Below are 576,716 nucleotides of genomic sequence, written 5' to 3'. Positions count from 1 at the left end.
AATAAATTCCTCAACGCAACCGGAATCCTGTTTGGGGATACTTCATTTATCACAGTAGTAAGTAGGTCCCCATGTAGTGTATCAGCCAGCACTGTGTCACATTTGTACCTACTTTCTTTTGGGAGTTATCTCCAATCCCACTCACTTGGACTGCTCAGCTCCCATTGAAAAAATACTTTCTTTCCGTTAAGTTATACCACTGCATATGGGAGCTACAAGAAAGCAGGAAGGCAGACCAAACCTACAGTAGCAAGTAGGTCCACATGTAATCTATCAGCCAGCACTGTGTCACATTTGCAGCTGCTTTCCTGTGGGAGCTATCTCCAATCACTCACTTTGACTACTAAGCTCCCATTGAAAAAATATATGCTGTAGGTTAAGTTATACCACTGTGTATGGGAGCTCCAAGAAAGTAGGAAGGCAGACCCCATCCACAGTATATACCAGTACAGAAGTTATACCACTGCCTATGTGCTGAAGACGACAGGAAACAAGCTCACCCTGTAGAGCAACATGTCTCAACTTTATTGGCAAAGATACAGGTCTTTTATAGATACAATAATCAGGCTCATACATTTTGCAAAACTTAAGCTCATAATTGATTCCCAGTTAGATGCAAACCTCGCCCTTGTTTCAACATACTCTAGATACTTGTGGCTGCTTAACCCAAACTAAGCTCCTGCTTTCTCATCCAGTTATCATACAACTCTCCTGCTCTCACGTCCTTGAGCAAGGGTCCAATATCTTATCACCTAATGCTTACTGCCTAACCAGCTGTATTCTATCATGTCCTCTTTCCTCTAGCCAAGTCTCCACAAAACTCCCCACATTTCCCCCGTTTTCTTTTTGGACAATGATATTAGCCTGCCACATCCTCTCAAATGTTCTTTCTATTGGCCGTTGAATACAATTTATAAAACAGGGAAACACTAACAATACAAATAAAAAAATACCCATAAAGCCCATTCCATACATTATAACATTTCACAACCAAGGGCTTATTCCCCATCCCTTAAGCCATCCTTCAAGTCCTAATCCCTCTTCTTGTTTCAGTTGATGTAATCCCTGTTGAAGTTCTTTCAGTTTGGCATGTATCGAGGTGGAATGGTCCGACAGCTTCATACAACACGTGCCCTCAAATTCTTCACATCCATGTCCGTGGCCTAATGATAAAAAGCCTATGGCAGCTCTATTTTGTAACACCGCATGATTTACACTTTGAACATCAGTTGTTAACATATCAGTAATTTCTGAAGTTTTATTTAACTCATCTTTAGTCCGACATCGTAAATGTTTAGCCACGTTCATGGCCTTATTAGCTGTTCCTCCTGGCAAAAGGGGGCAACTATGACTTGCTTCAGTTCACTCCAAAATCGTGGGGGACCAATATCAGTACAATCAAACTCATAATAACTACGTTTTTTGCGGGAGCTATTATTATGGTCAGCAAGCTGCATTAGAGTGGTTAAGTTAGGGTGGAATAAAGAGAGTTTCCCCAAATAACAGGGTCCACCCGGGGGATTTACTGGTATTCCGTTCCAGGCCCTTTCTCCACAGATTAAAAATATACCCGTGGGCAATTTCTTCGGTGATGTAATACTAGAGACATTACAGCTGGAATACAATTGCTTAAATACCGTTTCTGACTTCAAAGAAGAGTCTAAGGTGGCCCAATATTTTCGATTTCTATTAAAGTCATGGATATCCTGTGACATAAAACTTATCCATTTTCCCCTATTTCCATTAGTATCAAAGCTTGCATTGGCACTTCCAAACATGTCTGTTTCCTCAGGGGGTGAGGCTAATGTGGTATTAAGGGACTTAATTATCTGACATTGACGTTTTCCGTTCAAATGATCGTGATCATCGCTAACTGTGTTCAGACCCGTCCTATTACACAAGGTGTTATTGTCTACTAGTCCACAAAATTCCTCCAGATTCCACATGGGCAATCCTATCAAACACATTTTAAAAGGATTAGTAACCCCTCCCAAACTAAGGCAAAGGATCATTGACCAGTTTGATTAGCAAAGGTTATCCAAATATTATCTCTAGGCTGATTGAAATGCGTCAAGCTGTTAGCAATTATAGTTACACTAAAAGCTATGGTTATAACAAAACACCTCATTATTATTCATTAAATTCACTGTCTTTTTGTTATATAACCGTCAGTCTTTTGATTGTTAGCTAGTCCTCCAATGACCGCAAGACGAGGGTGTATTTATTCTTCAATCTCTTCCTGTCCTTTTTCGTCAGATGATTTGATCTCCACAGCTTCAAGGACAGCTCTTGTCCACCTGGCTGTGTTCTGGTTTAGCAAGGAGCAGCTTTTGGCTTAGTAACAGGGGGAGCGGGTTCTAGTGAAGACCCGGTAAAGAGTTTGCAGACTCTCCCCCGGCTCCTGGGTTCAGACCCACCTCCGGCCCGACTGGGCCAATCTGACGCCTCTGCGATCACTATTTAGGGGACGGGAATTCGGAATGCAAGTCGGGAGGTGTAAGAGTGATACAAGATGGAGGCGACCATGCGGACCCTTCAGCCAGAGAAGGAGGAAGGAAGGAGAAGCAATAGACCAGAGACTCCTCTGCAAGACATGGCGAGAATGCAAGCTGTGCCTCTGCAACCTATGGAGATCCATGGCAGGACCGAGAGTTACCAGCAGCTCCATGTGAGTGAGCCCGGACGGGCAAGGGACTGTGTGGGGAGACGGCCATGGCCCAGGCCGTGTTGGAGAGCCTACACGTCGCAGAGCAGCCCCACACGAGAGGAAAAGAGGAGCTGCAGTCTTTGGAATAAGTGCGCGTCGGAGCAGCCCGTGCACGTCTGCCGTGTGTGTGAGTTACCCCACGGACTTGCAGGGAGGACTGGTGTGGAGTTCACCCGTACTGAGGAGGGACAAACGGCAGAAACTATCGGGAACAGACTAACTGAAACCCCCACTGCCTGTCCCCCCGAATTGTTCAGGGGGGGACAGGGTAAAAACACTGGGATCAGGGCTCTGAGCCCGGGAAGAGGGGAGGTGTGGCAAGAAGGTGTTCTTAAAAAGACTGGTTGGACTCTTCATTGATGTATTACTCTGTGTTGTTTAATTTTGGTTATGTTTTGGGTTTTTGGAGGTATGTTTTAGTTGATGTTGCATTAAATTATTTTTCTGTTTTCTTCCCCAAACCCAGTAGCCTGGTCTGTTTTATCCTGAAACTTAAGCGGCAATTAAGCTCTCCCTGCCCTTGAGTAATTCTCAGTCTCTTCTGTACTTGAGGCTAATCCTGGTCTTTGTTCCCTGATGGGTCTAAACCAGGACAGGTTGGCACCCAAATGGATCCTGTGGGAGAATCAACACACAAACACCCACGTCCCCAGTATAATACTTTGGCCGGAGGCTGCCATATCCCTGTTTTAGGGTCACGATATTTAACGCATATGTCTTTCTTTCTCTCCTTTTGTGCCTTTGGATTATGATGTATTATTACAGGTGGTAGCTTCTGTTCCCCAAACACACACAGGTGGTTCATAACAAATAAGGCCTTTAACAATTTCATATGTGGGTCTTTCCCATCCCCATATTTACCAAGATATCTTTTTAGAGTCCCATTAGCTCTTTCTATTATGGCCTGTCCTGTGGGGGAATGAGGAATCCCTGCTATATGTTTAACTCCCCATTGCCTCATAAACTTTTCTATGCTTCTACTTATATAGGCCGGCCCTTTGTTTACACCATGTGCTTATATCTGCTACCACCAGCACCTCCTCTCACTCCACCCCGTGCCCCCCTCTTCTGTACCTTCCACCTCTCACATTACAACCTGAGATCTTCCAAACGCCTACCACATCTCCCCCTCCCTATGCTCGATGACTCCAGTGTCCTGTGGCACGAGAATATGATCAGGTGCTGGTCGGGTTCCACTTCACTATTCAATCCTGCCAATAGTTGAGTGACTCCATCTTGATCTGCATGACAGGGAGCACTCCGAGAAACACGTCAATCTGTAAGAGAGACTCAGTAGACCTTTATATCTTCTACTCCCCATGCTCTCCCCCTCCCTAAGACGGTTGAGCTGTACTTTTAAAGTATTGTGAGCGCATTTAAAGACCGCCTGTCCCTGGCTAGTGTGAGGGATACCGTGGCTCAATGCATGGGGATAGCTGGTATGTCCATGACCCCTCCGGGAAGCCTGCTCCACTGTTTTTAATAACTCAAATTTTACTAACAAGCATCAGACCTCCATAATCTGCACATGCGCAGAGTACACCAGGGAGCGATGCACTCGACCGATAAGGACTGTATAAAAGGACTCTGATGAGGGGAGGGCAGGGTAGCACGCCGCTGGTGAAGCAGGGTCTCCCAGCCACCCAGTGCTGTTTTGCTTATTTGCTGCTTGCTTCATAAATTTGATCTGTGAGTCATTTAAATTGGGTAGTTAACTTTATCACAGCAACTTATAACAATTTGGTGCCGTGACTCGGATACAGGTAAATTTGGTATTGGATTCCCAGACTAGGGGGGCGTCCCATCTGCAGATGGCCCTGGTGTGGGAAATTCCCTTGCCAAGCTCTCTATTCCGAACCCCTTCTAAATTTGGCAAATAAGCAAATAAACCTGCAGTACCCCATAATTTTTGTCCACGAAGAATCGAACGAAGACTCTGGATTGAGTAAGTATTTGCGTGTTTCCATTCGGTCAGGGTGGTTATCCTAGAGTGTGAGTGACTGAGAGGTCTCAAGGAGACCAAGTGAGTGCGGACCCTCCAGTAGTGCAGTTCCCATTGCCCGCGAGGGCGTGGGTCACGACCGAGGGGAACGATTGTGAGAACGAGTCAAGGGCACTCTAGAAGTTGGGACAGAGGAAGAGCAAGCCCTCTGATCCCATGGGTGGCATAAGGATAGGCTGCCAGATATTCCCCCAGAAAGTCCTCTGGGGATGATGATTAAATTTTGGAATGATTCCCCCTGTAGAAGACAAAAGAGTAAGGAAAAGATGGTACATTACTGTATGGAAGATTGGGGGGGGGAAAGAGTCATTAAGAAATCCCCATATTATTTGACCCATATTTGGGTCTTTTGAGGACTGGTTATGAGCAGATCTCAATTTGTGGGTAAATGATAAGAAGACCGTTACCCAAGAGGAAATTGAATATGTGAGTCTCTGGATACCCCAACTTTCTGATAAGGTATCCATGTTTGCTCTTAAGGAAAAGAAAGCTAAGAGCCCACCCGAAGAGGAGATTTGGTAGAGGATCCTCTGGGTGTGTCTGAGAGATTAGATCAGTTCTTAGGGCTGAATCTGTATACCTGGGATGAACTATATTATTCACAAAGGAGGAAAGGGAAATGATTCGAAGAGCAGGAATGAGAATCTGGGATCAACAGCACCAGGCAGGACCAGACGCACATGTGAAATGGCCCTTGCAAAGGCCCAATTGGAATAATCAGATGGCAGAGCACAGAGCCCATATGGTAGACCTCCAAGCCATCATTGTCCAGGGAATCAGAGAGTCCGTTCCCCGAGGACAGAATATTAACAAAGCATTCAATGAGAGACAGAGAAAAGACAAAACCTCGACTGATTGGCTTGAGAGATTATGTAAAAGCCTTCAACTGTACTCTGGAGTAGATCCAGCAGCTCCAGCGGGACAGGCATTATTAAAGACCCAGTTTGTGGCAAAATCATGGGTAGATATCTGAAAGAAACTAGAAAAATTAGAAGACTGGCAAGAAAAAGTGCTAGAAGGGGAAACAAAAGCCTGGGAGACAGGTGCATTCAACAGGGGAAAAAAAAAAAAAGGAATCAAAGGACGATGGAATGTTTTTAAGGAAGAATAGGGGGAGTCAGGGGCTCTATTTGCTGAGGACCACAAGAGTAATCGAGCCCTTGATAAAACTGAAGTTAGGTCCTCAGCGTCAGGAAGTAGAATTTTTAGTGGACTCGGGCTGAGAGATCTACGATCCAGTGATTGCCCCAGGGATGTAAGACAAGTAGTAGGGGCAAAAGGGGAAACATTTAAAGTACCTCTTGTGAAGGAGGTACTGATAGAATCTGAAGCAGCAAAATATGCTGTAGGATCGTTTTTGTTAGTTCCGGAGGCTGATCATAATTTATTAGGGAGAGATGTAATTATAGACTTAGGTAAAACCCTGGGCTGCCGGTAAGGGTAAAGCAGTGCCCCTTGTCACGAGAAGGTAGACGAGGATTAACCAGAAATAGAAAGACTAATATCTAAGGGACTACTTGAGCACTGTATGTCCCCTTACAATACTCCCATATTGCCAGTTAAAGAAATCTGATGGGACTTATAGATTAGTACATAACCTCCGGGAGATAAACAAGAGAACTATTACTAGGTTCCCTGTGGTAGCTAACCCGCACACCTTATTGAGTCAGTTGAGTCCAGAGTACCAGTGGTATAGTGTGATAGACCTTAAGGATGCCTTTTGTGCATGTTCCCTGAAAGAGGAGTGCAGGGATTATTCTGCTTTTGAATGTGAAGATCCTGACACCCATAAAAAGTATTAAATTGCTTAATTTCCTGAGTTTACAAGGGTTGAAAGTGTCTAAATCTAAATTACTGTTTCCTGAAGAAAAGGTAAAATATTTGGGACACTGGTTTATAAAGGGAAGTAAGAAACTTGATCCAGATCGAGTAAATGGAATACTGGCCCTACAAGCTCCAAAGAGTAAGAGACAAGTTAGACAGCTTTTAGATCTGTTGGATATTGCAGACAATGGATTGAAAATTTTATTAAGAAGGTAAATTTTTGTCCCAGAAATTAGCTCGAGATGGATTAGTTAAATGGCCCAAAGAAGATGAAAGAGACTTTGAGAATTTAAAAGTGGATTTGATTAATGCTCCTCTGCCTAGCCTGCCTGATGTTAGAAAATCTTTTATTTGTTACCTTTGGAGGGGAGTTAAAGGTGTTTTCTCCCTACAACATTCGGGGGAGGTATTACAACAAAAGGCAGAAAAACGGATAACTGATGCTAGGCTCTTAAAATATGAAGGTATATTAATCCACTCTCCGAAATTAGAAATAGAAACCACTAGTATTAGGAGCCAATACCCCATGGTATCCCCAAAGTTCCGGAAGAGTGGACAGAATGAATGGAGAAATTAAGAAACGGCTAATGAAATTAATGTTAGAAACAGAAATGTCCTGGATTAAATGTTGACCCTTAGCTTTGTTACAGACACGGGGACTTCTCTTTTTGAAATGTTGTAAAAAGGGAATGGTGGTACAGAGACCACCCTTAGATATTGCTATCCACACGGTTAATCCTGGGGACAAAGTCTTGATAAAAACCTGGAAAGAATCATCTTTAAACTCCCCGATGGGAGGTTCCTTTCCTTGTCTTATTTAAGGACCAATTTTGCAGGATCAGTGGGAAGCTGCAGAGGTCCCAGGAGAAATGAAACTTCAGCTGCATAAAAAGTGACATGTTAACTGAGGAGTGGAGTGTAGGGATTTCCTTTTTGTAAAATATTAGAGTTTAATGTTTACATTGTGATCGTCAGAAAGGTGTGAGATAATCAGTAGGACTGTAATACCTATTTTAAAGTAACAGATTGTGGAATAGGAATAGCTTAGAAGTATAGAACAATCTGAGTCCAGTGGGGACTGTAATTTAAGTTTATAAAAGGGTGCTTTATACGTAGAAGGCCCGGAGAACCGAGAACTGGATGTGAAAGCCAGTGTTTCAGGCACCCCGTGGGTGCTGGAGGAAAAGGCAAGAGGAAAGAGGCCTAAAAAGAGACAGAGAATACCCCTGAAGATTACGACTACTGCCGAGAAGATCATAAACCTCACTGCTCTAAGCAACAAAGTAGGTGAAGGAGGCAGAGGCGTACTGGGAGTGGGGTACAGAGTCTCTCAAAGCCTCAAACTGGGAATCCTAAGATCCCAAGCCTACCTCTAAGAAGGGCAAAAGCGTTGCACCTAAAAGAATGTGGGGTGAAAAACTAAAAAGGAAAGTACCATTTTATTTGATAAAGGCCCCACCCATTATCCGGGGATGGTATGTTGTTATCTGGCTGATAGAGTGGTTTACTCTCCTGCTGCTGGCTAAGTTATAGCAAGAACCCCCCATTTTATGAGGCAATCGGACTGAACCAATCAGACCTGTGAATAGCTCAAAGTGGGTTTGTGTGAAAACCAGTGAAACCCCATGCCTCTTTAAAGGTATTTAATGTCAGCAGTGAATATTGTACTCAGGTAACCGTTGTTCCATGCATTTTATAATCACCCTGAGGAGTTTGTCTATAATCATTGGAATACCAGCACTGTGTCACATTTGCAGCTGCTTTCCTGTGAAAACTATCTCCAATCCCGGTCACTTGGACTGCTCAACGCTCATTGAAAAAATACACACTGTCCGTTAGTTTATACCACTGCGTATGAGAGCTACAAGAAAGTAGGAAGGCAGACCCAACCTATAGTAGTAACTGCGTCACCATGTAGTCTATAGCCAGCACTGTGTCACATTTGAAGCTGCTTTCCTGTGGGAGTTATCTCCAATCCCATGCTCTTGGCCTCATCACCTCCCTTTAAAAATACATTCTGTCGGTAGAAGCTATACCACTGCGTATGGGAGCTACAAAAAAGCAGGAAAAAAGACCCAACTTACAGTAGTAAGTGGGTCCCAATGTAGTCTATAAGTCAGCACTATGTCACCTTTGAAGCTGCTTTCTTTTGGGAGCTATCTCCAATCCCACGCTCTTGGCCTTATCAGCTCCCTTTAAAAATACATTCTGTCGATAGAAGTTACAACACTTCGTACGGGAGCTACAACAAAGCAGGAAGGCAGACCCCATCTACAGTAGTAAGTAGGTCCCCATGTATTCTATCAGCCAGAACTGTGTCACATCTGCGAGTGCTTTCCTGTGGGAGCTATCTTCAATCCCACTCACTTGGACTGCTCAGCTCCCATTAAAAAAATACATGTTGACAGTAGAAGTTATATCATTTTGTATGGGAACTACAAGAAAGGATGAAGGCAGACCTCACCCACAGTAGTAAGTAGGTCGCCATGTATTCTATCAGCCAACACTGTATGACCTTTGAAGCTGCTTTCCTGTGGGAGCTATCTCCAATCCCAGTCACATGGACTGCTCAACTCCCATTGAAAAAATAAATGCTGTCGCTTAAGTTATATCACTTCGTATGTGAGCTCCAAGAAAGCAGGAAGGCAGACCCCAACTACAGTAGTAAATAGGTCCCTATATAGTGTATCAGCCAGCACTGTGTCACATTTGCAGTTGTTTTCCTGTGAAAGCTATCTCCAATCCCACTCACTTGGACCGCTCAACTCTCATTGAAATTATACAAACTGTTGGTAGAAGTTACACCACTGCGTATGAAAGCTACAAGAAAGCAGGAATACAGATCCCACCTACAGTAGTAAGTAGGTCCCCATGTAGTCTATCAGCCAGCACTGTGTCACATTTGCACCTGCTTTCCTGTGGGAGTAATCTCCAAAAACACCCACTTGTACTGCTCAGGTCCCATTGAAAAAATATATGCTGTCTCTTAAGTTATACCACTGGTTATGGGAGCTTCAAAAAAGCAGGAAGACAGACCCCACCTACAGTAGTAAGTAAGGCCCATGTAGTCTATCAGCCAGCACTGTGTCACATTTGCATCTGGTTTCCTGTGGAAGCTTTCTCCAATCCCAGTCACTTCGACTGCTCATCTCCCATTGAAAAAATATATGCTGTCAGTTAAGTTCTTCCATTGTTTATGGGAGCTACAAGAACGCAGGAAGGCAATCCCCACCTAGCGAAGTTTTCGTCTCTTGGCCTAAAAACCAGACTCGAAGTGTGAAAACCAGGCTCAAAGCCTGAAACCAGGCGCAAAGCCTGAAAAATGAACCAGACTCGAAGCCTGAAAAACCCAGGCTTGATGCCTGAAAAACCAGCTCTAAGCCTGCTTCATGCGGCGATCAACCTACGGTCCGATTCTCAGCTGGGTGGGAAGAAAGCAGTCTGTACTCAGTGTGAATGATAGCAGAAATCTTCTTTATTGAGAGCATGCTCTAACATATACACAGCAGCTTCAAAGCTAGCTCAGCAACAGCAGCTAATAGATTTCATTTTCTTGTTCATCCTACTTGCGGTTTCTGCAATAAGCAAGCTCCCTCACATTTTCCCATCATGTTTTTCCCCAAAGTTGTTTACCACTTTTAGCCGAAAACTGTCTGACCTTGAGGGAACAGAAAGTGGCCTGCTGTCTGCGTGACAGCAACTGCTTTAACCATGGCTCTGACTCTGGTGTTGATTGTGCATTAAATTCATATACCTAGAGCTCAGGCTGCCTTGCCCCAACAGGCCTAACATTATATCCCGGGATCCATGTCCATGCTCCCTCATTTTTTCTCCACAATTTCCCCTGTTTTGTTTTTGCACAATCAAGACTGAGTCAGTCAGTTTATGCACTGCCTTCATAATACAACTATATATGATTCTAAACATTACAAGCAAAAGCAAAATAACCAATATACATCTTAACTCTTCTTTGATTAATATAGTCAACCCAGGTGACAACCCCCCAAAAGCTGATTGAAGCCAATTATCAAAAGGCTGATAACCCATCGTAATATTGTTAGCGTGAGCCTTTAAACATGCCAAAGCATTGTGAATAGATTCACTATGATCAGAAAGATGAAAACAACACGTCTTCAAAGTCTTGGCATCCGTGCCCTTCCGCCAATAGCAAAAAATCAATAGCTGCACGATCTTGCAATAAGGCATGTCTAAGGCTTTTCTGGTCTGCCAACAATTTTTCAATAACATCAGTAGTAACATTAGCTTGCTGCTCCGACCAACACACTAATCTTTCTAACTGCCGTAAGGCCTGGGCTGCAGCCAATCCAGGTTCAAATGCTGATGCAAATACATTCGCCGTAATGGACCACAATTGTACTTTACCATCACAATCTCCTTTTAAGTTGTGGGTATCTCTTGTTTTCTGTAACTTGGTAATTTTTTAACCAGTCCTGCTGTCGAGGAGCAAACAAAGTTAGTTTCCCTAAATAACATGGCCCCCCATTTGCGTTAGCTGGGATTCCCTGTCACACTCGATCCCCACATATTAAGAAGATGTTATTGGGTAGAGCTTTAGCAGACCCATTGCTCCACAGAGTAGGCCCCTGAGGGGTCCCGCGTTCCCAACCAGCGTTTCTTCCCCCATATATCAACCCAGATAAGTTGGCCATCCATGTCCCACCAAATTGTCCTATGGCCAATCCACAATATCCTCCTTTTGGATCTACAAATCGACTATATGCACCTTCGGGGGAAACATCAGTCCACTGCTTAACCATATTTTTATATTGTTCCATTCCTCTTAGTCCTTGATATTTAGTCCCAAAGCTAAAACAAGTACGAGTCCAACTCCCATTCGTTATGTTTCCGATTGCTTGACTTCCCAGCAACTCCAACTCTTGTGGGTCCCAGGGAAGAGGGACTTCGAGCCGACTTAACGAGTCCACGGCACAGTCTGATGTCACTTTGCTGGAACAGGAGGCGCTCCCGCTGACATATTTCTGGAAATCACTAGGATCAAAATCTGGTATCCCAACCAGGCAGGTGCGGAATGTATCACTCACCGATTGAAGACTCAGACAAAAGTCAACTTGGCCTATCTGATTCGCCCAGGTGACCCACATGTTCTGACGTGGATTCACTTGATTCAATGGCGATGTGTGAACTGTCACCATCAGGATTATTAGGAGTAACAGCCACTCTAGTCCATTTCGCAGGAACCCATATTGGACCTGTAGATGTAAGCACAGACATGTAACCCCTGCCTAAATACTGCACTTTAGCTGGGCCCTGCCATATACCTGTTTGTGGATCTCTGTAAGTTACCCACATTGCCGGCGGTCTTTTGGATGTTTCCACCATTCCTTGATGTAGTCGAGCTGGAGGTTCTTTCTCCTCCCCAAAGATACATAAATGATTTATAGTAAACAATACCTTAGACAACCGTTCCTGAGGGTCCTGTATGTCAGACATCTTACTTAAATATGATTTTAACACTTGATGAGCTCGTTCCACTGTAGCCTGTCCTGTTGGTGAATATGGTAGCCCTGTAATGTGTTTCACTCCCAAGGTTTGGAAAAACTGTCCCACCTGTTGACTAACATATTCAGGGCCGTTATCAGTCTTAATGGTGCCTGGCACTCCCATAACAGCAAAACATGCAGTGGCATGTCGAATTACATGCATTACCCTTTCTCATGCTTGAGCCGTTGCCCATATATACTTACTGAATGTATCCACAGTTACGTGAACATATTTAAGCCTTCCAAATTAAAAAATGTGAGTGACTTCCATCTGCCACAATTCTAATGGTCCCAGACCCCTGGGGTTGACTCCCAGACCTAACCCTGGGCCGTAGTGGCTACACTGCGGGCAAGCCCTCACTATCGCTCAAGCATCATCTATTGAGAGGTCAAAACTTCTCTTTAAGCCTCTGGCATTTTGATGAAAGGTGGCATGGGCCTCTCTTGCCTGATTGCATTTATTTACAGGCACTCCCAAAGCTACCAGCTTGTCCGCTCTAGCATTTCCTGCTCCTAAACCAATGTCATACTTATGACTTCTGATGTGTATTACACAATATGGAGATGTGCGCTGCCGGATAGCGGCCTGCATGGCTCTAAGTAGGTCAAAAAGGTGTCGATTGCGCACATCTTTAATGTGAGCATCTTCTATTCGCTGAGCAATTCCTGCAACTTAAAAAGAGTCAGTTACAATATTCAACGGTTTACACTACCACATTTCAAGGGCTCGAACAACCGCACAAAGTTCTAAAGTCTGTAAAGAGTCCATTTCCGTGGCATGTAATAGCTGGTGTTTCCATTGTCCTGCCTCTTCCCAGACTATTACAGCCCGTTGAGATTTCTTTCCTGCGTCTGTATATGCTGTAATGACATTTGACAAAGGTTGCTCACTTAGCTTAGGACGAATAATCCACTGTTGTTGTGTCGTCCACGCCAACACCTTAGATTTTAGGGACTGTATGTTTATTTTTTGGGCAGATGACAATAAACTAAGCTGTAGAGGCTCCGATGTTGCTATGATCCATTCCAGATCTCTTTTCGCTATAGGCACATATATCATTCCTGGCTCTTGGCCGCTCACCTGTAAAATTCGAGTGCGTCCCTTTCTAATAAGCATTGCTAAGCCCACAGTTTTTTGCTCAATTGTCCATTTAGGCTGTAACGTGGTGAATAGCCATTCCAGGACGATTAGCCTCTCTTTTTGTTTTTTACACTGTGTTAATGCACCAAGAAACTGTTCTTTGCCCTGCAAAATGGTCAAATCAATGGGGCAATCTGGATCACGACGATCGACTTGCTGAGTGGTAATGAAGTCAGAAATTTCAGGAAAAGTTTGCAGTTGTTCTGCTGTTGGCTGTACTTTTGCCGATGGATCTGTTCCCTTCAATAAGGGGCGTAGCGGTTCTAGCATGTCATTAGTGATTCCAACAATAGGGCGCAACCATTGCAAATCCCCCATTAATTTTTGTGCATCATTTACAGTTTTTATCTTGGTATGAATATGGAGCTTTTGCGGCCTAATATGAGCCTCCGTAATACTCCAGCCCAAATACTGCCATGCTGGACGTCTTTGTACCTTTTTGAGGAGCAAGAGTCAGTCCCTGTGCTTGTAATATGGTTTCTAGATCTCTCTCTTAATCTACAGTAAATGCCTCCTCCTGAGCAATGAGGATATCATGCATACAATGATACACAAGTGCATGTCTAATACTACTTACATCACTAATCAAGCCTTCTAATGTCATTGAGGTTTGGTTACTTTGTTTGCTAAGCCAGCATCCTAATTTGCATAGCTGAGTTAATAAAGCAGATACTCTTACACCTGGAGCAAATATACTAGTTGCTATTATTGCTGAGGGAGACCAAAGGTAACATGGTCACCACATTCACCAGTAAATGCATGCACAAATTGTTTTGGACAATGATGTTTCTAAATCATTGTGTGATTAGACATCAAGATCGTCAGTTGTCCCAACTGTGTGGTCCCCTTTGTAATCTCGAGGGTATTCCAGACCATGCCTGGTCCCCACAGATCAGAAAAATTCCCTTTGGTAACTGTACAGGCACAAGACTAGGCCTGGATCTTTTTGGTGAAGTGTAATTGCACCAAGATGTTGTGTTCTTATACATGCCCAGGATGGGATTCACATTCTGTCCCAAATGTTTTGGTATTGCTGGTAAAATTAAACATAACACAAAAATCCATCTTTATAGATCCCAATAATTCTAACTCCTGTGACTCTGTTGTCATTATTGGCAACCATGAAATGATCAAATCCATACAAAATCCATCCATGACAAAATCCATTTTTTTACTCCTAATTAAAAAAAAATCCTTCACCAATGAGTCTAAAACACAAACCACCTTTTAGCTTCTCAATGTCAAAATGTTCCTGACACCTAAAACACCTTAGAAAGTTTCCACTGTAAGAAAACCACTGTTTATCATCACATTTACAGCAAAGTGCATAACATCACGACCAACAGTTTTTACACTCTTTGAGGCAAGGGATTGAGGATGTAAAGGACGAGCCCTCCAGTCCGTGAGGGCTGGGGCCGGCCGTGTCGGCGCGCGGTGTGTGTGTGGGGGACTCCGGAGACACTGACCGGGCGCAGGAAGCGGCTGCACGGCAGAGGCTGCAGATGGAAGGGGCAGGGGTGATCTGGCTCACTCCGTGTCGTCCCCGGCGCCGGCGGCGCAGTCGGTATTAGTCTCTCCTGTGTTTTCTTTTTCTTCCCTATCATGCTCGATGGTGTCCAGTCTAACATGGGGTCGCGCTCACCCACTCGTCCTGCACTGCACCCCTGTCCGACTCTGCCCACTTGACATTCCCCTGCAAGTCGTCCCAGGAGTAATTCGGCGGGCTGGGCTTGAATGGGAAGCAGCTCTCCCGTGGGGGCTCTGCTCCGAAGCCCCTTCGCCTCTCTGACTTTGTAAAAACTCTTGTTTAGAGAAGAAATCTTTTTTTTTTTTTTTTTCCTCGCAACATGCCCGGCTCAGCGACGGGCCGCGCGCCGGGATGGCTTTCAGTGGCGACAAGCTGTGTTTTGATGGTCTCTTGTCGCTCCAGTTTCTTTAATACTTCCTACAGGAACCTGTCCGTTCCCTTGTCTGTCTCCTCAGCCTCGGCGCAACGGTCAACGCCTGGGCTGCAGGCATTTCTTTTAAAGTATTTATCATGTCTCTCCAAACGTGACCTAGATCTTTACTGATCTTACTATTGTCCTTATCATCACTTATATTTGCTTCCCAGAGAAGGTTTCCAATTTCTCGCCACTCACCAGAAAAGGGAGGTGAGGCATAATTAGTCCCGATACCAAACAGTCCAGCTGTTGGCTTGACTACAGTCTCAGGCATATCAAGCCGCTGAGTTACAGCAGCGGCCAAATCCTTTTCCAACTCATACTTTTTCAAACAGTTAATTACTTCTCTCCACTGTTTCATCAGTTTCCATGCAGTCTTATCTTCGTCTATAGACGAAGCCCCATATGCTCTCCACTCCTCCTCATCAAAATATTTCTCAAAGTCCTTAAAAAAGCCTTTAGAATTACCTTATACAAGTAGACCAGATAAAATCGGTCAATTTAAAGTCCACCTCCCGCTTTTCTAAAAAGCGATGTAAAAGTGAGAGTGCTACCTCGTTATCCATGTTGCCGGCCCCTCATATCATCGCAAACTGTAGTCACTCCCCTGGGTACAGCAACCTCTGCTTGGGATCCGGCAGGCTTCCACCTCCGACGACTGCCTCTGCCTCCGGATTTTCAAGTCTCAGCTCCCCGCAGGCAGGCTGTTTACCCGGTAACACACAGTGAGGGTTCCTGTTCGGGTGTCGTTTGGGGCGAAGTTTTCTGCTCTTGGCCTAAAAACCAGACTCGAAGTCTGCAAAAGAGGCTCAAAGCGTGAAACCGGGCTTGAAGCCTGAAAAATGAACCATACTCGAAGTCTGAAAAACCCAGGCTCGAAGCCTGAAAAACCAGCTCTAAGCCTACTTTATGCGGCGATCAACCCTGGGTCTGATTCTCAGCTGGGTGGGAAGAAATCAGTCCTACTCAGTGTGAGTGATAGCAGAAATCTTCTGCTTTCTTGAGAGCAAGCTCTAACTTATATACACAGCAGCTTCAAAGCTAGCTCAGCAACAGCAGCTAATAGATTTCATTTTCTTGTTCATCCTACTTGCGGTTTCTGCAATAAGCAAGCTCCCTCACATTTTCCCATCTTGTTTTTCCCCAAAGTTGTTTACCACTTTTAGCTGAAAACTGTCTGACCTTGAGGGAACAGAAAGCGGCCTGCTGTCTGCGTGACAGCAACTGCTTTAACCATGGCTCTGACTCTGGTCTTGATTGTGCATTAAATTCATATACCTAGAGCTCAGGCTGCCTTGCCCCAACAGGTCGAACATTATATCTTGGAATCCATGTCCATGCTCCCTCATTTTTTCTCCACACACCTACAGTAGTAAGTAGATCTCCATGTAGTCAATCAGACAGCACTGTGTCACATTTGCAGCTGTTTTCCTTTGGGAGCTATACCCAATGCCACTCACTTGGACTGCACAGCTCCCATTCAAAAAATATATGCTGTCGGTAGAAGTTATACCACTGCCTATAGGAGCTACAAGAAAGCACGAAGGCAGACCCCACCTACAGTAGTAAGTACGTCGCCATGTATTCTCTGACAGCCAGCACTGTGTCACATTTGCAGCTGTTTTCCTTTGGGAGCTATCTCCAGACCCACTCACTTGGACTGCACAGCTCTCATTAAAAAAATACATTCTTTCGGTAGAAGTTATACCACTGCGTATGGGAGCTACAAGAAAGCAGGAAGGCAGACCCCACCTACAGTAGTAAGTAGATCCCAATGTAGTCTCTAAGCCAGAATTCTGCCACCTTTTAAGCTGCTTTCCTGTGGGAGCTATCTCCAATCCCATGCTCTTGGTTCGTCAGTTCCCTTTAAAAATACATTCTGTCGGTAGAAGTTATACCACTGCATATTGGAGCTACAAGAAAGCAGGAAGGTAGACCCAATCTACAGTAGTAAGTAGGTCCTCACGTAGTCTATCAGCCAGCAATATGTCACATTTGCAGCTGCTTTCCAGTGGGAGCTATCTCCAATCCCACTCACTTGGAATGCTCAGCTGCCATTGAAAAATACATGCTGTTGGTGGAAGATATACCACTGCATATGGGAGCTGCAAGAACGCAGGAAGGCAGATCCCATCTATTGTAGTAAGTAGGTCCCCATGTAGTCTCTTAGCCAGCACTATGTCACATTTGCGGCTGCTTTCCTGTAGACGCTATCTCCAATCCCACGGTCTTGTCCTCGTCAGCTCCCTTTAAAAATACATTCTATCGGTAGAAGTTATTCCAGTGCGTATGGACGGTAGAAGAAAGCAGGAAGGCAGACCCAAACTACAGTGATAAGTAGGTCCCAATGTAGTCTATCAGCCAGCACTGTGTCACATTTTCAGTCACTTTCCTGTGGGAGTTATCTCCAATAACACTCACTTGTACTGCTCAGGTCCCATTGAAAAAATATATGCTGTCGCTTAAGTGATACCACTGCATATGGGAGGTACAAGAAAGCAGGAAGGCAGACCCTATCTAACGTAGTAAGTAGGCCCCCGTGCAGTCTATCAGCCAGCACTGTGTCACATTTGCAGCAGCTTTCCTCTGGGAGTTATCTCCAATCCCACGCTCAGAAGTAAGAAGGTCCACATGTAGTCTATCAGCTACATGGATGATATCCTCTTTTCTCAGCCTGCACCATTTACGGAACAACAGGTGGAGGAGATTCGACAGGCACTGGCTCAATGCCACCTTGTGATAGCTCCAGAAAAGGTTCAGCGTATAGCTCCATGGAAATATCTCGGATGGTCTTTATCAGAACAGCTCGTAGTACCACAGAAGCTACAGCTCCAACTACAAATAAAGACCCCGAATGATGCTCAGAAGCTTTAAGGGGATCTGCAGTGACTAAAATCAATAGTGGGAATACCCAACGAGTTGTTAGAAAAACTACGACCCCTTTTGAAAGGAACCAACCCCATGCGTCAAATACAGGTAACACCAGAGCTTCAGGATGCACTTCAACAAATTATGGACTGTGTCATACAAGGGCAGGTTCGACGTCACAGTGTTGACTTACCTATTGACTTAACCATCTGGTATAGCACAAAGTATTTGCTTGGGGCCTTGACACAATCTCAAAAGAAAATGGGGGAGGTATGGGTTCTAGAATGGATTTCCCAACCTTAACACAAAGAAAAACCCTTTTTCAAAAAATTGAGATGTTGGCGGGACTAATAAAAAAGGGTCATGAAAGAGCATTACAAGTAACTGGTGCTGAGTCGCATACGATAAGGATACCAATGAAAAAGGACTCTTTAACATGGTATGTAGACAATACAGAAGATCTTCAGGAGGCGCTCTTAGGTGGCAGCAGTATAGTAGCAACAGACAAAATAATAAAAGCACCATTACAAGGGCTAGGAAAATGAAATTGGATAGTACGACCCAAACGAGAGCTGGCCCCCATCGCGGATGCGTTCACAGCATACACGGATGCAGGAAGAAAGTCTAGAACTACGGCAATAACCTGGCAAGAGGAAGGGGAGTGGAAGCACCAACTAATAAAAGCAGAAGAGAAAGACACATTACAAACCTTGGAACTGTTGGCAGTAGTATGGGCCATGATGAACCTGAAAGGGCCCCTGAATGTGGTTACAGACTCGTTCTATGTCACGGGTATAGTAGAGAGAATTGAGGACGCCTCCATTAAGGAAGTGCAGAATCCCAGACTATTTGAATTATTAAAACAGCTGCAGAAGGCAATAAAGTTTAGGGAGCATGTTTACGCCATTATACATATCAGGAGCCATAAATGGGACATTGGGCTGGGAGAAGGTAATGCTAGGGCAGATGAGCTGGTCACAGTGCCACATAACACGTCTCTGTCCAAAAAGATACTAGCCAGAGAAGCGCACTCCCTGTTTCATCAGAATGCACAGGGCTTACACCGAGAGTTTCAACTATCGCTAAAGGATGCAAAGGCTATTGTTAGAGCTTGTCCCATTTGTAGTCATCACAATGGAGGTGTTGGCTTAGGCTTGGCGGTGAACCCTAGAAGATTATCTGCAAATGAAGTTTGGCAGATGGATGTCACTCGTGGCAGAGTTTGGAAGACTAAAATATGTGCATGTAACCATAGACAGATGGAGCAAATTCGTTTGGGCAACAGCACAGACAGGGGAGAGGGCCATACATGTGGAGCGTCATTTATATAGTAGTTTTGCGGTAATGGGAATTCCTCAACTGGTCAAACTGGTCAATCATCTCTTTGTCTTAGCTTGGGAGGGGTTACTAATCCTTTTAAAACGTGTTTGATAGGATTGCCCGTGTGGAATCCGGAGGAATTTTTTGGACTAGTAGACAATAACACCTTGTGTAATAGGACGGGGCTGAACACAGTTAGCGATGATCACGATCATTTGGACGGGAAACGACAATGTGAGATAATTAAGTCCCTTAATGCCACATTAGCCTCACCCCCTGAGGAAACAGACTTGTTTGGAAGTGCCAGTGCAAGCTTCGGTACTAATGGAACTGGGGGAAATAGGATAAGTTTTATGTCACGGGATATCCATGACTTTAATAGAAATCGAAAGTATTGGGCCACCTTAGACTCTTCTTTGAAGTCAGAAACGGTATTTAAGCAATTGTATTCCAGCTGTAATGTCTCTAGTATTACATCACCCAGGAAACTGCCCACGGGTATATTTTTTATCTGTGGAGAAAGGGCCTGGAACGGAATACCAGTAAATCCCCCGGGTGGACCCTGTTATTTGGGGAAACTCTCTTTATTCCACCCTAACTTAACCACGCTAATGTAGCTTGCTGACCATCATAATAGCTCCCGCAAAAAACGTAGATCTTATGAGTTTGATTGTACTGATCTTGGTCCCCCATGATTTTGGAGTGAACTGAAGCAAGTCATAGTTGCCACCCTTTCGCAATAGGCCCTTGATTGCGAAATGCTATAATGTATGTAATTGGCTTTATGGGTATTGTTTTATTTGTAAGTGTTTCACTGTTTTATATATTATATTCAACGGACAATAGAAAGAACACTTGAGAGGATGTGGCAGGCTAATATCATTTTCCAAAAAGAAAACGGGGGAAATGCGGGGAGTTTTGTGGAGACTCGGCTAGAGGAAAGAGGACATGATAGAATCCAGCTGGTTAGTTAGTAAGCATTAAGCGATAAGATATTGGACTCCTGCTCAGGGACGTGAGAGCAAGAGACTAGTATGATAACAGGATGAGAAAACAGGAACTTAGTTTGGGTTGAGCAGCCACAAGCATCCAAAGTATGTTGAAACAGGGGAAGGACTGACATTTAACTGGGAACCAATGATGAGCTTAGCTTTTGCAATATGTGTGAGCCTGATTATTTTATCTATAAAAGAGTTAGAAGTTTGCAGTTGAGACTTGCTCAGCACTACAGGGTGTGACTGTCTCCCGTCGTCTTCAGCAAGTATAAGGGACTTAAAAGAAAGCAGAAAGGGAGACCCCACCTACAGTAGTAAGTAGGTCCCCATGTAGTCTGTCAGCCAGCACGGTGTCACATTTGCAGCTGCTTTCCTGTTGGCGCTATCTCAAATCCCACTCACTTGGACTGCTCTACTCCAATTGAAAAAATATATGCTGTCGGAAGAAGTTATAACACTGCGTATGGGAGGTACAAGAAAAAAGAAAGACAGACCAAACCTACAGTAGTAAGTAGGTTCCCATGTAGTCTATCAGCCAGCACTGTATCACATTTTCAGCTGCTTTCCTGTGAAAGGTATCTCCAGTCCCACTCACTTGGACTGCTCAGCTCCCATTGAAAAAATAAATGCTTTCCGTTAAGTTATAGTACTGCGTATGGGATCAACAAAAAAGAAGAAAGGCAGACCCCACGTACAGTAGTAATTAGGCCCCCATGTACTCTATCAGTCAGCACTGTGTCACAGTTGCAGCTGCATTCCTGTGGGAGCTATCTCCAATCCCAGTCACTTGGACTGCTCAGCTCCCATCTAAAAACTACATGCTGTCCGTAAAGTTATACCACTGTGTATGAGATCTACAAGAGAGCAGGAAGGCAGACCCCACCTACAGTACTAAGTAGGCCCCCATATAGTCTATCAGCCAGCACTGTGTCACAGTTGCAGCTTATTTTCTGTGGGAGCTATCTCCAATCCCACTCATTTGGACTGCACAACTCCTATTGAAAAAATACATTATGTTGGTACAAGTTATACTATCTGCTTATGGGAGCTACAAAAAAGACAGAAGGAAGAGCACACCGACAGTAGTAAGTAGGCCCCCATGTAGTCTGTCAGTCAGCCCCGTGTCACATTTGCAGCTGCTTTCCTGTGGGAGCTATCTCCAATCCCACTCACTTGGACTGCTCAACTCCCATTGAAAAAATACATTCTGACTTTAGAAGTTATACCACTGTGTATGGGAGCTACAGGTAAGCAAAAAGTTAGACCCCACCTACAGTAATAAGTAGGCCCCCACATAGTCTATCAGCCAGCACTGTGTCACATTTGCAGCTGTTTTCCTGTGGGAGCTATCTCCAATCCCACTCATTTGGACTGCTCAGCTATCATTGAAAAAATATATGCTGACGGTAGAAGTTATAGCACTGCGTATGGGAGATACAAGAAAGAAATAAGGGAGACCCCACCTAGAGTAGTAAGTAGGCCTACAAGAAGTCTATCAGCCATCACTGTGTCACATTTGCACCTGCTTTCCTGTGGGAGCTATCTCCAATCCCACTCACATGGACTGCTCAACTCCCATTGAAAAAATACAGACTGTCGCTAAAAGTTATACCACTGCGAATGGGAGTTAAAAGAAAGCAGGAAGGCAGACCGCACCTACAGTACTAAGTAGGCCCCCATGTAGTCTATCAGCCAGCACTGTGTCACATTTGAAGCTGCTTTCATGTGGGAGCTATCTCCAATAACACTCACGTGTCCCACTCAACTAGCAATGAAAAAATAAAAACTGTCGTTTAAGTTATAGTACTGCGTATGGGAGCTACAAGAGAGCAGGAAGGGAGATCCCAACTACACTAGTAAGTAGGTCCCCATGTAGTCTATCAATCAGCAGTTTGTCACATTTTCACCTGCTTTCCTGTGGGAACTATTTCCAATCCTGCTCACTTGGACTGCTCAACTCCCATTGAAAATTAAAGACTATCGGTAGAAGTTATACCACTGGGTATGGGAGCTACAAGAAAGCAGGAAGACAGACCGCAACTACAGTGTTAAGTAGATCCCCATGTAGTCTATTAGTAAGCACTGTGTAACATTTTCAGCTGCTTTCCTGTAGGAGTTATCTCCATTAACACTCACTTGGACTGCTCAGCCCCCATTGAAAAAATATATGCTGTCGATTAAATTATACCACTGAGTATGGGAGCTACAAGTAAGCAGGAAGGCAGACCCCACCTACAGTAGTAAGTAGGTCCCAAGGTAGTCTATCATCCAGCACTGTGTTACATTTGCACCTGCTTTTCTGTGGGAGCTATCTCCAATAAGACTCACTTGTACTGCTCAGGTCCGATAGAAAAAATACAGACTATCAGTAGAAGTTATAGCACTGCGTATGGGAGCTACAAGAAAGCAGGTAGGCAACCCCAATTAATGTGTTAAGAAAATCTCCATGTAGTCTATCAGCCAGCACTGTGTCACATTTGCAGCTGCTTTCCTGTGAGAGCTATCTCCAATAACACTCATTTGGACTCTCTGTTCCCATTGAAAAAATACATGCTTTCATTTAAGTTATACCACTGTGTATGGGAGCTAGAAGAAAGCAGGAAGGCAGACCCCAACTACAGTAGTAACTATGTCCCCATGTAATCTCTCAGTCAACACTGTGCCACCTTTTAAGCTGTTTTCATGTGGGATCTCTAATCCCAAGCTCTTGGCCTCTTAAGCTCCCATTGAAAAAATACAGACAGTTGGTAGAAGTTATACCACTGCGTATGGGAGCTACAAGAAGGCAGGAAGGTAGATCGCACCTACAGTAGTAATCAGGTCCCCATGTAGTCTATCAGCCAGCACTGTGTCACATTTGCAGCTACTTTCCTGTGGGTGCTATCTCCAATCCCAGTCACTAGGACTGCTCAACTCCCATTGAAAGAATACAGACTGTCGGTAGAAGTTATAACACTGTGTATGGGAGCTAAAAAAAAAGCTGGAAGGCAGATCCCACCTACAGTAGTAAGTAGGTCCCCATGTAGTCTATCAGCCAGCACTGTGTCTCATTTGCAGTTGCTTTCCTGTGGGAGCTATATCCAATCCCACTCACTAGGACTGCTCAACTCCCATTGAAAGTATACAGACTGTCGCTAGAAGTTATAACACTGCATATGGGAGCTACAAGAAAGCAGGAAGGCAGACCTTAATTACAGTGTTAAGTAGATCCCCATGTAGTCTATCAGCCAGCGCTGTGTCACATTTTCAGCTGCTTTCCTGTGGCAGCTATCTCCAATAACACTCACTTGTACTGCTCATCCCCCATTGAAAAAATATATGCTGTTTTTTAAATTATACCACTGCGTATGAGAGCTACAAAAAAAACAGTTACCCAGATCCCATCTACAGTAGTAAGTAGGACCCCATGAAGTCTCTCAGCCAGCACTGTGTCACATTTGAAGCTACTTTCCTGTGGGAGCTATCTCCAATCCCACTCACATGGACTGCTCAACTCCCATTGAAAAAATACATGCTTTCCATTAAGTTATAGCACTGCATATGGGAGCTACAAGAAAGCAGGAAGTCAGACCCTATCTTCAGTACTAAGTTGGTCCTCATGTAGTCTATCAGCCAGCACTCTGTCATATTTGCACCTGCTTTCCTATGAGTGTGGAGAAAAAATGAGGGAGCATGGACATGGTTCCCGGGGTATAATGTTAGGCCTATTGGGGCAAGGCAGCCTGAGCTCCAGTTATATGAATTTAATGCACAATCAAAACGAGAGTCAGAGCCATGGTTAAAGCAGTTGCTGTCATGTAGACAGCAGGCCGCTTTCTGTTCCCTCAAGGTCGGACTGTTTTCGGCTAAAAGTGGTAAACAACTTTGGGGAAAAACAAGATGGGAAAATGTGAGGGAGCTTGCTTATTGCAGAAACCGCAAGTAGGATGAACAAGAAAATGAAATCTATTAGCTGCTGTTGCTGAGCTAGCTTTGAAGCTGCTGTGTATATAAGTTAGAGCTTGCTCTCAAGAAAGCAGAAGATTTCTGCTATCACTCACATTGAGTAGGACTGATTTCTTCCCAGCCAGCTGAGAATCGGACCCTGGGTTAATCGCCGCATGAAGTAGGCTTAGAGCTGGTTTTTCAGGCTTCGAGCCTGGGTTTTTCAGACTTCGAGTCTGGTTCATATTTCAGGCTTCAAGCCTGGTTCATATTTCAGGCTTCAAGCCTGGTTTCAGGCCTCAAGCCTGGTTTTCAGACTTCGAGTCTGGTTCATTTTTCAAGCTTCGAGCCCGGTTTCAGACTTCGAGCCTGGTTTGCAGACTTCGAGCCTCGTTTGCAGACTTCTAGTCTGGTTTTTAGGCCAAGAGCAGAAAACTTCGCGGCATATGGCGCCCGAACAGGAACCCTCACTGTGTGTTACCGGGTAAACAGCCTGCCTGCGGGGAGCTGAGACTTGAAAATCCGGAGGCAGAGGCAGTCGTTGGAGGAGGAAGCCTGTCGGATACCAAGCAGAGGTTGCTGTACCCGGGGGAGTGACTACAGGTTGCGGTGAGACGAGGAGTCGGCAACATAGATAAGGAGGTAGCACTCTCACTTTTACATCGCTTTTTAGAAAAGCGGGAGGTGGACTTTAAATTGACCGATTTGTCTAGTCTACTTGTATATGGTAATTCTAAAGGCTTTTTTAAGGACTTTGAGAAATATTTTGATGAGGAGGAGTGGAGAGTATATGGGACTTGGTTATAGACGAATATAAGACTGCTTGGAAACTGATGAAACAGTGGAGAGAGGAAAAGGATTTGGCCGCTGCTGTGACTCAGCGGCTTGGTATGCAGCCGAGCCAACAGCTGGACTGTTTGGTATGGGGACTAATTATGTCTCACCTCCCTTTTCTAGCGAGTGGCGAGAAATTGGAAACCTTCTCTGGGAAGCAACTATTAGTGGTGATAAGGACAATAGTAAAATCAGTAAAGATCTAGGTCTCCTTTGGAGAGACCTGATAAATGGAGGCAGGACAAAAGGGAAAAGTCAGCCGCCTCGTTGGCCACTGAAGATGAGTGATCTACATGGAGGAGTGGCAGAAGTGAGAGCTAGAAGACGGAGTCTGGTGAGGAGACGGGGGGTGGTGCGCCTACGCATAGTAAAGAAAAAAGTTCTTCTTTACACAAGAGTTTTTACAAAGTCAGAGAGGCGAAGGGGCTTCGGAGCAGAGCCCCCGCGGGAGAGCTGCTTCCCATTCCGCCCAGCCCGCCGAGTTACCCCTGGGACGACTTGCAGGGGAATGCCAAGTGGACAGAGTCGGGCGGGGATGCAGCGCAGGACGATCAGAGGAGTGGGGGAGCGCGACCCCGTGTTAGACTGGGCACCATCGGGCACGCGAGGGGAGACAAAGAAAACACAGGAGAGACTAATACCGACTGCGCCGCCGGCGCCGGGGACGGCACGGAGTGAGTCAGACCCCCCCTGCCACTTCCATCCGCAGCCGCCGCCGCCGCCGTGCAGCCGCTTCCCGCGCCCGGTCAGTGTCTCCGGATGTAGTGGGTCTGGGACGGTAGTGATTTTCCACAGCAGCTCCTGCAGTGCTGTGCTTACTGTTGATATCAATATTATGACTACCGCTTGCACAACATCGGGGCTGTCCCTCCAGCATTCCTTCCCCCACCTTCACCAATAGCTGTGAGTGGGCATGATCTTGGGAGGGACTATGGCCAGGACAGCTGACCCAGGCTGACCAAGGAGATATTCCATACCATATGACGTCAGCTCAGTAATATAAACTGGGGGAAAGGAGCAGGAAGGGGAGGCGAGATTCATTTCTGGCCTTCCCAAAGCAACCGCTACGCGTACTGAAGCCCTGCTTCTCGGGAGGTGGCCGGACATCGCTGCTGATGGGAAGTAGAGAGTAACAGCTTTATCTGCTTCTGCTTTGCTTCCCGCGCGAGCGGCTTTGCTGCTTATTTATTAAACTGCTTTTATCTCAACCCACGAGATTCCCATTTTATTTTCTCCCCTTCCCTGGCTTGCTGAGGAGGTAGGGGGTAAAGCGGTGTGGTGGGCACCTGGCATCCAGCCAGGCTCAAACTACCACACCGGAGTGCCCCCACACACACATACCGCGCGCCGACACGGCCGGCCCCAGCCCTCACGGACCGCTGGGCTCATCCTTTCCATCCTCAATCCCTTGCCTCAACGACTGTAAAAACGGTTGGTCGTGATGTTATGCATTTTGCTGTAAAGGTGATGATGAATAGTGGTTTTCTTACAGTGGAAACTTCCTAAGTTGTTTTAGGTGTCAGGAACGGAACTTGGACGAACAAAACATTTTGACATTGAGAAGTTAAAAGGTGGTTTGTATTTTAGACTCATTTGTGAAGGATTCTTTTTTTAAACAGGAGTGAAAAAATGGATTTTGTCATACTGTTGATGCTTCAAATGATTGTGGTAAATGGTTTTAGGCAATTCCAACAAACTAAGCAAAACATGTGGGTTACACTGGCCAAAGCAATCAGTCAGTCTACAATATGTTTTTCAATGCCCACTCCAGATAATTCTTTTTCTACCTGTTTGGTGGGAGTTCCATCAGATGTGGCACAATGGCCTGTACCAAATGCATTAAAACCAAATCCCTTAGTTCAGGGTAATGGCAAAGTTGACAGCTGGGATTTGATCATTTCATGGTTGCCAATAATGACAACAGAGCCACAGGATCCTGGCCTAGCAAACAAAGTAACCAAACCTCAATGACATTAGAAGACTTGATTAGTAATGTAAGTAGTATTAGCTATACAAGTTTGCAACATAGACCTGCTAGGGATTTTACCTTTAGCACGAGTATAATAACTTTGTTTGTCAGCTGTGCTTTTTTTTTTTTCAGTGGATAAGAAGAAATTTACCAGGCATGAGTTGCTAAACTAATGTGCAGATTATCCTTCAGCTGCTCTCGACTGTGAGAAACGAAGAAGCAAAAATGCATACGAGATAGCAGCTTCGGGCAGGGAGGAGGCTGGGGCAGCGTCTGAAACTGCAAAGCTTATCACAGAAAACTACAGCTGGCTTTTTGAGAAAGGAACAATTAGAAGTACTATAAACACGCTAGCTTTGCTGCTGATTATGGAGGTCTGATGCTTGTTAGTAAAATTTGAGTTATTTAAAACAGTGGAGCAGGCTGCCTGGGGGGGTCATGGACATACCAGCTATCTCCATGCAATGAGCCACGGTATCCCTCACACTAGCCAGGGACAGGCGGTCGTTAAATGCGCTCACAGCTCAGCCGTCTAAGGGAGGGGGAGAGCATGGGACATAGAATATATGATGGTCTACTGAGTCTCTCTTGCAGATTGACGTGTTTCTCGGAGTGCTCGCCGTGATGCAGATCAAGATGGAGTCACTCAACTATTGGCAGGATTGAACAGTGAAGTGGAACACGACCAGCACCTGATCATATCTTCCTGCAATTCGCTCAGCTAGCATATGTGCTGGGCAGACACATTATGTATCAGCCCGTGCCACAGGACACTGTAGGCATCGAGCATAGGGAGCGGGAGATGTGGTAGGCGTCTGGAAGATCTCGGGTTGTAACATGAGCAGTGGAAGGTACAGAAGAGGGGGGCACGGGGTGGAGTGAGAGGAGGTGCTGGTGGTGGAAGATTTGAGCACATGGTGTAAACAAGGGGTTGAAGTTTGGCAGATGGATGTCACTCGTGTGGCAGAGTTTGGAAGACTAAAATATGTGCATGTAACCATAGACACATGGAGCAAATTTGTTTGGGCAACAGCACAGACAGGGGAGAGGGCCATACATGTGGAGCGTCATTTATATAGTTGTTTTGCAACAATGGGAATTCCTCAGAAAATAAAGACAGACAATGGGCCGGCCTATATAAGTAGAAGCATAGAACAGTTTATGAGGCAATGGGGAGTTAAACATGTAGCAGGGATTCCCCATTCCCCCACAGGACAGGCCATAATAGAAAGAGCTAATGGGACTCTAAAAAGATACCTTGGTAAATATGGGGATGTTAGACCCACATATGAAACTGCTAAAGGCCTTATTTGTTATGAATAACCTGTGTGTGTTTGGGGAACAGAAGCTACCACCTGTAATAATGCATCATAATCCAAAGGCACAAAAGGAGGGGAAGAAAGAAATATGGGTTAAATATCGTGACCCTAAAACAGGGATATGGCAGCCTCCGGGCAAAGTATTCTACTTGGATATTTTTGTGTTGATTCTCCCACAGGATCCATTTGGGTGCCAGCCAGGTGGACAAGAGCTGTCCTTGAAGCTGCGGAGATCAAATCATCTGACGAAAAAGGACAGGAAGAGATTGAAGAATAAAATCCCTCGTCTTGCGGTCATTGGAGGACTGGCTAACAATCAAAAGACTGAAGGTTATATAACAAAAAGACTGTTTAATGAATAATAATGAGGTATTTTGTTATAACCATAGCTTTTAATGTAACTATAAAAGTTAACAGCTTGACGCATTTTAATCAGCCTAGATATAATATTTGGATAACCTTTGCTAATCAAACTGGTCAATCATCTCTTTGTCTTAGTTTGGGAGGGGTTACTAATCCTTTTAAAACGTGTTTGATAGGATTGCCCGTGTGGAATCCGGAGGAATTTTGTGGACTAGTCGACAATAACACCTTGTGTAATAGGACCGAGCTGAACACAGTTAGCGATTACCACGATCGTTTGGACGGGAAACGTCAATGTGAGATAATTAAGTCCCTTAATACCACATTAGCCTCACTCCCTGAGGAAATAGACTTCTTTGAAGTCAGAAACGGTATTTAAGCAATTGTATTCCAGTTGTAATGTCTCTAGTATTACATCACCCAAGAAACTGTCCACGGGTATATTTTTAATCTGTGGAGAAAGGGCCTGGAACGGAATACCAGTAAATCCCCCGGGTGGATCCTGTTGTTTAGGGAAACCCTCTTTATTCCACACTAACTTAACCACACTAATGCAGCTTGCTGACCATAATAATAGCTCCCGCAAAAAACGTAGTTATTATCAGTTTGATTGTACTGATATTGGTCCCCCACGATTTTGGACTGGACTGAAGCAAGTCATAGTTGCCACCCTTTTGCCAGGAGGAGCAGCCAATAAGGCCATGAACTTGGCTAAACAGTTAGGATGTTGGACTAAAGACGAGTTTAATAAAACTTCAGAAATGATTGATATGTTAACAGCTGACGTTCAAAGTGTAAATTATTTGGTGTTACAAAAAAGAGCTGCTATAGACTTTTTATTATTAGCCCACGGACATGGATGTGAAGAATTTGAGGGCATGTGTTGTATGAACCTGTCGGATCATTCCACCTCGATACATGCCAAACTGAAAGAACTTCAACAGGGATTCCATCATTTGAAACAAGAAGAGGGATTAGGACTTAAAGGTTAGCTTAAAAAATGGGGAATAGGCTCTTGGTTGCAAAATGTTATAATGTATGGAATATGCTTTATGGGTATTGTTTCATCTGTATTGTTAGTGTTTTCCTGTTTTATAAATTGTATTCAACGGACAATAGAAAGAACACTTGAGAGGATATGGCAGGCTAGTATTATTATCCAAAAAGAAAACGAGGGAAATGTGAGGAGTTCTGTGGAGACTTGGCTAGAGGAAAGAGGACATGATAGAATCCACCTCGTTAGGCAGTGAGCATTAAGCGGTAAGATATTGGACTCCTGCTCAAGGACATGAGAGAAAGAGAGTTGTATGATAACAGCATGAGAAAACAAGAGCTTAGTTTGGGTTAAGCAGTCACAAGTATCTAGAGTATGTTGAAACAACGGCGAGGTTTGCATTTAACTGGGAACCAATGATGAGCTTAGCTTTTGCAATATGTATGAGCCTGATTATTGTATCTATAAAAGAGTTGTATCTTTGCAAATAAAGTTCAGACTCGTTGCACTAAAGGGTGGGCTTGTCTCCCATCGTCTTGAGCATTATACCACTGCGCAGGGGAGCTACAAGAAAGCAGGAAGGGAGACCCCACCACAGTAGTAAGTAGACCCCCATGTAGTCTATCAGCCAGCACTGTGTCACATTTGCAGCTGCTTTCCTGTGAAAGCTATCTCCAATCCCACTCACTTGGACTGCTCAACTCCCATTGAAAAAATACAGAATGTCGGTTAAGTTATACCACTGCGTATGGGAGCTACAAGAAAGTAGGAAGGAAGAGCCCACCTACAGTATTAAGTAGGTCTTAATGTGGTCTGTCAGCCAGCACTGTGTCACATTTGCACCTGCCTTCCTGTGGGAGCTATCTCCAATAACACTCACTAGGACTGCTCAGGTCCCATGGAAAAAATACATGCTGTCGGTAGAAGTTATACCACTGCCTATGGGAGGTACAATAAAGCAGGAAGGGAGACCCCACCTACAGTAGTAAGTAGGTCCCCATGTAGTCTATCAACCAGCACTGTGTCACCTTTGAAACTGCTTTCCTATGGGAGCTATCTCCAATCCCACGCTCTTGGCCTCATCAGCTCTCTTTAAAAATAGATTCTGTCAGTAGAAGTTATATGACTACTGACTTCATCCCAGTCTCCACCGTACGACCACTAGGAGGCAGAGGAAGACCCCCTAGTAACAAGACGGGCACATGCCCAGAGTACACCAGAGAGCGATGCACTCGACCGATAAGGACTGTACAAAAGGACTCTGATGGGGGGGGGGGGGCAGGGTCGCACGCCGCTGGTGAAGCAGGGTCTCCCGGCCGCCCAGTGCTGTTTTGCTTATTTTCTGCTGGCGTAATAAATTTGATCTGTGAGTCATTTAAACTGGCCTGTGAACTTTTTCACAGCAACTTATAACAATTTGGTGCCGTGACTCAGATACAGGTAAATTTGGTATTGGATTCCCAGACTAGGGGGGCGTCCCATCTGCAGACGACCCTGGTGTGGGATATTCCTTTGCAAAACTCTGTATTCCGAATTTCTTCTAAATTTGGTAAATAAGCAAATAAACCTGCAGTACCCCATAATTTTTGTGCATGAAGATCCGAACGAAGACTCTGGATTGAGTAAGTATTTGCGTGGTTCCGTTCGGTCGGGGTGGTTATCCGAGAGTGAGAGTGAGTGCGTACCCTCCAATATTGCAGTTCCCATTGCCCGCGAGGGCGTGGGTCACGACCGAGGGGAACGATTGTGAAAACGAGTCAAGGGCACTCTAGAAGTTGGGACAGAGGAAGAGCAAGCCCTCTGATCCCATGGGTGGCATAAGGATAGGCTGCCAGATATTCCCCCAGAAAGTCCTCTGGGGATGATGATTAAATTTTGGAATGATTCCCCCTGTAGAAGACAAAAGAGTAAGGAAAAGATGGTACATTACTGTATGGAAGTTTAGGGGGGAAGAGTCATTAAGAAATCCCCATATTATTTGACCCATATTTGCGTCTTTTGAGGACTGGTTATGAGCAGATCTCAATTTGTGGGTAAATGATAAGAAGACCGTTACCCAAGAGGAAATTGAATATGTGAGTCTCTGGATACCCCAACTTTCTGATAAGGTATCCATGTTCGCTCTTAAGGAAAAGAAAGCTAAGAGCCCACCCGAAGAGGAGATTTGGTAGAGGATCCTCTGGGTGTGTCTGAGAGATTAGATCAGTTCTTAGGGCTGAATCTGTATACCTGGGATGAACTATATTATTCACAAAGGAGGAAAGGGAAATGATTCGAAGAGCAGGAATGAGAATCTGGGATCAACAGCACCAGGCAGGACCAGACGCACATGTGAAATGGCCCTTGCAAAGGCCCAATTGGAATAATCAGATGGCAGAGCACAGAGCCCATATGGTAGACCTCCAAGCCATCATTGTCCAGGGAATCAGAGAGTCCGTTCCCCGAGGACAGAATATTAACAAAGCATTCAATGAGAGACAGAGAAAAGACAAAACCTCGACTGATTGGCTTGAGAGATTATGTAAAAGCCTTCAACTGTACTCTGGAATAGATCCAGTAGCTCCAGTGGGACAGGCATTATTAAAGACCCAGTTTGTGGCAAAATCATGGGTAGATATCTGAAAGAAACTAGAAAAATTAGAAGACTGGCAAGAAAAAGGGCTAGAAAGGGAAACAAAAGCCTGGGAGACAGGTGCATTCAACAGGGGAAAAAAAAAAAAGGAATCAAAGGACGTTGGAATGTTTTTAAGGAAGAATAGGGGGAGTCAGGGGCTCTATTTGCTGAGGACCACAAGAGTAATCGAGCCCTTGATAAAACTGAAGTTAGGTCCTCAGCATCAGGAAGCAGAATTTTTAGTGGACTCGGGCTGAGAGATCTACGATCCAGTGATTGCCCCACGGGTGTAAGACAAGTAGTAGGGGCAAAAGGGGAAACATTTAAAGTACCTCTTGTGAAGGAGGTACTGATAGAATCTGAAGCAGCAAAAATATGCTGTAGGATCGTTTTTGTTAGTTCCAGAGGCTGATCATAATTTATTAGGGAGAGACGTAATTATAGACTTAGGAAAAACCCTGGGCTGCCGGTAAGGGTAAAGCAGGGCCCCTTGTCACAAGAAGGTAGACGAGGATTAACCAGAAATAGAAAGACTAATATCTAAGGGACTACTTGAGCCCTATATGTCCCCTTACAATACTCCCATATTGCCAGTAAAGAAATCTGATGGGACTTATAGATTAGTACATAACCTCCGGGAGATAAACAAGAGAACTATTACTAGGTTCCCTGTGGTAGCTAACCCGCACACCTTATTGAGTCAGTTGAGTCCAGAGTATCAGTGGTATAGTGTGCTAGACCTTAAGGATGCCCTTTTGGGCATGTTCCCTGAAAGAGGAGTGCAGGGATTATTCTGCTTTTGAATGTGAAGATCCTGACACCCGTAAAAAACAACAGTTTAGATGGACTGTATTACCACAGGGATTTACAGAGTCCCCCAATCTTTTTGGACAAGCACTAGAACAGATCTTGAGAAATTATGAGTTAGGCAATGAAGCTATTTTAGTTTTTTTAGAAAGAATCATCTTTAAACTCCCCGATGGGAGGTTCCTTTTCTTGTCTTATTTAAGGACCAATTTTGCAGGATCAGTGGGACGCTGCAGAGGTCCCAGGAGAACTGAAACTTCAGCTGCATAAAAAGTGACATGTCAACTGAGGTGTGGAGTGTAGTGATTTCCTTTTTGTAAAATATTAGAGTTTAATGTTTACATTGTGATCGTCAGAAAGGCGTAAGATAATCGGTGGGGCTGTAATATCTATTTTAAAGTAACAGAATGTGAAATAGAAATACCTTAGAAGTATAGAACAATCTGAGTCCAGTGGGGACTGTAATTTAAGTTTATAAAAGGGTGCTTTATACGTAGAAGGCCCGGAGAACTGAGACCTGGATGTGAAAGCCAGTGTTTCAGGCACCCCGTGAGGGCTGGAGGAAAAGAGAAGAGGAAAGAGGCCTAAAAGGAGACAGAGAATAGCCCTGAAGATTACGACTGCTGTCGAGAAGATCATAAACCTCACTGCTCTAAGCAATAGAGTAGGTGAAGGAGGCAGAGGCGTACTGGGAGTAGGGTACAGAGTCTCTCAAAGCCTCAAACTGGGAATCCTAAGATCCAAGCCTACCTCTAAGAAGGGCAAAAGCGTTGCACCTAAAAGAATGTGGGGTGAAAAACTAAAAAGGAAAGTACCATTTTATTTGATAAAGGCCCCACCCATTATCTGGGGATGGTATGTTGTTATCTGGCAGATGGAGTGGTTAACTCTCCTGCTGCTGGCTATGTTATAGCATGAACTCCCCATTTAATGAGGCAATCGGACTGAACCAATCAGACCTGTGAACAGCTCAAAGTGGGTTTGTTCGAAAACCAGTGTAACCCCATGCCTCTTTAAAGGTATTTAATGCCAGCAGTGAATATTGTATTCAGATAACCGTTGTTCCATGCATTTTATAATCACCCTGAAGATTTTGTCTATAATCATTAGAATACTAGCACTGTGTCACATGTGCAGTTGCTTTCCTGTGGGAGTTATCTCCAATACCATGCTCTTGGCCTCGTCACCTCCCTTTAAAAACACATTCTGTCGGTCTAAGTTATACCACTACGTATGGGAGCTACAAAAACGCTGGAAGGCACACCTAACCTACAGTATTAAGTAGGTCCCCATGTAGTCTATCAGCCAGCACTGTGTCCCATTTTCAGCTGCTTCCCTGTGGTAGCTATCTCCAATCCCAGTCTCTTGGATTGCTCAGCACCCATTGAAAAAATACATGCTTTCTGTTAAGTTAAACCACTACTTATGGTATCTGCAAGAAAGCAGGAAGGCAGAACCCACCTATAGTACTACGTAGGTCCCCATGTAGTCTACAAGACAGCACTGTGTCACTTTTAAAGATGCTTTCCTGGGGGAGCTATCTCCAATTCCACGCTCTTGGCCTCGTCAACTCTCTTTAAAAATGCAGACTGTCGGTATTAGTTATACCGCTGTGTATGGGAGGTACAAGAAAGCAGGAAGGCAGACCCCACCTACAGTATTAAGTAGGTCCCCATGTAGTCTATCAGCCAGCACTGTATCACATTTGCAGCTGCTTTCCTGTGGGAGCTATCTCCAATAACACTCACTAAAACTGCTCAGGTCCCATTGAAAACATATATGCTGTCGGTTAAGTTACACCACTGCTTATGGCAGCTACAAGAAAGCAGGAAGGAAGACCGCATCTACAGTATCAAGTAGGTTTACATGTAGTCTATCAGCCAGCACTGTCACATTTGCAGATGCTTTACTTTGGGAGCTATCTCATAACCCACTCACTTGGACTGCTCAAAGTCCATTGAAAAAATACACTCTTTCGGTAGAAGTTATACCACTGGGTATGGGAGCTACAAGAAAGCAGGAAGGAAGACACCCACCTACAGTAGTAAGTAGGTCCCGATGTAGTGTATCAGCAAGCACTGTGTCACATTTTCAGCTGCTTTCCTGTGGGACCTATAGCCAATACCACGTGGATCGCTCAAATCCCGTTGAAAAAATACAGACTGCAGGTAGAAGTTATACCACTGCGTATGGGAGCTATAAGAAAGCAGGAAGGCAGACCTCATCTACAGTAGTAAGTAGGTCCCCATTTTGTCTATCAGCCACCACTGTTATATTTGCAGCTTCTTTCCTGTGGGAGCTATCTCCAATCCCTCTCAATTGGACTGCAAATCTCCCATTGAAAAAATACATTCTGTCGGTTAAGTTATACCACTGCGTATGGGAGCTACACTAAAGCAGGAAGGCAGACCTAACCTACCGTAATAAATAGGTCCTCATGTAGTCTATCAGCCAGCACTGTGTCACATTTGCCCTTTCTTTCCTGTGGGAGCTATCTCCAGTCCCACTCACTTGGACTGCTCAGTGTCCAATGAAAAAATACCTGGTTTCTGTTAAGTTATAGCACTGCGTATGGGAGCTATATGAAAGCAGAAAGGCAGACCACATTTACAGTGCTACGTAGATCCCATTGTAGTCTATCAGCCAGCACTGTGTCACATTTGCAACTGCTTTCCTGTGGGAGCTATCTTTAATAACACTCACTTGTACTGCTCAGGTCCTATTGAAAAAGTATATGCTGTCGGTTAAGTTATACCACTGCGTATTGGAGCTACAAAAAAGCAGATACGCAGATTGACCTACAGTAGTAAGTAGGTCCCAATGTAGTCTATGAGCCAGAACTGTTTCACATGTGCACCCGCTTTCCTGTGGGACCTATCTCCATTCCCACTCACTTCAACTGCTCAGCTCTCATTGAAAAAAATACATGCTTTCCGTTATGTTATACCACTGAGTATGGGAGCTACAAGAAAGCAGGAGGCAGACCCCATCTACAGTAGTTAGTAGTTCCCCATGTAGTCTCTCAGTTAGCAACATGTCACATTTGGAGCTGCTTTACTGTGGGAGTTATCTACAATCCCACGCTCTTTGCCTCGTCACCTTCCTTCAAAAATACATTCTGTCGGTCTAAGTTATACCACTGCCTATGGCCACTACAAGAAAGCATGAAGGCACACCCCAACTACAGTGGTACGTAGATCCCCATGAAACCTATCAGCTAACACTGTGTAACCTTTACAGCTGCTCTCCCGTTACACCTACCTCCAATCCGGGGAGCTTGATTTGCTCTGCTCCTATTGAAAATACATTGAAAATTGGTGTTTAAAGTTATGCCTCTGCCTCTGGGACCTTTAATAAAGGAGGTACGCAGACCCCATCTACAGGGATACGTAGATCCCCGTGTAGTCTATCAGCCAGCACTGTGTCATATTTGTAGCTACTTTTCTGTGGGAGCTATCTCCAATCCCAAGCACTTGGCCTGCTCAGCTCGCTTTTAAAAAATGAATGCTGCTGTTAGAACTTACGCCATTGCATCTGGGCAGTACAATAAAACAGGTACGCAGATCCCACCTACAGTGGTACGTAGGTCACGTGTGAGTCTACTAACTTGCACTGTGTCACATTTGCAGCTGGTTTCCTGTGGGAGATATCTCCAATCCCACGCACTTGGCCTGCTCAGTTGCCTTTGAAAAAATACAGGCTGTCAGTAGAAGTTATACCACTGAGTATGTGCAGAGAGTTTTTTGGAGACTTGGCTAGAGGAAAGAGGACATGATAGAATAAAGCTGGTTAGGCAGTAAGCATTAAGCGATAAGATATTGGACGTGGTGTCCTTGAGCAAGCGAGTTGTATGATAACAGGATGAGAAAACAGGAACTTAGTTTTGGTTGAGTAGCCACAAGCATCCGAAGTATGTTGAAACAGAGGCAGGATTGACATTTAACTGGGAACCAATGATGAGTTTAGCTTTTGCAATATGTGTGAGCCTGATTCTTGTAAAGTTGAGACTTGCTCAGCACTACAGGGTGTGACTGTCTCCCGTCGTCTTCAGCAAATGGTGATCCCGATGTGATAGAGACTTGGCGTCACGGCAGAGCGACGAAGGGGTTCGGGTCCTATGCAACAAGGATGGCAATAAGCGTGAACATAAGGAACACGCCGTGCCCTGGGTGACCGTATAGACGAGCCCGGCCGATACGTGCCGCCGGACCTTGAAGGACTGCAACAGCGCGCTGACGATAATAGATATGGAAAGGCAAGCGGCATATGCTTTATTTACTGCATTCTTGCAGAAGCGACAGATAAAGGGTATAGATCTGCAAAAGGACCTACCAGGGTTGTTAGCTTATGGGTATGCTAAGGGAGTGTTTCACAATCCACATACAGTGCATGAATTGAGCGAATGGCGTAAATTTGGGGATTTGCTGTGGGAAGCTACCCTGGAGGACGATAAGACAGCTAAAAAGTTAGGGAAGCTTTGGAGGATAGTGTACAATGAGTTGCTGCAACATTAGGCAGAAAAGAAGGCTGCTGAGCACGCATCAGCAGCATAGAGTAAGAATAAAAACGATGAGCGTGACTGGTTCCAATCCACCCCGCTGGCTCCTACCGTCTCAAAAGTAATGTTCCCCCCCCAGCATGTAGAAAATGACCGTGGAGGCACAGACAGAGAACGGGAACCATATGAGTCATCAGCCCCTCCTGGGGAACGAGAGTGCCAGCCTAAAGAGCCCCTGCCTCCGCCCTCCCCCACTTAGTCAGCCTGTCCCTGGGGCAGAGAGAGAACTGGCAGAGGCCATCGCAAGGGAGCAGAGGGAGACTTGGGCTGCACTCGCAAAGGATTGTGTGGGAAAAGGGGATGGCGATTCACTGGAAGCAGCCAGAACTTTGGCGTTGCCACTGGTATTCCAACCCATTGCAGGGGGAGGTATGCAAGCAACAATTTCTGCTCTGGATTGGAAGTTGTTATCCCAGTTGCGGTCCACGGTCAACCAGTTCGGGATAAATAGTGAACCAGTGAAACAAATGATTGACTATGTATGGGGAACCCAGTTGCTACTGCCCGCTGACTGTCGAGGCATAGTAAAACTTATTTATACACAACATCAGCAGCTGTTATTTAATGCACATTGGCAGGCATTAGTGAATGAAAGTGTAGCAGCTCAGCGTCAGCAAGGCGACCCTCTCTATGGTGTGACGGTGGAAGAGCTGATGGGTTTGGGACCCTTCCTCCGTACGGAGGCTCAGGCTTTGATAGGGCCTGATAAGTGTAGAGAGGCAATGCGATTAGTAAGGGAGGCTATGGAAAAGGTAAAGGATCCAGGTGGAGTGCCAATACATATGGGCAAGGTCGGGATGAAATGTTCGGGACCTTTATTGATAAAGTTGCCTCCGCCATAGAGAGGACTGGAGTTCCGGAATATATGCGTGGCGCATTGCTAAAACAATGCGCCCTACAGAATTGTAAACCAACTACCAGGACAGTATTGAGTACATTAGGAGCCAATTGGTAGCGTATGGCCCAGGTCCCGACTGGTCAACAAGCTTTTCTCGTGGAAGCTATTAAGGAATTGGGATTAGGATTAAAGGAACAGGCGAAAGTAACTCAAAATCAGGTGTTAGCCGCCCTTGCACCCCTTCAAGAATCCGCTGTGACCACTCAAATGGGATCTTCAAGTGGACGAATAAAGTGTTACTGGTGTGGCGGAATGGGACATTTCCGTCGTGAATGCAATGCTACAGGAATGTGGTGTCAAAAATGCCAAACAGACAATCACGACACCGGGGCGTGTCGTCGCATGTCGGGAAACTCCAATTCAAGTGCGTCGAACCGCAGTGGCCGCACTCAGACACAAGTCGCCGCTGCAGCTCAACAGATGTCAGCAGCTGCCTCCAGCCAACTACAAGTGGGAGCCTCGGAATGGACCTGGCAGCAGCAGTAGATGTTACCATTATGACAACAAGTCCACAGAATATACCCACCAGAGTGAAAGGTCCAATCACTGTAGGGGGACGAACTGTGGGCGCATTGTTGTTAGGACGCTCGTCAACTACCATGCTTGGACTCTTTGTTCTCCCCGGAGTTATTAATGCAGATTATTTCGGAGAAATTATGATCATGGCCCACACCCCCTTTCCACCAATACAAATTATGAAAAATCAGAGAACTGCACAATTAATACCATTGGAACAAATGTCGAAAGGAATAAGACCAATAAAAGAGGACTTAAGAGGAGAAGGGGGATTTGGCTCCAAGGGAGTACTTACACTGTTGACTATGAATCTCAGTGAAAGGCCTAGACGCAAAATAGACCTTGAATTTCAAGGACAAAAAAGGTCCTTGATGGGATTATTGGACACAGGGGCAGATTCCAGCATTATCAGCCCAAGATGTTGGCCACAACACTGGCCCCAGCAACCAGCAGCAACTACTGTGACTGGGGTAGGAGGACTTACTCTGGCTAGTCACTCTCCACCCATCTTGGTTCATGTGGATGAGAAACCCATAACTGCTAGTTTTTCTGTTGTGCAGCTGCCTCCAACCATGCAATGTCTTATTGGTTGAGACATACTAGCCCAGATAGGAATGGTCCTAACAAATGAGCACCCTTTGGCATAATGGCCGTTGCATGGACTTTCCCACTTCCTATTACCTGGAAAACAGCCTAGCCAGTATGGGTTAGGCAATGGCCTTTAAAAAGGGAAAGTCTTGAGCATGCTCATGAGTTAGTGCAAGAGCAACTTGTCCAAGGACATTTAAAGTTATCTACAAGCCCATGGAACACTCCTATATTTGTTATTAAAAAGAGATCTGGCAAGTATCGTTTGTTACATGACCTACGTGCAGTAAATGAACAAATGGAACCTATGGGAGCATTGCAGCCAGGACTACACAGTCCGGCTATGATTCCGCAGGGTTGCCCACTGTTAATCGTAGATCTAAAGGACTGCTTTTTTACATTGCCTTACAACAGCGGGATACACAACAGTAAAGACCCCGAATGATGCTCAGAAACTTTTAGGGGATCTGCAATGACTAAAACCAATAGTGGGAATACCCAACGAGTTGTTAGAAAAACTATGACCACTTTTGAAAGGAACCAACCCCACGCGTCAAATACAGGTAACACCAGAGCTTCAGGATGCGCTTCAACAAATTATGGATCGTGTCATACAAGGGCAGGTCCGACGTCACGATGTTGACTTACCTATTGACTTAACCATCTGGTATAGCACAAAGTATTTGCTTGGGGCCTTGACACAATCTCAAAAGAAAATGGGGGAGGTATGGGTTCTAGAATGGATTTCCCCAGCCTTACAACAAACAAAAACCCTTTTTCAAAAAATTGAGATGTTGGCGGGACTAATAAAAAAGGGTCATGAAAGAGCATTACAAGTAACTGGTGCTGAGCCGCATACGATAAGGATACCAATGAAAAAGCACTCTTTACAATGGTATTTAGACAATACAGAAGATCTTCAGGAGGCGCTCTTAGGTGGCGGCAGTATAGTAGCAACAGACAAAATAATAAAAGCACCATTACAATGGCTAGGAAAATGGAATTGGCTAGTACGTCCCAAACGAGAGCCGGCCCCCATCGCGGATGCGTTGACAGCATACACGGATGCAGGAAGAAAGTCTAGAACGGCGGCAATAACCTGGCAAGAGGAAGAGCAGTGGAAGCGCCAACTAATAAAAGCAGAAGAGAAAGACACATTACAAACCTTGGAAAAGTTGGCAGTAGTATGGGCCATGATGAACCTGAAAGGGCCCCTGAATGTGGTTACAGACTCGTTCTATGTCGCGGGTATAGTAGAGAGAATCGAGGACGCCTCCATTAAGGAAGTGCAGAATCCCAGAGTATTTGAATTATTAATACAGCTGCAGAAGGCAATAAAGCTTAGGGAGGATGTTTATGCCATTATACATATCAGGAGCCATAAATGGGACATTGGGCTGGGAGAAGGTAATGCTAGGGCAGATAAGCTGGTCACAGTGACACATAACACGCCTCTGTCCAAACAGATACTAGCCAGAGAAGCACACTCCCTGTTTCATCAGAATGCACGGGGCTTACACCGAGAGTTTCAATTATCGCTAAAGGATGCAAAGGCTATTGTTAGAGCTTGTCCCATTTGTAGCCATCAAAATGGAGGTGTTGGCTTAGGCTTGGGGGTGAACCCTAGAGGATTATCTGCAAATGAAGTTTGGCAGATGGATGTCACTCATGTGGCAGAGTTTGGAAGACTAAAATATGTGCATGTAAACATAGACACATGGAGCAAATTCGCTTGGGCAACAGCACAGACAGGGGAGAGGGCCATACATGTGGAGCGTCATTTACATAGTAGTTTTGCGGTAATGGGAATTCCTCAGAAAATAAAGACAGACAATGGGCCGGCCTATATAAGTAGAAGCATAGAACAGTTTATGAGGCAATGGAAAGTTCAATATGAAGCAGGGATTCCCCATTCCCCCACAGGACAGGCCATAATAGAAAGAGCTAATGGGACTCTAAAAAGATATCTTGGTAAATATGGGGATGTTAAAGACCCACATATGAAATTGTTAAAGGCTTTATTTTTTATGAACCACCTCTGTGTGTTTAGGGAAAAGGAGCTACCACCTGCAATAATGCATCATAATCCAAAGGCACAAAAGGAGGGGAAGAAAGAAATATGGGTTAAATATCGTGACCCTAAAACAGGGATATGGCAGCCTCCGGACAAAGTATTATACTGGGGACGTGGGTATTTGTATGTTGATTCTCCCACAGGATCCATTTGGGTGCCAGCCAGGTGGACAAGAGCTGTCCTTTAAGCTGCGGAGATCAAATCATCTGATGAAAAAGGACAGGAAGAGATTGGAGAATAAATACATCCTCGTCTTGCGGTCATTGGAGGACGGGCTAACAATCAAGACAGTGAATTTAATGAATAATAATGAGGTGTTTTGTTATAACCATAACTTTTAATGTAACTATAAAAGCTAACAACTTGACGCATTTCAATCAGCCTAGAGATAATTTTTGGATAACCTTTGCTAATCAAACTGGTCAATCATCTCTTTGTCTTAGTTTGGGAGGGGTTACTAATCCTTTTAAAACATGTTTCATAGGATTGCCAGTATGGAATCCGGAGGAATTTTGTGGACTAGTACACAATAACACCTTGTGTAACAGGACGGGGCTGAACACAATTAGCGGTGATCATGATCATTCAAATGGGTAACGTCAATGTAAGATAATCAAGTCTATTAGCCAGCACTGTGTCACATTTGTACCTGCTTTCCTGTGGCAGCTATCTCCAATCCCACTCACTTGCACTGCTCAACTCCCAGTGAAAAAGTACAGATTGTCGGTAGAAGTAATACCACTGTGTAGGGGAGCTACAAGAAAGCAGGAAGGCTGACCCAATTTACAGTAGTAAGTACATCCTCATGTAGTCTATCAGCCAGCACTGTGCTATATTTGCACCTACTTTCCTGTGGGAGCAATCTCCAATCCCACACACATGGACTGCTCAACTCCCATTGAAAAAATACAGGCTGTCGGTAGAAGTTATATCCCTGCGTATGGGAGATACAAGAAAGCAGGAACGCAGACTCACCCTGCAGTAGTAAGTAGGTCCCCATGTAGTCTATCAGTCAGCACTGTGTCACATTTGTACCTTCTTTCCTCTCGGAGCAATCTCCAATCCTACTCATTTGGACTGCTCAACTACCCTTGAAAAAATACAGGCTGTAGGTAGAAGTTATAACACTGCGTATGGGAGCTACAAGAAGGAAAGAAAGCAGATCCCACCTACAGTAGTAAGTAGGTCCCCATGTAGTCTATCAGCCAGAACTTTGTCACATTTGCACCTGCTTTGGGACCTGTCTCCAATCCCACTCACTTGGACTGCTCAGCTCCCATTGAAAAAATACATGCTAGCAGTAAAAGTTATACCACTGCCTATGGGAGCTATAAAAAAGCAGAAATAGAGACCCCACCTAAAAAAGTAGAGTAGATCCCCATGTAGTCTCTCAGCAAGCACTGTGTCAGCTTTGCAAGTGCTTTTTTGGGGGAGTTATCTCCAATAACTCTATCTTGTTCTGCTCAGGTCCCATTGAAACAATATATCCCGTCGCTTAAATTATACCACTGCGTATAGGAGCTACAAAAAGCTGGAAGGCAGACCCCTCCTACAGTGTTAAGTAGGTCCCCACGTAATCTATCAGCCAGCACTGTGTCAAGATTACAGCTGCTTTCCTGTGGGACCTATCTCCAATAACATTCACTTGTACTGTTCAGGTCCCATTTAAAAAATATATGCTGTAGGTTAAGTTATACCACTGCGTATGGGAGCTACAAGAAAGCAGGAAGGCAGATCCCACCTACGGTACAAAGTAGGTCCTCATGGAGTCTATCAGCCAGCACTGTCTCACCTTTGCAGCTGCTTTCCTGTTTGAGTTATTTCCAATAAGACTCACTTGGACTGCTCAACTCCCATTGAAAAAATACAGACTGTCATTAGAAGTTATACCACTGCATATGGGAGCTACAAGAAAACAGGAAGACCGAAACCACATACAGTAGAAAGTAGGTCCCCATGTAGTCTATCAGCCAGCACTCTCACCTTTGCACCTGCTTTCTTGTGGGAGCTATCTCCAATCACCGTCACTTGGACTGCTCAGGTCCCATTCAATAAAATACATACTTTCCGTTTAATTATAGTACTGCGTATGGGATCTACAAGAAAGCTGGAAGGCAGACCCCACCTACAGTAGTAAGTAGGCCCCCATTTAGTCTATCAGCCAGCACTTTGTCAAGATTACAGCTTCTTTCCTGTGGGAGCTATCTCCAATCCTACTCACTTGGACTGCTCATCTCACAATGAAAATATATAGAGTGCAGGTAGAAGTAATACCACTTTCTATGGGATGTACAAGAAAACAGAAAGGCAGACACAACCTAGAGTAGTAAGTAGGCTTCCATGTAGTCTATCAGCCAGCACTGTTTCACCTTTGCAGCTGCTTTCCTGTGGGCACTATCTGCAATCCTACTCACTTGGATTGCTCAAATCCCATTAAAAAAAACCAGACTGTCGGTTAATTTATACCACTTCGTATGGGAGCTACAAGAAAACATGAAGGCAGACCCCACCTACAGTAGTAAGTAGGTGCCCATGTAGTCTGACAGCCAGCACTGTTTCACATTTTCAGCTGCTTTCCTGTGGGAGCTATCTGCAATAACACTCACGTGTACTACTCAAGTGCCATTGAAAAAATATATGCTGTCTGTTAAGTTATAACACTGAGTATGGGAGCTACAAGAAAGCAGGAAGGCAGACCCCATCTACAGAACTAAGTCGGTCCCCATGTAGTCAATGAGCCAGCACTGTGTGACATTTGCAGCTGCTTTCCTGTGGGCGCTACCTCCAATTCTATTCACTTGGACTGCTCAACTCCAATTGAAAAAATATATGCTGTCAGTTACGTTATACCACTGCGTATGGGAGCTACATGAAACCAGGAAGGAAGACCCGACCTACAGTAGTAAGGAGGTCTCCGTGTAGTCTCTCACCCCCAGCTGTTTCACATTTGCAGCTGGTTTCCTGTGGGAGCTGTGTGCAATCCCACTCACCTGGACTGCTCAGCTCCCATTGAAAAAATAAACGCTGTCAGTAGAAGTTACTCTGCCACGAAGTTTTCGGCTCTTGGCCTGAAAAACCCAGACTTGAAGTCTGAAAACCAGGCTCAAAGCCTGAAACCAGGCTTGAAGCTTGAAAAATGAACCAGACTCGAAGTCTGAAAAACCCAGGCTCGAAGCCTGAAACCAGACTCAAAGCCTGAAAAACCCAGGCTCGAAGCCCGAAAAACCAGCTCCAACCCTACTTCATGCGGCGATCAACCCAGGGTCCGATTCTCAGCTGGGTGGGAAGAAATCAGTCTTACTCAATGTGAGTGATAGCAGAAATCTTCTCCTTTATTGAGAGCAGGCTCTAACTTATATACACAGCAGCTTCAAAGCTAGCTCAGCAACAGCAGCTAATAGATTACATTCTTTTGTAAATCCTATTTGCAGTTTGTGCGATAAGCAAGCTCCCTCACATTTTCCCATCTTGTTTTTCTCCGAAGTTGTTTTCCACCTTGAGCTGTTAGCTCGTTAGCTGAAAACAGCCCGACCCTGAGGGAACAGAAAGCGGCCTGCTGTCAACATGACTACGTGACAGCAACTACTTTAACCACGGCTCTGACTTTGACAGGAAAGCAGCTGCAAATGTGACACAGTGCTGGCTGATAGACTATATGGGGACCTACTTACTACTGTAGGTGGGGTCTGCCTTCCAGCTTTTTTGTACCTCTCGTACAACTTAACTGACAGTCTGTATTTTTTCAATGGTAACCTAGCAGTCCAAGGATTGGAGATAGCTCTTATATGACGCAAAGTTTTTGGCTCTTGGCGTAAAAACCAATCTCGAATCCTGAAACCAGGCTCGAAGCCTGAAAAATGAACCAGACTCGAAGTCTGAAAACCAGGCTCGAAGCCTGAAACCAGGCTCGAAGCCTGAAAAATTAACCAGACTTGAGGTCTGAAAACCAGGCTCAAAGCCTGAAAGCAGGCTTGAAGCCTGAAAAATGAATCAGACGCAGTGGTATAACGTAACTGACAGCATATATTTTTTCAATTGGAGTTGAGCAGTCCAAGTGAATAGAATTGGAGGTAGCGCCCACAGGAAAGCAGCTGCAAATGTGACACAGTGCTGGCTGATTGACTACATGGGGACCGACTTAGTACTGTAGTTCGGGTCTGCCTTCCTGCTTTCTTGTATCTCCCATACTCAGTGTTATAACTTAACAGACAGCATATATTTTTTCAATGGCACTTGAGTAGTACACGTGAGTGTTATTGGAGGTAACTCCCACAGGAAAGCAGCTGAAAATGTGACACAGTGCTGGCTGTCAGACTACATGGGGACCTGCTTACTACTGTAGGTGGGATCTGCCTTCATGTTTTCCTGTAGCTCCCATACGAAGTGGTATAACTTAACCGACAGTCTGTTTTTTGTTAATGGGATCTGAGCAATCCAAGTGAGTGAGATTGCAGATAGCGCCCACAGGAAAGCAGCTGCAAGTGTTAAACACTTATGGCTGATAGACTACGTGGGGACCTACTTAGTACTGTAGGTTAGGTCTGCAGTTCTGTTTTCTTGTACATCCCATAGAAAGTGGTATTACTTCTACCTGCAGTCTATATATTTTCATTGTGAGATGAGCAGTCCAAGTGAGTAGGATTGGAGATAGCTCCCACAGGAAAGAAGCTGTAATCTTGACAAAGTGCTGGCTGATAGACTAAATGGGGGCCTACTTACTACTGTAGGTGAGGTCTGCCTTCCAGCTTTCTTGTAGATCCCATACGCAGTACTATAATTAAACGGAAAGCATGTATTTTATTGAATGGGACCTGAGCAGTCCAAGTGACTGGGATTGGAGATAGCTCCCACAAGAAAGCAGGTGCAAATGTGACACAGTGCTGGCTGATAGAGTACATGGGGACCTACTTACTACTGTATGTGGTTTCTGTATTCCTGCTTTCTTGTAGCTCCCATATGCAGTGGTATAACTTCTAATGACAGTCTGTATTTTTTCAATGGGAGTTGAGCAGTCCAAGTGAGTCTTATTGGAAATAGCTCCCACAGGAAAGCAGCTGAAAATGTGACACAGTGCTGGCTGATAGACTACGTGGGGACCTACTTAACACTATAGGAGGGGTCTGCCTTCCAGCTTTTTGTAGCTCCTATACGCAGTGGTATAATTTAAGCGACGGGATATATTGTTTCAATGGGACCTGAGCAGAACAAGATAGTGTTATTGGAGATAACTTTCCCAAAAAAGCACTTGCAAAGTTGACACAGTGCTTGCTGAGAGACTACATGGGGATCTACTCTACTATTGTAGGTGGGGTCTCTATTTCTGCTTTCTTATAGCTCCCATAGGCAGTGTTATAACTTTTACTGCTAGCATGTATTTTTTCAATGGGAGCTGAGCAGTCCAAGTGAGTGGGATTGGAAACAGGTCCCAAAGCAGGTGCAAATGTGACAAAGTTCTGGCTGATAGACTACATGGGGACCTACATACTACTGTAGGTGGGATCTGCTTTCTCAGAAAATATTCCTCAGAAAATAAAGACAGACAATGGGCCGGCCTATATAAGTAGAAGCATAGAACAGTTCACGAGTCAATGAGGAGGTGAATATGTAACAGGGATTCCCCATTCTCCCACAGGACAAGCCATAATAAAAAGAGTTAATGGGACTCTAAAAAGATATCTTGGTAAATAAGGGGATGTTAAAGACCCACATATGAAATTGTTGAAGGCTTTATTTGTTATGAATCACCTGTGTGTGTTTGGGGAACAGGAGCTACCACCTGTAATAATGCATCATAATCCAAAGGCACAAAAGGAGGGGAAGAAAGAAATATGGGTTAAATATCGTGACCCTAAAACAGGGATATGGCAGCCTCCGGGCAAAGTATTATACTGGGGACGTGGGTATTTGTGTGTTGATTCTCCCACAGGATCCATTTGGGTGCCAGCCAGGTGGACAAGAGCTGTCCTTGAAGCTGCGGAGATCAAACCATCTGACGAAAAAGGACAGAAAGAGATTGCAGAATAAATACACCCTCGTCTTGCGGTCATTGGAGGACTGGCTAACAATCAAAAGACTGAAGGTTATATAACAAAAAGACAGTGAATTTTATGAATAATAATGAGGTGTTTTGTTATAACCATAGCTTTTAATGTAACTATAAAAGTTAACAGCTTGACGCATTTTAATCAGCCTAGATATAATATTTGGATAACCTTTGCTAGTCAAACTGGTCAATCATCTCTTTGTCTTAGTTTGGGAGGGGTTACTAATCCTTTTAAAAGGTGTTTGATAGGATTGCCCGTGTGGAATCCGGAGGAATTTTGTGGACTAGTAGAGAATAACACCTTGTGTAATAAGACGGGTCTGAACATAGTTAGCGATGATCACGATCATTCGGACGGGAAACATCAATGTGAGATAATTAAGTCCCTTAATACCACCTTAGCCTCACCCCCTGAGGAAATAGACTTGTTTGGAAGTGCCAATGCAAGCTTTGGTACTAATGGAACTGGGGGAAGTAGGATAAGTTTTATGTCACGGGATATCCATAACTTTAATAGAAATCGAAAATTTTGGGCCACCTTAGACTCTTCTTTGAAGTCAGAAACGGTATTTAAGCAATTGTATTCCAGCTGTAATGTCTCTAGTATTACATCACCGAAGAAATTGCCCATGGGTATATTTTTAATCTATGGAGAAAGGGCCTGGAACGGAATACCAGTAAATCCCCCGGGTGGACACTGTTATTTGGGGAAACTCTCTTTATTCCACCCTAACTTAACCATGCTAATGCAGCTTGCTGACCATAATAATAGCTCCCGCAAAAAATATAGTTATTATGAGTTTGATTGTACTGATAATGGTCCCCCACGATTTTGGAGTGAACTGAAGCAAGTCGTAGTTGCCACCCTTTTGCCAGGAGGAGCAGCCAATAAGGCCATGAACTTGGCTAAAAAGTTAGGATGTTGGACTAAAGATGAGTCAAATAAAAACTCAGAAATGATTGATATGTTAACAGCTGACGTTCAAAGTGTAAATCATGCGGTGTTGCAAAATAGAGTTGCCATAGACTTTTTATTATTAGCCCACAGACATGGATGTGAAGAATTTGAGGGCATGTGTTTTACGAACCTGTTGGACCATTCCACCTCGATACATGCCAAACTGAAAGAACTTCAACAGGGATTACATCAGTTGAAACAAGAAGGGGGATTAGGACTTGAAGGATGGCTTAAGGGATGGGGAATAGGCCCTTGGTTGCAAAATGTTATAATGTATGGAATTGACTTTATGGGTATTGTTTTATTTGTATTGTTAGTATTTCACTGTTTTAGAAATTGTATTCAACGGAGAATAGAAAGAACACTTGAGAGGATGTGGCAGGCTAATATCATCGTCCAAAAAGAAAACGGGGGAAGTGTAGTGAGCTTTGTGGAGACTTGGCTAGAGGAAAGAGGACATGATAGAATCCACCTCGTTAGGCAGTAAGCATTAAGCGATAAGATATTGGACCCTTGCTCAAGGACGTGGTGTCCTTCAGCAAGGGAGTTGTATGATAACAGGATGAGAAAACAGGAACTTAGTTTGGGATGAGCAGCCACAAGCATCCGAAGTATGTTGAAACAGAGGCAGGATTGACATTAAACTGGGAACCAATGATGAGCTTAGCTTTTGCAATATGTATGAGCCTGATTATTGTATCTATAAAAGAGTTGTATCTTTGGAAATAAAGTTGAGACTTGCTCAGCACTATAGGATGTGACTGTTTCCCGTCGTCTTCAGCAAGTATGGGAGCTACAAGAAAGCAGGAAGGGAGACCCCACCTACAGTAGTAAGTAGGTCCCCATGTAGTCTATCAGCCAGCACTGTGTTATATTTGCAGCTATTTTCCTTTGGGAGTTAGCTACAATCCCATGCACTTGGCCTTCCCAGCTCACTTTGAAAAAATACATGCTGCCGGTAAAACTTACGCCACTGCATCTGGGCACTACAAGAAAGCAGGTACGCAGACCCCACCTAAAGCGATATGTAGGTCACATTGTAATCTATCAGCTTGCACTGTGCAACCTTTGCAGCTATTTTCCTGTTGGAGCAATGTCCAATCCCACCCTCTTGTCCTGCTCACCGCCCATTGAAAATACAGACTGTCCGTAGAAGTTATACCACTACGTATGAGAGCTACAAGAAAGCAGGAACGAAGACCCCACCTATAGTAGTAAGTAGATCCCCATGTAGTCTATCAGCCAGCATTGTGTCACATATGCAGCTGCTTTCCTGTGGGCGCTATCTCCAATCCCAGTCACTTGGACTGCTCAATGCCAATTGAAAAACTGTATGCTGTCGGTTAAGTTATACCACTGCGTATGGGAACTACAAGAAAGCAGGAAGGTAGACGCCACCTAGTGTAGTAAGTAGGTCCCCATGTAGTCTATCAGCCAGCACTGTTTCACATTTGCAGTTCTTTTCTTGTGGGCGCTATGTCCAATCCCTGTCATTTGGACTGCTCAGGTCTCATTGAAAAAATATATGCTGTCGGTTAAGTTTTACCACTGCGTATGGGAGCTACAAAAAGGCTGGAAGACAGACCCCACCTACAGTAGTAAGTAGGCCCCAATGTATTCTATCAGCCAGCACTGTGTTACATTGGCAGCTTCTTACCTGTGGGAGCGATCTCCAATCCCACTCACTTGGACTGCTCAGCTCCCATTAAAGAAATACATGCTGGCGGTAGAATTTATACCACTGCGTATGTGAGCTACAAGCAAGCACGAAGGGAGACCCCACCTACAGTAGTAAGTATATCCCCATGTAGTCTCTATGCCAGCACTGTGTCACCTTTGCACATGCTGTGCTTTGTGAGCTATCTCCAATCCCACGCTCGTAACCTCGTCAACTCCCTTTAAAAACACATTCTGTCGGCAGAAGTTATACCACTGCGTATGGGAGCTACAAGAAAGCAGGAAGGCAGACCCCACCTAAAGTGGTATGTAGGTCACATTGTAGTCTATCAGATTGTACTGTGTCACATTTTCAGCTGCTTTTCCTGTGGATGCTATCTCCATTCCCAGTCACTTGTACTGCTCAGGTCCCTTTGAAAAAATATATCCTGTCGCTTCAGTTATACCACTGCGTATGGGAGCTACAAGAAACCAGGAACGCAGACCCAATCTGCAGTACTGAGTAGGTCTCCATGTAGTCTATCAGCAAGCACTGTGTCATATTTGCACCTACTTTGCTGTGGACGCTATCTCCAATCCCAGTCACTTGGACTGTTCAACTCCCATTGAGGAAATATATGCTGTCGATTAAGTTATATCACTGCGTATGGGAGTGTAGTGGGTCTGGGATGGTAGTGATTTTCCACAGCAGCTCCTGCAGTGCTATGCTTACTGTTGATATCAATATTATGACTACCGCTCGCATAGCATCAGGGCTGTCCCTCCAGCATTCCTTCCCCCACCTTCACCAATAGCTGTGGGTGGGCATGATCTTGAGAGGGACCACGGCCAGGACAGCTGACCCAGGCTGACCAAGGAGATACTCCATACTATATGACGTCAGCTCAGTGATATAAACTGGGGGAAAGGAGCAGGAAGGGGAGGCGAGATGCATTTCTGGCCTTCCCAAAGCAACCGCTACGCGTACTGAAGCCCTGCTTCTCGGGAGGTGGCCGGACATCGCTGCTGATGGGAAGTAGAGAGTAACAGCTTATCTGCTTCTGCTTTGCTTCCCGCGCGCGCGGCTTTGCTGCTTATTTATTAAACTGCTTTTATCTCAATCCACGAGATTCCCATCTTTTTTTTCTCCCCTTCCCTGGCTTGCTTCTCGGGAGGTGGGGGGTAAAGCGGTGTGGTGGGCACCTGGCATCCAGCCAGGCTCAAACTACCACAGCCCTTTTGGCGCCCAACGTGGGGCGAGATAATAGCAGTTTTACATTAACTGCATTGCAATTACAGTAAGCCAATGAGTGCAATGTTCCTGTGCTGGCCATGGAGCCTTTCTGTTATGCAGCTTATCTTACACTTTCTAATGTTTGGGAACACGATGCTACTAACATTGACTCTGTGCTGTGCTTTAACCTTAATAGCTTTGCTAAGCTGGCTATATGATTTTATTTAAAAGGATGAAAGGGCCTGGGAACATGATGGCCCAAATAATAATAGCAAGTCTCATTCTGTTACTGATGGATTTACTGTGCTGTGGGAGCTATCTTGTGGAGGCCATGGGGCAAAGCATCTCTTTCCCCTCAGCTCGGACTGATCTAGACGATTTTGTTATACAGACTTCCCAGGTCCTTAGTCACCCTTATATGAGAGTTTTAATATTACTAATTAACATGGTTGGTATATGACATATTTTGTGGAATCTGGACTCATCTGGGTATCAGAGAGGACAAATTTGCGATGGAAACATGTTAAAATGCCCCCTGAAGCGACCAGTCCCTGGGTGGCAGGGTGTGTGGATGAATTTGGGCAAATTCCTAGGACGGTTATCACCTCCTGTAACCTGGGATTTTACATCTGAACAGATAAAAACCCCTGCTTTACTGGCACCCTACCTGATAGAAGGGTGTCTTACCTACCCTAATGAGGCCCATCAGGTTCAGGCACTATACTGGGGCCTAGCCTCTGCCTACCGAGCTGCATTCCAGTCCTCTCAGAGAACTATGGCCGAGGTGGAAATTCAAACTATACCTGAGACTACCATGGTTGAGTCAGGGAATCAAACAACAACCACAGTGGTTGCCCCAGTAGTGAAAAAGAAGCAGTGGATAAGGAGGTCAAGTCCATATCATGGATTAGTAAGGGCAGAAGAGGAGGAAGAGGAAAGGCTAGAAGAAGAAACTGGTCCTTCAGTAAGGAGATCAGGAGAAGGAGTGAAAGAAATCGAAAAGGAAATGGAAACTACTCGGTCCCTCACCTCAACAGAACTTAGAGATATGCGAAAAGATTACAGTCGCCAGTCAGGTGAGCGGATTGGTGCCTGGCTGCTCCGATGTTGGGATAACGGGGCTGACAGTCAGCAATTGGAAGGCAGAGAAGCCCAACAGCTAGGATCTCTTGCTAGGGACCGGGGAATTGATAGAGGCATTGGAAAGAAGACCTCAATTTGTACTCTCTGGAAACGGCTCCTCTCAAGTGTACGGGCAAGATACCCATTCAAGGAAGACCTTGTAAATGCCCGAGGAAAGTGGGCTAGAGCTGATGAAGGCATCCAATATCTAAGGGAATTAGCTGTGTTGGACGTCATCTATGGTGATCTAGATAATGCCGAGGCCTCCACAGATCCAGACGATGTCCAGTGTACACGGGCCATGTTGAGAAAAGTGATTCAGAGTGCCCCAGCTACATATTCGAATATCTTGGCAATGGTATATCACCCAGACATGGATATACCAACAGTGGAGAGGGTATCTTCTTGGTTACAGAACTATGAAGAGAGTCTCTGCACCTCCTCATCAGTGTGGGATGATGGCCTGACTGTCAGAACTGCCTCAAGAATTAGGTCATCCACTGTCCCGACCACGGGAAAAGAAAGTCCCAGACGCAGGAGTACACCGCAAAATGAACTCTGGCTCTTTTTGCGTGGCCAAGGAGAGGATATGAGGAAATGGGATGGTGAACCCACTTTTAAGCTGGAAGCGCGAGTACGTGAACTAAGGGGGAAGACAGCTGTTAGAAAAGGACCACCCAAGAGGGCTGTCAGTATAGTAGCTGCCAGAACAAAAGAGGACAATCAACAATCTCCAAGACATAGAAGAACTGCAACTACTTCCTTCGAAGCCAATGAGGAGACTTCAGGTCTAAAATTGCAAGGATCAGATAGCGAATATTCTGATGAAGAACAGAAATAGAGGGTCCCTGCCTCCAGCCAGGAGGAGGAAAGGGATGACCGAATCTACTGGACTGTGTGGGTTCGATGGCCTGGCACATCAAACCCACAAAGGTATAAAGCCTTAGTAGACACAGGGGCACAGTGTACATTGATGCCATCAAGGTATAGAGGCACAGATTCTGTCTGGATCTCTGGAGTGACAGGGGGATGTGAAGAATTATCTGTATTAGAGGCTGAAGTGAGCTTAACAGGGGACAAATGGGAAAAAACACCCCATTGTGACTGGTCCAGAGGCCCCTTGTATTCTTGGCATAGATTACCTCAGGAGAGGGTACTTCAAAGACCTCAAGGGGTATCGATGGGCTTTTGGTATAGCCACTGTAGATACAGAGAAAATCAAACAACTCCCTAATTTACCTGGCCTCTCAGAAGACCCTTTTGTTGTGGGATTGCTGCAAGTTCAAGAGCAACAGGTACCAGTTGCTACCAAGACGGTGCACTGGAGGCAATATCGCACAAATCGAGATTCTCTGACTCCCATCCGTGAGTTGATTCATCAACTGGAGGCTCAAGGAGTAATTAGCAAAACTCATTCCCCATTTAATAGTCCCATATGGCCTGTGAAAAAATCTGATGGAGGGTGGAGGTTAACAGTAGACTATCGTGGCCTGAACGAAGTGACACCACCACTGAGTGCTGCTGTACCAGACATGTTAGAGCTCCAGTATGAACTGGAGTCAAAAGCAGCCAAGTGGTATGCTACGATTGACATCGCTAATGCATTTTTCTCAATTCCATTGGCAGCAGACTGCAGGCCACAATTTGCCTTCACATGGAGAGGTGTCCAATATACCTGGAATCGATTGCCCCAGGGGTGGAAACATAGTCCTACTATTTGCCATGGTCTAATCCAAACTGTGCTGGAAACGGGTGATGCCCCTGAACATTTACAGTACATTGATGACATAATTGTATGGGGCAACAAGGCAGAAGAAGTGTTTGAGAAAGGGAAAAGAATAATACAGATTCTCCTAAAAGCTGGTTTTGCTGTAAAAAGAAACAAAGTAAAGGGACCTGCACAAGAGATACAGTTTTTGGGCATAAAATGGCAAGATGGGCGTCGGCATGTGCCTATGGATGTTGTGAACAAAATAGCGACTATGTCTCAACCAACTAATAAGAAAGGAACACAAGCTTTCCTGGGCCTTGTGGGATTCTGGAGGATGCATATCCCAGGTTATAGCCAGCTTGTGAGCCCTCTCTTTAGAGTAACCAGAAAGAAGAACTGTTTTGAGTGGGGCTTTGAGCAACAACAAGCTTTTCAACAAATTAAACAGGAAACAGCTCGTGCAGTCGCCCTTGGGCCCATCCGTACAGGATCAGATGTGCAGAATATCCTCTACACTGCTGCTGGAGAGCATGGTCTCACCTGGAGCCTCCGGCAAAAAACATCTGGAGAAACCCGAGGTCGACCATTAGGGTTTTGGAGCCGAGGATATCGAGGATCGGAAGCCCACTACACCCCAACTGAAAAAGAAATACTAGCAGCATATGAGGGACTTCGAGCTGCTTCAGGAGTCATTGGCACAGAAGCTCATCTCCTCTTGGCACCACGTCTGCCTGTGTTACACTGGATGTTCAAAGGGAAAACCCCTTCTATACATCATGCAACCAGCGTACATGGAGTAAGTGGATGGCGTTGATTACACAACGATCTCGGCTGGGGAAATCTAATAGCCCAGGAATCCTGGAAGAAATCATGAACTGGCCAGAAGGCAGAGATTTTGGAGCATTGCCTGAGGAAGTAGCTCGTGCCCAAGAGGCACCACCATATAAGGAACTATCAGAAAATGAGAGGCATTATGCTTTGTTTACTGATGGATCCTGCCACGTGGTAGGAAATCATCGTAAGTGGAAAGCTGCTGTGTGGACTCCCACACGACGAGTTGTTGAGGCCACTGAAGGAGAAGGTGAGTCGAGTCAGTTTGCTGAAGTGAAAGCCATCCAACTAGCTCTAAAGATTGCAGAACGAGAGAAGTGGCCAGTACTCTATCTTTATACTGACTCCTGGATGGTGGCTAATGCTCTATGGGGATGGCTACAGCAATGCAAGAAGACCAACTGGCAGCGCAAGAATAAACCCATCTGGACTGCTGCATTATGGCAAGACATTGCTGCTCGGGTTAAAAATATGACTCTGAAAGTACGTCATGTAGATGCTCATGTGCCAAAAAGCCGTGCCAGTGAAGAACAATGGAACAACCAACAGGTAGATAAAGCTGCCAAAATTGAAGTACCTCAGGTAGACTTAGACTGGGAGCGTAAAGGTGAGCTATTTATAGCTCGATGGGCCCATGAAACATCAGGACATCTGGTAAGAGATGCAATATATAGATGGGCTCGTGATCGAGGGGTGGACTTGACCATGGAAGCCATTACACAGGTCACCCACGAATGTGAAACGTGTGCCGCAATCAAGCGAGCCACACGAATCAAGTCTCCCTAGAACAGAGGCCGATGGCTGGATTTTCAATATGGTGAGGCCTGGCCAATGGACTATGTTGGACTGCTACCACGAACATATCAAGGCAAGCGTTCTATACTCACCATGGTGGAAGCAACTACCGGTTGGTTGGAAACATACCCTGTAAACCATGCCACTGTCCAAAATACTGTCTTGGGTCTTGAAAGGCAAGAAAGAATTGAGTCAAATAATGGAACTCATTTTTGAAATAATCTCATAAACTCCTGGGCAAAGAAACATGGCACTGAGTGGATATACCACATCCCCTATCACCCACAAGTCTCTGGAAAGATTGAGAGATATAACGAATTAGTTAAGACCACATTGAGAGCACTGGGCAGTGGGGCATGGAAGCAGTGGGATAAAAATTTAGCAGAAGCCACTTGACTCGTTAACAGCAGAGGTTCAACTAACCGTCCTGGTCCTGCCCAAACAAAACCACTACATACTGTGGGATGAGATAAGGTCCCTGTAGTGCACCCAGGGAAATGGCTGGGGAAGGCAGTATAGGTTGCACCTCCCATGGGAAAGGGCAAACCCATTCATGGGATGGTCTTTGCTCAAGGGCCTGGGTGTACTTGGTGGGTGATGAGAAAGGATGGGGAAACTCGATGTGTACCTCAAGGAGACTTAACCTTGGGGGAAAAATAACCTGTTATGTGAGTTATCTGTTGTAGATGAACTTTGCAAGAAAAACCGGACAAGTGGACAAACCAAGCAAGATCTGGTGCCCAAAACTGAACACACTGTATCCCCTGGCCTGGATATCCATCTTGATGGATGAGACAGAAGTTATGGCCTGCTCCAGTGAACATCTACAGAGGATGAAAGATATAAGAATGTTGTTTGTTTGTGTGATGCAAGATTCAAGAGGGAATACAAGAACGATGTTTGTCTGTTGAAGAGTGGGGGTACTGGTTAATGAGAGTATATAAGAATGTATATGGGTTGTTAAGATGGTTTGTCTGAGCATGACATAAATGGTATGGAATAAGGGGTGGAGACTGTAGTGGGTCTGGGATGGTAGTGATTTTCCACAGCAGCTCCTGCAGTGCTGTGCTTACTGTTGATATCAATATTATGACTACCGCTCGCACAGCATCAGGGCTGTCCCTCCAGCATTCCTTCCCCCACCTTCACCAATAGCTGTGGGTGGGCATGATCTTGAGAGGGACCACGGCCAGGACAGCTGACCCAGGCTGACCAAGGAGATACTCCATACTATATGACGTCAGCTCAGTGATATAAACTGGGGGAGAGGAGCAGGAAGGGAAAGCGAGATTCATTTCTGGCCTTCCAAAAGCAACTGCTGCCCGTACTAAAGCCCTGCTTCTCGGGAGGTGACCGGACATCGCTGCTGATGGGAAGTAGAGAGTAACAGCTTTATCTGCTTTTGCTTTGCTTCCAGAGCGCGGCTTTGCTGCTTCTTTATTAAACTGCTTTTATCTCAATCCACAAGACTCCCATCTTATTTTCTCTCCTTCCCTGGCTTCCTGAGGAGGTGGAACATAGTGCGGACTGGTGGGCACATGGAATCCAGCCAGGGTCAAGCTACCAAAAGTAGTAAGTAGGCCCGCATATAGTCGATCAGCAAGCACGGTGTCACATTTGCAGCTGCTTTCCTGTGGGAGCTATCTTAAAGAACACTCACTTGTACTGCTCAGATCCCATTGAAAAAATACATGCTGGCGGTAGAAGTTATACCACTGCGTAAGGGAGCTACAAGAAAGCAGGAAGGCAGACCCCACCTAGAGTAGTAAGTAGATCCCCATGTAGTCTATCAGCCATCACTGTGTCACATTTGCAGCTGCTTTCCTGTGGGAGCTATCTCCAATCCCACTCACTTGGACTACTCAAATCCCATTGAAAAAATACAGACTATTGGTAAAGTTATAGCACTGCGTATGGGAGCTACAAGAATGCAGGAAGTCAGACCTCACCTACAGTAGTAAGTAGGTCCCCATGTAGTCTATCTGCCAGCATTGTGTCACATTTGCAGCTGCTGTTCTGTGGGAGTTATCTCCAATACCAACCTCTTGGCCTCGTCAACACTTTCTAAAAATATATGCTGTCGCTTAAGTTATACCACTGCTTATGGGAGCAACAAGAAAGCAGGAAGGGAGACCGCACCTACAGTAGTAAGTACGTCCTCAGGTAGTCTCTCAGTCAGCACTGTGTCAAATTTGCAGCTTCTTTCCTGTGGGAGCTATCTCCATTCCCACTCACTTGGACTGCTCAAGTCCCATTGAAAAAATACATGCTGGCAGTAGAAATTATACCACGACATATGGGAGCTACAAGAAAGCAGGAAGGCAGACCAAACCTACAGTAGTACGTAGGTCCCCATTTAGTTTCTCAGGTAGCACTGTGCCACCTCTTAAGCTGCTTTCCTGTGGGAGCTTTCTCCAATCCCACTCTCTTCGCCTCGTCAGATCCCTTTAAAAATACATTCTGTCGGTATAAGTTATACCACTCCGTATGGGAGCTTCAAGAAAACAGGAAGGCAGACCCAACCTAAAGCAGTAAGTAGGTCCCCATGTAGTCTATCAGCCAGCACTGTGTCACATTTGCAGCTGCTTTCCTGTGGGAGTTATCTCCAATCCCACTCACTTGGACTGCTCAGATCCCATTGAAAAAATACAGGCTGCCGGTAGAACTTACGCCACTGCATCTGGGCAGTAGAAGAAAGCAGGTACGCAGACCATGCCTACAGTGGTACGTAGGTCACGTTGTAGTCCATCAACTTGCACTGTGCAGCCTTTGAAGCTGTTTTCCTGTCAGAGCTATGTCTAATCCCTCGCTCTTTTCCTGCTAACCTCTGATTGAATATGCAGACTGTTGGTAGAAGTCATACCACTGTGTAAGGGAGCAACAAGAAAGCAGGAAGGCAGACCCTAACCTGAGTACAAAGTTGGTCCCCATGTAGTCTATCAGTCAACACTGTGTCACATTTGCAGCTGCTTTCCTGTGGGCACTATCTCCAATCCTACTAACTTGGTCTGTTCAACTCCCATTTAAAAAATACAGAATGACGGTTAAGTTTTTCCACTGTGTATGGGAGGTACAGCAAAGCAGGAAGGCAGACCCCACCTACAGTAGTAAGTAGGTCCCCATGTAATCTATCAGCCAGCACTGTGTCACATTTGCAGCTGCTTTCCTGTGGGAGCTATCTCCAATCCCACTCGCTTCGACTGCTCAACTCTCATTGACAAATTATATGGTATCGGTTAAGTTTTACCAGTGCCTATGGGAGCTACAAGAAAGCAGGAAGTCAGACCCCATCTAGAGCAGTAAGTAGGTCCCCATGTAGTCTATCAGCCAGCACCGTGTCACATTTGCAGCTGATTTCCTATGGGAGCTATCTCAAATACCACTCATTTGGACTGCTCAGCTCTCTTTGAAAAAATACAGACTGTCGGTAGAAGTTATACCACTGTGTATGGGAGATACATAAAAGCTGGAAAGCAGACCCCAACTAATGTATTAAGTAGGACCCCATGTAGTTTATCAGGCAGCACTGTTTCACATTTGCACCTGCTTTCTTGTTTTACATATCTCCAAGAACACTCACTTGTACTGTTCAGGTCCCATTGAAAAAATACATGCTTTTCGTTAAGTTATTTTACTGTGTGTGGGATCTACAAGAAAGCAGGAAGGCAGACCCCACCTACAGTATTAAGTAGGTCCCCATGTAGTCTATCATCCAGCACTGTTTCACATTTGCAGCTGCTTTCCTGTGGGAGCTATGTCCAATCCCACTCACTTGGACTGCTCAGCTGCATTTAATAATACATGCTTTCCATTAAGTTATAGCAGTGCGCATGGCATCTACAAGAAAGCAGGAAGGAAGTCCCCACCTACAGTAATAAGTAGGTTCCCATGTAGTCTGTCAGTCAGCACTTTGTCACATTGGCAGCTGCTTTCCTGTGGGAGCTATCTCCAATCCCACTCACTTGGACTGCTTAGCTCCCATTGATAAAATACATGCTGACGGTAGAAGTTATAGCACTGCGTATGGGTAATACAAGAAGGCAGGAAGGAAGACTCCCACCTACAGTAGTAAGTAGGTCTCCATGTAGTCTCTCAGTCAGCACTGTGTCACATTTGCAGCTGCTTTCCTGTGTGAGTTATCTCCAATCCCACACTCTTGGCTTTGTCAGGTCCCCCTAAAAATACATTTTGTCGGTAGAAGTTATACGTATTAGAGCTACAGAAAAGCAGGTACGCAGACCCCACCTATAGTAGTAAGTAGGCCAACATATAGTCTATCAGCCAGCACTATGTCACATTTGCACCTGCTTTCCTGTGGCAGCTATATCCAATAACACTCACTTGTACTGCTCAGGTCCTATTGAATAAATATATGTTGTCGGTTAACTTATATCATAGCGTACAGGAGCTACAAGAAAGCAGTAAGGCACATCCCTCTTACAGTAGGAAGTAGGCCCTCATGTAGTCTATCAGCCACCACTGTTGCACATTTGCAGTTGCTTTCTTGTGAAAGCTGTCTCAAATAACAATGACGTGGACTGCTCAACCCCCATTGAAAAAATACATGCTGTTGGTTAAGTTATACCACTGTGTATGGGAGCTACAAAAGAGGAGGAAGGCAGACCCCACCTACAGTAGTAAGTAGGTCCCCATGTAGTCTATCAGCCAGCACTGTGTCACATTTGCACCTGCTTTCTTTTGGGAGCTATCTCCAATCCCACTCACTTGGACTGCTCAGCTCCCATTGAAAAAATACATGCTTTCCGTTAAGTTATTGCACTGCGTATGGGAGCTACAAGAACGTAGGAAGGCAGACCGCACCTATGCCGCGACGTTTTCGGCTCTTGGCCTAAAAACCAGACTCGAAGCCTGAAAAACCCAGGCTCGATGCCTGAAAAACCAGCTCTAAACCTGCTTCATGCGGCGATCAACCCACGGTCCCATTCTCAGCTGGGTGGGAAGAAAGCAGTCCTAATCAGTGTGAATGATAGCAGAAATCTTCTTTATTGAGAGCAGGCTCTAACTTATATACACAGGAGCTTCAAAGCTAGCTCAGCAACAGCAGCTAATAGATTACATTCTTATGTTCATCCTACTTGCGGTTTCTGCGATAAGCAAGCTCCCTCACATTTTCCCATCTTGTTTTTCCCCAAAGTTGTTTACCACTTTTAGCCAAAATCAGTCTGACCTTGAGGGAACAGAAAGCGGCCTGCTGTCTACATGACAGTAACTGCTTTAACCATGGCTCTGACTCTGGTCTTGATTGTGCATTAAATTCATATAACTAGAGCTCAGGCTGCCTTGCCCTAATAAGTCTAACATTAAATCCCGGGATTCATGTCCATGCTCCCTCATTTTTTCTCCACAATTCCCCCATTTTGTTTTTGCACAATCAAGACTGAGTCAGTCAATTTATGCACTGCCTTCATAATACAACTATATATTATTCTTAACAGTACAAGCAAAAGCAAAATAACCAATATCCATCTTAACCCTTCTTTGATTAATATAGTCAACCAAGGTGACAACCCCCTAAAAGTTGATTGAAGCCAATTATCAAAAGGGTTATAACCCACCGTAATATTCTTAGCGTGAGCCTTTAAATATTCCAAAGCTTTGTGAATAGATTCGCTATGATCAGAAAGATTAAAACAACACATGTCTTCAAAGTCTTGGCATGCGTGCCCTTGTGCAATAGAAAAGATCAATAGCTGCACGATCTTGCAATAAGGCATGTCTAAGGCTTTTCTGGTCTTCCAACAATTTTTTCAATAACATCAGTAGTAACATTAGCTTGCTGCTCCGACCAACACACTAATTTTTCTTACTGCCGTAAGGCCTGGGCTGCAGCCGACCCAGGTACGAATGCTGAAGCAAATACATTCGCCGTAATGGACCACAATTGTACTTTACCATCACAATCTCCTTTTAAGTTGTGGGTATCTCTTGTTTTCTGTAACTTGGTAATTTTTAACCAGTCCTGCTGTCGAGGAGCAAACAAAGTTAGTTTCCCTAAATAATATGGCCCCCCATTTGGGTTAGCTGGGATTCCCTGCCACACTCGATCCCCACATATTAAGAAGATGTTATTGGGTAGAGCTTTAGCAGACCCATTGCTCCACAGAGTAGGCGCATGAGGGTTTCCGCGTTCCCAACCAGCGTTACTTCCCCCATATATCAACCCAGATAAGTTGGCCATCCATGTCCCACCAAATTGTCCTATGGTCAGTCCACAATATCTTCCTTTTGGATCTACAATTCGACTATATGCACCTTCGGGGGAAACATCAGTCCACTGCTTAACCATATTTTTATATTGTTCCATTCCTCTTAGTCCTTGATATTTAGTCCCAAAGCTAAAACAAGTACGAGTCCAACTCCCATTCGTTACGTTTCCGATTGCTTGACTTCCCAGCAACTCCAACTCTTGTGGGTCCCAGGGAAGAGGGATTTGAGCCGACTTAACGAGTCCACGGCACAGTCTGATGTCACTTTGCTGGAACAGGAGGCGCTCCCGCCTCCTGTTTATCACTTTTAGCCGAAAACAGTCTGACCTTGAGGGAACAGAAAGCGGCCTGCTGTCTACATGACAGTAACTGCTTTAACCATGGCTCTGACTCTGGTCTTGATTGTGCATTAAACTCATATAACTAGAGTTCAGGCTGCTTTACCCCAACAGGTCTAACATTATATCCCGGGATCCATGTCCACGCTCCCTCATTTTTTCTCCACACACCTACCTGTAAGTAGGTCCCCATGTAGTCTCTCAGCCAGCACTGTGTCACATTTGCAGCTGCTTTCTTTTGGGAGCTATCTCCAATCCCACTCACTTGGACTGCTCAACTCCCATTCTCTGTCTCCTTTTAGGCCACTTTCCTCTTGTCTTTTCCTCCAACACCCACGGCGTACCTGAAACAGTGGCTTTCACATCTAGGTCTCGGTTCTTCGGGCCTTCTACGTATAAAGCACCCTTTTATAAACTTAAATTACAGTCCCCACTGGACTCAGATTGTTCTATACTTCTAAGGTATTTCTATTCCACAATCTGTTACTTTAAAACAGGTATTACAGCCCCATCGATTACCTCACACCTTTCTGACGATCACAATGTAAACATTAAACTCTAATATTTTACAAAAAGGAAATCACTACACTCTACTTCTCAGTTAACATGTCACTTTTTATGCAGCTGAAGTTTCAGTTCTCCTGGGACCTCTGCAGCTTCCTACTGATCCTGGGAAATCGGTCCTTAAATAAGAGAAGAAAAGGAACCTCCCATCGGGGAGTTTAAAGATGATTCTTTCCAGGTTTTTATCAAGACTTTGTCCCCAGGATTAACCGTGTGGATAGCAATATCTAAGGGTGGTCTCTGTACCACCATTCCCTTTTTACAACATTTCAAACAGAGAAGTCCCCGTGTCTGTAGCAAAGCTAAGGGTAAACATTTAATCCAGGACATTTCTGTTTCTAACATTAATTTCATTATCTGTTTCTTAATTTCTCCATTCATTCTGTCCACTCTTCCGGAACTTTGGGGATACCATGGGGTATTGGCTCCTAATACTGGTGGTTTCTATTTCTAATTTCGGAGAGTGGATTAATATACCTTCATATTTTAAGAGCCTAGCATCAGTTATCCATTTTTCTGCCTTTTGTTGTAATACCTCCCCCGAATGTTGTGGGGAGAAAACACCTTTAACTGCCCTCCAAAGGTAACAAATAAAAGGTTTTCTAACATCAGGCAGGCTAGGCAGAGGAGAATTAATCAAATCTACTTTTAAATTCTCAAAGTCTCTTTCATCTTCTTTGGGCCATTTAACTAATCCATCTCGAGCTAATTTCTGGGACAAAAATTTTACCTTCTTAATAAAATTTTCAATCCATTGTCTGCAATATCCAACAGACCTAAAAGCTGTCTAACTTGTCTCTTACTCTTTGGAGCTTGTAGGGACAGTATCCCATTTACTCGATCTGGATCAAGTTTCTTACTTCCCTTTATAAACCAGTGTCCCAAATATTTTACCTTTTCTTCAGGAAACAGTAATTTAGATTTAGACACTTTCGACCCTTGTAAACTCAGGAAATTAAGTAATTTAATACTTTCCTGTCTAACAGCTTCTTCATCTCTCCCTGCTAATAATAAATCATCCCCATATTGAACTAAAATAGCTTCTTTGCCTAACTCATAATTTCTCAAGATCTGTACTAGTGCTTGTCCAAAAAGATTGGGGGACTCTGTAAATCCCTGTGGTAATACAGTCCATCTAAACTCTTGTTTTTTATGGGTGTCAGGATCTTCACATTCAAAAGCAGAATAATCCCTGCACTCCTCTTTCAGGGAACATGCCCAAAAAGGATCCTTAAAGTCTAGCACACTATAACACTGGTACTCTGGACTCAACTGACTCAATAAGGTGTGCGGGTTAGCTACCATAGGGAACCTAGTAATAGTTCTCTTGTTTATCTCCCGGAGGTTATGTACTAATCTATAAGTCCCATCAGATTTCTTTACTGGCAATATGGGAGTATTGTAAGGGGACATACAGGGCTCAAATAATCCCTTAGATATTAGTATTTCTATTTCTGGTTAATCCTCGTCTACCTTCTTGTGACAAGGGGCACTGCTTTACCCTTACCGGCAGCCCAGGGTTTTTCCTAAGTCTATAATTACGTCTCCCCCTAATAAATTATGATCAGCCTCCGGAACTAACAAAAACGATCCTACAGCATATTTTGCTGCTTCAGATTTTATCAGTACCTCCTTCACAAGAGATACTTTAAATGTTTCCCCTTTTGCCCCTACTATTTTTCTTACACCCCTGGGGCAATCACTGGATTGTAGATCTCTCAGCCCAAGTCCACTAAAAATTCTGCTTCCTGACACTGAGGACCTAACTTCAGTTTTATCAAGGGCTCGATTACTCTTGTGGTCCTCAGCAAATAGAGCCCCTGACTCCCCCTATTCTTCCTTAAAAACATTCCATCGTCCTTTGATTCCTTCTTTTTTTTTTTTCACCTGTCTCCCAGGCTTTTGTTTCCCTTTCTAGCCCTTTTTCTTGCCAGTCTTCTAATTTTTCTAGTTTCTTTCAGATATCCACCCATGATTTTGCCACAAATTGGGTCTTTAACAATGCCTGTCCCACTGGAGCTACTGGATCTATTCCAGAGTACAGTTGAAGGCTTTTACATAATCTCTCAAGCCAATCAGTCGGGGTTTTGTCTTTTCTCTGTCTCTCATTGAATGCTTTGTTAATATTCTGTCCTCGGGGAACAGACTCTCTGATTCCCTGCACAATGATGGCTCGGAGGTCTGCCGTATGGGCTCTGTTGTCCGCCATCTGATTATTCCAATTGGGCCTTTGCAAGGGCCATTTCACATCTGCGTCTGGTCCTGCCTGGTGCTGTTGATCCCAGATTCTCATTCCTGCTCTTCGAATCATTTCCCTTTCCTCCTTTGTGAATAATATAGTTCAATCCAGGTATAGATATTCAGCCCTAAGAACTGATCTAATCTCTCAGACACACCCAGAGGATCCTCTACCAAATCTCCTCTTCGGGTGGGCTCTTAGCTTTCTTTTCCTTAAGAGCGTATAAGGATACCTTATCAGAAGGTTGGGGTATCCAGAGACTCGCATATTCAATTTCCTCTTGGGTAACGGTCTCCTTATCATTTATCCACAAATTGAGGTCTGCTCATAACCAGTCCTCAAAAGTCGCAAATATGGGCCAAATAAAATGGGGATTTCCTAATGACTCTTCCCCCCCAAACTTCCATACAGTAATGTACCATCTTTTCCTTACTCTTTTGTCTTCTACAGGGGGGGATCATTCCAAAATTTAATCATCATCCCCAGAGGACTTTCTGGGGAAATATCTGGCAGCCTATCCTTATGCCACCCATGGGATCAGAGGGCTTGCTCTTCCTCTGTCAAAACTTCTAGAGTGCCCTTGACTCGTTCTCACAACCGTTCCCCTCAGTCGTGACCCATGCCCTCGCGGGCAATGAGAACTGCACTACTGGAGGATCCGCACTCACTTGGTCTCCTTGAGACCTCTCAGTCACTCGCACTCTAGGATAACCACCCCGACCGAACGGAACCACGCAAATACTTACTCAATCCAGAGTCTTCGTTCGGATCTTCGTGCACAAAAATTATGGGGTATTGCAGGTTATTTGCTTATTTGCCAAATTTAGAAGGGGTTCGGAATACAGAGTTTGGCAAGGGAATTTCCCACACTAGGGCCATGCGCAGATGAGGCACCTCCTAGTCTGGGAATCCAATAGCAAATTTACCTGTATCCGAGTCACGGCACCAAATTGTTATAAGTTGCTGTGAAAAAGCCCCCCCCCCCCCCCCCCCCCCGTATCAGAGTCCTTTTGTACAGTCCTTATAGGTCGAGTGCATCGCTCCCTGGTGTACTGTGCGCATGTGCCGGTCTTGTTACTAGGGGTTCTTCTGCCTCCTGGTGCTCGTAGGGTCGTGACTGGGATGAAGTCAGTAGTCTTCCCCTAGTGGCCCGCTCATGAACTCATCTCTTGGCTCTTATCAGCTCATGCGCAACCTATTGTACCTGCTATAAGCATCTTAGCAAACTGCACCTGTGCACATTGTAGAGACTTTACGGTTAAAGTTTTACAAGACTTTTAAAATGACTTTAAATGGTTCCTTGCACAACTATACTTTCATGATTTGATTAACGAACATGACCTATTCCATTACAGACTGGAGATAGCGCTCACAGGAAAGCAGCTGCAAATTTGACACAGTACTGGCTGATAGACTACATTGGGACCTACTTACTACTGTAGGTGGGGTCTGCCTTCCTGCTTTCTTGTAGCTGCCATACGCAGTACTATAACTTAAGTTAAAGCATGTATTTTTCCAATGGGAGCAGAGAATCCACGTGAGTGTTATGCGAGATAGCTCCTACAGGAAAGCAGCTGCAAATTTTACACAGTGCTATCTGATAGACTACATGAGGACATACTTACTACTGTACGTGGGGTCTGCCTTCCTGCTTTCTTTTTGCTCCCACAGGCAGTGGTATAACTTCTACCACCAGCATGTATTTTTTCAATGGGAGCAGAGCAATCCAAGTGAGTGGGATTGGAGATAGTGCCCAAAGGAAAGCAGCTGCCGATGTGACATAGTGCTGGCTGATAGACTACGTGGGAACCGACTTACTACTGTAGGTCGGGTCTACCTTCCTGCTTTCTTGTAGCTCCCCTGCGCAGTGGTATAATGCTGAAGATGACGGGAGACAAGCCCACCTTCTAGTGCAACAAGTCTCAACTTTATTGGCAAAGATATAACTCTTTTATAGATACAATAATCAGGCTCATACATATTGCAAAAGCTAAGCTCATCATTGGTTCCCAGTTAGATGCAAACTCGCCCTTGTTTCAACATACTCCAGATACTTGTGGCTGCTTAATCCAAACTAAGCTCCTGTTTTCTAATCCTGTTATCAGAAAACTCTCTTGTCTCACGTCCTTGAGCAGGAGTCCAATATCTTACCGCTTAATGCTCACTGCCTAACGAGTTGTATTCAATCATGTCCTCTTTCCTCTAGTCAAGTCTCCACAAAACTCCACACAGTATAACTTAAATGACAGCGTATATTTTTTCAATGAGAGCTGAGCAGTCCAAGAGAGTGGGATTGTAGATACCTCCCACAGGAAAGCAGCTGCAAATGTGACACAGTGTTGGCTTATAGACTACAGGGGACCTACTTACTACTGTAGGTGGGGTCTGTCTTCCTGCATTCTTGTAGCTCCAATACGCAGTGGTATAACTTATACCAACAGAATGTATTTTTTCAATGGGAGTTGAGCAGTCTAAGTGAGTGGGATTGGAGATAGCTCTAGTGGGAAAGCAGCTGCAAATGTGACACAGTGCTGACTGGTAGAATACATGTGGGCCTACTTACTACTGTAGCTGGGGTCTTCCTGCCTGCTTTTTTTATAGCTCTCATACGCAGTGGTATAACTTAACCGACAGCATATATTTATTCAATGGGCGCTGAGCAGTCCAAGTGAGTGGGATTGGAGATAGCTCCCACAGGAAATTAGGTGCAAATGTGACACAGTGCTTGCTGATAGACTACATGTGGACCTACATACTAATGTAGGTGGGGTCTGCCTTCCTGCTTTCTTGTACCTCCCATATGCAGTGGTATAACTTCTCCCGACAGTCTGTATTTTTAAAGTGACCTGACAAGTCCAAAATCACAAAAAAGCAGGAAAATCAGCTGCCACATGAAAACCACAGGAAAGCAGTTGCCAATGTGACACAGTTTTGACTTAATGAGTACATGGTGACCTACTAAACAACTGTAGGGTGGATCTGCATTCCTGCTTTGTATTAGAAAATATGACAGAGTGCTGGCTGATAGACTACTTTGGGACCTCCTTACTACTGCAGGTGGGGTCTGCCTTCCTGCTTTCTTGTAGCTCCCATAAGCAGTGGTATAACTTGACGGAAAGCATGTATTTTTTTCAAAGGTAGCTGAGCAGTCCATTTGAGTGGGATTGGATAGAGCTCCCACAGGAAAGCAGGTGCAAATGTGACACAGTGCTGGCTGATAGAGTACATGGGGGCCAACTTACCGCTGTAGGTGGGGCCTGCCTTCCTGCTTTCCTGTAGCTCCAATAAGCAGTGGTATTACTTCTACCGACACTCTATATTTTTTCAATGGGAGTGGAGAAGTCCAAGCAAGTGGGATTGGAGACAGCGTCCACAGGAAAGCAGCTGCCAATGTGACGCAGTGCTGGCTGATAGACTACATGGGGATCTACATACTACTGCAGTTGGGGTCTGCTTTCCTGCTTTCTTGTACTTTCTATACACAGTGGTATAACTTAACCTACACCAAATATTTTCTCAATGGGCGCTGAACAGTCCAAGTGAGAGGGATTGAAGATAGCTTTCACAAGAAAGCAGTTGCAAATGTGACACAGTGCTGACTGATAGACTACATGGGGGCCTACTTACTACTGTAGGTGGGGTCTGCGTTTCAGCTTTTTTCTAGCTCCTATAGGCATTTCTATAACTTAAGTGACAGCTTATATTTTTTGAATGGGACCTGAGCAGTACAAGTGAGTGTTATTGGAGATAGCTCCCACAGGAAAGCAGCTGAGAATGTGACACAGTGCTGTCTGATAGACTACATTGGGACCTATTTGCTACACTAGGTGGGGTCTGCGTACCTGCTTTTTTGTAGCTCTCATACACAGTGGTATAACTTAAGTGACAGCATATATTTTTTCAATGGGACCTGAGCAGTACAAGTGAGTGTTATTAGAGATAGCTCCCACGAGAAAGCATCTAAAACTGTGACACAGTGCTGGCTGACAGACTACATGGGGATATACTTACTACTGTAGGTGGGGTCTGCCTTTCTACTTTCTTGTAGGTCCCATACGCAGTAGTATAACTTACCCGACAGCATATATTTTTTCAACGGGAGTTGAGCAGTCCAAGTGACTGGCATTGGAGACTGCTTTCACAGGAAAGCAGCTGCAAATGTGACACTGTGCTAGCTGATAGATTACATGGGGGCCTACTTTACACTGCAGTTCCGGTCTTCCTTCCTGCTTTCTTGTACCTCCCATACACAGTGGTATAACTTCGACCGACAGAATGTATTTTTAAAGGAAGTTGATGAGGCCAAGAGCATGGTATTGGAAATAGCTCCCTCAGGAAAGAAGCTGCAAATGTGACACAGTGCTGGCTGATAGACTACATGGGGTCCTACTTACTACTGTAGGTGGAATCTCCCTTCCTGCTTTCTTGTAGCTCCCATAGGCAGTAGTATGACTTCTACAGCCAGCTTGTATTTTTTCAATGAGAGATGAGCAGTCCAAGTGCGTGGGATTGGAGATAGCGTCCACGGGAGAGCAGCTGCAAATGTGACACAGTGCTTATTGATAGACTACATGAGGACCTACTTATTACTGTTCGTGGGGTCTTTCTTTCTGCGTTCTTGTAGATCCCATACACAGTGGTATAACTTAAACGACAGCATATATTTTTTCAATGGGACCTGAGCAGTACAAGTCAGTGTTATTGGAGAAAGCTCCAACAGGAAAGCAGGTTCAAATGTGACACAGTGTTGACTGATAGACTTAATTATCTCACATTGACGTTTCCCATCCGAATGATCGTGAGCACCGCTAATTGTGTTCAGCCCAGTCCTGTTACACAAGGTGTTATTGTCTACTAGTCCACAAAATTCCTCCGGATTCCATACGGGCAATCCTATCAAACACGTTTTAAAACGATTAGTAACCCCTCCCAAACTAAGACAAAGAGATGATTGACCAGTTTGATTAGAAAAGGTTATCCAAATATTATCTCTAGGCAGATTAAAATGCGTCAAAATGTTAACTTTTATAGTTACATTAAAAGCTATGGTTATAACAAAACACCTCATTATTATTCATTAAATTCACTGTCTTTTTGTTATATAACCTTCAGTCTTTTGATTGTTTGCCAGTCCTCCAATGACCGCAAGACGAGGGTGTATTTATTCTTCAATCTCTTCCTATCCATTTTCGTCAGATGGTTTGATCTCCGCAGCTTCAAGGACAGCTCTTGTCCACCTGGCTGGCACCCAAATGGATCCTGTGGGAGAATCAACACACAAATACCCATGTCCCCAGTATAATACTTTGCCCGGAGGCTGCCATATCCCTGTTTTAGGGTCACAATATTTAACCCATATTTCTTTCTTCCCCTCCTTTTGTGCCTTTGTATTATGATGTATTATTACAGGTGGTAGCTCCTGTTCCCCAAACACACACAGGTGGTTCATAACAAATAAAGCCTTTAACAATTTCATATGTGGGTCTTTAACATCCCCATATTTACCAAGATATCCTTTTAGAGTCCCATTAACTCTTTTTATTATGGCTTGTCCTTTGGGGGAATGGGGAATCCCTGTTACATATTAAACTCCTCATTGACTCGTGAACTGTTCTATGCTTCTACTTATATAGGCCGGCCCATTGTCTGTCTTTATTTTCTGAGGAATTCCCATTACCGTATAAATTACCATATAAATGACGCTCCACATGTATGGTCCTCTCCCCTGTCTGTGCTGTTGCCCAAATGAATTTGCTCCATGTGTCTATGGTTACATGCACATATTTTAGTCTTCCAAACTCTGCCACACGAGTGACATCCATCTGCCAAATTTCATTTGCAGATAATCCTCTAGGGTTCACCCCCAAGCCTAAGCCAACACCTCCATTTTAATGGCTACAAATGGGACAAGCTCTAACAATTGCCTTTGCATCCTTTAGCGATAATTGAAACTCTCGGTGTAAGCCCCGTGCATTCTGATGAAACAGGGAGTGCGCTTCTCTGGCTAGTATCTGTTTGGACAGAGGCCTGTTATGCGTCACTGTGACCTGCTTATCTGCCCTAGCATTGCCTTCTCCTAGCCCAATGTCCCATTTATGGCTCCTGATATGTATAATGGCATAAACATCCTCCCTAAGCTTTATTGACTTCTGCAGCTGTATTACTAATTCAAATAGTCTGGGATTCTGCACTTCCTTAATGGAGGCGTCCTCGATTCTCTCCGCGATACCTGCGACATAGAACGAGTCTGTAACCACATTCAGGGGCCCTTTCAGGTTCATCATGGCCCATACTACTGTCAACAGTTCCAAGGTTTGTAATGTGTCTTTCTCTTCTGCTTTTATTAGTTGGTGCTTCCACTCCCCTTCTTCTTGCCAGGTTATTGCCGCCGTTCTAGACTTTCTTCCTGCATCCGTGTATGCTGTCAACGCATCCGCGATGGGGGCCGGTTCTCGTTTGGGTCGTACTAGCCAATTCCATTTTCCTAGCCATTGTAATGGTGCTTTTATTATTTTGTCTGTTGCTACTATACTGCCGCCACCTAAGAGCGCCTCCTGAAGATCTTCTGTATTGTCTAAATACCATGGTAAAGAGTCCTTTTTCATTAGTATACTTATCTTATGCGGCTCAGCACCAGTTACTTGTAATGCTCTTTCACGACCCTTTTTTATTAGTCCCGCCAACATCTCAATTTTTTAAAAAAGAGTTTTTCTTTGTTGTAAGGCTGGGGAAATCCATTCTAGAACCCATATCTCCCCCATTTTCTTTTGAGATTGTGTCAAGGTCCCAAGCAAATACTTTGTGCTATACCAGATGGTTAAGTCAATAGGTAAGTCAACATCGTGACGTCGGACATGGCCTTGTATGACACGATCCATAATTTGTTGAAGTGCATCCTGAAGCTCTGGTGTTACCTGTATTTGACGCGTGGGGTTGGTTCCTTTCAAAAGTGGTCATAGTTTTTCTAACAACTCGTTGGGTATTCCCACTATTGGTTTTAGCCATTGCAGATCCCCTAAAAGCTTCTGAGCATCATTCGGGGTCTTTATTTGTAGTTGGAGCTGTAGCTTCTGTGGTACTACGAGCTGTTCTGATAAAGACCATCCAAGATATTTCCATGGAGCTGTACAATGAACCTTTTCTGGAGCTATCACAAGGTGGCATTGAGCCAGTGCCTGTCGAATCTCCTCCACCTGTTGTTCCGTAAATGGTGCAGGCTGAGAAAAGAGGATATCATCCATGTAATGGTAGATGATAACGTTAGGCCATGGTCTTCGAAAGGGTTGTCAAGCTGCGTCAACATACAACTGACAGATAGTTGGGCTGTTATGCATGCCTTGCGGCAAAACTGTCCATTCAAAACGATGGTCGGGACCTTCTCTATTTATTGCAGGCAAGGTAAAAGCAAACCGTTGTGTATCCCGCTGATGTAAGGCAATGGTAAAAAAGTAGTCCTTTAGATCTACGATTAACAGTGGCCAACCCTGTGGAATCATAGCCGGACTGGGTAGTCCTGGCTGCAATGCTCCCATAGGTTCCATTTGTTCATTTACTGCACGTAGGTCATGTAACAAACAATACTTGTCAGATCTCTTTTTAATAACAAATATAGGAGTGTTCCACAGGCTTGTAGATAACTTTAAATGTCCTTGGACAAGTTGCTCTTGCACTAACTCATGAGCATGCTCAAGACTTTCCCTTTTTAAAGGCCATTGCTTAACCCATACTGACTCGACTGTATTCCAGGTAATAGGAAGTGAGATAGTCCATGCAACGGCCATTATGCCAAAGGGTGCTCATTTGTTAGGACCATTCCTATCTGGGCTAGTATGTCTCGACCAATAAGACATTGCACGGTTGGAAGCAGCTGCACAATAGAAAAACTAGCAGTTATGTGTTTCTCATCCACATGAATCAAGATGGGTGGAGAGCAACTAAGCAGAATAAGTCCTCCTACCCCAGTCACAGTAGTTGCTGACGGTTGCAGGTTCCGGTGTTGTGGCCAACATCTTGGGCTGATAATGCTGGAATCTACCCCCTGTGTCCAATAATCCCATCAAGGACCTTTTTTGTCCTTGAAATTCAAGGTCTATTTTGCGTCTAGGCCTTTCACTGAGATCCATAGTCAACAGTGTAAGTCCTCCCGTGGAGCCAAATCCCCCTTCTCCTCTTAAGTCCTCTTTTATTGGTCTTATTCCTTTTGACATTTGTTCCAATGGTATTAATTGCGCAGTTCTCTGATTTTTCATAATTTTTATGGGTGGAAAGGGGCTGTGGGCCATGATCATAATTTCTCCCAAATAATCTGCATCAATAACTCCGGGGAGAACAAAGAGTCCAAGCATGGTAGTTGACGAGCGTCCTAACAACAATGCGCCCACTGTTTGTCCCCCTATAGTGATTGGACCTTTCACTCCGGTGGGTATCTTCTGTGGGCTTGTTGTCATAATGGTAACATCTACTGCTGCTGTCAGGTCCATTCCGAGGCTCCCACTTGTGGCTGGCTGGAGGCAGCTGCTGACATCTGTTGAGCTGCAGCGGCGACTTGTGTCTGAGCGCGGCCAATGCGGTGCGAATTGGAGTTCCCCGATCTGCGACGACATGCCCCGGTGTTGTGATTGTCCGTTTGGCATTTTTGACACCACATTCCTGTAGCATTGCATTCACGACGGAAATGTCCCTTTCCGCCACACTGGTAACACTTTATTTGTCCACTTGAAGAGTCCCTTTGACTGGTCACAGCGGATGCTCGAAGGGGTGCAAGGACGGCTAACACCTGATTCTGAGTTGCTTTCGCCTGTTGCTTTAATCCCAATCCCAATTCCTTAATAGCTTCCACGAGAAAAGCTTGTTGACCAGTCGGGACCTGGGCCATACACTCTAAAGCGTCTTCAATTGACCAATTGGCTCCTAACGTACTCAATACTGTCCTGGTAGCTGGATTACAATTCTGTAGGGTGCACTGTTTTAGCAAGGCGCCACGCATATATTCCGGAACTCCAGCCCTCTCTATGGCGGAGGCAACTTTATCAATAAAGGTCCCGAACGTTTCATCCCGACCTTGTTTGATTCCCATATATACTGGCACTCCACCTGGGTCCTTTACCTTTTCCATAGCTTTCCTTTCTAATTGCATTGCCTCTCTACACTTATCAGGCCCTATCAAAGCCTGAGTCTCCGTACGGAGGAAGGGTCCCAAACCCATCAGCTCTTCCACCGTCACACCATAGAGAGGGTCGCCTTACTGACGCTGAGCTGCGACACTTTCATTCACTAATGCCTGCCAATGTGCATTAAATAACAGCTGCTGATGTTGTGTATAAATAAGTTTTACTATGCCTCGACAGTCAGCGGGCAGTAGCAACTGGGTTCCCCATACATAGTCAATCATTTGTTTCACTGGTTCACTATTTACCCCGAACTGGTTGACCGTGGACCGCAACTGGGATAACAACTTCCAATCCAGAGCAGAAATTGTTGCTTGCATACCTCCCCCTGCAATGGATTGGAATACCAGTGCCAACGCCAAAGTTCTGGCTGCTTCCAGTGCATTGTCATCCCCTTTTCCCAGACAATCCTTTGCAAGTGCAGCCCAAGCCTCCCTCCGCTCCTTTGCGATGGCCTCCACCAGTTCACTCTCTGCCCCAGGGACAGGCTCACCAAGTTGTGGGGGTTGAGGCAGGGGCTCTTTAGGCCAGCAGTCCTGTTCCTCAGGAGGGGCTGATGGCTCACATGGTTCTCGTATCCCGTCCGTGCCTCCAGGGCCATTTTCTACACGCGGGGGGGGAGCATTACTTTTGAGATGGTAGGAGCCAGCGGGGTGGATTGGAACCAGTCACGCTCATCGTTTTTATTCTTACTCTATGCTGTGGATGCGTGCTCAGCAGCCTTCTTTTCTGCCTAATGGTGCAGCAACACATTGTGCACTATCCTCCAAAGCTTCCCTAACTTTTTAGCTGTCTTATCGTCCTCCAGGGTAGCCTCCCACAGAAAATCCCCAAATTTACATCATTCGCTCAATTAATGCACTGTATGTGGATTCTGAAACACTCCCTTAGCATACCCATAAGGTAACAACCCTGGTAGGTCCTTTTGCAGATCTATACCCTTTATCTGCCGCTTCTGCAAGAATGCAGTAAATAAATCATATGCCGCTTGCCTTTCCATACCTATTATCGTCAGCGTGCTGTTGCAGTCCTTCAAGGTCTGTCTGCACATATCGGCCAGACTCATCTATACGGTAACCCAGGGCACGGCATGTTCCCAATTTTCACGCTTATTTCCGTCCTTGTTGCATAGGACCCGAACCCCTTCGTCGCTCCGCCATGGCGCCAAGCCTCTATCACGTCGGGGTCACCATTTACTGAAGACGACGGGAGACAGAAACACCCTGTAGTGCTGAGCAAGTCTCAATTTTATTTGCAAAGATGTAACTCTTTTATAGATAAAATAATCAGGCTCACACATATTGCAAAAGCTAAGCTCTTCATTGGTTCCCACTTAAATGTCAAACCTGCCCCCGTTTCAACATAATTCAGACACTTGTGGCTTCTCAACCCAAACAAAGTTCATGTTTTCTCATCCTCTTATCATACAACTCTCTTGCTGAAGGACACCACGTCCTTGAGCAAGGGTCCAATATCTTATCGCTTAATGCTTACTGCCTAACCAGCTGTATTCTATCATGTCCTCTTTCTAGCCAAGTCTCCAAAAAACTCTCCATACATACTCAGTGGTATAACTTCTACTGACAGCCTGTATTTTTTCATAGGCAACTGAGCAGGCCAAGTGCGTGGGATTGGAGATATCTCCCACAGGAAACCAGCTGCAAATGTGACACAGTGCAAGTTAATAGACTCACACGTGACCTACGTACCACTGTAGGTGGGATCTGCGTACCTGCTTTCTTGTACTGTCCAGATGCAGTGGCGTAAGTTCTAACGGAAGTATTCATTTTTTCAAAGGGAGCTGAGCAGGCCAAGTGCTTGGGATTGGAGATAACTCCCACAGAAAAGTAGCTGCAAATATGACACAGTGCTGGCTGATAGACTACAGGGGGATCTACGTATCCCTGTAGATGGGGTCTGCGTACCTCTTTTATTAAAGGTATCAGAGGCAGAGGTGTAAGTTTAAACACTAACCTGTATTTTCAATGGGAGCTGAGCAAGCCAAGCTCAAGGGATTGGAGGTAGGTGCCACGGGAAAGCAGCTGCAAAGGTGGCACAGTGCTGGCTGAGAGACTACATGGGGACCTAGGTACCACTGTAGTTGGGATCTGCCTTCATACTTTCTTGTAGTGCCCAGACGCAGTGGCATAAATTCTACCAACATTTTTTCAATGGGAGCTGAGCAGTCCAAGTGAGTGGGATAAGAGATAGCTCCCACAGGAAAGCAGTTGCAAATGTGACAGTGCTGGCTGATAGACTACATGAGGATCTCTTTACTACTGTAGTTGGGATCTGCCTTCCTGCTCTCTTGTAGCTCCCATACTCAGTGGTATAACTTAGACCAACAGAATGTATTTTTAAAGGCAAAGAGCGTGGGATTGGAGATAACTCCCACAGTAGAGCAGCTGCAAAGGTGAAATATTGCTGGCTGAGAGACTATATGGGGAAGTACTGTAGATGGGATCTGCCTCCTGCTTTCTTGTAGCTCCTATACTCAGTGGTATAACTTAACGGAAAGCATGTATTTTTTGCAATGGGAGCTGAGCAGTCGAAGTGAGTGAGATTGGAGATGGCTCCCACAGGAAAGCAGGTGCAAATGTGACACAGTGCTGTCTGAGAGACTCCGTGGGAACCTACTTACTACTGTAGATGGGGTCTTGTGGGGAGTTTTGTGGAGACTTGGTTAGAGGACAGAGGACATGATAGAATCCAGCTGGTTAGGCAGTGAGCAATAAGATAGTGGACTCCTGCTCAAGGACGTGAGAGCAAGAGAGTTTTATGATAACAGGATGAGAAAGCAGGAGCTTAGTTTTGGTTAAGCAACCACAAGTATCTGGAGTATGTTGAAACAAGTTCGAGGTTTGCATCTAACTGGGAACCAATGATGAGCTTAGCTTTTGCAATATGTATGAGCCTGATTATTGTATCTATAAAAGAGTTGTATCTTTGCAAATAAAGTTGAGACTTGTTGCACTTCAGGTGGGCTTGTCTCCCGTCGTCTTCAGCAAATGGTGACCCCGACGCGATACATGAAAGACGTGATATACCGGCTGGGTGCCACAGCCGAGCAACGAAGGACGGCAATAAGCGTGAAAATTGGAAACACGCCGTGCCCTGGGTGACCGTATAGACGAGCCCGGCTGATAGGTGTCGCCGGACCTCGAAGGGCTGCAACAGCGCGCTGACAATAATAGGTATGCTTTTAGGCAATTTCAACAACCCAAGCAAAATATGTGGCTTACACTGCCCAAAGCAATCAATCAGTCTACAATATGTTTATCAATGGCCACTCCAGATAATCCTTTTTCTACCTGTTTGGTGGGAGTTCCATTACATGTGACACAATGGCCTGTACCAAATGCATTAAAACCAAATCCCTTAGTTAAGGGCAGTGGCAAAGTTGACAGCTGGGATTTGATCTTTTCATGGTTGCCAATAATGACAACAGAGCCACAGGAGTTAGAATTATTGGGATCTATAAAGACGGATTTTTGTGTTATGTTTAATTTTACCAGCAATACCAAAACATTTGGGACAGAATGTGGATCCCATCCTAGGCGTGTATAAGAACACAACATGGTGCAATTACACTTCACCAAAAAGATCCAGATCTAGTCTTGTGCCTGTACAGTTACCAAAGGGAATTTTTCTGATCTGTGGGGACAAGGCATGGCCTGGAATATCCTCGAGATTACAAAGGGGACCATGCAGTTTGAGACAACAGACGATCTTGATGCCTAATCACACAATGATTTAAAACATCATTGTCCAAAACAATTTGTGCATGCATTTACTGGCGAATGTGATGACTATGTTACCTTTGGTCTCCCTCAGCAATAATAGCAACTAGTATATTTGCTCCAGGTGTAGGAGTCTCTGCTTTATTAACCGAGCTATGCAATTTAGGATACTGGCCTAACAAACAAAGTAACCAAATCTCAACGACATTAGAAGACTTGATTAGTAATGTAAGTAGTATTAGCCATACAATTTTGAAACATACCCCTGCTAGAGATTTTACTTTTAGCACAAGTATAATAACCTTGTTTGTCAGCTGTGCTTTTTTTTTTTTGCAGTGGATAAGAAGAAGCTTACCAGGCATGAGTTGCTAAACTAATGTGCAGATTGTCCTTGAGCTGCTCTCGACTGTGAGAAACGAAGAAGCAAAAATACCTACGAGATAACAACTTTGAGCAAGGAGGAGGCTGAGGCAGCGTGTGAAACTGCAAGACTTGTCACAGAAAACTGCAGCTGGCTTTTAGAAAAAGGACCAATTAGAAGTACTATAAACATGCTAGCTTTGCTGCTGAATATAAAAGACTGATGCTTGTTATTTGAGTTATAGGCTGCCCGGAGGGGTCATGGACATACCAGCTATCCCCATACACTGAGCCACGGTATCCCTCACACTAGCCAGAGACAGGCGACCGTTAAATGCGCTCGCAGCTCAACCGTCTTAGGGAGGGGCATAGCATGGGACATAGAAGATATGATGGTCTACTGAGTCTCTCTTGCAAATTGACGTGTTTCTCGGAGTGCTCGCCGTGATGCGGATCAAGATGGAGTCACTCAACTATTGGCAGGATTGAACAGTGAAGTGGAACACGACCAACACCTGATCATATCTTCCTGCAATTGGCTCAGCTAGCATATGTGCTGGGCAGACACGTAATGTATCAGCCCGTGCCACAGGACACTGGAGTCATCGAGCATAGAGAGGGGGAGATGTGGTAGGCGTCTGGAAGATCTCGGGTTGTAACGTGAGACGTGGAAGGTACAGAAGAGGTGGGCACGGGGTGGAGTGAGAGGACGTGCTTGTGGTAGCAGATATAAGCACATGGTATAGACAATGGGTCTATAAGTAGAAGTATAGAAAAGTTTACGAGGCAATGGGGAGTTAAACATGTGGCAGGGATTCCCCATTCCCCCACAGGACAGGCCATAATAGAAAGAGCTAATGGAACTCTAAAAAGATATCTTGGTAAATAGGGGATGAGAAAGACCCACATATGAAATTGTAAAAGGCCTTATTTGTTATGAATCACCTGTGTGTGTTTGGGGAACAGAAGCTACCACCTGTAATAATGCATCGTAATCCAAAGGCACAAAAGGAGAGAAAGAAAGAAATATGGGTTAAATATCGTGACCCTAAAACAGTGAAATCGCAGCCTCCGGCCAAAGTATTATACTTGGGTATTTCTGTGTTTATTCTCCCACAAGATCGATTTGGGTGCCAGCCAGGTTTGCTTAACAAGAGCTGTTAAGCAATTGTATTCCAGCTGTAATGTCTCTAGTATTACATCACCGAAGAAATTGCCCACGGGTATATTTTTAATCTGTGGAGAAAGGGCCTGGAACGGAATACCAGTAAATCCCCCAGGTGGACCCTGTTATTTGGGAAACTCTCTTTATTCTGCCCTAACTTTTACACGCTAATGCAGCTTGCTGACCATAATAATAGCATCCGCAAAAAACGTAGTTATTATGAGTTTGATTGTACTGATATTGGTCCCCCACGATTTTGGAGTGAACTGAAGCAAGTCATAGTTGCCGCCCTTTTGCCAGGAGGAGCAACCAATAAGGCCATGAACTTGGCTAAACAGTTAGGATGTTGGACTAAAGACGAGTTTAATAAAACTTCAGAAATGATTGATATGTTAAAAGCTGACGTTCAAAGTGTAAATCATGCGGTGTTACAAAATAGAGCTGTCATATACTTTTTATAATTAGCCCACGGACATGGATGTGATGAATTTGCGGGCATGTGTTGTATGAAGCTGTCGGACCATTCCACCTCGATACATGCCAAACTGAAAGAAATTCAACAGGGATTGCATAAGTTGAAACAAGAAGAGGGATTAGGACTTCAAGGACGGCTTAAGGGGTGGGGAATAGGCTCTTGGTTGCGAAATGTTAGAATGTATGGAATTGTCTTTATGGGTATTGTTTTATTTGTATCGTTAGTGTTACACTGTTTTATAAATTGCATTCAATGGACAATAGAAAGAACATTTGAGAGGATGTGGAGGGGAAATATCATTATCCAAAAAGAAAATGGAGGAAATGTGGGGAGTTTTGTGGAGACTTGGCTAGAGGAAAGAGGACATGATAGAATACAGCTGGTTAGGCAGTGAGCATTAAGCGATAATATATTGGACTCCTGCTCAAGGACGTGAGAGCAAGAGAGTGTTATGATAACAGGATGAGAAAGCAGGAGCTTAGTTTTGGTTAAGCAGCCACAAGTATCTGGAGTATGTTGAAACAAGGTCGAGGTTTGCATCTAACTGGGAACCAATGATGATCTTAGCTTTTGCAATATGTATGAGCCTGATTATTGTATCTATAAAAGAACTGTATCTTTGCAAATAAAGTTGAGACTTGTTGCACTACAGAGTGGGCTTGTCTCCCGTCGTCTTCAGCAGGGTCTCCCTTCCTTCTTTCTTGTAGCTCCCATACGCAGTGGTATAACTTCTACTGCCAGTATGTATTTTTTCAATGGCAGTTGAGCAGTCTGAATGTCTGGGATTGGAGATAGCTCCCACAGGAAAGCAGCTGAAAATGTGTCACAGTGCTGGCTGATAGACTACATGGGGACCTACTTAACACTGTAATTGGGGTCTGCCGTCCTGTTTTCTTGTACCTCCCATACGCGGTGGTATAACGTCTACCGACACTGTATTTTTTCAAAGGAAACTGAGCAGGCCAAGTGCGTGGGATTGGAGATAACTCCCACAGGAAAGCAGCTGCAAATATGACACAGTTCTGGCTGATAGACTAAGAAAGGAACTACGTATCCCTGTAGATGGTGTCTGCGTACCTGTTTTATTACAGGTCCCAGAGGCAGTGGTGTAATTTTAAACACGAATCTGTATATTCAATAGGAGTTGAGCAAGCCAAGTTCACGTGATTAGATAAAGGTGCCACAGGAAAGAAGCGGAAAAGGTTGCATAGTGCTGGCTGATAGGTTCCACGGGGACCTACGTACCACTGTAGTTCGGGTCTGCCTTCATGCTTTTGTGTAGTACCCAGAGGCAGTGGCGTAACTTCTACCGACACCGTTTATTTTTTCAATGAGAGCTGAGCAGTCCAAGTGAGTGGGATTAGAAAAAGCTCCCACAGGAAAGCAGCTGCAAATGTGACACATTGCTGGCTGATAGACTACATGGAGACTTACTCACTACTTTAGATGGAGTCTGCCTTCCTGCTTTCTTGTAGCTCCTATACGCAGTGCTATAAATTCTACCGCCAGCATGTACTTTTTCAACTGGACCTGAGCACTCCAAGTGAGTGTTATTGGAGATAGCTCCCACAGGAAAGCATCTTCAAAGATTACACAGTGCTAGCTGACTGAGTACATGGGGACCTACTTAGTACTGTTGGTGGGTTCTCCTTTCCTGCTTTCTTTTAGCTCCCATAGGCAGTGGTATAACTTCTACCTCCAGTATGTATTTTTTCAATGGACGCTGAGCAGTCCAAGTGAGTGGGATTGGAGAAAAGTCCCACAGGAAAGCAGCTGCAAATGTGGCACAGTACTGGCCGATAGACTACAAGTGGGTGTAATGGAAGAGGTCATGTTTGTTGATCAAATCATGAAAGAATAGTTGTGCACGGAACCATTTAAAGTTATAGTAAAAGTCTTGTAAAACTTTAACCGTAAAGTCTTTACAATGTGCACAGGTGCAGTTGGCTAAGGTGCTTATAGCAGGTACAATAGGTTGTGCATGAGCTGATAAGAGCCAAGAGAAGAGTTCATGAGCGGGCCACTAGAGGAAGAGTACTGACTTCATCCCAGTGACCACTCTACGACTACCAGAAGGGAGAGGAAGACCCCCTAGTAACAAGAGGGGCACATGCGCAGAGTACGCCAGGGAGCGATGCACCCGACCGATAAGGACTGTATGAAATGACTCCGATACGGGGTGGGGGGGGTTGTCGCGCGCCGTTGGTGGAGCAGAATCTCCCGACCGCCCAGCGCTGTTTTGCTTATTTCCCGCTTGCTTAATAAATTTGATCTGTGAATCATTTAAATTGGCCTGTGAACTTTATCACAGCAACTTATAACAATTAGATAAATTTGGTATTGGATTCCCGGACTAGGGGGGCGCCCCACCTGCGGATGGCCCTGGAGTGGGAAATTCCCTTGCCAAACTCTGTATTCCAAACCCCTTTTAAATTTTGAAAAATAAGCAAATAAACCTGCCATACCCCATAATTTCTGTGCATGAATATCCGAACAAAGTCCCTGGATTGGGTAAGTATTTGCGTAATTCCATTCAGTCGCGGTGGATATCCTAGAGAGTGAATGACTGAGAGGTCTCAAGGAGACCAAGTGAGTGTACACACTCCAGTAGTGCAGTTCCCATTGCCCGCGAGGGCGTGGGTCACAACCGAGGGGAACGAATGTGCGAACGAGTAAAGGGCACACTGGAAGATGGGACAGAGGAAGAGCAAGCCCTCTGATCCCATGCGTGGCCCTAAGGATAGGCTGCCAGATATTCCCCTAGAAAGTCCTCTACTGTAGGTGGGGTCTGCCTTCCTGCTTTCTTGTAGATCCCATACGCAGTGGTATAACTTAAGCGACAGCATATATTTTTTCAATGGGAGTTGAGCAGTCCAAGTGACTGGGATTGGAGATGGCTTTAACAGAAAAGCAGCTGAAAATGTGACACAGTGCTGGCTGATAGACTACATGGGGAACAACTTAACACTCTAGTTGTGATCTGCCTTCTTGCTTTCTTGTACCTCCCATACGCAGTGGTATAACTTAAGCGGCAGCATATATTTTTAAAGGGAGCTGTCGGGGTCAAGAGCGTGGGATCGGAAATACCTCCCAAAAGAAAGCAGCTGCAAATGCGACACAGTGCTGGCGGATAGACTACATGGTGGCCTACTTAACAGTGTAGTTGGGGTCTGCCTTCCTGCTTTCTTGTACCTCCCTTAAGCAGTGGTGTAACTTCTATCGACAGAATGTATTTTTAAAGGGAGCTAACGAGGCCCAGAGCGTGGGATTGGAGAGAGATCCCAAAGGACAGCAGCTGCAAATATGACACAGTGCTGGCTGATAGACTACATGGAGACCTACTTACTACTGTAGCTGGGGTCTCACTTCCTGCTTTCTTCTAGCTCCCATACGCAGTGGTATAACTTAAGTGACAGCAAATGTTTTTTCAATGGGAGTTGAGCAGTCCAAGTGACTGGGATTGGAGATAGTGCCCATAGGAAAGCAGCTGCCAATGTCACACAGAGCTGACTTGTAGACTACATGGGGACCTACTTACAACTGTTGGTGGGGTCTCCCTTCCTGCTTTCTTGTAGCTCCCATACTTTCTGAAGATGACAGGAGACAGTCACACCCTGTAGTACTTAGCAAGTCTCAAGTTTATTTGCAAAGATACAACTCTTTTAAAGATACAATAATCAGGCTCATATATATTGCAAAAGCTAAGCTCATCATTGGTTCTCAGTTAAATGTCAATCCTTCCCCTGTTTCAACATACTTCGGATGCTTGTGGCTGCTTAACCCAAACTAAGTTCCTGCTTTCTCATCCTGTTATCATACAACTCTCTTGCTCTCACGTCCTTGAGCAGAAGTCCAATATCTTATTGCTTAATGCTTACTGCCTAACCAGCTCTATTCTATCATGTCATCTTTCCTCTAGCCAAGTCTCCAAAAAACTCTCTACACTTCCCCCGTTTTCTTTTTTGACAATGATATTAGCCTGCCTTGTTCTCTCAAGTGTTCTTTCTATTGTCCGTTGAATACAATTTATAAAACAATGAAACACTTACAATACAAATAAAACAATCCCCATAAACCCAATTCCATACATTATAACATTTTGCAACCAAGGGCCTATTCTCCATTCCTTAAGCCATTCTTCAAGTCCTAATCCCCCTTCTTGTTTCAACTAATGTGATCCCTGTTGAAGTTCTTCCAGTTTGCCACGTATCGAGGTGGAATGGTCCGACAGGTTCATACAACACATGCCCTCAAATTCTTCACATTCATGTCCCTGGGCTGATAATAAAAAGTCTATGGCAGCTCTATTTCGTAACACCGCATGATTTACACTTTGAACATCAGCTGTTAACATATCAATCATTTCTGAAGTTTTATTTAACTCGTCTTTAGTCCAACATCCTAACTGTTTAGCCAAGTTCATGGCCTTATTAGCTCCTCCTCCTGACAAAAGTGGGCAACTACGACTTGCTTCAGTTCACTCCAAAATCGTGGGGGACCATTATCAGTACAATCAAACTCATAATAACTATATTTTTTGCGGGAGCTATTATTATGGTCAGCAAGCTGCATTACCGTAGTTAAGTTAGTGTGGAATTGTAGTGGGTCTGGGACGGTAGTGATTTTCCACAGCAGGTCCTGCAGTGCTGTGCTTACTGTTGATATCAATATTATGACTACCGCTTGCACAACATCGGGGCTGTCCCTCCAGCATTCCTTCCCCCACCTTCACCAATTGCTGTGAGTGGGCATGATCTTGGGAGGGACTATGGCCAGGACAGCTGACCCAGGCTGACCAAGGAGATATTCCATACCATATGACGTCAGCTCAGTAATATAAACTGGGGGAAAGGAGCAGGAAGGGGAGGCGAGATGCATTTCTGGCCTTCCCAAAGCAACCGCTACGCGTACTGAAGCCCTGCTTCTCGGGAGGTGGCCGGACATCGCTGCTGATGGGAAGTAGAGAGTAACAGCTTATCTGCTTCTGCTTTGCTTCCCGCGCGCGCGGCTTTGCTGCTTATTTATTAAACTGCTTTTATCTCAACCCACGAGATTCCCATCTTTTTTTTCTCCCCTTCCCTGGCTTGCTTCTCAGGAGGTGGGGGGTAAAGCGGTGTGGTGGGCACCTGGCATCCAGTCAGGCTCAAACTACCACAGCCCTTTTGGCGCCCAACGTGGGGCGAGATAATAGCAGATTTACATTAACTGCATTGCAATTACAGTAAACCAATGAGAGCAAAGTTCCTGTGCTGGTCACGGAGCCTTGCTGCTATGCAGCTTATCTTACACTTTCTAATGTTTGGGAACACGATGCTCCTAACATTGACTCTCGGCTGTGCTTTAACCTTAATAGCTTTGCTAAGCTGGCTATATAATTTTGTGAAGAGGATGAAAGGGCCTGGGAACATGATGGCCCAAATAATAATAGCAAGTCTCATTCTGTTACTGATGAATTTAGTGTGCTGTGGGAGCTATCTTGTGGAGGCCATGGGGCAAAGCACCTCTTTCTCCTCAGCTCGGACTGATCTAGACAATTCTGTTACACAGACTTCCCAGGTCCTTAGTCACCCTTATACGAGAGTTTTAATATTACTAATTAACATGCTTGGTATATTATATATCTTGTGGAATCTGGAGTCATCTGGGTATCAGAGAGTACAAATTTGTGATGGAAACATGTTAAAATGCCCCCTGAAGCGGCCAGTCCCTGGGTGGCAGGGTATGTGGATGAATTTAGGCAAATTCCTAGGACGGTTATCACCTCCTGTAATCTGGGATTTTACATCTGAACAGATAAAAAACCCTGCTTTACTGACACGCTACCTGATAGAAGGGTGTCTTACCTACCCTAATGAGGCCCATCAGGTTCAGGCACTATACTGGGGCCTAGCCTCTGCCTACCGAGCTGCATTCCAGTCCTCTCAGAGAACTGTGATTGAAATGGAAACACAAACGGTACCTGAGACCAACATAGTTGAGTCAGTCGCAGTCCAGCCCTCTCAGAGAACTGTGATTGAAATGGAAACTCAAACGGTACCTGAGACCAACATAGTTGAGTCAGTCGCAGTCCAGCCCTCTCAGAGAACTATGGCCGAGGTGGAAATTCAAACTATACCTGAGACTACCATGGTTGAGTCAGGGAACCAAACAACAACCACAGTGGTTGCCCCAGTAGTGAAAAAGAAGCAGTGGATAAGGAGGTCAAGTCCATATCATCGATTAGTAAGGGCAGACGAGGAGGAAGAGGAAAGGCTAGAAGAAGAAACTGGTCCTTCGGTAAGGAGATCAGGAGAAGTGAAAGAAATCGAAAAGGAAATGGAAACTACTCGGTCCCTCACCTCAACAGAACTTAGAGATATGCGAAAAGATTACAGTCGCCAGCCAGGTGAGCGGATTGGTGCCTGGCTGCTCCGATGCTGGGATAATGGGGCTGACAGTCAACAATTGGAAGGCAGAGAAGCCCAACAGCTAGGATCTCTTGCTAGGGACCGGGGAATTGATAAAGGCATTGGAAAGAAGACCTCAGTTTGTAGTCTCTGGAAACGACTCCTCTCAAGTGTACGGGCAAGATACCCATTCAAGGAAGACCTTGTAAATGCCCGAGGAAAGTGGACTAGAGCTGATGAAGGGATCCAATATCTAAGGGAATTAGCTGTGTTGGAAGTCATCTATGGTGATCTGGATAATGTCGAGGCCTCAACAGATCCAGACGATGTCCAGTGTACACGGGCCATGTTGAGAAAAGTGATCCAGAGTGCCCCAGCTACATATTCTAATATCCTGGCAATGGTGTATCATCCAGACATGGACATACCAACAGTGGAGAGGGTATCTTCTTGGTTACAGAACTATGAAGAGAGCCTCTGCACCTCCTCATCAGTGTGGGATGATGGCCTGATTGTTAGATCTGCCTCAAGAACTCAGTCATCCACTGTCCCGACCAGGGGAAAGGGAAGTCCCAGACGCAGGAGTACACCGCGAAATGAACTCTGGCTCTTTTTGCGTGGCCAAGGAGAGGATATGAGGAAGTGGGATGGTGAACCCACTTTTAAGCTAGAAGCGCGTGTACGTGAACTAAGGGGGAAGACAGCTGTTAGAAAAGGACCGCCCAGGAGAGCTGTCAGCAGAGTGGCTGCCAAACCAAAAGAGGACAATCAACAATCTCCAAGACATAGAAGAACTGCAACTACTTCCTTCGAAGCCAATGAGGAGACTTCAGGTCTGCAATTGCAAGGATCAGATAGCGAATACTCTGATGAAGAACAGAAATAGAGGGTCCCTGCCTCCAGCCAGGAGGAGGAAAGGGATGACCGAATCTACTGGACTGTGTGGGTTCGATGGCCTGGCACATCAAACCCACAAAGGTATAAAGCCTTAGTAGACACAGGGGCACAGTGTACATTGATGCCATCAAGGTATAGAGGCACAGATTCTGTCTGGATCTCTGGAGTGACAGGGGGATGTGAAGAATTATCTGTATTAGAGGCTGAAGTGAGCTTAACAGGGGACAAATGGAAAAAACACCCCATTGTGACTGGTCCAGAGGCCCCTTGTATTCTTGGCATAGACTACCTCAGGAGAGGGTACTTCAAAGACCCCAAGGGGTATCGATGGGCTTTTGGTATAGCCACTGTAGATGCAGAGAAAATCAAACAACTCTCTAATTTACCTGGCCTCTCAGAAGACCCTTTTGTTGTGGGATTGCTGCAAGTTCAAGAGCAACAGGTACCAATTGCTACCAGGACAGTGCACCGGAGGCAATATCGCACAAACCGAGATTCCCTGAATCCCATCCGTGAGTTGATTCATCAACTGGAGGCTCAAGGAGTAATTAGCAAAACTCATTCTCCATTTAATAGTCCCATATGGCCTGTGAAAAAATCTGATGGAGGGTGGAGGTTAACAGTAGACTATCGTGGCCTGAACGAAGTGACACCACCACTGAGTGCTGCTGTACCAGACATGTTAGAGCTCCAGTCAAAAGCAGCCAAGTGGTATGCTACGATTGACATCGCTAATGCATTCTTCTCAATTCCATTGGCAGCAGAGTGCAGGCCACAATTTGCCTTCACATGGAGAGGTGTCCAATATACCTGGAATCGATTGCCCCAGGGGTGGAAACATAGTCCTACTATTTGCCATGGTCTAATCCAAACTGTGCTGGAAACGGGTGATGCCCCTGAACATTTACAGTACATTGATGACATAATTGTATGGGGCAACAAGGCAGAAGAAGTGTTTGAGAAAGGGAAAAGAATAATACAGATTCTCCTGAAAGCTGGTTTTGCTATAAAAAGAAACAAAGTAAAGGGACCTGCACAAGAGATACAGTTTTTGGGCATAAAATGGCAAGATGGGCGTCGGCATGTGCCTATGGATGTTGTGAATAAAATAGCTACTATGTCTCAACCGACTAATAAGAAAGAAACACAAGCTTTCCTGGGCCTTGTGGGATTCTGGAGGATGCATATCCCAGGTTATAGTCAGCTTGTGAGCCCTCTCTTTAGAGTAACCAGAAAGAAGAACTGTTTTGAGTGGGGCCTTGAGCAACAACAAGCTTTTCAACAAATTAAACAGGAAATAGCTCGTGCAGTCGCCCTTGGGCCCATCCGTACAGGACCAGATGTGCAGAATATCCTCTACACTGCCGCTGGAGAGCATGGTCTCACCTGGAGCCTCTGGCAGAAAACATCTGGAGAAACCCGAGGTCGACCATTAGGGTTTTGGAGCCGAGGATATCGAGGATCGGAAGCCCACTGCACCCCAACTGAAAAAGAAATACTAGCAGCATATGAGGGACTTTGAGCTGCTTCAGAAGTCATTGGCACAGAAGCTCATCTCCTCTTGGCACCACGTCTGCCTGTGTTACACTGGATGTTCAAAGGGAAAACCCCTTCTATACATCATGCAACCAGCGCTACATGGAGTAAGTGGATGGCGTTGATTACACAACGATCTCGGCTGGGGAAATCTAATCGCCCATGAATCCTGGAAGAAATCATGGACTGGCCAGAAGGCAGAGATTTTGGAGCATTGCCTGAGGAAGTAGCTCGCGCCCAAGAGGCACCACCATATAATGAACTGTCAGAAGATGAGAGGCATTATGCTTTGTTTACTGATGGATCCTGCCGCGTGGTAGGAAATCATCGTAAGTGGAAAGCTGCTGTGTGGAGTCCCACACGACGAGTTGTTGAGGCCACTGAAGGAGAAGGTGAGTCAAGTCAGTTTGCTGAAGTGAAGGCTATCCAACTAGCTCTAAAGATTGCAGAACGAGAGAAGTGGCCAGTACTCTATCTTTACACTGACTCCTGGATGGTGGCTAATGCTCTATGGGGATGGCTACAGCAATGGAAGAAGACCAACTGGCAGCGCAAGGGTAAACCCATCTGGGCTGCTGCATTATGGCAAGACATTGCTGCTCGGGTGGAAAATATGACTCTGAAGGTACGTCATGTAGATGCTCATGTGCCAAAAAGCCGTGCCAATGAAGAACAATGGAATAACCAACAGGTAGATAAAGCTGCTAAAATTGAACTAGCTCAGGTAGATCTAGACTGGGAGCGTAAAGGTGAGCTATTTATAGCTCGATGGGCCCATGAAACATCAGGACATCTGGGAAGAGATGCAACATATAGATGGGCTCGTGATCGAGGGGTGGACTTGACCATGGAAGCCATCACACAGGTCACCCATGAATGTGAAACATGTGCCGCAATCAAGCGAGCCACACGAATCAAGTCTCCCTGGAACAGAGGCCGATGGCTGGGTTTTCAGTATGGTGAGGCCTGGCAAATTGACTATGTTGGACCACTACCACGAACACATCAAGGCAAGCGGTATATACTCCCCATGGTGGAAGCAACTACTGGTTGGTTGGAAACATACTCTGTAAACCACGCCACTGCCCGAAATACTGTCTTGGGTCTTGAAAGGCAAGTTTTGTGGCGACACGGCACTCCAGAAAGAATTGAATCAGATAATGGAACTCATTTTCGAAATAATCTCATAAACTCCTGGGCAAAGAAACATGGCATTGAGTGGATATACCACATCCCCTATCACCCTCAAGCCTCTGGAAAGATTGAGAGATATAATGGGTTACTAAAGACCATGTTGAGAGCACTGGGCAATGGGGCATGGAAGCAGTGGGATAAAAATTTAGCAGAAGCCACTTGACTGGTCAATAGCAGAGGTTCAACTAACCGTCCTGGTCCTGTCCAAACAAAACCACTACACACTGTGGGAGGAGATAAGGTCCCCGTAGTGCACCCAGGGAAATGGCTGGGGAAGGCAGTATGGGTTGCACCTCCCATGGGAAAAGGCAAGCCCATTCGTGGGATTGTCTTTGCTCAAGGGCCTGGCTGTACTTGGTGGGTGATGAGAAAGGATGGGGAAACTCGATGTGTACCTCAAGGAGACTTAACCTTGGGGGAAAAATAACCTGTTATGTGAGTTATCTGTTGTAGATGAACTTTGCAAGAAAAACCGGACAAGTGGACAAACCAAGCCGGTGCTGGTGCCCAACACTGAACATACTGTTTCCCCTGGCCTGGATATTCATCTTGATGGATGAGACAGAAGTTATGGCCTGCTCCAGTGAACATCTACAGAGGATGAAAGATATAAGAATGTTGTTTGTTTGTTTGATGCAAGATGCAAGAGGGAATACAAGAATGATGGTTGTCTGTTGAAGAGTGGGGGTACTGGTTAATGAGAGTATATAAGAATGTATATGGGTTGTTAAGATGGTTTGTCTGAGCATGACATAAATGGTATGGAATAAGGGGTGGAGACTGTAGTGGGTCTGGGACGGTAGTGATTTTCCACAGCAGGTCCTGCAGTGCTGTGCTTACTGTTGATATCAATATTATGACTACCGCTTGCACAACATCAGGGCTGTCCCTCCAGCATTCCTTCCCCCACCTTCACCAATAGCTGTGAGTGGGCATGATCTTGGGAGGGACTATGGCCAGGACAGCTGACCCAGGCTGACCAAGGAGATATTCCATACCATATGACGTCAGCTCAGTAATATAAACTGGGGGAAAGGAGCAGGAAGGGGAGGCGAGATGCATTTCTGGCCTTCCCAAAGCAACCGCTACGCGTACTGAAGCCCTGCTTCTCGGGAGGTGGCCGGACATCGCTGCTGATGGGAAGTAGAGAGTAACAGCTTATCTGCTTCTGCTTTTCTTCCCGCGCGCGGCTTTGCTGCTTATTTATTAAACTGTTTTTATCTCAACCCACGAGATTCCCATCTTTTTTTTCTCCCCTTCCCTGGCTTGCTTCTCGGGAGGTGGGGGGTAAAGCGGTGTGGTGGGCACCTGGCATCCAGCCAGGCTCAAACTACCACAGGAATAAAGAGAGTTTCCCCAAATAACAGGGTCCACCCGGGGGATTTACTGGTATTCCGTTCCAGGCCCTTTCTCCACAGATTAAAAATATACCAGTGGGCAATTTCTTCGGTGATGTAATACTAGAGACATTACAGCTGGAATACAATTGCATAAATACCGGTTCTGACTTCAAAGAAGAGTCTAAGGTGGCCCAATATTTTCGATTTCTATTAAAGTCATGAATATCCCGTGGCATAAAACTTATCCAATTTTCCCCCAGTTCCATTAGTGCCAAAGCTTGCATTGGCACTTCCAAACAAGTCTATTTCCTCAGGGGGTGAGGCTAATGTGGTATTAAGGGACTTCATTATCTCACATTGACGTTTCCCGTCCGAATGATCGTGATCATCGCTAATTGTGTTCAGCCCCGTCCTATTACACCAGGTGTTATTGTCGACTAGTCCACAAAATTCCTCCGGATTCTATACGGGCAATCCTATCAAACACGTTTTAAAAGGATTAGTAATCCCTCCCAAACTAAGACAAAGAGATGATTGACCAGTTTGATTAGCAAAGGTTATCCAAATATTATCTCTATGCTGATTAAAATGCGTCAAGCTGTTAGCAATTATAGTTACACTAAAAGCTATGCTTATAACAAAACACCTCATTATTAAATTCACTGTCTTTTTGTTATATAACTTTCAATCTTTTGATTGTTAGCCAATCCTCCAATGACCGCAAGACGAGGGTGTATTTATTCTCCAATCTCTTCCTGTCCTTTTTCGTCAGATGGTTTGATCTCCACAGCTTCAAGGACAGCTCTTGTCCACCTGGCTGGCAGCCAAATGGATCCTGTGGGAGAATCAACACACAAATACCCACGTCCCCAGTATTATACTTTGGCCAGAGGCTGCATATCGATGTTTTAGGGTCACGATATTTAACCCATATTTCTTTCTTCCCCTCCTTTTTTGCCTTTGGATTATGATGCATTATTACAGGTGGTAGCTTCTGTTCCCCAAACGCACACAGGCGGTTCATAACAAAGAATGCCGTTAACAATTTCATATGTGGGTCTTTAACATCCCCTTATTTACCAAGATATCTTTTTAGAGTTCCATTAGCTCTTTCTATTATGGCCTGTCCTGTGGGGGAATGGGGAATCCCTGCTACAATTTTAACTCCCCATTGCCTCATAAACTGTTCTATACTTCTACTTATATAGGCCTGCCCATTGTCTACACCATGTGCTTATATCTGCTACAACCAGCACGTCCTCTCACTCCACCCCGTGCCCACCTCTTCTGTACCTTCCACCTCTCACGTTACAACCCGAGATCTTCCGGACGCCTACCACATCTCCCCCTCCCTATGCTCGATGACTCCAGTGTCCTGTGGCACGGGCTGATACATATCGTGTCTGCCCAGCACGTATGCTAGCTGAGCCAATTGCAGGAAGATATGATCAGGTATGGTCGTGTTCCACTTCACTATTCAATCTTGCCAATAGTTGAGTGACTCCATCTTGATTCGCATCACGGCGAGCACTCCGAGAAAAACGTCAATCTGCAAGAGAGACTCAGTAGACCGTTATATCTTCTACGCCCCATGCTCTCCCCCTCTTTAAGACGGTTGAGCTGCGAGCGCATTTAACGATCGCCTGTCCCTGGCTAGTGTGAGGGATACCATGGCTCAGTGTATGGGGATAGCTGGTATGTCCATGACCCCTCCGGGCAGCCTATAACTCAAATAACAAGCATCAGTCTTTTATAATCAGCAGCAAAGCTAGCATGTTTATAGTACTTCTAATTGGTCCTTTTTCTAAAAGCCAGCTGCAGTTTTCTATGACAAGTCTTGCAGTTTCACACGCTGCCTCAGCCTCCTCCTTGCTCAAAGTTGTTATCTCGTAGGTATTTTTGCTTCTTCGTTTCTCACAGTCGAGAGCAGCTCAAGGACAATCTGCACATTAGTTTAGCAACTCATGCCTTGTAAGCGTCTTCTTAATCACTGAAAAAAAACCCCACAGTTGACAAACAAAGTTACTACTTACATTACTAATCAAGTCTTCTAATGTCATTGTGGTTTCGTTACTTTCTTTGTATCCTAATTTGCATAGTTGAGTTAATAAAGCAGATACTCCTACACCTGGAGCAAATATACTAGTTGCTATTATTGCTGAGGGAGACCAAAGGTAACATGGTCATCACATTCGCCAGTAAATGCATGCACAAATTGTTTTGGACAATGATGTTTCTAAATCATTGTGTGATTAGGCATCAAGATCGTCAGTTGTCTCAAACTGCGTGGTCCCCTGTGTAATCTCGAGGGTATTCCAGGCCATGCCTGGTCCCCACAGATCAGAAAAATTCCCTTTGGTAACTGTACAGGCACAAGACTAGACCTGGATCTTTTTGGTGAAGTGTAATTGCACCAAGATGTTGTGTTCTTATACACGCCCAGGATGGGATCCACATTCTGTCCCAAAAGTTTTGGTATTGCTGGTAAAATTAAACATAACACAAAAATCCATCTTTATAGATCCCAATAATTCTAACTCCTGTGGCTCTGTTGTCATTATTGGCAACCATGAAAAGATCAAATCCCAGCTGTCAACTTTGCCACTGCCCTTAACTAAGGGATTTGGTTTTAATGCATTTGGTACAGGTCATTTTGCCACATCTAATGGAACTCCCACCAAACAGGTAGAAAAAGGATTATCTGGAGTGGCCATTGAAAAACATATTGTACACTGATTGATTGCTTTGGGCAGTGTAAGCCACATGTTTTGCTTGGTTTGTTGAAATTGCCTAAAACCATTTACCACAATCATTTGAAGCATCAATAGTATGACAAAATCCATTTTTTTTTTTTTTACTCCTGATGAAAAAAAAAAAAGGGACTTCAGCAATGAGTCTAAAACAGAAACCACCTTTTAGCTTCTCAATGTCAAAATGTTCTGTTCTTCCAAGTTCCATTCCTGACACCTAAAACACCTTAGAAAGTTTCCACTGTAAGAAAACCAGTATTCATCATCACATTTACAGCAAAATGCATAACATCACGACCAACAGTTTTTACACTCGTTGAGGCAAGGGACTGAAGATGGAAAAGAATGAGCCTAGCGGTCCGTGAGGGTTGCGGCCGGCCGTGTCGGCACGAGGTGTGTGTGGGGAGGCACTCCGGAGACACTGACCGTGCGCGGGAAGCAGCTGCACGGCGGCGGCGGCTGCCGATGGAAGGGGTGGGGGGGAGTCTGGCTCACTCCGTGCTGTCCCCGGTGCCGGCGGCGCAGCCGATATTACTCTCTCCTGTGTTTTCTTTGTCTTCCCTCGCGTGCCCGATGGTGCCCAGTCTAACATGGGGTCACGCTCCGCCACTCTCCACTGATCATCCTGCGCTGCACCCCCGCCCGACTCCGCCCGCTCAGCATTCCCCTGCAAGTCGTCCCAGGGGTAACTCGGCGGGCTGGGCTCAAATGGGAAGCAGCTCTCCCGCGGGGGCTCTGCTCCGAAGCCCCTTCGCCTCTCTGACTTTGTAAAAACTCTCGTGTAGAGCAGAAGTTTTTTCTTTACTCCGCGTAGCCGCACCACCCCCCGTCTCCTCACCAGACTCCATCTTCTAGCTCTCATTTCTGCCACTCCTCCACGCAGATCACTCATCTTTGGTGGCCAACGAGGCAGCTGACTTTTCCCCTTTGTCCCGCCTCCATTTTCGTCAGGCGCCAACTTTGGCGGAACGTGGGCTGGTTGACTTTTCTCTTTTCTCGGTATCATTCGCCTCAGCGCCGCTCCCGGCACTACTCTCGGTGCTGCTCCTGGCACCGCTCCCGGCGCCTCTCCCGGCACTGTTCTCAGCCCCTCTCCCGGCGCTTCTCCAGGCGCTTCACCCGGGGGGGGAGCATTACATTTGAGATGGTAGGAGCCAGCGGGGTGGATTGGAACCAGTCATGCTCATCTTTTTATTCTTACTCTATGCTGCTGATGCGTGCTCAGCAGCCTTCTTTTCTGCCTGATGAACAACTCATTGTGCACTATCCTCCAAATCTTCCCTAACTTTTCAGCTATCTCATCGTCCTCCAGGGTAGCTTCCCACAGCAAATCCCCAAATTGACGCCATTCACTCAATTCATGCACTGTATGTGGATTCTGAAACACTCCCTTAGCATACCCATAAGCTAACAACCCTGTTAGGTCCTTTTGCAGATCTATACCCTTTATCTGCCGCTTCTGCAAGAATGCAGTAAATAAATCATATGCCACTTGCCTTTCCATACCTATTATCGTCAGCGCGCTGTTGCAGTCCTTCAAGGTCTGGCGACACGTATCGGCCGGGCTCGTCTATACGGTCACCCAGGGCACTGCGTGTTCCACATTTTCACGCTTATTTCCGTCCTTGTTGCGTAGGACCCGAACGCCTTTGTCGCTCCGTCATGGCGCCAAGCCGCTATCATGTCGGGGTCACCATTTGCTGAAGACAACGGGAGACAGTCACACCCTGTAGTGCTGAGCAAGTCTCAAATTTATTTGAAAAGATACAGCTCTTTTATAGATACAATAATCAGGCTCACACATATTGCAAAAGCTATGCTCATCATTGGTTCCCAGTTAAATGTCAATCCTGCCCCTGTTTCAACATAATTTGGATGCTTGGGGCTGCTCAACCCAAACTAAGTTCCTGTTTTCTCATCCTTTTATCATACAACTCTCTTGCTCAAAGACACCACGTCCTTGAGCAAGGTTCCAATATCTTACCGCTTAATTCTTACTGCCTAACCAGCTGTATTCTCTAGTCAAGTCTCCACAAAACTCCCCACAAAAGAGGACATGATAGAATACAGCTGGTTAGACAGTAAGCATTAAGCGATAAGATATTGGACTCCTGCTTAAGGCCATGAGAGCAAGAGAGCTCTATGATAACAGGATGAGAAAGCAGGAGCTTAGTTTGGGTTAAGCAGCCACAAGTATCTGGAGTATGTTGAAACAAGGGCGAGGTTTGCACCTAACTGGGAACCAACGATGATCTTAGCTTTTGCAATATGTATGAGCCTGATTATTGTATCTATAAAAGAGTTGTATCTTTGCAAATAAATTTGAGACTTGTTGCTCTACAGGGTGGGCTTGTCTCCCGTCATCTTCAGCAAATGGTGGCCCCGACGCGATACACGAAGGACATGATATACCGACTGGGCGCCACAGCGGAGTAAGAATAAAAACTATGAGCATGACTGGTTCCAATCCACCCCGCTGGCTCCTACCGTCTCAAAAGTAATGCTCCCCCCCGTGTGTAGAAAATGACCCTGGAGGCACGGACGGGGTACGAGAACTATGTGAGCCGTCAGTCCCTCCTGAGGAACAGGAGTATTGGCCAAAAGAGCCCCCGCCTCCGCCCTTCCCTCTTGGTGAGCCTGTCCCTGGGGCAGAGAGAGAACTGGCGGAGGCCATCGCAAGGGAGCAGAGGGAGACTTGGGCTGCACTTGCAAAGGATTGTCTGGGAAAAGGGGATGGCGATTCACTGGAAGCAGCCAGAACTTTGGCGTTGCCACTGGTATTCCAACCCATTGTGGGGGGAGTTATGCAAGCAACAATTTCTGCTCTGGATTGGAAGTTGTTATCCCAGTTTCGGTCCACGGTCAACCAGTTCGGGATAAATAGTGAACCAGTGAAACAAATGATTGACTATGTATGGGGAACCCAGTTGCTACTGCCCGCTGACTGTCGAGGCATAGTAAAACTTATTTATACACAACATCAGCAGCTGTTATTTAATGCACATTGGCAGGCATTAGTGAATGAAAGTGTCGCAGCTCAGCGTCAGCAAGGTGACCCTCTCTATGGTGTGACGGTGGAAGAGCTGATGGGTTTGGGACCCTTCCTCCGTACGGAGGCTCAGGCTTTGATAGGGCCTGATAAGTGTAGAGAGGCAATGCGATTAGTAAGGGAGGCTATGGAAAAGGTAAAGGACCCAGGTGGAGTGCCAATATATATGGGAATCAAACAAGGTCGGGATGAAACGTTCGGGACCTTTATTGATAAAGTTGCCTCCGCCATAGAGAGGGCTGGAGTTCCGGAATATATGCGTGGCGCCTTGCTAAAACAGTTCACCCTACAGAATTGTAATCCAGCTACCAGGACAGTATTGAGTACGTTAGGAGCTGATTGGTCAATTGAAGACGCTTTAGAGCGTATGGCCCAGGTCCCGACTGGTCAACAAGCTTTTCTCGTGGAAGCTATTAAGGAATTGGGATTAGAATTAAAGGAACAGGCGAAAGCAACTCAGAATCAGGTGTTAGCCGCCCTTGCAACCCTTCAAGCATCCGCTGTGACCACTCAAAGGGGCTCTTCAAGTGGACAAATAAAGTGTTACTGGTGTGGCGGAATGGGACATTTCCGTCGTGAATGCAATGCTACAGGAATGTGGTGTCAAAAATGCCAAACTGACAATCACAACACAAGGGCCTGTTGTCGCAGGTCGGGAAACTCCAATTCGAGCGCGTCGAACCGCAGTGGCAGCACTCAGACACAAGTCGCGGCTGCAGCTCAACAGATGTCAGCAGCTGCCTCCAGCCAGCCACAAGTGGGTGCCTCGGAGTGAAAGGTCCAATCACTATAGGGGGACAAACAGTGGGCGCATTGTTCTTAGGATGCTCGTCAACTACCATGCTTGGACTCTTTGTTCTCCCCGGAGTTATTGATGCAGATTATTTGGGAGAAATTATGATCATGGCCCACAGCCCCTTTCCACCCATACAAATTATGAAAAATCAGAGAACTGCGCAATTAATACCATTGGAACAAATGTCAAAAGGAATAAGACCAATAAAAGAGGACTTAAGAGGAGAAGGAGGATTTGGCTCCACGGGAGGACTTACACTGTTGACTATGGATCTCAGTGAAAGGCCTAGACGCAAAATAGACCTTGAATTTCAAGGACAAAAAAGGTCCTTGATGTGATTATTGGACACGGGGGCAGATTCCAGCATTATCAGCCCAAGATGTTGGTCACAACATTGGCCCCTGCAACCGGCAGCAACTACTGTGATTGGGTTAGGAGGACTTACTCTGGCTAGTCGCTCTCCACCCATCTTGGTTCATGTGGATGAGAAAATCATAACTGCTAGTTTTTCTGTTGTGCAGCTGCATCCAACTGTGCAATGTCTTATTGGTCTGGCAAGTATCGTTTGTTACATGACCTACGTGCAGTAAATGAACAAATGGAACCTATGGGAGCATTGCAGCCAGGACTACCCAGTCCGGCTATGATTCCACAGGGTTGGCCACTGTTAATCGTAGATCTAAAGAACTGCTTTTTTACCATTGCCTTACATCAGCGGGATACACAACGGTTTGCTTTTACCTTGCCTGCAATAAATAGAGAAGGTCCCGACCATCGTTTTGAATGGACAGTTTTGCCCCAAGGCATGCGTAACAGCCCAACTATCTGTCAGCTGTATGTTGACGCAGCTTGACAATCCCTTCCATGACGATAGCCTAACATTATCATCTACCATTACATGGATGATATCCTCTTTTCTCAGCCTGCACCATTTACGGAACAACAGGTGGAGGAGATTCGACAGGCACTGGCTCAATGCCACCTTGTGATAGCTCCTGAAAAGTTTCAGCGTACAGCTCCAGGGAAATATCTCCGATGGTCTTTATCAGAACAGCTTGTAGTACCACAGAAGCTACAGCTCGAACTACAAATAAAGACCCTGAATGATGCTCAGAAACTTTTAGGGCATCTGCAATGGTTAAAACCAATAGTGGGAATACCCAACGAGTTGTTAGAAAAACTACGACCACTTTTGAAAGTAACCAACCCCACGCGTCAAATACAGGTAACACCAGAGCTTCAGGATGTGCTTCAACTGTGGACTGTGTCATACAAGGGCAGGTCCGACGTCACGATGTTGACTTACCTATTGACTTAACCATCTATTATAGAACAAAGTATTTGCTTGGTGCCTTGACACAATCTCAAAAGAAAATAGGGGGGGTATGGGTTCTAGAATGGATTTCCCCAGCCTTACAACAAAGAAAAACCCTTTTTCAAAAAATTGAGATGTTGGCGGGACTAATAAAAAAGGGTCGTGAAAGAGCATTACAAGTAACTGGTGCTGAGCAGCATACGATAAGGATACCAATGAAAAAGGACTCTTTACAATGGTATTTAGACAATACAGAAGATCTTCAGGAGGCGCTCTTAGGTGGTGGCAGTATAGTAGCAACAGACAAAATAATAAAAGCACCATTACAATGGCTAGGAAAATGGAATTGGGTAGTATGACCCAAACGGGAGCCGGCCCCTATCACGGATGCGTTGACAGCATACACGGATGCAGGAAGAAAGTCTAGAACGGCGGCAATAACCTGGCAAGAGGAAGGGGAGTGGAAGCACCAACTAATAAAAGCAGAAGAGAATGACACATTACAAACCTTGGAATTGTTGGCAGTAGTATGGGCCATGATGAACCTGAAAGGGCCCCTGAATGTGGTTACTGACTCGTTCTATGTCGCGGGTATCGTTGTTGTAGTAGTGCAGGCAATATTCACTTGAAGACATAGAGAGTCTAAGTAATGCACGTGCAGAGACGTACAGGGACAACGTAGTACAACCACTAGAGTTGACTCGAAGCCACCCTTCCTTTGCTAGCTACCTCCTTATATGCTGCTTCTGCCCATGAGATCACACAGGGCCCAATTGATTAACTTGCAGCACCTGTTTCCGAAGTAGCATGTCAGCTGCATTAACTTATCCCTACCATCTTTATTCAAGCTGGCTGGTCCAAGCTACATCTGTGCCTACAATTCCCCCCTTTTTCTTTTTTGAACCAGCCAGCCTTTAGCAACACATTTCAAAATTAAAGGTACATGAAGAAAAGAAAATATTTTTACCCATGGCCATGAGTTTACAACCAAAGGTCAATAACAGCTACATCGCTGAACAATACAATACAGAAATTCATAAATTCAAAATAAACATAATCTGATATGTGTTGCTAGGAGAGATGCACACTGACAGGAAGGGATGAGTTCTTGGTAGCTCCACTCATATTTCTTTTTCCTTATGTACCTCTGGACTTCTCTTCAGATCCTTTAGCATGCTGATCTGTGAGCATTATCTGTAAGATGGAAGTATCTCTTCATCTGTAGAAAATAGACCATTTTTGTTTTCAAGCTCCCAGTGGTCATCTTAACTTCTTCAATTTTAATGCAATACAGATAGCTGGAGGAATTTATAGCAGCGTATGTAGTGCCACAGTTGCGAGGGTTTACATTTTAATAGAGTGATGGATTGAGGGTGGATCTCTTCGTTCTTTCCTCAAGATTGGTTTTTTTTTGTTTTTTTTTTTTTTCATTGAACTTACAGTTAAGTCATTTCTGTTGATGTGGCTTGATCCATTTTGCCGGAATCCATCGGGGACCTTGATCTGTAATGACACAAGCATAGCCGCTTCCCCACGTTAACAGATCTGCAGGTCCTTGCCACTCTCCAGTAGTGGGATTCTTATACCAAACTTTAGGTTTGTCAGTAAAATACAAATCCCGACTCATTTGGGCAAAGTGTGTTAATGCCGGTGGTTCATTTCGGTTTGCCACAATTCTGAGATGATTCAATTGTATAAAGAGCTTTCATTAGTCTATCTTGAGGGCTCACCCCCCCTTCCCCCATTTGTTGTTTTTCTAGCAGTCCTTTTAAGGTTTGATGTGTACGTTCGATAATGGCTTGACCGGTAGAATTTCCTGGGATTCCAGTAGTGTGTTTAACACCCCATAAGTTTAGAAACTTACGTGTTTTACTGGCTATGTATCCCAAGTCATTATCAGTTTTTAATCTCTCTTGGAACACCAAGGACTGCAAAGCAACTCCTCCAATGTCTTATGACATCTCGAGAACTGTCACTGGTTAAGGCTGTGGCCCAAATCATGGCTGAATAAGTATCAATAGTGACATGTATACATTTAAATCGCCCAAAAGGAGCATAGACAGTGATATCTGATTGCCATATACCTAATGGTGCCAGATCCCTGGGATTGACTCCTACTCCTAGGCCGATTTGATTCTGGCATGCAGGGCACGTGGAAACAATACCCTGAGAGTCTGATATGGTCAGGTCAAACTGCTTTGCCAGCATTTTCGCACTTTGATGAAAAAAATCGTGCGATCTTAGGGCTTGAGAAAATTTGTCAATTATTGGCCCCGTAAGTATCAATAAAAGGGCTGCCACTATCTTGTCAACAATTTCATTGCCAACTGATAGGCCATCTTTTAAGCCCAAATGGCTTCGAATATGTCCAATATAATAAGCAGTTTGACGTTCATTTATCTGATGCCAGAGCCACAGGAATAAGTTATACAAATTCTGATTAGAGATTTCTTTCAACAACGCTCTCTCTAATCGAGTGACGGCATCGACCACATAGAGGGAATCAGAGATGATGTTTAATGAGACGTCTGGCCATTTCTCCAAAGTTTTAACTACAGCCATCAGTTCCAGCAGTTGAACTGAACTGCCTGGGGAGTGAACAGTTAGATTTTGCTATTTTCCATTCTCCCACCAAACCACTCCTGCTTTAGCTTGGATCTTACTTGCATCGGTAAAAACAGTCAGGCCTTTAACGGGTACTGCTGATCTCAACGGCCGGTCTTCCATTTGAAATTTAACAGAAAACAATTTATGGGCCGGATAATGATTATTTATAGTTCCTGGATATGACAATAAGGCCCACTGTAATTCATCAGATTGTTGCAGTGCCCGATTCAAGAACTCATCTGTGAGAGGAACGAAAATGACGTCTGCCTCAATCCCTGCTATTTCCAGCAGACGTTTCCTGGCCTTAACTATTATTTTCGCAATTGCCTCTAGCCTCGTGGTAATTGTTTTTTGCAAATTATATGCCAAAATATCCACTCCAAGATCCTCAATGGGTCTTTCCCTACTGAATCCCATTGCATCAAGACTGCCATTACATGCTGGTTTTGACTTATCACAGCAATGTTAATTGACAGGTCAGGATCATATCGGTGACTGTAGTTATTGACTATCTTGTTTCCTATTTTTTCTATTGCTTGGATTTGCTGCCGAGACAGTTTTCGCGCACTATCAGCCTCTACTGAGCCCTTTAACAAAGGCATTAGTGGCGTAAGATCCTCATTCGTGATACCACATATGGTTCGTACTCATTGGATATCACCTATTAGCTTTTGAACATCTGTTAAGTTAGCAATATCTGTTTTAATTGCCACCTTCTGAGGATAAATGCGTGCATCGGTGATGATATTACCTAAATATTTCTAAGAGGCGTGCATTTGTACCTTCTCTGGCGCGATCACCAACCCGGAGATGCTTAAATGCCGGTTCACTTCTTGTAGAATGCGATGCTGGTCCAGCTCTTTTCCTGCAATCAAGATATCATCCATATAGTGGTAAAATAAGACACGAGGGTATTTTTTGCGCAGAGGTGCCAGCGCCCAGGCAACGTAAGTTTGACAAATAGTTGGCGAGTTCTTCATTCCCTGAGGTAAAACAGTCCATTGGTATCGTTTTGCTGGCTCTTGTTTGTTAATTGATGGTACTGTAAAAGCAAGCTTCTCACTGTCATCCTCATGTAGGGGAACTGTGAAAAAACAGTCCTTTAGGTCAATCACCAACAGGGATCACTCTTTTGGAAGCATTGCAGGAGAGGGTAATCCTGGCTGTAAAGCACCCATGTCCTGCATCACTGCATTAATAGCTCTTAAATCATGTAACAGCCTCCACTTCCCTGATTTTTTAGGGATAGTAAAAATTGGTGTATTCCATGGACTGGTGGATGGCTTAATATGACCTTTCTCTAATTGTTCATTTACTAATTCATGAATGTGGGCGAGCTTTTCTTTGCTTAGCGGCCATTGATCAATCCAAACTGGTTTATCTGTAAGCCAGGTTAACTTCAGTATTGGTCGCCCATCAATGGCTGCCATTAAAAATTTTCATTTGACAAACGAAAGCCCATTTGGCTTAAGGCGTCTCTACCTAAAAGCCAAACGGCAGTATTCATTACATAGGGCCTAATTTGCACACATCTATTGTCTTCGCCCTGTATGCATACCGAAATTAGATCTGTGCTAATTTTTGTCATCTGTATTCCTCCTACTCCAACAGCAGGGGTGTCTAAATTCTCTAAAGGCCAGCTTTTTGGTCAATAGGATAATGGAACAATAGTAACATCTGCTCCCGTATCCAGTAATGTGTTGTACCCAACCATGTGTTCACCATTTGGATGTTGGAATACAACCGTCTGAGTGGGCTTTCCCTGTGAAAGTGGCATTGCCAGTCTTACCTCAGGTACTCCAGTGGATCCAAAACCACCGTCTCGACGCTTACGACTTCCTGCGAAAGGAACTTCAGCTCTGAAAGGAACTAATTGAGCTATTTTAGTTCCTTTAGGTATATGAACTGGTGGCTGCCAAACTTTAACCATTATTCCAATGTTTCCTTCATAATCCGCATCAATTACACAAGGGATCACAAAAATACCCTGTCGAGAGGCCGATGACCGTCCTAAAAGTAAAGCACTTAAACCATAGCCAAGGGATCCGTTAGCGTTAGATGAGATAACTGTTACCTCCGTGTTGTGGATGGTTACATCTACTGCTGTTTCCACATCCACTCCTGCGCTTCCTGCAGTGGCTGATCTGAGGCCATCCAGGCAGCTGTTGGTGCTGAAGGGCGTTTTTGTGTCATCGCGCTCGCCCTTTTTGTGCTCGTTAACTCATTTCCCTTACACATTGTATGTCTGGCCACTCGAGAGTGGCACTCGGTGGCTCTATGGCCAAACTTGCCACATCTGTAACAACTGCCATGAAATCTGCCGTTGGACCCAGATGGTCTGGTGGAGCTGTTTGTCCATACCAATGGTCTGGACCGACATTGATTTTTCACGTGTCCTATTTTTCCACAGTTAAAGCATTTTGGACTCCGATTTCCTTTGTGAGGTTGAACTAAAGGTTTCAATGCTGTTGCCATAGCTTCAGCTAAATGTGCTGACGATCCTACCCTAGAGCAGGCTTCTATCATGTCGACCAAAGCTGCTGTCCGCGGGAGAGCCTCCAGGATCTTTTTGCAGTCAAGGTTAGCGTTAGCAACTGCTAAGTGTAACCCTATTTCTGCCTTTACTTCAGTTGACAGGTTTGGTATACGATCCAGAGCTGCTCTTAGACGGTCTAAAAAGGTCATGAAAGGCTCATTACGTTTCTGTATAATAGTTGTATATGAGGGAACTGGCATCCCCCATGTCAAGAACAATCTTAAATGCTTGACGAGTCAGTGTCTGTGTTTGCTGAAAAATAGCTTCATGCAGTCGGGCTTGTACCTGAGGATCAGCAAACGGTCCTTTACCCAACAACATATCTCCTGTGACGACTCGCCGCGGATCTCCCTGTTGTAAGTCCATATTTTCTACTACTGCCAGATCAACTCTTTTTTCCCATTCAGACTCCCATAGTAATACCTGAGTGGGCTTCAGGAAAGTTTCTGCTAGCTTCCGGCAGTCAAATGGAGTCATTAATCCACTGGCGAAAATATGATCCAATAACATTTGAACGTATGGGTTGGACAAGCCATATTGCATTACAGCTTTCTGGCCTTCCCTTACCAACTTCCAATCCAAAGGTGCCCATTGTCGTTTTCTTTGTGCTACTATTAATGGAAAGGCTTGTGGAATAAATTCTCCTTCGATTACCGCATCACGTATGAGGCCTCTCCATTTCTTAGTCGGATCATAGTATTCTGGCCGGGGGTCTCTGAGCACCTGTGGGGATGAAACTATAATCTCTGGGTTGGTTAATTCATTCATTCGTTCCAAAAGTTGATTAGCTGTTGCTTTTGGTTTTTCCATCAGTTCCTCCAAATGGGCCAAAGTGTGTTTACTATCTTCTTCATGTCATATTAATTCTTCCTTTAATAATTGTCTTTGTTGATCTTCAACTTCACTAGATGTTGGGGGTGATGATGGAAGAGGAATACACTCAGGGATTGATGAGCTCAGGGGCAATAGCATATCCACATTGGCATTTGTAAAACATACCTTTCGTTCTCTGCCAGGTACTCCTTCAGGCATAGCAGAAGGATGGGATGGGGCAGGATGGTGAAGTGTGGGTGGGAGGGGAGGAGAAGCAATGCACGTATTCGGCTCCTGGAACGGTGCTCTAGGGGGTTCTGGGGGAGGTGGGGGGTTCTGGGGGAGGTGGGCTCACATCCATGCTCTCCTCTTCTAGAGGTGGAGCCGAGGGTATTACGGCATTATCCCCTCCAAAGAGTCTTAGTATTTTCTTCTAGAGGTGGAGCTGACGGTACTATAAAGTCACCACCTCCAATGAACCTTTTAGCATCTAATGGGAAAGCAGATGGTACAGCAGCTTCTGCTTTCATGACAGTAGCTGCAGCACGCTCAGCTTCTAGCTGCTGTATAATGGATGATACCTATTTACACAAGCCCATAGCATTATTCAACATGTCTCCTAGGTTTTCCCAGTGTCCCTTTTCATATACTTCTTGGGGGAAAACAAAGAGACCTACTTCCTGTCCCCATCTTACAAGTCTTAGCAAATCCTCTTTCATAATTGAAACCTTTCTCAGCAAGGATATGCTGAAGGATGTCAATAGGATTTTCCTCTTTGCTTATCATTTTTCCCATTATATCACTTTACTCAGATCACTTGCCTTTTCAAGCAGGATACCAAGTGCTTTTCTGCCGAGGGTTCTTAATGCAACCAATTCGGCGAATCACGTCGGGGTCACCAAGTGTTGCAGTAGGGCAGGCAATATTCACTCAAAGACGTAGAGAGTCTAAGTAACGCACATGCAGAGACATACACAAGCAACATAGTACAACCACCACAGTTGACTCAAAGCCACCCCTCCGTTGCTGACTACCTCCTTATATGCTGCTCCTGCCCATGAGATCACGAAGGGCCCAATTGATTAACTTGCAGCACCTCTTTCCGAAGTGCCTTGCCAGCTGCATTAACTTATCCCTACCATCTTTATTCAAACTGGCTGGTCCAAGCTACGTCTGTGCCTACACCCGACAGCATATATATTTTTTCAATGGCAGTTTAGCAGTCCAAGTGACAACTTGGAGACTACTTTCACAGGAAAAAAGCTGCAAATGTGACACAGTGCTGGCTTATACACTACATGGGGACCTACTTACTACTGTAGTAGGGGTCTGCCTTCCTTTTTTCCTGTACCTCCCATACGCAGTGGTATAACTGAACTGGCAGCATATATTTTTTCAATGAGTGTTGAGCAGTCCAAGTGAGTGGGATTGGAGATAGCTCCCACAGGAAAGCAGGTGCAAATGTGAAACAGTGCTGACTAATAGACTACATGGGGACCTACTTACTACTGTAGTTGGGGTCTGCCTTCCTCCTTTCCTATATCTACCATACACAGTGTTATAACTTCTACACACAGTCTGTATATTTACAAAGGGATTAGAGCAGTCCAATCGAGTGGTATTGGAGATAGCTCCCACAGGAGAGCAGCTCCAAATGTGACACAGTGCTGGCTGATAGACTACATGGGGACCTACTTATTACTGTACGTTGCGTCTCCCTTCCTGCTTTCTTGTAGCTCCCATACTTGCTGAAGACGACGGGAGACAGTCACACCCTGTAGTGCTGAGCAAGTCTCAACTTTGTTTGCAAAGATACAACTCTTTTATAGATACAATAATCAGGCTCATACACATTGCAAAAGCTAAGCTCATCATTGGTTTCCACTTTAATGTCAATCCTGCCCTGTTTCAACATACTTCTGATGTTTGTGGCTGCTCATCCCAAACTAAGTTCCTGTTTTCTCATCCTGTTATCATACAACTCTCTTGCTCAAGGACACCACGTCCTTGAGCAAGGATCCAATATCTTATTGCTTAATGCTTACTTCCTAACCAGCTCTATTCTATCATGTCCTCTTTCCTCTAGCCAAGTCTCCAAAAAACTCTCTACACTTCCCCCGTTTTCTTTTTGGACAATGATATTAGCCTGCCACATCCTCTCAAAAGTTCTTTCTATTGTCCGTTGAATACAATTTATATAACAGGGAAACACTAACAATACAAATAAAGCAATACCCATAAAGCCAATTCCATACATTATAACATTTCGCAACCAAGGGCCTATTCCCCGTACCTTAAGTCATCCTTCAAGTCCTAATCCCTCTTCTTGTTTCAACCGATGTAATCCCTGTTGAAGTTCTTTCAGTTTGGCATGTATCGAGGTGGAATGGTCCGACAGGTTCATACAACACATGCCCTCAAATTCTTCACATCCATGACCGTGGGGTAATAATAAAAAGTCTATGGCAGCTCTATTTTGTAACACCGCATAATTTACACTTTGAAAGTCAGCTGTTTACATGTCAATCATTTCTGAAGTTTTATTTAACTCGTCTTTAGTCCAACATCCTAACTGTTTAGCCAGGTTCATAGCCTTATTGGCTGCTCCTCCTGGCAAAAGGATGGACTATGACTTGCTTCAGTTCACTCCAAAATCGTGGGGGACCAATATCAGTACAATCAAACTCATAAGAACTACGTTTTTTTGCGGGAGCTGTTATTATGGTCAGCAAGCTGCATTAGCGTGGTTAAGTTAGGGTGGAATAAAGAGAGTTTCCCCAAATAACAGGGTCCACCCGGGGGATTTACTGGTATTCCGTTCCAGGCCTTTCTCCACAGATTAAAAATATACCCGTGGGCAATTTCTTTGATGATGTAATACTAGAGACATTACAGCTGGAATACAATTGCTTAAATACCGTTTCTGACTTCAAAGAAGAGTCTAAGGTGGCCCAATATTTTCGATTTCTATTAAAGTCATGGATATCCCGTGACACAACACTTATCCATTTTCCCACAGTTCCATTAGTACCGAAGCTTGCATTGGCACTTCCAAACATGTCTATTTCCTCAGGGGGTGAGGCTAATGTGGTATTAAGGGACTTAATTATCTCACATTGACATTTCCAGTCCGAATGATCGTGATCATCGCTAACTATGTTCAGCCCCGTCCTATTACAGAAGGTGTTATTGTCTACTTGTCCACAAAATTCCTCCGGAATCTACATGGACAATCCTATCAAACACGTTTTAAAAGGATTAGTAACCCCTCCCAAACTAAGACAAAGAGATCATTGACCAGTTTGATTAGCAAAGGTTATCCAAATATTATCTCTAGGCTGATTAAAATGTGTCAAGCTATTAGTAATTATAGTTACACTAAAAGCTATGGTTATAACAAAACACCTCATGATTATTCATTAAATTCACTGTCTTTTTGTTATATAATCTTCAGTTTTTTGATTGTTAGCCAGTCCTACAATGACCGCAAGACGAGGGTGTATTTATTCTCCAATCTCTTCCTGTCCTTTTTTGTCAGATGATTTGATCTCCGCAGCTTCAAGGACAGCTCTTGTCCACCTGGCTGGCACCCAAATGGATCCTGTGAGAGAATCAAAACACAAATACCCACGTCCCCAGTATAATACTTTGGCCAGAGGCTACCATATCCCTTTTTTAGTGTCACGATATTTAACCCATATTTGTTTCTTCCCCTCCTTTTGTGCTTTTGGATTATGATGTATTATTACAGGTGGTAGGTTCTGTTCCCCAAACACACACAGGTTATTCATAACAAATAAGGTCTTTAACAATTTCATATGTGGGTCTTTAACATCCCCATATTTACCAAGACATCTTTTTAGAGTCCCATTAGCTCTTTCTATTATGACTTGTCCTTTGGGGGAATGGGGTATCCCTGCTACATGTTTAACTCCCCATTGCCTCATAAACTTTTCTATGCTTCTACTTATATAGGCCGGCCCATTGTCTGTCTTTATTTTCTGAGGAATTCCTATTGTTGCAAAACAACTATATAAATGACGCTCCACATGTATGGCCCTGTCCCCTGTCTGTGCTGTTGCACAAATGAATTTGCTCCATGTGTCTATGGTTACATGCACATATTTTAGTCTTCCAAACTCTGCCACATGAGTGACATCCATCTGCCAGACTTCAACCCCTTGTTTACACCGTGTGCTCACATCTGCCACCACCAGCACCTCCTCTCACTCCTCCCCGTGCCCCCCTCTTCTGTACCTTCCACCTCTCACGTTACAACCCGAGATCTTCCGGACGCCTACCACATCTCCCGCTCCCTATGCTTGATGATTCCAGTGTTCTGTGGCACGGGCTGATACATAACGTGTCTGCCTAGCACATATGCTAGCTGAGCGAATTGCAGGAAGATATGATCAGGTGCTGGTCGTGTTCCACTTCACTGTTCAATCCTGCCAATAGCTGAGTGACTCCATCTTGATCTGCATCACAGGGAGCACTCCGAGAAACACGTCAATCTGCAAGAGAGACTCAGTAGACCGTTATATCTTCTACACCCCATGCTCTCCCCTCCCTAAGACGGTTGAGCTGTGAGCGCATTTAATGACCGCCTGTCCCTCGCTAGTGCGAGGGATACCGTGACTCAATGCATCGAGATAGCTGGTATGTCCATGACCCCTCCGGGCAGCCTGCTCCACTGTTTTTAATAACTCAAATTTTACTAACAAGCATCAGATCCTTACAATCGGCAGCAAAACTAGCGTGTTTATAGCACTTCTAATTGGTCCTTTCTCTAAAAGCCAGCTGTAGTTTTCTGTGACAAGCCTTGCAGTTTCACACGCTGCCCCAGCCTCCTCCCTGCCCGAAGCTGCTATCTCGTATGCATTTTTGCTTCTTTGTTTCTCACAGTCGAGAGCAGCTCAAGGACAATCTGCACATTAGTTTAGCAACTCATGCCTGGTAAGCTTCTTCTTATCCACTGAAAAAAAAAAAGCACAGCTGACAAACAAAGTTATTATACTCGTGCTAAAGGTAAAATCCCTAGTAGGTCTATGTTGCAAAGTTCTATGGCTAATACTACTTACTTTACTAATCAAGGCTTCTAATGTCATTGAGGTTTGGTTACTTTGTTTGCTAGGCCAGTATCCTAATTTGTATAGCTGACTTAATAAAGCAGATACTCCTACACCTGGTGCAAATATACTAGTTGCTATTATTGCTGAGGGAGACCAAAGGTAACATAGTCATCACATTCGCCAGTAAATGCATGGTCAAATTGTTTCGGACAATGATGTTTCTAAATCATTGTGTCATTAGGCTTCAAGATCGTCAGTTGTCTCAAACTACATGGTCCCCTTTGTAATCTCGAGGGTATTCCTGGTCCCCACAGATCAGAAAAATTCCCTTTGGTAACTGTACAGGCACAAGAGTAGACCTAGATCTTTTTGGTGAAGTATAATTGCACCAAGATGTTGTATTCTTATACACGCCTAGGATGGGATCCACATTCTGTCCCAAATGTTTTGGTATTGCTGGTAAAATTAAACATAAAAATCCATCTTTATAGATCCCAATAATTCTAACTCCTGTGGCTCTGTTGTCATTATTGGCAACCATGAAATGATCAAATCCCAGCTGCCAACTTTGCCATTACCCTTAACTAAGGGATTTGGTTTTTAATGCATTTGGTACAGGTCATTGTGCCACATCTGATGGAAGTCCCACCAAACAGGTAGAAAAAGGATTATCTGGAGTGATCATTGATAAACATATTGTAGACTGATTGCTTTGGCCAGTGTAAGCCACATGTTTTGCTTGGGTTGTTTAAATTGCCAATCATTTGAAGCATCAATAGAATGACAAAATCCTTTCTTTTTTTTTTTTTTTTTCTCCTGATTTTTCACCAATGAGTCTAAAACATAAATCACTTTTTAAAAACCTTTTTAACCCTATTTTCTTTCTTTTTTAGTGTGTTACTGACTTTTCAATGCCAAAATGTTCTGTTCTTCCAAGTTCCATTCCTGACACCTAAACCACCTTAGAAAGTTTCCACTGTAAGAAAACCACTATTCATCATCACATTTACAGCAAACTGCATAACATCACGACCAACAGTTTTTACACTCTTTGAGGCAAGGGACTGAGGATGGAAAGGATGAGCCCAGCAGACCGTGAGGGCTGGGGCCGGCGGTGTCTGCACACGGTGTGTGTATGGGGGCACTCCGGAGACAGTGATCGGACGCGGGAAGCGGCTGCGCTGTTGTGGCGGCGACTGCGGATGGAAGGGACGGGGGGGGTCTGGCTCACTCCCTGCCGTCCCCGGCGCCGGCGGCGCAGTCGGTATTACTCTCTCCCGTGTTTTCTTTTTCTTCCCTCGCGTGCCCGATAGTGACCAGTCTAACATGGGGTCGCGCTCCCCCACTCTCCTCTGATCATCCTGCGCTGCACCCCCGGCCGACTCCGCCCGCTCGGCATTCCCCTGCAAGTCGTCCCAGGGGTATCTCAACGGGCTGGGCTCGAATGGGAAGCAACTCTCCCGCGGGGGCTCTGCTCCGAATTCCCTTCGCCTCTCTGACTTTGTAAAAACTCTTGTGTAGAGAAGAAGGGTTTTTTTACTCCACGTAGTCGCACCACCCCCCATTTCTTCACCAGACTCAGTCTTCTAGCTCTCCTTTCTGCCACTCCTCCACGTAGATCACTCATCTTCGGTGGCCAACGAGGCGGCTGACTTTTCCCCTTTGTCCCGCCTCCATTTCCGTCAGGCACCAACTTTGGCGGATCTTGGGGTGGCTGACTTCTCTCTTTTCTCGGTATCATCTGCCTCAGCGCCGCTCCCGGCACTACTCTCGGTGCTGCTCCTGGCGCTGCTCTCGGCGCCTCTCCCGGCACTACTCCCGGCGCTTCTCCCAGCGCTACTCTCGGTGCCTCTCTCGGCACTACTGTCGGTGCCTCTCCCGGCGCTTCTCCCGGCGCTGACTGCTGTACACAGGGGGGTGGAGCATTACTTTTCAGAAGGCAGGAGACAGCTGGGTGGATTGGAACCAGTCATGCTCATCGTTTTTATTCTTACTCTGTGCTGCTGATGCGTGCTCAGCAGCCTTTTTTTCTTCCTGATGTTGCAACAACTCATTGTGCACTATCCTCCAAAGCTTCCCTAACTTTTCAGCTATCTCATCATCCTCCGGGGTAGCTTCCCACAGCAAATCCCCAAATTTACACCATTGGCTCAATTGATGCACTCTATGTGGATTCTGAAACACTCCCTTAGCATACCCATAAGCTAACAACCCTGGTAGGTATTTTTGCAGATCTATACCCTTTATCTGCGGCTTATGCAAGAATGCAGTAAATAAATCATATGCTGCTTGCCTTTCCATACCTATTTGTCAGTGCACTGTTGCAGCCCTTCAAGGTCCGGCGGCACGTATCAGCCGGGCTCGTCTATACGGTCACCCAGGGCACGGCGTGTTCCCAATTTTCACGCTTATTGTCGTCCTTGCTGCATAGGTCCCGAACCCCTTCGTCGCTCCGCTGTGGCGCCCAGTAGGTATATCACGTCCTTCGTGTATCACGTCGGGGTCACCATTTGCTGAAGACGACGGGAGACAAGCCCACCCTGTAGTGCAACAAGTCTCAACTTTATTGGCAAAGATACAGCTCTTTTATAGATACAATTATCAAGCTCATACATATTGCAAAAGCTAAGCTCATCATTGGTTCCCAGTTAGATGCAAACCTCGCCCTTGTTTCAACATACTCCAGATACTTGTGGCTGCTTAACCCAAACTAAGCTCCTGCTTTCTCCTCCTGTTATCATACAACTCTCTTGCTCTCACGTCCTTGAGCAGGAGTCCAATATCTTATCGCATAATGCTCACTGCCTAACCAGCTGTATTCTATCATGTCCTCTTACCTCTAGCCAAGTCTCCACAAAACTCCCCACAGTATAACTTAAACGACAGCTTATATTTTTTCAATGGGAGCTGAGCAGTCCAAGAGAGTGGGATTGTAGATAGCTCCCACAGAAAAGCAGCTGCAAATGTGACACAATGTTGTCTGATAGACTCCATGGGGACCTACTTATTACTGTAGGTGGGGTCTGTCTTCCTGCTTTCTTGTAGCTCCCATTAGCAGTGGTATAACTTAACCGACAGAAAATATTTTTTCAATGGGCGTGAGCAGTCCAAGTGAGTTGGATTGTAGATAGCTCCCACAGGAAAGCAGCTGCAAATGTGACACAGTGCTGGCTGACAGTCTACATAGGGGCCTACTTACTACTGTAGGTCGGGTCTACCTTCCTGCTTTCTTGTAGCTCCCATACTCAGTGGTATAACTTCTACTGACAGTCTATATTTTTTCAATGGGAGTTGAGAAGTCGAAGTGAGTTGGATTGGAGATAGCTCCCACAGGAAAGCAGTTGCAATTGTGACACTTTACTGGCTGATAAACTACGTGGGGACCCACTTACTATGGAAGTTGTGTTCTGCCTCCTGCTTTCTTATAGCTCCCATACTCAGTGGTATAACTTAACGGAAAGCATGTATTTTTTCAATGGGGTGTTGAGCAGTCCAAATGAGTCAGTTTGGATATAGCTCCGACATGACAGAAGCGACAAATTTGACACAGTGGTGGCTGATAGACTACATGCGAACCTACTTGCTACTGTAGGTGGGGTCTGCCTTCCTGCTTTCTTGTAGCTCCCATAAGCAGTGTTATAACCTCTAGTGACATTCTGGATTTTTTGAATGGGAGTTGAGCAGTCCAAGTGACTGGGATTGGGGATAGCTTTCAGAGGAAAGAAGCTGCAAATGTGACACAGTGCTATCTGATTGACTACATTGGGACTACATAGTACTGTAGCTGGGGTCTGCCAGTCTGCTTTTTTTGTAGCTCCAATACGCAGTGGTATAACTTAACGGACAGCATATATTTTCTCAATGGGCGTTGTGAGTCACTTGTGTCTTGAGCAGTCCAAGTTACTGGGATTGGGGATACGCAGTGGTATAACTTAACGTAAAGGTGGTATTTCTTCAATGGGAGCAGAGAGTCCAAGTGAGTGGAATTGGAAATAACTTTCACAGGAAAGCAGGTGCAAATTTCACAAAGTGCTGGCTGTTAGACTCCATATGGGCCTACTTACTACTGTAGGTGGGGTCTGCCTTCCTGCTTTCTTGTAGCTCCCATCCGCAGTGGTATAACTTCTACCAACATTCTGTATTTTTTCAATGGGAGTTGAGCAGTCCATGTGAGTGGGATTGGAGATAGCTCCCACAGGAAAGCAGCTTCAAAGGTGACACAGTGCTGGCTGAGAGACTACATGGGGACCTACTTACTACTGTAGGTGGGGTCTCCCTTCCTGCTTTCTTGTAGCTCCCATAGGCAGTCGTATAACTTCTAACGCCAGCATGTACTTTTTCAATGAGAGCTGAGCAGTCCAAGTGAGTGGGATTAGAGATAGCTCCCACAGGAAAGCAGGTGCAAATGTGACACAGTGCTGACTGATAGACTACATGGGGACCAACTTAGTAATATAGGTGGGGTCTGTCTTCCTGCTTTCTTGTACCTCCCATGCGCAGTGGTATAATTTCTACCGACAGAATTTATTTATTAATGGGAGCTGACGGGGCCAAGACCGTGGGATTGGAGATAGCTCCCACAGGAAAGCAGCTTCAAAGGTGACACAATGTTTGCTGAGAGACTACATGGGGGCTTACTTACTACTGTATGTGTGATATTCCTTCCTGCTTTCTTTTAGCTCCCGTTGGTGTGGGGAATTTTGTGCAGACTTGGCTAGAGGAAAGAGGACATGATACAATACAGCTGGTTAGGCAGTAAACATTAAGCGATAAGATATTGGACTCTTGCTCAAGGACGTTAGAACAAGAGAGTTGTATGGTAACTGGATGAGAAAGCAGGAGCTTAGTTTGGGTATAAGCAACCACAAGTATCTGGAGTATGTTGAAACACGGGCGAGGTTTGCATCTAACTGGGAACCAATGATGAGCTTAGCTTTTGCAGTATGTATGAGCCTGATTATTGTATCTATAAAAGAAATGTATCTTTGTCAATAAAGTTGAGACTTGTTGCACTACAGGGTGGGCTTGTCTTCTGTCGTCTTCAGCAAATGGTGACCCCGACGTGATACACGACGGACGTGATATACCGACTGGGCGCCACGGCAGAGCGACGAAGTGGTTCGGGTCCTATGCAGCAAGGACGGCAATAAGCGTTAAAATTGGGAACACGCCATGCCCTGGGTGACCGTATAGACGAGCCCGGTCGATATGTGCCGTCTGACCTTGAAGGGTTGCAACAGTGCGCTGACGATAATAGGTATGAAAAGTCAAGCGGCATATGATTTATTTACTGCATTCTTGCAGAAGCGGAAGATAAAGGGTATAGATCTGGAAAAGGACCCACCAGGATTGTTAGCTTATGGGTATGCTAAGGGAGTGTTTCAGAATCCACATACAGTGCATGAATTGAGCGAAAGGCGTAAATTTGGGGATTTGCTGTGGGAAGCTACCCTGGAGGACGATGAGATAGCTGAAAAGTTAGGGAATCTTTGGAGGACAGTGCACAATGAGTTGTTGCAACATCAGTTAGAAAAGATGGCTGCTGAGCACGCATCAGCAGCACAGAGTAAGAATAAAAACGATGAGCATGACTGGTTCCAATCCACCCAGCTGGCTCCTACCATCTCAAAAGTAATGCACCCCCCCCCCCGCCTGTAGAGCGGTCAGCGCCGGTAGAAGTGTCGGGAGAGGCACAGACAGTAGTGCCGTGAGTAGCGCCGGGAGATGCGCGGGAGCAGTGCCGGGAGAGGCGCCAAGAGCAGCGCCAGGAGCAGCACCGATAGTAATGCCGGGAGCGGCGCTGAGGCGCCGAGAAAAAAGAAAAGTCAGACACCCCACGATCCGCCAAAGTTGGCGCCTGACGGAAATGGAGGCGGGACAAAGGGGAAAAGTCAGCCACCTCGTTGGCCACCGAAGATGAGCGATCTACGTGGAGGAGTGGCAGAAATGAGAGCTAGAAGATGGAGTCTGGTGAGGAGACGGGGGTGGTGCGGCTACGCGGAGTGAAGAAAAAAGTTCTCCTCTACACAAGAGTTTTTACAAAGTCAGAGAGGCGAAGGGGCTTCGGAGCAGAGCCCCCGCGGGAGAGCTGCTTCCCATTCGAGCCCAGCCCGCCAAGTTACCCCTGGGACGACTTGCAGGGGAATGCCAAGTGGGCGGAGTCGGGCGGGGATGCAGCGCAGGATGATCAGAGGAGAGTGGGGGAGATCGATCCCATGTTAGACTGGACACGATCGGGCACGAGAGGGAAGAAAAAGAAAACACGGGAGAGAGTAATACCGACTGCGCCCCCGGAGCCGGGGACGGCACAGAGTGAGCCAGACCCCCCTCCCCGTCCCTTTCATCCGCAGCCGCTTCCCGCGCCCGGTCAGTGTCTCCGGAGTGCCCCCCACACACACACCGCGCGCTGACACCGCCGGCCGCAGCCCTCAGGGACTGCTGGGCTCATCCTTTCCATCCTCAGTCCCTTGCCTCAAAGAGAGTAAAAGCTGTTGGTCGTGATGTTATGCATTTTGCTGTAAATGTGATGATGAATTGTGGTTTTCTTACAGTGGAAACTTTCTAAGGTGGTTTAGGTGTCAGGAATGGAACTTGGAAGAACAGAACATTTTGACATTGAGAAGCTAAAAGGTGGTTTCCCTTTTAGACTCATTGGTGAAAAATTTTTTTTTTGATCAGGAGTAAAAAAAAAAAAAGGATTTTGTCATACTGTTGATGCTTCAAATGATTGTGGTAAATGGTTTTAGGCAATTTCAATAACCCAAGCAAAACATGTGGCTTACACTGGCCAAAGCAATCAATCAGTCTACAATATGTTTATCAATGGTCACTCCAGATAATCTTTTTTCTACCTGTTTGGTGGGAGTTCCATCAGATGTGGCACAATGGCCTGTACCAAATGCATTAAAACCAAATCCCTTAGTTAAGGGTAATGGCAAAGTTGACAGCTGGGATTTGATCATTTCATGGTTGCCAATAATGACAACAGAGCCACAGGAGTTAGAATTATTGGGATCTATAAAGATGGATTTTTATGTTTCATTTTACCAGCAATACCAAAACATTTGGGACAGAATGTGGATCCCATCCTGGGCGTGTATAAGAACACAACATCTTGGTGCAATTATACTTCACCAAAAAGATCTAGGTCTAGTCTTGTGCATGTACAGTTACCAAAGGGAATTTTTCTGATCTGTGGGGACCAGGCATGGCCTGGAATACCCTCGAGATTACAAAGGGGACCATGCAGTTTGAGACAACTGACGATCTTGATGCCTAATCACACAATGATTTAGAAACATCATTGTCCAAAAGAATTTGACCATGCATTTACTGGCGAATGTGATGACTATGTTACCTTTGGTCTCCCTCAGCAATAATAGCAACTAGTATATTTGCACCAGGTGTAGGAGTATCTGCTTTATTAACTCAGCTATGCAAATTAGGATACTGGCCTAGCAAACAAAGTAACCAAACCTCAATGACATTAGAAGACTTGATTAGTAATGTAAGTAGTATTAGCCATACAACATTGCAACATAGACCTGCTAGAGATTTTACCTTTAGCACAAGTATAATAACTTTGTTTGTCAGCTGTGTTTTTTTTCAGTGGATGAGAAGAAGCTTACCAGGCATGAGTTGCTAAATTAATGTGCAGATTGTCCTTGAGCTGCTCTCGACTGTGAGAAACGAAGAAGCAAAAATACCTACGAGATAACAACTTGGAGCAAGGAGGAGGCTGGGGCAGCGTGTGAAACTGCAAGGCTTGTCATAGAAAACTAAAGCTGGCTTTTAGAGAAAGGACCAATTAGAAGTGCTATAAACACGCTAGCTTTGCTGCTGATTGTTAGGGTCTGATGCTTGTTAGTAAAATTTGAGTTATTAAAAACAGTGGAGCAGGCTGCCTGGAGGGGTCATGGACATACCAGCTATCCCCATGCATTGAGCCACGGTATCCCTCACACTAGCCAGTGACAGGCAGTCTTTAAATGCACTCACACTACTTTAAAAGTACAGCTCAACCGTCTTAGGGAGGGGGAGAGCATGGGACGTAGAAGATATAAAGGTCTACTGAGTCTCTCTTACAGATTGACGTGTTTCTCGGAGTGCTCCCTGTCATGCAGATCAAGATGGAGTCACTCAACTATTGGCAGGATTGAATAGTGAAGTGGAACACGACCAGCACCTGATCATATGCCCATGCCACAGGACACTGGAGTCATCGAGCATAGGGAGGGGGAAATGTGGTAGGCGTCCGGAAGATCTCAGGTTGTAATGTGAGAGGTGGAAAGTACAGAAGAGGTGGGCACGGGGTGGAAGTGAGAGGAGGTGCTGGTGGTAGCAGATATAAGCACATGGTGTAAACAAAGAGCCGGCCTATATAAGTAGAAGTATAGAAAAGTTCACGAGTCAATGGGGAGTTGAATATGTAGCAGGGATTCCCCATTCCCCCACAGGACAGGCCATAATAGAAAGAGCTAATGGGACTCTAAAAAGATATCTTGGTAAATATGGGGATGTTGAAGACCCACATATGAAATTGTTAAAGGCCTTATTTGATATGAACCACCTGTGTGTGTTTGGGGAACAGAAGCTACCACCTGTAATAATACATCATAATCCAAAGGCACAAAAGGAAAGAAAGAAAGACATATGTGTTAAATATCGTGACCCTAAAACAGGGATATGGCAGCCTCCGGCCAAAGTATTATACTGGGGACGTGGGTATTTGTGTATTGATTCTCCCACAGGATCCATTTGGGTGCCAGCCTGTCCTGGTTTAGGCCCATCAGGGAACAAAGACCAGGATCAGCCTCAAATACAGAAGAGGCTGAGAATTGCTCAAGGGAAGAGAGAGCTTAATTGCCCCTTAAGTTTCAGGACAAAACAGACCAGGCTACTGGGTTTGGGGAAGAAAACAGAAAAATAATTTAATGCAACATCAACTAAAACATACCCCCAAAAACCCAAAACATAACCAAAATGAAACAACACAGAGTAATACATCAATGAAGAGTCCAACCAGTCTTTTTAAGAACACCTTCTTGCCACACCTCCCCTCTTCCCGGGCTCAGAGCCCTGATCCCGGTGTTTTTACCCTGTCCCTCCCTGAACGATTCGGGGGGACAGGCAGTGGGGGTTTCAGTTAGTCTGTTCCCGATAGCTTCTGCCGTTTGTCCCTCCTCAGGACGGGTGAACTCCACACCAGTCCTCCCTGCAAGTCCGTGGGGTAACTCACACACACGGCAGACGTGCACGGGCTGCTCCGACGCGCACTTATTCCAAAGCCTGCAGCTCCTCTTTGTCTCTCGTGTGGGGCTGCTCTGCGACGTGCAGGCTCTCCAACACAGCCTGGGCCATGGCCGTCTCCCCACACAGTCCCTCGCCCGTCCGGACTCACTCAGATGGAGCTGCTGGTAACTCTTGGTCCTGCCATGGATCTCCATAGGTTGCAGGGGCACAGCTTGCATTCTCGCCACGGCTTGCAGAGGAGTCTCTGGTCTATTGCTTCTCCTTCCTTTCTCCTTCTCTGGCTGGAAGGGTCCGCGTGGTCGCCTCGATCTTGTACCACTCTTACACCTCCCGCCTCGCATTTCAAATTCCCGTCCCCTAAATAGTGATCGCAGAGACGCCAGATGGGCCCAGCTGGGCCGGAGGTGGGTGTGAACCCAAGAGCCGGGGGAGAGTCCGCAAACTCTTTACCGGGTCTTCACTGCAACCTGCTCTCCCTGTTACTAAGCCAAAAGCTGTGGAGGAATGGTTAAGGGAGAATGGACATGGATCCCAGGGTATAATGTTAGGCCTGATGGGGCAAGGCAATCTGAGTTCTAGTTATATGAATTTAATGCACAATCAAGACCAGAGTCAGAGCCATGGTTAAAGCAGTTGCTGTCACGTAGTCAACATAGACAGCAGGCCGCTTTCTGTTCCCTCAAGGTCGGACTGTTTTCAGCTAACGAGCTAACAGCTCAAGGTGGAAAACAACTTCAGAGAAAAACAAGATGGGAAAATGTGACGGAGCTTGCTTATCGCAGAAGCCGTAAGTAGGATGAACATAAGAATGTAATCTATTAGCTGCTGTTGCTGAGCTAGCTTTGAAGCTGCTGTGTATATAAGTTAGAGCCTGCTCTCAATAAAGAAGATTTCTGCTATCACTCACATTGAGTACGATTGATTTCTTCCCACCCAGCTGAGAATCGGACCCTGGGCTGATCTCCGCATGAAGTAGGCTTGGAGCTGGTTTTTCAGGATTCGAGCCTGGGTTTTTCAGGCTTCGAGCCTGGTTTCAGGCTTCGAGCCTGGGTTTTTCAGACTAAGAGTTTGGTTCATTTTTCAGACTTCGAGCCTGGTTTCAGGCTTCGAGCCTGGTTTTCAGACTTCGAGTCTGGGTTTTTCAGGCCAAGAGCTGAAAACTTCGTGGCAAAAAGCTGCTCCTTGCTAAACCAGGTGGACAAGAGCTATCCTTGAAGCTGCAGAGATCAAACCATCTGACGAAAAAGGACAAGAAGAGACTGAAGAATAAATACACCCTCGTCTTGCGGTCATTGGAGGACTGGCTAACAATCAAAAGACTGAAGGTTATATAACAAAAACACAGTGAATTTAATGAATAATAATGAGGTGTTTTGTTATAACCATAGCTTTTAGTGTAACTGTAATTGCTAACAGCTTAACGCATTTTAATCAGCCTAGAGATAATATTTGGATAACCTTTGCTAATCCAACTGGTCAATGATCTCTTTGTCTTAGTTTGGGAGGGGTTACTAATCGTTTTAAAATGTGTTTGATAGGATTGTCCATGTAGATTCTGGAGGAATTTTGTGGACTAGTCGACAATAACACCTTGTGTAATAGGACGGGGCTGAACACAGTTAGCGATGATCACGATCATTTGGACGGGAAACGTCAATTTGAGATAATTAAGTCCCTTAATACCACCTTAGCCTCACCCCCTGAGGAAATAGACATGTTTGGAAGTGTCAATGCAAGCTTCGGTACTAATGGAACTAGGGGAAAATGGATAAGTTTTATGTCACAGGATATCCATGACTTTAATAGAAATCGAAAATATTGGGCCACCTTAGACTCTTCTTTGAAGTCAGAAACAGTATTTTAGCAATTGTATTCCAGCTGTAATGTCTCTAGTATTACATCACCGAAGAAATTGCCCACGGGTATATTTTTAATCTGTAGAGAAAGGGCCTGGAACGGAATACACGTAAATCCCCCGGGTGGACCCTGCTATTTGGGGAAACTCTCTTTATTCCACCCTAAGTTAACCACGCTAATGCAGCTTGCTGACCATAATAATAGTTCCCGCAAAAAAACGTAGTTATTATGAGTTTGATTGTACTGATATTGGTCCCCCACGATTTTGGAGTGAACTGAAGCAAGTCATAGTTGCCCCCTTTTGCAAGGAGGAGCATCTAATAAGTCCATGAATGTGGCTAAACATTTACGATGTTCGACTAAAGATAAGTTAAATAAAACTTCAGAAATGATTAATATGTTTAAAAATGACGTTCAAAGTTTAAATCATGCGCTGTTACAAAAAATAGCTGGCATAGATTTTAACATTAGGCCACGGACATGGATGTGAAGAATTTGAGGGCACGTGTTGTATGAAGCTGTCGGACCATTCCACCTCGATACATGCCAAACTGAAAGAACTTCAACAGGGATTACATCAACTGAAACAAGAAGAGGGATTAGGACTTGAAGGATGACATAAGGGATGGGGAATAAGCCCTTGGTTGTGAAATGTTATAATGTGTGGAATTGGCTTTAAGGGTATTGTTTTATTTGTATTGTTAGTGTTTCCTTGTTTTATAAATCGTATTCAACGGACAATAGAAAGAACATTTGAGAGGATGTGGCAGGCTAATATCATTGTCCAAAAAGAAAACGGGGGAAATGTGGGGAGTTTTTTGGAGACTTGGCTAGACGAAAGAGGACATGATAGAATAGAGCTGGTTAGGCAGTAAGCATTAAGCAATAAGATATTGGACCCTTGCTCAAGGACGTGAGAGCAGGAGAGTTGTATGATAACTGGATGAGAAAGCAGGAGCTTAGTTTTGGTTAAGCAGCCACAAGTATCTAGAGTATGTTGAAACAAGGGCGATGTTTGCATCTAACTGAGAACCAATGATGAGCTTAGCTTTTGCAATATGTATGAGCCTGATTATTGTATCTATAAAAGAGCTGTATCTTTGTCAATAAAGTTGAGACATGTTGCACTACAGGGTGGGCTCGTCTCCTGTCGTCTTCAGCACATAGGCAGTGGTATAACTTCTATACTGGTATATACTGTAGGTGGGTCTGCCTTCCTGCTTTCTTGGAGCTCCCATACACAGTGGTATTACTTCTATCAACAGTCTGTATTTTTTCAATGGGACCTGAGCAGTCCAAATGAGTGTTATTGGACATAGTTTTCACAAGAAAGCAGTTGAAAATGTGACACAGATCTAACTGTTAGACTACATGGGGACCTACTTACTACTGTAGGTGGGATCTGCCTTCCTGCTTTCTTGTAGATGCCATACGCAGTGGTATAACTTAAACGTCAGTCTTTATTTTTTCAATGGGACCTGAGCAGTACAAGTGAGTGTTATTGGAGACAGCGCCCACAAAAAAGCAGCTGCAAATGTAACACAGTGGTGGTTGATAGACTACATGTAAATCTACTTACTACGGTAGGTGGGGTCTGCCTTCCTGCTTTCTTGTAGCTCCCATACGCCGTGGTATAACTTAAGCGAAGGCATATATTTTTTTAATGGGTGCTGAGCAGTACAAGCGAGTGGGATTGGAGATAGCGCCCACAGGAAAGCAGTTGCAAATGTGACACAGTGCTTGCTGATACACTACATGCGGACCTACTTAGTAATGAAGGTTGGATCTGCCTTCCTGCTTTCTTGTAATTACCATATGCATTGCTATAATTTGTACCGACAGTCTGCATTTTTTCAATGGGAGTTGAGCAGTCCAAGTTAGTAGGATTGGAGATAGCTCACACAGGAAATCAGGTGGAAATGTGACACAGTGCTGGTTGATAGACTACATGGGGACCTACTTACTACTGTGATAAATGAAGTATCCCCAAACAGGATTCCGGTTGCGTTGAGGAATTTATTGGATGAATAAGAGCAAGCAAACAGCGCTGGGTGCACTGAGAGCCTCTGCTCTATCAGGACGCACACCCGTCACATCCCGAGTTCGCATTAAGTAGGGTAGGCCTTATAAGTATTCATGACTTTTACTCGAAGGGGCTGAAAAATGTTAATCATTTCTGGGAAGGGGTCCTCTGCTTCTCACGCATGCTTTGTTCCATCTCGGGGGTCTTTTTCACCTTCTTTAGGTGGTCGTTGAAGGAAGTCAGTAGTCTTCCTCACAGTGTCCCCCAGGCGATCTCCGTGTGTATATCTCTGCAAAACTGGTTCAAGCTAATCTCCCCAAAACATCTGCCAAGCTGCTGTTACAAGAAGCAGAAACACCCTCCTTAGCAAAACCTGGTTCAAGCTACTCTTCCAAGACACCTGTCAAGCTGCCATTACGAAACGCAAGAACAAGTTACACAAGAACAAATAAAGCTACCAATAATTATCATCCATATTCGTTGATCCACATTGACACGAATCAACGGAACACATTTCACAATCCCCCATTTTCTTTTTGATACTATTGATTCATATTTTAGCTTCTAATGGACTTAATACTTGTTTGATTGATATCAATTTTGGATCTTCCTTCAATTTTAATATCATCAAAGGGTTGGTTTTACCGCTTGTTGCTTTTTCAGGATCTCTGGGCATAGAAGCAATTTGCATAGCTTGGATTATAGAGTGAATCAGTCTAATGAAACATGGGATCATACAAGGTAAAAACAATAAGCTTAATATTGAACACAATATCATAAATCCTAATTTTTCCACCAAACACCGCTAAATAAATTATCCCACCAGTCATTCTTCAAAATTGAGTCCCATCGTTGTACAGGTACATGTGCGACTCGTTTAATTTCATTTGCAATCTTTGTAATTGTATCCCCATGGTCATCAATTTCTATACAACATTCAGATGTATTAAATTTTCCACACACGCCTCCTTCTGCTGCCAGTAGATTATCCAAGGCTAGCCGATTCTGATACACGGCTGCTCGAGTTTGAGATAATTGTTTTGCTACTAATTCTAAAGCCCAAGCAGTTTGATTAGTAATTATTTCAACTACTGCTTGTAACTGAATTATACGATTTAGCATGTAGATCGGGGTTCTATAACCCCAACTTCCATCTTGTGCCCATGTAGCTGGGTCATAATAATTAATGATTCGTTCAGGGGGCCATTCATTATCTTTCCACTTTTGTGCTCCCCCTATTAATATACTTCTCTTTCTTCGGTTCAGGGTCTCATACAAGGGTATTCCCAAATGATTATTTTTCATTTTTGGCAGCAAAAAAAAGGCGGGTTGGATCATTCCAATGGTACAGCTACCTCTCCATCTCTTTGGTAATTCGTTATATGCTCTTTGCCCACATATCCAAAATAGCCCATCAGGAGACTTCCAATTGCTATTTGTTTTTCTGGGGTTTTCCCAAAAGGACTTCAAATCCCTAATTTCTTCAAATGGGTTTGCATTCATTTTGTTTTTCCAACATTGAATTTGATTGCCAGAGCAGTTGGTAGTCCAGTACCCATCGGGTGACTTTGGCCACCAGGCCACCACTTGTTGAGTTAGTGGTCAAGATCATTTTGCAAGTTGTATGTCCAACATATTGTGTAAAATCACTGCTATTTCTAGATATACAAAACTGGCCTATTACTTCATGACTTAGCACCCATCCTTCAGGTCTGTTTGTGCTGGATTTATGGGTGTTGTTCCATTCCAATAACTGTTGGGGTTCCACACTGTCTCCTCTCCATGGCCACTGCTCAGTCATCTGAGTCCCTCCACATATCCAACAAGAGGATACATTCAATTCTGTAGCTATTTTCTGCATCAAATCTACAAATAAATTCTGTCCTTTAGTTGGTAAATCCCATGTGCTCATCCTTTCTTTGAGTTTTTCATATAATGTTTTTGAAGTTGAAGGAGGTCATTTGCCATTTGTTTTTAATCTTCGTGTAACATTCTTTACTAATTCTTCTTTAAATCTATCTTGTTGTCCTCCTCCATCTGAATACCCCCACATTCCTCCTTGAGTGAAACATATATATTTCTCTCCCTTGGGACAAGTTCCATAGCCATGGACTACTCTTCCTGTCTTGTCTCCAAGATTCTCAGCTACCCAAAGAGTCAATACCGCTGTTTGGCATTTTTCCAATTGAGTTCTTTTATAACACCCAGCATTTATGTGGGTATGATAGGCCAGAGTTGACACCGTTTGTTTCCCATATGCCACTTGTTGGTAGCATTTGGAGCACGAATCGTCTGAAACTCCATGTAGGATTAGGTTGATCCATACAAACAAAATCAAACCCCACCTTTTTACTCCTCTGCCTCCACCGCCTACTGGGGTGCTTCCAACAGCGGGGTTATTCATCTTCACGGCAGCAGGGGTATTCTTCAGGGGTCTCATATGGATCATGCTAGATGAGACTCATATGGTTTTTGCCAAACTTCAGTATTAAAGGGATTTCCGGGTTTATTTAGTTCAGTTTCTAACACGTGGCCTTACAGTCCTTTAAACTTGTGTGGAGTTTCTCCCTACCTTATTGTAATAGCACTCTATCTTCAAAGCGTGCTTAGGTGTTGAGGGAGGGAATTTTTCCCAAAACGATCTTACCACCACTCTCAGTTACCGTCACAAAGTCTCCGTTGTTGCGTGCTCTTTCAAGATCGTCTGAAGGTCAATTTAGTCTCTCCAGGCTCAGATGCGACTTTCCATTCTTTCACTGGACCTTTTACTTGCGAAACGTGGGTCCATCCCTTTTCAGCACTTCTCACAGCCGTCTCTGTAGTTAATAAAACAAGAAAAGGTCCCTCCCAGAGAGGAGATAAGGTTTCTTCCTTCCATGCTTTTATTAGAACTTTATCTCCTGGTTCTAATTGGTGAATTGCAAATCCAAGCGGTGGAGTCTGGGCTAACATCCCAATTTCCCTTAATTCTTTTAATCTTTTTCAAATGGTTACCACATATTTCTGGATAGTTTGATCCTCAATTACATTGTTCTCTAGAGGCATCCCTTGGGAATAGGGCATGCCATATAACATTTCATATGGTGATAATCCAGTTTCACTGTGGGGTTTAGTTCTTATATTCAAAAGTGCCAATGGCAAGCACTTTGTCCAAGACATTTGGGTCTCAATCATCAATTTAGCTAGCTGTTGTTTTATTGTTTGATTCATCCTTTCTACTTTTCCCGAACTCTGTGGGTGCCAGGGAGTATGGTATTCCCACTGGATACCTAGTGATTGACATAATAATTTTATTACTTTAGAAGTAAAGTGCGTGCCTTGGTCTGAGTCTATGTACTGGATTATCCCATATCTAGGTACTAAGTGTTCTAATAAAATTTTTACTACCATCTGTGCCGTGGCTCGTGCCACAGGGTAAGCCTCTACCCATTGTGTTAAGTGATCCACGATTACTAGTAAGTATTTAACCCTTCCCACCTTGGGTAATTCTGTAAAATCAACGTGCACTCTTTCAAAAGGTCTGTAAGCTGTTTTTCTTCCTCCAGTTGCTACTTGTCAAAATATTTTCTTATTTATCTTTTGACACGTTAAGCAACACCGTGTAATTTGCTTTGTTATTTCAAAGATTCCAATACATCCAAATTGTTTAAGAAAATGATCACTTAATGCTTTGGTACCCCAATGCGTTTGTGCGTGTAAGCGTTCCATAACGTGTCTAGCTTTTGATAACATTTCCCGCCCATCAGGTAACATCCATTTCCCTTGTTCTAATTTGGCCCCTATTTTCTCCAACTTATTTAATTCCTCAGGGGTAAATTTCTTTTCTCTTTATTCTTGTTCCTTTTCATTGTTGCCCCTCTTAGTTTGTACTACACAGACTTTAATCGTCTGAGGCCTGAGAGCTGCTTCCTGAACTTCCTTATCTGCTAAGTTATTTCCTCTAGTTCGGTAATCTAATCCTTTTTGGTGTCCTCTTACATGTACTATGGCTATTTTCTTTGGTTCCCTTAGAGTTTTTAGGATTTTTATTATTAATTCTTGATGTATTAAATTCTTCCCTTGGGTATTAATTAAGCCTCTTTCTTCCCAAATTTTTCCAAAAGTGTGTACTATCCCATATGCATATTTAGAGTCTGTGAATATAGTCCCGCTCTTTCCTTTCAATAATTCTAAGACCCTATAAAGGGCATACAACTCACAAGCTTGAGCTGACCATGTTGGGCTCAAGGGTCCTGACTCTACTATGTCTAACCCTTTATTTATTATTGCATACCCCGATTTTCTCTTTCCCTCCACCATTTGAGAAGATCCATCGATGAACAGTATTTCCCCTTCTTTTAGTTCAGTATCTCTTAAGTCAGGTCTAACTTTTGTTTGGGTCTCGATTATTTCTAAACAATTGTGTTGTAGTACCTCTAATGGTTCTCCAAATAAAAATTGTGCTGGGCTCTGTGCAGATGTTACTTTTAATTCTAGGTCAGGGGAATCTATTAATATTGCTTCATATTTTAAAATCCGACTATCCGTTAACCATTTTTCTGCTTTTTGTTTTAAAACTGTCTTAACATTATGTGGGGTGTACACCTTTAAGGGTGCACTAAAGGTAATTTTCCCGGCTTCCTCTATTAATAAAGCCGTCGTGACTAGGGCTTGGAGACAAGCAGACCGTCCTCTGCTTACTGGGTCAAGTAGTTTAGAGCAATATCCCACGGGCTTTTTGGTTCCTGCCCAGTCCTGAGTGAGGACTCCATACGCTGTTTGATTTGAGGTATTTACAAAAAGATAAAAAGGTTTCTCTAAGTCTGGGAGACTCAGTACAGGTGCTTGTATTAATGCACTTTTTATTTCCTCAAATCTCTGGTCATCTTCTGCAAGCCACTTAAGCTGGTTGTTAGTTAATTTGTTATATAAAAAATTTTACTTTCTCACTATAATTTTCAAGCCATGGTCTGCAATATCCTAACAATCCTAATATCTGCCGAATTTCTTTTTTTGTTTTTGGTGGTCTTAAAGATAAAATCCCAGATACTCGTTCGGGGTCTAATTTTTTTCTTCCTCTATTTAGCCAATGTCCTCGGTATTTTACTTCTTGTTCTACAAATTGTAATTTTGACCGGGACACTTTCAATCCTCTCTTTCCCAAAAAGTTTAACAACTTTATGGTAGCCTTTCGAGTCTCTTCCTCAGTTTCCCCTGCCACTAATAGATCATCTACATACTGCAATAATTTAATTTCTTTGGGTATTATAAAATCCTGCAAAATTCTTTCGAAAGTTTGTCCAAATAAATTCGGTGATTCCGTAAACCCCTGTGGCAGCACGGTCCATCTTAGTTGTTGCTTTCGTCCTGTCTCAGGATCCTCCCATTCAAAAGCAAAATAATCTCTGGACCCCTCGTCCAAAGGACAAGCCCAAAATGCATCTTTTAAATCTATCACACTATACCAAGTATATTTTGGAGAAATATGACTCAATAGAGTATAAGGATTTGCCACCACAGGGAATTTAGTGATGGTTCGCTGATTTACAGCCCTTAGATCTTGTACCATTCTATATAATCCATCTGGTTTCTTTACAGGGAGGATAGATGTATTGTGGGGTGACATACAGGGTTCCAAAGTCCCCTGTTCTAAAAGTCTGTCAACCACCGTTTTTAACCCCTTCCAACCTTCCATGGATATGAGGTATTGTTTGATTCTTATTGGGCGATGTGGGTCTATTATTTGAACACTTATGGGATCCATTTGTATTTTTCCAGTTTCTCCCTCTTTATACCATACTAAGGGATTCATATTTTTCTCATCTTCTTGTGTTAGGGGATATAACTTAATCTGTAACTTGTCCCCTTGACTCTGGATGCTTAGATTTAATTTCAGGATCAGATCTCTCCCCAGTAAATTATATTCTGCTTCAGGGAGTAGCAACAAATCATTAAGGTAAATTTTCTTCTCTGACTCTATTTCTACATCTTTTAGAATGGGCACTTTAAAGGGTTCTCCTTTTGCCCCGATTACTGACATATAATTTTTCTCTTTTTCTATCCCTTTTGGGAGCTTTTGGATGGTTGACTTTTCAGCACCCGTATCGACTAAAAATAAAACTTCTTCCTTATGGGGACCTATTAGTAATTTTATCAAGGGCTCTGTTGATGTTGAAGTCCCCAACAAATATAGCCCCTGACTCCCCTATTCTTCTTTAAACATTTTTTCATCTTGTTCCCGTTTTCTACAGTTCTTCTGAATATGCCCCTTCTTGTTACAGTAGTAACAGACGGGAATACCAGACCTCTCTCTAGAAGGTGGTCCCTGGGGTGTCATCTCTATTTTCTTTTTCCCTTTCTCCCCAGATGAGATTTCAGCTTCCTTACTCTCTCTCATGGCTGCTACAAAGATTTTTGCTTTTGCTTTTTGCTTTTCTTCGTCCCTCCTTATGTAGACTTTTTGAGCTTCTCTAAGTAATTCCTCTAACCCTCTATTTTGCCAGTCTTCTAATTTTTCCAATTTTCTTCTTATATCCCCCCAAGATTTTACTACAAATTGTGTTCTAAGGAGTGCAGTCCTAGCCACTGTATTTGGATCTATTCCAGAATACATTTGTAAACTTTTTCTTAACCTTTCTAACCATTCCGTTGGTGATTCGTTTTTCCCTTGTTCCTCATTAAATGCTTTATTAATGTTTTGTCCTCGGGGGACCGCTTCTCTTATCCCTTGGATAATTCATGTTCTCAGGTCTCTCATGTTCTGCCTCCCTTGGGGTTGTTGATGATCCCAGTGAGGGTCCATATTTGGCCATTTATGATCCCCAGGAGGTCCAGTCTGATTTTGTCTTTCCCAAATTGTCATTCCAGCTTGTCTAATCATACTCCTTTCCTCAGCAGTAAATAAGATCCCTAAAATCGACTGTATTTCTTCCCAGGTATAAGTATTGGGGCCTAAGAATTGGCCTAATTTTTCAGCTACCCCAAGGGGATCATCTAATAGGGTCCCCATTTCTTTCTTAAAATTTCTTACATCTGTGGTATTTAAAGGGATTGCCACAAACCCAATGCCTCCCTGATTACCTCCGAGGGGTACCTCTCGTAAGGGATATAGAGAAGCTCCCTCAGATGTGGCAGTCCTACTTCGCGTACATGCAGCGGGAGGTAGATCTAATTCCGGTGCTGTTGGTGGTGGAGACAGAGGCAACGGTGGCACTGGTGGGGGTACTACGACCACCCGGGCGGGAGCCGCCACCGGAGGTGGATTGTTAGAATTATGGAGGCGGTAAGTTATCCAGTGGCTCCCATTTATCATCTTTTTCCTTTACTTTTCCATTTTTATTCCCTTCTTCTTCCTCAAACTTTTCATTTGCTTTCAATGTAAGTATTGAGGCCGGAAAAGGATGTGAAGTCCTAACCCATAATCCTGCATAATCACTTTCCTCCTGACAAAAAGGTTCCTTTGAATTAACATATATATTTAAGGCCTGGCAAATCCAGTCCTCAAAAGATCCAAAAACAGGCCAAAAGATATGTGGCTTTAAAGGTTTCTTTGGCCATTCAATCATACAATATTGGACTAATTTGAATTTACTTTTTCCTTTTCTGGGGCCCCTTTCATTCCAATCCCTAATCATTATTCCTAATGGACTTTCTGACGGTATGTCTGGTAATTTACTCCCTTTCTTTAGGTCCTGGGTCTTTGACTTTTTCTGACCCATCTAGGAATTTTACTGTGGCAATTCCTACAGCCCTTGGTTACCAGTAAGAGTGCCTTGCAGGGGATTTAGGACCTATCACCCACCCATGAATACTATAGGAATCGCTTTGGTCCTTCACCGGCCAAGTCCCTCGCGGGAGATTGGAACCGCGGTTAGAAGACCTCCACACTCGCTTTGGAACCAGGTTCCGTCTCAATCGCACTCTTACACACACAGGCAACCGAAACCCACCCAACCGAACGGGATACGCCTTAAATACTTACGACTCCGTCGTCTTCGTTCAGATCTTCACGCGCAGAATTATGGGCAAAATAAACTGCTGCAGCCGGAAAGGGAGCTTATAAAAATCAAATTCTTTGCTTGCCCCTATTCAGGTTCAGACTGGTGTTAGTCCTGACCCGACCTGATCAAGAGCAACCAAATGGTGGGGTGCCCCTCCTAAATCAAGTCAGAATTCAGGAACCAAGACCATCCTGGACGAGTCCCCAATTGTGATAAATAAAGTATCCCCGAACAGGATTTCGGTTGCGTTTAGGAATTTATTGGATGAATAAGAGCAAGCAAACAGCGCTGGGTGCACTGAGAGCCTCTGCTCTATCAGGAAGCACACCCGTCACATCCCGAGTTCGCATTAAGTAGGGTAGGCCTTATACGTATTCATGACTTTTCCTCGAAGGGCCTGAAAAATGTTAATCATTTCTGGGAAGGGGTCCTCTGCTTCTCGCGCATGCTTTGTTCCATCTCGAGAATCTTTTTCTCCCTCTTTAGGTGGTCGTTGGAGGAAGTCAGTAGTCTTCCTCACGGTGTCCCTCAGGCAATCTCCGTGTGTCTATCTCTGCAAAACTGGTTCAAGCTAATCTCCCCAAAACATCTGCCAAGCTGCTGTTACAAGAAGCAGAAACACCCTCCTTAGCAAAACTTGGTTCAAGCTAGTCTTCCAAGACACCTGTCAAGCTGCCATTACGAAAAGCAAGAACAAGTTACACAATAACAAATAAAGCTACCAAAAATTATCATCCATATTCGTTGATCCACATTGACACGAATCAAGGCAACATATTTCACACTACTGTAGGTGGGGTCTGCCTTCCAGCTTTTTTATAGCTCCCATACGCAGTGGTATAATTTAAGTGACAGCATATATTTTTTCAGAGTTGAGCAGTCAAACTGAGTGCGATTGGAGATAGCTCCCAAACGAAAGAAGCTGTAAATGTGACACAGTGCTGGCTGATCGACTACATGGGGATCTACTTACTACTGTAGGTGGGGTCTGCCCTCCTGCTTTCTTGTAGCTCCCATATGCATTGGTATTACTTAACCGACAGTCTGTATTTTTTCAATGGGAGTTGAGTAGTCCAAGTGAGTGGGATTGGAGATAGCTTTCATAGGAACGCAGCTGAAAAGGTGACACAGTGCTGGCTGAGAGACTACATGGGGACCTACTTAGTAACGTAGGAGATGTCTGCCTTCCTGTTTTCTTGTAGATCCCATACGCAGTGCTATAACTTTACGCAAAAAATATATTTTTTCAATGGGTGCTGAGCAGTCCAAGTGAGTGGGATTGGAGAGAGTTTTCACAGGAAAGCAGTTGCAAATGTGACACAGTGCTTTCGGATAGACTACATGGGGACCTACTTAGTACTGTAGGTTGGGTATTCCTTCCTGCTTTCTTTTAGCTCCCATAGGCAGTGGTATAACTTAACCGACAGCATACATTTTTTCAATGGGACATAAGCAGTACATGTGAATGTTATTGGAGATAGATCCCACAGGAAAGCAGCTGAAAATGTGACACAGTGCTGTCTGATAGACTACATGGGGACCTACTTACTACTGTAGGTGGCTTCTGCCTTCCTGCTTTCTTATAGCTCCCATACGCAGTGGTATAACTTAAGCAACAGCATATAGTTTTTAAATGGGAGTTGAGCACTCCAAGTGAGTGGGATTGGAGATAGCTCCCAATAGAAAACAGGTGTAAATGTGACACAGTGCTGGCTAATAGACTACATGGGGCCTTACTTACTACTGTTGGTGGGGTCTGCCTTCCTGCTTTGTTATAGCTCCCTTACGCAGTGGTATAACTTAACCGACTGAATATATTTTTTCAATGGGACCTGAGCAGTAAAAGTGAGTGGGATTGCATATAGCTCCCACAGGAAAGCAGCTGCAAACGTGACACAGTGCTGGTTGATAGTCTATATGGGAGCTTACTTACTACTGTAGGTGGTTTCTCCTTTCCTGGTTTCTTGTAGCTCCCATTTGCAGTGGTATAACTTCTAGCGACAGAATATATTTTCAAAGGGACCTGACGAAGCCAAGAGCGTGAAACAGTGCTGTCTGCGAGACTTACATAGGGAGCTACTTAAAACGGTAGGTGAGGGCTCCCTTCCTGCTTTCTTGTAGCTCCCATAGGCAGTGCTATAACTTCTACCGCCAGCATGTATTTTTTCAATCGGAGCTGGGCAGTCCAAGTGATTTGGATTGGAGATAGCTCCCACAGGAAAGCAGCTACAAATGTGGAACAATGCTGGCTGATAGACTACATGGGGATGTACTTACTACTTTAGTTTAGGTAAGCCTTCCAGCTTTTTTGTAGCTCCCATACGCAGTGCTATAACTCAACAGAAAGCATGTATTTTTTTCAATGGGAGCTGAGCAGTACAAGTAAGTGGGATTGGAGATAGCTCCCACAGAAAGCCGGTGCAAATGTGAAACAGTGCTGACTGATAGACTACATGGGGACCTACCTACTACTGTAGGTGGGGTCTGCCTTCCTGCTTTCTTGTAGCTCCCATACACGGTGGTATAACTTAATCTAGAGCATATATTTTTTCAATGGCAGTCGAGCAGCCCAAGTGATTGGGATTGGAGATAGTGCCCACAGGAAAGCAGCTGCAAATGTGAAACACAGTACTGGCTGATAGACTACATGGGGACCTACTTACTACTGTATTTGTGGTCTGCCTTCCATTTTTCTTGTACCTCCCATACGCAGTGGTATAACTTCTACCGACAGACTGTCTTTTTAAAGGGAGCAGACAAGGCCAAGAGTGAGGGATTGGAGATAGGTCCCAGAGGAAAGCAGCTTCAAAGATGACAGAGTGCTGGCTGATAGACTACATGGGGACCTACTTAGTATTGTATGTGGGGTCTCCCTTCCTGCTTTCTTTTAGCTCCCATCGGCAGTAGTATAACTTCTACCGCCAGCATGTATTTTTTCAATGGGCGGTCAACAGTCCAAGTGAGTGGGACTGGAGATAGCTCCCACAGGAAAGCAGCTGCAAATGTGACACAGTACTGGCTGATAGACTACATGGGGTTCTAATGGAAGAGGTTATGTTCGTTGATCAAATCATAAAAGAATAGTTGTGCAAGGAACCATTTAAAGTCATTGTAAAAGTCTTGTAAATCTTTAACTGTAAAGTCTCTACAATATGCACAGGTGCAGTTGGCTAAGGTGCTTATAGCAAGTACAGTAGGTTGTGCATGAGCTGATAAGAGCCAAGAGAAGAGTTCATGAGCGGGCCACTAGAGGAAGACTACCGACTTCACCCCAGCGACCACCTTACGACCACCAGGAGGCAGTGGAAGACCCCCTAGTAACAAGAAGGGCACATGGGCAGAGTACACCAGGGAGCAATGCACCCGACCGATAAGGACTGTATAAAAGGACTGTGATAAGGGGGGGGGGCCGCACGTCGTTGGTGGAGCAGAGTCTCCCGGCCGTCTAGCGCTGTTTTGCTTATTTGCTGCTTGCTTAATAAATTTGATCTGTGAGTCATTTAAATTGGGTAGTTAACTTTATCACAGCAACTTATAACAATTTGGTGCCGTGACTCGGATACAGGTAAATTTGGTATTGGATTCCCAGACTAGGGGGACACCCCATCTGCAGATGGCCCTGGTGTTGGAAATTCCCTTGCCAAACTCTGTATTCCGAACCCCTTCTAAATTTGGCAAATAAGCAAATAAACCTGCAATACTCCATAATTTTTGTCAACGAATATCCGAACGAAGACCCTGGTTTGGGTAAGTATTTGCGTGATTCCATTCGGTCGGGGTGGGTATCCTAGAGTGCGAGTGACTGAGAGGTCTCAAGGATTCCAAGTGAGTGCGGACCCTCCAGTAGTGCAGTTCCCATTGCCTGCGAGGGCGTGGGTCACAACCGAGGGGAACGATTGTGAGAACGAGTCAAGGGCACTCTGGAAGACTGGAAAAAGGAAGTGTAAGCCTTTTGATCCCATGGGTGGCCATAAGGATAGGCTGCCAGGTATTCCCCCAGAAAGTCCTCTGGGGATGATGATAAAATTTTGGAATGATTCCCCCTGTAGAAGACAAAAGAGTAAGCAAAAGATGGTACATTACTGTATGGAAGTTTGGGGGGGAAGAGTCATTAGGAAATCCCCATATTATTTGGCCCATATTTGGGTCTTTTGAGGACTGGTTATGGGCAGACCTCAATTTGTGGGTAAATGATAAGAAGACCGTTACCCAAGAGGAAAGTGATTATGCGAGTCTCTGGATACCCCAACCTTCTAAAAAGGTATACTTGTTTGCTCTTAAGGAAAAGAAAGCTAAGAGCCCACCCGAAGAGGTGGGCATGTTCCCTGAAAGAGGAGTGCAGGGATTATTCTGCTTTTGAATGTGAAGATCCTGACACCCATAAAAAATAACAGTTGAGATGGACTGTATTACCACAGGGATTTACAGAGTCTCCCAATCTTTTTGGACAAGCACTAGAACAGATCTTGAGAAATTATGAGTTAGGCAAAGAAACTATTTTAGTTCAATATGTGGACGATTTATTATTAGCAGGGAGAGATGAAGAAGTTGATAGACAGGAAAGTATAAAATTGCTTAATTTCCTGAGTTTAAAAGGGTTGAAATTGTCTAAATCTAAATTACTGTTTCCTGAAGAAAAGGAAAAATATTTGGGACACTGGTTTATAAAGGGAAGTAAGAAACTTGATCCAGATCGAGTAAATGGGATACTGTCCCTACAAGCTCCAAAGAGTAAGAGACAAGTTAGACAGCTTTTAGGTCTGTTGGATATTGCAGATAATGGATTGAAAATTTTATTAAGAAGGTAAAATTTTTGTACCAGAAATTATCTCGAGATGGATTAGTTAAATGGCCCAAAGGAGATGACAGAGACTTTGAGAATTTAAAAGTGGATTTGATTAATGCTCCTCTGCCTAGCCTGCCTGATGTTAGAAAACCTTTTATTTGTTACCTTTGGAGGGGAGTTAAAGGTGTTTTCTCCCCACAACATTCGGGGGATGTATTACAACAAAAGGCGGAAAAACGGATAACAGATGCTAGGCTCTTAAAATATGAAGGTATATTAATCCACTCTCCGAAATTAGAAATAGAAATCACCAGTATTAGGAGCCAATACCCCATGGTATCCCCAAAGTTCCGGAAGAGTGGACAGAATGAATGGAGAAATTAAGAAACAGCTAATGAAATTAATGTTGGAAACAGAAATGTCCTGGATTAAATGTTTACCCTTAGCTTTGTTACAGACACGGGGACTTCTCTGTTTGAAATGTTGTAGAAAGGGAATGGTGGTACAGAGACCACCCTTAGATATTGCTATCCACACGGTTAATCCTGGGGACAAAGTCTTGATAAAAACCTGGAAAGAATCATCTTTAACCCCCCCCGATGGGAGGTTCCTTTTCTTGTCTTATTTAAGGACCAATTTCCCAGGATCAGTGGGAAGCTGCAGAGGTCCCAGGAGAACTGAAACTTCAGCTGCATAAAAAGTGACATGTTAACTGAGGAGTGGAGTGTAGGGATTTCCTTTTTGTAAAATATTAGAGTTTAATGTTTACATTGTGATCGTCAGAAAGGTGTAAAATAATCAGTAGGGCTGTAATACCTATTTTAAAGTAACAGATTGTGGAATAGGAATAGCTTAGAAGTATAGAACAACTGAGTCCAGTGGGGACTGTAATTTAAGTTTATAAAAGGGTGCTTTATACTTAGAAGGCCCGGAGAACCGAGAACTGGATGTGAAAGCCAGTGTTTCAGGCAACCCGTGGGTGCTGGAGGAAAAGGCAAGAGGAAAGAGGCCTAAAAGGAGACAGAGAATAGCCCTGAAGATTACGACTGCTGCCGAGAAAATCATAACCCTCACTGCTCTAAGCAACAGAGTAGGTGAAAGAGGCAGAGGCGTACTGGGAGTGGGGTACAGAGTCTCTCAAAGCCTTAAACTGGGAATCCTAAGATCCCAAGCCTACCTCTAAAAAGGGCAAAAGCGTTGCACCTAAAAGAATGTGGGGTGAAAAACTAAAAAGGGAAGTACCATTTTATTTGATAAAGGCCCCACCCATTATCCGGGGATTTTATGTTGTTATCTGGCTGATGGAGTGGTTAACTCTCCTGCTGCTGGCTAAGTTATAGCATGAACCCCCATTTTATGAGGAAATCGGACTGAACCAATCAGACCTGTGAATAGCTCAAAGTGCGTTTGTTCGAAAACCAGTGCAACCCCATGCCTCTTTAAAGGTATTTAATGCCAGCAGTGAATATTGTATTCAGGCTACCGTTGTTCCATGCATTTTATAATCACCCTGAAGAGTCTGTTTGTAATCATTGGAATACCAGCACTGTGTCACATTTGCAGCTGCTTTCCTGTGGGAGCTATCTCCAATCCCACTCACTTGGACTGCTCAGCTCCTGTTGAAAAAATACCCGCTTTCCGTTAAGTTATTGCACTGCGTATGGGAGCTACAAGAACGCAGGAAGGCAATCCCCACCTATGCCGCGAAGTTTTCGTCTCTTGGCCTAAAAACCAAACTCGATGTCTGAAAACCAGACTTGAAGCCTGAAACCAGGCTCAAAGCCTGAAAAATGAACCAGACTCGAAGTCTGAAAAACCAGCTCTAAGCCTGCTTCATGCGGCGATCAACCCACGGTCCGATTCTCAGCTGGGAGGGAAGAAATCAGTCCTACTCAATGTGAGTGATAGCAGAAATCTTTTTCACTGAGAGCAGGCTCTAACTTATATACACAGGAGCTTCAAAGCTAGCTCAGCAACAGCAGCTAATAGATTACATTCTTATGTTCATCCTACTTACGGTTTCTGCGATAAGCAAGCTCCCTCACATTTTCCCATCTTGTTTTTCCCCAAAGTTGTTTACCACTTTTAGACGAAAACTTTTTGACCTTGAGGGAACAGAAAGCGGCCTGCTGTCTACATGACAGCAACTGCTTTAACCATGGCTCTGACTCTGGTCTTGATTGTGCATTAAATTCATATACCTAGAGCTCAGGCTGCCTTGCCCCAACAGGCCTAATATTATATCCCGGGATCCATGTCCATGCTCCCTCATTTTTTCTCCACAATTTCCCCTGTTTTGTTTTTGCACAATCAAGACTGAGTCAGTCAATTTATGCACTGCCTTCATAATAGAACTATATATGATTCTAAACATTACAAGCAAAAGCAAAATAACCAATATACATCTTAACTCTTCTTTGAATGATATAGTCAACCCAGGTGACAACCCCCCAAAAGTTGATTGAAGCCAATTATCAAAAGGCTGATAACCCATTGTAATATTGTTAGCGTGAGCCTTTAAACATGTTAAAGCGTTGTGAATAGATTCACTATGATCAGAAAGATGAAAACAACACATGTCTTCAAAGTCTCGGCATCCGTGCCCTTGTGCAATAGCAAAAGATCAATAGCTGCACGATCTTGCAATAAGGCATTTCTAAGGCTTTTCTGGTTTGTCAACAATTTTTCAATAACATCAGTAGTAACATTAGCTTGCTGCTCTGACCAACACACTAATCTTTCTAACTGCCGTAAGGCCTGGGCTGCAGCCAATCCAGGTTCAAATGCTGAAGCAAATACATTTGACGTAATGGACCACAATTGTACTTTACCATCACAATCTCCTTTTAAGTTGTGGGTATCTCTTGTTTTCTGTAACTTGGTAATTTTTAACCAGTCCTGCTGTCGAGGAGCAAACAAAGTTAGTTTCCCTAAATAACATGGCCCCCCATTTAGGTTAGCTGGGATTCCCTGCCTTGCTCGATCCCCACATATTAAGAAGATGTTATTGGGTAGAGCTTTAGCAGACCCATTGCTCCACAGAGTAGGCCCCTGAGGGGTCCCGCGTTCCCAACCAGCGTTACTTCCCCCATATATCAACCCAGATAAGTTGGCCATCATAGTCCCACCAAATTGTCCTATGACCAATCCACAATATCCTCCTTTTGGATCTACAAATTGACCATATGCACCTTCAGGGGAAACATCAGTCCACTGCTTAACCATATTTTTATATTGTTCCATTCCTCTTAGACCTTGATATTTAGTCCCAAAGCTAAAACAAGTACGAGTCCAACTCCCATTCGTTATGTTTCCGATTGCTTGACTTCCCAGCAACTCCAACTCTTGTGGGTCCCAGGGAAGAGGGACTTTGAGCCGACTTAACGAGTGCCACGGCACAGTCTGATGTCACTTTGCTGGAACAGGAGGTGCTCCTGCTGACATATTTCTGGAAATCACTAGGATCAAAATCTGGTATCCCAAGCAGGCAGGTGCGGAACGTATCACTCACCGACTGAAGACTCAGACAAAAGTCAACTTGGCCTGTCTGATTCGCCCAGGTGACCCACATGTTCTGACGTGGATTCACTTGATTCAATGGCGATGTGTGAACTGTCACCATCAGGATTATTAGGAGTACCAGCCACTCTAGTCCATTTTGCAGGAATCCATATTGGACCTGTAGATGTAAGCACAGACATATAACCCCTGCCTAAATAATGCACTTTAGCTGGGCCCTGCCATATACCTGTTCGTGGATCTCTGTAAGTTACCCACATTGCCGGCGGTCTTTTGGATGTTTCCACCATTCCTTGATGTAGTCGAGCTGGAGGTTCTTTCTCCTCCCCAAAGATACATAAATGATTTATAGTAAACAATACCTTAGACAACCGTTCCTGTGGGTCCTGTATGTCAGACATCTTACTTAAATATGATTTTAACACTTGATGAGCTCGTTCCACTATAGCCTGTCCTGTTGGTGAATGTGGTAGCCCTGTAATGTGTTTCACTCCCCAGGTTAGGAAAAACTGTCCCACCCGATGACTAACATATGCAGGGCCGTTATCAGTCTTAATGGTGCCTTGCACCCCCATAACAGCATAACATGCAGTGGCATGTCGGATTACATGCGTTACCCTTTTCTCCTGCTTGAGCCGTTGCCCATATATACTTACTGAATGTATCCACAGTTACATGAACATATTTAAGCCTTCCAAATTCAAAAATGTGAGTGACGTCCATCTGCCACAATTCTAATGGTCCCAGACCCCTGGGGTTGACTCCCAGACCTAACCCTGGGCCGTAGCGGCTACACTGCAGGCAAGTCCTCACTATCGCTCAAGCATCCTCTATTGAGAGGTTAAAACTTCTCTTTAAGCCTCTGGCATTTTGATGAAAGGTGGCATGGGCCTCTCTTCCCTGATTGAATTTATTTACAGGCACTCCCAAAGCTACCAGTTTGTCCACTCTAGCATTTCCTGCACCTAAACGAATGTCATACTTATGACTTCTGATGTGTATTACACAATATGGAGACGTGTGCTGCCGGAGAGCGGCCTGCATGGCTCTAAGTAGGTCAAAAAGGCGTCGATTGAGCACATCTTTAATGTGAGCATCTTCTATTCGCTGAGCAATTCCTGCAACATAAAAAGAGTCAGTTACAATATTCAACGGTTTACACCACCACATTTCAAGGGCCCGAACAACCGCAAAAAGTGCTAAAGTCTGTAAAGAGTCCATTTCCGTGGCATGTAATAGCTGGTGTTTCCATTGTCCTGCCTCTTCCCAGACTATTACAGCCCGCTGAGATTTCTTTCCTGCATCTGTATATGCTGTAACGGCATTTGACAAAGGTTGCTCACTTAGCTAAGGACGAATAATCCACTGTTGTTGTGTCATACACGCCAACACCTTAGATTTTAGGGACTGCATGTTTATTTTTTGGGCAGATGACAATAAACTAAGCTGTAGTGGCTCTGATGTTGCTATGATCCATTCCAGATCTCTTTTCGCTATAGGCACATATATTGTTCCTGGCTCTTGGCTGCTCACCTGTAAAATTCGAGTGCGTCCCTTTCTAATAAGCATTGCTAAGCCCACAGTTTTTTGTTCAATTGTCCATTTAGGCTGTAACGTGGTGAATAGCCATTCCAGGACGATTAGCCTCTTTTTGTTTTTTACACTGTGTTAATGCACCAAGAAACTGTTCTTTGCCCTGCAAAATGGTCAAATCAATGGGGCAATCTGGATCACGACGATCGACTTGCTCAGTGGTAATGAAGTCAGAAATTTCAGCGATGGTTTGCAGTTGTTCTGCTGTCGGCTGTACTTTTGCCGATGGGTCTGTTCCCTTCAATAAGGGACGCAGCGGTTCTAGCATGTCATTAGTGATTCCAACAATAGGGTGCAACCATTGCAAATCCCCCATTAATTTTTGTGCATCATTTACAGTTTTTATCTTGGTATGAATATGGAGCTTTTGCAGCCTAATATGAGCCTCCGTAATACTCCAGCCCAAATACTGCCATGCTGGACGTCTTTGTACCTTTTCAGGAGAAAGAGTCAGTCCCTGTGCTTGTAATATGGTTTCTAGATCTCTCTCTTGATCTACAGTAAATGCCTCCTCCTGAGCAATGAGGATATCATGCATACAATGATACACAAGTGCATGTCTAATACTACTTACATCACTAATCAAGCCTTCTAATGTCATTGTGGTTTGGTTACTTTGTTTGCTAAGCCAGCATCCCAATCTGCATAGCTGAGTTAATAAAGCAGATACTCTTACACCTGGAGCAAATATACTAGTTGCTATTATTGCTGAGGGAGACCAAAGGTAACATAGTCATCACATTCGCCAGTAAATGCAGGCACAAATTGTTTTGGACAATAATGTTTCTAAATCATTGTGTGATTAGGCATCAAGATCGTCAGTTGTCCCAAACTGCGTGGTCCCCTTTGTAATCTCGAGGGTATTCCAGGCCATGCCTGGTCCCCACAGATCAGAAAAATTCCCTTTGGTAACTGTACAGGCACAAGACTAGGCCTGGATCTTTTTGGTGAAGTATAATTGCACCAAGATGTTGTGTTCTTATACATGCCCAGGATGGGATTCACATACTGTCCCAAATGTTTTGGTATTGCTGGTAAAATTAAACATAACACAAAAATCCATCTTTATAGATCCCAATAATTCTAACTCCTGTGGCTCTGTTGTCATTTTTGGCAACCATGAAATGATCAAATCCATACAAAATCCATCCATGACAAAATCCATTTGTTTACTCCTAATTCACCAATGAGTCTAAAACACAAACCACCTTTTAGCTTCTCAATGTCAAAATGTTCTGTTCCTGACACCTAAAACACCTTAGAAAGTTTGCACTGTAAGAAAACCACTGTTCATCATCACATTTACAGCAAAGTGCATAACATCACGACCAATAGTTTTTACACTCTTTGAGGCAAGGGATTGAGGATGGAATGGACGAGCCCTGCAGTCCGTGAGGGCTGGGGCCGGCCGTGTCCACGCGCGGTGTGTGTGTGGGGGACTCCGGAGACACTGACCGGGCATGGTAAGCGGCTGCACGGCGGAGGCTGCAGATGGAAGGGGCAGGGAGGATCTGACTCACTCCATGCTAGCCCCAGCTGCGCATTCGGTATTTGTCTCTCCTATGTTTTCTTTTTCATCCCTCGCATGCCCGATGGTGTCCAGTCTAACACGGGGTCGCGCTCCCCCACTCCTCTGATCATCCTGCACTGCACCCCCGCCCGACTCCGCCCACTTGGCATTCCCCTGCAAGTCGTCCCAGGGGTAACTCGGCGGGCTGGGCTCTAATGGAAAGCAGCTCTCCTGCGGGGGCTCTGCTCCGAAGCCCCTTTGCCTCTCTGACTTTGTAAAAACTCTTGTTTAGAGAAGAACTCTTTTTTTTTTTTTTTTGTAACTCGCAACACGCCCCGCTCAGCGAATGGCCGCTTTCAGTGGCGACAGGATGTGTTTCGATGGTCTCTTGTCGCTCCAGTTTCTTTAATACTTCCTGCAGGAACCTGTCCATTCCCTTGTCTGTCTCCTTCGGCCTCGGTGCAAACGTCAACGCCTGGACTGCAGGAATTTTTTTTAAAGTATTTATCATGTCTCTCAAAACGAGATCTAGATCTTTACTGATCTTACTATTGTCCTTATCATCACTAATATTTGCTTCCCAGAGAAGGTTTCCAATTTCTCGCCACTCACCAGAAAAGGGAGGTGAGGCATAATTAGTCCCGATACCAAACAGTCCAGCTGTTGGCTTGACTACAGTCTCAGGCATATCAAGCCGCTGAGTTACAGCAGCGCCCAAATCCTTTTCCAACTTATACTTTTTCAAACAGTTAATTACTTCCCTCCACTGTTTCATCAGTTTCTGAGCGGTCTTATCTTCGTCTATAACCAAGTCCCAAAGACAAGCCCCATATGCTCTCCACTCCTCCTCATCAAAATATTTCTCAGAGTCCTTAAAAAAGCCTTTAGAATTACCATATACAAGTAGACCAGACAAATCGGTCAATTTAAAGTCCACCCCCCGCTTTTCTTAAAAGCGATGTAAAAGTGAGAGTGCTACCTCGTTATCCATGTTTCTGGCCCCTCATATCATCGCAAACTGTAGTCACTCCCCCGGGTACAGCAACCTCTGCTTGGGATCCGGCAGGCTTCCACCTCCGATGATTGCCTCTGCCTCTGGATTTTCAAGTCTCAGCTCCCCGCAGGCAGACTGTTTACCCGGTAACACACAATGAGGGTTCCTGTTCGGGCGCCATTTGGGGCGAAGTTTTCTGCTCTTGGCCTAAAAACCAGACTCGAAGTCTGCAAAGCAGGCTCGAAGCCTGAAACCAGGCTCGAAGCCTGAAAAATGAACCAGACTCGAAGTCTGAAAAACCCAGACTCGAAGCCTGAAAAACCAGCTCTAAGCCTACTTCATGCGGCGATCAATCCAGGGTCCGATTCTCAGCTGGGTGGGAAGAAATCAGTCCTACTCAATGTGAGTGATAGCAGAAATCTTTTTCTTTATTGAGAGCAGGCTCTAACTTATATACACAGCAGCTTCAAAGCTAGCTCTGCAATAGCAGCTAATAGATTACATGTTCTTGTTCATCCAACTTGCGGTTTCTGCCATAAGCAAGCTCCCTCACATTTTCCCATCTTGTTTTTCCCCAAAGTTATTTACCACTTTTAGCCGAAAACTGTCTGACCTTGAGGGAACAGAAAGCAGCCTGCTGTCTGCGTGACAGCAACTACTTTAACCATGGCTCTGACTCTGGTCTTGATTGTGCATTAAATTCATATAACTAGAGCTCAGACTACCTTGTCCCAAAAGATCTAACATTATATCTTGGGATCCATGTCCATGCTCCCTCATTTTTTCACACACCTACAGTAGTAAGTAGGTCCCCATGTAGTCTATCAGCCAGCACTGTGTCACATTTGCAGCTTCTTTCCTGTGGGAGCTATCCCCTATGCCACTCACTTGGACTGCACAGCTCACATTCAAAAAATACATGCAGTCGGTAGAAGTTATACCACTGCCTATAGGAGCTACAAGAAAGCACGAAGGCAGACCCCACCTACAGTAGTAAGTAGGTCCCCATGTATTCTCTGACAGCCAGCACTGTGTCACCTTTGAAGTTGTTTTCCTGTGGGATCTATCTCCAATCCCACGCTCTTCGTTTCATCATCTCCTTTTAAAAATACATTCTGTCGGTAGAAGATATACCACTGCGTATGGGAGCTACAAAAAAGCTGGAAGGAAGACCTGAACACAGTTAGCGATGATCACGATCATTCGGACGGGAAACGTCAATGTGAGATAATTAAGTCCCTTAATACCACATTAGCCTCACCCCCTGAGGAAATAGACATGTTTGGAAGTGCCAATGCAAGCTTTGGTACTAATGGAACTGGGGGAAAATGGATAAGTTTTATGTCACGGGATATCCATGACTTTAATAGAAATCGAAAATATTGGGCCACCTTAGACTCTTCTTTGAAGTCAGAACCGGTATTTAAGCAATTGTATTCCAGCTGTAATGTCTCTAGTATTACATCATCAAAGAAATTGCCCACGGTATATTTTTAATCTGTGGAGAAAGGGCCTGGAACGGAATACCAGTAAATCCCCCGGGTGGACCCTGTTATTTGGGGAACCTCTCTTTATTCCACCCTAACTTAACCACGCTAATGCAGCTTGCTGACCATAATAATAGCTCCCGCAAAAAACGTAGTTCTTATGAGTTTGATTGTACTGATATTGGTCCCCCACGATTTTGGAGTGAACTGAAGCAAGTCATAGTCCATCCTTTTGCCAGGAGGAGCAGCTAATAAGGCCATGAACTTGGCTAAACAGTTAGGATGTTGGACTATAGATGAGTCAAATAAAAACTCAGAAATGATTGATATGTTAACAGCTGACGTTCAAAGTGTAAATCATGCGGTGTTACAAAACAGAGCTGCCATAGACGTTTTTTATTAGCCCATGGACATGAATGTGAAGAATTTGAGGGCATGTGTTGTATGAACCTGTCAGACCATTCCACCTCGATACATGCCAAACTGAAAGAACTTCAACAGGGATTGCATCAGTTGAAACATGAAGGGGGATTAGGATGGCTTAAGGGGTGGGGAATAGGCCCTTGGTTGCGAAATGTTATAATGTATGGAATTGGCTTTATGGATATTGTTTTATTTATATTGTTAGTGTTTCGGTGTTTTATAAATTGTATTCAACGGAGAATAGAAAGAACACTTCAGAGGATGTGGCAGACTAATATCATTGTCCAAAAAGAAAACGGGGGAAGTGTAGAGAGTTTTTTGGAGACTTGGCTAGAGGAAAGAGGACATGATAGAATACACCTGGTTAGGAAGTAAGCATTAAGCGATAAGATATTGGATCCTTGCTCAAGGACGTGGTGTCCTTGAGCAAGAGAGTTGTATGATAACAGGATGAGAAAACAGGAACTTAGTTTGGGTTGAGTAGCCACAAGCATCCGAAGTATGTTGAAACAGGGGAAGGATTGACATTTAACTGGAAACCAATGATGAGTTTAGCTTTTGCGATGTGTATGAGCCTGATTATTGTATCTATAAAAGGGTTGTATCTTTGCAAACAAAGTTGAGACTTGCTCAGCACAATAGGGTGTGACTGTCTCCCGTCGTCTTCAGCAAGTATGGGAGCTACAAGAAAGCAGGAAGGGAGACCAAACGTACAGTAATAAGTAGGTCCCCATGTAGTCTATCAGCCAGCACTGTGTCACATTTGGAGCTGCTCTCCTGTGGGAGCTATCTCCAATAACACTCACTTGTACGGCTAAACTCCCATTGAAAAACTACAGACTGTCTGTAAGAGGTATACCACTGTGTACGGGAGCAACAAGAAAGCAGGAAGGCAGACACCACCTACAGTTGTAAGTAGGCCCCCATGTAGGCTATCAGCCAGCACTGTGTCACATTTGCAGCTTATTTCCAGTGGGAGCTATCTCCAATACCACCCACTTGGACTGCTCTAATCCCTTTGTAAAAATACAGACTGTGTGTAGAAGTTATAACACTCTGTATGGTAGATATAGGAAAGGAGGAAGGCAGACCCCATCTACAGTACTAAGTTGGTCCCCATGTAGTCTATCAGCCAGCAAAGTGTCACATTTGCATCTGCTTTCCTGTGGGAGCTATCTACAATCCCACTGACTTGGACTGCTCAACTCCCATTGAAAAAATACATACTGTCGGTAGAAGTTATTCCACTACGTATGGGAGTTACAGGAAATCAGGAAGGCAGACCCCATCTACAGTACTAAGTTTGTCCCTATGTAGTCTATCAGTCAGCACTGTGTCACATTTGCACCTACTTTCCTGTTGCAGGTATCTCCAATCCCACTCACTTGGACTGCTAAGCTCCCATTGAAAAAATACATGCTTTCCGTTAAGTTACAGCACTGCGTATGGGTGCTACAAGAAAGCAGGAAGGCAGACCCCACGTATGTCGAGGAATGGTTAAGGGAGAATGGACATGGACCCCAGGGTATAATGTTAGGCCCGACGGGGCAAGGCAATCTGAGTTCTAGTTATATGAATTTAATGCACAATCAAGACCAGAGTCAGAGCCATGGTTAAAGTAGTTGCTGTCACACAGACAGCAGGTCGCTTTCTGTTTCTTCAAGGTCAGACTGTTTTCAGCTAACGAGCTAACAGCTCAAGGTGGAAAACAACTTCGGAGAAAAACAAGATGGGAAAATTTGAGGGAGCTTGCTTATCGCAGAAACCGCAAGTAGGATGAACAAGAAAATGTAATCTATTAGCTGCTGTTGCTGAGCTAGCTTTGAAGCTGCTGTGTATATAAGTTAGAGCCTGCTCTCAATAAAAAGAAGATTTCTGCTATCACTCACATTGAGTAGGACTGATTTCTTCCCACCCAGCTGAGAATCGAACCCTGGGTTGATCGCCGCATGAAGTAGGCTTCGAGCCTGGGTTTCAGGCTTCGTGCCTGGGTTTCAGGCTTCGTGCCTGGGTTTCAGGCTTTGTGCCTGGGTTTTTCAGGCTTCGTGCCTGCGTTTCAGGCTTCGAGCCTGGGTTTTTCAGGCCAAGAGCCGAAAACTTCGCGGCACACGTACAGTAGTACGTAAGCCCCCATGTAGTCTATCAGCCAGCACTGTGTCACATTTGCACCTGCTTTCCTGTGGGAGCTATTTCCAATAACACTCACTTGTACTGCTCAACTCCCATTGAGAAAATATATGATGTCACTTAAGTTATGCCACTGCGTATGGGAGCTACAAAAAAGCTGGAAGGAAGACCCCACCTACAGTAGTAAGTAGGTCCCCATGTAGTCTATCAGCCAGCACTGTGTCACATTTGCAGTTGCTTTCCTGTGAAAGTTATCTCCAATCCCACTCCCTTGGACTGCTCAAATCCCATTGAAAAAATACAGACTGTCGGTAGAAGTTGTACTACTGCGTATGGGAGGTACAAGAAAACAGGAAGGCAGACCCCAACTACAGTAGTAAGTAGGTCCCCATGTAGTCTATCAGCCAGCACTGTGTCACATTTGCAGCTGTTTTCCTGTGAAAGCAGTCTCCAATCCCACTCACTTGGACTGCTAAACTGCCATTGAAAAAATATATATGCTGTCGGGTGTAGGCACAGATGTAGCTTGGACTAGCCAGCTTGAATAAAGATGGTAGGGATAAGTTAATGCAGCTGGCAAGCCACTTAGGAAACAGGTGCTGCAAGTTAATCAATTGGGCCCTGCGTGATCTCATGGGCAGAAGCAGCATATAAGGAGGTAGTCAGCAATGGAGGGGTGGCTTTGAGTCAACTGTGGTGGTTGTACTACGTTGCTTGTGTATGTCTCTGCATGTGCATTACTTAGTCTCTCTACGTCTTTGAGTGAATATTGCCTGCACTACTGCAACATTTGGTGACCCCGACGTGATTCGCCGAATTGGTTGCATTAAGAACCCTCGGCAGAAAAGCACTTGGTATCCTGCTTGAAAAGGCAAGTGATCTGAGTAAAGTGATATAATGGGAAAAATGATAAGCAAAGAGGAAAATCCTATTGACATCCTTCAGCATATCCTTGCTGAGAAAGGTTTCAATTATGAAAGAGGATTTGCTAAGACTTGTAAGATGGGGACAGGAAGTAGGTCTCTTTGTTTTCCCCCAAGAAGTATATGGAAAGGGACACTGGGAAAACCTAGGAGATGTTGAATAATGCTATGGGCTTGTGTAAATAGGTATCATCCATTATACAGCAGCTAGAAGCTGAGCGTGCTGCAGCTGCTGTCATGAAAGCAGAAACTGCTCTACCATCTGCTTTCCCAGTAGACGCTAAAAGGTTCTTTGGAGGTGGTGACTTTATAGTACCATCAGCTCCACCTCTAGAAGAAAATACTAAGACTCTTTGGAGGGGATAATGCCGTAATACCCTCGGCTCCACCTCTAGAAGAGGAGAGCATGGATGTGAGCCCACCTCCCCCAGAACCCCCTAGAGCACCATTCCAGGAGCCGAATACGTGCATTGCTTCTCCTCCCCTCCCACCCACACTTCACCATCCTGCCCCATCCCATCCTTCTGCTATGCCTGAAGGAGTACCTGGCAGAGAACGAAAGGTATGTTTTACAAATGCCAATGTGGATATGCTATTGCCCCTGAGCTCATCAATCCCTGAGTGTATTCCTCTTCCATCATCACCCCCAACATCTAGTGAAGTTGAAGATCAACAAAGACAATTATTAAAGGAAGAATTAATACGACATGGAGAAGATATTAAACACACTTTGGCCCATTTGGAGGAACTGATGGAAAAACCAAAAGCAACAGCTAATCAACTGTTGGAACGAATTAATGAATTAACCAACCCAGAGATTATAGTTTCATCCCCACAGGTGCTCAGAGACCCCCGGCCAGATGACTATGATCCGGCTAAGAAATGGAGAGGCCTCATACGTGATGCGTTAATCGAAGGAGAATTTATTCCACAAGCCTTTCCAGTAATAGTAGCACAAAGAAAACGACAATGGGCACCTTTGGATTGGAAGTTGGTAAGGGAAGGCCAGAAAGCTGTAATGCAATATGGCTTGTCCAACCCATACGTTCAAATGTTATTGGATCATATTTTCGCCAGTGGATTAATGACTCCATTTGACTGCCAAAAGCTAGCAGAAACTTTCCTGAAGCCCACTCAGGTATTACTATGGGAGTCTGAATGGGAAAAAAGAGTTGATCTGGCAGTAGTAGAAAATATGGACTTACAACAGGGAGATCCGCGGCGAGTCGTCACAGGAGATATGATGTTGGGTAAAGGACCGTTTGCTGATCCTCAGGTACAAGCCCGACTGCATGAAGCTATTTTTCAGCAAACACAGACACCGACTCGTCAAGCATTTAAGATTGTTTCTGACATGGGGATGCCAGTTCCCTCATATACAACTATTATACAGAAATGTAATGAGCTTTTCATGACCTTTTTAGACCGTCTAAGAGCAGCTCTGGATCGTATACCAAACCTGTCAACTGAAGTAAAGGCAGAAATAGGGTTACACTTAGCAGTTGCTAACGCTAACCATGACTGCAAAAAGATCCTGCAGGCTCTCCCGCGGACAGCAGCTTTGGTCGACATGATAGAAGCCTGCTCTAGGGTAGGATCGTCAGCACATTTAGCTGAAGCTATGGCAACAGCATTGAAACCTTTAGTTCAACCTCACAAAGGAAATCAGAGTCCAAAATGCTTTAACTGTGGAAAAATAGGACACGTGAAAAATCAATGTCGGTCCAGACCATTGGTATGGACAAACAGCTCCGCCAGACCATCTGGGTCCAACGGCAGATTTCATGGCAGTTGTTACAGATGTGGCAAGTTTGGCCATAGAGCCACTGAGTGCCGCTCTCGAGTGGCCAGACATACAATGTGTAAGGGAAATGAGTTAACGAGCACAAAAAGGGCGAGCGTGATGACACAAAAACGCCCTTCAGCACCAACAGCTGCCTGGATGGCCTCAGATCAGCCACTCCAGGAGGCGCAGGAGTGGATGTGGAAACAGCAGTAGATGTAACCATCCACAACACGGAGGTAACAGTTATCTCATCTAACGCTAACGGACCCCTTGGCTATGGTTTAAGTGCTTTGCTTTTAGGACGGTCATCGGCCTCTCGACAGGGTATTTTTGTGCTCCCCGGTGTAATTGATGCGGATTATGAAGGAAATATTGGAATAATGGTTAAAGTTTGGCAGCCACCAGTTCATATACCTAAAGGAACTAAAATAGCTCAATTAGTTCCTTTCAGAGCTAAAGTTCCTTTTGCAGGAAGTCGTAAGCGTCGAGACGGTGGTTTTGTATCCACTGGAGTACCTGAGGTAAGACTGGCAATGCCACTTTCACAGGGAAAGCCCACTCAGACGGTTGTATTCCAACATCCAAATGGTGAACACATGGTTGGGTACAACACATTAATGGATACGGGAGCAGATGTTACTATTGTTCCATTATCCTATTGGCCAAAAAGCTGGCCTTTAGAGAATTTAGACACCCCTGTTGTTGGACTAGGAGGAAAACAGATGACAAAAATTTGCACAGACCTGATTTCGGTATGCGTACAGGGTGAAGAGAATAGATGTGTGCAAATTAGACCCTATGTAATGAATACTTCAGTTTGGCTTTTAGGTAGAGATGCCTTAAGCCAAATGGGCTTTCGTTTGTCAAATGAAAATTTTTAATGCCGGCCATTGATGGGCGACCAGTCCTGAAGTTAACCTGGCTTACAGATAAACCAGTTTGGATTGATCAATGGCCGCTAAGCAAAGAAAAGCTCGCCCACATTCATGAATTAGTAAATGAACAATTAGAGAAAGGTCATATTAAGCCATCCACCAGTCCATGGAAAACACCAATTTTTACTATCCCTAAAAAAATCAGGGAAGTGGAGGCTGTTACATGATCTAAGAGCTGTTAATGCAGTGATGCAGGACATGGGTGCTTTACAGCCAGGATTACCCTCTCCTGCAATGCTTCCAAAAGAGTGGCCCCTGTTGGTGATTGACCTAAAGGACTGTTTTTTCACAATTCCCCTACATGAGGATGACAGTGAGAAGTTTGCTTTTATAGTACCATCGATTAACAAACAAGAGCCAGCAAAACGATACCAATGGACTGTTTTACCTCAGGGAATGAAGAACTCGCCAACTATTTGTCAAACTTACGTTGCCTGGGCGCTGGCACCTCTGCGCAAAAAATACCCTCGTGTCTTATTTTACCATTATATGGATGATATCTTGATTGCAGGAAAAGACCTGGACCAGCATCGCATTCTACAAGACGTGTACTGGCAGTTAAGCATCTCTGGGTTGGTAATCGCGCCAGAGAAGGTACAAATGCACGCCTCTTGGAAATATTTAGGTAATATTACCACTGATGCGTGCATTTATCCTCAGAAGGTGGCAATTAAAACAGATTTTGCTAACTTAACAGATGTTCAAAAGCTAATAGGTGATATCCAATGGGTACGAACCATATGTGGTATCAGGAATGAGGATCTTGCGCCACTAATGCCTTTGTTTAAGGGCTCAGTAGAGGCTGATAGTGCGTGAAAACTGTCTCGGCAGCAAATCCAAGCAATAGAAAAAATAGGAAATAAGATAGTCAATAACTACAGTCACCGATATGATCCTGACTTGTCAATTAACATTGCTGTGATAAGTCAAAACCAACATGTAATGGCAGTCTTGATGCAATGGGATTCAGTAACGAAAGACCCATTGAGGATCTTGGAGTGGATATTTTTGTCATATAATTTGCAAAAAACAATTACCACGAGGCTAGAGGCAATTGCGAAAATAATAGTTAAGGCCAGGAAACGTCTGCTGGAAATAGCAGGGATTGAGGCAGACGTCATTTTCGTTCCTCTCACAGATGAGTTCTTGAACCGGGCACTGCAACAATCTGATGAATTACAGTGGGCCTTATTGTCATATCCAGGAACTATAAATAATCATTATCCGGCCCATAAATTGTTTTCTGTTAAATTTCAAATGGAAGACCGGCCGTTGAGATCAGCAGTACCCATTAAAGGCCTGACTTTTTACCGATGCAAGTGAGATCCAAGCTAAAGCAGGAGTGGTTTGGTGGGAGAATGGAAAATAGCAAAATCTAACTGTTCACTCCCCAGGCAGTTCAGTTCAACTGCTGGACCTGATGGCTGTAGTTAAAACTTTGGAGAAATGGCCAGACGTCTCATTAAACATCATCTCTGATTCCCTCTATGTGGTCGATGCCGTCACTCGATTAGAGAGAGCATTGTTGAAAGAAATCTCTAATCAGAATTTGTATAACTTATTCCTGTGGCTCTGGCATCAGATAAATGAACGTCAAACTGCTTATTATATTGGACATATTCGAAGCCATTCGGGCTTAAAAGATGGTCTATCAGTTGGCAATGAAATTGTTGACAAGATAGTGGCAGCCCTTTTATTGATACCTACGGGGCCAATAATTGACAAATTTTCTCAAGCCCGAAGATCGCACGATTTTTTTCATCAAAGTGCGAAAATGCTGGCGAAGCAGTTTGACCTGACCATATCAGACTCTCAGGGTATTGTTTCCACGTGCCCTGCATGCCAGAATCAAATCGACCTAGGAGTAGGAGTCAATCCCAGGGGTCTGGCACCATTAGGTATATGGCAATCAGATATCACTGTCTATGCTCCTTTTGGGCAATTTAAATGTATACATGTCACTATTGATACTTATTCAGCCATGATTTGGGCCACAGCCTTAACCAGTGACAGTTCTCGAGATGTCATAAGACATTGGAGGAGTTGCTTTGCAGTCCTTGGTGTTCCAAGAGAGATTAAAAACTGATAATGGCTCGGGATACATAGCCAGTAAAACACGTAAGTTTCTAAACTTATGGGGTGTTAAACATACTACTGGAATCCCAGGAAATTCTACTGGTCAAGCCATTATCGAACGTACACATCAAACCTTAAAAGGACTGCTAGAAAAACAACAAATGGGGGAAGAGGGGGTGAGCCCTCAAGATAGACTAATGAAAGCTCTTTATACAATGAATCATCTCAGAATTGTGGCAAACCGAAATGAACCACCGGCATTAACACACTTTGCCGAAATGAGTCGGGATTTGTATTTTACTGACAAACCTAAAGTTTGGTATAAGAATCCCACTACTGGAGAGTGGCAAGGACCTGCAGATCTGTTAACGTGGGGAAGAGGCTATGCTTGTGTCATTACAGATCAAGGTCCCCGATGGATTCCGGCAAAATGGATCAAGCCACATCAACAGAAAGGACTTAACTGTAAGACCAATGGAAAACACAATCTTGAGGAAAGAACCAAGTGATCCACCCTCAATCCATCACTCTATTAAAATGTAAACCCTCGCCACTGTGGCACCATGTACGCTGCTATAAATTCCTCCGGCTATCTGTATTGCATTAAAAGAACTGAAGAGATACTTCCATCTTACAGATAATGCTCACAGATCAGCATGCTAAAGGATCTGAAGAAAAGTCCAGAACTACATCAGGAAAAAGAAATATGAGTGGAGCTACCAAGAACTCATCCCTTCCTGCTAGTGTGCGTCCCTCCTAGCAACACATATCAGATGATGTTTATTTTGAGTTTATGGATTTCTGTATTGTGTTGTTCAGCGATGTAGCTGTTATTGACCTTTTGTTGTAAACTCATGGCCATGGGTAAAAATATTTGTTTTCTTCATGTACCTTTAATTTTGAAATGTGTTGCTAAAGGCTGGCTGGTTCAAAAAAGAAAAAGGGGGGAATTGTAGGCACAGACGTTGCTTGGACCAGCCAGCTTGAATAAAGATGGTAGGGATAAGTTAATGCAGCTGGCACGCCACTTCAGAAACAGGTGCTGCAAGTTAATCAATTGGGCCCTGGGTGATCTCATGGGCAGGAGCAGCATATAAGGAGGTAGCTAGCAAAGGAAGGGTGACTTTGAGTCAACTCTGGTGGTTGTGCTACGTTGCTTATGTACGTCTCTACACGTGCATTACTTAGAATCTCTATGTCTTTGAGTGAATATTGCCTGCACTACTACAACACTTGGGTAAGTTATACCACTGCATATGGGAGCTACAAGAAAGCAGGAAGGCAGACCCCACCTACAGTAATAAGTAGGCCCCCATGTAGTCTATCAGCCAGCACTGTGTCACATTTGCAGCTGCTTTCCTGTGGGAGCTATCTTCAATCCCACTCATTTGGACTGCTCAGCTCCCATTGAAAAAATACATGCTGGCGGTAGAAGTTATACCACTGCCTATGTGAGCTACAAGAAAGCAGTAAGGGAGACCCCACATAAAGTAGTAAGTAGGTCCCCATGTAGTCTCTCAGCCAGCACTGTGTCACCTTTAAAGCTGCTTTCCTGTGGGATCTATCTCCAATCCCACTCACTTGGACTGCTCATCTCCCATTGAAAAAATACATGCTTTCAGTTAAGCTCTATCACTGAGTATTGGAGCTACAAGAAAGCAGGAGGCAGAACCCAATGTCCGTAGTAAGTAGGTCCCCAGGTAGTTTAACAGCCAGCACTGTGTCACATTTGCACCTGCTTTCCTGTGGGAGCTATCTCCAATAACACTCACTGTGGAGAAAAAATGAGGGAGCATGGACATAGATCCCGGGACATAATGTTAGGCCTGTTGGGGTAAGGCAGCCTGATCTCTAGTTATATGAATTTAATACACAATCAAGACCAGACTCAGAGCCATGATTAAAGCAGTTGCTGTCACGAAGACAGCAGGCTGCTTTCTGTTCCCTCAAGGTCGGACTGTTTTCAGCTAAAAGTGGTAAACAATTTTGGGGAAAAACAAGTTGGGAAAATGTGAGGGAGCTTGCTTATCGCAGAAACCGCAAGTAGGATGAACAAGAAAATGTAATCTATTAGCTGCTGTTGCTGAGCTAGCTTTCAAGCTGCTGTGTATATAACTTAGAGCCTGCTCTCAATAAAGGAGAAGATTTCTGCTATCACTCACATTGAGTAGGACTGATTTCTTCCCACCCAGCTGAGAATCGGACCGTGGGTTGATCGCCGCATGAAGTAGGCTTGGAGCTGGTTTTTCAGGCTTCGAGCCTGGTTTCAGGCTTTCAGCCTTGGTTTTTCAGACATCGAATCTGTTTTTTTCAGGCCAAGAGCCGAAAACTTCGTGGGAAATGGCGCCCGAACAGGGACCCTCACTGGGTGTTACCAGGTAAAGAGCCTGCCTGCGGGGAGCTGAGACTTGAAAATCCAGAGGCAGAGGCAGTCGGCGCAGGAGGAAGCCTGCCGGATCCCAAGCAGAGGTTGCTGTACCCGGGGGAGTGACTACAGGCTGCGGTGAGATGAGGATCCGACAACATGGAAAAGGAGGTAGCACTCTCACTTTTACATCGCTTTTTAGAAAAGCGGGGGATGGACTTTAAATTGACCGATTTGTCTGGTCTACTTGTATATGGTAATTGTAAAGGCTTTTTTAAGGACTCTGAGAAATATTTTGATGAGGGGGAGTGGAGAGCATATGGGGCTTGTCTTTGGGACTTGGTTATAGATGAAGACAAAACTGCTCAGAAACTGATAAAACCGTGGAGAGAGGTCATTAACTGTTTGAAAAAGTATAAGTTGGAAAAGGATTTGGCCGCTGCTGTGACTCAGCGGCTTGATATGCCTGAAACTGTAGCCGAGCCAACAGCTGGACTGTTTGGTATCAGGACTAATTATGTCTCACCTCCTTTTTTGGTGAGTGGCGAGAAATTGGAAACCTTCTCTGGGAAGCCACTATTAGTGGTGATAAGGACAACAGTAAGATCAGTAAAGATTTAGGTCTCGTTTGGAGAGACATGATAAATACTTTAAAAGAAATGCCTGCATCCCAGGCGTTGACGTTTGCACCGAGGCCGAAGGAGACAGACAAGGGAATGGACAGGTTCCTGCAGGAAGTATTAAAGAAAGTGGAGCGACAAGAGACCATCGAAACACATCCTGTCGCCACTGAAAGCCATCCCGGTGCGCGGCCCGTCGCTGAGCGGGGCATGCTGAGAAAAAAAAAAAAACAGTTATTTTATACACAAGAGTTTTTACAAAGTCAGAAAGACGAAGGGGCTTCGGAGCAGAGCCCCCGCGGGAGAGCTGCTTCCCATTCGAGCTCAGCCCGCCGAGTAACCCCTGGGATGACTTGCAGGGGAATGTCAAGTGGGCGGAGCCGGGCGGGGGTGCAGCGCAGGACGATTAGAGGAGAGTTGGGGAGCGCGACCCCTTGTAAGACTGGGCAGCATCGGGCACGCGAGGGGAGACAAAGAAAACACAGGAGAGACTAATACTGACTGCGCCGCCGGCGCCGGGGACGACACGGAGCGAGCCAGACCCCCCCCGCCCCTTCCATCCGCAGCCGCCGCAGCGCAGCCGCTTCCCGCGCCCGGTCAGTGTCTCCGGTGCCCCCCACACACACACCGCGCGCCGACACCAACGGCCCTAGCCCTCACGGACCACTGGGCTCGTCCTTTCCATCCTCAATCCGTTGCCTCAACGAGTGTAAAAATTGTTGGTCGTGATGTTATGCATTTTGCTGTAAATGTGATGATGAATACTGGTTTTCTTACAGTGGAAACTTTCTAAGGTGTTTTAGGTGTCAGGAACAGAACATTTTGACACTGAGAAGCTAAAAGGTGGTTTGTGTTTTAGACTCATTGGTGAAGGATTTTTTTTTTGGATCAGGAGTAAAAAAAAATGGATTTTGTCATACTGTTGATGCTTCAAATGATTGTGGTAAATGGTTTTAGGCAATTTCAACAAACCAAGCAAAACTTGAGGCCAAAGCACACTGGCCAAAGCAATCAGTCAGTCTACAATATGTTTATCAATGGCCACTCCAGATAATCCTTTTTCTACCTGTTTGGTGGGAGTTCCGTCAGATGTGGCACAATGGCCTGTACCAAATGCATTAAAACCAAATCCCTTAGTTAAGGGTAATGGCAAAGTTGACAGCTGGGATTTGATCATTTCATGGTTGCCAATAATGACAACAGAGCCACAGGAGTTAGAATTATTGGGATCTATAAAGATGGATTTTTGTGTTATGTTTAATTTTACCAGCAATACCAAAACATTTGGGACAAAATGTGGATCCCATCCTGGGCATGTATGAGAACACAACATCTTGGTATAATTATACTTCACCAAAAAGATTCAGGCCTAGTCTTGTGCCTATGCAGTTACCAAATAGAATTTTTCTGATCTGTGGGGACCAGGCATGGCCTGGAATACCCTCGAGATTACAAAGAGGACAACTGACGATCTTGATGCCTAATCACACAATGATTTAGAAACATCATTGTGATAACGAATTGTGCATGCATTTACTGAGGAATGTGATGACCATGTTACCTTTGGTCTCCCTTAGCAATAATAGCAGCTAGTATACTTGCTCCAGGTGTAGGAGTATCTGCTTTATTAACTCAGCTATGCAAATTAGGATGCTGGCTTAGCAAACAAAGTAACCAAACCACAATGACATTAGAAGGCTTGATTAGTTATGTAAATAGTATTAGACATGCACTTGTGTGTCATTGTATGCATGATATCCTCATTGCTCAGGAGGAGGCATTTACTGTAAATCAAGAGAGAGATCTAGAAACCATGTTATTTAGGGAAACTAACTTTGTTTGCTCCTCGACAGCAGGACTGGTTAAAAATTACCAAGTTACGGAAAACAAGAGATACCCACAACTTAAAAGGAGATTGTGATGGTAAAGTACAATTGTGGTCCATTACGGCGAATGTATTTGCTTCAGCATTTATACCTGGGTTGGCTGCAGCCCAGGCCTTACGGCAGTTAGAAAAATTAGTGTGTTGGTCGGAGCAGCAAGCTAATGTTACTACTGATGTTATTGAAAAATTGCTAGCAGACCAGAAAAGCCTTAGACATGCCTTATTGCAAGATCGTGCAGCTATTGATTTTTTGCTATTGGCACAAGGGCACGGATACCAAGACTTTGAAGGCATGTGTTGTTTTAATCTTTCTAATCATAGCGAATCTATTCACAAAGCTTTGGCATATTTAAAGGCTCACGCTAAGAATATTACGGTGGGTTATCAGTCTTTTGATAATTGGCTTCAATCAGCTTTTGGGGGGTTGTCACCTAATCAAAGAAGGGTTAAGATGGATATTGGTTATTTAGCTTTTGCTTATAATGTTTAAGATAGTATATAGTTGTATTATGAAGGCAGTGCTTAAATTGACTGACTCAGTCTTGATTGTGCAAAAACAAAACGGGGGAATTGTGTGGAGAAAAAATGAGGGAGCATGGACATAGATCCCGGGGCATAATGTTAGGTCTGTTGGGGTAAGGAAGCCTGAGCTCTAGTGATATGAATTTAATGCACAATCAAGACCAGACTCATAGCCATGATTAAAGCAGTTGCTGTCATGTAGACAGCAGGCCGCTTTCTGTTCCCTCAAGGTCGGACTGTTTTCGGCTAAAAGTGGTAAACAACCATGGGGAAAAACAAGATGGGAAAATGTGAGGGAGCTTACTTATCGCAGAAACCGCAAGTAGGATGAACAAGAAAATGAAATCTATTAGCTGCTGTTGCTGAGCTAACTTTGAAGCTGCTGTGTATATAAGTAAGAGCTTGCTCTCAATAAAGGAGGTGATTTCTGCTATCACTCACATTGAGTAGGACTGATTTCTTCCCACCCAGCTGAGAATCGGACCGTGGGTTGATCGCCGCATGAAGTAGGCTTGGAGCTGGTTTTTCTGGCTTTGAGCCTGGGTTTTAAAGGCTTCGAGCCTGGTTTCAGGCTTCGAGCCTAGGTTTTACAGACTTCGGGTCTGGTTCACTTTCAGGCTTTGAGCCTGGTTTCAGGCTTCGAGCCTGGTTTGCAGACTTCGAGTCTCGTTTTTTCAGGCCGAGAGCCGAAAACTTCGCGCAACTCACTTGTACTGCTCAGATCCCATTGAAAAAATATATGCTGTCGCTCAAGTTATAGCACTGTGTATGGGAGCTACAAGAAAGCACGTACGCAGACACCACCTACAGTAGTAAGTAGCCCCCCATGTAGTCTATCAGCCAGCACTGTGCCACATTTGCAGCTGCTTTCCTGTGGGCGCTATTTCCAATCCCACTCACTTGGACTGCTCAGCTCCCATTGAAAAAATAAACGGTGTCGGTAGAAATTACGACCCTGCATATGGGAGGTACAAGAAAGCAGGAAGGCAGACCCCACCTACAGTGGTGCGTGTTTCCCTGTGAAACCTATCAGCCAGCACTGTGAACCTTGGCAACTGTTTTCTTGTGGCACCTACTTCCAGTCCCGGGAGCTTTGCTTGCTCAGCTCCCATTGAAAATACAGGTTGGTGTTTAAAGATACGCCTCAGTTTTAATAAAACATGTACGCAGACCCCATTTACAGGGATACGTAGATCCAATCCCACTCACTTAGACTGCTCAAGAACCCTTGAAAACATATTTGTTGTCATTTAAGTTATACCATTGCGTATAGGAGCTACAACAAAGCAGGAAGGCAGACACAACCTACAGTAGTAAGTAGGTCCCCATGTAGTCTATCAGCCAGCACTGTGCAACATTTGCAGCTACTTTCCTGTGGACGCTATCTCCAATCCCAGTCACTTGGACTGCTCAAGTCACGCTGAAAAAATACAGACTGTCGGTAGAAGTTATACCACTGTATATGGAAGCTGCAAGGAAGTAGAAGGCAGACCCACCAACAGTGGTTAGTAGGTCCCCAAGTAGTGTATCAGCAAGCACTGTTTCAAATTTGCAGCTGCTTTCCTGTGGGAGTTCTCCCCAGTCTCACGCTCTTGGCCTCATCATCTCCCTTCAAAAACACATTCTATCAGTAGAAGTTATACGACTGTACGGGAGCTACAAGAAACCAGGAAGGGAGACCCCAACTACAGTAGTAAGTAGTTCCCCATGTAGTTTATCCGCCAGCACTGTGTCACATTTGCAGCTTCTTTCCTGTGGGAGCTATATCCAATCGCACTCACTTGGACTCCTCAACTCCCATTGAAAAAATACAGACTTTCGGTAGAAGTTATACCACTGCGTATGGGAGCTACAAGAAAGCGGGAAGGAAGACCGCAGTTACAGTGTTAAGTAGGTCCCCATGTAGTCTATCAGCCAGCACTGTGCCACATTTGCAGCTACTTTCCTGTGGGAGCTGTCTCCAATCGCAGTCACTTGGACTGCTCAACTTCCATTAAAAAAATAGACTGTAGGTATAAGTTATACCACTGCGTACGGGAGCTACAAGAAAGCAGGAAGGCAGACCACATCTACAGTGTTAAGTAAGTCCCCATGTAGTCTATCAGCCAGCACTGTGTCATATTTGCAGCTGCTGTCCTGTGAACAGCTCCAATCTCAGTCACTTTTACTACTCAACTCCCATTGAAAAAATAGACTGTTGGTAGAAGTTATACCACTGCGTATGGGACCAACAAGAAAGTAGCAAGGCAGACCAAACCTACAGTAGTAAGTAGATCCTCATGTAGTCTATCAGCCAGCACTGTGTCACATGTGCAGCTGCTTTCCTTTGAGAGCTATCTCCACTCCCACTCACTTGGACTGCTTACCTCCCATTGAAAAAATACAGACTGTCGGTAGAAGTTATACCATGCGGATGGGAGAAACAAGAAAACAGGAAGGCAGACATCATCTACAGTAATAAGTAGGTCTTCATGTAGTCTATCAGCCAACACTGTGTCACATTTGCAGTTGCTTTCCAGTGGGTACTATCTCCAATCCCAGTCAATTGGACTGCTCAACTCCCATTGAAAAGATATATGCTGTCGGTTAAGTTATAACACTGCGTATGGGAGAAACAAGAAAGCAGGAAGGCAGACCCCATCTACAGTAGTAAGTAGGTACCCATGTAGTCTATCAGCCAGCACTGTTTCACATTTTCAGCTGCTTTCCTTTGGGAGCTATCTCCAATCCCACTCACTTGGACTGCTCAACTCCCATTGAAAAAATATAGACTGTCGATAGAAGTTATACCAGTGCGTATGGGAGGTACAAGAAAGCAGGAAAGCAGACCCAACCTACAGTCGTAAGTAGGCTCCCACGTAATCTATCAGCCAGTATTGTGTCACACTTGCAACTGCTTTCCTGTGGGATCTTTCTACAATCCCACGCTCTCGGCCTCGTCAGCTCTCTTTAAAAATACATTCTGTCGGTAGAAGTTATACCACTGAGTATGGGAGATACAAGAAAGCTGGAAGGCAGACCCCATCTACAGTAGAATGTAGTCCCCTATGTAGTCTACCGGCCACCACTGTGTCACATTAGCAGCTGCTTTACTGTGGCAGCTATCTCCAATCCCACTTACTTGGACTGCTCAACTCCCATTGAAAAAATACATGCTGGCAGTAGAATACATACCACTGCCTATGGGCACTACAAGAAAGCACGAAGGGAAACCCCACGTACAGTAGTAAGTAGGTCGCCATGTAGTCTCCAGCCAGCACTGTGTCACCTTTGAAGCTGCTTTCCTGTGGGAGCTATCTCCAATCCCACTCACTTGGACTGCTCAACTCCCGTTGAAGAAATACAGACTGTTGGTAGAAGTTATTCCACTGCATATGGGAGGTAAAAGAAAGAAGGAAAACAGACCCCACATACAGTAGTAAGTAGGTCGCCATGTAGTCTATCAGGCAGAACTGTGTCACATTTTCAACTGCTTTCCTGTAAGCGTTATCTCCAATCCCACTGACTTCTCTGCGTACGGGAGCTACAAGAAAGCAGGAACGCAGACCCCACCTAAAGTAGTAAGTAGGTGTCCATATAGTCTATCAGTCAGCACTGTGTCACATTTGCACCTGCTTTCCTGTGGGAGCTATCTCCAATCCCACTAACTTGGTCTGTTTTGATCACAGTGAAAAAATATATGCTGGAGGTAGAAGTTATACCACTGCGTATGGGAGCTGTAAAAAAGCAGGAAGGCAGACCCGAACTACACTGTTAAGTAGATCCCCATGTAGTCTATCAGCCAGCAATGTGTCACATTTGCACCTGCTTTCCTGTGGTAGCTATCGCCAATCCCACTCACTTGGACTTCTCAACTCCCATTGAAAAAATACAGACTGTCGGTAGAATTTATACCACTGCGTATGTGAGCTGTAAGAAAGCAGGAAGGCAGACCCCACCTACAGTAGTAAGTAGGTCCCCATTTAGTCTCTCAGCCAGCACTGTGTCACCTTTGAAGCTGCTTTCCTGTGGGAGCTATAGCCAATCCCACTCCCTTGGACTGCTCTGCTCCCATTGAAAAAATATATGCTGGCGCTAGAATTTATACCACTGCGTATAGGAGCGAGAAGAAAGCAGGAAGGGAGACCCCACCTACAGTAGTAAGTAGGTCCCCATGTACTCTATCAGCCAGTACTGTGTCATATTTACAGCTACTTTCCTGTTGGCGCTATCTCCAATCCCAGTCACTTGTACTGCTCAACACCCATTGAAAAAATATTTGCTGTCGGTTAAGTTATACCACTGCATATGACTGCTAGAAAAACGCAGGAAGGTAGACCCTAGCTACAGTAGGCCCCCATGTAGACTATCAGCCAGCACTGTGTCACATTTACAGTTTCTTTCCTGTGGGAGCTATCTCCAATCCCACGCTCTTGACCTCGACAACTCCCTTGAAAAATACATTCTGTCGGTAGAAGTTATACCACTGCACATGGCAGTTACAAGAAATCATGAAGTCAGACCCCAACTACAGTGGTACGTAGGTCCCCGTGAAACGTATCAGCTAGCACTGTGCCACCTTTGCAGCTGCTTTCCCGTGGCACCTACCTCCAAACCCCGGGAGCCTGGCTTTCACAGCTCTCATTGAAAATACAGGTTGGTGTTTAAAGTTACACCTCTGCCTCTGGGACCTTTAATAAAAGAGGAACGCAGACCCCATCTACAGGGATACATAGATCCCCGTGTAGTCTATCAGACAGCACTGTGTCATATTTGCAGCTACTTTTCTGTGGGAGCTGTCTCCAATCCCAAGCACTTGGCATGCTCGACTCCTTTTAAAAAAATGAATACTTCTGTTAGAACTTACGCCACTGCATCTGAGCAGTACAAGAAAGCAGGTACGCAGACCCCACCTACAGTGGTACGTAGGTCACGTTGGAGTCTATCAGCTTGCACTTTGTCACATTTGCAGCTGCTTTCCTGTGAGAGTTATCTCCATTCTTACGCACTTGGCCTGCTCATTTGCCTTTGAAAAAATACAGGCTGTCAGTAGAAGTTATACCACTGAGTATGTGTGGAGAGTTTTGTGGAGACTTGACTAGAGGAAAGAGGGCATGATAGAATACAGCTGGTTAGGCAGTAAGCATTAAGCAATAAGATATTGGACCCTTGCTCAAGGACGTGGTGTCCTTGATCAAGAGAGTTGTATGATAAGAGGATGAGAAAACATGAACTTTGTTTGGGTTGAGAAGCCACAAGTGTCTGAATTATGTTGAAACGGGGGCAGGTTTGACATTTAAGTGGGAACCAATGAAGAGCTTAGCTTTTGCAATATGTGTGAGCCTGATTATTGTATCTATAAAAGAGTTTTATCTTTGCAAATAAAGTTGAGACTTACTCAGCACTACAGGGTGTGACTGTCTCCCATAGTCTTCAGCAAATGGTGACCTCGACGTGTTAGCGGCTTGGCGCCACGGCAGAGCAACGAAGGGGTTCGGGTCCTACGCAACAAGGACGGCAATAAGCGTGAAAATTGGGAACATGCCGTGCCCTGGGTGACGGTATAGACGAGCCCGGCCGATATGTGCCGCCAGACATTGAAGGGTTGCAACAGCGCGCTGACGATAATAGGTATGGAAAGGCAAGCGGCATATGATTTATTTACTGCATTCTTGCAGAAACGGCAGTAAAGGTTGTAAATCTGCAAAAGGATCTACCAGGGTTGTTAGCTTATGGGTATGTGTAGTGGGTCTGGGATGGTAGCGATTTTCCTTCCCCCAACTTCACCAATAGCTGTGGGTGGGCAGGATCTTGGAAGGGACTATGGCCAGGACAGCTGACCCAGGCTGACCAAGGAGATATTCCATACCATATGACGTCAGCTCGGTAATATAAACTGGGGGAGAGGAGCAGGAAGGGGAGGCGAGATTCATTCCTGGCCTTCCAAAAGCAACCGCTACGCGTACTGAAGCCCTACTTCTCGGGAGGTGGCCGGACATCGCTGCTGATGGGAAGTAGAGAGTAACAGTTTTCTCTGCTTTTGCTTTGCTTCCCGTGCGCGCGGCTTTGCTGCTTATTTATTAAACTGCTTTTATCTCAACCCACAAGACTCCCATCTTATTTTCTCCCCTTCCCTGGCTTGCTGAGGAGGTGGGGGATAAAGCGGTGTGGTGGGCACCTGGCATCCAGCCAGGCTCGAACTACCACAGCCCTTTTGGCGCCCAACGTGGGACGAGATAATAGCAATTTTACATTAACTGCATTGCAATTACAGTAAGTCAATGAGTGCAAAGTTCCTGTGCTGGTCACGGAGCCTTGCTGTTATGCAGCTTATCTTACACTTTCTAATGTTTGGGAACACGATGCTACTAACATTGACTCTATGCTGTGCTTTAACCTTAATAGCTTTGCTAAGCTGGCTATATTGTTTTGTGAAAAGGATGAAAGGGCCTGGGAACATGATGGCCCAAATAATAATAGCAAGTCTCATTCTGTTACTGATGGATTTACTGTGCTGTGGGAGCTATCTTGTGGAAGCCATGGGGCAAAGCACCTCTTTCCCCTCAGCTCGGACTGATCTAGACTGGCCCTGAAGCGGCCAGTCCCTGGGTGGCAGGGTGTGTGGATGAATTTGGGCAAATTCCTAGGACGGTTATCACCTCCTGTAACCTGGGATTTTACATCTGAACAGATAAAAAATCCTGCTTTACTGTCACACCACCTGATAGAAGGGTGTCTTACCTACCCTAATGAGGCCCATCAGGTTCAGGCACTATACTGGGGCCTAGCCTCTGCCTACCGAGCTGCATTCCAGTCCTCTCAGAGAACTATGATTGAAGTGGAAACTCAAACGGTACCTGAGACCAACATAGTTCAGTCAGTCGCAGTCCAGTCCTCTCAGAGAACTATGGTCGAGGTGGAAATTCAAACTATACCTGAGACTACCATGGTTGAGTCAGGGAATCAAACAACAACCACAGTGGTTGCCCCAGTAGTGAAAAAGAAGCAGTGGATAAGGAGGTCAAGTCCATATCATTGATTAGTAAGGGCAGAAGAGGAGGAAGAGGAAAGGCTAGAAGAAGAAATTGGTCCTTCGGTAAGGAGATCAGGAGAAGGAGTGAAAGAAATCAAAAAGGAAATGGAAACTACTCGGTACCTCACCTCAACAGAACTTGGAGATATGCGAAAAGATTACAGTCGCCAGCCAGGTGAGCGGATTGGTGCCTGGCTGCTCCGATGTTGCTGGGGGTGACAGTCAGCAATTGGAAGGCAGAGAAGCCCAACAGCTAGGATCTCTTTCTAGGGACCGGGGAATTGATAGAGGCATTGGAAAGAAGACCTCAATTTGTAGTCTCTGGAAACGGCTCCTCTCAAGTGTACGGGCAAGATACCCATTCAAGGAAGACCTTGTAAATGCCCAAGGAAAGTGGACTAGAGCTGATGAAGGCATCCAATATCTAAGGGAATTAGCTGTGTTGGAAGTCATCTATGGTGATCTAGATAATGCCGAGGCCTCCACAGATCCAGACGATGTCCAGTGTACACGGGCCATGTTGAGAAAAGTGATTCAGAGTGCCCCAGCTACATGTTCTAGTATCCTGGCAATGGTGTATCATCCAGACATGGATATACCAACAGTGGAGAGGGTATCTTCTTGGTTACAGAACTATGAAGAGAGCCTCTGCACCTCCTCATCAGTGTGGGATGACGGTCTGACTGTCAGAACTGCCTCAAGAATTCGGTCATCCACTGTCCCGACCAGGGGAAAAGGAAGTCCCAGACGCAGGAGTACACCTCAAAATGAACTCTGGCTCTTTTTGCGTGGCCAAGGAGAGGATATGAGGAAGTGGGATGGTGAACCCACTTTTAAGCTGGAAGCGCGTGTACGTGAACCAAGGGGGAAGACAACTGTTAGAAAAGGACCACCCAAGAGGGCTGTCAGCATAGTAACTGCCAAAACAAAAGAGGACAATCAACAATCTCCAAGACATAGAAGAACTGCAACTACTTCCTTCGATGCTAATGAGGAGACTTCAGGTCTAAAATTGCAAGGATCAGATAGCGAATACTCTGATGAAGAACAGAAATAGAGGGTCCCTGCCTCCAGCCAGGAGGAGGAAAGGGATGACCGAGTCTACTGGACTGTGTGGGTTCGATGGCCTGGCACATCAAACCCACAAAGGTATAAAGCCTTAGTAGACACAGGGGCACAGTGTACATTGATGCCATCAAGGTATGGAGGCACAGATTCTGTCTGGATCTCTGGAGTGACAGGGGGATGTGAAGAATTATCTGTATTAGAGGCTGAAGTGAGCTTAACAGGGGACAAATGGGAAAGACACCCCATTGTGTCTGGTCCAGAGGCCCCTTGTATTCTTGGCATAGATTACCTCAGGAGAGGGTACTTCAAAGACCCCAAGGGGTATCGATGGGCTTTTGGTATAGCCACTGTAGATACAGAGAAAATCAAACAACTCTCTAATTTACCTGGCCTCTCAGAAGACCCTTTTGTTGTGGGATTGCTGCAAGTTCAAGAGCAACAGGTACCAATTGCTACCAGGACGGTGCACCGGAGGCAATATCACACGAACCAAGATTCCCTGACTCCCATCCGTGAGTTGATTCATCAACTGGAGGCTCAAGGAGTAATTAGCAAAACTCATTCCCCATTTAATAGTCCCATATGGCCTGTGAAAAAATCTGATGGAGGGTGGAGGTTAACAGTAGACTATCGTGGCCTGAACGAAGTGACACCACCACTGAGTGCTGCTGTACCAGACATGTTAGAGCTCCAGTATGAATTGGAGTCAAAAGCAGCCAAGTGGTATGCGACGATTGACATCGCTAATGCATTTTTCTCAATTCCATTGGCAGCAGAGTGCAGGCCACAATTTGCCTTCACATGGAGAGGTGTCCAATATACCTGGAATCGATTGCCCCAGGGCTGGAAACATAGTCCTACTATTTGTCATGGTCTAATCCAAACTGTGCTGGAAATGGATGAAGCCCCTGAACATTTACAGTACATTGATGACATAATTGTATGGGGCAACAAGGCAGAAGAAGTGTTTGAGAAAGGGAAAAGAATAATACAGATTCTCCTAAAAGCTGGTTTTGCTGTAAAAAGAAACAAAGTAAAGGGACCTGCACAAGAGATAAAGTTTTTGGGCATAAAATGGCAAGATGGGCGTCGGCATGTGCCTGTGGATGTTGTGAACAAAATAGCGACTATGTCTCAACCAACTAATAAGAAAGAAACACAAGCTTTCCTGGGCCTTGTGGGATTCTGGAGGATGCATATCCCAGGTTATAGTCAGCTTGTGAGCCCTCTCTTTAGAGTAACCAGAAAGAAGATCTGTTTTGAGTGGGGCCTTGAGCAACAACAAGCTTTTCAACAAATTAAACAGGAAATAGCTCGTGCAGTCGCCCTTGGGCCCATCCGTACAGGATCAGATGTGCAGAATATCCTCTACACTGCTGCTCGAGAGCATGGTCTCACCTGGAGCCTCTGGCAGAAAACATCTGGAGAAACCCGAGGTCGACCATTAGGGTTTTGGAGCCGAGGATATCGAGGATCGGAAGCCCACTACACCCCAACTGAAAAAGAAATACTAGCAGCATATGAGGGACTTCGAGCTGCTTCAGAAGTCATTGGCACAGAAGCTCATCTCCTCTTGGCACCACGTCTGCCTGTGTTACACTGGATGTTCAAAGGGAAAACCCCTTCTATACATCATGCAATCAGCGCTACATGGAGTAAGTGGATGGCGTTGATTACACAACGATCTCGGCTAGGGAAATCTAATCGTCCAGGAATCCTGGAAGAAATCATGGACTGGCCAGAAGGCAGAGATTTTGGAGCATTGCCTGAGGAAGTAGCTGGTGCCCAAGAGGCACCACCATATAATGAACTATCAGAAGATGAGAGACATTATGCTTTGTTTACTGATGGATCCTGCCGTGTGGTAGGAAATCATCGTAAGTGGAAAGCTGCTGTGTGGAGTCGACACGACGAGTTGTTGAGGCCACTGAAGGAGAAGGTGAGTCGAGTCAGTTTGCTGAAGTGAAAGCCATCCAACTAGCTCTAAAGATTGCAGAATGAGAGAAGTGGCCAGTACTCTATCTTTATACTGACTCCTGGATGGTGGCTAATGCTCTATGGGGATGGCTACAGCAATGGAAGAAGACCAACTGGCAGCGCAAGGGTAAACCCATCTGGGCTGCTGCATTATGGCAAGACAATGCTGCTCGGGTGGAAAATATGACTCTGAAGGTACGTCATGTAGATGCTCACGTGCCAAAAAGCCGTGCCAATGAAGAACAGTGGAACAACCAACAGGTAGATAAAGCTGCCAAAATTGAAGTAGCTCAGGTAGACCTAGACTGGGAGCGTAAAGGTGAGCTATTTATAGCTCGATGGGCCCATGAAACATCAGGACATCTGGGAAGAGATGCAACATATAGACGGGCTCGTGATCGAGAGGTGGACTTGACCATGGAAGCCATTACACAGGTCACCCATGAATGTGAAATGTGTGCCGCAATCAAGCGAGCCACACGAATCAAGTCTCCCTGGAATGGAGGCCGATGGCTGGGTTTTCAATATGGTGAGGCCTGGCAAGTTGACTATGTTGGACCACTACCACGAACACATCAAGGCAAGCGTTCTATACTCACCATGGTGGAAGCAACTACCGGTTGGTTGGAAACATACCCTGTAAATCATGCCACGGCCCGAAATACTGTCTTGGGTCTTGAAAGGCAAGTTTGGTGGCGACATGGCACTCCAGAAAGAATTGAGTCAGATAATGGAACTCATTTTCAAAATAATCTTATAAACTCCTGGGCAAAGAAACATGGCATTGAGTGGATATACCACATCCCCTATCACCCTCAAGCCTCTGGAAAGATTGAGAGATATAACGGATTGCTAAAGACCATGTTGAGAGCACTGGGCAATGGGGCATGGAAGCAGTGGGATAAAAATTTAGCAGAAGCCACTTGGCTGGTTAACAGCAGAGGTTCAACTAATAGTCCTGGTCCTGCCCAAAGAAAACCACTATATACTGTGGGAGGAGATAAGGTCCCTGTAGTGCACCCAGGGAAATGGCTGGGGAAGGCAGTATGGGTTGCACCTCCCATGGGAAACGGCAAACCCATTTGTGGGATGGTCTTTGCTCAAGGGCCTGGGTGTACTTGGTGGGTGATGAGAAAGGATGGGGAAACTCGATGTGTACCTCAAGGAGACTTAACCTTGGGGGAAAAATAACCTGTTATGTGAGTTATCTGTTGTAGATGAACTTTGCAAAAAAAACCGAAAAAGTGGACAAACCAAGCCGGTGCTGATGCCCAACACTGAACATACTGTTTCCCCTGGCCTGGATATCCATCTTGATGGATGAGACAGAAGTTATGGCCTGCTCCAGTGAACATCTACAAAGAATGAAAGATATAAGAATGTTGTTTGTTTGTTTGATGCAAGATGCAAGAGAGAACACAAGAATGATGTATGTCTGTTGAAGAGTGGGGGTACTGGTTAATGAGAGTATATAAGAATGTATATGGATTGTTAAGATGGTTTGTCTGAGCATGACATAAATGGTATGGAATAAGGGGTGGAGACTGTAGTGGGTCTCGGATGGTAGTGATTTTCCACAGCAGCTCCTGCAGTGCTGTGCTTACTGTTGATATCAATATTCTGACTACCGCTTGCACAGCATCAGGGCTGTCCCTCCAGAATTCCTTCCCCCACCTTCACACAGAGCTGTGAGTGGGCATGATCTTGGGAGGGACTATGGCCAGGACAGATGACCCAGACTGACCAAGGAGATATTCCATACCATATGACGTCAGCTCAGTAATATAAACTGGGGGAGAGGAGCAGGAAGGGGAGGCGAGATTCATTTCTGGCCTTCCAAAAGCAACCGCTACGCGTCCTGAAGCCCTGCTTCTCAGAAGGTGGCCGGACATCACTGCTGATGGGAAGTAGAGAGTAACAGTTTTATCTGCTTTTGCTTTGCTTCCTGCACGCGCGGCTTTACTGCTTCTTTATTAAACTGCTTTTATCTCAACCCACAAGACTCCCATCTTATTTCCTCCCCTTCCGTGGCTTGCTGAGGAGGTGGGGGATAAAGCTGTGTGGTGGGTACCTGGCATCAAACCAGACTAAAACTACCACACTCCCAGAGGAAAGCGGCTGCAAATGTGACACAGTGCTGGCTGATAGAATACATGGGGGCCTACTTACTACTGCAGATGGGGTCTGCCTTCCAGCTTTTTTGTAGCTCCTATACGCAGTGGTATAACTTCTACCGACAGTCTGTATTTTTTCAATGGGAGTTGAGCAGTCCAAGTGAGTGGGATTTCAGACAGCTCCCAAAGGAAAGCAGCTGCAAATGTGACACAGTGCTGTCTGATAGACTACATGGGGACCTACTTACTACTGTAGGTGGGTCCTGTCTTCCAGCTTTTTTTTACCTCCCATTCAGTGTTATAAATTAAGCGACAGCATATATTTTTTGTCAATGGGAGTTGAACAGTCCAAGTGAGTGGGATTGGAGATAGCTCCCACAAAAAAAGCAGTTTCAAATGTGACACAGTGCTGCCTGAAAGACTAACGGGGAAGCCTACTTAACACTGTAGTTGGGGTCTGCCTTCCTGTTTTCTTGTACCTCCCATACACAGTGGTATAATTTCGACTGATAGAATGTATTTTTAAATGGAGCTGGTAAGGCCAAGAACGTGGGATTGGAGATAGCTCCCACAGGAAAGCAGCTACTAATGTGACACAGTGCTGACTGATAGACTAAATGGAGGTCTACTTACTACTGTAGGTGGGATCTTCCTTCCAGCTTTTTTGTCAGTCCCATACGCAGTGGTATAACTTAAGCGACAGCATATATTTTCTCAATGGGATCTGAGCAGTAAAAGTGAGTGTTATTGGAGATAGCTCTCACAGGAAAGCAGCTGCACATGTCACACAGTGCTGGCTGATAGATTACATGGGGATCTACTTGCTACTTTAGGTGCGATCTGCCTTCCTGCTTTCTTATAGTTCCCACACGCAGTGGTATAACTTCTACCGAGAGTCTATATTTTTTCAATGGGAGTTGAGTACTCCAGGTGAGTGGGATTGGACATAGCTCCCACAGGAAAGCAGGTTCAAATGTGATACAGTGCTGGCTGATAGACTACATGGGGACCTACTTACTACTGTATGTGGGGTCTGCCTTCATGCTTTCTTGTAGCTCCTATAGGCAGTTGTATAACTTCTACCTACAGCATGTATTTTTTGAATGGAAACTGTGCAGTCCAAGTGAGTGAGATTAGAGATAGCTCCCAAAGGAAAGCACGTGCAAATGTGACACAGTGCTGGATGATAGACTATGTGGGGATCTCCTTAACACTGTAGTTGAGGTCTGCCTTCTTGCTTTCTTGTAGCTCTCATACGCAGTGGTGTAACTTAACCGAGAGCATATATTTTTTCAATGGAACCTGAGCAGTACGAATGAGTGGGATTGGAGATACCTTTCACAGGAAAGCAGCTTCAAATTTTACACACTAGTGGCTGATAGACTACATGGGGACCTATTTACTACTGTAGGTGAGGTCTGCCTTCCTGCTTTCTTGTAGCTCATATATACAGTGGTATAACTTAACCGACAGCAAATATTTTTTCAATTGGAGTTGAGCAGTCCATGTGACTGGGATTGAAGATAACGTCCACATGAAAGCAGGTGCAAATGTGACACAGTGCTGGCTGATAGAGTACATGGGGACCTACTTACTACTGTAGGTTGGGTCTGCCTTCCTGCTTTCTTTTAGCTCCCATATGCAGTGGTATAACTTAATGGAAAGCATTTATTTTTTCAATGGGAGCTGAGCAGTTCAAGTGAATGGATTGGAGATAGCTCCCAAAAGAAAGCAGGTAGAAATGTGACACAGTGTTGGCTGAGGGAATACATGGGGGCTTACCTACTACTGTAGTTGCGGTCTGCTTTCCTGCTTTCTTGTAGCTCCCATACTCAGTGATATAACTTCTACCTACAGTCTATATTTTTTTAATGGGATTTTAGCAGTCCAAGTGAGTGGGATTGTAGATAACTCCCACAGGAAATCAACTGCAGATGTGACACAGTGCTGGCTGATAGACTACATTAGGACATACTTACTACTGTAGGTGGGGTCTGCCTTCCTGCTTTCTTGTAGCTGCCATATACAGTGGTATAACTTAACCGACAGCAAATATTTTTTCAATTGGAGTTGAGCAGTCCATGTGAGTGGGATTGGAGATAACGTCCACATGAAAGCAGGTGCAAATGTGACACAGTGCTTGCTGATAGACTACATGGGGACCTACTTACTACTGTAGGTTGGGTCTGCCTTCCTGCTTTCTTTTAGCTCCCATATGCAGTGGTATATCTTAACGGAAAGCATGTATTTTTTCAATGGGAGCTGAGCAGTCCAAGTGAGTGGGATTGGAGATAGCTCCCAAAAGAAAGCAGGTAGAAATGTGACACAGTGCTGGCTGATAGACTATATGGGGACCTCCTTACTACTGTACGTGTGTGGAGAAAAAAATGAGGGAGCATGGACATGGATCCCGGGATATAATGTTAGGCCTGTTGGGGCAAGGCAGCCTGAGCTCTAGTTATATGCGTTTAATGAACAATGAAGACCAGAGTTAGAGCCATGTTTAAAGCAGTTGCTGTCATGTAGACAGCAGGCCGCTTTCTGTTCCCTCAAGGTCAGACTGTTTTTGGCTAAAAGTGGTAAACAACTTTAGGGAAAAACAAGATTGGAAAATGTGAGGGAGCTTGCTTATGGCACAAATCGAAATAGGATGAACAAGAAAATGTAATCTATTAGCTGCTGTTGCTGAGCTAGCTTTGAAGCTGCTGTGTGTATAATTTAGAGCCTACTCTCAGTAAAGAATAAGATTTCTGCTATCACTGACATTGAGTAGGACAGATTTCTTCCCACCCAGCTTAGAAGTGGACCCTGGGTTGATCGCCGCATGAAATAGGCTTAGAGCTGGTTTTTCAGGCTTCGAACCTGGGTTTCAGACTTCGAGTCTGTTTTTTATGCCAAGAGCCGAAAACTTCGCGGCATAGGTGGGCTGCGCCTTCCTGCGTTATTGTAGCTCCCATACGCAGTGCAATAACTTAACGGAAAGCATGTATTTTTTCAAAGAGAATTGAACAGTCCAAGAGACTGGGATTGGAGATAGCTCCCAAAGGAAAGCACGTGCAAATGTGACACAGTGCTGGATGATCGACTGTATGGGGACCTCCTTAACACTGTAGTTGGGGTCTACCTTCTTGCTTTCTTGTAGCTCCCATATGCAGTACTATAACTTAACCAACAGTTTTTATTTTTTCATTGCTAGTTGAGTGGTACGAGTGTTATTGGAGATAGCTATCACAGGAAAGCAGGTGCAAATGTGAAAAAGTTCACAGGCCAATTTAAATGACTCACAGATCAAATTTATTACGCAAGCGGCAAATAAGCAAAGCAGCGCTGGGCGGCCGGGAGACCCTGCTCCACCAACGGCGCGCAATCCTGCCCCCATCCCGTGTCAGAATCCTTTTATATAGTCCTTATCGGTCAAGTGCATCGCTCCCTGGTGTACTCTGGGCATGTGCCCGTCTTGTTACCATGGGGTCTTCTTCTTCCTCCTGGTGGTCATAGGGTGGTGACTGGGATGAAGTCAGTAGTCTTCCTCTAGTGATCCGCTCATGAACTCATCCTTGGCTCTTATCAGCTCATGCGCAACCTATTGTATCTGCTATAAGCACCTTAGCCAACTGCACCTGTGCAAATTGTAGAGACGTTACGGTAAAAATTTTAAAAGACTTTTACAATGACTTTAAATGGTTAGTTGCACAACTATTCTTTCATGATTTGATTAACGAACATGACCTATTCCATTACAGACTTGACAAAGTGCTCACAGGAAAGCAGATGTGACACAGTGCTGGTTTATAGACTACATGGGGACCTACTTAACACTGTAGTTTGGGTCTGCCTTCCAGCTTTTTTGCAGCTCCCATACTCAGTGCTATAACTTCTACCGACAGCATATATTTTTTCAATGGGAACTGAGCAGTAAAAGTGAGTGTTATTGCAGATAGCTCCCACAGGAAAGCAGCTTCAAGAATGGCACAGTGCTGGCTGAGAGACTACATGGAGGCCTACTTCATACTGTAGTTGGGGTATGCCTTCCTGCTTTCTTGTACCTCCCATATGCAGTGGTATAACTTAACCGACAGCACATATTTTTCCAATGGCAGTTGGGCAGTCCAAGTGAGTTGGATTGGAGATACCGCCCACTAGAAAGCAACTGAAAATGTGACACAGTACTGGCTGATAGACTACATGAGGACCTACTTGGCACTGTACGTTGGGTCTGCCTTCCTGTTTTTTTGTAGGTCCCATACGAAGTGGTATTCCTAAAGCTACTGACAGTGTATTTTTTCAATGGGAGTTGAGCAGTCCAAGTAAATGGGAATAGAAATAGCTCACACAGGAAAAAAACTGCAAATGTGACACAGTGCTGACTGATAGGCTACATGGGGACCTACTTACTTCTGTAGGTAGGGTCTGCCTTCCAGCTTTTACGTAGCTCCCATACGCAGTGGTATAACTTAAGTGACAGCATATATTTTTTCAAAGGGAGTTGAGCAGTCCAAGTGATTGGGATTGGAGATAGCTCCCACAGGAAAGCACGTGAAAATGTGACACACTGCTGGCTGATAAACTACATGGGGACCTACTTCACACTGTAGTTGGGGTCTGCCTTCCAGTTTTTTTGTTACTCCCATAAACAGTGGTGTAAATTCTACCACCAGCATGTATTTTTCCAATTGGATCAAAGCAGTCCAAGTGAGTGGGATTGCAGATAGTTCCCACAAGAAAGAAGGTGCAAATGTGACACAGTGCTGGCTGACAGATTACATGGAGACCTACTTAGTACTGTTGATGGGGTCTTCCTTCCTTCTTTCTTATAGCTCATATACGCAGTGGTATAACATAACCGACAGAATGTATTTTTAAAGGCAGCTGACGAGGCCAAGAGCGTGAAAATGGAGATAGCTCCACCAGGAAAGCATCTGCAAATGTGACACAGTGCTGGCTGATTGATTACATGGGGACCTACTTACTACTGTAGATGGGGTCTGCATTCCTGCTTTCTTGTAGCTCCCATACGCAGTGGTATAACTTCTACAGACAGTCTGTATTTTTTCAATGGGTGTTGAGCAGTCAAAGTGACTGGGATTGAAGATAGCGCCCACAGGAAAAAAGCTGCAAATTTGACACAGTTCTGGTTAATAGACTACATGGAAACCTACTTAACACTGTAGTTTGGGTCTGCTTTCTTGTTTTCTTGAACTTCCCATACGCAGTGGTATTACTTAACCGGCAGCATGTATTTTTTCAATGTGATCACAGCAGTCCAAGTGAGTAGGATTGGAGATAGCTCACACAGGAAAGCTGCTTCAAATGTGAAACAGTTCTGGCTGATAGACTACATTGGGACCTACTGACTACTGCAGGTGGGATTTGCCTTCCTGCTTTCTTGTAGCTCTCATACGCAGTGGTATAACTTCTACTGACAGTCTGTATTTTTTCAATTGGAGCTGAGCAGTCCAAGTGAGTGGGATTGGAGATAGCTCCCACAGGAAAGCAGCTGCAAATGTGAAACAGTGCTGGATGATAGACTCCATGAGGACCTACTTTCTACTGTAGGTGGGGTCTGCCTTCCTGCTTTCTTGTATCTCCCATACGCAGTGCTATAACTGCGAGCATGTATTTTTGAAGGCAGCTGATGAGGCCAAGAGAGTGCTATGGAGATAATTCCCATAGGAAAGCAGCTGCAAATGTGAAATAGTGCTGGCTGATAGACTACATGGGGACCTACATAGTACTGTAGATGGGGTCTGCATTCCTACTTTCTTGTACATCCCATATGCAGTGTTATAACTTCTTCCAACAGTCTGTATTTTTTCAATGGGAGTTGAGCATTCCTATTGAGTGAGATTGGAGATAGCTGCCACAGGAAAGAAGCTGCAAATGTGACACAGTGCTGGCTGACAGACTACTTTGGCACCAACTTAACACTGTAATTGGTGTCTGCCTTCAGGCTTTCTTGTAGCTCCCATATGCAGTGGTATAACTTATACGGACAAAATGTATATTTAAAGGGAGCTGACGAAGCCAAGAGCGTAGGATTGGAGGTAACTCCCACAGGAAAGCAGCTGAAAATGTGACACAGTGCTGGCTGATAGACTACATGGGGACCTACTTAAAACTGTAGGTTAGATTTGCCTTCTTGCTTTCTTGTAGCTCCCATATGCAGTGGTATATATAACTTAACCGTTTGCAAATATTTTTTCAATGGGCGTTGAGCAGTCCAAGTGAGTGGGATTGGAGATAACTCCCACAAGAAAGCAGCTGCAAATGTGACACAGTGCTGACTGACAGACTACATGGGGACCTACTTACTACTGTAAGTGCGGTGTGCCTATCTTCTTTCTTGTACCTCCCATACGCAGTGATAGAACTTATACCGACAGAATGTATCTTTAAAGGGAGCTGACGAGTCCAAACGCTTGTTATTGGAGATAAGTCCCACAAGAAAGCAGCTGCAAATGTGACACAGTGCTGGCTGATAGACTACATGGGGAGCTACTTACTTCTTTAGGTGGGATCTGCCTTCCTGCTTTCTTGTAACTCTCATACGCAGTGATATAACTTAACCAACAGAATGTATTTTTAAAGAGAGTTGACGAGGCCAAGAGCGTGGGATTAACGATATGCCCCAAAGGAAAGCAGCTGGGAATGTGACATAGTGCTGGCTGATAGACTACATGGGGACCTACTTATTACTGTGGGTGGGGTCTTCCTTTCTGCTTTCTTGTAGCTCCCATACAGAGTGGTATAACTTCTACCAACAGTCTGTATTTTTAATGGGAGTTAAGCAGTCTAAGTGAGTGGGAGTGGAGTAGCTCCCACAGGAAGGCAGCTGCATATTTGACACAGTGCTGTCTGATAGACTACATCGAAACCTAATTAACACTGTATTTTGGGTCTGCTTTCCTGTTTTCTTGTACCTTTGTGGTAGTTTGAGCCTGGCTGGATGCCAGGTGCCCACCACACCGCTTTACCCCCCACCTCCCGAGAAGCAAGCCAGGGAAGGGGAGAAAATAAGATGGGAATCTCGTGGGTTGAGATAAAAGCAGTTTAATAAATAAGTAGCAAAGCCGCGCGCGCGGGAAGCAAAGCAGAAGCAGATAAGCTGTTACTCTCTACTTCCCATCAGCACCGATGTCCGGCCACCTCCCGAGAAGCAGGGCTTCAGTACGCGTAGCGGTTGCTTTGGGAAGGCCAGAAATGAATCTCGCCTCCCCTTCCTGCTCCTTTCCCCCAGTTTATATTACTGAGCTGACGTCATATGGTATGGAATATCTCCTTGGTCAGCCTGGGTCAGCTGTCCTGGCCATAGTCCCTCCCAAGATCATGCCCACTCACAGCTATTGGTGAAGGTGGGGGAAGGAATGCTGGAGGGACAGCCCCGATGTTGTGCAAGCGGTAGTCATAATATTGATATCAACAGTAAGCACAGCACTGCAGGAGCTGCTGTGGAAAATCACTACCGTCCCAGACCCACTACAGTCTCCACCCCTTATTCCATACCATTTATGTCATGCTCAGACAAACCATCTTAACAATCCATATACATTCTTATATACTCTCATTAACCAGTACCCCCACTCTTCAACAGACAAACATCATTCTTGTATTCCCTCTTGCATCTTGCATCAAACAAACAAACAACATTCTTATATCTTTCATCCTCTGTAGATGTTCACTGGAGCAGGTCATAACTTCTGTCTCATCCATCAAGATGAATATCCAGGCCAGGGGAAACAGTATGTTCAGTGTTGGGCACCAGCACCGGCTTGGTTTGTCCACTTGTCCGGTTTTTCTTGCAAAGTTCATCTAACACAGATAACTCACATAACAGGTTATTTTTCCCCCAAGGTTAAGTCTCCTTGAGGTACACATCGAGTTTCCCCATCCTTTCTCATCACCCACCAAGTACAGCCAGGCCCTTGAGCAAAGACAATCCCACGAATGGGTTTGCCTTTTCCCATGGGAGGTGCAACCCATACTGCCTTCCCCAGCCATTTCCCTGGGTGCACTACGGGGACCTTATCTCCTCCCACAGTATGTAGTGGTTTTGTTTGGGCAGGACCAGGACGGTTAGTTGAACCTCTGCTATTGACCAGCCAAGTGGCTTCTGCTAAATTTTTATCCCACTGCTTCCATGCCCCATTGCCCAGTGCTCTCAACATGGTCTTTAGTAACCCATTATATCTCTCAATCTTTCCAGAGGCTTGAGGGTGATAGGGGATGTGGTATATCCACTCAATGCCATGTTTCTTTGCCCAGGAGTTTATGAGATTATTTCGAAAATGAGTTCCATTATCTGATTCAATTCTTTCTGGAGTGCCGTGTCGCCACAAAACTTGCCTTTCAAGACCCAAGACAGTATTTCGGGCAGTGGCGTGGTTTACAGAGTATGTTTCCAACCAACCAGTAGTTGCTTCCACCATGGTGAGTATAGAACGCTTGCCTTGATGTGTTCGTGGTAGTGGTCCAACATAGTCAATTTGCCAGGCCTCACCATACTGAAAACCCAGCCATCGGCCTCTGTTCCAGGGAGACTTGATTCGTGTGGCTCGCTTGATTGCGGCACATGTTTCACATTCATGGGTGACCTGTGTGATGGCTTCCATGGTCAAGTCCACCCCTCGATCACGAGCCCATCTATATGTTGCATCTCCCCCAGTATAGTGCCTGAACCTGATGGGCCTCATTAGGGTAGGTAAGACACCCTTCTATCAGGTAGCGTGTCAGTAAAGCAGGGTTTTTTATCTGTTCAGATGTAAAATCCCAGATTACAGGAGGTGATAACCGTCCTAGGAATTTGCCTAAATTCATCCACATACCCTGCCACCCAGGGACTGGCCGCTTCAGGGGGCATTTTAACATGTTTCCATCACAAATTTGTACTCTCTGATACCCAGATGACCTCAGATTCCACAAGATATATAATATACCAAGCATGTTAATTAGTAATATTAAAACTCTCGTATAAGGGTGACTAAGGACCTGGGAAGTCTGTGTAACAGAATTGTCTAGATCAGTCCGAGCTGAGGAGAAAGAGGTGCTTTGCCCCATGGCCTCCACAAGATAGCTCCCACAGCACACTAAATTCATCAGTAACAGAATGAGACTTGCTATTATTATTTGAGCCATCATGTTCCCAGGCCCTTTCATCCTCTTCACAAAATTATATAGCCAGCTTAGCAAAGCTATTAAGGTTAAAGCACAGCCGAGAGTCAATGTTAGGAGCATCATGTTCCCAAACATTAGAAAGTGTAAGATAAGCTGCATAGCAGCAAGGCTCCGTGACCAGCACAGGAACTTTGCTCTCATTGGTTTACTGTAATTGCAATGCAGTTAATGTAAATCTGCTATTATCTCGCCCCACGTTGGGCACCAAAAGGGCTGTGGTAGTTTGAGCCTGGCTGGATGCCAGGTGCCCACCACACCGCTTTACCCCCCACCTCCCGAGAAGCAAGCCAGGGAAGGGGAGAAAATAAGATGGGAATCTCGTGGGTTGAGATAAAAGCAGTTTAATAAATAAGTAGCAAAGCCGCGCGCGCGGGAAGCAAAGCAGAAGCAGATAAGCTGTTACTCTCTACTTCCCATCAGCAGCGATGTCCGGCCACCTCCCGAGAAGCAGGGCTTCAGTACGCGTAGCGGTTGCTTTGGGAAGGCCAGAAATGAATCTCGCCTCCCCTTCCTGCTCCTTTCCCCCAGTTTATATTACTGAGCTGACGTCATATGGTATGGAATATCTCCTTGGTCAGCCTGGGTCAGCTGTCCTGGCCATAGTCCCTCCCAAGATCATGCCCACTCACAGCTATTGGTGAAGGTGGGGGAAGGAATGCTGGAGGGACAGTCCCGATGTTGTGCAAGCGGTAGTCATAATATTGATATCAACAGTAAGCACAGCACTGCAGGAGCTGCTGTGGAAAATCACTACCGTCCCAGACCCACTACAACCTTCCATACGCAGTGGTATAACTTATACCGACAGAATGTATTTTTAAAGGGAGCTGACGAGGTCGAGAGCGTAGGATTGGAGATAACTCCCACAGAAAAGCAGCTGGAAATGTGACACAGTGCTGGCTCATAGACTACATGGGAACCTACTTACTACTGTAGGTGTGGTCTGCCTTCCTGCTTTCTTGTAGCTCCCATACGCCGTGGTATAACTTCTACCGAATTGGGGAATTTTTTGGACAGTTGACTAGAGGAATGAGGACATGATAGAATAGAGGCAGTAAGCATTAACCGATAAGATATTGGACTCTTGCTCAAGAACGTGAGGGCAAGAGAGTTGTATGATAACTGGATGAGAAAGCAGAAGCTTAGTTTGGGTTAAGCAGCCACAAGTATATGGAGTATTTTGAAGCAAGGGTGAGGTTTGCACCTAACTGGGAACCAATGATGAACTTAGGTTTTGCAACATGTATGAACCTGATTATTGTATCTATAAAAGAGATGTATCTTTGCAAATAAAGTTGAGACTTTTTGCACTACAGAGTGGGCTTGTCTCCTGTCATCTTCAGGAAATGGTGACCCCGACGCGATACGCGAAGAATGTGATATACTGACTGGGCGCCACGGCGGAGCAACGAAGGGTCCTATGCAGCGAGGATGGCAATAAGCGTGAAAATTGGGAACACGCCGCGTCCTGGGTGACCGTATAGAGGAGCACAGCTGATACGTGCCACCGGACCTTTAACGGTTGCAACAGCACACTGACAAATAGGTATGGAAAGGCAAGCGGCATATAATTTATTTACTGCATTCTTGCAGAAGCGACAGATAAAGGGTCTAGATCTGCTAAAAGACCTACTAGGTTTGTTAGCTTATGGCTATGCTAAGGGAGTGTTCCAGAATCCACATACAGTGCATGAATGGAGCGAATGGAGTAAATTTGGGGATTTGCTGTGGGAGGCTACCCTGGAGGATGATAAGATAGCTAAAAAGTTAGGGAAGCTTTGGAGGATAGTGCATAATGAGTTGCTGCAACATTAGGTAGAAAAGAAGGCTGTTGAGCACGCATCAGCAGCACAGAATAAGAATAAAAACTATGAGCGTGACTGGTTCCAATCCACCCCGCTGGCTCCTACCGTCTCAAAAGTAATGCTCCCTCCGCCCGCGTGTAGAAGCGTCGGGAGAGGCACGGACAGTAGTGCTGAGAGAGGTGTCTAGAGAGGTGCCGGGAGCAGTGCCGGGAGACGCGCCGAGAGTAGCACCGGGAGCCGCACCGAGAGTAGTACCGGGAGCGGCGCTGAGGCGGATGATACTGAGTAAAGAGAAAAATCAGCCAGCCTACGTTCCGACAAAGTTGGCGCCTGACGGAAATGGAGGCGGGACAAAGGGGAAAAGTCAGCCGCCTCGTTGGCCACCGAAGATGAGCGATCTACGTGGAGGAGTGGCAGAAATGAGAGCTAGAAGACGGAGTCTGGTGAGGAGACGGGGGGTGGTGCGGCTACGCGGAGTGAAGAAAAAACTTCTTCTCTACACAAGAGTTTTTACAAAGTCAGAGAGGCGAAGGGGCTTCAGAGCAGAGCCCCCGCGGGAGATCTGCTTCCCATTCGAGCCCAGTCCTGGGACGACTTGCAGAGGAATGCGAAGTGGGCGGAGTCGGGCGGGGGTGCAGCATAGGATGATCAGAGGAGAGTGGGGGAGCGCGACCCCATGTTAGACTGGGCACCATCGGGCACGAGAGGGAAGAAAAAGAAAACACGGAAGAGAGTAATACCGACTGCTCCGCCGGCGCTGGGGACGACACGGAGTGAGACAGACCCCACCGGCCTTTCCATCCTCAGCCGCCGCCGCGCAGCCGCTTCCCGCGCCCGGTCAGTGTCTCCGGCGTGCCCTCCCACACACACCACCCGTTGACACCACCGGCCCCAGCCCTCGCGGACCGCTGCGCTCATCCTTTCCATCCTGAATCCATTGCCTCAAAGAGTGTAAAAACTGTTGGTCGTGATGTTATGCATTTTGCTGTAAATGTGATGATGAATAGTGGTTTTCTTACAGTGGAAACTTTCTAAGGTGATTTAGGTGTCAGGAATGGAACTTGGAAGAAGAGAACATTTTGACATTGAGAAGCTAAAAGGTGGTTTGTGTTTTAGACTCATTGGTGAAGGATTTTTTTTTGTTTTGATCAGGAGTGAAAACAAATGGATTTTGTCATACTATTGATGCTTCAAATGATTGTGGTAAATGGTTTTAGGCAATTTCAACAACCCAAGCAAAACATGTGGCTTACACTGGCCAAAGCAATCAATCAGTCTACAATATGTTTATCAATGGCCACTCCAGATAATCCTTTTTTTACCTGTTTGGTGGGAGTTCCATTAGATGTGGCACAATGGCCTGTACCAAATGCATTAAAACCAAATCCCTTAGTTAAGGGTAATGGCAAAGTTGACAGCTGGGATTTGATCATTTCATGGTTGCCAATAATGACAACAGAGCCACAGGAGTTAGAATTATTGGGATCTAGAAAGATGGATTTTTGTGTTATGTTTAATTTTACCAGCAATACCAAAACATTTGGGACAGAATGTGGATCCCATCCTGGGACCAGGCATGGCCTGGAATACCCTCGAGATTACAAAGGGGACCACGCAGTTTGGGACAACTGACCATCTTGATGCCTAATCACACAATGATTTAGAAACATCATTGTCCAAAACAATTTTTGCATGCTTTTACTGGCGAATATGATGACTATGTTACCTTTGCTCTCCCTAAGCAATAATAGAAACTAGTATATTTGCTCCAGGTGTAGGAGTATCTGCTTTATTAACTCAGCTATGCAAATGGATACTGGCCTAGCAAACAAAGTAACCAAACCTCAATGACATTAGAAGACTTGATTAGTAATGTAAGTAGTATTAGCCATACAACTTTGCAACATAGACCTGCTAGAGATTTTAACTTTAGCACGAGTATAATAACTTTGTTTGTCAGCTGTACTTTTTTTTTTTCAGTAGATAAGAAGAAGCTTACCAGGCATGAGTTGCTAAACTAATGTGCAGATTGTCTTTGAGCTGCTCTCGACTGTGAGAAACGAAGAAGCAAAAATACCTACGAGATAACAACTTCGAGCAAGGAGGAGGCTGAGGCAGCATGTGAAATCGCAAGGCTTATCACAGAAAACTACAGCTGGCTTTTAGAGAAAGGACCAATTAGAAGTACTATAAACACGCTAGCTTTGCTGCTGTTTATGGAGATCTGCTGCTTGTTAGTACAATTTGAGTTATTAAAAACAGTGGAGCAGGCTGCCAGGAGGGGTCATGGACATACCAGCTATCCCCATGCTTTCAGTCACCTTATCTCTCACACTAGCCAGGGACAGGCGGTCGTTAAATGCGCTCACAGCTCAACCGTCTTAGGGAGGGGGAGAGCATGGGGCGTAGAAGATATAACGGTGTACTGAGTCTCTCTTGCAGATTGACGTGTTTCTCGGAGTGCTCGTTGTGATGCATATCAAGATGGAGTCACTCAACTATTGGCAAGATTGAATAGTGAAGTGGAACACGACCAGCACCTGATCATATCTTCCTGCAATTGGCTCAGTTAGCATATGTGCTGGGCAGACACGGTATGTATCAACCAGTGCCACAGGACAATGGAGTCATCGAGCATAGGGAGGGGGAGATGTGGTAGGCGTCCAGAAGATCTCGGCTTGTAACGTGAGAGGTGGAAGGTACAGAAGAGGTGGGCATGGGGTGGAGTGAGAGGAGGTGCTGGTGGTGGCAGATATGGGCACATGGTGTAAACAAGGGGTTGAAGTTTGGCAGATGGATGTCACTCATGTGGCAGAGTTTGTCAGACTAAAATATGTGCATGTAACCATAGAAACACGGAGCAAATTCGTTTGGGAAACAGCACAGACAGGGGAGAGGGCCATATATGTGGAGCGTCATTTATATAGTTGTTTTGCAATTATGGGAATTCCTCAGAAAATAAAGACAGTCAATGGGCCGGTCTATATAAGTAGAAGCATAGAACAGTTTATGAGGCAATGGGGAGTTAAACATGTAGCAGGGATTCCCCATTCCCCCACAGGACAGGCCATAATAGAAAGAGCTAATGGGACTCTAAAAAGATATCTTGGTAAATATGGGGATGTTAAAGACCCACATATGAAATTGCTAAAGGCCTTATTTGTTATGAACCACCTGTGTGTGTTTGGGGAACAGAAGCTACCACCTGTAATAATACATCATAATCCAAAGGCAAAAAAAATAGAGAAAGAAAGAAATATGGGTTAAATATCGTGACACTAAAATAGGGATATGGCAGCCTCCGGCCAAAGTACTATACTGGGGACGTGGGTATTTGTGTGTTGATTCTCCCACAGGATCCTTTTGGGTGCCACTCAGGTGGACAAGAGCTGTCCTTGAAGCTGCGGAGATCAAACCATCTGACGAAAAAGGACAGGAAGAGATTGGAGAATAAATACACCCTCATCTTGCGGTCATTGGAGGACTGGCTAACAATCAAAAGACTGAAGGTTATATAACAAAAAGACAGTGAATTTAATGAAAATAATGAGGTGTTTTATTATAACCATAGCTTTTAGTGTAACTATAATTGCTAACAGCTTGATGCATTTTAATCAGCCTAGAGATAATATTTGGATAACCTTTGCTAATCAAACTGGTCAATCATCTCTTTGTCTTAGTTTGGGAGGGGTTACTAATCCTTCTAAAACGTGTTTGATAGAATTGTCCATGTGGATTCTGGAGGAATTTTGTGGACTAGTAGATAATAACACCTTGTGTAATAGGACGGGGCTGAACACAGTTAGCGATGATCACGATCATTCGGACGGGAAACGTCAATGTGAGATAATGAAGTCCCTTAATACCACATTAGCCTCACCCCCTGAGGAAATAGACTTGTTTGGAAGTGCCAATGCAAGCTTCGGTATTAATGGAACTGGGGGAAATTGGATAAGTTTTATGTCAGGGGATATCCATGACTTTAATAGAAATCCAAAATATTGGGCCACCTTAGACTCTTCTTTGAAGTCAGAAATGGTAGTTAAGTAATTTTATTTCAGCTGTAATGTCTCTGGTATTACATCACCAAGGAAATTGCCCACGGGTATATTTTTAATCTGTGGAGAAAGGGCCTGGAACGGAATACACGTTAATCCCCCGGGTGGACCCTGTTATTGGGGAAACTCTCTTTATTCCACCCCAGCTTAACCACGCTAATGCAGCTTGCTGACCATAATAAAAGCTCCCGCAAAAAACGTGGTTATTATGAGTTTGATTGTACTGATATTGGTCCCCCAATATCAGTAAAAGAATCAGAGTATCAGAGGAAAGAGGACAGCTTCAAAGGTGACATAGTGCTGACTGATAGACTACATGGGGACCTACTTACTACTGTAGGTGTGATCTGCTTTCCTGCTTTCTTGTTGCTCCCATACGCAGTGGTATAACTTCTACCGACAGTCTGTATTTTTTCAATGGGAGTTGAGCATTTGAAGAGAGTGGGATTGGAGATAGCTTTCGCAGGAAAGCAGCTGGAAATGTGACACAGTGCTGGCTAATAGAATACATGGGGACCTACTTAACACTGTAGTTGGGGTATGTCATGCTGTTTTCTTGTAGCTCCCATACACAGTGGTATAACTTCTACCGAAAGCATATATTTTTTCAATTGGGGTTGAGCAGACCAAGTGCCTGGGATTGGAGATAGCGCCCCCAGGAAAGCAGCTGCAATGGTGACACAGTGCTGGCTGATAGACTACATGGGAACCTACTTAATACTGTAGTTAGGTCTTCTTTCCTGCTTTCTTTTCCCTTCCATACGCGGTGGTATAACTGCTACCGACACAAGATATTTTTAAAAGGGAGCTGACAAGGCCAAGAGCATGGGATTGGAGATAGCTCCCACAGGAAAGCAGCTTCAAAGGTGAAACACTGTTGGCTGAGAGACTACATGGGGACCTACTTACTACTGTAGGAGGTGTCTGCCTTCCTGCTTTCTTGTAGATCCCATACGCAGTGGTATAACTTAACGGAAAGCATGTATTTTTTCAATGGGTGCTGAACAGTACAAGTGGGTGGGATTGGAGATAGCTCCCACAGGAAAGCAGGTACAAATGTGTCACAGTGCTAGCTGATAGACTACATGGTGTCCTAGTTACTACTGTAGGTGGGGTCTGCCTTCCTGCTTTCTTGTAGCTCCCATACCCAGTGGTATAATGTAACTGACTAAATAAATTTTTTCAATGGGCGCTGAGCAGTCCAAATGAGTGGGATTTGAGTTAGCTCCCACAGGAAAGCAGGTGCAAATGTTACACAGTGCTGACTGATAAACTACATGGGGACCTAGTTACTACAGAAGTTGGGTTCTGCCTCCTGCTTTCTTGTAGCTCCCATACGCAGTGGTATAACTTAACAGAGAGCATATATTTTTTCATGGGGACCTACCTACTACTGTAGGTTGTGTCTGCCTTCCTGTTTTCTTGTACCTCCCATACGCAGTGGTATAACTTCTACCGACAGACTGTCTTTTTAAAGGGACCAGACAAGGCCAAGAGTGTGGGATTGGAGTTACCTCCCAGATGAAAGCATTTTCAAAGATGACACAATGCTGGCTGATAGACTACTTGGGGACCTACTTAGTACTGTAGGTGGGATCTCCCTTCCTACTTTGTTTTAGCTCCCATAGGTAGTGGTATAACTTCTACCGCCTGCATGTATTTTTTCCCTGGGCGCTGGGGATGATGATAAAATTTTGGAATGATTCCCCCTGTAGAAGACAAAAGAGTAAGCAAAAGATGGTACATTACTGTATGGAAGTTTGGGGGGGAAGAGTCATTAGGAAATTCCCATATTATTTGGCCCATATTTGGGTCTTTTGAGGACTGGTTATGAGCGCACCTCAATTTGTGGGTAAATGATAAGACCGTTACCCAAGAGGAAATTGAATATGCAAGTCTTTGGATACCCCAACCTTCTGAGTGGTATCCTTGTTCGCTCTTAAGGAAAAGAAAGCTAAGAGCCCACCCGAAGAGGAGATTTGGTAGAGGATCCTCTGGGTGTGTCTGAGAGATTAGATCAGTTCTTAGGGCCGAATCTCTATACCTGGATTGAACTATATTATTCACAAAGGAGGAAAGGGAAATGATTCGAAGAGCAGGAATGAGAATCTGGGATCAACAGCACCAGGCAGGACCAGACGCAGATGTGAAATGGCCCTTGCAAAGGCCCAATTGGAATAATCACATGGCGGAGCACAGAGCCCATATGGCAGACCTCCGAGCCATCATTGTCCAGGGAATCAGAGAGTCTGTTCCCTGAGGACATAATATTAACAAAGCATTAAAAATTAGAAGATTAGCAAGAAAAAGGGCTTGAAAGGGAAACAAAAGTCTGGGAGACAGGTGCATTCATCAGGAAAAAAAAAAGGAATCAAAGGACAATGGAATGTTTTAAAGGAAGAATAGGGAGAGTCAGGGGCTCTATTTGCTGAGGACCACAAGAGTAACCGAGCCCTTGATAAAACTGAAGTTAGGTCCTCAGCGTCAGGAAGTAGAATTTTTAGTGGACTCTGGGACTGAGAGATCTACAGTCCAGTGATTGCCCCAGGGGTGTAAAATATCTTCAGAGAAGGCGCAAGTAGTAGGGGCAAAAGGGGAACCATTTAAAGTACCTCTTGTGAAGGAGGTACTGATAGAATCTGAAGCAGCAAAAATATGCTGTAGGATCGTTTTTGTTAGTTCCGGAGGCTGATCATAATTTATTAGGGAGAGACGTAATTATAGACTTAGGAAAAGCCCTGAGCTGCCGGTAAGGGTAAAGCAGTGCCCCTTGTCACAAGAAGGTAGACGAGGATTAATCAGAAATAGAAAGACTAATATCTAAGGGACTACTTGAGCCCTGTATGTCCCCTTACAATACTCCCATATTGCCAGTAAAGAAATCTGATGGGACTTATAGATTAGTACATGACCTCCGGGAGATAAACAAGAGAACTATTACTAGGTTCCCTGTGGTATCTAACCCGCACACCTTATTGAGTCAGTTGAGTCCAGAGTACCAGTGGTATAGTGTGATAGACCTTAAGGATGCCTTTTGGGCATGTTCCCTGAAAGGAGTGCAGGGATTATTCTGCTTTTGAATGTGAAGATCCTGACATCCATAAAAAACAACAGTTGAGATGGACTCTATTACCACAGGGATTTACAGAGTCTCCCAGTCTTTTTGGACAAGCACTAGAAGAGAGCTTGAGAAATTATGAGTTAGGCAAAGAAGCTATTTTAGTTCAATATGTGGACGATTTATTAGCAGGGAGAGATGAAGAAGCTGTTAGACAGGAAAGTATTAAATTGCTTAATTTCCTGAGTTTACAAGGGTTGAAAGTGTCTAAATCTAAATTACTGTTTCCTGAAGAAAAGGTAAAATATTTGGGACACTGGTCTATAAAGGGAAGTAAGAAACTTGATGCAGATCGAGTAAATGGGATACTGTCCCTACAAGCTCCAAAGAGTAAGAGACAAGTTAGACAGCTTTTAGGTCTGTTGGATATTGCAGACAATGGATTGAAAATTTTATTAAGAAGGTAAAATTTTTGTACCAGAAATTAACTCGAGATGGATTAGATAAATGGCCCAAAGAAGATGAAAGAGATTTTGAGAATTTAAAAGTAGATTTGATTAATGCTCATCTGCCTAGCCTGCCTGATGTTAGAAAACCTTTTATTTGTTACCTTTGGAGGGGAGTTAAATGTGTTTTCTCCCCACAACATTCGGGGGAGGTATTACAACAAAAGGCAGAAAAATGTATAACTGATGCTAGGCTCTTAAAATATGAAGGTATATTAATCCACTCTCCGAAATTAGAAATAGAAACCAGCAGTATTAGGAGCCAATACCCCATGGTATCCCCAAAGTTCCGGAAGAGTGGACAGAATGAATGGAGAAATTAAGAAACAGCTAATGAAATTAATGTTAGAAACAGAAATGTCCTGGATTACATGTTTCCCCTTAGCTTTGTTACAGACACGGAGACTTCTCTGTTTGAAATGTTGTAAAAATGGAATGGTGGTACAGAGACCACCCTTAGATATTGCTATCCACACGGTTAATCCTGGGGACAAAGTCTTGATAAAAACCTGGAAAGAATCATCTTTAACCCCCCCCGATGGGAGATTCCTTTCCTTGTCTTATTTAAGGACCAATTTCCCAGGATCAGTGGGAAGCTGCAGAGGTCCCAGGAGAACTGAAACTTCAGCTGCATAAAAAGTGACAGGTTAACTGTGGAGTGGAGTGTAGTGATTTCCTTTTTGTAAAATATTAGAGTTTAATGTTTAAATTGTGATCGTCAGAAAGGTGTGAGATAATCGGTGGGGCTGTAATACCTATTTTAAAGTAACAGATTGTGGAATAGAAATACCTTAGAAGTATAGAACAATCTGGGTCCAGTGGGGACTGTAATTTAAGTTCATAAAAGGGTGCTTTATACATAGAAGGCCCGGAGAATCGAGACCTGGATGTGAAAGCCAGTGTTTCAGGCACCCCGTGGGTGCTGGAGCAAAAGGCAAGAGGCCTATAAGGAGACAGAGAATACCCCTGAAGATTACGACTGCTGTCGAGAAGATCATAAACCTCACTGCTCTAAGCAACAGAGTAGGTGAAGGAGGCAGAGGCGTACTGGGAGTGGGATATAGAGTCTCTCAAAGCCTCAAACTGGGAATCCTAAGATCCCAAGCCTACCTCTAAGAAGGGCAAAAGCGTTGCACCTAAAAGAATGTGGGGTGAAAAACTAAAAAGGAAAGTACCATTTTATTTGATAAAGGCCCCACCCATTATCCAGGGATGGTATGTTGTTATCTGGCTGATGGAGTGGTTAACTATCCTGCTGCTGGCTATGTTATAGCATGAACCCCCCATTTTATGAGGCAATCGGACTGAACCAATCAGACCTGTGAGCAGCTCAAAGTGGGTTTGTTCGAAAACCAGTGTAACCCCATGCCTCTTTAAAGGTATTTAATGCCAGCAGTGAATATTGTATTCAGGTAACCGTTGTTTCATGCATTTTATAATCACCCTGAAAAGTTTGTCTATAATCATTGGAATATCAGGGTGCTCTGGCACAAGCCGGAGCCTTTCACAGCCGTAACTATAGCTACCTTGATGACAATTAGGGCAGCGGGAGCAGGGACAGGGATTACATCTCTAGTGCAGCAGAACCTGAAATTTCAAGCTTTCAGAAGTAACTTTACAAAATTGCGGGGAGTTGAATCTGCTGTTTTTACAACAAGGGGGACTGTGTGCAGCCCTAGGGGAAGAATGCTGTTTTTATGCAGATCATACCGGTATAGTGAAACACATGATGACATGTCGCGAAGTTTTCGGCTCTTGGCCTGAAAAAAACAGACTCGAAGTCTGCAAACCAGTCTCGAAGCCTGAAACCAGACTCTAAGTCTGAAAAACCCAGGCTCGAAGCCTGAAAAACCCAGGCTCGAAGCATGAAACCAGGCTCGAAGTCTGAAAAATGAACCAGACTCTAAGTCTGAAAAACCCAGGCTCGAAGCCTGAAACCAGGCTTGAAGCCTGAAAAAACCCAGGCTCGAAGCCTGAAAAAACCCAGGCTCGAAGCCTGAAAAACCAGCTCCAAGCCTACTTCATGCGGCAATCAACCCAGGGTCCGATTCTCAGCTGGGTGGGAAGAAATCAGTCCTACTCAATGTGAGTGATAGCAGAAATCTTCTTCTTTATTGAGAGCAGGCTCTAACTTATATACACAGCAGCTTCAAAGCTAGCTCAGCAACAGCAGCTAATAGATTACATTCTTATGTTCATCCTACTTGCGGTTTCTGCGATAAGCAAGCTCCCTCACATTTTCCAATCTTGTTTTTCTCTGAAGTTGTTTTCCACCCTGAGCTGTTAGCTCATTATCTGAGAACAGTCCGACCTTGAAGGAGCAGAAAGCGGCCTGCTGTCTATGTTGACTACGTGACAGCAACTGCTTTAACCATGTCTCTGACTCTGGTCTTGATTGTGCATTAAATTCATATAACTAGAACTCAGATTGCCTTGCCCCAACAGGCCTAACATTATACCCTGGGATCCATGTCCATTCTCCCTTAACCATTCCTCCACAATGACAAAATTACGAGAGGGCTTGGAGAAACGAAAACAAGAAAGGGAACAGCAATAAGTTTGGTATAAGTCATGGTTCAACTATTCCCCTTGGCTCACAATACGTTATTGTTCTTAGATTTGATGAACGACATGAGGAAAACAAAAGGGGGGATTGTAATGGAAGAGGACATGTTCGTTAATCAAATCATGAAAGAATAGTTGTGCAAGGAACCATTTAAAGTCATTGTAAAAGTCTTGTAAAACTTTAACCGTAAAGTCTTTAAAATGTGCACAGCTTCAGTTGGCTAAGGTGCTTATAGCAGGTACAATAGGTTGTTCATGAGCTGATAAGAGCCAAGAGAAGAGTTCATGAGCGGGTCTCTAGAAGAAGACTACTGACTTCATCCCAGCAACCACCCTACGACCACCAGGAGGAAGAAGACGACCCCCTAGTAACAAGACGGGCACATGCGCAGAGTACACCAGGGAGCGATGCACCCGACTGATAAGGACTGTATAAAAGGAATGTGTTAAGGAGGGGGGGAGGGTCGTGCGTCCTTGATGGAGCAGAGTCTCCCGGCCGCTCAGCGCCGTTTTGCTTATTTGCCGCTGGCTTAATAAATTTGAACTGTGAGTCATTTAACTTACCTGGTGGACTTTATCACAGCAACTTATAACAAGGGTCCACTTACTACTGTAGGTGGGATCTGCCTTCCTGCTTTTTTGTAGATCTCATACGCAGTGGTATAACTTAACCGACAGCATACATTTTTTCAATGGGAGCTGAGCAGTACAAGTGAGTGGGATTGGAGATAGCTCCCACAGGAAAGCAGCTGCAAATGTGACACAGTGCTGGCTGACAGACTATATGGGTGCCTACTTAATTCTGTAGGTGGGGTCTGCCATCCTGCTTTCTATTAGCTCCCATACGCAGTAGTATAACTTCTACCGAGAGTCTGTATTTTTTCAATGGGACCGGAGCAGTACAAGTGAGTGGGATTTGAAAAAGCTCCCACAGGAAAGCAGGTGCAAATGTGATACAGTGCTGGCTGATAGACTACATGGGAACCTACTTAAAACTGTAATTGGGGTCTGTCTTCCTGCTTTTTTTTTAGCTCCACTATGCAGCTAACCAGCTGGATTCTATCATGTCCTCTTTCCTCTAGCCGAGTCTCCACAAAACTTCCCGCATTTCCCCCGTTTTCTTTTTGGACAATCAAGGGCCTATTGTGAAAGGGTGGCAACTATGACTTGCTTCAGTTCACTCCAAAAACTTGGGGGACCAAGATCAGTACAATCAAACTCATAATAACTACATTTTTTGCGGGAGCTATTATTATGGTCAGCAAGCTGCATTAGCATGGTTAAGTTAGGGTGGAATAAAGAGCTTCCCCAAATAACAGGGTCCACCCGGGGGATTTACTGGTATTCCGTTCCAGGCCCTTTCTCCACAGATTAAAAATATACCCGTGGGCAGTTTCTTGGGTGATGTAATACTAGAGACATTACAGGTGGAATACAATTGCTTAAATATTGTTTCTGACTTCAAAGAAGAGTCTAAGGTGGCCCAATATTTTCGATTTCTATTAAAGTCATGGATATCCCGTGACATAAAACTTATCCAATTTCCCCCAGTTCCATTAGTACCGAAGCTTGCATTGGCACTTCCAAACATGTCTATTTCCTCAGGGGGTGAGGCAAATGTGGCATTAAGGGACTTAATTATCTCACATTGACGTTTCCCGTCCAAATGATCGTGATCATCGCTAACTGTGTTCAGCCCCGTCCTATTACACAAGGTGTTATTGTCTACTAGTCCACAAAATTCCTCCGGATTCCACACGGGCAATCCTATGAAACACGTTTTAAAAGGATTAGTAATCCCTCCCAAACTAAGACAAAGAGATGATTGACCAGTTTGATTAGCAAAGGTTATCCAAATATTATCTCTAGGCTGATTAAAATGCGTCAAGCTGTTAGCAATTATAGTTACACTAAAAGCTATGGTTATAACAAAATACCTCATTATTATTCATTAAACAATCTTTTTGTTATATAATCTTCAGTCTTTTGATTGTTAGCCAGTCCACTAATGACCGCAAGACGAGGGTGTATTTATTCTTTAATCTCCTCTTGTCCTTTTTTGTCAGATGGTTTGATCTCCGCAGCTTCAAGGACAGCTCTTGTCCACCTGGCTGGCACCCAAATGGATCCTGTGGGAGAATCAACACACAAATACCCACGTCCCCAGTATAATACTTTGGCCGGAGGCTGCCATATCCCTGTTTTAGGGTCACGATATTTAACCCATATTTCTTTCTTCCCCTCCTTTTGTCCCTTTGATGTATGATTATGATGTATTATTACAGGTGGTAGCTCCTGTTCCCCAAACACACACAGGTGGTTCATAACAAATAAGGCCTTTAGCAATTTCATATGTGGGTCTTTCACATCCCCATATTTACCAAGATATCTTTTTAGAGTCCCATTAGCTCTTTCTATTATGGCCTGTCCTGTGGGGGAATGGGGAATCCCTGCTACATATTCAACTCCCTATTGACTCGTGAACTGTTCTATGCTTCTACTTATATAGGTCAGCCCATTGTCTGTCTTTATTTTCTGAGGAATTCCCATTACCGCAAAACTACTCTATAAATGACGCTCCACGTGTATGGCCCTCTCCCCTCTCTGTGCTGTTGCCCAAACGAATTTGCTCCATGTGTCTATGGTTACATGCACATATTTTAGTCTTCCAAACTCTGCCACATGAGTGAAATCCATCTGCCAAATTTCATTTGCAGATAATCCTCTAGGGTTCACCACCAAGCCTAAGCCAACACCTCCACTGTGATGGCTACAAATGGGACAAGCTCTAACAATAGCCTTTGCATCCTTTAGCGATAATTGAAACTCTCGGTGTAAGCCCCGTGCATTCTGATGAAACAGGGAGTGCGCTTCTCTGGCTAGTATCTATTTGGACAGAGGCGTGTTATGTGTCACTGTGACCAGCTCATCTGCCCTAGCATTACCTTCTCCCAGCCCAATGTCCCATTTGTGGCTCCTGATATGTATAATGGCATAAACATGCTCCCTAAGCTTTATTGCCTTCTTCAGCTTTATTAATAATTCAAATAGTCTGGGATTCTGCACTTCCTTAATGGAGGCGTCCTCGATTCCCTCTACGATACCCGCGACATAGAACGAGTCTGTAACCACATTCAGGGGCACTTCCAGGTTCATCATGGCCCATACTACTGACAACAGTTCCAAGGTTTGTAATGTGTCTTTCTCTTCTGCTTTTATTAGTTGGTGCTTCCACTGCCCTTCCTCTTGCCATGTTATTGCCGCCGTTCTAGACTTTCTTCCTGCATCCGTGTATGCTGTCAACGCATCCGCGATGGGGGCCGGCTCTCGTTTGGGTCGTACTAGCCAATTCCATTTTCCTAGCCATTGTAATGGTGCTTTTATTATTTTGTCTGTTGCTACTATACTGCCGCCACCTAAGAGCGCCTCCTGAAGATCTTCTGTATTGTCTAAATACCATGGTAAAGAGTCCTTTTTCATTGGTATCCTTATCGTATGCGGCTCAGCACCAGTTACTTGTAATGCTCTTTCACGATTCTTTTTTATTAGTCCCGCCAACATCTCAATTTTTTTAATTCATTTCATTCATTCATATCTCCATGTAGCTGATAGACTACATGTGGACCTTCTTACTTCTGTAGATAGGGTCTACGTTCCTGCTTTCTTGTAGCTCCCATAAGCAGTGGTATAACTTCTACCGACAGTCTGTATTTTTCCAATGGGAGTTAAGCAGTCCAAGTGAGTGGGATTGGAGATAGCGCCCACAGGAAAGAAGCTTCAAAGGTGACACAGTGCTGGCTGATAGACTGCACGGGGGACCTGAGACTACATGGGGATCTACTTAGTACTGTAGGTGGGGTCTGCCTTCCTGCTTTTTTGTAGCTCTCATCTGCAGTAATATAACTTATACCGAAATAATGTTTTTTTAAACGGAGATGACAAACACAAGAGCGTGGGATTGGAGATAACTCCCAGAGGAAAGCTACTGCAAATGTGACACAGTGCTGGCTGATAGCCTGCACGGGGGCCTACTTACTACGTTAGGTAGGGTCTGCCTTCCTTCTTTCTTGTACCTCCCATATGCAGTGGTATCACTTAAGCGACAGCATATATTTTTTCAATGGGACATGAGCAGTACAAGTGAGTGTTATTGGAGATAGCTCCCACAGGAAAGTCGCTGAAAATGTGACACAGTGCTGGCTGATAGACTACATGGGGACCTTCTTACTACTGTAGATGGGGTCTGCCTTCCTGCTTTCTTGTAGCTCCCATACACAGTGCTATAACTTCTACCGAATGCATATATTTTTTCAATGGGAGTTGAGCAGTCCAAGTGACTGGAATTGGAGATAGTTCCCACAGTAAAGCAGCTGCAAATGTGAAACAGTTCTGGCTGATAGACTACATGGGGACCTACTTACTACTTTAGGTGGGGTATGCCTTCCTGATGTCTTGTAGCTCCCATATGCATTGGTATAACTTCTACGGACAGTCTGTATTTTTTCACTGGGAGTTGAGCAGTCCAAGTTAGTGGGATTGGAGATGGCTTTCACAGGAAAACAGCTGCACATGTGACACAGTGCTGGCTGACAGACTACATGTGGACCTACTTGATACTGTAGGTGAGGTCTTTGTTCCTGCTTTCTTGTAGCTCCCATACGCAGTGGTATAACTTAAGCGACAGTATATATTTTTTCGAAGTGATCTGGGTAGTACAAGTGAGTGTTATTGGAGATAGCTGCCACAGGAAAGCAGATGAAAATGTGACACAGCCCTGGCTGATAGACTACATGGCGACCTACTTACTGCTGTACGTGGGGTCTGCCTTCCTGCTTTCTTGTAGCTCCCATATGCAGTGGTATATCTTCTACCGACAGAATGTATTTTTAAAGGGAGATGATGAATTGAAGAGCGTGGGATGGGAGATAGCTCCCACAGGAAAACAGCTTCAAAGGTGACACAGTGCCGGCTGTCAGAGAATACATAGGGACCTACTTACTACTGTAGGTGGGGTCTGCCTTCATGCTTTCTTTTAGCTCCTATAGTCAGTGGTATAACTTCTACCGACAGCATATATTTTTTGAATGGGAGCTGTGCAGTCCAAGTGAGTGGGATTGGGTATAGCTCCCACAGGAAAGAAGCTGCAAATGTGACACAGTGCTGGCTGATAGACTACATGGGGACCTACTTACTACTGTAGATCTGTGGAGAAAAAATGCTGGAGCATGGACATGGATCCTAAGATATAATGTTCGACCTGTTGGGGCAAGGCAGCCTGAGCTCTAGTTATATGAATTTAATGCACAATCAAGACCAGAGTCAGAGCCATGGTTAAAGCAGTTGCTGTCACGCAGACAACTTTGGGGAAAAACAAGATGGGAATATGTGAGGGAGCTTGCTTATGGCAGAAACCGCAAGTAGGATGAACAAGAAAATGTAATCTATTCGCTGCTATTGCTGAGCTAGCTTTGAAGCTGCTGTGTATATAAGTTAGATCTTGCTCTCAATAAAGAAGAAGATTTCTTCTATCACTCACACTGAGTAGGACTGATTTCTTCCCACCCAGCTGAGAATCGGACCTTGGGTTGATCGCCACATGAAGTAGGCTTAGAGCTGGTTTTTCAGGCTTCGAGCCTGGTTTTTTCTAACTTCGAGTCTGGTTCATTTTTCAGGCTTTGAGCCTGGTTTCAGGCTTCAAGCCTGATTTGCAGACTTTGAGTCTGGTTTCTAGGCCAAGAGCAGAAAACTTCGCCTCAAATGGCGCCCGAACAGGAACCCTCACGGTGTGTTACCGGGTAAACAGCCTGCCTGCGCGGAGCTGAGACTTGAAAATCCAGAGGCAGAGGCAGTCGTCGGAGGTGGAAGCCTGCCGGATCCCAAGCAGAGGTTGCTGTACCCGGGGGAGTGACTACAGTTTGCGATGATATGAGGGTCCGGCAACATGGATAACAAGGTAGCACACTCACTTTTACATCGCTTTTAAGAAAAGCGGGGGGTGGACTTTAAATTGACCGATTTGTCTGGTCTACTTGTATATGGTAATTCTAAAGGCTTTTTTAAGGACTTTGAGAAATATTTTGATGAGGAGGAGTGGAGAGCATATGGGGCTTGTCTTTGGGACTTGGTTATAGACGAAGGTAAGACTGCTCGGAAACTGATGAAACAGTGGAGAGAAGTAATTAACTGTTTGAAAAAGTATGAGTTTGGAAAGGATTTGGCTGCTGCTGTAACTCAGTGGCTTGATATGCCTGAGACTGTAGTCGAGCAAACAGCTGGACTGTTTGGTATCGGGACTAATTATGCCTCACCTCCCTTTTCTGGTGAGTGGCGAGAAATTGGAAACCTTCTCTGGGAAGAAAATATTAGTGATGATAAGGACAATAGTAAGATCAGTAAAGATCTAGGTCTCGTTTGGAGAGACATGATAAATACTTTAAAAGAAATGCCTGCATCCCAGGCGTTGATGTTTGCACCGAGGCCGAAGGAGACAGACAAGGGAATGGACAGGTTCCTGCAGGAAGTATTAAAGAAAGTGGAGCGACAAGAGACCATCGAAACACAGCCTGTCGCCACTGAAAGCCATCCCGGTGTGTGGCCCGTCGCTGAGCACGGCATGTTGCTAGGAAAAAAAAAAAAAAAAAAAGAGGGGAGCAGAGCCCCCACGGGAGAGTTGCTTCCCATTCGAGCCCAGTCCGCCGAATTACTCCTGTGACGACTTGCAGGGGATTGCCAAGTGGGCAGAGTCGGACGCGGGTGCAGTGCAGGACGATCAGAGGAGTGGGGGAGCGCGACCCCTTGTTAGACTGGGCACCATCGAGCATGCGAGGGAAGAAAAAGAAAACACAGGAGAGACTAATACCGGCTGCGCCGCCGGTGCCGGGGACGGCACGGAGTGAGCCAGATCCCCCCTGCCCCTTCCATCTGCAACCTCCGCCGTGCAGCCGCTTCCCGCGCCCGGTCAGTGTCTCCGGAGTCCTCCACACACACACTGCGCGCCGACACGGCCGGCCGCAGCCCTCACGGACTGCTGGGCTCATCCTTTCCATCCTCAGTTCCTTGCCTCAAAGAGTGTAAAAACTGTTAGTCGTGATGTTACGCACTTTGATGTAAATGTGACGATGAACAGTGGTTTTCTTACAGTGGAAACTTTCTAAGGTGTTTTAGGTGTCAGGAACGGAACTTGGAAGAACAGAACATTTTGACATTGAGAAGCTAAAAGGTGGTTTGTGTTTTAGACTCATTGGTGAAGGATTTTTTTTTTAATTAGTAGTAAACAAATGGATTTTGTCATGGATGGATTTTGTATGGATTTGATCATTTCATGGCTTCCAATAATGACAACAGAGCCACAGGAGTTAGAATTATTGGGATCTATAAAGACGGATTTTTGTGTTATGTTTAATTTTACCAGCAATATCAAAACATTTGGGACAGAATGTGAATCCCATCCTGGGCATGTATAAGAACAAAAAATCTTGGTGCAATTATACTTCACCAAAAAGATCCAGGCCTAGTCTTGTGCCTGTACATTTACCAAAGGGAATTTTTCTGATCTGTGGGGACCAGGCATGGCCTGGAATACCCTCGAGATTACAAAGGGGACCACTCAGTTTGAGACAACTGACAATCTTGATGCCTAATCACACAATGATTTAGAAACATCATTGTCCAAAACAATTTGTGCATGCATTTACTGGTGAATGTGGTGACCATGTTACCTTTGGTCTCCCTCAGCAATAATAGCAACTAGTATATTTGCTCCAGGTGTAAGAGTATCTGCTTTATTAACTCAGCTATGCAAATTAGGATGCTGGCTTAGCAAAGAAAGTAACCAAACCTCAATGACATTAGAAGGCTTGATTAGTGATGTAAGTAGTATTAGACATGCACTTGTGTATCACTGTATGCATGATATCCTCATTGCTCAGGAGGAGGCATTTACTGCAGATCAAGAGAGAGATCTAGAAACCATATTACAAGCACAGGGACTGACTCTTTCTCCTGAAAAGGTACAAAGACGTCCAGCATGGCAGTATTTGGGCTGGAGTATTACGGAGGCTCATATTAGGCCGCAAAAGCTCCATATTCATACCAAGATAAAAACTGTAAATGATGCACAAAAATTAATGGGGGATTTGCAGTGGTTGCGTCCTATTGTTGGAATCACTAATGACATGCTAGAACCGCTGCGCCCCTTATTGAAGGGAACAGACCCATCGGCAAAAGTACAGCTGACAGCAGAACAACTGCAAACCATCGCTGAAATTTCTGACTTCATTACCACTCAGCAAGTCGACCGTCGTGATCCAGATTGCCCCATTGATTTGACCATTTTGCAGGGCAAAGAACAGTTTCTTGGTGCATTAACGCAGTGTAAAAAACAAAAAGAGGCTAATCGTCCTGGAATGGCTATTCACCACGTTACAGCCTAAATGGACAATTGAACAAAAAACTGTGGGCTTAGCAATGCTTATTAGAAAGGGACGCACTCGAATCTTACAGGTGAGCGGCCAAGAGCCAGGAACGATATATGTGCCTATAGCGAAAAGAGATCTGGAATGGATCATAGCAACATCGGAGCCTCTACAGCTTAGTTTATTGTCATCTGCCCAAAAAATAAACATACAGTCCCTAAAATCTAAGGTCTTGGCGTGTATGACACAACAACAGTGGATTATTCGTCCTAAGCTAAGTGAGCAACCTTTGTCAAATGCCGTTAGAGCATATACAGACACAGGAAAGAAATCTCAGCGGGCTGTAATAGTCTGGGAAGAGGCAGGACAATGGAAACACCAGCTATTACATTCCACGGAAATGGACTCTTTACAGACTTTAGAACTTTGTGCGGTTGTTCGGGCCCTTGAAATGTGGTGGTGTAAACCGTTGAATATTGTAACTGACTTTTTATTTTGCAGGAATTGCTCAGTGAATAGAAGATGCTCGCATTAAAGATGTACGCAATCAACGCCTTTTTGACCTACTTAGAGCCATGCAGGCCGCTATCCGGCAGCACACATCTCCATATTGTGTAATACACATCGCAAGTCATAAGTATGACATAGGTTTAAGAGCAGGAAATGCTAGAGTGGACAAGCTGGTAGCTTTGGGAGTGCCTGTAAATGCCTTATTGCAAGATCGTGCAGCTATTGATTATTTGCTATTGGCGGAAGGGCACGGATGCCGAGACTTTGAAGACATGTCTTGTTTTCATCTTTCTGATCATAGTGAATCTATTCACAACGCTTTGGCATGTTTAAAGGCTCACGTTAAAAATATTACGATGGGTTATCAGTCTTTTGATAATTGGCTTCAATCAGCTTTTGGAGGGTTGTCACCTGGGTTGACTATATTAATCAAAGAAGAGTTAAGATGTATATTGGTTATTTTGCTTTTGCTTGTAATGTTTAGAATCATATATAGTTGTATTATGAAGGCAGTGCATAAATTGACTGACTCAGTCTTGATTGTGCAAAAAAAAAACAGGGGAAATTGTGGAGAAAAAATGAGGGAGCATGGACATGGATTCCGGGATATAATGTTAGGCCTGTTGGGGCAAGGCAGCCTGAGCTCTAGTTATATGAATTTAATGCACAATCAAGACCAGAGTCAGAGCCATGGTTAAAGCAGTTGCTGTCACTCAGACAGCAGGCCGCTTTCTTTTCCCTCAAGGTCAGACTGTTTTCGGCTAAAAGTGGTAAACAACTTTGGGGAAAAACAATATGGGAAAATGTGAGGGAGCTCGCTTATTGCAGAAACCTCAAGTAGGATGAACAAGAAAATGTAATCTATTAGCTGCTATTACTGAGCTAGCTTTGAAGCTGCTGTGTATATAAGTTAGAGCATGCTCTCAATAAAGAAGATTTCTGCTATCACTCACACTGAGTAGGACTGCTTTCTTCCAACCCAGCTGAGAATCGGACCCTGGGTTGATCGCCGCATGAAGCAAGCTTAGAGCTGGTTTTTCAGGCATTGAGCCTGGTTTTTTCAGACTTCGAGTCTGGTTCATTTTTCAGGCTTTGAGCCTGGTTTCAGGCTTCATGCCTGGTTTTCACACTTCGAGTCTGGTTTTTAGGCCAAGAGCAGAAAACTTCGCTAGGTGGGGATTGCCTTCCTGCGTTCTTGTAGCTCCCATACGCAGTGCAATAACTTAATGGAAAGCAGGTATTTTTTCAATGGGAGTTGAGCAGTACAAGTGAGTGGGATTGGAGATAGCTCCCACAGGAAAGCAGCTGCAGATGTGACACAGTGCTGGCTGATAGACTACAAAGGGGCCTACTTACTACTGTAGTTAGGGTCTGCCTTCCTGCTTTCTTGTAGGTCCCATACGCAGTGCTATGACTTAACGGAAAGCATCTATTTTTTTCAAGGGGTGCTGAGCAGTCCAAGTGAGTGGAATTGGAGACAGCTCCCACAGGAAAGCAGCTGCAAATGTGACACGGTTCTGGCTGATAGACTACATGGGGACCTACTTACTACTGTAGATGGGGTTTGCCTTCCTGCTTTGTTGTAGCTCCCATAAACAATGGAAAAACTTAACCGACAGCATATATTTTTTCAATGGAAGATGAGCAGTCGAAGTGACTGGGATTGGAGAAAGCTCCCTCAGGAAACCAGATGCAAATGCGACAATGTGCTGGCTGATAGACTACCTGGGGACCTAGTTACTACTGTAGGTGAGATCTGCCTTCCTGCTTTCTTGGAGCTCCCATACGAAGTGGTATAACTTAAGTGACAGCATATATTTTTTCAATGGGAGTTGAGCAGTCCAAGTGACTGGGTTTGGAGATAGCTCCCACGGGAAAGCAGCTTCAAAGTTCACACAGTGTTGACGGATAGAGTACATGGCGACCTAATTACAAATGTGGGTGGATTCTCCCTTCGTCCTTTCTTGTAGGTCCCATACAAGGTGTTATAAGTTCTACTGCCAGCATGTATTTATTTAATGGGAGCTGAGCAGTCCAAGTGAGTGGGATTGGAGATAGCTCCCACAGGAAAGCAGCTGCAGATGTGATCCAGTGCTGGCTGATAGACTACAAAGGGGCCTACTTACTACTGTAGTTAGGGTCTGCCTTCCTGCTTTCTTGTAGGTCCCATACGCAGTGCTATGACTTAACGGAAAGCATGTATTTTTTTCAATGGGTCCTGAGCAGTCCAAGTGAGTGGGATTGGAGACAGCTCCCACAGGAAAGCAGCTGCAAATGTGACACAGTTCTGGCTGATAGACTACATGGGGACCTACTTACTACTGTAGATGGGGTTTGCCTTCCTGCTTTGTTGTAAATCCCATACGAAGTGGTATAACTTCTACCGACAGAATGTATTTTTAAAGGAAGGTGACAAGGCCAAGAGCATAGGATTGGAGATAACTCCCACAGGAAAGCAGCTGCAAATGTGACACAGTGCTGACTATAGACTACATGGTGACCCAGTTACTACTGTAGGTTGGATCTGCTTTCCTGCTTTCTTGTAGCTCTCATATGCAGTGGTATAAATTAACGGACAGTGTGTATTTTTTCAATGAGCGTTGAGCAGTCCAAAAGACTGGGATTGGAGATAGTGCCCACAGGAGAGCAGTTGCAAATGTGACACAGTGCTGGCTGATAGACTACATGGGGACCTACTTAACACTGTAGTTGGGGTCTGCCTTCCTGCTTTCTTTTAGATCCCATACACAGTACTATAACTTAATGGACAGGTTTTTTTTTTTTCATTGCTAATTGAGTGGTACAAGTTAGTGTTATTGGAGATAGCTCCCACAGTAAAGCAGCTGCAAATGTGATACAGTGGTAGCTGAAAAACTACATTGGGACCGACTTACTACTGTAGGTGGGATCTGCCTTCCTGCTTTCTTGTTGCTCCCATAGGAAGTGGTATAACTTCTACTGACAGTCTGTATTTTTAGAATTGGGAGTTGAGCAGTCCAAGTGAGTGGGATTAGAGATAGCTTTCACAGGATTGCCTCATAAAATGGGGGGTTCATGCTATAACATAGCCAGCAGCAGACGAGTTAAACACTCCATCAGCCAGATAACAACATACCATCCCTGGATAATGGGTGGGGCCTTTATCAAATAAAATGGTACTTTCCTTTTTAGTTTTTCACCCCACATTCTTTTAGGTGCAACGCTTTTGCCCTTCTTAGAGGTAGGCTTGGGATCTTAGGATTCCCAGTTTGAGGCTTTGAGAGACTCTGTACCCCACTCCCAGTATGCCTCTGCCTCCTTCACCTACTCTGTTGCTTAGAGCAGTGAGGTTTATGATCTTCTCGGCAGAAGCTGTAATCTTCAGGGGTATTCTCTGTCTCCTTATAGGCCTCTGTCCTCTTGCCTTTTCCTCCAGCACCCACGGGGTGCCTGAAACACTGACTTTCACATCCAGGTCTCGGTTCTCCGGGCCTTCTAAGTATAAAGTACCCTTTTATAAACTTAAATCACAGTCCCCACTGGAGTCAGTTGTTCTATACTTCTAAGCTATTCCTGTTCCACAATCTGTTACTTTAAAATAGGTATTACAGCCCTACTGATTATCTCACACCTTTCTGACGATCACAATGTAAACATTAAACTCTAATATTTTACAAAAAGGAAATCACTACACTCTACTCCTCAGTTAACATGTCACTTTTTATGCAGCTGAAGTTTCAATTCTCCTGGGACCTCTGCAGCTTCCCACTGATCCTGGGAAATTGGTCCTTAAATAAGACAAGAAAAGGAACCTCCCATCGGGGGGGTTAAAGATGATTCTTTCCAGGTTTTTATCAAGACTTTGTCCCCAGGATTAACCGTGTGGATAGCAATATCTAAGGGTGGTCTCTGTACCACCATTCCCTTTCTACAACATTTCAAACAGAGAAGTCTCCGTGTCTGTAGCAAAGCTAAGGGTAAACATGTAATCCAGGACATTTCTGTTTCTAACATTAACTTCATTAGCTGTTTCTTAATTTCTCCATTCATTCTGTCCACTCTTCCGGAACTTTGGGGATACCATGGGGTATTGGCTCCTAATACTGCTGGTTTCTATTTCTAATTTCGGAGAGTGGATTAATATACCTTCATATTTTAAGAGCCTAGCATCAGTTATCCGTTTTTCCGCCTTTTGTTGTAATACCTCCCCCGAATGTTGTGGGGAGAAAACACCTTTAACTCCCCTGCAAAGGTAACAAATAAAAGGTTTTCTAACATCAGGCAGGCTAGGCAGAGGAGCATTAATCAAATCCACTTTTAAATTCTCAAAGTATCTGTCATCGTCTTTGTGCCATTTATCTAATCCATCTCGAGCTAATTTCTGGTACAAAAATTTTACCTTCTTAATAAAATTTTCAATCCATTGTCTGCAATATCCAACAGATCTAAAAGCTGTCTAACTTGTCTCTTACTCTTTGGAGCTTATAGGGACAGTATCCCATTTACTCGATCTGGATCAAGTTTCTTACTTCCCTTTATAAACCAGTGTCCCAAATATTTTACCTTTTCTTCAGCAAACAGTAATTTAGATTTAAATACTTTCAACCCTTGTAAACTCAGGAAATTAAGCATTATAATACTTTCCTGTCTAACAGCTTCTTCATCTCTCCCTGCTAATAATAAATCGTCCACATATTGAACTAAAATAGCTTCTTTGCCTAACTCATAATTTCTCAAGATCTGTTCTAGTGCTTCTCCAAAAAGATTGGGGGACTCTGTAAATCCCTCTGTTAATAGAGTCCATCTCAACTGTTGTTTTTTATGGGTGTCAGGATCTTCACATTCAAAAGCAGAATAATCCCTGCACTCCTCTTTCAGGGAACATGCCTAAAAGGCATCCTTAAGGTCTACTCAACTGCCTCAATAAGGTGTGCGGGTTAGATACCACAGGGAACCTAGTAATAGTTCTCTTGTTTATCTCCCGGAGGTCATGTACTAATCTATAAGTCCCATCAGATTTCTTTACTGGCAATATGGGAGTATTGTAAGGGGACATACAGGGCTCAAGTAGTCCCTTAGATATTAGTCTTTCTATTTCTGGTTAATCCTTGTCTACCTTCTTGTGACAAGGGGTACTGCTTTACCTTTACCGGCAGCCCAAGGTTTTTCCTAAGTCTATAATTAAGTCTCTCCTTAATAAATTATGATCAGCCTCCGGAACTAACAAAAACGATCCTACAGCATATTTTTGCTGCTTCAGATTCTATCAGTACCTCCTTCAGAAGAGGTACTTTAAATGTTTCCCTTTTGCCCCTACTACTTGCACCTTCTCTGAAGATATCTTACATCCCTAGGGCAATCACTGGATTGTAGATCTCTCAGTCCCAGAGTCCACTAAAAATTCTACTTCCTGACGCTGAGGACCTAACTTCAGTTTTATCAAGGGCTCGATTACTCTTGTGGTCCTCAGCAAATAGAGCCCCTGACTCTCCCTATTCTTCCTTTAAAACATTCCATTTTCCTTTGATTCCTTTTTTTTTTTTTTTTTCCTGATGAATGCACCTGTCTCCCAGGCTTTTGTTTCCCTTTCTAGCCCCTTTTCTTGCCAATCTTCTAATTTTTAATGCTTTGTTAATATTCTGTTCTTGGAGAACAGACTCTCTGATTCCCTGGACAATGATGGCTCGGAGGTCTGCCCTATTGGCTCTGTGCTCTGCCATCTGATTATTTCAATTGGGCCTTTGCAAGGGCCATTTCACATCTGCGTCTGGTCCTGCCTGGTGCTGTTGATCCCAGATTCTCATTCCTGCTCTTTGAATCATTTCCCTTTCCTCCTTTGTGAATAATATAGTTCATCCGAGGTATACAGATTCAGCCCTAAGAACTGATCGAATCTCTCAGACACACCCAGAGGATCCTCTACCAAATCTCCTCTTCGGGTGGGCTCTTAGCTTTCTTTTCCTTAAGAGCGAACAAGGATACCTTATCAGAAAGTTGGGATATCCAGAGACTCGCATATTCAATTTCCTCTTGGGTAACGGTCTTATCATTTACCCACAAATTGAGGTCTGCTCATAACCAGTCCTCAAAAGACCCAAATATGCGCCAAATAATATGGGAATTTCCTAATGACTCTTCCCCCCAAACTTCCATACAGTAATGTACCATCTTTTGCTTACTCTTGTCTTCTACAGGGGGAATCATTCCAAAATTTTATCATCATCCCCAGAGGACTTTCTAGGGGAATACCTGGCAGCCTATCCTTATGGCTACCCATGGGATCAGAGGGCTTGATCTTCCTCTATCCCATCTTCTAGAGTGCCCTTGACTCGTTCTCACAATCGTTCCCCTCGGTCGTGACCCACGTCCTCGTGGGCAATGGGAACTGCACTACTGGAGGGTCCGCACTCACTTGGTCTCCTTGAGACCTCTCAGTCACTCGCACTCTAGGATAACCACCCCAACCGAACAGAATCACGCAAATACTTACCCAATCCAGGGTCTTCATTCGGATCTTCGTGGACAAAAATTATGGGGTACTGCAGGTTTATTTGCTTATTTGCCAAATTTAGAAGGGGTTCGGAATACAGAGTTTGGCAAGGGAATTTCCCACACCAGGGCCATCCGCAGATGGGACCCCCCCCTAGTCTGGGAATTGAATACCAAATTTACCTGTATCCGAGTTATGGCACCAAATTATTATAAGTTGCTGTGATAAAGTTAACTACCCAATTTAAATGACTCACAGATCAAATTTATTAAGCAAGCAGCAAATAAGCGAAACAGCACTGGGCGGTCGGGAGACTCTGCTCCACAAATGATGTGCGCCCCCCGCCCGTATCACAGTCCTTATCGGTCAGGTGCATTGCTCTCTGGTGTACTCTGCCCATGTGCCCGTCGCTGGGGTGAAGTCGGTAGTCTTCATCTAGTGGCCCGCTCATGAACTCTTCTCTTGGCTCTTATCAGCTCATGCACAACCTATTGTACTTGCTATAAGCACCTTAGCCAACTGCACCTGTGCACATTGTAGAGACTTTACAGTTAAGATTTTACGGTTAAAGTTTTACAAGACTTTTACAATGATTTTAAATGGTTCCTTGTACAACTATTCTTTCATGATTTGATCAACGAACATGACCTCTTCCATTGGAACCCCATGTAGTCTATCAGCCAGTACTGTGTCACATTTGCAGCTGCTTTCCTGTGGGAGCTATCTCCAATCCCACTCACTTGGACTGCTGACCGCCCATTGAAAAAATACATGCTGGCGGTAGAAGTTATACCACTGCCTATTGGAGCTACAAAAAAACAGGAAGGGAGACACCACTTAGAGTAGTAAGTAGTTCCCCATGTAGTCTCTCAGCCAGCACTGTACCACTTTCTAAGCTGCTTTCCTGTGGGAGCTATCTCCAATCCCACGCTATTGGCCTCATCAACTCCCTTTAAAAATACATTCTGTCCTTAGAAGTTATACCACTGTGTATGGTAGCTACAAGAAAACAGGAAGGCAGACCCCAAATACGGTAGTAAGTTGGTCCCCATGTAGTCTATCAGCCATCACTGTGTCACCTTTGCAGCTGCGTTCCTGTGAAAGCTATCTCCAATCCCACTCACTTGGACTACTAAACTCCCATTGAAAAAATACAGACTGTCGGTTAAGTAATACCAATGCATATGGCAGCTACAGAAAGCAGGAGGGCAGACCCCAGCTACAGTAGTAAGTAGGTTCGCATGTAGTCTATCCATCAGCACTGTGTCACATTTACAGCTTCTTTCGTGTAGGAGTTATCTCCAATCGCACTCAGTTTGACTGCTCAACTCTGAAAAAATATATGCTGTCACTTAAATTATACCACTGCGTATGGGAGCTATAAAAAAGCTGGAAGGTAGACCCCACCTACAGTAGTGTGAAATATGTTCCCTTGATTCGTGTCAATGTGGATCAACGAATATGGATGATAATTTTTGGTAACTTTATTTGTTCTTGTGTAACTTGTTCTTGCTTTTCATAACGACAGCTTGACAGGTGTCTTGGAAGACTAGCTTGAACCAAGTTTTGCTAAGGAGGGTGTTTCTGCTTCTTGTAACAGCAACTTGGCAGATGTTTTGGGGAGATTAGCTTGAACCAGTTTTGCAGAGATAGACACACGGAGGTCGCCTGGGGGGGCACCGTGAGGAAGACTACTGACTTCCTCCAACGACCACCTAAAGAGGGTGAAAAAGACCCCCGAGATGGAACAAAGCATGCGTGAGAAGCAGAGGACCCCTTCCCAGAAATGATTAACATTTTTCAGCCCCTTCGAGGAAAAGTCATGAATACGTATAAGGCCTACCCTACTTAATGCGAACTCGGGATGTGACGGGCGTGCTTCCTGATAGAGCAGAGGCTCTCAGTGCACCCAGCGCTGTTTGCTTGCTCTTATTCATCCAATAAATTCCTAAACGCAACCGGAATCCTGCTCGGGGATACTTTAATTATCACAATTGGGGACTCGTCCAGTATGGTCTTGGTTCCTGAATTCTGACTTGATTTAGGAGGGGCACCCCACCATTTGGTTGCTCTTGATCAGGTCGGGTCAGGACTAACACCAGCCTGAACCTGAATAGAGGCAAGTAAAGAATTTGATTTTTATAAGCTCCCTTGCCGGCTCCAGCAGTTTATTTTGCCCATAATTCTGCGCGTGAAGATCTGAACGAAGACGACGGAGTCGTAAGTATTTAAGGCGTATCCCGTTCGGTTGGATGGGTTTCGGTTGCCTATGTGTGTCAGAGTGTGATTGAGACGGAACCTGGTTCCGAAGCGAGTGTGGAGGTCTTCTAACCGCGGTTCCAATCTCCCGCGAGGGACTTGGCCGGTGAAGGACCAAAGCGATTCCTATAGTATTCATGGGTGGGTGATAGGTCCTAAACCCCCTGCAAGGCACTCTTACTGGTAACCAAGGGCTGTAGGAATTGCCACAGTAAAATTCCTAGATGGGTCAGAAAAAGTCAAAGACCCAGGACCTAAAGAAAGGGAGCAAATTACCAGACATACCATCAGAAAGTCCATTAGGAATAATGATTAGGGATTGGAATGAAAGGGGCCCCAGAAAAGGAAAAAGTAAATTCAAATTAGTCCAATATTGTATGATTGAATGGCCAAAGAAACCTTTAAAACCACATATCTTTTGGCCTGTTTTTGGATCTTTTGAGGACTGGATTTGCCAGGCCTTAAATATATACGTTAATTCAAAGGAACCTTTTTGTCAGGAGGAAAGTGATTATGCAGGATTATGGATTAGGACTTCACGTCCTTTTCCGGCCTCAATACTTACATTGAAAGCAAATGAAAAGTTTGAGGAAGAAGAAGGGAATAAAAATGGAAAAGTAAAGGAAAAAGATGATAAATGGGAGCCACTGGATAACTTACCGCCTCCATAATTCTAACAATCAAACCTCCGGTGGCGGCTCCCGCCCGGGTGGTCGTAGTACCCCCACCAGTGCCACCGTTGCCCCTGTCTCCACCACCAACAGCACCGGAATTAGATCTACCTCCCGCTGCATGTACGCGAAGTAGGACTGCCACATCTGAGGGAGCTTCTCTATATCCCTTACGAGAGGTACCCCTCGGAGGTAATCAGGGAGGCATTGGGTTTGTGGCAGTCCCTTTAAATACCACAGATGTAAGAAATTTTAAGAAAGAAATGGGGACCCTATTAGATGATCCCCTTGGGGTAGCTGAAAAATTAGGCCAATTCTTAGGCCCCAATACTTATACCTGGGAAGAAATACAGTCGATTTTAGGGATCTTATTTACTGCTGAGGAAAGGGGTATGATTAGACAAGCTGGAATGACAATTTGGGAAAGACAAAATTAGACTGGACCTCCTGGGGATCATAAATGGCCAAATATGGACCCTCACTGGGATCATCAACAACCCCAAGGGAGGCAGAACATGAGAGACCTGAGAACATGAATTATCCAAGGGATAAGAGAAGCGGTCCCCCGAGGACAAAACATTAATAAAGCATTTAATGAGGAACAAGGGAAAAACGAATCACCAACGGAATGGTTAGAAAGGTTAAGAAAAAGTTTACAAATGTATTCTGGAATAGATCCAAATACAGTGGCTGGGACTACACTCCTTAGAACACAATTTGTAGCAAAATCTTGGGGGGATATAAGAAGAAAATTGGAAAAATTAGAAGACTGGCAAAATAGAGGGTTAGAGGAATTACTTAGAGAAGCTCAAAAAGTCTACATAAGGAGGGACGAAGAAAAGCAAAAAGCAAAAGCAAAAATCTTTGTAGCAGCCATAAGAGAGAGTAAGGAAGCTGAAATCTCATCTGGGGAGAAAGGGAAAAAGAAAATAGAGATGACTCCCCAGGGACCACCTTCTAGAGAGAGGTCTGGTATTCCCGTCTGTTACTACTGTAACAAGAAGGGGCATATTCAGAAGAACTGTAGAAAACGGGAACAAGATGAAAAAATGTTTAAAGAAGAATAGGGGAGTCAGGGGCTATATTTGTTGGGGACTTCAACATCAACAGAGCCCTTGATAAAATTACTAATAGGTCCCCATAAGGAAGAAGTTTTATTTTTAGTCGATACGGGTGCTGAAAAGTCAACCATCCAAAAGCTCCCAAAAGGGATAGAAAAAGAGAAAAATTATATGTCAGTAATTGGGGCAAAAGGAGAACCCTTTAAAGTGCCCATTCTAAAAGATGTAGAAATAGAGTCAGAGAAGAAAATTTACCTTAATGATTTGTTGCTACTCCCTGAAGCAGAATATAATTTACTGGGGAGAGATCTGATCCTGAAATTAAATCTAAGCATCCAGAGTCAAGGGGACAAGTTACAGATTAAGTTATATCCCCTAACACAAGAAGATGAGAAAAATATGAATCCTTTAGTATGGTATAAAGAGGGAGAAACTGGAAAAATACAAATGGATCCCATAAGTGTTCAAATAATAGACCCACATCGCCCAATAAGAATCAAACAATACCCCATATCCATGGAAGGTTGGAAGGGGTTAAAACCGGTGGTTGACAGACTTTTAGAACAGGGGACTTTGGAACCCTGTATGTCACCCCACAATACACCTATCCTCCCTGTAAAGAAACCAGATGGATTATATAGAATGGTACAAGATCTAAGGGCTGTAAATCAGCGAACCATCACTAAATTCCCTGTGGTGGCAAATCCTTATACTCTATTGAGTCATATTTCTCCAAAATATACTTGGTATAGTGTGATAGATTTAAAAGATGCATTTCGGGCTTGTCCTTTGGACGAGGGGTCCAGAGATTATTTTGCTTTTGAATGGGAGGATCCTGAGACAGGACGAAAGCAACAACTAAGATGGACCGTGCTGCCACAGGGGTTTACGGAATCACCGAATTTATTTGGACAAACTTTCGAAAGAATTTTGCAGGATTTTATAATACCCAAAGAAATTAAATTATTGCAGTATGTAGATGATCTATTAGTGGCAGGGGAAACTGAGGAAGAGACTCGAAAGGCTACCATAAAGTTGTTAAACTTTTTGGGAAAGAGAGGATTGAAAGTGTCCCGGTCAAAATTACAATTTGTAGAACAAGAAGTAAAATACCGAGGACATTGGCTAAATAGAGGAAGAAAAAAATTAGACCCCGAACAAGTATCTGGGATTTTATCTTTAAGATCACCAAAAACAAAAAAAGAAATTCGGCAGATATTAGGATTGTTAGGATATTGCAGACCATGGCTTGAAAATTATAGTGAGAAAGTAAAATTTTTTATATAACAAATTAACTAACAACCAGCTTAAGTGGCTTGCAGAAGATGACCAGAGATTTGAGGAAATAAAAAGTGCATTAATACAAGCACCTGTACTGAGTCTCCCAGACTTAGAGAAACCTTTTTATCTTTTTGTAAATACCTCAAATCAAACAGCGTATGGAGTCCTCACTCAGGACTGGGCAGGAACCAAAAAGCCCGTGGGATATTGCTCTAAACTACTTGACCCAGTAAGCAGAGGACGGTCTGCTTGTCTCCAAGCCCTAGTCACGACGGCTTTATTAATAGAGGAAGCCGGGAAAATTACCTTTAGTGCACCCTTAAAGGTGTACACCCCACATAATGTTAAGACAGTTTTAAAACAAAAAGCAGAAAAATGGTTAACGGATAGTCGGATTTTAAAATATGAAGCAATATTAATAGATTCCCCTGACCTAGAATTAAAAGTAACATCTGCACAGAGCCCAGCACAATTTTTATTTGGAGAACCATTAGAGGTACTACAACACAATTGTTTAGAAATAATCGAGACCCAAACAAAAGTTAGACCTGACTTAAGAGATACTGAACTAAAAGAAGGGGAAATACTGTTCATCGATGGATCTTCTCAAATGGTGGAGGGAAAGAGAAAATCGGGGTATGCAATAATAAATAAAGGGTTAGACATAGTAGAGTCAGGACCCTTGAGCCCAACATGGTCAGCTCAAGCTTGTGAGTTGTATGCCCTTTATAGGGTCTTAGAATTATTGAAAGGAAAGAGCGGGACTATATTCACAGACTCTAAATATGCATATGGGATAGTACACACTTTTGGAAAAATTTGGGAAGAAAGAGGCTTAATTAATACCCAAGGGAAGAATTTAATACATCAAGAATTAATAATAAAAATCCTAAAAACTCTAAGGGAACCAAAGAAAATAGCCATAGTACATGTAAGAGGACACCAAAAAGGATTAGATTACCGAACTAGAGGAAATAACTTAGCAGATAAGGAAGTTCAGGAAGCAGCTCTCAGGCCTCAGACGATTAAAGTCTGTGTAGTACAAACTAAGAGGGGCAACAATGAAAAGGAACAAGAATAAAGAGAAAAGAAATTTACCCCTGAGGAATTAAATAAGTTGGAGAAAATAGGGGCCAAATTAGAACAAGGGAAATGGATGTTACCTGATGGGCGGGAAATGTTATCAAAAGCTAGACACGTTATGGAACGCTTACACGCACAAACGCATTGGGGTACCAAAGCATTAAGTGATCATTTTCTTAAACAATTTGGATGTATTGGAATCTTTGAAATAACAAAGCAAATTACACGGTGTTGCTTAACGTGTCAAAAGATAAATAAGAAAATATTTTGACAAGTAGCAACTGGAGGAAGAAAAACAGCTTACAGACCTTTTGAAAGAGTGCACGTTGATTTTACAGAATTACCCAAGGTGGGAAGGGTTAAATACTTACTAGTAATCGTGGATCACTTAACACAATGGGTAGAGGCTTACCCTGTGGCACGAGCCACGGCACAGATGGTAGTAAAAATTTTATTAGAACACTTAGTACCTAGATATGGGATAATCCAGTACATAGACTCAGACCAAGGCACGCACTTTACTTCTAAAGTAATAAAATTATTATGTCAATCACTAGGTATCCAGTGGGAATACCATACTCCCTGGCACCCACAGAGTTCGGGAAAAGTAGAAAGGATGAATCAAACAATAAAACAACAGCTAGCTAAATTGATGATTGAGACCCAAATGTCTTGGACAAAGTGCTTGCCATTGGCACTTTTGAATATAAGAACTAAACCCCACAGTGAAACTGGATTATCACCATATGAAATGTTATATGGCATGCCCTATTCCCAAGGGATGCCTCTAGAGAACAATGTAATTGAGGATCAAACTATCCAGAAATATGTGGTAACCATTGGAAAAAGATTAAAAGAATTAAGGGAAATTGGGATGTTAGCCCAGACGCCACCGCTTGGATTTGCAATTCACCAATTAGAACCAGGAGATAAAGTTCTAATAAAAGCATGGAAGGAAGAAACCTTATCTCCTCTCTGGGAGGGACCTTTTCTTGTTTTATTAACTACAGAGACGGCTGTGAGAACTGCTGAAAAGGGATGGACCCACGTTTCGCAAGTAAAAGGTCCAGTGAAAGAATGGAAAGTCACATCTGAGCCTGGAGAGACTAAATTGACCTTCAGATGATCTTGAAAGAGCACGCAACAAAGGAGACTTTGTGACGGTAACTGAGAGTGGTGGAAGATCATTTTGGGAAAAATTCCCTCCCTCAACACCTAAGCACGCTTTGAAGATAGAGTGCTATTACAATAAGGTAGGGAGAAACTCCACACAAGTTTAAAGGACTGTAAGGCCACGTGTTAGAAACTGAACTAAATAAACCCGGAAATCCCTTTAATACTGAAGTTTGGCAAAAACCATATGAGTCTCATCTAGCATGATCCATATGAGACCCCTGAAGAATACCCCTGCTGCCGTGAAGATGAATAATCCCGCTGCTGGAAGCACCCCAGTAGGCGGTGGAGGCAGAGGAGTAAAAAGATGGGGTTTGATTTTGTTTGTATGGATCAACCTAATCCTACATGGAGTTTCAGCCGATTCGTGCTCCAAATGCTGCCAACAAGTGGCATATGGGAAACAAACGGTGTCAACTCTGGCCTATCATACCCACATAAATTCTGGGTGTTCTAAAAGAACTCAATTGGAAAAATGCCAAACAGCGGGATTGACTCTTTGGGTAGCTGAGAATCTTGGAGACAAGACAGGAAGAGTAGTCCATGGCTATGGAACTTGTCCCAAGGGAGAGAAATATATATTTCACTCAAGGAGGAATGTGGGGGTATTCAGATGGAGGAGGACAACAAGATAGATTTAAAGAAGAATTAGTAAAGAATGCTACACGAAAATTAAAAACAAATCGCAACTGACCTCCTTCAACTTCAAAAACATTATATGAAAAACTCAAAGAAAGGATGAGCACATGGGGTTTACCAACTAAAGGACAGAATTTATTTGTAGATTTGATGCAGAAAATAGCTACAAAATTGAATATATCCTCTTGTTGGATATGTGGAGGGACTCAGATGACTGAGCAGTGGCCATTGAGAGGAGACAGTGTGGAACCCCAACAATTATTAGAATGGAACAACACCCATAAATCCAGCACAAACAGACCTGAGGGATGGGTGCTAAGTCATGAAGTAATAGGCCAGTTTTGTATATCTAGAAATAGCAGTGATTTTACACAATATGTTGGACATACAACTTGCAAAATGATCTTGACCACTAACTCAACAAGTAGTACCTGGTAGCCAAAGTCACCCGATGGGTACTGGACTACCAACTGCTCTGGCAATCAAATTCAATGTTGGAAAAACAAAATGAATGCAAACCCATTTGAAGAAATTAGGGATTTGAAGTCCTTTTGGGAAAACCCTAGAAAAACAAATAGCAATTGGAAGTCTCCTGATGGGCTATTTTGGATATGTGGGCAAAGAGCATATAACGAATTACCAAAGAGATGGAGAGGTAGCTGTACCATTGGAATGATCCAACCCGCCTTTTTTTTGCTGCCAAAAATGAAAAATAATCATTTGGGAATACTTTTGTATGAGACCCTGAACCGAAGAAAGAGAAGTATATTAATAGGGGGAGCACAAAAGTGGAAAGATAATGAATGGCCCCCTGAACGAATCATTAATTATTATGACCCAGCTACATGGACACAAGATGGAAGTTGGGGTTATAGAACTCCTATCTCCATGCTAAACCGTATCATTCGGTTACAAGCAGTAGTTGAAATAATTACTAATCAAACTGCTTGGGCTTTAGAATTAGTAGCAAAACAATTATCTCAAACTCGAGCAGCCGTGTATCAGAATCGGCTAGCCTTGGATAATCTACTGGCAGCAGAAGGAGGCGTGTGTGGAAAATTTAATACATCTGAATGTTGTATAGAAATTGATGACCATGGGGATACAATTACAAAGACTGCAAATGAAATTAAATGAGTCGCACATGTACCTGTACAACGATGGGACTCAATTTTGAAGAATGACTGGTGGGATAATTTATTTGGCGGTGTTTGGTGGAAGAAATTAGGATTTATGATATTGTGTTCAATATTAAGCTTATTGTTTTTACCTTATATGATCCCATGTTTCATTAGACTGATCCACTCTATAATCCAAGCTATGCAAATTACTGCTATGCCCATAGATCCTGAAAAAGCAACAAGCGGTAAAACCAACCCTTTGATGATATTAAAATTGAAGGAAGATCCAAAATTGATATCAATCAAACAAGTATTAAGTCCATTAGAAGCTAAAACATGAATCAAGAGTATCAAAAAGAAAATGGGGGATTGTGAAATATGTTGCCTTAATTCGTGTCAATGTGGATCAACGAATATGGATGATAATTTTTGGTAGCTTTATTTGTTCTTGTGTAACTTGTTCTTGCGTTTCGTAACGGCAGCTTGACAGGTGTCTTGGAAGACTAGCTTGAACCAGGTTTTGCTAAGGAGGGTGTTTCTGCTTCTTGTAACAGCAGCTTGGCAGATGTTTTGGGGAGATTAGCTTGAACCAGTTTTGCAGAGATATACACACAGAGATCGCTTGGGGGACACCGTGAGGAAGACTACTGACTTCCTCCAACGACCACCTAAAGAGGGTGAAAAAGACCCCCCCGAGATGGAACAAAGCATGCGCGAGAAGCAGAGGACCCCTTCCCAGAAATGATTAACATTTTTCAGCCCCTTCGAGGAAAAGTCATGAATACGTATAAGGCCTACCCTACTTAATGCGAACTCGGGATGTGACGGGTGTGCGACCTGATAGAGCAGAGACTCTCAGTGCACCCAGCGCTGTTTGCTTGCTCTTATTCATCCAATAAATTCCTCAACGCAACCGGAATCCTGTTTGGGGATACTTCATTTATCACAGTAGTAAGTAGGTCCCCATGTAGTGTATCAGCCAGCACTGTGTCATATTTGTACCTACTTTCTTTTGGGAGTTATCTCCAATCCCACTCACTTGGACTGCTCAGTTCCCATTGAAAAAATACTTTCTTTCCGTTAAGTTATACCACTGCATACGGGAGCTACAAGAAAGAAGGAAGGCAGACCCCACCTACAGTAGTAAGTAGATCCCCATGTAGTCTATTAGCCAGAACTGTGTCACATTTGCAGCTGCTTTCCTGTGGCAGCTATCTCCAATCCCACTCACTTGAACTACTAAGCTCCCATTGAAAAAATATATGATGTAGGTTAAGTTATACCACTGTGTATGGGAGCTCCAAGAAAGCAGGAAGGCAGACCCCACCTACAGTATATACCGGTATAGAAGTTATACCACTGCCTATGTGCTGAAGACGACAGGAGACAACCCCACCCTGTAGTGCAACATGTCTCAACTTTATTGGCAAAGATACAGCTCTTTTATAGATACGATAATCAGGCTCATACATATTGCAAAACTTAAGCTCATCATTGATTCCCAGTTAGATGCAAACCTCGACCTTGTTTCAACATACTCCAGATACTTGTGGCTGCTTAACCCAATCTAAGCTCCTGCTTTCTCATCCAGTTATCATACAACTCTCTTGCTCTAACGTCCTTGAGCAAGAATCCAATATCTTATCGCTTTATGCTTACTGCCTCACCAGCTGTATTCTATCATGTCCTCTTTCCTCTAGCCAAGTCTGCACAAAACTCCCCACACCTATGGGAGCTAAAAGAAAGCAGGAAGGAATACCACACCTACAGTAGTAAGTAGGCCCCCATGTAGTCTCTCAGCCAACACTGTGTCACATTTCAAGCTGCTTTCCTGTGGGAGCTATCTCCAATCCCACGCTCTTGGCCCCGTCAGCTCCCTTGAATAAATAAATTCTGTCGGTAGAAATTATACCAGAGCGCATGGGAGTTACAAGAAAGCAGGAAGACAGACCCCATCTATATTACTAAGTTGGTCCCCATGTAGTCTATCAGCCAGCACTGTGTCACATTTGCACCTGCTTTCCTGTGGGAGCTATCTCTAATCCCACTCACTTGGACTGCTCAGCTCTCATTGAAAAAATACACGTTGGCGTTAGAAGGTATACGACTGCCTATGGGAGCTACAAGAAAGCAGGAAGGGAGACCCCACCTACAGTAGTAAGTATGTCCCCATGTAGTCTCTCAGCCAGCACTGTGTCACCTTTGAAGCTGCTTTCCTTTGGGAGCTAACTCCAATCCCACTCACATGGACTGCTCAACTCCCATTGAAAAAATACAGACTGTCGGTAGAAGTTATACCACTGCGTATGGGAGCAACAAGAAAGCAGGAAGACAGACCCTACCTATATTACTAAGTTGGTCCCCATGTAGTCAATCAGCCAGCACTGTGTAACATTTGCAGCTGCTTTCCTTTGGGCGTTATCTCCAATCCCAGTCACTTGGACTGCTTAAAGCCCTTTCTAAAAATATATGCTGTAGGTTAAGTTATACCACTGCGTATGGGAGCTACAAGAAAGCAGGAAGGCAGACCTCATTTAAAGTAGTAAGTAGGTCCCCATGTAAGTAGCTCTCCATGTAGTCTCTCAGCTAGCACTGTGTCAGCTTTTCAGCTGCTTTCCTGTGGGAGTTATCTCCAATCCCACACTCTTGGTCTCGTCAGCTCCCTTTAAAAATACATTTTGTCAGTAGAAGTTATACCACTGCGTATGAGAGCTACAAAAAAACAGGTACGCAGACCCCACCTACAGTAGTAAATAGGCCACCATGTAGTCTCTCAGCCAACACTATGTCACATTTCAAGCTGCTTTCCTGTGGGCACTAGCTCCAATCCCACTCACTTGTACTTCTCAACTCCCAATGAAAAAATATATGCTGTCGCTTAGCTTATACCACTGTATATGGGAACTACAAGAAAGCAGGAAGGGAGACCCCACCTACAGTAGTAAGTAGGTCCACATGGAGTCTATCAGTCAGCACTGTGTCACCTTTGCAGGTGCTTTTTTGTCGGAGTTATCTTCAATAACACTCACTTGTTCAGCTCAGGTCCCATTTCAAAAATATATCCAGTCGCTTAAGTTATACCACTGCGAATGGGAGCTATAAGAAAGAAGGAAGGTAGACCCCAATTACAGTGTTACGTAGATCCCCAGGTATTAAGACCCCAAGTAGAGTATTAAGTATGTCTCCATGTAGTCTCTCAGCCAGCACTGTATCACCTTTTAAGCTGCTTTCCTTTGGGAACTATCTCCAATCCCACGCTCTTGGCCTCGTCAGCTCCCTTTAAAAATACATTCTGTCGGTAGAAGTTATACGACTGCGTATGGGAGCTACAATAAAGTAGGAAGGCACACCCCAACTACAGTGTTAAGTACGTCCGCATGTAGTCTATCAGCCAGCACTGTGTCACATTTGCAGCTGCTTTCCTGTGGGCGCTATCTCCAATCCCAGTTTCTTGGACTGCTCAACTCCCATTGAAAAATATATGCTGTTGATTAAGCTATACCACTGCGTATGGGAACTACAAGAAAGAAAAAATGCAGACCCCACGTACAGTAGTAACTAGGTCCCCATGTAGTCTATCAGCCAGCACTGTATCACAATTTTAGCTTTTTTCTCGTGGGAGCTATCTCCAATAACACTCACTCGTACTGCTCAGGTCCCATTGAAAAAATATATGCTGTTGATTAAGTTATACCACTGCGTATGGGAGCTACAAAAAAGTTGGAAGGCACACGTCAACTACAGTGTTAAGTAGGTCCCCATGTAGTCTATTAGCCAGCACTGTGTCACATCTGCAGCTTCTTTCCTATGAGCGCTATCTCCAGTCTGTAATGGAATAGGTCATGTTTTTTAATCAAATCATGAAAGAATAGTTGTGCAAGGAACCATTTAAAGTAATTGTAAAAGTCTTTTAAAACCTTAACTGTAAAGTCTCTACAGTGTGCACAGGTTCCAAGAGATGAGTTCATGAGCGGGTCACTAGAGGAAGACTTCATCCCACTCACCACTGTACGACCACCAGGAGGCAGAAGAAGATCCCCTAGTAACAAGACGGGCACATGCGCAGAGTACACCAGGGAGCGATGCATTCGACCGATAAGGACTGTATAAAATGACTCTGATGGGGAGGGGGCGGTGTCGCACGCCGTTGGTGGAGCAGGGTCTCCCGGCCGCCCAGTGCTGTTTTGCTTATTTGCTGCTTGCTTAATAAATTTGATCTGTGAGTCATTTAAATTGGGTAGTTAACTTTATCACAGCAACTTATAATAATTTGGTGCCATAACTCGGATACAGGTAAATTTGGTATTGGATTCCCAGACTAGGGGGGCGTCCCATGTGCGAACGGCCCTGGTGTGGGAAATTCCCTCGCCAAACTCTTAATTCCGAACCCCTTCTAAATTTGGCAAATAAGCAAATAAACCTGCAGTACCCCATAATTTTTGTGCACGAACATCCAAACGAAGATCCTTGATTGGGTAAGTATTTGCGTGATTACGTTCGGAGGAAGAGCAAGCCCTCTGATCCCATGGGTGGCATAAGGATAGGCTACCAGATATTCCCCCAGAAAGTCCTCTGAGGATGATGATTAAATTTTGGAATGATTCCCCCCTGTAGAAGACAAAAGAGTAAGGAAAAGATGGTACATTACTCTATGAATGTTTGGGGTATGGGGGAAGAGTCATTAGGAAATCCCCATATTATTTGGCCCATATTTGGGTCTTTTGAGGACTGGTTATGAGTAGACCTCAATTTGTGGGTAAATGATAAGAAGACCGTTACCCAAGAGGAAATTGAATATGCGAGTCTCTGGATACCCAACCCTTCTGATAAGATATCCTAGTTCGCTCTTAAGGAAAAGAAAGCTAAGAGCCCACCCGAAGAGGAGATTTGGTAGATGATCCTCTGGGTGTGTCTGAGAGATTCGATCAGTTCTTAGGGCCGAATCTCTATACCTGGGATGAACTATATTATTCACAATGGAGGAAAGAGAAATGATTCAAAGAGCAGGAATGAGAATCTGGGATCAACAGCACCAGGCAGGACCAGACGCACATGTGAAATGGCCCTTGCAAAGGCCCAATTGGAATAATCGGATGGTGGAGCACAGAGCCCATACGGCAGACCTCCGAGCCATCATTGTGCAGGGAATCAGAGAGTCTGTTCCCCGAGGACAGAATATTAACAAAGCATTCAATGAGAGACAGAGAAAAGACAAAACCCCAACTGATTGACTTGACAGATTATGTAAAAGCCTGCAACTGTACTCTGGAGTAGATCCAGCAGCTCCAGTGGGACAGACATTATTAAAGACCCAGTTCGTGGCAAAATCATGGGTAGATATCTGAAAGAAACTTGAAAAATTAGAAGACCGGCAAGAAAAAGGGCTAGAAAGGGAAACAAAAGCCTGGGAGACAGGTGCATTCAACAGGAAAAAAAAAAAAAGGAATCAAAGGACGATGGAATGTTTTTAAGGAAGAATAGGGGGAGCCAGGGGCTCTATTTGCTGAGGACCACAAGAGTAATCGAGCCCTTGATAAAACTGAAGTTAGGTCCTCAGCGTCAGGAAGTTGAATTTTTAGTGGACTCAGGCTGAGAGATCTACGATCCAGTGATTGCCCCAGGGGTGTAAGACAAGTAGTAGGGGCAAAAGGGGAAACATTTAAAGTACCTCTTGTGAAGGAGGTACTGATAGAATCTGAAGCAGCAAAATATGCTGTAGGGTCGTTTTTGTTAGTTCCGGAGGCTGATCATAATTTATTAAGGAGAGACGTAATTATAGACTTAGGAAAAACCCTGGGCTGCCGGTAAGGGTAAAGCAGTGCCCCTTGTCACAAGAAGGAAGACGAGGATTAACCAGAAATAGAAAGACTAATATCTAAGGGATTACTTGAGCCCTGTATGTCCCCTTACAATACTCCAATATTGCCAGTAAAGAAATCTGATGGGACTTATAGATTAGTACATAACCTCCGGGAGATAAACAAGAGAACTATTACTAGGTTCCCTGTGGTAGCTAACCCGCACACCTTATTGAGTCAGTTGAGTCCAGAGTACCAGTGGTATAGTGTTCTAGACCTTAAGAATGCTTTTTTGAACATGTTCCCTGAAAGAGGAGTGCAGGGATTATTCTGCTTTTGAATGTGAAGATCCTGACACCCATAAAAAACAACAGTTGAGATGGACTGTATTACCACAGGGATTTACAGAGTCCCCCAGTCTTTTTGGACAAGCACTAGAACAGATCTTGAGAAATTATGAGTTAGGCAAAGATGCTATTTTAGTTATTTTAGAAAGAATCATCTTTGAACTCTCCGATGGGAGGTTCCTTTTCTTGTCTTATTTAAGGACCAATTTCCCAGGATCAGTGGGAAGCTGCAGAGGTCCCAGGAGAACTGAAACTTCAGCTGCATAAAAAGTGACATGTTAACTGAGGAGTGGAGTGTAGGGATTTCCTTTTTGTAAAATATTAGAGTTTAATGTTTATATTGTGATCGTCAGAAAGGTGTAAGATAATCGGTGGGGCTATAATACCTATTTTACAGTAACAGAATGTGAAATAGAAATACCGTAGAAGTATAGAACAATCTGAGTCGAGTGGGGACTGTAATTTAAGTTTATAAAAGGGTGCTTTATACTTAGAAGGCCCGGAGAACCGAGACCTGGATGTGAAAGCCAGTGTTTCAGGCATCCCGTGGGTGCTGGAGGAAAATGCAAGAGGAAAGAGGCCTAAAAGGAGACAGAGAATACCCCTGAAGATTACGACTGCTGCCGAGAAGATCATAAACCTCACTGCTCTAAGCAACAGAGTAGGTGAAGGAGGCAGAGGCGTACTGGGAGTGGGGTACAGAGTCTCTCAAAGCCTCAAACTGGGAATCCTAAGATCCCAAGCCTACCTCTAAGAAGGGCAAAAGCGTTTCACCTAAAAGAATGTGGGGTGAAAAACTAGAAAGGAAAGTACCATTTTATTTGATAAAGGCCCCACCCATTATCCAGGGATGGTATGTTGTTATCTGGCTGATGGAGTGGTTAACTCTCCTGCTGCTGGCTATGTTATCGCATGAACTCCCCATTTTATGAGGCAATCGGACTGAACCAATCAGACCTGTGAATAGCTCAAAGTGGGTTTGTTCGAAAACCAGTGTAACCCCATGCCTCTTTAAAGCTATTTAATGCCAGCAGTGAATATTGTATTCAGGTAACCGTTGTTCCATGCATTGTATAATCACCCTGAAGATTTTGTCTATAATCATTGGAATACCAGCACTGTGTCACATGTGCAGTTGCTTTCCTGTGGGAGTTATCTCCAATACCATGCTCTTGGCCTCGTCACCTCCCTTTAAAAACACATTCTGTCGGTCTAAGTTATACCACTACGTATGGGAGCTACAAGAAAGCAGGAAAGCAGACTAAACCGACAGTAGTAAGTGGGTCCCAATGTAGTCTATCATCCAGCACTGTGTCACAATTGCAGCTGCTTTCATGTGGGAGCTATCTTCAATAACACTCACTTGTACCGCTCAACTAGCAATGAAAAAATAAAAACTGTGAGTTAAGTTTTAGTATTGGCTTGGGAGCTACAAGAAAGCAGGAAGGCAGACCTCAACTATAGTGTTCAGTAGATCCCCATGTAGTCTATCAGCCAGCATTGTGTCACATTTGCAGCTGCTTTCCTGTGGGAACTATATCCAATCCCAGTCACTTGGACTGCTCAACGCTCTCTGAAAAAATATTTGCTGCCTGTTAATTTATACCACTGAGTATGGGAGCTACAAGAAAGCAGAAAAGAAGACCCCATCTACAGTACTAATTTGGTAACCATGTAGTCTGTCAGCCAGCACTGTATCACATTTGCCACTGCTTTCCTTTGGGAGCTATCTCCAATCCCACTCACTTGTTCTGCTCAACTCCCATTGAAAAAATACATGGTTTCCGTGAAGTTATACCACTTTGTATGGGAGCTACAAGAAAGCAGGAAGGCAGACCACACCTACAGTATTAAGTAGGTCCCCGTTTAGTGTATAAGCCAGCACTGTGTGACATTTGCAGCTACTTTCCTGTGTGAGCTATCTCCAATCCCACTCAGTTGGACTGTTCAACTCCCTTTGACAGAATATATGCTGTCGTTTAAGTTATAGCACTGCGTATGGGAGCTACAAGAAAGCAGAAAGGCAGACCCCACCTACAGCTATCTTCAATCCCACTCTCTTTGACTGCTCAGCTCCCATTGAAAATATACATTTTGTCAGTAGAAGTTATACCACTGTGTCAGGGAGCTACAATAAAGCAGGAAGGCAGGCCTCTCCTACAGTAGTAACTAGGACCCCATGTAGTCTATTAGCCAGCACTGTGTCACATTTGCAGCTGCTTTCTTTTGAAAGCTGTCTCCAATAACACTCACTTGTACTACTCAGGTCCCAATGAAAAAATATGCTGTCAGTTAAGTTATACTACTGCGTATGGGAGCTACAAAAAAGGTGGAAGGCAGACCCAATCTACTTTAGTAAGTAGGCCCCCATGCAGTCTATCAGTCAGCACTGTGTCACATTTGCATCTGCTTTCCTGTTGGCGCTGTCTCGAATCCCACTCACCTGGACTGCTCATCTCCCATTGAAAAAATACATAATGTCGGTAGAAGTTATACCAATTCATATGGGATCTAAAAGAAAGCAGGAAGGCAGACTCCTCTTACAGTAGTAAGTAGGATCGCATGTAGTCTCTAAGCCAGCACTATGTTACATTTGCAGCTGCTTTCCTGTGGGCGCTATCTCCAATCCCACTCACTTGGACTGCTCAGCTCCCATTGAAAACATATATGCTGTAAGATAAGTTATACCACTGGGTATGGGAGCTAAAAAAACGCTGGAAAGCAGATACAATCTGCAGTAGTAAGTAGGTCCCCATGTAGTCTATCAGCTAGCACTGTGTCACATTTGCAGCTGCTTTCCTGTGGGCGCTATCTCCAATCCAACTCACTTGGATTGCTCAGCTCCCATTGAAAAAATAGACTGTCTGTTAACTTATATCATTGCGAATGGGAGCTACAAGAAAGCAGGAAGGCAGACCCCACCTACTGTATTACTACTGTATTAGTAGGACCCCAAGAAGTCTATCAGCCAGCACTGTGTCACATTTGCAGCTGCTTTCCAGAGGGCGCTATCTCCAATCCCACTCACTTGGACTGCTCAACTCCCATTGAAAAAATACCTGCTGCCGGTAGAAGTTATACCACTGCCTATGGGAGCTACTAGAAAGCAGGAAGGGAGGCCCTACCTATAGTAGTAAGTAGGTCCGCCTGTAGTCTCTGAGCCAGCGCTGTGTCACCTTTGAATCTGATTTCCTTTGGAAGCTATCTCTAATCTCACTCACTTGGACTGCTTTGATTTCTCTGAAAAAATAAATACTGGCAGTAGAAGTTATACCACTGCGTATTGGAGATCTAAGAAAGCAGGAAGGCAGACCACAGCTACAATAGTAAGTAGGTCCCGATGTAGTCTATCAGCCAGCACTGTGTGACATTTGCAACTGCTTTCCCGTGGGAGCTATCTCCAATCCCACGCTCTTGACCTCTTCAGCTCCCTTTAAAAATACATTCTGTTTGTAGAAGTTATACCATTGCGTATGGGAGCTACAAGAAAGCAGGAAGGCAGACCCCACCTACAGTATCAAGTAGGTTTACATGTAGTCTATCAGCCAGCACTGTCACATTTGCAGGTGCTTTCCTTTGGGAGCTATCTCATAATCCCCTCACTTGGACTGCTCAGCTCCAATTGAAAAAATACACTCTTTCGGTAGAAGTTATACCACTGCGTATGGGAGCTACAAGAAAGCAGGAAGGAAGATACTCACCTACAGTAGTAAGTAGGTCCCGATGTAGTGTATCAGCAAGCACTGTGTCACATTTTCAGCTGCTTTCCTGTGGGACCTATCTCCAATACCACTTGGACCGCTCAACTCCCGTTGAAAAAATACAGACTGCAGGTAGAAGTTATACCACTGCGTATGGGACCTATAAGAAAGCAGGAAGTCAGACCTCACCTACAGTAGTAAGTAGGTCCCCATTTTGTCTATCAGCCACCACTGTTATATTTGCAGCTTCTTTCCTGTGGGAGCTATCTCCAATTCAACGCACTTGGCCTCATCATCTCAATTAAAAATAAAGAATGTCGGTAGAAGTTATACCACTGCGTGTGGTAGCTACAAGAAAGCAGGAAAGCAGATCCCACCTATAGTAGTAAGTAGGTCCCCATGGAGTTTATCAGCAAGCACTGTGTCACGTTTGCAACTGCTTTCCTTTGGGAGCTATCTTTAATCCCACTCACTTGGACTGCTCAACTCCCATTGACAAAATACAAACTGTTGGTAGAAGTTATATCACTGCATATGGGAGATAGAAGAAAGAAGGAAGGCAGACCCCAACTACAGTGTTAAGTAGGTCCCCATGTAGTCTATCAGCCAGCACTGTGTCACATTTGCAGCTGCTTTCCTGTGGGAGCTATCGCCTATCCTACTCATTTGGACTGTTCAGTTCCCATTGAAAAAATACATGCTGGCGGTAGAAGTTTTAGCAGTGAGTAGGGGAGCTGCAAGAAAGCAGGAAGGGAGACCCCACCTACAGTAGTAAGTAGGTCTCCATGTAGTCTCTCAGCCAGCAATGTGTAACCTTTGAAATTGCTTTCCTGTTGGAGCTATCTCCAATCCCACATTCTTTGCTTCGTCAGCTCCCTTTAAAAATAAATTTTGTGTGTAGAAATTATACCACTGTGTATGAGAGCTACAAAAAAGCAGGTACGCAGACCCCACCTACAGTAGTGAGTAGACCTACATATAGTCTATGAGCCAGCACTGTGTCAAATTTGCACCTGCTTTACTTTGGGAGCTATCTCCAATCGAACTCACTTGGACTGCTCAACTCCCATTGAAAAATACAGACTGTCGGTAGAACGTATACCACTGCGTATGGAAGCTACAAGAAAGCAGCAAGGCAGACCTCACCTACAGTTGTAAGTAGGCCCCCATGTAGTCTATCAGCCAGGACTGTGCCACATTTGCAGCTGCTTTCCTGTGAAAGCTATCTCCTATCCCACTTACATGGACTGCTCAGCTCGCATTAAAACATACATGCTTTCTGTTAAGTTATACCACTGCATATGGGAGCTGCAAAAAAGCTAGAAGGCAGACCCCACCTACAGTAGTAAGTAGGTTCCCATGTAGTCTATCAGGCAACACTGTCTCTCCTTTGCAGCTGCTTTCCTTTGAAAGCTATCTCCTATCCCACTCACTTGGACTGCTCAGCTCTCATTGAGAAAATACAGGCTGTCGGTAGAAGTTAAGTCACTGTGTATGCGAGCTGCAAGAAAGCAGGAAGGCAGACTCCATCTACAGTAGTAAGTAGGTCTCCATGTAGTCTATCAGTGAGCACTGTGTCACATTTGCCGTTGCTTTCCTGTGGGAGCTATCTCCAATCCCACTCACTTGGACTGCTCAGTGTCCAATGAAAAAATACCTGGTTTCTGTTAAGTTATAGCACTGCAGACGGGAGCTACAAGAAAGCAGGAAGGCAGACTCCCACCTACAGTAGTAAGTAGCTGTCCATGTAGTCTATCAGCCAGCACTGTGTCACATTTGTACTTGCTTTCCTGTGGGATCTATCTCCAATCCCACTCACTTGGACTGATCAGCTCCCATTGAAAAAAATACATGCTTTCCGTTAAGATATAGCACTGCGTATGGGAGCTACAAGAAAGCAGGAAGGCAGACCCCACATACAGTAGTAAGTAGCTCTCCATGTAGTCTATCAGCCAGCACTGTGTCACATTTGCAGCTGCTTTCCTGTGGGAGCTATCTCCAATCCCACTCACTTGGACTGATCTGCTCCCATTGAAAGAATATATATGCTGTCGGTTAACTTATAGTACTGCGTATGGGAGCTACAAGAAAGCAGGAAGACAGACCGAAGCTACAGTAGTAAGTAGGTCCCCATGTAGTCTATCAGCCAGCACTGTATTACATTTGAACCTGCTTTCCTATGGAAGCTATCTCCAATAACACTCACTTGTACTGCTCAGGTCCCATTGAGAAAATATATGCTGTCACATATATTTTCTCCCCTTCCCTGGCTTCCTGAGGAGGTGGAAGATAGAGCAGTGTGGTGGGCACCTGGCATCCAACCAGGCTCATACTACCAAATGTAGTAAGTAGGTCCCATATAGTCTATCAGCAAGCACGGTGTCACATTTGCAGCTGCTTTCCTGTGGGAGTTATCTTACAAAACACTCACTTGTACTGCTCAGGTCCCATTGAAAAATATATGCTGTCGGTAGAAGTCATAACACTGCATATGGGAGCTATAAGAAAGCAGGAAGGCAGACCCCATCTACATTACTAAGTTAGTCCCCATGTAGTCTATTAGGCAGCACTGTGTCACATTTGCAGCTGCTTTCCTGTGGACACTATCTCCAATCCCAGTCACTTGGACTGCTCAACTCCCTTTGAAAAAATATATGCTGTCGGTTAAGTTATACCACTGCGTAAGGGACCGGCAAAAAAGCAGGAAGGCAGACCCAACCTACAGTAATAAGTAGGCCCCAATGTAGTCTATCAGTCAGCACTGTTTAAGATTTGCATCTGCTTTCCTATGGGAGCTATCTTCCATCCCACGCACTTGGAATGCTCAACTCCCATTGAAAAAATACATGCTGGCGATAGAAGTTATACAGCTGCTTTTGGGAGCTACAAGAAAACTGGAAGGCAGACCTCACCTACAGTGTTAAGTAGGTCCCCATGTAGTCTATCAGCCAGCACTGTGTCACATATGCAACTGCTTTCCTGTGGGAGCTATCTTTAATAAAACTTACTTGTACTGCTCAGGTCCCATTGAAAAAGTATATGCTGTCGTTTAAGTTATACCACTGCGTATTGGAGCTACAAAAAAGGAGATACACAGACTGATCTACAGTAGTAAGTAGTTCCCCATGTAGTCTATCAGCCAGAACTGTTTCACATGTGCATCCGCTTTCCTGTGGGAGCTATCTCCATTCCCACTCACTTCAACTGCTCAGCTCCCATTGAAAAAAATACATGCTTTCCGTTATGTTATACCACTGAGTATGGGAGCTACAAGAAAGCAGCAGGCAGACCCCATCTACAGTACTTAGTAGTTCCCCATGTAGTCTCTCAGTTAGCAATATGTCACATTTGGAGCTGCTTTACTGTGGGAGTTATCTACAATCCCACGCTCTTTGCCTCGTCACCTTCCTTCAAAAATACATTCTGTCGGTCTAAGTTATACCACTGCCTATGGCCACTACAAGAAAGCATGAAGGCAGAACCCAACTACAGTGGTACGTAGATCCCCATGAAATCTCTCAGCTAGCACTGTGTAACCTTTACAGTTACTCTCCCGTTACACCTACCTCCAAACCGTGGAGCTTGGCTTGCTCTGCTCCCATTGAAAGGCCTCTGGGACCTTTAATAAAGGAGGTGCGCAGACCCCATCTACAGGGATACGTAGATCCCCGTGTAGTCTATCAGCCAGCACTGTGTCATATTTGCAGCTATTTTTCTGTGGGAGCTATCTCCAATCCCAAGCACTTGGCCTGCTCAGCTCCTTTTAAAAAATGAATGCTGCCGTTAGAACTTACGCCACTGCATCTGGGCAGTACAAGAAAGCAAGTACGCAGACCCCACCTACAGTGGTATGTAGGTAACATTGGAGTCCATCAACTTGCACTGTGCAACCTTTGCAGTTGTTTTCCTGTGGGCGCTATCTCCAATCACATGCACTTGGCCTGCTCAGTTGCCTTTGAAAAAATACGGGCTGTCAGTAGAAGTTATACCACTGAGTATGTGTAGAGAGTTTTTTGGAGACTTGGCTAGAGGAAAGAGGAAATAAAGCTGGTTAGGCAGTAAGCATTAAGCGATAAGATATTGGACGTGATGTCCTTGAGTAAGCGAGTTGTATGATAACAGGATGAGAAAACAGGAACTTAGTTTTGATTGAGCAGCCACAAGCATCCGAAGTATGTTGAAACAGGGGCAGGATTGACATTTAACTGGGAACCAATGATGAGTTTAGCTTTTGCAATATGTGTGAGCCTGATTATTGTAAAGTTGAGACTTGCTCAGCACTACAGGGTGTGACTGTCTCCCGTCGTCTTCAGCAAATGGTGAATCCGATGTGATAGAGACTTGGCGTCACGGCAGAGCGACAAAGGGGTTCGGGTCCTATGCAGCAAGGATGGCAATAAGTGTGAAAATAAGGAACACGCCGTGTCCTGGGTGACCGTATAGACGAGCTTGGCCGATACGTGCCGCCGGACCTTGAAGGACTGCAACAGCGCGCTGACGATAATAGATATGGAAAGGCAAGCGGCATATGATTTATTTACTGCATTCTTGCAGAAGCCGCAGATAAAGGGTATAGATCTGCAAAAGGACCTACCAGGGTTGTTACCTTATGGGTATGCTAAGGGAGTGTTTCAGAATCCACATACAGTGCATGAATTGAGCGAATGGCGTAAATTTGGAGATTTGCTGTGGGAAGCTACCCTGGAGGACAATAAGACAGCTAAATGTTAGGGAAGCTTTGGAGGATAGTGCACAATGAGTTGCTGCAACATTAGACAGAAAAGAAGGCTTCTAAGCACGCATCAGCAGCACAGAGTAAGAATAAAAACGATGAGCGTGACTGGTTCCAATCCACCCCGCTGGCTCCTACCGACTCAAAAGTAATGCTCCCCCCCCCCCCCCCCCCGCATGTAGAAAATGACCGTGGCGGCACGGACGGAGTACGGGAACCATATGAGCCATCAGCCCCTCCTGGGGAACGAGAGTGCCAGCCTAAAGAGCCCCCGCCTCCGCCCCCCCCCACTTGGTGAGCCTGTCCCTAGGGCAGAGAGAGAACCATCGGAGGCCATCGCAAGGGAGCGGAGGGAGGCTTGGGCTGCACTCGCAAAGGATTGTCTGGGAAAAGGGGATGGCGATGCACTGGAAGCAGACAGAACTTTTGTGTTGCCACTGGTATTCCAACCCATTGCGGGGGGAGGTATGCAAGCAACAATTTCTGCTCTGGATTGGAAGTTGTTATCCCAGTTGCGGTCCACGGTCAGCCAGTTCGGGGTAAATAGTGAACCAGTGAAACAAATGATTGACTATGTATGGGGAACCCAGTTGCTACTGCCCGCTGACTGTCGAGGCATAGTAAAACTTATTTATACACAACATCAGCAGCTGTTATTTAATGCACATTGGCAGGCATTAGTGAATGAAAGTGTCGCAGCTCAGCGTCAGCAAGGCGACCCTCTCTATGGTGTGACGGTGGAAGAGCTGATGGGTTTGGGACCCTTCCTCTGTACGAGGCTCAGGCTTTGATAGGGCCTGATAAGTGTAGAGAGGCAATGCGATTAGTAAGGGAGGCTATGGAAAAGGTAAAGGATCCAGGTGGAGTGCCAATATATATGGGCAAGGTCGGTATGAAATGTTCGGGACCTTTGTTGATAAAGTTGCGTCCGCCATAGAGAGGGCTGGAGTTCCGGAATATATGCATGGCGCCTTGCTAAAACAATGCGCCCTACAGAATTGTAAACCAACTACCAGGACAGTATTGAGTACATTAGGAGCCAATTGGTAGCGTATGGCCCAGGTCTCGACAGGTCAACAAGCTTTTCTCGTGGAAGCTATTAAGGAATTGGGATTGGGATTAAAGGAACAGACGAAAGCAACTCAGAATCAGGTGTTAGCCGCCCTTGCACCCCTTCAAGCATCCGCTGTGACCACTTAAAGGGGCTCTTCCAGTGGACGAATAAAGTGTTACCGGTGTGGCGGAATGGGATATTTCCGTCGTGAATGCAATGCTACAGGAATCTGATGTCAAAAATGCCAAACGGACAATCATGACACCGGGGCGTGTCGTCGCAGGTCGGGAAACTCCAAATCAAGCGCGTCGGGCACAGACAGATGTCGCCGCTGCACCTCAACAGATGTCAGCAGCTGCCTCCAGCCAGCTACAAGTGGGAGCCTCGGAATGGACGTGGCAGCAGCAGTAGATGTTACCATTATGACAACAAGCCCACAGAAGATACCCACCAGAGTGAAAGGTCCAATCACTATAGGGGGATGAACAGTGGGCGCATTGTTGTTAGAACGCTCGTCAACTACCATGCTTGGACTCTTTGTTCTCCCCGGAGTTATTGATGCAGATTATTTGGGAGAAATTATGATCATGGCCCACACCCCCTTTCCACCAATAGAAATTATGAAAAATCAGAGAACTGCGCAATTAATACCATTGGAACAAATGTCAAAAGGAATAAGACCAATAAAAGAGGACTTAAGAGGAGAAGGGGGATTTGGCTCCACAGGAGGACTTACACTGTTGACTATGGATCTCAGTGAAAGGCCTAGACGCAAAATAGACCTTGAATTTCAAGGACAAAAAAGGTCCTTGATGGGATTATTGGACACGGGGGCAGATTCCAGCATTATCAGCCCAAGATGTTGGCCACAACACTGGCCCCTGCAACCGGCAGCAACTACTGTGATTGGGTTAGGAGGACTTACTCTGGCTAGTTGCTCTCCACCCATCTTGGTTCATGTGGATGGGAAAACCATAACTGCTAGTTTTTCTGTTGTGCAGCTGCCTCCAACCGTGCAATGTCTTATTGGTCAAGACATACTAGCCCAGATAGGAATGGTCCTAACAAATGAGCACCCTTTGGCATAATGGCCGTTGCATGGACTTTCCCACTTCCTATTACCTGGAAAACAGCCGAGCCAGTATGGGTTAAGCAATGGCCTTTAAAAAGGGAAAGTCTTGAGCATGCTCATGAGTTAGTGCAAGAGCAACTTGCCCAAGGACATTTAAAGTTACCTACAAGCCAATGGAACACTCCTATATTTGTTATTAAAAAGAGATCTGGCAAGTATCGTTTGTTACATGACCTACGTGCAGTAAATGAACAAATGGAACCTATGGGAGCATTGCAGCCAGGACTACCCAGTCCGGCTATGATTCCACATGGTTGGCCACTGTTAATCGTAGATCTAAAGGACTGCTTTTTTACCATTGCCTTACATCAGCGAGATACACAACGGTTTGCTTTTACCTTGCCTGCAATAAATAGAGAAGGTCCCGACCATCGTTTTGAATTGACAGTTTTGCCCCAAGGCATGTGTAACAGCCCAACTATCTGTCAGCTGTATGTTGTCGCAGCTTGACAACCCTTTCGATGACCATGGCATAACGTTATCATCTACCATTACATGGATGATATCCTCTTTTCTCAGCCTGCACCATTTACGGAACAACAGGTGAAGGAGATTCGACAGGCACTGGCTCAATGCCAGCTTGTGATAGCTCCAGAAAAGTTTCAGCGTACAGTTCCATGGAAATATCTCCGGTGGTCTTTATCAGAACAGCTCGTAGTACCACAGAAGCTACAGCTCCAAATACAAATAAAGACCCCGAATGATGCTCAGAAGATTTTAGGGGATCTGCAATGGCTAAAACCAATAGTGGGAATACCCAACGAGTTGTTAGAAAAACTATGACCACTTTTGAAAGGAAGCAACCCCACGTGTAAAATAGAGGTAACACCAGAGCTTCAGGATGCGCTTCAACAAATTATGGACTGTGTCATACAAGGGCAGGTCCTACGTCACGATGTTGACTTACATATTGACTTAACCATCTGGTATAGCACAAGGTATTTGCTTGGGGCCTTGACACAATCTCAAAAGAAAATGGGGGAGGTATGGGTTCTAGAATGGATTTCCCCAGCCTTACAACAAACAAAAACTCTTTTTTAAAAAATTGAGATGTTGGCGGGACTAATAAAAAAGGGTTGTGAAAGAGCATTACAAGTAACTGGTGCTGAGCCGCGTACAATAAGGATACCAATGAAAAAGGACTCTTTACCATGGTATTTAGACAATACAGAAGATCTTCAGGAGGCGCTCTTAGGTGGCAGTATAGTAGCAACAGACAAAATAATAAAAGCACCATTACAATGGCTAGGAAAATGGAATTGGCTAGTACGACCCAAACGAGAGCCGGCCCCCATCGCGGATGCGTTGACAGCATACATGAATGCAGGAAGAAAGTCTAGAACGGCGGCAATAACCTGGCAAGAGGAAGGGCAGTGGAAGCACCAATAAAAGCAGAAGAGAAAGACACATTACAAACCTTGGAACTGTTGACAGTAGTATGGGCCATGATGAACCTGAAAGGGCCCCTGAATGTGGTTACAGACTCGTTCTATGCCGCGGGTATCGTAGAGAGAATCGAGGACGCCTCCATTAAGGAAGTGCAGAATCCCAGACTATTTGAATTATTAATACAGCTGCAGAAGGCAATAAATCTTAGGGAGCATGTTTATGCCATTATACATATCAGGAGCCATAAATGGGACATTGGGCTGGGAGAAGGTAATGCTAGGGCAGGTAAGCTGGTCACAGTGACACATAACATGCCTCTGTCCAAACAGATGCTAGCCAGAGAAGCACACTCCCTGTTTCATCAGAATGCACAGGGCTTACACTGAGAGTTTCAATTACCGCTAAAGGATGAAAAGGCTATTGTTAGAGCTTGTCCCATTTGTAGCCATCAAAATGGAGGTGTTGGCTTAGGCTTGGGGGTGAACCCTACAGGATTATCTGCAAATGAAATTTGGCAGATGGATGTCACTCATGTGGCAGAGTTTGCAAGAATAAATATGTGCATGTAACCATAGACACATGGAGCAAATTCGTTTGGGCAACAGCACAGACAGGGGAGAGGACCATACATGTGGAGCGTCATTTATATAGTTGTTTTGCGGTAATGGGAATTCCTCAGAAAATAAAGACAGAGAATGGGCCGGCCTATATAAGTAGAAGCATAGAACAGTTCACGAGTCAATGAGGAGTTGAATATGTAACAGGGATTCCCCATTCCCCCACAGGACAAGCCATAATAAAAAGAGTTAATGGGACTCTAAAAAGATATCTTGATAAATATGGGGATGTTAAAGACCCATATATGAAATTGTTGAAGGCTTTATTTCTTATGAACCACCTGTGTGTGTTTGGGGAACAGAAGCAACCACCTGCAATAATGCATTATAATCCAAAGGCACAAAACAAGGGGAAGAAATAAATATGGGTTAAATATCGTGACCCTAAAACAGGGATATGGCAGCCTCCCGCCAAAGTACTATACTGGGGATGTGGGTATTTGTGTGTTGATTCTCCCATAGGATCCACTTTGGTGCCAGCCAGGTGGACAAGAGCTGTCCTTGAAGCTGCGGAGATCAAAACATCTGACGAAAAAGGACAGAAAGAGATTGCAGAATAAATACACCCTCTTCTTGTTGGCTAACAATCAAAAGACTGAAGATTATATAAAAAAAAGACAGTGAATTTAATGAATAATAATGAGGTGTTTTGTTATAACCATTGCTTTTAGTGTAACTATAATTGCTAACAGCTTGATGCATTTTAATCAGCCTACAGATAATATTTGGATAACCTTTGCTAATCAAACTGGTCAATCATCTCTTTGCCTTAGTTTGGGAGGGATTACTAATCGTTTTAAAACGTGTTTGATAGGATTGCCCGTGTGGAATCTGGAGGAGTTTTGTGGACTAGTAGACAATAACACCTTGTGTAATAGAACGGGGCTGAACACAGTTAGCAATGATCACGATCATTCGGACGGGAATCGTCAATGTGAGATAATTAAGTCCCTTAATACCACCTTAGCCTCACCCCCTGAGGAAATAGACTTGTTTGGAAGTGCCAATGCAAGCTTTGTTACTAATGGAACTGGGCGAAATTGGATAAGTTTTATGTCACAGGATATCCATGACTTTAATAGAAATCGAAAATATTGGGCCACCTTAGACTCTTCTTTGAAGTCTGAAATGGTATTTAAGCAATTGTATTCCAGCTGTAATGTCTCTAGTATTACATCACCGAAGAAATTGCCCACGGGTATATTTTTAATCTGTGGAGAAAGGGCCTGGAACGGAATACCAGTAAATCCCCCGGGTGGACCCTGTTATTTGGGGAAACTCTCTTTATTCCACCCTAACTTAACCACGCTAATGCAGCTTGCTGACCATAATAATAGCTCCCGCAAAAAATGTAGTTATTATGAGTTTCATTGCACTGATATTGGTCCCCCACGATTTTGGAGTGAACTGAAGCAAGTCATAGTTGTCACCCTTTTGCCAGGAGGAGCAGCCAATAAGGCCATGAACTTGGCTAAAAAGTTAGGATGTTGGACTAAAGATGAGTTAAATAAAACCTCAGAAATGATTGATATGTTAACAGCTGACGTTCAAAGTGTAAATCATGCGGTGTTACAAAATAGAGCTGCCATAGACTTTTTATTATTAGCCCACGGACATGGATGTGAAGAATTTGAGGGCATGTGTTGTACAAACCTGTCGGACCATTCCACCTCGATACATGCCAAACTGAAAGAACTTCAACAGGGATTCCATCAGTTGAAACAAGAAGAGGGATTAGGACTTGAAGGATGGCTTAAGAGATGGGGAATAGGCCCTTGGTTGCAAAATGTTATAATGTATGGAATTGACTTTATGGCTATTGTTTTATTTGTATTGTTAGTATTTCACTGTTTTATAAATTGTATTCAACGGACAATAGAAAGAACACTTGAGAGGATGTGGAAGGCTAATATCATTGTCCAAAAAGAAAACGGGGGAAGTGTAGTGAGCTTTGTGGAGACTTGGCTAGAGGAAAGAGGACATGATAGACTACTGCTGATTAGGCAGTAAGCATTAAGCGATAAGATATTGGACCCTTGCTCAAGGACGTGGTGTCCTTGAGCAAGAGAGTTGTATGATAACAGGATGAGAAAGCAGGAGCTTAGTTTGGGTTAAGCAGCCACAAGCATCCGAAGTATGTTGAAACAGAGGCAGGATTGACATTAAACTGGGAACCAATGATGAGCTTAGCTTTTGCAATATGTATGAGCCTGATTATTGTATCTATAAAAGAGTTGTATCTTTACAACTGGCTCAGCACTATAGGATGTGACTGTTTCCCGTCGTCTTCAGCAAGTATGGGAGCTACAAGAAAGCAGGAAGGGAGACCCCACCTACAATAGTAAGTAGGTCCCCATGTAGTCTATCAGCCAGCACTGTGTTATATTTGCAGCTATTTTCCTGTGGGAGTTATCTACAATCCCATGCACTTGGCCTGCCCAGCTCACTTTGAAAAAATACATGCTGCCGGTAAAACTTACGCCACTGCATCTGGACACTACAAGAAAGCAGGTACACAGACCCACCTAAAGTGATATGTAGGTCACATTGTAGTCTATCAGCTTGCACTGTGCAACCTTTGCAGCTATTTTCCTGTCGGAGCAATGTCCAATCCCATGCTCTTGTCCTGCTCACCGCCCATTGAAAATACATACTGTCCGTAGAAGTTATACCACTGCGTATGGGAGCTACAAGAAAGCAGGAACGAAGACCCCACCTACAGTAGTAAGTAGGTCCCCATGTAGTCTATCAGGCAGCATTGTGTCACATATGCAGCTGCTTTCCTGTGGGCGCTATCTCCAATCCCAGTCACTTAGACTGCTCAACACCAATTGAAAAACTGTATGCTGTCGGTTAAGTTATACCACTGTGTATGGGAACTACAAGAAAGCAGGAAGGTAGATGCCACGTACAGTAGTAAGTAGGTCCCTATGGAGTCTCTCAGCCAGCACTGTGTCACCTTTGAAGCTGCTTTCCTGTGAGAGCTATATCTAATTCCACGCTCTTGGCCTCGTCATCTCCCTTTAAAAATAGAGATTGTCAGTAGAAGTTATACCACTGCGTATGGGAGGTACAAGAAAACAGGTAGGGAGACCCTAACTACAGTGTTAAGTAGGTCCCCATGTAGTCTATCAGCCAGCACTGTTTCACATTTGCAGTTCTTTTCTTGTGGGCGCTATCTCCAATCCCTGTCGTTTGGACTGCTCAGGTCCCATTGAAAAAATATATGCTGTCGCTTGAGTTATACCACTGCGAATGGGAGCTAAAAAAAGGCTGGAAGGCAGACCCCACCTACAGTAGTAAGTAGGCCCCAATGTATTCTATCAGCCAGCACTGTGTTACATTGGCAGACTCTTTCCTGTGGGAGCGATCTCCAATCCCACTCACATGGACTGCTCAGCTCCCATTAAAAAAATACATGCTGGCGGTAGAAATTATACCACTGCCTATGGGAGCTACAAGCAAGCACGAAGGGAGACCCCATCTACAGTAGTAAGTATATCCCCATGTAGTCTCTCAGCCAGCAGTGCTGTGCTGTGGGAGCTATCTCCAATCCCACGCTCGTAACCTCGTCAGCTCCCTTTAAAAACATATTCTGTCGGCAGAAGTTATACCACTGCGTATGGGAGCTACAAGAAAGCAGGAAGGCAGACCCCACCTAAAGTGGTATGTAGGTCACATTGTAGTCTATCAGATTGTACTGTGCAACTTTTGCAGCTGTTTTCCTGTGGATGCTATCTTCAATCCCAGTCACTTGGACTGCTCAACGCCAATTGAAAAAATATATGCTGTCACTTAAGTTATACCACTGCGTATGGGAGCAACAAGAAAGCAGGAGTACAGACCCAATCTGCAGTACTAAGTAGGTCTCCATGTAGTCTATCAGCAAGCACTGTGTCATATTTGCACCTGCTTTGCTGTGGGCGCTATCTCCAATCCCAGTCACTTGGACTGTTCAACTCCCATTGAAGAAATGTATGCTGTCGGTTAAGTTATATCACTGCGTATGGGAGTGTAGTGGGTCTGGGATGGTAATGATTTTCCATAGCAGCTCCTGCCATGCTATGCTTACTGTTGATATCAATATTATGACTACCGCTCGCATAGCATCAGGGCTGTCCCTCCAGCATTCCTTCCCCCACCTTCACCAATAGCTGTGAGTGGGCATGATCTTGGGAGGGACTATGGCCAGGACAGCTGACCCAGGCTTACCAAGGAGATATTCCATACCATATGACGTCAGCTCAGTGATATAAACTGGGGGAGAGGAGCAGGAAGGGGAGGCGGGATTCATTTCTGGCCTTCCAAAAGCAACCGCTACGTGTACTGAAGCCCTGCTTCTCGGGAGGTGGCCGGACATCGCTGCTGATGGGAAGTAGAGAGTAACAGCTTTATCTGCTTTTGCTTTGCTTTCAGAGCGCGGCTTTGCTGCTTATTTATTAAACTGCTTTTATCTCAACCCACGAGACTCCCATCTTATTTCCTCTCCTTCCCTGGCTTGCTGAGGAGATGGGGGGTAAAGTGGTGTGGTGGGCAACTGGCATCCAGCCAGACTCAAACTACCACAGCCCTTTTGATGCCCAATGTGGGGCGAGATAATAGCAGTTTTACATTAACTGCATTGCAATTACAGTAAGCCAATGAGTGCAAAGTTCCTGTGCTGGCCACGGAGCCTTGCTGTTATGCAGCTTATCTTACACTTTCTAATGTTTGGGAACACGATGCTACTAACATTGGCTCTGTGCTGTGCTTTAACCTTAATAGCTTTGCTAAGCTGGCTATATGATTTTATTTAAAAGGATGAAAGGGCCTGGGAATATGATGGCCCAAATAATAATAGCAAGTCTCATTCTGTTACTGATGGATTTACTGTGCTATGGGAGCTATCTTGTTGAGACCATGGGGCAAAGCATCTCTTTCTCCTCAGCTCGGACTGATCTAGACAATTTTGTTATACAGACTTCCCAGGTCCTTAGTCACCCTTATATGAGAGTTTTAATATTACTAATTAACATGGTTGGTATATGACATATTTTGTGGAATCTGGACTCATCTGGGTATCAGAAAGGACAAATTTGCGATGGAAACATGTTAAAATGCCCCCTGAAGCGGCCAGTCCCTGGGTGGCAGGGTGTGTGGATGAATTCAGGCAAATTCCTAGGATGGTTATCACCTCCTGTAACCTGGGATTTTACACCTGAACAGGTAAAAAACCCTGCTTTACTGACACGCTACCTGATAGAAGGGTGTCTTACTTACCCTAATGAGGCCCATCAGGTTCAGGCACTATACTGGGGCCTAGCCTCTGCCTACCGAGCTGCATTCCAGTCCTCTCAGAGAACTATGATTGAAGTGGAAACTCAAACGGTACCTGAGACCACCATGGTTGAGTCAGTCGCAGTCCAGTCCTCTCAGAGAACTATGGCCGAGGTGGAAATTCAAACTATACCTGAGACTTCCACGGTTGAGTCAGGGAATCAAACAACAACCACAGTGGTTGCCCCAGTAGTGAAAAAGAAGCAGTGGATAAGGAGGTCAAGTCCATATCATCGATTAGTAAGGGCAGAAGAGGGGGAAGAGGAAAGGCTAGAAGAAGAAACTGGTCCTTCGGTAAGGAGATCAGGAGAAGGAGTGAAAGAAATCGAAAAGGAAATGGAAACTACTCGGTCCCTCACCTCAACAGAACTTAGAGATATGCGAAAAGATTACAGTCGCCAGCCAGGTGAGTGGATTGGTGCCTGGCTGCTCCGATGTTGCTGGGGGTGACAGTCAGCAATTGGAAGGCAGAGAAGCCCAACAGCTAGGATCTCTTGCTAGGGACCGGGGAATTGATAGAGGCATTGGAAAGAAGACCTCAATTTGTAGTCTCTGGAAACGGCTCCTCTCAAGTGTACGGGCAAGATACCCATTCAAGGAAGACCTTGTAAATGCCCGAGGAAAGTGGACTAGAGCTGATGAAGGGATCCAATATCTAAGGGAATTAGCTGTGTTGGAAGTCATCTATGGTGATCTAGATAATGTCAAGGCCTCCACAGATCCAGACGATGTCCAGTGTACACGGGCCATGTTGAGAAAAGTGATTCAGAGTGCCCCAGCTACATATTCAAATATCCTGGCAATGGTGTATCATCCAGACATGGATATACCAACAGTGGAGAGGGTATCTTCTTGGTTACAGAACTATAAAGAGAGCCTCTGCACCTCCTCATCAGTGTGGGATGATGGCCTGACTGTCAGATCTGCCTCAAGAATTCAGTCATCCACTGTCCCGACCAGAGGAAAAGGAAGTCCCAGACGCAGGAGTACACCTCGAAATGAACTCTGGCTCTTTTTGCGTGGCCAAGGAGAGGATATGTGGAAGTGGGATGGTGAACCCACTTTTAAGCTGGAAGCGCGTGTACGTGAACTAAGGGGGAAGACAGCTGTTAGAAAAGGACCACCCAAGAGGGCTGTCAGCATAGTAACTGCCAAAACAAAAGAGGACAATCAACAATCTCCAAGACATAGAAGAACTGCAACTACTTCCTTTGATGCCAATGAGGAGACTTCAGGTCTAAAATTGCAAGGATCAGATAGCGAATACTCTGATGGAGAACAGAAACAGAGGGTCCCTGCCTCCAGCCAGGAGGAGGAAAGGGATGACCGAATCTACTGGACTGTGTGGGTTCGATGGCCTGGCACATCAAACCCACAAAGGTATAAAGCCTTATTTGACACAGGGGCACAGTGTACATTGATGCCATCAAGGTATAGAGGCACAGATTCTGTCTGGATCTCTGGAGTGACAGGGGGATGTGAAGAATTATCTGTATTAGAGGCTGAAGTGAGCTTAACAGGGGACAAATGGGAAAGACACCCCATTGTGACTGGTCCAGAGGCCCCTTGTATTCTTGACATAGATTACCTCAGGAGAGGGTACTTCAAAGACCCCAAGGGGTATCGATGGGCTTTTGGTATAGCCACTGTAGATACAGAGAAAATCAAACAACTCTCTAATTTACCTGGCCTCTCAGAAGACCCTTTTGTTGTGGGATTGCTGCAAGTTCAAGAGCAACAGGTACCAATTGCTACCAGGACGGTGCACCGGAGGCAATATCGCACGAACCGAGATTCCCTGACTCCCATCCGTGAGTTGATTCATCAACTGGAGGCTCAAGGAGTAATTAGCAAAACTCATTCTCCATTTAATAGTCCCATATGGCCTGTGAAAAAATCTGATGGAGGGTGGAGGTTAACAGTAGACTATCGTGGCCTGAACGAAGTGACAGCACCACTGAGTGCTGCTGTACCAGACATGTTAGAGCTCCAGTATGAACTGGAGTCAAAAGCAGCCAAGTGGTATGCTACGATTGACATCGCTAATGCATTTTTCTCAATTCCATTGGCAGCAGAGTGCAGGCCACAATTTGCCTTCACATGGAGAGGTGTCCAATATACCTGGAATCGATTGTCCAGGGCTGGAAACATAGTCCTACTATTTGTCATGGTCTAATCCAAACTGTGCTGGAAATGGGTGATGCCCCTGAACATTTACAGTACATTGATGACATAATTGTATGGGACAACAAGGCAGAAGAAGTGTTTGAGAAAGGGAAAAGAATAATACAGATTCTCCTAAAAGCTGGTTTTGCTGTAAAAAGAAACAAAGTAAAGGGACCTGCACAAGAGATACAGTTTTTGGGCATAAAATGGCAAGATGGACGTCAGCATGTGCCTGTGGATGTTGTGAACAAAATAGCGACTATGTCTCAACCGACTAATAAGAAAGAAACACAAGCTTTCCTGGGCCTTGTGGGATTCTGGAGGATGCATATCCCAGGTTATAGTCAGCTTGTGAGCCCTCTCTTTAGTGTAACCAGAAAGAAGAACTGTTTTTAGTGGGACCTTGAGCAACAACAAGCTTTTCAACAAATTAAACAGGAAATAGCTCGTGCAGTCGCCCTTGGGCCCATCCGTACAGGATCAGATGTGCAGAATATCCTCTACACTGCCACTGGAGAGCATGGTCTCACCTGGAGCCTCTGGCAGAAAACATCTGGAGAAACCCGAGGTCGACCATTAGGGTTTTGGAGCCGAGGATATCGAGGATCGGAAGCCCACTACACCCCAACTGAAAAAGAAATACTAGCAGCATATGAGGGACTTCGAGCTGCTTCAGAAGTCATTGGCACAGAAGCTCATCTCCTCTTGGCACCACGTCTGCCTGTGTTACACTGGATGTTCAAAGGGAAAACCCCTTCTATACATCATGCAACCAGCGCTACATGGAGTAAGTGGATGCCGTTGATTACACAACGATCTCGGCTGGGGAAATCTAATCGCCCAGGAATCCTGGAAGAAATCATGGAGATTTTGGAGCATTGCCTGAGGAAGTAGCTCGTGCCCAAGAGGCACCACCATATAATGAACTATCAGAAAATGAGAGGCATTATGCTTTGTTTACTGATGGATCCTGCCACGTGGTTGGAAATCATCATAAGTGGAAAGCTGCTGTGTGGAGTCCCACATGACGAGTTGTTGAGGCCACTGAAGGAGAAGGTGAGTCAAGTCAGTTTGCTGAAGTGAAGGCTATCCAACTAGCTCTAAAGATTGCAGAACGAGAGAAGTGGCCAGTACTCTATCTTTACACTGACTCCTGGATGGTGGCTAATGCTCTATGGGGATGGCTACAGCAATGGAAGAAGACCAACTGGCAGCGCAAGGGTAAACCCATCTGGGCTGCTGCATTATGGCAAGACATTGCTGCTCGGGTGGAAAATATGACTCTGAAAGTACGTCATGTAGATGCTATTTATAGCTCGATGGGCCCATGAAACATCAGGACATCTGGGAAGAGATGCAACATATAGATGGGCTCATGATCGAGGGGTGGACTTGACCATGGAAACCATTACACAGGTCACCCATGAATGTGAAACATGTGCCGCAATCAATCGAGCCACACGAATCAAGTCTCCCTGGAACAGAGGCCGATGGCTGGGTTTTCAGTATGGTGAGGCCTGGCAAATTGACTATGTTGGACCACTACCACGAACACATCAAGGCAAGCGGTATATACTCACCATGGTGGAAGCAACTACCGGTTGGTTGGAAACATACTCTGTAAACCACGCCACTGCCCGAAATACTGTCTTGGGTCTTGAAAGGCAAGAAAGAATTGAGTCAAATAATGGAACTCATTTTCGAAATAATCTCATAAACTCCTGGGCAAAGAAACATGGCACTTAGTGGATATACCACATCCCCTATCACCCACAAATCTCTGGAAAGATTGAGAGATATAACGGAGTACTTAAGAGATCACTGGGCAGTGGGGCATGGAAGCAGTGGGATAAAAATTTAGCAGAAGCCACTTGACTGGTTAACAGCAGAGGTTCAACTAACCGTCCTGGTCCTGCCCAAACAAAACCACTACATACTGTGGGAGGAGATAAGGTCCCTGTAGTGCACCCAGGGAAATGGCTGGGGAAGGCAGTATGGGTTGTATGGGAAAGGGCAAACCCATTCATGGGATGGTCTTTGCTCAAGGGCCTGGGTGTACTTGGTGGGTGATGAGAAAGGATGGGGAAACTCATTGTGTACCTCAAGGAGACTTAACCTTGGGGGGAAAAATAACCTGTTATGTGAGTTATCTGTTGTAGATGAACTTTGCAAGAAAAACCGGACAAGTGGACAAACCAAGCCGGTGCTGGTGCCCAACACTGAACACACTGTTTCCTCTGGCCTGGATATCCATCTTGATGGATGAGACAGAAGTTATGGCCTGCTCCACTGAACATCTACAGAGGATGAAAGATATAAGAATGTTGTTTGTTTGTGTGATGCAAGATGCAAGAGGGAATACAAGAATGATGTTTGTCTGTTGAAGAGTGGGGGTACTGGTTAATGAGAGTGGGTACTGGTTAATGAGAGTGTATAAGAATGTATATGGGTTCTTAAGATGGTTTGTGTGAGCATGACAGTAATGATATGGAATAAGGGGTGGAGACTGTAGTGGGTCTGGGATGTTAGTGATTTTCCACAGCAGCTCCTGCAGTGCTGTGCTTACTGTTGATATCAATATTATGACTACCGCTCGCACAGCATCAGGGCTGTCCCTCCAGGTGACCGGACATCGCTGCTGATGGGAAGTAGAGAGTAACAGCTTTATCTACTTTTACTTTGCTTCCCGCGCATGCGGCTTTGCTGCTTCTTTATTAAACTGCTTTTATCTCAACCCACAAGACTCCCATCTTATTTTCTCCCCTTCCCTGGCTTCCTGAGGGGGTGGAAGATAGAACGGAATGGTGGGCACCTGACAACCAGCCAGGCTCAAACTACCAAAAGTAGTAAGTAGGCCCGCATATAGTCTATCAGCAAGTACGCTGTCACATTTGCAGCTGCTTTCCTGTGGGAGCTATCTCCAATCCCACTCACTTGGACTACTCTAATCCCATTGAAAAAATACAGACTGTCGGTAAAGTTATAGCACTGCGTATGGGAGCTACAAGAAAGCAGGAAGGCAGATCCCACCTACAGTACTAAGTAGGTCCCCATGTAGTCTATCTGCCAGCATTGTGTCACATTTGCAGCTGCTGTTCTGTGAGACTTATCTCCAATACCAACCTCTTGGTCTCGTCAACACTTTCAAAAAATATATTCTGTCGGTATAAGTTATAGCACTGCGTATGGGAGCTACAAGAAAGCCGGAAGGCACATTTTAGGGTGCTTTTCTGTGGGAGCTATCTCCAATAATACTCACTTGTACTGCTCAGGTCCCGCTGGAAAAAATATATGCTGTCGCTTAAGTTATACCACTGCTTATGGGAGCAACAAGAAAGCAGGAAGGGAGACCCCACCTACAGTAGTAAGTACGTCCTCAGGTAGTCTCTCAGCCAGCACTGTGTCAAATTTGTAGCTTCTTTCCTGTGGGAGCTATCTCCAATCCCACTCACTTGGACTGCTCAACTCCCATTGAATAAATACAGTCTCTCGGTAGAAGTTATACTACTGCGTATGGGAGCAACAAGAAAGCATGAAGGCAGATGTCAACTTGAGTACAAAGTTGATCCCCATGCAGTCTATCAGTCAACACTGTGTCACATTTGCAGCTGCTTTCCTGTGGGCGCTATATTCAATCCTACTAACTTGGACTGCTCAACTCCAATTTAAAAAATAAAGACTGACGGTTAAGTTTTACCACTGCCTATGGGAGCTACCAGAAAGCAGGAAGGCAGATCCCATCTAGAGCAGTAAGTAGGTCCCCATGTAGTCTCTCAGCCAGCACTGTGTCACATTTGCAGCTGATTTCCTGTGGGAGCTATCTCAAATACCACTCATTTGGACTGCTCAGCTTTCTTTAAAAAAATACAGAATGTCGGTAGAAGTTATACCACTACGTATGGGAGATACATAAAAGTTGGAAAGCAGACCCCACCTAATGTATTAAGTAGGACCCCATGTAGTTTATCAGGCAGCACTGTGTCACATTTGCACCTGCTTTCCTGTTTTATCTATCTCCAAGAACACCCACTTGTACTGTTCAGGTCCCATTGAAAAAATACATGCTTTTCGTTAAGTTATTGTACTGTGTATGGGATCTACAAGAGCGCAGGATGGCAAACCCCACCTACAGTACTAAGTAGGTCCCTATGTAGTCTATCACCCAGCACTGTTTCACATTTGCAGCTGCTTTCCTGTGGGAGCTATGTTCAATCCCACTCACTTGGACTGCTCAGCTCCATTTAATAATACATGCTTTCCATTAAGTTATAGCAGTGCGCATGGCATCTACAAGAAAGAAGGAAGGAAGTCCTCACCTACAGTAATAAGTATGTTCCCATGTATTCTATCAGCCAGCACTTTGTCACATTGGCAGCTGCTTTCCTGTGGGAGCTATCTCCAATCCCATTCACTTGGACTGCTTAGCTCCCATTGAAAAAATACATGCTGGCGGTAGAAGTCATAGCACTGCGTATGGGTAATACAAGAAAGCAGGAAGGGAGACTCCCACCTACAGTAGTAAGTAGGTCTCCATGTAGTCTCTCAGTCAGCACTATGTAAAATTTGCAGCTTCTTTCCTGTGGGAGCTATATGAAATCCCACTCACTTGGACTGCTCAAATCCCTTTGAAAATTCCAGACTGTGGGTAGAAGTTATACCACTGGGTATGGGAACTACGAAAAAGCTGGAAGGCAGACCCCACCTACAGAAGTAAGTAGGCCCCCATGTAGTCTATCAGGCAGCACTGTGTCACATTTGCAGCTGCATTTCTGTGAAATTATCTCCAATCCTACGCAAACTTATTCCTCATCTGCCATTGAAAAAATACAGACTATCGGTGAGTATCACTCACCGACTGAAGAGTCAGACAAAAGTCAACTTGGCCTGTCTGATTCGTCCAGGTGACCCACATGTTCTCACATGGATTCACTTGATTCAATGGCGATGTGTGAACTGTCACCATCAGGATTATTAGGAGTAACAGCCACTCTAGTCCATTTCGCAGGAACCCATATTGGACCTGTAGGTGTAAGCACAGACATATAACCCGTGCCTAAATACTGCACTTTAGCTGGGCCCTGCCGTATACCTGTTCGTGGATCTCTGTAAGTTACCTACATTGCTGGCGGTCTTTTGGATGTTTCCACCATTCCTTGATGTAGTCGAGCTGGAGGTTCTTTCTCCTCCCCAAAGATACATAAATGATTTATAGTAAACAATACCTTAGAAAACCGTTCCTGAGGGTCCTGTATGTCGGACATCTTACTTAAATATGATTTTAACACTTGATGAGCTCGTTCACTATAGCCTGTCCTGTCAGTGAATGTGGTACCCCTGTAATGTGTTTTACTCCCCAGGTTTGGAAAAACTGTTCCACCCGTTGACTAACATACGCAGGGCCGTTATCAGTCTTAATGGTGCCTTGCACCCCCATAACAGCAAAACATGCAGTGGCATGTCAGATTACATGTGTTACCCTTTCTCCTGCTTTAGCCGTTGCCCATATATACTTACTGAATGTATCCACAGTTACGTGAACATATTTAAGCCTTCCAAATTCAGAAATGTGAGTGACATCCATCTGCCACAATTCTAATGGTCCCAGACCCCTGGGGTTGACTCCCAGACCTAACCCTGGACCGTAGTGGCTACACTGCGGGCAAGCTCTCACTATCGCTCAAGCATCCTCTATTGAGAGGTCAAAACTTCTCTTTAAGCCTCTGGCATTTTGATGAAAGGTGGCATGGGCCTCTCTTGCCTGATTGAATTTATTTACAGGCACTCCCAAAGCTACCAGCTTGTCCACTCTAGCATTTCCTGCTCCTAAATCAATGTCATACTTATGATTTCTGATGTGTATTACACAATATGGAGATGTGCGCTGACGGATAGCGGCCTGCATGGCTCTAAGTAGGTCAAAAAGGCGTCGATTGTGCACATCTTTTTTAATGCGAGCATCTTCTATTTGCTGAGAAATTCCTGCAACATAAAAAGAGTCAGTTACAATATTCAACGGTTTACAGCATCACATTTCAACGGCCTGAAAAACCACAAAAAGTTCTAAAGTCTGTAAAGAGTCCATTTCCGTGGCATGTAATAGCTGATGTTTCCATTGTCCTGCCTCTTCCCAGACTATTACAGCCCGCTGAGATTTCTTTCCTGCGTCTGTATATGCTGTAACGGCATTTGACAAAGGTTGCTCACTTAGCTTAGGACGAATAATCCACTGTTGTTGTGTCATACACGCCAACACCTTAGATTTTAGGGACTGTATGTTTATTTTTTGGGCAGATAACAATAAACTAAGCTGTAGAGGCTCCGATGTTGCTATGATCCATTCCAGATCTCTTTTCGCTATAGACACATATATCGTTCCTGGCTCTTGGCCGTTCACCTGTAAAATTCGAGTGTGTCCCTTTCTAATAAGCATTGTTAAGCCCACAGTTTTTTGCCCTGCAAAATGATCAAATCAGTGGGGCAATCTGGATCACAACGATCGACTTGCCGAGTAGTAATAAGGTCAGAAATTTCAGCAATGGTTTGCAGTTGTTCTGCTGTCGGCTGTACTTTTGCCGATGGGTCTGTTCCCTTGAATAAGGGACGCAGCGGTTCTAGCATGTCATTAGTGATTCCAACAATAGGGTGCAACCATTGCAAATCCCCCATTAATTTTTGTGCATCATTTACAATTTTTATCTTGGTATGAATATGAAGCTTTTGCGGCCTAATATGAGCCTCTGTAATACTCCAGCCCAAATACTGCCATGCTGGACGTCTTTGTACCTTTTCAGGAGCAAGAGTCAGTCCCTGTGCTTGTAATATGGTTTCTAGATCTCTTGATCTACAATAAATGCCTCCTCCTGAGCAATGAGGATATCATGCATACAATGATACACAAGTGCATGTCTAATACTACTTACATCACTAATCAAGCCTTCTAATGTCATTGAGGTTTGGTTACTTTGTTTGCTAAGCCAGCATCCTAATTTGCATAGCTGAGTTAATAAAGCAGATACTCTTACACCTGGAGCAAATATACTAGTTGCTATTATTGCTGAGGGAGACCAAAGGAAACATGGTCACCACATTCACCAGTAAATGCATGCACAAATTGTTTTGGACAATGATGTTTCTAAATCATTGTGTCATTAGGCATCAAGATCGTCAGTTGTCCCAAACTGCGTGGTCCCCTTTGTAATCTCGAGGGTATTCCAGGCCATGCCTGGTCCCCACAGATCAGAATAATTCCCTTTGGTAACTGTGCAGGCACAAGATTAGACCTGGATCTTTTTGGTGAAGTATAATTGCACCAAGATGTTAGGTTCTTATACACGCCCAGGATGGGATACACATTCTGTCTCAAATGTTTTGGTATTGCTGGTAAAATTAAACATAACACAAAAATCCATCTTTATAGATCCCAATAATTCTAACTCCTGTGGCTCTGTTGTCATTATTGGCAACCATGAAATGATCAAATCGCAGCTGTCAACTTTGCCATTACCCTTAACTAAGGGATTTGTTTTTAATGCATTTGGTACAGGCCATTGTGCCACATCTGATGGAACTCCCACCAAACAGGTAGAAAAAGGATGATCTGGAATGGCCATTGATACACATATTGTAGACTGATTGATTGCTTTGGCCAGTGTAACTCACATGTTTTGCTTGGGTTGTTGAAATTGCCTAAAACCATTTACCACAATCATTTGAAGCATCATTAGTATGACAAAATCCATTTTTTCACTCCTGATTAAAAAAAAAATCCTTCACCAATGAGCCTAAAATACAAACCACCTTTTATCTTCTCAATGTCAAAATGTTCTGTTCTTCCAACTTCCATTCCTGACACCTAAACCAACTTAGGAAGTTTCCACTGTAAGAAAACCACTATTCATCATCACATTTACAGCAAAATGCATAACATCATGACCAACAGTTTTTACACTCGTTGATGCAACGGATTGAGGATGGAAAGGACGAGCCCAGCGGTCGATGCGCGGTGTGTGTGTGGGAGTGGCACTCCGGAGACACTGACCGGGTACGGGAAGCGGCTGCGCGGCCGCGGCGGCTGCGGATGGAAGTGGCGGGGGGGGTCTGGGTCACTCCGTGCCTTCCGCAGCCCCGGCATCACTCTCCCGTGTTTTCTTTGTCTCTTTTTTTTTTTTTTTTTTGGTTTGTTTTTTTTTTCCTCGCAGCACGCCGCGCTCAGCAACAGGCTGCGCACTGGGATGGCTTTCAGTGGCGACAGGGTGTGTTTGGATGGTCTCTTGTCGCTCCAGTTTCTTTAATACTTCCTGCAGGAACCTGTCCGTTCCCTTGTCTGTCTCCTTCAGCCTCGGCGCAATGGTCAACGCCTGGACTGCAGCCATGGACACAGGCTGTTCTGCTTGCATTTCTTTTAAAGTATTTATCAGGTCTCTTAAAAAGGAGACCTAGATCTTTACTGATCTTACTATTGTCCTTATCACCACTAATAGTGGCTTCCCAGAGAAGGTTTCCAATTTCTTGCCACTCACCAGAAAAGGGAGGTGAGACATAATTAGTCCCTATACCAAACAGTCCAGCTGTTGGCTAGGCTGCAGTCTCAGGCATATCAAGCCGCTGAGTCACAGCAGTGGCCAAATCCTTTTCCATCTTATATCTCTTCAGACAGTTAATGACCTCTCTCCACTGTTTCATCAGTTTCCGAGCAGTCTTATCTTCGTCTATAACCAAGTCCCAAAGACAAGTCCCATATATTCTCCACTCCTCCTCATCAAGATATTTCTCAGAGTCCTTAAAAAAGCCTTTGCAATTACCATGTACAAGTAGACCAGACAAAAAGTTCAATTTAAAGTCCACCCCCCGCTTTACTAAGAAGCGATGTAAAAGTGAGAGTGCTACCTCCTTATCCATGTTGTCGGCCCCTAGTCTCACCACAACCTGTAGTCACTCCCCCGGGTACAGCAACCTCTGCTTGGGATCCAGCAGGCTTCCTCCTCCGACGACTGCCTCTGCCTCCGGATTTTCAAGGCTCAGCTCCCAGCAGGCAGGCTCTTTACTCGGTAACGCACAGTGATGGTACTGTTCGGGCGCTATATGCCGCGAAGTTCTCGGCTCCTGGCCTAAAAACCAGACTCAAAGTCTGAAAACCAGGATCAAAGCCTGAAACCAGGACCTACTTACTACTGTAGGTGGGATCTGCCTTCCTACTTTCTTGTTGCTGCCATACGCAGTGGTATAACTTAACCGACAGTCTGTATTTTTTCAGTGGTAGCTGAGCAGTCCAAGTGAGTGGGATTGGAGATAGCTCCTACAGGAAAAAAGCTGCAAATGTGACACAGTGCTGGCTGGTAGATTACATGGGGATCTACTTAACACTGTAGTTGAGGTCTGCCTTCCTGCTCTCTTGTACCTCCCATATGCAGTGGTAAAACTTCAACCGCCAGCATGTATTTTTTCAATGGGAGTTGAGCAGTCCTAGTTAGTGGGATTGTAGATTGCTCCCACAGGAATGCAGCTGCAAATGTGACACAGTGCTGGCTGATAGACTACATGGGAGCCTACTTACTACTGTAGGTGGCGTCTTCCTTCCAGCTTTCTTGTAGCTCCCCTACGCATATGCTATAATCTTACCAACAGCATATATTTTTTAAATGGGAGTTGACCAGTCCAAGTGAGCGGGATTGGAAATAGCTCCTACAGGAAAGAAGCTGCAAACGTGACACAGTGCTGGCTGAGAGACTACATGGGGACCTACTTACGACTGTAGGTCTGGTCTGCCTTTCTGTTTTCTTGTACCTCCCATACGCAGTGGTATACCTTCTACCGACAGTCTGTATTTTTAAAGGTAGCTGACAGGCCAAGAGAGTGGAATTGGAGATAGCTCCCAGAGGAAAGCAACTTCAAAGGTGACACAGTGCTGGCTGAGAGACTCCATGGGAACCTACTTTCTACTGTAGGTGGGATCTGCCTTCCTGGTTTCTTGTAGCTCCCATATGCAGTGGTATAACTTAACCGACAGCATTTATTTTTTCAATGGGATTAGAGCAGTCCAAGTGAGTGGGATTGGAGATAGTGCCCACAGGAAAGCAGCTTGAAATGTGACACAGTGTTGGCTGAGAGACTACATGGGGACCTACTTACTACTGTTGGTGGAGTCTCCCTTCCTGCTTTCTTGTAGCTACCATACTTGCTGAAGACGATGGGAGACAGACACACCCTGTAGTGCTGAGCACGTCGCAACTTTATTTGCAAAGATACAACTTTTTTATAGATACAATAATCAGGCTCATACATATTGCAAAAGGTAAGCTCATCATTGGTTCCCGAACGTTTCATCCCGACCTTGTTTGATTCCCATAGATATTGGCACTCCACCTGGATCCTTTACCTTTTCCTTAGCCTCCCTATCATGGTTTGACATGACCACCTTTTCTGGTAAGGGGGAAGGGGCTGCAAAGATGGCTCCTGCAAGAAGTTGCTCACAACTCTCCCCAGCTCAGAGCCAGACTCACTTCTGGGGCTGAGTCAATTAGACTCCTCCACGATCACTTTTTAAGAAGAAGCCGGAAGGGGAGGTGTCTTCCTCCATCTTCTTTTCTTTCTTCTGCCCCTTTTTCTTTCTTCTGGCTGGTGGTGGTGCAAGGAGTAGGAACAATGAGAGAGACAACCATGCGGACTCCAAGGTCAGTGATGAAAGAGAGGAGGAGGTGTACTGTAGCAGAGACTCCCCTGCATTCTATGGAGAGAACTGGTGAAGCTGAGATTTATTTTCATTTCTTTAAAGACCCCGCATCAGCGGTACAGACTCATTTTGATAATGAGCCCGCATCAGGGGCAGAGACTCATTTTGCTAAAGCTGACCCCGGACCAGGGGCAGCGATTCACTTCATTAAAGGCCCCGAGCCAGGGACAGTGATTTTGGCCGGAGGAGGCCTTGTCCCGAAGGAGGGGCCCTTTATCACTATGGCCGGAGCAGGCCCTGTCCCGAGGAAGGGACCCAATATCCACAGCTGCAACTGTGGGGAGGAACCCACGACAAAGCAGCTCATTAAACTTATGCCCAGAAGAGGCCTTGTCCCGAGAGAGGGACCTTGCAACTGCAGAAACTGCAACCGCGGTGAAGAATCCACGTCAGAGATATTCACCAAGGACTGTGTCCCGTGTGAGGGAACCTGTATCGGCAGAAGCCGCAGCTGCTGGGAACAACCCACACCAGAGAAGTTTGTTAAGGACTGTGTTCCGGGGGAGGAACCCCGTGTTGGAGCAGGGGAAGAATGCCAGGAGTCATCCTCCTCTGAGAAGACAGAAGCGGCAGAGCCCATCTGTGAGAGACTGACCACATCCCCCACTCCCTGCCCCCCTGAGCCGTTGGGGGGGAGGAGGTAGAGATATCGGGAGCAGTGAGCTGGGCCCGGGAAGAAAGGAGGGATGGGGGAGGGAGATCTTAAAATGCTGGTTGTAATTATCTCATCATCCTACTCCCTTTTTTTGCTTTTATTCTGTTCTGTTTCTTGTAGAATAAACTTTCCTACTTTCCTCTCTAAGTCGAGTACTAGAGTCTGTTTTGCCCAGAACCATAATTGGCAGTGAGCCCTCCCTGCCCTTGTCTCAACCAACAACAATCTTGCTTATCTTTTTACTCCCATTTCGCTGGGTCCTCCGCCATCTTAACGAGGGTAGGGGTGAATGGGGGCATCGAGCGAGAGACTGTCATGGTGCTGTTGTGCTAGCTGGGCCAAACCACGACACTCCCTTACTAATCGCATTGCCTCTCTACACTTATCAGGCCCTATCAAAGCCTGAGCCTCCGTACGGAGGAAGGGTCCCAAACCCATCAGCTCTTCCACCGTCACACCATAGAGAGGGTCGCCTTGCTGACGCTGAGTTGCGACACTTTCATTCACTAATGCCTGCCAATGTGCATTAAATAACAGCTGCTGATGTTGTGTATAAATAAGTTTTACTATGACTCGACAGTCAGCGGGCAGTAGCAACTGGGTTCCCCATACATAGTCAATCATTTGTTTCACTGGTTCACTATTTACCCCGAACTGGCTGACCGTGGACGGCAACTGGGATAACAACTTCCAATCCAGAGCAGAAATTGTTGCTTGCATACCTCCCCCCGCAATGGGTTGGAATACCACTGGCAACGTCAAAGTTCTGGCTGCTTCCAGTGCATCGCCATCCCCTTTTCCCAGACAATCCTTTGCGAGTGCAGCCCAATCCTCCCTCCGCTCCCTTGCGATGGCCTCCATCAGTTCACTCTCTGCCCCAGGGACAGACTCACCAAGTGGGGGGGGGCGGAGGCGGGGACTCTTTAGGCTGGCACTCCTTTTCCTCAGGAAGGGCTGATGGCTCACATGCTTCTCGTACCCTGTCCGTGCCTCCAGGGTCATTTTCTACACGCGGGGGGGGAGCATTACTTTTGAGACGGTAGGAGCCAACGGGGTGGATTGGAACCAGTCACGCTCATCGTTTTTATTCTTACTCTATGCTGCTGATGCGTGCTCAGCAGCCTTCTTTTCTGTCTAATGGTGCAGCAACTCATTGTGCACTATCCTCCAAAGCTTCCCTAACTTTTTAGCTGTCTTATCGTCCTCCAGGGTAGCCTCCCACAGAAAATCCACAAATTTACATCATTCGCTCAATTCATGCACTGTATGTGGATTCTGAAACACTCCCTTAGCATACCCATAAGGTAACAACCCTGGTAGGTCCTTTTGCAGATCTATACCCTTTATCTGCTGCTTCTGCAAGTCTGCAGTAAATAAATCAAATGCCGTTTGTCTTTCCATATCTATTATCGTCAGCGTGCTGTTGCAGTCCTTCAAGGTCTGGCGGCACATATCGACCGGGCTCGTCTATACGGTCACCCAGGGCACGGCATGTTCCCAATTTTCACGCTTATTTCTGTCCTTGTTGCGTAGGACTCGAACCCCTTCGTCGCTCCGCCGTGGCGCCAAGCCACTATCATGTCGGGGTCACCATTTGCTGAAGACGACGGGAGACAGAAACACCCTGTAGTGCTGAGCAAGTCTAAACTTTATTTGCAAAGATGCAACTCTTTTATAGATACAATAATCAGGCTCACACATATTGTAAAAGCTACGTGGCACTGTTTCCACCGGTATCTGCCTCCGATGATGAGTGATCTACGTGGAGGAGTGGCAGAAATGAGAGCTAGAAGACAGAGTCTGGTGAGGAGACGGGGGGTGGTGCATCTACGTGGAGTAAAGAAAAAAGTTCTTCTCTACACAAGAGTTTTTACAAAGTCAGAGAGGCGAAAGGGCTTCAGAGCAGAGCCCCCGCGGGAGAACTGCTTCCCATTCGAGCCCAGCCCGTCGAGTTACGCCTGGGACGACTTGCAGGGGAATGCCAAGCGGGCGGAGTCGGGCGGAGGTGCAACGACCCCATGTTAGACAGGAGCGCGAGGGGAGCGCGACCCCATGTTAGACTGGACACCATCGGGCACGTGAGGGAAGACAAAGAAAACACAGGAGAGAGTAATACCGGCTGCGTCGCCGGTGCCGGGGACGGCACGGAGTGAGTCAGACCCCCCCGTCCCTTCCATCTGCAGCAGCCGCCACCACAGTGCAGCCGCTTCCCGCGCCCGGTCAGTGTCTCCGGAGTGCCTCCCCACACACACCTCGCGCCGACACGGCCGGCCGCAGCCCTCACGGACCGCTGGGCTCATTCTTTTCCATCCTCAGTCCCTTGCCTCAACGAGTGTAAAAACTGTTGGTCGTGATGTTATGCATTTTGCTGTAAATGTGATGATGAATAGTGGTTCTCGTACAGTGGAAACTTTCTAAGGTGGTTTAGGTGTCAGGAATGGAACTTGGAAGAACAGAACATTTTGACATGGAGAAGCTAAAAGGTGGTTTATGTTTTTGACTCATTGGTGAAGGATTTTTTTTGATCAGGAGTAAAAAAAAAAAAAAAGGATTTTGTCATAGTGTTGATGCTCCAAATGATTGTGGTAAATGGTTTTAGGCAATTTCAACAACCCAAGCAAAACATGTGGCTTACACTGGCCAAAGCAATCAATCAGTCTACAATATGTTTATCAATGGCCATTTCAGATCATCCTTTTTCTACCTGTTTGGTGGGAGTTCCATTAGATGTGGCACAATGGCCTGTACTAAATGCATTAAAACCAAATCCCTTAGTTAAGGGTAATGGCAAAGCTGACAGCTGGGATTTGATCATTTCATGGTTGCCAATAATGACAACAGAGCCACAGGAGTTAGAATTATTGTGATCTATAAAGATGGATTTTTGTGTTATGTTTAATTTTACCAGCAATACCAAAACATTTGGGACAGAATGTGTATCCCATCCTGGGCGTGTATAAGAACACAACATCTTGGTGCAATTACACTTCACCAAAAAGATCCAGGTCTAGTCTTGTACCTGTACAGTTACCAAAGGGAATTTTTCTGATCTGTGGGGACCAGGCATGGCCTGGAATACCCTCGAGATTACAAAGGGGACCATGCAGTTTGAGACAACTGACGATCTTGATGCCTAATGACACAATGATTTAGAAACATCATTGTCCAAAACAATTTGAGCATGCATTTACTGGCGAATGTGATGACTATGTTACCTTTGGTCTCCCTCAGCAATAATAGCAACTAGTATATTTGCTCCAGATGTAGGAGTATCTGCTTTATTAACTCAGCTATGCAAATTAGGATACTGGCCTAACAAACAAAGTAACCAAACCGCAATGACATTAGAAGACTTGATTAGCAATGTAAGTAGTATTAGCCATACAACTTTGCAACGTAGACCTGATAGAGATTTTACCTTTAGCATGAGTATAATAACTTTGTTTGTCAGCTGTGTTTTTTTTCAGTGGATGAGAAGAAGCTTACCAGGCATGAGTTGCTAAACTAATGTGCAGATTGTCCTTGAGCTGCTCTCGACTGTTAGAACGGAAGAAGCAAAAATACCTACGAGATAACAACTTTGAGCAAGGAGGAGGCTGAGGCAGTGTGTGAAACTGCAAGACTTGTCACAGAAAACTACAGCTGGCTTTTAGAGAAAGGACCAATTAGAAGTACTATAAACATGCTAGCTTTATATGCTGATTATAAAAGTCTGATGCTTGTTAGTAAAATTTGAGTTATAGGCTGCCCGGAGGGGTCATGGACATACCAGCTATCCCCATGCATTGAGCCACGGTATCCCTCACACTAGCCAGGGACAGACGATCGTTAAATACGCTCACAGCTCAATCGTCTTAGGGAGGGGGAGAGCATGGGGCGTAGAAGATATGACGATCTACTGAGTCTCTCTTGCAGATTGACTGGTTTCTCGGAGTGCTCACCGTGATGCGGATCAAGATGGAGTCACTCATCTATTGGCAGGATTGAATAGTGAAGTGGAACACGACCATACCTGATCATATGTTCCTGCAATTGGCTCAGCTAGTATATGTGCTGGGCAGACATGATACGTATCAGCCCGTGCCACAGGACACTGGAGTCATCGAGCATAGGGAGGGGGAGATGTGGTAGGCGTCTGGAAGATCTTGGGTTGTAACGTGAAAGGTGGAAAGTACATAAGAGGGGGGCACGGGGTGGAGTGAGAGGAGATGCTGGTGGTAGCAGATATAAGCACATGTTTTAGACAATGGGCAGGCATATATAAGTAGAAGTATAGAACAGTTTATGAGGCACTGGGGAGTTAAACATGCAGCAGGGATTCCCCATTCCCCCACAGGACAGGCCATAATAGAAAGGGCTAATGGGACTCTAAAAAGATATCTTGGTAAATATGGGGATGTGAAAGACTCACATATGAAATTGTTAAAGGCCTTATTTGTTATGAAGCATCTGTGAGTGTTTGGGGAACAGAAGCTACCACCTGTAATAATGCATCATAATCCAAAGGCACAAAAGGAGAGAAAGAAAGAAATATGGGTTAAATATCCTGACCCTAAAACAGGGATATGACAGCCTCCGGCCAAAGTATTATACTTAGGTATTTTTGTGATGATTCTCCCACAAGATCCATTTGGGTGCCAGCCAGGTTTGCTTAACAAGAGCTGTTAAACAATTGTATTCCAGCTGTAATGTCTCTAGTATTACATCACTGAAGAAATTGCCCACGGATATATTTTTAATCTGTGGAGAAAGGGCCTGGAATGGAATACCAGTAAATCCCCCAGGTGGAACCTGTTATTTAGGGAAACTCTCTTTATTCTACCCTAACTTTACCACGCTAATGCAGCTTGCTGACCATAATAATAGCTCCCGCAAAATAGTAGTTATTATGAGTTTGATTGTACTGATATTGGTCCCCCACGATTTTGGAGTGAACTGAAGCAAGTCATAGTTGCCACCCTTTTGCCAGGAGGAGCAGCCAATAAGGCCATGAACTTGGTTAAACAGTTAGGATGTTGGACTAAAGATGAGTTAAATAAAACTTCAGAAATGATTGATACGTTAACAGCTGATGTTCAAAGTGTAAATCATGCGGTGTTACAAAATAGAGTTGTCATATACTTTTTATTATTAGCCCACGGACATGGATGTGAAGAATTTGAGGGAACGTGTTGTATGAAGCTGTCGGACCATTCCACCTCGATACATGCCAAACTGAAAGAAATTCAACAGGGATTGCATAAATTGAAACAAGAAGAGGGATTAGGACTTGAAGGATGGCTTAAGAGATGGGGAATAGGCCCTTGGTTGTGAAATGTTATAATGTATGGAATTGGGCTTATGGGTATTGTTTTATTTGTATCGTTAGTGTTACATGTTTTATAAATTGCATTCAATGGACAATAGAAAGAACATTTGAGAGGATGTGGAGGGCAAATATTATTATCCAAAAAGAAAATGGAGGAAATGTGGGGAGTTTTGTGGAGACTTGGCTAGAGGAAAGAGGACATGATAGAATACAGCTGGTTAGGCAGTGAGCATTAAGCGATAATATATTGGACTCCTGCTCAAGGACGTGAGAGCAAGAGAGTGTTATGATAACAGGATGAGAAAGCAGGAGCTTATTTTTGGTTAAGCAGCCACAAGTATCTGGAGTAGGTTGAAACAAGGTCGAGGTTTGCATCTAACTGGGAACCAATGATGATCTTAGCTTTTGCAATATGTATGAGCCTGATTATTGTATCTCTAAAAGAATTGTATCTTTGCAAATAAAGTTGAGACTTCTGCACTACAGGGTGGGCTTGTCTCCCGTCGTCTTCAGCAGGGTCTCCCTTCCTGCTTTCTTGTAGCTCCCATACGCAGTGGTATAACTTCTACTGCCAGCATGTATTTTTTCAATGGCAGTTGAGCAGTCCGAATGTCTGGGTTTGGAGATAGCTCCCACAGGAAAGCAGCTGAAAATGTGACACAGTGCTGGCTGATAGACTACATGGGGACCTACTTAACACTGTAATTGAGGTCTGCCTTCCTGTTTTCTTGTACCTCCCATACACGGTGGTGTAACGTCTACCGACAGTCTGTATTTTTTCAAAGGAAACTGAGCAGGCCAAGTGCGTGGGAATGGAGATAACTGCCACAGGAAAGTAGCTGCAAGAGTGACACAGTGCAAGCTGATAGACTAGAATGACTAGACTACGTACCACTGTAGGTGGGGTCGTCCTTCCTGCTTCCTTGTAGTTCCCATACGGAGTGGTATAACTTCTATGGACAGTCTATATTTTCAATGGGAGGTGTGCAGGACAACAGAGTGGGATTGGAGATTGCTCAAACAGGAAAAAAGCTGCAAAGGTTCCACAGTGCAAGTTGCTAGATTACAATGTGACCTACGTACCACTTTAGGTTTGATCTGCATACCTGCTTTCTTGTAGTGCCCAGATGCAGTGGCGTAAGGTCTACCGGCAGCGTGTATTTTTTTAAAAGGGGGCTGAACAGTCCAAGTGAGTGGGATTGGAGAGAACTCCGACAGGAAAGTAGCTGCAAATATGACACAGTTCTGGCTGATAGACTAAGAAAGGAGCTACGTATCCCTGTAGATGGGGCCTGTGTACCTGTTTTATTACAGGTCCCAGAGGCAGTGGCGTAATTTTAAACACGAATCTGTATATTCAATAGGAGTTGAGCAAGCCAAGTTCACGTGATTAGATAAAGGCGCCACAGGAAAGAAGCGGCAAAGGTTGCATAGTGCTGGCTGATAGGTTCCACGGGGACCTACGTTCCACTGTAGTTGGGGTCTGCCTTCATGCTTTTGTGTAGTACCCAGAGGCAGTGGCGTAACTTCTACCGACACCGTTTATTTTTTCAATGAGAGCTGAGCAGTCCAAGTGAGTGGGATTAGAAAAAGCTCCCACAGGAAAGCAGCTGCAAATGTTGCACATTGCTGGCTGATAGACTACATGGAGACTTACTCACTACTTTTGATGGAGTCTGCCTTCCTGCTTTTTTTTAGCTCCTATACGCAGTGCTATAACTTCTACCGATAGTCTATATTTTTTCAATGGGACCTGAGCACTCCAAGTGAGTGAGATTGGAGATAGCTCCGACATGAAAGAAGGTGCAAATGTGACACAGTGCTGACTGACAGACTACATGGGGACCTACTTAGTACTGTTGGTGGATTCTCCCTTCCTGCTTTCTTTTAGCTCCCATAGGCAGTGGTATAACTTCTACCTCCAGTATGTATTTTTTCAACAGGACCTGAGCAGTCCAAGTGAGTGTGATTGGAGATAGCTCCGACATGAAAGCAGCTGCAAATGTGGCACAGTACTGGCTGATAAACTACATGGGGGTGTAATGGAAGAGGTCATGTTTGTTGATCAAATCATGAAAGAATAGTTGTGCACGGAACCATTTAAAGTCATTGTAAAAGTCTTGTAAGAGTTTAACCGTAAAGTCTTTACAATGTGCACAGGTGCTTATAGCAGGTACAATAGGTTGTGCATGAGCTGATAAGAGCCAAATGAAGAGTTCATGAGCGGACCACTAGAGGAAGACTACTGACTTCACCCCAGCGACCACTCTACAACCACCAGAAGACAGAGGAAGACCCCCTAGTAACAAGACGGGCACATGCGCAGAGTACACCAGGGAGCGATGCACCTGACTGATAAGGACTGTATGAAATGAATGTGACACGGGGTGGGGGGGGTTGTCGCGCGCCGTTGGTGGAGCAGAATCTCCTGACCGCCCAGCGCTGTTTTGGTTATTTCCCGCTTGATCTGTGAGTCGTTTAAATTGACTAGTGAACTTTATCACAGCAACTTATAACAATTTGGTGCCGTGACTCGGATGCAGGTAAATTTGGTATTGGATTCCCGGACTAGGGGGGCGCCCCATCTTCGGATGGCCCTGGAGTGGGAAATTCCCTTGCCAAACTCTCTATTTCGAACCCCTTCTAGATTTGGAAAATAAGCAAATAAACCTGCAGTACCCCATAATTTTTGTCCACGAAGATCCGAACAAAGTCCCTGGATTGGGTATTTGCGTGATTCCATTCCGTCGCGGTGGGTATCCTAGAGTGTGAGTGACTAAGAGGTCTCAAGTGAGTGTGCACCCTCCAGTAGTGCAGTTCCCATTGCCCGCGAAGGCGTGGGTAACGACCGAGGGGAACGATTGTGAGAACGAGTCAAGGGCACTCTGAAAGATTGGACAGAGGAAGAGCAAGCCCTCTGATCCCATGGGTGGCCCTAAGGATAGGCTGCCAGACATTCCCCTAGAAAGTCCTCTACTGTAGGTGGGGTCTGCCTTCCTGCTTTCTTGTAGATCCCATACGCAGTGGTATAACTAAAGCGACAGCATATATTTTTTCAATGGGAGCTGAGCAATCCAAGTGAGAGGGATTGCAGATACCTCCCACAGGAAAGCAGGCGCAAATGTGACACAGTGCTGGCTGATAGACTACATGTGGGCCTACTTACTACTCTAGGTTAGGTCTGCCTTCCAGCTTTTTTGTACCTCCCATACACAGTGGTATACCTTAACGGAAATCATGTATTTTTTCAATGGGAGCTGAGCAGTCCAAGTGAGTGTGATTGGAGATAGCTCCGACATGAAAGCAGGTGCAAATGTGACACAGTGCTGACTGACAGACTACATAGGGGCCTACTTACTAATGTAGGTGGAGTCTGCCTTCCTGCTTTCTAATAGCTCCCATACGCAGTGGTATAACTTCTACCAACAGTCTATATTTTTTCAATGGGAGTTGAGCAGTCCAAGTGAGTGGGATTGGAGATAGCTTTCACAGAAGAGCAACTGTAAATTTGACAAAGTTCTGGCTGATACACTACACTGGAGCCTACTTACTACTGTAGGTGGAGTCTGCCTTCTAGGTTTTTTGTAGCTCCTATACGCAGCAGTATAACTTAACCGACAGCATGTGACACAAGTAGCCGGGGTCTGACTTCCTGCTTTCTTGTAGCTCCCATACGCAGTGGAATAACTTAACCGAAAGCATATATTTTTCCAATGGGAGTTGAGCATTCCAGGTGTCTGGGATTGGAGATTTCGCCCATAGAAAAGCAGCTTCAAAGGTGACACCGTGCTGGCTGATAGACTGCATGGGGAAGTACTTACTACTGTAGGTGGGATCTGCCTTCCTGCTTTCTTGTAGCTCCTATACGCAGTGGTATAACTTCTACCGAGAGAATGTATTTTTTTAACGGGAGCTGAGCAGTCCATGTAAGTGGGATTGGAGATACCTCCCACAGTAAAAAAACAGCTGCAAATGCGACACAGTGCTGGCTGATACACTACATTGGGACCTACTTAACACTGTAATTGGGGTCTGCATTCCTGTTTTCTTGTAACTCCCATACGGAGTGGTGTAACTTCTACCGACAGTCTGTATTTTCAAAGGGGGCTGGCGCGGCAAAAGTGTGGGATTGGAGACAGGTCTAACAAGAAAGCAGCTTCAAAGATGACACAGTGCTGACTGAGAGACTACATGGGGACCTACTTAGTCCTGTAGGTGGGGTCTCCCTTCCTGTTTTCTTGTACCTCCCATACGCAGTCGTATAACTTAATCAACAGCATATTCAATGGCAGCTGAGCAGTCCAAGTGACTGGGATTGGAGATAGATCCCACAGGAAAGAAGCTGCAAATGTGACACAATGCTGGCTGATAGAGTACATGGGGACCAACTTAGTACTGTAGGTTGCGTCTGCCTTCCTACTTTCCTGTAGCTCCCACATGCAGTGGTATAACTTCTACCGACAGTCTGTATTTTTTTAATGGGAGTTTAGCAGTCCATCTGAGTGGGATTAGAGATCGCTCCTACCTGAAACCAGGTGCAAATGTGACACAGTGCTGGCTGATAGAGTATATGGGGGCCTACTTACTACTTAAAATGGCGTCTGCCTTCCTGCTTTCTTGTACCTCCCATACGCAGTTGTATAATTTCTACAGATAGTCTGTATGTTTTCAGTGGGAGTTGAGCAGTCCAAGTGAGTGGGAGTGGAGATGTCGCCCACAAGAAAGCAGTTGCAAATGTGACACAGTGCTGGCTGATAGACTACATGGGGACCTACTTACTACTGTAGGTGAGGTGTACCTAACTGCTTTCTTGTAGCTCCCATACGCAGTGGTATAACTTCTACCGACACCCTGTATTTCCTCAATGTGAGCTAAGGAAGCCACGACCGTGGGATTGAAAGTAACTCCCACAGGAAGCAGCTGCAAAAGTGGCACAGTGCTGGCTGATGAATTGCATGGGGATCTACTTACTACTGTAGGTGGGGTCTGCCTTCCTGCTTTCTGGTAGCTATCATACACAGAGGTATAACTTCTACCGACAGTCTATATTTTTTCAATGGGATTTGAGTAGACCGAGTGAGTGGGATTGGAGATAGTTCCTAAAGGAAAGCAGCTGAAAATGTGGCAAAGTGCTGGCTAATAGACTATACGGGGACCCACTTAGTGCTGTAGGTGGGGTCTGCCTTCCTGCTTTCTTGCAGCTCCCATACACAGTGGTATAAATTAAGCGAAAGCAAATATTTTTTCAATGGCAGTTGGGCAATTCAAGTGACTGGGATTGGCGATAGCTCCCACAGGAAAGTAGCAGCAAATGTGACACAGTGCTGGCTGATAGACTACATGAGGACCTTCTTACTACTGTAAGTTGGGTCTGCCTTCCCTCTTTCTTGTTGCTCCCATACCCAGTGGTATAACTTCTACGGACAGAATATTTTTTTCAATGGAGCTTAAGGGGCGAAGAGCATGGGATTGGAAATAGCTCCCACAGGAAAGAAGCTGCAAATGTGACACAGTGCTGGCTGACAGACTACATGGGGGTCTACTTACTACTCAAGGTGGGGTCTGCCTTCGTGGTTTCTTATAACTCCTGTAAGCAGTGGTATAACTTCTACCAACATTCTGGTTTTTTTCAATGGGAGTTTAGCAGACCAAGTCAGTGGAATTGGAGATAGCTCCTACATGAAAGTAGCTGCAAATGTGACACAGTGCTGGCTGATAGACTACATGGGGACCAACTTAGTACTGTAGATGGTTTCTTCCTTCCTGCTTTCTGGTAACTCCCACACGCAATGGTATAACTTCTACTGACAGAATGTATTTTTAAAGGGACCTGACAAGGCCAAGAGAGTGGGATTGGAGACAGTTCCCAAAGGAAAGCAGCTTCAAAGGTGACACAGTGCTGATGGAGAGACTACATGGGGGCCTACTTACTAATGTAGATAGAGTCTTGCTTCCTGCTTTCTTGTAGTGCCCAGGCGCAATGGCGTAATTTCTAACGACACCGTTTATTTTTTCAATGGGAGTTGAGCAGACCAAGTGAGTGTTATTGCAGATAGCTCCCACAGGAAAGCAGCTGGAAATGTGACAGAGTGCTGGCGGATAGACTACATGGGGACCTACTTACTACTTTAGGTGTGGCCTGCCTTCCAGCTTTTTTGTATCTCCCATACGCAGTGGTACACCTTAAGCGACAGCATATATTTTTTCAATGGCAGTTGAGCAGTCCAAGTGAATGGGATTGGAGGTAGCTCCCAAAGGAAGGCAGGTGCAAATGTGACACAGTGCTGACTGATAGAGTACACGTGGACCTACTTACTACTGTAGGTGGGGCTTGTCTTCCTGCTTTCTTGTAGCTCCCATATGCAGTGGTATAACTTCTACCGACAGAATGTATTTTTAAAGGGAGCTGACGAGTTTAAGAGCGTGGGATTGGAGATAGCGCCCACAGCAATGCTGCTTCAATAGTGACACAGTGCTGGCTGAGATAGCACATGGGGACCTACTAAAAAATGTAAGTTGGGGTCTCCCTTCCTCTTTTCTTGTACCTCCCATTTGAAATGGTATAACTTCTACCGACAGTCTGTATTTTTTCAATGGTAGATGAGGAGTCCAAGTGAGTGGGATTGGAGATAGCGCCCACAGGAAAGCAGATGCAAATGTGACACAGTGCTGGCTGATAGACTACATGGGGAAAAACTTAACACTGTAGTTGTGATCTTCCTTCCTGCTTTCTTGTACCTCACATACACAGTGGTATAACTTCTATCGAGAGAATGTATTTTTAAAGGGAGCTAACGAGGCCAGGAGTGTGGGATTGGAGAGAGATCCCAAAGGAAAGCAGCTGCAAATGTGACGCGGTGCTGGCTGATAGACAACATGGGGATCACCTTACTACTGTAGCTGAGGTCTGCCTTCCTGCTTTCTTCTAGCTCCCATACGCAGTGGTATAACTTAACTGAAAGCAAATATTTTTTCAATGGGAGTTGAGCAGTCCAAGTGAGTGGGATTGGAGATAGTGCCCATAGGAAAACAGCTGCAAATGTCACACAGTGCTGGCTGACAGACTACATGGGGAGCTACTTACAACTGTTGCTGGGGTCTCCCTTCCTGCTTTCTTGTAGCTCCCATACTTTCTGAAGATGACAGGAGACAGTCACAGCCTGTAGTGCATAGCAAGTCTCAAGTTTATTTGCAAAGATACAACTCTTTTAAAGATACAATAATCAGGCTCATACATATTGCAAAAGTTAAGCATTGGTTCTCATTTAAAGTTTTATTTCACTCGTCTTTAGTCCAACATCCTAACTGTTTAGCCAAGTTCATGGCCTTATTAGCTCCTCCTCCTGACAAAAGTGGGCAACTACGACTTGCTTCAGTTCACTCCAAAATCGTGGGGACCATTATCAGTACAATCAAACTCATAATAACTATATTTTTTGCGGTAGCTATTATTATGGTCAGCAAGCTGCATTAGCGTGGTTAAGTTAGTGTGGAATAAAGAGAGTTTCCCCAAATAACAGGGTCCACCCGGGGGATTTACTGGTATTCCGTTCCAGGCCCTTTCTCCACAGATTAAAAATATACCCGTAGGCAATTTCTTCGGTGATGTAATACTAGAGACATTACAGCTGGAATACAATTGCTTAAATACTGTTTCTGACTTCAAAGAAGAGTCTAAGGTGGCCCAATATTTTCAATTTCTATTAAAGTCATGGATATCCCGTGACATAAAACTTATCCATTTTCCCCCAGTTCCATTAGTACCAAAGCTTGCATTGGCACTTTCAAACAAGTCTGTTTCCTCAGGGGGTGAGGCTAATGTGGTATTAAGGGACTTAATTATCTCACATTGACATTTCCCGTCCGAATGATCGTGATCATCGCTAATTGTGTTCAGTCCCGTCCTATTACACCAGGTCTTATTGTCTACTAGTCAAAAAAATTCCTCCGGATTCCATACGGGCAATCCTATCAAACACGTTTTAAAAGGATTAGTAACCCCTCCCAAACTAAGACAAAGAGATGATTGACCAGTTTCATTAGCAAAGGTTATCCAAATATTATCTCTAGGCTAATTAAAATGCATCAAGCTGTTAGCAATTATAGTTACACTAAAAGCTATGGTTATAACAAAACACCTCATTACTTTCATTAAATTCACTGTCTTTTTGTTATATAACCTTCAGTCTTTTGATTGTTAGCCAATCCTCCAATGACCGCAAGACGAGGGTGTATTTATTCTCCAATCTCTTCCTGTCCTTTTTCGTGAGATGGTTTGATCTCCGCAGCTTCAAGGACAGCTCTTGTCCACCTGGCTGGCCCCCAAATGGATCACAAATACCCACGTCCCCAGTATTATACTTTCACCAGAGGCTGTCATATCCCTGTTTTAGGGTCACGTTATTTAACCCATATTTCTTTCTTCCCATCCTTTTTTGCCTTTGGATTATGATGCATTATTACAGGTGGTAGCTTCTGTTCCCCAAACACACACAGGTGGTTCATAACAAAGAATGCCTTTAACAATTTTATATGTGGGTCTTTAACATCCCCATATTTACCAAGATATCTTTTTACAGTTCCATTAGGTCTTTCTATTATGGCCTGTCCTGTGGGGGAATGGGTAATCCCTGCTATAATTTTGACTCCCCATTGCCTCATAAACTGTTCTATACTTCTACTTATATAGGCCTGCCCATTGTCTACACCATGTGCTTATATCTGCTACCACCAGCACCTCCTCTCACTCCACCCCGTGCCCACCTCTTCTGTACCTTCCACCTCTCACGTTACAACCCGAGATCTTCCGGACGCCTACCACATCTCCCGCTCCCTATACTCGATGACTCCAGTGTCCTGTGGCACTGGTTGATACATACCATGTCTGCCCAGCACATATGCTAACTGAGCCAATTGCAGGAACATATGATCAGGTATGGTCGTGTTCCACTTCACTATTCAATGTTGCCAATAGTTGAGTGACTCCATCTTGATTTGCATCACGGCGAGCACTCCGAGAAACACGTCAATCTGCAAGAGAGACTCAGTAGACTGTTATATCTTCTACGCCCCATGCTCTCCCCCTCCCTAAGACGGTTGAGCTGTGAGCGCACTTAACGATCGCCTGTCCCTGGCTAGTGTGAGCGATACCGTGGCTCAATGCATGGGGATAGCTGGTATGTCCATGACCCCTCCAGGCAGCCCATAACTCAAATTTTACTAACAAGCATCAGACTTTTATAATCAGCAGCAAAGCTAGCATGTTTATAGTACTTCTAATTGGTCCTTTCTCTAAAAGCCAGCTGTAGTTTTCTGTGACAAGCCTTGCAGTTTCACACGCTACCTCAGCGTCCTCCTTGCTCAAAGTTGTTATCTCGTAGGTATTTTTGCTTCTTCGTTTCTCACAGTTGATCCTGATCAAAAAAAAAAAGGATCCTTCAGCAATGAGTCTAAAACATAAACCACCTTTTAGCTTCTCAATGTCAAAATGTTCTTTTCTTCCAAGTTCCATTCCTGACACCTAAACCACCTTAGAAAGTTTCCACTGTAAGAAAACCACTATTCATCATCACATTTACAGCAAAATGCATAACATCACGACCAACAGTTTTTACACTCTTTGAGGCAAGGGATTGAGGATGGAAAGGAGGAGCCCAGCGGTCCGTGAGGACTGGGGTCGGCTGTGTTGGCGCGAGGTGTTTGTGGGGAGGCACTCCGGAGACACTGACCGGGCGCAGGAAGCGGCTGCGGATGGAAGGGGTGGGGGGGAGTCTGGCTCACTCTGTGCCGTCCCCGGTGCCGGCGGCACAGCCGGTATTACTCTCTCCCGTGTTTTCTTTTTCTTCTCTCGCGTGCCCGATGGTGCCCAGTATAACATGGGGTCGCGCTCAGCCACTCTCCACTGATCATCCTGCGTTGCACCCCCGCCCGACTCCGCCCGCTCGGCATTCCCCTGCAAGTCGTCCCAGGGGTAACTCGGCGGGCTGGGCTCGAATGGGAAGCAGCTCTCCCGCGGGGGCTCTGCTCCGAAGCCCCTTTGCCTCTCTGACTTTATAAAAACTCTTGTGTAGAGAAGAAGTTTTTTCTTCACTCCGCGTTGCCGCACCACCCCCCGTCTCCTCACCAGACTCCGTCTTCTAGCTCTCATTTCTGCCACTCCTCCACGCAGATCACTCATCTTCGGTGGCCAACGAGGCGGCTGACTTTTCCCCTTTGTCCCACCTCCATTTCCGTCAGGCGCCAACTTTGGCGGAACGTGGGCTGGCTGACTTTTCTCTTTTCTCAGTATCATCCGTCTCAGCGCTGCACCCAGTACTACTCTCGGTGCTGCTCCCGTCCCTGCTCTCGGCGCCTCTCCCGGCATTGTTCTCAGCCCCTCTCCCGGCGCTTCACCCGGGGGGGGAGCATTACATTTGAGACAGTAGGAGTCAGCGAGGTGGATTGGAACCAGTTACGCTCATAGTTTTTATTCTTACTCTATGCTGCTGATGCGTGCTCAGCAGCCTTCTTTTCTGCCTGATGTTGCAACAACTCATTGTGCACTATCCTCCAAATCTTCCCTAACTTTTCAGCTATCTCATCGTCCTCCAGGGTAGCTTCCCACAGCAAATTCCCAAATTGACGCCATTCACTCCATTCATGCACTGTATGTGGATTCTGAAACACTCCCTTAGTATACCCATAAGCTAACAACCCTGTTAGGTCCTTTTGCAGATCTATACCCTTTATCTGCCGCTTCTGCAAGAATGCAGTAAATAAATCATATGCCACTTGCTTTTCCATACCTATTATCATCAGCGTGCTGTTGCAGCCCTTCAAGGTCTGGCGGCACGTATCGACCGGGCTCGTCTATACGGTCACCCAGGGCACGGCATGTTCCACATTTTCATGCTTATTTCCGTCCTTGTTGGGTAGGACCCGAACCCCTTCGTCGCTCCGCCATGGCGTCAAGCCGATATCACGTCGGGGTCACCATTTGCTGAAGACGACGGGAGACAGTCACACCCTGTAGTGCTGAGCAAGTCTCAAATTTATTTGAAATAATACAGCTCTTTTATAGATACAATAATCAGGCTCACACATATTGCAAAAGCTAAGCTCATCATTGGTTCCCAGTTAAATGTCAATCCTGCCCCTGTTTCAACATAATTTGGATGCTTGTGGCTGCTCAACCCAAACTAAGTTCCTGTTTTCTCATCCTTTTATCATACAACTCTCTTGTTCAAGGACACCACGTCCTTGAGCAAGGGTCCAATATCTTACCGCTTAATGCTTACTGCCTAACCAGCTGTATTCTCTAGCGAAGTCTCCACAAAACTCCACACAAAAGAGGACATGATAGAATACAGCTGGTTAGACAGTAAGCATTAAGCGATAAGATATTGAACTCCTGCTCAAGGCCATGAGGGTTGGCCACTGTTAATCGTAGATCTAAAGGACTGTTTTTTTACCATTGCCTTACATCAGCAGGATACACAACGGTTTGCTTTTACCTTGCCTGCAATAAATAGAGAAGGTCCCGACCATCGTTTTGAATGGACAGTTTTGCCCCAAGGCATGCGTAACAGCCCAACTATCTGTCAGCTGTATGTTGACGCAGCTTGACAACCCCTTCGATGACGATGGCCTAACGTTATCATCTACCATTATATGGATGATATCCTCTTTTCTCAGCCTGCACCATTTACGGAACAACAGGTGAAGGAGATTCGACAGGCACTGGCTCAATGCCAGCTTGTGATAGCTCCAGAAAAGGTTCAGCGTACAGCTCCATGGAAATATCTCGGATGATCTTTATCAGAACAGCTCGTAGTACCACAGAAGCTACAGCTCCAACTACAAATAAAGACCCCAAATGATGCTCAGAAGCTTTTAGAGGATCTGCAATGGTTAAAACCAATAGTGGGAATACCCAATGAGTTGTTAGAAAAACTACGACCACTTTTGAAAGGAAGCAACCCCACGCGTCAAATACAGGTAACACCAGAGCTTCAGGATGCGCTTCAGCAAATTATGGACGGTGTCATACAAGGGCAGGTCTGACGTCACGGTGTTGACTTACCTATTGACTTAACCATCTGGTATAGCACAAAGTATTTGCTTGGGGCCTTGACACAATCTCAAAACAAAACGGGGGAGGTATGGGTTCTAGAATGGATTTCCCCAGCCTTACAACAAACAAAAACCCTTTTTCAAAAAATTGAGATGTTGGCGGGACTAATAAAAAAGGGTCGTGAAAGAGCATTACAAATAACTGGTGCTGAGCCGCATACGATAAGAATATCAGTGAAAAAGGACTCTTTACAATGGTATTTAGACAATACAGAAGATCTTCAGGAGGCGCTCTTAGGTGACGGCAGTATAGTAGCAACAGACAAAATAATAAAAGCACCATTACAATGGCTAGGAAAATGGAATTGGCTAGTACGACCCAAACGGGAGCCGGCCCCTGTCACGGATGCGTTGACAGCATACACAGATGCAGGAAGAAAGTCTAGAACGGCGGCAATAACCTGGCAAGAGGAAGGGCAGTGGAACCATCAACTAATAGAAGCAGAAGAGAAAGACACATTACAAACCTTGGAATTGTTGGCAGTAGTATGGGCCATGATGAACCTGAAAGGGCCCCTGAATGTGGTTACAGACTCGTTCTATGTCGCGGGTATCGTTGTTGTAGTAGTGCAGGCAATATTCATTTTAAGACGTAGAGAGTCTAAGTAATGCACGTGCAGAGATGTACAGGGACAACGTAGTACAACCACCAGAGTTGACTTGAAGCCACCCTTCCTTTGCTTGCTACCTCCTTATATGCTGCTTCTGCCCATGAGATCACCCAGGGCCCAATTGATTAACTTGCAGCACCTGTTTCTGAAGTAGCATGCCAGCTGCATTAACTTATCCCTACCATCTTTATTCAAGCTGGCTGCTCCAAGCTACATCTGTGCCTACAATTCCCCCTTTTTTCTTTTTTGAACCAGCCAGCCTTTAGCAACACACTTCAAAATTAAAGGTACATGAAGAAAAGAAAATATTTTTACCCATGGCCATGAGTTTACAACAAAAGGTCAATAACAGCTACATCGCTGAACAATACAATACAGAAATCCATAAAGTCAAAATAAACATAATCTGATATGTGTTGCTAGGAGGGACGCACACTGGCAGGAAGGGATGAGTTCTTGGTAGCTCCACTCATATTTCTTTTTCCTTATGTAGTTCTGGACTTCTCTTCAGATCCTTTAGCATGCTGATCTGTGAGCATTATCTGTAAGATGGAAGTATCTCTTCATCTGTAGAAAATACACCATTTTTGTTTTCAATCTCCCAGTGGTCATCTTAAGTTCTTCAATTTTAATGCAATACAGATAGCTGGAGGAATTTATAGCAGCGTATGTAGTGCCACAGTTGCGAGGGTTTACATTTTAATAGAGTGATGGATTGAGGGTGGATCACTTGGTTCTTTCCTCAAGATTGGGTTTTTTTTATTTTTTTTTTTTCATTGGACTTACAGTTAAGTCCTTTCTGTTGATGTGGCTTGATCCATTTTGCCGGAATCCATCGGGGACCTTGATCTGTAATGACACAAGCATAGCCTCTTCCCCACGTTAACAGATCTGCAGGTCCTTGCCACTCTCCAGTAGTGGGATTCTTATACCAAACTTTAGGTTTGTGAGTAAAATCCAAATCCCGACTCATTTGGGCAAAGTGTGTTAATGCCGGTGGTTCATTCCGGTTTGCCACAATTCTGAGATGATTCATTGTATAAAGGGCTTTCATTAGTCTGTCTTGAGGGCCCTCTTCCCCCGTTTTTTGTTTTTCTAGTAGGCCTTTTAAGGTTTGATGTGTACGTTCAATAATGGCTTGACCGGTGGAATTTCCTGGGATTCCAGTAGTATGTTTAACACCCCATAAGTTTAGAAACTTACGTGTTTTACTGGCTATGTATCCCGAGCCATTATCAGTTTTTATCTCTCTTGGAACACCAAGGACTGCAAAGCAACTCCTCCGATGTCTTATGACGTCTTGAGAACTGTCACTGGTTAAGGCTGTGGCCCAAACCATGGCTGAATAAGTATCAATAGTAACATGTATACGTTTAAATCGTCCAAAAGGAGCACAGACAGTGATATCTGATTGCCATATACCTAATGGTGCCAGATCCCTGGGATTGACTCCTACTCCTAGGCCGATTTGATTCTGGCATGCAGGGCACGTGGAAACAATACCCTGAGCGTCTGATATGCTCAGGTCAAACTGCTTCGCCAACATTTTCGCACTTTGATGAAAAAAATCGTGCGATCTTCGGGCTTGAGAAAGTTTGTCAATTATTGGCCCCGTAGGTATCAATAAAGGAGCTGCCACTATCTTGTCAACAATTTCATTGCCAACTGATAGGCCATCTTTTAAGCCCGAATGGCTTTGAATATGTCCAATATAATAAGCAGTTTGACGTTCATTTATCTGATGCCAGAGCCACAGGAATAATTTATACAAATTCTGATTAGAGATTTCTTTCAACAACGCTCTCTCTAATCGAGTGACCACATAGAGGGAATCAGAAATGATGTTTAATGGGACGTCTGGCCATTTCTCGAAAGTTTTAACTACAGCCATCAGGTCCAGCAGTTGAACCGAACTGCCTGGGGAGTGAACAGTTAGATTTTGTCATTTTCCATTCTCCCACCAAACCACTCCCGCTTTGGCTTGGATCTTACTTGCATCGGTAAAAACAGTCAGGCCTTTAACGGGTACTGCTGATCTCAACGGCCGGTCTTCCATTTGAAATTTAACAGAAAACAATTTATGGGCCGAATAATGATTATTTATAGCTCCTGGATATGACAATAAGGCCCACTGTAATTCATCAGATTGTTGCAGTGCCCAATTCAAGAACTCATCTGTGAGAGGAACGAAAATGATGTCTGCCTCAATCCCTGCTATTTCCAGCAGACGTTTCCTGGCCTTAACTATTATTTTTGCAATTGCCTCAAGCCTCGTGGTAATTGTTTTTTGCAAATTATATGCCAAAATATCCACTCCAAGATCCTCAATGGGTTTTTCGCTACTGAATCCCATTGCATCAAGACTGCCATTACATGCTGGTTTTGACTTATCACAGCAATGTTAATTGACAGGTCAGGATCATATCGGTGACTGTAGTTATTGACTATCTTGTTTCCTATTTTTTCTATTGCTTGGATTTGCTGCCGAGACAGTTTTCACGCACTATCAGCCTCTACTGAGCCCTTTAACAAAGGCATTAGTGGCGCAAGATCCTCATTCGTGATACCACATATGGTTCGTACCCATTGGATATCACCTATTAGCTTTTGAACATCTGTTAAGTTAGCAATATCTGTTTTAATTGCCACCTTCTGAGGATAAATGCACGCATCGGTGATGATATTACCTAAATATTTCCAAGAGGCATGCATTTGTACCTTCCCTGCACAATCACCAACCCGGAGATGCTTAACTGCCGGTTCACTTCTTGTAGAATGCGATGCTGGTCCAGCTCTTTTCCTGCAATCAAGATATCATCCATATAGTGGTAAAATAAGACACGAGGGTATTTTTTGCGCAGAGGTGCCAGCGCCCAGGCAACGTAAGTTTGACAAATAGTTGGCGAGTTCTTCATTCCCTGAGGTAAAACAGTCCATTGATATCGTTTTGCTGGCTCTTGTTTGTTAATTGATGGTACTGTAAAAGCAAACTTCTCACTGTCATCCTCATGTAGGGGAATTGTGAAAAAACAGTCCTTTAGGTCAATCACCAACAGGGGCCACTCTTTTGGAAGCATTGCAGGAGAGGGTAATCCTGGCTGTAAAGCACCCATGTCCTACATCACTGCATTAACAGCTCTTAGATCATGTAACAGCCTCCACTTCCCTGATTTTTTAGGGATAGTAAAAATTGGTGTATTCCATGGACTGGTGGATGGCTTAATATGACCTTTCTCTAATTGTTCATTTACTAATTCATGAATGTGGACGAGCTTTTCTTTGCTTAGCGGCCATTGATCAATCCAAACTGGTTTATCTGTGAGCCAGGTTAACTTCAGGATTGGTCGGTCATCAATGGCCACCATTAAAAATTTTCATTTGACAAACAAAAGCCCATTTGGCTTAAGGCGTCTCTACCTAAAAGCCAAACGGCAGTATTCATTACATAGGGCCTAATTTGCACACATCTATTCTCTTCGCCCTGTATGCATACCGAAATTAGATCTGTGCTAATTTTTTGTCATCTGTATTTCTCCTACTCCAACAGCAGTGGTGTCTAAATTCTCTAAAGGCCAGCTTTTTGGCCAATAGGATAATGGAACAATAGTAACATCTGCTCCCGTATCCAGTAATGTGTTGTACCCAACCATGTGTTCACCATTTGGATGTTGGAATACAACCGTCTGAGTGGGCTTTCCCTGTGAAAGTGGCATTGCCAGTCTTACCTCAGGCACTCCAGTGGATCCAAAACCACCGTCTCGACGCTTACGACTTCCTGCGAAAGGAACTTCAGCTCTGAAAGGAACTAATTGAACTATTTTAGTTCCTTTAGGTATATGAACTGGTGGCTGCCAAACTTTAACCATTATTCCAATGTTTCCTTCATAATCCGCATCAATTACACCAGGGATCACAAAAATACCCTGTCGAGAGGCCGATGACCGTCCTAAAAGCAAAGCACTTAATCCATAGCCAAGGGATCCGTTAGCGTTAGATGAGATAACAGTTACCTCCGTGTTGTGGATGGTTACATCTACTGCTGTTTCCACATCCACTCCTGCGCTTCCTGCAGTGGCCATCCAGGCAGCTCTTGGTGTTGAAGGGCGTTTCTGTGTCATCGTGCTCGCCCTTTTTGCGCTCGTTAACCCGTTTCCCTTAGGCATTGTATGTCTGGCCACTCGAGAGAGGCACTCAGTGGCTCTATGGCCAAACTTGCCACATCTGTAACAATTGCCATGAAATCTGCCATTGGACCCAGATGGCCTGGCAGAGCTGTTTGTCCATACCAATGGTCTGGACCGACATTGATTTTTCACGTGTCCTATTTTTCCACAATTAAAGCATTTTGGCCTCCGATTTCCTTTGTGAGGTTGAACTAAAGGTTTTAATGCTGTTGCCATAGCTTCAGCTAAATGGGCTGACGATCCTACCCTAGAGCAGGCTTCTATCATGTTGACCAAACTTGCTGTCTGCGGTAGAGCCTCCAGGATCTTTTTGCAGTCATGGTTAGCATTAGCAACTGCTAAGTGTAACCCTATTTCTGCCTTTACTTCAGTTGACATGTTTGGTATACGATCCAGAGCTGCTCTTAGACGGTCTAAGAAGGTCATGAAAGGCTCATTAGGTTTCTGTATAATAGTTGTATATGAGGGAACTGGCATCCCCATGTCAGGAACAATCTTAAATGCTTGACGAGCCAGTGTCTGCGTTTGCTGCAAAATAGCTTCATTCAGTCGGGCTTGTACCTGAGGGTCAGCAAACGGTCCTTTACCCAACATCATATCTGCTGTGACGACTCGCCTCGGATCTCCCTGTTGTAAGTCCATATTTTCTACTACTGCCAGATCAACTCTTTTTTCCCATTCAGACTCCCATAGTAATACCTGAGTGGGCTTCAGGAAAGGTTCTGCTAGCTTCCGTCAGTCAAATGGAGTCATTAATCCACTGATGAAAATATGATCCAATAACGTTTGAACGTATGGGTTGGACAAGCCATATTGCATTACAGCTTTCTGGCCTTCCCTTACCAACTTCCAATCCAAAGGTGCCCATTGTCGTTTTCTTTGTGCTACTATTACTGGAAAGGCTTGTGGAATAAATTCTCCTTCGATTACCACATCACGTATGAGGCCTCTCCATTTCTTAGCCGGATCATAGTCATCTGGCCGGGGGTCTCTGAGCACCTGTGGGGATGAAACTTTAATCTTTGGTTTGGTTAATTCTTTAATTCGTTCCAACAGTTGATTAGCTGTTGCTTTTGGTTTTTCCATCAGTTCCTCCAAGTGGGCCAAAGTGTGTTTCATATCTTCTCCGTGTCGTATTAATTCTTCCTTTAATAATTGTCTTTGTTGATCTTCAACTTCACTGGATGTTGGGGGTGATGATGGAAGAGGAATGCACTCAGGGACTGATGAGCTCAGGGGCAATGGCATATCCACATTGTCATTTGTAAAACGTACCTTTTGTTCTCTGCCCGGTACTCCTTCAGACATAGCAGAAGGATGGGATGGGGCAGGATGGGGCAGGATGGTGAAGGGTGGGTGGGAGGGGAGGAGAAGAAATGCGCGTATTCGGCTCCTGGAACGGTGCTCTAGGGGGTTCTGGGGGAGGTGGGCTCACATCCATGCTCTCTTCTTCTAGAGGTGGAGCCGAGGGTATTACGACATTATCCCCTCCGAAGAATCTCTTAGTATTTTCGTCTAGAGGTGGAGTCGATGGTACTATAAAGTCACCACCTCCAAAGAACCTTTTAGCATCTACCGGGAACGCAGATGGTACAGCAGCTTCTGCTTTCATGGCAGCAGCTGCAGCACGCTCAGCTTCTAGTTGCTGTATAATGGATGATACCGATTTACACAAGCCGATAGCATCATTCAACATGTCTCCTAGGTTTTCCCAGTGTCCCTTTTCATATACTTCTTGGGGGGAAACAAAGAGACCTATTTCCTGTCCCCATCTTACAAGTCTTAGCAAATCCTCTCTTTCCTTATGATTTTTCCCATTATATCACTTTACTCAGATCACTTGCCTTTTCAAGCAGAAATGCAAGTGCTTTTCTGCAGAGGGTTCTTAATCCAACCAATTTGGCGTACTACGTCGGGGTCACCAAATGTTGTAGTAGTGCAGGCAATATTCACTTGAAGACGTAGAGAGTCTAAGTAATGCACATGCAGAGACGTACAGAGGCAATGTAGTACAACCACCAGAGTTGACTCGAAGCCACCCTTCCTTTGCTAGCTACCTCCTTATATGCTGCTTCTGCCCATGAGATCACCTAGGGCCCAATTGATTGACTTGCAGCACCTGTTTCTGAAGTAGCATGCCAGCTGCATTAACTTATCCCTACCATCTTTATTCAAGCTGGCTGGTCCAAGCTACATTTGTGCCTACATATCGTAGAGAGAATCGAGGACGCCTCCATTAAGGAAGTGCAGAATCCCAGACTATTTGAATTATTAATACAGCTGCAGAAGGCAATAAAGCTTAAGGAGCATGTTTATGACATTATATATATCAGGAGCCATAAATGGGACATTGGGCTGGGAGAAGGCAATGCTAGGGCAGATAAGTTGGTCACAGTGACACATAACACGCCTCTGTCCAAACAGATACTAGCCAGAGAAGCGCACTCCCTGTTTCATCAGAATGCACGGGGCTTACACCGAGAGTTTCAATTATCGCTAAAGGATGAGAAGGCTATTGTTAGGGCTTGTCCCATTTGTAGCCATCACAATGGAGGTGCTGGCTTAGGCTTGGGGGTGAACCCTACAGGATTACCTGAAAATGGAATTTGGCAGATGGATGTCACTCGTGTGGCGGAGTTTAGAAGACTAAAATATGTGCATGTAACCATAGACACATGGAGCAAATTCGTTTGGGCAACAGCACAGACAGGTGAGAGGACCATACATGTAGAGCGTCATTTATATAGTTGTTTTGCCACAATGGGAATTCCTCAGAAAATAAAGACAGACAATGGGCCGGCCTATATAAGTAGAAGCATAGAAGAGTTCACGAGTCAATGGAAAGTTGAATATGTAGCAGGGATTCCCCATTCCCCCACAGGACAGGCCATAATAGAAAGAGCTAATGGGACTCTAAAAAGATATCTTGGTAAATATGGGGATGTTAAAGACCCACATATGAAATTGTTAAAGGCCTTATTTGTTATGAACCACCTGTGTGTGTTTGGGGGAACAGGAGCTACCACCTGTAATAATGCATCATAATCCAAAGGCACAAAACAAGGGGAAGAAAGAAATATGGGTTAAATATCGTGACCCTAAAACAGGGATATGGCAATCTCTGGCCAAAGTATTATACTGAGGACGTGGATATTTGTGTGTTGATTCTCCCACAGGATCCATTTCGGTGCCAGGCAGGTGGACAAGAGCTGTCTTTGAAGCTGCGGAGGTCAAATCATCTGACAAAAAAGGACAGGAAGAGATTGGAGAATAAATACACCCTCGTCTTGCGGTCATTGGAGGACTGGCTAACAATCAAAAGACTGAAGGTTATATAACAAAAAGACAGTGAATTTAATGAATAATAATGAGGTGTTTTGTTATAACCATAGCTTTTAGTGTAACTATAATTGCTAACAGCTTGATGCATTTTAATTAGCATAGAGATAATATTTGAATAACCTTTGCTAATCAAACTGGTCAATCATCTCTTTGTCTTAGTTTGGGAGGGGTTACTAATCCTTTTAAAACGTGTTTGATAGGATTGCCCGTGTGGAATCCGGAGGAATTTTGTGGACTAGTAGACAATAACACCTTGTGTAATAGGACGGGGCTGAACACAGTTAGCGATGATCACGATCATTCGGACGGGAAACGTCAATGTGAGATAATTAAGTCCCTTAATACCACATTAGCCTCACCCCCTGAGGAAATAGACATGTTTGGAAGTGCCAATGCAAGCTTCGGTACTAATGGAACTGGGCGAAACTGGATAAGTTTTATGTCACAGGATATCCATGACTTTAATAGAAATCGAAAATATTGGGCCACCTTAGACTCTTCTTTGAAGTCAGAAACGGTATTTAAGCAATTGTATTCCAGCTGTAATGTCTCTAGTATTACATCACCGAAGAAATTGCCCACGGGTATATTTTTAATCTGTGGAGAAAGGGCCTGGAACGGAATACCAGTAAATCCCCCGGGTGGACCCTGTTATTTGGGGAAACTTTATTCCACCCTAACTTAACCATGCTAATGCAGCTTGCTGACCATAATAACAGCTCCCGCAAAAAGACGTAGTTATTATGAGTTTGATTGTATTGATATTGGTCCCCCACGATTTTGGAGTGAACTGAAGCAAGTCATAGTTGCCACCCTTTTGCCAGGAGTAGCAGCCAATAAGGCCATGAACTTGGCTAAACAGTTAGGATGTTGGACTAAAGACGAGTTAAATAAAACTTCAGAAATGATTGATATGTTAACAGCTGACGTTCAAAGTGTAAATCATGCGGTGTTATAAAATAGAGCTGCCATAGACTTTTTATTATTAGCCCACGGACATGGATGTGAAGAATATGAGGGCATGTGTTGTATGAATCTGTCGGACCATTCCACCTCGATACATGCCAAACTGAAAGAACTTCAACAGGGATTACATCAGTTGAAACAAGAAGAGGGATTAGGACTTGAAGGATGGCTTAAGGAATGGGGAATAAATCCTTGGTTGCGAAATGTTATAATGTATGGAATCGGCTTTACGTGTATTGTGTTATTTGTATTGTTAGTGTTTCGCTGTTTTATAAATTGCATTCAACGGACAATAGAAAGAACATTTGAGAGGATGAAACGTGGGGAGTTTTGTGTAGACTTTGCTAGAGGAAAGAGGACATGATAGAATACAGCTGGTTAGGCAGTAAGCATTAAGCGATAAGATATTTGGGTTAAGCAGCCACAAGTATCTGGAGTATCTTGAAACAACGGCGAGGTTTGCATCAAACTGGGAACCAATGATGAACTTAGCTTTTGCAATATGTATGAGCCTGATTATTGTTTCTATAACAGAGTTGTATCTTTGCAAATAAATTTGAGAATTGTTGCAGTACAGGGTGGGCTTATCTCCCCACGACTTCAGGATAATACCACTGTGTAGGGAAACTACAAGAAAGCAGGAATTTAGACCGCACCTACAGTAGTAAGTAGGTCCCCATGTAGTCTATCAGCCAGCACTGTGTCACATTTGCAGCTTCTTTCCTGTGAAAGCTATCTCCAATCCCACTCACTTGGACTGCTCAACTCCCAGTGAAAAAAAACAGAATGTCGGTTAAGTTATACCACTGCATATGGGAGTCACAATAAAGCAGGAAGGAAGACTTCAATTACAGTGTTAAGTAGGTTCTATTACCTGTGTCAAATTTGCAGCTGCTCTCCTGACGGAGTTATCTCCAATCCCACACTCTTGGCCTGGACAGCTCCCTTTGAATAAATACATGCTGCTGGTAGGACTTACGCCATTGCATCTGGGCACTACAAGAAAGCAGGTACGCAGACCCCACCGACAGTGGTACGTAGGTCATGTTGAAGTCTATCAGCTTTCTCTGTGCAACTTTTGCAGCTGTTTTCTTGTGGGAGCAATAGCCAATCCCACGCTCTTGTCCTGCTCAACTTCCACTGCCTATAGGAGCTACAAGAAAGCAGGAAGGGAAAACCCACCTAGAGTACTAAGTACGTTCCCATGTACTCTCTTAACCAGCACAGTGTAACATTTGCAGCTGCTTTCCTGTGGCAGCTATCTCCAATCCCACTAACTTTGATTGCTCAACTCCCATTGAAAAAATATATTCTGTCTGTTAAGTTATACCACTGCATATGGGATCTACAAGAAAGAAGGAAGGCAGATATCACTTACAGTAGTAAGTAGGCCCCCGTGTAGTCTATCAGCCAGCACGGTGTCACATTTGCAGCTGCTTTCCTCTGAGTTCTATCTCCAATACCAGTCACTTGGACTGTTCAACTCCTTCTGAAAATATAAATGCTGTCGGTTAACTTATACCACCGTGTATGGGAGCTACAAGAAAGTAAGAAGGCAGATACCACCTAGAGTAGTAAGTAGGTCCCCATGTAGTCTATCAGTCAACAGTGTGTCACATTTGCAGCTGCTTTCCTGTGAAACCTATCTCCAGTCCCACTAACTTGGACTGCTCAAATTCCATTAAAAAAACCAGACTATCGGTAGAAGTTATAACACTGCGTATGGGAGCAACAAGAAAGCAAGAAGGAAAACCCAAACTACAGTAGTAAGTAGGTCCTCATGTAGTCTATCAGCCAGTTGTGTCACATTTTCAGATGCTTTCCTGTGGGAGCTATACCCAAGAACACTCACTTGTACTGTTCAGGTCCCATTGAAAAAATATATGCTGTAGGTTAAGTTATAAATCTGCGTATGGAAGCTACAAGAAAGCAGGAAGGCAGATCCCATCTACAGTACTAAGTTGGTCTCCATATAGTCTATCAGCCAGCATTTTGTCACATTTGCAGTTGGTTTCCTGTGGGAGCTCTCTCCAATCCCAATCACTTGGACTGCTCAACTCCCATTGAAAAAATACAGACTGTCTGCAGAAGTTATAACACTGCGTACTGGAATTACAAAAAGGCAGGAAGGCATACACCATCTACAGTACTAAGTTCGTCCCCATGTAGTCTATAGGGCAGCACTGTGTTACCTTTGAAGCTACTTTCCTGTGGGAGCTATCTTCAATCCCACTTACTTGGACTGCTCAGCTCCCATTGAAAAAATACATACTGGCAGTAGAAGATATACCACTGTATATGGGAGCTACAAGAAAGCAGGAAGGCAGACCCCACCTACAGTAGTAATTAGGTTCCCATGTAGTCTCTAATCCAGCACTTTGTCACATTTTCAGCTTCTTTCCTGTGGGAGCTATATCCAATCCCGTTCACTGGGATTGCTCAGCTACCATTGAAAAAATGCAGATTTTCGTTAGAAGTTATACCACTGTGTATGGGACCTAAAAGAAAGCAGGAAGGAAGACCCAACCTACAGTGTTAAGTTGGTCCCCATGTACTCTATTAGCCAACACTATGTCACATTTGCAGCTGCTTTCCTGTTGGAGCTATCTCCAATCCCAGTCACTTTGACTGCTCAACGCCCATTGAAAAAATATTTTCTGTCCCTTAAGTTATACTACTGCATATTGGAGCTATAAGAAAGCGGGAAGGCAGACCGCAACTACAGTGTTAAGTAGGTCCCCATGTAGTCAATCAGTAAGCACTGTGTCTCGTTTGCAGCAGCTTTCCTGTGGGCGCTGTCTCAAATCCCAGTCACGTCTACTGCTCAGGTCCCATTGAAAAAATATATGCTGTAGCTTAAGTTATACCACTGCGTATGGGAGCAATAAGAAAACTGGAAGGCAGACCCAACCTGCAGTAGTAAATAGGTCCCCATGTAGTCTATCAGCAAGCACTGTGTCACATTTGCAGCTCCTTTCCTGTTGGAGCTATCTCCAATCCCACGCTGTTTGCCTTGTCAGCTCCCTTTAAAAATATATGATGTCGGGAGAAGTTATACCACTGCGTATGGGAGCTTTAAGAAAGCAGGAAGGCAGAGCACACCTACAGTAGTAAGTAGGTTCTCATGTAGTCTATCAGCCAGCACTGTGTCACATTTTCAGCTGGTCTCCTGGGGGAGCTATCTCCAATAACACTCACTCGTACTGCTCAGGTCCCATTGAAAAAATATATGCTGTCACTTAAGTTATACCACTGGATATGGGAGCTACAAAAATGCTGGAAGGCAGAACCCACCTACAGTAGTAAGTAGCCCCCCCATGTAGTCTATCAGCCAGCACCATGTCACACTTGCGGCGGCTTTCTTATGAAAGCTATCTCCAATGCCACTCACTTAGACTGCTCAACTGCCTTTGAAAAAATACAGACTTTTGTAGAAGTTATACCACTGCGTATGGGAGCTACAAGAAAGCAGGAAGGCAGACGCCATCTACAGTAGTAAGTAGGCCCCCATGTAGGCTATCAGCCAGCACTGTGTCACATTTGCAACTGCTTTCCTGTGGGAGCTATCTCGAATCTCACTCACTTGGACTCCTGAGGTTCCATTGAAAAAATAAATGTTGTCGGTAGAAATTATACAACTGCGTATGGGAGGTAAAGAAAAAAGCTGGAAGGCACACCCCACATACAGTAGTAAGTAGGCTCTCATGTGGTCTATCAGCCAGCATTGTGTCACATTTGCATTTGCTTTCCTGTGGGAACTCCCTTTAAAAATATATAATGTCGGTAGAAGTAATACCACTGCATATGGGAGCTACAGGAAAGCAGGAAGGCAGACCCCAATTACAGTGTTAAGTAGGTCCCGATGTAGTCTATCAGCCAGCACTGTGTCACATTTGCAGCTGCTTTCCTGTGGGAGCTATCTCAATCGCACTCACTTGGACTGCTCAGCTCCCATTGAAAAAATACATGCTGGTGGTAGAAGTTATACCACTGCCTATGTGTTGAAGACGACGGGAGAAAAGCCCGCCCTGTAGTGCAACACGTGTCAACTTTATTTGCAAAGATACAGCTCTTTTATACAATGCAATAATCAGGCTCATACATATTGAAAAATCTAAGATCATCATTGGTTCCCAGTTAGATGCAAACCTCGACCTTGTTTCAACATACTCCAGATACTTGTGGCTGCATAACCCAAACTAAGCTCCTGCTTTCTCATCCTGTTATCGTACAGCTCTCTTTCTCTCATGTCCTTGAGCAGGAGTCCAATATCTTATCGCTTAATGCTCACTGCCTAACCAGCTGTATTCTATCATGTCCTCTTTCCTCTAGCCAAGTCTCCACAAAACTCACCACATTTCCCCCGTTTTCTTTTTGGAAAATGATATTAGCCTGCCACATCCTCTCAAATGTTCTTTGTATTGTCCGTTGAATACAATTTATAAAACAGGGAAACACTAACAATATAAATAAAACAATACCCATAAAGCCAATTCCATACATTATAACATTTTGCAACCAAGGGCCTATTCCCCACCCCTTAAGCCATCCTCCAAGTCCTAATCCCTCTTCTTGTTTCAACTGATGTAATCCCTGTTGAAGTTCTTTCAGTTTGGCATGTATCGAGGTGGAATGCTCTGACAGGTTCATACAACACATGCTCTCAAATTCTTCACATCCATGTCCGTGGGCTAATAATAAAAAGTCTATGGCAGCTGTATTTTGTAAGACCACATGATTTACACTTTGAACGTCAGCTGTTAACATATCAATTTTTTATTTAACTTATCTAACTGTTTAGCCAAGTTCATGGCCTTATTGGCTGCTCGTCCTGGCAAAAGGGTGGCAACTATGACTTGCTTCAGTTCACTCCAAAATCGTGGGGGACCAATATCAATACAATCAAACTCATAAGAACTACGTTTTTTGCGGGAGCTGTTATTATGGTCTGCAAGCTTCATTAGCTTGGTTAAGTTAGGGTGGAATAAAGAGAGTTTCCCCAAATAACAGGGTCCACCCGGGGGATTTACTGGTATTCCGTTCCAGGACCTTTCCCCACAGATTAAAAATATACCCGTGGGCAATTTCTTCAGTGATGTAATACTAGATACATTACAGCTTACAATTACTTAAATACCATTTCTGACTTCAAAGAAGAGTCTAAGGTGGCCCAATATTTTCGATTTCTATTAAAGTCATGGATATCCCATGACATAAAACTTATCCAATTTTCCCCTAATTCCATTAGTACCAAAGCTTGCATTGGCACTTCCAAACAAGTCTATTTTTTCACGGGGTGAGGCTAATGTGGTATTAAGGGACTTAATTATCTCACATTGACATTTCCCGTCCGAATGATCATGATCATCGCTAACTGTGTTCAGCCCCGTCCTATTACACAAGGTGTTATTATCTACTAGTCCACAATATTCCTCCAGAATCCACATGGGAAATCCTATCAAACACGTTTTAAAAGGATTAGTAACCCCTCCCAAACTAAGACAAAGAGATGATTGACCAGTTTGATTATAAAGTTTATCCAAATATTATCTCTAGGCTGATTAAAATGCGTCAAGCTGTTAGCAATTATAGTTACACTAAAAGCTATGGTTATAACAAAACATCTCATTATTATTCATTAAAAATCACTATATTTTTGTTATATTACCTTCGGGCTTTTGATTGTTAGCCAGTCCTCCAATGACCGCAAGACGAGGGTGTATTTATTCTTCAATCTCTTCCTGTCCTTTTTCGGCAGATGATTTGATCTCCGCAGCTTCAAGGACAGCTGTTTTCCACCTGGCTGGCACCCAAATGGATCCTGTGGGAGAATCAACACACAAATACCCACGTCCCCCGTATAATACTTTGGCCAGAGGCTGCCATATCCCTGTTTTAGGGTCACGATATTTAACCCATATTTCTTTCTCTTTCTTCTTTTGTGACTTTGGATTATGATGTATTCTTACAGGTGGTAGCTTCTGTTCCCCAAACACACACAGGTGGTTCATAACAAATAAGGCCTTTAACAATTTCATATGTGGGTCTTTCACATCCCCATATTTACCAAGATATCTTTTTAGAGTCCCATTAGCTCTTTCTATTATGGCTTGTCATATGGGGGAATGGGGAACCCCTGCTACATGTTTAACTCCCCATTGCCTCATAAACTGTTCTATGCTTCTACTTATATAGGCCGGCCCATTGTCTGTATTTTCTGAGGAATTCCCATAATTGCAAAACAACTATATAAATAACGCTCCACATGTATGGTCCTCTCCCCTGTCTGTGCTGTTGCCCGAACAAATTTGCTCCATGTGTCTATGGTTACATGCACATATTTTAGTCTTCCAAACTCTGCCACATGAGTGACATCCATCTGCCAAACTTCAACCCCTTGTTTACACCATGTGCTCACATCTGCCACCACCAGCACCTCCTCTCACTCCACCCCATGCCTACCTCTTTCGTACCTTCCACCTCTCACGTTACAACCTGAGATCTTCCGGACGCCTACCACATCTCCTGCTCCTTATGCTCGATGACTCCAGTGTCCTGTGGCACGGACTGATACATAACATGTCTGCCCAGCACATATGCTAGCTGAGCCAATTGCAGGAAGATATGATCAGGTGCTGGTCGTGTTCCACTTCACTATTCAATCTTGCCAGTAGTTGAGTGACTCCATCTTGATCTACATCACGGCGAGCACTCCGAGAAACACGTCAATCTGCAAGAGAGACTCAGCAGACCGTTATACTCATATTTTCTACGTGCCATGCTCTCCCCCTCCCTAAGACGGTTGAGCTGTGAGCGCATTTAACGATCGCCTGTCCTTGGCTAGTCCGACGGATACCGTGGCTCAATGCATGGGAATAGCTGGTATGTCCATGACCCCTCCAGGCAGCCTGCTCCACTGATTTTAATAACTCACATTTTACTAACAAGCATCAGACCTCCATAATCAGCAGCAAAGCTAGCGGGTTTATAGCACTTGTAATTGTTCCTTTCTTTAAAAGCTAGCTGTAGTTTTCTGTGACAAGTCTTGCAGTTTCACAGGCTACCCCAGCCTCCTCCCTGCCCGAAGCTGCTATCTCGTATGCATTTTTACTTCTTCGTTTCTCACAGTCAAGAGCAGCTCAAGGACAATTAGCACATTAGTTTAGCAACTCATGCCTGGTAAGTTTCTTCTTATCCACTGAAAAAAAAAAAGCACAGCTGACAAACAAAGTTATTATACTTGTGCTAAAGGTAAAATCCCTAGCAGGTCTATGTTGCAAAGTTGTATGGCTAATACTACTTACATTACTAATCAAGTCTTCTAATGTCATTGAGATTTGTTTACTTTGTTTGCTAGGCCAGTATCCTAATTTGCATAGCTCAGATAATAAAGCAGATATTCCTACACCTGGAGCAAATATACTAGTTTCTATTATTGCTGAGGGAGACCAAAGGTAACATAGTCATCACATTCGCCAGTAAATGCATGCACAAATTGTTCTGGACAGTGATGTTTCTAAATCATTGTGTGATTAGGCATCAAGATCGTCAGTTGTCTCAAACTGCATGGTCCCGTTTTGTAGTGGGTGTGGGATGTTAGTGATTTTCCACAGCAGCTCCTGCAGTGCTGTGCTTACTGTTGATATCAATATTATGACTACCGCTTGCACAGCATCAGGGCTGTCCCTCCAGCATTCCTTCCCCCACCTTCACAAAGAGCTGTGAGTGGGCATGATCTTGGGAGGGACTATGGCCAGGACAGCTGACCCAGGCTGACCAAGGAGATATTCCATACCATATGACGTCAGCTCAGTAATATAAACTGGGGGAGAGGAGCAGGAAGGGGAGGCGAGATTCATTTCTGGCCTTCCCAAAGCAACCGCTACGCGTACTGAAGCCCTGCTTCTCGGGAGGTGGCCGGACATCGCTGCTGATGGGAAGTAGAGAGTAACAGCTTATCTGCTTCTGCTTTGCTTCCCACGCGTGCGGCTTTGCTGCTTCTTTATTAAACTGCTTTTATCTCAACCCACGAGACTCCCATCTTATTTTCTCCCCTTCCCTGGCTTGCTGAGGAGGTGGGGGATAAAGCGGTGTGGTGGGCACCTGGCATCCAGCCAGGGTCAAACTACCACACCTTTGTAATCTCGAGGGTATTACAGGCCATGCCTGGTCCCCACAGATCAGAAAAATTCCCTTTGGTAACTGTACAGGCACAAGACTAGACCTGGATCTTTTTGGTGAAGTATAATTGCAAAAAAGATACTGTGTTCTTATACACGCCTAGGATGAGATGCACATTCTGTCCCAAATGTTTTGGTATTGCTGGTAAAATTAAACATAACACAAAAATCCATCTTTATAGATCCCAATAATTCTAAACTCCTGTGGCTCTGTTGTCATTATTGGCAACCATGAAATGATCAAATCCCAGATGTCATCTTTGCCATTACCCTTAACTTAGAGATTTGGTTTTAATGCATTTGGTACAGGCCATTGTGCCACATCTGATGGAACTCCCACCAAACAGGTAGAAAAAGGATTATCTGGAGTGACCATTGATAAACATATTGTAGACTGATTGATTGCTTTGGCCAGTGTAAGCCACATGTTTTGCTTGGGTTGTTGAAATTGCCTAAAACCATTTACCACAATCATTTGAAGCATCAATAGTATGACAAAATCCATTTTTTTTTACTCCTGATCAAAACAAAAAAAAATCCTTCACCAATGAGTCTAAAACACAAACCACCTTTTAGCTTCTCCATGTCAAAATGTTCTGTTCTTCCAAGTTCCATTCCTGACACCTAAACCAGCTTAGAAAGTTTCCACTGTAAGAAAACGACTATTCGTCATCACATTTACAGCAAAATGCATAATATCACGACCAACAGTTTTTACATGAAATGGATTCAGGATGGAAAGGATGAGCGCAGCGGTCCGCGAGGGCTGGGGCCTGCAGTGTCGGCGCGTGGTGTGTGTGGGGGGGCAATCCGGAGACACTGACCGGGCGCGGCGGTGGCTGCGGATGGAAAGGGCGGGAGGGGACTGGCTCACTCCGTGCCGTCCCCGGCGCCGGCGGCGCAGTCGGTATTACTCTCTCCCGTGTTTTCTTTTTCTTCCCTCGCGTGCCCGGTGGTGCCCAGTCTAATATGGGGTCATGCTCCCCCACTCTCCTCTGATCAAGCCCACTCTGTAGTGGAAAAAGTCTCAGCTTTATTTGCAAAGATACATTTCTTTTATAGATACAATAATCAGGCTCATACATGTTGCAAAAGCTAAGCTCATCATTGATTTCCAGTTAGGTGCAAACCTCGCCTTTGTTTCAACATACTCCAGATACTTGTGGCTGCTTAACCCAAACTAAGCTCCTGCTTTCTCATCCTGTTATCATACAACTCTCTTGTCCTCATGTCCTTGAGCAAGAGTCCAATATCTTATCGCTTAATGTTTACTGCCTGTATTCTATCATGTCCTCATTCCTCTAGTCAAGTCTCCATAAAACTCCCCACATCCATACCACTGCGTATGGGAACTACAAGAAAGCAGGAAGGCAGACCCCACGTACAGTAGTAAGTAGGTTCCCATGTAGTCTATGAGCCAGCACTCTGTCACATTTCCAGCTGTGGTAGTTTGAGCCTGGCTGGATGCCAGGTGCCCACCACACCGCTTTACCCCCCACCTCCTCAGCAAGCCAGGGAAGGGGAGAAAATAAGATGGGAATCTCGTGGGTTGAGATAAAAGCAGTTTAATAAATAAGCAGCAAAGCCGCGCGTGCGGGAAGCAAAGCAGAAGCAGATAAGCTGTTACTCTCTACTTCCCATCAGCAGCGATGTCCGGCCACCTCCCGAGAAGCAGGGCTTCAGTACGCGTAGCGGTTGCTTTGGGAAGGCCAGAAATGAATCTCGCCTCCCCTTCCTGCTCCTTTCCCCCAGTTTATATTACTGAGCTGACGTCATATGGTATGGAATATCTCCTTGGTCAGCCTGGGTCAGCTGTCCTGGCCATAGTCCCTCCCAAGATCATGCCCACTCACAGCTATTGGTGAAGGTGGGGGAAGGAATGCTGGAGGGACAGCCCCGATGTTGTGCAAGCGGTAGTCATAATATTGATATCAACAGTAAGCACAGCACTGCAGGAGCTGCTGTGGAAAATCACTACCGTCCCAGACCCACTACAGTCTCCACCCCTTATTCCATACCATTTATGTCATGCTCAGACAAACCATCTTAACAATCCATATACATTATTATATACTCTCATTAACCAGTACCCCCACTCTTCAACAGACAAACATCATTCTTGTATTCCCTCTTGTATCTTGCATCAAACAAACAAACAACATTCTTATATCTTTCATCCTCTGTAGATGTTCACTGGAGCAGGTCATAACTTCTGTCTCATCCATCAAGATGAATATCCAGGCCAGGGGAAACAGTATGTTCAGTGTTGGGCACCAGCACCGGCTTGGTTTGTCCACTTGTCCGGTTTTTCTTGCAAAGTTCATCTACAACAGATAACTCACATAACAGGTTATTTTTCCCCCAAGGTTAAGTCTCCTTGAGGTACACATCGAGTTTCCCCATCCTTTCTCATCACCCAGCAAGTACACCCAGGCCCCTGAGCAAAGACAATCCCACGAATGGGTTTGCCTTTTCCCATGGGAGGTGCAACCCATACTGCCTTCCCCAGCCATTTCCCTGGGTGCACTACGGGGACCTTATCTCCTCCCACAGTATGTAGTGGTTTTGTTTGGGCAGGACCAGGACGGTTAGTTGAACCTCTGCTATTGACCAGCCAAGTGGCTTCTGCTAAATTTTTATCCCACTGCTTCCATGCCCCATTGCCCAGTGCTCTCAACATGGTCTTTAGTAACCCATTATATCTCTCAGTCTTTCCAGAGGCTTGAGGGTGATAGGGGATGTGGTATATCCACTCAATGCCATGTTTCTTTGCCCAGGAGTTTATGAGATTATTTCGAAAATGAGTTCCATTATCTGATTCAATTCTTTCTGGAGTGCCGTGTCGCCACAAAACTTGCCTTTCAAGACCCAAGACAGTATTTCGGGCAGTGGCGTGGTTTACAGAGTATGTTTCCAACCAACCGGTAGTTGCTTCCACCATGGTGAGTATATACCGCTTGCCTTGATGTGTTCGTGGTAGTGGTCCAACATAGTCAATTTGCCAGGCCTCACCATACTGAAAACCCAGCCATCGGCCTCTGTTCCAGGGAGACTTGATTCGTGTGGCTCGATTGATTGCGGCACATGTTTCACATTCATGGGTGACCTGTGTGATGGCTTCCATGGTCAAGTCCACCCCTCGATCACGAGCCCATCTATACGTTGCATCTCTTCCCAGATGTCCTGATGTTTCATGGGCCCATCGAGCTATGAATAGCTCACCTTTACGCTCCCAGTCTAGATCTTCCTGAGCTAGTTCAATTTTAGCAGCTTTATCTACCTGTTGGTTATTCCATTGTTCTTCATTGGCACGGCTTTTTGGCACATGAGCATCTACATGACGTACCTTCAGAGTCATATTTTCCACCCGAGCAGCAATGTCTTGCCATAATGCAGCAGCCCAGATGGGTTTACCCTTGCGCTGCCAGTTGGTCTTCTTCCATTGCTGTAGCCATCCCCATAGAGCATTAGCCACCATCCAGGAGTCAGTGTAAAGATAGAGTACTGGCCACTTCTCTCGTTCTGCAATCTTTAGAGCTAGTTGGATAGCCTTCACTTCAGCAAACTGACTTGACTCACCTTCTCCTTCAGTGGCCTCAACAACTCGTCGTGTGGGACTCCACACAGCAGCTTTCCACTTACGATGATTTCCTACCACGCGGCAGGATCCATCAGTAAACAAAGCATAATGCCTCTCATCTTCTGACAGTTCATTATATGGTGGTGCCTCTTGGGCGCGAGCTACTTCCTCAGGCAATGCTCCAAAATCTCTGCCTTCTGGCCAGTCCATGATTTCTTCCAGGATTCCTGGGCGATTAGATTTCCCCAGCCGAGATCGTTGTGTATTCAACGGCATCCACTTACTCCATGTAGCGCTGGTTGCATGATGTATAGAAGGGGTTTTCCCTTTGAACATCCAGTGTAACACAGGCAGACGTGGTGCCAAGAGGAGATGAGCTTCTGTGCCAATGACTTCTGAAGCAGCTCGAAGTCCCTCATATGCTGCTAGTATTTCTTTTTCAGTTGGGGTGTAGTGGGCTTCCGATCCTCGATATCCTCGGCTCCAAAATCCTAATGGTCGACCTCGGGTTTCTCCAGATGTTTTCTGCCAGAGGCTCCAGGTGAGACCATGCTCTCCAGCGGCAGTGTAGAGGATATTCTGTACATCTGGTCCTGTACGGATGGGCCCAAGGGCGACTGCACGAGCTATTTCCTGTTTAATTTGTTGAAAAGCTTGTTGTTGCTCAAGGCCCCACTCAAAACAGTTCTTTTTTCTGGTTACTCTAAAGAGAGGGCTCACAAGCTGACTATAACCTGGGATATGCATCCTCCAGAATCCCGCAAGGCCCAGGAAAGCTTGTGTTTCTTTCTTATTAGTCGGTTGAGACATAGTCGCTATTTTATTCACAACATCCATAGGCACATGCCGACGCCCATCTTGCCATTTTATGCCCAAAAACTGTATCTCTTGTGCAGGTCCCTTTACTTTGTTTCTTTTTATAGCAAAACCAGCTTTCAGGAGAATCTGTATTATTCTTTTCCCTTTCTCAAACACTTCTTCTGCCTTGTTGCCCCATACAATTATGTCATCAATGTACTGTAAATGTTCAGGGGCATCACCCGTTTCCAGCACAGTTTGGATTAGACCATGGCAAATAGTAGGACTATGTTTCCACCCCTGGGGCAATCGATTCCAAGTATATTGGACACCTCTCCATGTGAAGGCAAATTGTGGCCTGCACTCTGCTGCCAATGGAATTGAGAAAAATGCATTAGCGATGTCAATCGTAGCATACCACTTGGCTGCTTTTGACTCCAGTTCATACTGGAGCTCTAACATGTCTGGTACAGCAGCACTCAGTGGTGCTGTCACTTCGTTCAGGCCACGATAGTCTACTGTTAACCTCCACCCTCCATCAGATTTTTTCACAGGCCATATGGGACTATTAAATGGAGAATGAGTTTTGCTAATTACTCCTTGAGCCTCCAGTTGATGAATCAACTCACGGATGGGAGCCAGGGAATCTCGGTTCGTGCGATATTGCCTCCGGTGCACTGTCCTGGTAGCAATTGGTACCTGTTGCTCTTGAACTTGCAGCAATCCCACAACAAAAGGGTCTTCTGAGAGGCCAGGTAAATTAGAGAGTTGTTTGATTTTCTCTGCATCTACAGTGGCTATACCAAAAGCCCATCGATACCCCTTGGGGTCTTTGAAGTACCCTCTCCTGAGGTAGTCTATGCCAAGAATACAAGGGGCCTCTGGACCAGTCACAATGGGGTGTTTTTTCCATTTGTCCCCTGTTAAGCTCACTTCAGCCTCTAATACAGATAATTCTTCACATCCCCCTGTCACTCCAGAGATCCAGACAGAATCTGTGCCTCTATACCTTGATGGCATCAATGTACACTGTGCCCCTGTGTCTACTAAGGCTTTATACCTTTGTGGGTTTGATGTGCCAGGCCATCGAACCCACACAGTCCAGTAGATTCGGTCATCCCTTTCCTCCTCCTGGCTGGAGGCAGGGACCCTCTATTTCTATTCTTCATCAGAGTATTCGCTATCTGATCCTTGCAATTGCAGACCTGAAGTCTCCTCATTGGCTTCGAAGGAAGTAGTTGCAGTTCTTCTATGTCTTGGAGATTGTTGATTGTCCTCTTTTGTTTTGGCAGCCACTCTGCTGACAGCTCTCCTGGGCGGTCCTTTTCTAACAGCTGTCTTCCCCCTTAGTTCACGTACACGCGCTTCTAGCTTAAAAGTGGGTTCACCATCCCACTTCCTCATATCCTCTCCTTGGCCAAGCAAAAAGAGCCAGAGTTCATTTCGCGGTGTACTCCTGCGTCTGGGACTTCCCTTTCCCCTGGTCGGGACAGTGGATGACTGAGTTCTTGAGGCAGATCTAACAATCAGGCCATCATCCCACACTGATGAGGAGGTGCAGAGGCTCTCTTCATAGTTCTGTAACCAAGAAGATACCCTCTCCACTGTTGGTATGTCCATGTCTGGATGATACACCATTGCCAGGATATTAGAATATGTAGCTGGGGCACTCTGGATCACTTTTCTCAACATGGCCCGTGTACACTGGACATCGTCTGGATCTGTGGAGGCCTCGACATTATCCAGATCACCATAGATGACTTCCAACACAGCTAATTCCCTTAGATATTGGATCCCTTCATCAGCTCTAGTCCATTTTCCTCGGGCATTTACAAGGTCTTCCTTGAATGGGTATCTTGCCCGTACACTTGAGAGGAGTCGTTTCCAGAGACTACAAATTGAGGTCTTCTTTCCAATGCCTGTATCAATTCCCCGGTCCCTAGCAAGAGATCCTAGCTGTTGGGCTTCTCTGCCTTCCAATTGTTTACTGTCAGCCCCGTTATCCCAGCATCGGAGCAGCCAGGCACCAATCCGCTCACCTGGCTGGCGACTGTAATCTTTTCGCATATCTCTAAGTTCTGTTGAGGTGAGGGACCGAGTAGTTTCCATTTCCTTTTCGATTTCTTTCACTTCTCCTGATCTCCTTACCGAAGGACCAGTTTCTTCTTCTAGCCTTTCCTCTTCCTCCTCGTCTGCCCTTACTAATCGATGATATGGACTTGACCTCCTTATCCACTGCTTCTTTTTCACTACTGGGGCAACCACTGTGGTTGTTGTTTGGTTCCCTGACTCAACCATGGTAGTCTCAGGTATAGTTTGAATTTCCACCTCGGCCACAGTTCTCTGAGAGGGCTGGACTGCGACTGACTCAACTATGTTGGTCTCAGGTACCGTTTGAGTTTCCATTTCAATCACAGTTCTCTGAGAGGACTGGAATGCAGCTCGGTAGGGAGAGGCTAGGCCCCAGTATAGTGCCTGAACCTGATGGGCCTCATTAGGGTAGGTAAGACACCCTTCTATCAGGTAGCGTGTCAGTAAAGCAGGGTTTTTTATCTGTTCAGATGTAAAATCCCAGGTTACAGGAGGTGATAACCGTCCTAGGAATTTGCCTAAATTCATCCACATACCCTGCCACCCAGGGACTGGCCGCTTCAGGGGGCATTTTAACATGTTTCCATCACAAATTTGTCCTCTCTGATACCCAGATGAGTACAGATTCCACAAGATATATAATATACCAACCATGTTAATTAGTAATATTAAAACTCTCGTATAAGGGTGACTAAGGACCTGGGAAGTCTGTGTAACAGAATTGTCTAGATCAGTCCGAGCTGAGGAGAAAGAGCTGCTTTGCCCCATGGCCTCCATAAGATAGCTCCCACAGCACACTAAATTCATCAGTAACAGAATGAGACTTGCTATTATTATTTGGGCCATCATGTTCCCAGGCCCTTTCATCCTCTTCACAAAATTATATAGCCAGCTTAGCAAAGCTATTAAGGTTAAAGCACAGCCGAGAGTCAATGTTAGGAGCATCGTGTTCCCAAACATTAGAAAGTGTAAGATAAGCTGCATAACAGCAAGGCTCCGTGACCAGCACAGGAATTTTGCTCTCATTGGTTTACTGTAATTGCAATGCAGTTAATGTAAAACTGCTATTATCTCGCCCCACGTTGGGCGCCAAAAGGGCTGTGGTAGTTTGAGCCTGGCTGGATGCCAGGTGCCCACCACACCGCTTTACCCCCCACCTCCTCAGCAAGCCAGGGAAGGGGAGAAAATAAGATGGGAATCTCGTGGGTTGAGATAAAAGCAGTTTAATAAATAAGCAGCAAAGTCGCGCGCGCGGGAAGCAAAGCAGAAGCAGATAAGCTGTTACTCTCTACTTCCCATCAGCAGCGATGTCCGGCCACCTCCCGAGAAGCAGGGCTTCAGTACGCGTAGTGGTTGCTTTGGGAAGGCCAGAAATGAATCTCGCCTCCCCTTCCTGCTCCTTTCCCCCAGTTTATATTACTGAGCTGACGTCATATGGTATGGAATATCTCCTTGGTCAGCCTGGGTCAGCTGTCCTGGCCATAGTCCCTCCCAAGATCATGCCCACTCACAGCTATTGGTGAAGGTGGGGGAAGGAATGCTGGAGGGACAGCCCTGATGTTGTGCAAGCGGTAGTCATAATATTGATATCAACAGTAAGCACAGCACTGCAGGAGCTGCTGTGGAAAATCACTACCGTCCCAGACCCACTACACTCAGCCTGCACCATTTACGGAACAACAGGTGGAGGAGATTCGACAGGCACTGGCTCAATGCCACCTTGTGATAGCTCCAGAAAAGGTTCAGCGTACAGCTCCATGGAAATATCTTGGATGGTCTTTATCAGAACAGCTCGTAGTACCAGAGAAGCTACAGCTCCAACTACAAATAAAGACCCCGAATGATGCTCAGAAGCTGTTAGGAGATCTGCAATGGCTAAAATCAATAGTGGGAATACCCAACGAGTTGTTAGAAAAACTATGACCACTTTTGAAAGGAAGCAACCCCATACGTCAAATACAGGTAAAACCAGAGCTTCAGGATGCTTCGGACCTTGACACAATCTCAAAAGAAAATGGGGGAGGTATGGGTTCTAGAATGGATTTCCCCAGCCTTACAACAAACAAAAACGCTTTTTCAAAAAATTGAGATGTTGGCGGGACTAATAAAAAAGGGTTGTGAAAGAGCATTACAAGTAACTGGTGCTGAGCCGCATACGATAAGGATAGCAATGAAAAAGGACTCTTTACCATGGTATTTAGACAATAAAGAAGATCTTCAGGAGGCGCTCTTAGGTGGCTGCAGTATAGTAGCAACAGACAAAATAATAAAAGCACCATTACAATGGCTAGGAAAATGCAATTGGCTAGTACTACCCAAACGAGAGCCGGTCCCCATCACGGATGTGTTGATAGCATACACGGATGCAGGAAGAAAGACTAGAACGGCGGCAATAACCTGGCAAGAGGAAGGGGAGTGGAAGCACCAACTAATAAAAGCAGAAGAGAAAGACTCATTACAAACCTTGGAACTGTTGGCAGTAGTATGGGCCATGATGAACCTGAAAGGGCCCCTGAATGTGGTTACAGACTCGTTCTATGTCGCGGGTATCGTAGAGAGAATCGAGGACGCCTCCATTAAGAAAGTTCAGAATCCCAGACTATTTGAATTATTAATACAGCTGGAGAAGGCAATAAAGCTTAGGGAGCATGTTTATGCCGTTATACATATCAGGAGCCATAAATGGGACATTGGGCTGGGAGAAGGTAATGCTAGGGCAGGTAAGCTGGTAACAATGACGCATAACACGCCTCTGTCCAAACAGATACTAGCCAGAGAAGCGCACTCCCTGTTTCATCAGAATGCACGGGGCTTAAACCGAGAGTTTCAATTATCGCTAAAGGATGCAAAGGCTATTGTTAGAGCTTGTCCCATTTGTAGCCATCAAAATGTAGGTGTTGGCTTAGGCTTGGGGGTGAACTCTAGAGGATTATCTGCAAATGAAGTTTGGCAGATGGATGTCACTCATGTGGCAGAGTTTGGAAGACTAAAATATGTGCATGTAACCATAGACACATGGAGCAAATTCGTTTGGGCAACAGCACAGACAGGGGAGAGGACCATACATGTGGAGCGTCATTTATATAGTTGTTTTGCGGTAATGGGAATTCCTCAGAAAATAAAGACAGACAATGGGCCGGCCTATATAAGTAGAAGCATAGAACAGTTCACGAGTCAATGAGGAGTTGAATATGTAACAGGGATTCCCCATTCCCCCACAGCACAAGCCATAATAAAAAGAGCTAATGGGACTCTCAAAAGATATCTTGGTAAATATGGGGATGTTAAAGACCCACATATGAAATTGTTGAAGACTTTATTTGTTATGAACCACCTGTGTGTGTTTGGGGAACAGGAGCTACCACCTGTAATAATGCATCATAATCCAAAGGCACAAAAGGAGGGGAAGAAAGAAATATGGGTTAAAAATCGTGAGCCTAAAACAGGGATATGGCAGCCTCCGGCCAAAGTATTATACTGAGGATGTGGGTATTTGTGTGTTGATTCTCCCACAGTATCCATTTGGGTGACAGCCAGGTGGACAACAGTTGTCCTTGAAGCTGCGGAGATCAAATCATCTGATGAAAAAGGACAGAAAGAGATGGCAGAATAAATATACCCTCATCTTGCGGTCATTGGAGGACTGGCTAACAATCAAAAGACTGAAGGTTATATAACAAAAAGACAGTGAATTTAATGAATAATAATGAGGTGTTTTGTTATAACCATAGCTTTTAATGTAACTACAAAAGTGAACAGCTTCACGCATTTTAATCAGCCTAGAGATAATATTTGGATAGCCTTTGCTAATGAAACTGGTCAATCATCTCTTTGTCTTAGTTTGGGAGGGGTTACTAATCCTTTTAAAACGTGTTTGATAGGATTGCCCGTGTGGAATCCAGAGGAATTTTGTGGACTAGTAGACAATAACACCTTGTGTAATAAGACGGGGCTGAACACAGTTAGCGATGATCACGATCATTCGGACGGGAAACGTCAATGTGAGATAATTAAGTCCCTTAATACCACATTAGCCTCACCCCCTGAAGAAATAGACTTGTTTGGAAGTGCCAATGCAAGCTTTGGTACTAATGGAACTGGGGAAGTAGGATAAGTTTTATGTCACGGGATATCCATGACTTTAATAGAAATCGAAAATATTGGGCCACCTTAGACTCTTCTTTGAAGTCAGAAACAGTATTTAAGCAATTGTATCCCAGCTGTAATGTCTCTAGTATTACATCACTGAAGAAATTGCCCACGGGTATATTTTTAATCTGTGGAGAAAGGGCCTGGAACGGAATACCAGTAAATCCCCTGGGTGGACCCTGTTATTTGGGGAAACTCTCTTTATTCCACACTAACTTAACAACGCTAAGTCATAGTTGCCACCCTTTTGCCAGGAGGAGCAGCCAATAAGGCCATGAACTTGGCTTAAAAGTTAGGATGTTGGACTAAAGATGAGTTAAATAAAACTTCATAAATGATTGATATGTTAACAGTTGACATTCAAAGTGTAAATCATGCGGTGTTACAAAATAGAGTTGCCATAGACTTTTTATTATCAACCCACGGACATGGACGAGAAGAATTTGAGGGCACGTGTTGTACGAACCTGTCGGACCATTCCACCTCGATACATGCCAAACTGAAAGAACTTCAACAGGGATTACATCAGTTGAAACAAAAAGGGGGATTAGGACTTGAAGGATGTCTTAAGGGATGGGAAATAGGCCCTTGGTTACAAAATGTTATAATGTATGGAATTGACTTTATGGCTATTGTTTTATTTGTATTGTTAGTATTTCACTGTTTTATAAATTGTATTCAACGGACAATAGAAAGAACACTTGAGAGGATGTGGCAGGCTAATATCATAGTCCAAAAAGAAAACGGGGGAAGTGTAGCGAGCTTTGTGGAGACTTGGCTAGAGGAAAGAGGACATGATAGACTACTGCTGGTTAGGCAGTATGCATTAAGCGATAAGATATTGGACCCTTGCTCAAGGACGTGATGTCCTTGAGCAAGAGAGTTGTATGATAATAGGATGAGAAAACAGGAACTTAGTTGTGGTTGAGCAGCAACAAGCATCCGAAGTATGTTGAAACAGAGGCAGGATTGATATTAAACTGGGAACCAATGATGAGCTTAGCTTTTGCAATATGTATGAGCCTGATTATTGTATCTATAAAATAGTTGTATCTTTGCAAATAAAGTTGAGACTTGCTCAGCACTATAGGATGTGACTGTTTCCCGTTGTCTTCAGCAAGTATGGTAGGTACAAGAAAGAAGGAAGGGAGACCCCATCTACAGTAGTAAGTAGGTCCCCATGTAGTCTATCAGCCAGCACTTTGTTATATTTGCAGCTGTTTTCCTGTGGGAGTTATCTACAATCCCATGCACTTGGCCTGTCCAGCTCACTTTGAACAAATACATGCTGCCGGTAAAACTTACGCCACTGCATCTTGGCACTACAAGAAAGCAGGTACGCAGACCCCACCTAAAGTGATATGTAGGTCACATTGTAGTCTATCAGCTTGCACTGTGCAACCTTTGCAGCTCTTTTCCTGTCGGAGCAATGTCCAATCCCACGCTCTTCTCCTGCTCACCGCCCATTGAAAATACATACTGTCCGTAGAAGTTATACCACTGCGTATGGGAGCTACAAGAAAGCAGGAACGAAGACCCCACCTTCAGTAGTAAGTAGGTCCCCATGTAGTCTATCAGCCAGCATTGTGTCACATATGCAGCTGCTTTCCTGTGGGCGATATCTCCAATCCCAGTCACTTGGACTGCTCAACGCCAATTGAAAAACTCTATGCTGTCGGTTAAGTTATACCACTGCATATGGGAACTACAAGAATGCAGGAAGGTAGACGCCACCTACAGTAGTAAGTAGGTCCCCATGGAGTCTCTCAGCCAGCACTGTGTCACCTTTGAAGCTGCTTTCCTGTGAGAGCTATCTTGAATTCCAGGCTCTTGGCCTCGTCAGCTCCCTTTAAAAATAAATATTGTCAGTAGAAGTTATACCACTGCGTATGGGAGGTAGAAGAAAAAAAAAAGGCAGACCCCATCTACAGTGTTAAGTAGGCCCCCATGTAGTCTATCAGCCAGCACTGTTTCACATTTGCAGTTCTTTTCTTGTGGGTGCTATCTCCAATCCCTGTCGTTTGGACTGCTCAGATCCCATTGAAAAAATATATGCTGTCGCTTGAGTTATACCACTGCGAATGGGAGCTACAAAAAGGCTGGAAGGCAGACCCTACCTACAGTAGTAAGTAGGCCCCAATGTATTCTATCAGCCAGCACTGTGTTACATTGGCAGCTTCTTTCCTGTGGGAGCGATCTCCAATCCCACTCACTTGGACTGCTCAACTCCCATTAAAAAAATACATGCTGGCGGTAGAAGTTATACCACTGCCTATGGGAGCTACAAGCAAGCACGAAGGGAGACCCCACCTACAGTAGTAAGTATATCCCCATGTAGTCTCTCAGCCAGCAGTGTGCCACCTTTGCACATGCTGTGCTGTGGGAGCTATCTCCAATCCCAAGCTCGTAACCTAGTCAGCTCTCTTTAAAAACACATTCTGTCAGCAGAAGTTATACCACTGCGTATGGGAGCTACAAGAAAGCAGGAAGGCAGACCCCACCTAAAGTGGTATGTAGGTCACATTGTAGTCTATCAGATTGTACTGTGCAACTTTTGCAGCTTTTTTCCTGTGGATGCTATCTCCAATCCCAGTCACTTGGACTGTTCAACTCCCATTGAAGAAATATATGCTGTCGGTTAAGTTATATCACTGCGTATGGGAGTGTAGTGGGTCTGGGATGGTAGTGATTTTCCATAGCAGCTCCTGCAGTGCTATGCTTACTGTTCATATCAATATTATGACTACCGCTCGCATAGCATCAGGGCTGTCCCTCCAGCATTCCTTCCTCCACCTTCACCAATAGCTGTGGGTGGGCATGGTCTTGGGAGGGACCACGGCCAGGACAGCTGACCCAGGCTGACCAAGGAGATACTCCATACCATATGACGTCAGCTCAGTGACATAAACTGGGGGAGAGGAGCAGGAAGGGGAGGCGAGATTCATTTCTGGCCTTCCAAAAGCAACCGCTATGCGTTCTGAAGCCCTACTTCTTGGGAGGTGGCCGGTCATCGCTGCTGATGGGAAGTAGAGAGTAACAGCTTTATCTGCTTTTGCTTTGCTTCCAGAGCTCGGCTTTGCTGCGTATTTATTAAACTGCTTTTATCTCAACCCACGAGACTCCCATCTTATTTCCTCTCCTTCCCTGACTTGCTGAGGAGGTGGGGGATAAAGCGGTGTGATGGGCACCTGGCATCCAGCCAGGCTCAAACTACCACAGCCCTTTTGACGCCCAATGTGGGGCAAGATAACAGCAGTTTTACATTAACAGCATTGCAATTACAGTAAGCCAATAAGTGCAAAGTTCCTCTGCTGGTCAGACAGCCTTGCTGTTATGCAGCTTATCTTACACTTTCTAATGTTTGGGAACACGATGCTACTAACATTGACTCTATGCTGTGCTTTAACCTTAATAGTTTTGCTAAGCTGGCTATATGATTTTATTTAAAAGGATGAAAGGGCCTAGGAACATGATGGCCCAAATAATAATAGCAAGTCTCATTCTATTACTGATGGATTTACTGTGCCATGGGAGCTATCTTGTGGAGGCCATGGGACAAAGCATCTCTTTCTCCTCAACTCGGACTGATCTAGACAATTTTGTTATACAGACTTCCCAGGTCCTTAGTCACCCTTATATGAGAGTTTTAATATTACTAATTAACATGGTTGGTATATTATATATTTGTGGAATCTGGACTCATCTGGGTATCAGAGAGGACAAATTTGCGATGGAAACATGTTAAAATGCCCCCTGAAGCGGCCAGTCCCTGGGTGGCAGGGTGTGTGGATGAATTTGGGCAAATTCCTAGGACGGTTATCACCTCCTGTAACCTGGGATTTTACACCTGAACAGATAAAAAACCCTGCTTTACTGACACGCTACCTGATAGAAGGGTGTCTTACCTACCCTAATGAGGCCCATCAGGTTCAGGCACTATACTGGGCCTAGCCTCTGCCTACCGAGCTGCATTCCAGTCCTCTCAGAGAACTATGATTGAAGTGGAAACTCAAACGGTACCTGAGACCAACATAGTTGAGTCAGTCGCAGTCCAGTCCTCTCAGAGAACTATGGTCGAGGTGGAAATTCAAACTATACCTGAGACTACCATGGTTGAGTCAGGGAATCAAACAACAACCACAGTGGTTGCCCCAGTAGTGAAAAAGAAGCAGTGGATAAGGAGGTCAAGTCCGTATCATCGATTAGTAAGGGCAGAAGAGGAGGAAGAGGAAAGGCTAGAAGAAGAAACTGGTCCTTCAGTAAGGAGATCAGGAGAAGGAGTGAAAGAAATCGAAAAGGAAATGGAAACTACTCGGTCCCTCACCTCAACAGAACTTAGAGATATGCGAAAAGATTACAGTCGCCAGCCAGGTGAGCGGATTGGTGCCTGGCTGCTCCGATGTTGGGATAACGGGGCTGACAGTCAGCAATTGGAAGGCAGAGAAGCCCAACAGCTAGGATCTCTTGCTAGGGACCGGGGAATTGATACAGGCATTGGAAAGAAGACCTCAATTTGTAGTCTCTGGAAACGGCTCCTCTCAAGTGTAAGGGCAAGATAGCCATTCAAGGAAGACCTTGTAAATGCCCGAGGAAAGTGGACTAGAGCTGATGAAGGCATCCAATATCTAAGGGAATTAGATGTGTTGGACGTCATCTATGGTGATCTAGATAATGCCGAGGCCTCCACAGATCCAGACGATGTCCAGTGTACACGGGCCATGTTGAGAAAAGTGATTCAGAGTGCCCCAGCTACATATTCTAATATCCTAGCAATGGTGTATCATCCAGACATGGATATAACAACAGTGGAGAGGGTATCTTCTTGATTACAGAACTATGAAGAGAGCCTCTGCACCTCCTCATCAGTGTGGGATGATGGCCTGACTGTTAGATCTGCCTCAAGAATTCAGTCATCCACTGTCCCGACCAGGGGAAAAGGAAGTCCCAGACGGAGGAGTACACCGCGAAATGAACTCTGGCTCTTTTTGCGTGGCCAAGGAGAGGATATGAGGAAGTGGGATGGTGAACCCACTTTTAAGCTGGAAGCGCGTGTACGTGAACTAAGGGGGAAGACAGCTGTTAGAAAAGGACCACCCAAGAGGGCTGTCAGCATAGTGGCTGCCAAAACAAAAGAGGACAATCAACAATCTCCAAGACATAGAAGAACTGCAACTACTTCCTTCGATACCAATGAGGAGACTTCAGGTCTAAAATTGCAAGGATCAGATAGCGAATACTCTGACGAAGAACAGAAATAGACGGTCCCTGCCTCCAGCCAGGAGGAGGAAAGGGATGACCGAATCTACTGGACTGTGTGGGTTCGATGGCCTGGCACATCAAACCCACAAAAGTATAAAGCCTTAGTAGACACAGGGGCACAGTGTACATTGATGGTATAGAGGCACAGATTCTGTCTGGATCTCTGGAGTGACAGGGGTGATGCCCCTGAACATTTACAGTACATTGATGACATAATTGTATGGGGCAACAAGGCAGAAGAAGTGTTTGAGAAAGGGAAAAGAATAATACAGATTCTCAGCTTGTCAGCTTATGAGTCCTGTCTTTAGAGTAACCAGAAAGAAGAACTGTTTTGAGCGGGGCCTTGAGCAACAACAAGCTTTTCAACAAATTAAACAGGAAATAGCTCGTGCAGTCGCCCTTGGGTCCATCCATACAAGATCAGATGTGCAGAATATCCTCTACACTGCCGCTGGAGAGCATGGTCTCACCTGGAGCCTCTGGCAGAAAACATCTGGAGAAACCCGAGGTCGACCATTAGGATTTTGGAGCCGAGGATATCGAGGATCGGAAGCCCACTACACCCCAACTGAAAAAGAAATACTAGAAGCATATGAGGGACTTCGAGCTGCTTCAGGAGTCATTGGCACAGAAGCTCATCTCCTCTTGGCACCACGTCTGCCTGTGTTACACTGGATGTTCAAAGGGAAAACCCCTTCTATACATCATGCAATCAGCGCTACATGGAGTAAGTGGATGGCGTTGATTACACAACGATCTCGGCTAGGGAAATCTAATCGTCCAGGAATCCTGGAAGAAATCATGGACTGGCCAGAAGGCAGAGATTTTGGAGCATTGCCTGAGGAAGTAGCTGGTGCCCAAGAGGCACCACCATATAATGAACTATCAGAAGATGAGTGGCATTATGCTTTGTTTACTGATGGATCCTGCCACGTGGTAGGAAATCATCGTAAGTGGAAAGCTGCTGTGTGGAGTCCCACACGACAAGTTGTTGAGGCCACTGAAGGAAAAGGTGAGTCGAGTCAGTTTGCTGAATTGAAAGCCATCCAACTAGCTCTAAAGATTGCAGAACGAGAGAAGTGGCCAGTACTCTATACTGACTCCCGGATGGTGGCTAATGCTCTATGGGGATGGCTACAGCAATGGAAGAAGACCAACTGGCAGCGCAAGGGTAAACCCATCTGGGCTGCTGCATTATGGCAAGACATTGCTGCTCGGGTGGAAAATATGACTCTGATCGTACGTCATGTAGATGCTCACGTGCCAAAAAGCCGTGCCAATGAAGAACAATGGAACAACCAACAGGTAGATAAAGCTGCCAAAATTGAAGTAGCTCAGGTAGACCTAGACTGGGAGCGTAAAGGTGAGCTATTCATAGCTCGATGGGCCCATGAAACATCAGGACATCTGGAAAGAGATGCAACATATAGATGGGCTCGTGATCGAGGGGTGCACTTGACCATGGAAGCCATTACACAGGTCGCCCACGAATGTGAAATGTGTGCCGCAATCAAGCGAGCCACACGAATCAAGTCTCCCTGGAACGGAGGCCGATGGTTGGGTTTTCAATATGGTGAGGCCTGGCAAATTGACTATGTTGGACCACTACCACAAACTCATCAAGGCAAGCGGTATATACTCACCATGGTGGAAGCAACTACCAGTTGGTTGGAAACATACCCTGTAAACCATGCCACTGCCTGAAATACTATCTTGGGTCTTGAAAGGCAAGAAAGAATTGAGTCAAATAATGGAATTCATTTTCAAAATAATCTCATAAACTCCTGGGCAGTGAGTGGATATACCACATACCCTATCACCCACAAATCTCTGGAAAGATTGAGAGATATAACGGATTACTTAAGACAATGTTGACATCACTGGGCAGTGGGGCATGGAAGCAGTGGGATAAAAATTTAGCAGAAGCCACTTGACTGGTTAACAGCAGAGGTTCAACTAACCGTCCTGGTCATGCCCAAACAAAACCACTACATACTGTGGGAGGAGAAAAGGTCCCTGTAGTGCACCCAGGGAAATGACTGGGGAAGGCAGTATGGGTTGCACCTCCCATGGGAAAGGGAAAACCCATTCATGGGATGGTCTTTGCTCAAGGGCATGGGTGTACTTGGTGGGTGATGAGAAAGGATGGGGAAACTCGATGTGTACCTCAAGGAGACTTAACCTTGGGGGAAAAATAACCTGTTATGTGAGTTATCTGTTTTAGATGAACTTTGCAATAAAAACCGGACAGGTGGACAAATCAAGCCGGTGCTGGTGCCCAACACTGAACACACTGTTTCCCCTGGCCTGGATATCCATCTTGATGGATGAGACAGAAGTTATGGCCTGCTCCACTGAACATCTACAGAGGATGAAAGATATAAGAATGTTGTTTATTTGTGTGATACAAGATGCAAGAGGGAATACAAGAATGATATATGTCTGTTGAAGAGTGGGGGTACTGGTTAATGAGAGTATATAAGAATGTATATGGGTTCTTAAGATGGTTTGTCTGAGCATGACAGAAATGGTATGGAATAAGCGGTGGAGACTGTAGTGGGTCTGGGATGGTAGTGATTTTCCACAGCAGCTCCTGCAGTGCTGTGCTTACTGTTGATATCAGTATTATGACTACCGCTCGCACAGCATCAGGGCTGTCCCTCCAGGTGACCGGACATCGCTGCTGATGGGAAGTAGAGAGTAACAGCTTTATCTACGTTTGCTTTGCTTCCCGCGCATGCAGCTTTGCTGCTTCTTTATTAAACTGCTTTTATCTCAACCCACGAGACTCCCATATTATTTTCTCTTCTTCCCTGGCTTCCTGAGGAGGTGGAAGATAGAGTGGAATGGTGGGCACCTGGCATCCAGCCAGGCTCAAACTACCAAAAGTAGTAAGTAGGCCTGCATATAGTCTATCAGCAAGCACGGTGTCACATTTGCAGCTGCTTTCCTGTGGGAGCTATCTTAAAAAACACTCACTTGTACTGCTCAGATCCCATTGAAAAAATACATGCTGGCGTTAGAAGTTATACCACTGCGTAAGGGAGCTACAAGAAAGCAGGAAAGCAGACCCCACCTACAGTAGTAAGTAGGTCCCCATGTAGTCTATCTGCCAGCATTGTGTCACATTTGCAGCTGCTGTTCTGTGGGAGTTATCTCCAATACCAACCTCTTGGCCTTGTCAACACTTTCAAAAAATATATTCTGTCGGTATAAGTTAAAGCACTGCGTCTGAAAGCTACAAGAAAGCCGGAAGGCCCATTTTAGGGTACCTCCAATCCTACTAACTTGGACTGTTCAACTCCCATTTAAAAAATACAGAATGACGGTTAAGTTTTACCACTGTGTATGGGAGGTACAGCAAAGCAGGAAGGCAGACCCCACCTACAGTAGTAAGTAGTTCCCCTGTAATCTATCAGCATGCACTGTGTCACATTTGCAGCTGCTTTCCTGTGGGAGCTATCTCCAATCCCACTCGCTTGGACTGCTTAACTCCCATTGACAAAATATATGCTGTCAGTTAAGTTATACCGCTGTGTATGGGAGCTAAGAGAAAGTAGGAAGGCAGACCCCAATTACAGTGTTAAGTAGACCCCCATGTAGTCTATCAGCCAGTACTGTGTCACATATGGAGCTGTATTCCTGTGGGAGCTATATCCAGTCCCGCTCACTTGGACTGCTAAACTCCCATTGAATAAATACAGTCTCTCGGTAGAAGTTATACTACTGCGTATGAAAGCAACAAGAAAACAGGAAGGCAGACGTCAACTTGAGTACAAAGTTGGTCCCCATACAGTCTATCAGTCAGCACTGTGTCACATTTGCACCTGCTTTCCTGTTTTACCTATCTCCAAGAACACCCACTTGTACTTTTCAGGTCCCATTGAAAAAATACATGCTTTTCGTTAAATTATTGTACTGTGTATGTGATCTACAAGAAAGCAGGAAGGCAGACCGCACCTACAGTAGTAAGTAGGTCCCCATGTAGTCTATCACCCAGCACTGTTTCACATTTGCAGCTGCTTTCCTGAGGGAGCTATGTCCAATCCCACTCACTTGGACTGCTCAGCTGCATTTAATAATACATGCTTCCATTAAGTTATAGCAGTGTGCATGGCATCTACAAGAAAGCAGGAAGGAAGTCCCCACCTACAGTAATAAATAGGTTCCCATGTAGTCTATCAGCCACCACTGTGTTACATTTGGAGCTGCTTTCTTGTGAAAGCTGTCTCATATAACACTGACGTGGACTGCTCAACCCCCATTGAAAAAATACAGGCTGTTGGTTAAGTTATACCACTGCGTATGGGAGCTATAAAAAAGCAGGAAGGCAGACCCAACCTATAGTAGTAAGTAGGCCCCCATGTAGTCTATTAGAAAGCACTGTGTTAAATTTACAGCTGCTTTCCTGTGAAAGCTATCTCCAATCCGACTCACTTTGACTGCTCATCTCCCATTGAAAAAATACAGGCTGTCCGTAGAAGTTATACCACTGCGTATGGGAGCTACAAGAAAGTAGGAAGAGAGACCCCACCTACAGTAGCAAGTAGGTCCCCATGTAGTCTGTCAGCCAGCATTGTGTCACATTGGCACCTGCTTTCCTGTGGGACCTACCTCCAAGAACACTCACTTGTACTTTTCAGGTCCCATTGAAGAAATATCTACTGTAAGTTTAGTTATAGCACTGCGTATGGTAGCTACAAGAATGCAGGAAGGCAGATCCCAGGTACAGTAGGAAGTAGGTCCCCATGTAGTCTATCAGGCAACACTGTGTCACATTTGCAGCTGCTTTCCTGTGGGAGCTATCTCCAATCCCAGTCACTTATACTGCTCTACTACCAGTGAAAAACATATGTTGTCGGTTACCTTATACCATAGCGTACAGGGGCCACAAGAAAGCAGGAAGGCAGATCCCTCTTACAGTAGGAAGGAGACCCTCATATAGTCTATCAGCCACCATTGTGTCACATTTGCAGTTTCTTTCTTGTGAAAGCTGTCTCAAATAACACTGACGTGGACTGCTCAACCCCCATTGAAAAAATATATGCTGTTGGTTAAGTTATACCACTGCGTATGGGACCTACAAGAAAGTAGGAAGAGAGACCCCACCTACAGGAGTAAGTAGGTCCCCATGTAGTCTATCAGCCAGCACTGTGTCACATTTGCACCTGCTTTCTTTTGGGAGCTATCTCCAGTCCCACTCACTTGGACTGCTCAGCTCCCCTTGAAAAAATACATGCTTTCCGTTAAGTTATTGCACTCCGTATGGGAGCTACAAGAACGCAGGAAGGCAGACCGCACCTATACCACGATGTTTTCGGCTCTTGGCCTAAAAACCAGACTCGAAGCCTGAAAAACCCAGGCTCGATGCCTGAAAAACCAGCTCTAAGCCTGCTTCATGCGGCGATCAATTCAGGGTCCGATTCTCAGCTGGGTGGGAAGAAATCCGTCGTACTCAATGTGAGCTATAGCAGAAATCTTTATTGAGAGCAGGCTCTAACTTATATACACAGCAGCTTCAAAGCTAGCTCAGCAACAGCAACTAATAGATTACATTTTCTTGTTCATCCTACTTGCGGTTTCTGCAATAAGCAAGCTCCCTCACATTTTCCCATCTTGTTTTTCCCCAAAGTTGTTTACCACTTTTAGCTGAAAACAGTCTGACCTTGAGGGAACAGAAAGCGGCCTGCTGTCTACATGACAGTAACTGCTTTAACCATTTCTCTGACTCTGGTTTTGATTGTGCATTAAACTCATATAACTAGAGTTCAGGCTGCTTTACCCCAACAGGCCTAACATTATATCCCGGGATCCATGTCCATACTCCCTCATTTTTTATCCACACATCTACCTGTAAGTAGGACCCCATGTAGTCTCTCAGCCAGCTCTGTGTCACATTTGCAGCTGCTTTCTTTTGGGAGCTATCTCCAATCCCACTCATTTGGACTGCTCAACTCCCATTCTCTGTCTCCTTTTAGGCCTTTTTCCTCTTGCCTTTTCCTCCAGCACCCACGGGGTGCCTGAAACACTGGCTTTCACATCCAGGTCTCGGTTCTCCGGGCCTTCTACGTATAAAGCACCCTTTTATAAACTTAAATTACAGTCCCCACTGGACTCAGATTGTTCTATACTTCTAAGGTATTTCTATTCCACAATCTGTTACTTTAAAATAGGTATTACAGCCCTACCGATTATCTCACGCCTTTCTGACGATCACAATGTAAACATTAAACTCTAATATTTTACAAAAAGGAAATCCCTACACTCCACTCCTCAGTTAACATGTCACTTTTTATGCAGCTGAAGTTTCAGTTCTCCTGGGACCTCTGCAGCTTCCCACTGATCCTGGGAAATTGGTCCTTAAATAAGACAAGAAAAGGAACCTCCCATCGGGGAGTTTAAAGATGATTCTTTCCAGGTTTTTATCAAGACTTTGTCCCTAGGATTAACCGTGTGGATAGCAATATCTAAGGGTGGTCTCTGTACCACCATTCCCTTTCTACAACATTTCAAACAGAGAAGTCCCCGTGTCTGTAACAAAGCTAAGGGTAAACATTTAATCCAGGACATTTCTGTTTCCAACATTAATTTCATTATCTGTTTCTTAATTTCTCCATTCATTCTGTCCACTCTTCCGGAACTTTGGGGATACCATGGGGTATTGGCTCTTAATACTGGTGGTTTCTATTTCTAATTTCGGAGAGTGGATTAATATACCTTCATATTTTAAGAGCCTAGCATCAGTTATCCATTTTTCCGCCTTTTGTTGTAATACCTCCCCCGAATGTTGTGGGGAGAAAACACCTTTAACTCCCCTCCAAAGGTAACAAATAAAAGGTTTTCTAACATCAGGCAGGCTAGGCAGAGGAGCATTAATCAAATCCACTTTTAAATTCTCAAAGTCTCTTTCATCTTCTTTGGGCCATTTAACTAATCCATCTCGAACTAATTTCTGGTACAAAAATTTTACCTTCTTAATAAAATTTTCAGTACATTGTCTGCAATATCCAACAGACCTAAAAGTTGTCTAACTTGTCTCTTACTCTTTGGAGCTTGTAGGGACAGTATCCTATTTACTCGATCTGGATCAAGTTTCTTACTTCCCTTTATAAACCAGTGTCCCAAATATTTTACCTTTTCTTCAGGAAACAGTAATTTAGATTTAGACACTTTCAACCCGTGTAAACTCAGGAAATTAAGCAATGTAATACTTTCCTGTCTAACAGCTTCTTCATCTCTCCCTGCTAATAATAAATCGTCCACATATTGAACTAAAGTAGCTTCTTTGCCTAACTCATAATTTCTCAAGATCTGTTCTAGTGCTTGTCCAAAAAGACTGGGGGACTCTAAATCCCTGTGGTAATACAGTCCATCTCAACTGTTGGTTTTTATGGGTGTCAGGATCTTCACATTCAAAAGCAGAATAATCCCTGCACTCCTTTCAGGGAACATGCCCAAAAGGCATCCTTAAGGTCTACTCAACTGACTCAATAAGGTGTGTGGGTAAGCTACCACAGGGAACCTAGTAATAGTTCTCTTGTTTATCTCCCGGAGGTTATGTACTAATCTATAAGTCCCATCAGATTTCTTTACTGGCAATATGGGAGTATTGTAAGGGGACATACAGGGCTCAAGTAATCCCTTAGATATTAGTCTTTCTATTTCTGGTTAATCCTCGTCTACCTTCTTGTGACAAGGGGCACTGCTTTACCCTTACTGGCAGCCCAAGGTTTTTCCTAAGTCTATAATTACGTCTCCCCCTAATAAATTATGATCAGTCTCCGGAACTAACAAAAACGATCCTACAGCATATTTTGCTGCTTCAGATTCTATCAGTACCTCCTTCACAAGAGATACTTTAAATGTTTCCCCTTTTGCCACTACTATTTGTCTTACATCCCTGGGGCAATCACTGGATCATAGATCTCTCAGCCTGAGTCCACTAAAAATTCTGCTTCCTGACGCTGAGGACCTAACTTCAGTTTTATCAAGGGCTCGATTACTCTTGTGGTCCTCAGCAAATAGAGCCCCTGACACCCCCTATTCTTCCTTAAAAACATTCCATCGTCCTTTGATTCTTTTTTTTTTTTTTCTTGTTGAATGCACCTGTTTCCCAGGCTTTTGTTTCCCTTTCTAGCCCTTTTTCTTGCCAGTCTTCTAATTTTTCTAGTTTCTTTCAGATATCTACCCATGATTTTGCCACAAACTGGGTCTTTAATAATGCCTGTCCCACTGGAGCTGCTGGATCTACTCCAGAGTACAGTTGAAGGCTTTTACATAATCTCTCAAGCCAATCAGTCGGGGTTTTGTCTTTTCTCTGTCTCTCATTGAATGCTTTGTTAATATTCTGTCCTCGGGGAACAGACTCTCTGATTCCCTGCACAATGATGGCTCGGAGGTCTGCCATATGGGCTCTGTGCTCCGCCATCTTATTATTCCAATTGGGCCTTTGCAAGGGCCATTTCACATGTGCGTCTGGTCCTGCCTGGTGCTGTTGATCCCAGATTCTCATTCCTGCTCTTCGAATCATTTCCCTTTCCTCCTTTATGAATAATATAGTACATCCCAGGTATAGAGATTCGGCCCTAAGAACTGATCTAATCTCTCAGACACACCCAGAGGATCCTCTACCAAATCTCCTCTTCGGGTGGGCTCTTAGCTTTCTTTTCCTTAAGAGCGAACTAGGATACCTTATCAGAAGGTTGGGGTATCCAGAGACTTGCATATTCAATTTCCTCTTGGGTAACGGTCTTCTTATCATTTACCCACAAATTGAGGTCTGCTCATAACCAGTCCTCAAAAGACCCAAATATGGGTCAAATAATATGGCGATTTCCTAATGACTCTCTCCCGCACCCCAAACTTCCATACAATAATGTACCATCTTTTGCTTACTCTTTTGTCTTCTACAGGAGGGAATCATTCTAAAATTTTATCATCATCCCCAGAGGACTTTCTGGGGGAATATCTGGCAGCCTATCCTTATGCCACCCATGGGATCAGAGGGCTTGCTCTTCCTCTGTCCCAACTTCTAGAGTGCCCTTGACTCGTTTTCACAATCGTTCCTCTCGGTCGTGACCCACGCCCTCGCGGGCAATGGGAACTGCACTACTGGAGGGTCCGCACTGACTTGGTGTCCTTGAGACCTCTCAGTCAGTCACACTCTAGGATAACCACCCTGACTGAACGGAACCACGCAAATACTTACAGAGTCTTCGTTCGGATCTTCGTACACAAAAATTTTGGGGTACTGCAGGATTATTTTCTTATTTGCCAAATTTAGAAGGGGTTCGGAATACAGAGTTTGGCAAGGGAATTTCCCACACTAGGGCCATGCGCAGATGAGGCACCCCCTAGTCTGGGAATCCAATACCAAATTTACCTGTATCCAAGTCACGGCACCAAGTTGCTGTGAAAAAGTTCACAGACCAATTTAAATGACTCAGAGATCAAATTTATTAAGCAAGCGGCAAATAAGCAAAGCAGCGCAGGGCGGCCGGGAGACCCTGTTCCACCCACCCCCGCGTATCAGAGTCCTTTTGTACAGTCCTTATAGGTCGAGTACTTCGCTCCCTGGTGTACTCTGTGCATGTGCAGGTCTTGTTACTACGGGGTCTTCTTCTGCCTCCTGGTGGTCGTAGGGTGGTGACTGGGATGAAGTCAGTAGTCTTCCTTTAGTGGCCCGCTCATGAACTAATCTCTTGGCTCTTATCAGCTCATGCGCAACCTATTGTACCTGCTATAAGCACCTTAGCCAACTGCACCTGTGAACATTGTAGAGTCTTTACGGTTAAAATTTTACAAGACTTTTAAAATGACTTTAAATGGTTCCTTGCAAAACTATACTTTCATGATTTGATTAACGAACATGACCTATTCCATTACAGACTGGAGATAGCGCTCACAGGAAAGCAGCTGCAAATATGACACAGTACTGGCTGATAGACTACATGGCGACCTACTTAACACTGCAGTTGGCATCTGCAATCCAGTTTTTTTGTAGCTCCCCTACGCAGTGGTTTAACTTCTACTGACAGTCTGTATTTTTTTAATAGGAGTTGAGCAGTCCAAGTGAGTGGGATTGGAGATAGCGCGCACAGGAAAGCAGGTGCAAATGTGACACAGTGCTGCCTGAGAGACTACATTGGGACCTACTTACTGCTGTAGGTTTGGTCTGCCTTCCTGCTTTCTTGTAGCTCCCATACGCAGTACTATAACTTAAGTTAAAGCATGTATTTTTCCAATGGGTGCAGAGAATCCACGTGAGTGTTATTAGAGATAGCTCCTACAGGAAAGCAGCTGCAAATGTGACACAGTGCTGGCTGATAGACTACATGAGGACATACTTACTACTGTACGTGGGGTCTGCCTTCCTGCTTTCTTTTTGCTCCCACAGGCAGTGGTATAACTTCTACCGCCAGCATGTATTTTTTCAATAGGAGTTGTGCATCAAAGTGAGTGGGATTGGAGATAGCGCCCACTGGAAAGTAGCTGCAAATGTGACACTGCTGACCGATAAACTACTTGGGGATCTACTTTCTACTGTAGCTGGGGTCTGCTTTCCTGCTTTCTTGTTGCTCCCATACTCAGTGCTATAACTTAAAGGAAAGCATGTATTTTTTCAATGGGAGATGAGCATTTCAAGTGAGTGGGATTGGAGATAGCTCCCAAAGGAAAGCAGCTGCCAATGTGACACGGTGCTGGCTGATAGACTACATGGGAACCGACTTACTACTGTAGGTCGGGTCTACCTTCCTGCTTTTTGTAGCTCCCCTGCGCAGTGGTATAATGCTGAAGATGACGGGAGACAAGCCCACCCTCTAGTGCGACAAGTCTCAACTTTATTTGCTAAGATACAACTCTTTTATAGATACAATAATCAGGCTCATACATATTGCAAAAGCTAAGATCATCATTGGTTCCCAGTTAGATGCAAACCTCGCCCTTGTTTCAACATACTCCAGATACTTGTGGCTGCTTAACCCAAACTAAGCTCCTGCTTTCTAATCCTGTTATCATAAAAGTCTCTTGCTCTCACGTTCTTGAGCAGGAGTCCAATATCTTACCGCTTAATGCTCACTGCCTAACCAGCTGTATTCTATCATGTCCTCTTTCCTCTTGCCAAGTCTCCACAAAACTCCCCACAGTATATCTTAAATGACAGCGTATATTTTTTCAATGGGAGATGAGCAGTCCAAGAGAGTGGGATTGGAGATAGCTTCCACAGGAAAGCAGCTGCAAATGTGACACAGTGTTGGCTTATAGACTACATGGGGACCTACTTACTACTTTAGGTGGGGTCTGTCTTCCTGCTTTCGTGTAGCTCCAATACTCAGTGGTATAACTTATACCGACAGAAAGTATTTTTTCAATGGGACTTGAGCAGTCTAAGTGAGTGGGATTGGAGATAGCGCTAGTGGGATAGCAGCTGCAAATGTGACACAGTGCTGACTGGTAGAATACATATGGGCCTACTTACTACTGTAGCTGGTGTCTTCTTGCCTGCTTTCTTTGTAGCTCTCATACGCAGTGGTATAACTTAACCGACAGCATATATTTTTTCAATGGGCGCTGAGCAGTCCAAGTGAGTGGGATTGGAGATAGCTCCCACAGGAAATTAGGTGCAAATGTGACACAGTGCTTGCTGATAGACTACATGGGGACCTACATACTAATGTAGGTGGGGTCTGCCTTCCTGCTTTCTTATACCTCCCATACGCAGTGATATAACTTCTCCCGACAGTCTGTATTTTTAAAGTGACCTGACAAGGCCAAAATCACAAAAAAGCAGGAAAATCAGCTGCCACATGAAAACCATAGGAAAGCAGCTGCCAATGTGACACAGTTTTGACTTACAGAGTACATGGGGACCAACTGTAGGGTGCGTCTGCATTCCTGCTTTGTTGTAGAAAATATGACACAGTGCTGGCTGATAGACTACTTGGGGACCTCCTTACTACTGGAGGTGGTGTCTGTCTTCCTGCTTTCTTGTAGCTCCCATAAGCAGTGGTGTAACTTTAAGGAAATCATGTATTTTTTTGAAAGGTAGCTGAGCAGTCCATGTGAGTGGGATTGGAGATAGCTTTCACAGGAAAGCAGTTGCAAATGTGACACAGTGCTGACTGATAGACTACATGGGGGCCTACTTACCACTGTAGGTGGGGTCTGCGTTCCAGCTTTTTTCTAGCTCCTATGCGCAGTGCTCTTACTTAAGTGACAGCATATATTTTTTCAGTGGGACCTGAGCAGTACAAGTGAGTGTTATTGGAGATAGCTCCCACGGGAAAGCACCTAAAACTGTGACACAGTGCTGGCTGATAGACTACATGGGGAACTACTTAGTACTGTAGGTGGGGTCTGCCTTTCTGCTTTCTTGTAGGTCCCATACGCAGTGGTATAACTTACCCAACAGCATATATTTTTTCAATGGGAGTTGAGCAGTCAAAGTGACTGGCATTGGAGACTGCTTTCACAGGAAAGCAGCTGCAAATGTGACACAGTGCTGGCTGATAAATTAGATGGGGGCCTACTTTACACTGCAGTTGCAGTATTCCTTCCTGCTTTCTTGTACCTCCCATACGCAGTGGTATAACTTCTACCGACAGAATGTATTTTTAAAGGAAGTTGATGAGGCCAAGAGCGTGGTATTGGAGATAGCTCCCTCAGGAAAGCAGCTGCAAATGTGACACAGTGCTGGCTGATAGACTACATGGGGTCCTACTTACTACTGTAGATGGGATCTCCCTTCCTGCTTTCTTGTAGCTCCTATAGGCAGTAGTATGACTTCTACAGCCAGCTTGTATTTTTTCAACGGGAGATGAGCAGTCCAAGTGCGTGGGATAGAGATAGCGCCCACAGGAAAGCAGCTGCAAATGTGACAAAGTGCTTATTGGTAGACGACATGGGGGCCTACTTATTACTGTTGGTGGAATCTTCCTTTCTGCGTTCTTGTAGATCCCATACGCAGTGGTATAACTGAAACGACAGCATATATTTTTTCAATGGGACCTGAACAGTAAAAGTCAGTGTTATTGGAGATAGCTCCAAAAGGAAAGCAGGTTCAAATGTGACACAGTGTTGACTGATAGACTGAATTATCTCACATTGACGTTTCCCATCTGAATAATCGTGAGCACCGCTAATTGTGTTCAGCCGCGTCCTCTTACACCAGGTGTTATTGTCTACTAGTCCACAAAATTCCTCCGCATTCCATACGGGCAATCCTATCAAACACGTTTTAAAACGATTAGTAACCCCTCCCAAACTAAGACAAAGAGATGATTGACCAGTTTGACTAGCAAAGGTTATCCAAATATTATCTCTAGGCTGATTAAAATGCGTCAAGCTGTTAGCTTTTATAGTTACATTAAAAGCTATGGTTATAACAAAAAACCTCATTATTATTCATTAAATTCACTGTCTTTTTGTTATATAACCTTCAGTCTTTCGATTATTAGCTAGTCCTCCAATGACCGCAAGACGAGGGTGTATTTATTCTTCAATCTCTTTCTGTCCTTTTTCGTCAGATGATTTGATCTCCACAGCTTCAAGGACAGCTCTTGTCCACCTGGCTGGCACCCAAATGGATCCTGTGGGAGAATCAACACACAAATACCCACGTCCCCAGTATAATACTTTGGCCGGAGGCTGCCATATCCCTGTTTTAGGCTCACGATTTTTAACCCATATTTCTTTCTTCCCCTCCTTTTGTGCTTTTGGATTATGATGCATTATTACAGGTGGTAGCTCCTGTTCCCCAAACACACACAGGTGGTTCATAACAAATAAGGCCTTTAAGAATTTCATATGTGGGTCTTTAACATCCCCATATTTACCAAGATATCTTTTTGGAGTCCCATCATCTCTTTTTATTATTTGCTCCATGTGTCTATGGTTACATGCACATATTTTAGTCTTCCAAACTCTGCCACATGAGTGACATCCATCTGCCAAACTTCATTTGTAGATAATCCTCTAGGGTTCACCCCCAAGCCTAAGCCAACACCTCCATTTTGATGACTACAAATGGGACAAGCTCTAACAATAGCCTTTGCATCCTTTAGCGATAATTGAAACTCTCGGTGTAAGCCCCGTGCATTCTGATGAAACAGGGAGTGCGCTTCTCTGGCTAGTATCTGTTTGGACAGATACGTGTTATGTGTCACTGTGACCAGCTTATCTGCCCTAGCATTACCTTCTCCCAGCCCCATGTCCCATTTATGGCTCCTGATATGTATAATGGCATAAACATGCTCCCTAAGCTTTATTGCCTTCTCCAGCTGTATTAATAATTCAAATAGTCTGGGATTCTGCACTTCCTTAATGGAGGCGCCCTCGATTCTCTCTACGATACCCACGGCATAGAACGAGTCTGTAACCACATTCAGGGGCCCTTTCAGGTTCATCATGGCCCATACTACTGCCAACAGTTCCAAGGTTTGTAATGAGTCTTTCTCTTCTGCTTTTATTAGTTGGTGCTTCCACTGCCCTTCCTCTTGCCATGTTATTGCCGCCGTTCTAGACTTTCTTCCTGCATCCGTGTATGCTATCAACGGATCTGCGATGGGGGCCGGCTCTCGTTTGGGTCGTACTAGCCAATTGCATTTTCCTAGCCATTGTAATGGTGCTTTTATTATTTTGTCTGTTGCTACTATACTGCTGCCACCTAAGAGCGCCTCCTGAAGATCTTCTGTATTGTCTAAATACCATGGTAAAGAGTCCTTTTTCATTGGTATCCTTATCCATTCAAAACGATGGTCGGGACCTTCTCTATTTATTGCAGGCAAGGTAAAATCAAACGGTTGTGTATCCCGCTGATGTAAGGTAATGGTAAAAAAGCAGTCCTTTAGATCTACGATTAACAGTGGCCAACCCTGCGGAACCATAGCCCAACTGGGTAGTCCTGGCTGCAATGCTCCCATAGGTTCCATTTGTTCATTTACTGCACGTAGGTCATGTAACAAACGATACTTGCCAGATCTCTTTTTAATAACAAATATAAGAGTGTTCCACGGACTTGTAGATAACTTTACATGTCCTTGGGCATGTTGCTCTTGCACTAACTCGTGAGCATGCTCAAGACTTTCCCTTTTTAAAGGCCATTGCTTAACCCATACTGGCTCGGTTGTTTTCCAGGTAATAGGAAGTGGGAAAGTCCATGCAACGGCCATTATGCCAAAGGGTGCTCATTTGTTAGGACCATTCCTATCTGGGCTAGTATGTCTTGACCAATAAGACATTGCACAGTTGGAGGCAGCTGCACATCAGAAAAACTAGCAGTTATGGGTTTCTCATCCACATGAACCAAGATGGGTGGAGAGCGACTAGCCAGAGTAAGTCCTCCTACCCCAGTCACAGTAGTTGGTGACGGTTGCAGGGGCCAGTGTTGTGGCCAACATCTTGGGGTGATAATGCTGGAATCTGCCCCCGTGTCCAATAATCCCATCAAGGACCTTTTTTGTCCTTGAAATTCAAGGTCTATTTTGCGTCTAGGCCTTTCACTGAGATCCATAGTCAACAGTGTAAGTCCTCCCGTGGAGCCAAATCCCCCTTCTCCTCTTAAGTTCTCTTTTATTGGTCTTATTCCTTTTGACATTTGTTCCAATGGTATTAATTGCGCAGTTCTCTGATTTTTCATAATTTGTATTGGTGGAAAGGGGGTGTGGGCCATGATCATAATTTCTCCCAAATAATCTGCATCAATAACTCCGGGGAGAACAAAGAGTCCAAGCATGGTAGTTGACGAGCGTTCTAACAACAATGCGCCCACTGTTCGTCCCCCTATAGTGATTGGACCTTTCACTCCGGTGGGTATCTTCTGTGGGCTTGTTGTCATAATGGTAACAGCTACTGCTGCTGCCAGGTCCATTCTGAGGCTCCCACTTGTGGCCGGCTGGAGGCAGCTGCTGACATCTGTTGAGCTGCAGCGGCGACATGTGTCTGTGCGCGGCCACTGCGGTTCGACTCGCTTTCCTGACCTGCGACGACAGGCACCGGTGTCGTGATTGTCTGTTTGGCATTTTTGACACCAGATTCCTGTAGCATTGCATTCACGACGGAAATGTCCCATTCCGCCACACCGGTAACACTTTATTCATCCACTTGAAGAGCCCCTTTAAGTGGTCACAGCGGATGCTTGAAGGGGTGCAAGGGCGGCTAACACCTGATTCTGAGTTGCTTTCGCCTGTTGCTTTAATCCTAATCCCAATTCCTTAATAGCTTCCACGAGAAAAGCTTGTTGACCTGTCGGGACCTGGGCCATACGGTCTAAAGCGTCTTCAATTGACCAATTGGCTCCTAACGTACTCAATACTGTCCTGGAAGCTGGATTACAATTCTGTAGGGCGCACTGTTTTAGCAAGGCGCCACACATATATTCTGGAACTCCAGCCCTCTCTATGGCGGAGGCAACTTTATCAATAAAAATCCTGAACGTTTCATCCCAACCTTGTTTGATTCCCATATATATTGGCACTCCACCTGGGTCCTTTACCTTTTCCATAGCCTCCCTTACTAATCGCATTGCCTCTCTACACTTATCAGGCCCTATCCGTACGGAGGAAGGGTCCCAAACCCATCAGCTCTTCCACCGTCACACCATAGAGAGGGTCGCCTTGCTGACGCTGAGTTGCGACACTTTCATTCACTAATGCCTGACAATGTGCATTAAATAACAGCTGCTGATGTTGTGTATAAATAAGTTTTACTATGCCTCGACAGTCAGCGGGCAGTAGCAGCTGGGTTCCCCATACATAGTCAATCATTTGTTTCAGTAGTTCACTATTTACCCCGAACTGGCTGACCGTGGACCGCAACTGGGATAACAACTTCCAATCCAGAGCAGAAATTGTTGCTTGCATACCTCCCCCCGCAATGGGTTGGAATACCAGTGGCAACGCCAAAGTTCTGGCTGCTTCCAGTGCATCGCCATCCCCTTTTCCCAGAGAATCCTATGCAAGTGCAGCCTAAGCCTCCCTCCGCTCCCTTGCGATGGCCTCAGCTAGTTCACTCTCTGCCCCAGAGACAGGCTCATCAAGTTGCGGGGGGAAGGAGGCGGGGCCAGCAGACGGTAGGAGCCAGCGGGGTGGTTTGGAACCAGTCACGCTTATCATTTTTATTCTTACTCTATGCCACTGATGCGTGCTCAGAAGCCTTCTTTTCTGCGTAATGTTGCAGCAACACATTGTGCACTATCCTCCAAAGCTTCCCTAACTTTTTAGCTGTCTTATCGTCCTCCAGGGTAGCCTCCCATAGAAAATCCCCAAATTTACACCATTCGCTCAACTCATGCACTGTATGTTGATTCTGAAACACTCCCTTAGCATATCCATAAGCTAACAACCCTGGTAGGTCCTTTTGCAGATCTATACCCTTTATCTTCTGCTTCTGCAAGAATGCAGTAAACAAATCATATGCTGCTTGCCTTTTCATACCTATTATCGTCAGCGCGCTGTTGCAGCCCTTCAAGGTCTGTCGGCACATATCGGCCAGGCTCGTCTATACGGTCACCCAGGGCATGGCATGTTCCCAATTTTCACGCTTATTTCCGTCCTTGTTGCATAGGACCGGAACCCCTTCATTGCTCCGCCATGGGGCTAAGCCTCTATCACGTCGAGGTCACCATTTGCTGAAGACGACGGGAGACAGAAACACCCTGTAGTGCTGAGCAAGTCTCAACTTTATTTGCAAAGATGTAACTCTTTGATAAAATAATCAGTCTCACACATATTGCAAAAACTAAGCTCATCATTGGTTCCCAGTTAAATGTCAAACCTGCCCCTGTTTCAACGTAATTCAGACTCTTGTGGCTTCCCAAACTAAGTTCCTGTTTTCTCATCCTGTTATCATTCAACTCTCTTGCTCAAGGACACCACGTCCTTGAGTAAGGGTCCAATATCTTATCGCTTAATGCTTACTTCCTAACCAGCTGTATTCTATCATGTCCTCTTTCTAGCCAAGTCTCCACAAAACTCTCCAAACATACTCAGTGGTATAACTTCTACCGACAGCCTGTATTTTTTCATAGGCAACTGAGCAGGCCAAGTGCGTGAGATTGAAGATATCTCCCACAGGAAACCAGCTGCAAATGTGACACAGTGCAAGTTGATAGACTCACACGTGACCTACGTACCACTGTAGGTGGGATCTGCGTACCTGCTTTCTTGTACTGTCCAGATGCAGTGGCGTAAGTTCTAACGGCAGTATTCATTTTTTCAAAGGGAGCTGAGCACGCCAAGTGAGTGTTATTAGAGATAACTCCCACAGAAAAGTAGCTGCAAATATTACACAGTGATGGCTGATAGACTACAGGGGGATCTACGTATCCCTGTAGATGGGGTCTGCGTACCTCTTTTATTAAAGGTGTCAGAGGTAGAGGCGTAAGTTTAAACACTAACCTGTATTTTCAATCGGAACTGAGCAAGCCAAGCTCAAGGGATTGGAGGTAGGTGCCACGGGAAAGCAGCTGCAAAGGTGGCACAGTGCTGGCTGAGAGACTACATGGGGACCTAGGTACCACTGTAGTTGGGATCTGCCTTCATGCTTTCTTGTAGTGCCCAGACGCAGTGGCATAAATTCTACCAACACCGTTTATTTTTTCAATGGCAGCTGAGCAGTCCAAGTGAGTGGGGTAAGAGATAGCTCCCACAGGAAAGCAATTGCAAATGTGACAGTGCTGGCTGATAGACTACACGAGGATCTCCTTACTACTGTAGTTGGGATCTGCCTTCCTGCTCTCTTGTAGCTCCCATACTCAGTGGTATAACTTAGACCAACAGAATGCATTTTTAAAGGCAGGTGACGAGGCAAAGAGCGTGGGATTGGAGATAACTCCCACAGTAGAGCATCTGCAAAGGTGAAATATTGCTGACTGAGAGACTATATGGGGAAGTACTGTAGATGGGGTCTGCCTCCTGCTTTCTTCTAGCTCCTATACTCAGTGGTATAACTTAACAAAAAGCATGTATTTTTTTCAATGGGAGCTGAGCAGTCGAAGTGAGTGGGATTGGAGATAGCTCCCACAGGAAAGCAGGTGCAAATGTGACACAGTGCTGTCTGATAGACTCCGTGAGAACCTACTTACTACTGTAGGTGGAGTCTTGTGGGGAGTTTTGTGGAGACTTGGCTAGAGGACAGAGGATATGATAGAATCCAGCTGGTTAGACAGTGAGCAATAAGATAGTGGACTCCTGCTCAAGGACGTGAGAGCAAGAGAGTTGTATGATAACAGGATTAGAAAGCAGGAGCTTAGTTTGGGTTAAGCAACCACAAGTATCTGGAGTATGTTGAAACAAGGTCGAGGTTTGCATCTAACTGGGAACCAATGATAAGCTTAGCTTTTGCAATATGTATGAGCCTGAATATTGTATCTATAAAAGAGTTGTATCTTTGCAAATAAAGTTGAGACTTGTTGCACTACAGGGTGGGCTTGTCTCCCGTAATCTTCAGCAGGGTCTCCCTTCCTGCTTTCTTGCAGCTCCCATACGCAGTGGTATAAACATCTACCCACAGCATGTATTTTTTCAATGGGAGTTGAGCAGTCCAAGTCAGTGGGATTGGAGATAGCTGGCACAGGAAAGCAGCTGCAAATGTGCCACAGTGCTGGCTGATAGACTACCTGAGGACCTACTTACTACTGTAGATGGGGTCTGCCTTCCTGCTTTCTTGTAGCTCCCATAAGCATGGGTATAACTTCTACTGACAGTCTGTATTTTTTCAATGGAAGTTGAGTAGTCCAAGTGAGTGGGATTGGAGATAGCTCCCACATGAAAGCAGCTGCAAATGTGCCACAGCGCTGGCTGATAGAATATATGGGGGCGTACTTACTACAGTAGGTTGTGTCTTCCTTACTGCTTTCTTGTTGCTCCCATACGTAGTGATATAACTTAATCGACAGCCTATATTTTTTCAATGGGACCTGAGCAGTACAAGTGAGTGTTATTGGAGATAGCTCCCACGGGAAAGCACCTAAAACTGTGACACAGTGCTGGCTGATCGATTATATGGGGACCTACTTACTAGTGTAGGTGGAGTCTGCGTTCCTGCTTTCTTGTAGCTCCCATAAGCAGTGGTATAACTTCTAAAGACAGTCTGTATTTTTTCAATGGGAGTTGAGCACTCCAAGTGAGTGGGATTGGAGATAGCTTTCACAGGAAAGCAACTGCAAATGTGACACAGTGCTGGCTGATAGAATATATGGGGACGTACTTACTACTGTAAATGGGGGCGTACTTACTACTGTAGGTGGGGTCTTCCTTCCAGCTTTTTTGCAGCTCCCATACGCAGTGGTATAACTTCTAAGGACACTCTGTATTTTTTCAAAGGGGATTGAGATGTCCAAGTGAGTGGGATTGAAAATAGCTTTCACAGGAAAGCAGCTTCAAAGGTAACAAAGTGCTGACTGAGAGACTTCATGGGGACCTACTTACTACTGTAGATGGGGTCTCCTTTCCATCTTTCTTGAAGACCCCATAGACAGTGGTATAACTTTTAAAGCCAGCATGTATTTTTTCAATGGGAGTTGAGCAGTCCAAGTGAGTGGGATTGGAGATAGCTGGCACAGGAAAGCAGCTGTAAATGTGACACAGTGCTGATTGATAAACTACATAGGGGCCCACTTACTATTGTAGGTGGGTAATCCCTTCCTGCTTTCTTTTAGCTCCCATACGCAGTGGTATAACTTTTACCGATAGTCTGTATTTTTTCAATGGGAGTTGAGCAGTCCAAGTGACTGGGATTGAAAATAGCTTTCACTGCAAAGCAGCTGCAAATGTGACACAGTGCTAGCTGATAGACTACATGAGGACCATCTTAGTACTGTAATTGGGATCTGACTTCCTGCTTTCTTGTAGCTCCCATACTCAGTGGTATAACTTCTACCGACAGAATGTATTTTTAAAGGGAGCTGACGAGGCCAAGAGCTTGGGATTCGAGATTGCTCCCACAGGAAAGCAGCTGAAAATGTGAGACAGTGCTGGCTGATAGACTACATGGGGATCTACTTACTACTGTAGGTGTGGTCTGCCTTCCAGCTTTTTTGTACCTCCCATATACAGTGGTATAAATTAACCGTCAGTCTGTATTTTTTCAATGGGAGTTGAGCAGTCCAAGTGAGTGGGATTGGAGATAACTCCCATATACCGCGAAGTTTTCGACTCTTCGCCTAAAAACCAAACTCGAAGTCTGAAAACCAGTCTCGAAGCCTGAAACCAGGCTCGAAGCCTCAAAACGGGCTCTAAGCCTGAAAATCTAGCTCTAAGCCTGCTTCATGTGGCGATCAATCCAGGGTCCGATTCTCAGCTGGGTGGGAAGAAATCCGTCCTACGCAATGTGAGTGATAGCAGAAATCTTCTTCTTTATTGAGAGCAAGCTCTAACTTATATACACAGCAGCTTCAAAGCTAGCTCAGCAACAGCACCTAATAGAGTTCATTTTCTTGTTCATCCTACTTGTGGTTTCTGCGATAAGCAAGCTCCCTCACATTTTCCCATCTTGTTTTTCCCCAAAGTTGTTTACCACTTTTAGCCGAAAACATTCCGACCTTGAGGGAACAGAAAGCGGCCTGCTGTCTACGTGACAGCAACTGGTTTAACCATGGCTCTGACTCTGGTCTTGATTGTGCATTAAATTCATATCACTAGAGCTCAGGCTGCCTTGCGCCAGCAGGCCTAATATTATACCCCGGGATCCATCTCCATGCTCCCTCATTTTTTCTCCACAATTCCCCCATTTTTTTTTTTGCACAATCAAGACTGAGTCAGTCAATTTATGCACTGCCTTCGTAATACAACTATATACTATCTTAAACATTATAAGAAAAAGCAAAATAATCAATATCCATCTTAACCCTTCTTTGATTAACATTGTCAACCAAGGTGAAAACCCCCTAAAAGCTGATTGAAGCCAATTATCAAAAGGGTTATAATCCACCGTAATATTCTTAGCGTGAGCCTTTAAATATGCCAAAGCTTTGTGAATAGATTCACTATGATCAGAAAGATTAAAACAACACATGCCTTCAAAGTCTTGGCATCCGTGCCCTTCTGCCAATAGCAAAAAATCAATAGCTGCACGATCTTGCAATAAGGCATGTCTAAGGCTTTTCTGGTCTGCCAACAATTTTTTCAATAACATCAGTAGTAACATTAGCTTGCTGCTCCGACCAACACACTAATTTTTCTAACTGCCGTAAGGCCTGGACTGCAGCCAATCCAGGTACGAATGCTGAAGCAAATACATTTGTCGTAATGGACCACAATTGTACTTTACCATCACAATCTCCTTTTAAGTTGTGGGTATCTCTTTTTTTCCGTAATTTGGTACTTTTTAACCAGTCCTGCTGTCGAGGAGCAAACAAAGTTAGTTTCCCTAAATAACATGGCCACCCAATTGGGTTAGCTGGGATTCCCTGCCACACTCGATCCCCACATATTAAGAAGATGTTATTGAGTAGAGCTTTAGCAGACCCATTGCTCCACAGAGTAGGCCCCTGAGGGTTTCCGCGTTCCCGAACCAGTGTTACTCCCCCCATATATCAACCCAGATAAATTGGCCATCCAAGTTCCACCAAATTGTCCTATGGCCAATCCACAATATCCTCCTTCTGGATCTAAAAATTGACTATATGCACCTTCGGGGGAAACATCAGTCCACTGCTTAACCATATTTTTATATTGTTCCATTCCTCTTAGTCCTTGATATTTAGTCCCAAAGCTAAAACAAGTACGAGTCCAACTCCCATTCGTTATGTTTCCGATTGCTTGACTTCCCAGCAACTCCAACTCTTGTGGGTCCCAGGGAAGAGGGACTTTGAGCCGACTTAACGAGTCCACGGCACAGTCTGATGTCACTTTGCTGGAACAGGAGGCGCTCCCGTTGACATATTTCTGGAAATCACTAGGATCAAAATCTGGTATCCCAACCAGGCAGGTGCGGAATGTATCACTCACCGATTGAAGACTCAGACAAAAGTCAACTTGGCCTATCTGATTCGCCCAGGTGACCCACATGTTCTGACATGGATTCACTTGATTCAATGGCGATGTGTGAACTGTCACCATCAGGATTATTAGGAGTAACAGCCACTCTAGTCCATTTCGCAGGAACCCATATTGGACCTGTAGATGTAAGGACAGACATATAACCCCTGCCTAAATACCGCACTTTAGCTGGGCCCTGCCATATACCTGTTCGTGGATCTCTGTAAGTTACCCACATTGCCGGCGGTCTTTTGGATGTTTCCACCATTCCTTGATGTAGTCGAGCTGGAGGTTCTTTCTCCTCCCCAAAGATACATAAATGATTTATAGTAAACAATACCTTAGACAACCGTTCCTGTGGGTCCTGTATGTCAGACATCTTACTTAAATATGATTTTAACACTTGATGAGCTCGTTCCACTATAGCCCATCCTGTCAGTGAGTGTGATACCCCTGTAATGTGTTTCACTCCCCAGGTTTGGAAAAACTGTCTCACCCGATGACTAACATACGCAGGGCCGTTATCAGTCTTAATGGTGCCTGGCACCCCCATAACAGCAAAATATGCAGTGACATGTCGGATTACATGCATTACCCTTTCTCCTGCTTGAGCCGTTGCTCATATATACTTACTGAATGTATCCACAGTTACGTGAACATATTTAAGCCTTCCAAATTCAAAAATGTGAGTGACGTTCATCTGACACAATTCTAATGGTCCCAGACCCCTGGGGTTGATTCCCAGACCTAACCCTGGGCCATAGTGGCTACACTGCGGGCAAGCCCTCACTATCGCTCAAGCATCCTCTATTGAGAGGTCAAAACTTCTCTTTAAGCCTCTGGCATTTTGATGAAAGGTGACATGGGCCTCTCTTGCCTGATTGAATTGATTTACAGGCACTCCCAAAGCTACCAGCTTGTCCACTCTAGCATTTCCTGCTCCTAAACCAATGTCATACTTACTTCTGATGTGTATTACACAATATGGAGATGTTGAGCAATTCCTGCAACATAAAAAGAGTCAGTTACAATATTCAACGGTTTACACCACCACATTTCAAAGGCCCGAACAACCGCACAAAGTTCTAAAGTCTGTAAAGAGTCCATTTCCGTGGAATGTAATAGCTAGTGTTTCCATTGTCCTGCCTCTTCCCAGACTATTACAGCCCGCTGATATTTCTTTCCTGTGTCTGTATATGCTCTAACGGCATTTGACAAAGGTTGCTCACTTAGCTTAGGACGAATAATCCACTGTTGTTGTGTCATACACCGCAATACCTTAGATTTTAGGGACTGTATGGTTTTTTTTTCGGCTGATGACAATAAACTAAGCTGTAGAGGCTCCGATGTTGCCATGATCCATTCCAGATCTCTTTTCGCTATAGGCACATATATTGTTCCTGGCTCTTGGCTGCTCACCTGTAAAATTCGAGTGCATCCCTTTCTAATAAGCATTGTTAAGCCCACAGTTTTTTGTTCAATTGTCCATTTAGGCTGTAACGTGGTGAATAGCCATTCCAGGATGATTAGCCTCTCTTTTTGTTTTTTACACTGTGTTAATGCACCAAGAAACTGTTCTTTGCCCTGCAAAATGGTCAAATCAATGGGGCAATCTGGATCACGACGATCGACTTGCCGAGTGGTAATGAAGTCAGAAATTTCAGCGATACTTTGCAGTTGTTCTGCTGTTGGCTGTACTTTTGCCGATGGGTCTATTCCCTTCAATAAGGGGCGCAGCGGTTCTGGCATGTCATTAGTGATTCCAACAATAGGGCACAACCATTGCAAATCCCCCATTAATTTTTGTGCATCATTTACAGTTTTTATCTTGGTATGAATATGGAGCTTTTGCGGCCTAATATGAGCCTCTGTAATTCTCCAGTCCAAATACTACCATGCTGGACGTCTTTGTACCTTTTCAGGAGCAAGAGTCAGTCCCTGTACTTGTAATATGGTTTCTAGATCTCTCTCTTGATCTACAGTAAATGCCTCCTCCTGAGCAATGAGGATATCATGCATACAATGATACACAAGTGCATGTCTAATACTACTTACATCACTAATCAAGCCTTCTAATGTCATTGAGGTTTGGTTACTTTGTTTGCTAAGCCAACATCATAATTTGCATAGCTGAGTTAAGAAAGCAGATACTCTTACACCTGGAGCAAATATACTAGTTGCTATTATTGCTGAGGGAGACCAAAGGTAACATGGTCACCACATTCGCCAGTAAATGCATGCACAAATTGTTTTGGACAATGATGTTTCTAAATCATTGTGTAATTAGGCATCAAGATCGTCAGTTGTCTCAAACTGCATGGTCCCCTTTGTAATCTCGAGGGTATTCCAGGCCATGCCTGGTCCCCACAGATCAGAAAAATTCCCTTTGGTAACTGTACAGGCACAAGACTAGACCTGGATCTTTTTGGTGAAGTGTAATTGCACCAAGATGTTATGTTCTTATACACGCCCAGGATGGGATCCACATTCTGTCTCAAATGTTTTGGTATTGCTGGTAAAATTAAACATAACACAAAAATCCATCTTTATAGATCCCAATAATTCTAACTCCTGTGGCTCTGTTGTCATTATTGGAAACCATGAAATGATCAAATCGCAGCTGTCAACTTTGCCATTACCCTTAACTAAGGGATTTGTTTTTAATGCATTTGGTACAGGCCATTGTGCCACATCTGATGGAACTCCCACCAAACAGGTAGAAAAAGGATGATCTGGAGTGGCCATTGATACACATATTGTAGACTGATTGATTGCTTTGGCCAGTGTAAGCCACATGTTTTGCTTGGTTTGTTGAAATTGCCTAAAACCATTTACCACAATCATTTGAATATCTTGGTAAATATGGGTATGTTAAAGACCCACATATGAAATTGTTAAAGGCCTTATTTGTTTTGAACCATCTGTGTGTGTTTGGGGAACACAAGCTACCACCTGTAATAATGCATCATAATCCAAAGGCACAAAAGGAGAGAAAGAAAGAAATATGGGTTAAATATCGTGACCCTAAAACAGGGATATGGCAGCCTCCGGCCAAAGTATTATACTTGGGTATTTTTGTGTTGATTCTCCCACAAGATCCATTTGGGTGCCAGCCAGGTTTCCTTAACAAGAGCTGTTAAGCAATTGTATTCCAGCTGTAATGTCTCTAGTATTACATCACCGAAGAAATTGCCCACGGGTATATTTTTAATCTGTAGAGAAAGGGCCTGGAACGGAATACCAGTAAATCCCCCGGGTGGACCCTGTTATTTGGGGATACTCTCTTTATTCTACCCTAACTTTACCACGCTAATGCAGCTTACTGACCATAATAATAGCTCCCGCAAAAAACGTAGTTATTATGAGTTTGATTGTACTGATATTGGTCCCCCACGATTTTGGAGTGAACTGAAGCAAGTCATAGTTGCCACCCTTTTGCCAGGAGGAGCAGCCAATAAGGCCATGAACTTGGCTAAATAGTTAGGATGTTGGACTAAAGACAGTTAAAAAAAACTTCAGAAATGATTGATATGTTAACAGCTGACGTTCAAAGTGTAAATCATGCGGTGTTACAAAATAGAGCTGCCATAGACTTTTTATTATTAGCCCACGGATATGGATGTGAAGAATTTGAGGGCATGTTTTGTATGAACCTGTCGGACCATTCCACCTCGAGACATGCCAAACTGAAAGAAATTCAACAGGGATTGCATAAATTGAAACAAGAAGAGGGATTAGGACTTCAAGGACGGCTTAAGGGGTGGGGAATAGGCCCTTGGTTGTGAAATGTTATAATGTATGGAATTGGCTTTGTGGGTATTGTTTTATTTGTATTGTTAGTGTTTCCCTGTTTTATAAATTGTATTCAACGGACAATAGAAAGAATATTTGAGAGGATGTGGCAGGCTAATATCATTTTCCAAAAAAAAAAACGGGGGAAATGTGGGGATTTTTGTGGAGACTTGGCTAGAGGAAAGAGGACATGATAGAATACAGCTGGTTAGGCAGTGAGCATTAAGCGATAATATATTGGACTCCTGCTCAAGGACGTGAGAGCAAGAGAGTGTTATGATAACAGGATGAGAAAGCAGGAGCTTATTTTTGGTTAAGCAGCCACAAGTATCTGGAGTATGTTGAAACAAGGGCGAGGTTTGCATCTAACTGGGAACCAATGATGATCTTATCTTTTGCAATAGGTATGAGCCTTGTATGTATGATTATTGTATCTATAAAAGAACTGTATCTTTGCAAATAAAGTTGAGACTTGTTGCACTACAGGGTGGGCTTGTCTCCCGTCGTCTTCAGCAGGGTCTCCCTTCCTGCTTTCTTGTAGCTCCCATACGAAGTGATATAACTTCAACTGCCAGCATGTATTTTTTCAATGGCAGTTGAGCAGTCCGAATGTCTGGGTTTGGAGATAGCTCCCACAGGAAAGCAGTTGAAAATGTGACACAGTGCTGGCTGATAGACTACATGGGGACCTACTTAACACTGTAATTGGGGTCTGCCTTCCTGTTTTCTTGTACCTCCCATACGCGGTGGTATAACGTCTACCGACAGTCTGTATTTTTTCAAAGGAAACTGAGCAGGCCAAGTGCGTGGGATTGGAGATAACTGCCACAGGAAAGCAGCTGCAAGAGTGGCACAGTGCAAGCTGATACACTAGAATGACTAGACTACGTACAACTGTAGGTGGGGTTGTCCTTCCTGCTTCCTTGTAGCTCCCATACAGAGTGGTATAACTTCTATGGACAGTCTATATTTTCAATGGGAGGTGTGCAGGACAAGAGAGTGGGATTGGAGATTGCTCCGACAGGAAAAAAGCTGCAAAGGTTCCACAGTGCAAGCTGCTAGATTACAATGTGACCTACGTACCACTTTAGGTTTGATCTGCATACCTGCTTTCTTGTAGTGCCCAGATGCAGTGGCGTAAGGTCTACCGGCAGCATGTATTTTTTCCAAGGGGGCTGAACAGTCTAAGTGAGTGGGATTGGAGAGAACCCCGACAGGAAAGTAGCTGCAAATATGACACAGTTCTGGCTGATAGACTAAGAAAGGAACTACGTATCCCTGCAGATGGGGCCTGCGTACCTGTTTTATTACAGGTCCCAGAGGCAGTGGTGTAATTTTAAACACGAATCTGTATATTCAATAGGAGTTGAGCAAGCCAAATTCACGTGATTAGATAAAGGTGCCACAGGAAAGAAGCGGCAAAGGTTGCATAGTGCTGGCTGATAGGTTCCACAGGGACCTACGTACCACTGTAGTTCGGGTCTGCCTTCATGCTTTTGTATAGTACCCAGAGGCAGTGGCGTAACTTCTACCGACACCGTTTATTTTTTCAATGAGAGCTGAGCAGTCCAAGTTAGTAAGATTAGAAAAAGCTCCCACAGGAAAGCAGTTGCAAATGTGACACATTGCTGGCTGATAGACTACGTGGAGACTTACTCACTACTTTAGATGGAGTCTGTCTTCCTGCTTTCTTGTAGCTCCTATACGCAGTGCTATAACTTCTTCCGCCAGCATGTATTTTTTCAACGGGACCTGAGCACTCCAAGTGAGTGAGATTGGAGATAGCTCCCACAGGAAAACAGCTTCAAAGATGACACAGTGCTAGCTGACTGACTACATGGGGACCTACTTAGTACTTTTGGTGGGTTCTCTCTTCCTGCTTTCTTTTAGCTCCCATAGGCAGTGGCATAACTTCTACCTCCAGTATGTATTTTTTCAATGGACGCTGAGCAGTCCAAGTGAGTGGGATTGGAGAAAGGTCCCACAGGTAAGCAGCTGCAAATGTGACACAGTACTGGCTGATAGACTACATGGGGGTGTAATGGAAGAGGTCATGTTCGTTGATCAAATCATGAAAGAATAGTTGTGCACGGAACCATTTAAAGTCATTGTAAAAGTCTTGTAAAACTTTAACCGTAAAGTCTTTACAATGTGCACAGGTGCAGTTGGCTAAGCTGCTTATAGGAGGTACAATAGGTTGTGCATGAGCTGATAAGAGCCAAGAGAAGAGTTCATGAGCGGACCACTAGAGGAAGACTACTGACTTCACCCCAGTTACCACTCTACGACCACCAGAAGGCAGAGGAAGACCCCCTAGTAACAAGATGGGCACATGCGCAGAGTACACCAGGGAGCGATGCACCCGACCAATAAGGACTGTATGAAATGACTGTGGGGGGGGTTGTCGCGCGCCGTTGGTGGAGCAGAATCTCCCGATCGCCCAGCACTGTTTTGCTTATTTCCCGCTTGCTTAATAAATTTGATCTGTGAGTCATTTAAATTGACTAGTGAACTTTATCACAGCAACTTATAACAATTTGGTGCCGTGACTTGGATGCAGGTAAATTTGGTATTGGATTCCCGGACTAAGGGGGCGCCCCATCTGCGGATGGCCCTGGAGTGGGAAATTCCCTTACCAAACTCTCTATTTCGAACCCCTTCTAGATTTGGAAAATAAGCAAATAAACCTGCAGTACCCCATAATTTTTGTCCACGAAGATCCGAACAAAGTCCCTGGATTGGGTAAGTATTTGCGTGATTCCATTCAGTCGCGGTGGATATCCTAGAGTGTGAGTGACTGAGAGGTCTCAAGGAGATCAAGTGAGTGTGCATCCTCCAGTAATGCAGTTCCCATTGCCCGCGAAGGCGTGGGTCACGACCGAGGGGAACGATTGTGAGAACGAGTCAAGGGCACTCTGGAAGATGGGACAGAGGAAGAGCAAGCCCTCTGATCCCATGGGTGGCCCTAAGAATAGGCTGCCAGACATTCCCCTAGAAAGTCCTCTACTGTAGGTGGGGTCTGCCTTCCTGCTTTCTTGTAGATCCCATACGCAGTGGTATAACTTAAGCGACAGCATATATTTTTTCAATGGGATTTGAGCAGTCCAAGTGACTGGGATTGGAGATGGTTTTAACAGAAAAGCAGCTGAAAATGTGACACAGTGCTGACTGATAGACTACATGTGGACCTACTTACTACTCTAGGTTAGGTCTGCCTTCCAGCTTTTTTGTACCTCCCATACACAGTGGTATACCTTAACGGAAAGCATGTATTTTTTCAATGGGAGCTGAGCAGGTCAAGTGAGTGTGATTGGAGATAGCTCCGACATGAAACCAGGTGCAAATGTGACACAGTGCTGACTGACAGACTACATAGGGGCCTACTTACTAATGTAGGTGGAGTCTGCCTTCCTGCTTTCTTATAGCTCCCATACGCAGTGGTATAACTTCTACAAACAGTCTATTTTTTTTCAATGGGAATTGAGCAGTCCAAGTGAGTGGGATTGGAGATAGCTTTCACAGAAAAGCAGCTGTAAAATTGACCAAGTTCTGGTTGATACACTACACTGGAGCCTACTTACTACTGTAGGTGGAGTCTGCCTTCCAGGTTTTTTATAGCTCCTATACGCAGCAGTATAACTTAACCGACAGCATATATTTTTTCGATGGGAGTTGAGCAGTCCAAGTGAGTGGGATTGGAGATATTTGCCCATAGGAAAGCAGCTTCAAAGGTGACACAGTGCTGGCTGATAGACTACATGGGGACCTACCTACTACTGTAGGTGGGATCTGCCTTCCTGCTTTCTTGTAGCTCCTATACGCAGTGGTATAACTTCTTCCGAGAGAATGTATTTTTTTAATGGGAGCTGAGCAGTCCAAGTAAGTGGGATTGGAGATAGCTCCCACAGTAAAAAAGCAGCTGCAAATGTGACACAGTGCTGGCTGATAGACTACATCGGGACCTACTTAACACCGTAACTGGGGTCTGCATTCCTGTTTTCTTGTACCTCCCATACGCAGTGGTGTAACTTCTACCGACAGTCTGTATTTTTAAAGGGGGCTGACGAGGCAAAAGTGTGGGATTGGAGATAGGTCTAACAAGAAAGCAGCTTCAAAGATGACACAGTGCTGGCTGAGAGACTACATGGGGACCTACTTAGTCCTGTAGGTGGAGTCTCCCTTCCTGTTTTCTTGTAGCTCTCATACGCAGTCGTATAACTTAATCAACAGCATATATTTATTCAATGGGAGCTGAGCAGTCCAAGTGACTGGGATTGGAGATAGATCCCACAGGAAAGAAGCTGCAAATGTGACACAATGTAGGCTGATAGAGTACATGGGGACCAACTTAGTACTGTAGGTTTGGTCTGCCTTCCTGTTTTCCTGTAGCTCCCACATGCAGTGGTATAACTTATACCGACAGTCTATATTTTTTTAATGGGAGTTTTGCAGTCCATGTGAGTGGGATTAGAGATCGCTCCTACCTGAAACCAGGTGCAAATGTGACACAGTGCTGGCTGATAGAGTATATGGGGGCCTACTTACTACTGAAAATGGCGTCTGCCTTCCTGCTTTCTTGTAGCTCCCATACGCAGTTGTATAATTTCTACGGATAGTCTGTATTTTTTCAGTGGGAGTTGAGCAGTCCAAGTGAGTGGGAGTGGAGATGTCGCCCACAGGAAAGCAGCTGCAAATGTGACACAGTGCTGACTGATAGACTACATGGGGACCTACTTACTACTGTAGGTGAGGTCTGCCTAACTGCTTTCTTGTAGCTCCCATACGCAGTGGTATAGCTTCTACTGGCACCCTGTATTTCCTCAATGTGAGCTAAGGAAGTCACAAGCGTGGGATTGGAGGTAACTCCCACAGGAAAGCAGCTGCAAAAATGGCACAGTGCTGGCTGATAAACTGCATGGGGATCTACTTACTACTGTAGGTGGGGTCTGCCTTCCTGCTTTCTTGTAGCTATCATACACAGAGGTATAACTTCTACCAACAATCTGTATTTTTTCAATGGGATTTGAGCAGACCGAGTGAGTTGGATTGGAGATAGTTCCTAAAGGAAAGCAGCTGAAAATGTGGCAAAGTGCTGGCTAATAGACTACATGGGGACCTACTTAGTGCTGTAGGTGGGGTCTGCCTTCTTGCTTTCTTGTAGCTCCCATACGCAGTGGTATAACTTCTGCCGAGAGTCTGTATTTTTTTAATGGGAGTTGAGCAGTCCAAGTAAGTGGGATTGGAGACAGCTCCCAAAGGAAAGAACCTGCAAATGTGACACAGTGCTGGCTGATAGACTACATGGGGACCTACTTACTACTGTAGGTGGGGTCTGTCTTCCTGCTTTCTTGTAGCTCCAATTCGCAGTGGTATAACATAACCGACAGCAAATATTTTTTTCAATGGACATTGAGCGGTCCAAGTGAGTGGGATTGCAGATAGCTTTCACAGTAAAATAGTTGCAAATGGGACACATTGCTAGCTGATAGACTACATGGGGGTTTACTAAGTACTATAGGTGGGGTCTACGTAATAGCTTTTTTTATAATCTCATACGCAGTGGTATAACTTAATCGACAGCATATATTTTTCAAATGGAAGTTGAGCAGTCCAAGTGACTGGGATTGGAGATAGCTCCCACAGGAAAGCAGCTGCAAATGTGACACAGTGCTGGATGATAGACTAGATGGGGATCATTTTAGTACTGTAATTGGGATCTGCCTTCCTGCTTTCTTGTACCTCCCATACGCAGTGGTAAAACTTAAGCGGCAGCATATATTTTTAAAGGGAGCGAACGGGGTCAAGAGCGTGGAATTGGAAATACCTCCCAAAGGAAAGCAGCTGCAAATGTGACACAGTGCTGGCTGATAGACTACATGGTGGCCTACTTAACAGTGTAGTTGGGGTCTGCCTTCCTGCTTTCTTGTACCTCCCTTAAGCAGTGGTATAACTTCTATCGACAGAATGTATTTTTAAAGGGAGCTAACGAGGTCAAGAGCGTTGGATTGGAGAGAGATCCCAAAGGAAAGCAGCTGCAAATGTGACGCGGTGCTGGCTGATAGACTACATGGGGACCTACTTACTACTGTAGCTGAGGTCTGCCTTCCTGCTTTCTTCTAGCTCCCATACGCAGTGGTATAACTTAACCGACAGCAAATATTTTTTCAATGGGAGTCGAGCAGTCCAAGTGAGTGGGATTGGAGATAGTGCCCATAGGAAAACAGCTGCAAATGTCACACACTGCTGGCTGATAGACTACATGGGGACCTACTTACAACTGTTGGTGGGGTCTCCCTTCCTGCTTTCTTGTAGCTCCCATACTTTCTGAAGATGACAGGAGACAGTCACACCCTGTAGTGCTTAGCAAGTCTCAAGTTTATTTGCAAAGATACAACTCTTTTAAAGATACAATAATCAGGCTCATACATATTGCAAATGCTAAGCTCATCATTGGTTCTCAGTTAAATGTCAATCCTTCCCCTGTTTCAACATACTTCAGATGCTTGTTCCTGCTTTCTCATCCTGTTATCATACAACTCTCTTGCTCTCACGTCCTTGAGCAGGAGTCCAATATCTTATTGCTTAATGCTTACTGCCTAACCAGCTGTATTCTATCATGTCCTCTTTCCTCTAGCCAAGTCTCCAAAAAACTCTCTACACTTCCCCCGTTTTCTTTTTTGACAATGATATTAGCCTGCCTCATCCTCTCAAGTGTTCTTTCTATTGTCCGTTGAATACAATTTATAAAACAATGAAACACTTACAATACAAATAAAACAATACCCATAAAGCCAATTCCATACATTATAACATTTCGCAAACAACGGCCTATTCTCCATTCCTTAAGCCATCCTTCAAGTCCTAATCCCCCTTCTTGTTTCAACTGATGAAATCCCTGTTGAAGTTCTTTCAGTTTGGCATGTATCGAGGTGGAATGGTCCGACAGGTTCATACAACATATGCCCTCAAATTCTTCACATTCATGTCCCTGGGCTGATAATAAAAAGTCTATGGCAGCTCTATTTCGTAACACCGCATTATTTACACATTGAACGTCAGCTGTTAACATATCAATCATTTCTAAAATTTTATTTAACTCGTCTTTAGTCCAACATCCTAACTGTTTAGCCAAGTTCATGGCCTTATTAGCTCCTCCTCCTGACAAAAGTGGGCAACTACGACTTGCTTCAGTTCACTCCAAAATCGTGGGGGACCAAGATCAGTACAATCAAACTCATAATAACTATATTTATTGCGGGAGCTGTTATTATGGTCAGCAAGCTTCATTAGCGTGGTTAAGTGTGGAATAAAGAGAGTTTCCCCAAATAACAGGGTCCACCCGGGGGATTTACTGGTATTCCGTTCCAGGCCCTTTCTCCACAGATTAAAAATATACCAGTGGGCAATTTCTTCGGTGATGTAATACTAGAGATATTACAGCTGGAATACAATTGCTTAAATACCGTTTCTGACTTCAAAGAAGAGTCTAAGGTGGCCCAATATTTTCGATTTCTATTAAAGTCATGAATATCCAGTGGCATAAAACTTATCCAAGTTCCCCCAGTTCCATTAGTACCGAAGCTTGCATTGGCACTTCCAAACATGTCTATTTCCTCAGGGGGTGAGGCTAATGTGGTATTAAGGGACTTAATTATCTCACATTGACGTTTTCCGTCTGAATGATCGTGATCATCGCTAATTGTGTTCAGCCGCGTCCTCTTACACCAGGTGTTATTGTCTACTAATCCACAAAATTCCTCCGGATTCCATACGGGCAATCCTATCAAACACGTTTTAAAAGGATTAGTAACCCCTCCCAAACTAAGACAAAGAGATGATTGACCAGTTTCATTAGCAAAGGCTATCCAAATATTATCTCTAGGCTGATTAAAATGCATCAAGTTGTTAGCAATTATAGTTACACTAAAAGCTATGGTTATAACAAAACACCTCATTATTATTCATTAAATTCACTGTCTTTTTGTTATATAACCTTCAGTCTTTTGATTGTTAGCCAATCCTCCAGTGACCAAAAGACGAGGGTGTATTTATTCTCCAATCTCTTCCTGTCCTTTTTTGTCAGATGATTTGATCTCCGCAGCTTCAAGGACAGCTCTTGTCCACCTGGCTGGCACCCAAATGGATCCTGTGGGAGAATCAACACACAAATACCCACGTCCCCAGTATAATACTTTGGCCAGAGGCTGCCATATCCCTGTTTTAGGGTCACGATATCTAACCCATATTTCTTTCTTCTCCTCCTTTTTTGCCTTTGGATTATGATGCATTATTACATGTGGTAGCTTCTGTTCCCCAAACACACACAGGTGGTTCATAACAAAGAATGCCTTTAACAATTTCATATGTGGGTCTTTAACATCCCCATATTTACCAAGATATCTTTTTAGAGTTCCATTAGGTCTTTCTATTATGGCCTGTCCTGTGGGGGAATGGGGAATCCCTGCTACAATTATAATACCCCATTGCCTCAGAAACTGTTCTATACTTCTACTTATATAGGCCTGCCCATTGTCTACACCATGTGCTTATATCTGCTACCACAAGCACCTCCTCTCACTCCACCCCGTGCCCACCTCTTCTGTACCTTTCGCCTCTCACGTTACAACCCGAGATCTTCCGGACGCCTACCACATCTCCCCCTCCCTATGCTCGATGACTCCATTGTCCTGTGGCACGGGCTGATACATATCGTGTCTGCCCAGCACATATGCTAACTGAGTCAATTGCAGGAAGATATGATCAGGTATGGTCGTGTTCCACTTCACTATTCAATGTTGCCAATAGTTGAGTGACTCCATCTTGATTCGCATCACGGCGAGCACTCCGAGAAACACGTCAATCTTCAAGAGAGACTCAGTAGACTGTTATATCTTCTACGCCCCATGCTCTCCCCCTCCCTAAGACGGTTGAGCTGTGAGTGCACTTAACGATCGCCTGTCCCTGGCTAGTGTGAGGGATACCGTGGCTCAATGCATGTGAATAGCTGGTATGTCCATGACCCCTCCAGGCAGCCCATAACTCAAATTTTACTAAAAAGCATCAGACTTTTATAATCAGCAGCAAAGCTAGAATGTTTATAGTACTTCTAATTGGTCCTTTCTCTAAAAGCCAGCTGTAGTTTTCTGTGACAAGCCTTGCAGTTTCACACGCTGCCTCAGTCTCCTCCTTGCTCAAAGTTGTTATCTCGTAGGTATTTTTGCTTCTTTGTTTCTCACAGACGAGAGCAGCTCAAGGACAATCTGCACATTAGTTGAGCAACTCATGCCTGGTAAGCTTCTTCTTAATCACTGAAAAAAAACCCCACAGCTGCCAAACAAAGTTATTATACTTGTGCTAAAAGTAAAATCTCTATCAGATATATGTTGCAAAGTTGTATGGCTAATACTACTTACATTACTAATCAAGTCTTCTAATGTCATTGAGGTTTGGTTACTTTGTTTGTTAAGCCAGTATCCTAATTTGCATAGCTGAGTTAATAAAGCAGATACTCCTACATCTGGAGCAAATATACTAGTTGCTATTATTGCTGAGGAAGACCAAAGGTAACATAGTCATCACATTCGCCAGTAAATGCATGCACAAATTGTTTTGGACAATGATGTTTCTAAATCATTGTGTCATTAGGCATCAAGATCGTCAGTTGTCTCAAACTTCATGGTCCCCTTTGTAATCTCGAGGGTATTCCAGGCCATGCCTGGTCCCCACAGATCAGAAAAATTCCCTTTGGTAACTGTACAGGCACAAGACTAGACCTGGATCTTTTTGGTGAAGTGTAATTGCACCAAGATTTTATGTTCTTATACACGCCCAGGATTGGACCGACATTCTGTCCCAAATGTTTTGGTATTGCTGGTAAAATTAAACATAACACAAAAATCCATCTTTATAGATCCCAATAATTCTAACTCCTGTGGCTCTGTTGTCATTATTGGCAACAATGAAAAGATCAAATCCCAGCTGTCAACTTTGCCATTAACCTTAACTGAGAGATTTGGTTTTAATGCATTTGGTACAGGTCATTGTGCCACATCTAATGGAACTCCAACCAAACAGGTAGAAAAAGGATTATCTGGAGTGGCCATTGATAAACATATTGTAGACTGATTGATTGCTTTGGCCAGTGTAAGCCACATGTTTTGCTTGGGTTTTTGAAATTGCCTAAAACCATTTACCACAATCATTTGAAGCATCAACAGTATGACAAAATCCATTTTTTTTTTTCTCCTGATCAAAAAAAAAAAAAGATCCTTCAGCAATGAGTCTAAAACATAAACCACCTTTTAGCTTCTCAATGTCAGAATGTTCTTTTCTTCCAAGTTCCATTCCTGACACCTAAACCACCTTAGAAAGTTTCCACTGTAAGAAAACCACAATTCATCATCACATTTACAGCAAAATGCATAACATCACGACCAACAGTTTTTACACTCTTTAAGGCAAGGGATTGAGGATGGAAAGGAGGAGCCCAGCGGTCCATGAGGGCTGTGGCCGGCCGTGTCGGCGCGAGGTGTGTGTGGGGAGGCACTCCGGAGACACTGATCGGGCGCGGGAAGCGGCTGCGCGGCGGTGACGACTGCGGATGGAAGGGGTGGGGGGGAGTCTGGCTCACTCCGTGCTGTCCCTGGCGCCGGCCGCGTAGCCGGTATTACTCTCTCCCGTGTTTTCTTTGTCTTCCCTCGCGTGCCCGATGGTGCCCAGTCTAATATGGGGTCACGCTCCGCCACTCTCCACTGATCATCCTGCGCTGCACCCCCGCCCGACTCCGCCCGCTCGGCATTCCCCTGCAAGTCGTCCCAAGGGTAACTCGGCGGGCTGGGCTCGAATGGGAAGCAGCTCTCCCGCGGGGGCTCTGCTCCGAAGCCCCTTTGCCTCTCTGACTTTGTAAAAACTCTTGTGTAGAGAAGAACATTTTTCTCTACTCCACGTAGCCGCACCACCCCCCGTCTCCTCACCAGACTCCGTCTTCTAGCTCTCATTTCTGCCACTCCTCCACGCAGATCACTCATCTTCGGTGGTCAACGAGGCGGCTGACTTTTCCCCTTTGTCCCACCTCCATTTCTGTCAGACGCCAACTTTGGCGGAACGTGGGCTGGCTGACTTTTCTATTTTCTCGGTATCATCCGTCTCAGCGCTGCACCCGGCACTACTTTCGGTGTTGCTAGCGGCGCTGCTCTCGGCGCCTCACCCGGCACTGTTCTCAGCCCCTCTCCCGGCGCTTCACCCGGGGGGGGAGCATTACATTTGAGACGGTAGGAGTTAGCGAGGTGGATTGGAACCAGTCACGCTCATAGTTTTTATTCTTACTCTATGCTGCTGATGCGTGCTCAGCAGCCTTCTTTTCTGCCTGATGTTGCAACAACTCATTGTGCACTATCCTCCAAATCTTCCCTAACTTTTCGGCTATCTCATTGTCCTCCAGGGTAGCTTCCCACAGCAAATCCCCAAATTTACGCCATTCGCTCAATTCATGCACTGTATGTGGATTCTGAAACACTCCCTTAGTATACCCATAAGCTAACAACCCTGTTAGGTCCTTTTGCAGATCTATACCCTTTATCTGCCGCTTCTGCAAGAATGCAGTAAATAAATCATATGCCACTTGCTTTTCCATACCTATTATCATCAGCGTGCTGTTGCAGCCCTTCAAGGTCTGGCGGCACGTATCGACCGGGCTCGTCTATACGGTCACCCAGGGCACGGCATGTTCCACATTTTCATGCTTATTTCCGTCCTTGTTGGGTAGGACCCGAACCCCTTCGTCGCTCCGCCATGGCGTCAAGCCGATATCACGTCGGGGTCACCATTTGCTGAAGACGACGGGAGACAGTCACACCCTGTAGTGCTGAGCAAGTCTCAAATTTATTTGAAAAGATACAGCTCTTTTATAGATACAATAATCAGGCTCACACATATTGCAAAAGCTAAGCTCATCATTGGTTCCCAGTTAAATGTCAATCCTGCCCCTGTTTCAACATAATTTGGATGCTTGTGGCTGCTCAACCCAAACTAAGTTCCTGTTTTCTCATACAACTCTCTTGCTCAAGGACACCACGTCCTTGAGCAAGGGTCCAATATCTTACCGCTTAATGCTTACTGCCTAATCAGCTGTATTCTCTAGCCAGGTCTCCACAAAACTCCCCACAAAAGAGAACATGATAGAATACAGCTGGTTAGGCAGTCAGCATTAAGCGATAAGATATTGGACTCCTGCTCAAGGCCATGAGAGAAAGAGAGCTGTATGATAACAGGATGAGAAAGCAGAAGCTTAGTTTGGGTTAAGCAGCCACAAGTATCTGGAGTATGTTGAAAAAAGGGCGAGGTTTGCACCTAACTAGGAACCAATGATGAGCTTTGCTTTTGCAGTATGTATGAGCCTGATTATTGTATCTATAAAAGAGTTGTATCTTAGCAAATAAATTTGAGACTTGATGCACTACAGGGTGGGCTTGTCTCCCATCGTCTTCAGCAAATGGTGACCCCGACGCGATACACAAAGGACATGATATACCGACTGGGCGCCACAGCGGAGTAAGAATAAAAACTATGAGCGTGACTGATTCCTATCCACCCCGCTGGCTCCTACCGTTTCAAAAGTAATGCTCCCCCCTCGCATGTAGAAAATGGCCCTGGAGGCACGGACGGGGTAAGAGAACCATGTAAGCCATCAGCCCCTCCTGAGGAACAGGAGTGCCGGCCTAAAGAGCCCCCGCCTCCACCCTCCCCACTTGGTGAGCCTGTCCCTGGGGCAGAGAGTGAACTGGCGGAGGCCATCGCAAGGGAGCGGAGGGAGACTTGGGCTGCACTCGCAAAGGATTGTCTGGGAAAAGGGGATGGCGATGCACTGGAAGATACCCACCGGAGTGAAAGGTCCAATCACTATAGGGGGACAAACAGTGGGCGCATTGTTCTTAGGATGCTCGTCAACTACCATGCTTGGACTCTTTGTTCTCCCCGGAGTTATTGATGCAGATTATTTGGGAGAAATTATGATCATGGCCCACACCCCCTTTCCACCCATACAAATGATGATAAAACAGAGAACTCCGCAATTAATACCATTGGAACAAATGTCAAAAGGAATAAGACCAATAAAAGAGGACTTAAGAGGAGAAGGGGGATTTGGCTCCATGGGAGGACTTACACTATTGACTATGGATCTCAGTGAAAGGCCTAGATGCAAAATAGACCTTGAATTTCAAGAACAAAAAAGGTCCTTGATGGGATTATTGGACACGGGGGCAGATTCCAGCATTATCAGCCCAAGATGTTGGCCACAACACCGGCCCCTGCAACCGGCAGCAACTACTGTGACTGGGGTAGGAGGACTTACTCTGGCTAGTCGCTCTCCACCCATCTTGGTTCATGTGGATGAGAAAACCATAACTGCTAGTTTTTCTGTTGTGCAGCTGCTTCCAACTGTGCAATGTCTTATTGGTCGAGACATACTAGCCCAGATATGAATGGTCCTAACAAATGAGCACCCTGAGGCATAATGGCCGTTGCATGGACTTTCCCACTTCCTATTACCTGGAAAACAGCCGAGCCATTATGGGTTAAGCAATGGCCTTCAAAAAGGGAAAATCTTGAGCATTCTCATGAGTTAGTGCAAGAGCAACATGCCCAAAAACATTTAAAGTTATCTACGAGCCCGTGGAACACTCCTATATTTGTTATTAAAAAGAGATCTGGCAAGTATAGTTTGTTACATGACCTACGTGCAGAAAATAAACAAATGGAACCTATGGGAGCGTTGCAGCCAGGACTACCCAGTTGGGCTATGATTCCGCAGGGTTGGCCACTGTTAATCGTAGATCTAAAGGACTGCTTTTTTACCATTGCCTTACATCAGCAGGATACACAACGGTTTGCTTTTACCTTGCCTGCAATAAATAGAGAAGGTCCCGACCATCGTTTTGAAAGGACAATTTTGCCCCAAGGCATGCGTAACAGCCCAACTATCTGTCAGCTGTATGTTGACGCAGCTTGACAACCCCTTCGATGACGATGGCCTAACGTTATCATCTACCATTATATGGATGATATCCTCTTTTCTCAGCCTGCACCATTTATGGAACAACAGGTGGAGGAGATTCGACAGGCACTGGCTCAATGCCACCTTGTGCTAGCTCCAGAAAAGCTTCAGCGTACAGCTCCATGGAAATATCTTGGATGGTCTTTATCAGAACAGCTCGTAGTACCACAGAAGCTACAGCTCCAACTACAAATAAAGACCCTGAATGATGCTCAGAAGTTTTTAGGGGATCTGCAATGGTTAAAACCAATAGTGGGAATATCCAACGAGTTGTTAGAAAAACTACGACCACTTTTGAAAGGAAGCAACCCCACGCGTCAAATACAGGTAACACCAGAGCTTCAGGATGCGCTTCAACAAATTATGGACTGTGTCATACAAGGGCAGGTCCGACGTCACGATGTTGACTTACCTATTGACTTAACCATCTATTATAGCACAAAGTATTTGCTTGGGGCCTTGACACAATCTCAAAACAAAACGGGGGAGGTATGGGTTCTAGAATGGATTTCCCCAGCCTTACAACAAACAAAAACCCTTTTTCAAAAAATTGAGATGTTGGCGGGACTAATAAAAAAGGGTCGTGAAAGAGCATTACAAGTAACTGGTGCTTAGCCGCATACGCTAAGGATACCAATGAAAAAGGACTCTTTACCATGGTATTTAGACAATACAGAAGATCTTCAGGAGGCGTTCTTAGGTGACGGCAGTATAGTAGCAACAGACAAAATAATAAAAGCACCATTGCAATGGCTAGGAAAATGGAATTGGCTAGTACGACCCAAACGGGAGCCGGCCCCTATCACGGACGCGTTGACAGCATACACGGATGCAGGAAGAAAGTCTAGAACGGCGGCAATAACCTGGCAAGAAGAAGGGGAGTGGAAGCACCAACTCGTTATATGTCGCGGATATCGTTGTTGTAGTAGTGCAGGCAATATTCATTTGAAGACCTAGAGAGTCTAAGTAATGCACGTGCAGAGACGTACAGGGACAACGTAGTACAACCACCAGAGTTGACTCAAAGCCACCCTTCCTTTGCTAGCTACCTCCTTATATGCTGCTTCTGCCCATGAGATCACCCAGGGCCCAATTGATTAACTTGCAGCACCTTTTACTGAAGTAGCATTGCAGCTGCATTAACTTATCCCTACAATCTTTATTCAAGCTGGCTGGTCCAAGCTACATCTGTGCCTACAATTCCCCCCTTTTTCTTTTTTGAACCAGCCAGCCTTTAGCAACACACTTCAAAATTAAAGGTACATGAAGAAAAGAAAATATTTTTACCCATGGCCATGAGTTTACAACAAAAGGTCAATAACAGCTACATCGCTGAACAATACAATACAGAAATCCATAAAGTCAAAATAAACATAATCTGATATGTGTTGCTAGGAGGGATGCACACTGGCAGGAAGGGATGAGTTCTTGGTAGCTCCACTCATATTTCTTTTTCCTTATGTAGTTCTGGACTTCTCTTCAGATCCTTTAGCATGCTGATCTGTGAGCATTATCTGTAAGATGGAAGTATCTCTTCATCTGTAGAAAATACACCATTTTTGTTTTCAAGCTCCCAGTGGTCATCTTAAGTTCTTCAATTTTAATGCAATACAGATAGCTGGAGGAATTTATAGCAGCGTATGTAGTGCCACAGTTGCGAGGGTTTACATTTTAATAGAGTGATGGATTGAGGGTGGATCACTTGGTTCTTTCCTCAGGATTGGTTTTTTTTTGGTTTTTTTTTTTTCATTGGACTTACAGTTAAGTCCTTTCTGTTGTTGTGGCTTGATCCATTTTGCCGGAATCCATCGGGGACCTTGATCTGTAATGACACAAGCATAGCCTCTCCCCCACGTTAACAGATCTGCAGGTCCTTGCCACTCTCCAGTAGTGGGATTCTTATACCAAACTTTAGGTTTGTCAGTAAAATCCAAATCCCGACTCATTTGGGCAAAGTGTGTTAATGCCGGCGGTTCATTCCGGTTTGCCACAATTCTGAGATGATTCATTGTATAAAGGGCTTTCATTAGTCTGTCTTGAGGGCTTACCCCCTCTTCTCCCGTTTTTGTTTTTCTAGCAGGCCTTTTAAGGTTTGATGTGTACGTTCAATAATGGCTTGACCGGTGGAATTTCCTGGGATTCCAGTAGTATGTTTAACACCCCATAAGTTTAGAAACTTACGTGTTTTACTGGCTATGTATCCCGAGCCATTATCAGTTTTTATCTCTCTTGGAACACCAAGGACTGCAAAGCAACTCCTCCAATGTCTTATGACGTCTCGAGAACTGTCACTGGTTAAGGCTGTGGCCCAAACCATGGCTGAATAAGTATCAATAGTAACATGTATCGTCCAAAAGGAGCATAGACAGCGATATCTGATTGCCATATACCTAATGGTGCCAGACCCCTGGGATTGACTCCTACTCCTAGGCCGATTTGATTCTGGCATGCAGGGCACGTGGAAACAATACCCTGAGCGTCTGATATGCTCAGGTCAAACTGCTTCGCCAACATTTTCGCACTTTGATGAAAAAAATCGTGCGATCTTCGGGCTTGAGAAAATTTGTCAATTATTGGCCCCGTAGGTATCAATAAAGGAGCTGCCACTATCTTGTCAACAATTTCATTGCCAACTGATAGGCCATCTTTTAAGCCCGAATGGCTTCGAATATGTCCAATATAATAAGCAGTTTGACGTTCATTTATCTGATGTCAGAGCCGCATAAATAAGTTATACAAATTCTGATCAGAGACTTCTTTCAACAACGCTCTCTCTAATCGAGTGACGGCATCGACCACATAGAGGGAATCAGAAATGATGTTTAATGGGACGTCTGGCCATTTCTCCAAAGTTTTAACTACAGCCATCAGGTCCAGCAGTTGAACTGAACTGCCTGGGGAGTGAACAGCTAGATTTTGCCATTTTACATTCTCCCACCAAACCACTCCCGCTTTGGCTTTGATCTTACTTGCATCGGTAAAAACAGTCAGGCCTTTAACGGGTACTGCTGATCTCAACGGCCGGTCTTCCATTTGAAATTTAACAGAAAACAATTTATGGGCCGGATAATGATTATTTATAGCTCCTGGATATGACAATAAGGCCCACTGTAATTCATCAGATTGTTACAGTGCCCAGTTCAAGAACTCATCTGTGAGAGGAACGAAAATGACGTCTGCCTCAATCCCTGCTATTTCCAGCAGACGTTTCCTGGCCTTAACTATTATTTTCGCAATTGCCTCTAGCCTCGTGGTAATTGTTTTTTGCAAATTATATGCCAAAATATCCACTCCAAGATCCTCAATGGGTCTTTCGCTACTGAATCCCATTGCATCAAGACTGCCATTACATGTTTGTTTTGACTTATCACAGCAATGTTAATTGACAGGTCAGGATCATATCGGTGACTGTAGTTATTGACTATCTTGTTTCCTATTTTTTCTATTGCTTGGATTTGCTGCCGAGACAGTTTTCACGCACTATCAGCCTCTACTGAGCCCTTTAACAAAGGCATTAGTGGCGCAAGATCCTCATTCGTGATACCACATATGGTTCGTACCCATTGGATATCACCTATTAGCTTTTGAACATCTGTTAAGTTAGCAAAATCTGTTTTAATTGCCACCTTCTGAGGATAAATGCGTGCATCGGTGATGATATTACCTAAATATTTCCAAGAGGTGTGCATTTGTACCTTCTCTGGCGCGATCACCAACCCGGAGATGCTTAACTGCCGGTTCACTTCTTGTAGAATGCGATGCTGGTCCAGGTCTTTTCCTGCAATCAAGATATCATCCATATAATGGTAAAATAAGACACGAGGGTATTTTTTGCGCAGAGGTGCCAGCGCCCAGGCAACGTAAGTTTGACAAATAGTTGGCGAGTTCTTCATTCCCTGAGGTAAAACAGTCCATTGGTATCGTTTTGCTGGCTCTTGTTTGTTAATTGATGGTACTGTAAAAGCAAACTTCTCACTGTCATCCTCATGTAGGGGAATTGTGAAAAAACAGTCCTTCAGGTCAATCACCAACAGGGGCCACTCTTTTGGAAGCATTGCAGGAGAGGGTAATCCTGGCTGTAAAGCACCCATGTCCTACATCACTGCATTAACAGCTCTTAAATCATGTAACAGCCTCCACTTCCCTGATTTTTTAGGGATAGTAAAAATTGGTGTATTCCATGGACTGGTGGATGGCTTAATATGACCTTTCTCTAATTGTTCATTTACTAATTCATGAATGTGGGCGAGCTTTTCTTTGCTTAGCGGCCATTGATCAATCCAAACTGGTTTATCTGTAAGCCAGGTTAACTTCAGGATTGGTCGCCCATCAATGGCCGCCATTAAAAATTTTCATTTGACAAACGAAAGCCCATTTGGCTTAAGTCGTCTCTACCTAAAAGCCAAACGTCAGTATTCATTACATAGGGCCTAATTTGCACACATCTATTCTCTTCGCCCTGTATGCATACCGAAATTAGATCTGTGCTAATTTTTGTCATCTGTATTCCTCCTACTCCAACAGCAGGGGTGTCTAAATTCTCTAAAGGCCAGCTTTTTGGCCAATAGGATAACGGAACAATAGTAACATCTGCTCCCGTATCCAGTAATGTGTTGTACCCAACCATGTGTTCACCATTTTGATGTTGGAATACAACCGTCTGAGTGGGCTTTCCCTGTGAAAGTGGCATTGTCAGTCTTACCTCAGGTACTCCAGTGGATCCAAAACCACCGTCTCGTTGCTTACGACTTCCTGCGAAAGGAACTTCAGCTCTGAAAGGAACTAATTGAGCTATTTTAGTTCCTTTAGGTATATGAACTGGTGGCTGCCAAACTTTAACCATTATTCCAATGTTTCCTTCATAATCCGCATCAATTACACCAGGGATCACAAAAATACCCTGTCGAGAGGCCGATGACCGTCCTAAAAGCAAAGCACTTAATCCATAGCCAAGGGATCCGTTAGCGTTAGATAACAGTTACCTCCGTGTTGTGGATGGTTACATCTACTGCTGTTTCCACATCCACTCCTGCGCTTCCTGCAGTGGCTGATCTGAGGCCATCCAGGCAGCTCTTGGTGTTGAAGGGCGTTTTTGTGTCATCGCGCTCGCCCTTTTTGCGCTCGTTAACCCGTTTCCCTTAGGCATTGTATGTCTGGCCACTCGAGAGAGGCACTCAGTGGCTCTATGGCCAAACTTGCCACATCTGTAACAATTGCCATGAAATCTGCCGTTGGACCCAGATGGCCTGGCGGAGCTGTTTGTCCACACCAATGGTCTGGACCGACATTGATTTTTCACGTGTCCTATTTTTCCACAATTAAAGCATTTTGGCCTCCGATTTCCTTTGTGAGGTTGAACTAAAGGTTTTAATGCTGTTGCCATAGCTTCAGCTAAATGGGCTGACGATCCTACCCTAGAGCAGGCTTCTATCATGTTGGCCAAAGTTGCTGTCCACGGGAGAGCCTCCAGGATCTTTTTGCAGTCATGGTTAGCATTAGCAACTGCTAAGTGTAACCCTATTTCCGCCTTTACTTCAGTTGACATGTTTGGTATACGATCCAGAGCTGCTCTTAGACGGTCTTTGAAGGTCATGAAAGGCTCATTAGGTTTCTGTATAATAGTTGTATATGAGGGAACTGGCATCCCCATGTCAGGAACAATCTTAAATGCTTGACGAGCCAGTGTCTGCGTTTGCTGAAAAATAGCTTCATGCAGTCGGGCTTGTACCTGAGGGTCAGCAAACGGTCCTTTACCCAACATCATATCTGCTGTGACGACTCGCCGCGGATCTCCCTGTTGTAAGTCCATATTTTCTACTACTGCCAGATCAACTCTTTTTTCCCATTCAGACTCCCATAGTAATACCTGAGTGGGCTTCAGGAAAGTTTCTGCTAGCTTCCGTCAGTCAAATGGAGTCATTAATCCACTGATGAAAATATGATCCAATAACGTTTGAACGTATGGGTTGGACAAGCCATATTGCATTACAGCTTTCTGGCCTTCCCTTACCAACTTCCAATCCAAAGGTGCCCATTGTCGTTTTCTTTGTGCTACTATTACTGGAAAGGCTTGTGGAATAAATTCTCCTTCGATTACCGCATCACGTATGAGGCCTCTCCATTTCTTAGCCGGATCATAGTCATCTGGCCGGGGGTCTCTGAGCACCTGTGGGGATGAAACTTTAATCTTTGGTTTGGTTAATTCATTAATTCGTTCCAACAGTTGATTAGCTGTTGCTTTTGGTTTTTCCATCAGTTCCTCCAAGTGGGCCAAAGTGTGTTTCATATCTTCTCCGTGTCGTATTAATTCTTCCTTTAATAATTGTCTTTGTTGATCTTCAACTTCACTATATGTTGGGGGTGATGATGGAAGAGGAATGCACTCAGGGATTGATGAGCTCAGGGGCAATGGCATATCCACATTGTCATTTGTAAAACATACCTTTCGTTCTCTGCCAGGTACTCCTTCAGACATAGCAGAAGGATGGGATGGGGCAGGATGATGAAGGGTGGGTGGGAGGGGAGGAGAAGAAATGCGCGTATTCGGCTCCTGGAACGGTGCTCTAGGGGGTTCTGGGGGAGGTGGGCTCACATCCATGCTCTCTTCTTCTAGAGGTGGAGCTGAGGGTATTACGACATTATCCCCTCCGAAGAGTCTCTTAGTATTTTCTTCTAGAGGTGGAGCCGATGGTACTATAAAGTCACCACCTCCAAAAAACCTTTTAGCATCTACTGGGAACGCAGATGGTACAGCAGCTTCTGCTTTCATGGCAGCAGCTGCAGCACGCTCAGCTTCTAGTTGCTGTATAATGGATGATACCGATTTACACAAGCCGATAGCATCATTCAACATGTCTCCTAGGTTTTCCCAGTGTCCCTTTTCATATACTTCTTGGGGGGAAACAAAGAGACCTATTTCCTGTCCCCATCTTACAAGTCTTAGCAAATCCTCTCTTTCATAACTGAATCCTTTCTCAGCAAGGCTATGTTGAAGGGTGTCAATAGGATTTTCCTCTTTGCTTATGATTTTTCCCATTAAATCACTTTACTCAGATCACTTGGCTTTTCAAGCAGGAATCCAAGTGCTTTTCTGCAGCGGGTTCTTAATCCAACCAATTCGGCGTATCACGTCGGGGTCACCAAATGCTGTAGTAATGCAGGCAATATTCACTTGAAGATGTAGAGAGTCTAAGTAATGCACGTGCAGAGACGTACAGGGGCAACGTAGTACAACCACCAGAGTTGACTCGAAGCCACCCTTCCTTTGCTAGCTACCTCCTTATATGCTGCTTCTGCCCATGAGATCACCCAGGGCCCAATTGATTAATTTTCAGCACCTGTTTCTGAAGTAGCATGCCAGCTGCATTAACTTATCCCTACCATCTTTATACAAGCTGGCTGGTCCAAGCTACATTTGTGCCTACATATCGTATAGAGAATCGAGGACGCCTCCATTAAGGAAGTGCAGAATCCCAGACTATTTGAATTATTAATACAGCTGCAGAAGGCAATAAAGCTTAAGGAGCATGTTTATGCCATTATACATATCAGGAGCCATAAATGGGACATTGGGCTGGGAGAAGGTAATGCTAGGGCAGATAAGTTGGTCACAGTGACACATAACACGCCTATGTCCAAACAGATACTAGCCAGAGAAGCGCACTCCCTGTTTCATCAGAATGCACGGGGCTTACACCAAGAGTTTCATTTATCTCTAAAGGATGCAAAGGCTATTGTTAGAGCTTGTCCCATATGTAGCCATCACAATGGAGGTGTTGGCTTAGGCTTGGGGGTGAACCCTAGAGGATTACCTGCAAATGGAATTTGGCAGATGGATGTCACTCGTGTGGCAGAGTTTAGAAGACTAAAATATGTGCATGTAACCATAGACACATGGAGCAAACTCAACTATTGGCAGGATTGAATAGTGAAGTGGAACACGACCAGCACCTGATCATATCTTCCTGCAATTGGCTCAGCTAGCATATGTGCTGGGCAGACATGTTATGTATCAGCCCGTGCCACAGGACACTGGAGTCATCGAGCAAAGGGAGCGGGAGATGTGGTAGGCGTCCGGAAGATCTCGGGTTGTAACGTGAGAGGTGGAAGGTACAGAAGAGGGGGGAACGAGATGGAGTGAGAGGAGGTGATGGTGGTGGCAGATGTGAGCATATGGTGTAAACAAGGGGTTGTAGTTTGGCAGATGGATGTCTCTCATGTGACAGAGTTTGGAAGACTAAAATATGTGCATGTAACCATAGACACATGGAGCAAATTTGTTTGGGCAACAGCACAGACAGGGGAGAGGGCCATACATGTGGAGCGTCATTTACATAGTAGTTTTGCAACAATGGGAATTCCTCAGAAAATAAAGACAGACAATGGGCCAGCCTATATAAGCAGAAGCATAGAACAGTTCACGAGTCAATGGGGAGTTGAATATGTAGCAGGGATTCCCCATTCCCCCACAGGACAGGCCATAATAGAAAGAGCTAATGGGACTCTAAAAAGATATCTTGGTAAATATGGGGATGTGAAAGACACACATATGAAATTGTTAAAGGCTTTATTTGTTATGAACCACCTGTGTGTATTTGTGGAACAGGAGCTAACACCTGTAATAATGCATCATAATCCAAAGGCACAAAAGGAGGGGAAGAAAGAAATATGGGTTAAATATCGTGACCCTAAAACAGGGATATGGCAGCCTCCAGCCAAAGTATTATACTGAGGACGTGGGTATTTGTGTGTTGATTCTCCCACAGGATCCATTTGGGTGCCAGCCAAGTGGACAAGAGCTGTCCTTGAAGCTGCGGAGATCCAACCATCTGACAAAAAAGGACAGGAAGAGATTGGAGAATAAATACACCCTCGTCTTGCAGTCATTGGAGGACTGGCTAACAATCAAAAGACTGGAGGTTATATAACAAAAAGACAGTGAATTTAATGAATAATAATGAGGTGTTTTGTTATAAGCATAGCTTTTAGTGTAACTATAATTGCTAACAGCTTGACGCATTTTAATCAGCATAGAGATAATATTTGGATAACCTTTGCTAATGAAACTGGTCAATCATTTCTTTGTCTTAGTTTGGGAGGGGTTACTAATCCTTTTAAAACATGTTTGATAGGATTGCCCGTGTGGAATCCGGAGGAATTTTGTGGACTAGTAGACAATAACACCTTGTGTAATAGGACGGGGCTGAACACAGTTAGCGATGATCACGATCATTCAGACGCAAAACGTCAATGTGAGATAATTAAGTCCCTTAATACCACATTAGCCTCACCCCCTGAGGAAATAGACATGTTTGGAAGTGCCAATGCAAGCTTCGGTACTAATGGAACTGGGAAAAATTGGATAAGGTTTATGTCATGGGATATCCATGACTTTAATAGAAATCGAAATTATTGGGCCACCTTAGACTCTTCTTTGAAGTCAGAAACGGTATTTAAGAAATTGTATTCCAGCTGTAATGTCTCTAGTATTACATCACCGAAGAAATTGCCCACGGGTGTATTTTTAATCTGTGGAGAAAGGGCCTGGAACGGAATACCAGTAAATCCCCTGAGTGGACCCTGTTATTTGGGGAAACTCTATTCCACAAAAAAGCAGGTACGCAGACTCGACCTACAGTACTAAGTAGGTCCCAATCTAGTCTATCAGCCAGAACTGTGTCACATGTGCACCTGCTTTCCTTTGGGACCTGTCTCCAATCCCACTGACTTGGACTGCTCAGCTCCCATTGAAAAAATACATGCTGTGGGTGTAAGTTATAACACTGCGTATGGGCGCAAAAAGAAAGCAGGAAGGAAGACAAAAACTACAGTGTTAAGTTGGTCCGAATGTACTCTATTAGCCAACACTGTGTCACATTTGCAGCTGCTTTCCTGTTGGAGCTATCTCCAATCCCAGTCACTGTGACTGCTCAACGCCCATTGAAAAAATATTTTCTGTCCCTTAAGTTATACCACTGCATATGGGAGCTATAAGAAAGCGGGAAGGCAGACCCCAACTACAGTGTTAAGTAGGTTCCCATGTAGTCTATCAGCCATCACTGTGTCAGATTTTCAGATGCTTTCCTGTGGGAGCTATCCCCAAGAGCACTCACTTGTACTGCTCAGGTCCCATTGAAAAAATATATGCTATAGGTTAAGTTATAAATCTGCATATGGAAGCTACAAGAAAGCAGGAAGGCAGACCCCATCTACAGTACTAAGTTGGTCTCCATGTAGTCTATTAGCCAGCACTGTGTCACATTGGCAACTGCTTTCCTGTGGACACTATCTCCAATCCCACTCACTTGGACTGCTCAACCCCCATTGAGAAAATACATGCTTTTCGTTAAGTTATAGCACTGCCTATGGGAGCTACGAAAAAGCAAGAAAGCAGACCCCACCTACAGTAGTAAGTATGTCCCCATGTAGTCTATCAGCCAGCACTGTGTCACATTTGCATCTGCTTTCCTGTGGGAGTTATCTCCAATCCCACGCTCTTGGCCTCTTCAGCTGCCTTTAAAAATACAGACTGTCGGCAGAAGTTATGCCACTGCGTATAGGAGCTATAAGAAAGAAGGTAAGCAGACCCCATCTACAGTAGTAAATGAGTCCCCACGTAGTCTATCAGCCAGCACTGTGTCACTTTTGCAGCTGTTTTCCTGTGAAAGCTATCTCTAATCGCTTGGACTGCTCAGGTCGCATTGAAAAAAATATATGCTGTCTGTTAAGTTATACTACTGCGTATGGGAGCTACAAAAAAGCTGTAAGGCAGACCCCACCTACAGTAGTAAGGAGTTCGCCATGTAGTCTATCAGCCAGAACTGTTTCACATTTGCAGCTGGTTGGTTTTGGCTGCTATCTCCAATCCCAGTCACTTGAACTGCTCATCTCCCATTTAAAAAATACAGACTATAGGTAGAAATTATACCACTGCGTATGGGAGCTAAAAAAAAGCTGGAAGGCAGACCCCACCTATAGTACTAAGAAGACCCCCATGTACTCTATCGACCAGCACTTTGTCACATTTGCACCTGCTTTCCTGTGAAAGCTATCTCCAATCCTACTCACTTGGACTGCTCATCTCCCATTGAAAAAATACAGACTATCGGTAGAAATTATACCACTGCATATGGGAGCTAAAAAAAAGCTGGAAGGCAGACCCCACTTACAGCAGTAAGAAGACCCCCATGTAGTCTATCGGCCAGCACTGTGTCACATTTGCAGCTGCTTTACTGTGGGAGCTTTTTCAAATTCCACTCATTTGGACTGCTCAGTTCCCGTTGAAAAAATAAACGGTGTCGGTAGAAGTTACGTCACTGCCTCTGGTTTTTTTTTCAGTGGATGAGAAGAATCTTACCAGGCATGAGTTGCTAAACTAATGTGCACATTGTCCTTGAGCTGCTCTCGACTGTGAGAAACGAAGAAGCAAAAATGCATAGGAGATAGCAGCTTCGGGCAGGGAGGAAGCTGGGGTAGCCTGTGAAACTGAAAGGCTTGTCACAGAAAACTACAGCTGGCTTATAAACAAAGGAACAATTAGAAGTACTATAAACCCACTAGCTTTGCTGCTGATTATGGGGGTCTGATGCTTGTTAGTAAAATTTGAGTTATTAAAATCAGTGGAGCAGGCTGCCTGGAGGGGTCATGGACATACCAGCTATCCCCATGCATTTAGCCACGGTATCCCTCACACTAGCCAGAGACAGGCGGTCGTTAAATGCGCTCACAGCTCAACCGTCTTAGGGAGGGGGAGAGCGTGGGACGTAGAAGATATAACGGTCTACTGAGTCTCTCTTGCAGATTGACGTGTTTCTCGGAGTGCTCGCCGTGATGTAGACCAAGATGGAGTCACTCAACTATTGGCAGGATTGAATAGTGAAGTGGAACACGACCAGCACCTGATCATATCTTCCTGCAATTGGCTCAGCTAGCATATGTGCTGGGCAGACATGTTATGTATCAGCCCGTGCCACAGGACACTGGAGTCATCGAGCAAAGGGAGCGGGAGATGTGGTAGGCGTCCGGAAGATCTCGGGTTGTAACGTGAGAGGTGGAAGGTACAGAAGAGGGGGGAACGAGATGGAGTGAGAGGAGGTGATGGTGGTGGCAGATGTGAGCATATGGTGTAAACAAGGGGTTGTAGTTTGGCAGATGGATGTCTCTCATGTGACAGAGTTTGGAAGACTAAAATATGTGCATGTAACCATAGACACATGGAGCAAATTTGTTTGGGCAACAGCACAGACAGGGGAGAGGGCCATACATGTGGAGCGTCATTTACATAGTAGTTTTGCAACAATGGGAATTCCTCAGAAAATAAACACAGACAATGGGCCAGCCTATATAAGCAGAAGCATAGAACAGTTCACGAGTCAATGGGGAGTTGAATATGTAGCAGGGATTCCCCATTCCCCCACAGGACAGGCCATAATAGAAAGAGCTAATGGGACTCTAAAAAGATATCTTGGTAAATATGGGGATGTGAAAGACACACATATGAAATTGTTAAAGGCCTTATTTGTTATGAACCACCTGTGTGTGTTTGGGGAACAGAAGCTACCACCTGTAATAATGCATCATAATCCAAAAGCACAAAAAGAGAGAGAGAAAGAAATATAGGTTAAATATCGTGACCCTAAAACAAGGATATGGCAGCCTCCGGCCAAAGTATTATACTTGGGACGTGGATATCTGTGTGTTGATTCCTTCACAGGATCCATTTGGGTGCCAGCCAGGTGGACAAGAGCTGTCCTTCAAGCTGTGGAGATCAAATCATCTGACAAAAAAGACAGGAAGAGATTGCAGAATAAATACACACTCGTCTTGCGGTCATTGGAGGACTGGCTAACAATCAAAAGACTGAAGGTTATATAACAAAAAGACAGTGAATTTAATGAATAATAATGAGGTGTTTTGTTATAACCATAGCTTTTAGTGTAACTATAATTGCTAACAGCTTGACGCATTTTAATCAGCCTAGAGATAATATTTGGATAACCTTTGCTAATGAAACTAGTCAATCATCTCTTTGTCTTAGTTTGGGAGGGGTTACTAATCCTTTGATAGGATTGCCCGTGTGGAATCCGGAGGAATTTTGTGGACTAGTAGACAATAACACCTTGTGTAATAGGACGGGGCTGAACACAGTTAGTGATGATCACGATCATTCAGACGGGAAAGGTCAATGTGAGATAATTAAGTCCCTTAATACCACATTAGCCTCACCCCCTGAGGAAATAGACCTGTTTGGAAGTGCCAATGCAAGCTTTGGTACTAATGGAACTGGGGGAAATTGGGTAAGTTTTATGCCACGGGATATCCATAACTTTAATATAAATCAAAAATATTGGGCCACCTTAGACTCTTCTTTGAAGTCAGAAACGGTATTTAAGCAATTTTATTCCAACTGTCTCTAGTATTACATCCCTGAAGAAATTGCCCACGGGTATATTTTTAATCTGTGGAGAAAGGGTCTGGAACGGAATACCAGTAAATCCCCCGGGTGGACACTGTTATTTGGGGAAACTCTCTTTATTCTACCCTAACTTAACCGCGCTAATGCAGCTTGCTGACCATAATAATAGCTCCCGCAAAAAACGTAGTTATTATGAGTTTGATTGTACTGATATTGGTCCCCCACGATTTTGGAGTGAACTGAAGCAAGTCATAGTTGCCACCCTTTTGCCAGGAGGAGCAGCCAATAAGGTCAGGAACTTGGCTAAATAATTAGGATGTTGGACTAAAGACGAGTTAAAAAAAACTTCAGAAATGATTGATATGTTAACAGCTGACGTTCAAAGTGTAAATCATGCGGTGTTACAAAATAGAGCTGCCATAGACTTTTTATTATTAGCCCACGGACATGGATGCGAAGAATTTGAGGGCATGTGTTGTATGAACCTTTCGGACCATTCCACCTCGATACATGCCAAACTGAAAGAACTTCAACAGGGATTACATCAGTTGAAACAAGAAGAGGGATTAGGACTTGAAGGATGGTTTAAGGAATAGGGAATAGGCTCTTGGTTGCGAAATGTTATAATGTATGGAATGGGCTTTATGGGTATTGTTTTATTTGTATTGTTAGTGTTTCGCTGTTTTATAAATTGCATTCAACAGACAATAGAAAGAACATTTGAGAGGATGAAATGTGGGGAGTTTTGTGGAGACTTGGCTAGAGGAAAGAGGACATGATAGAATACAGCTGGTTAGGCAGTAAGCATTAAGCGATAAGATATTTGGGTTAAGCAGCCACAAGTATCGGGGGTATCTTGAAACAACGGCGAAGTTTGCATCTAAATGGGAACCAAGGATGAGCTTAGCTTTTGCAATATGTATGAGCCTGATTATTGTTTCTATAAAAGAGTTGTATCTTTGCAAATAAATTTGAGACTTGTTACACTACAGGGTGGGCTTGTCTCCCGTCGACTTCAGGATAATACCACTGCGTAGGGAAACTACAAGAAAGCAGGAAGTTAGACCGCACCTACAGTCGTAAGTAGGTCCCCATGTAGTCTATCAGCCAGCACTGTGTCACATTTGCAGCTTCTTTCCTGTGAACGATATCTCCAATCCCACTCACTTGGACTGCTCGACACCCATTGAAAAAATACAGAATGTCGGTTAAGTTATACCACTGCGTATGGGAGCTACAAGAAAGCAGGAAGGAAGACCCACCCATATTACAGTGTTAAGTAGGTTCTATTACCCAGCACTGTGTCAAATTTGCAGCTTCTTTCCTGTGGGACCTATCTCCAATAACACTCACTTGTACTGCTCAACTCCCATTGAAAACATACAGTCGGTAGAAGTTATACCACTGCGTATGGGAGCAATAAGAAAACTGGAATCAAGACCCAACCTGCAGTAGTAAATAGGTCCCCATGTAGTCTATCAGCAAGCACTGTGTCACATTTGCAGCTGCTTTCCTGTAGGAGCTATCTCCAATCCCACGCTCTTGGTCTCGTCATCACCCTTTAAAAGTACATTTGGTCGATATAAGTTATACCACTGCGTATGAGAGCTACAAAAAAGCAGGTACGCAGACCTGACCTACAGTAGTAAGTATGTCCCAATCTAGTCTATCAGGAAGCACTGTGTCACATTTGCAGCTACTTTCCTGTGAGAGCTATCTCCAATCCCACTCACTTGGACTTCTCGTCTCCCATTGAAAAAATATATGCTGACGGTTAAGTTTTACATCTGCTTATAGGAGCTACAAAAAAGCTGGAAGGCAGAACCCACCTACAGCAGAATGTAGGCCGTCATGTAGTCTATCAGCCAGAACTGTTTAATATTTGCAGCTGCTTTCTTTTGGGAGCTTTCTCTATCCCACTCACTTGGATTGCTCAGCACCCATTGAAAAAAACACATGCTTTCCGTTAAGTTATAGCACTGTGTATGGGATCTCCAAGAAAACAGGAAGGCAGATCCCACCAACAGTAGTAAGTAAGTCCCTACATAGTGTATCAGCCAGCACTGTGTAACATTTCCACCTGTTTTCCTGTTGGAGCTATCTACAATCCCACTCATTTAGACTTCTCAGCTCCCATTGAAAAAATACATTCTGTCGGTAGAAGTTATACCAATGCGTATGGGAGCTACAAGAAAGCAGGAAGGCAGACCCCACGTACAGCAGTAAGAAGACCCCCATGTAGTCTATCGGCCAGCACTGTGTCACATTTGCAGCTGCTTTACTGTGGGAACTTTTTCAAATCCCACTCACTTGGACTGCTCAGTTCCCGTAGAAAAAATAAACGGTGTCGGTAGAAGTTACGTCACTGCCTCTGGGTACTACACAAAAGCATGAAGGCAGACTCCAACTACAGTGGTACGTAGGTCCCCCTAAAACCTATCAGCCAGCACTATGCAACCTTTGCCGCTTCTTTCCTGTGGCACCTTTATCCAATCCCTGGAGCTTGGCTTGTTCAACTCCCATTGAATATAGAGATTCGTGTTTAAAATTTCGCCACTGCCTCTGGGACCTTTAATGAAACAGGTACGCAGACCCCATCTACAGGGGTACGTAGTTCCTTTCTTAGTCTATCAGCCAGCACTGTGTCATATTTGCAGCTACTTTCCTGTCGGAGTTCTCTCCAATCCCACTCATTTGGACTGCTCAGCCCCCTTTTAAAAAAATACATGCTGCCAGTAAAACTTATGCCACTGCATTTGGGCACTAAAAGAAAGGAGGTATGCAGACTCCATCTAAAGTGGTACGTAGGTCACGTTGTAGTCTATCAGCTTGCACTGTTCCATCTTTGCAGCTGCTTTCCTGTGGGAGCTATCTCCAATCCCACGCTCTTGGCCTCCTCAGCTCCGTTTAAAAAAACGTTCTGTCTTTAGAAGTTATACCACTGCGTAGTGGAGCTAAAATAAAGCAGGAAGGCAGACCCAAATTACAGTTTTAAGTAGGCTCCATGTAGTCTATCAGTCAGCACTGTGTCACATTTTCACCTGCTTTCCTGTGGGAGCTATCTCCAATCCCACTCACTTGGACTGCTCAACTCCCATTGAATAACTATATGCTGTCGATATAAGTTATACCACTGTGTATTGGAGCTACAAGAAAACGGGAAGGCAGACCCCACCTACAGTAGTAAGTAGGTTCCCATGTAGTCTATCAGCCAACACTGTGTCACATTTGCACCTGTTTTCCTGTGGGAGTTTTTTCAAATCCCACTCACTTGTACTGCTCAGGTCCCATTGAAAAAATACAGACTGTCGGTAGAAGTTATACCACTGCGTATGAGATCTACAAAAAAGCAGGAAGGAAGACCCCACCTACAGTAGTAAGTGGACCCCTGTTATAAGTTGCTCTGATAAACTTCACCAGCCAAGTTAAATGACTCACAGTTCGAATTTATTAAGCCAGCGGCAAATAAGCAAAACGGCGCTGGGCGGCCGGGAGACTCTGCTCCACCAAGGACGTGCGACCCCCCCCCCCCCCCCATCACAGTCCTTTTATACAGTCCTTATCGGTCGGGTGCATCACTCCCTGGTGTACTCTGCGCATGTGCCCGTCTTGTTACTAGGGGGTCGTCTTCTTCCTCCTGGTGGTCGTAGGGTGGTCGCTGGGATGAAGTCAGTAGTCTTCTTCTAGTGACCCGCTCATGAACTCTTCTCTTGGCTCTTATCAGCTCATGCACAACCTATTGTACCTGCTATAAGCACCTTAGCCAATTGCACCTGTGCACATTTTAAAGACTTTACGGTTAAAGTTTTACAAGACTTTTACAATGACTTTAAATGGTTCCTTGCACAACTATTCTTTCATGATTTGATTAACGAACATGTCCTCTTCCATTACAATCCCCCCTTTTGTTTTCCTCATGTCGTTCATCAAATCTAAGAACATCTTTAGCCATTTCTAAAGTAGGTGTTTCACTTATTTCATCCTCTCCGTTGGCTGCTTGTATTGCTTCCTAACCAGCATTAAGTGGGCTGCTTCTAGCCTGCTTTTTACAATCTCCATTACCTTATTGAATACACAAGGCCCAGTCATCAGCACTAATACCAGTAGAATGACAGGCCGAGCTATAGCCGACAATAACGTCTTGTGAGCCAAGGGGAATAGTTGAACCATGACTTATACCAAACTTATTGCTGTTCCCTTTCTTGTTTTCGTTTCTCCAAGCCCTCTCGTAATTTTGTCATTGTGGAGGAATGGTTAAGGGAGAATGGACATGGATCCCAGGGTATAATGTTAGGCCTGTTGGGGCAAGGCAATCTGAGTTCTAGTTATATGAATTTAATGCACAGTCAAGACCAGAGTCAGAGCCATGGTTAAAGCAGTTGCTGTCACGTAGTCAACATAGACAGCAGGCCGCTTTCTGCTCCTTCAAGGTCGGACTGTTCTCAGATAATGAGCTAACAGCTCAAGGTGGAAAACAACTTCAGAGAAAAACAAGATGGGAAAATGTGAGGGAGCTTGCTTATCGCAGAAACCGCAAGTAGGATGAACATAAGAATGTAATCTATTAGTTGCTGTTGCTGAGCTAGCTTTGAAGCTGCTGTGTATATAAGTTAGAGCCTGCTCTCAATAAAGAAGAAGATTTCTGCTGTCACTCACATTGAGTAGGACTGATTTCTTCCCACACAGCTGAGAATCGGACCCTGGGTTGATTGCCGCATGAAGTAGGCTTGGAGCTGGTTTTTCAGGCTTCGAGCCTGGGTTTTTTCGGGCTTCGAGCCTGGTTTCAGGCTTCGAGCCTGGGTTTTTCAGGCTTCGAGCCTGGGTTTTTCAGACTTCGAGTCTGGTTTTTTCAGGCCAAGATCCGAAAACTTCGCAGCATGTCATCATGTGTTTCACTATACCGGTATGATCTGCATAAAAACAACATTCTTCCCCTAGGGCTGCACACAGTCCCCCTTGTTGTAAAAACAGCAGATTCAACTCCCGGCAATTTTGTAAAGCTACTTCTGAAGGCTTGGAATTTCTGATTCTGCTGCACTAGAGATGTAATCCCTGTCCCTGCTCCTGCTGCCCTAATTGTCATCAAGGTAGCTATAGTTACGGATGTGAAAGGCTCCGGCTTGTGCCAGAGCACCCTGATATTCCAATGATTATAGACAAACTCTTCAGGGTGATTATAAAATGCATGGAACAACGGTTACCTGAATACAATATTCACTGCTGGCATTAAATACCTGTAAAGAGGCATGGGGTTACACTGGTTTTCGAACAAACCCACTTTGAGCTGTTCACAGGTCTGATTGCTTCAGTCCGATTGCCTCATAAAATGGGGGGTTCATGCTGTAACATAGCCAGCAGCAGGATAGTTAACCACTCCATCAGAATGTATTTTTAAAGGGAACTGACGAGGACAAGAGCGTGGGATTGGAGATAGCTCCCACAGGAAAGCAGTTGCAAATGTGACACAGTGCTGGCTGATAGTCTACATGGGGACCTACTTACTACTGAAGGTGGGGTCTGCTTTCCTGCTTTCTTGTAGATCCCATAGGCAGTGTTATAAATTAACCGGCAGTTTTTGTTTTTTCATTGCTAGTTGAGCGGTACAAGTGAGTGTTTTTTGAGATTCCTCCCACAGGAAAGTAGGTGCAAATGTGACACAGTGCTGGCTGATAGACTACATAAGGACCTACTTACTACTGTAGGTGGGGTCTGCCTTCCAGGTTTTTTGTAGCTCCCATACCCAGTGGTATAACTCAACCGACAGAATATATTTTTTCAATTGGGACCTCAGCAGTAAAAGTGATTGTTATTGGAGAAAGCTCCCACAGGAAAGCAGCTGAAAATGTGACACAGTGCTGGCTGATAGACTACATGGGGACCTACTTAGTACTGTAGGTGAGGTCTGCTTTCCTGCTTTCTTGTAGATCCCATACGCAGTGTTATAAATTAACCGGCAGTTTTTGTTTTTTCATTGCTAGTTGAGCGGTACAAGTGAGTGTTTTTTGAGATTCCTCCCACAGGAAAGCAGGTGCAAATGTGACACAGTGCTGGCTGATAAACTCCATTGGGACCGACTTAAGTACTGCAGGTGGGGTCTGCCTTCCTGCTTTCTTGTTGCTCCCATAGGCAGTGTATAACTTCTACTGACAGTCTGTACTTTTTGAATTGTGAGTTGAGCAGTCGAAGTGAGTGAGATTAGAGATAGCTTTCACAGGAAAACAGCTGCAAATGTGACGCAGTGCTGGTGTTCCAATGATTATAGACAAACTCTTCAGGGTGATTATAAAATGCATGGAACAACGGTTACCTGAATACAATATTCACTGCTGGCATTAAATACCTGTAAAGAGGCATGGGGTTACACTGGTTTTCGAACAAACCCACTTTGAGCTTTTTCACAGGTCTTATTGGTTCAGTCCGATTGCCTCATAAAATGGGGGATTCATGCTATAACATAGCCAGCAGCAGAATAGTTAGCACTCCATCAGCCAGATAACAACATACCATCCCCGGATAATGGGTGGGGCCTTTATCAAATAAAATGGTACTTTCCTTTTTAGTTTTTCACCCCACATTCTTTTAGGTGCAACGCTTTTGACCTTCTTAGAGGTAGACTTGGGATCTTAGGATTCCCAGTTTGAGGCTTTGAGAGACTCTGTACCCCACTCCCAGTACGCCTCTGTCTCCTTCACCTACTCTGTTGCTTAGAGCAGTGAGGTTTATGATCTTCTCGGCAGCAGTCGTAATCTTCAGGGGTATTCTCTTTCTCCTTATAGGCCTCTTTCCTCTTGCCTTTTCCTCCAGCACCCACGGGGTGCCTGAAACACTGGCTTTCACATCCAGGTCTCGGTTCTCCAGGCCTTCTATGTATAAAGCACCCTTTTAAAAACTTAAATTACAGTCCCCACTCGACTCAGATTGTTCTATACTTCTAAGGTATTTCTATTCCACAATCTGTTACTTTAAAATAGGTATTACAGCCACACTGATTATCTTACGCCTTTCTGACGATCACAGTGTAAACATTAAACTCTAATATTTTACAAAAAGGAAATCACTACACTCCACTCCTCAGTTAACATGTCACTTTTTATGCAGCTGAAGTTTCAGTTCTCCTGGGACCTCTGCAGCTTCCCACTGATCCTGGGAAATTGGTCCTTAAATAAGACAAGAAAAGGAACCTCCCATCGGGGAGTTTAAAGATGATTCTTTCCAGGTTTTTATCAAGACTTTGTCCCTAGGATTTACCGTGTGGATAGCAATATCTAAGGGTGGTCTCTGTACCACCATTCCCTTTCTACAACATTTCAAACAGAGAAGTCCCCGTGTCTGTAGCAAAGCTAAGGGTAAACATTTAATCCAGGACATTTCTGTTTCCAACATTAATTTCATTAGCTGTTTCTTAATTTCTCCATTCATTCTGTCCACTCTTCCGGAACTTTGGGGATACCATAGGGTATTGGCTCTTAATACTGGTGGTTTCTATTTCTAATTTCGGAGAGTGGATTAATATACCTTCATATTTTAAGAGCATCAGTTATCCATTTTTCCGCCTTTTGTTGTAATACCTCCCCCGAATGTTCTGGGGAGAAACACCTTTAACTCCCCTCCAAAGGTAACAAATAAAAGGTTTTCTAACATCAGGCAGGCTAGGCAGAGGAGCATTAATCAAATCCACTTTTAAATTCTCAAAGTCTCTTTCATCTTCTTTGGGCCATTTAACTAATCCATCTCGAGCTAATTTCTGGTACAAAAATGTTACCTTCTTAATAAAATTTTCAGTACATTGTCTGCAATATCCAACAGACCTAAAAGCTGTCTAACTTGTCTCTTACTCTTTGGAGCTTGTAGGGACAGTATCCCATTTACTCAATCTGGATCAAGTTTCTTACTTCCCTTTATAAACCAGTGTCCCAAATATTTTACCTTTTCTTCAGGAAACACTAATTTAGATTTAGACACTTTCAGCCCTTGTAAACTCATGAAATTAAGCAATGTAATACTTTCCTGTCTAACAGCTTCTTCATCTCTCCCTGCTAATAAGAAATCGTCCCCATATTGAACTAAAATAGCTTCTTTGCCTAACTCATAATTTCTCAAGATCTCTTCTAGTGCTTGTCTGTGATAATTTGAGCCTGGCTGGATGCCAGGTACCCACCACACCACTTTATCCCCCACCTCCTCAGTAAGCCAGGGAAGGGGAGAAAATAAGATGAGAGTCTCGTGGGTTGAGATAAAAGCAGTTTAATAAATAAGCAGCAAAGCCACGCGCGCGGGAAGCAAAGCAAAAGCAGATAAGCTGTTACTCTCTACTTCCCATCAGCAGCGATGTCCGGCCACCTCCCGAGAAGCAGGGCTTCAGTACGCGTAGCGGTTGCTTTGGGAAGGCCAGAAATGAATCTCGCCTCTCCTTCCTGCTCCTCTCCCCTAGTTTATATTACTGAGCTGACGTCATATGGTATGGAATATCTCCTTGGTCAGCCTGGGTCAGCTGTGCTGGCCATAGTCCCTCCCAAGATCATGCCCACCCACAGCTATTGGTGAAGGTGGGGGAAGGAATGCTGGAGGGACAGCCCTGATGTTGTGCAAGCGGTAGTCATAATACTGATATCAACAGTAAGCACAGCACTGCAGGAGCTGCTGTGGAAAATCACTACCGTCCCAGACCCTCTACAGTCTCAACCCCTTATTCCATACCATTTTTGTCATGCTCAGACAAACTATCTTAACAATCCATATACATTCTTATATACTCTCATTAACCAGTACTCCCACTCTTCAACAGACAAACATCATTCTTGTATTCCCTCTTGCATCTTGCATCAAACAAACAAACAACATTCTTATATCTTTCATCCTCTGTAGATGTTCACTGGAGCAGGCCATAACTTCTGTCTTATCCATCAAGATGGATATCCAGGCCAGGGGAAACAGTGTGTTCAGTGTTGAGCACCAGCACTGGCTTGGTTTGTCCACTTGTCCGGTTTTTCTTGCAAAGTTCATGTACAACAGATAACTCACATAACAGGTTATTTTTCCCCCAAGGTTAAGTCTCCTTGAGGTACACATCGAGTTTCCCCATCCTTTCTCATCACCCACCAAGTACACCCAGGCCCTTGAGCAAAGACCATCCCACGAATGGGTTTGCCCTTTCCCATGGGAGGTGCAACCCATACAGCCTTCCCCAGCCATTTCCCTGGGTGCACTACGGGGACCTTATCTCCTCCCACAGTATGTAGTTGTTTTGTTTGGGCAGGACCAGGACGGTTAGTTGAACCTCTGCTATTGACCAGCCAAGTGGCTTCTTTTAAATTTTTATCCCACTGCTTCCATGCCCCATTGCCCAGTGCTCTCAACATGGTCTTTAGTAACCCATTATATCTCTCAATCTTTCCAGAGGCTTGTGGGTGATAGGGGATGTGGTATATCCACTCAATGCCATGTTTCTTTGCCCAGGAGTTTATGAGATTATTTCGAAAATGAGTTCCATTATCTGATTCAATTCTTTCTGGAGTGCCGTGTCGCCACAAAACTTGCCTTTCAAGACCCAAGACAGTATTTCGGGCAGTGGCGTGGTTTACAGAGTATGTTTCCAACCAACCGGTAGTTGCTTCCACCATGGTGAGTATATAACGCTTGCCTTGATGTGTTCGTGGTAGTGGTCCAACATAGTCAATTTGCCAGGCCTCACCATACTGAAAACCCAGCCATCGGCCTCTGTTCCAGGGAGACTTGATTCGTGTGGCTCGCTTGATTGCGGCACACGTTTCACATTCATGGGTGACCTGTGTGATGGCTTCCATGGTCAAGTCCACCCCTCGATCACGAGCCCATCTATATGTTGCATCTCTTCCCAGATGTCCTGATGTTTCATGGGCCCATCGAGCTATAAATAGCTCACCTTTACGCTCCCAGTCTAGATCTACCTGAGCTAGTTCAATTTTAGCAGCTTTATCTACCTGTTGGTTGTTCCATTGTTCTTCATTGGCACGGCTTTTTGGCACATGAGCATCTACATGACGTACTTTCAGAGTCATGTTTTCCACCCGAGCAGCAATGTCTTGCCATAATGCAGCAGTCCAGATGTGTTTACCCTTGCGCTGCCAGTTGATCTTCTTCCATTGCTGTAGCCATCTCCATAGAGCATTAGCCACCATCCAGGAGTCAGTGTAAAGATAGAGTACTGGCCACTTCTCTCGTTCTGCAATCTTTAGAGCTAGTTCGATAGCCTTCACTTCAGCAAACTGACTTGACTCACCTTCTCCTTCAGTGGCCTCAACAACTCGTCGTGTGGGACTCCACACAGCAGCTTTCCACTTACGATGATTTCCTACCATGCGGCAGGATCCATCAGTAAACAAAGCATAATGCCTCTCATCTTCTGCTAGTTCATTATATGGTGGTGCCTCTTGGGCGTGAGCTACTTCCTCAGGCAATGCTCCAAAATCTCTGCCTTCTGGCCAGTCCATGATTTCTTCCAGGATTCCTGGGCGATTAGATTTCCCCAGCCGAGATCGTTGTGTAATCAATGCCATCCACTTACTCCATGTAGCGCTGGTTGCATGATGTATAGAAGGGGTTTTCCCTTTGAACATCCAGTGTAACACAGGCAGACGTGGTGCCAAGAAGAGATGAGCTTCTGTGCCAATGACTTCTGAAGCAACTCGAAGTCCCTCATATGCTGCTAGTATTTCTTTTTCAGTTGGGGTGTAGTGGGCTTCCGATCCTCGATATCCTTGGCTCCAAAACCCTAATGGTCGACCTCGGGTTTCTCCAGATGTTTTCTGCCAGAGGCTCCAGGTGAGACCATGCTCTCCAGCAGCAATGTAGAGGATATTCTGCACATCTGGTCCTGTACAGATGGGCCCAAGGGCAACTGCACGAGCTATTTCCTGTTTAATTTGTTGAAAACCTTGTTGTTGCTCAAGGCCCCACTCAAAACAGTTCTTCTTTCTGGTTACTCTAAAGAGAGGGCTCACAAGCTGACTATAACCTGGGATATGCATCCTCCAGAATCCCACAAGGCCCAGGAAAGCTTGTGTTTCTTTCTTATTAGTCGGTTGAGACATAGTAGCTATTTTATTCACAACATCCATAGGCACATGCCGACGCCCATCTTGCCATTTTATTCCCAAAAACTGTATCTCTTGTGCAGGTCCCTTTACTTTGTTTCTTTTTACAGCAAAACCAGCTTTTAGGAGAATCTGTATTATTCTTTTCCCTTTCTCAAACACTTCTTCTGCCTTGTTGCCCCATACAATTATGTCATCAATGTACTGTAAATGTTCAGGGGCATCACGCGTTTCCAGCACAGTTTGGATTAGACCATGACAAATAGTAGGACTATGTTTCCACCCCTGGGGCAATCGATTCCAAGTATATTGGACACCTCTCCATGTGAAGGCAAATTGTGGCCTGCACTCTGCTGCCAATGGAATTGAGAAGAATGCATTAGCGATGTCAATCGTAGCATACCACTTGGCTGCTTTTGACTCCAGTTCATACTGGAGCTCTAACATGTCTGGTACAGCAGCACTCAGTGGTGGTGTCACTTCGTTCAGGCCACGATAGTCTACTGTTAACCTCCACCCTCCATCAGATTTTTTCACAGGCCATATGGGACTATTAAATGGGGAATGTGTTTTGCTAATTACTCCTTGAGCCTCCAGTTGATGAATCAACTCACGGATGGGAGTCAGGGCATCTCGGTTTATGCGATATTGCCTCCGGTGCACCGTCCTGGTAGCAATTGGTACCTGTTGCTCTTGAACTTGCAGCAATCCCACAACAAAAGGGTCTTCTGAGAGGCCAGGTAAATTAGAGAGTTGTTTGATTTTCTCTGTATCTACAGTGGCTATACCAAAAGCCCATCGATACCCCTTGGGGTCTTTGAAGTACCCTCTCCTGAGGTAATCTATGCCAAGAATACAAGGGGCCTCTGGACCAGTCACAATGGGGTGTCTTTCCCATTTGTCCCCTGTTAAGCTCACTTCAGCCTCTAATACAGATAATTCTTCACATCCCCCTGTCACTCCAGAGATCCAGACAGAATCTGTGCCTCTATACCTTGATGGCATCAATGTACACTGTGCCCCTGTGTCTCCTAAGGCTTTATACCTTTGTGGGTTTGATGTGCCAGGCCATCGAACCCACACAGTCCAGTAGATTCGGTCATCCCTTTCCTCCTCCTGGCTGGAGGCAGGGACCCTCTATTTCTGTTCTTCATCAGAGTATTCGCTATCTGATCCTTTCAATTTTAGGCATGAAGTCTCCTCATTGGCATCGAAGGAAGTAGTTGCAGTTCTTCTATGTCTTGGAGATTGTTGATTGTCCTCTTTTGTTTTGGCAGCCACTCTGCTGACAGCCCTCTTGGGTGGTCCTTTTCTAACAGCTGTCTTCCCCCTTAGTTCACGTACACGCGCTTCCAGCTTAAAAGTGGGTTCACCATCCCACTTCCTCATATCCTCTCCTTGGCCACGCAAAAAGAGCCAGAGTTCATTTCGAGGTGTACTCCTGCGTCTGGGACTTCCTTTTCCCCTGGTCGGGACAGTGGATGACTCAATTCTTGAGGCAGATCTGACAGTCAGACCATCATCCCACACTGATGAGGAGGTGCAGAGGCTCTCTTCATAGTTCTGTAACCAAGAAGATACCCTCTCCACTGTTGGTATATCCATGTCTGGATGATACACCATTGTCAGGATATTAGAATATGTAGCTGGGGCACTCTGAATCACTTTTCTCAACATGGCCCGTGTACACTGGACATCGTCTGGATCTGTGGAGGCCTCGACATTATCCAGATCACCATAGATGACTTCCAACACAGCTAATTCCCTTAGATATTGGATCCCTTCATCAGCTCTAGTCCACTTTCCTCGGGCATTTACAAGGTCTTCCTTGAATGGGTATCTTGCCCTTACACTTGAGAGAAGCCGTTTCCAGAGACTACAAATTGAGGTCTTCTTTCCAATGCCTCTATCAATTCCCCGGTCCCTAGCAAGAGATCCTAGCTGTTGGGCTTCTCTACCTTCCAATTGCTGACTGTCAGCCCCGTTATCCCAACATCGGAGCAGCCAGGCACCAATCCGCTCACCTGGCTGGCGACTGTAATCTTTTCGCATATCTCTAAGTTCTGTTGAGGTGAGGGACCGAGTAGTTTCCATTTCCTTTTCTGATTTCTTTCAAATCTTCTCCTGATCTCCTTACCGAAGGACCAGTTTCTTCTTCTAGCCTTTCCTCTTCCTCCTCTTCTGCCCTTACTAATCGATGATATGGACTTGACCTCCTTATCCACTGCTTCTTTTTCACTACTGGGGCAACCACAGTGGTTGTTGTTTGGTTCCCTGACTCAACCATGGTAGTCTCAGGTATAGTTTGAATTTCCACCTCGGCCATAGTTCTCTGAGAGGGCTGCACTGCAGCTCGGTAGGCAGAGGCTAGGTTCCAGTATAGTGCCTGAACCTGATGGGCCTCCTTAGGGTAGGTAAGACACCCTTCTATCAGGTAGCGTGTCAGTAAAGCAGGGTTTTTTATCTGTTCAGATGTAAAATCCCAGGTTACAGGAGGTGATAACCGTCCTAGGAATTTGCCTAAATTCATCCACATACCCTGCCACCCAGGGACTGGCCGCTTCAGGGGGCATTTTAACATGTTTCCATCGCAAATTTGTACTCTCTGATACCCAGATGACTCCAGATTCCACAAGATATATAATATACCAACCATGTTAATTAGTAATATTAAAACTCTCATATAAGGGTGACTAAGGACCTGGGAAGTCTGTGTAACAAAATTGTCTAAATCAGTCCGAGCTGAGGAGAAAGAGCTGCTTTGCCCCATGGCCTCCATAAGATAGCTCCCACAGCACACTAAATTCATCAGTAACAGAATGAGACTTGCTATTATTATTTGGGTCATCATGTTCCCAGGCCCTTTCATCCTTTTCACAAAATTATATAGCCAGCTTAGCAAAGCTATTAAGGTTAAAGCACAGCAGATAGTCAATGTTAGTAGCATCGTGTTCCCAAACATTAGAAAGTGTAAGATAAGCTGCATAACAGCAAGGCTCCGTGACCAGCACAGGAACTTTGCACTCATTGGCTTACTGTAATTGCAATGGAGTTAATGTAAAACTGCTATTATCTCGCCCCACGTTGGGCGCCAAAAGGGCTGTGGTAGTTTGAGCCTGGCTGGATGCCAGGTACCCACCACACCGCTTTATCCCCCACCACCTCAGCAAGCCAGGGAAGGGGAGAAAATGAGAGTCTCGTGGGTTGAGATAAAAGCAGTTTAATAAATGAGTAGCAAAGCCGCGCGTGCGGGAAGCAAAGCAAAAGCAGATAAGCTGTTACTCTCTACTTCCCATCAGCAGCGATGTCCGGCCACCTCCCGAGAAGCAGGACTTCAGTACGCGTAGCGGTTGCTTTGGGAAGGCCAGAAATGAATCTCGCCTCTCCTTCCTGCTCCTCTCCCCCAGTTTATATTACTGAGCTGACGTCACATGGTATGGAATATCTCCTTGATCAACCTGGGTCAGCTGTGCTGGCCATAGTCCCTCCCAAGATCATGCCCACCCACAGCTATTGGTGAAGGTGGGGGAAGGAATGCTGGAGGGACAGCCCTGATGTTGTGCAAGCGGTAGTCATAATATTGATATCAACAGTAAGCACAGCACTGCAGGAGCTGCTGTGGAAAATCACTACTGTCCCAGACCCACTACATTGTCCAAAAAGATTGGGGGACTCTGTAAATCCCTGTGGTAATACAGTCCATCTCAACTGTTGTTTTTTATGGGTGTCAGGATCTTCACATTCAAAAGCAGAATAATCCCTGCACTCCTCTTTCAGGGAACATGCCCAAAAGGCATCCTTAAGGTCTAGCACACTATACCACTGGTAGTCTGGACTCAACTGACTCAATAAGGTGTGCGGGTTAGCTACCACAGGGAACCTAGTAATAGTTCTCCTGTTTATCTCCCAAAGGTTATGTACTAATCTATAAGTCCCATCAGATTTCTTTACTGGCAATATGGGAGCATTGTAAGGGGACATACAGGGCTCAAGTAATCCCTTAGATATTAGTCTTTCTATTTCTGATTAATCCTCGTCTACCTTCTTGTTACAAGGGGCACTGCTTTACCCTTACCGGCAGCCCAGGGTTTTTCCTAAGTCTATAATTACGTCTCTCCCTAATAAATTATGATCAGCCTCCGGAACAAACAAAAACGATCCAACAGCATATTTTGCTGCTTCAGATTCTATCAGTACCTCCTTCACAAGAGATACTTTAAATGTTTCCCCTTTTGCCCCTACTACTTGTCTTACACCCCTGGGGCAATCACTGGATTGTAGATCTCTCAGCCCCAGAGTCCACTAAAAATTCTACTTCCTGACACTGAGGACCTAACTTCAGTTTTATCAATGGCTCGATTACTCTTGTGGTCCTCAGTAAACAGAGCCCCTGACTCCCCCTATTCTTCCTTAAAAACATTCCATCGTCCTTTGATTCCTTTTTTTTTTTTTTTCCTGTTGAATGCACCTGTCTCCCAGGCTTTTGTTTCCCTTTCTAGCCCTTTTTCTTGCCAGTCTTCTAATTTTTCTAGTTTCTTTCAGATATCTACCCATGATGTTACCACAAACTGGGTCTTTAATAATGCCTGTCCCACTGGAGCTGCTGGATCTACTCCAGAGTACAGTTGCAGGCTTTTACATAATCTCTCAAGCCAATCAGTCGGGGTTTTGTCTTTTCTCTGTCTCTCATTGAATGCTTTGTTAATATTCTTTCCTCGAGGAATAGACTCTCTGATTCCCTGGACAATGATGGCTCGGAGGTCTGCCATATGGGCTCTGTGCTCCGCCATCTGATTATTCCAATTGGGCCTTTGCAAGGGCCATTTCACATCTGCGTCTGGTCCTGCCTGGTGCTGTTGATCCCAGATTCTCATTCCTGCTCTTTGAATCATTTCCCTTTCCTCCATTGTGAATAATATAGTTCATCCCAGGTATAGAGATTCGGCCCTAAGAACTGATCTAATCTCTCAGACACACCCAGAGGATCCTCTACCAAATCTCCTCTTCGGGTGGGCTCTTAGCTTTCTTTTCCTTAAGAGCGAACAAGGATACCTTATCAGAAGGTTGGGGTATCCAGAGACTCGCATATTCAATTTCCTCTTGGGTAACGGTCTTCTTATCATTTACCCACAAAGTGAGGTCTGCTCATAACCAGTCCTCAAAAGACCCAAATATGGACAAATAATATGGGGATTTCCTAATGACTCTTTCCCCCCACCCCAAACTTCCATACAGTAATGTACCATCTTTTCCTTACTCTTTTGTTTTCTACAGGGGGGAAATCATTCCAAAATTTTATCATCACCCCCAGAGGGATCTGCGTACCTGCTTTCTTGTACTGCCCAGATGCAGTGGCGTAAGTTTTATCGGCAGCATGTATTTTTTCAATGGGAGCTGAGCGGTCCAAGTGATTGGGATTGGAGACAGTTCCCAAAGGAAAGCAGGTGCAAATGGTACACAGTTCTGGCTGATAGACTACATGGGGACCTACTTACTTTTGTAGGTGGAGTCTGCCTTCCTACTTTCTTGTAGATACCATAAGCAGTGGTATAACTTCTACCGACAGTCTGTGTTTTTTCAATGGGAGTTGAGCAGTCCAAGTTAGTGGAACTGGGGATAGCTTTTACAGGAAAGCAGCTGCAAATGTGACACAGTGCTGGTTGATAGACTACATGGGGAGCTACTTACTACTGTAGGTTGGGTCTGCCTTCCTGCTTTTTTTTAGCTCCACTACGCAGTGTTATAACTTCTAAAGACAGAATGTTTTTTTAAAGGGAGCTGAGGAGGCCAAGCGCGTGGGATTGGAGATAGCTCCCACAGGAAAGCAGCTGCAAAGGTGGAACAGTGCAAGCTGATAGACTACATGAAGACCTACTTACTACAGAAGTTGGGTTCTGCCTCCTGCTTTCTTGTAGCTCCCATACGCAGTTGTATAACTTAACAGAAACCGTGTTTTTTTTCAATGGGAACTGAGCAGTCGAAGTGAGTGGATTGGAGTTTACTCCCACAGGAAAGTAGCTGAAAATGTGACACAGTGCTTGCTGATAGACTACATGGGGACCTACCTACTACTGTCGGTTGTGTCTGCCTTCCTGTTTTCTTGTACCTCCCATACGCGGTGGTATAACTTCTACCGACAAAATGTATTTTTAAAGGGAGCAGACAAGGCCAAGAGTGTGGGATTGGAGATAGCTCCCAGAGGAAAGAATTTTCAAAGATGACACAATGCTGGCTGATAGACTACTTGGGGGCCTACTTAGTACTGTAGGTGGGATCACCCTTCCTGCTTTATTTTAGCTCCCATAGGCAGTGGTATAACTTGTACCGCCTGCATGTATTTTTTCACTGGGCGCTGAGCAGTTCAAGTGAGTGGGATTGGAGATAGCTCCCACAGGAAAGCAGCTGCAAATGTGACACAGTACTGGCTGATAGACTACATGGGGGTGTATTGGAAGAGGTCATGTTCGTTGATCACATCATGAAAGAATAGTTGTGCGAGGAACCATTTAAAGTCATTGTAAAAGTCTTGTGAAACTTTAACCGTAAAGCCTTTACAATGTGAACAGGTGTATTTGGCTAAGATGCTTATAGCAGGTACAGTAGGTTGTGCATGAGCTGATAAGAGCCAAGAGAAGAGTTCATGAGCGGGCCACTAGAGGAAGACTTCTGAGTTCATCCCAGCGACCACCCTACGAGCACCAGGAGGCAGAGGAAGATCCCCTAGTAACAAGATGGGCACATGCGCAGAGTACACCAGGGAGCGATGCACCCGACCGATAAGGACTGTATAAAATGACTGTGATACGGGGGGGGGGGAGCAGAATCTCACAGCCGCCCAGCGCTGTTTTGCTTATTTCCCGCTTGCTTAATAAATTTGATCTGTGAGTCATTTAAATTGACTAGTGAACTTTATCACAGCAACTTATAACAATTTGGTGCCGTGACTCGGATACAGGTAAATTTGGTATTTGATTCCCGGACTAGGGGGACACCCCATCTGCGGATGGCCCTGGTGTGGGAAATTCCCTTGCCAAGCTCTCTATTCCGAACCCCTTCTAAATTTGGCAAATAAGCAAATAAACCTGCAGTACCCCATAATTTTTGTCCACGAAGATCCGAACAAAGTCTTTGGATTGGGTAAGTATTTGCGTGATTCCATTCGGTCGGGGTGGGTATCCTAGAGTGTGAGTGACTGAGAGGTCTCAAGAAGACCAAGTGAGTGCGCACCCTCCAGTAGTGCAGTTCCCATTGCCCGCGAGGGCCTAGGTCACGACCGAGAGGAACGATTGTGAGAACGAGTCAAGGGCACTCTTTAAGATGGGATAGAGAAAGAGCAAGCCCTCTGATCTCATGGGTGGCCATAAGGATAGGCTGCCAGGTATTCCCCTAGAAAGTCCTCTGGGGATGATGATAAAATTTTGGAATGATTCCCCCTGTAGAAGACAAAAGAGTAAGCAAAAGATGGTACATTACTGTATGGAAGTTTGGGGGGGAAGAGTCATTAGGAAATTCCCATATTATTTGGCCTATATTTGGGTCTTTTGAGGACTGGTTATGAGCAGACCTCAATTTGTGGGTAAATGATAAGAAGACCGTTACCCAAGAGGAAATTGAATATGCAAGTCTCTGGATGCCCCAACCTTCTGAGTGGTATCTGGCCCAAAGAAGATGAAAGAGACTTTGAGAATTTAAAAGTGGATTTCATTAATGCTCCTCTGCCTAGCCTGCCTGATGTTAGAAAACCTTTTATTTGTTACCTTTGTAGGGGAGTTAAAGGTGTTTTCTCCCCAGAACATTCGGGGGAGGTATTACAACAAAAGGCGGAAAAATGGATAACTGATGCTAGGCTCTTAAAATATGAAGGTATATTAATCCACTCTCCGAAATTAGAAATAGAAACCACCAGTATTAAGAGCCAATACCCCATGGTATCCCCAAAGTTCCGGAAGAGTGGACAGAATGAATGGAGAAATTAAGAAACAGATAATGAAATTAATGTTGGAAACAGAAATGTCCTGGATTAAATGTTTACCCTTAGCTTTGCTACAGACACGGGGACTTCTCTCTTTGAAATGTTGTAAAAAGGGAATGGTGGTACAGAGACCACCCTTAGATATTGCTATCCACACGGTAAATCCTAGGGACAAAGTCTTGATAAAAACCTGGAAAGAATCATCTTTAAACTCCCCGATGGGAGGTTCCTTTTCTTGTCTTATTTAAGGACCAATTTCCCAGGATCAGTGGGAAGCTGCAGAGGTCCCAGGAGAACTGAAACTTCAGCTGCATAAAAAGTGACATGTTAACTGAGGAGTGGAGTGTAGGGATTTCCTTTTTGTAAAATATTAGAGTTTAATGTTTACACTGTGATCGTCAGAAAGGCGTAAGATAATCAGTGTGGCTGTAATACCTATTTTAAAGTAACAGATAGTGGAATAGAAATACCTTAGAAGTATAGAACAATCTGAGTCGAGTGGGGACTGTAATTTAAGTTTTTAAAAGGGTGCTTTATACATAGAAGGCCTGGAGAACCGAGACCTGGATGTGAAAGCCAGTGTTTCAGGCACCCCGTGGGTGCTGGAGGAAAAGGCAAGAGGAAAGAGGCCTATAAGGAGAAAGAGAATACCCCTGAAGATTACGACTGCTGCCGAGAAGATCATAAACCTCACTGCTCTAAGCAACAGAGTAGGTGAAGGAGACAGAGGCGTACTGGGAGTGGGGTACAGAGTCTCTCAAAGCCTCAAACTGGGAATCCTAAGATCCCAAGTCTACCTCTAAGAAGGTCAAAAGCGTTGCACCTAAAAGAATGTGGGGTGAAAAACTAAAAAGGAAAGTACCATTTTATTTGATAAAGGCCCCACCCATTATCCGGGGATGGTATGTTGTTATCTGGCTGATGGAGTGCTAACTATTCTGCTGCTGGCTATGTTATAGCATGAACCCCCCATTTTATGAGGCAATCGGACTGAACCAATAAGACCTGTGAAAAAGCTCAAAGTGGGTTTGTTCGAAAACCAGTGTAACCCCATGCCTCTTTACAGGTATTTAATGCCAGCAGTGAATATTGTATTCAGGTAACCGTTGTTCCATGCATATTATAATCACCCTGAAGAGTTTGTCTGTAATCATTGGAACACCAGCACTGCGTCACATTTGCAGCTGTTTTCCTGTGAAAGCTATCTCTAATCTCACTCACTTCGACTGCTCAACTCACAATTCAAAAAGTACAGACTGTCAGTAGAAGTTATACACTGCCTATGGAAGCAACAAGAAAGCAGGAAGGCAGACCCCACCTGCAGTACTTAAGTCGGTCCCAATGGAGTTTATCAGTCAGCACTGTGTCACATTTGCACCTACTTTCCTGTGGGAGGAATCTCAAAAAACACTCACTTGTACCGCTCAACTAGCAATGAAAAAACAAAAACTGCCGGTTAATTTATAACACTGCGTATGGGATCTACAAGAAAGCAGGAAAGCAGACCCCACCTTCAGTAGTAAGTAGGTCCCCATGTAGACTATCAGCCAGCACTGTGTCACATTTGCAACTGCTTTCCTGTGGGAGCTATCTCCAATCCCACGCTCTTGTCCTCGTCAGTTCCCTTTAAAAATACATTCTGATGGAGTGGTTAACTATCCTGCTGCTGGCTATGTTACAGCATGAACCCCCCATTTTATGAGGCAATCGGACTGAAGCAATCAGACCTGTGAACAGCTCAAAGTGGGTTTGTTCGAAAACCAGTGTAACCCCATGCCTCTTTACAGGTATTTAATGCCAGCAGTGAATATTTTATTCAGGTAACCGTTGTTCCATGCATTTTATAATCACCCTGAAGAGTTTGTCTATAATCATTGGAATATCAGGGTGCTCTGGCACAAGCCGGAGCCTTTCACATCCGTAACTATAGCTACCTTGATGACAATTAGGGCAGCAGGAGCAGGGACAGGGATTACATCTCTAGTGCAGCAGAATCAGAAATTCCAAGCCTTCAGAAGTAGCTTTACAAAATTGCCGGGAGTTGAATCTGCTGTTTTTACAACAAGGGGGACTGTGTGCAGCCCTAGGGGAAGAATGTTGTTTTTATGCAGATCATACCGGTATAGTGAAACACATGATGACATGCTGCGAAGTTTTCGGATCTTGGCCTGAAAAAACCAGACTCGAAGTCTGAAAAACCCAGGCTCGAAGCCTGAAAAACCCAGGCTCGAAGCCTGAAACCAGGCTCGAAGCCCGAAAAAACCCAGGCTCGAAGCCTGAAAAACCAGCTCCAAGCCTACTTCATGCGGCAATCAACCCAGGGTCCGATTCTCAGCTGTGTGGGAAGAAATCAGTCCTACTCAATGTGAGTGACAGCAGAAATCTTCTTCTTTATTGAGAGCAGGCTCTAACTTATATACACAGCAGCTTCAAAGCTAGCTCAGCAACAGCAACTAATAGATTACATTCTTATGTTCATCCTACTTGCGGTTTCTGCGATAAGCAAGCTCCCTCACATTTTCCCATCTTGTTTTTCTCTGAAGTTGTTTTCCACCTTGAGCTGTTAGCTCATTATCTGAGAACAGTCCGACCTTGAAGGAGCAGAAAGCGGCCTGCTGTCTATGTTGACTACGTGACAGCAACTGCTTTAACCATGGCTCTGACTCTGGTCTTGACTGTGCATTAAATTCATATAACTAGAACTCAGATTGCCTTGCCCCAACAGGCCTAACATTATACCCTGGGATCCATGTCCATTCTCCCTTAACCATTCCTCCACAATGACAAAATTACGAGAGGGCTTGGAGAAACGAAAACAAGAAAGGGAACAGCAATAAGTTTGGTATAAGTCATGGTTCAACTATTCCCCTTGGCTCACAAGACGTTATTGTCGGCTATAGCTCGGCCTGTCATTCTACTGGTATTAGTGCTGATGACTGGGCCTTGTGTATTCAATAAGGTAATGGAGATTGTAAAAAGCAGGCTAGAAGCAGCCCACTTAATGCTGGTTAGGAAGCAATACAAGCAGCCAACGGAGAGGATGAAATAAGTGAAACACCTACTTTAGAAATGGCTAAAGATGTTCTTAGATTTGATGAACGACATGAGGAAAACAAAAGGGGGGATTGTAATGGAAGAGGACATGTTCGTTAATCAAATCATGAAAGAATAGTTGTGCAAGGAACCATTTAAAGTCATTGTAAAAGTCTTGTAAAACTTTAACCGTAAAGTCTTTAAAATGTGCACAGGTGCAATTGGCTAAGGTGCTTATAGCAGGTACAATAGGTTGTGCATGAGCTGATAAGAGCCAAGAGAAGAGTTCATGAGCGGGTCACTAGAAGAAGACTACTGACTTCATCCCAGCGACCACCCTACGACCACCAGGAGGAAGAAGACGACCCCCTAGTAACAAGACGGGCACATGCGCAGAGTACACCAGGGAGTGATGCACCCGACCGATAAGGACTGTATAAAAGGACTGTGATGGGGGGGGGGGGGGGGTCGCACGTCCTTGGTGGAGCAGAGTCTCCCGACCGCCCAGCGCCGTTTTGCTTATTTGCCGCTGGCTTAATAAATTCGAACTGTGAGTCATTTAACTTGGCTGGTGAAGTTTATCAGAGCAACTTATAACAGGGGTCCACTTACTACTGTAGGTGGGGTCTTCCTTCCTGCTTTTTTGTAGATCTCATACGCAGTGGTATAACTTCTACCGACAGTCTGTATTTTTTCAATGGGACCTGAGCAGTACAAGTGAGTGGGATTTGAAAAAACTCCCACAGGAAAACAGGTGCAAATGTGACACAGTGTTGGCTGATAGACTACATGGGAACCTACTTACTACTGTAGGTGGGGTCTGCCTTCCCGTTTTCTTGTAGCTCCAATACACAGTGGTATAACTTATATCGACAGCATATAGTTATTCAATGGGAGTTGAGCAGTCCAAGTGAGTGGGATTGGAGATAGCTCCCACAGGAAAGCAGGTGAAAATGTGACACAGTGCTGACTGATAGACTACATGGAGCCTACTTAAAACTGTAATTTGGGTCTGCCTTCCTGCTTTATTTTAGCTCCACTACGCAGTGGTATAACTTCTAAAGACAGAACGTTTTTTTAAACGGAGCTGAGGAGGCCAAGAGCGTGGGATTGGAGATAGCTCCCACAGGAAAGCAGCTGCAAAGATGGAACAGTGCAAGCTGATAGACTACAACGTGACCTACGTACCACTTTAGATGGAGTCTGCATACCTCCTTTCTTTTAGTGCCCAAATGCAGTGGCATAAGTTTTACTGGCAGCATGTATTTTTTTAAAAGGGGGCTGAGCAGTCCAAATGAGTGGGATTGGAGAGAACTCCGACAGGAAAGTAGCTGCAAATATGACACAGTGCTGGCTGATAGACTAAGAAAGGAACTACGTACCCCTGTAGATGGGGTCTGCGTACCTGTTTCATTAAAGGTCCCAGAGGCAGTGGCGAAATTTTAAACACGAATCTCTATATTCAATGGGAGTTGAACAAGCCAAGCTCCAGGGATTGGATAAAGGTGCCACAGGAAAGAAGCGGCAAAGGTTGCATAGTGCTGGCTGATAGGTTTTAGGGGGACCTACGTACCACTGTAGTTGGAGTCTGCCTTCATGCTTTTGTGTAGTACCCAGAGGCAGTGACGTAACTTCTACCGACACCGTTTATTTTTTCTACGGGAACTGAGCAGTCCAAGTGAGTGGGATTTGAAAAAGTTCCCACAGTAAAGCAGCTGCAAATGTGACACAGTGCTGGCCGATAGACTACATGGGGGTCTTCTTACTGCTGTACGTGGGGTCTGCCTTCCTGCTTTCTTGTAGCTCCCATACGCATTGGTATAACTTCTACCGACAGAATGTATTTTTTCAATGGGAGCTGAGAAGTCTAAATGAGTGGGATTGTAGATAGCTCCAACAGGAAAACAGGTGGAAATGTTACACAGTGCTGGCTGATACACTATGTAGGGACTTACTTACTACTGTTGGTGGGATCTGCCTTCCTGTTTTCTTGGAGATCCCATACACAGTGCTATAACTTAACGGAAAGCATGTGTTTTTTTCAATGGGTGCTGAGCAATCCAAGTGAGTGGGATAGAGAAAGCTCCCAAAAGAAAGCAGCTGCAAATATTAAACAGTTCTGGCTGATAGACTACATGACGGCCTACATTCTGCTGTAGGTGGGTTCTGCCTTCCAGCTTTTTTGTAGCTCCTATAAGCAGATGTAAAACTTAACCGTCAGCATATATTTTTTCAATGGGAGACGAGAAGTCCAAGTGAGTGGGATTGGAGATAGCTCTCACAGGAAAGTAGCTGCAAATGTGACACAGTGCTTCCTGATAGACTAGATTGGGACATACTTACTACTGTAGGTCAGGTCTGCGTACCTGCTTTTTTGTAGCTCTCATACGCAGTGGTATAACTTATATCGACCAAATGTACTTTTAAAGGGTGATGACGAGACCAAGAGCGTGGGATTGGAGATAGCTCCTACAGGAAAGCAGCTGCAAATGTGACACAGTGCTTGCTGATAGACTACATGGGGACTTATTTACTACTGCAGGTTGGGTCTTGATTCCAGTTTTCTTATTGCTCCCATACGCAGTGGTATAACTTCTACCGACTGTATGTTTTCAATGGGAGTTGAGCAGTACAAGTGAGTGTTATTGGAGATAGGTCCCACAGGAAAGAAGCTGCAAATTTGACACAGTGCTGGGTAATAGAACCTACTTAACACTGTAATATGGGTGGGTCTTCCTTCCTGCTTTCTTGTAGCTCCCATACGCAGTGGTATAACTTAACCGACATTCTGTATTTTTTCAATGGGTGTCGAGCAGTCCAAGTGAGTGGGATTGGAGATATCGTTCACAGGAAAGAAGCTGCAAATGTGACACAGTGCTGGCTGATAGACTACATGGGGACCTACTTACGACTGTAGGTGCGGTCTAACTTCCTGCTTTCTTGTAGTTTCCCTACGCAGTGGTATTATCCTGAAGTCGACGGGAGACAAGCCCACCCTGTAGTGTAACAAGTCTCAAATTTATTTGCAAAGATACAACTCTTTTATAGAAACAATAATCAGGCTCATACATATTGCAAAAGCTAAGCTCATCCTTGGTTCCCATTTAGATGCAAACTTCGCCGTTGTTTCAAGATACCCCCGATACTTGTGGCTGCTTAACCCAAATATCTTATCGCTTAATGCTTACTGCCTAACCAGCTGTATTCTATCATGTCCTCTTTCCTCTAGCCAAGTCTCCACAAAACTCCCCACATTTCATCCTCTCAAATGTTCTTTCTATTGTCTGTTGAATGCAATTTATAAAACAGCGAAACACTAACAATACAAATAAAACAATACCCATAAAGCCCATTCCATACATTATAACATTTCGCAACCAAGAGCCTATTCCCTATTCCTTAAACCATCCTTCAAGTCCTAATCCCTCTTCTTGTTTCAACTGATGTAATCCCTGTTGAAGTTCTTTCAGTTTGGCATGTATCGAGGTGGAATGGTCCGAAAGGTTCATACAACACATGCCCTCAAATTCTTCGCATCCATGTCCGTGGGCTAATAATAAAAAGTCTATGGCAGCTCTATTTTGTAACACCGCATGATTTACACTTTGAACGTCAGCTGTTAACATATCAATCATTTCTGAAGTTTTTTTTAACTCGTCTTTAGTCCAACATCCTAATTATTTAGCCAAGTTCCTGACCTTATTGGCTGCTCCTCCTGGCAAAAGGGTGGCAACTATGACTTGCTTCAGTTCACTCCAAAATCGTGGGGGACCAATATCAGTACAATCAAACTCATAATAACTACGTTTTTTGCGGGAGCTATTATTATGGTCAGCAAGCTGCATTAGCGCGGTTAAGTTAGGGTAGAATAAAGAGAGTTTCCCCAAATAACAGTGTCCACCCGGGGGATTTACTGGTATTCCGTTCCAGACCCTTTCTCCACAGATTAAAAATATACCCGTGGGCAATTTCTTCAGGGATGTAATACTAGAGACAGTTGGAATAAAATTGCTTAAATACCGTTTCTGACTTCAAAGAAGAGTCTAAGGTGGCCCAATATTTTTGATTTATATTAAAGTTATGGATATCCCGTGGCATAAAACTTACCCAATTTCCCCCAGTTCCATTAGTACCAAAGCTTGCATTGGCACTTCCAAACAGGTCTATTTCCTCAGGGGGTGAGGCTAATGTGGTATTAAGGGACTTAATTATCTCACATTGACCTTTCCCGTCTGAATGATCGTGATCATCACTAACTGTGTTCAGCCCCGTCCTATTACACAAGGTGTTATTGTCTACTAGTCCACAAAATTCCTCCGGATTCCACACGGGCAATCCTATCAAAGGATTAGTAACCCCTCCCAAACTAAGACAAAGAGATGATTGACTAGTTTCATTAGCAAAGGTTATCCAAATATTATCTCTAGGCTGATTAAAATGCGTCAAGCTGTTAGCAATTATAGTTACACTAAAAGCTATGGTTATAACAAAACACCTCATTATTATTCATTAAATTCACTGTCTTTTTGTTATATAACCTTCAGTCTTTTGATTGTTAGCCAGTCCTCCAATGACCGCAAGACGAGTGTGTATTTATTCTGCAATCTCTTCCTGTCTTTTTTGTCAGATGATTTGATCTCCACAGCTTGAAGGACAGCTCTTGTCCACCTGGCTGGCACCCAAATGGATCCTGTGAAGGAATCAACACACAGATATCCACGTCCCAAGTATAATACTTTGGCCGGAGGCTGCCATATCCTTGTTTTAGGGTCACGATATTTAACCTATATTTCTTTCTCTCTCTCTTTTTGTGCTTTTGGATTATGATGCATTATTACAGGTGGTAGCTTCTGTTCCCCAAACACACACAGGTGGTTCATAACAAATAAGGCCTTTAACAATTTCATATGTGTGTCTTTCACATCCCCATATTTACCAAGATATCTTTTTAGAGTCCCATTAGCTCTTTCTATTATGGCCTGTCCTGTGGGGGAATGGGGAATCCCTGCTACATATTCAACTCCCCATTGACTCGTGAACTGTTCTATGCTTCTGCTTATATAGGCTGGCCCATTGTCTGTGTTTATTTTCTGAGGAATTCCCATTGTTGCAAAACTACTATGTAAATGACGCTCCACATGTATGGCCCTCTCCCCTGTCTGTGCTGTTGCCCAAACAAATTTGCTCCATGTGTCTATGGTTACATGCACATATTTTAGTCTTCCAAACTCTGTCACATGAGAGACATCCATCTGCCAAACTACAACCCCTTGTTTACACCATATGCTCACATCTGCCACCACCATCACCTCCTCTCACTCCATCTCGTTCCCCCCTCTTCTGTACCTTCCACCTCTCACGTTACAACCCGAGATCTTCCGGACGCCTACCACATCTCCCGCTCCCTTTGCTCGATGACTCCAGTGTCCTGTGGCACGGGCTGATACATAACATGTCTGCCCAGCACATATGCTAGCTGAGCCAATTGCAGGAAGATATGATCAGGTGCTGGTCGTGTTCCACTTCACTATTCAATCCTGCCAATAGTTGAGTGACTCCATCTTGGTCTACATCACGGCGAGCACTCCGAGAAACACGTCAATCTGCAAGAGAGACTCAGTAGACCGTTATATCTTCTACGTCCCACGCTCTCCCCCTCCCTAAGACGGTTGAGCTGTGAGCGCATTTAACGACCGCCTGTCTCTGGCTAGTGTGAGGGATACCGTGGCTAAATGCATGGGGATAGCTGGTATGTCCATGACCCCTCCAGGCAGCCTGCTCCACTGATTTTAATAACTCAAATTTTACTAACAAGCATCAGACCCCCATAATCAGCAGCAAAGCTAGTGGGTTTATAGTACTTCTAATTGTTCCTTTGTTTATAAGCCAGCTGTAGTTTTCTGTGACAAGCCTTTCAGTTTCACAGGCTACCCCAGCTTCCTCCCTGCCCGAAGCTGCTATCTCCTATGCATTTTTGCTTCTTCGTTTCTCACAGTCGAGAGCAGCTCAAGGACAATGTGCACATTAGTTTAGCAACTCATGCCTGGTAAGATTCTTCTCATCCACTGAAAAAAAAACCAGAGGCAGTGACGTAACTTCTACCGACACCGTTTATTTTTTCAACGGGAACTGAGCAGTCCAAATGAGTGGAATTTGAAAAAGCTCCCACAGTAAAGCAGCTGCAAATGTGACACAGTGCTGGCCGATAGACTACATGGGGGTCTACTTACTACTCTAGGTGGGGTCTGCCTTCCAGCTTTTTTGTACCTCCCATATACAGTGGTATAAATTAACCGTCAGTCTGTATTTTTTAAATGGGAGATGAGCAGTTCAAGTGACTGGGATTGGAGATAGCAGCCAAAACCAACCAGCTGCAAATGTGAAACAGTTCTGGCTGATAGACTACATGGCGAACTCCTTACTACTGTAGGTGGGGTCTGCCTTACAGCTTTTTTGTAGCTCCCATACGCAGTAGTATAACTTAACAGACAGCATATATTTTTTTCAATGCGACCTGAGCAGTCCAAGCGATTAGAGATAGCTTTCACAGGAAAACAGCTGCAAAAGTGACACAGTGCTGGCTGATAGACTACGTGGGGACTCATTTACTACTGTAGATGGGGTCTGCTTACCTTCTTTCTTATAGCTCCTATACGCAGTGGCATAACTTCTGCCGACAGTCTGTATTTTTAAAGGCAGCTGAAGAGGCCAAGAGCGTGGGATTGGAGATAACTCCCACAGGAAAGCAGATGCAAATGTGACACAGTGCTGGCTGATAGACTACATGGGGACATACTTACTACTGTAGGTGGGGTCTGCTTTCTTGCTTTTTCGTAGCTCCCATAGGCAGTGCTATAACTTAACGAAAAGCATGTATTTTCTCAATGGGGGTTGAGCAGTCCAAGTGAGTGGGATTGGAGATAGTGTCCACAGGAAAGCAGTTGCCAATGTGACACAGTGCTGGCTAATAGACTACATGGAGACCAACTTAGTACTGTAGATGGGGTCTGCCTTCCTGCTTTCTTGTAGCTTCCATATGCAGATTTATAACTTAACCTATAGCATATATTTTTTCAATGGGACCTGAGCAGTACAAGTGAGTGCTCTTGGGGATAGCTCCCACAGGAAAGCATCTGAAAATCTGACACAGTGATGGCTGATAGACTACATGGGAACCTACTTAACACTGTAGTTGGGGTCTGCCTTCCCGCTTTCTTATAGCTCCCATATGCAGTGGTATAACTTAAGGGACAGAAAATATTTTTTCAATGGGCGTTGAGCAGTCACAGTGACTGGGATTGGAGATAGCTCCAACAGGAAAGCAGCTGCAAATGTGACACAGTGTTGGCTAATAGAGTACATTCGGACCAACTTAACACTGTAGTTTTTGTCTTCCTTCCTGCTTTCTTTTTGCGCCCATACGCAGTGTTATAACTTACACCCACAGCATGTATTTTTTCAATGGGAGCTGAGCAGTCCAAGTCAGTGGGATTGGAGACAGGTCCCAAAGGAAAGCAGGTGCACATGTGACACAGTTCTGGCTGATAGACTAGATTGGGACCTACTTAGTACTGTAGGTCGAGTCTGCGTACCTGCTTTTTTGTGGAATAGAGTTTCCCCAAATAACAGGGTCCACTCAGGGGATTTACTGGTATTCCGTTCCAGGCCCTTTCTCCACAGATTAAAAATACACCCGTGGGCAATTTCTTCGGTGATGTAATACTAGAGACATTACAGCTGGAATACAATTTCTTAAATACCGTTTCTGACTTCAAAGAAGAGTCTAAGGTGGCCCAATAATTTCGATTTCTATTAAAGTCATGGATATCCCATGACATAAACCTTATCCAATTTTTCCCAGTTCCATTAGTACCGAAGCTTGCATTGGCACTTCCAAACATGTCTATTTCCTCAGGGGGTGAGGCTAATGTGGTATTAAGGGACTTAATTATCTCACATTGACGTTTTGCGTCTGAATGATCGTGATCATCGCTAACTGTGTTCAGCCCCGTCCTATTACACAAGGTGTTATTGTCTACTAGTCCACAAAATTCCTCCGGATTCCACACGGGCAATCCTATCAAACATGTTTTAAAAGGATTAGTAACCCCTCCCAAACTAAGACAAAGAAATGATTGACCAGTTTCATTAGCAAAGGTTATCCAAATATTATCTCTATGCTGATTAAAATGCGTCAAGCTGTTAGCAATTATAGTTACACTAAAAGCTATGCTTATAACAAAACACCTCATTATTATTCATTAAATTCACTGTCTTTTTGTTATATAACCTCCAGTCTTTTGATTGTTAGCCAGTCCTCCAATGACTGCAAGACGAGGGTGTATTTATTCTCCAATCTCTTCCTGTCCTTTTTTGTCAGATGGTTGGATCTCCGCAGCTTCAAGGACAGCTCTTGTCCACTTGGCTGGCACCCAAATGGATCCTGTGGGAGAATCAACACACAAATACCCACGTCCTCAGTATAATACTTTGGCTGGAGGCTGCCATATCCCTGTTTTAGGGTCACGATATTTAACCCATATTTCTTTCTTCCCCTCCTTTTGTGCCTTTGGATTATGATGCATTATTACAGGTGTTAGCTCCTGTTCCACAAATACACACAGGTGGTTCATAACAAATAAAGCCTTTAACAATTTCATATGTGTGTCTTTCACATCCCCATATTTACCAAGATATCTTTTTAGAGTCCCATTAGCTCTTTCTATTATGGCCTGTCCTGTGGGGGAATGGGGAATCCCTGCTACATATTCAACTCCCCATTGACTCGTGAACTGTTCTATGCTTCTGCTTATATAGGCTGGCCCATTGTCTGTCTTTATTTTCTGAGGAATTCCCATTGTTGCAAAACTACTATGTAAATGACGCTCCACATGTATGGCCCTCTCCCCTGTCTGTGCTGTTGCCCAAACAAATTTGCTCCATGTGTCTATGGTTACATGCACATATTTTAGTCTTCCAAACTCTGTCACATGAGAGACATCCATCTGCCAAACTACAACCCCTTGTTTACACCATATGCTCACATCTGCCACCACCATCACCTCCTCTCACTCCATCTCGTTCCCCCCTCTTCTGTACCTTCCACCTCTCACGTTACAACCCGAGATCTTCCGGACGCCTACCACATCTCCCGCTCCCTTTGCTCGATGACTCCAGTGTCCTGTGGCACGGGCTGATACATAACATGTCTGCCCAGCACATATGCTAGCTGAGCCAATTGCAGGAAGATATGATCAGGTGCTGGTCGTGTTCCACTTCACTATTCAATCCTGCCAATAGTTGAGTTTGCTCCATGTGTCTATGGTTACATGCACATATTTTAGTCTTCTAAACTCTGCCACACGAGTGACATCCATCTGCCAAATTCCATTTGCAGGTAATCCTCTAGGGTTCACCCCCAAGCCTAAGCCAACACCTCCATTGTGATGGCTACATATGGGACAAGCTCTAACAATAGCCTTTGCATCCTTTAGAGATAAATGAAACTCTTGGTGTAAGCCCCGTGCATTCTGATGAAACAGGGAGTGCGCTTCTCTGGCTAGTATCTGTTTGGACATAGGCGTGTTATGTGTCACTGTGACCAACTTATCTGCCCTAGCATTACCTTCTCCCAGCCCAATGTCCCATTTATGGCTCCTGATATGTATAATGGCATAAACATGCTCCTTAAGCTTTATTGCCTTCTGCAGCTGTATTAATAATTCAAATAGTCTGGGATTCTGCACTTCCTTAATGGAGGCGTCCTCGATTCTCTATACGATATGTAGGCACAAATGTAGCTTGGACCAGCCAGCTTGTATAAAGATGGTAGGGATAAGTTAATGCAGCTGGCATGCTACTTCAGAAACAGGTGCTGAAAATTAATCAATTGGGCCCTGGGTGATCTCATGGGCAGAAGCAGCATATAAGGAGGTAGCTAGCAAAGGAAGGGTGGCTTCGAGTCAACTCTGGTGGTTGTACTACGTTGCCCCTGTACGTCTCTGCACGTGCATTACTTAGACTCTCTACATCTTCAAGTGAATATTGCCTGCATTACTACAGCATTTGGTGACCCCGACGTGATACGCCGAATTGGTTGGATTAAGAACCCGCTGCAGAAAAGCACTTGGATTCCTGCTTGAAAAGCCAAGTGATCTGAGTAAAGTGATTTAATGGGAAAAATCATAAGCAAAGAGGAAAATCCTATTGACACCCTTCAACATAGCCTTGCTGAGAAAGGATTCAGTTATGAAAGAGAGGATTTGCTAAGACTTGTAAGATGGGGACAGGAAATAGGTCTCTTTGTTTCCCCCCAAGAAGTATATGAAAAGGGACACTGGGAAAACCTAGGAGACATGTTGAATGATGCTATCGGCTTGTGTAAATCGGTATCATCCATTATACAGCAACTAGAAGCTGAGCGTGCTGCAGCTGCTGCCATGAAAGCAGAAGCTGCTGTACCATCTGCGTTCCCAGTAGATGCTAAAAGGTTTTTTGGAGGTGGTGACTTTATAGTACCATCGGCTCCACCTCTAGAAGAAAATACTAAGAGACTCTTCGGAGGGGATAATGTCGTAATACCCTCAGCTCCACCTCTAGAAGAAGAGAGCATGGATGTGAGCCCACCTCCCCCAGAACCCCCTAGAGCACCGTTCCAGGAGCCGAATACGCGCATTTCTTCTCCTCCCCTCCCACCCACCCTTCATCATCCTGCCCCATCCCATCCTTCTGCTATGTCTGAAGGAGTACCTGGCAGAGAACGAAAGGTATGTTTTACAAATGACAATGTGGATATGCCATTGCCCCTGAGCTCATCAATCCCTGAGTGCATTCCTCTTCCATCATCACCCCCAACATATAGTGAAGTTGAAGATCAACAAAGACAATTATTAAAGGAAGAATTAATACGACACGGAGAAGATATGAAACACACTTTGGCCCACTTGGAGGAACTGATGGAAAAACCAAAAGCAACAGCTAATCAACTGTTGGAACGAATTAATGAATTAACCAAACCAAAGATTAAAGTTTCATCCCCACAGGTGCTCAGAGACCCCCGGCCAGATGACTATGATCCGGCTAAGAAATGGAGAGGCCTCATACGTGATGCGGTAATCGAAGGAGAATTTATTCCACAAGCCTTTCCAGTAATAGTAGCACAAAGAAAACGACAATGGGCACCTTTGGATTGGAAGTTGGTAAGGGAAGGCCAGAAAGCTGTAATGCAATATGGCTTGTCCAACCCATACGTTCAAACGTTATTGGATCATATTTTCATCAGTGGATTAATGACTCCATTTGACTGACGGAAGCTAGCAGAAACTTTCCTGAAGCCCACTCAGGTATTACTATGGGAGTCTGAATGGGAAAAAAGAGTTGATCTGGCAGTAGTAGAAAATATGGACTTACAACAGGGAGATCCGCGGCGAGTCGTCACAGCAGATATGATGTTGGGTAAAGGACCGTTTGCTGACCCTCAGGTACAAGCCCGACTGCATGAAGCTATTTTTCAGCAAACGCAGACACTGGCTCGTCAAGCATTTAAGATTGTTCCTGACATGGGGATGCCAGTTCCCTCATATACAACTATTATACAGAAACCTAATGAGCCTTTCATGACCTTCAAAGACCGTCTAAGAGCAGCTCTGGATCGTATACCAAACATGTCAACTGAAGTAAAGGCGGAAATAGGGTTACACTTAGCAGTTGCTAATGCTAACCATGACTGCAAAAAGATCCTGGAGGCTCTCCCGTGGACAGCAACTTTGGCCAACATGATAGAAGCCTGCTCTAGGGTAGGATCGTCAGCCCATTTAGCTGAAGCTATGGCAACAGCATTAAAACCTTTAGTTCAACCTCACAAAGGAAATCGGAGGCCAAAATGCTTTAATTGTGGAAAAATAGGACACGTGAAAAATCAATGTCGGTCCAGACCATTGGTGTGGACAAACAGCTCCGCCAGGCCATCTGGGTCCAACGGCAGATTTCATGGCAATTGTTACAGATGTGGCAAGTTTGGCCATAGAGCCACTGAGTGCCTCTCTCGAGTGGCCAGACATACAATGCCTAAGGGAAACGGGTTAACGAGCGCAAAAAGGGCGAGCGCGATGACACAAAAACGCCCTTCAACACCAAGAGCTGCCTGGATGGCCTCAGATCAGCCACTGCAGGAAGCGCAGGAGTGGATGTGGAAACAGCAGTAGATGTAACCATCCACAACACGGAGGTAACTGTTATCTAACGCTAACGGATCCCTTGGCTATGGATTAAGTGCTTTGCTTTTAGGACGGTCATCGGCCTCTCGACAGGGTATTTTTGTGATCCCTGGTGTAATTGATGCGGATTATGAAGGAAACATTGGAATAATGGTTAAAGTTTGGCAGCCACCAGTTCATATACCTAAAGGAACTAAAATAGCTCAATTAGTTCCTTTCAGAGCTGAAGTTCCTTTCGCAGGAAGTCGTAAGCAACGAGACGGTGGTTTTGGATCCACTGGAGTACCTGAGGTAAGACTGACAATGCCACTTTCACAGGGAAAGCCCACTCAGACGGTTGTATTCCAACATCAAAATGGTGAACACATGGTTGGGTACAACACATTACTGGATACGGGAGCAGATGTTACTATTGTTCCGTTATCCTATTGGCCAAAAAGCTGGCCTTTAGAGAATTTAGACACCCCTGCTGTTGGAGTAGGAGGAATACAGATGACAAAAATTAGCACAGATCTAATTTCGGTATGCATACAGGGCGAAGAGAATAGATGTGTGCAAATTAGGCCCTATGTAATGAATACTGACGTTTGGCTTTTAGGTAGAGACGACTTAAGCCAAATGGGCTTTCGTTTGTCAAATGAAAATTTTTAATGGCGGCCATTGATGGGCGACCAATCCTGAAGTTAACCTGGCTTACAGATAAACCAGTTTGGATTGATCAATGGCCGCTAAGCAAAGAAAAGCTCGCCCACATTCATGAATTAGTAAATGAACAATTAGAGAAAGGTCATATTAAGCCATCCACCAGTCCATGGAATACACCAATTTTTACTATCCCTAAAAAATCAGGGAAGTGGAGGCTGTTACATGATTTAAGAGCTGTTAATGCAGTGATGTAGGACATGGGTGCTTTACAGCCAGGATTACCCTCTCCTGCAATGCTTCCAAAAGAGTGGCCCCTGTTGGTGATTGACCTGAAGGACTGTTTTTTCACAATTCCCCTACATGAGGATGACAGTGAGAAGTTTGCTTTTACAGTACCATCAATTAACAAACAAGAGCCAGCAAAACGATACCAATGGACTGTTTTACCTCAGGGAATGAAGAACTCGCCAACTATTTGTCAAACTTACGTTGCCTGGGCGCTGGCACCTCTGCGCAAAAAATACCCTCGTGTCTTATTTTACCATTATATGGATGATATCTTGATTGCAGGAAAAGACCTGGACCAGCATCGCATTCTACAAGAAGTGAACCGGCAGTTAAGCATCTCCGGGTTGGTGATCGCGCCAGAGAAGGTACAAATGCACACCTCTTGGAAATATTTAGGTAATATCATCACCGATGCACGCATTTATCCTCAGAAGGTGGCAATTAAAACAGATTTTGCTAACTTAACAGATGTTCAAAAGCTAATAGGTGATATCCAATGGGTACGAACCATATGTGGTATCACGAATGAGGATCTTGCGCCACTAATGCCTTTGTTAAAGGGCTCAGTAGAGGCTGATAGTGCGTGAAAACTGTCTCGGCAGCAAATCCAAGCAATAGAAAAAATAGGAAACAAGATAGTCAATAACTACAGTCACCGATATGATCCTGACCTGTCAATTAACATTGCTGTGATAAGTCAAAACAAACATGTAATGGCAGTCTTGATGCAATGGGATTCAGTAGCGAAAGACCCATTGAGGATCTTGGAGTGGATATTTTGGCATATAATTTGCAAAAAACAATTACCACGAGGCTAGAGGCAATTGCGAAAATAATAGTTAAGGCCAGGAAACGTCTGCTGGAAATAGCAGGGATTGAGGCAGACGTCATTTTCGTTCCTCTCACAGATGAGTTCTTGAACTGGGCACTGTAACAATCTGATGAATTACAGTGGGCCTTATTGTCATATCCAGGAGCTATAAATAATCATTATCCGGCCCATAAATTGTTTTCTGTTAAATTTCAAATGGAAGACCGGCCGTTGAGATCAGCAGTACCCGTTAAAGGCCTGACTGTTTTTACCGATGCAAGTAAGATCAAAGCCAAAGCGGGAGTGGTTTGGTGGGAGAATGTAAAATGGCAAAATCTAGCTGTTCACTCCCCAGGCAGTTCAGTTCAACTGCTGGACCTGATGGCTGTAGTTAAAACTTTGGAGAAATGGCCAGACGTCCCATTAAACATCATTTCTGATTCCCTCTATGTGGTCGATGCCGTCACTCGATTAGAGAGAGCGTTGTTGAAAGAAGTCTCTGATCAGAATTTGTATAACTTATTTATGCGGCTCTGACATCAGATAAATGAACGTCAAACTGCTTATTATATTGGACATATTCGAAGCCATTCGGGCTTAAAAGATGGCCTATCAGTTGGCAATGAAATTGTTGACAAGATAGTGGCAGCTCCTTTATTGATACCTACGGGGCCAATAATTGACAAATTTTCTCAAGCCCGAAGATCGCACGATTTTTTTCATCAAAGTGCGAAAATGTTGGCGAAGCAGTTTGACCTGAGCATATCAGACGCTCAGGGTATTGTTTCCACGTGCCCTGCATGCCAGAATCAAATCGGCCTAGGAGTAGGAGTCAATCCCAGGGGTCTGGCACCATTAGGTATATGGCAATCAGATATCGCTGTCTATGCTCCTTTTGGACGATTTAAACATATACATGTCACTATTGATACTTATTCAGCCATGGTTTGGGCCACAGCCTTAACCAGTGACAGTTCTCGAGACGTCATAAGACATTGGAGGAGTTGCTTTGCAGTCCTTGGTGTTCCAAGAGAGATAAAAACTGATAATGGCTCGGGATACATAGCCAGTAAAACACGTAAGTTTCTAAACTTATGGGGTGTTAAACATACTACTGGAATCCCAGGAAATTCCACCGGTCAAGCCATTATTGAACGTACACATCAAACCTTAAAAGGCCTGCTAGAAAAACAAAAAACGGGGGAAGAGGGGATAAGCCCTCAAGACAGACTAATGAAAGCCCTTTATACAATGAATCATCTCAGAATTGTGGCAAACCGGAATGAACCACCGGCATTAACACACTTTGCCCAAATGAGTCGGGATTTGGATTTTACTGACAAACCTAAAGTTTGGTATAAGAATCCCACTACTGGAGAGTGGCAAGGACCTGCAGATCTGTTAACGTGGGGGAGAGGCTATGCTTGTGTCATTACAGATCAAGGTCCCCGATGGATTCCGGCAAAATGGATCAAGCCACATCAACAGAAAGGACTTAACTGTAAGTCCAATGAAAAAAAAAAACCAAAAAAAAACCAATCTTGAGGAAAGAACCAAGTGATCCACCCTCAATCCATCACTCTATTAAAATGTAAACCCTCGCAACTGTGGCACTACATACGCTGCTATAAATTCCTCCAGCTATCTGTATTGCATTAAAATTGAAGAACTTAAGATGACCACTGGGAGCTTGAAAACAAAAATGGTGTATTTTCTACAGATGAAGAGATACTTCCATTTTACAGATAATGCTCACAGATCAGCATGCTAAAGGATCTGAAGAGAAGTCCAGAACTACATAAGGAAAAAGAAATATGAGTGGAGCTACCAAGAACTCATCCCTTCCTGCCAGTGTGCGTCCCTCCTAGCAACACATATCAGATTATGTTTATTTTGACTTTATGGATTTCTGTATTGTATTGTTCAGCGATGTAGCTGTTATTGACCTTTTGTTGTAAACTCATGGCCATGGGTAAAAATATTTTCTTTTCTTCATGTACCTTTAATTTTGAAGTGTGTTGCTAAAGGCTGGCTGGTTCAAAAAAGAAAAAGGGGGGAATTGTAGGCACAGATGTAGCTTGGACCAGCCAGCTTGAATAAAGATTGTAGGGATAAGTTAATGCAGCTGCAATGCTACTTCAGTAAAAGGTGCTGCAAGTTAATCAATTGGGCCCTGGGTGATCTCATGGGCAGAAGCAGCATATAAGGAGGTAGCTAGCAAAGGAAGGGTGGCTTTGAGTCAACTCTGGTGGTTGTACTACGTTGTCCCTGTACGTCTCTGCACGTGCATTACTTAGACTCTCTACGTCTTCAAGTGAATATTGCCTGCACTACTACAACAACGACATCCGCGACATATAACGAGTCTGTAACCACATTCAGGGGCCCTTTCAGGTTCATCATGGCCCATACGACTGCCAACAATTCCAAGGTTTGTAATGTGTCTTTCTCTTCTGCTTTTATTAGTTGGTGCTTCCACTCCCCTTCCTCTTGCCAGGTTATTGCCGCCGTTCTAGACTTTCTTCCTGCATCCGTGTATGCTGTCAATGCATCCGCGATGGGGGCCGGCTCTCGTTTGGGTCGTACTAACCAATTCCATTTTCCTAGCCATTGTAATGGTGCTTTTATTATTTTGTCTGTTGCTACTATACTGCCGTCACCTAAGAGCGCCTCCTGAAGATCTTCTGTATTGTCTAAATACCATTGCAAAGAGTCCTTTTTCATTGGTATCCTTATCGTATGCGGCTCAGCACCAGTTACTTGTAATGCTCTTTCACGACCCTTTTTTATTAGTCCCGCCAACATCTCAATTTTTTGAAAAAGGGTTTTTGTTTGTTGTAAGGCTGGGGAAATCCATTCTAGAACCCATACCTCCCCCATTTTCTTTTGAGATTGTGTCAAGGCCCCAAGCAAATACTTTGTGCTATAATAGATGGTTAAGTCAATAGGTAAGTCAACATCGTGACGTCGGACCTGCCCTTGTATGACACAGTCCATAATTTGTTGAAGCGCATCCTGAAGTTCTGGTGTTACCTGTATTTAACGCGTGGGGTTGCTTCCTTTCAAAAGTGGTCGTAGTTTTTCTAACAACTCGTTGGGTATTCCCACTATTGGTTTTAACCATTGCAGATCCCCTAAAAACTTCTGAGCATCATTCAGGGTCTTTATTTGTAGTTGGAGCTGTAGCTTCTGTGGTACTACGAGCTGTTCTGATAAAGACCATCCAAGATATTTCCATGGAGCTGTACGCTGAACCTTTTCTGGAGCTAGCACAAGGTGGCATTGAGCCAGTGCCTGTCGAATCTCCTCCACCTGTTGTTCCATAAATGGTGCAGGCTGAGAAAAGAGGATATCATCCATGTAATGGTAGATGATAACGTTAGGCGATCGTCATCGAAGGGGTTGTCAAGCTGCGTCAACATACAGCTGACAGATAGTTGGGCTGTTACGCATGCCTTGGGGCAAAACTGTCCATTCAAAACGATGGTCGGGACCTTCTCTATTTATTGCAGGCAAGGTAAAAGCAAACCGTTGTGTATCCCGCTGATGTAAGGCAATGGTAAAAAAGCAGTCCTTTAGATCTACGATTAACAGTGGCCAACCCTGTGGAATCATAGCCGAACTGGGTAGTCCTGGCTGCAATGCTCCCATAGATTCCATTTGTTTATTTTCTGCACGTAGGTCATGTAACAAACGATACTTGCCAGATCTCTTTTTAATAACAAATATAAGAGTATTCCACGGGCTTGTAGATAACTTTAAATGTCCTTGGGCATGTTGCTCTTGCACTAACTCATGACAATGCTCAAGATTTTCCCTTTTTGAAGGCTATTGCTTAACCCATACTGGCTCGGCTGTTTTCCAGGTAATAGAAAGTGGGAAAGTCCATGCAACGGCCATTATGCCAAAGGGTGCTCATTTGTTAGGACCATTCCTATCTGGGCTAGTATGTCTCGACCAATAAGACATTGCACAGTTGGAGGCAGCTGCACAACAGAAAAAGTAGCAGTTATGGGTTTCTCATCCACATGAACCAAGATGGGTGCAGAGCGACTAGCCAGAGTAAGTCCTCCTACCCCAGTCACAGTAGTTGCTGCCGGTTGCAGGGGCCGGTGTTGTGGCCAACATCTTGGGCTGATAATGCTGGAATCTGCCCCCGTGTCCAATAATCCCATCAAGGACCTTTTTTGTCCTTGAAATTCAAGGTCTATTTTGCGTCTAGGCCTTTCACTGAGATCCATAGTCAACAGTGTAAGTCCTCCCGTGGAGCCAAATCCCTCTTCTCCTCTTAAGTCCTCTTTTATTGGTCTTATTCCTTTTGACATTTGTTCCAATGGTATTAATTGCGCAGTTCTCTGATTTTTCATCATTTGTATTGGTGGAAAGGGGGTGTGGGCCATGATCATAATTTCTCCCAAATAATCTGCATCAGTAACTCCGGGGAGAACAAAGAGTCCAAGCATGGTAGTTGACGAGCGTCCTAACAACAATGCGCCCACTGTTTGTCCCCCTATAGTGATTGGACCTTTCACTCCGGTGGGTATCTTCTGTGGGCTTGTTGTCTTAATGGTAACATCTACTGCTGCTGCCAGGTCCATTCTGAGGCTCCCACTTGTGGCTGGCTGGAGGCAGCTGCTGACATCTGTTGAGCTGCAGCGGCGACTTGTGTCTGAGCGCGGCCACTGCGGTTCGATGCGCTCGAATTGGAATTTCCCGACCTGCGATGACAGGCCCCGGTGTCGTGATTGTCCGTTTGGCATTTTTAACACCAGATTCCTGTAGCATTGTATTCACAACGGGAATGTCCCATTCCGCCACACCGGTAGCACTTTATTCGTGCACTGGAAGAGCCCCTTTGAGTGGTCACAGCGGATGCTTGAAGGGGTGCAAGGGCGGCCAACTCCTGATTCTGAGTTGCTTTCGCCTGTTCCTTTAATCCTAATCCCAATTCCTTAATAGCTTCCACGAGAAAAGCTTGTTGACCTGTCAGGACCTGGGCCATACGCTCTAAAGCATCTTCAATTGACCAATTGGCTCCTAACGTACTCAATACTGTCCTGGTAGCTGGATTACAATTCTGTAGGGCGCACTGTTTTAACAAGGCGCCACGCATATATTCCGGAACTCCAGCCCTCTCTATGGCGGAGGCAACTTTATCAATAAAGGTCCCGAACGTTTCATCCCGACCTTGTTTGATTCCCATATATATTGGCACTCCACCTGGGTCCTTTACCTTTTCCATAGCCTCCCTTACTAATCGCATTGCCTCTCTACACTTATCAGGCCCTATCAAAGCCTGAGCCTCCGTACAGAGGAAGGGTCCCAAACCCATCAGCTCTTCCACCGTCACACCATAGAGAGGGTCGCCTTGCTGACGCTGAGTTGCGACACTTTCATTCACTAATGCCTGCCATTGTGCATTAAATAACAGCTGCTGATGTTGTGTATAAATAAGTTTTACTATGCCTCGACAGTCAGCGGGCAGTAGCAACTGCGTTCCCCATACATAGTCAATAATTTGTTTCAGTGGTTCACTATTTAACCCGAACTGGCTGACCGTGGACCGCAACTGGGATAACAACTTCCAATCCAGAGCAGAAATTGTTGCTTGCAAACCTCCCCCCGCAATGGGTTGGAATACCAGTGGCAACGCCAAAGTTCTGGCTGCTTCCAGTGCATCGCCATCCCCTTTTCCCAGACAATCCTTTGCGAGTGCAGCCCAAGTCTCCCTCCGCTCCCTTGCGATGGCCTCCGCCAGTTCACTCTCTGCCCCAGGGACAGGCTCACCAAGTGGGGAGGGCGGAGGCGGGGGCTCTTTAGGCCAGCACTCCTGTTCCTCAGGAGGGACTGATGGCTTACATGGTTCTGGTACCCCGTCCGTGCCTCCAGGGTCATTTTCTACATGCGAGGGGGGAGCATTACTTTTGAGACGGTAGGAGCCAGCGGGGTGGATAGGAACCAGTCACGCTCATAGTTTTTATTCTTACTCCGCTGTGGCGCCCAGTCGGTATATCATGTCCTTCGTGTATCGCATCAGGGCCACCATTTGCTGAAGAAGACGGGAGACAAGCCCACCCTGTAGTGCAACAAGTCTCAAATTTATTTGCAAAGATACAACTCTTTTATAGATACAATAATCAGGCTCATACATATTGCAAAAGCTAAGCTCATCATTGGTTCCCAGTTAGGTGCAAACCTCACCCTTTTTTCAACATACTCCAGATACTTGTGGCTGCTTAACCCAAAGTAAGCTCCTGCTTTCTCATCCTGTTATCATACAGCTCTCTTTCTCTCATGGCCTTGAGCAGGAGTCCAATATCTTATCGCTTAATGCTGACTGCCTAACCAGCTGTATTCTATCATGTCCTCTTTTGTGGGGAGTTTTGTGGAGACTTGGCTCGAGAATACAGCTGATTAGGCAGTAAGCATTAAGCGGTAAGATATTGGACCCTTGCTCAAGGACGTGGTGTCCTTGAGCAAGAGAGTTGTATGATAAAAGGATGAGAAAACAGGAACTTAGTTTGGGTTGAGCAGCCACAAGCATCCAAATTATGTTGAAACAGGGGCAGGATTGACATTTAACTGGGAACCAATGATGAGCTTAGCTTTTGCAATATGTGTGAGCCTGATTATTGTATCTATAAAAGAGCTGTATCTTTTCAAATAAATTTTAGACTTGCTCAGCACTACATGGTGTGACTGTCTCCCGTCGTCTTCAGCAAATGGTGACCCCGACGTGATAGCGGCTTGACGCCATGGCGGAGCGACGAAGGGGTTCGGGTCCTACCCAACAAGGACGGCAATAAGCATGAAAATGTGGAACATGCCGTGCCCTGGGTGACCGTATAGACGAGCCCGGCCGATACGTGCCGCCAGACGTTGAAGGGCTGCAACAGCGCGCTGATGATAATAGGTATGGAAAGGCAAGTGGCATATGATTTATTTACTGCATTCTTGCAGAAGCGGCAGATAAAGGGTATAGATCTGCAAAAGGACCTAACAGGATTGTTAGCTTATGGGTATGCTAAGGGAGTGTTTCACATGCACATACAGTGCATGAATTGAGCGAATGGCATAAATTTGGGGATTTGCTGTGGGAAGCTACCCTGGAGGACAATGAGATAGCTGAAAAGTTAGGGAAGCTTTGTAGGATAGTGCACAATGAGTTGTTGCAACATCAGGCAGAAAAGAAGGCCGCTGAGCACGCATCAGCAGCATAGAGTAAGAATAAAAACTATGAGCGTGACTGGTTCCAATCCACCCCGCTGGCTCCTACCGTCTCAAATGTAATACTCCCCCCACGGGTGAAGCGCCGGGAGAAGCGCCGGGAGAGGGGCTGAGAACAGTGCCGGGAGAGGCGCCGAGAGCAGCGCCGGTAGCAGCACCGAGAGTAGTGCCAGGTGCAGCGCTGAGGCGGATGATACCGAGAAAACAGAAAAGTCAGCCTGCCCACGTTCCGCCAAAGTTGGCGCCTGACTAAAATGGAGGTGGGACAAAGGGGAAAAGTCAGTTGCCTCGTTGGCCACTGAAGATGAGTGATCTACGTGGAGGAGTGGCAGAAATGAGAGCTAGAAGACGGAGTCTGGTGAGGAGACGGGGGGTGGTGCGGCTACGCGGAGTAGAGAAAAATGTTCTTCTCTACACAAGAGTTTTTACAAAGTCAGAGAGGCAAAGGGGCTTCGGAGCAGAGCCCCCGCGGGAGAGCTGCTTCCCATTCGAGCCCAGCCCGCCGAGTTACCCTTGGGACGACTTGCAGGGGAATGCCGAGCGGGTGGAGTCGGGCGGGGGTGCAGCGCAGGATGATCAGTGGAGAGTGGCGGAGCGTGACCCCATATTAGACTGGGCACCATCGGGCACGCGAGGGAAGACAAAGAAAACACGGGAGAGAGTAATACCGGCTGCGCGGCCGGCACCGGGGACGGCACGGAGTGAGCTAGACTCCCCCCCCACCCCTTCCATCCGCACTCGCCGCCGTCGCGCAGCCGCTTCCCGCGCCCGGTCAGTGTCTCCGGAGTGCCTCCCCACACACACCTCGCGCCGACACGGCCGGCAACAGCCCTCACGGACTGCTGGGCTCCTCCTTTCCATCCTCAATCCCTTGCCTTAAAGAGTGTAAAAACTGTTGGTCGTGATGTTATGCATTTTGCTGTAAATGTGATGATGAATAGTGGTTTTCTTACAGTGGAAACTTTCTAAGGTGGTTTAGGTGTCAGGAATGGAACTTGGAAGAACAGAACATTTTGACATTGAGAAACTAAAAGGTGGTTTATGTTTTAGACTCATTGCTGAAGGATCTTTTTTTTTTTTTGATTAGGAGTAAAAAAAAAAAAAAATTTGATTTTGTCATACTGTTGATGCTTCAAATGATTGTGGTAAATGGTTTTAGGCAATTTCAACAACCCAAGCAAAACATGTGGCTTACACTGGCCAAAGCAATCAATCAGTCTACAATATGTTTATCAATGACCATTCCAGATAATCCTTTTTCTACCTGTTTGGTTGGAGTTCCATTAGATGTGGCACAATGACCTGTACCAAATGCATTAAAACCAAATCCCTTAGTTAAGGTTAATGGCAAAGTTGACAGCTGGGATTTGATCATTTCATGGTTGCCAAAAATGACAACAGAGCCACAGGAGTTAGAATTATTGGGATCTATAAAGATGGATTTTTGTGTTATGTTTAATTTTACCAGCAATACCAAAACATTTGGGACAGAATGTCGGTCCCATCCTGGGCGTGTATAAGAACACAACATCTTGGTGCAATTACACTTCACCAAAAAGATCCAGGTCTAGTCTTGTGCCTGTAGAGTTACCAAAGGGAATTTTTCTGATCTGTGGGGACCAGGCATGGCCTGGAATACCCTCGAGATTACAAAGGGGACCACGCAGTTTGAGACAACTGACGATCTTGATGCCTAATCACACAATGATTTAGAAACATCATTGTCCAAAACAATTTGTGCATGCATTTACTGGCGAATGTGATGACTATGTTACTTTTGGTCTCCCTCAGCAATAATAGCAACTAGTATATTTGCTCCAGTTGTAGGAGTATCTGCTTTATTAACTCAGCTATGCAAATTAGGATACTGGCCTAGCAAACAAAGTAACCAAACCTCAATGACATTAGAAGACTTGATTAGTAATGTAAGTAGTATTAGCCATACAACTTTGCAACATATACCTGCTAGAGATTTTACTTTTAGCACAAGTATAATAACTTTGTTTGGCAGCTGTGGGGTTTTTTTTCAGTGATTAAGAAGAAGCTTACCAGGCATGAGTTGCTAAACTAATGTGCAGATTGTCCTTGAGCTGCTCTCGTCTGTGACAAACAAAGAAGCAAAAATACCTACGAGATAACAACTTCGAGAAAGGAGGAGGTTGAGGCAGAGTGTGAAACTGCAAGGCTTGTCACAGAAAACTACAGCTGGCTTTTAGAGAAAGGACCAATTAGAAGTACTATAAACATGCTAGCTTTGCTGCTGATTATAAAAGTCTGATGCTTGTTAGTAAAATTTGAGTTATGGGCTGCCTGGAGGGGTCATGGACATACCAGCTATTCACATGCATTGAGCCATAGTATCCCTCACACTAGCCAGGGACAGACGATCGTTAAGTGCGCTCACAGCTCAGCCGTCTTAGGGAGGGGGAGAGCATGGGGCATAGAAGATATAACAGTCTACTGAGTCTCTCTTGCAGATTGACGTGTTTCTCGGAGTGCTCGCCGTGATGTGAATCAAGATGGAGTCACTCAACTATTGGTAACATTGAATATTGAAGTGGAACACGACCATACCTGATCATATCTTCCTGCAATTGACTCAGTTAGCATATGTGCTGGGCAGACACGATATGTATCAGCCCGTGCCACAGGACAATGGAGTCATCGAGCATAGGGAGGGGGAGATGTGGTAGGTGTCCGGAAGATCTCAGGTTGTAACGTGAGAGGTGGAAGGTACAGAAGAGGTGGGCACGGGGTGGAGTGAGAGGAGGTGCTGGTGGTAGCAGATATAAGCATATGGTGTAGACAATGGGCAGGCCTATATAAGTAGAAGTATAGAACAGTTTCTGAGGCAATGGGGAGTGAAACATGTAGCAGGGATTCCCCATTCCCCCACAGGACAGGCCATAATAGAAAGAGCTAATGGAACTCTAAAAAGATATCTTGGTAAATATGGGGATGTGAAAGACCCACATATGAAATTGTTAAAGGCCTTATTTGTTATGAACCACCTGTGTGTGTTTGGGGAACAGAAGCTACTACCTGTAATAATGCATCATAATCCAAAGGCAAAAAAGGAGGGGAAGAAAGAAATAAGGGTTAAATATCGTGACCCTAAAACAGGGATATGGCAGCCTCCGGCAAAAGTATAATACTGGGGACGTCATTGGAGGATTGGCTAACAATCAAAAGACTGAAGGTTATATAACAAAAAGACAGTGAATTTAATGAATAATAATGAGGTGTTTTGTTATAAACATAGCTTTTATTGTAACTATATTTGCTAACAGCTTGATGCATTTTAATCAGCCTAGAGATAATATTTGGATAACCTTTGCTAATCAAACTGGTCAATCATCTCTTTGTCTTAGTTTGGGAGGGGTTACTAATCCTTTTAAAACGTGTTTGATAGCATTGCCCGTGTGGAATCCGGAGGAATTTTGTGGACTAGTAGACAATAACACCTGGTGTAATAGGACGCGGCTGAACACAATTAGCGATGATCACGATCATTCAGAAGGGAAAACGTCAATGTGAGATAATGAAGTCTTTTAATACCACATTAGCCTCACTCCCTGAGGAAACAGACTTTTTTGGAAGTGCCAATGCAAGCTTCAGTACTAATGGAACTGGGGGAAATTGGATAAGTTTTATGCCAGGAGATATTCATGACTTTAATAGAAATCGAAAATATTGGGCCACCTTAGACTCTTCTTTGAAGTCAGAAACGGTATTTAAGCAATTGTATTCCAGCTGTAATGTCTCTAGTATTACATCACCGAAGAAATTGCCCACTGGTATATTTTTAATCTGTGGAGAAAGGGCCTGGAACGGAATACCAGTAAATCCCCCGGGTGGACCCTGTTATTTGGGGAAACTCTCTTTATTCCACCCTAACTTAACCGCGCTAATGCAGCTTGCTGACCATAATAATAGCTCCCGCAAAAAATATAGTTATTATGAGTTTGATTGTACTGATAATGGTCCCCACGATTTTGGAGTGAACTGAAGCAAGTCGTAGTTTCCCACTTTTGTCAGGAGGAGGAGCTAATAAGGCCATGAACTTGGCTAAACAGTTAGAATGTTGGACTAAAGACGAGTTAAATAAAACTTTAGAAATGATTGATATCTTAACAGCTGACGTTCAATGTGTAAATCATGCGGTGTTACAAAATAGAGCTGCCATAGACTTTTTATTATCAGCCCAGGGAGATGAATGTGAAGAATTTGAGGGCATGTGTTGTATGAACCTGTCGGACCATTCCACCTCGATACATGCCAAACTGAAAGAACTTCAACAGGGATTTCATCAGTTGAAACAAGATGGGGGATTAGGACTTGAAGGATGGCTTAAGGAATGGAGAATAGGCCCTTGGTTGTGAAATGTTATAATGTATGGAATTGGGTTTATGGGTATTGTTTTATTTGTTTTGTAAGTGTTTCATTGTTTTATAAATTGTATTCAACGGACAATAGAAAGAACACTTGAGAGGATGAGGCAGGCTAATATCATTGTCAAAAAAGAAAACCGGGGAAGTGTAGAGAGTTTTTTGGAGACTTGGCTAGAGGAAAGAGGACATGATAGAATACAGCTGGTTAGGCAGTAAGCATTAAGCAATAAGATATTGGACTCCTGCTCAAGGACGTGAGAGCAAGAGTTGTATGATAACAGGATGAGAAAGCAAGAACAAGCATCCGAAGTATGTTGAAACAGGGGAAGGATTGACATTTAACTGAGAACCAATGATGAGCTTAACTTTTGCAATATGTATGAGCCTGATTATTGTATCTTTAAAAGAGTTGTATCTTTGCAAATAAACTTGAGACTTGCTAAGCACTACAGGGTGTGACTGTCTCCTGTCATCTTCAGAAAGTATGGGAGCTACAAGAAAGCAGGAAGGCAGATCCCACCTACAGTAGTAGGTAGGTCCCCATGTAGTCTATCAGCCAGCACTGTGTCACCTTTGAAGCTGCTTTCCTATGGGCAGATATCTCCAATCCCACTCACTTGGACTGCTCAACTCCCATCGAAAAAATATATGCTGTCGATTAAGTTATACTGCTGCATATAGGAGCTACAAAAAACCTGGAAGGCAGACTGCACCTACAGTAGTAAGTAGGCTCCAGTGTAGTGTATCAGCCAGAACTTGGTCAATTTTACAGCTGCTTTTCTGTGAAAACTATCTCCAATCCCACTCACTTGGACTGCTCAATTCCCATTGAAAAAAAATAGACTGTTGGTAGAAGTTATACCACTGCGTATGGGAGCTATAAGAAAGCAGGAAGGCAGACTCCACCTACATTAGTAACTAGGCCCCTATGTAGTCTTTCAGTCAGCACTGTGTCACATTTGCATCTGGTTTCATGTCGGAGGTATCTCCAATCACATTCACTTTGACTGGTCAGCTCCCATTGAAAAAATACATGCTTTCCGTTAAGGTATACCACTGTGTATGGGAGGTACAAAAAAGCTGGAAGGCAGACCTAACCCAGAGTAGTAAGTACGCCCACATGTAGTCTATCAGTCAGCACTGTGTCACATTTTCAGCTGCTTTTCTGTTAAAGCCATCTCAAATCCCAGTCACTTGGACTGCTCAACTGGGATTTGAAAAAATATATGCTGTTGATTAAGTTATACCACTGCGTATGGGATCTACAACAAAGCAGGAAGGCAGACCCCACCTACAGTAGAGGACTTTCTAGGGGAATGTCTGGCAGCCTATTCTTAGGGCCACCCATGGGATCAGAGGGCTTGCTCTTCCTCTGTCCCATCTTCCAGAGTGCCCTTGACTCGTTCCCACAATTGTTCCCCTCGGTCGTGTCCCACGCCTTCGCGGGCAATGGGAACTGCACTACTGGAGGGTGCACACTCACTTGGTCTCCTTGAGACCTCTCAGTCACTCGCACTCTAGGATACCCACCGCGACTGAATGGAATCACGCAAATACTTACCCAATCCAGGGACTTTGTTCGGATCTTCGTGGACAAAAATTATGGAGTACTGCAGGTTTATTTGCTTATTTTCCAAATTTAGAAGGGGTTCGGAATAGAGAGTTTGGAAGAGAAATTTCCCACACCAGGGCCACCCGCAGATGGGGCGCCCCCCTAGTCCGGGAATCCAATACCAAATTTACCTGCATCCGAGTCACGGCACCAAATTGTTATAAGTTGCTGTGATAAAGTTCACTAGTCAATTTAAATGACTCACAGATCAAATTTATTAAGCAAGCGGGAAATAAGCAAAACAGCGCTGGGCGGTCGGGAGACTCTGCTCCACAAAGGACGTGCGACAAGACCCCCCCCCCCCCCCCCCCATCACAGTCCTTTTATACAGTCCTTATCGGTCGGGTGCATCACTCCCTGGTGTACTCTGCGCATGTGCCCGTCTTGTTACTAGGGGGTCTTCCTCTGCCTTCTGGTGGTCGTAGAGTGGTCACTGGGATGAAGTCAGTAGTCTTCCTCTAGTGGTCCGCTCATGAACTCTTCTCTTGGCTCTTATCAGCTCATGTACAACCTATTGTACCTGCTATAAGCACCTTAGCCAACTGCACCTGTGCACATTGTAAAGACTTTACGGTTAAAGTTTTACAAGACTTTTACAATGACTTTAAATGGTTCCGTGCACAACTATTCTTTCATGATTTGATCAACGAACATGACCATTACACCCCCATGTAGTCTATCAGCCAGTACTGTGTCACATTTGCAGCTGCTTTACTGTGGGAACTTTTTCTAATCCCACCCACTTGGACTGCTCAGCTCTCATTGAAAAAATAAACGGTGTCGGTAGAAGTTACGCCACTGCCTCTGGGTACTACACAAAAGCATGAAGGCAGACCCCAACTACAGTGGTACGTACGTCCCCATAGAACCTATCAGCCAGCACTATGCAACCTTTGCCGCTTCTTTCCTGTGGCACCTTTATCTAATCACATGAACTTGGCTTGCTCAACTCCTATTGAATATACAGATTCGTGTTTAAAATTACACCACTGCCTCTGGGACCTGTAATAAAACAGGTACCCAGGCCCCATCTGCAGGGATACGTAGTTCCTTTCTTAGTCTATCAGCCAGAACTGTGTCATATTTACAGCTACTTTCCTGTCGGGGTTCTCTCCAATTCCACTCACTTAGACTGTTCAGCCCCCTTGGAAAAAATACATGCTGCCGGTAGACCTTACGCCACTGCATCTGGGCACTACAAGAAAGCAGGTACGCAGATCAAACCTAAAGTGGTACGTAGGTCACATTGTAATCTAGCAGCTTGCACTGTGGAACCTTTGCAGCTTTTTTCCTGTAGGAGCAATCTCCAATCCCACTCTCTTGTCCTGCACACCTCCCATTGAAAATATAGATTGTCCATAGAAGTTATACCACTCTGTATGGGAGCTACAAGGAAGCAGGAAGGACGACCCCACCTACAGTGGTACGTAGTCTAGTCATTCTAGTCTATCAGCTTGCACTGTGCCACTCTTGCAGCTGCTTTCCTGTGGCAGTTATCTCCAATCCCACGCACTTGGCCTGCTCAGTTTCCTTTGAAAAAATACAGACTGTCGGTACACGTTATACCACCGCGTATGGGAGGTACAAGAAAACAGGAAGGCAGACCCCAATTACAGTGTTAAGTAGGTCCCCATGTAGTCTATCAGCCAGCACTGTGTCACATTTTCAGCTGCTTTCCTGTGGGAGCTATCTCCAAACCCAGACATTCGGACTGCTCAACTGCCATTGAAAAAATACATGCTGGCAGTAGAAGTTATACCACTGCGTATGGGAGCTACAAGAAAGCAGGAAGGGAGACCCTGCTGAAGACGACGGGAGACAAGCCCACCCTGTAGTGAAACAAGTCTCAACTTTATTTGCAAAGATACAGTTCTTTTATAGATACAATACTCAGGCTCATACATATTGCAAAAGCTAAGATCATCATTGGTTCCCAGTTAGATGCAAACCTCGACCTTGTTTCAACATACTCCAGATACTTGTGGCTGCTTAACCAAAAATAAGCTCCTGCTTTCTCATCCAGTTATCATACAACTCTCTTGCTCTCATATCCTTGAGCAGGAGTCCAATATCTTATCGCTTAATGCTCACTGCCTAACCAACTGTATTCTATCATGTCCTCTTTCCTCTAGCCAAGTCTCCACAAAACTCCCCACATTTCCTCCATTTTCTTTTTGGATAATAATATTTGTCCTCCACATCCTCTCAAATGTTCTTTCTATTGTCCGTTGAATGCAATTTATAAAACAGGGAAACACTAACGATACAAATAAAACAATACCCAGAAAGCCAATTCCATACATTATAACATTTCACAACCAAGGGCCTATTCCCCACCCCTTAAGCCGTCCTTGAAGTCCTAATCCCTCTTCTTGTTTCAATTTATGCAATCCCTGTTGAACTTCTTTCAGTTTGGCATGTATCGAGGTGGAATGGTCCGACAGGTTCATACAGCACATGTCCTCAAATTCTTCACATCCATGTCTGTGGGCTAATAATAAAAAGTCTATGACAGCTCTATTTTGTAACACCGCATGATTTACACTTTGAACGTCAGCTGTTAACATATCAATCATTTCTAAAGTTTTATTTAACTCGTCTTTAGTCCAACATCCTAACTGTTTAGCCAAGTTCATGGCCTTATTGGCTGCTCCTCCTGGCAAAAGGGTGGCAACTATGACTTGCTTCAGTTCACTCCAAAATCGTGGGGGACCAATATCAGTACAATCAAACTCATAATAACTACGTTTTTTGCGGGAGCTGTTATTATGGTCAGCAAGCTGCATTAGCGTGGTAAAGTTAGGGTAGAATAAAGAGAGTTTCCCCAAATAACAGGGTCCACCCGGGGGATTTACTGGTATTCCGTTCCAGGCCCTTTCTCTACAGATTAAAAATATACCCGTGGGCAATTTCTTCGGTGATGTAATACTAGAGACATTACAGCTGGAATACAATTGCTTAACAGCTCTTGTTAAGGAAACCTGACTGGCACCCAAATGGATCTTGTGGGAGAATCAACACAAAAATACCCAAGTATAATACTTTGGCCGGAGGCTGCCATATCCCTGTTTTAGGGTCACGATATTTAACCCATATTTCTTTCTTTCTCTCCTTTTGTGCCTTTGGATTATGATGCATTATTACAGGTGGTAGCTTCTGTTCCCCAAACACACACAGATGGTTCATAACAAATAAGGCCTTTAAAAATTTCATATGTGGGTCTTTAACATTCCCATATTTACCAAGATATTCAAATGATTGTGGTAAATGGTTTTAGGCAATTTCAACAAACCAAGCAAAACATGTGGCTTACACTGGCCAAAGCAATCAGTCTACAATATGTGTATCAATGGCCACTCCAGATCATCCTTTTTCTACCTGTTTGGTGGGAGTTCCATCAGATGTGGCACAATGACCTGTACCAAATGCATTAAAACCAAATCCCTTAGTTAAGGGTAATGGCAAAGCTGACAGCTGGGATTTGATCATTTCATGGTTGCCAATAATGACAACAGAGCCACAGGAGTTAGAATTATTGGGATCTATAAAGATGGATTTTTGTGTTATGTTTAATTTTACCAGCAATACCAAAACATTTGAGACAGAATGTGGATCCCATCCTGGGCGTGTATAAGAACATAACGTCTTGGTGCAATTACACTTCACCAAAAAGATCCAGGTCTAGTCTTGTGCCTATGCAGTTACCAAAGGGAATTATTCTGATCTGTGGGGACCAGGCATGGCCTGGAATACCCTCAAGATAACAAAGGGGACCATGCAGTTTGAGACAGCTGACGATCTTGATGCCTAATTACACAATGATTTAGAAACATCATTGTCCAAAACAATTTGTGCATGCATTTACTGGCGAATGTGATGACTATGTTACTTTTGGTCTCCCTCAGCAATAATAGCAAGTAGTATATTTGCTCCAGTTGTAGGAGTATCTGCTTTATTAACTCAGCTATGCGAATTGGGATGCTGGCTTAGCAAATAAAGAAACCAAACCTCAATGACATTAGAAGGCTTGATTAGTGATGTAAGTAGTATTAGACATGCACTTGTGTATCATTGTATGCATGATATCCTCATTGCTCAGGAGGAGGCATTTACTGTAGATCAAGAGATCTAGAAACGATATTACAAGCAGAGGGACTGACTCTTGCTCCTGAAAAGGTACAAAGACATCCAGCATGGAAGTATTTGTTGGCGTGTATGACACGACAACAGTGGATTATTCGTCCTAAGCTAAGTGAGCAACCTTTGTCAAATGCCGTTACAGCATATACAGATTCAGAAAAGAAATCTCAGTGGGCTGTAATAGTCTGGGAAGAGGCAGGGCAATGGAAACACTAGGTATTACATTCCACGGAAATGGACTCTTTACAGACTTTAGCACTTTTTGCGGTTGTTCGGGCCCTTGAAATGTGGTGGTGTAAACCGTTGAATATTGTAACTGACTCTTTATGTTGCAGGAATTGCTCAGTGAATAGAAGATGCTCGCATTAAAGATGTGCGCAATCAACGCCTTTTTGACCTACTTAGAGCCATGCAGGTCGCTATCCGGCAGCGCACATCTCCATATTGTGTAATACACATCGGAAGTCATAAGTATGACATTGGTTTAGGAGCAGGAAATGCTAGAGCGGACAAGCTGGTAGCTTTGGGAGTGCCTGTAAATAAATTCAATCAGGCAAGAGAGGCCCATGCCACCTTTCATCAAAATGCCAGAGGCTTAAAGAGAAGTTTTGACCTCTCAATAGAGGATGCTTGAGCGATAGTGAGGGCTTGCCCGCAGTGTAGCCACTACGGCCCAGGGTTAGGTCTGGGAGTCAACCCCAGGGGTCTGGGACCATTAGAATTGTGGCAGATGAACGTCACTCACATTTCTGAATTTGGAAGGCTTAAATATGTTCATGTAACTGTGGATACATTCAGTAAGTATATATGGGCAACAGCTCAAGCAGGAGAAAGGGTAATGCATGTAATCTGACATGCCACTGCATGTTTTGTTATTATGGGGGTGCCAGGCACCATTAAGACTGATAACGGCCCTGCATATGTAAGTCATCGGGTGAGACAGTTTTTCCAAACCTGGGGAGTGAAACACATTACAGGGGTATCACACTCACTGACAGGACAGGCTATAGTGGAACAAACTCATCAAGTGTTAAAATCATATTTAAGTAAGATGTCTGACATACAGGATCCACAGGAATGGTTGTCTAAGGTATTGTTTACTATAAATCATTTATGTATCTTTGGGGAGGAGAAAGAACCTCAAGCTTGACTACATCAAGTAATGGTGGAAACATCCAAAAGACCGCCGGCAATGTGGGTAACTTACAGAGATCCACGAACAGGTATATGGCAGGGCCCAGCTAAAGTGCGGTATTTAGGCAGGGGTTATATGTCTGTGCTTACATCTACAGGTCCAATATGGGTTCCTGCGAAATGGACTAGAGTGGCTGTTACTCCTAATAATCCTGATGGTGATAGTTCACACATCGCCATTGAATCAAGTGAATCCATGTCAGAACATGTGGGTCACCTGGGCGAATCAGACAGGCCAAGTTGACTTTTGTCTGAGTCTTCAGTCGGTGAGTGATACATTCCGCACCTGCCTGGTTGGGATACCAGATTTTGATCCTAGTGATTTCCAGAAATATATCAGCGGGAGCGCCTCCTGTTCCAGCAAACTGACATCAGACTGTGCCGCGGACTCGTTAAGTCGGCTCAAAGTCCCTCTTCCCTGGGACCCACAAGAGTTGGAGTTGCTGGGAAGTCAAGCAATCGGAAACATAACGAATGGGAGTTGGACTCGTACTTGTTTTAGCTTTGGGACTAAATATCAAGGACTAAGAGGAATGGAACAATATAAAAATATGGTTAAGCAGTGGACTGATGTTTCCCCCGAAGGTGCATATAGTCAATTTTTAGATCCAGAAGGAGGATATTGTGGATTGGCCATAGGACAATTTGGTGGAACTTGGATGGCCAATTTATCTGGGTTGATATATGGGGGGAGTAACACTGGTTGGGAACGCGGAAACCCTCAGGGGCCTACTCTGTGGAGCCATGGGTTTGCTAAAGCTCTACCCAATAACATCTTCTTAATATGTGGGGATCGAGCGTGGCAGGGAATCCCAGCTAACCCAATTGGGGGGCCATGTTATTTAGGGAAACTAACTTTGTTTGCTCCTCGACAGCAGGACTGGTTAAAAAGTACCAAATTACGGAAAAAAAGAGATACCCACAACTTAAAAGGAGATTGTGATGGTAAAGTACAATTGTGGTCCCTTACGACAAATGTATTTGCTTCACTATTCGTACCTGGATTGGCTGCAGCCCAGGCCTTACGGAAGTTAGAAAAATTAGTGTGTTGGTCGAAGCAGCAAGCTAATGTTACTACTGATGTTATTGAAAAAATTGTTGGCAGACCAGAAAAGCCTTAGACATGCCTTATTGCAAGATCGTGCTGCTATTGATTTTTTGCTATTGGCGGAAGGGCACGGATGCCAAGACTTTGAAGGCATGTTTTGTTTTAATCTTTCTGATCATAGTGAATCTATTCACAAAGCTTTGGCATATTTAAAGGCTCACGCTAAGAATATTACGGTGGGTTATAACCCTTTTGATAATTGGCTTCAATCAGCTTTTAGGGGGTTTTCACCTTGGTTGACAATGTTAATCAAAGAAGGGTTAAGATGGATATTGATTATTTTGCTTTTGCTTATAATGTTTAAGATAGTATATAGTTGTATTACGAAGGCAGTGCATAAACTGACTGACTCAGTCTTGATTGTCCAAACACAAAACAGGAGAATTGTGGAGAAAAAATGAGGGAGCATGGACATGGATCCCGGGGTATAATGTTAGGCCTGCTGGGGTAAGGCAACCTGAGCTCTAGTGATATGAATTTAATGCAAAAACAAGACCAGTCTCAGAGGCATGGTTAAACCAGTTGCTGTCATGTAGACAGCAGGCCGCTTTCTGTTCCCTCAAGGTTGGACTGTTTTCGGCTAAAAGTGGTAAACAACGTTGGGGAAAATTAAGATGCGAAAATGTGAGGGAGCTTGCTTATCGCAGAAACCAAAAGTAGGATGAACAAGAAAATGAAATCTATTAGCTGCTGTTGCTGAGCTACCTTTGAAGCTGCTGTGTATATAAGTTAGAGCTTGCTCTCAATAAAGAAGAAGATTTCTGCTATCACTTACATTGAGTAGGACGGATTTCTTCCCACCCAGCTGAGAATCGGACCCTGAATTGATCGCCGCATGAAGCAGGCTTAGAGCTAGATTTTCAGGCTTAGAGCCCGTTTTGAGGCTTCGAGCCTGGTTTCAGGCTTCGAGCCTGGTTTCAGGCTTCGAGACTGGTTTTCAGACTTCGAGTTTGGTTTTTAGGTGAAGAGTCGCGGTATATGGGAGTTATCTCCAATCCCACTCACTTGGACTGCTCAACTCCCATTGAAAAAATACAGACTGACGGTTAATTTATACCACTGTATATGGGAGGTACAAAAAAGCTGGAAGGCAGACCCCACCTAGAGTAGTAAGTAGACCCCCATGTAGTCTATCAGCCAGCACTGTCTCACATTTTCAGCTGCTTTCCTGTGGGAGCAATCTCGAATCCCAAGCTCTTGGCCTCGTCAGCTCCCTTTAAAAATACATTCTGTCGGTAGAAGTTATACCACTGAGTATGGGAGCTACAAGAAAGCAGGAAGTCAGATCCCAATTACAGTACTAAGATGGTCCTCATGTAGTCTATCAGCTAGCACTGTGTCACATTTGCAGCTGCTTTAGAGTGGAAGCTATTGCCAATCCCAGTCACTTGGACTGCTCAACTCCCATTGAAAAAATACAGACTGTCGGTAAAAGTTATACCACTGTGTATTGGAGCTACAAGTAAGCAGGAAGGCACACCCCATCTACAGTACTAAGTTGGTCCCCATGCAATCTATCAGCCAGCACGGTGGCACATTTGCAGTTGCTTTCCTGGTGGAGCTATCTACATTTTCACGCTCTTGGCCTCGTCAGCTGCCTTTAAAAATACATTCTGTTGGTTATGTTATACCACTAGTATATAAGCTATAAGAAAGAAGGAAGGAAGACCTCATCTACAGTACTAAGTAGGTCCCCATGTAATCTGTCAGCCAGCACTGTGTCACTTTTGCACCTTCTTTCTTGTGGGAACTATCTGCAATGCCACTCACTTGGACTGCTTTGATCCAACTGGAAAAATACATGCTGGCGGTAGAATTTACACCACTGCTTATGAGAGTAACAAAAAATCTGGAAGGCAAACCACAACTACAGTGTGCAGTAGGTCCCCATGTAGTTTATCAGCCAGCAGTGTGTCACATTTTCAGCTGCTTTCCTGTGGGAGCTATCTCCAATCCTACTCACTTGGACCGCTCAGCTCCCTTTGAAAAAATATAGACTGTTGGTAGAAGTTATACCACGGCGTATAGCAGCTACAATAAAGCAGGAAGGCAGACCCCACCTACAGTAGTAAGTAGGTCCCCATGTACTCTCTCATCCAGCACTGTGGCACTTTTGAAGCTGCTTTCCTTTACGAGCTATCTCCATTCCCACTCACTTGGACTGCTCAATGCCCAATGAAAAAATATTTACTGTCGGTAGAATTTATACACTGCATATGAGAGCAACAAGAAAGCAGGAAGGCAGACTCAACCTACAGTAGTAAGTAGGTCCCCATGTAGTCTATCAGACAGCACTGTGTCTCCTTTGATGCAGCTTTCATGTGGTAGCTATCTCCAATGCCAGTAAGGTGGAATGCTAAATGTCTTTTGAAAAAATACATACTTTCCTTTACATTATACCACTGGGTATGGGAGCTACAAGAAAGCAGGAAGGCAGACCCAACTTACAGTAGTAAGTAGGTCCTCATGTAGTCTATCAGCCAGCACTGAGTCACATTTGTACCTACTTTCCTGTGGGAGCTATCTCCAATCCCACTCAATCCCACTGTCAGTAGCTTTAGGTATACCACTTCGTATGGGAGCTACAAAAAAAAGGGAAGGCAGACCCAACGTACAGTGCCAAGTAGGTCCTCATGTAGTCTATCAGCCAGCACTGTGTAACGTTTTCAGCTGCTTTCCTGTGGGCGGTATCTCCAATCCCACTCATTTGGACTGCCCAACTCCCATTGGAAAATATGTGCTGTCGGTCAAGTTATACCACTGCATATGGGAGGTACAAGAAAGCAGGAAGGCATACCCCAACTACAGTATTAAGTAGGCCCCCATGTAGTCTATCAGCCAGCACTGTGCCATCCTTGAAGCTGCTTTCCTGTGGGAGCTATCTCCAAACCCAGTCACTGGGACTGCTCAACTTCCATTAAAAAAATATATACTGTCGTTTAAGTTATACCACTGCGTATGGGAGCTACAAGAAAGCAGGAAGGCAGACGCCACCTACAGTAGTAAGTAGGTACCCATGTGGTCTATCACCCAGCACTGTGTCACATCTGCAGTTTCTTTCCTTTGGGAGTTATCTCCATTATCACTCACTTGGACTGCTCAGGTCCCATTGAAAAAATACATGCTGGCGCTTAAGTTATAGCACTGCGTATGGGAGCTGCAAAAAAGCTGGAAGGCAGACCCCAACTACAGTGTTAAGTAGGTTTCCATGTAGTCTATCAGCCAGCACTGTGTCACATTTGCATCTGCTTTCCTGTGAGCACTTTGTCCAGTCTGTAATGGAATAGGTCATGTTCGTTAATCAAATCATGAAAGAATAGTTGTGCAACTAACCATTTAAAGTCATTGTAAAAGTCTTTTAAAACTTTTACCGTAAAGTCTCTACAATGTGCACAGGTCCAGTTGGCTAAGGTGCTTATAGCAGATACAATAGGTTGCGCATGAGCTGATAAGAGCCAAGAGATGAGTTCATGAGCGGGTCACTAGAGGAAGACTACTGACTTCATCCCAGTCACCACCCTATGACCACCAGAAGGAAGAAGAAGACCCCATGGTAACAAGACGGGCACATTCTCAGAGTACACCAGGGAGTGATGCACTCGACCAATAAGGACTGTATAAAAGGACTCTGATACGGGGAGGGGGGGGGGGGGTCGCGCGCCGTTGGTGGAGCAGGGTCTACCGGCCGCCCAGCGCTGCTTTGCTTATTTGCCGCTCACTTAATAAATTTGTTCTGTGAGTCATTTAAATTGGCCTGTGAACATTTTCACAGCAACTTATAACAATTTGGTGCCGTGACTTGGATACAGGTAAATTTGGTATTGGATTCCCAGACTAAGGGGGCGCCCCATCTGCGGATGGCCCTGGTGTGGGAAATTCCTTTGCCAAACTCTGTATTCCGAACCCCTTCTAAATTTGAAAAATAAGCAAATAAACCTGCAGTACCCCATAATTTTTGTGCACGAAGATCCAAATGAAGACTCTGGATTGAGTAAGTATTTGCATGGTTCCGTTCGGTCGGGGTGGTTATCCTAGAGTGCGAGTGACTGAGAGGTCTCAAGGAGACCAAGTGAGTGTGGACCCTCCAGTAGTGCAGTTCCCATTGCCCGCGAGAGCGTGGGTCACAACCGAGGGGAACGATTGTGAAAACGAGCCAAGGGCACTCTAGAAGTTGGGACAGAGGAAGAGCAAGCCCTCTGATCCCATGGGTGGCATAAGGATAGGCTGCCAGAAAGTCCTCTGGGGATGATGATTAAATTTTGGAATGATTCCCCCCTGTAGAAGATAAAAGAGTAAGGAAAAGATGGTACATTACTGTATGGAAGTTTGGGGTGGGGGGGAAGAGTCATAAGGAAATTCCCATATTATTTGGCCCATATTTGGGTCTTTTGACGACTGGTTATGAGCAGATCTCAATTTGTGGGTAAATGATAAAAAGACCGTTACCCAAGAGGAAATTGAATATGAGAGTCTCTTGATACCCCAACCTTCTGATAAGGTATCCTTGTTCGCTCTTAAGGAAAAGAAAGCTAAGAGCCCACCCGAAGAGGAGATTTGGTAGAGGATCCTCTGGGTGTGTCTGAGAGATTAGATCAGTTCTTAGGGCCGAATCTCTATACCTGGGATGAACTATATTATTCACAGTGGAGGAAAGGGAAATGATTCAAAGAGCAGGAATGAGAATCTGGGATCAACAGCACCAGGCAGGACCAGACGCAGATGTGAAATGGCCCTTGCAAAGGCCCAATTGGAATAATCAGATGGCGGAGCACAGAGCCCATATGGCAGACCTACGAGCCATCATTGTGCAGGGAATCAGAGAGTCTGTTCCCCGAGGACAGAATATTAACAAAGCATTCAATGAGAGACAGAGAAAAGACAAAACCCCGACTGACTGGCTTGAGAGATTATGTAAAAGCCTTCAACTGTACTCTGGAGTAGATCCAGCAGCTCCAGTGGGACAGGCATTATTAAAGACCCAGTTTGTGGCAAAATCATGGGTAGATATCTGAAAGAAACTAGAAAAATTAGAAGATTTGCAAGAAAAAGGGGTAGAAAGAGAAACAAAAGCTGGAAGACAGGTGCATTCAACAGGGAAAAAAAAAAAAGGAATCAAAGGACAATGGAATGTTTAAAAGAAAGAAGAGGGGGAGTCAGGGGCTCTATTTGCTGAAGACCACAAGAGTAACCGAGCCCTTGATAAAACTAAAGTTAGATCCTCAGTGTCAGGAAGTAGAATGTTTAGTGGACTCAGGCTGAGAGATCTACGATTCAGTGATTGCCCCAGGGGTGTAAGACAAGTAGTAGGGGCAAAAGGGGAAACATTTAAAGTACCTCTTGTGAAGGAGGTACTGATAGAATCTGAAGCAGCAAAATATGCTGTAGGATCTTTTTTGTTAGTTCCGGAGGCTGATCATAATTTATTAGGGAGAGACGTAATTATAGACTTAGGAAAAATCCTGGACTGACGGTAAGGGTAAAGCAGTGCCCCTTGTCACAAGAAGGTAGACGAGGATTAACCAGAAATAGAAAGACTAATATCTAAGGGATTACTTGAGCCCTGTATGTCCCCTTACAATGCTCCCATATTGTCAGTAAAGAAATCTGATGGGACTTATAGATTAGTACATAACCTCCGGGAGATAAACAAGAGAACTATTACTAGGTTCCCTGTGGTAGCTAACCCGCAGACCTTATTGAATCAGTTGAGTCCAGAGTACCAGTGGTATAGTGTGCTAGACCTTAAGGATGCCTTTTGGGCATGTTCCCTGAAAGAGGAGTGCAGGGATTATTCTGCTTTTAAATGTGAAGATCCTGATACCAATAAAAAACAACAGTGCGATGGACTGTATTACCACAGGGATTTACAGAGTCTCCCAATCTTTTTGGACAAGCACTAGAAGAGATCTTGAGAAATTATGAGTTAGGCAAAGAAGCTATTTTAGTTCAATATGGGGACGATTTATGATTAGCAGGGAGAGATGAAGAAGCTTTTAGACAGGAAAGTATTACATTGCTTAATTTCCTGAGTTTACAAGGGTTGAAAGTGTCTAAATCTAAATTACTGTTTCCTGTAGAAAAGGTAAAATATTTGGGACACTGGTTTATAAAGGGAAGTAAGCAACTTGATCCAGATCGAGTAAATGGGATACTGTCCCTACAAGCTCCAAAGAGTAAGAGACAAGTTAGACAGTTTTTAGGTCTGTTGGATATTGCAGACAATGGATTGAAAATTTTATTAAGAAGGTAAAATTTTTGTACCAGAAATTAACTCGAGATGGATTAGTTAGCCCAAAGAAGATGAAAGAGACTTTGAGAATTTAAAAGTGGATTTGATTAATGCTCCTCTGCCTAGCCTGCCTGATGTTAGAAAACCTTTTATTTGTTACCTTTGGAGGGGAGTTAAAGGTGTTTTCTCCCCAGAACATTCGGGGGAGGTATTACAACAAAAGGTGGAAAAATGGATAACTGATGCTAGGCTCTTAAAATATGAAGGTATATTAATCCACTCTCCGAAATTAGAAATAGAAACCACCAGTATTAAGAGCCAATACCCTATGGTATCCCCAAAGTTCCGGAAGAGTGGACAGAATGAATGGAGAAATTAAGAAACAGCTAATGAAATTAATGTTGGAAACAGAAATGTCCTGGATTAAATGTTTACCCTTAGCTTTGCTACAGACACGGGGACTTCTCTCTTTGAAATGTTGTAAAAAGGGAATGGTGGTACAGAGACCACCCTTAGATATTGCTATCCACACGGTTAATCCTAGGGACAAAGTCTTGATAAAAACCTGGAAAGAACCATCTTTAAACTCCCCGATGGGAGGTTCCTTTTCTTGTCTTATTTAAGGACCAATTTCCCAGGATCAGTGGGAAGCTGCAGAGGTCCCAGGAGAACTGAAACTTCAGCTGCATAAAAAGTGACATGTTAACTGAGGAGTGGAGTGTAGGGATTTCCTTTTTGTAAAATATTAGAGTTTAATGTTTATATTGTGATCGTCAGAAAGGCGTAAGATAATCGGTGGGGCTGTAATACCTATTTTAAAGTAACAGATTGTGGAATAGAAATACCTTAGAAGTATAGAACAATCTGGGTCCAGTGGGGATTGTAATTTAAGTTTTAAAAAGAATGCTTTATACATAGAAGGTCCGGAGAACCGAGACCTGGATGTGAAAGCCAGTGTTTCAGGCACCCCGTGGGTGCTGGAGGAAAAGGCAAGAAGAAAGAGGCCTATAAGGAGAAAGAGAATACCCCTGAAGATTACGACTGCTGCCGAGAAGATCATAAACCTCACTGCTCTAAGCAAGAGAGTAGGTGAAGGAGGCAGAGGCGTACTGGGAGTAGCGTACAGAGTCTCTCAAAGCCTCAAACTGGGAATCCTAAGATCCAAGCCTACCTCTAAGAAGGGCAAAGATGTTGCACCTAAAAGAATGTGGGCTGAAAAACTAAAAAGGAAAGTACCATTTTATTTGATAAAGGCCCCACCCATTATCCGGGGATGGTATGTTGTTATCTGGCTGATGGAGTGGTTAACTCTCCTGCTGCTAGCTATGTTATAGCATGAACCCCCCATTTTCTGAGGCAATCAAACTGAACCAATCAGACCTGTGAACAGCTCAAAGTGGGTTTCTTCGAAAACCAGTGTAATCCCATGCCCCTTTAATAGGTATTTAATGCCAGCAGTGAATATTGTATTCAGGTAAGCATTCCATGCATTTTATAATCACCCTGAAGATTTTGTCTATAATCATTGGAATACCAGCACTGTGTCACATTTGCAGCTGCTTTCCTGTGAAAGCTATCTCTAATCTCACTCACTTGTACTGCTCAACTCCCAATTCAAACACTACAGACGGTCGATAGAAGTTATACCACTGCCTATGGGAGCAAAAAGAAGGCAGGAAGCCAAACCCCACCTACAGTAGTAAGTCGGTTCCCATGTAGTCTATCATGCAGCACTGTGTCACATTTGCAGCTGCTGTTTTGTAAGAGTTATCTCCAATCCCAATCACTTGGACTGCTAATCTCCCATTAAAAAAATATAGAGTGTCTTTAGAAGTTATACCACTGAGTATGGGAGCTACAATAAAGCAGGAAGGCAGACCACAACTACAGTAGTAAGCAGGCCCCCATGTGTTCCCTCAGCCAACACTGTTTCACATTTCTAGCTGCTTTCTTTTGGGAGCTATCTCCAATCCACTCACTTGGACTGCTCAGCTCCCATTGAAAAAATAAATGCTTTCCGTTAAGTTATACCACTGCGTATGGGAGCTACAGGAAAGCAGGAAGGCAGACCCAACCTACAGTAGTAAGTAGGTCCCCATGTAGTCTATCAGCCAGCACTGTGTGACATTTGCAGTTGCTTTCCTGTGGGAGCTATATCCAATCGCACTCATGTGGACTGCACAGTTCTCATTGAAAAAACACAATCTTTCCGTTAAGTTACAGCACTGCGTATGGGAGCTACAAGAAAGAATGAAGGCAGACCCCAACTACAGTAGTAAGTAGGTCCTCATGCAGTCTATCAGCCAGCACAGTGTAACATTTGCAGCTACTTTCCCTTGGGAGCTATCTCCAAACACACTCACTTGAACTGCTCAACTCCCATTGAAAAAATACAGACTGTAGGTAGAAGTTATACCACTGAGTATGGGAGCTACAAGAAAGCAAGAAGGCAGAACCCAACTACAGTGTTAAGGCGGTCCCCACATAGTCTATCATCCAGCACTGTGTCACATTTGCACGTGCTTTCCTTTGGGAGCTAGCTCCAATCTCACTCACTTGGACTGCACAGTTTCCTTTCAAAAAATACATGCTGTAGGTAGAAGTTATACCACTTCCTATAGGAGCTACAAGAAAGCAGGAAGGCAGACACCACATACAGTAGTAAGTAGGTCCCCATGTTGTATATCAGCTAGCACTGTATCACATTTGAACCTGCTTTCCCGTGGGAGCTATGTCCAATCCCACTCACCTGGACTGCTAAACTACCATTGAAAAAATACAGACTGTCGGTAGAAGTTATACCACTGCGTATGGGAACTACAAGAAAGCAGGAAGGCAGACCACACCTAAAGTAGTAAGTAGAACCCCATGTAATCTATCAGTCAGCACTGTGTGACATGTGCAGCTGCTTTCCTGTGAGAGCTATCTCCAATAACACTCACTTGGACTGCTTAGATCCCATTGAGAAAATATATGCTGTCGCTTAATTTATACCACTGAATGAGAGGTAAAAATAAACTGGAAGGCAGACCCCACCTACAGTAGTAAGTAGGTCCCCATGTAGTCTATCAGCCAGCACTGTGTCACATTTGCACCTGCTTTCCTTTGGGAGCTTTCTCAAATCCCACTCACTTGGACTGCTCAACTCCCATTGAAAAAATACAGACTGTCGGTAGAAGTTATACCACTGCGTATGGGAGCTACAAAAAAGCTGGAAGGCAGATCCCACCTACAGTAGTAAGTCGGCCTCCATGTACTCTGTCAGCCAGCACTGTGTCACATTTGTAGCTGCTTTCCTGTGGGAGTGTGGTAGTTTGAGCCTGGTTTGATGCCAGGTACCCACCACAGAGCTTTATCCCCCACCTCCTCAGCAAGCCAGGGAAGGGGAGGAAACAATATGGAAGTCTCGTCGGTTGAGATAAAAGCAGTTTAATAAAGAAGCAGTAAAGCCGCGCGCGTGCGAAGCAAAGCAAAAGCAAATAAATAGTCCCTCCTAAGATCATGTCCACCCACAGCTGTGTGTGAAGGTGGGGGAAGGAATGCTGGAGGGACAGCCCTGATGCTGTGCAAGCGGTAGTCAGAATATTGATATCAACAGTAAGCACAGCACTGCAGGAGCTGCTGTGGAAAATCACTACCATCCCAGACCCTCTACAGTCTCCATCCCTTATTCCATACCATTTATGTCATGCTCAGACAAACCATTTGAACAACCCATATACATTCTTGTATACTCTCATTAACCAGTACCCCCACTCTTCAACAGACATACATCATTCTTGTATTCCCTCTTGCATCTTGCATCAAACAAACAAACAACATTCTTATATCTTTCATTCTCTGTAGATGTTCCCTGGAGCAGGTCATAACTTCTGTCTCATCCATCAAGATGGATATCCAGGCCAGGGGAAACAGTATGTTCAGTGCTGGGCACCAGCACCGGCTTGGTTTGTCCACTTTTTCGGTTTTTCTTGCAAAGTTCATCTACAACAGATAACTCACATAACAGGTTATTTTTCCCCCAAGGTTAAGTCTCCTTGAGGTACACATCGAGTTTCCCCATCCTTTCTCATCACCCACCAAGTACAGCCAGGCCCCTGAGCAAAGACAATCCCACGAATGGGTTTGCCCTTTCTCATGGGAGGTGCAATCCATACTGCCTTCCCCAGCCATTTCCCTGGGTGCACTACAGGGACCTTATCTCCTCCCACAGTATGTAGTGGTTTTGTTTGGGCAGGACCAGGACTGTTAGTTGAACCTCTGCTGTTAACCAGTGAAGTGGCTTCTGCTCAATTTTTATCCCACTGCTTCCATGCCCCATTGCCCAGTGCTCTCAACATGGTCCTTAGCAATCCGTTATATCTCTCAATCTTTCCAGAGGCTTGTGGGTGATAGGGGATGTGGTATATCCACTCAATGCCATGTTTCTTTGCCCAGGAGTTTATGAAATTATTTCGAAAATGAGTTCCATTATCTGACTCAATTTTTTCTGGAGTGCCGTGTCGCCACAAAACTTGCCTTTCAAGACCCAAGACAGTATTTCGGGCAGTGGCATGGTTTACAGGGTATGTTTCCAACCAACCGGTAGTTGCTACCACCATGGTGAGTATATAACGCTTGCCTTGATGTATTTGTGGTAGCGATCCAACATAGTCAATTTGCCAGGCCTCACCATATTGAAAAACCAACCATCGGCCTCCGTTCCAGGGAGACTTGATTCGTGTGGCTCGCTTGATTGCGGCACACGTTTCACATTCGTGGGTGACCTGTGTGATGGCTTCCATGGTCAAGTCCACTTCTCGATCACGAGCCCGTCTATATGTTGCATCTCTTCCCAGATGTCCTGATGTTTCATGGGCCCATCAAGCTATAAATAGCACACATTTACGCTCCCAGTCTAGGTCTACCTGAGCTGCTTCAATTTTGGCAGCTTTATCTACCTGTTGCTTGCTCCACTGTTCTTCATTGACACGGCTTTTTGGCACGTTAGCATCTACATGACGTACCTTCAGAGTCATATTTTCCACCCGAGCAGCAATGCCTTGCCATAATGCAGCAGTCCAGATGGGTTTACCCTTGCGCTGCCAGTTGGTCTTCTTCCATTGCTGTAGCCATCCCCATAGAGCATTAGCCACCATCCAGGAGTCAGTGTAAAGACAGAGTACTGGCCACTTCTCTCGTTCTGCAATCTTTAGAGCTAGTTGGATGGCTTTCACTTCAGCAAACTGACTCGACTCACCTTCTCCTTCAGTGGCCTCAACAACTCGTCGTGTGGGACTCCACACAGCAGCTTTCCACTTACGATGATTTCCTACCACACGGCAGGATCCATCAGTAAACAAAGCATAATGCCTCTCATCTTCTGATAGTTCATTATATGGTGGGGCCTCTTGGGCACGAGCTACTTCCTCAGGCAATGCTCCAAAATCTCTGCCTTCTGGCCAGTCCATGTTTTCTTCCAGGATTCCTGGACGATTAGATTTCCCTAGCCGAGACTGTTGTGTAATCAACGTCATCCACTTACTCCATGTAGCGCTGGTTGCATGATGTATAGAAGGGGTTTTCCCTTTGAACATCCAGTGTAACACAGGCAGACGTGGTGCCAAGAGGAGATGAGCTTCTGTGCCAATGACTTCTGAAGCAGCTCGAAGTCCCTCATATGCTGCTAGTATTTCTTTTTCAGTTGGGGTGTAGTGGGCTTCCGATCCTCGATATCCTCGGCTCCAAAATCCTAATGGTCGACCTCAGGTTTCTCCAGTTGTTTTCTGCCAGAGGCTCCAGGTGAGACCATGCTCTCCAGCAGCAGTGTAGAGGATATTCTGCACATCTGGTCCTGTACGGATGGGCCCAAGGGCAACTGCACGAGCTATTTCCTGTTTAATTTGTTGAAAAGCTTGTTGTTGCTCAAGGCCCCACTCAAAACAGTTCTTCTTTCTGGTTACTCTAAAGAGAGGGCTCACAAGCTGACTATAACATGGGATATGCATCCTCCAGAATCCCACAAGGCCCAGGAAAGCTTGTATTTCTTTCTTATTAGTTGGTTGAGACATAGTAGCTATTTTGTTCACAACATCCACAGGCACATGCCAACGTCCATCTTGCTATTTTATGCCCAAAAACTGTATCTCTTGTGCAGGTCCCTTTACTTTGTTTGTTTTTACAGCAAAACCAGCTTTTAGGAGAATCTGTATTATTCTTTTCCCTTTCTCAAACACTTCTTCTGCCTTGTTGCCCCATACAATTATGTCATCAATGTAGTGTAAATGTTCAGGGGCTTCATCCATTTCCAGCACAGTTTGGATTAGACCATGACAAATAGTAGGACTATGTTTCCAGCCCTGGGGCAATCGATTCCAGGTATATTGGACACCTCTCCATGTGAAGGCAAATTGTGGCCTGCACTCTGCTGCCAATGGAATTGAGAAAAATGCATTAGCGATGTCAATCGTAGCATAACACTGGGCTGCTTTTGATTCCAATTCATACTGGAGCTCTAACATGTCTGGTACAGCAGCACTCAGTGGTGGTGTCACTTCGTTCAGGCCACGATAGTCTACTGTTAACCTCCACCCTCCATCAGATTTTTTCACAGGCCATATGGGACTATTAAATGGGGAATGAGTTTTGCTAATTATTCCTTGAGCCTCCAGTTGATGAATCAACTCACGGATGGGAGTCAGGGCATCTCGGTTTGTGCGATATTGCCTCCGGTGCACCGTCCTGGTAGCAATTGGTACCTGTTGCTCTTGAACTTGCAGCAATCCCACAACAAAAGGGTCTTCTGAGAGGCCAGGTAAATTAGAGAGTTGTTTGATTTTCTCTGTATCTACAGTGGCTATACCAAAAGCCCATCGATACCCCTTGGGGTCTTTGAAGTACCCTCTCCTGAGGTAATCTATGCCAAGAATACAAGGGGCCTCTGGACCAGTCACAATGGGGTGTCTTTCCCATTTGTCCCCTGTTAAGCTCACTTCAGCCTCTAATACAGATAATTCTTCACATCCCCCTGTCACTCCAGAGATCCAGACAGAATCTGTGCCTCTATACCTTGATGGCATCAATGTACACTGTGTCCCTGTGTCTCCTAAGGCTTTATACCTTTGTGGGTTTGATGTGCCAGGCCATCGAACCCACACAGTCCAGTAGATTCGGTCATCCCTTTCCTCCTCCTGGCTGGAGGCAGGGACCCTCTATTTCTGTTCTTCGTCAGAGTATTCGCTATCTGATCCTTTCAATTTTAGGCATGAAGTCTCCTCATTGGCATCGAAGGAAGTAGTTGCAGTTCTTCTATGTCTTGGAGATTGTTGATTGTCCTCTTTTGTTTTGGCAGTTACTATGCTGACAGCCCTCTTGGGTGGTCCTTTTCTAACAGCTGTCTTCCCCCTTAGTTCACGTACACGCGCTTCCAGCTTAAAAGTGGGTTCACCATCCCACTTCCTCATATCCTCTCCTTGGCCACGCAAAAAGAGCCAGAGTTCATTTCGAGGTGTACTCCTGCGTCTGGGACTTCCTTTTCCCCTGGTCAGGAGAGTGGATGACCGAATTCTTGAGGCAGATCTGACAGTCAGACCATCATCCCACACTGATGAGGAGGTGCAGAGGCTCTCTTCATAGTTCTGTAACCAAGAAGATACCCTCTCCACTGTTGGTATATCCATGTCTGGATGATACACCATTGCCAAGATATTCGAATATGTAGCTGGGGCACTCTGAATCACTTTTCTCAACATGGCCCGTGTACACTGGACATCGTCTGGATCTGTGGAGGCCTCGGCATTATTTAGATCACCATAGATGACGTCCAACACAGCTAATTCCCTTAGATATTGGATCCCTTCATTAGCTCTAGTCCACTTTCCTCGGGCATTTGCAAGGTCTTCCTTGAATGGGTATCTTGCCCTTACACTTGAGAGGAGCCGTTTCCAGAGACTACAAATTGAGGTCTTCTTTCCAATGCCTCTATCAATTCCCCGGTCCCTAGCAAGAGATCCTAGCTGTTGGGCTTCTCTGCCTTCCAATTGCTGACTGTCAGCCCCATTATCCCAACATCGGAGCAGCCAGGCACCAATCCGCTCACCTGGCTGGCGACTGTAATCTTTTCGCATATCTCTAAGTTCTGTTGAGGTGAGGGACCGAGTAGTTTCCATTTCCTTTTCAATTTCTTTCACTCCTTCTCCTGATCTCCTTACCGAAGGACCAGTTTCTTCTAGCCTTTCCTCTTCCTCCTCTTCTGCCCTTACTAATCGATGATATGGACTTGACCTCCTTATCCACTGATTCTTTTTTTCTCTACTGGGGCAACCACTGTGGTTGTTGTTTGATTCCCTGACTCAACCATGGTAGTCTCAGGTATAGTTTGAATTTCCACCTCGGCCATAGTTCTCTGAGAGGACTGGACTGCGACTGACTCAACCATGGTGGTCTCAGGTACCATTTGAGTTTCCACTTCAATCATAGTTCTCTGAGAGGACTGGAATGCAGCTCGGTAGGCAGAGGCCCCAGTATAGTGCCTGAACCTGATGGGCCTCATTAGGGTAGGTAAGACACCCTTCTATCAGGTGGCATGACAGTAAAGCAGGGTTTTTTATCTGTTCAGGTGTAAAATCCCAGGTTACAGGAGGTGATAACCATCCTAGGAATTTGCCTAAATTCATCCACACACCCTGCCACCCAGGGACTGGCCGCTTCTGGGGACATTTTAACATGTTTCCATTGCAAATTTGTCCTCTTTGATATCCAGATGAGTCCAGATTCCACAAAATATGTCAATATTTTAGTAATATTAAAACTCTCATATAAGGGTGACTAAGGACCTGGGAAGTCTGTATAACAAAATTGTCTAGATCGTCCGAGCTGAGGGGAAAGAGATGCTTTGCCCCATGGCCTCCACAAGATAGCTCCCACAGCACAGTAAATCCATCAGTAACAGAATGAGACTTGCTATTATTATTTGGGCCATCATGTTCCCAGGCCCTTTCATCCTTTTCACAAAATCATATAGCCAGCTTGGCAAAGCTATTAAGGTTAAAGCACAGCACAGAGTCAATGTTAGTAGCATCGTGTTCCCAAACATTAGAAAGTGTAAGATAAGCTGCATAACAGCAAGGCTCCCTGACCAGCACAGGAACTTTGCACTCATTGGCTTACTGTAATTGCAATGGAGTTAATGTAAAACTGCTATTATCTCGCCCCACGTTGGGCGCCAAAAGGGCTGTGGTAGTTTGAGCCTGGCTGGATGCCAGGTGCCCACCACACTGCTTTATCCCCCACCTCCTCAGCAAGCCAGGGAAGGGGAGAAAATAAAATGGGAGTCTCGTGGGTTGAGATAAAAGCAGTTTAATAAATAAGCAGCAAAGCCGCACGCGCGGGAGGCAAAGCAAAAGCAGATAAAACTGTTACTCTCTACTTCCCATCAGAAGCGATGTCCGGCCACCTCCCGAGAAGCAGGGCTTCAGTACGCGTAGCGGTTGCTTTTGGAAGGCCAGAAATGAATCTCGCCTCTCCTTCCTGCTCTTCTCCCCCAGTTTATATTACTGAGCTGACGTCATATGGTATGGAATATCTCCTTGGTCAGCCTGGGTCAGCTGTCCTGGCCATAGTCCCTCCCAAGATCATGCCCACCCACAGCTATTGGTGAAGGTGGGGCAAGGAATGCTGGAGGGACAGCCCTGATGCTGTGCAAGCGGTAGTCATAATATTGATATCAACAGTAAGCACAGCACTGCAGGAGCTGCTGTGGAAAATCACTACCATCCCAGACGCACTACAGGGAGCTATCTCCAATAACACTCACTTGTACTGCTCAGGTCCCATGGAAAAAAACCAGACTCGGTAGAGGTTATACCACTGCGAATGGGAGCTACAAGAAAGCAGGAAGGGAGACCCTACCTACACTAGTAAGTAGGTCCTCATGTAGTCTATCAGCCAGCACTGTGTCACATTTGCACCTGCCTGCCTGTGGGCACTACCTCTAATCCCACTCACTGTGTCTGCTCAGCACCCATTGAAAAAATACATGCTGGCGGTAGAAGTTATACCACTGCCGATGGGAGCTACAAGAAAGAAGGGAGACCCCACCTAAAGTAGTAAGTAGGTCCCCATGTAGTCTACAACCTGCAATGTGTCACATTTGCAGCTGCTTTCCTGTGGGAGCTATCCCCAATCCCACTCACTTGGACTGCTCAACTAACATTGAAAAAATATATGCTGTCGGTTAAGTTATATCACTGCGTATGGGAGCTACAGGAAAGAAGGAAGGCAGACCCCAATTACAGTTTTAAGTAGTCCCCATGTAGTCTATCAGCCAGCACTGTCTCACATTTGCAGCTGCTTTCCTGTCAGAGCTATCTTCAATCCAACTCACTTTGACTGCTCATCTCCCATTGAAAAAATACATGCTGGCAGTAGAAGTTATATCACTGCCGATGGGAACTACTAGAAAGCAGGAAGGTAGACCCCACCTAAAGTAGTAAGTAGGTCCCCATGTAGTCTATCAGCCAGCACTGTGTCACATTTGCAGCTTCTTTCCTGTGGGAGCTATCTCCAATCCCACTCACTTGGACTGCTCAACTAACATTGAAAAAATACATGCTGTAGGTTAAGTAATATCGCTGCGTATGGGAGCTACAAGAAAACAGGAAGGCAGACCTCACCTACAGTAGTCAGTAGGTCCTCATGTAATCTATCAGCCAGCACTGTGTCACGTTTGCATCTGCTTTGCTGTAGGAGCTATCTCCAATAACACTCACTTGTACTTGTCAGGTCCCATTGAAAAAATATATGCTGTTGGTTAAGTTATACCACTGTGTATGGAAGTCACAAAAATGCTGTAAGGCAGACCCCACATACAGTAGTAAGTAGACCCCGATGTAGTCTATCAGCCAGCACTGTGTTATTTGCAGCTGCTTTCCTGTGGGCAGTATCTCCAATGACACTCACTTGGACTGCTCATAGCCCATTGAAAAAAGATATTGGCTGTCGGTTAAGTTCTACCACTGCGTATGGGAGCTAGAAGAAAGCAGGAAGGCAGACCCCACATACAGTAGTAAGTAGACCCCCATGTAGTCTATCAGCCAACACTGTGTCACATTTGCAGCTGCTTTCCTGTGAGAGCTATCTCCGATCCCACTCACTTGGACTGCTCAGCTCCAATTGAAAAAATACATGATTTCCGTTAAGTTATACCACTGCGTATGGGAGCTACAAAAAAGCTGGAAGGCAGATCCCACCTACAGTAGTAAGTAGGTCCATATGTAGTCTGTCAGCCAGCACTGTGACACCTTTGAAGCTGCTTTCCTGTCAGAGCTATCTCCAATGCCACGCTCTTGGCGTCGTCAGCTCTCTTTAAAAATATATTCTGTCTGCAGAAGTTATACTACTACGTATTGGAGGTACAAGAAAACAGGAAGGCAGACTCCACCTACAGTAGTAAGTAGTTCCCCATGTACTCTATCATTCAGCACTGTGTCACATTTTCAGCTTCTTTCCTGTGGGAGTGTCCTGGTTTGAGTCAAGATAGAGTTGATTCCCGTGAGGAACCAGGAAAGGGCACAGCCTGAACAGCTGACCCAGGCTGGCCAGCAGGTATTCGATACCATCCTAACCGTCATGCCCAGGGTATAGGTGGGGGCTGGCCGGAATAAGCTCTTCCCTGGAATAAGCTTTTCCGGGGGGTGCGGACCCTCGGTCGCCGGTCCGGAGCGGTCGCTCACGTCGGGTCCCGGGTGGTGAGCAACTGTATCACTTAACAGTTTTCTTTGTAATATCCCCTTGTCTTTGTTATAGATGTTACTCTTCAATTTTCCCCCGTAAACTGTTCTTATTTCAACTTACGCGGGCTCTACAAGAAAGCTGGAAGGCAGACCCCATCTACATTACTAAGTAGGCCCTCATGTAGTCTATCAGCCAGCACTGTGTCACATTTTCAACTGCTTCCCTGTGGGAGCTATCTCCAATCCCACTCACTTGGATTGCTCAGCTACCATTGAAAAAAACTATGCTGTCGGTTAAGTTATACCACTGCGTATGAGAGCTACAAGAAAGCAAGAGGGCAGACCCCACCTACAGTAGTAAGTAGGTCCCCATGTAGTGTATCAGCCAGCAAAGTGTAACATTTGCAGTGGCTTTCCTGTGGGAGCTATCTCCAAACCCAGTCACTTGGATTACTCAATTCCCATTGAAAGTCAGATCATACCTACAGTAGTAAGTAGGCCCCCATGTAGTCTCTCAGTCAGCACTGTGTCATTTTTGAACCTGCTTTCCTGTGGGAGCTATCTCCAATTGCACGCTCTTGGCCTCGTCAGCTCCCTTTAAAAGTACATTCTGTCAGTAGAAATTATAGCACTGCGTATGGGAAGTATAAGAAAGCAGGAAGGCAGACGCCATCTACAGTAGTAAGTAGGCCCCCATGTAGTCTACCAGCCCGCCATGGTCACATTTGCACCTGCTTTCTTTTGGGAGCTATCTCCAATCCCACTCACTTGGACTGCTCATGTCCCATTGAAAATATATATGCTGTTGCTTAAGTTATACCACTGTTTATGGGAGCTACAAGAAAGCAGGAAGGCAGACCCCACCTACAGTAGTAAGTAGGTCCTCATGTAGTCTATCAGCCAGCACTGTGTCACATTTGCACCTTCTTCCCTGTGGGAGCTATCTCCAATCCCAGTCACTTGGACTGCTCAACTCCCATTAAAAAAATATATGCTGTTGTTTAAGTTATACCACTGCGTATGGGAGCTACAAGAAAGCAGGAAGGCAGACCCCACCTACAGTAGTAAGTAGGTTCCCATTTAGTCTATCAGCCAGCACTGTTTGACTTTTTCAGCTGCTTTCCTGTGAGCGCTATCTCCAATCCTACTCACTTGGACTGCTCAGTTCTCATTGAAAAAATACATGCTTTCTGATAAGTAATTGTACTGCGTATGGGAGCTACAAGAAAGCAGGAAGGCAGATCCCAACTACAGTGTTAAGTAGGTCCCCATGTAGTCTATCAGCTAGCACTGTGTCACATTTGCACCTGCTTTCCTGTGGGAGCTATCTCTAATAACACTCACTTTTAGTGCTCAGATAGCACTGAAAAAATATATGTTGTCACTTAAGTTATAACACTGCGTATGGGAGCTACGAAAAAAGCTTGAAAGCAGACCCTCTCTACAGTAGTAAATAGGTCCCCATGTAGTCTATCAGCCAGCACTGTGTCACATTTGCACCTGCTTTCTTTTGGGAGCCTGCAGAGGCTGGTTCATGCCAAGACCACGCTGGAGCACAACCTCTCTGTCAAGGCCAATTCGCTCTTCCTGGACCAGGAGAAGTGCCTGGGGCTGCGCAAGGCCTTCCCCAGCACCGTGCGGCTGCTCGGCTACATGTAGGCTGGGCCCAGCGGCCCTCACCGCATCTCCTGTTGGAGCTGTTCCCAGTTTGGCCCGAGCGCACTCCCACTTTTGCTTTGATCCTTTTTGTGGCGTAGTTAGATTCTGCTTCCTTCTGAAAGGCCTGAGTGGGAATTAAATGATCGTTTGGTGTGTTACATGGTCTGCCCGGGTTTTCTTTTGCCTTTGTTTTTTCTCTTTCTGCCGCTTCTCTTTCACGGTGGGACAGAGAGCAGCCGAAAGGAGGTTGTAGCCAGGTGGGGGTCGATCTCTTCTCTCCAGTAAGGAATGACAGGGCAAGTTGCATCAAGTTGCAGCAGGGGAGGTTTAGATCGGAGATGAGGAAGAATTGTCAGGGACACAGGGACACAGTAGGAGTTCACTGGGGTGGGTTTCACCCAGTATCTATTAGGAAGAAGCCCAGTGGTTTTGGGAGAGCCACTCTGGACACTTTGCATCACCACGGGCTTGCAGGAGGGCCTGTACGCTCATAGAATCGTAGAACTGTAGGGGTTTGGAAGGGACCTCTCGAGACCATCTAGTCCAACCCCCCTGCCAAAACGCGTCCACCTAGATCAGGTCACAGGAACGCGTCCAGGCGGGTTTGGAAGTCCTCCCAGGGAAGGAGCCTCCACACCCTCCCTGGGCAGCCTGTGCCAGTGCTCCCTCACTTCAACTGTAACACAAGGTTTTTCTTGTGTTTAAATGGGATCTTTTGTGTTCCAGCTTCATCCCATTGCCCCTTGTCCTGTCACCAGGTACAACAGAAAAAAACTATGGACTATAGCACTTGGTTTTATTCCACCACTGCCCATAGAATTTGTCACCCTGGAGTCATAATTTTTGAAAGGTTCCTGTCTTGATGACTGAGCTGGGCTGTCTCCCAGAACACGTAAGTTAATTTGGAAATGGCCACCGCTGTTGGTACTTTGCAGAATTAATTGTTCCTTAGACTTTCAGGGAAATCGGAAACAGCGTTGTTGGGAGTCTATGGGCAGAAGTCCCACCTGGCCGTGAATTCAGCTTCTCACCTGCTGTTTCAGTGCATCCTGAATTCTGCAGAGGCTGTTCACGCTGTCTGCGGACACCCAGGTACTGATCACCTGGGCAGCCAGAGTTGAACTAGCAGTTCTAAGAAAGATCTTGAGAGTTTGAAAGAAAGATGTTCAAAAGAAAGCCAAGTTGGCATGGAATTACCCGATTCCAGCAATTATTTACTGAAGCACAACTTCTCTGCGAGATCTAGGTACAGGGCACGTAACTCCCATTCTAGGACCAGCAACTTTCATAAATTGCCAACTCACAAAAATTTCTCTGCCCCTGATGCGCTTGCGGACTTTAATTTGTGAGATTTTTGAGATATCCTGAATTAGTTGCTGGGACTTATCTTTATTCATTATACAAAACCACTGGACTGGAACCTACTCAGAATTCTCCACCTGTCTGTAGGCAGTGTAAAAATCTATTTTGATGGCCTTGTTCATTGTGGTGAGAAATTCCAGTGCCCAATGCAGTCTAATTGCTCCCTCACAGAGAGAGCAACTCCATCTCCTTGAGAAGGGGAGAGTGAGGAGAGGCCAGGAGCAGGTTGCCCATTCCTGCATCCAGCCGCCCTCTCGGCTGCCGGGACTGGCCCACGCAGAATGAGGTAACAGAGCCCCCTGCGCCCCTGGCTACGCTCCCTGGGCCTGTGTCCCCGTGTTCCTGACAGGGCCACATTGGCCGTGGGGCCACTGAGCCGACAGCACACGGTGAGCAGCAGCTCCCGGGCACCGCCAGCCCCCCGGGCTGAGCCAGGCTGGGAGCAGCAGGGACGGGACGGGTTCGGGGAAGGACACGTCCCTGCAACACGGCAGCTGCCTGCAACTGCCGCAGGGACTTTCTGTGCCAGGGGCTGACACCTGTACCCACACAAGAGCTTCATGCCCAGCTCAGCAGACCCTCCTGGCCGTTTGCCCTCAGCTGGAGTGTGTTGGGTACATTTGGTGGCCCTCTGCTCAGAAGGGGCTGAGAACCTCCACCTGGAAAGAGAAAGAGCCCCCAGAGTGCCATAGGCAGCTCTCAGGAGCTCAGTCTTTCTGTGTGGTCTTTCCTCCCAGGGTTACTGCAAGGCTGCTGTTTACAAGACGCTCTGACAAGGCTGTGGGATCTCTCCCTTCCAAGCATGTTCCCTTGGCGTCAGGTGAGCCACAGACCGGTTTTCTTCCTTTGAGATCAAGAGATGGCTGTTCTGGGGGAGGAGGGGGTGGGTTGGTCACCTGTGGGCCCCGTCCTGCAAAGCTCAGCTCCCCTGCAGAGTCCTCAGCCCAGCATTTCATGCTGTGAAGACAGAGAGGATGAGGATGGAGTCCCTGGCCCACAGCTGGTGCTGAGCTGGGAGCGGCTGTGTCTTCACAGCCCTCGGGGCTGGCAATGGAGCTTTTCAAGTGAAAATGATCCCTGGAGGCCTCTGAGGTCAGCAGATACGCCAGCCAAAAGAAAGAGATGGGCAGTGGAGGAAGGGCAAGTGCACTTGCCCTGGACTGACAGATTGAAGGAAGATGAAGGCCCGGTGTCAGTCCTTCTCCTCAGCAGCCGTGGTTTGCTCCTCTGACCTGGTGCTGGATCCCAGCCCCACAGTCCAACCCTGACTTAGGCAAACGCTTGGGGAGGGATTTGTTTTCAAGGGCTTTAGCACAGGCCACGTGTGGGTGCCGTGTGCGTCGCCGTTTGTGCTCTCAGCTGTTGCTGTCAGGCAAGTGCAGGAGCTGACTGAGGGAAGTTGTCTTCTCCCGTCTCCTCTGTGCAGGACACGTCCCGGAAGAGAACGGACCTGCTTGGCTCTCCCTTAACCGCCACATCCGCTTACCCCAAGTCAACTCCTGCCCGCTTTCTGCCTGCCATCAGCCCCATGGCTTCGAGCTACAAGAACCGTGCTCCTCGCTACGCCGTGCTGCAGAGCTACGGCCTCCCCTGGATGCCCAGAGCCTACTATAAGGCCGCTGCCACCCACCCCACTCTGGCTCCCTTGTCTGGCACCTGCCAGGGCTTGAGCCCCAGCGAGATGCTGCCTTCTGTGTCAAACAGAACGGCGCTTTTCACCCGCTACAGCCCCGGCGACTGGTACCGCTCCAACCAGAGCAACTACCACGAGGCGGAGACGTCCCGGCGCAAGGCAGAGCTGCTGACGGCTGATACCTCCCGCCTGGTGCAGGAAAAATACCAACAGACCAGCAAGAGCCAGGCAGACAATACAAAGAAGCTGGGGCAGCGAGTCAGCGACATTGAGTTTTGGAAGGCGGAGCTCTGCCATGAGCTGGCAGAGATCATCAAGGAGAGCGATGCCCTGAGAGAGATGAAGGCACGGCTGGAGAGAGCTCTGGCCGAGACAGAGGCCCCTCTCCAGGTGAGCACCTTGTGCGTGGGCCGCAAGCTGTAGTCCACTGCTGCCGCTGCACCAGGGACACGTGTGTTCTCTCCTGGGGCTTTCATGCTGCCGCTGCATGAAACGAGCTCTGCCGCCCATTAGTCGTGGCCTAAACTGGCTGCCCAGGGCGCTGCTTGCCCTTGTCCTCGTCTCTGTGTCCACCTCCCCTTTCTTGTCTGTCCTGTCCTGAGCCGGGCAGCATCCCTGCGGGAAGCCCTGCTGCCGGCACCAACGGCCTCTCCCCAACAGGTTGGTCGGGAGTGCCTCCTGCAGCGGGAGAAGAGAATGGGCATCGACCTTGTCCATGATGAGGTGGAGAAAGAGCTTTTAACAGTAAGTCTGGACGCAGATCCCACCTTCCAGTTGAGGTCAGCAGAGCTGTCAGCCGTGATGCTGGAGCATGGCCTCTGATGGCTTGTGCTTTGTCTCTCTCTTCCCAGGAAGTGGATGGCATCAGGGCCTGCCAGGAGAGGATACGGCTATTCCTGGAGAAGGCAAAAGCCCAGCTCATGTAAGGAGGAGCCCCATATCTCCCTGGGGAGCGGGCAGTGATGTTGGTGGGAGCACAGAGCTGCCCGGGAGGGATGGAGGGGGGGGTGGGAGGAAGGGAGAAAGGGAGCTGCGTGGCCATGGGAAGGGGAGGAGACCGTCCCACCCACACGTGGCCACCACGGCTGTGGGCGGCCCAACACGACCAACTGGGCGGCCCAGCACGAGCTGGAGAAGGACCTGGCCAACAAGCAGGCAGCCCGCCGCATCAACGACAAGTGCCACCAGCTGAGGAACTGCTCCGACGGCATCAGCTACTACCACGGGGTGCAGCGGGTGGATGCCAACTGAGTGCGCGCCTCGCAGCGCTGGCACCCGGCCGTCCCGGGATGCTCGGTGCCGCTCCCTTTCCCCGACAGGAAAGGCCACCAGGGAAGGCTGTGTCTGTGCAGGGCCTGGCCCTCCCAGCACGGGCTGACCGCGGGCCTCTCCTTTCCCCCCACCAGCATCTCCGTGCCCGAGTCGTGGGCCAAGTTCAGCGACGACAACATCCTCCAGTCGCAGAGAGAGCGGGTGACCTCCGCCCAGCTGCGGGACACCATTGAGAACCTGATGGAGGTGACAGCCACCGAGATGCGGTGCCAGTTCAACAGGGTGAACGTGGCCCTCACCAACCGCATCGCCGAAATGCCAAGAACAAGCTTCGGGCCCACCTGGCCAAGGTAGCCCAACCCCTCCCTGTGTGTGTGACGCCCTCACCTCCCTGGGACACCGACCACCCTCCACGCAGACCTGGCCCGGGAAGAGGTCAATCCCACTCACTTGGACTGCTCATGTCCCATTGAAAATATATATGCTGTCGCTTAAGTTATACCACTGCGTATGGGAGAAACAAAAAACCAGGAAGGCAGACCCCATCCAAAAGTAGTAGGTAGGTCCAATGTAGTCTATCAGCCAGCACTGTGTTACATTTGCAGCTGCTTTCATGTGGGACCTATCTGCAATTCCAGTCACTTGAACTTCTCAACGACCATTGAAAAAATACAGACTGTCAGTCGAAGTTATAACAGTGCGTATGGGAGCTCCAAGAAAGCAGGAAGGCAGACCCCACCTACAGTAGTAAGCAGGTCCCCATGTAGTCTATCAGTATGCGCTGTTTCACATTTGCAGCTTCTTTCCTGTGGGAGCTATCTCCAATCCCACTCACATGTACTGCTCAAATCCCATTGAAGAAATACATGCTTTCCGTTAAGATATAGCACTCCGTATGGGAGCTACAAGAAAGCAGGAAGGCAGACCCCAACTACATTGTTAAGTAGGTCCTCATGTAGTCTATCAGCCAGCATTGTGTCACATTTTCAGCTGCTTTCCTGTGGGAGCTATCTCCAATCCCGCTCACTTGGACTGCTCAACTCCCATTGAAAAAATACAGACTGTCGGTAGAAGTTATACCACTGCGTATGGGAGCTACAAAAAAGCTGGAAGGCAGACCCCACCTACAGTAGTAAGTAGGTCCCAATGTAGTCTATCAGCCAGCACTGTGTCACATTTGCAGCTGCTTTCCTGTGAAAGCTATCTCCAATCCCACTCACTTGGACTGCTCAACTCCCATTGAAAAAATACAGACTGTCCGTAGAAGTTATACCACTGCGTATGGGAGGTACAAGAAAGCAGGAAGGCAGACCCCACCTACAGTAGTAAGTAGGTCCCAATGTAGTCTATCAGCCAGCACTGTGTCACATTTGCAGCTGCTTTCCTTTGGGAGCTGTCTGAAATCCCACTCACTTGGACTGCTCAACTCCCATTGAAAAAATACAGACTGTCGGTAGAAGTTATACCACTGCGTATGGGAGCTACAAAAAAGCTGGAAGGCAGACCCCACCTACAGTAGTAAGTAGGTCCCAATGTAGTCTATCAGCCAGCACTGTGTCACATTTGCAGCTGCTTTCCTGTGGGAGCTATCTCCAATCCCAGTCACTTGGACTGCTCAGGTCCCATTGAAAATATATATGCTGTCGGTTAAATTATACCACTGCATATGGGATCTACAAGAAAGATGGAAGGCAAACCCCACCTAAAGTATTAAGTAGGCCCCCATGTAATCTATCAGCCAGCACTGTTTCACATTTCCAGTTGCTTTCTTATGGGCGCTATCTCCAATTCCAGTCACTTGAACTACTCAACTCCCATTGAAAAAATATATGCTGTCGGTAGAAGTTATACGACTGCATATGGGCGGTACAAGAAAACTGGAAGACAGACCCCACCTACAGTAGTAAGTAGGTCCCCATGTAGTCTATCAGCCAGCACTGTGTCACATTTGCACCTGCTTTCTTGTGGTAGCTATCTCCAATCCTAGTAACTTGGATTGATCATCTCCCATTGAAAAAATACATGCTGGGGGTAGAACTTATAGCACTGCCTATGGGAGCTAAAAGAAAAAATGAAGGCAGACCCCACCTACAGTAGTAAGTAGATCCCCATGTAGTCTATCAGCCAGCACTGTGTCACATTTACAGCTGCTTTCCTATGGGCGCTATCTCCAATTCCACTCGCTTGGACTGCTCAACTCCCATTGAAGAAATACAGACTATCGGTAGAAATTATACCACTCCGTATAGGAAGTAAAGGAAAACAGGAAGGCAGACAAAAACTACAGTGTTAAGTAGATTCCCATGCAATCTATAAGCCAACACTGTGTCACATTTGCAGCTGCTTTCCTGTGGGAGCTATCTCCAATCCCAGTCACTTGGACTGCTCAGGTCCCATTGAAAATATATATGCTGTCGGTTAAATTATACCACTGCATATGGGATCTACAAGAAAGATGGAAGGCAAACCCCACCTAAAGTATTAAGTAGGCCCCCATGTAATCTATCAGCCAGCACTGTTTCACATTTCCAGTTGCTTTCTTATGGGCGCTATCTCCAATTCCAGTCACTTGAACTACTCAACTCCCATTGAAAAAATATATGCTGTCGGTAGAAGTTATACGACTGCATATGGGCGGTACAAGAAAACTGGAAGACAGACCCCACCTACAGTAGTAAGTAGGTCCCCATGTAGTCTATCAGCCAGCACTGTGTCACATTTGCACCTGCTTTCTTGTGGTAGCTATCTCCAATCCTAGTAACTTGGATTGATCATCTCCCATTGAAAAAATACATGCTGGGGGTAGAACTTATAGCACTGCCTATGGGAGCTAAAAGAAAAAATGAAGGCAGACCCCACCTACAGTAGTAAGTAGATCCCCATGTAGTCTATCAGCCAGCACTGTGTCACATTTACAGCTGCTTTCCTATGGGCGCTATCTCCAATTCCACTCGCTTGGACTGCTCAACTCCCATTGAAGAAATATAGACTATCGGTAGAAATTATACCACTCCGTATAGGAAGTAAAGGAAAACAGGAAGGCAGACAAAAACTACAGTGTTAAGTAGATTCCCATGCAATCTATAAGCCAACACTGTGTCACATTTGCAGCTGCTTTCCTGTGGGAGCTATCTCCAATCCCAGACACTTGGACTGCTAAACTCCCATTGAAAAAAAATATGCTGTCGCTTAAGTTGTACCACTGCGTTTGGGAGCAACAAGAAAGCAGGAAGGCATACCAAACTTACAGTAGTAACTAGATCCCCATGTAGTCTGTCAGCCAGCAGTGTGTCACATTTGCAGTTTCTTTCCTGTGAAAGCTATCTCCAATCCCACTCACTTGTACTGCTCAGGTCCCATGGAAAAAATATATGCTGTTGCTTAATTTATAACACTCTGTATGGGAGCTCCAACAAAACTGGAAGTCAGACCCCACCTAGAGTAGAAAGTAGGTCCCTATGTAGACTATCAGCCAGCACTGTGTCACATTTGCAACTGCTTTCCTGTGAAAGCTATCTCCAATCCCACTCCCTTGGACTGCTCAACTCCCTTTAAAAATACAGTCTGTTGGTAGAAGTTATACCACTACGTATGGGAGGTACAGGAAAACAGGAAGGCAGATCCCAACTACAGTGTTAATTAGGTCCCCATGTAGACCATCAGCCAGCACTGTGTCACATTTGCGCCTGCTTTCTTTTTTGAGCTATCTCCAATCCCACTCACTTGGATTGCTCAATGCCCATTGAAAAAATACAGACTTTCGGTTAAATTATACCACTGCTTATGGGAGCTACAAGAAAGTAGGAAGGCAGACCCCACCTACAGTAGTAAGTAGATCCCCATGTAGGCTATCAGCCAGCACTGTGTCACATTTGCATCTGCTTTCCTGTGGGCGATATCTCCAATCCCACTCACTTGGACTGCTCAACTCCCATTGAAAAAATATATGCTGTCGGTAGAAATTATACCACTGCTTATGGGAGCTACAAGTAATCAGGAAGGCAGACCCCACCTACAGTAGTAAGTAGATCCCCATGTAGACTATCAGCCAGCACTGTGTCACATTTGCATATGCTTTCCTGTGGGCGATATCTCCAATCCCACTCACTTGGACTGCTCAACTCCCATTGAAAAAATATATGCTGTCGGTAGAAGTTATACCACTGCGTATGGGAGCTACAAGTAATCAGGAAGGCAGACCACACCTACAGTAGTAAGTAGGTCCCCATGTAGTCTATCAGCCAGCACTGTGTCACATTTTTCGTTGCTTTCTTGTAGGAGCTATCTCCAATAACACTCACTTGTACTTCTCAGGTCCCATTGAAAAAACATAAGGTTTCGGTTAGGTTATACTACTGCTATGGGAGGTAGAAGAAAGCAAGAAGGCAGAGCAAAACAACAGTGTTACGTAGGTCCCCATTTAGTCTATCAGCCAGCACTGTTTCGCATTTGCACCTGCTTTCCTGTGGGAGCTATCTACAATCCCACGCTCTTGTCCTGTTCACATCCGATTGAAAATACAGACTGTCCGTAGAAGTTATACCACTGCGCATGCGAGCTACAAGAAAGCAGTAAGGAAGACCCCACCTACAGTAGTAAGTAGGTCCCCATTTAGTCTATCAGCCAGGTTTTTTTTGACATTTTCAGCTTCTTTCCTGTGGGAGCTATCTCCAATCCCACTCACTTGGACTGCTTTGATACCATTGGAAAAATACATGCTGGCGGTAGAAGTTATACCACTGCCTATGGGAGCTAAAAGAAAGAAGGAAGGTAGACCCCACCTACAGTAGTAAGTAGGTTCTAATGTAGTATATCAGCTAGCACTGTGTCACATTTTCAGGTGCCTTCTTCTGGGAGCTATCTCCAATTGCACGCTCTTGGCCTGGTCAGCTCCTTTTAAAAATAGAGACTGTCAGTAGAAGTTATACCACTGCATAAGATAGCTACAAGAAAGCAGGAAGGCAGACACCACCTACAGTGTTAAGTAGGTCCCCATGTAGTCTCGAAGCCGTCACCATGGCACCTTTGCCTCTGCTTTCCTGTGGGAGCTATCTCCAATCCCACTCATTTGAACTGTTCAGCTCCCATTGAAAAAATATTTGCAGTCAGTTAAGTTATACCACTGCATATGGGAGCTACAAAAAAGCTGGAAGGAAGACCACATTTACAGTAGTAAGTAGGGCTCCATGTATTCTATCAGCCAGCACTGTGTCACATTTGCAGCTGCTTTCCAGTGGGAGATGTCTCCAATCCCACTCACATGGACTGCTCAATTCCCATTGAAAAAATACAGACTATCGGTAGAAGTTATACCACTTTATACGGGAGCTACAAGAAAGCAGAAAGGCAGACCCCACCTACAGTAGTAAGTAGGTCCCTATGTAGTCTATCAGCCAGAACTGTGTCACATTTACACTTGCTTTCCTGTAGGAGCTATCTCCAATCCCACTCATTTGGACTGCTCAGCTCCCATTTAAAAAATATATGATGTCGGTAAAGTTATACCAATGCTTACGGGAATTACAAGAAAGCAGGAATGCAGAACCTAATAACAGTGTTAAGAAGGTCCCCATGTAGTCTATCAGCCAGCATCGTGTCACATTTCTACCTTCTTTCCTGTGGGAGCTGTCTCCAATCCCATCACTTGGACTGCTCAATGTCCATTGAAAAAATAATGACTATCGGTAGAAGTTATACCACTGCGTATGGGAGCTACAAGAAAGCAGGAAGGCAGACCCCACCTACAGTAGTAAGTAGGTCTCCATGTAGTCTATCAGCCAGCACTGTGTCACGTTTGCAGCTGCTTTCCTGTGAGAGCTATATAAAATCCCACTCACTTGGACTGCTCAAATCTCACTGGAAAAATACATGCTGGCGGTAGAAGTTATACTACTGCATATGGGAGCTACAAGAAAGCAGGAAGGCAGACCCCACCTACAGTACTAAATAAGTCCCCATGTAGTCTATCAGCCAGCACTGTGTTAAATTTGCAGCTGCTTTCCGGTGGGAGCTATCTCCAATCCCATTCACATGGACTGCTCAGCTCCCATTAAAAACTACATGCTTTCCGTTAAGTTATACCACTGCGTACGGGAGCTAGAAGAAAGCAGGAAGGCAGACCCCAGCTACAGTAGTAAGTAGGTCCACATGTAGTCTATCAGCCAGCACTGTCTTAAATTTGCAGCTACTTTCCGTTGGGAGATGTCTCCAATCCCACTGACTTGGACTGCTCAGGTCCCATTGAAAAAATATACGCTGTCGTTTAAGTTATACTGTGGGGAGTTATGTGGAGACTTGACTACAGGAATGAGGACATGATAGAATACAGCTGGTTAGGCAGCGAGCATTAAGCGATAAGATATTGGACTCTTTCTTAACGACGTGAGAGCAAGAGAGTTGTATGATAACAGGATGAGAAAACAGGAGCTTAGTTTGGGTTAAGCAGCCACAAGTATCTGGAGTATGTTGAAACAAGGACGAGGTTTGCATCTAACTGGGAACCAATGATGAGCTTAGCTTTCGCAATACATATGAGCCTGATTATTGTATCTATAAAACAGTTCTATCTTTGCAAATAAAGTTGAGATATTTTGCACTACAGGATGGGCTTGTCTGCCGTCGTCTTCAGCAAATGGTGACCCCGACGCAATACACGGAGGACGTGATATACCAACTGGGTGCCACGGCGGAGCGACGAAGGGTCCTATGCAGCAAGGATGGCAATAAGCGTGAAAATTGGAAACACGACGTGCCCTGGGTGACCGTATAGACGAGCCCAGCCAATACGTGCCGCCGGACCTTGAAGGGTTGCAACAGCGCGCTGACAAATAGGTATAGATTTCAAAAAGACCTACCACGGTTGTTAGCTTATGGGTATGCTAAGGGAGTGTTTCAGAATCCACATACAGTGCATGAATTGAGCGAATGGCGTCAATTTGAGGATTTGCTGTGGGAGGGTATCCTGGAGGATGATAAGATAGCTAAAAAGAAACTTTGGAGGATAGTGCACAATGAGTTGTTGCAACATCAGGCAGAAAAGAAGGCTGCTGAGCACACATCAGCAGCACAGAGTAAGAATAAAAACTATGAGTATGACTGGTTCCAAACCACTTCGCTGGGTCCTACCGTTTCAAAAGTAATGCTCCCCCCCCCCGCGTGTAGAGCGGTCAGCGCCGGGAGAGGCACCGACAGTAGTGCCGGGAGAGGCGCCGAGAGCAGCGCCTGGAGCAGCACCGAGAGTAGTGCCGGGAGCGGCGCTGAGGCGAATGATACCAAGAAAAGAGAAAAGTCAGCCAGTCCACGATCCGCCAAAGTTGGCGCCTGACGGAAATGGAGGCGGGACAAAGGGGAAAAGTCAGCCGCCTCGTTGACCACCGAAGATGAGTGATCTACGTGGAGGAGTGGCAGAAATGAGAGCTAGAAGACGGAGTCTGGTGAGGAGACGGGGGGTGGTGCGGCTACGCGGAGTGAAGAAAAAAGTTCTTCTCTACACAAGAGTTTTTACAAAGTCAGAGAGGCGAAGGGGCTTCGAAGCAGAGCTCCCGCGGGAGAGCTGATTCCCATTCGAGCCCAGTCCGCCGAGTTACCCCTGGGACGACTTGCAGGGGAATGCCGAGCGGGCGGAGTCGGGCGGGGGTGCAGCGAAGGATGATCAGAGTAGAGTGGGGGAGCGCGACCCCATGTTTGACTGGGCACCATCGGGCACGAGAGGGAAGAAAAAGAAAACACGGGAGAGAGTAACACCGACTGCGCCGCCGGCGCCGGGGACGGCACGGAGTGAGCCAGACCACCCCCTCCCCGCCCCTTCCATCCGCCGCCGCGCAGCCGCTTCCCGCGCCCGGTCAGTGTCTCTGGAGTGCCCCCCCACACACCGCACGCCGACACCCTAGCCCTCACGGACCGCTGCGCTCATCCTTTCCATCCTCAGTCCCTTGCCTCAAAGAGTGTAAAAACTGTTGGTCGTGATGTTATGCATTTTGCTGTAAATGTGATAATGAATAGGAGTTTTCTTACAGTGGAAACTTTCTAAGGTGGTTTAGGTGTCAGGAATGGAACTTGGAAGAACAGAACATTTTGACATTGAGAAGCTAAAAGGTGGTGTGTGTTTTAGACTCATTGACTCATTTTGGCGTTGAGAAGTCAGTGACACAGTAAAAAAGAAAGAAAAAAGGGTTAAAAAGGTTTATAAAACCTGATCTGTGTTTTAGACTCATTTGTGAAGGATCGTTTATTTTTTTATCAGGAGTAAAAAAAAATGGTTTTAGGCAATTTCAACAACCCAAGCAAAACATGTGGCTTACACTGGCCAAGGCAATCAATCAGTCTACAATATGTTTATCAATGGCCACTCCAGATCATCCTTTTTCTACCTGTTTGGTGGGAGTTCCATCAGATGTGGCACAATGGCCTGTACGAAATGCATTAAAAACAAATCCCTTAGTTAAGGGTAATGGCAAAGTTGACAGCTGGGATTTGATCATTTCATGTTTGCGAATAATGACAACAGAGCCACAGGAGTTAGAATTATTGGGATCTATAAAGATGGACTTTTGTGTTATGTTTAATTTTACCAGCAATACCAAAACATTTGGGACAGAATGTGTATCCCATCCTAGGCGTGTATAAGAACACAATATCTTGTTGCAATTATACTTCACCAAAAAGATCCAGGTCTAGTCTTGTGCCTGTACAGTTACCAAAGGGAATTTTTCTGATCTGTGCGGACAAGGCATGGCCTGGAATATCCTCGAGATTACAAAGGGGACCATGAAGTCTGAGACAACTGACGATCTTGATGCCTTAATACACAATGATTTAGAAACATCATTGTAGAAAACAATTTGTCCATGCATTTATTGGCGAATGTGATGACTATGTTACCTTTGGTCTCCCACAGCAATAATAGCATATTTGCTCCAGGTGTAAGAGTATCTGCTTTATTAACTGAGCTATGCAAATTAGGATAGTGGCCTAACAAACAAAGTAACCAAACCTCAATGACATTAGAAAACTTGATTAGTAATGTAAGTAGTATTAGCCATACAACTTTGCAACATAGACCTGATCGAGATTTTACCTTTAGCACGAGTATAATAACTTTGTTTGTCAGCTGTGCTTTTTTTTTTTTTCAGTGGATAAGAAGAAGCTTACCAGGCATGAGTTGCTAAACTAATGTGCAGATTGTCCTTGAGCTGCTCTCGACTGTGAGAAACGAAGAAGCAAAAATGCATACGAGATAGCAGCTTTGGGCAGGGAGGAGTCTAGGGCAGCGTGTGAAACCGCAAGGCTTGTCACAGAAAACTACAGCTGGCTTTTAAAGAAAGGACCATTTAGAAGTACTATAAACACGCTAGCTTTGCTGCTGATTATAGAAGTCTGATGCGTGTTAGTAAAATTTGAGTTTTTAAAATCAGCGGAGTAGGCTGCCCAGAGGGGTCATGGACATACCAGCTATCTCCATGCATTGAGCCACGGTATCCCTCACACTAGCCAGGGACCGGTGGTCGTTAAATGCACTCATAGCTCAACCGTCTTAGGGAGGGGGAGAGCATGGGACGCAGAAGATATAACGGTCTACTGAGTCTCTCTTGCAGATTGACGTGTTCCTTGGAGTGCTCGCCGTGATGCATATTAAGATGGACTAACTCAACTATTGGCAGGATTGAATAGTGAAGTGGAACACGACCAGCACCTGATCATATCTTCCTGCAATTGGCTCAGTTGGCATATGTGCTGGGCAGACACGCTATGTATCAGACCGTGCCACAGGACACTGGAATCATCGAGCATAGGGAGTGGGAGATGTGGTAGGCGTCTGGAAGATCTCGGGTTGTAACGTGAGAGGTGGAAGGTACAGAAGAGGTGGGCACGGGGTGGAGTGAGAGGAGGTGCTGGTGGTGGCAGATGTGAGCACATGGTGTAAACAAGGGATTGAAGTTTGGCAGATGGATGTCACTCATGTGGCAGAGTTTGGAAGACTAAAATATGTGCATGTAACCATAGACACATGGAGCAAATTCATTTGTGCAAGAGCACAGACAGGGGAGAGGGCCATACATGTGGGGCGTCTTTCATATAGTTGTTTTGCAACAATGGGAATTCCTCAGAAAATAAAGACAGACAATGGGCCGGCCTATATAAGTAGAAGTATAGAACAGTTTATGAGGCAATGGGGAGTTAAACATGTAGCAGGGATTCCCCATTCCCCCACAGGACAGGCCATAATAGAGAGCTAATGGGACTCTCAAATGATATCTTGGTAAATATGGGGATGTTAAAGACCCACATATGAAATTGTTAAAGGCCTTATTTGTTATGAACCACCTGTGTGTGTTTGGGGAACAGAAGCTACCACCTGTAATAATACATCATAATCCAAAGGCACAAAAGAAGAGAGAGAAAGAAATATGGGTTAAATCTCGTGACACTAAAACAGGGATATGGCAGCCTCCAGCCAAGGTATCATACTGGGGACTTGGGTATTTGTGTGTTGATTCTCCCACAGGATCCATTTGGGTGCCAGCCAGGTGGACAAGAGCTGTCCTTGAAGCTGCGGAGATCAAATCATCTGACGGTAAAAAGAACAGGAAGAGATTGCAGAATAAATACACCCTCGTCTTGCGGTCATTGGAGGACTGGCTAACAATCAAAAGACTGAAGGTTATATAACAAAAAGACAGTGAATTTAATGAATAATAATGAGGTGTTTTGTTATAACCATAGCTTTTAATGTAACTATAATAGCTAACAGCTTGATGCATTTTAATCAGCCTAGAGATAATATTTGGATAATCTTTGCTAATCAAACTGGTCAATCATCTCTTTGTGTTAGTTTGGGAAGGGTTACTAATCCTTTTAAAACGTGTTTGATAGGATTGCCCGTATGGAATCTGGAGGAATTTTGTGGACTAGTAGACAATAACCGCTTGTGTAATAGGACAGGGCTGAACACAATTAGCGGTGATCACGATCACTCGGATGGGAAACGTCAATGTGAGATAATTAAGTCCCTTAATACCACATTAGCCTCACCCCCTGAGGAAATAGACATGTTTGGAAGTGCCGATGCAAGCTTTGGTACTAATGGAACTGGTGGAAATTGGATAAGTTTTATGTCATGGGATATCCATGACTTTAATAGAAATTGAAAATATTGGGCCACCTTAGACTCTTCTTTGAAGTCGGAAACGGTATTTAAGCAATTGTATTCCAGCTGTAATGTCTCCGAAGAAATTGCCCACGGTTATATTCTTAATTCGTGGAGAAAGGGCCTGGAACGGAATAGCAGTAAATCCCCCGGGTGGACCCTGTTATTTGGGGAAACTCTCTTTATTCCAACCTAACTTAACCACACTAATGCAGCTTGCTGACCATAATAACAGCTCCCGCAAAAAACGTAGCTATTATGAGTTTGATTGTACTGATACTGGTCCCCCATGATTTTGGAGTGAACTGAAGCAAGTCATAGTTGCCACTCTTTTGCCAGGAGGAGCACGGACATGGATGTGAAGAGGGCATGTTTTGTATGAATCTGTCGGACCATTCCACCTCGATACATGTCAAACAGGGATTGCATCGGTTGAAACAAGAAGAGGGATTAGGACTTGAAGGGTGGTTTAAGGGATGGGGAATAGGCCCTTGGTTGCGAAATGTTATAATTTATGGAATTAACTTTATCGGTATTGTTTTATTTATATTGTTAGTGTTTCCCTGTTTTATAAATTTTATTCAACGGACAATAGAAAGAACTTTTGAGAGGATGTGGCAGGCTAATATCATTTTCCAAAAAAGAAAACGGAGGAAATGCGGTGAGTTTTGTGGAGACTTGGCTAGAGGAAAGAGGACATGATAGAATACATCTGGTTAGGCAGTGAGCATTAAGCGATAAGATATTGGACTCCTGCTCAAGGACGTGAGAGCAGAAGAGTTGTATGATAACAGGCTTAGTTTGGGTTAAGCAGCCACAATTATCTGGAGTTTGTTGAAACAAGGGCAAGGTTTGCACCTAACTGGGAACCAATGATGATCTTAGCTTTTGCAATATGTATGAGCCTGATTATTATATCTATAAAAGAGCTGTATCTTTGCAAATAAAGTTGAGACTTGTTGCACTAAAGGGTGGGCTTGTCTCCCGTCGTCTTCAGCATTATACAACTGCGTAGGGGAGGTACAAGAAAGCAGGAAGGCAGATCCCAACTACAGTAGTAAGTAGGTCCCCATGTAGTCTATCAGCAGCACTGTGTCACATTTGCAGCTGCTTTCCTGTGGGAGCTATCTCCAATCCCAATCACATAAACTGCTCAACTCCCATTGAAGAAATATATGCTGTCGGTTAAGTTATACCACTGCTTATGAGAATTAAAAAAAACAGGTACGCAGACCCCACCGACTGTAGTAAGTAGGTTCCCATGTAGTTTATCAGCCAGCACTTTGTCACATTTGCAGCTGCTGTCCTGTGAAAGCTATCTCCAATACCACTCACTTGGACTGCTAAACTCACATTGAAAAAAATACTGTCAGTTAAGTTATACCACTGCGTATGGGAGCTACAAGAAAGCAGGAAGGCAGACCCCACATACAGTGTTAAGTAGGTCCCCATGTACTCTATCAGCCAGCACTGTGTCACATTTGCAGCTGCTTTCCTTTGGGAGCTATCTCCAGTCCCACTCTCTTGGACTGCTTTGATCCCATTGAAAACATACAGAATGTCGGTAGAAGTTATACCACTGCATATGAGAGCTACAAAAAAGCAAGAAGGCAGACCCCACCTACAGTACTAAATAAGTCCCCATGTAGTCTATCAGCCAGCACTGTGTTAAATTTGCAGCTGCTTTCCGGTGGGAGCTATCTCCAATCCTACTCACTCGGACTGCTCAACTCCCACTGAAAAAATATATGCTGTCGTTTAAGTTATACCACTGCTTATGGGAGCTACAAACAAGCAGCAAGGCAGACCCCACCGACTGTAGTAAATAGGTCCCCATGTAGTCTCTCAGACAGCACTGTGTCACATTTGCAACTGCTTTCCTATGGGAGCTATCTACAATACCAATCACGTGGACTGCTCAACTCCCATTGAAAAAATTCCGACTGTCGGTAGAAATTATACCACTACGAATGGGAGCTAGAAGAAAGAAGGAAGGCAAACTCCACCTACAATAGTAAGTAGCTCCCCATGTAGTCTATCAGTCAGCACTGTGCAACGTTTTCATCTGCTTTCTTGTGGGAGTCAGTTCCAATCTTACTCAATTGGACTGCTCAGCTCCCATTGAAAAAATATATGCTGTCTCTTAAGTTATACCACTGCGTATGGGAGCTATAAAAAGGCTTGAAGGGAGACCCCACCTGCAGTAGTAAGTAGGCCCCATGTAGTCTATCAGCCTGCACTGTGTCACATTTGCAGCTGCATTCCTTTGAAAGCTGTCTCCAATCCCACTCACTTGCACTGCTCAGTTCCCATTGAAAAAATACATGGTTTCCGTTAAGTTATAGTACTGCATATAGGATCTACAAGAAAGCTGGAAGGAAGAACCCACCGACAGTAGTAAGTAGGTCCCAATGTACTCTCTCAATAATAACTATGTCACATTTTCAGCTGCTTTCCTGTGGGAGGTATCTCCAATCCCAGTCACTTGGAATGCTCAGCTCCCTTTAAAAATACAGACTGACTTACTTACTACAGCAGTTGAGCTATCTCCAATCTAACTCACTTGGAGTGCTCAACTGCCATTTAATAATATAGTGTCGGTAGAAGTTATACCACTGCGTATGGGAGCTACAAAAAGCAGCAAGGCAGACATCATCTACACTAATAAGTTGGTCCCCATGTAGACTTGAAGTCAGCACTATGTCACATTTGGAGCTGCTTTCCTGTGGGACCTTTTTCCAATCCATTCACTTGGAATGCTCAACTCCCATTGAAAAAATACATTCTGTCGATAGAAGTTATACCACTGCGTATAGGTACTACAAGAAAGCAGGGAGGCAGATCCCACCTAAAGTAGTCTGTAGGTCACCATGTAGTCTATCAGTCAGCACTGTGTCACATTTGCAGCTGCTTTCCTGTGGAAGCTATCTCATATAACACTCACTTGTATTGCTCAGGTCCCATTGAAAAAATATATGCTCTTGGTTAAGTTATACCACTGCGTATGGGAGCTACAAAAAGCAGGAAGAAAGACCCCAACTATAGTGTTAAGTAGGTCCCCATGTAGTCTATCAGCCAGCACTGTGTCATATTTGCAGCTGCTTTCCTGTGGTAGTTATCTCCAATCCCACTCACTTGGACTGCTCAACCCTGTACCCTTGTACCTACCTGTGGGAGGTACAAGGAAGCAGGAAGGCAGGCACCAACTACAGTGTTAAGTAGGTCCCAATGCAGTCTATCAGCAAGCACTGTGTCAAATTTGCACCTGCTTTCCTGTGGGCGCTATCTCCAATCCGACGCTCTTGGCCTCGTCATCTCCCTTGGAAAAAAAACAGTCTGTCGGTATAAGTTGTAGCAATGCATATGGGAGTTACAAGAAAGCAGGAAGACAGTCCCCATTTACACTAGTAAGTAGGTCCACATGTACTCTGTCACCCAGGACTGTGTCACATTTGCTGCTGCTTTTCTGTGGGAACTATCTCCAATCCCACTCACTTGGACTGTTCAACTCCTATTGAAAAAATACATGCTTTTTGTAAAGTTATAGCACTGTGTATGGGAGCTACAAGAAAGCAGGAAGGCAGACCCCACCTACAGTAGTAAGTAGGTACCCATGTAGTCTATCAGCCAGCACTGTGTCACATTTGCGGCTGCTTTCCGGTGGGAACTATCTCCAATCCCACTCCCGTGGCCTGCTCAACGCCCATTGAAAAAATACAGACTATCGGTAGAGGTTATATCACTGCGTAAGGGAGGAACATGAAAGCAGGAAGGCAGACCCCACCTACAGTAGTAACTAGGTCCCCATGTAGTCTATCAGCCAGCACTGTTTCACATTTGCAGCTTCTTTCATGTTTGAGTTTTCTCCAATCCTACACTCTTTATCTCGTCATCTCCCTTGAAAAATACATTCGGTCGGTTAAGTTATACCATTGTGTATAGGAGCTACAAGAAAGAAGAAAGGCAGATCCCAACTATAGTGTTAAGCAGGTCCCCATGTAGTCTATAAGCCAGCACTGTGTCACATTTGCAGCTGCTTTCCTGTGGGAACTATCTCCAATTCCACTCACTTGGACTGCTCAACTCCCATTGAAAAAATACATGCTTTCCTTATACCCCTGAGTATGTGAGCTACAAGAAAGGAGCAGGCAGAACACAAATTCCGACAGCTCAACTCCAATTGAAAAAATATTTGCTGTCGGTTAAGTTGTACCACTGCGTAAGGGAGCTTCAAGATAGCAGGAAGGCAGACCCCAATTACAGTTTTAAGTAGGTTCCCATGTAGTCTATCTGCCAGCGCTGTGCAAATTTGCAGCTGCTTTCCTGTGGCACTTACATCCAATCCCGGATTTTGGTTTGCTCAGCTCCCATTTGAAAGTTTGGTATTTAAAGTTACACCACTGCCTGTGGGACATTTAATAAAACAGGTACGCAGACTCCAGCTACAGTAGTAAGTAGGTCCCCATGTAGTCTATCAGCCAGCACTCTGTCACATTTGCCCCGTCTTTCCTGCTGGAGCTATCTCCAATCCCACTCACTTGAACTGCTCAACTCCCATTGAAAAAATACATGCTGACGGTAGAAGTTATACCACTGCGTATGGGAGCTACAAGAAAGCAGGAAGGCAGACCTCACCTATAGTAGTAAGTAGGTCCCCATGTAGTCTCTCAGCCAGCACTGTGTCACATTTGCACCTATTTTCCTGTAGGAGCTGTCTCCAATCCGAATCACTTGTACTGCTGAACTCCCATTGAAAAAATACATGCTTTCCGGTAAGTTATAGCACTGTGTATGGGATCTACAAGAAAGCAGAAAAGTAGACCCCACCTACAGTAGTAAGTAGGTCCCCACGTAGTCTATCAGCCAGCACTGACTACATGGGGACCTAGTTAACATTGTAGTTGGGGTCTGCCTTCCTGCTTTCTTGTACCTCCCATACGCAGTGGTATAACTTAACCGACAGTCAGTATTTTTTTCAATGGGAGTTGAGCAGTCCAAGTTATTGGGATTGGAGATAGGACCCACAGGAAAGCAGCTGCAAATGTGAAACAGTGCTGGCTGATAGACTACATGGGGACCTACTTACTACTGTAGGTTGGGTCTGTCTTCCTGCTTTCTTGTAGCTGCCATACGCAGTCACTTGGACTGCTCAACTCCCACTGAAAAAATACAGATTGTCAGTAAAAGTTATACCACTTAATACGGGAGCTAGAAAAAAGCAGGAAGGCAGACCCCACTTACAGGACACAGTTGTTCCCCATGTAGTCTATCAGCCAGCACTGTGTCACATTTGTACGTGCTTTCCTGTGGGAGCTTTCTCCAATCCCACACCCTTGGCCTCGTCAGCTCCCTTTAAAAGTACATTTTGTCGGTAGAAGTTATACTACTGCGTATGAGAGCTACAAGAAAGTATGAAGGAAGACTTTCCTATGGGAGCTAAAAAAAAGCTGGAAGGCAGACTCCACCTACAGTAGTAAGTAGAACCCCGTGTAGTCTATCAGCCAGCACTGTGTCACATTTTCACCTGCTTTCCTGTGGGAGCTATCGCCAATCCCACGCTCTTAGACTTGTCATCTCCATTTAAAAATACATTCTATCGGAGGAAGTTATACCACTGCATATAGGAGGTACAAGAAAGTAGGAAGGCAAACCCAACCTACAGTACTAAGTAGGTCCTCATGTAGTCTATCAGCCAGCACTGTGTCACATTTGCAACTGCTTTCCTATGGGAGTTACCTCCAATCCCACTCACTTTGACTGCTCAATTGCCATTTAATAAATAAAGACTGTCAATGGAAGTTATACCATTGCCTATGGGAGCAACAAAAAAGCTGGAAGGCAGACCCCACCTACAGTACTAAGTAGGTCCCCATGTAATGTATCTGACAGTACTGTGTCACATTTGCAGCTGCTTTCCTGTGAAAGCTGTCTCCAATCCCAGTCACTTATACTGCTCAACGCCCATTGAAAAAATATTTGCAGTCGATAGAAGTTATACCACTGCGCATGGGAGCTACAAGAAAGCAGGAAGGCAGACACCACCTACAGTAGTAAGGAGGTCCCCACGTAGTCTATCAGCCAGCACTGCGTCACATTTGCAGCTGTTTTCCTGTGGGAGTTTTCTCCAATCCAATTCACTTGGACTGCTCAACTCCCATTAAAAAAATAGATGTTTTCTGTTAAGTTATACCACTGCGTATGGGAGCTACAAAAAAGCAGGAAGGCAGAAATCACCTACAGTAGTAAGTAGACCCCCATGTAGTCTATCAGCCAACACTGTGTAACATTTGCAGCTGCTTTCCTGTGGACGTTATCTCCAATCCCACTCACTTGGACTGCTCACTCCCATTGAAAAAATATATGCTAGCAGTTAATCTATAGTAAAGTGTATGGGAGCTAGAAGAAAGCAGGAAGGCAGACCCCACCTACAGTAGTAACTAGGTCCCCATGTAGTCTATCAGCCAGCACTGTGTCACCTTTGCACCTGCTTTCCTGTGGAAGTTATCTCCAATCCCACTCACTTGGACTGCCCAGATCCCAATTAAAAAATGCATGCTTTCCATTAAGTTATATTAATGCGTGTGGGATCTACATTAAAGCAGGAAGGCAGACTCCATCTACAGTAGTAAGTGGATCCCCATGTAGTCTATCAGTCAGCATTGTGTCACATTTGCAGCTGCTTTCCTGAGAGCTATCGCCAATCCCACGCTCTTACACTCGTCATCTCCATTTAAAAATACATTCTATCGGAGGAAGTTATACCACTGCGTATAGGAGGTACAAGAAAGTAGGAAGGCAAACCCAATCTACAGTACTAAGTAGGTCCTCATGTAGTCTATCAGCCAGCACTGTGTCACATTTTCAGCTGCTTTCCTATGGGAGCTATCTCCAATCCCACTCACTTTGAATGCTCAACTGCCATTTAAAAAATAAAGACTGTCGATGGAAGTTATACCACTGCGTATGGGAGCTACAAGAAAGCAGGAAGGCATACCCCACCTATAGTAGTAAGTAGGTGCCCATGTAGTCTATCAGCCAGCACTGTGTCACATTTTCAGCGGCTTTCCTGTGGGACATATCTCCAATCCCACTCTCTTGGACTGCTCATCTCCCCTTGAAAAAATACACGCTGTCTATTAAGTTATCGTACTGCGTATAGGATCTACAAGAAAGCTGGAAGGAACACCCCACCTACAGTATTAAGTAGGTCCCCATATATTCTATCAGTCAGCACTGTGTCACATTTGCAGCTGCTTTCCTGTGGGATCTGTCTCCAATCCCAGTCACTTGGAATGCTCAGCTCCCATTGAAAAAATTTATGCTGTCGATAGAAGTTATACCAATGCGTATGGGAGCTACAAGAAAGCAGGAAGGCAGACCCCTCTTACAGTAGTAAGTAGGTCCATAGATAGTCTATCAGTCAGAACTTTGTGACATTTCCATCTGCTTTCCTGTGGGAGCTATCTCAAATCCCACTCCCTAAGACAGCTCAGTTCCCATTGAAAAAATACATACTTTCTATTAAGTTATAGTACTGCGTATGGGATCTACAAGAAAGCAGGAAGGTAGATCTCCCCTACATTAGTAAGTAGGTCCCCATGTAGTCTATCAGCCAGAACTGTGTCACATTTTCAGCTGCTTTCCTCTCGGAGCTATCTTCAATAACACTGACTTGTACTGTTTAGGTCCCAATTGAAAAAATATATGCTGTTAAGTTATAGCACTGCGCATGGGAGCTACAAAAAAGCTGGAAAGTAGACCAAGCGTATAGTAGGAAATAGGTCCCCATGTAGTCTATCAGGCAGCACTGTGTCACATTTGCACCTGCTTTCCTGTGAGAGCTATCTCCAATCCCAGTCACTTGGACTGCTACACTCCTATTGAAAAAATATATGCTGTCAGTTAAGTTATACCACTGCGTATGGGAGCAACAAAAAAGCAGGAAGGCAGCGTCCACCTACAGTAGTAAGTAGGCCCCTATGTAGTCTATCAGCCAGCACTGTTGTGTGGAGGAATGGTTAAGGGAGCCCAGGCCTTACGGCAGTTAGAAAAATTAGTGTGTTGGTCGGAGGAGCAAGCTAATGTTACTACTGATGTTATTGAAAAAATTGTTGGCAGACCAGAAAAGCCTTAGACATGCCTTATTGCAAGATCGTGCTGCTATTGATTTTTTGCTATTGGCGGAAGGGCACGGATGCCAAGACTTTGAAGGCATGTGTTGTTTTAATCTTTCTGATCATAGTGAATCTATTCACAAAGCTTTGGCATATTTAAAGGCTCACGCTAAGAATATTATGGTGGGTTATAACCCTTTTGATAATTGGCTTCAATCAGCTTTTAGGGGGTTGTCACCTTGGTTGACAAAGTTAATCAAAGAAGGGTTAAGATGGATTTTTGTTATTTTTCTTTTGCTTGTAATATTTAGAATAATATATAGTTGTATTATGAAGGCAGTGCAACGACTGACTCACTCAGTCTTGATTGTGCACAAACAAAACGGGGGAATTGTGGAGGAATGGTTAAGGGAGAATGGACATGGATCCCAGGGTATAATGGGACAAGGCAATCTGAGCTCTAGTTGTATGAATTTAATGCACAATCAAGACCAGAGTCAGAGCCATGGTTAAAGCAGTTGCTGTCGTGTAGATAGCAGTCCGCTTTCTGTTCCCTCAAGGTCGGACTGTTTTCGGCTAAAAGTGGTAAACAACTTTGGGGAAAAAAAAGATGGGAAAATGTGAGGGAACTTGCTTATAGCAGAAACTGCAAGTAGGATGAACAAGAAAGTGAAATTTATTAGCTGCTGTTGCTGAGCTAGCTTTGAAGCTGCTGTGTATATAAGTTAGAGCTTGCTCTCAATAAAGAAGAAGATTTCTGCTATCACTCACATTGAGTAGGACTGATTTCTTCCCACCCAGCTGAGAATCGGACCCTGGGTTGATCGCCGCATGAAGTCGGCTTAGAGCTGGATTTTCAGGCTTCGAGCCTGGTTTTCAGTCCTCAAGTCTGGTTCATTTTTCAGGCTTTGAGCCTGGTTTTAGGCTTCGAGTCTGGTTTGCAGACTTCGAGTCTGGTTCATTTTTCAGGCTTCGAGCCTGGTTTCAGGCTTCGAGATCGGTTTTTACGCCAAGAGCCGAAAATTTCGCGTCATATGGGAGCTATTCCCAATCCCACTCACTTGGACTGCTCAGTTACCATTGAAAAAATACAGACTGCTGGTTAAGTTATATGGGAGGTACAAAAAAGCTGGAAGGCAGACCCCACCTACAATAGTAAGTAGGTCCCCATGTAGTCTATCAGCCAGCATTGTGTCACATTTGCACCTTCTTTCCTTTGGGAGCTATCTCCAATCCCACTCACTTGGACTGCTCAGATCCCTTTAAAAACTACATGCTTTCCTTTAAGTTATACCACTGCGTATGGGAGCTACAAAAAACCAGGAACGCAGACCCCATCTACAGTAGTAAGTTTGTCCCCATGTAGTCTCTCAGCCAGCACTGTGCCATCCTTGAAGCTGCTTTCCTGTGGGAGCTATCTCCAATAACACTCACTTGTACTGCTCAGGTCCCGTTAAAAAAATATATGCTGTCGGTTAATTTATACCACTGCGTATGGGAGCTACAAAAAAGCTGGAAGGCAGACCCCAACTACAGTGTTAAGTAGGTTCCAATGTAGTCTATCAGCCAGCAGTGGGTCACATTTGCAGCTGCTTTCCTATGAGCGCTTTCTCCCGTCTGTATTGGAATAGGTCATGTTCATTAATCAAATCATGAACAAATAGTTGTGCAAGGAATCATTTAAAGTCTTTTTAAAAGTCTTTTAAAACTTTAACCGTAAATTCTCTACAATGTGCACAGGTGCAGTTGGCCAAGGTGCTTGTAGCCGGAACCATAGCTTGCGCATGAGCTGATAAGAGCCAAGAGATGAGTCCATGAGCGGGCCACTAGAGGAAGACTACTGACTTCATCCCAGTCACCACCCTACGACCACCAGGAGGCAGAAGAAGACCCCTAGCAACAAGACGGGCACATGCGCAGAGTACACCAGGGAGCGATGCAGTCGACCGATAAGAAGTGTATAAAAGGATTCTGATACGGGGGGGGGGGGGGGGGGGGGGGGGGGATCGCACACCGTTGGTGGAGCAGGGTCTCCCGGTCGCCCAGCGCTGCTTTGCTTATTTGCCGCTTCCTTAATAAATTTGATCTGTGAGTCATTTAAATTGGCCTGTGAACTTTTTCACAGCAACTTATAACAATTTGGTGCCGTGACTCGGATACAGGTAAATTTGGTATTGGATTCCCAGACTAGGGGGGCGCCCCATCTTTTGAGGACTGGTTATGAGCAGACCTCAATTTGTGAGTAAATGATAAGAAGACCGTTACCCAAGAGGAAACTGAATATGCGAGTCTCTGGATACCCCAACCTTCTAATAAGGTATCCTTGTTCGCTCTTAAGGAAAAGAAAGCTAAGAGCCCACCCGAAGAGGAGATTTGGTAGAGGATCCTCTGGGTGTGTCTGAGAGATTAAGGTCAGTTCTTAGGGCCGAATCTCTATACCTGGGATGAACTATATTATTCACAAAGGAGGAAAGGGAAATGATTCGAAGAGCAGGAATGAGAATTTGGGATCAACAGCACCAGGCAGGACCAGACGCAGATGTGAAATGGCCCTTGCAAAGGCCCAATTGTAATAATCAGATGGCGGAGCACAGAGCCCATATGGCAGACCTACGAGCCATCATTGTGCAGGGAATCAGAGAGTCTGTTCCCCGAGGACAGAATATTAACAAAGCATTCAATGAGAGACAGAGAAAAGACAAAACCCCGACTGATTGGCTTGAGAGATTATGTAAAAGCCTTCAACTGTACTCTGGTGTAGATCCAGCAGCTCCAGTGGGACATGCATTATTAAAGACCCAGTTTGTGGCAAAATCATGGGTAGACATCTGAAAGAAACTAGAAAAATTAGAAGACTGGTAAGAAAAAGGGCTAGAAAGGGAAACAAAAGCCTGGGAAACAGGTGCATTCAACAGGAAAAAAAAAAAAAGAATCAAAGGACGATGGAATGTTTTTAAGGAAGAATAGGGGGAGTCAGGGGCTCTATTTGCTGAGGACCACAAGAGTAATCGAGCCCTTGATAAAACTGAAGTTAGGTCCTCAGCGTCAGGAAGTAGAATTTTTAGTGGACTCGGGCTGAGAGATCTACGATCAGCCAGTGCTGTGTCACATTTGCAGCTGCTTTCCTGTGGGAGCTATCTCCAATCCCACTCACTTGGACATTTGAACTTCCATTGAAAAAATACAGACTGTCTGTAGAAGTTATACCCATGCGTATGTGAGCTACAAGAGAGCAGGAAGGCAGATCCCATCTACAATATTTAGTTGGTCCCCATGTAGTCTATCAACCAGCACTGTGTCACATTTGCACCTGTTTTTCTGTGGGAGCTATTAACAATCCCACTCACTTGGACTGCTCAACTCCCATTGAAAAAATATATGCTGTCGGTTAAGTTATACCACTGCGTATGGGAGCTACAAAAAAGCTGGAAGGCAGACCCCACCTACAGTAGTAAGTAGGTCCTCATGTAGTCTATCAGCCAGCAGTGTCACATTTGCAGCTGCTTTCCTGTGGCAGTTATCTCCAATCCCACTGACTTGGACTGCTCAGCTCCAATTGAAAAACTACATGCTGGCAGTAGAAGTTATACCACTGCGTATGGGAGCTACAAGAAAGCAGGAAGGGAAAAAGGGAAACCAGCTGTATTCTATCATGTCCTCTTTCCTCTAGCCAAGTCTCCACAAAACTCACCACATTTCCCCCGTTTTCTCTTTGGAAAATGATATTAGCCTGCCACATCCTCTCAAAAGTTCTTTCTATTGTCCGTTGAATACAATTTATAAAACAGGGAAACACTAACAATACAAATAAAACAATACCCATAAAGCCAATTCCATTCATTATAACATTTCGCAACCAAGGGCCTATTCCCCACCCCTTAAGTCATCCTTCAAGTCCTAATCCCTCTTCTTGTTTCAACTGATGGAATCCCTGTTGAAGCTCTTTCAGTTTGGCATGTATCGAGGTGGAATGGTCTGACAGGTTCATAGAACACGTGCCCTCAAATTCTTCACATCCATGTCCGTGGGCTAATAATAAAAAGTCTATTGCAGCTCTATTTTGTAACACCGCATGATTTACACTTTGAACGTCAGCTGTTAACATATCAATCATTTCTGAAGTTTTATTTAACTCGTCTTTAGTCCAACATCCTAACTGTTTAGCCAAGTTCATGGCCTTATTGGCTGCTCCTCCTGGCAAAAGGGTGGCAACTATGACTTGCTTCAGTTCACTCCAAAATCGTGGGGGACCAATATCAGTACAATCAAACTCATAATAACTACGTTTTTTGCGGGAGCTATTATTATGGTCAGCAAGCTGCATTAGCGTGGTTAAGTTAGGGTGGAATAAAGAAAGTTTCCCCAAATAACAGGGTCCACCCGGGGGATTTACTGCTATTCCGTTCCAGGCCCTTTCTCCACAGATTAAAAATATACCCGTGGGCAATTTCTTCGGTGATGTAATACTAGAGACATTACAGCTGGGATACAATTGCTTAAATACCGTTTCTGACTTCAAAGAAGAGTCTAAGGTGGCCCAATATTTTCAATTTCTATTAAAGTCATGGATATCCCGTGACATAAAACTTATCCAATTTCCCCCAGTTCTATTAGTACCGAAGCCTGCATTGGCACTTCCAAACAAGTCTGTTTCCTCAGGGGGTGAGGCTAATATGGTATTAAGGGACTTAATTATCTCACATTGACGTTTCCCATCTGAATGATAGTGAACACCGCTAATTGTGTTCAGCCCCGTCCTATTACACAAGGTGTTATTATCTACTAGTCCACAAAATTCCTCTGGATTCCATACGGGCAATCCTATCAAACACATTTTAAAAGGATTAGTAACCCCTCCCAAACTAAGACAAAGAGATGATTGACCGGTTTGATTAGCAAAGGTTATCCAAATATTATCTCTAGGCTGATTTAAATGCGTCAAGTTGTTAGCTTTTATAGTTACATTAAAAGCTATGGTTATAACAAAACACCTCATTATTATTCATTAAATTCACTGTCTTTTTGTTATATAACCTTCAGTCTTTTGATTGTTAGCCAGTCCTCCAATGACCGCAAGACGAGGGTGTATTTATTCTCCAATCTCTTCCTGTCCTTTTTCGTCAGATGATTTGATCTCCGCAGCTTCAAGGACAGCTCTTGTCCACCTGGCTGGCACCCAAATGGATCCTGTGGGAGAATCAACACACAAATACCCACGTCCCCAGTATGATACCTTGGCTGGAGGCTGCCATATCCCTGTTTTAGGCTCACGATATTTAACCCATATTTCTTTCTTCCCCTCCTTTTGTGCCTTTGGATTATGATGCATTATTACAGGTGGTAGCTCCTGTTCCCCCAAACACACACAGGTGGTTCATAATAAATAAGGCCTTTAACAATTTCATATGTGGGTCTTTCACATCCCCATATTTACCAAGATATCTTTTTAGAGTCCCATTAGCTCTTTCTATTATGGCCTGTCCTGTTGGGGAATGGGGAATCTCTGCTACATATTCAACTTCCCATTGACTCGAGAACTGTTCTATGCTTCTACTTATATAGGCCGACCCATTGTCTGTCTTTATTTTCTGAGGAATTCCCATTACCGCAAAACTACTATATAAATGACGCTCCACATGCATGGCCCTCTCCCCTGTCTGTGCTGTTGCCCAAACGAATTTGCTCCATGTGTCTATGGTTACATGCACATATTTTAGTCTTCCAAACTCTGCCACATGAGTGACATCCATCTGCCAAACTTCATTTGCAGATAATCCTCTAGGGTTCACCCCCAAGCCTAAGCCAACACCTACATTTTGATGGCTACAAATGGGACAAGCTCTAACAATAGCCTTTGCATCCTTTAGCGATAATTGAAACTCTCGGTTTAAGCCCCGTGCATTCTGATGAAACAGGGAGTGCGCTTCTCTGGCTAGTATCTGTTTGGACAGAGGCGTGTTATGCGTCACTGTTACCAGCTTACCTGCCCTAGCATTACCTTCTCCCAGCCCAATGTCCCATTTATGGCTCCTGATATGTATAACGGCATAAACATGCTCCCTAAGCTTTATTGCCTTCTCCAGCTGTATTAATAATTCAAATAGTCTGGGATTCTGAACTTTCTTAATGGAGGCGTCCTCGATTCTCTCTACGATACCTGCGACATAGAACGAGTCTGTAACCACATTCAGGGGCCCTTTCAGGTTCATCATGGCCCATACTACTGCCAACAGTTCCAAGGTTTGTAATGAGTCTTTCTCTTCTGCTTTTATTAGTTGGTGCTTCCACTCCCCTTCCTCTTGCCAGGTTATTGCCGCCGTTCTAGACTTTCTTCCTGCATCCGTGTATGCTGTTAACGCATCCGCGATGGGGGCTGGCTCTCGTTTGGGTCGTACTAGCCAATTCCATTTTCCTAGCCATTGTAATGGTGCTTTTATTATTTTGTCTGTTGCTACTATACTGCCGCCACCTAAGAGCGCCTCCTGAAGATCTTCTGTATTGTCTAAATACCATTGTAAAGAGTCTTTTTTCATTGGTATCCTTATCGTATGCGGCTCAGCACCAGTTACTTGTAATGCTCTTTCATGACCCTTTTTTATTAGTCCCGCCAACATCTCAATTTTTTGAAAAAGGGTTTTTGTTTGTTGTAAGGCTGGGGAAATCCATTCTAGAACCCATACCTCCGCCGTTTTCTTTTGAGATTGTGTCAAGGCCCCAAGCAAATACTTTTTGCTATACCTGATGGTTAAGTCAATAGGTAAGTCAACATCGTGACGTCGGACCTGCCCTTGTATGACACAGTCCGTAATTTGTTGAAGCGCATCCTGAAGCTCTGGTGTTACCTATATTTGACGCGTGGGGTTGGTTCCTTTCAAAAGTGGTCGTAGTTTTTCTAACAACTCGTTGGGTATTCCCACTATTAGTTTTAACCATTGCAGTTCTCCTAAAAGCTTCTGAGCATCATTCGGGGTCTTTATTTGTAGTTGGAGCTGTAGCTTCTGTGGTACTACGAGCTGTTCTGATAAAGACCATCCAAGATATTTCCATGGAGCTGTACGCTGAACCTTTCCTGGAGCTATCACAAGGTGGCATTGAGCCAGTGCCTGTCGAATCTCCTCCACCTGTTGTTCCGTAAATGGTACAAGCTGAGAAAAGAGGATATCATCCATATAATGGTAGATGATAACGTTAGGCCATTGTCATCGAAGGGGTTGTCAGGCTGCGTCAACATACAGCTGACAGATAGTTGGGCTGTTACGCATGCCTTGGGGCAAAACTGTCCATTCAAAACGATGGTCGGGACCTTCGCTATTTATTGCAGGCAAGGTAAAAGCAAACCGTTGTGTATCCCGCTGATGTAAGGCAATGGTAAAAAAGCAGTCCTTTAGATCTACGATTAACAGTGGCCAACACTGTGGAATCATAGCCAGAGTGGGTAGTCCTGGCTGCAATGCTCCCATAGGTTCCATTTGTTCATTTACTGCACGTAGGTCATGTAACAAACGATACTTGCCAGATCTCTTTTTAATAACAAATATAGGAGTGTTCCACGGGCTTGTAGATAACTTTAAATGTCCTTGGGCAAGTTGCTCTTGCACTAACTCATGAGCATGCTCAAGACTTTCCCTTTTTAAAGGCCATTGCTTAACCCATACTGGCTTGGCTGTTTTCCAGGTAATAGGAAGTGGGAAAGTCCATGCAACGGCCATTATGCCAAAGGGTGCTCGTTTGTTAAGACCATTCCTATCTGGGCTAGTATGTCTCGACCAATAAGACATTGCACGGTTGGAGGCAGCTGCACAACAGAAAAAGTAGCACTTATGGTTTTCTCATCCACATGAACCAAGATGGATGGAGAGCGACTAGCCAGAGTAAGTCCTCCTACCCCAGTCACAGTAGTTGCTGCCGGTTGCAGGGGCCGGTGTTGTGGCCAACATCTTGGGCTGATAATGCTGGAATCTGCCCCCGTGTCCAATAATCCCATCAAGGACCTTTTTTGTCCTTGAAATTCAAGGTCTATTTTGTGTCTAGGCCTTTCACTGAGATCCATAGTCAACAGTGTAAGTCCTCCCGTGGAGCCAAATCCCCCTTCTCCTCTTAAGTCCTCTTTTATTGGTCTTATTCCTTTTGACATTTGTTCCAATGGTATTAATTGCGCAGTTCTCTGATTTTTCATCATTTGTATGGGTGGAAAGGGGGTGTGGGCCATGATCATAATTTCTCCCAAATAATCCGCATCAATAACTCCGGGGAGAACAGAGTCCAAGCATGGTAGTTGACGAGCGTCCTAACAACAATGCGCCCACTGTTTGTCCCCCTATAGTTATTGGACCTTTCACTCCGGGTGGGTATCTTCTGTGGGCTTGTTGTCATAATGGTAACATCTACTGCTGCTGCCAGGTCCATTCCGAGGCTCCCACTTGTGGCTGGCTGGAGGCAGCTGCTGACATCTGTTGAGCTGCAGCGGCGACTTGTGTCTGAGCGCGGCCACTGCGGTTCGATGCGCTCGAATTGGAGTTTCCCGACTGCGACGACACGCCCCGGTGTCGTGATTGTCCGTTTGGCATTTTTGACACCAGATTCCTGTAGCATTGTATTCACGACGGGAATGTCCCATTCCGCCACACCGGTAGCACTTTATTCGTGCACTGGAAGAGCCCCTTTGAGTGGTCACAGCGGATGCTTGAAGGGGTGCAAGGGCGGCCAACACCTGATTCTGAGTTGCTTTCGCCTGTTCCTTTAATCCTAATCCCAATTCCTTAATAGCTTCCACGAGGAAAACTTGTTGACCTGTTGGGACCTGGGCCATACGCTCTAAAGCGTCTTCAATTGACCAATTGGCTCCTAACGTACTCAATACTGTCTGGTAGCTGGATTACAATTCTGTAGGGCGCACTATTTTAGCAAGGTGCCACGCATATATTCCGGAACTCCAGCCCTCTCTATGGCGGAGGCAACTTTCAATAAAGGTCCCGAACGTTTCATCCCGACCTTGTTTGATTCCCATATATATTGGCACTCCACCTGGGTCCTTTACCTTTTCCATAGCCTCCCTTACTAATCGCATTGCCTCTCTACACTTTAGGCCGGCACTCCTGTTCCTCAGGAGGGGCTGATGGCTCACATGGTTCTCGTACCCCGTCCGTGCCTCTAGGGCCATTTTCTACACGCGGGCGTGGGAGCATTACTTTTGAGACGGTAGGAGTCAGCGGGATGGATTGGAACCAGTCACGCTCATAGTTTTTATTCTTACTCTATGCTGCTGATGTGTGCTCAGCAGCCTTCTTTTCTGCCGAATGTTGCAGCAGCTCATTGTGCACTATCCTCCAAAGCTTCCCTAACTTTTTAGCTGTCTTATCGTCCTCCAGGGTAGCTTCCAACAGAAAAACCCCAAATTTACGCCATTTGCTCAATTCATGTACTGTATGTGGATTCTGAAACACTCCCTTAGCATACCCATAAGCAAACAACCCTGGTAGGTCCTTCTGCAGATCTATAAACTTTATCTGCCGCTTCTGCAAGAATGTAGTAAATAAATCATATGTCACTTGCCTTTCCATACCTATTATCGTCAGCGCGCTGTTGCAGCCCTTCAAGGTCTGGCGGCACATATCGGCCAGGCTCGTCTATACGGTCACCCAGGGCACGGCATGTTCCCAATTTTCACGCTTATTGCCGTCCTTGTTGCGTAGGACCCGAACCCCTTTGTCGCTCCGCCGTGGCGCCAAGTCGCTATCACGTCGGGGTCACCATTTGCTGAAGACGACGGGAGACAGTCACACCCTGTAGTGCTGAGCAAGTCTCAACTTTATTTGCAAAGATAAAACTCTTTTATAGATACAATAATCAGGCTCACAAATATTGCAAAAGCTAAGCTCATCATTGGTTCCCAGTTTAATGTCAATCCTGCCCCTGTTTCAACATAATTCGGACGCTTGTGGCTGCTCAACCCAAACTAAGTTCCTGTTTTCTCATCCTGTTGTCATACAACTCTCTTGCTTAAGGACACCACGTCCTTGAGCAAGGGTCCAATATCTTACCGCTTAATGCTTACTTCCTAACCAGCTGTATTCTATCATGTCCTCGCATGTTAGATGCAAGATTTGCATCTAACTGGGAACCAATGATGAGCTTCTACCTTCTAAAAAGTAATGCTTCCCCTCCCCCCGCTTGTAGCGCAGGGAGAGGCACCGACAATAGTGCCCAGAGAGGCACCGAGAGTAGCGCCGGCAGAAGCGCCGGGAGAGGCATCGAGAGCAGCACGGGGAGTAGCACCGAGAGTAGTGGCGGGAACGGCGCTGAGGCGGATGATACCGAGAAAATAGAAAAGTCAGCCACCCCCACGATCCGCCAAAGTTGGCGTCTGACGGAAATGGAGGCGGGACAAAGGGGAAAAGTCAGCCGCCTCGTTGGCCACTGAAGATGAGTGATCTACGTGGAGGAGTGGCAGAAATGAGAGCTAGAAGACGGAGTCTGGTGAGGAGATGGGGGGTGGTGCGGTACGTGGAGTGAAGAAAAAAGTTCTCCTCTACACAAGAGTTTTTACAAAGTCAGAAAGGCGAAGGGGCTTCGGAGCAGAACCCCCGCGGGAGAGCTGCTTCCCATTCGAGCCCAGCACACCGAGTTACCCCTGGGACGACTTGCAGGGGGAATGCCAAGCGGGCGGAGTCGGGCGGGGGGTGCAGCGCAGGATGATCAGAGGAGAGTGGGGGAGCGAGACCCCATGTTAGACTGGGCACCATCGGGCACGCGAGGGAAGACAAAGAAAACATAGGAGAGAGTAATACCGGCTGCGCCGCCGGCGCCGGGGACAGCACGGAGGGAGCCAGACCCCTCCCTGCCCCTTCCATCCGCAGCCATCGCCGCCACGCAGCGCTTCCCGCACCCGGTCAGTGTCTCCGGGGTGCCTCCCCACACACACCTCGCGTCGACACGGCCGACCCCAGACCTCATGGACCGCTGGCGTCATCCTTTCCATCCTCAGTCCCTTGCCTCAAAGAGTGTAAAAACTGTTGGTTGTGATGTTATGCATTTTGCTGTAAATGTGATGATGAATACTGGTTTTCCTACAGTGGAAACTTTCTAAGGTGTTTTAGGTGTCAGGAATGGATCTTGGAAGAACAGAACATTTTGACATTGAGAAGCTAAAAGGTGGTTTATGTTTTAGACTCATTGGTGAAGTATTGATCAGGAGTAAAAAAAAAAAAAAAAAAGGGGGGGGGATTTTGTCATACTATTGATGCTTCAAATGGTTGGGGTAAATGGTTTTAGGCAATTTCAACAACCCAAGGAAAACATGTGGCTTACACAGGCCAAAGCAATCAATCAGTCTACAATATGTTTATCAATGGCCACTCCAGATCATCCTTTTTCTACCTGTTTGGTGGGAGTTCCATCAGATGTGGCACAATGGCCCTGTACCAAATGCATTAAAAACAAATCCCTTAGTTAAGGGTAATCGCAAAGTTGACAGCTGGGATTTGATCATTTCATGGTTGCCAATAATGACAACAGAGCCACAGGAGTTAGAATTATTGGGATCTATAAAGATGGATTTTTGTGTTATGTTTAGTTTTACCAGCAATACCAAAACATATGGGACAGAATGTGTATCCCATCCTGGGCGTGTATAAGAACACAACATCTTGGTGCAATTATACTTCACCAAAAAGATCCAGGTCTAGTCTTGTGCCTGTACAGTTACCAAAGGGAATTTTTCTGATCTGTGGGGACCAGACATGGCCTGGAATACCCTGGAGATTACAAAGGGGACCATGCAGTTTGGGACAACTGACGATCTTGATGCCTAATCACACAATGATTTGAAACATCTTTGTCCAAAACAATTTGTGCATGCATTTACTGGTGAATGTGATGATTATGTTACCTTTGGTCTCCCTCAGCAATAATAGCAACTAGTATATTTGCTCCAGGTGTAGGAGTATCTGCTTTATTAACTCAACTATGCATATTAGGATACTGGCCTAGCAAACAAAGTAACCAAACCTCAATGACATTAGAAGACTTGATTAGTAATGTAAGTAGTATTAGCCATACAACTTTGCAACATAGACCTACTAGAGATTTTACCTTTAGCACAAGTATAATAACTTTGTTTGTCAGCTGTGGTTTTTTTTTTTTTTCAGTGGATAAGAAGAAGCTTACCAGGAATGAGTTGCTAAACTAATGTGCAGATTGTCTTTGAGCTGCTCTCGACTGTGAGAAACGAAGAAGCAAAAATACCTACAAGATAACAACTTCGAGCAAGGAGGAGGCTGAGGCAGCGTGTGAAACTGCAAGGCTTGTCACAGAAAACTACAGCTGGCTTTTAGAGAAAGGACCAATTAGAAGTACTATAAACACGCTAGCTTTTGCTGCTGATTATAGAAGTCTGATGCGTGTTAGTAAAATTTGAGTTATAGGCTGCCCGGAGGGATCATGGACATACCAGCTATTCCCATGCATTGAGCCACGGTATCCCTCACACTAGCCAGGGACAGACGGTCGTTAAATGCGCTCACAGTTCAACCGTCTTAGGGAGGGGGGAGATCATGGGACGTAGAAGATATAACGGTCTACTGAGTCTCTCTTGCAGATTGATGTGTTTCTCGGAGTGCTCGCCGTGATGCGGATCAAGATGGAGTCACTCAACTATTGGTAACACTGAATAGTGAAGTGGAACACGACCAGCACCTGATCATATCTTCCGGCAATTGGCTCAGCTAGCATATGTGCTGGGCAGACACTCTATGTATCAGCCCGTGCCACAGGACACTGGAGTCATCGAGCATAGGGAGCAGGAGATGTGGTAGGCGTCCGGAAGATCTTGGGTTGTAACATGAGAGGTGGAAGGTACGGAAGAGGGGGGCACGGGGTGGAGTGAGAGGAGGTGCTGGTGGTAGCAGATATAAGCACATGGGCCAGCCTATATAAGTAGAAGTATAGAACAGTTTATGAGGCAATGGGGAGTGTAGTGGGTCTGGGACGGTAGTGATTTTCCACAGCAGGTCCTGCAGTGCTGTGCTTACTGTTGATATCAATATTATGACTACCGCTTGCACAACATCGGGGCTGTCCCTCCAGCATTCCTTCCCCCACCTTCACCAATAGCTGTGAGTGGGCATGATCTTGGGAGGGGACTATGGCCAGGACAGCTGACCCAGGCTGACAAAGGAGATATTCCATACCATATGACGTCAGCTCAGTAATATAAACTGGGGGAAAGGAGCAGGAAGGGGAGGCGAGATGCATTTCTGGCCTTCCCAAAGCAACCGCTACGCGTAACTCTCACGAGATGGTGGCCGGACATCGCTGCTGATGGGAAGTAGAGAGTAACAGCTTATCTGCTTCTGCTTTGCTTCCCGCGCGCGCAGCTTTGCTGCTTATTTATTAAACTGCTTTTATCTCAACCCACGAGATTCCCATCTTTTTTTTCTCCCCTTCCCTGACTTGCTTCTCAGGAGGTGGGGGGTAAAGCGGTGTGGTGGGCACCTGGCATCCAGCCAGGCTCAAACTACCACAGCCCTTTTGGCGCCCAACGTGGGGCGAGATAATTGCAGATTTACATTAACTGCATTGCAATTACAGTAAACCAATGAGAGCAAAGTTCCTGTGCTGTTCACGGAGCCTTGCTGCTATGCAGCTTATCTTACACTTTCTAATGTTTGGGAACACGATGCTCCTAACATTGACTCTCGGCTGTGCTTTAACCTTAATAGCTTTGCTAAGCTGGCTATATAATTTTGTGAAGAGGATGAAAGCGCCTGGGAACATGATGGCCCAAATAATAATAGCAAGTCTCATTCTGTTACTGATGAATTTAGTGTGCTGTGGGAGCTATCTTGTGGAGGCCATGGGGCAAAGCACCTCTTTCTCCTCAGCTCGGACTGATCTAGACAATTCTGTTACACAGACTTCCCAGGTCCTTAGTCACCCTTATACGAGAGTTTTAATATTACTAATTAACATGGTTGGTATATTATATATCTTGTGGAATCTGGAGTCATCTGGGTATCAGAGAGTACAAATTTGTGATGGAAACATGTTAAAATGCCCCCTGAAGCGGCCAGTCCCTGGGTGGCAGGGTATGTGGATGAATTTAGGCAAATTCCTAGGACGGTTATCACCTCCTGTAATCTGGGATTTTACATCTGAACAGATAAAAAACCCTGCTTTACTGACACGCTACCTGATAGAAGGGTGTCTTACCTACCCTAATGAGGCCCATCAGGTTCAGGCACTATACTGGGGCCTAGCCTCTGCCTACCGAGCTGCATTCCAGTCCTCTCAGAGAACTGTGATTGAAATGGAAACACAAACGGTACCTGAGACCAACATAGTTGAGTCAGTCGCAGTCCAGCCCTCTCAGAGAACTGTGATTGAAATGGAAACTCAAACGGTACCTGAGACCAACATAGTTGAGTCAGTCGCAGTCCAGCCCTCTCAGAGAACTATGGCCGAGGTGGAAATTCAAACTATACCTGAGACTACCATGGTTGAGTCAGGGAACCAAACAACAACCACAGTGGTTGCCCCAGTAGTGAAAAAGAAGCAGTGGATAAGGAGGTCAAGTCCATATCATCGATTAGTAAGGGCAGACGAGGAGGAAGAGGAAAGGCTAGAAGAAGAAACTGGTCCTTCGGTAAGGAGATCAGGAGAAGTGAAAGAAATCGAAAAGGAAATGGAAACTACTCGGTCCCTCACCTCAACAGAACTTAGAGATATGCGAAAAGATTACAGTCGCCAGCCAGGTGAGCGGATTGGTGCCTGGCTGCTCCGATGCTGGGATAATGGGGCTGACAGTCAACAATTGGAAGGCAGAGAAGCCCAACAGCTAGGATCTCTTGCTAGGGACCGGGGAATTGATAAAGGCATTGGAAAGAAAACCTCAGTTTGTAGTCTCTGGAAACGACTCCTCTCAAGTGTACGGGCAAGATACCCATTCAAGGAAGACCTTGTAAATGCCCGAGGAAAGTGGACTAGAGCTGATGAAGGGATCCAATATCTAAGGGAATTAGCTGTGTTGGAAGTCATCTATGGTGATCTGGATAATGTCGAGGCCTCCACAGATCCAGACGATGTCCAGTGTACACGGGCCATGTTGAGAAAAGTGATCCAGAGTGCCCCAGCTACATATTCTAATATCCTGGCAATGGTGTATCATCCAGACATGGACATACCAACAGTGGAGAGGGTATCTTCTTGGTTACAGAACTATGAAGAGAGCCTCTGCACCTCCTCATCAGTGTGGGATGATGGCCTGATTGTTAGATCTGCCTCAAGAACTCAGTCATCCACTGTCCCGACCAGGGGAAAGGGAAGTCCCAGACGCAGGAGTACACCGCGAAATGAACTCTGGCTCTTTTTGCGTGGCCAAGGAGAGGATATGAGGAAGTGGGATGGTGAACCCACTTTTAAGCTAGAAGCGTGTGTACGTGAACTAAGGGGGAAGACAGCTGTTAGAAAAGGACCGCCCAGGAGAGCTGTCAGCAGAGTGGCTGCCAAACCAAAAGAGGACAATCAACAATCTCCAAGACATAGAAGAACTGCAACTACTTCCTTCGAAGCCAATGAGGAGACTTCAGGTCTGCAATTGCAAGGATCAGATAGCGAATACTCTGATGAAGAACAGAAATAGAGGGTCCCTGCCTCCAGCCAGGAGGAGGAAAGGGATGACCGAATCTACTGGACTGTGTGGGTTCGATGGCCTGGCACATCAAACCCACAAAGGTATAAAGCCTTAGTAGACACAGGGACACAGTGTACATTGATGCCATCAAGGTATAGAGGCACAGATTCTGTCTGGATCTCTGGAGTGACAGGGGGATGTGAAGAATTATCTGTATTAGAGGCTGAAGTGAGCTTAACAGGGGACAAATGGAAAAAACACCCCATTGTGACTGGTCCAGAGGCCCCTTGTATTCTTGGCATAGACTACCTCAGGAGAGGGTACTTCAAAGACCCCAAGGGGTATCGATGGGCTTTTGGTATAGCCACTGTAGATACAGAGAAAATCAAACAACTCTCTAATTTACCTGGCCTCTCAGAAGACCCTTTTGTTGTGGGATTGCTGCAAGTTCAAGAGCAACAGGTACCAATTGCTACCAGGACAGTGCACCGGAGGCAATATCGCACGAACCGAGATTCCCTGGCTCCCATCCGTGAGTTGATTCATCAACTGGAGGCTCAAGGAGTAATTAGCAAAACTCATTCTCCATTTAATAGTCCCATATGGCCTGTGAAAAAATCTGATGGAGGGTGGAGGTTAACAGTAGACTATCGTGGCCTGAACGAAGTGACACCACCACTGAGTGCTGCTGTACCAGACATGTTAGAGCTCCAGTATGAACTGGAGTCAAAAGCAGCCAAGTGGTATGCTACGATTGACATCGCTAATGCATTCTTCTCAATTCCATTGGCAGCAGAGTGCAGGCCACAATTTGCCTTCACATGGAGAGGTGTCCAATATACCTGGAATCGATTGCCCCAGGGGTGGAAACATAGTCCTACTATTTGCCATGGTCTAATCCAAACTGTGCTGGAAACGGGTGATGCCCCTGAACATTTACAGTACATTGATGACATAATTGTATGGGGCAACAAGGCAGAAGAAGTGTTTGAGAAAGGGAAAAGAATAATACAGATTCTCCTGAAAGCTGGTTTTGCTATAAAAAGAAACAAAGTAAAGGGACCTGCACAAGAGATACAGTTTTTGGGCATAAAATGGCAAGATGGGCGTCGGCATGTGCCTATGGATGTTGTGAATAAAATAGCTACTATGTCTCAACCGACTAATAAGAAAGAAACACAAGCTTTCCTGGGCCTTGTGGGATTCTGGAGGATGCATATCCCAGGTTATAGTCAGCTTGTGAGCCCTCTCTTTAGAGTAACCAGAAAGAAGAACTGTTTTGAGTGGGGCCTTGAGCAACAACAAGCTTTTCAACAAATTAAACAGGAAATAGCTCGTGCAGTCGCCCTTGAGCCCATCCGTACAGGATCAGATGTGCAGAATATCCTCTACACTGCCGCTGGAGAGCATGGTCTCACCTGGAGCCTCTGGCAGAAAACATCTGGAGAAACCCGAGGTCGACCATTAGGGTTTTGGAGCCGAGGATATCGAGGATCGGAAGCCCACTACACCCCAACTGAAAAAGAAATACTAGCAGCATATGAGGGACTTCGAGCTGCTTCAGAAGTCATTGGCACAGAAGCTCATCTCCTCTTGGCACCACGTCTGCCTGTGTTACACTGGATGTTCAAAGGGAAAACCCCTTCTATACATCATGCAACCAGCGCTACATGGAGTAAGTGGATGGCGTTGATTACACAACGATCTCGGCTGGGGAAATCTAATCGCCCAGGAATCCTGGAAGAAATCATGGACTGGCCAGAAGGCAGAGATTTTGGAGCATTGCCTGAGGAAGTAGCTCGTGCCCAAGAGGCACCACCATATAATGAACTGTCAGAAGATGAGAGGCATTATGCTTTGTTTACTGATGGATCCTGCCGCGTGGTAGGAAATCATCGTAAGTGGAAAGCTGCTGTGTGGAGTCCCACACGACGAGTTGTTGAGGCCACTGAAGGAGAAGGTGAGTCAAGCCAGTTTGCTGAAGTGAAGGCTATCCAACTAGCTCTAAAGATTGCAGAACGAGAGAAGTGGCCAGTACTCTATCTTTACACTGACTCCCGGATGGTGACTAATGCTCTATGGGGATGGCTACAGCAATGGAAGAAGACCAACTGGCAGCGCAAGGGTAAACCCATCTGGGCTGCTGCATTATGGCAAGACATTGCTGCTCGGGTGGAAAATATGACTCTGAAGGTACGTCATGTAGATGCTCATGTGCCAAAAAGCCGTGCCAATGAAGAACAATGGAATAACCAACAGGTAGATAAAGCTGCTAAAATTGAACTAGCTCAGGTAGATCTAGACTGGGAGCGTAAATGTGAGCTATTTATAGCTCGATGGGCCCATGAAACATCAGGACATCTGGGAAGAGATGCAACATATAGATGGGCTCGTGATCGAGGGGTGGACTTGACCATGGAAGCCATCACACAGGTCACCCATGAATGTGAAACATGTGCCGCAATCAAGCGAGCCACACGAATCAAGTCTCCCTGGAACAGAGGCCGATGGCTGGGTTTTCAGTATGGTGAGGCCTGGCAAATTGACTATGTTGGACCACTACCACGAACACATCAAGGCAAGCGGTATATACTCCCCATGGTGGAAGCAACTACTGGTTGGTTGGAAACATACTCTGTAAACCACGCCACTGCCCGAAATACTGTCTTGGGTCTTGAAAGGCAAGTTTTGTGGCGACACGGCACTCCAGAAAGAATTGAATCAGATAATGGAACTCATTTTCGAAATAATCTCATAAACTCCTGGGCAAAGAAACATGGCATTGAGTGGATATACCACATCCCCTATCACCCTCAAGCCTCTGGAAAGATTGAGAGATATAATGGGTTACTAAAGACCATGTTGAGAGCACTGGGCAATGGGGCATGGAAGCAGTGGGATAAAAATTTAGCAGAAGCCACTTGGCTGGTCAATAGCAGAGGTTCAACTAACCGTCCTGGTCCTGCCCAAACAAAACCACTACACACTGTGGGAGGAGATAAGGTCCCCGTAGTGCACCCAGGGAAATGGCTGGGGAAGGCAGTATGGGTTGCACCTCCCATGGGAAAAGGCAAGCCCATTCGTGGGATTGTCTTTGCTCAAGGGCCTGGCTGTACTTGGTGGGTGATGAGAAAGGATGGGGAAACTCGATGTGTACCTCAAGGAGACTTAACCTTGGGGGAAAAATAACCTGTTATGTGAGTTATCTGTTGTAGATGAACTTTGCAAGAAAAACCGGACAAGTGGACAAACCAAGCCGGTGCTGGTGCCCAACACTGAACATACTGTTTCCCCTGGCCTGGATATTCATCTTGATGGATGAGACAGAAGTTATGACCTGCTCCAGTGAACATCTACAGAGGATGAAAGATATAAGAATGTTGTTTGTTTGTTTGATGCAAGATGCAAGAGGGAATACAAGAATGATGTTTGTCTGTTGAAGAGTGGGGGTACTGGTTAATGAGAGTATATAAGAATGTATATGGATTGTTAAGATGGTTTGTCTGAGCATGACATAAATGGTATGGAATAAGGGGTGGAGACTGTAGTGGGTCTGGGACGGTAGTGATTTTCCACAGCAGGTCCTGCAGTGCTGTGCTTACTGTTGATATCAATATTATGACTACCGCTTGCACAACATCGGGGCTGTCCCTCCAGCATTCCTTCCCCCACATTCACCAATAGCTGTGAGTGGGCATGATCTTGGGAGGGACTATGGCCAGGACAGCTGACCCAGGCTGACAAAGGAGATATTCCATACCATATGACGTCAGCTCAGTAATATAAACTGGGGGAAAGGAGCAGGAAGGGGAGGCGAGATGCATTTCTGGCCTTCCCAAAGCAACCGCTACGCGTACTGAAGCCCTGCTTCTCGGGAGGTGGCCGGACATCGCTGCTGATGGGAAGTAGAGAGTAACAGCTTATCTGCTTCTGCTTTGCTTCCCGCGCGCGCGGCTTTGCTGCTTCTTTATTAAACTGCTTTTATCTCAGCCCACGAGATTCCCATCTTTTTTTTCTCCCCTTCCCTGGCTTGCTTCTCGGGAGGTGGGGGGTAAAGCGGTGTGGTGGGCACCTGGCATCCAGCCAGGCTCAAACTACCACAGGGAGTTAAACATGTAGCAGGGATTCCCCATTCCCCCACAGCACAGGCCATAATAGAAAGAGCTAATGGGACTCTAAAAAGATATCTTGGTAAATATGGGGATGTGAAAGACCCACATAGGAAATTGTTAAAGGCCTTATTTGTTATGAACCACCTGTGTGTGTTTGGGGAAAAGGAGCTACCATCTGTAATAATGCATCATAATCCAAAGACACAAAAGGAGGGGAAGAAAGAAATATGGGTTAAATATTGTGACAGGGATATGGCAGCCTCCGGCCAAAGTATTATTATGGGGACGTGGGTATTTGTGTGTTGATTCTCCCACAGGATCCATTTGGGTGCCAGCCAGGTGGACAAGAGCTGTCCTTGAAGCTGCGGAGATCAAACCATCTGACGAAAAAGGACAGGAAGAGATTGGAGAATAAATACACACTTGTCTTGCGGTCATTGGAGGACTGGCTAACAATCAAAAGACTGAAGGTTATATAACAAAAAGACAGTGAATTTAATGAATAATAATGAGGTGTTTTGTTATAACCATAGCTTTTAGTATAACTATAATTGCTAACAGCTTGACGCATTTTTATCAGCCTAGAGATAATATTTGGATAACCTTTGCTAATCAAACTGGTCAATGATCTCTTTGTCTTAGTTTGGGAGGGGTTACTAATCCTTTTAAAACGTGTTTGATAGGATTGCCCGTATGGAATCCAGAGGAATTTTGTGGACTAGTAGATAATAACACCTTGTGTAATAGGACGGGACTGAACACAATTAGCGATGATCACGATCATTCAGATGGGAAACGTCAATGTGAGATAATTAAGTCCCTTAATACCACATTAGCCTCACCCCCTGAGGAAACAGACTTGTTTGGAAGTGCCAATGCAGGCTTCGGTACTAATAGAACTGGGGGAAATTGGATAAGTTTTATGTCACGGGATATCCATGACTTTAATAGAAATTGAAAATATTGGACCACCTTAGACTCTTCTTTGAAGTCAGAAACGGTATTTAAGCAATTGTATCCCAGCTGTAATGTCTCTAGTATTACATCACCGAAGAAATTGCCCACGGGTATATTTTTAATCTGTGGAGAAAGGGCCTGGAACGGAATAGCAGTAAATCCCCCGGGTGGACCCTGTTATTTGGGGAAACTTTCTTTATTCCACCCTAACTTAACCACGCTAATGCAGCTTGCTGACCATAATAATAGCTCCCGCAAAAAACGTAGTTATTATGAGTTTGATTGTACTGATATTGGTCCCCCACGATTTTGGAGTGAACTGAAGCAAGTCATAGTTGCCACCCTTTTGCCAGGAGGAGCAGCCAATAAGGCCATGAACTTGGCTAAACAGTTAGGATGTTGGACTAAAGACGAGTTAAATAAAACTTCAGAAATGATTGATATGTTAACAGCTGACGTTCAAAGTGTAAATCATGCGGTGTTACAAAATAGAGCTGCAATAGACTTTTTATTATTAGCCCACGGACATGGATGTGAAGAATTTGAGGGCACGTGTTCTATGAACCTGTCAGACCATTCCACCTCGATACATGCCAAACTGAAAGAGCTTCAACAGGGATTCCATCAGTTGAAACAAGAAGAGGGATTAGGACTTGAAGGATGACTTAAGGGGTGGGGAATAGGCCCTTGGTTGCGAAATGTTATAATGAACGGAATTGGCTTTATGGGTATTGTTCTATTTGTATTGTTAGTGTTTCCCTGTTTTATAAATTGTATTCAACGGACAATAGAAAGAACTTTTGAGAGGATGTGGCAGGCTAATATCATTTTCCAAAGAGAAAACGGGGGAAATGTGGTGAGTTTTGTGGAGACTTGGCTAGAGGAAAGAGGACATGATAGAATACAGCTGGTTTCCCTTTTTCCCTTCCTGCTTTCTTGTAGCTCCCATACGCAGTGGTATAACTTCTACTGCCAGCATGTAGTTTTTCAATTGGAGCTGAGCAGTCCAAGTCAGTGGGATTGGAGATAACTGCCACAGGAAAGCAGCTGCAAATGTGACACTGCTGGCTGATAGACTACATGAGGACCTACTTACTACTGTAGGTGGGGTCTGCCTTCCAGCTTTTTTGTAGCTCCCATACGCAGTGGTAAAACTTAACCGACAGCATATATTTTTTCAATGGGAGTTGAGCAGTCCAAGTGAGTGCGATTGTTAATAGCTCCCACAGAAAAACAGGTGCAAATGTGACACAGTGCTGGTTGATAGACTACATGGGGACCAACTAAATATTGTAGATGGGATCTGCCTTCCTGCTCTCTTGTAGCTCACATACGCATGGGTATAACTTCTACAGACAGTCTGTATTTTTTCAATGGAAGTTCAAATGTCCAAGTGAGTGGGATTGGAGATAGCTCCCACAGGAAAGCAGCTGCAAATGTGACACAGCACTGGCTGATCGTAGATCTCTCAGCCCGAGTCCACTAAAAATTCTACTTCCTGACGCTGAGGACCTAACTTCAGTTTTATCAAGGGCTCGATTACTCTTGTGGTCCTCAGCAAATAGAGCCCCTGACTCCCCCTATTCTTCCTTAAAAACATTCCATCGTCCTTTGATTCTTTTTTTTTTTTTCCTGTTGAATGCACCTGTTTCCCAGGCTTTTGTTTCCCTTTCTAGCCCTTTTTCTTACCAGTCTTCTAATTTTTCTAGTTTCTTTCAGATGTCTACCCATGATTTTGCCACAAACTGGGTCTTTAATAATGCATGTCCCACTGGAGCTGCTGGATCTACACCAGAGTACAGTTGAAGGCTTTTACATAATCTCTCAAGCCAATCAGTCGGGGTTTTGTCTTTTCTCTGTCTCTCATTGAATGCTTTGTTAATATTCTGTCCTCGGGGAACAGACTCTCTGATTCCCTGCACAATGATGGCTCGTAGGTCTGCCATATGGGCTCTGTGCTCCGCCATCTGATTATTACAATTGGGCCTTTGCAAGGGCCATTTCACATCTGCGTCTGGTCCTGCCTGGTGCTGTTGATCCCAAATTCTCATTCCTGCTCTTCGAATCATTTCCCTTTCCTCCTTTGTGAATAATATAGTTCATCCCAGGTATAGAGATTCGGCCCTAAGAACTGACCTTAATCTCTCAGACACACCCAGAGGATCCTCTACCAAATCTCCTCTTCGGGTGGGCTCTTAGCTTTCTTTTCCTTAAGAGCGAACAAGGATACCTTATTAGAAGGTTGGGGTATCCAGAGACTCGCATATTCAGTTTCCTCTTGGGTAACGGTCTTCTTATCATTTACTCACAAATTGAGGTCTGCTCATAACCAGTCCTCAAAAGATGGGGCGCCCCCCTAGTCTGGGAATCCAATACCAAATTTACCTGTATCCGAGTCACGGCACCAAATTGTTATAAGTTGCTGTGAAAAAGTTCACAGGCCAATTTAAATGACTCACAGATCAAATTTATTAAGGAAGCGGCAAATAAGCAAAGCAGCGCTGGGCGACCGGGAGACCCTGCTCCACCAACGGTGTGCGATCCCCCCCCCCCCCCCCCCCCGTATCAGAATCCTTTTATACACTTCTTATCGGTCGACTGCATCGCTCCCTGGTGTACTCTGCGCATGTGTCCGTCTTGTTGCTAGGGGTCTTCTTCTGCCTCCTGGTGGTCGTAGGGTGGTGACTGGGATGAAGTCAGTAGTCTTCCTCTAGTGGCCCGCTCATGGACTCATCTCTTGGCTCTTATCAGCTCATGCGCAAGCTATGGTTCCGGCTACAAGCACCTTGGCCAACTGCACCTGTGCACATTGTAGAGAATTTACGGTTAAAGTTTTAAAAGACTTTTAAAAAGACTTTAAATGATTCCTTGCACAACTATTTGTTCATGATTTGATTAATGAACATGACCTATTCCAATACAGACGGGAGAAAGCGCTCATAGGAAAGCAGCTGCAAATGTGACCCACTGCTGGCTGATAGACTACATTGGAACCTACTTAACACTGTAGTTGGGGTCTGCCTTCCAGCTTTTTTGTAGCTCCCATACGCAGTGGTATAAATTAACCGACAGCATATATTTTTTTAACGGGACCTGAGCAGTACAAGTGAGTGTTATTGGAGATAGCTCCCACAGGAAAGCAGCTTCAAGGATGGCACAGTGCTGGCTGAGAGACTACATGGGGACAAACTTACTACTGTAGATGGGGTCTGCGTTCCTGGTTTTTTGTAGCTCCCATACGCAGTGGTATAACTTAAAGGAAAGCATGTAGTTTTTAAAGGGATCTGAGCAGTCCAAGCGAGTGGGATTGGAGATAGCTCCCAAAGGAAAGAAGGTGCAAATGTGACACAGTGCTGGCTGATAGACTACATGGGGACCTACTTACTATTGTAGGTGGGGTCTGCCTTCCAGCTTTTTTGTACCTCCCATATAACTTAACCAGCAGTCTGTATTTTTTCAATGGTAACTGAGCAGTCCAAGTGAGTGGGATTGGGAATAGCTCCCATATGACGCGAAATTTTCGGCTCTTGGCGTAAAAACCGATCTCGAAGCCTGAAACCAGGCTCGAAGCCTGAAAAATGAACCAGACTCGAAGTCTGCAAACCAGACTCGAAGCCTAAAACCAGGCTCAAAGCCTGAAAAATGAACCAGACTCGAGGACTGAAAACCAGGCTCGAAGCCTGAAAATCCAGCTCTAAGCCGACTTCATGCGGCGATCAACCCAGGGTCCGATTCTCAGCTGGGTGGGAAGAAATCAGTCCTACTCAATGTGAGTGATAGCAGAAATCTTCTTCTTTATTGAGAGCAAGCTCTAACTTATATACACAGCAGCTTCAAAGCTAGCTCAGCAACAGCAGCTAATAAATTTCACTTTCTTGTTCATCCTACTTGCAGTTTCTGCTATAAGCAAGTTCCCTCACATTTTCCCATCTTTTTTTTCCCCAAAGTTGTTTACCACTTTTAGCCGAAAACAGTCCGACCTTGAGGGAACAGAAAGCGGACTGCTATCTACACGACAGCAACTGCTTTAACCATGGCTCTGACTCTGGTCTTGATTGTGCATTAAATTCATACAACTAGAGCTCAGATTGCCTTGTCCCATTATACCCTGGGATCCACGTCCATTCTCCCTTAACCATTCCTCCACAATTCCCCCGTTTTGTTTGTGCACAATCAAGACTGAGTGAGTCAGTCGTTGCACTGCCTTCATAATACAACTATATATTATTCTAAATATTACAAGCAAAAGAAAAATAACAAAAATCCATCTTAACCCTTCTTTGATTAACTTTGTCAACCAAGGTGACAACCCCCTAAAAGCTGATTGAAGCCAATTATCAAAAGGGTTATAACCCACCATAATATTCTTAGCGTGAGCCTTTAAATATGCCAAAGCTTTGTGAATAGATTCACTATGATCAGAAAGATTAAAACAACACATGCCTTCAAAGTCTTGGCATCCGTGCCCTTCCGCCAATAGCAAAAAATCAATAGCAGCACGATCTTGCAATAAGGCATGTCTAAGGCTTTTCTGGTCTGCCAACAATTTTTTCAATAACATCAGTAGTAACATTAGCTTGCTCCTCCGACCAACACACTAATTTTTCTAACTGCCGTAAGGCCTGGGCTCCCTTAACCATTCCTCCACACAACAGTGCTGGCTGATAGACTACATAGGGGCCTACTTACTGCTGTAGGTGGGCGCTGCCTTCCTGCTTTTTTGTTGCTCCCATACGCAGTGGTATAACTTAACTGACAGCATATATTTTTTCAATAGGAGTGTAGCAGTCCAAGTGACTGGGATTGGAGATAGCTCCCACAGGAAAGCAGGTGCAAATGTGACACAATGCTGGCTGATAGGCTACATGGGGACCTATTTCCTACTATACGCTTGGTCTACTTTCCAGCTTTTTTGTAGCTCCCATGCGCAGTGCTATAACTTAACAGCATATATTTTTTCAATTGGGACCTAAACAGTACAAGTCAGTGTTATTGAAGATAGCTCCGAGAGGAAAGCAGCTGAAAATGTGACACAGTTCTGGCTGATAGACTACATGGGGACCTACTTACTAATGTAGGGGAGATCTACCTTCCTGCTTTCTTGTAGATCCCATACGCAGTACTATAACTTAATAGAAAGTATGTATTTTTTCAATGGGAACTGAGCTGTCTTAGGGAGTGGGATTTGAGATAGCTCCCACAGGAAAGCAGATGGAAATGTCACAAAGTTCTGACTGATAGACTATCTATGGACCTACTTACTACTGTAAGAGGGGTCTGCCTTCCTGCTTTCTTGTAGCTCCCATACGCATTGGTATAACTTCTATCGACAGCATAAATTTTTTCAATGGGAGCTGAGCATTCCAAGTGACTGGTATTGGAGACAGATCCCACAGGAAAGCAGCTGCAAATGTGACACAGTGCTGACTGATAGAATATATGGGGACCTACTTAATACTGTAGGTGGGGTGTTCCTTCCAGCTTTCTTGTAGATCCTATACGCAGTACGATAACTTAATGGACAGCGTGTATTTTTTCAAGGGGAGATGAGCAGTCCAAGAGAGTGGGATTGGAGATATGTCCCACAGGAAAGCCGCTGAAAATGTGACACAGTGCTGGCTGATAGACTACAATGGCACCTACTTACTACTATAGGTGGGGTATGCCTTCCTGCTTTCTTGTAGCTCCCATACGCAGTGGTATAACTTCCATCGACAGTCTTTATTTTTTAAATGGCAGTTGAGCATTCAAAGTGAGTGGGATTGGAGATAGCTCCCATAGGAAAGCAGCTGAAAATGTGACACAGTGCTGGCTGATAGACTACATGAGGACCTACTTAGTACTGTAGATTGGGTTTGCCTTCCTACTTTCTTGTACCTCCTATACGCAGTGGTATAACTTCCTCCGATAGAATGTATTTTTAAATGGAGATGACGAGTGTAAGAGCGTGGGATTGGCGATAGCTCTCAGGAAAGCAGCTGCAAATGTGACACAATGCTGACTGATAGACTACATGGGGATCCACTTACTACTGTAGATGGAGTCTGCCTTCCTGCTTTAATGTAGATCCCACACGCATTAATATAACTTAATGGAAAGCATGCATTTTTTAATTGGGATCTGGGCAGTCCAAGTGAGTGGGATTGGAGATAACTTCCACAGGAAAGCAGGTGCAAAGGTGACACAGTGCTGGCTGATAGACTACATGGGGACCTAGTTACTACTGTAGGTGGGGTCTGCCTTCCTGCTTTCTTCTAGCTCCCATACACTTTACTATAGATTAACTGCTAGCATATATTTTTTCAATGGGAGTGAGCAGTCCAAGTGAGTGGGATTGGAGATAACGTCCACAGGAAAGCAGCTGCAAATGTTACACAGTGTTGGCTGATAGACTACATGGGGGTCTACTTACTACTGTAGGTGATTTCTGCCTTCCTGCTTTTTTGTAGCTCCCATACGCAGTGGTATAACTTAACAGAAAACATCTATTTTTTTAATGGGAGTTGAGCAGTCCAAGTGAATTGGATTGGAGAAAACTCCCACAGGAAAACAGCTGCAAATGTGACGCAGTGCTGGCTGATAGACTACGTGGGGACCTCCTTACTACTGTAGGTGGTGTCTGCCTTCCTGCTTTCTTGTAGCTCCCATGCGCAGTGGTATAACTTCTATCGACTGCAAATATTTTTTCAATGGGCGTTGAGCAGTATAAGTGACTGGGATTGGAGACAGCTTTCACAGGAAAGCAGCTGCAAATGTGACACAGTACTGTCAGATACATTACATGGGGACCTACTTAGTACTGTAGGTGGGGTCTGCCTTCCAGCTTTTTTGTTGCTCCCATAGGCAATGGTATAACTTCCATTGACAGTCTTTATTTATTAAATGGCAGTTGAGCAGTCAAAGTGAGTGGGATTGGAGGTAACTCCCATAGGAAAGCAGCTGCAAATGTGACACAGTGCTGGCTGATAGACTACATGAGGACCTACTTAGTACTGTAGGTTGGGTTTGCCTTCCTACTTTCTTGTACCTCCTATATGCAGTGGTATAACTTCCTCCGATAGAATGTATTTTTAAATGGAGATGACAAGTCTAAGAGCGTGGGATTGGCGATAGCTCCCACAGGAAAGCAGGTGAAAATGTGACACAGTGCTGGCTGATAGACTACACGGGGTTCTACTTACTACTGTAGGTGTAGTCTGCCTTCCAGCTTTTTTTTAGCTCCCATAGGAAAGTCTTCCTTCATACTTTCTTGTAGCTCTCATACGCAGTAGTATAACTTCTACCGACAAAATGTACTTTTAAAGGGAGCTGACGAGGCCAAGGGTGTGGGATTGGAGAAAGCTCCCACAGGAAAGCACGTACAAATGTGACACAGTGCTGGCTGATAGACTACATGGGGAACAACTGTGTCCTGTAAGTGGGGTCTGCCTTCCTGCTTTTTTCTAGCTCCCGTATTAAGTGGTATAACTTTTACTGACAATCTGTATTTTTTCAGTGGGAGTTGAGCAGTCCAAGTGACTGCGTATGGCAGCTACAAGAAAGCAGGAAGACAGACCCAACCTACAGTAGTAAGTAGGTCCCCATGTAGTCTATCAGCCAGCACTGTTTCACATTTGCAGCTGCTTTCCTGTGGGTCCTATCTCCAATCCCAATAACTTGGACTGCTCAACTCCCATTGAAAAAAATACTGACTGTCGGTTAAGTTATACCACTGCGTATGGGAGGTACAAGAAAGCAGGAAGGCAGACCCCAACTACAATGTTAACTAGGTCCCCATGTAGTCAGTGCTGGCTGATAGACTACGTGGGGACCTACTTACTACTGTAGGTGGGGTCTACTTTTCTGCTTTCTTGTAGATCCCATACACAGTGCTATAACTTACCGGAAAGCATGTATTTTTTCAATGGGAGTTCAGCAGTACAAGTGATTCGGATTGGAGACAGCTCCTACAGGAAAATAGGTGCAAATGTGACACAGTGCTGGCTGAGAGACTACATGGGGACCTACTTACTACTATAGGTGAGGTCTGCCTTCCTGCTTTCTTGTAGCTCCCATACGCAGTGGTATAACTTCTACCGTCAGCATGTATTTTTTCAATGGGAGTTGAGCAGTTCAAGTGAGTGGGATTGGAGATAGCTCCCGCAGGAAAGACGGGGCAAATGTGACAGAGTGCTGGCTGATAGACTACATGGGGACCTACTTACTACTGTAGCTGGGGTCTGCGTACCTGTTTTATTAAATGTCCCACAGGCAGTGGTGTAACTTTAAATACCAAACTTTCAAATGGGAGCTGAGCAAACCAAAATCCGGGATTGGATGTAAGTGCCACAGGAAAGCAGCTGCAAATTTGCACAGCGCTGGCAGATAGACTACATGGGAACCTACTTAAAACTGTAATTGGGGTCTGCCTTCCTGCTATCTTGAAGCTCCCTTACGCAGTGGTACAACTTAACCGACAGCAAATATTTTTTCAATTGGAGTTGAGCTGTCGGAATTTGTGTTCTGCCTGCTCCTTTCTTGTAGCTCACATACTCAGGGGTATAAGGAAAGCATGTATTTTTTCAATGGGAGTTGAGCAGTCCAAGTGAGTGGAATTGGAGATAGTTCCCACAGGAAAGCAGCTGCAAATGTGACACAGTGCTGGCTTATAGACTACATGGGGACCTGCTTAACACTATAGTTGGGATCTGCCTTTCTTCTTTCTTGTAGCTCCTATACACAATGGTATAACTTAACCGACCGAATGTATTTTTCAAGGGAGATGACGAGATAAAGAGTGTAGGATTGGAGAAAACTCAAACATGAAAGAAGCTGCAAATGTGAAACAGTGCTGGCTGATAGACTACATGGGGACCTAGTTACTACTGTAGGTGGGGTCTGCCTTCCTGCTTTCATGTTCCTCCCTTACGCAGTGATATAACCTCTACCGATAGTCTGTATTTTTTCAATGGGCGTTGAGCAGGCCACGGGAGTGGGATTGGAGATAGTTCCCACCGGAAAGCAGCCGCAAATGTGACACAGTGCTGGCTGATAGACTACATGGGTACCTACTTACTACTGTAGGTGGGGTCTGCCTTCCTGCTTTCTTGTAGCTCCCATACACAGTGCTATAACTTTACAAAAAGCATGTATTTTTTCAATAGGAGTTGAACAGTCCAAGTGAGTGGGATTGGAGATAGTTCCCACAGAAAAGCAGCAGCAAATGTGACACAGTCCTGGGTGACAGAGTACATGTGGACCTACTTACTAGTGTAAATGGGGACTGTCTTCCTGCTTTCTTGTAACTCCCATATGCATTGCTACAACTTATACCGACAGACTGTTTTTTTTCCAAGGGAGATGACGAGGCCAAGAGCGTCGGATTGGAGATAGCGCCCACAGGAAAGCAGGTGCAAATTTGACACAGTGCTTGCTGATAGACTGCATTGGGACCTACTTAACACTGTAGTTGGTGCCTGCCTTCCTGCTTCCTTGTACCTCCCACAGGTAGGTACAAGGGTACAGGGTTGAGCAGTCCAAGTGAGTGGGATTGGAGATAACTACCACAGGAAAGCAGCTGCAAATATGACACAGTGCTGGCTGATAGACTACATGGGGACCTACTTAACACTATAGTTGGGGTCTTTCTTCCTGCTTTTTTGTAGCTCCCATACGCAGTGGTATAACTTAACCAAGAGCATATATTTTTTCAATGGGACCTGAGCAATACAAGTGAGTGTTATATGAGATAGCTTCCACAGGAAAGCAGCTGCAAATGTGACACAGTGCTGACTGATAGACTACATGGTGACCTACAGACTACTTTAGGTGGGATCTGCCTCCCTGCTTTCTTGTAGTACCTATACGCAGTGGTATAACTTCTATCGACAGAATGTATTTTTTCAATGGGAGTTGAGCATTCCAAGTGAATGGATTGGAAAAAGGTCCCACAGGAAAGCAGCTCCAAATGTGACATAGTGCTGACTTCAAGTCTACATGGGGACCAACTTATTAGTGTAGATGATGTCTGCCTTGCTGCTTTTTGTAGCTCCCATACGCAGTGGTATAACTTCTACCGACACTATATTATTAAATGGCAGTTGAGCACTCCAAGTGAGTTAGATTGGAGATAGCTCAACTGCTGTAGTAAGTAAGTCAGTCTGTATTTTTAAAGGGAGCTGAGCATTCCAAGTGACTGGGATTGGAGATACCTCCCACAGGAAAGCAGCTGAAAATGTGACATAGTTATTATTGAGAGAGTACATTGGGACCTACTTACTACTGTCGGTGGGTTCTTCCTTCCAGCTTTCTTGTAGATCCTATATGCAGTACTATAACTTAACGGAAACCATGTATTTTTTCAATGGGAACTGAGCAGTGCAAGTGAGTGGGATTGGAGACAGCTTTCAAAGGAATGCAGCTGCAAATGTGACACAGTGCAGGCTGATAGACTACATGGGGCCTACTTACTACTGCAGGTGGGGTCTCCCTTCAAGCCTTTTTATAGCTCCCATACGCAGTGGTATAACTTAAGAGACAGCATATATTTTTTCAATGGGAGCTGAGCAGTCCAATTGAGTAAGTTTGGAACTGGCTCCCACAAGAAAGCAGATGAAAACGTTGCACAGTGCTGACTGATAGACTACATGGGGAGCTACTTACTATTGTAGGTGGAGTTTGCCTTCCTTCTTTCTTCTAGCTCCCATTCGTAGTGGTATAATTTCTACCGACAGTCGGAATTTTTTCAATGGGAGTTGAGCAGTCCACGTGATTGGTATTGTAGATAGCTCCCATAGGAAAGCAGTTGCAAATGTGACACAGTGCTGTCTGAGAGACTACATGGGGACCTATTTACTACAGTCGGTGGGGTCTGCCTTGCTGCTTGTTTGTAGCTCCCATAAGCAGTGGTATAACTTAAACGACAGCATATATTTTTTCAGTGGGAGTTGAGCAGTAAAAGTGAGTAGGATTTGAGATAGCTTTCACAGGAAAGCAGCTGAAAACGTTACACAGTGCTGGCTGATAGACTACATGGGGACCTAGTTCATGCAGTAGTTGGGGTCTGCCTTCTTGCTTTTTTGTAGCTCTCATATGCAGTGGTATAACTTCTACCGACATTCTGTATGTTTTCAATGGGATCAAAGCAGTCCAAGAGAGTGGGACTGGAGATAGCTCCCAAAGGAAAGCAGCTGCAAATGTGACACAGTGCTGGCTGGTAGAGTACATGGGGACCTACTTAACACTGTATGTGGGGTCTGTCTTCCTGCTTTCTTGTAGCTCCCATACGCAGTGGTATAACTTAACTGACAGTATTTTTTTCAATGTGAGTTTAGCAGTCCAAGTGAGTGGTATTGGAGATAGCTTTCACAGGACAGCAGCTGCAAATGTGACAAAGTGCTGGCTGATAAACTACATGGGAACCTACTTACTACAGTCGGTGGGGTCTGCGTACCTGTTTTTTTTAATTCTCATAAGCAGTGGTATAACTTAACCGACAGCATATATTTCTTCAATGGGAGTTGAGCAGTTTATGTGATTGGGATTGGAGATAGCTCCCACAGGAAAGCAGCTGCAAATGTGACACAGTGCTGCTGATAGACTACATGGGGATCTACTTACTACTGTAGTTGGGATCTGCCTTCCTGCTTTCTTGTACCTCCCCTACGCAGTTGTATAATGCTGAAGACGACAGGAGACAAGCCCACCCTTTAGTGCAACAAGTCTCAACTTTATTTGCAAAGATACAGCTCTTTTATAGATATAATAATCAGGCTCATACATATTGCAAAAGCTAAGATCATCATTGGTTCCCAGTTAGGTGCAAACCTTGCCCTTGTTTCAACAAACTCCAGATAATTGTGGCTGCTTAACCCAAACTAAGCCTGTTATCATACAACTCTTCTGCTCTCACGTCCTTGAGCAGGAGTCCAATATCTTATCGCTTAATGCTCACTGCCTAACCAGATGTATTCTATCATGTCCTCTTTCCTCTAGCCAAGTCTCCACAAAACTCACCGCATTTCCTCCGTTTTCTTTTTTGGAAAATGATATTAGCCTGCCACATCCTCTCAAAAGTTCTTTCTATTGTCCGTTGAATAAAATTTATAAAACAGGGAAACACTAACAATATAAATAAAACAATACCGATAAAGTTAATTCCATAAATTATAACATTTCGCAACCAAGGGCCTATTCCCCACCCCTTAAACCACCCTTCAAGTCCTAATCCCTCTTCTTGTTTCAACCGATGCAATCCCTGTTTGACATGTATCGAGGTGGAATGGTCCGACAGATTCATACAACACATGCCCTCTTCACATCCATGTCCGTGCTCCTCCTGGCAAAAGAGTGGCAACTATGACTTGCTTCAGTTCACTCCAAAATCGTGGGGGACCAATATCAGTACAATCAAACTCATAATAGCTACGTTTTTTGCGGGAGCTGTTATTATGGTCAGCAAGCTGCATTAGTGTGGTTAAGTTAGGGTGGAATAAAGAGAGTTTCCCCAAATAACAGGGTCCACCCGGGGGATTTACTGCTATTCCGTTCCAGGCCCTTTCTCCACGAATTAAGAATGTAACCGTGGGCAATTTCTTCGGAGACATTACAGCTGGAATACAATTGCTTAAATACCGTTTCTGACTTCAAAGAAGAGTCTAATGTGGCCCAATATTTTCAATTTCTATTAAAGTCATGGATATCCCATGACATAAAACTTATCCAATTTCCACCAGTTCCATTAGTACCAAAGCCTGCATTGGCTCTTCCAAACAAGTCTGTTTCCTCAGGGGGTGAGGCTAATGTGGTATTAAGGGACTTAATTATCTCACATTGACGTTTCCCATCCGAGTGATCGTGATCACCGCTAATTGTGTTCAGCCGCGTCCTATTACACAAGCGGTTATTGTCTACTAGTCCACAAAATTCCTCCAGATTCCATACGGGCAATCCTATCAAACACGTTTTAAAAGGATTAGTAACCCCTCCCAAACTAAGACAAAGAGATGATTGACCAGTTTGATTAGCAAAGATTATCCAAATATTATCTCTAGGCTGATTAAAATGCATCAAGCTGTTAGCTATTATAGTTACATTAAAAGCTATGGTTATAACAAAACACCTCATTATTATTCATTAAATTCTCTGTCTTTTTGTTATATAACCTTCAGTCTTTTGATTGTTAGCCAGTCCTCCAATGACCGCAAGACGAGGGTGTATTTATTCTTCAATCTCTTCCTGTTCTTTTTACCGTCAGATGATTTGATCTCCGCAGCTTCAAGGACAGCTCTTGTCCACCTGGCTGGCACCCAAATGGATCCTGTGGGAGAATCAACACACAAATACCCAAGTCCCCAGTATGATACCTTGGCTGGAGGCTGCCATATCCCTGTTTTAGTGTCACGAGATTTAACCCATATTTCTTTCTCTCTCTTCTTTTGTGCCTTTGGATTATGATGTATTATTACAGGTGGTAGCTTCTGTTCCCCAAACACACACAGGTGGTTCATAACAAATAAGGCCTTTAACAATTTCATATGTGGGTCTTTAACATCCCCATATTTACCAAGATATCATTTGAGAGTCCCATTAGCTCTCTATTATGGCCTGTCCTGTGGGGGAATGGGGAATCCCTGCTACATGTTTAACTCCCCATTGCCTCATAAACTGTTCTATGCTTCTACTTATATAGGCCGGCCCATTGTCTGTCTTTATTTTCTGAGGAATTCCCATTGTTGCAAAACAACTATATGAAAGACGCCCCACATGTATGGCCCTCTCCCCTGTCTGTGCTCTTGCACAAATGAATTTGCTCCATGTGTCTATGGTTACATGCACATATTTTAGTCTTCCAAACTCTGCCACATGAGTGACATCCATCTGCCAAACTTCAATCCCTTGTTTACACCATGTGCTCACATCTGCCACCACCAGCACCTCCTCTCACTCCACCCCGTGCCCACCTCTTCTGTACCTTCCACCTCTCACGTTACAACCCGAGATCTTCCAGACGCCTACCACATCTCCCACTCCCTATGCTCGATGATTCCAGTGTCCTGTGGCACGGTCTGATACATAGCGTGTCTGCCCAGCACATATGCCAACTGAGCCAATTGCAGGAAGATATGATCAGGTGCTGGTCGTGTTCCACTTCACTATTCAATCCTGCCAATAGTTGAGTTACTCCATCTTAATATGCATCACGGCGAGCACTCCAAGGAACATGTCAATCTGCAAGAGAGACTCAGTAGACCGTTATATCTTCTGCGTCCCATGCTCTCCCCCTCCCTAAGACGGTTGAGCTATGAGTGCATTTAACGACCACCGGTCCCTGGCTAGTGTGAGGGATACCGTGGCTCAATGCATGGAGATAGCTGGTATGTCCATGACCCCTCTGGGCAGCCTGCTCCGCTGATTTTAAAAACTCAAATTTTACTAACACGCATCAGACTTCTATAATCAGCAGCAAAGCTAGCGTGTTTATAGTACTTCTAATTGGTCCTTTCTTTAAAAGCCAGCTGTAGTTTTCTGTGACAAGCCTTGCGGTTTCACACGCTGCCCTAGACTCCTCCCTGCCCAAAGCTGCTATCTCGTATGCATTTTTGCTTCTTCGTTTCTCACAGTCGAGAGCAGCTCAAGGACAATCTGCACATTAGTTTAGCAACTCATGCCTGGTAAGCTTCTTCTTATCCACTGAAAAAAAAAAAAAAGCACAGCTGACAAACAAAGTTATTATACTTGTGCTAAAGGTAAAATCTCGATCAGGTCTATGTTGCAAAGTTGTATGGCTAATACTACTTACATTACTAATCAAGTTTTCTAATGTCATTGAGGTTTGGTTACTTTGTTTGTTAGGCCACTATCCTAATTTGCATAGCTCAGTTAATAAAGCAGATACTCTTACACCTGGAGCAAATATACTAGTTGCTATTATTGCTGAGGGAGACCAAAGGTAACATAGTCATCACATTCGCCAATAAATGCATGGACAAATTGTTTTCTACAATGATGTTTCTAAATCATTGTGTATTAAGGCATCAAGATCGTCAGTTGTCTCAGACTTCATGGTCCCCTTTGTAATCTCGAGGATATTCCAGGCCATGCCTTGTCCGCACAGATCAGAAAAATTCCCTTTGGTAACTGTACAGGCACAAGACTAGACCTGGATCTTTTTGGTGAAGTATAATTGCAACAAGATATTGTGTTCTTATACACGCCTAGGATGGGATACACATTCTGTCCCAAATGTTTTGGTATTGCTGGTAAAATTAAACATAACACAAAAGTCCATCTTTATAGATCCCAATAATTTTAACTCCTGTGGCTCTGTTGTCATTATTCGCAAACATGAAATGATCAAATCCCAGCTGTCAACTTTGTCATTACCCTTAACTAAGGGATTTGTTTTTAATGCATTTGGTACAGGCCATTGTGCCACATCTGATGGAACTCCCACCAAACAGGTAGAAAAAGGATTATCTGGAGTGGCCATTGATAAACATACTGTAGACTGATTGATTGCTTTGGCCAGTGTAAGCCACATGTTTTGCTTGGGTTGTTGAAATTGCCTAAAACCATTTTTTTTTACTCCTGATAAAAAAATAAACGATCCTTCACGAATGAGTCTAAAACACAGATCAGGTTTTATAAACCTTTTTAACCCTTTTTTCTTTCTTTTTTACTGTGTCACTGACTTCTCAACGCCAAAATGAGTCAATGAGTCTAAAACACACACCACCTTTTAGCTTCTCAATGTCAAAATGTTCTGTTCTTCCAAGTTCCATTCCTGACACCTAAACCACCTTAGAAAGTTTCCACTGTAAGAAAACTCCTATTCATTATCACATTTACAGCAAAATGCATAACATCACGACCAACAGTTTTTACACTCTTTGAGGCAAGGGACTGAGGATGGAAAGGATGAGCGCAGCGGTCCGTGAGGGCTAGGGTGTCGGCGTGCGGTGTGTGGGGGGGCACTCCAGAGACACTGACCGGGAAGCGGCTGCGCGGCGGCGGATGGAAGGGGCGGGGAGGGGGGGGTCTGGCTCACTCCGTGCCGTCCCCGGCGCCGGCGGCGCAGTCGGTGTTACTCTCTCCCGTGTTTTCTTTTTCTTCATTCTCGTGCCCGATGGTGCCCAGTCAAACATGGGGTCGCGCTCCCCCACTCTACTCTGATCATCCTTCGCTGCACCCCCGCCCGACTCCGCCCGCTCGGCATTCCCCTGCAAGTCGTCCCAGGGGTAACTCGGCGGACTGGGCTCGAATGGGAATCAGCTCTCCCGCGGGAGCTCTGCTTCGAAGCCCCTTCGCCTCTCTGACTTTGTAAAAACTCTTGTGTAGAGAAGAACTTTTTTCTTCACTCCGCGTAGCCGCACCACCCCCCGTCTCCTCACCAGACTCCGTCTTCTAGCTCTCATTTCTGCCACTCCTCCACGTAGATCACTCATCTTCGGTGGTCAACGAGGCGGCTGACTTTTCCCCTTTGTCCCGCCTCCATTTCCGTCAGGCGCCAACTTTGACAGATCGTGGACTGGCTGACTTTTCTCTTTTCTTGGTATCATTCGCCTCAGCGCCGCTCCCGGCACTACTCTCGGTGCTGCTCCAGGCGCTGCTCTCGGCGCCTCTCCCGGCACTACTGTCGGTGCCTCTCCCGGCGCTGACCGCTCTACACGCGGGGGGGGGGAGCATTACTTTTGAAACGGTAGGACCCAGCGAAGTGGTTTGGAACCAGTCATACTCATAGTTTTTATTCTTACTCTGTGCTGCTGATGTGTGCTCAGCAGCCTTCTTTTCTGCCTGATGTTGCAACAACTCATTGTGCACTATCCTCCAAAGTTTCTTTTTAGCTATCTTATCATCCTCCAGGATAGCCTCCCACAGCAAATCCTCAAATTGACGCCATTCGCTCAATTCATGCACTGTATGTGGATTCTGAAACACTCCCTTAGCATACCCATAAGCTAACAACCGTGGTAGGTCTTTTTGAAATCTATACTTATTTGTCAGCGCGCTGTTGCAACCCTTCAAGGTCCGGCGGCACGTATTGGCCGGGCTCGTCTATACGGTCACCCAGGGCACGTCGTGTTTCCAATTTTCACGCTTATTGCCATCCTTGCTGCATAGGACCCTTCGTCGCTCCGCCGTGGCACCCAGTTGGTATATCACGTCCTCCGTGTATTGCGTCGGGGTCACCATTTGCTGAAGACGACGGCAGACAAGCCCATCCTGTAGTGCAAAATATCTCAACTTTATTTGCAAAGATAGAACTGTTTTATAGATACAATAATCAGGCTCATATGTATTGCAAAAGCTAAGCTCATCATTGGTTCCCAGTTAGATGCAAACCTCGTCCTTGTTTCAACATACTCCAGATACTTGTGGCTGCTTAACCCAAACTAAGCTCCTGTTTTCTCATCCTGTTATCATACAACTCTCTTGCTCTCACGTCGTTAAGAAAGAGTCCAATATCTTATCGCTTAATGCTCGCTGCCTAACCAGCTGTATTCTATCATGTCCTCATTCCTGTAGTCAAGTCTCCACATAACTCCCCACAGTATAACTTAAACGACAGCGTATATTTTTTCAATGGGACCTGAGCAGTCCAAGTCAGTGGGATTGGAGACATCTCCCACCGGAAAGTAGCTGCAAATTTAAGACAGTGCTGGCTGATAGACTACATGTGGACCTACTTACTACTGTAGCTGGGGTCTGCCTTCCTGCTTTCTTCTAGCTCCCATACGCAGTGGTATAACTTAACGGAAAGCATGTAGTTTTTAATGGGAGCTGAGCAGTCCATGTGAATGGGATTGGAGATAGCTCCCACCGGAAAGCAGCTGCAAATTTAACACAGTGCTGGCTGATAGACTACATGGGGACTTATTTAGTACTGTAGGTGGGGTCTGCCTTCCTGCTTTCTTGTAGCTCCCATACGCAGTGGTATAACTTCTACCGATAGTCATTATTTTTTCAATGGACATTGAGCAGTCCAAGTGATGGGATTGGAGACAGCTCCCACAGGAAAGAAGGTAGAAATGTGACACGATGCTGGCTGATAGACTACATGGGGACCTTCTTAACACTGTTATTAGGTTCTGCATTCCTGCTTTCTTGTAATTCCCATAAGCATTGGTATAACTTAACCGACATCATATATTTTTTAAATGGGAGCTGAGCAGTCCAAATGAGTGGGATTGGAGATAGCTCCTACAGGAAAGCAAGTGTAAATGTGACACAGTTCTGGCTGATAGACTACATAGGGACCTACTTACTACTGTAGGTGGGGTCTGCCTTTCTGCTTTCTTGTAGCTCCCGTATAAAGTGGTATAACTTCTACCGACAGTCTGTATTTTTTCAATGGGAATTGAGCAGTCCATGTGAGTGGGATTGGAGACATCTCCACTGGAAAGCAGCTGCAAATGTGACACAGTGCTGGCTGATAGAATACATGGAGCCCTACTTACTACTGTAAATGTGGTCTTCCTTCCAGCTTTTTTGTAGCTCCCATATGCAGTGGTATAACTTAACTGACTGCAAATATTTTTTCAATGGGAGCTGAGCAGTTCAAATGAGTGGGATTGGAGATAGCTCCCACAGGAAAGCAGAGGCAAAGGTGCCATGGTGACGGCTTCGAGACTACATGGGGACCTACTTAACACTGTAGGTGGTGTCTGCCTTCCTGCTTTCTTGTAGCTATCTTATGCAGTGGTATAACTTCTACTGACAGTCTCTATTTTTAAAGGGAGCTGACCAGGCCAAGAGCGTGCAATTGGAGATAGCTCCCAGAAGAAGGCAGCTGAAAATGTGACACAGTGCTAGCTGATATACTACACTGGAACCTACTTACTACTGTAGGTGGGGTCTACCTTCCTTCTTTCTTTTAGCTCCCATAGGCAGTGGTATAACTTCTACCGCCAGCATGTATTTTTCCAATGGTATCAAAGCAGTCCAAGTGAGTGGGATTGGAGATAGCTCCCACAGGAAAGAAGCTGAAAATGTCAAAAAAAACTGGCTGATAGACTAAATGGGGACCTACTTACTACTGTAGGTGGGGTCTTCCTTATAGCTTTCTTGTAGCTCCCATGCACAGTGGTATAACTTCTACGGACAGTCCGTATTTTCAATCGGATGTGAACAGGACAAGAGCGTGGGATTGTAGATAGCTCCCACAGGAAAGCAGGTGCAAATGCGAAACAGTGCTGGCTGATAGACTAAATGGGGACCTACGTAACACTGTTGTTTTGCTCTGCCTTCTTGCTTTCTTCTACCTCCCATAGCAGTAGTATAACCTAACCGAAACCATATGTTTTTTCAATGGGACCTGAGAAGTACAAGTGAGTGTTATTGGAGATAGCTCCTACAAGAAAGCAACGGAAAATGTGACACAGTGCTGGCTGATAGACTACATGGGGACCTACTTACTACTGTAGGTGTGGTCTGCCTTCCTGATTACTTGTAGCTCCCATACGCAGTGGTATAACTTCTACCGACAGCATATATTTTTTCAATGGGAGTTGAGCAGTCCAAGTGAGTGGGATTGGAGATATCGCCCACAGGAAAGCATATGCAAATGTGACACAGTGCTGGCTGATAGTCTACATGGGGATCTACTTACTACTGTAGGTGGGGTCTGCCTTCCTGATTACTTGTAGCTCCTATAAGCAGTGGTATAATTTCTACCGACAGCATATATTTTTTCAATGGGAGTTGAGCAGTCCAAGTGAGTGGGATTGGAGATATCGCCCACAGGAAAGCAGATGCAAATGTGACACAGTGCTGGCTGATAGCCTACATGGGGATCTACTTACTACTGTAGGTGGGGTCTGCCTTCCTACTTTCTTGTAGCTCCCATAAGCAGTGGTATAATTTAACCGAAAGTCTGTATTTTTTCAATGGGCATTGAGCAGTCCAAGTGAGTGGGATTGGAGATAGCTCAAAAAAGAAAGCAGGTGCAAATGTGACACAGTGCTGGCTGATGGTCTACATGGGGACCTAATTAACACTGTAGTTGGGATTTGGCTTCCTGTTTTCCTGTACCTCCCATACGTAGTGGTATAACTTCTACCGACAGACTGTATTTTTAAAGGGAGTTGAGCAGTCCAAGGGAGTGGGATTGGAGATAGCTTTCACAGGAAAGCAGTTGCAAATGTGACACAGTGCTGGCTGATAGTCTACATAGGGACCTACTTTCTACTCTAGGTGGGGTGTGACTTCCAGTTTTGTTGGAGCTCCCATACAGAGTGTTATAAATTAAGCAACAGCATATATTTTTTCCATGGGACCTGAGCAGTACAAGTGAGTGGGATTGGAGATAGCTTTCACAGGAAAGAAACTGCAAATGTGACACACTGCTGGCTGACAGACTACATGGGGATCTAGTTACTACTGTAAGTTTGGTATGCCTTCCTGCTTTCTTGTTGCTCCCAAAAGCAGTGGTACAACTTAAGCGACAGCATATTTTTTTTCAATGGGAGTTTAGCAGTCCAAGTGTCTGGGATTGGAGATAGCTCCCACAGGAAAGCAGCTGCAAATGTGACACAGTGTTGGCTTATAGATTGCATGGGAATCTACTTAACACTGTAGTTTTTGTCTGCCTTCCTGTTTTCCTTTACTTCCTATACGGAGTGGTATAATTTCTACCGATAGTCTGTATTTCTTCAATGGGAGTTGAGCAGTCCAAGCGAGTGGAATTGGAGATAGCGCCCATAGGAAAGCAGCTGTAAATGTGACACAGTGCTGGCTGATAGACTACATGGGGATCTACTTACTACTGTAGGTGGGGTCTGCCTTCATTTTTTCTTTTAGCTCCCATAGGCAGTGCTATAAGTTCTACCCCCAGCATGTATTTTTTCAATGGGAGATGATCAATCCAAGTTACTAGGATTGGAGATAGCTACCACAAGAAAGCAGGTGCAAATGTGACACAGTGCTGGCTGATAGACTACATGGGGACCTACTTACTACTGTAGGTGGGGTCTGTCTTCCAGTTTTCTTGTACCGCCCATATGCAGTCGTATAACTTCTACCGACAGCATATATTTTTTCAATGGGAGTTGAGTAGTTCAAGTGACTGGAATTGGAGATAGCGCCCATAAGAAAGCAACTGGAAATGTGAAACAGTGCTGGCTGATAGATTACATGGGGGCCTACTTAATACTTTAGGTGGGGTTTGCCTTCCATCTTTCTTGTAGATCCCATATGCAGTGGTATAATTTAACCGACAGCATATATATTTTCAATGGGACCTGAGCAGTCCAAGTGACTGGGATTGCAGATAGCTCCCACAGGAAAGCAGCTGCAAATGTGACACAGTGCTGGCTGATAGACTACATTGGGACCTACTTACTACTGTAGGTGGGGTCTGCCTTCCAGCTTTTTTGTAGCTCCCATACGCAGTGGTATAACTTCTACCGACAGTCTGTATTTTTTCAATGGGAGTTGAGCAGTCCAAGTGAGTGGGATTTCAGACAGCTCCCAAAGGAAAGCAGCTGCAAATGTGACACAGTGCTGGCTGATAGACTACATTGGGACCTACTTACTACTGTAGGTGGGGTCTGCCTTCCTGCTTTCTTGTACCTCCCTTACGCAGTGGTATAACTTCTACCGTCAGCATGTATTTTTTGAATGGGAGTTGAGCACTCCAAGAGATATGGATTGGAGATAGCTCCCTGTAGTGGGTCTGGGATGGTAGTGATTTTCCACAGCAGCTCCTGCAGTGCTGTGCTTACTGTTGATATCAATATTATGACTACCGCTCGCACAGCATCAGGGTTGTCCCTCCAGCATTCCTTCCCCCACCTTCACCAATAGCTGTGGATGGGCATGATCTTGGGAGGGACTATCGCCAGGACAGCTGATCCAGGCTGACCAAGGAGATATTCCATACCATATGACATCAGCTCAGTAATATAAACTGGGGGAGAGGTGCAGAAAATGGGAGGCGATATTAATTTCTGGCCTTCCAAAAGCAACCGCTACGCGTACTGAAGCCCTGCTTCTCGGGAGGTGGCCGGACATCGCTTCTGATGGGAAGTAGAGAGTAACAGCTTTATCTGCTTTCGCTTTGCTTCCCGCGTGTGCGGCTTTGCTGCTTCTTTATTAAACTGCTTTTATCTCAACCCACAAGACTCCCATCTTATTTCCTCCCCTTCCCTGGCTTGCTGAGGAGGTGGGGGATAAAGCGGTGTGGTGGGCATCTGGCATCCAGCCAGGCTCAAACTACCACACTCCCACAGGAAAGAAACTGCAAATGTGACACAGTGCTGGCTGATAGACTACATGGGGACCTACTTACCACTGCAGGTGGGGTCTGCCTTCCTCGTTTCTTGTACCTCCCATACGCAGTGTTATAACTTCTACCCACAGTCTGCATTTTTTCAGTGGGAGTTGAGCAGTCCAAGTGATTGGGATTGGAGACAGCTTTCACAGGAAAGCAGCTATACCGCGAAGTTTTTTGTCTCTTGGCCTGAAAAAATCAGACTTAAAGTGTGAAAACCAGGCTCGAAGCCTGAAACCAGGCTCGAAGCCTGAAAAATGAACCAGACTCAAAATCTGAAAAACCCAGATTGAAAGCCTGAAACCAGGCTCGAAGCCTGAAAAACCTAAGCAGTCCAAGTGAGTGGGATTGGAGATAGCTCCCACAGGAAAGCAGCTGAAAATGTGACACAATGCTGGCTGATAGACTACATGAGGACCTACTTAACAATGTAGTTGGGGTCTGCCTTCCTGCTTTCTTGTAGCTCCCATACGGAGTGCTATATCTTAACGGAAAGCATGTATTTCTTCAATGGGATTTGAGCAGTACATGTGAGTGGGATTGGAGATAGCTCCCACAGGAAAGAAGCTGCAAATGTGAAACAGCGCATACTGATAGACTACATGGGGACCTGCTTACTACTGTAGGTGGGGTCTGCCTTCCTGCTTTCTTGGAGCTCCCATACGCACTGTTATAACTTCGACTGACAGTCTGTATTTTTTCAATGGTCGTTGAGAAGTTCAAGTGACTGGAATTGCAGATAGGTCCCACATGAAAGCAGCTGCAAATGTAACACAGTGCTGGCTGATAGACTACATTGGACCTACCTACTACTTTTGGATGGGGTCTGCCTTCCTGGTTTTTTGTTTCTCCCATACGCAGTGGTATAACTTAAGCGACAGCATATATATTTTCAATGGGACATGAGCAGTCCAAGTGAGTGGGATTGACCTCTTCCCGGGCCAGGTCTGCGTGGAGGGTGGTCGGTGTCCCAGGGAGGTGAGGGCGTCACACACACAGGGAGGGGTTGGGCTACCTTGGCCAGGTGGGCCCGAAGCTTGTTCTTGGCATTTCGGCGATGCGGTTGGTGAGGGCCACGTTCACCCTGTTGAACTGGCACCGCATCTCGGTGGCTGTCACCTCCATCAGGTTCTCAATGGTGTCCCGCAGCTGGGCGGAGGTCACCCGCTCTCTCTGCGACTGGAGGATGTTGTCGTCGCTGAACTTGGCCCACGACTCGGGCACGGAGATGCTGGTGGGGGGAAAGGAGAGGCCTGCGGTCAGCCCATGCTGGGAGGGCCAGGCCCTGCACAGACACAGCCTTCCCTGGTGGCCTTTCCTGTCGGGGAAAGGGAGCGGCACCGAGCATCCCGGGACGGCCGGGTGCCAGCGCTGCGAGGCGCGCACTCAGTTGGCATCCACCCGCTGCACCCCGTGGTAGTAGCTGATGCCGTCGGAGCAGTTCCTCAGCTGGTGGCACTTGTCGTTGATGCGGCGGGCTGCCTGCTTGTTGGCCAGGTCCTTCTCCAGCTCGTGCTGGGCCGCCCAGTTGGTCGTGTTGGGCCGCCCACAGCCGTGGTGGCCACGTGTGGGTGGGACGGTCTCCTCCCCTTCCCATGGCCACGCAGCTCCCTTTCTCCCTTCCTCCCACCCCCCCCTCCATCCCTCCCGGGCAGCTCTGTGCTCCCACCAACATCACTGCCCGCTCCCCAGGGAGATACGGGGCTCCTCCTTACATGAGCTGGGCTTTTGCCTTCTCCAGGAATAGCCGTATCCTCTCCTGGCAGGCCCTGATGCCATCCACTTCCTGGGAAGAGAGAGACAAAGCACAAGCCATCAGAGGCCATGCTCCAGCATCACGGCTGACAGCTCTGCTGACCTCAACTGGAAGGTGGGATCTGCGTCCAGACTTACTGTTAAAAGCTCTTTCTCCACCTCATCATGGACAAGGTCGATGCCCATTCTCTTCTCCCGCTGCAGGAGGCACTCCCGACCAACCTGTTGGGGAGAGGCCGTTGGTGCCGGCAGCAGGGCTTCCCGCAGGGATGCTGCCCGGCTCAGGACAGGACAGACAAGAAAGGGGAGGTGGACACAGAGACGAGGACAAGGGCAAGCAGCGCCCTGGGCAGCCAGTTTAGGCCACGACTAATGGGCGGCAGAGCTCGTTTCATGCAGCGGCAGCATGAAAGCCCCAGGAGAGAACACACGTGTCCCTGGTGCAGCGGCAGCAGTGGACTACAGCTTGCGGCCCACGCACAAGGTGCTCACCTGGAGAGGGGCCTCTGTCTCGGCCAGAGCTCTCTCCAGCCGTGCCTTCATCTCTCTCAGGGCATCGCTCTCCTTGATGATCTCTGCTAGCTCATGGCAGAGCTCCGCCTTCCAAAACTCAATGTCGCTGACTCGCTGCCCCAGCTTCTTTGTATTGTCTGCCTGGCTCTTGCTGGTCTGTTGGTATTTGTCCTGCACCAGGCGGGAGGTATCAGCCGTCAGCAGCTCCGCCTTGCGCCGGGACGTCTCCGCCTCGTGGTAGTTGCTCTGGTTGGAGCGGTACCAGTCGCCGGGGCTGTAGCGGGTGAAAAGCGCCGTTCTGTTTGACACAGAAGGCAGCATCTCGCTGGGGCTCAAGCCCTGGCAGGTGCCAGACAAGGGAGCCAGAGTGGGGTGGGTGGCAGCGGCCTTATAGTAGGCTCTGGGCATCCAGGGGAGGCCGTAGCTCTGCAGCACGGCGTAGCGAGGAGCACGGTTCTTGTAGCTCGAAGCCATGGGGCTGATGGCAGGCAGAAAGCGGGCAGGAGTTGACTTGGGGTGAGCGGATGTGGCGGTTAAGGGAGAGCCAAGCAGGTCCGTTCTCTTCCGGGACGTGTCCTGCACAGAGGAGACGGGAGAAGACAACTTCCCTCAGTCAGCTCCTGCACTTGCCTGACAGCAACAGCTGAGAGCACAAACGGCGACGCACACGGCACCCACACGTGGCCTGTGCTAAAGCCCTTGAAAACAAATCCCTCCCCAAGCGTTTGCCTAAGTCAGGGTTGGACTGTGGGGCTGGGATCCAGCACCAGGTCAGAGGAGCAAACCACGGCTGCTGAGGAGAAGGACTGACACCGGGCCTTCATCTTCCTTCAATCTGTCAGTCCAGGGCAAGTGCACTTGCCCTTCCTCCACTGCCCATCTCTTTCTTTTGGCTGGCGTATCTGCTGACCTCAGAGGCCTCCAGGGATCATTTTCACTTGAAAAGCTCCATTGCCAGCCCCGAGGGCTGTGAAGACACAGCCGCTCCCAGCTCAGCACCAGCTGTGGGCCAGGGACTCCATCCTCATCCTCTCTGTCTTCACAGCATGAAATGCTGGGCTGAGGACTCTGCAGGGGAGCTGAGCTTTGCAGGACGGGGCCCACAGGTGACCAACCCACCCCCTCCTCCCCCAGAACAGCCATCTCTTGATCTCAAAGGAAGAAAACCGGTCTGTGGCTCACCTGACGCCAAGGGAACATGCTTGGAAGGGAGAGATCCCACAGCCTTGTCAGAGCGTCTTGTAAACAGCAGCCTTGCAGTAACCCTGGGAGGAAAGACCACACAGAAAGACTGAGCTCCTGAGAGCTGCCTATGGCACTCTGGGGGCTCTTTCTCTTTCCAGGTGGAGGTTCTCAGCCCCTTCTGAGCAGAGGGCCACCAAATGTACCCAACACACTCCAGCTGAGGGCAAACGGCCAGGAGGGTCTGCTGAGCTGGGCATGAAGCTCTTGTGTGGGTACAGGTGTCAGCCCCTGGCACAGAAAGTCCCTGCGGCAGTTGCAGGCAGCTGCCGTGTTGCAGGGACGTGTCCTTCCCCGAACCCGTCCCGTCCCTGCTGCTCCCAGCCTGGCTCAGCCCGGGGGGCTGGCGGTGCCCGGGAGCTGCTGCTCACCGTGTGCTGTCGGCTCAGTGGCCCCACGGCCAATGTGGCCCTGTCAGGAACACGGGGACACAGGCCCAGGGAGCGTAGCCAGGGGCGCAGGGGGCTCTGTTACCTCATTCTGCGTGGGCCAGTCCCGGCAGCCGAGAGGGCGGCTGGATGCAGGAATGGGCAACCTGCTCCCGGCCTCTCCTCACTCTCCCCTTCTCAAGGAGATGGAGTTGCTCTCTCTGTGAGGGAGCAATTAGACTGCATTGGGCACTGGAATTTCTCACCACAATGAACAAGGCCATCAAAATAGATTTTTACACTGCCTACAGACAGGTGGAGAATTCTGAGTAGGTTCCAGTCCAGTGGTTTTGTATAATGAATAAAGATAAGTCCCAGCAACTAATTCAGGATATCTCAAAAATCTCACAAATTAAAGTCCGCAAGCGCATCAGGGGCAGAGAAATTTTTGTGAGTTGACAATTTATGAAAGTTGCTGGTCCTAGAATGGGAGTTACGTGCCCTGTACCTAGATCTCGCAGAGAAGTTGTGCTTCAGTAAATAATTGCTGGAATCGGGTAATTCCATGCCAACTTGGCTTTCTTTTGAACATCTTTCTTTCAAACTCTCAAGATCTTTCTTAGAACTGCTAGTTCAACTCTGGCTGCCCAGGTGATCAGTACCTGGGTGTCCGCAGACAGCGTGAACAGCCTCTGCAGAATTCAGGATGCACTGAAACAGCAGGTGAGAAGCTGAATTCACGGCCAGGTGGGACTTCTGCCCATAGACTCCCAACAACGCTGTTTCCGATTTCCCTGAAAGTCTAAGGAACAATTAATTCTGCAAAGTACCAACAGCGGTGGCCATTTCCAAATTAACTTACGTGTTCTGGGAGACAGCCCAGCTCAGTCATCAAGACAGGAACCTTTCAAAAATTATGACTCCAGGGTGACAAATTCTATGGGCAGTGGTGGAATAAAACCAAGTGCTATAGTCCATAGTTTTTTTCTGTTGTACCTGGTGACAGGACAAGGGGCAATGGGATGAAGCTGGAACACAAAAGATCCCATTTAAACACAAGAAAAACCTTGTGTTACAGTTGAAGTGAGGGAGCACTGGCACAGGCTGCCCAGGGAGGGTGTGGAGGCTCCTTCCCTGGGAGGACTTCCAAACCCGCCTGGACGCGTTCCTGTGACCTGATCTAGGTGGACGCGTTTTGGCAGGGGGGTTGGACTAGATGGTCTCGAGAGGTCCCTTCCAAACCCCTACAGTTCTACGATTCTATGAGCGTACAGGCCCTCCTGCAAGCCCGTGGTGATGCAAAGTGTCCAGAGTGGCTCTCCCAAAACCACTGGGCTTCTTCCTAATAGATACTGGGTGAAACCCACCCCAGTGAACTCCTACTGTGTCCCTGTGTCCCTGACAATTCTTCCTCATCTCCGATCTAAACCTCCCCTGCTGCAACTTGATGCAACTTGCCCTGTCATTCCTTACTGGAGAGAAGAGATCGACCCCCACCTGGCTACAACCTCCTTTCGGCTGCTCTCTGTCCCACCGTGAAAGAGAAGCGGCAGAAAGAGAAAAAACAAAGGCAAAAGAAAACCCGGGCAGACCATGTAACACACCAAACGATCATTTAATTCCCACTCAGGCCTTTCAGAAGGAAGCAGAATCTAACTACGCCACAAAAAGGATCAAAGCAAAAGTGGGAGTGCGCTCGGGCCAAACTGGGAACAGCTCCAACAGGAGATGCGGTGAGGGCCGCTGGGCCCAGCCTACACGTAGCCGAGCAGCCGCACGGTGCTGGGGAAGGCCTTGCGCAGCCCCAGGCACTTCTCCTGGTCCAGGAAGAGCGAATTGGCCTTGACAGAGAGGTTGTGCTCCAGCGTGGTCTTGGCATGAACCAGCCTCTGCAGGCTCCCAAAAGAAAGCAGGTGCAAATGTGACACAGTGCTGGCTGATAGACTACATGGGGACCTATTTACTACTGTAGAGAGGGTCTGCTTTCAAGCTTTTTTCGTAGCTCCCATACGCAGTGTTATAACTTAAGTGACAACATATATTTTTTCAGTGCTATCTGAGCACTAAAAGTGAGTGTTATTAGAGATAGCTCCCACAGGAAAGCAGGTGCAAATGTGACACAGTGCTAGCTGATAGACTACATGGGGACCTACTTAACACTGTAGTTGGGATCTGCCTTCCTGCTTTCTTGTAGCTCCCATACGCAGTACAATTACTTATCAGAAAGCATGTATTTTTTCAATGAGAACTGAGCAGTCCAAGTGAGTAGGATTGGAGATAGCGCTCACAGGAAAGCAGCTGAAAAAGTCAAACAGTGCTGGCTGATAGACTAAATGGGAACCTACTTACTACTGTAGGTGGGGTCTGCCTTCCTGCTTTCTTGTAGCTCCCATACGCAGTGGTATAACTTAAACAACAGCATATATTTTTTTAATGGGAGTTGAGCAGTCCAAGTGACTGGGATTGGAGATAGCTCCCACAGGGAAGAAGGTGCAAATGTGACACAGTGCTGGCTGATAGACTACATGAGGACCTACTTACTACTGTAGGTGGGGTCTGCCTTCCTGCTTTCTTGTAGCTCCCATAAACAGTGGTATAACTTAAGCAACAGCATATATATTTTCAATGGGACATGAGCAGTCCAAGTGAGTGGGATTGGAGATAGCTCCCAAAAGAAAGCAGGTGCAAATGTGACCATGGCGGGCTGGTAGACTACATGGGGGCCTACTTACTACTGTAGATGGCGTCTGCCTTCCTGCTTTCTTATACTTCCCATACGCAGTGCTATAATTTCTACTGACAGAATGTACTTTTAAAGGGAGCTGACGAGGCCAAGAGCGTGCAATTGGAGATAGCTCCCACAGGAAAGCAGGTTCAAAAATGACACAGTGCTGACTGAGAGACTACATGGGGGCCTACTTACTACTGTAGGTATGATCTGACTTTCAATGGGAATTGAGTAATCCAAGTGACTGGGTTTGGAGATAGCTCCCACAGGAAAGCCACTGCAAATGTTACACTTTGCTGGCTGATACACTACATGGGGACCTACTTACTACTGTAGGTGGGGTCTGCCCTCTTGCTTTCTTGTAGCTCTCATACGCAGTGGTATAACTTAACCGACAGCATAGTTTTTTTCAATGGTAGCTGAGCAATCCAAGTGAGTGGGATTGGAGATAGCTCCCACAGGGAAGCAGTTGAAAATGTGACACAGTGCTGGCTGATAGACTACATGAGGGCCTACTTAGTAATGTAGATGGGGTCTGCCTTCCAGCTTTCTTGTAGAGCCCGCGTAAGTTGAAATAAGAACAGTTTACGGGGGAAAATTGAAGAGTAACATCTATAACAAAGACAAGGGGATATTACAAAGAAAACTGTTAAGTGATACAGTTGCTCACCACCCGGGACCCGACGTGAGCGACCGCTCCGGACCGGCGACCGAGGGTCCGCACCCCCCGGAAAAGCTTATTCCAGGGAAGAGCTTATTCCGGCCAGCCCCCACCTATACCCTGGGCATGACGGTTAGGATGGTATCGAATACCTGCTGGCCAGCCTGGGTCAGCTGTTCAGGCTGTGCCCTTTCCTGGTTCCTCACGGGAATCAACTCTATCTTGACTCAAACCAGGACACTCCCACAGGAAAGAAGCTGAAAATGTGACACAGTGCTGAATGATAGAGTACATGGGGAACTACTTACTACTGTAGGTGGAGTCTGCCTTCCTGTTTTCTTGTACCTCCAATACGTAGTAGTATAACTTCTGCAGACAGAATATATTTTTAAAGAGAGCTGACGATGCCAAGAGCGTGGCATTGGAGATAGCTCTGACAGGAAAGCAGCTTCAAAGGTGTCACAGTGCTGGCTGACAGACTACATATGGACCTACTTACTACTGTAGGTGGGATCTGCCTTCCAGCTTTTTTGTAGCTCCCATACGCAGTGGTATAACTTAACGGAAATCATGTATTTTTTCAATTGGAGCTGAGCAGTCCAAGTGAGTGGGATCGGAGATAGCTCTCACAGGAAAGCAGCTGCAAATGTGACACAGTGTTGGCTGATAGACTACATGGGGGTCTACTTACTACTGTATGTGGGGTCTGCCTTCCTGCTTTCTTCTAGCTCCCATACGCAGTGGTAGAACTTAACCGACAGCCAATATCTTTTTTCAATGGGCTATGAGCAGTCCAAGTGAGTGTCATTGGAGATACTGCCCACAGGAAAGCAGCTGCAAATAACACAGTGCTGGCTGATAGACTACATCGGGGTCTACTTACTACTGTATGTGGGATCTGCCTTACAGCATTTTTGTGACTTCCATACACAGTGGTATAACTTAACCAACAGCATATATTTTTTCAATGGGACCTGACAAGTACAAGTGAGTGTTATTGGAGATAGCTCCTACAGCAAAGCAGATGCAAACGTGACACAGTGCTGGCTGATAGATTACATGGGGACCTACTGACTACTGTAGGTGAGGTCTGCCTTCCTGTTTTCTTGTAGCTCCCATACGCAGCGATATTACTTAACCTACAGCATGTATTTTTTCAATGTTAGTTGAGCAGTCCAAGTGAGTGGGATTGGAGATAGCTCCCACAGGAAAGAAGCTGCAAATGTGACACAGTGCTGGCTGATAGACTACATGGGGACCTACTTACTACTTTAGGTGGGGTCTACCTTCCTGCTTTCTAGTAGTTCCCATCGGCAGTGATATAACTTCTACTGCCAGCATGTATTTTTTCAATGGGAGATGAGCAGTCAAAGTGAGTTGGATTGAAGATAGCTCTGACAGGAAAGCAGCTGCAAATGTGAGACAGTGCTGGCTGATAGACTACATGGGGACTACTTAAAACTGTAATTGGGGTCTGCCTTCCTTCTTTCCTGTAGCTCCCATACGCAGTGATATAACTTAACCGACAGCATATATTTTTTCAATGTTAGTTGAGCAGTCCAAGTGAGTGGGATTGGGGATAGCTCCCACAGGAAAGCAGCTGCAAATGTGACACATTGCAGGCTGGTAGACTACATGGGGACCTACTTACTACTTTAGGTGGGGTCTCCCTTCTTTCTTGTAGCTCCCATCGGCAGTGGTATAACTTCTACCGCCAGCATGTATTTTTTCAATGGGTGCTGAGCAGACACAGTGAGTGGGATTAGAGGTAGTGCCCACAGGCAGGCAGGTGCAAATGTGACACAGTGCTGGCTGATAGACTACATGAGGACCTACTTACTAGTGTAGGTAGGGTCTCCCTTCCTGCTTTCTTGTAGCTCCCATTCGCAGTGGTATAACCTCTACCGAGTCTGGTTTTTTTCCATGGGACCTGAGCAGTACAAGTGAGTGTTATTGGAGATAGCTCCCTGTAGTGCGTCTGGGATGGTAGTGATTTTCCACAGCAGCTCCTGCAGTGCTGTGCTTACTGTTGATATTAATATTATGACTACCGCTTGCACAGCATCAGGGCTGTCCCTCCAGCATTCCTTGCCCCACCTTCACCAATAGCTGTGGGTGGGCATGATCTTGGGAGGGACTATGGCCAGGACAGCTGACCCAGGCTGACCAAGGAGATATTCCATACCATATGACGTCAGCTCAGTAATATAAACTGGGGGAGAAGAGCAGGAAGGAGAGGCGAGATTCATTTCTGGCCTTCCAAAAGCAACCGCTACGCGTACTGAAGCCCTGCTTCTCGGGAGGTGGCCGGACATCGCTTCTGATGGGAAGTAGAGAGTAACAGTTTTATCTGCTTTTGCTTTGCTTCCCGCGCGTGCGGCTTTGCTGCTTATTTATTAAACTGCTTTTATCTCAACCCACGAGACTCCCATTTTATTTTCTCCCCTTCCCTGGCTTGCTGAGGAGGTGGGGGATAAAGCAGTGTGGTGGGCACCTGGCATCCAGCCAGGCTCAAACTACCACAGCCCTTTTGGCGCCCAACGTGGGGCGAGATAATAGCAGTTTTACATTAACTCCATTGCAATTACAGTAAACCAATGAGTGCAAAGTTCCTGTGCTGGTCAGGGAGCCTTGCTGTTATGCAGCTTATCTTACACTTTCTAATGTTTGGGAACACGATGCTACTAACATTGACTCTGTGCTGTGCTTTAACCTTAATAGCTTTGCCAAGCTGGCTATATGATTTTGTGAAAAGGATGAAAGGGCCTGGGAACATGATGGCCCAAATAATAATAGCAAGTCTCATTCTGTTACTGATGGATTTACTGTGCTGTGGGAGCTATCTTGTGGAGGCCATGGGGCAAAGCATCTCTTTCCCCTCAGCTCGGACGATCTAGACAATTTTGTTATACAGACTTCCCAGGTCCTTAGTCACCCTTATATGAGAGTTTTAATATTACTAATTAACATGGTTGGTATATGACATATTTTGTGGAATCTGGACTCATCTGGATATCAAAGAGGACAAATTTGCAATGGAAACATGTTAAAATGTCCCCAGAAGCGGCCAGTCCCTGGGTGGCAGGGTGTGTGGATGAATTTAGGCAAATTCCTAGGATGGTTATCACCTCCTGTAACCTGGGATTTTACACCTGAACAGATAAAAAACCCTGCTTTACTGTCATGCCACCTGATAGAAGGGTGTCTTACCTACCCTAATGAGGCCCATCAGGTTCAGGCACTATACTGGGGCCTCTGCCTACCGAGCTGCATTCCAGTCCTCTCAGAGAACTATGATTGAAGTGGAAACTCAAATGGTACCTGAGACCACCATGGTTGAGTCAGTCGCAGTCCAGTCCTCTCAGAGAACTATGGCCGAGGTGGAAATTCAAACTATACCTGAGACTACCATGGTTGAGTCAGGGAACCAAACAACAACCACAGTGGTTGCCCCAGTAGTGAAAAAAAGAATCAGTGGATAAGGAGGTCAAGTCCATATCATCGATTAGTAAGGGCAGAAGAGGAGGAAGAGGAAAGGCTAGAAGAAACTGGTCCTTCGGTAAGGAGATCAGGAGAAGGAGTGAAAGAAATTGAAAAGGAAATGGAAACTACTCGGTCCCTCACCTCAACAGAACTTAGAGATATGCGAAAAGATTACAGTCGCCAGCCAGGTGAGCGGATTGGTGCCTGGCTGCTCCGATGTTGGGATAATGGGGCTGACAGTCAACAATTGGAAGGCAGAGAAGCCCAACAGCTAGGATCTCTTGCTAGGGACCGGGGAATTGATAGAGGCATTGGAAAGAAGACCTCAATTTGTAGTCTCTGGAAACGGCTCCTCTCAAGTGTAAGGGCAAGATACCCATTCAAGGAAGACCTTGCAAATGCCCGAGGAAAGTGGACTAGAGCTAATGAAGGGATCCAATATCTAAGGGAATTAGCTGTGTTGGACGTCATCTATGGTGATCTAAATAATGCCGAGGCCTCCACAGATCCAGACGATGTCCAGTGTACACGGGCCATGTTGAGAAAAGTGATTCAGAGTGCCCCAGCTACATATTCGAATATCTTGGCAATGGTGTATCATCCAGACATGGATATACCAACAGTGGAGAGGGTATCTTCTTGGTTACAGAACTATGAAGAGAGCCTCTGCACCTCCTCATCAGTGTGGGATGATGGTCTGACTGTCAGATCTGCCTCAAGAATTCGGTCATCCACTCTCCTGACCAGGGGAAAAGGAAGTCCCAGACGCAAGAGTACACCTCGAAATGAACTCTGGCTCTTTTTGCGTGGCCAAGGAGAGGATATGAGGAAGTGGGATGGTGAACCCACTTTTAAGCTGGAAGCGCGTGTACGTGAACTAAGGGGGAAGACAGCTGTTAGAAAAGGACCACCCAAGAGGGCTGTCAGCATAGTAACTGCCAAAACAAAAGAGGACAATCAACAATCTCCAAGACATAGAAGAACTGCAACTACTTCCTTCGATGCCAATGAGGAGACTTCATGCCTAAAATTGAAAGGATCAGATAGCGAATACTCTGACGAAGAACAGAAATAGAGGGTCCCTGCCTCCAGCCAGGAGGAGGAAAGGGATGACCGAATCTACTGGACTGTGTGGGTTCGATGGCCTGGCACATCAAACCCACAAAGGTAAAAAGCCTTAGGAGACACAGGGACACAGTGTACATTGATGCCATCAAGGTATAGAGGCACAGATTCTGTCTGGATCTCTGGAGTGACAGGGGGATGTGAAGAATTATCTGTATTAGAGGCTGAAGTGAGCTTAACAGGGGACAAATGGGAAAGACACCCCATTGTGACTGGTCCAGAGGCCCCTTGTATTCTTGGCATAGATTACCTCAGGAGAGGGTACTTCAAAGACCCCAAGGGGTATCGATGGGCTTTTGGTATAGCCACTGTAGATACAGAGAAAATCAAACAACTCTCTAATTTACCTGGCCTCTCAGAAGACCCTTTTGTTGTGGGATTGCTGCAAGTTCAAGAGCAACAGGTACCAATTGCTACCAGGATGGTGCACCGGAGGCAATATCGCACAAACCGAGATGCCCTGACTCCCATCCGTGAGTTGATTCATCAACTGGAGGCTCAAGGAATAATTAGCAAAACTCATTCCCCATTTAATAGTCCCATATGGCCTGTGAAAAAATCTGATGGAGGGTGGAGGTTAACAGTAGACTATCGTGGCCTGAACGAAGTGACACCACCACTGAGTGCTGCTGTACCAGACATGTTAGAGCTCCAGTATGAATTGGAATCAAAAGCAGTCCAGTGGTATGCTACGATTGACATCGCTAATGCATTTTTCTCAATTCCATTGGCAGCAGAGTGCAGGCCACAATTTGCCTTCACATGGAGAGGTGTCCAATATACCTGGAATCGATTGCCCCAGGGCTGGAAACATAGTCCTACTATTTGCCATGGTCTAATCCAAACTGTGCTGGAAATGGATGAAGCCCCTGAACATTTACACTACATTGATGACATAATTGTATGGGGCAACAAGGCAGAAGAAGTGTTTGAGAAAGGGAAAAGAATAATACAGATTCTCCTGAAAGCTGGTTTTGCTGTAAAAACAAACAAAGTAAAGGGACCTGCACAAGAGATACAGTTTTTGGGCATAAAATAGCAAGATGGACGTCGGCATGTGCCTGTGGATGTTGTGAACAAAATAGCTACTATGTCTCAACCAACTAATAAGAAAGAAATACAAGCTTTCCTGGGCCTTGTGGGATTCTGGAGGATGCATATCCCAGGTTATAGTCAGCTTGTGAGCCCTCTCTTTAGAGCAACCAGAAAGAAGAACTGTTTTGAGTGGGGCCTTGAGCAACAACAAGCTTTTCAACAAATTAAACAGGAAATAGCTTATGCAGTCGCTTTTGGGCCCATCCGTACAGGATCAGATGTGCAGAATATCCTCTACACTGCTGCTGGAGAGCATGGTCTCACCTGGAGCCTCTGGCAGAAAACATCTGGAGAAACCTGAGGTCGACCATTAGGATTTTGGAGCCGAGGATATCGAGGATCGGAAGCCCACTACACCCCAACTGAAAAAGAAATACTAGCAGCATATGAGGGACTTGGAGCTGCTTCAGAAGTCATTGGCACAGAAGCTCATCTCCTCTTGGCACCACGTCTGCCTGTGTTACACTGGATGTTCAAAGGGAAAACCCCTTCTATACATCATGCAACCAGCGCTACATGGAGTAAGTGGATGACGTTGATTACACAACAGTCTCGGCTAGGGAAATCTAATCGTCCAGGAATCCTGGAAGAAATCATGGACTGGCCAGAAGGCAGAGATTTTGGAGCATTGCCTGAGGAAGTAGCTCGTGCCCAAGAGGCCCCACCATATAATGAACTATCAGAAGATGAGAGGCATTATGCTTTGTTTACTGATGGATCCTGCCACGTGGTAGGAAATCATCGTAAGTGGAAAGCTGCTGTGTGGAGTCCCACACGACGAGTTGTTGAGGCCACTGAAGGAGAAGGTGAGTCGAGTCAGTTTGCTGAAGTGAAAGTCATCCAACTAGCTCTAAAGATTGCAGAACGAGAGAAGTGGCCAGTACTCTGTCTTTACACTGACTCCTGGATGGTGGCTAATGCTCTATGGGGATGGCTACAGCAATGGAAGAAGACCAACTGACAGCGCAAGGGTAAACCCATCTGGACTGCTGCATTATGGCAATGCATTGCTGCTCGGGTGGAAAATATGACTCTGAAGGTACGTCATGTAGATGCTAACGTGCCAAAAAGCCGTGTCAATGAAGAACAGTGGAGCAAGCAACAGGCAGATAAAGCTGCCAAAATTGAAGCAGCTCAGATAGACCTAGACTGGGAGCGTAAAGGTGTGCTATTTATAGCTTGATGGGCCCATGAAACATCAGGACATCTGGGAAGAGATGCAACATATAGACAGGCTCGTGATCGAGAAGTGGACTTGACCATGGAAGCCATTACACAGGTCACCCACGAATGTGAAACGTGTGCCGCAATCAAGCGAGCCACACGAATCAAGTCTCCCTGGAACGGAGGCCGATGGTTGGGTTTTCAATATGGTGAGGCCTGGCAAATTGACTATGTTGGATCGCTACCACAAATACATCAAGGCAAGCGTTATATACTCACCATGGTGGTAGCAACTACCGGTTGGTTGGAAACATACCCTGTAAACCATGCCACTGCCCGAAATACTGTCTTGGGTCTTGAAAGGCAAGTTTTGTGGCGACACGGCACTCCAGAAAAAATTGAGTCAGATAATGGAACTCATTTTCGAAATAATTTCATAAACTCCTGGGCAAAGAAACATGGCATTGAGTGGATATACCACATCCCCTATCACCCACAAGCCTCTGGAAAGATTGAGAGATATAACGGATTGCTAAGGACCATGTTGAGAGCACTGGGCAATGGGGCATGGAAGCAGTGGGATAAAAATTGAGCAGAAGCCACTTCACTGGTTAACAGCAGAGGTTCAACTAACAGTCCTGGTCCTGCCCAAACAAAACCACTACATACTGTGGGAGGAGATAAGGTCCCTGTAGTGCACCCAGGGAAATGGCTGGGGAAGGCAGTATGGATTGCACCTCCCATGGGAAAGGGCAAACCCATTCGTGGGATTGTCTTTGCTCAGGGGCCTGGCTGTACTTGGTGGGTGATGAGAAAGGATGGGGAAACTCGATGTGTACCTCAAGGAGACTTAACCTTGGGGGAAAAATAACCTGTTATGTGAGTTATCTGTTGTAGATGAACTTTGCAAGAAAAACCGAAAAAGTGGACAAACCAAGCCGGTGCTGGTGCCCAGCACTGAACATACTGTTTCCCCTGGCCTGGATATCCATCTTGATGGATGAGACAGAAGTTATGACCTGCTCCAGTGAACATCTACAGAGAATGAAAGATATAAGAATGTTGTTTGTTTGTTTGATGCAAGATGCAAGAGGGAATACAAGAATGATGTTTGTCTGTTGAAGAGTGGGGGTACTGGTTAATGAGAGTATATAAGAATGTATATGGATTGTTAAGATGGTTTGTCTGAGCATGACATAAATGGTATGGAATAAGGGGTGGAGACTGTAGAGGGTCTGGGATGGTAGTGATTTTCCACAGCAGCTCCTGCAGTGCTGTGCTTACTGTTGATATCAATATTCTGACTACCGCTTGCACAGCATCAGGGCTGTCCCTCCAGCATTCCTTCCCCCACCTTCACACACAGCTGTGGGTGGACATGATCTTAGGAGGGACTATTTATTTGCTTTTGCTTTGCTTCGCGCGCGCGCGGCTTTACTGCTTCTTTATTAAACTGCTTTTATCTCAACCGACGAGACTTCCATATTGTTTCCTCCCCTTCCCTGGCTTGCTGAGGAGGTGGGGGATAAAGCTCTGTGGTGGGTACCTGGCATCAAACCAGGCTCAAACTACCACACTCCCACAGGAAAGCAGCTACAAATGTGACACAGTGCTGGCTGACAGAGTACATGGAGGCCGACTTACTACTGTAGGTGGGATCTGCCTTCCAGCTTTTTTGTAGCTCCCATACGCAGTGGTATAACTTCTACCGACAGTCTGTATTTTTTCAATGGGAGTTGAGCAGTCCAAGTGAGTGGGATTTGAGAAAGCTCCCAAAGGAAAGCAGGTGCAAATGTGACACAGTGCTGGCTGATAGACTACATGGGGACCTACTTACTACTGTAGGTGGGGTCTGCCTTCCAGTTTATTTTTACCTCTCATTCAGTGGTATAAATTAAGCGACAGCATATATTTTCTCAATGGGATCTAAGCAGTCCAAGTGAGTGTTATTGGAGATAGCTCTCACAGGAAAGCAGCTGCACATGTCACACAGTGCTGACTGATAGATTACATGGGGTTCTACTTACTACTTTAGGTGTGGTCTGCCTTCCTGCTTTCTTGTAGTTCCCATACGCAGTGGTATAACTTCTACCGACAGTCTGTATTTTTTCAATGGTAGTTTAGCAGTCCAGGTGAGTGGGATTGGACATAGCTCCCACGGGAAAGCAGATTCAAATGTGATACAGTGCTAGCTGATATACAACATGGGGACCTACTTACTACTGTATGTGGTGTCTGCCTTCCTGCTTTCTTGTAGCTCCTATAGGAAGTGGTATAACTTCTACCTACAGCATGTATTTTTTGAAAGGAAACTGTGCAGTCCAAGTGAGTGAGATTGGAGCTAGCTCCCAAATGAAAGCACGTGCAAATGTGACACAGTGCTGGATGATAGACTATGTGGGGACCGCCTTAACACTGTAGTTGGGTTCTGCCTTCTTGCTTTCTTGTAGTTCCCATACGCAGTGGTGTAACTTAACCGACAGCATATATTTTTTCAATGGGACCTGAGCAGTACGAGTGAGTGGGACTGGAGATAGCTTTCACAGGAAAAGAGCTGCAAAGGTGACACAGTGCTGACTGATAGACTACATGGGAATCTAGTTACTACTTTAGGTGCGGTCTGCCTTCTTGCTTTCTTGTAGCTCCCATACTCAGTGGTATAACTTCTACCTACAGTCTATATTTTTTCAATGGGAGTTGAGCAGTTCAAGTGAGTGTGTTTGGAGATAGCTCCCAAGGGAAAGTAGCTGCAAATGTTACACTGTGCTGGCTGATAGACTGCATGAGGACCTACTTACTACTGTAGTTGGGGTCTGCCTTCATTCTTTCTTGTAGCTCCCATACGCAGTGCTGTAACTTAACGGAAAGATTGTGTTTTTTCAATGAGAACTGTGCAGTCCACATGAGTGCGATTGGATATAGCTCCCACAGGAAAGCAACTGCAAATGTCACACAGTGCTGGCTGATAGACTACATGGGGACCTACTTACTACTGTAGGTTGGGTCTGCCTTCCTGCTTTCCTGTAGCTCCCATACGCAGTGGTATAACTTAACGGAAAGCATTTATTTTTTCAATGGGAGCTGAGCAGTCCAAGTGAGTGGATTGGAGATAGCTCCCAAAAGAAAGCAGCTAGAAATGTGAAACAGTGTTGGCTGAGGGAATACATGGGGGCCTGCTTACTACTGTAGTTGCGGTCTGCCTTCCTGCTTTATTGTAGCTCCCATACTCAGTGGTATAACTTCTAAAGACACTCTATATTTTTTTAATGGGAGATTAGCAGTCCAAGTGATTGGGATTGGAGATAACTCTTACAAAACAGCAGCTGCAAATGTGACACAGTGTTTCATGATAGACTACATGGGAACCGACTTACTACTGTAGGTGGGGTTTGCCTTCCTGCCTTCTTTTTGCTCCCATAGGCAGTGGTATAACTTCTATCGACCGTCTGTAGTGTTTGAATTGGGAGTTGAGCAGTACAAGTGAGTGAGATTAGAGATAGCTTTCACAGGAAAGCAGCTGCAAATGTGACACAGTGCTGGTATTCCAATGATTATAGACAAAATCTTCAGGGTGATTATAAAATGCATGGAACGGTTACCTGAATACAATATTCACTGCTGGCATTAAATACCTATTAAAGGGGCATGGGATTACACTGGTTTTCGAAGAAACCCACTTTGAGCTGTTCACAGGTCTGATTGGTTCAGTTTGATTGCCTCAGAAAATGGGGGGTTCATGCTATAACATAGCTAGCAGCAGGAGAGTTAACCACTCCATCAGCCAGATAACAACATACCATCCCCGGATAATGGGTGGGGCCTTTATCAAATAAAATGGTACTTTCCTTTTTAGTTTTTCAGCCCACATTCTTTTAGGTGCAACATCTTTGCCCTTCTTAGAGGTAGGCTTGGATCTTAGGATTCCCAGTTTGAGGCTTTGAGAGACTCTGTACGCTACTCCCAGTACGCCTCTGCCTCCTTCACCTACTCTCTTGCTTAGAGCAGTGAGGTTTATGATCTTCTCGGCAGCAGTCGTAATCTTCAGGGGTATTCTCTTTCTCCTTATAGGCCTCTTTCTTCTTGCCTTTTCCTCCAGCACCCACGGGGTGCCTGAAACACTGGCTTTCACATCCAGGTCTCGGTTCTCCGGACCTTCTATGTATAAAGCATTCTTTTAAAAACTTAAATTACAATCCCCACTGGACCCAGATTGTTCTATACTTCTAAGGTATTTCTATTCCACAATCTGTTACTTTAAAATAGGTATTACAGCCCCACCGATTATCTTACGCCTTTCTGACGATCACAATATAAACATTAAACTCTAATATTTTACAAAAAGGAAATCCCTACACTCCACTCCTCAGTTAACATGTCACTTTTTATGCAGCTGAAGTTTCAGTTCTCCTGGGACCTCTGCAGCTTCCCACTGATCCTGGGAAATTGGTCCTTAAATAAGACAAGAAAAGGAACCTCCCATCGGGGAGTTTAAAGATGGTTCTTTCCAGGTTTTTATCAAGACTTTGTCCCTAGGATTAACCGTGTGGATAGCAATATCTAAGGGTGGTCTCTGTACCACCATTCCCTTTTTACAACATTTCAAAGAGAGAAGTCCCCGTGTCTGTAGCAAAGCTAAGGGTAAACATTTAATCCAGGACATTTCTGTTTCCAACATTAATTTCATTAGCTGTTTCTTAATTTCTCCATTCATTCTGTCCACTCTTCCGGAACTTTGGGGATACCATAGGGTATTGGCTCTTAATACTGGTGGTTTCTATTTCTAATTTCGGAGAGTGGATTAATATACCTTCATATTTTAAGAGCCTAGCATCAGTTATCCATTTTTCCACCTTTTGTTGTAATACCTCCCCCGAATGTTCTGGGGAGAAAACACCTTTAACTCCCCTCCAAAGGTAACAAATAAAAGGTTTTCTAACATCAGGCAGGCTAGGCAGAGGAGCATTAATCAAATCCACTTTTAAATTCTCAAAGTCTCTTTCATCTTCTTTGGGCTAACTAATCCATCTCGAGTTAATTTCTGGTACAAAAATTTTACCTTCTTAATAAAATTTTCAATCCATTGTCTGCAATATCCAACAGACCTAAAAACTGTCTAACTTGTCTCTTACTCTTTGGAGCTTGTAGGGACAGTATCCCATTTACTCGATCTGGATCAAGTTGCTTACTTCCCTTTATAAACCAGTGTCCCAAATATTTTACCTTTTCTACAGGAAACAGTAATTTAGATTTAGACACTTTCAACCCTTGTAAACTCAGGAAATTAAGCAATGTAATACTTTCCTGTCTAACAGCTTCTTCATCTCTCTCTGCTAATAATAAATCGTCCCCATATTGAACTAAAATAGCTTCTTTGCCTAACTCATAATTTCTCAAGATCAATTCTAGTGCTTGTCCAAATGTTTCCCCTTTTGCCCCTACTACTTGTCTTACACCCCTGGGGCAATCACTGGATCGTAGATCTCTCAGCCTGAGTCCACTAAACATTCTACTTCCTGACACTGAGGATCTAACTTTAGTTTTATCAAGGGCTCGGTTACTCTTGTGGTCTTCAGCAAATAGAGCCCCTGACTCCCCCTCTTCTTTCTTTTAAACATTCCATTGTCCTTTGATTCCTTTTTTTTTTTTTCCCTGTTGAATGCACCTGTCTTCCAGCTTTTGTTTCTCTTTCTACCCCTTTTTCTTGCAAATCTTCTAATTTTTCTAGTTTCTTTCAGATATCTACCCATGATTTTTCCACAAACTGGGTCTTTAATAATGCCTGTCCCACTGGAGCTGCTGGATCTACTCCAGAGTACAGTTGAAGGCTTTTACATAATCTCTCAAGCCAATCAGTCGGGGTTTTGTCTTTTCTCTGTCTCTCATTGAATGCTTTGTTAATATTCTGTCCTCGGGGAACAGACTCTCTGATTCCCTGCACAATGATGGCTCGTAGGTCTGCCATATGGGCTCTGTGCTCTGCCATCTGATTATTCCAATTGGGCCTTTGCAAGGGCCATTTCACATCTGCGTCTGGTCCTGCCTGGTGCTGTTGATCCCAGATTCTCATTCCTGCTCTTTGAATCATTTCCCTTTCCTCCATTGTGAATAATATTGTTCATCCCAGGTATAGAGATTCAGCCCTAAAAACTGATCTAATCTGTCAGACACACCCAGAGGATCCTCTACCAAATCTCCTCTTCGGGTGGGCTCTTAGCTTTCTCTTCCTTAAGAGCGAACAAGGATACCTTATCAGAAGGTTGGGGTATCAAGAGACTCGCATATTCAATTTCCTCTTGGGTAACGGTCTTTTTATCATTTACCCACAAATTGAGATCTGCTCATAACCAGTCCTCAAAAGACCCAAATATGGGCCAAATAATATGGGAATTTCCTAATGACTCTTCCCCCCCACCCCAAACTTCCATACAGTAATGTACCATCTTTTCCTTACTCTTTTATCTTCTACAGGGGGGAATCATTCCAAAATTTAATCATCATCCCCAGAGGACTTTCTGGCAGCCTATCCTTATGCCACCCATGGGATCAGAGGGCTTGCTCTTCCTCTGTCCCAACTTCTAGAGTGCCCTTGACTCGTTTTCACAATCGTTCCCCTCGGTAGTGACCCACGCTCTAGCGGGCAATGGGAACTGCACTACTGGAGGGTCCACACTCACTTGGTCTCCTTGAGACCTCTCAGTCACTCTCACTCTAGGATAACCACCCCGACCGAACGGAACCATGCAAATACTTACTCAATCCAGAGTCTTCATTTGGATCTTCGTGCACAAAAATTATGGGGTACTGCAGGTTTATTTGCTTATTTTTCAAATTTAGAAGGGGTTCGGAATACAGAGTTTGGCAAAGGAATTTCCCACACCAGGGCCATCCGCAGATGGGGCGCCCCCTTAGTCTGGGAATCCAATACCAAATTTACCTGTATCCAAGTCACGGCACCAAATTGTTATAAGTTGCTGTGAAAAAGTTCACAGGCCGATTTAAATGACTCACAGAACAAATTTATTAAGTGAGCGGCAAATAAGCAAAGCAGCGCTGGGCGGTCGGGAGACTCTGCTCCACCAACGGCGCGCGACCCCCCCCCCCCCCCCTCCCCATATCAGAGTCCTTTTATACAGTCCTTATTGGTCGAGTGCATCACTCCCTGGTGTACTCTGAGAATGTGCCCGTCTTGTTACCATGGGGTCTTCTTCTTCCTCCTGGTGGTCATAGGGTGGTGACTGGGATGAAGTCAGTAGTCTTCCTCTAGTGACCCGCTCATGAACTCATCTCTTGGCTCTTATCAGCTCATGCGCAACCTATTGTATCTGCTATAAGCACCTTAGCCAACTGGACCTGTGCACATTGTAGAGACTTTACGGTAAAAGTTTTAAAAGACTTTTACAATGACTTTAAATGGTTAGTTGCACAACTATTCTTTCATGATTTGATTAACGAACATGACCTATTCCATTACAGACTGGACAAAGTGCTCACAGGAAAGCAGATGCAAATGTGACACAGTGCTGGCTGATAGACTACATGGAAACCTACTTAACACTGTAGTTGGGGTCTGCCTTCCAGCTTTTTTGCAGCTCCCATACGCAGTGCTATAACTTAAGCGCCAGCATGTATTTTTTCAATGGGACCTGAGCAGTCCAAGTGAGTGATAATGGAGATAACTCCCAAAGGAAAGAAACTGCAGATGTGACACAGTGCTGGGTGATAGACTACATGGGGGCCTACTTAATACTGTAGTTGGGGTATGCCTTCCTGCTTTCTTGTACCTCCCATATGCAGTGGTATAACTTGACCGACAGCACATATTTTCCAATGGGAGTTGGGCAGTCCAAATGAGTGGGATTGGAGATACCGCCCACAGGAAAGCAGCTGAAAACGTTACACAGTGCTGGCTGATAGACTACATGAGGACCTACTTGGCACTGTACGTTGGGTCTGCCTTCCCTTTTTTTTGTAGCTCCCATACGAAGTGGTATACCTAAAGCTACTGACAGTCTGTATTTTTTCAATGGGAGTTGAGCAGTCCAAGTAAGTGGGATTAGAGATAGCTCACACAGGAAAAAACTGCAAATGTGACACAGTGCTGACTGATAGACTACATGGGGACCTACTTACTTCTGTAGGTAGGGTCTGCCTTCCAGCTTTTACGTAGCTCCCATACGCAGTGGTATAACTTAAGTGACAGCATATATTTTTTCAATGGGAGTTGAGCAGTCCCAATGAGTGGGATTGGAGATAGCTCCCACAGGAAAGTAGGTACAAATGTGACTCAGTGCTGGCTGATAGACTACATGAGGACCTACTTACTACTGTAAGTTGGGTCTGCCTTCCTGCTTTCTTGTAGCTCCCATACCCAGTGGTATAATGTAAAGGAAAGTATGTATTTTTTCAAAAGACATTTAGCATTCCACCTTACTGGCATTGGAGATAGCTACCACATGAAAGCTGCATCAAAGGAGACACAGTGCTGTCTGATAGACTACATGGGGACCTACTTACTACTGTAGGTTGAGTCTGCCTTCCTGCTTTCTTTTTGCTCTCATATGCAGTGTATAAATTCTACCGACAGTAAATATTTTTTCATTGGGCATTGAGCAGTCCAAGTGAGTGGGAATGGAGATAACTCGTAAAGGAAAGCAGCTTCAAAAGTGCCACAGTGCTGGATGAGAGAGTACATGGGGACCTACTTACTACTGTAGGTGGGGTCTGCCTTCCTGCTTTATTGTAGCTGCTATACGCCGTGGTATAACTTCTACCAACAGTCTATATTTTTTCAAAGGGAGCTGAGCGGTCCAAGTGAGTAGGATTGGAGATAGCTCCCACAGGAAAGCAGCTGAACATGTGACACACTGCTGGCTGATAAACTACATGGGGACCTCCTGCACACTGTAGTTGTGGTTTGCCTTCCAGATTTTTTGTTACTCTCATAAGCAGTGGTGTAAATTCTACCGCCAGCATGTATTTTTCCAGTTGGATCAAAGCAGTCCAAGTGAGTGGCATTGCAGATAGTTCCCACAAGAAAGAAGGTGCAAAAGTGACACAGTGCTGGCTGACAGATTACATGGAGACCTACTTAGTACTGTAGATGAGGTCTTCCTTCCTTCTTTCTTATAGCTTATATACTAGTGGTATAACATAACCAACAGAATGTATTTTTAAAGGCAGCTGACGAGGCCAAGAGCGTGAAAATGTAGATAGCTCCACCAGGAAAGCAGCTGCAAATGTGACACCGTGCTGGCTGATAGATTGCATGGGGACCAACTTAGTACTGTAGATGGGGTGTGCCTTCCTGCTTACTTGTAGCTCCAATACACAGTGGTATAAATTTACCGACAGTCTGTATTTTTTCAATGGGAGTTGAGCAGTCCAAGTGACTGGGATTGGAGATAGCTTCCACTCTAAAGCAGCTGCAAATGTGACACAGTGCTAGCTGATAGACTACATGAGGACCATCTTAGTATTGTAACTGGGATCTGACTTCCTGCTTTCTTGTAGCTCCCATACTCAGTGGTATAACTTCTACCGACAGAATGTATTTTTAAAGGGAGCTGACGAGGCCAAGAGCTTGGGATTCGAGATTGCTCCCACAGGAAAGCAGCTGAAAATGTGAGACAGTGCTGGCTGATAGACTACATGGGGGTCTACTTTCTACTCTAGGTGGGGTCTGCCTTCCAGCTTTTTTGTACCTCCCATATACAGTGGTATAAATTAACCGTCAGTCTGTATTTTTTCAATGGGAGTTGAGCAGTCCAAGTGAGTGGGATTGGAGATAACTCCCATATACCGCGAAGTTTTCGACTCTTCGCCTAAAAACCAAACTCGAAGTCTGAAAACCAGTCTCGAAGCCTGAAACCAGGCTCGAAGCCTCAAAACGGGCTCTAAGCCTGAAAATCTAGCTCTAAGCCTGCTTCATGCGGCGATCAATACAGGGTCCGATTCTCAGCTGGGTGGGAAGAAATCCGTCCTACTCAATGTAAGTGATAGCAGAAATCTTCTTCTTTATTGAGAGCAAGCTCTAACTTATATACACAGCAGCTTCAAAGCTAGCTCAGCAACAGCAGCTAATAGATTTCATTTTCTTGTTCATCCTACTTTTGGTTTCTGCGATAAGCAAGCTCCCTCACATTTTCGCATCTTAATTTTCCCCAACGTTGTTTACCACTTTTAGCCGAAAACAGTCCAACCTTGAGGGAACAGAAAGCGGCCTGCTGTCTACATGACAGCAACTGGTTTAACCATGCCTCTGAGACTGGTCTTGTTTTTGCATTAAATTCATATCACTAGAGCTCAGGCTGCCTTGCCCCAGCAGGCCTAACATTATACCCCGGGATCCATGTCCATGCTCCCTCATTTTTTCTCCACATTTCCCCCATTTTTTTTTTTTGCACAATCAAGTCTGAGTCAGTCAATTTATGCACTGCCTTTGTAATACAACTATATACTATCTTAAACATTATAAGCAAAAGCAAAATAATCAATATCCATCTTAACCCTTCATTGATTAACATTGTCAACCAAGGTGAAAACCCCCTAAAAGCTGATTGAAGCCAATTATCAAAAGGTTTATAACCCACCGTAATATTCTTAGCGTGAGCCTTTAAATATGCCAAAGCTTTGTGAATAGATTCACTATGATCAGAAAGATTAAAACAACACATGCCTTCAAAGTCTTGGCATCCATGCCCTTCCGCAAATAGCAAAAAATCAATAGCTGCACGATCTTGCAATAAGGCATGTCTAAGGCTTTTCTGGTCTGCCAACAATTTTTTCAATAACATCAGTAGTAACATTAGCTTGCTGCTTCGACCAACACACTAATTTTTCTAACTTCCGTAAGGTCTGGGCTGCAGCCAATCCAGGTACGAAGAGTGAAGCAAATACATTTGTCGTAATGGACCACAATTGTACTTTACCATCACAATCTCCTTTTAAGTTGTGGGTATCTCTTTTTTTCCGTAATTTGGTACTTTTTAACCAGTCCTGCTGTCGAGTAGCAAACAAAGTTAGTTTCCCTAAATAACATGGCCCCCCAATTGGGTTAGCTGGGATTCCCTGCCACGCTCGATCCCCACATATTAAGAAGATGTTATTGGGTAGAGCTTTAGCAGACCCATGGCTCCACAGAGTAGGCCCCTGAGGGTTTCCGCGTTCCCAACCAGCGTTACTCCCCCCATATATCAACCCAGATAAATTGGCCATCCAAGTTCCACCAAATTGTCCTATGGCCAATCCACAATATCCTCCTTCTGGATCTAAAAATTGACTATATGCACCTTCGGGGGAAACATCAGTCCACTGCTTAACCATATTTTTATATTGTTCCATTCCTCTTAGTCCTTGATATTTAGTCCCAAAGCTAAAACAAGTACGAGTCCAACTCCCATTCGTTATGTTTCCGATTGCTTGACTTCCCAGCAACTCCAACTCTTGTGGGTCCCAGGGAAGAGGGACTTTGAGCCGACTTAACGAGTCCGCGGCACAGTCTGATGTCACTTTGCTGGAACAGGAGGCGCTCCCGCTGACATATTTCTGGAAATCACTAGGATCAAAATCTGGTATCCCAACCAGGCAGGTGCGGAATGTATCACTCACCGACTGAAGACTCAGACAAAAGTCAACTTGGCCTGTCTGATTCGCCCAGGTGACCCACATGTTCTGACATGGATTCACTTGATCCAACGGCGATGTGTGAACTATCACCATCAGGATTATTAGGAGTAACAGCCACTCTGGTCCATTTCACAGGAACCCATATTGGACCTGTAGGTGTAAGCACAGACATATAACCCCTGCCTAAATACTGCACTTTAGCTGGGCCCTGCCATATACCTGTTCGTGGATCTCTGTAAGTTACCCACATTGCCGACGGTCTTTTGGATGTTTCCACCATTCCTTGATGTAGTCGAGCTGGAGGTTCTTTCTCCTCCCCAAAGATACATAAATGATTTATAGTAAACAATACCTTAGACAACCGTTCCTGTGGGTCCTGTATGTCAGACATTTTACTTAAATATGATTTTAACACTTGATGAGTTCGTTCCACTATAGCCCATCCTGTCAGTGAGTGTGATACCCCTGTAATGTGTTTCACTCCCCAGGTTTGGAAAAACTGTCTCACCCGATGACTAACATATGCAGGGCCGTTATCAGTCTTAATGGTGCCTGGCACCCCCATAACAGCAAAACATGCAGTGGTATGTCGGATTACATGCGTTACCCTTTCTCCTGCTTGAGCTATTGCCCATATATACTTACTGAATGTATCCACAGTTACGTGAACATATTTAAGCCTTCCAAATTCAAAAATGTGAGTGACGTCCATCTGCCACAATTCTAATGGTCCCAGACCCCTGGGGTTGACTCCCAGACCTAACCCTGGGCCGTAGTGGCTACACTGCGGGCAAGCCCTCACTATCGCTCAAGCATCCTCTATTGAGAGGTCAAAACTTCTCTTTAGACCTCTGGCATTTTCATGAAAGGTGGCATGGGCTTCTCTTGCCTGATTGAATTTATTTACAGGCACCCCCAAAGCTACCAGCTTGTCCGCTCTAGCATTTCCTGCTCCTAAATCAATGTTATACTTATGACTTCTGATATGTATTACACAATATGGAGATGTGCGCTGCTGGATAGCGGCCTGCATGGCTCTAAGTAGGTCAAAAAGGCGTCGATTGCGCACATCTTTAATGTGAGCATCTTCTATTTGCTGAGAAATTCCTGCAACATAAAAAGAGTCAGTTACAATATTCAACGGTTTACACCACCACATTTCAAGGGCCCGAACAACCGCACAAAGTTCTAAAGTCTGTAAAGAGTCCATTTCCGTGGCATGTAATAGCTGATGTTTCCATTGTCCTGCATCTTCCCAGACTATTACAGCCCGTTGAGATTTCTTTCCTGCGTCTGTATATGCTGTAACGGCATTTGACAAAGGTTGCTCACTTAGCTTAGGACGAATAATCCACTGTTGTTGTGTCATACACGCCAACACCTTAGATTTTAGGGACTGCATGTTTATTTTTTGGGCAGATAACAATAAACTAAGCTGTAGAGGCTCCGATGTTGCTATGATCCATTCCAGATCTCTTTTCACTATAGGCACATATATCGTTCCTAGCTCTTGGCCGCTAACCTGTAAGATTCGAGTGCGTCCCTTTCTAATAAGCATTGCTAAGCCCACAGTTTTTAGTTCAATTGTCCATTTAGGCTGTAACGTGGTGAATAGCCATTCCAGGACGATTAGCCTCTCTTTTTGTTTTTTGCACTGTGTTAATGCACCAAGAAACTGTTCTTTGCCCTGCAAAATGGTCAAATCAATGGGGCAATCTGGATCACGACGATCGACTTGCCGAGTAGTAATAAAGTCAGAAATTTCAGCAATGGTTTGCAGTTGTTCTGCTGTCGGCTGTACTTTTGCCGATGGGTCTGTTCCCTTCAACAGGGGGCGCAGCGGTTCTAGCATGTCATTAGTGATTCCAACAATAGGGCGCAACCATTGCAAATCCCCCATTAATTTTTGTCCATCATTTACAGTTTTTATCTTGGTATGAATATGGAGCTTTTGCGGCCTAATATGAGCCTCTGTAATACTCCAGCCCAAATACTGCCATGCTGGACGTCTTTGTACCTTTTCAGGACCAAGAGTCAGTCCCTGTGCTTGTAATATGGTTTCTAGATCTCTCTCTTGATCTGCAGTAAATGCCTCCTCCTGAGCAATGAGGATATCATGCATACAATGATACACAAGTGCATGGGGCCATTATGCCGAATGGGTCGCAGGGCATTATCTACATACAGCTGACAAATTGTCGGACTATTTTTCATCCCGTGTGGCAGCACAGTCCACTCATATCTCTGTGCTGGACTCTCTCTATTCACTGCTGGTATCATAAATGCAAACCGCTGATGATCATCTGGATGTAATGCAATCGAGAAAAAACAGTCCTTCAAATCTATTATTAAGATAGCCCAATTTTCAGGCATGCCAGGTTGTAGGGCCCCCATGTCCTGCATCTGATCATTGATGGCTCGCAAATCATGCAACAAGCGAAATTTCCCTGATTTCTTAGGTATAACAAAAATAGGAGTATTCCAAGGGCTCGTAGATGGCTTAATATGACCCAATTGAAGTTGTTCCTGTACCGGGAGATTGGCCTGGTGTAGTCTTTCTCCTTTCAAGGGCCACTGCTCAATCCAGACGGGTGTGTTAGAATGCCACGTCAGCCGGATTGGGAAAGACCACAGTCCAGCAGTGCCCAAGGCTAAAAAGGTGTATGTTCTGTTGTTAGGACTGCTCGAATTTGGGTGAGATAATCTCGACCGATCAGAGCATCCACTTCTTGTGGTAATGGCATTACTGTGACAAATAGTCCTGCTGTTTGGTGGTCGAGGGTAATCAAAATTCTGTCAATACTACGCATAATCGGAGAGGGGCCGCCGACACCCTCTACCCCCCTAACAGATGGCTGTAACGGCCAGGATCGAGGCCATCTGTCTCGTGACACAATAGTAATGTCTGCGCCAGTGTCCAACAAAGCTCACAAGACAATTGAATCAGTCTGATAGCTAAAAGTTACCATAGTCATCGGGTGTCGATTCATTGGCAATGCTAACAGTGCAATCCCACCAGAGGACCCAAATCCTTGATTTCCTCTCCATGGTGCCTCTGCTGCAGCATCTGCTAAAAGGTGAGGCACAGGCACAAGCTGGGCAATACGGCTGCCTTTTGGAATGTGTACAGGAGGAAACAATGTATAAGCCACAATCTGTATTACCCCAGTATAGTCTGCATCTATCACTCCGGGGACTATCAAGAGACCGTTAATAGCTGATGATGATCGTCCTAAAAGCAAAGCACCACAAGAGCTCCCGTTACATTGTAATGGTCCTGTCAGAGTAGATGGTATCTTGACAGGTTCTTGTGTAATAAGAGTGGTATCTACTGCTGTAATCAGGTCAAATCCCAGGCTCCCCTTGGTTGCTGGGCTGCAGGCTGGAACGTTTGGTGAACATATTGTGCCAGAGCCGCTACTGTTGTCGTTGCACGGCTGCCTGTCACTCTCACTCGTCCGTTTCCCGACCGACACCCACCAGTTATATGAGAATTATTTTGACAGGTCTCACACCGTATTTTAGCTTTACAATTCCTTTTGTAGTGACCCTCTTTACCACAACAAAAACACTTAACCCGTTTTTCCTCCCCTTTACTTGCCCCACTATTGGATCTTAAGGGGGCTAATGCTGCTGCGAATGCACTTTCCTGAGCTGCGGCTAAATCTTTTCCCATATTCTCAATTTTTTCCCCCATGCGAGACAACACCTCTACCAACATAGCTTGATCCCCAGCAGGAACTCGTGACATTCGCTCCAGCATATCCTCTATCGAAGCCCCGATTGGCAAGGTAACCAGCACCCCTTTAGTTTGTATATTGCTATTTTCAAGGAGACATTGTTTTAACAGCGGTCCTTTAAGGTAATCGGGGACCCCAGCTTTGTTTAGAGCCTCAGCCACTCTGTCTACAAACGGCCCAAAAGCCTCGCTCCTCCCTTGTCTTATACTCATATAAGAAGGTACAGGAGCGGATTCACGTACATGATGGGCAGTTCGCATACTTTCTCGATTGACCTCGGGTCCCATATATAGTTGCATTTCTACAGTGGCAAAAGGTCCTGTTCCCATTAATTGTGCTGAGATGACCCCAAAAAGAGGATCATTTTGTTGTCTGGGAATAGCCTGGCTGGCATCACATTGCTGTTGCCAATAAGCCTGCCATAATAATTGTTGAGACTGAGTAAGTATTAATCTCATGACAGCTTTTATATCCTCCGGGAGTAATATCCCGGTGATCCAAATATAGTTTATCATTTGTTTGGCAGGTTCACTATGAATACCTCCTTCGTTAACTGTAGCTCGCAATTGGGTGAGCAATTTCCAATTTAAGGGGTGATAATCACCATTCACATTCCCCACCGCATCTCTCATATACAATGCTGGACAAGTCAAAGTGACGGCGGCTTCATAATCCCCCTCTCCACTAGCCTGCTCAGCCACACGTCGCCAGTCAACACCACAATAACGCACTTGAATAATCTTTTTGACCCCACTCTGCTCCTTTGAAGGAACACATGGAGCTGAAGATTCAGGCAATTCCTTTTTCTCAGCAGATTCTGTCTTTTCCCTTGCACCGTTTCCCACAGTTGTTAAGGGAGCGGCCGAACTAGAGGGCAGATCGGGGGGGGGTGCTTGGAGTACAACATGAATCAGGGACTGACTCAGAATTCGAGGCTGCCGAAACCGCAGCTGCAGTTGCTGTCCCACGAACTGCAACAGGTTCATCAGAAAAGGAAGGAGAGACATACCGATACCGAGCAGTCCAGCTGTCGGCTCGACTGCAGTCTCAGGCATATCAAGCCGCTGAGTCACAGCAGCAGCCAAATCCTTTTCCAACTTATACTTTTTCAAACAGTTAATTACTTCTCTCCACTGTTTCATCAGTTTCCGAGCAGTCTTATCTTTGTCTATAACCAAGTCCCAAAGACAAGTCCCATATGCTCTCCACTCCTCCTCATCAAAATATTTCTCAGAGTCCTTAAAAAAGCCTTTACAATTACCATATACAAGTAGACCAGATAAATCGGTCAGTTTTAAGTCCACCCCGCGCTTTTCTAAAAAGCAATGTAAAAGTGAGAGTCCTTTTCCATGTTGTCGGATCCTCGTCTCACTGCAACCTGTAGTCACTGCCCCGGGTACAGCAACCTCCGCTTGGGAACCGGCAGACTTCCTCCTCCTCCGACTGCCTCTGCCTCCAGATTTTCAAGTCTCAGCTCCCCGCAGGCCGGCTCTTTACTTGGTAACACCCGGTGATGGTCCCTGTTCGGGCGCCATATGCCTCGAAGTTTTCGGCTCTTGGCCTGAAAAATGAACCAGACTAGAAGTCTGCAAAACCAGGCTCGAAGCCTGAAACCCGGCTCAAAGCCTGAAAAATGAACCAGACTCGAAATCTGCAAACCAGACTCGAAGTCTGCAAACCAAGCTCTAAGCCTGAAAAATGAACCAGACTCGAAATCTGCAAACTAGGCTCGAAGCCTGAAACCAGTCAAAAAGCCTGAAAAATGAACCAGACTCGAAGTCTGTAACCAGAGTCGAAGTCTGCAAACCAAGCTCTAAGCCTGAAATATGAACCAGACTTGAAGTCTTAAAACCAGACTCGAAGTCTGAAACCAGGCTTGAAGCCTGAAAAACCAGCTCCAATCCTACTTCATGCGGCGATCAACCCAGGGTCCGATTCTCAACTGGATGGGAAGAAATCAGTCCTACTCAATGTGAGTGACAGCAGAAATCTTCATTTTATTAATAGCAGGCTCTAACTTATATATCCAACAGCTTCAAAGCTAGCTCAGCAACAGCAGCTAATAGATTAAATTCTTATCTTCATCCTACTTGCGGTTTCTGCGATAAGCAAGCTCCCTCACATTTTCCCATCTTGTTTTTCTCCGAAGTTGTTTTCCACCTTGAGCTGTTAGCTCGTTAGCTGAAACCAGCCTGACCTTGAAGGAGCAGAAAGCGGCCTGCTGTCTGCGCTGACTACGTGACAGCAACTACTTTAACCATGGCTCTGACTCTGGTCTTGATTGTGCATTAAATTCATACAACTAGAGCTCAGATTGCCTTGTCCCATTAGGCCTAACATTATACCCTGGGATCCATGTCCATTCTCCCTTAACCATTCCTCCACAATTCCCCCGTTTTGTTTGTGCACAATCAAGTCTGAGTGAGTCAGTCGTTGCACTGCCTTCATAATACAACTATATATTATTCTAAATATTACAAGCAAAAGAAAAATAACAAAAATCCATCTTAACCCTTCTTTGATTAACATAGTCAACCAAGGTGACAACCCCCTAAAAGCTGATTGAAGCCAATTATCAAAAGGCTGATAACCCACCATAATATTCTTAGAGTGAGCCTTTAAATATGCCAAAGCTTTGTGAATAGATTCACTATGATCAGAAAGATTAAAACAACACATGCCTTCAAAGTCTTGGCATCCGTGCCCTTCCGCCAATAGCAAAAAATCAATAGCTGCACGATCTTGCAAAAAGGCATGTCTAAGGCTTTTCTGGTCTGCCAACAATTTTTTCAATAACATCAGTAGTAACATTAGCTTACTGCTCCGACCAACACACTAATTTTTCTAACTGCCATAAGGCCTGGGTTCCCTTAACCATTCCTCCACACAACAGTGCTGGCTGATAGACTACATATGGGCCTACTTACTGCTGTAGGTGAGCTCTGCCTTCCAGCTTTTTTGTTGCTCCCATACTCAGTGGTATAACTTAACCGACAGCATATATTTTTTTCAATAGGAGTGTAGCAGTCCAAGTGACTGGGATTGGAGATAGCTCCCACAGGAAAGCAGGTGCAAATGTGACACAGTGCTGCCTGATAGACTACATGGGGACCTATTTCCTACTATACGCTGGGTCTACTTTCCAGCTTTTTTGTAGCTCCCATATGCAGTGCTATAACTTAACAGCATATATTTTTTCAATTGGGACCTAAACAGTACAAGTCAGTGTTATTGAACATAGCTCCTAGAGGAAAGCAGCTGAAAATGTGACACAGTTCTGACTGATAGACTACATGGGGACCTACTTACTATTGTAGGGGTGGTCTACCTTCCTGCTTTCTTGTAGATCCCATACACAGTACTATAACTTAATAGAAAGTATGTATTTTTTCAATAGGAACTGAGCAGTCTAAGGGAGTGGGATTTGAGATAGCTCCCACAGGAAAGCAGATGGAAATGTCACAAAGTTCTGACTGATAGACTACCTATGGACCTACTTACTACGGTAGGTGAGGTCTGCCTTCCTGCTTTCTTGTAGCTCCCATATACAGTGGTGTACATTAACCGACAGAATATAATTTTTAAATGGGAGCTGAGCATTCCAAGTGACTGGGATTGGAGATAGATCCCACAGGAAAGCAGCTGCAAATGTGACAGAGTGCTGACTGAGAGAATATATGGGGACCTACTTACTATTGTAGGTGGGGTGTTCCTTCCAGCTTTCTTGTAGATCCTATATGCAGTACTATAACTGAACGGAAAGTGTGTATTTTTTTTCAATGGGAGCTGAGCAGTCCAAGAGAGTGGGATTGGAGATAGCTCCCAGAGGAAAGCAGCTGAAAATGTGACACAGTGCTGGCTGATAGACTACATGGGCACCTACTTACTACTGTAGGTGGGGTATGCCTTCCTGCTTTCCTGTAGCTCCCATAGGCAATGGTATAACTTCCATCGACAGTCTTTATTTTTTAAATGGCAGTTGAGCAGTCAAAGTGAGTGGGATTGGAGATAGCTCCCATAGGAAAGCAGCTGCAAATGTGACAGAGTGCTGGCTGATAGACTACATGAGGACCTACTTAGTACTGTAGGTTGGGTTTGCCTTCCTGCTTTCTTGTACCTCCTATACGCAGTGGTATAACTTCCTCCGATAGAATGTATTTTTAAACAGAGATCACGAGTCTAAGAGCGTGGGATTGGCGATAGCTCTCACAGGAAAGCAGCTGCAAATGTGACACAGTGCTGGCGGATAGACTACATGGGGGCCTACTTGCTACTGTAGGTGGGGTCTGCCTTCCTGCTTTCTTGTAGCTCCCATACGCTGTGGTATAACTTAACCGACAGCATATAATTTTTCGATGGGAGAAGAGCACTCCAAATGAGTGGGATTGGAGAGAGCTCTCACAGGAAAGCAGCTGCAAATGTGACACAATGCTGACTGATAGACTACATGGGGATCCACTTACTGCTGTAGATGGAGTCTGCCTTCCTGCTTTAATGTAGATCCCACACGCATTAATATAACTTAATGGAAAGCATGCATTTTTTAAATGGGAGCTGGGCAGTCCAAGTGAGTGGGATTGGAGAGAGCTCTCACAGGAAAGCAGGTGCAAAGGTGACACAGTGCTGGCTGATAGACTACATGGGGATCTGCTTAACACTATAGTTGGGATCTGCCTTTCTTCTTTCTTGTAGCTCCTATACACAATGGTATAACTTAACCGACCGAATGTATTTTTCAAGGGAGATGACGAGATAAAGAGTGTAGGATTGGAGAAAACTCAAACCTACTTACTACTGTAGACGGGATCTGACTTCCTGCTTTCTTCTAGCTCCCATACACTTTGCTCTAGATTAACTGCTAGCATATATTTTTTCAATAGGAGTGAGCAGTCCAAGGGAATGTTAGTGGAGATAGCTCCCACAGCAATGCAGGTGCAAATGTTACACAGTGCTCGATGATAGATTACATAGGGACCTACTTACTACTGTAGCTGGGGTCTCCGTTACTGCTTTCTTCTGGCTCTAATAGACAGTGAGATAAATTAACCGACAGCATATATTTTTTCAATGGGAGTTGAGCAGTCCAAGTGAGTGGTATTGGAGATAGCTTTACCAGGAAAGCAGCTACAAATGTTACACAGTGCTGGCTGATAGACTACATGGGGGTCTACTTAGTACTGTAGGTCGGGTCAGTCTTCCAGCTTTTTTGTAGCTCCCATACGCAGTGGTATAACTTCTACCGACAGTCTGTATTTTTTCGATGGGAGTTGAGCAGTTCAAGTGAGTGTTATTGGAGATAACTCCCACAAGAAAGCAGCTGCAAATGTCACACAGTGCTGGCTGATGGACTACATGTGGTCCTACTTACTACTGTACGAGACGTCTGCCTTCCTTCTTTCTTGTAGCTCCTATTCGGACTGGTATAACTTAACCGACAGCATATATTTTTTCAATGGGACCTGAGCAGTACAAGTTACTGGGATTGGAGATAGCGGCCACAGGAAAGCAGGTGAAAATGTGACACAGTGCTGGCTGAGAGATTACATGGGGAACAACTATGTACTGTAAGTGGGGTCTGCCTTCCTGCTTTATTCTAGCTCCCATACAAAGTGGTATAACTTCTACTGACAATCTGTGTTTTTTCAGTGGGAGTTGAGCAGTCCAAGTGACTACGTATGGCAGCTACAAGAAAGCAGGAAGACAGACCCAACCTAAGTAGTGTTAAGTAGGTCCCCATGTACTCAGTGCTGGCTGATAGACTACGTGGGGACCTACTTACTGCTGTAGGTGCGGTCTACTTTTCTGCTTTCTTATTGCTCCCATCCACAATGCTGTAACTTACCGGAAAGCATGTATTTTTTCAATGGCAGTTCAGCAGTACAAGTGATTGGGATTGGAGACAGCTCCTACAGGAAAAAAGTTGCACCTTTTTTGGAGATAGCTCCCAGAGGAAAGCAGCTGAAAATGTGACACAGTGCTGGCTGATAGACTACATGGGGACCTACTTACTACTGTAGGTTGGGTCTGTCTTCCATCTTTCTTGTAGCTGCCATACGCAGTGTTATAACTTTAACAGAAAGCATGTATTTTTTCAATGGGAGCTGAGCAGTTCAAGTGAGTGGGATTGGAGATAGCTCCCGCAGGAAAGACGCGGCAAATGTGAAAGAGTGCTGGCTGATAGACTACATGGGGACCTTCTTACTACTGTAGGTGGGATCTGCCTTCCTTCTTTCTTCTAGCTCCCATATACAGTGCTGTAACTTAATCGACAGCATGTATTTTTTCAATAGGAGTTTAGCACTTTGAGGGACTGGGATTTCACATAGCGCTTACAGGAGAGAAGTTGCAAATGTGACTCAATGCTGGCTGGTTGACTACATGGGGGCCTAACTACTACTGTAGGTGGGGTCTGCCTTCCTTCTGTCTTAGATGTCCCATACGCAGTACTATAACTTAAAGGAAAGCATGTATTTTTTCAATGGGAACTGAGAAGTCCAAGTGAGTGGGATTGGAGATAGCTCCCACAGGAAAGCAGCTTAAAGGTTACATAGTGTTGGCTGAGAAACTACATGGAAATCTACTTGCTACTCTAGGTGGGGTCTGCCTTCGTGCTTTCTTATAGCTCCCATACGCAGTGGTATATTTTAAGCGACGGCATATATTCTTTCAATGGGACCTGAGCCGTACAAGTGAGTGTTATTGGAGGCAGCGCCCAGAGGAAAGCAACTGCAAATGTGACATAGTGCTGGCTGATAGACTACATGGAGACCTACTTAAAACTGTAGTTGAGGTCTGCCTTCTTGATTTCTTGTAGCTCCCATACGCAGTGGTATAATTTACGCGACGGCATATATTTTTTCAAAGGGAGTTGAGCAGTCCAAGTGAGTGGGATTGGAGATATCTCCCACAGGAACGCAGCTGAAAATGTGACACAGTGCTGGCTGATAGACTACATTGGGATCTCCTTAACACTGTAGGTGGGGTCTGTCTTCCTGCTTTCTTGTAGCTGCCATACGGTGTGGTATAACTTAACTGACAGCATATATTTTTTCAATGGGACCTGAGCAGTACAAGTGAGTGTTACTGGAGATAGCTCCAACAAGAAAGCAGGTGAAAATGTGACACAGTGCTGGCTGATAGACTACATTGGGACCTACTTAATACTGTAGGTGGGGTCTGTCTTCCTGCTTTCTTGTAGGTGCCATACGCAGTGCTATAACTTAACAGAAAGCATGTATTTTTTCAATGGGAGCAGAGAGTCAGAGTGAGTGGGATTGGAGATAGCTCCCAGAGGAAAGCAGCTGCAAATGTGACACAGTGTTGGCTGGTAGACTACATGGGGATCTACTTAATACTGTATTTGGGGTCTGCCTTCCTGCTTTCTTGTAGCTCCTCTACGCAGTTGTATAATGCTGAAGACGACGGGAGACAAGCCCACCCTGGAGTGCAACAAGTCTCAACTTTATTTGCAAAGATACAACTCTTTTATAGATACAATAATCAGGCTCATAAATATTGCAAAAGCTAAGCTCATCATTGGTTCCCAGTAAGATGCAAACCTCGACCTTGTTTCAACATACTCCAGATACTTGTGGCTACTTAACCCAAACTAAGCTCCTGTTTTCTCATCCTGTTATCATACAACTCTTCTGCTCTCACGTCCTTCAGAAAGAGTCCAATATATTATCGCTTAATGCTCACTGCCTAACCAGCTGTATTCTATCATGTCCTCTTTCCTCTAGCCAAGTCTCCACAAAACTCCCCACATTTCCCCCATTTTCTTTTTGGAAAATTATATTAGCCTGCCACATCCTCTCAAATGTTCTTTCTATTGTCCATTGAATACAATTTATAAAACAGGGAAACACTCACAATACCAATAAAACAATACCCATAAAGCCAATTCCATTCATTATAACATTTCGCAACCAAGGGCCTATTCCCAACCCCTTAAGCCATCCTTCAAGTCCTAATCCCTCTTCTTGTTTCAACCAATGTAATCCCTGTTGAAGTTCTTTCAGTTTGGCATATATCGAGGTGGAATGGTCCGACAGGTTCATACAACACATGCCCTCATATTCTTCACATCCATGTCTGTGGGCTAATAATAAAAAGTCTATGGCAGCTCTATTTTGTAACACCGCATGATTTACACTTTGAATGTCAGCTGTTAACATATCAATCATTTCTGAAGTTTTATTTAACTCGTCTTTAGTCCAACATCCTAACTGTTTAGCCAAGTTCATGGCCTTATTGGCTGCTCCTCCTGGCAAAAGGGTGGCAACTATGACTTGCTTCAGTTCACTCCAAAATCATGGGGGACCAATATCAGTACAATCAAACTCATAATAACTACGTTTTTTTGCGGGAGCTGTTATGATGGTCAGCAAGCTGCATTAGCGTGGTTAAGTTAGGGTGGAATAGAGTTTCCCCAAATAACAGGGTCCACCCGGGGGATTTACTGATATTCCATTCCAGACCCTTTCTCCACAGATTAAAAATATACCAGTGGGCAATTTCTTCAGTGATGTAATACTAGAGACATTACAGCTGGAATACAATTGCTTAAATACCGTTTCTGACTTCAAAGAAGAGTCTAAGGTGGCCCAATATTTTTGATTTCTAATAAAGTCATGGATATCCCCTGGAATAAAACTTATCCTATTTTCCCCAGTTCCATTAGTACCGAAGCTTGCATTGGCACTTCCAAACAAGTCTGTTTCCTCAGGGGGTGAGGCTAATGTGGTATTAAGGGACTTAATTATCTCACACTGACATTTCCCGTCCGAATGATCGTGATCATCAGTAATTGTGTTCAGCCGCGTTCTATTACACAAGGTGTTATTGTCTACTAGTCCACAAAATTCCTCCAGATTCCACACGGACAATCCTATCAAACACCTTTTAAGAGGATTAGTAACCCCTCCCAAACTTAGACAAAGAGATGACTGACCAGTTTGATTAGCAAAGGTTATCCAAATACTATCTCTAGGCTGATTAAAATGCGTCAAGCTCTTAGCAATTATAGTTACACTAAAAACTATGGTTATAAGAAAACATCTCATTATTATTCATTTAATTCACTGTCTTTTTGTTATATAACCTCCAGTCTTTTGATTGTTAGCCAGTCCTCCAATGACCTCAACACGAGGGTGGCACCCAAATGGATGCTGTGGGAGAATCAACACACAAACACCCACGTCCCCAGTATAATACTTTGGCCAGAGGCTGCCATATCCCTGTTTTAGGGTCACCATATTTAACCCATATTTCCTTCTTTCTCTTCTTTTGTGCCTTTGGATTATGATGTATTATTACAGGTGGTAGCTTCTGTTCCCCAAACACACACAGGTGGTTCATAACAAATAAGGCCTTTAACAATTTCATATGTGGGTCTTTCACATCCCCATATTTACCAAGATATCATTTGAGAGTCCCATTAGCTCTTTCTATTATGGCCTGTCCTGTGGGGGAATGGGGAATCCCTGTTACATGTTTAACTCCCCATTGCCTCATAAACTGTTCTATGCTTCTACTTATATAGGCCGGACCGTTTATTTTCTGAGGAATTCCCATTGTTGCAAAACAACTATATAAATGACGCTCCACATGTATGGCCCTCTCCCCTGTCTGTGCTGTTGCCCAAACGAATTTGCTCCATGTTTCTATGGTTACATGCACATATTTTAGTCTTCCAAACTCTGCCATGAGTGACATCCATCTGCCAAACTTCAACCCCTTGTTTACACCATGTGCTCACATCTGCCACGACCAGCACCTCCTCTCACTCCACACCGTGCCCCCCTCTTCTGTACCTTCCACCTCTCACGTTACAACCCAAGATCTTCCGGACGCCTACCACATCTACCCCTCCTTATGCTCGATGACTCCAGTGTCCTGTGGCACGGGCTGATACATAACGTGTCTGCCCAGCACATATGCTTACTGAGCCAATTGCAGGAAGATATGATCAGGTGCTCGTCGTGTTCCACTTCACTGTTCAATCCTGCCAAAAGATGAGTGACTCCATCTTGATCTGCATCACTGCGAGCACTCCGAGGAACACGTCAATCTGCAAGAGAATTCAGTAGACTGTTATATCTTCTACGTCCCATGCTCTCCCCCTCGGTTGAGCTGTGAGCGCATTTAATGACCGCCTGTCCCTGGCTATTGTGAGGGATACCGTGGCTCAATGCATGGAGATAGCTGGTATGTCCATGCCTGGTAAGCTGCTTCTTATTCACTGAAAAAAAACACAGCTGACAAACAAAGATATTATACTTGTGCGAAAGATAAAATCTCTAGTAGGTCTATGTTGCAAAGTTGTATGACTAATACTACTTACATTACTAATCAAGTCTTCTAATGTCATTGAGGTTTGGTTACTTTGTTTGCTAGGCCAGTATCCTAATTTGCATAGCTGAGTTAATAAAGCAGATACTCCTACACCTGCAGCAAATATACTAGTTGCTGTTATTGCTGAGGGAGACCAAAGGTAACATAGCCATCACATTCGCCAGTAAATGCATGCACAAACTGTTTTGGACAATGATGTTTCTAAATCATTGTGTGATTAGGCATCAAGATCGTCAGTTGACTCAAACTACATGGTCCCCTTTGTAATCTCGAGGGTATTCCAGGCCATGCCTTGTCCCCACAGATCAGAAAAATTCCCTTTGGTAACTGTACAGGCACAAGACTAGACCTGGATCTTTTTGGTGAAGTATAATTGCACCAAGATGTTGTGTTCTTATACACGCCCAGGATGGGATACACATTCTGTTCCAAATGTTTTGGTATTGCTGGTAAAATTAAACATAACACAAAAATCCATCTTTATAGATCCCAATAATTCTAACTCCTGTGGCTCTGTTGTCATTATTGGCAACCATGAAATGATCAAATCCCAGCTGTCAACTTTGCCATTACCCTTAACTAAGGAATTTGGTTTTAATGATCGATTGCTTCGGCCAGTGTAAGCCACATGTTTTGCTTGGGTTGTTGAAATTGCCTATAACCGTTTACCACAATCATTTGAAGCATCAGTAGTATGACAAAATCCTCATTCGCCTCAGCGCCGCTCCCGACACTACTCTCGGTGCTGCTCCCCGCACTGCTCTTGGTGCCTCCCCCGGCACTGGCCCCGTCACTTCTTCCAGCGCTACTCTCGGCTCCTCTCTCGGCACTACTGTCGGTGTCTCTTCCAGCGCTGACCGCTCTACACGCGTGGTGGGGGGAGCATTACTTTTGAGACGGTAGGAGCCAGCGGGGTGGATTAGAACCAGTCACGCTCATCGTTTTTATTCTTACTCTGTGCTGCTGATGAGCGCCACGGCGGAGCGACGAAGGGATTCGGGTCTTATTCAGCAAGGACGGCAATAAGCATGAAAATTAGGAACACGCCGTGCCCTGGGTGACCGTATTGACGAGCCTGACCGATACGTGCCGCCAGACCTTGAAGGGCTGCAACCGCGCGCTGACGTTAATAGGTATGGAAAGACAAGCGGCATATGATTTATTTACTGCATTCTTGCAGAAGCGGCAGATAAAGGGTATAGATCTGCAAAAGGACCTACCAGGGTTGTTAGCTTATGGGTATGCTAAGGGAGTGTTTCAGAATCCACATACAGTGCATGAATTGAGTGAATGGCGTAAATTTGGGGATTTGCTGTGGGAGGCTACCCTGGAGGACGATGAGATAGCTGAAAAGTTAGGGAAGCTTTGGAGGATAGTGCACAATGAGTTGTTGCAACATCAGGCAGAAAAGAAGGCTTCTAAACATGCATCAGCAGCACAGAGTAAGAATAAAAACGATGAGCGTGACTGGTTCCAATCCACCCCGCTGGCTCCTACCATCTCAAAAGTAATGCTCCCCCCAGCACACGTGTAGCGCGGTCAGCACCGGGAGAAGCGCCGGGAGAGGCACCGACAGTAGTGCCGAGAGTAGCGCCAGGAGAGGTGCCGGGAGCAGTGCCAGGAGTAGTGCCGGGAGCGGCGCTGAGGCACATGATGCCGAGAAAATAGAAAAGTCAGCCACCCCACGATCCACCAAAGTTGGCGCCTGACGGAAATGGAGGCGGAACAAAGGGGAAAAGTCAGCCGCCTCGTTGGCCACTGAAGATGAGTGATCTACGTGGAGGAGTGGCAGAAATGAGAGCTGGAAGACGGAGTCTGGTGAGGAGATGGGGGGTGGTGCGGTAACGCGGTGTGAAGCAAAAAGTTCTTCTCTACACAAGAGTTTTTAAAAAGTCAGAGAGGCGAAGGGGCTTCGGAGCAGAGCCCCCGCGGGAGAGCTGCTTCCCATTCGAGCCCAGCCCGCCGAGTTACCCCTGGGACGACTTGCAGGGGAATGGCAAGTGGGCAGAGTCGGGCAGGGGTGCAGGGAAGGATGATCAGAGGAGAGTGGGGGAGCGCGACCCCATGTTAGACTGGGCACCATCGGGAACGAGAGGGAAGAAAAAGAAAACACAGGAGAGAGTAATACCGACTGCCCCCCCGGAGCCGGGGACGGCACGGAGTGAGCAAGATCCACCCCCCTGGCCCTACCATCAGCAGCCGCCGCCGCGCAGCCGCTTCCCGTGCCTGGTCAATGTCTCCGGAGTGCCCCCCACACACATACTGCCCGCCGACACCGCCGGCCGTAGCCCTCACAGACCGCTGGCCTCATCCTTTCCATCCTCAGTCCCTTGCCTCAAAAAGTGTAAAAACTGTTGGTCGTGATGTTATGCATTTTGCTGTAAATGTGATGATGAACAGTGGTTTTTTTGTTACAGTGGAAAATTTCTAAGGTGTTTTAGGTGTCAGGAATGGAACTTGGAAGAACAGAACATTTTGACATTGAGAAGCTAAAAGGTGCTTTATGTTTTAGACTCATTGGTGAAGTATTGGGGTTTTTTTTGATAAGGAGTAAAAAAAAAAAGGATTTTGTCATACTGTTGATGCTTCAAATGATTGTGGTAAATGATTTTAGGCAATTTCAACAACCCAAGCAAAACATTTGGGTTACACTGGCCAAAGCAATCAATCAGTCTACAATATGTTTATCAATGGCCACTCCAGATAATCCTTTTTCTACCTGTTTGGTGGGAGTTCCATCAGATGTGGCACAATGGCCTGTACCAAATGCATAAAAAGCAAATCCCTTAGTTAAGGGTAATGTCAAAGTTGACAGCTGGGATTTGATCGTTTCATGGTTGCCAACAATGACAACAGAGCCACAGGAGTTGGAATTATTGGGATCTATAAAGATGGATTTTTGTGTTATGTTTAATTTTACCAGCAATACCAAAGCATCTGGGACAGAACGTGGATCCCATCCTGGCCATGTATAAGAACACAACATCATGGTGCAATTATACTTCACCAAAAAGATCCAGGTCTAGTCTTGTGCCTATACAGTTAACAAAGGGAATTTTTCTGATCTGTGGGGACCAGGCATGGCCTGGAATACCCTCAAGATAACAAAGGGGACCACGCAGTTTGGGATAACTGACGATCTTGATGCCTAATCACACAATGATTTAGAAACATCATTGTCCCAAACAGTTTGTGCATGCATTTACTGGCGAATGTGATGACTATGTTACCTTTGGTCTCCCTCAGCAATAACAGCAACTAGTATATTTGCTGCAGGTGTAGGAGTATCTGCTTTATTAACTCAGCTATGCAAATTAGGATACTGGCCTAGCAAACAAAGTAACCAAATCTCAATGACATTAGAAGACTCGATTAGTAATGTGAGTAGTATTAGCCATAAAACTTTGCAACATAGACCTACTAGAGATTTTACCTTTAGCACAAGTATAATAACGTTGTTTGTCAACTGTGCTTTTTTTCAGTGGATAAGAAGCAGCTTACCAGGCATGAGTTGCTAAACTAATGTGCAGATTGTCCTTGAGCTGCTCTCGACTGTGAGAAACGAAGAAGCAAAAATACCTACGAGATAACAACTTGGAGCAAGGAGGAGGCTGGGGCAGCGTGTGAAACTGCAAGGCTTGTCACAGAAAACTACAGCTGGCTTTTGGAGAATGGACCAATTAGAAGTAATATAAACACGCTAGCTTTGCTGCTGATTATGGAGTTCTGATTCTTGTTAGTACAATTTGAGTTATTAAAATCAGTGGAGCAGGTTGCCCGGAAAGGTCATGGACATACCAGCTATCTCCATGCATTGAGCCACGGTATCCCTCACACTAGCCAGGGACAGGCGGTCGTTAAATGCGTTCACACTATTTTAAAAGTACAGCTCAACCGTCTTAGGGAGGGGGAGAGCATGGGGCGTAGAAGATATAACAGTCTACTGAGTCTCTCTTGCAGATTGATGTGTTTCTCGGAGTGCTCTCTGTGATGCAGATCAAGATGGAGTCACTCAACTATTGGCAGGATTGAATAGTGAAGTGGAACACGACCAGCACCTGATCATATGCCCGTGCCACAGGACACTGGAGTCATCGAGCATAGGGAGGGGGAGATGTGGTAGGCGTCCGGAAGATCTCGGGTTGTAATGTGAGAGGTGGAAGGTACAGAAGAGGTGGGCACGGGATGGAGTGAGAGGAGGTGTTGGTGGTAGCAGATATAAGCACATGGTATAAACAAGGGGCCGGCCTATACAAGTAGAAGGATAGAACAGTTTACGAGGTAATGGGGAGTTAAACATGTAGCAGGGATTCCCCATTCCCCTACAGGACAGACCATAATAGAAAGAGCTAATGGGACTCTAAAAAGATATCTTGGTAAATATGGGGATGTTAAAGACCCTCATATGAAATTGTTAAAGGCCTTATTTGTTATGAACAACCTGTGTGTGTTTGGGAAGAGAAGCTACCACCTGTAATAATGCATCATAATCCAAAGGCACAAAAGGAGGGGAAGAAATAAATATGGGTTAAATATCGTGACTCTAAAACAGGGATATGGCAGCCTCCGCCCAAAGTATTATACTGAGGACGTGGGTGTTTGTGTGTTGATTCTCCCACAGGATCCATTTGGGTGCCAGCCAGGTGGACAACAGCTGTCCTTGAAGCTGTGGAGATCAAACCATCTGACGAAAAAGGACAGGAAGAGATTGAAGAATAAATACACCCTCGTCTTGAGGTCATTGGAGGGCTGGCTAACAACCAAAAGACTGAAGATTATGTAACAAAAAGACGGTATCCTTCACACTAGCCAGGGACAGGCGATCGTTAAATGCTCTCACAGCTCAACCGAGGGGGAGAGCATGGTGCGTAGAAGATATAACAGTCTACTGAGTCTCTCTTGCAGATTGACGTGTTTCTCGGAGTGCTCACCGTGATGCAGATCAAGATGGAGTCACTCAACTATTGGCAGGATTGAATAGTGAAGTGGAACACGACCAGCACCTGATCATATCTTCCTGCAATTGGATCAGCTAGCATATGTGCTGGGCAGACACGAAATATATCAGCCCGTGCCACAGGACACTGGAGTCATGGAGCATAGGGAGCGGGAGATGTGGTAGGCGTCCGGAAGATCTCGGGTTGTAACGTGAGAGGTGGAATGTACAGAAGAGGGGGGCACGGGATGGAGTGAGAGGAGGTGCTGGTCATGGCAGATGTGAGCACATGGTGTAAACAAGGGGTTGAAGTTTGGCAGATGGATGTCACTCGTGGCAGAGTTTGGAAGACTAAAATATGTTCATGTAACCATAGACACATGGAGCAAATTCGTTTGGGCAACAGCACAGACAGGGGACAGGGCCATACATGTGGGGTGTCATTTATATAGTTGTTTTGCAACAATGGGAATTCCTCAGAAAATAAAGACAGACAATGGGCCGGCCTATACAAGTAGAAGCATAGAACAGTTTATGAGGCAATGGGGAGTTGAATATGTAGCAGGGATTCCCCATTCCCCCACAGGACAGGTCATAATAGAAAGAGCTAATGGGACTCTCAAAAGATATCTTAGTAAATATGGGGATGTTAAAGACCCACATATGAAATTGTTAAAGGCCTTATTTGTTATGAACCACCTGTGTGTGTTTGGGGAACAGAAGCTACCACCTGTAATAATACATCGTAATCCAAAGGCACAAAAGAAGAGAAAGAAGGAAATATGGGTTAAATATGGTGACCTTACAACAGGGATATGGCAGCCTCCAGTCAAAGTATTATACTGGGAATGTGGGTGTTTGTGTGTTGATTCTCCCACAGGATTCATTTGGGTGCCAGCCTGTCATGGTTTAGGCCCATCAGGGAACAAAGACCAGGATTAGCCTCAGGTACAGAAGAGACTGAGAATTGCTCAAGGGCAGGGAGAGCATAATTGCCCCTTAAGTTTCAGGACAAAACAGACCAGGCTACTCTGTTTGGGGAAGAAAACAGAAAAATAATTTAATGCAACATCAACTAAAACATACCCCCAAAAACCCAAAACATGACCAAAATGAAACGACACAGAGTAATACATCAATGAAGAGTCCAACCAGTCTTTTTAAGAACACCTTCTTGCCACACCTCCCCTCTTTCCAGGCTCAGAGCCCTGATCCCGGTGTTTTTACCCTGTCCCCCCCTGAACGGTTCGGTGGGGCAGGCGGTGGGGGTTTCAGTTAGTCTGTTCCCTATAACTTCTGCCGTTTGTCCCTCCTCAGGACGGGTGAACTCCACACCAGTCCTCCCTGCAAGTCCGTGGGGTAACTCACACACACGGCAGACCTGCACGGGCTGCTCCGACGCGCACTTATTCCAAAGGCTACAGCTCCTCTTTGCCTCTCGTGTGGGGCTGCTCTGCGACGTGCAGGCTCTCCAACACGGCCTGGGCCATGACCATCTCTTCACACAGTCCCTCGCCCATCCGGGCTCACTCATATGGAGCTGCTGGTAACTCTCGGTCCTGCCATGGATCTCCATAGGTTGCAGGGGCACAGCTTGCATTCTCGCCACGGCTTGCAGAGGAGTCTCTGGTCTATTGCTTTTCCTTCCTGCCTCACTCTCTGGCTGAAGGATCTGCATGGTCGCCTCCATCTTGTATCACTCTTACACCTCCCCCTTCGCATGTCAAATTCCCGTCCCCTAAATAGTGATCACAGAGGTGCCAGATTGGCCCAGCCGGGCCGGAGGTGGGTGTGAACCCAGGAGCCGGGGGAGAGTCCGCAAACTCTTTACCGGGTCTTCACTGCAACGCGCTCCCCCTGTTACTAAGCCAAAAGCTACTCCTTGCTAAACCAGAACACACCAAGGTGGACAAGAGCTGTCCTTGAAGCTGCGGAGATCAAACCATCTGACAAAAAAGGACAGGAAGAGATAGAAGAATAAAAATACCCTCGTCTTGCGGTCATTGGAGGACTGGCTAACAATCAAAAGACTGAAGGTTATATAACAAAAAGACAGTGAATTTAATGAATAATAATGAGGTGTTTTGTTATAACCATAGCTTTTAGTATAACTATAATTGCTAAGAGCTTGACGCATTTTAATCAGCCTAGAGATAATATTTGGATAACCTTTGCTAATGAAACTGGTCAATCATCTCTTTGTCTAAGTTTGGGAAGGAATACTAATCCTTTTAAAATGTGTTTGATAGGATTGCCCGTGTGGAATCCGGAGGAATTTTTTGGACTAGTAGACAATAACATCTTGTGTAATAGGATGGGGCCGAACACAATTAGCGGTGATCACGATCATTCGGACGGGAAACGTCAATGTGAGATAATTAAGTCCCTTAATACCACATTAGCCTCACCCCCTGAGGAAACAGACTTGTTTGGAAGTGCCAATGCAAGCTTTGGCACTAATGGAACTGGGGGAAAATTGGATAAGTTTTATGTCATGGGATATCCATGACTTTAATAGAAATCGAAAATATTGGGTCACCTTAGATTCTTCTTTGAAGTCAGAAATGGTATTTAAGCAATTGTATTCCAGCTGTAATGTCTCTAGTATTACATCACCGAAGAAACTGCCCACAGGTATATTTTTAATCTGTGGAGAAAGGGCCTGGAACGGAATACCAGTAAATCCCCCGGGTGGACCCTGTTATTTGGGGAAACTTTCTTTATTCCACCCTAACTTAACCAGGCTAATGCTGCTTGCTGACCATAATAATAGCTCCCGCAAAAAAAGTAGTTATTATGAGTTTGATTGTACTGATATTGGTCCCCCATGATTTTGGAGTGAACTGAAGCAAGTCATAGTTGCCACCCTTTTGCCAGGAGGAGCAGCCAATAAGGCCATGAACTTGGCTAAACAGTTAGGATGTTGGACTAAAGACGAGTTAAATAAAACTTCAGAAATGATTGATATGTTAACAGCTGACGTTCAAAGTGTAAATCATGCGGTGTTACAAAATAGAGCTGCCATAGACTTTTTATTATTAGCCCACGGACATGGATGTGAAGAATTTGAGGGCATGTGTTGTATGAACCTGTCAGACCATTCCACCTCGATACATGCCAAACTGAAAGAACTTCAACAGGGATTCCATCAGTTGAAACAAGAAGAGGGATTAGGACTTGAAGGATGGCTTAACGGATGGGGAATAAGCCCTTGGTTGCGAAATGTTATAATGAATGGAATTGACTTTATGGGTATTGTTTTATTTGTATTGTTAGTGTTTCCTTGTTTTATAAATTGTATTCAAGGACAATAGAAAGAATATTTGAGAGGATGTGGCAGGCTAATATCATTTTCCAACAAGAAAACGGGGGAAATGTGGGGACTTTTGTGCAGACTTGGCTATTGGAAAGAGGACATGATAGAATACAGCTGGTTAGGCAGTAAGCATTAAGCGATAAAATATTGGACTCCTGCTCAAAGACGTGAGAGCAAGAGAGTTGTATGATAACAGGATGATAAAACAGGAACTTAGTTTGGGTTGAGCAGCCACAAGCTTTTGCAGTATGTTGAAACAGGGGAAGGATTGATGTTTAACTGGGAACCTATGATGATCTTAGCTTTTGTAATATGTATGAGCCTGATTATTGTGTCTATAAAAAAGTTTTATCTTTGCAAATAAAGTTGAGACGTGCTCAGCACTACAGGGTGTGACTGTCTCCCGTCGTCGTCAGCAAGTATGGTAGCTATAAGAAAGCAGGAAGGGAGACCCAACCTACAGTAGTAAGTAGGTTCCCATGTAGTCTATCAGCCAGCACTGTGTCACATTTGCACCTGCTTTCCTGTGGGCGCTATCTCCAATCCCACTCACTTGGACTGCTCTAATCCCATTGAAAAAATATATGCTGTTGGTTAAGTTATACCACTGCATATGGGAGCTACAAGAAACCAGGAAAGCTGATCCCACCTACAGTAGAAAGTAGATTTCCATGGAGTCTCTCAGTCAGCACTGTTTCACCTTTGAAGTTGCTTTACTCTGGGAGCTATCTCCAATTCCACTCTCTTGGCCTGTCAGCTACCTTTAAAAATACAGACTGTCGATAGAAGGTATACCACTGCGTATGTGAGGGACAAGAAAACAGAAACACAGACCAGACCTACAGTAGTAAGTAGGTCCCCATGTAGCCTATGAGCCAGCACTGTGTCACGTTTGCAGCTTCTTTCCTGTAGAAGCTATCTCCAATCCCACTAACTAGGACTGCTCAACTCCCATTGAAAAAATGCATGTTGGCAGTCGAAGTTATACCACTGCATATGGGATCTAAAAGAAAGCACGGAGGCAGACCTCACCTACAGTAGTAAGTAGATTCCCAATGTAGTCTCTCCGCCAGCACTGTGTCACATTTTCAGCTGCTTTCCTTTGGGAGCTATATCCAATTACACTCACTTGTACTGCTAAACTCCCATTCAAAAAATGTATCCTGTCAGTTAACTTATACCACTGAATATGGGAGTTACAAGAAAGCAGGAAGGCAGATCCCACCTACAGTAATAAGTAGGCCCCCATGTAGTCTATCAGTCAGCACTGTGTCACATTTGAACCTGCTTTCCTTTGGGATCTATCTCCAATCCCATGCTCTTGGCCTCGTCAGCTCGCTTTAAAAATACATACTTTCAGTAGAAGTTATACCACTGTGTATAGCTGCGCTATAGCTGCGCTATCTCCAATCCACTTGGACTGCTAAATGCCCATTGAAAAAATATTTGCTGTCGGTAGAAGTTATTACACTTCTTATGGGAGCTACAAGAAAGCAGGTACGCAGACCCCACTTACAGTACTAACTAGACCCCTATGTAGTCTATCCGCCAGCACTGAATCACTTTTGCAGCTCCTTTCCTGTAGGTGCAATCTCCAATCCCACTCACTTGGACTGCTGAGCTCCCATTCAAAGAATACAGACTGTCGTTAGAAGTTATACCACTGCCTATGGGAGCTACAAGAAAGCAGGAAGGCAGACCCAACCTACAGTAGTAAGTAGGTCCCCATGTAGTCTCTCAGCCAGCACTGTGTCACATTTGCAGCTGCTTTCCTGTGGGAGCTATCTCCAATCCCACTCACTTGGACTGCTCAGCTACCACTGAAAAAATATAGACTGTCGGTTAAGTTATACCACTGCGTATGGCAGCAACAAGAAAGTAGGAAGGCAGATCCCACCTACAGTAGTAAGTAGGTTCTGGTTTCAGGCTTCGATCCTGGTTTTCCTACTTCGAGTCTGGTTTTTAGGCCAGGAGCTGAAAACTTCGCGGCATATAGCGCCCGAAGAGGACCATCACTGTGTGTTACCGAGTAAAGAGCCTGCCTGCTGGGAGCTGAGACTTGAAAATCCGGAGGCAGAGGCAGTCGTCGGAGGAGGAAGCCTGTCGGATCCCAAGCAGAGGTTGCTGTACCCGGGGGAGTGACTACAGGTTGTGGTGAGACTAGGAGCCGGCAACATGGATAAGGAGGTAGCACTCTCACTTTTACATCGCTTCTTAGTAAAGCGGGGGGTGGACTTTAGATTGACCAATTTGTCTGGTCTACTTATATATGGTAATTGCAAAGGCTTTTTTAAGGACTCTGAGAAATATCTTGATGAGGAGGAGTGGAGAGTATATGGGACTTGTCTTTGGGACTTGGTTATAGACAAAGATAAGACTGCTCGGAAACTGATGAAACAGTGGAGAGAGGTCATTAACTGTCTGAAGAGATATAAGATGGAAAAGGATTTGGCCGCTGCTGTGACTCAGCGGCTTGATATGCCTGAGACTGCAGCCGAGCCAACAGCTGGACTGTTTGGTATAGGGACTAATTATGTCTCACCTCCCTTTTCTGGTGAGTGGCGAGAAATTGGAAACCTTCTCTGGGAAGCCACTATTAGTGGTGATAAGGACAATAGTAAGATCAGTAAAGATCTAGGTTTCGTTTGGAGAGACCTGATAAATACTTTAAAAGAAATGCAAGCAGAACAGCGTGTGTCCATTGCTGCAGCCCTGGCGTTGACCATTGAGTCGAGGCTGAAGGAGACAGACAAGGGAACGGAAAGGTTCCTGCAGGAAGTATTAAAGAAACTGGAGTGACAAGAGACCATCAAAACACATCCTGTCGCCACTGAAAGCCATCCCGGTGCGCAGCCCGTCGCTGGGCGAGGTGTGCTGCGAGGAAAAAAAAAAAAACCATTCGAGCCCAGCCCGCCGAGTTACCCCTGGGACGACTTGCAGGGGAATGTCAAGTGGGCAGAGTCGGGTGGGGGTGCAGCGCAGGACGATCAGAGGAGTGGGGGATCGCGATCCCGTGTTAGACTGGGCACCATCGGGCACGCGAGGGGAGAGAAAGAAAACACAGGAGAGACTGATACCGGCTGTGTCGTCGGGGCCGCGGAAGGCACGGAGTGACCCAGACCCCCCCCGTCACTTCCATCTGCAGCCGCCGCAACCGCCCAGCCGCTTCCCGCGCCCAGTCAGTGTCTCCGGAGTGCCACCCCCACACACACACCGCCCGCCGACACTGCTGGGCTCGTCCTTTCCATCCTCAATCCGTTGCATCAACGAGTGTGAAAAATGTTGGTCGTGATGTTATGCATTTTGCTGTAAATGTGATGATGAATAGTGGTTTTCTTACAGTGGAAACTTTCTAAGTTGTTTTAGGTGTCAGGAATGGAAGTTGGAAGAACAGAACATTTTGACATTGAGAAGCTAAAAGGTGGTTTGTATTTTAGACTCATTGGTGAAGGGTTTTTTTTTTAATCGGGAGTGAAAAAATGGATTTTGTCATACTGTTGATGCTTCAAATGATTGTGGTAAATGGTTTTAGGCAATTTCAACAACCCAAGCAAAACATGTGGCTTACACTGGCCAAAGCAATCAATCAGTCTACAGTATGTTTATCAATGGCCACTCCAGATAATCCTTTTTCTACCTGTTTGGTGGGAGTTCCATCAGATGTGGCACAATGGCCTGTACCAAATGCATTAAAAACCAAATCCCTTAGTTAAGGTTAATGGCAAAGTTGACAGCTGGGATTTGATCATTTCATGGTTGCCAATAATGACAACAGAGCCACAGGAGTTGGAATTACTGGGATCTATAAAGATGGATTTTTGTGTTATGTTTAATTTTACCAGCAATACCAAAACATTTGAGACGGAATGTGTATCCCATCCTGAGCGTGTATAAGAACATAACATCTTGTTGCAATTATACTTCACCAAAAAGATCCAGGTCTAGTCTTGTGCCTATGCAGTTACCAAAGGGAATTTTTCTGATCTGTGGGGACCAGGCATGGCCTGGAATACCCTCGAGATAACAAAGGGGACCACGCAGTTTAGGACAACTGACAATCTTGATGCCTAATGACACAATGATTTAGAAATATCATTGTCCAAAACAATTTGTGCATGCATTTACTGGCGAATGTGATGACCATGTTTCCTTTGGTCTCCCTCAGCAATAATAGCAACTAGTATATTTGCTCCAGGTGTAAGAGTATCTGCTTTATTAACTCTGCTATGCGGATTGGGATGCTGGCTTAGAAAACAAAGTAACCAAACCTCAAAGACATTAGAAGGCTTGATTAGTGATGTAAGTAGTATTAGACATGCACTTGTGTATCATTGTATGCATGATATCCTCATTGCTCAGGAGGAGGCATTTACTGTAGATCAGAGATCTAGAAACCATATTACAAGCACAGGGACTGACTCTTGCTCCTGAAAAGGTACAAAGATGTCCAGCATGGCAGTATTTGGGCTGGAGTATTACAGAGGCTCATATTAGGCTGCAAAAGCTTCATATTCATACCCAGATAAAAATTGTAAATGATGCACAAAAATTAATAGGGGATTTGCAATGGTTGCACCCTATTGTAGGAATCACCAATGACATGCTGGAACTGCTGCGCCCCTTATTGAAGGGAATAGACCCATCGGCAAAAGTACAGCCGACAGCAGAACAACTGCAAACCATTGCTGAAATTTCTGACTTTATTACTACTCGGCAAGTCGATCGTCATGATCCAGATTGCCCCATTGATTTGACCATTTTGCAGGGCAAAGAACAGTTTTTTGGTGCATTAACACAGTGCAAAAAACAAAAAGAGAGGCTAATCGTCCTGGAATGGCTATTCACCACGTTACAGCCTAAATGGACAATTGAGCAAAAAACTGTGGGCTTGACAATGCTTATTAGAAAGGGACGCACTTGAATTTTACAGGTGAACGGTCAAGAGCCAGGAACGATATATGTGCCTATAGTGAAAAGAGATCTGGAATGGATCATAGCAACATCAGAGCCTCTACAGCTTAGCTTATTGTCATCTGCCCAAAAGATAAACATACAGTCCCTAAAATCTAAGGTGTTGGCATGTATGACACAAAAACAGTGGATTATTCGTCCTAAGCTAAGTGAGCAACCTTTGTCAAATGCCGTTACAGCATATACAGACGCAGGAAAGAAATCTCAACGGGCTGTAATAGTCTGGGAAGAGGCAGGACAATGGAAACACTAGCTATTACATGCCACGGAAATGGACTCTTTACAGACTTTAGAACTTTGTGCGGTTGTTCGGTCCCTTGAAATGTGGTGGTGTAAACCGTTGAATATTGTAACTGACTCTTTTTATGTTGCAGGAATTGCTCAGCGAATAGAAGATGCTCGCATTAAAAATGTGCGCAATCGACGCCTTTTTGACCTACTTAGAGCCATGCAGGCCGCTATCCAGCAGCGCACATCTCCATATTGTGTAATACACATCAGAAGTCATAAGTATAACATTGGTTTAGGAGTTGGAAATGCAAGAGTGGACAAGCTGGTAGCTTTGGAAGTGCCTGAAAATAAATTCAGTCAGGCAAGAGAGGCCCATGCCACCTTTCATCAAAATGACAGAGGCTTAAAGAGAAGTTTTGACCTCTCAATAGAGGATGCTTGAGCGATAGTGAGGGCTTGCCCGCAGTGTAGCCACTACGGCCCAGGGTTAGGTCTGGGAGTCAACCCCAGGGGTCTGGGACCATTAGAATTGTGGCAGATGGACGTCACTCACATTTCTGAATTTGGAAGGCTTAAATATGTTCACGTAACTGTGGATACATTCAGTAAGTATATATGGGCAACGGCTCAAGCAGGAGAAAGGGTAACGCATGTAATCCGACATACCACTGCATGTTTTGCTGTTATGGGGGTGCCAGGCACCATTAAGACTGATAACGGCCCTGCATATGTTAGTCATCGGGTGAGACAGTTTTTCCAAACCTGGGGAGTGAAACACATTACAGGGGTATCACACTCACTGACAGGATGGGCTATAGTGGAACGAACTCATCAAGTGTTAAAATCATATTTAAGTAAAATGTCTGACATACAGGACCCACAGGAACGGTTGTCTAAGGTATTGTTTACTATAAATCATTTATGTATCTTTGGGGAGGAGAAAGAACCTCCAGCTCGACTACATCAAGTAATGGTGGAAACATCCAAAAGACTGCCGGCAATGTGGGTAACTTACAGAGATCCACGAACAGGTATATGGTAGGGCCCAGCTAAAGTGCAGTATTTAGGCAGGGGATATATGTCTGTGCTTACATCTACAGGTCCAGTATGAGTTCCTGCGAAATGGACTAGAGTGACTGGTACTCCTAATAATCCTGATGGTGACAGTTCACACATCGCCATTGAATCAAGTGAATCCATGTCAGAACATGTGGGTCACCTGGGCGAATCAGACAGGCCAAGTTGACTTTTGTCTGAGTCTTCAATCGGTGAGTGACACATTCCGCACCTGCCTGGTTGGGATACCAGATTTTGATCCTAGTGATTTCCAGAAATATGTCAGCGGGAGTGCCTCCTGTTCCAGCAAAGTGACATTGGACTGTGCCGCAGACTCGTTAAGTCGGCTCAATGTCCCTCTTCCCTGGGACCCACAAGAGTTGGAGTTGCTGGGAAGTCAAGCAATTGGAAACATTACGAATGGGAGTTGGACTCGTACTTGTTTTAGCTTTGGGACTACATATCAAGGACTAAGAGGAATGGAACAATATAAAAATATGGTTAAGCAGTGGACTGATGTTTCCCCCGAAGGTGCATATAGTCGATTTGTAGATCCAAAAGGAGGATATTGTGGATTGGCTATAGGACAATTTGGTGGAACTTGGATGGCCAATTTATCTGGGTTGATATATGGGAGGAATAACACTGGTTGGGAATGCAGAAACCCTCAGGGGCCTACTCTGTGGAGCAATGGGTCTGCTAAAGCTCTACCCCATAACATCTTCTTAATATGTGGGGATCGAGTGTGGCAGGGAATCCCAGCTAACCCAATTGGGGGGCCATGTTATTTAGGGAAACTAACTTTGTTTGCTCCTCGACAGCAGGACTGGTTAAAAAGTACCAAGTTACAGAAAACAAGAGATACCCACAACTTAAAAGGAGATTGTGATGGTAAAGTACAATTGTGGTCCATTACGGCGAATGTATTTGCTTCAGCATTCGTACCTGGGTTGGCTGCAGCCCAGGCCTTACGGCAGTTAGAAAAATTAGTGTGTTGGTCGGAGCAGCAAGCTAATGTTACTACTGATGTTATTGAAAAAATTGTTGGCAGACCAGAAAAGCCTTAGACATGCCTTATTGCAAGATCGTGCAGCTATTGATTTTTTGCTATTTGCGGAAGGGCACGGATGCCAAGACTTTGAAGGCATGTGTTATTTTAATCTTTCTGATCATAGTGAATCTATTCACAAAGCTTTGGCATATTTAAAGGCTCACGCTAAGAATATTCCGGTGGGTTATAATCCTTTTGATAATTGGCTTCAATCAGCTTTTAGGGGGTTGTCACCTTGGTTGACAATGTTAATCAAAGAAGGGTTAAGATGGATATTGATTATTTTGCTTTTGCTTATAATGTTTAAGATAGTATATAGTTGTATTACGAAGGCAGTGCATAAATTGACTGACTCACTCTTGAGTGTGCAAAAAAAAAAATGGGGGAAATGTGGAGAAAAAATGAGGGAGCATGGACATGGATCCCGGGGTATAATGTTAGGCCTGCTGGGGCAAGGCAGCCTGAGCTCTAGTGATATGAATTTAATGCACAAACAAGACCCGACTCAGAGCCATGGTTAAAGCAGTTGCTGTCATGTAGACGGCAGGCCGCTTTCTGTTCCCTCAAGGTCGGACTGTTTTCGACTAAAAGTGGTAAACAACTTTGGGGAAAACAAGATGGGAAAATGTGAGGGAGCTTGCTTATCGCAGAAACCGCAAGTAGAATGAACAAGAAAATGAACTCTATTAGGTGCTGTTGCTGAGCTAGCTTTGAAGCTGCTGTGTATATAAGTTAGAGCTTGCTCTCAATAAAGAAGAAGATTTCTGCTATCACTCACATTGAGTAGGACGGATTTCTTCCCACCCAGCTGAGAATTGGACAGTGGGTTGATAGCCGCATGAAGCAGGCTTAGAGCTAGATTTTCAGGCTTAGAGCCCGATTTGAGGCTTCGAGCCTGGTTTCAGGCTTCGAGACTGGTGTTCAGACTTCGAGTCTGGTTTTTAGGTGAAGAGTCGAAAACTTCGCGGTATATGGGAGTTATCTCCAATCCCACTCACTTGGACTGCTCAGTTACCATTGAAAAAATAGAGACTGTCGGTTAAGTTATACCACTGCATATGAGAGGTACAAAAAAGCTGGAAGGCAGACCCCACCTACAGTAGTAAGTAGACCTCCATGTAGTCTATCAGCTAGCACTCTGTCACACTTGCAGCTGCTTTCCTGTGAAAGCTATTTACAATCCCACTCACTTGGACTGCTCAACTCCCATTGAAAAAATACGGACTGTCGGTAGAAGTTATAGCACTGCCTATGGGAGCTAAAAGAAAGCAGGAAGGGAGAACCCACCTACAATAGTAAGTGGGCCCCTATGTAGTCTATCAATCAGCACTGTGTCACATTTGCAGCTGCTTTAGAGTGGAAGCTATCTCCAATCCCACTCACTTGGACTGCTCAACTCCCATTGAAAAAATACATGCTGGCTTTAAAAGTTATACCACTGTCTACGGGGTCTTCAAGAAAGATGGAAAGGAGACCACATCTACAGCAGTAAGTAGGTCCCCATGAAGTCTCTCAGTCAGCACTTTGTTACTTTTGAAGCTGCTTTCCTGTGAAAGTTCTTTTCAATCCCACTCACTTGGATTTCTCAACTCCCATCGGAAAAATACAGACTGTCTTTAGAAGTTATACCACTGCGTATAAGAGCTACAAAAAAGCTAGAAGGAAGACCCTACCTACAGTAGTAAGTACGCCCCCATATATTCTATCAGCCAGCACTGTGTCACATTTGAAACTGCTTTCATGTGGGAGCTATCTCCAAACCCACTGACTTGGACTGCTCAGCTCCCATTGAAAAAATACATGCTGGCAGTAGAAGTTATACCACTGCATATGGGAGCTACAAGAAAGCAGGAAGGGAGATCCTGCTGAAGACGACGGGAGACAAGCCCACCCTGGAGTGCCACAAGTCTCAACTTTATTTGCAAGGATATAGCTCTTTTATAGATATAATAATCAGGCTCATACATATTGCAAAAGCTAAGATCATCATTGCTTCTCAGTTAGATGCAAACGTCGACCTTGTTTTAACATACTTCAGATACTTGTGGCTGCTTAACCCAAAAAGAGCTCCTCCTTTCTCGTCCTGTTTTCATACAACTCTCTTGCTCTCACGTCCTTGAGCAGGAGTCCAATATCTCATCGCTTACTGCTTACTGCCTAACCAGCTGTATTGTATCATGTCCTCTTTCCTCTAGCCAAGTCTCCACAAAACTCTCTACACTTCCCCCGTTTTCTTTTTGGGCAATGATATTAGCCTGCCACATCCTCTCAAGTGTTCTTTCTATTGTCCTTGAATACAATTTATAAAACAGTGTAACATTAACAATACAAATAAAACAATACCCATAAAGTCAATTCCATTCATTATAACATTTCGCAACCAAGGGCCTATTCCCCACCCCTTAAGCCATTCTTCAAGTCCTAATCCCTCTTCTTGTTTCAACTGATGGAATCCCTGTTGAAGTTCTTTCAGTTTGGCATGTATCGAGGTGGAATGGTCCGACAGGTTCGTACAACATATGCCCTCAAATTCTTCACATCCATGTCCGTGGGCTAATAATAAAAAGTCTATCGCAACTCTGTTTTGTAACACCGCATGATTTACACTTTGAACGTCAGCTGTTAACATATCAATCATTTCTGAAGTTTTATTTAACTCGTCTTAAGTCCAACATCCTAACTGTTTAGCCTTATTGGCTGCTCCTCCTGGCAAAAGGATGGCAACTATGACTTGCTTCAGTTCACTCCAAAATCGTGGGGGACCAATATCAGTACAATCAAACTCATAATAACTACGTTTTTTTGCGGGAGCTGTTATGATGGTCAGCAAGCTCCATTAGCATGGTTAAGTTAGGGTGGAATAAAGAGAGTTTCCCCAAATAACAGGGTCCACCCGGGGGATTTAGTGGTATTCTGTTCCAGGCCCTTTCTCCACAGATTAAAAATATACCAGTGGGCAATTTCTTCAGTGATGTAATACTAGAGACATTACAGCTGGAATACAATTGCTTAAATACCGTTTCTGACTTCAAAGAGTCTAAGGTGACCCAATATTTTCAATTTCTATTAAAGTCATGGATATCCCATGACATAAAACTTATCCAATTTTCCCCCAGTTCCATTAGTGCCAAAGCTTGCATTGGCACTTCCAAACAAGTCTGTTTCCTCAGGGGATGAGGCTAATGTGGTATTAAGGGACTTAATTATCTCACATTGATGTTTCTCGTCCGAACGATCGTGATCATCGCTAACTGTGTTCAGCCCAGTTCTATTACACAAGGTGTTATTGTCTACTAGTCCACAAAATTCCTCCAGATTCCACACGGGCAATCCTATCAAACACCTTTTAAAAGGATTAGTAACCCCTCCCAAACTAAGACAAAGAGATGATTGACCAGTTTGATTAGCAAAGGTTATCCAAATATTATCTCTAGGCTGATTAAAATGAGTTAAGCTGTTAGTAATTATAGTTACACTAAAAGCTATGTTTATAACAAAACACCTCATTATTATTCATTAAATTCACTGTGTTTTTGTTATATAACTTTCAGTCTTTTGATTGTTAGATCATGATTGGTTCCCAGTTAGATGCAAACCTCGACCTTGTTTCAACATACTCCAGATACTTGTGGTTGCTTAACCCAAACTAAGCTCCTGCTTTCTCCTCCTGTTATCATACAACTCTCTTGCTCTCACGTCCTTGAGCAGGAGTCCACTATCTTATTGCTCATTGCCTAACCAGCTGGATTCTATCATGTCCTCTGTCCTCTAGCCAAGTGTCCACAAAACTGCCCACAAGATCCCACCTACAGTAGTAAGTAGGTTCCCATGGAGTCTCTCAGACAGCACTGTGTCACATTTGCACCTGCTTTCCTGTGGGAGCTATCTCCAATTTCACTCACTTCGACTGCTCAGCTCGCATTGAAAAAAATACATGCTTTTTGTTAAGTTATACCACTGAGTATAGGAGCTGCAAGAAAGCAGGAGGCAGACCCCATATACAGTACTTAGTAGTTCCCCATATAGTCTGTCAGCCAGCAGTATTTCACCTTTGCAGCTGCTCTACTGTGGGAGTTATATCCAATCCCACGCTCTTTGCCTCGTCACCTGCCTTTAAAAATACATTCTGTTGGTCTAAGTTATACCACTGAGTATGGGAGCTACAAGAGAGCAGGAAGGCAGATCCCAACTACAGTAGTAAGGAGATCCTCATGTAGTCTATCAGCCAGCACTGTCACATTTGCAACTGCTTTCCTGTGGGAGCTATCTCTTATCCCGCTCACTTGGACTGCTCAGCTCCCATTGAAAAAATAAACGGTGTCGGTAGAAATTACGCCACTGCGTCTGGGCACTACAAGAAAGCCTGAAGGCAGATTCCAACTACAGTGGTACCTAGGTCCCCATGTAATCTCTCAGCCAGCACTGTGCCACCTTTGCAGCTGCTTTCCCGTGGCACCTACCTCCAATCCCTTGAGCTTGGCTTGCTCAGCTCCGATTGAAAATACAGCTTGGTGTTTAAACTTACGCCTCTGCCTCTGACACCTTTAATAAAAGAGGTACGCAGACCCCATCTACAGGGATACGTAGATCCCCGTGTAGTCTATCAGCCAGCACTGTGTAATATTTGCTGTGGGAGTTATCTCCAATCCCAAGCACTTGGCGTGCTCAGCTCCCATTGAAAAAATGAATACTGCCGTTAGAACTTACGCCACTGCATCTGGACAGTACAAGAAAGCAGGTAAGCAGATCCCACCTACAGTGGTACGTAGGTCACGTGTGAGTCTATCAACTTGCACTGTGTCACATTTGCAGCTGGTTTCCTGTGGGAGATATCTCCAATCCCACGCACTTGGCCTGCTCAGTTGCCTTTGAAAAAATACAGGCTGTCAGTAGAAGTTATACCACTGAGTATGTTTGGAGAGTTTTGTGGAGACTTGGCTAGAAAGAGGACATGATAGAATACAAATGGTTAGGAAGTAAGCATTAAGCGATAAGATATTGGACCCTTGCTCAAGGACGTGGTGTCCTTGAGCAAGAGAGTTGGATGATAACAGGATGAGAAAACAGGAACTTAGTTTGGGTTGAGAAGCCACAAGAGTCTGAATTATGTTGAAACAGGGGCAGGTTTTACATTTAACTGGGAACCAATGATGAGCTTAGCTTTTGCAATACGTATGAGCCTGATTATTGTATCTATAAAAGAGTTACATCTTTGCAAATAAAGTTGAGACTTGCTCAGCACTACAGGGTGTTTCTATCTCCCGTCGTCTTCAGCAAATGGTGACCCCGACGTGATAGAGGCTTGGCGCCATGGCGGAGCGACGAAGGGGTTCGGGTCCTACGCAACAAGGACGGCAATAAGCGTGAAAATTGGGAACATGCCGTGCCCTGGGTGACCGTATAGACGAGCCCGGCCGATATGTGCCGACAGACCTTGAAGGGCTGCAACAGCGCGCTGACGATAATAGGTATGGAAAGGCAAGCGGCATAAGATTTATTTACTGCATTCTTGCAGAAGCGGCAGATAAAGGGTATAGATCTGCAGAAGGACCTACCAGGGTTGTTAGCTTATGAGTATGCTAAGGGAGTGTTTCAGAATCCACATACAGTGCATGAATTGAGCGAATGGTGTAAATTTGGGGTTTTTCTATGCGAGGCTACCCTGGAGGACGATAAGACAGCTAAAAAGTTAGGGAAGCTTTGGTGGATAGTGCACAATGTGTTGCTGCAACATTAGACAGAAAAGAAGGCTTCTAAGCACGCATCAGCAGCATAGAGTAAGAATAAAAACGATGAGCATGACTGGTTGCAAACCACCTCGCTGGCTCCTACCGTCTCAAAACTAATGCTCCCCCCCACGTGTAGAAAATGGCCCTAGAGACACGGACGGGGTACGAGAACCATGTGAGCCATCAGCCCCTCCTGAGGAACAGGAGTGCCGGCCTAAAGAGCCCCAGCCTCCGCCCCCCCCCCCACTTAGTGAGCCTGTCCCTGGGGCAGAGAGTGAACTGGCAGAGGCCATCGCAAGGGAGTGGAGGGAGGACTGGGCTGCATTCGCAAAGGAATATCTGGGAAAAGGGGATGGCGATGCACTGGATGCAGCCAGAACTTTGGCGTTGCCACTGGTATTCCAACCCATTGTGGGGGGAGGTATGCAAGCAACAATTTCTGCTCTGGATTGGAAGTTGTTATCCCAGTTGCGATCCACGGTCAGCCAGTTCGGGGTAAATAGTGAACCAGTGAAACAAATGATTGACTATGTATGGGGAATCCAGTTGCTACTGCCCGCTGACTGTCGAGGCATAGTAAAACTTATTTATACACAACATCAGCAGCTGTTATTTAATGCACATTAGCAGGCATCAGTGAATGAAAGTGTCGCAATTCAGCGTCAGCAAGGCGACCCTCTCTATGGTGTGACGGTGGAAGAGCTGATGGGTTTGGGACCCTTCCTCCGTACGGAGGCTCAGGCTTTGACAGGGCCTGATAAGTGTAGAGAGGCAATGCGATTAGTAAGGGAGGCTATGGAAAAGGTAAAGGACCCAGGTGGAGTGCCAATATATATGGGAATCAAACAAGGTCAGGATTAAATGTTCGGGACCTTTATTGATAAAGTTGCCTCCGCCATAGAGAGGGCTGGAGTTCCGGAATATATGCGTGGCGCCTTGCTAAAACAGTGCGCCCTACAGAATTGTAATCCAGCTACCAGGACAGTATTGAGTACGTTAGGAGCCAATTGGTCAATTGAAGATGCTTTAGAGCGTATGGCCCAGGTCCCGACAGGTCAACAAGCTTTTCTCGTGGAAGCTATTAAGGAATTGGGATTAGGATTAAAGGAACAGGCGAAAGTAACTCACAATCAGGTGTTGGCCGCCCTTGCACCCCTTCGAGCATCCGCTGTGACCACTCAAAGGGGCTCTTCCAGTGCACGAATAAAGTGCTACCGGTGTGGCGGAATGGGACATTCCCGTCGTGAATACAATGCTACAGGAATCTGGTGTAAAAAATGCCAAACAGACAATCACGACAGCGGGGCGTGTCGTCGCAGGTCGGGAAACTCCAATTTGAGCGCATCGAACCGCAGTGGCCGCGCTCAGACACAAGTCGCCGCTGCAGCTCAACAGATGTCAGCAGCTGCCTCCAGCCAGCCACAAGTGCGAGCCTCGGAATGGACCTGGCAGCAGCAGTAGATGTTACCATTAAGACAACAAGCCCACAGAAGATACCCACCGGAGTGAAAGGTCCAATCACTATAGGGGGACGAACAGTGGGCGCATTGTTGTTAGGACGCTCCTCAACTACCATGCTTGGACTCTTTGTTCTCCCCCGGAGTTATTGATGCAGATTATTTGGGAGAAATTATGATCATGGCCCACACCCCCTTTCCACCCATACAAATTATGAAAAATCAGAGAACTGCGCAACTAATACCATTGGAACAAATGTCAAAAGGAATAAGACCAATAAAAGAGGACTTAAGAGGAGAAGGGGGATTTGACTCCACGGGAGGACTTACACTGTTGACTATGGATCTCAGTGAAAGGCCTAGATGCAAAATAGACCTTGAATTTCAAGGACAAAAAAGGTCCTTGATGGGATTATTGGACACGGGGGCAGATTCCAGCATTATCAGCCCAAGATGTTGGCCACAACACCGGCCCCTGCAACCGGCAGCAACTACTGTGACTGGGGTAGGAGGACTTACTCTGGCTAGTCGCTCTCCACCCATCTTGGTTCATGTGGATGAGAAAACCATAAGTGCTACTTTTTCTGTTGTGCAGCTGCCTCCAACCGTGCAATGTCTTATTGGTCGAGACATACTAGCCCAGATAGGAATGGTCCTAACAAATGAGCACCCTTTGGCATAATGGCCGTTGCATGGACTTTCCCACTTCCTATTACCTGGAAAACAGCTAAGCCAGTATGGGTTAAGCAATGGCCTTTAAAAAGGGAAAGTCTTGAGCATGCTCATGAGTTAGTGCAAGAGCAACTTGCCCAAGGACATTTAAAGATATCTACAAGCCTGTGGAACACTCCTATATTTTTTATTAAAAAGAGATCTGGCAAGTATCGTTTGTTACATGACCTACGTGCAGTAAATGAACAAATGGAACCTATGGGAGCATTGCAGCCAGGAGTACCCAGTTCGGCTATGATTCCGCATGGTTGGCCACTGTTAATCGTAGATCTAAAGGACTGCTATTTTACCATTGCCTTACACCAACGGGATACACAACGGTTTGCGTTTACCTTGCCTGCAATAAATAGAGAAGGTCCCGACCATCGTTTTGAATGGACAGTTTTGCCCCAAGGCATGCGTAACAGCCCAACTATCTGTCAGCTGTATGTTGACGCAGCTTTACAACCCTTTTGATGACGATGGCCCAACGTTATCATCTACCATTACATGGATGATATCCTCTTTTCTCAACTTGCACCATTTACGGAACAACAGGTGGAGGAGATTCGACAGGCACTGGCTCAATGCCACCCTTTGATAGCTCCAGAAAAGTTTCAACGTACAGCTCCATGGAAATATCTCGGATGATCTTTATCAGAACAGCTCGTAGTACAACAGAAGCTACAGCTCCAACTACAAATAAAGACCCCGAATGATGCTCAGAAGCTTTTACGGGATCTACAATGGCTAAAACCAATAGTGGGAATACCCAACGAGTTGTTAGAAAAACTATGACCATTTTGAAAGGAATCAACCCCACGCGTCAAATACAGGTAACACCAGAGCTTCAGGATGTGCTTCAACAAACTATGGACCGTGTCATACAAGGGCAGGTCCGACGTCACGGTGTTGACTTACCTATTGCCTTAACCATCTGGTATAGCACAAAGTATTTGCTTGCGGCCTTGACACAATCTCAAAAGAAAATAGGGGGGGTATGGGTTCTAGAATGGATTTCCCCAGCCTTACAACAAACAAAAACCCTTTTTCAAAAAATTGAGATGTTGGCGGGACTAATAAAAAAGGGTCGTGAAAGAGCGTTAAAAGTAACTGGTGCTGAGCCGCATACCGTAAGGATACCAATGAAAAAGGACTCTTTACCATGGTATTTAGACAATACAGAAGATCTTCAGGAGGCGCTCTTAGGTGGCGGCAGTATAGTAGCAACAGACAAAATAAAAAAAGCACCATTACAGTGGCTAGGAAAATGGAATTGGCTAGTACGACCCAAACGAGAGCCGGTCCCCATCGCGGATGCGTTAACAGCATACACGGATGCAGGAAGAAAGTCTAGAACGGCGGCAATAACCTGGCAAGAGGAAGGGGAGTGGAAGCACCAACTAATAAAAGCAGAAGAGAAAGACACATTACAAACCTTGGAACTGTTGGCAGTAGTATGGGCCATGATGAACCTGAAAGGGCCCCTGAATGTGGTTACAGACTCATTCTATGTCGTGGGTATTGTAGAGAGAATCGAGGACGCCTCCATTAAGGAAGTGCAGAATCCCAGACTATTTGAATTATTAATACAGCTGGAGAAGACAATAAAGCTTAGGGAGCATGTTTATGCCATTATACATATCAGGAGCCATAAATGGGACATTGGGCTGGGAGAAGGTAATGCTAGGGCAGATAAGCTGGTCACAGTGACGCATAACAGGCCTCTGTCCAAACAGATACTAGCCAGAGAAGCGCACTCCCTGTTTCATCAGAATGCATGGGGCTTACACCGAGAGTTTCAATTATCGCTAAAGGATGCAAAGGCTATTGTTAGAGCTTGTCCCATTCGTAGCCATCAAAAAGGAGGTGTTGTCTTAGGCTTGGGGGTGAACCATAGAGGATTATCTGCAAATGAAATTTGGCAGATGGATGTCACTCATGTGGCAGAGTTTGGAAGACTAAAATATGTGCATGTAACCATAGACACATGGAGCAAATTTGTTTGGGCAACAGCACAGACAGGGGAGAGGGCCATAAATGTAGAGCGTCATTTATATAGTTGTTTTGCGGTAATGGGAATTCCTCAGAAAATAAAGACAGAGAATGGGCCGGCCTATATAAGTAGAAGCATAGAACAGTTTATGAGGCAATGGGGAGGTAAACATGTAGCAGGGATTCCCTATTCCCCCACAGGACAAGCCATAATAGAAAGAGCTAATGGGACTCTAAAAAGATATCTTGGTAAATATGGGGATGTGAAAGACCCACATATGAAATTGTTAAAGGCTTTATTTGTTATGAACCACCTGTGTGTGTTTGGGGAACAGAAGCTACCACCTGTAATAATACATCATAATCCAAAGGCACAAAGGAAGAGAAAGAAAGAAATATGGGTTAAATATCGTGACCCTAAAACAGGGATATGGCAGCCTCCGGCCAAAGTATTGTTATGGGGACGTGGGTATTTGTGTGTTGATTCTCCCACAGGATCCATTTGGGTGCCAGCCAGGTGGACAAGAGCTGTCCTTGAAGCTGCGGAGATCAAACCATCTGACGGAAATGGACGGGAAGAGATTGCAGAATAAATACACCCTCGTCTTGCGGTCATTGGAAGACTGGCTAACAATCAAAAGACTGAAGGTTATATAAAAAAAGACAGTGAATTTAATGAATAATAATGAGATGTTTTGTTATAACCATAGCTTTTAATGTAACTATAATAGCTAACAGTTTGACGCGTTTTAATCAGCATAGAGATAATATTTGGATAACCTTTGCTGGTTAATCATCTCTTTGTCTTAGTTTGGGAGGGATTACTAATCCTAATAAAAGGTGTTTGATAGGATTGCCCTTATAAAATCCGGAGGAATTTTGTGGACTAGTACACAATAACACCTTTTGTAACAGGAATGGGCTGAACACAATTAGCGGTGCTCACGACCATTCATATGGGAAACGTCAATGTGAGATAATTAAGTCTATCAGCCAACACTGTGTCACATTTGAACCTGCTTTCCTGTTGGAGCTATCTCCAATAACATTGACTTGTACTGCTCAGGTCCCATTTAAAAAATACATGTTGTCAATAAAGTTATACCACTGCGTATGGGAGCTACAGGAAAGCAGGAGGGCAGATCCCATCTACAGTAATAAGTTTGTCCCCATGTAGTCTATCAGTCAGCACTGTGTCACATTTGCACCTGCTTTCCAGTGGGTGCTATCTCCAATCCCACTCATTTGGACTGCTCAGCTCCCATTGAAAAAATACAGACTGTAGGTGGAAGTTATACCACTGCGTATGGGACCTACAAGAAAGCAGGAAGGCAGACCCTTCCTACAGTAGTAAGTAGGAAGGTAGTGCACTACCCAAGGTAGTACACTACCTAAGGTAGTGTATCAGCCAGAAATGTGTCACATTTGCACCTGCTTTCCTTTGGGACCTGTCTCTAATCCCACTCACTTGGGCTCCTCAGCTCCCATTGAAAAAAATCATGCTTTCCCGTAAGTTTTAACAGTGCATAAGAGAGGTACAAGAAAGCAGGAAGGGAGACCCCACCTACAGTAGTAGGTAGATCCACATGTAGTCTATCAGCTAGCACTGGGTCACCTTTGAAACTGCTTTCCTGTTGGAGCTATCTCCAATCCAACTCACTTGGACTGATCAACTCCCATTGAAAAAATATAGACTGTCGGTACAAGTTATAGCACTGCGTATAGCAGCTACAAGAGAGCCGGAAGGAAGACCCCATCTACAGTACTAAGTTTGTCCCCATGTAGTCTATAAGCCAGAACTGTGTCACATTTGTACCTCCTTTCTTGTGGGCACTATCTCCAATCCCAGTCATTTTGACTGCTCAGCCCCCATTGAAAAAATACATACTGGCAGTAGAAGTTACACCACTGCGTATGGGAGCTACAAAAAAGCAGGAAGGCAGACCCCAACTACAGTAGTAAGTAGGTCCACATTTAGTCTATCAGCTAACACTGTGTCACCTTTGAAGCTGTTTTCCTGTGGGAGCTATCTCCAATAACACTCACTTGTATTGCTCAGGTGCCATTGAAAAAATATATGCTGTAGATTTAAGTTATACCACTGTGTATGGGAGCTACAAAAAAACTGGATTGCAGACCCTAACTGCAGTGTTAAGTAGGTGCCCATGTAGTCTATCAGCCAGTACTGTGTCACATTTGCAGCTGCTTTCCTGTGAGCGCTATCTCCAGTCTGTAATGGAATAGGTCATGTTCGTTAATCAAATCATGAAAGAATAGTTGTGCAAGGAACCATTTAAAGTCATTTTAAAAGTCTTGTAAAACTTTAACCGTAAAGTCTTTACAATGTGCACAGGTCCAGTTGGCTAAGGTGCTTATAGCAGATACAATAGGTTGCGCATGAGCTGATAAGAGCCAAGAGATGAGTTCATGAGCGGGCCACTAGAGGAAGACTACTGACTTCATCCCAGTCACCACCCTACGACCACCAGGAGACAGAAGAAGACGCCCTAGTAACAAGACCGGCACATGTGCAGAGTACACCAGGGAGCGATACAGTGATGCAGTCGACCTATAAGGACTGTATAAAAGGACTCTGATACGGGGGGTGTGGTGGGGGGGTGGTGGTGTTTGCGTGCCGTTGTTGGAACAGGGTCTCCTGGCCGCCCAGCACTGCTTTGCTTATTTGCCGCTTGCTTAATAAATTTGATCTGTGAGTCATTTAAATTGGCCAGTGAACTTTTTCACATCAACTTATAACAATTTGGTGCCGTGACTCAGATACAGGTAAATTTGGTATTGGATTCCCAGACTAGGGGGCGCCCCATCTGCGGATGGTCCTGGTGTGGGAAATTCCTTTGTCAAACTCTGTATTCCAAACCCCTTCTAAATTTGGCAAATAAGCAAATAAACCTGCAGTACCCCAAAATTTTTGTGTACAAAGATCCGAACGAAGACTCTGGATTGAGTAAGTATTTGCGTGGTTCCGTTCGGTCGGGGTGGTTATCCTAGAGTGCGAGTGACTGAGAGGTCTCAAGGAGACCAAGTGAGTGTGGACCCTCCAGTAGTGCAGTTCCCATTGCCCGCGAGGGCGTGGGTCACGACCGAGGGGAACGGTTGTGAGAATGAGTCAAGGGCACTCTAGAAGTTGGGACAGAGGAAGAGCAAGCCCTCTGATCCCATGGGTGGCATAAGGATAGGCTGCCAGATATTCCCCCAGAAACTCCTCAGGGGATGATGATTAAATTTTCGAATGATTCCCCCCTGTAGAAGACAAAAGAGTAAGGAAAAGATGGTACATTACTGTATGGAAGTTTGGGGTGGGGGGAAGAGTCATTAGGAAATCCCCATATTATTTGACCCATATTTGGGTCTTTTGAGGACTGGTTATGAGCAGACCTCAATTTCTGGGTAAATGATAAGAAGACCGTTACCCAAGAGGAAATTGAATATGCGCGTCTCTGGATACCCCAACCTTCTGATAAGGTATCCTTGTTCGCTCTTAAGGAAAAGAAAGCTAAGAGCGCACTCGAAGAGGAGATTTGGTAGAGGATCCTCTGGGTGTGTCTGAGAGATTAGATCAGTTCTTAGGGCCGAATCTCTATACCTGGGATGAACTATATTATTCACAATAAGGAAAGGGAAATGATTCGAAGAGCAGGAATGAGAATCTGGGATCAACAGCACCAGGCAGGACCAGACGCAGATGTGAAATGGCCCTTGCAAAGGTCCAATTGGAATAATCAGATGGTGGAGCACAGAGCCCATATGGCAGACCTCCGAGTCATCATTGTGCAGGGAATCAGAGAGTCTGTTCCCCGAGGACAGAATATTAACAAAGCATTCAATGAGAGACAGAGAAAAGACAAAACCCCGACTGATTGGCTTGAGAGATTATGTAAAAGCCTTCAACTGTACTCTGGAGTAGATCCAGCAGCTCCAGTGGGACAGGCATTATTAAAGACCCAATTTGTGGCAAAATCATGGGTAGATATCTGAAAGAAACTAGAAAAATTAGAAGACTGGCAAGAAAAAGGGCTAGAAAGGGAAAGAAAAGCCTGGGAGACATGTGCATTGAACAGGGGGAAAAAAAAAAAGGAATCAAAGGACGATGGAATGTTTTTAAGGAAGAATAGGGGCAGTCAGGGGCTCTATTTGCTGAGGACCACAAGAGTAACCGAGCCCTTGATAAAACTGAAGTTAGGTCCTCAGCGTCAGGAAGCAGAATTTTTAGTGGACTCGGGCTGAGAGATCTACGATCCAGTGATTGCCCCAGGGGTGTAAGACAAGTAGTAGGGGCAAAAGGGGAAACATTTAAAGTACCTCTTGTGAAGGAGGTACTGAGAGAATCTGAAGCAGCAAAATATGCTGTAGGATCGTTTTTGTTAGTTCCGGAGGCTGATCATAATTTATTAGGGAGAGACGTAATTATAGACTTACGAAAAACCCTGGGCTGCCGGTAAGGGTAAAGCAGTGCCCCTTGTCACAAGAAGGTAGACGAGGATTATCCAGAAATAGAAAGACCAATATCTAAAGGACTACTTTAGCCCTGTATGTCCCCTTACAATACTCCCATATTGCCAATAAAGAAATCTGATGGGACTTACAGATTAGTACATAACCTCCGGGAGATAAACAAGAGAACTATTACTAGGTTCCCTCTGGTAGCTAACCCGCACACCTTATTGAGTCAGTTGAGTCCAGAGTACCAGTGGTATAGTGTGCTAGACCTTAAGGATGCCTTTTAGGCATGTTCCCTGAAAGAGGAGTGCAGGGATTATTCTGCTTTTGAATGTGAAGATCCTGACACCCATAAAAAACAACAGTTGAGATGGACTGTATTACCACAGGGATTTACAGAGTCCCCCAATCTTTTTGGACAAGCACTAGAACAGATCTTGAGAAATTATGAGTTAGGCAAAGAAGCTACTTTAGTTCAATATGTGGACGATTTATTATTAGCAGGGAGAGATGAAGAAGTTGTTAGACAGGAAAGTATTAAATTGCTTAATTTCCTGAGTTTACAAGGGTTGAAAGTGTCTAAATCTAAATTAATGTTTCCTGAAGAAAAGTTAAAATATTTTGGGACACTATAAAGGCAAGTAAGAAACTTGATCCAGATCGAGTAAATGGGATACTGTCCCTACAAGCTCCAAAGAGTAAGAGACAAGTTAGACAGCTTTTAGGTCTGTTGGATATTGCAGACAATGGATTGAAAATTTTATTAAGAAGGTAAATTTTTTTTACCAGAAATTAGCTCGAGATGGATTAGTTAAATGGCCCAAAGAAGATAAAAGAGACTTTGAGAATTTAAAAGTGGATTTGATTAATGCTCCTCTGCCTAGCCTGCCTGATGTTAGAAAACCTTTTATTTGTTACCTTTGGAAGGGAGTTAAAGGTGATAACTGATGCTAGGCTCTTAAAATATGAAGGTATATTAATCCACTCTCCGAAATTAGAAATAGAAACCACCAGTATTAGGAGCCAATACCCCATGGTATCCCCAAAGTTCCGGAAGAGTGGACAGAATGAATGGAGAAATTAAGAGACAGCTAATGAAACTAATGTTGGAAACAGAAATGTCCTGGATTAAATGTTTACCCTTAGCTTTGTTACAGACACGGGGACTTCTCTGTTTGAAATGTTGTAAAAAGGGAATGGTGGTACAGAGACCACCCTTAGATATTGCTATCCACACGGTTAATCCTGGGGACAAAGTCTTGATAAAAACCTGGAAAGAATCATTTTTAACCCCCCGATGGGAGGTTCCTTTTCTTGTCTTATTTAAGGACCAATTTCCCAGGATCAGTGGGAAGCTGCAGAGGTCCCAGGAGAACTGAAACTTCAGCTGCATAAAAAGTGACATGTTAACTGAGGAGTGGAGTGTAGGGATTTCCTTTTTGTAAAATATTAGAGTTTAATGTTTACATTGTGATCGTCAGAAAGGTGTAAGATAATCGGTGGGACTGTAATACCTATTTTAAAGTAACAGATTGTGGAATAGAAATACCTTAGAAGTACAGAACAATCTGGGTCCAGTGGGGAATGTAATTTAAGTTTATAAAAGGGTGCTTTATACATAGAAGGCCCGGAGAACCAAGACCTGGATGTGAAAGCCAGTGTTTCAGGCACCCCGTGGGCAAGAGGCCTATAAGGAGACAGAGAATACCCCTGAAGATTACGACTGCTGCCGAGAAGATCATAAACCTCACTGCTCTAAGCAAAAGAGTAGGTGAAGGAGGCAGAGGCGTACTGGGAGTGGGATACAGAGTCTCTCAAAGCCTCAAACTGGGAATCCTAAGATCCCAAGTCTACCTCTAAGAAGGTCAAAAGCGTTACACCTAAAAGAATGTGGGGTGAAAAACTAAAAAGGAAAGTACCATTTTATTTGATAAAGGCCCCACCCATTATCCGGGGATGGTATGTTGTTATCTGGCTGATGGAGTGGTTAACTATCCTGCTGCTGTCTATGTTATAGCATGAACCCCCCATTTTATGAGGCAATCGGACTGAATCAATCAGACCTGTGGACAGCTCAAAGTGGGTTTGTTCGAAAACCAGTGTAACCCCATGCCTCTTTAAAGGTATTTAATGTCAGCAGTGAATATTGTATTCAGGTAACCGTTGTTCCATGCATTTTATAATCACCCTGAAGAGTTTGTCTATAATCATTGGAATATCAGCCCTAACTATAGCTACCTTGATGGCAATTGGGGCAGCAGAAGCAGGTACAGGGATTACATCTCTAGTGCAGCAGAACCAGAAATTCCAAGCTTTCAGAAGTAGCTTTACAAAATTGCCGGGAGTTGGATCTGCTGTTTCTACAACAAGGGGGACTGTGTGCAGCCCTAGGGGAAGAATGCTGCTTTTATGCAGATCATACCGGTATAGTGAGAGACATGATGACAAAATTACGGGAGGACTTAGAGAAACGAAAACAAGAAAGGGAACCGCAATAAGTTTGGTATAAGTCATGGTTCAACTATTCCCTTTGGCTCACAAGATGTTATTGTCAGCTATAGCTGGGCCTGTCATTCTAAAGGTATTAGTGCTGATGACTGGGCCTTGTGTATTCAATAAGGTAATGGAGATTGTAAAAACCAGGCAAGAAGCAGCCCACTTAATGCTGGTTATGAAGCAATACAAGCAGCCAATGGAGAGGATGAAATAAGTGAAACACATGTTTTAGAAATGGCTAAAGATGTTCTTAGATTTGATGAACGACATGAGGAAAACAAAAGAGGGGATTGTAATGGAAGAGGTCATGTTCGTTAATCAAATCATGAAAGAATAGTTGTGCAAGGAACCATTTAAAGTCATTTTAAAAGTCTTGTAAAACTTTAACCGTAAAGTCTTTACAATGTGCACAGGTGCAGTTGGCTAAGGTGCTTATAGCAGATACAATAGGTTGTACATGAGCTGATAAGAGCCAAGAGAAGAGTTCATGAGCGGGTCACTAGAGGAAGACTACCGACTTCATCCAAGCGACCACCCTACGACCACCAGGAGGAGGAAGACGACCCCCTAGTAACAAGACGGGCACATGCGCAGAGTACACCAGGGAGCGATACACCCGACCGATAAGGACTGTATAAAAGGACTGTGATACGGGGGGGGAGGGTCACACATCGTTGGTGGAGCAGAGTCTCCCGGCTGCCCATAGCTGCTTTGCTTATTTGCTGCTTGTTTAATAAACTTGATCTGTGAGTCATTTAAATTGGCTAGTGAACTTTATCAGAGCAACTTATAACAGGGGTACACTTACTACTGTAGGTGGGATCTGCCTTCCTGCTTTTTTGTAGATCTCATATGCAGTGGTATAACTTAACTGACAGCATGTATTTTTTCAATGGGCGTTGAGCAGTCCAAGTGATTGGGATTGGAGAAAGCTCCCACAGGAAAGCAGCTTCAAAGGTGACACAGTGCTGGCTGATAGACTACATGGGGATCTACTTACTACTGTAGATGGGGTCTGCCTTCCTGCTTTCTTGTAGCTCCCATATGCAGTGCTATAACTTAACGGAAAGCATATATTTTTTCACTGGGAGCTGAGCAGTCCAAGTGAGTGTGATTGGAGACAGCTCCAAAAGGAAAGTAGCTGCAGATGTGACACAGTGCTGGCTGATAGACTACTTGGTGATCTACTTACTGCTGTAATTAGGTCTGCCTTCCTGCTTTCTTGTATCTCCCATACCCAGTGGTATAACTTCTACCATTTGTCTGTATTTTTTCAAAGGAAACTGAGCAGGCCAAGTGCGTGGGATTGGAGATAAATCCCATAGGAAAGCAACTGCAACAGTGGCAGAGTGCAAGCTAATAGACTACAATGAGACTTACGCACTAATGTAGGTGGGGTCTGCCTTCCTGCTTCCTTGTAGCTCCCATACGCAGTGGTATAATTTCTAGCGACAGTCTGTATTTTTTATATGGGTGTTGAGCAATTCAAGTGAGTGGGATTGGATATAGTTCCCGCAGGAAAGCAGATGCAAATATGACACAGTGTTGGGTGATAGACTACATGGTTACAAAATTAGTACTGTAGCTGGGGTCTGCCTTTCTGCTATCTTGTAGTTCCCATAATCAGTGGTATAAATTAACCGACAGTAAATATTTTTTCAATGGGCGTTGAGCAGTCCAAGTGACTGGGATTGGAGATAGCTCCCACAGGAAAGCAGTTGCAAATGTGACACAGTGCTGACTGATACACTACATGGGGACCTACTGAATGCTGTAATTGGGGTCTACCTTCCTGCTTCTTTGTTGCTCCCATACGCAGTGGCATAATTTATCTGACAGCATATATTTTTTCAATGGGAGCTGAGCAGTCCAAGTGAGTGGGATTGGAGACAACTCCCACAGGAAAGAAGGTGCAAATGTGACACAGTGCTGCCTGATAGGCTACATGGGGATCTACTTACGATTGTAGGTGGGGTCTGTCTTCCTGCTTTCTTGTAGCTCCCATACGCAGTGGTATAACTTCAACCGACAGTCTGTATTTTTTCAATGGGAGCTGAGCAGTCCATGTGAGTGGAAGTGGATATAGCTCCACAGGAAAGAAGCTGCAAATGTGACACAGTGCTGGCTGATAGACTACATGGGGTCCTACTAATACAGTACTAATACCGTAGGTGGGGTCTACCTTCCTGCTTTTTTGTTCCTCCCATACGCAGTGGTATAATTTATCTGACAGCATATATGTTTTCAATGGGAGTTGAGCAGTCCAAATGAGTGGGATTGGAGATAGCTCCCACAGGAAAGAAGGTGCAAATGTGACACAGTGCTGGCTGAAAGACTACATGGGGACCTACTTACTACTATAGGTGGGATCTGCCTTCCTCATTTCTTGTAGCTCCCATACGCAGTGCTATAACTTAACGGAAAGCATGTATTTTTTCAATGGGAGCTGAGCAGTCCAAGTGAGTGAGATTGGAGACATTTCCCACAGGAAAACAGATGAAAATGTGACACAGTGCTGGCTGATAGAGTACATGGGACCTACTTACTACTGTAGGTGGGGTCTGCCTTCCTGCTCTCTTGTAGCACCCATACGCAGTGGTATAACCTAACTGAAAGTATATATTTTTTCAATGGGAGCTGAGTAGTCCAAGTGAGTGGGATTGGAGATAGCTCCCACAGGAAAGCAAATGCAAATGTGACACAGTACTGGGTGATAGACTACATGGTTACGAAATTAGTACTGTAGATGGGGTCTGCCTTTCTGCTGTCTTTTAGCTCCCATACGCAGTGGTATAACCTAACTGAAAGTATTTATTTTTTCAATGGGAGCTGAGTAGTCCAAGTGAGTGGG

General features: G+C 44.9%; 1 protein-coding gene and 1 pseudogene across 1 annotated transcript; one reads left to right on the top strand and one right to left on the bottom strand.

The window, feature by feature from the left end:
* Positions 1 to 266,297: 266,297 nt before the first annotated feature.
* Positions 266,298 to 439,751, top strand: LOC133628421 (tektin-3-like). The gene is made up of 8 exons (XM_062016573.1): positions 266,298 to 266,302; positions 434,989 to 435,126; positions 436,842 to 436,881; positions 437,919 to 438,515; positions 438,786 to 438,869; positions 438,977 to 439,045; positions 439,227 to 439,366; positions 439,526 to 439,751. Exons 1-8 carry the CDS (start codon positions 266,298 to 266,300, stop codon positions 439,749 to 439,751), a joined length of 1,299 nt encoding a protein of 432 aa, XP_061872557.1.
* Positions 439,752 to 465,144: 25,393 nt separating this feature from the next.
* Positions 465,145 to 522,962, bottom strand: LOC133628420 (tektin-3-like; annotated as a pseudogene).
* Between the last annotated feature and the right edge of the window lie 53,754 nt (positions 522,963 to 576,716).

Source organism: Colius striatus, chromosome W, assembly GCF_028858725.1.
Source record: "Colius striatus isolate bColStr4 chromosome W, bColStr4.1.hap1, whole genome shotgun sequence".
NCBI classification, from domain to species: Eukaryota; Metazoa; Chordata; class Aves; order Coliiformes; family Coliidae; genus Colius; species Colius striatus.
The sequence above is the reverse complement of the archived record's forward strand: the minus strand, read 5'-3'. Positions and strand labels throughout refer to the sequence as shown.

Bases quoted from the DNA above. Each gene is read 5' to 3' on its own strand.
- LOC133628421 (XM_062016573.1), top strand. The intron at 436,882-437,918 runs GTGAGCAGCAGC...TCCTCTGTGCAG, and splicing joins CACTGAGCCGACAGCACACG to GACACGTCCCGGAAGAGAAC. The intron at 438,870-438,976 runs GTAAGTCTGGAC...CTCTCTTCCCAG, and splicing joins TGGAGAAAGAGCTTTTAACA to GAAGTGGATGGCATCAGGGC.